The sequence below is a fragment of the Haematobia irritans genome, chromosome 4 (genome assembly GCF_050003625.1).
Source record: "Haematobia irritans isolate KBUSLIRL chromosome 4, ASM5000362v1, whole genome shotgun sequence".
Classification (NCBI taxonomy): Eukaryota; Metazoa; Arthropoda; class Insecta; order Diptera; family Muscidae; genus Haematobia; species Haematobia irritans.
In genome coordinates this window covers 55,782,132-56,300,508 of record NC_134400.1, presented here as the reverse complement: position 1 = coordinate 56,300,508, position 518,377 = coordinate 55,782,132, and the positions used below count along the sequence as shown (strand labels likewise).

General features: G+C 33.0%; 4 protein-coding genes and 3 long non-coding RNA genes across 11 annotated transcripts; 2 read left to right on the top strand and 5 right to left on the bottom strand.

Annotated features, from left to right (window-relative positions):
- Positions 1–12,206: 12,206 nt before the first annotated feature.
- SLC22A (SLC22A family member) lies at positions 12,207–58,098 on the bottom strand. The gene is made up of 6 exons (XM_075306932.1): positions 57,694–58,098; positions 52,543–52,819; positions 42,926–43,029; positions 12,735–13,504; positions 12,494–12,675; positions 12,207–12,434 (listed from the first exon to the last, which is right to left on the bottom strand). The coding sequence occupies exons 1-6, from the start codon at positions 57,915–57,917 to the stop codon at positions 12,255–12,257; spliced, it is 1,737 nt and encodes a 578-aa protein (XP_075163047.1). The 5' UTR covers positions 57,918–58,098; the 3' UTR covers positions 12,207–12,254.
- Positions 58,099–100,584: 42,486 nt separating this feature from the next.
- Positions 100,585–414,031, bottom strand: mub (poly(rC)-binding protein mub). 5 transcript variants are annotated; one of them, XM_075305128.1, is made up of 11 exons: positions 413,082–414,020; positions 190,392–191,722; positions 160,300–160,356; positions 160,115–160,231; positions 159,957–160,053; positions 159,717–159,880; positions 154,576–154,695; positions 146,768–146,905; positions 133,784–133,868; positions 133,413–133,680; positions 100,585–108,714 (listed from the first exon to the last, which is right to left on the bottom strand). In XM_075305128.1, the coding sequence occupies exons 2-11, from the start codon at positions 190,473–190,475 to the stop codon at positions 108,630–108,632; spliced, it is 1,215 nt and encodes a 404-aa protein (XP_075161243.1). In that variant the 5' UTR covers positions 190,476–191,722; positions 413,082–414,020; the 3' UTR covers positions 100,585–108,629. The 5 variants fall into 5 exon arrangements, with proteins under 5 accessions (XP_075161243.1, XP_075161244.1, XP_075161240.1 ...); XM_075305125.1 differs by lacking the exon at positions 100,585–108,714 and adding an exon at positions 115,915–123,330 and having other exon boundaries at positions 413,082–414,031; XM_075305126.1 differs by lacking the exons at positions 100,585–108,714; positions 413,082–414,020 and adding exons at positions 115,915–123,330; positions 224,675–224,731.
- Positions 198,301–199,628, top strand: LOC142234883 (uncharacterized). Its single transcript, XR_012721733.1, has 3 exons — positions 198,301–199,168; positions 199,254–199,352; positions 199,427–199,628. It is a non-coding gene; the product is annotated as an uncharacterized LOC142234883 (long non-coding RNA).
- LOC142232708 (uncharacterized) lies at positions 345,026–345,595 on the bottom strand. The gene is made up of 2 exons (XR_012721178.1): positions 345,366–345,595; positions 345,026–345,299 (listed from the first exon to the last, which is right to left on the bottom strand). It is a non-coding gene; the product is annotated as an uncharacterized LOC142232708 (long non-coding RNA).
- A 3,606-nt stretch (positions 414,032–417,637) lies between the features above and the next one.
- Positions 417,638–418,640, bottom strand: LOC142235166 (uncharacterized). The gene is made up of 2 exons (XR_012721816.1): positions 417,888–418,640; positions 417,638–417,825 (listed from the first exon to the last, which is right to left on the bottom strand). It is a non-coding gene; the product is annotated as an uncharacterized LOC142235166 (long non-coding RNA).
- A 35,788-nt stretch (positions 418,641–454,428) lies between these two features.
- Positions 454,429–457,080, top strand: LOC142235412 (uncharacterized). The gene is made up of 2 exons (XM_075306666.1): positions 454,429–455,899; positions 455,951–457,080. Exons 1-2 carry the CDS (start codon positions 454,429–454,431, stop codon positions 457,078–457,080), a joined length of 2,601 nt encoding a protein of 866 aa, XP_075162781.1.
- Positions 457,081–457,310: 230 nt separating this feature from the next.
- LOC142235411 (uncharacterized) lies at positions 457,311–458,480 on the bottom strand. Its single transcript, XM_075306665.1, has one exon. It carries the CDS (start codon positions 458,478–458,480, stop codon positions 457,311–457,313), a length of 1,170 nt encoding a protein of 389 aa, XP_075162780.1.
- Positions 458,481–518,377: the final 59,897 nt, after the last annotated feature.

Below are 518,377 nucleotides of genomic sequence, written 5' to 3'. Positions count from 1 at the left end.
GAAATATGCTTCTGTTAGAGGCTCCACAAGCCAAATCTGAGGGTCCCTTTATATGGGGGCTATACGTAAAAGTGGACCGATATGGCCCATTTTCAATACCATCCGACCTACATCGATAACAACGACTTGTGTCAAGTTTCAAGTCCATAGCTTGTTTCGTTCGGAAGTTAGCGTGATTTCAACAGACGGACGGACGGACGGACGAACATGCTTAGATCGACTCAGAATTTCACCACGACCCAGAATATATATACTTTATGGGGTCTTAGAGCAATATTTCGATGTGTTACAAACGGAATGACAAAGTTAATATACCCCCATCCTATGATGGAGGGTATAAAAACAGAAAGTGCAAATGCGATACGAGATAATAGTGATTTTTTGTAACAGTGACGTGGGTGGCCAGTGTGGAAGATACTGTGTGTGCGGAAGCACACCTCCCACCCGCCCAGGCACGGACAATTCGACATACATAGATTCCGGATGAGCGTCTACAATTCCTAACGGAATTGTTCGTGCCTGGATGTGTGGTAGGTGTGCTCCCGCACACCCAGTATCTCCCATACTGGCCACCACGTCACTTATATCCTCAAATTTAAATCAATTTAATTGGAATGGTACTAATTCCACATTGGGTTCAAAACTGGATGATTGTCTAACATCTCTCGTTTTAATTTGTTGACCCTTTGTGTCTTGTCAACAAAGCAAAATAAAGCGTTTAAAAATAGGAGATGTTTTTCAACACTTTATTTTAAAGACGATTTTTACTTCAATCATACCATGACATACCACGAAGTCTGAATTTGGAAATTGAAGTTTTTGTTAATGCGTTTTTAAATGACTTTGGTAGGACATGAAGAAAAAAGCTGAAAAAATTGATATATTAAAATTTGTTTCCTAGAATCAAGTACGCAAAACTCACATTTAAAAGAGATTTTAAATGTATCCTTACTTCATTTCTTAAATGTATCCTTACTTCAATTCTCCTCTTCTTTGGCTCGGAATCAATACCAAAATCATTAGTGGAAAGACAAAATCTTTTGAACCGGGCGTGTTTTTTCCAGTGTGCGTATAATTTTACTAATCACTGTTTTCATTTGCGGTCGTGGGGCTTAGGTCCAGAGAAATTTCCTAGCTCCACCAATGATGGAGGCTATATATAATTACTGACCGATGTGGACCAATTTTGGCACTATTTTTAGAGGGCATATACTGACTGCACGTACCAAATTTCAATCGGATTGGATGACATTTGCTCCTTTCAGAGAATCCAGAGGTCAACTCTGAGGATCGGTTTATACACATTCTGCTTCAAGAATTCACCCAGATAAAAGTGCCTTCGAAACTAAAGGAAAAAATGTTCATTAATTTAGTTTAGCCATTTTGTTTCCATTAAGTTAAATTTTTGTGTGAAATAATAAAAATTACCTGTTTCAGTAAAAAAAATCCTATACTGAAAGCAGTTAGCAGTACTAGAATAAGGCATTAAATTTTACTAATACTGTTTTCTTCGCGGAGTATAAGAATTTACTACTGAACAACAAAATTTTATTCACTGATAATAAGGCACTCGTAAAAATAGACAAAAACCGAACTAAATCCAAGTTTCCTGTTTGGATCCGGAAGTGGTGCAAAATTGGCGCAGAAGCGATGCATTTCACACGGGCTTGTCATAGGACGGATGTCCACCATTTCAAATGCCGTTGTACTGAATTTGCAGCACTTCTTAAGGTGTGATCCGAATTCAGTGTTTTGGATATAAATGGATATAAAAATTTTGCAATAATTTGCCAAATAAATAATTTTTGTAATTTTTTATGGTTTTTAAAGCATTGTACCGCTTGTCTGAAACGTTTGACATCAAATATTTTCAAAAATTGGAAATTTTTCTAAAATGGGTTTAGCCTTGTTTTTTGGAAAAAAATTTAATAATTTGTACCATTTTATTAATTCTTACTCGGCTTTTAAACTATTTGAAACAAAAAAGTTTAAATTTCCTTTCAAAAATATGAAAACAGCGAGTTAGAAAAATTTTGAATTAAAAGAACTTCCTGAGTAGTTAAAATAAAGAACATCTTTGGGAGAACATTTTTGGAAGTGCTTTTAAAGAAGACCTCAATAAATTAATTTGTAAAATTGTAATTCCGACTCTATGATTTGCGATAAGGGTTAGGCCACGTGCGCCCAACGACGTGTGTGAATAAAATTACTGCGATTTCTAGTCCATCTACGTGTGGGCAGAAATCTAAAACAACATAAAGTCAAAGCCCTTTCAATCTATAACGCGTAGGTCGAAATGCACTTAATTATTTTCATTTGCAGCTAGACAGGCTCTAATGGTTAATATTCACTAAGAAAAAAGTGCCTTCGAAACTAAAGGAAAAAATTTTCATCAATTTAGTTTAGCCATTTTATTTCCCTTCAGTTAAATTTTTGTATGAAATAATAAAATTTACTTGTATCAGTAAAAATCCTAAACTGAAAGCAGTTAGGAATAGCATAAGGCATGGAATTTTACTTATACTGTTTTCTTCGCTGGGTATAAGAATTTAATACTGAACAAGAAAAAATTTTTTATGATAATTCTGACTTATTTTATTGTAGAAAGCTTATTATACATACGAATAACACTTGGCATAGAAAATTATTTTAGTTCATTTGTAGTATTTAATCCTTTCAAAAGAAACACACTTGTTAGAATATAGGAAATTTTCCTATATTCATTTTATCTACCTGTAATCGATACCTGTCATCGATGTAATCGCGATGTTCGCGCTTGGGTTGTTTTATTAGTTGGAATCGTGTTGTTGTGTAAAGTAAAATAATATAATAAATAACAAATAAAATATTTGTTATTTTAAATTAGTGAGAAAATTTTTAGTTTTTTGAAAATTATTAAACATAAATAACAAACAATAAGTCCATCAATGTTCGAGATGGTGTATAAAGAAAGAAAACACCAACAGAATACAACCCCTTCATTCGTCTTCATTTTGAAATTTTCAATTATCAGGTAATATTTAGTGACGATAATCCTTTGTGAAAAATGCTTTATGATTTTTTGTATTTGTAGGTATTGAAACTGTAAAAGGAGGACAAAATCAGACTTCAAGTAGAAGTTTTGGTATGATTGAAGTAAAAATCGTGTTTAAATAAAGTGTTGAAAAACATCTCCTATTTTTAAATGCTTTATTTTGCTTTGTTGACCAGACACAAAGGGTCAACAAATTAAAACGAGATATGTTAGTCAATCATCGAGTTTTGAACCCAATGTGGAAGAAGGAGGAATTTATTAGTTCCATTTCATTTAATTTTACGAAAAAAATTGATTAAAATTTGACGTTATAAGTGACGTGGGTGGCCATTATGGGAGATACTGGGTGTGCGGGTGCACACCTCCCACCCGTCCAGGCACGGACAATTCCACAATTCCGTTAGCAATTGTAGACACTCGGGTAGGTTAGGTTAGGTTATGTGGCAGCCCGAAGTATCAGGCTCACTTAGACTATTCAGTCCATTGTGATACCACATTGGTGACCTTCTCTCTTATCACTGAGCGCTGCCCGATTCCATGTTAAGCTCAATGACAAGGGACCTCCTTTTTATAGCCGAGTCCGAACGGCGTTCCACATTCGAGTGAAACCATTTAGAGAAGCTTTGAAACCCTCAGAAATGACACCAGCATTACTGAGGTGGGATAATCCACCGCTGAAAAACTTTTTGGTGTTCGATCGTAGCAGTAATCGAACCCACGACCTTGTGTATGCAAGGAGGGTATGCTAACCATTGCACCACGGTTTGCATGCCGTGGTGCACCATCAATGCCGTATTCAGGGGGGTTGATGAGGGGGATGAAACCCCCCCCCCCCCCCGAAATGAATGAATATTTTTATATAAATAAATATATATTTTTAGCTGCATAGAAAAATCTTATCGAAGATGTTGAAGAAAAGCTGGAGGTTTTATTTTGAAAAACGCTTACCTATAAAACTTGCACAAATCATAGAATACTAGTTGAAAAGCCCGTCAAACGACGGCCGAAAAAAACAAATTGTTTTTATTCTCGCACCAAAAATTTCATTTTTGGAAAATGTCTTTCTGCTTTTTATGTGTGTTTGTTGTTCTTTTTGTGAATATGACTCGCTTTGTTTGGCCATAGCAACAACAACAGCCAAACACACATGTGTAAATGAAATGGCGCAAAACCTGCGAAAAGAACATGCCTAATTCAGCGATGGAAGCACTTGGAGAGTGCAATAAAGAGATATTTCCAAACGTGCATATTCTTTTAAAAATTTTGGTCACTTTGCCAGTTACTCAGGGATGGAAAATACATTTTTTAAGAAAGTACAAAAAAGGTATTGTTTGAGCGGAAAGTACTTTTTACTAAATTTCAACAAAAATTTCACTGGAAGATTATTGTCAAGAGACTGCATTTTCTATATAAATAAAATTTTGACAAAATTTTCTATAAAAATAAAATTTTCCAAAAAAAAATCTATAAAAAACTTTTGCAAAATTTTCTCTATAGAAATAAAATTTTGCAAAAATGTCCTATAGAAATAAAATTTTTACAAAATTTTCAATTGAAATAAAATTTTGACAAAATTTTCTATAAAAATAAAATTATGACAAAATTTTCTATAAAAATAAAATTTTGCAAAAATTCTATATACACGCTCACAAAAAATCGCTTCTGTAACATATACTCCCAAACATATTTTGCTTCAAGCATATATATTTTGGGGTATTGTCCAAACATTTATATGTTTGATCTCTTCCAATATATAATATGTTTGAAAGCATATTAGTCTAAACAATATATGTTTGGGTAGTCTAAGTTCCAAACATTTTGTATTTTTGCATCCAAATTCAATAATGTTGTCTTCCAAAAAACAATATGTTATTATGTGAACATATAATATGTTGGAAGCATTTTGCACCCAAAAATATTATATGCTTAAAAAAAATTCTCCCAAACAATATTGTGCTCAAAATTTTATTTATTTATTTATATATTTACAATCATAATGAATTATGAAAATAAACAGGTAATATAGGTGCTAACAACATAGGTTTTCGACCTGAATGCTCAAAATTTTGTTTCTGCCCAAGTGTATATTCCCCCACATCTTTCTCACTTCCACGAGATTTTTTAGTTCTTAGCACCTTTTTCTGTAATACAAACATTGTAGAAGAAATTATTCAATTTTATGATTTTTTGGTTTTAATTTTACCTTTTGCCGGACGGGGATTCGAACAGCGGACCACACAGTTTGTAAGGATCAAAGAAGTAGCTGATCAATTGCCCAAGGAAAAATAAAATGTTAATTTTGTAATAACAAGCAACAACCACCAACTTAATTCAATATCGCTCCCTGTTAAATAGCGCTCCAAGCTACTAAACACATATATGTTTATAGGCTATTTCTAAATTAATATATGTTTGCATCCAAGCATATTACATTTACAAACATTTTATGTCCCAAACATAATATGTTCTAACATATTAACATATATGTCCCAAACATGTTATGCTAGTTTATGAACATTATATGCTTGCACTCAAAAATATTGTGTTTAAAAATTTGTGTTCCAAACATATAATGTTTATAGCCAAACATATGAAAAAGTCTTTGTCATCCGTGTAGAAATAAAATTTTGGAATTTTCTACCGAAATAAAAAATCGATAATATAGAATCGCATTCTTTTTTCGACTAAAACATTCTTGAAGTTCAATAAAATCCTGTTTTTGACTATGTCTTTTACAAAATCGAGATTTTCTTCCCACACGAACATGTCTGTTTTGCCATATTTGTAAAAGACTATTTGCAAATAAGGTTGATAAAGACTTTCTCAAAATATTAAAATATTTTGTCAAAGCTATTGTACCATAAATCTGATATCGACTCAAAAATGTATACACAAAAGGTACTAAATCATTCGCGGGGGTACAACGGTACTGACCGGGGTGAAAAAGTTTTGAAAAAAGTACTATAGTACTGCATTTTCCATCCCTGCAGTTACTACGTGCTCATCCAAACGTTCATTTTCAACAATGAAGAGATTAAAGACGTAGACTCAAAGGATTGGCATTAATGTCGGTTCATCGCCGAATAAATGTGCCGACTGATGAAGTCATTGATGTTGGTATTTTTACCATTTTTGTCGAAATCAGAAAAACATATATATGGGAGCTACATCTAAATCTGAACCGATTTCAACCAAATTTGGCACGCATAGCTACAATGCTAATTTTACTCCCTGTGCAAAATTTCAACTAAATCGGAGCAAAAAATTGGCCTCTGTGGTCATATGAGTGTAAATCGGGCGAAAGCTATATATGGGAGCTATATCTAAATCTGAACCGATTTCAACTTAATTTGGCACAATAGACAATACTATTAAACGTACTCAACGTTGTGCAAAATTTGAAGCAAATCAAGGTAAAACTTTGGCTTTTGGGGCCATATAAGTCAAAATCGGACGAAAGATATATATGGGAGCTATATATAAATCTGAACCGATTTACCTGATATTGTGCAGATTTTATGGGACTGGCAAAATATTCAGATGTACGAATTTAGAAGAACATCGGTTCATAAATACGTGAATTATAATTAAATCGGTGATAAATATACATGGCAGCTATATCTAAATCTGAACCGATTTTTTCCAAAATCAATAGCGATTGTCTTTGACCCGAAGAAAGACGTCATGCCAAATTTGAGGACGATCAGACTTAAACTGCGACCAGTACTTTGTGCACAAAATTACATATACAGACGGACGGACAGACAGACGGACATCGCTATATCGACTCAGAATTTAATTCTAAACCAATCGGTATACTAAAAGATGGGTCTATGACTACTATTTCTTGGCATTACATACAAATGCACAAACTTATTATACCCTGTACCACAGTAGTGGTGAAGGTATAAATATTGTATACATACCTATGCATAAATAAAATTTTCTACACATGAGATTATATGAATATTTTTTTAAAGTTGAACCCACCCCCCCCCGAATAAATTTTATAAATTTTCTTTTCGTGAGCGTGCGTGACCGTGAGACCTACCAAAAAATATCGTATATATATATATATATATATATATATATATATATATATATATATATATATATATATATATATATATATATATATATATATATATATATATATATATATATATATATATATATATATATATATATATATATATATATATAATATATATATATATATATTATATATATATATATATATATATAATATATATATATATATATATATATATATATATATATATATTATATATATATATATATATATATATATATATATTATATATATATATATATATATATATATATATATATATTGTGACGCTGGAAGTCGGTGACCCTCGTTTCCAGCCACACCTATTCACAAGAATTTTGCATTTATGTTTTTACTTTTTTTATATATTTGAGGAATCCCTTTAATTTTTATTTTGAATTTAGTTTTATTAATATCCAATTTGCGTTATATTTAAGTTAAATAAGATAAATTGTTTTCATGATAAGAATGAAATACCAATTTTTTTGTTATAAGAATAAGTTAGGACAGTAATAATACTGTAACAAAGCAAACAATTGGAGTAAACAAGTTACCGTTATAAACCAACAACATCATAAGGGAGCAACACCTATTACGTTTAGAAATAAACAAGTTGCCGTTAGAACGCGTGACGAGGAAAAGTATAAAAGGCGTGCACTGTGTGAGATGGGGACAGTCATTCAACAGCAGCCAAAAAGGACACGTCGACGTGGTAAGTGGTTCCCAGAAGAACTTGGTAGGGACACGACGTAGTTAATGTAGAATCAGTAGCATGCTCCTATTATTCCTACCTTTCCCTTATCCTTCCCTGCTCCGACGCTAGAGGTGTGCGACCACTCTAGCCACATGTTCTTATCTTTCCCTTAATCCCACAACTAGAGGTGTGCGACCACTCTAGTCACGTGTTCCTATCTTTCCCTATTCCAAAACTAGAAGTGTGCGACCACTCTAGCCACGTGTTCCTATCTTTCCCTTTTCCCTTAATCCCACAACTAGAGGTGTGCGACCACTCTAACCCCGTGTTCCTATCTTTCCCTATTCCAAAGCTAGGGGTGTGCGACCACCCTAGCCACGTGTTCCTTCCTACTCCTTCTTCCTACCTTTCCCTTATCCTTCCCTGCTCCGAAGCTAGAGATGTGCGACCACTCTAATCACGTGTTCCTATCTTTCCCTTTTCCCTTGATCCCACAACTAGAGGTGTGCGACCACTCTAGTCACGTGTTCCTATTTTTCCCTATTCCAAAGCTAGGGGTGTGCGACCACCCTAGCCACGTGTTCCCTCCTACTCCTTCTTTCTACCTTTCCCTTATCCTTCCCTACTCCAAAGCTCTCCCTCCTTTTTCCCTTTATCACACAAATAGAGGTGTGCGACCACTCTAGTTCAGTGTTCCTCCCTTCTCTACCCTACAGCTAGAGGTGTGCGACCACTCTAGCCACGCGTTCCTGTATTTCTCCCTCCACTTTTCATATTCCAGAACTAAACCTTGATCGACATTGAGTGAATCCCGTGTCCCTCCTTCTTATCGTCGAAACCGTTACCGTCCGGATTTCAAGTTATTTTCGAAATTCACATCTCAATTTAACGGTTTATATGGGGGCTACATATATATATATGAACCGAGATCGACCAACTTTTCTTTGGTGGTTAGAGAGCATATACCAATATCACGTACCAATTTTTAATCGGATCGGATCAAAATTACTTCTCCCAGAGGCTCAGGAGGTCAAATCTGGATATCGGTTTCTACATGCATCGCATACTAAATTTCTACCGGGTTGGATGAACCTTCCGACGTCTAATCTGGTGATCGATTTATATGGGGGATATATCATTATGGACATATATGGACCAATTATATAAAAGGATACGCTAACACCGTTGTGCAACGGTTAGCATGCCCACCTTGCATACACAAGGTCGTGGGTTCGATTCCTCCTTCGACCAAACACCAAAAAGTTTTTCAGCGGTGGATTATCCCACCTCAGTAATGCTGGTGACATTTCTGTGGGTTTCAAAGCTTCTCTAAGTGGTTTCGCTGCAACGTGGAACGCCGTTCGGACTCGGCTATAAAAAGGAGGTCCCTTGTCATTGAGCTTAACATGGAATCGGGCAGCACTCAGTGATAACAGAGAAGTTCACCAATGTGGTATCACAATGGACTGAATAGTCTAAGTGGGCCTGATACATCGGGCTGCCACCTAACCTTACCTAACCTAACATCACGTACCGAAATTCAACCGGATTGGATGAAATTTGCTCCTCTAAGAAGCTCCGGAAATCAAATCTGTGGATCGGTTAACATGGGGTCTATATATAATTGTGATCCAATGTAGACCAAATTTGTATGATGGTTGGAGGACGTATACCAACATCGTGTACCCAATTTTAACCGGATCGGATGAAATTTACTCCTCCAATAGACTGCAGAAATCGTATGTGGAGATCAGTTTATATGGGTTGTTAGAAAGCAAATACTAACATCACGTACTAAATTTTAACCGGGTCGGATGAAATTTGATCTTGCAATTTGGCTCAGGAAGTCAAATCTGGGGGATGGTTTACATTACCATCCGACCTACATCAGTAACAACTTATTGTACCAAGTTACAAGTCGATAGTTTCTTGCGTTCGGAAGTTAACATGATATCAACAAACGGACGGACATCGCTTGATTAACTCAGCATTTCACCACGACCCAGAATATATACTTTATGGGGTCTGAGACGTGTTACAAACGGAATGACAAAGTTAATATACCCACACCCTCAAAAAAATCGCTTCTGTAACATATACTCCCAAACATATTTTGCTTCAAGCATATACATTTTTGGGTATTGACCAAACATTTGTATGTTTGATTTCTTCCAATATATAATATGTTTGAAAGCATATTGGTCTAAACAATATAATATGTTTGGGTAGTCTAAGTTCCAAACATTTTGTATTTTTCCATCCAATTTCAATAATGTTGTCTTCCATAAAACTATATGTTATGATGTGAACATATAATATGTTTGGAGGCATTTTGGACCCAAAAATATTATATGCTGAGAAGAATTTTCTCCCAAAGACATTTGTTGGCAGCGTGGAGCAGTGGTTGGTCGTCCGCCTTGCGGGACAGGGGTCCTGGGTTCGATCCCTGCTTCGACCAACACCATTTTTTTCTTTTTAATATATTTTTTAACATATATTCCAGATTCGTTCGGAAGTTCCCGAAAAGGTGTTCAGCATTACATACTATTATATTAAATTTTTACTACGAAATTGTGAAGTGTGTTTTATAAAAGACTTAAAGTCAGAAAAGAAAAGTGCTTGATATAAACGAAATGGACTGAGTTCAAATCAAATATTATTTTTTTATTGCAAAAATAAAAATTGTGTAACAAATAAAGGTTTTTGTATACAAGTTTAAAATTTTCGAAGAAATTCAAAAACTCTTACAAAAGAAGAACGTGAATTCGAATATATAAAAATGTTTTTCCATCGAATCCTAAGGTTAACGATAACCATTCAAAAGCACATTATATTTAAATTCTAAACAGTAATTTTACAACAGCACATAAATTTATTTTGGTGTGAACAATAGTTTGCTAGCATATAACACCATTAAATTAGAAATACAAATAAATATGAATTTTTATTAACGAATAATTTTGTACTCAATTTAATTCTTAAGGCCGGTATAAATTGGTATTATCGCGTTAAAATTGCCATGTTTACCCTTTTACTTTTCTTTAATAATTTCTTTTAAAGAAAATAAACTTATTCAATTGTTGCTTTGGATCTTTCCCCACCATGTTATAATACAATTTACCGGGAAAAGTTGTAATGTTATTCTGGTTTTGCCGCTAAAATAATTTTAGCGGAAAAACTCGAACTCAATGCCCGCTTTTATTTTCGAAAAAATCCGTCAACTCCTCTTGGACTACTCATTAATAAAGAGGAACTAATCTTTGTTTTTATAGATCTTACTGTTTAATTTTTCACTGTTTCGCCCTGTTTTCATTTTACTTTCACAATTCTAAAAAGAGTGCACTGAAAAAATATTGTCGTGAGGCCAAAGAGTTCGTGTCCTTAAAATAAGAATACAACTTTTGCTTAGCTTAGAAGACGCATTTCTCTAATATAAAGTTTTTTCCATGTTCAAAGGTCGATACTTTCAATGAAGTCGTGTTGTCGTTATAATTAAGTGATTTGGCTTAAAAATGGGTATCATAACATGAAAGAACAAATTTTTGGACTAAGGTCAACTTGACTTTAATAATAAAATTCTTAAAAATTAATGAAACTGTCTTTAAATTTGTTGCATTTTTGTATCTTGACTACAAGGCAAAAATCATTAAAAAATAGGATATGTTTTTCAATACTATATTTTAAAGACATTTTTTACTTGAAACATAGCATAATTTCTACTGGAAGTCTTGTTTTTAACGGACATTTTATAGCATATGAAAAAAAGCTAAAAAAGCGAGAAATTGAAATGTGCTTCGTAGAGTCAAGTACACAAAACCCCATTTAAAAGAGAATTGTATCTTAAAAGCATCCTTAAATACTTGTATTCTAATATGTAAATTTATACTTGTAATATGTAAATTTATACTTGTTTATATTCACACGTAGTATTTTTCCTATATTTAATGAAATTTTCTTTGTGTATATATATTTGTAATGCGCCAATTGGTTACTTTCATTATTTTACTTCCAGCATACACTTTGTCTCTCTTTGTAAACACATATATGTTTATGGGCTATTTCTAAATTAATATATGTTTGAATCCAAGCATATTATATTTACAAACATTTTATGTCCCAAACATAATATGTTCTAACATATTAACATATATGTCCTAAACATATTATGCTAGTTTATGAACATTATATGTTTGCACTCAAAAATATTGTGTTTAAAAATTTGAGTTCCAAACATATAATGTTTATACCCAAACATATAAAAACAGTCTTTTTCGTCCGTGCACCATCCCATTGCGGACAATATACAATAGTAATTCGAAGTAAATGCGATACTTTATAACAAATCGTCTCTGTGTTTTAAACAAGTTCACCTTTAGAAAAGTCAGGAAATAAAAACAATACAAAAATACTTTGTATATCCTTTATTATGTTAACTTATAATTATATTAATAACACTATAATCGGGTGTTTTGTATATTAGTTTCATTTTCTCTTGTGCCACCAATATTGTCCGCTTCTTCCATTGTTGCTGGTAGTACCAAATTTGTGGTTTCGGGGAACAATAACGATAAAAACGCACTTACTATGGCTGACCCCGCGAATAGTATGGCAGGAGCATTTGCATAATATTTAGCCTAAATTGAGAATAAAAACATATGGTTTTATGTCATTATAGAGAAATTCACCAATTTACCAAAAGTGGAGTTTGTGGTGCCAACATCGATCCAAATCTTCCGACCATAGAACAAAACGATAACAAGCTATTACGCAAACTGGTAGGGAATATTTCCGATGTAAAGAAATATAACACCTGGAAGCTGGCCGTGATTGCTAATTTTCCAATTAGGAATAGTGTCAGCTGAGCTATGGCTGCATCTAAAACAACAAACAAAAAGTAGTAAGAATAGAATTTAGTTTATCCTTTCAGTGCTAACCTTGTGGTATAAAAACTGTTGCTAGACAGCACAAGCCACTGATGAGCATAGTTCCAAACATGCTATATCTTCTGCCAAATCGATCCATAATAACAAGTGGTAATAGGAATCCTGGTATTTCGACTAGCGCTATGTAAATGAAGTTATTGTACTTATCACCATCCAGAAGTACAGAATTTAAACTAAGGCCAAAGTATACAAGGACATTGACGATCCAACAAAAGGAACAATTGACTATTCTCCAAAATAGTGTGGTGAATGCCAATTTAAGTGGGAATTTTCCTTCCGAAACATTTTCCAATTTTTCTCGATTTCCCACCACCAGTTTCTCCAACACATTCTCGGAAAGTTTACGTTTGTTAACCTTTGCTGCTCTCTTCAAGATATTTTTCGCATCGTTATCTCTGCGTTGGCTCAATAGCCATCGTACACTTTCCGGTAGTATCCAAAAGTACAGGAGTAAAAGTAGTCCCGGCATATAGAGAATGCGCAAAATAACTCTCCAATTGTTAAAGTACTTTGCAACTAGGGCTAAAAGCATTTCACCGATGGCATAGAATATCGTTATTATACTGCAGGCCATTACACGTCTCTTGGGACCCACCAACTCAACACCGAGTATGAAGCACACGCCATACAAGGGGCTTGCAGCAACACTGTCCAAAAAATCGAATACCACAAAGAATGAATAGGAAGTGGCAAAAGATCGAAGTGTGCCAAAAAGAGCAGCAATAAAACCGCCAAATGCAAGTGCCGTTCGTCTGCCATAACTGAAATGGAGAGATTTTTTATAACAATTTAAGGATATTAATAATTGATAGACTGTAATACTATTTGCCAAAAATAAGCGTTTTGAGTAAACAGGACCTCAGAATAAAGGCAACGAAAATGTTTATAGACAGTTTAGTTCATGAATGTTGATTTTTAATTAAATGTTGCTAATGTGAGAAAATATTTCTTATTTGAATTAGTTTTTGCTTTCTTTAATGACATGACCTAAAAAAAAAGTTTTATACACAATTTTACTAAATTAGAAATTCTCTCCAAATAGTTCGCATTTATCTAAAATGAGAAAATTTTAGTTTAATTGAGTCTGTCTTGAATTTATTTTAAATTACACTCGTTACTTCAAAATATTTCTTAAACAATAGAAAATATATATTAGTTTTAATACATTTTCTTCAAATTGACAAAACGTATTAAAATATTTCAATCATATTGCAATTCCCGAGTAAAACTTGAGAGATCAAATTTGATACGGAATTAGATTTGCTCAGAAACAATATTGGCCTAGATCTAATGTCTTAGATTACATCTATCCCTACACGCAAAAAAATAATTCTTTCCTTCCAAACGAAATTTTAGACAAACAAAGTTCGTTTCTAATTTGCTTTTCGTTGAAAGGAAGTGTATTTGGAAGAAACGTATATACTTTTTGTGATACACGTTTATTCTTTTCCAGGATGTAAAAACAATTTCATAAAGACTAACTCAAAAATTTTTTTTTCTGGCTAATTGCATTTTCCCTCACATCTTTCTCACTTCCACGAAGTTTTTTAGTTCTTAGCACCTTTTTCTGTAATACAAACAATGTAGAAGAAATTATACTATTTTATAAATTTTTAATTTTTTTTCCTTTCGCCTGGACGGAGAATCGAACCGCGGACCATGCAATTTGTAAGCCAACACACTATCCACTGAGCTATGTAGCCGTTATTGTCATCAATAGACAATTACCCATATAAGTTATATTTATATAGCATAGCTTGCGGCGCCCACGAGCCGATTAAACAAAGTTTATTTCACAAAAAATATTAGTTGGGCACCATGGAGCAGTGCTTGCTACGTCTAACTTGCATGCCAAGGGTCGTGGGTTCGATCACTGCTTCGCCAAATTTTTTTTACATATATTCCAGATATGGTCGGAAGATTCCGAAAAAATGTTCAACATTACATTCTACTACATTAAATTTTTACTATGAACTGTAAAATGTGTCTTATTAAAAACCTAAAGTCAGAAAACAACAGTGTTTGATATAAACGAAATGGACTGTGTTGTTGGTTCAAAAATAACATTATTTTTATTAAAAAAATTAACATTTTGTAACAAACGAATTTTTTTGGTGATAAAAGTGTATACTTTTCGAAGCAATTCAAAAAACTCTAACAAAAGAAAAACGTTTTCGGTACACGTTTTCCAAACTTTTTTTCTTTGCGTGTATATATACAGTGCACTCTTGGTAACGTGAACTAAAAAAAGCCATATTCAGGGTCTTACACGTTCTAGTCTTTTATTTTTGTTTTTAGTAATATTAAAAACTTAAATTATAACTATATAATTTCATGAAAAAATTTAAAAAAATAATAGATCGGAAAAATATCAGTGGATATGAAACTATAAAGCAATTTAAATTAATAATTAAAATTCTAGAAGAAAGCAAAATAAGATCACAAAAAATCCATTGATGTATGTATTTCAAATTGTATTTGGCATACAATGTTCACGTTACGGAGTAGTTAGTGTAAGAAAAAGCGTGTTCATGTTAAGCGGTGTTCACGTTAGGTTGTGTCCCGTCACCGCGAGTGAACTGTAGTTGGATCTGATGTTAGATCTTGTCATATGTGGAATTATATATAATTATATCTAATTCTGTCTCATCATATCTGGGTAAATCTGCTTAGATCTAATGTGGCCAATTTTGAGATCTAATCATGTCTAATTAAACGGGTTAGTAAAATAAAGTTCTATGTTTATTCGAAGTCCATATATTTGTTATTTGTTTATTTTTCTTCAATATTTCAAATTTTTTTTGAATTGCTTTTTCAATAAGAATTAATGTCAGTTACAATAACGAAAAACAACATATATTCATTATAGAGACAGAGAAACGTGGTTTCTAAATTGCACTCGGACTAAATGTAGACCAAACCAGTAAGGAAAGTCTAAAGTCGGGCGGGGCCGACTATATTATACCCTGCACCACTTTGTAGATCTAAATTTTCGATACCATATCACATCCGTCAAATGTGTTGGGGGCTATATATAAAGGTTTGTCCCAAATACATACATTTAAATATCACTCGATCTGGAAGAATTTGATAGACTTCTACAAAATCTATAGACTCAAAATTTAAGTCGGCTAATGCACTAGGGTGGAACACAATGTTAATAAAAAAATATGGGAAACATTTAAATCTGGGGCAATTTTAAGAAAACTTCGCAAAAGTTTATTTATGATTTATCGCTCGATATATATGCATTAGAAGTTTAGGAAAATTAGAGTCATTTTTACAACTTTTCGACTAAGCAGTGGCGATTTTACAAGGAAAATGTTGGTATTTTGACCATTTTTGTCGAAATCAGAAAAACATATATATGGGAGCTATATCTAAATCTGAACCGATTTCAACCAAATTTGGCACACATAGCTACAATGCTAATTCTACTCCCTGTGTAGAATTTCAACTAAATCGGAGTTAAAAATTGGCCTCTACGGTCATATGAGTATAAATCGGGCGAAAGCTATATATGGGAGATATATCTAAATCTGAACCGATTTCAACCAAATTTGGCACGCATAGCTACAATGCTAATTCTACTCCCTGTGCAAAATTTCAACCAAATCGGAGCAAAAAATTGGCCTCTGTGGTCATATGAGTGTAAATCGGGCGAAAGCTATATATGGGAGCTATATCTAAATCTGAACCGATTTCAACCAAATTTGACACGCATAGCTACAATGCTAATTACACTCCCTGTGCAAAATTTCAACTAAATCGGAGCAAAAAATTAGCCTCTGTGGTCATTTGAGTGTAAATCGGGCGAAAGCTATATATGGGAGCTATATGTAAATCTGAACCGATTTCAACCAAATTTGACACGCATAGCTACAATGCTAATTCTACTCCCTGTGCAAAATTTCAACTAAATCGGAGCAAAAAATTGGCCTCTGTGGGCAAATGAGTGTAAATCGGACGAAAGCTATCTATGGGAGCTATATCTAAATCTGAACCGATTTGGCTGATATTTTGCAAGTTTTTCGAGACTCATAAAATATTCGGATGTACGGAATTTGAGGAAGATCGGTTGATATACACGCCAATTATGACCAGATCGGTGAAAAATATATATGGCAGCTATATCTAAATCTGAACCGATTTTTTCCAAAATCAATAGGGATCGTCTTTGAGCCGAAACAGGACCCTATACCAAATTTTAGGACAATCGGACTAAAACTGCAAGCTGTACTTTGCACACAAAAATACATCAACAGACAGACAGACGGACAGACAGACAGACAGACAGACAGACGGACATCGCTAAATCGACTCAGAATTTAATTCTAAGACGATCGGTATACTAAACGATGGGTCTCAGACTTTTCCTTCTTGGCGTTACATACAAATGCACAAACTTATTATACCCTGTACCACAGTAGTGGTGAAGGGTATAAAAAGCACAAAAAAAACATAATATTAATATAATATTTCAGTTACCATTTTCTTTCATGGTAAGTTCGATTTTTGCAGAATCGGATTTTGATCGACTTTTAATGATGTAAAAATCGAAAAGTCGACTTTGAAGTCCAAAATGAAATGTACACACTCTCTGGAAACCCTTGAGAAGAAATGAGTATAAAATGTTTGATTGAAAAACTTTGCTGTAGAGACTATATTTCTTTAAACTTGCGAGCCCCAATGACAGGATAACTCTGTTAGTCAGTGCAGAAAGTTGCGGCGTAATGCTATCAGGAACATTTAATTGGGCTGTGGAAAATATCGAAAAAAGAAAAATAAGTTAAATCTATTGTTAATTTAACTACGGACTTTTTTCAGTGTACAAAATTTCGATTTACATCGGTTGTGAATCGAGATCAAACATCTCAAAATGTGTGTGTAAAGCACCATAAATGTATAAATATAGCATAGCGGTAGGCGAATACTTGTTTACTTGCATTTCTTATGGGAAGAGCAAAATCAGCAACAGAATACCGTGACGGCTAACGGCGGTAAATGGATAGTGTTGCCATCGCTTATCAAATTTTTGAACTCACCACTTTGGGGGTTTTTAAAAAAAGCTTAGACCAATTTAGGGGTTTTTTTCTTAAGATTTAGGGGGAAGAATCAAAAATCACCTGGCAACACTGCCACTAGGCATTGTTGTTGCCTGGCCACATGAAACTTCTTTTTTTCTGTAAATAACTCAACAAATAAGAAGACATTAAATGTTTTTATTCAACTCTAATAAATAATAAAAACAAGTATAAACGGCCGTAAGTTCGGCCAGGCCGAATCTTATGTACCCTCCACCATGGATTGCATAGAAACTTTTACTAAAGACTGTCATCCACAATCGAATTACTTGGGTTGCGGTAACCCTTGCCGATGGCAAGGTATCCTAAAACTTCTTAGCACCGTCTTCTCAATTGTAAGTTAGTCCATATGGGGTATATATTAAACAAAAAAAGTGCCGATTAAATAATTCAGTTTGACAAAATTTTCTATAGAAATAAAATCTTGACAACATTTTGTATAGTAATAAAATTTTGAGAAAATCTTCTATAGTAATAAAATTTTGAGAAAATTTTCTATAGAAACAAAATTTTGGTAGATTATTTTTGGGGATCGGCTATAACAGGTTGGCTGATAAGTCCCCGGTCTAACAAAGAAAAACACATTTTTTATACCCTCCATCATAGGATGGGGGTATATTAACTTTGTCATTCCGTTTGTAACACATCGAAATATTGCTCTAAGACCCCATAAAGTATATATATTCTGGGTCGTGGTGAAATTCTGAGTCGATCTAAGCATGTCCGTCCGTCCGTCCGTCCATCCGTCCGTCCGTCCGTCTGTTGAAATCACGCTAACTTCCGAACGAAACAAGCTATCGACTTGAAACTTGGCACAAGTAGTTGTTATCGATGTAGGTCGGATGGTATTGAAAATGTCCATATCGGTCCACTTTTACGTATAGCCCCCATATAAAGGGACCCTCAGATTTGGCTTGTGGAGCCTCTTACAGAACCATATTTCATCCGATCCGGCTGAAATTTGGTATATGGTGTTGGCATATGGTCTCTAATAATCATGCAAAAATTGGTCCATATCGGTCCTTAATTATATATAGCCCCCATATAAACCGATCCCCAGATTTGGCTTGTGGAGCCTCTAAGAGAAGCATATTTCATCCGATCCGGCTGAAATTTGGTACATGGTGTTAGTATATGGTCTCTCACAATAATTCAAAAATTGGTCCACATCGGTCCTAAATTATATATAGCCCCCATATAAACCGATCCCCAGATTTGGCTTGCGGAGCCTCAAAGAGAAGCAAATTTCATCCGATCCGGCTGAAATTTGGTACATGATGTTGGTATATGGTCTCTAACAACCATGCAAAAATTGGTCCATATCGGTCCTTAATTATATATAGCCCCCATATAAACCGATCCTCAGATTTGGCTTGCGGAGCCTCAAAGAGAAGCAAATTTCATCCGATCCGGCTGAAATTTGGTACATGATGTTGGTATATGGTCTCTAACAACCGTGCAAAAATTGGTCCACATCGGTCCATAATTATATATAGCCCCCATATAAACCGATCCCCAGATTTGGCTTGCGGAGCTTCAAAGAGAAGCAAATTGCATCCGATCCGCCTGAAATTTGGTACATGATATTGTTATATGGTCTCTAACAACCATGCAAAAATTGGTCCACATCGGATCATAATTATATACCGCCCCCATATAAGCCGATCCCCAGATTTGGCTTGCGAAGTCTCCAAGAGAAGCAAATTTCATCCAATCCGGTTGTAATTTCGAACATGGTGTTAGTATATGATCTTTAACAACCGTGCCAGAATTGGTCCATATCGGTCCATAATTATATATAGCCCCCATATAAAACGTTCTCCAGATTTGACCTCCGGAGCCTCTTGGAGGAGCAAAATTCATCCGATCCGGTTCAAATTAGGAACGTGGTGTTAGTATATGTTGCTAATAACCATACCAAAATTGGTCCAATCACACAAAAATTGGTCCATATCGGTTCATAATCATGGTTGCCACTAGAGCCAAAAATAATCAACCAAAATTTTATTTCTATAGAAAATTTTGTCAAAATTTTGAGAAAGATTTTCAAAATTTTATATCTATAGAAAATTTTGTTCAAATTTTATTCGGTTCATAATCATGGTTGCCACTCGAGCCAAAAATAATCTACCAAGATTTTATTTCTATACAATATTTTTTTTCAAAAGTTTATTTTTATAGAAAATTTTGTCAAAATTTTTATTTCTGTAGAAAATTTTGTGAAAATTTTATTTCTATAGAAAATTTTGTTAAAATTTTATTTCTGTAGAAAATTTGGTCAAAATGTTATGTCTACTTTGTCAAACTGAATTTTATACGTATTGGATCGATCTTTTTTGATTTAATATATACCACGTATGGACTTACATACAATTTAGAAGGTGGTGTTAGGAGGTTTTAAGATACCTTGGCATCGGCAAGCGTTACCGCAACTTAAGTAATTCGATTGTGGATGACAGTGTTTAGAAGAAGTTTCTACGCAATCCATGATGGAGGGTACATAAGCTTCGGCCTGGCCGAACTTACGGCCGTATATACTTGTTTGTCATTTTTATACCCTCCATCATAGGATGGGGGTATATTAACTTTGTCATTCCGTTTGTAACACATCGAAATATTGCTCTAAGACCCCATAAAGTATATATATTCTGGGTCGTGGTGAAATTTTGAGTCGATCTAAGCTTGTCCGTCCGTCCGTCTGTTGAAATCACGCTAACTTCCGAACGAAACAAGCTATCGACTTGAAACTTGGCACAAGTAGTTGTTATCGATGTAGGTCGGATGGTATTGAAAATGGGCCATATCGGTCCACTTTTACGTATAGCCCCCATATAAAGGGACCCTCAGATTTGGCTTGTGGAGCCTCTAACAGAAGCATATTTCATCCGATCCGGCTGAAATTTGGTACATGATATTGGTATATGGTCTCTAACAACCATGCAAAAATTTGTCCACATCGGTTCATAATTATATATAGCCCCCATATAAACCGATCCCCAGATTTGGTTCGCGAAGTCTCCAAGAGAAGCAAATTTCATCCAATCCGATTGTAATTTGGAACATGGTGTTAGTATATGATCTTTAACAACCGTGCCACAATTGGTCCATATCGGTCCATAATTATATATAGCCCCCATATAAAACGTTCTCCAGATTTGACCTCCGGAGCCTCTTGGAGGAGCAAAATTCATCCGATCCGGTTCAAATTAGGAACGTGGTGTTAGTATATGGTCGCTAACAACCGTACAAAAATTGGTCCAATCACACAAAAATTGGTCCATATCGGTTCATAATCATGGTTGCCACTAGAGCCAAAAATAATCTACCAAATTTTTATTTCTATAGAAAATTTTGTCAAAATTTTATTTCTAGAGAAAATTTTGTTAAAATTTTATTCGGTTCATAATAAAATTTTCATCATTGTCAAAATTTTATTTCTATAGAAAATTTTGTCAACATTTTATTTCTATAGAAAATTTTGTTCAAATTTTATTCGGTTCATAATCATGGTTGCCACTCGACCCAAAAATAATCTACCAACATTTTATTTCTATAGAAAATTTTGTCAAAAGTTTATTTCTATAGAAAATTTTGTCAAAATTTTTATTTCTATAGAAAATTTTGTTAAAATTTTATTTCTGTAGAAATTTTTGTCAAAATTTTATGTCTACTTTGTCAAACTGAATTATATAGGTATTGGATCGATCTTTTTTGATTTAATATATACCACGTATGGACTTACATACAATTTAGAAGATTATGTTAGGAGGTTTTAAGATACCTTGCCATCGGCAAGCTTTACTTAAGTAATTCGATTCTGGATGGCAGTGTTTAGCAGAAGTTTCTACGCAATCCATGATGGAGGGTACATAAGCTTCGGCCTGGCCGAACTTACGGCCGTATATACTTGTTTATTATTCAACATAGTTCCCTTCAAGAGCGATACAACGATTATAACGACCTTCCAATTTTTTGATATCAATTTGGTAGTACCCCTTCGGTTTTGCCTCAAAATAGGCCTCAGTTTCGGCGATCACCTCTTCATTTCAGCCAAATTTTTTCCCTGCGAGCATCCTTTTGAGGTCTGAGAAAAAGAAAAAGTCGCTGGGGGCCAGATCTGGAGAATACGGTGGGTGGGGAAGCAATTCGAAGCCCAATTCATGAATTTTTGCCATTGTTCTCAATGACTTATGGCACGGTGCGTTGTCTTGGTGGAACAACACTTTTTTCTTCTTCATAGGGGCCGTTTTGCCGCGATTTCGACCTTCAAACGCTCCAATAACGCCATATAATAGTCACAATGCTAATTCTACTCCCTGTGTAGAATTTCAACTAAATCGGAGTTAAAAATTGGCCTCTACGGTCATATGAGTATAAATCGGGCGAAAGCTATATATGGGAGATATATCTAAATCTGAACCGATTTCAACCAAATTTGGCACGCATAGCTACAATGCTAATTCTACTCCCTGTGCAAAATTTCAACCAAATCGGAGCAAAAAATTGGCCTCTGTGGTCATATGAGTGTAAATCGGGCGAAAGCTATATATGGGAGCTATATCTAAATCTGAACCGATTTCAACCAAATTTGACACGCATAGCTACAATGCTAATTACACTCCCTGTGCAAAATTTCAACTAAATCGGAGCAAAAAATTAGCCTCTGTGGTCATTTGAGTGTAAATCGGGCGAAAGCTATATATGGGAGCTATATGTAAATCTGAACCGATTTCAACCAAATTTGACACGCATAGCTACAATGCTAATTCTACTCCCTGTGCAAAATTTCAACTAAATCGGAGCAAAAAATTGGCCTCTGTGGGCAAATGAGTGTAAATCGGACGAAAGCTATCTATGGGAGCTATATCTAAATCTGAACCGATTTGGCTGATATTTTGCAAGTTTTTCGAGACTCATAAAATATTCGGATGTACGGAATTTGAGGAAGATCGGTTGATATACACGCCAATTATGACCAGATCGGTGAAAAATATATATGGCAGCTATATCTAAATCTGAACCGATTTTTTCCAAAATCAATAGGGATCGTCTTTGAGCCGAAACAGGACCCTATACCAAATTTTAGGACAATCGGACTAAAACTGCAAGCTGTACTTTGCACACAAAAATACATCAACAGACAGACAGACGGACAGACAGACAGACAGACAGACAGACGGACATCGCTAAATCGACTCAGAATTTAATTCTAAGACGATCGGTATACTAAACGATGGGTCTCAGACTTTTCCTTCTTGGCGTTACATACAAATGCACAAACTTATTATACCCTGTACCACAGTAGTGGTGAAGGGTATAAAAAGCACAAAAAAAACATAATATTAATATAATATTTCAGTTACCATTTTCTTTCATGGTAAGTTCGATTTTTGCAGAATCGGATTTTGATCGACTTTTAATGATGTAAAAATCGAAAAGTCGACTTTGAAGTCCAAAATGAAATGTACACACTCTCTGGAAACCCTTGAGAAGAAATGAGTATAAAATGTTTGATTGAAAAACTTTGCTGTAGAGACTATATTTCTTTAAACTTGCGAGCCCCAATGACAGGATAACTCTGTTAGTCAGTGCAGAAAGTTGCGGCGTAATGCTATCAGGAACATTTAATTGGGCTGTGGAAAATATCGAAAAAAGAGAAATAAGTTAAATCTATTGTTAATTTAACTACGGACTTTTTTCAGTGTACAAAATTTCGATTTACATCGGTTGTGAATCGAGATCAAACATCTCAAAATGTGTGTGTAAAGCACCATAAATGTATAAATATAGCATAGCGGTAGGCGAATACTTGTTTACTTGCATTTCTTATGGGAAGAGCAAAATCAGCAACAGAATACCGTGACGGCTAACGGCGGTAAATGGATAGTGTTGCCATCGCTTATCAAATTTTTGAACTCACCACTAGGCAGTGTTGCCAGGTTAGGGGTTTCCCCCCAAATTTAGGGGGTTTTTTCCCGTTTAGGGGTAAAATTTATTTGGGGGATTTTTGGGGGTAAAAAAATTATTTCAGACCTTATAAAGTGGAGCAATTCTCAAGCAAATTCGGAACAATTCTAGCATGAGTTATGAAAAAAAAAGATGCGGAAAGTCAACAAGAAGATCCTAAATACAAACAAGTATCCAATAGCATTATTGTTGTTATCTTTTTTAAACTCTTCTGTTGAAAAGGCATTTTTAATATTTGACAAAATTAAAAACAATCGTATTTTAACTTAGCAGCCAGCTGAAAGCTTTTTAAGAGAAAGCCCGCTTTTTAAATTGATATACATATTGTATTATTACATCCATAGAAAAAATAATTTCCTCAGGGATGAAATTTTAAACAAAATAGCAAATTTTATTTTTTATTTACTTCATACGAAAAAAAAATTAGCATCAAAAAAAAACTTAGTTTTTCTACAATTTCGTTTCTCAGGAAAGAACTCTTCTTTCAGGATATATATTTGTGTTAAATTTAATTTTTTTAGTGTATCACTACAGGATTTTTTTCACGTAATTTTAGGACCACTTTTTGTACTTTTATATTCTGAAATTTTTTGGGGGTTTTTGAAAAAAGCTTAGTCCAATTTAGGGGTTTTTTTCTTAAGATTTAGGGGGAAGAATCAAAAATCACCTGGCAACACTGCCACTAGGCATTGTTGTTGCCTGGCCACATGAAACTTCTTTTTTTCTGTAAATAACTCAACAAATAAGAAGACATTAAATGTTTTTATTCAACTCTAATAAATAATAAAAACAAGTATAAACGGCCGTAAGTTCGGCCAGGCCGAATCTTATGTACCCTCCACCATGGATTGCATAGAAACTTTTACTAAAGACTGTCATCCACAATCGAATTACTTGGGTTGCGGTAACCCTTGCCGATGGCAAGGTATCCTAAAACTTCTTAGCACCGTCTTCTCAATTGTAAGTTAGTCCATATGGGGTATATATTAAACAAAAAAAGTGCCGATTAAATAATTCAGTTTGACAAAATTTTCTATAGAAATAAAATCTTGACAACATTTTGTATAGTAATAAAATTTTGAGAAAATCTTCTATAGTAATAAAATTTTGAGAAAATTTTCTATAGAAACAAAATTTTGGTAGATTATTTTTGGGGATCGGCTATAACAGGTTGGCTGATAAGTCCCCGGTCTAACAAAGAAAAACACATTTTTTATACCCTCCATCATAGGATGGGGGTATATTAACTTTGTCATTCCGTTTGTAACACATCGAAATATTGCTCTAAGACCCCATAAAGTATATATATTCTGGGTCGTGGTGAAATTCTGAGTCGATCTGAGCATGTCCGTCCGTCCGTCCGTCTGTTGAAATCACGCTAACTTCCGAACGAAACAAGCTATCGACTTGAAACTTGGCACAAGTAGTTGTTATCGATGTAGGTCGGATGGTATTGAAAATGGGCCATATCGGTCCACTTTTACGTATAGCCCCCATATAAAGGGACCCTCAGATTTGGCTTGTGGAGCCTCTAACAGAAGCATATTTCATCCGATCCGGCTGAAATTTGGTACATGATATTGGTATATGGTCTCTAACAACCATGCAAAAATTTGTCCACATCGGTTCATAATTATATATAGCCCCCATATAAACCGATCCCCAGATTTGGTTCGCGAAGTCTCCAAGAGAAGCAAATTTCATCCAATCCGATTGTAATTTGGAACATGGTGTTAGTATATGATCTTTAACAACCGTGCCACAATTGGTCCATATCGGTCCATAATTATATATAGCCCCCATATAAAACGTTCTCCAGATTTGACCTCCGGAGCCTCTTGGAGGAGCAAAATTCATCCGATCCGGTTCAAATTAGGAACGTGGTGTTAGTATATGGTCGCTAACAACCGTACAAAAATTGGTCCAATCACACAAAAATTGGTCCATATCGGTTCATAATCATGGTTGCCACTAGAGCCAAAAATAATCTACCAAATTTTTATTTCTATAGAAAATTTTGTCAAAATTTTATTTCTAGAGAAAATTTTGTTAAAATTTTATTCGGTTCATAATAAAATTTTCATCATTGTCAAAATTTTATTTCTATAGAAAATTTTGTCAACATTTTATTTCTATAGAAAATTTTGTTCAAATTTTATTCGGTTCATAATCATGGTTGCCACTCGACCCAAAAATAATCTACCAACATTTTATTTCTATAGAAAATTTTGTCAAAAGTTTATTTCTATAGAAAATTTTGTCAAAATTTTTATTTCTATAGAAAATTTTGTTAAAATTTTATTTCTGTAGAAATTTTTGTCAAAATTTTATGTCTACTTTGTCAAACTGAATTATATAGGTATTGGATCGATCTTTTTTGATTTAATATATACCACGTATGGACTTACATACAATTTAGAAGATTATGTTAGGAGGTTTTAAGATACCTTGCCATCGGCAAGCTTTACTTAAGTAATTCGATTCTGGATGGCAGTGTTTAGCAGAAGTTTCTACGCAATCCATGATGGAGGGTACATAAGCTTCGGCCTGGCCGAACTTACGGCCGTATATACTTGTTTATTATTCAACATAGTTCCCTTCAAGAGCGATACAACGATTATAACGACCTTCCAATTTTTTGATATCAATTTGGTAGTACCCCTTCGGTTTTGCCTCAAAATAGGCCTCAGTTTCGGCGATCACCTCTTCATTTCAGCCAAATTTTTTCCCTGCGAGCATCCTTTTGAGGTCTGAGAAAAAGAAAAAGTCGCTGGGGGCCAGATCTGGAGAATACGGTGGGTGGGGAAGCAATTCGAAGCCCAATTCATGAATTTTTGCCATTGTTCTCAATGACTTATGGCACGGTGCGTTGTCTTGGTGGAACAACACTTTTTTCTTCTTCATAGGGGCCGTTTTGCCGCGATTTCGACCTTCAAACGCTCCAATAACGCCATATAATAGTCACAATGCTAATTCTACTCCCTGTGTAGAATTTCAACTAAATCGGAGTTAAAAATTGGCCTCTACGGTCATATGAGTATAAATCGGGCGAAAGCTATATATGGGAGATATATCTAAATCTGAACCGATTTCAACCAAATTTGGCACGCATAGCTACAATGCTAATTCTACTCCCTGTGCAAAATTTCAACCAAATCGGAGCAAAAAATTGGCCTCTGTGGTCATATGAGTGTAAATCGGGCGAAAGCTATATATGGGAGCTATATCTAAATCTGAACCGATTTCAACCAAATTTGACACGCATAGCTACAATGCTAATTACACTCCCTGTGCAAAATTTCAACTAAATCGGAGCAAAAAATTAGCCTCTGTGGTCATTTGAGTGTAAATCGGGCGAAAGCTATATATGGGAGCTATATGTAAATCTGAACCGATTTCAACCAAATTTGACACGCATAGCTACAATGCTAATTCTACTCCCTGTGCAAAATTTCAACTAAATCGGAGCAAAAAATTGGCCTCTGTGGGCAAATGAGTGTAAATCGGACGAAAGCTATCTATGGGAGCTATATCTAAATCTGAACCGATTTGGCTGATATTTTGCAAGTTTTTCGAGACTCATAAAATATTCGGATGTACGGAATTTGAGGAAGATCGGTTGATATACACGCCAATTATGACCAGATCGGTGAAAAATATATATGGCAGCTATATCTAAATCTGAACCGATTTTTTCCAAAATCAATAGGGATCGTCTTTGAGCCGAAACAGGACCCTATACCAAATTTTAGGACAATCGGACTAAAACTGCAAGCTGTACTTTGCACACAAAAATACATCAACAGACAGACAGACGGACAGACAGACAGACAGACAGACAGACGGACATCGCTAAATCGACTCAGAATTTAATTCTAAGACGATCGGTATACTAAACGATGGGTCTCAGACTTTTCCTTCTTGGCGTTACATACAAATGCACAAACTTATTATACCCTGTACCACAGTAGTGGTGAAGGGTATAAAAAGCACAAAAAAAACATAATATTAATATAATATTTCAGTTACCATTTTCTTTCATGGTAAGTTCGATTTTTGCAGAATCGGATTTTGATCGACTTTTAATGATGTAAAAATCGAAAAGTCGACTTTGAAGTCCAAAATGAAATGTACACACTCTCTGGAAACCCTTGAGAAGAAATGAGTATAAAATGTTTGATTGAAAAACGTTGCTGTAGAGACTATATTTCTTTAAACTTGCGAGCCCCAATGACAGGATAACTCTGTTAGTCAGTGCAGAAAGTTGCGGCGTAATGCTATCAGGAACATTTAATTGGGCTGTGGAAAATATCGAAAAAAGAGAAATAAGTTAAATCTATTGTTAATTTAACTACGGACTTTTTTCAGTGTACAAAATTTCGATTTACATCGGTTGTGAATCGAGATCAAACATCTCAAAATGTGTGTGTAAAGCACCATAAATGTATAAATATAGCATAGCGGTAGGCGAATACTTGTTTACTTGCATTTCTTATGGGAAGAGCAAAATCAGCAACAGAATACCGTGACGGCTAACGGCGGTAAATGGATAGTGTTGCCATCGCTTATCAAATTTTTGAACTCACCACTAGGCAGTGTTGCCAGGTTAGGGGTTTCCCCCCAAATTTAGGGGGTTTTTTCCCGTTTAGGGGTAAAATTTATTTGGGGGATTTTTGGGGGTAAAAAAATTATTTCAGACCTTATAAAGTGGAGCAATTCTCAAGCAAATTCGGAACAATTCTAGCATGAGTTATGAAAAAAAAAGATGCGGAAAGTCAACAAGAAGATCCTAAATACAAACAAGTATCCAATAGCATTATTGTTGTTATCTTTTTTAAACTCTTCTGTTGAAAAGGCATTTTTAATATTTGACAAAATTAAAAACAATCGTATTTTAACTTAGCAGCCAGCTGAAAGCTTTTTAAGAGAAAGCCCGCTTTTTAAATTGATATACATATTGTATTATTACATCCATAGAAAAAATAATTTCCTCAGGGATGAAATTTTAAACAAAATAGCAAATTTTATTTTTTATTTACTTCATACGAAAAAAAAATTAGCATCAAAAAAAAACTTAGTTTTTCTACAATTTCGTTTCTCAGGAAAGAACTCTTCTTTCAGGATATATATTTGTGTTAAATTTAATTTTTTTAGTGTATCACTACAGGATTTTTTTCACGTAATTTTAGGACCACTTTTTGTACTTTTATATTCTGAAATTTTTTGGGGGTTTTTGAAAAAAGCTTAGTCCAATTTAGGGGTTTTTTTCTTAAGATTTAGGGGGAAGAATCAAAAATCACCTGGCAACACTGCCACTAGGCATTGTTGTTGCCTGGCCACATGAAACTTCTTTTTTTCTGTAAATAACTCAACAAATAAGAAGACATTAAATGTTTTTATTCAACTCTAATAAATAATAAAAACAAGTATAAACGGCCGTAAGTTCGGCCAGGCCGAATCTTATGTACCCTCCACCATGGATTGCATAGAAACTTTTACTAAAGACTGTCATCCACAATCGAATTACTTGGGTTGCGGTAACCCTTGCCGATGGCAAGGTATCCTAAAACTTCTTAGCACCGTCTTCTCAATTGTAAGTTAGTCCATATGGGGTATATATTAAACAAAAAAAGTGCCGATTAAATAATTCAGTTTGACAAAATTTTCTATAGAAATAAAATCTTGACAACATTTTGTATAGTAATAAAATTTTGAGAAAATCTTCTATAGTAATAAAATTTTGAGAAAATTTTCTATAGAAACAAAATTTTGGTAGATTATTTTTGGGGATCGGCTATAACAGGTTGGCTGATAAGTCCCCGGTCTAACAAAGAAAAACACATTTTTTATACCCTCCATCATAGGATGGGGGTATATTAACTTTGTCATTCCGTTTGTAACACATCGAAATATTGCTCTAAGACCCCATAAAGTATATATATTCTGGGTCGTGGTGAAATTCTGAGTCGATCTGAGCATGTCCGTCCGTCCGTCCGTCTGTTGAAATCACGCTAACTTCCGAACGAAACAAGCTATCGACTTGAAACTTGGCACAAGTAGTTGTTATCGATGTAGGTCGGATGGTATTGAAAATGGGCCATATCGGTCCACTTTTACGTATAGCCCCCATATAAAGGGACCCTCAGATTTGGCTTGTGGAGCCTCTAACAGAAGCATATTTCATCCGATCCGGCTGAAATTTGGTACATGATATTGGTATATGGTCTCTAACAACCATGCAAAAATTTGTCCACATCGGTTCATAATTATATATAGCCCCCATATAAACCGATCCCCAGATTTGGTTCGCGAAGTCTCCAAGAGAAGCAAATTTCATCCAATCCGATTGTAATTTGGAACATGGTGTTAGTATATGATCTTTAACAACCGTGCCACAATTGGTCCATATCGGTCCATAATTATATATAGCCCCCATATAAAACGTTCTCCAGATTTGACCTCCGGAGCCTCTTGGAGGAGCAAAATTCATCCGATCCGGTTCAAATTAGGAACGTGGTGTTAGTATATGGTCGCTAACAACCGTACAAAAATTGGTCCAATCACACAAAAATTGGTCCATATCGGTTCATAATCATGGTTGCCACTAGAGCCAAAAATAATCTACCAAATTTTTATTTCTATAGAAAATTTTGTCAAAATTTTATTTCTAGAGAAAATTTTGTTAAAATTTTATTCGGTTCATAATAAAATTTTCATCATTGTCAAAATTTTATTTCTATAGAAAATTTTGTCAACATTTTATTTCTATAGAAAATTTTGTTCAAATTTTATTCGGTTCATAATCATGGTTGCCACTCGACCCAAAAATAATCTACCAACATTTTATTTCTATAGAAAATTTTGTCAAAAGTTTATTTCTATAGAAAATTTTGTCAAAATTTTTATTTCTATAGAAAATTTTGTTAAAATTTTATTTCTGTAGAAATTTTTGTCAAAATTTTATGTCTACTTTGTCAAACTGAATTATATAGGTATTGGATCGATCTTTTTTGATTTAATATATACCACGTATGGACTTACATACAATTTAGAAGATTATGTTAGGAGGTTTTAAGATACCTTGCCATCGGCAAGCTTTACTTAAGTAATTCGATTCTGGATGGCAGTGTTTAGCAGAAGTTTCTACGCAATCCATGATGGAGGGTACATAAGCTTCGGCCTGGCCGAACTTACGGCCGTATATACTTGTTTATTATTCAACATAGTTCCCTTCAAGAGCGATACAACGATTATAACGACCTTCCAATTTTTTGATATCAATTTGGTAGTACCCCTTCGGTTTTGCCTCAAAATAGGCCTCAGTTTCGGCGATCACCTCTTCATTTCAGCCAAATTTTTTCCCTGCGAGCATCCTTTTGAGGTCTGAGAAAAAGAAAAAGTCGCTGGGGGCCAGATCTGGAGAATACGGTGGGTGGGGAAGCAATTCGAAGCCCAATTCATGAATTTTTGCCATTGTTCTCAATGACTTATGGCACGGTGCGTTGTCTTGGTGGAACAACACTTTTTTCTTCTTCATAGGGGCCGTTTTGCCGCGATTTCGACCTTCAAACGCTCCAATAACGCCATATAATAGTCACAATGCTAATTCTACTCCCTGTGTAGAATTTCAACTAAATCGGAGTTAAAAATTGGCCTCTACGGTCATATGAGTATAAATCGGGCGAAAGCTATATATGGGAGATATATCTAAATCTGAACCGATTTCAACCAAATTTGGCACGCATAGCTACAATGCTAATTCTACTCCCTGTGCAAAATTTCAACCAAATCGGAGCAAAAAATTGGCCTCTGTGGTCATATGAGTGTAAATCGGGCGAAAGCTATATATGGGAGCTATATCTAAATCTGAACCGATTTCAACCAAATTTGACACGCATAGCTACAATGCTAATTACACTCCCTGTGCAAAATTTCAACTAAATCGGAGCAAAAAATTAGCCTCTGTGGTCATTTGAGTGTAAATCGGGCGAAAGCTATATATGGGAGCTATATGTAAATCTGAACCGATTTCAACCAAATTTGACACGCATAGCTACAATGCTAATTCTACTCCCTGTGCAAAATTTCAACTAAATCGGAGCAAAAAATTGGCCTCTGTGGGCAAATGAGTGTAAATCGGACGAAAGCTATCTATGGGAGCTATATCTAAATCTGAACCGATTTGGCTGATATTTTGCAAGTTTTTCGAGACTCATAAAATATTCGGATGTACGGAATTTGAGGAAGATCGGTTGATATACACGCCAATTATGACCAGATCGGTGAAAAATATATATGGCAGCTATATCTAAATCTGAACCGATTTTTTCCAAAATCAATAGGGATCGTCTTTGAGCCGAAACAGGACCCTATACCAAATTTTAGGACAATCGGACTAAAACTGCAAGCTGTACTTTGCACACAAAAATACATCAACAGACAGACAGACGGACAGACAGACAGACAGACAGACAGACGGACATCGCTAAATCGACTCAGAATTTAATTCTAAGACGATCGGTATACTAAACGATGGGTCTCAGACTTTTCCTTCTTGGCGTTACATACAAATGCACAAACTTATTATACCCTGTACCACAGTAGTGGTGAAGGGTATAAAAAGCACAAAAAAAACATAATATTAATATAATATTTCAGTTACCATTTTCTTTCATGGTAAGTTCGATTTTTGCAGAATCGGATTTTGATCGACTTTTAATGATGTAAAAATCGAAAAGTCGACTTTGAAGTCCAAAATGAAATGTACACACTCTCTGGAAACCCTTGAGAAGAAATGAGTATAAAATGTTTGATTGAAAAACTTTGCTGTAGAGACTATATTTCTTTAAACTTGCGAGCCCCAATGACAGGATAACTCTGTTAGTCAGTTCAGAAAGTTGCGGCGTAATGCTATCAGGAACATTTAATTGGGCTGTGGAAAATATCGAAAAAAGAGAAATAAGTTAAATCTATTGTTAATTTAACTACGGACTTTTTTCAGTGTACAAAATTTCGATTTACATCGGTTGTGAATCGAGATCAAACATCTCAAAATGTGTGTGTAAAGCACCATAAATGTATAAATATAGCATAGCGGTAGGCGAATACTTGTTTACTTGCATTTCTTATGGGAAGAGCAAAATCAGCAACAGAATACCGTGACGGCTAACGGCGGTAAATGGATAGTGTTGCCATCGCTTATCAAATTTTTGAACTCACCACTAGGCAGTGTTGCCAGGTTAGGGGTTTCCCCCCAAATTTAGGGGGTTTTTTCCCGTTTAGGGGTAAAATTTATTTGGGGGATTTTTGGGGGTAAAAAAATTATTTCAGACCTTATAAAGTGGAGCAATTCTCAAGCAAATTCGGAACAATTCTAGCATGAGTTATGAAAAAAAAAGATGCGGAAAGTCAACAAGAAGATCCTAAATACAAACAAGTATCCAATAGCATTATTGTTGTTATCTTTTTTAAACTCTTCTGTTGAAAAGGCATTTTTAATATTTGACAAAATTAAAAACAATCGTATTTTAACTTAGCAGCCAGCTGAAAGCTTTTTAAGAGAAAGCCCGCTTTTTAAATTGATATACATATTGTATTATTACATCCATAGAAAAAATAATTTCCTCAGGGATGAAATTTTAAACAAAATAGCAAATTTTATTTTTTATTTACTTCATACGAAAAAAAAATTAGCATCAAAAAAAAACTTAGTTTTTCTACAATTTCGTTTCTCAGGAAAGAACTCTTCTTTCAGGATATATATTTGTGTTAAATTTAATTTTTTTAGTGTATCACTACAGGATTTTTTTCACGTAATTTTAGGACCACTTTTTGTACTTTTATATTCTGAAATTTTTTGGGGGTTTTTGAAAAAAGCTTAGTCCAATTTAGGGGTTTTTTTCTTAAGATTTAGGGGGAAGAATCAAAAATCACCTGGCAACACTGCCACTAGGCATTGTTGTTGCCTGGCCACATGAAACTTCTTTTTTTCTGTAAATAACTCAACAAATAAGAAGACATTAAATGTTTTTATTCAACTCTAATAAATAATAAAAACAAGTATAAACGGCCGTAAGTTCGGCCAGGCCGAATCTTATGTACCCTCCACCATGGATTGCATAGAAACTTTTACTAAAGACTGTCATCCACAATCGAATTACTTGGGTTGCGGTAACCCTTGCCGATGGCAAGGTATCCTAAAACTTCTTAGCACCGTCTTCTCAATTGTAAGTTAGTCCATATGGGGTATATATTAAACAAAAAAAGTGCCGATTAAATAATTCAGTTTGACAAAATTTTCTATAGAAATAAAATCTTGACAACATTTTGTATAGTAATAAAATTTTGAGAAAATCTTCTATAGTAATAAAATTTTGAGAAAATTTTCTATAGAAACAAAATTTTGGTAGATTATTTTTGGGGATCGGCTATAACAGGTTGGCTGATAAGTCCCCGGTCTAACAAAGAAAAACACATTTTTTATACCCTCCATCATAGGATGGGGGTATATTAACTTTGTCATTCCGTTTGTAACACATCGAAATATTGCTCTAAGACCCCATAAAGTATATATATTCTGGGTCGTGGTGAAATTCTGAGTCGATCTAAGCATGTCCGTCCGTCCGTCCGTCCATCCGTCCGTCCGTCCGTCTGTTGAAATCACGCTAACTTCCGAACGAAACAAGCTATCGACTTGAAACTTGGCACAAGTAGTTGTTATCGATGTAGGTCGGATGGTATTGAAAATGTCCATATCGGTCCACTTTTACGTATAGCCCCCATATAAAGGGACCCTCAGATTTGGCTTGTGGAGCCTCTTACAGAACCATATTTCATCCGATCCGGCTGAAATTTGGTATATGGTGTTGGCATATGGTCTCTAATAATCATGCAAAAATTGGTCCATATCGGTCCTTAATTATATATAGCCCCCATATAAACCGATCCCCAGATTTGGCTTGTGGAGCCTCTAAGAGAAGCATATTTCATCCGATCCGGCTGAAATTTGGTACATGGTGTTAGTATATGGTCTCTCACAATAATTCAAAAATTGGTCCACATCGGTCCTAAATTATATATAGCCCCCATATAAACCGATCCCCAGATTTGGCTTGCGGAGCCTCAAAGAGAAGCAAATTTCATCCGATCCGGCTGAAATTTGGTACATGATGTTGGTATATGGTCTCTAACAACCATGCAAAAATTGGTCCATATCGGTCCTTAATTATATATAGCCCCCATATAAACCGATCCTCAGATTTGGCTTGCGGAGCCTCAAAGAGAAGCAAATTTCATCCGATCCGGCTGAAATTTGGTACATGATGTTGGTATATGGTCTCTAACAACCGTGCAAAAATTGGTCCACATCGGTCCATAATTATATATAGCCCCCATATAAACCGATCCCCAGATTTGGCTTGCGGAGCTTCAAAGAGAAGCAAATTGCATCCGATCCGCCTGAAATTTGGTACATGATATTGTTATATGGTCTCTAACAACCATGCAAAAATTGGTCCACATCGGATCATAATTATATACCGCCCCCATATAAGCCGATCCCCAGATTTGGCTTGCGAAGTCTCCAAGAGAAGCAAATTTCATCCAATCCGGTTGTAATTTCGAACATGGTGTTAGTATATGATCTTTAACAACCGTGCCAGAATTGGTCCATATCGGTCCATAATTATATATAGCCCCCATATAAAACGTTCTCCAGATTTGACCTCCGGAGCCTCTTGGAGGAGCAAAATTCATCCGATCCGGTTCAAATTAGGAACGTGGTGTTAGTATATGTTGCTAATAACCATACCAAAATTGGTCCAATCACACAAAAATTGGTCCATATCGGTTCATAATCATGGTTGCCACTAGAGCCAAAAATAATCAACCAAAATTTTATTTCTATAGAAAATTTTGTCAAAATTTTGAGAAAGATTTTCAAAATTTTATATCTATAGAAAATTTTGTTCAAATTTTATTCGGTTCATAATCATGGTTGCCACTCGAGCCAAAAATAATCTACCAAGATTTTATTTCTATACAATATTTTTTTTCAAAAGTTTATTTTTATAGAAAATTTTGTCAAAATTTTTATTTCTGTAGAAAATTTTGTGAAAATTTTATTTCTATAGAAAATTTTGTTAAAATTTTATTTCTGTAGAAAATTTGGTCAAAATGTTATGTCTACTTTGTCAAACTGAATTTTATACGTATTGGATCGATCTTTTTTGATTTAATATATACCACGTATGGACTTACATACAATTTAGAAGGTGGTGTTAGGAGGTTTTAAGATACCTTGGCATCGGCAAGCGTTACCGCAACTTAAGTAATTCGATTGTGGATGACAGTGTTTAGAAGAAGTTTCTACGCAATCCATGATGGAGGGTACATAAGCTTCGGCCTGGCCGAACTTACGGCCGTATATACTTGTTTGTCATTTTTATACCCTCCATCATAGGATGGGGGTATATTAACTTTGTCATTCCGTTTGTAACACATCGAAATATTGCTCTAAGACCCCATAAAGTATATATATTCTGGGTCGTGGTGAAATTTTGAGTCGATCTAAGCTTGTCCGTCCGTCCGTCTGTTGAAATCACGCTAACTTCCGAACGAAACAAGCTATCGACTTGAAACTTGGCACAAGTAGTTGTTATCGATGTAGGCGGATGGTATTGAAAATGGGCCATATCGGTCCACTTTTACGTATAGCCCCCATATAAAGGGACCCTCAGATTTGGCTTGTGGAGCCTCTAACAGAAGCATATTTCATCCGATCCGGCTGAAATTTGGTACATGATATTGGTATATGGTCTCTAACAACCATGCAAAAATTTGTCCACATCGGTTCATAATTATATATAGCCCCCATATAAACCGATCCCCAGATTTGGTTCGCGAAGTCTCCAAGAGAAGCAAATTTCATCCAATCCGATTGTAATTTGGAACATGGTGTTAGTATATGATCTTTAACAACCGTGCCACAATTGGTCCATATCGGTCCATAATTATATATAGCCCCCATATAAAACGTTCTCCAGATTTGACCTCCGGAGCCTCTTGGAGGAGCAAAATTCATCCGATCCGGTTCAAATTAGGAACGTGGTGTTAGTATATGGTCGCTAACAACCGTACAAAAATTGGTCCAATCACACAAAAATTGGTCCATATCGGTTCATAATCATGGTTGCCACTAGAGCCAAAAATAATCTACCAAATTTTTATTTCTATAGAAAATTTTGTCAAAATTTTATTTCTAGAGAAAATTTTGTTAAAATTTTATTCGGTTCATAATAAAATTTTCATCATTGTCAAAATTTTATTTCTATAGAAAATTTTGTCAACATTTTATTTCTATAGAAAATTTTGTTCAAATTTTATTCGGTTCATAATCATGGTTGCCACTCGACCCAAAAATAATCTACCAACATTTTATTTCTATAGAAAATTTTGTCAAAAGTTTATTTCTATAGAAAATTTTGTCAAAATTTTTATTTCTATAGAAAATTTTGTTAAAATTTTATTTCTGTAGAAATTTTTGTCAAAATTTTATGTCTACTTTGTCAAACTGAATTATATAGGTATTGGATCGATCTTTTTTGATTTAATATATACCACGTATGGACTTACATATAATTTAGAAGATTATGTTAGGAGGTTTTAAGATACCTTGCCATCGGCAAGCTTTACTTAAGTAATTCGATTCTGGATGGCAGTGTTTAGCAGAAGTTTCTACGCAATCCATGATGGAGGGTACATAAGCTTCGGCCTGGCCGAACTTACGGCCGTATATACTTGTTTATTATTCAACATAGTTCCCTTCAAGAGCGATACAACGATTATAACGACCTTCCAATTTTTTGATATCAATTTGGTAGTACCCCTTCGGTTTTGCCTCAAAATAGGCCTCAGTTTCGGCGATCACCTCTTCATTTCAGCCAAATTTTTTCCCTGCGAGCATCCTTTTGAGGTCTGAGAAAAAGAAAAAGTCGCTGGGGGCCAGATCTGGAGAATACGGTGGGTGGGGAAGCAATTCGAAGCCCAATTCATGAATTTTTGCCATTGTTCTCAATGACTTATGGCACGGTGCGTTGTCTTGGTGGAACAACACTTTTTTCTTCTTCATAGGGGCCGTTTTGCCGCGATTTCGACCTTCAAACGCTCCAATAACGCCATATAATAGTCACTGTTGATGGTTTTTCCCTTTTCAAGATAATCGATAAAAATTATTCCATGCACATCCCAAAAAACAGAGGCCATTACTTTGCCAGCGGACTTTTGAGTCTTTCCACGTTTCGGAGACGGTTCACCGGTCGCTGTCCACTCAGCCGACTGTCGATTGGACTCAGGAGTGTAGTGATGGAGCCATGTTTCTTCCATTGTCACATATCGACGGAAAAACTCGGGTGTATTACGAGTTAACAGCTGCAAACACAGCTCAGAATCATCAACACGTTGTTCTTTTTGGTCAAATGTGAGCTCGCGCGGCACCCATTTTGCACAGAGCTTCCGCATATCCAAATATTGGTGAATGATATGACCAACACGTTCCTTTGATATCTTTAAGGCCTCTGCTATCTCGATCAACTTCATTTTACGGTCATTCAAAATCATTTTGTGGATTTTTTGATGTTTTCGTCGGTAACCATCTCTTTCGGGCGTCCACTGCGTTCACCGTCCTCCGTGCTCATTTCACCACGCTTGAATTTTGCATACCAATCAATTATTATTGATTTCCTTGGGGCAGAGTCCGGAAATTCATTATCAAGCCAAGTTTTTGCTTCCACCGTATTTTTTGCCTTCAGAAAACAGTATTTTATTAAAACACGAAATTCCTTCTTTTTCCATTTTTTTCACAATAACAAAAGTTGCATCACAAAAGACGCTCAAACTAAACAAACTAATTGACTTACAGACGTCAAATTTTGACACGAATAATTTGAAGGTTGGTACTATATAAAAATAATATGTATCTAATACTAGCGACGCCATCTGTGTGTCAGACCGGGGACTTATCAGCCAACCTGTTATATAACTATATACCGATATGAACCAATTTTGGCCTGGTTGTTAGCGCAATGTACCAAATTTCACCACGTACCAAATTTCACCGGATCGGATGAATTTTGCTCCTCCAATAGCTCCGGAGGTCAAATCTGGGGATCGGTTTAAACGGGGGTTATATAATTAAGACCGGTATGGAGCAATTGTTGCATGGTTGTTAGGGAACATATACTAACACCACGTACCAAATTTCAACCGGATCGGAAGAATTTTGCTCTTCCAAGGAGCTCCTGAGGTCAAATCTGGGGATCGGTTTATATGGGGGCTATATATAATTATGAACCGATGTGAACCAATTTTTCCATGGTTGTTGGAGACCATATACTAACACCACGTACCAATTTTCAGCCGGATCGGATGGAATTTGCTTCTCTTAGAGGCTCCCCAATCCAAATCGGGGTATCGGTTTATATGGGGGCTATATATAATTATGGACTGATGTGGACTAATTTCTGCACAGTTGTTAGAGACCATATACTTACACCATGTACCAAATTTCAGCAGAATCGGATGAAATTTGCTTCTCTTAGAGGCTCCGCAAGCCAAATCTGGGGATCGGCTTATATGGTGGCTATATATAATTATGGTCCGATGTGAACCAATTTTTGCATGTTTGTTAAAGTCCATGTACCAAATTTCAGCCGGATCGGATGAAATTTGCTTCTCTTAGAGCCTCGGCAAACCAAATCTGGGGATCGGTTTATATGGGGGCTATATATAATTATGAACCGATTTAGACCAATTTTCGCATATACTAACACTATGTACCAAACTTCAACCGAATCGGATGAATTTTGCTCCTCCAAGAGGCTCCGCAAGCCAAATCTGAGTGTCTGTTTATATGGGGGCTATACGTAAAAGTGGTCCGATATGGACCATCCGACCTACATCAATAACAACTACTTGTGCCAAGTTTCAAGTCGATAGCTTGTTCAGTTCGGGAGTTAGCGTGATTTCAACAGACGGACGGACGGACGGACATGGTCACATCGACTCAGAATTTCACCACGACCCAGAATATATATACTTTATGGGGTCTTAGAGCAATATTTCGATGTGTTACAAACGGAATGACAAAGTTAATATACCCCCCATCCTATGGTGGAGGGTATAAAAAAAACTCTCGAAAACAAGAAATAAGGATATTTTTGTTGACAAGGTTGTTCTATTTGTTCGTAACGGAAAAATGATTTACCATCGCTATGGTTACATATACACACTAATTCCATATAAATAGTAATGGGTGATTTTTAAAGAGTTAAAAAATTAAAAGAAACATATAAAATTAAGAAAAATGCATAAAATTTTTTTGAATCGATAATACGGTCCATGTCTAGACTTCGACTACGCCTCCAATGGCCCATCCTCTTAGTTCAATTTTTGCATACTCTTTCCGACATATCGACCAGTATCCCACGAATAAATGCTTCAATGTTGTTTTCTAATACACCGTATAACGATCTTATTAATTTGGGTTGTCAAGGCGTTTAACCATCGGAAAAGCGTATAAAATATTGTTTTGGAAATGCTGTTAAATATAATCGTTACACCAAAGAATGATGTTATCATTTTGGGGCTGTAACACCGCCTTTTCCCACGATGTACCAACCGATTACAATGTTTTACAAGGTTTATCCGATGTTTTTGAGACTGGGTCAGTTTCATTGCGAAAAGCGACGTAGTACCCTCCATTGTTTCGAAATACCCAGGAGAAAAGAACTTTCAACAAAAGTAGTTTTGATACCCAACTTGTTGTCCGAAAACAGTGCAATTTTTGATCATGTCAAATATATTTAATATGAGCCTGAACCACAGGGTTCTATAATTATAATTATAGAATCACAGGGTTCTATAATTGGACCTCTATTATTTTGCATGTACGCCAATGACCTCCATCTAGAAATAGTCCATAGTCAGATGCTCATATATGCAGACGACATACAAATCTTTTTAAGTAGTCCGGTAGGTGAGTGTTTGGGGAAACTTAATCACGACCTTGATCGTGTGTTTCGATAGGTCTGCTACTAAATCCACAAAAGTCTAAATGTTTGATTATACACAAGAATAGAAGGCTCTCTTTGCCGGATGCTGATATTCTAATAAATGGTCAGAAAATCTATGTAGTCACTAGTGCTAAGAATTTAGGAGTGGTATTCAATAGCACTTTGAGTTGGTCAAACACAGTCGTTGGACAGACATATGCAAAGTTACGTGCTTCATGGGTTACTCATTCATACACACCAGTCAATATTCGACTTCTCCTGGCAAAAAGACTTTTGATACCGGGTTTAATTTACGGACCTGAACTGTTCGCACTCCGTGAGCAATGTGTATGGGTTACGCAGGACCGATCATGTTTCGCATATTACAGACTCCCTGTTTGGCTTTAGTTTTAATACCGTGCATAATGTTAAGTCGTTAGAATTTCTACATAAATAAATTGATTTACAAACGAAAACCAAACTATATCTATGATAGAATTCGGTTTACCAGATCTGATAGAAATAGGAATATAAAGGGTGATTCTTTTGAGGTTAGGATTTTCATGCATTAGTATTTGACAGATCACGTGGGATTTCAGACATGGTGTCAAAGAGAAAGATGCTCAGTATGCTTTGACATTTCATCATGAATAGACTTACTAACGAGCAACGCTTGCAAATCATTGAATTTTATTACCAAAATCAGTGTTCGGTTCGAAATGTGTTTATCGACAAATTTTGTTCAGCGATGAGGCTCATTTCTGGTTGAATGGCTACGTAAATAAGCAAAATTGCCGCATTTGGAGTGAAGAGCAACCAGAAGCCGTTCAAGAACTGCCCATGCATCCCGAAAAATGCACTGTTTGGTGTGGTTTGTACGCTGGTGGAATCATTGGACCGTATTTTTTCAAAGATGCTGTTGGACGCAGCGTTACGGTGAATGGCGATCGCTATCGTTCGATGCTAACAAACTTTTTGTTGCCAAAAATGGAAGAACTGAACTTGGTTGACATGTGGTTTCAACAAGATGGCGCTACATGCCACACAGCTCGCGATTCTATGGCCATTTTGAGGGAAAACTTCGGAGAACAATTCATCTCAAGAAATGGACCGGTAAGTTGGCCACCAAGATCATGCGATTTGACGCCTTTAGACTATTTTTTGTGGGGCTAAGTCAAGTCTAAAGTCTACAGAAATAAGCCAGCAACTATTCCAGCTTTGGAAGACAACATTTCCGAAGAAATTCGGGCTATTCCGGCCGAAATGCTCGAAAAAGTTGCCCAAAATTGGACTTTCCGAATGGACCACCTAAGACGCAGCCGCGGTCAACATTTAAATGAAATTATCTTCAAAAAGTAAATGTCATGGACCAATCTAACGTTTCAAATAAAGAACCGATGAGATTTTGCAAATTTTATGCGTTTTTTTTTTTTAAAAAGTTATCAAGCTCTTAACAAATCACCCTTTAATACCTTTTAGAAGGAAAAGTCTTGTATCCGAATAGCAGTTCTTTTTTGGCACAATACGTCTCTGGAACACTCTACCACCCGATATACAATGCATCAGCAACGCATTATCTTTAAAAAGAATATTCAAAATTTATTTCACAATTAGAATATCTAATATTAAAATTTTGCTTGTAGAAATAATATTGACTCACAATTTCAATCATCAAGAATGCAATGTATTTGAATAATAAAAGTAGTTTTCTATATTTTTTTCAATTAATATTAATTTTTATTTTATTTTATTTAGTTTAGTTTTTATTTATTTTCATTTTATCTTTAAAATTTAATTATTATATATTTATTATAAGTCGGAGATGTTTTAACTTATATGTTATAATCCTGCACTGTAATTATAAGATTTTAATCTTGTTGTGTAGGTACTCAATAAAACTGAAATGAAATTGATGGGGGATTCCGGGATGCACTTAGAGAAATATTTGTGAAACAACTTCCAATTTTTTTGGTGCGAATTTTTTGTTTATCACAGACTGCCGACTCGACAGCATATTCATCCACTTCAAATTTAATATTTACTTATTGAAACTAATATTTCTTATTATTAAAATCTTACCTACCGATCTGAGATATATCCTCCAATTGGTATTCCAATAAATTGTCCGATGTTGTTGAGAGTGCCTACAAGTGACAATTTCCATTCATCCCCGCAAAATATATTGAACTATAAAAAAATAGAAATTGAAAAAAGATTAATTGAAAGGATGTAACTTGTTATAAATTAACAATAAATTCTATGATTAAACTTAAAAAGAAAAAGCTTTTTAATGCTTGTGCAAGAATTTATATTTAAATAGGCATATTTGAACAGTAGACTGTCATTAAAGAAACCCACTATCCTAGACTCAAACAAATGCGAGCCAACATGCAAAGAAATAAAACGTTTGCAAAAAAGGGTGTTGCAACCAGGGCTGTGGAGCCGGAGTCAGAGTCTTGGCGTCGGAGTCTGAAGATTTTGCTGGAGTCGGAGTCGTAAAAATTTTGCTCGAATCCGGCTAAACAAAATTTTCAATTCACATTTTTGTAACTACACCCTTACAAAAAACCGCTTCTGTAACATATACTCCCAAACATATTTTGCTTCAAGCATATACATTTTTGGGTATTGCCCAAACATTTATATGTTTGATCGCTTCCAATATATAATATGTTTGAAAGCATATTGGTCTAAACAATATATGTTTGGGTAGTCTAAGTTCCAAACATTTTGTATTTTGGCATCCAAATTCAATAATGTTGTCTTCCAAAAAACAATATGTTATTATGTGATATATAATATGTTTGGAAGCATTTTGCACCCAAAAATATTATATGCTTAAAAAAATTCTCCCAAACAATATTGTGCTCAAAATTTTATTTATTTATTTATATATTTACAATCATAATGAATTATGAAAATAAACAGGTAATATAGGTGCTAACAACATAGGTTTTCGACCTGAATGCTCAAAATTTTGTTTCTGCCTAATTGTATATTCCCCCACATCTTTCTCACTTCCACGAGATTTTTTAGTTCTTAGCACCTTTTTCTGTAATACAAACATTGTAGAAGAAATTATTCAATTTTATTTTTTTTTTTGATTTTTTAATTTTACCTTTTGCCGGACGGGGATTCGAACAGCGGACCACACAGTTTGTAAGGATCAAAGAAGTAGCAGATCAATTGCCCAAGGAAAAATAAAATGTTAATTTTGTAATAACAAGCAACCACCACCAACTTAATTCAATATCGCTCCCTGTTAAATAGCGCCCCAAGCTACTAAACACATATATGTTTATAGGCTATTTCTAAATTAATATATGTTTGCATCCAAGCATATTATATTTACAAACATTTTATGTCCCAAACATAATATGTTCTAACATATTAACATATATGCCCCAAACATGTTATGCTAGTTTATGAACATTATATGCTTGCACTCAAAAATATTGTGTTTAAAAATTTGTGTTCCAAACATATAATGTTTATAGCCAAACATATGTAAAACAGTCTTTTTCATCCGTGTAAGCAAGTTTTTACGCAAATTAGTTTCCATTGCGTTCACAGAAAAAAATATCACCAAAATATTTCCAATTAAAAAGTTAATTGAAGTTGAATATTTTTTCAATTAATAAATTAATTGATACAATTAACTTTTTAATCAAGATAGAACATAAAGTTAATTAAGTCAATGATTGAAAATTTTAAAATTTTTAATTAAAAAATTAATTGATACAATTAACATTTTAATCAAATTCGAAAGACTAAGTCAGTTAAAAAAAGTGATGAACATTTCTTAATCCAAATAAAAACTCTAAGCCAATTCAGAAAGTAATTGAAAATAGTTACCTTTTTAAATAAAAAATTAATTAGGGTTTGCATTCAAAATCAATTAAATTTTTAATTGAATCAATTAAAAAATTAATTGAAAATTGCCAATGACATCAATTAATATTTTCATCAAGAATTTTTTCTATGCCCAATTAAAACTGTGATTGATACTATCATTTTCGTGATTGAAGACATTTCAATTAAAAAATTAATTGGATCAATTAATTTCGTGATTGAATCAGAAAAATTTTTTTTGTGTGTTATTCATTCGATCAATGTACAGCATGATTGTAAATGAAAATCAACTTCCAATTACGACTATCATTTTATGTTTCCTAGAATGTTAGACTAGCAGATGGGCTGGATCGATCCATTTTAATGCCCATATCAATTTATTTGAAATATTTCGAACAATCGAAATTATTTTTTAAATTGTATTTTAAGGCCATATGCAAATGTGGAATATTGACAGAACATTTTTTCAAAGTTTTTTTTTTTATAGAAAATTTTGTAAAATGTTATTTCTATAAAAAGTTTTGTCAAAATGTTATTTCTATAGCAAATTTTGTCAAAATTTTATTTCTGTAAAAAATTTATTCAAAATTTTATTACTATAGAAATATTTTTTTCTATAGAAAATTTAGTCAAAATTTTGCTTCTATAGAAAATTTTGCAACATTTGGTTTGTTACACAAATTTTTTTTCAAACTTTATTTCTATTGATAACGTTGTTTCTATAAAAATTTAAGTCAAAATTTTATTTCTATAGAAAATGTTGCCAAAATTTTATAGTAATAGATTTTTTTATTAGAAAATTTGGTCAAAATTTTATTTCTATAGAAAATTATGTCAAATTTTTATTTCTATAGAAAATTTAGTCAAAATTTTATTTCTATAGAAAATTTAGTCGAAATTATGTTTCTGTAGAATATTTTGCAGAATTTTAATAATTTTTTCAACATTTTATTTCTATAAGAAAAATTTGTCAAATTTTATTTCTATAGCAAATTTTTTTTCTTACAGATGCTCACTGATACTCACTGCTATAAAAAATGTATTTAAAATTTTATTACTATAGAAATATTTTTTTCTATATAAAATTTTGTCAACATTTTATTTCTATAGAAAATTTAGTCAAAATTTTATTTCTATAGAATATTTTGCAAAATTTTATTTCTATTGATAATTTTTTCAAACTTTTATTTCTATAAAAAATTTTGCCAAATTTTATTTCTATAAAAATTTTATTCAAAATTTTATTTCTATATGTTTGGTCAAAATTTGATTTCTATAAAAAATTTTGGCAAAATTTTATTTCTATAGAAAATTTAGTCAAAATTTTGTTTCTGTAGAAAATTTTGCAAAATTTTATTTCTATATAAAATTTTGCAAATTTTTTTTTACTAGACAAAAATTTTTCCAAAATTGTATGCTCACTGATACTCACTGCTTAGTCGAAAACTTGTAGAAATGACTCAAATTTTCAAATTTTTCAATGAATGAATCATAAATGCATTTTTGCGAAATTGTCTAAACAATTATTAATATTTCCCAAATATTGCCCGAGATTTTGTAGAAGTCTGATTTGAGATTTTATCAAAATGTAGATCTAAATACAAAGTTGTGCAGAGTATATTATAATCGGCCCGCCCGACTTTAGATTTTCCTTGCATTTTTATTTTTTGTTAAAATTGTGTTACGTCCCATAACGTTAGATTTAAATTTTAAGTACATAGATTTTGTAGAAGTATATACAATTTTGTCTAAATCGATTCAGATTCAAATTCATGCATATGGGAATATAAACCTTTATATAGATCGCAACAAATTTAAAGGATTTGAGATAGTATCAATAATTTTGGTCCACAAATACATATACTGTTGGTATCTTCTCATATTATGATGGGTATTTATATCATTATTTTATTTATTAAACATTGTCCTAAATTTGAAATATAGAGTTCAATTGGCATCTAATGTGAAATTAAGACCTTTTTTGCACACAGGCGTGGTTGCAACTGCCGACCATTTTTAACCAAATTTAGCCGCCAATTATTCAAAAATATTTATTTACATCAGGAAAATTTATTAATAATTGTGGTATTTTCAGTTAAAATTTTTAATTTTCCACCCACAATCATTTAATATCAAGTTGCAATAGCAATTTTGCAATATCGTCCCTCAGAAAATATGAATGAAATGTTAATTTGATTGGAATATTGGTTCTACAACTAATTTCATAACCATTCGAATAAACTCAATTTGATTGTTTAAAAAATAATTGTCCTCCGCCGAATAGAGAAATAAGGACTATAAACAGCTTGACGGTCTATGTTTTTTTATTCGTTGATGGCTATACACCCTCAAAAAAAATCGCTTCTGTAACATATGCCCCCAGCACATTTTGCTTCAAGCATATATATTTTCAGGATCGGTCCAAACAAAATATTGTTTGTATTGTTCAAACATATTATGTTTCTCCTTAGGGCATACACTGGTAATAAAAATTTTTAATGAAATTTTCTTTGTGTGGATATTTTTTTAAGGAACCAATTGGTTACTTCCATCCTTTTACTTGCAGCATACTCTCTAGGTCTCTCTTTCTAAACACATATATGTTTATTGGCTATTTCCAAATTAATATATGTTTGCATCTAATCATATTATATTTACAAAAATTTTATGTCCCAAACATAATATGTTCTAACATATTAACATATTAACATATATGTACCAAACATGTTATGCTAGTTTATGAACATTATATGCTTGCACCTAAAAATATTGTGTTAAAAAATTTGAGTTCCGAACATATAATTTTTACACCCAAACCTATGAAAAACAGTCTTTTTCGTCGGTGTATGTAGCAATATTTGTATGTTGATGACAATACGAGGGCTACGAGGGCGGCTCGGAAATTCAATGAAAGAGAATAGTTAGTTTTTCAAAAATATTTTTATTTTTCAATATAATCTCCTGAAACTTCAATACACTTAGTCCAACGCTTTTCTAGCAATTCTTAGTCTTCCTCAAGGTCTTCAAAATAGTGGTTTACAACTGTAATTGCATCTTCATTTGAGGTAAAACGCTTGCCAGCAAGGAATTTTTTTAGATTTGGGAACAAGTAAAAGTCACTGGAGCTAAATCAGGAGAATAAGGTGGGTGGTCAAGCAACTCGTACTTTAATTCGTTGATTTTAGCCACTCTTGTGCGCTAGTGCGTTGTCTTAATGAATAATTATTTTTTTGTGTTGTAACCCAGGACGTTTTTCTCGAATTTGTACATTTAATTGATCCAAAAGGTTGCAATAGTACTCTGAATTTTTTGTTTTACCCTTTTGCAGATAATCAATTAATAAAATACCTTTGAAGTCCCAAAAAAACGTTGCCATAACCTTACCAGCCGATTGAATTGTTTTTGCCTTCTTTGGGGCACTTCCTCCAGCTTCAGTCCATTGTTTGGATTGTTCTTTTGTCTCTGGAGTATAGTCAGATTAAAACGATCCAAACAAGCTTGAGAAATGTCCATTCTTATGCGTTTTTGATCGACTGTTAACAAATGCGGCACCCATCTTGCAGAAAGGTTTTTCATCTGTAGTTCTTCATGCAAAATTAAACGGACTCGATCATTTGAGATGTCCATGATATTAGCAATTTCACGCACTTTTATTCGTCGATCATTTAATACCATATCATGCACTTTGACTACAATTTCTGTTGTTGTTGCTGTTTTTGGACTTCCACTACGTGGTTCATCTTCAATGCTTGTACGACCACGTTTAAATTCAGCAACCCAATTTTTTACTGTTGCACTTTCACCTAACACATTCACCATATCATTATGAATTTCTTGTCCCGATAAACCTTTTTTATGTACATATTTAATGACACAGCTGTTTCTATATGAAGGAGTTGCCAGATCGAAATTTAACATGTGTTCATAACAGAGATGGAAGTTTCCAAAACACTTAACTTTTTTCTGTTTATACCGCGCTTTTTGTACTAGGCTAAAAAGTTTCCGAACTGCCCTCGTATATGACCCAATGGGTAGTTTGATTACTTACAAGAGGAACGGTCCGTAGTTCCATCATTGGCTCCAAATCATGACCACATTAAGCGTGAAATAGTTCATTCGTACTATTTTTGAATATTGAACTTAAACTGTAAAAGTAATATTTATTTATTTTTGAAACACAATTTAAGTAAGATCAACTCATTTTAGACAAATATTAACTATTTTGTGGGAATTTCGAATTTTATAAAAGTGTGTGCAAAATTATTTGTATACAACTTTTTTCATTTTCGTTGAAGAAACGAATAATTGGAATAAGGAAAAGTTTCTCATATTTTGCAAAAGTGAACTAAAATCAATAGACTTTCAAGACCTGGAGTTAAATCGGCTATTGATATTTTGGATGACTGTTTTTTGTGAGCCACCGTGGTCAATGGTTAGCATGTCCGCTTTGCATACATAGGTTCGTGGATTCAACCCCAGTTTCGACCGAATACCAAAAAGTTTTTCAGCGATGGATTATCCCCTCTTAGTAATGTTGGTGACATTTTTGAGTGTTTCAAAGTTTACCTAACCTTTTCTGTGGGCACATTTGAAAAATAATGTGTTTAGTAGAAGAGAACACAAAGTCATTAACACCAAATTATGAAAATCTCACAAAAAATTAAATACAATTTAAAGGGTGATACGGTCAAAATTTGGTCAAGGGAAAACTCGTGTAAATCGGAGAAATCGTTGATTTAAAAAATCTAATAAAATTTCTTTTTCAAGTTCAATTAGTATAAAATTCAGGAAAAATATTCAGTTAGGCTTTCGCTTTTCCAAATCCGAATTGCCGGGCCTCACGCTTGACGCCTGCCATCAGATTTTGTACAGCCACCTTGTCCACCTTCTTCGCCGCAGAAAGCCAGTTTGCCTTGAACTGCTGCTCGTACTTAGCAGTTTTTTTGGTCTTCTTTAGGTTCCGCTTGACAATAGCCCAGAATTTCTCAATTGGGCGGAGCTCTGGCGTGTTGGGGGGGTTCTTGTCCTTGGGAACTACCTGCACGTTGTTGGCGGCGTACCACTACATGGCCTTTTTACCGTAATGGCAAGATGCCAAATCCAAACAGTACGGAACAACCGTGTTTCTTCAGGAAAGGTAGCAGACGTTTATTCAAACACTCTTTCACGTAAACTTCTTGGTTGACAGTCCCAGAAGCTATGAAAATGCTGCTTTTCAAGCCACAGGTACAGATGGCTTGCCAAACCAAATATTTCTTTGCGAACTTTGACAGTTTTATGTGCTTGAAAATATCTGCTACCTTTCCCCTTCCTTTTGCCGTATAAAACTCCTGTCCCGGAAGCTGCTTGTAGTCGGCTTTGACGTAGGTTTCGTCGTCCATTACCACGCAGTCAAATTTCGTCAGCATCGTCGTGTACAGCCTCCGAGATCGCGCTTTGGCCGTCGTATTTTGTTTATCATCGCGATTTGGAGTCACTACCTTCTTGTAAGTCGATAGTCCGGCTCGTTTTTTGGCTCGATGCACGGTTGTAGACGATACACCCAGCTTATTTGCGGCATCTCGGAGAGAGAGGTTAGGGTTTCGCTTGAAACTACCGGCAACTCTCTTTGTCGTCTCAGCGGCTTCCGGTTGTCGATTTTCCCCCGATCCAGACTTCCTCGCTGTCGACAAACGTTCCCCAAACACTTTAATTACATTTGTAACGGTTGATTTGGCAACTTTTAGCGATTTTGCCAGCTTTGCGTGCGAGCAGCTCGGATTTTCGCGATGCACGAGCAAAATTTTGATACGCTGCTCTTCTTGCCTGGACGGCATTTTGACAACTGAAAAGTGAATTCCAAAATCAAAATAGGAGCAACATTCTACACACACACACACACCTTCAAAATGAGGGGTGTTCAGGTTTTTAAAATGCAAAATTGAAAGAAATACGTCAAGTTTATATTGACCAAATTTTGACCGTATCACCCTTTAGTTAAATTTTCGCACATAGGTCCCATATGAACCAATTTCCAATTTAAAAATAAGTTTCAGCCGTTCAAAAGTTCGTTCGTCTATCTCGACCGTGATATAAATGTTATGGTTGTGAGCAGAAGTTCTTATACTTGATCTATAGTTCTTATACTAGATCTATAGTGGCCAGCGTTGCCAGAATTGTTTCACCAAAAACCGCTAGATTTGCCCAAAAAAATAGCTAAAAAAAGCTAAAAAATGCTAAAAAAATAGCTAGAAAAAAAGCTAAATTTTTTTGTATCAATAGTCACATTTTTGATTGAAATTTAACAAACTTAAAGGCTTTATTTCACTTACAATGCATATTATTTTCATTTTAATTCCACTTCTGTGAGACTGTAACAATATCTAAGGCATATTAGCTCTGTTTGCGTATTCGATACATTTTGATTACTATCACAAATTTTTTACTGGAAGTCCTTCGTTTTGTGGGAGCTACCTTCCCAACACCTCTATTTTATTTACTTGTTATTTTAAAATATTCAATGATCTAAGCATGCTTTGGATTTAGTAAAAAATGATTTGTCATTTTTTTAAATAAAATTTTAAATTGGATTTCAAATTGTGAAAAATTCGAAATACATTACTTTTATTTAAATTGTAGAAAATACCTATAGTTTACATTTCCCAGTAAAAACATTTTCCTTTTCTTCATGAGCTATCAAAGTGCTTTAAAAACGTGCTAACGCCAACTTAAATTTCCAAATTCAGACTCGACTTCAAGTAGAAATTATTGTGTATATACGTTTTTAAAATAAAGTGTTGAAAAACATCTTCTATTTTTGAACGCTATTTTGGTTTGTGGTTAAGATGCAAAAACTCCTCACATTTAAAGACTATTTCATTAATTCTTCCTTCTTTCATGAAAACATACCCATTTTTAAGCTGAATCACTTAATTATAAGGACAAAACGACTTTATCGTCTTTTGGACAAGGAAAACAGTTTACATAAAAGAAATTCACAAATGCTATTATAACCAAAATTCGCGTTCGTATTTTAAGGAGACGACAATATTTTTTCAGTGCACAAAGCTATTCACATCTACTATTTTAATTTAGTAATATCGTAATAACTTTAGAATATTATAATAACATAAAAAGGATAAACGAGTCAAATAATAATATTCCCAATAATTTACTGACAGTTTATCTAACAAATTTGTATGGTAATAGTAGATTTAAAGTTTACGATAACTTTTATGTATATAATGAAAAAACTTTACAACAAGGTGTATTTGCAACTGAGCTTTGAAATATGTGGAAACCCTTATACTTGCAGCAAGGCTTACATAAAAACGCCGATTTATCCATATTTCAATAGAAACATGTCGAAAATAAAAAAAGCCAAAAATAGCTAAAAGGGTCATGAAAAAAAGCCAGAAAAAAGCTAAAAGCTAAATGCATTTTTTCCCTGCTAAACGTCTTCAAAAAAAGCCAAATCTAGCGGGAAAAAAGCTAAATTGGCAACGCTGATAGTGGCTGACCCATTTAATTGTTTCAATTAAATGATTGTTTATCAGGAACAGAGTTAGAACGCATGAACATTAGTGTCAAATTTCTAGTGTCATATTATTTTTAAATCAACATTTTAATAACCCGCTGTGCTTTCTGGTAGACATAATTGAGTTCGATAAGCTACAAAGAATGCTCAAAGAAATCGTAGGTATACGATAATGGGGATACTCCTTCATGACTGCGTCATTTTTTGCGAATTTATCAGCAATTCACAGTATCAGCCTTCTAAACCAGACCGAATTAATTTATAATTAAAACATACATAGTACACATAAAATTTAGTGTGATTATTTGCGATTGCTGAATTTTTGTACTCACTTCATTTGAAATAGTAATTTCTTTATCTCGAAAAATGAAATTGTTGTTGGGACAATTTTCGAGTTTGTTTTGATTGAATCTATCCGCTGAACACACGAGGTCACTTTCAAGTTCCATAGACATCCGCGAAATAGTCATTCGTGTCGTAAAATTCGCATCGGAGGCTGCAGCATAGCGGTTGCACTTTTCCATATTCGATCCTTTCATAGGTATACTAAAGGCTGTCCATGGCTCTTCATAACGGCTATAGTCATTATCACATTCTGTTATGTTACACCTAAAATTAGATTATTCTGTTATACATATTTGTATTTTTGTTCAGATTAATCATGGTTATATCACTTCCAAATAAACATTTTTTTTTTCAATTATCTCTTTTTTCATTTCATCATAACATTAACAACGTCACATTTTGTTTTCTTTATCATTTAAACATTACGAAATTCGAAAAGATTATACGAATTGAACATTATCTGCAGATCCAAATGAGAACAAATGCAAAAGTTTGCAGTCAATAGCCGCCCACAGTTTTGGTTCTAGACAGTTTTGGTTCTAGACATGAGACTCTCGTCAGAAGATCCCTGGATGAAATCTTCCCTCATAGTGGTTTCGATCTGAAACTGGTGAGGATAGGTCCCGCAACTGACGAAGGCTTCGGTCTTGATTCAGCAAATAAATTCACGACGGAACGCATTCTGTATGCATACGCTCGAGAGAACGAAAGATTAGGCTTTTACAAAAAGGAGGGTAAAGATGGAATCCTTCTTGTGTTGGGCCTGAAACAGGTCTCGCTGTCGACGCTGACCAAAATCAAAGGCAGGGCGTTCTTTGTGGCTGAAGCTGTCCTTTTTTATATTGGAAAAACAAGGAACAGCCTCCCAAGGAACCATCCAAGGATATACCAGAAGGGAATAACAGCCAGGAATCGGGAACCGAATTCAATAAGATTCCGAAATACCGATTTGACAAAATACGGAACGAAGATAAGACTCCACCTGAAGCGATTTAGCCCAAACTGCCCAGGGTAGAGGACATTGATAAAAATGACACTAACGGCGGAACTAGAGGGTCTTCCACTGCGCGAAAAGAAATCTGATCACGAAAAACCCTGGATAACAGGGTAGATTCGTAGCATTGGGAAAGAGTTCCGAAGACTTTACAATTGGTCACTTCGTAAAATGGTATACTGGAATTCTTACCATGCCGGGGTCAAAGAATGCAATAGAATTACAAGGACAGCGAAATTTCTAGAAGTTATTCTGCGACCGGGTAGACAGTGGGACTCTAAAACCCGTACTCAGACCAAAAATATGGTAGACCATATGGGTAATAGAATGGAGTAAATAGAGGATAGGATAAGAACCTTGATGGACACTCATTTTCTCCGATGTGTATGAGACCATAAGGAGACACTGTTACACACGGAAGCTTAGCACAGCCAACACATCATAACAAATGAAATGGCGGCTACAGAAACCTACTTACCATTTATGTTACCGGGAGCTGATGGGATATTTCGGCACTACTTCAAAAGGAGGTGCACTATATAGCGCTCCACATTATATGGCATTCCTTAGATTCGCATACACTCCAAAAGGAAAGGGTAGTCTTCATACCCAAACCAGACCTATAATTCTAACATGATTCCTGCTGAAGACAATGGATCGAGTGGTTGAAGACTATGTCAACCAGAACCTTGGGGATGATACGAGGCTTGAGACCTATAGAGATCGTGACCAAAAGTGAAGCCGTCATGGCTGCGATGGGATTATCTATTAAAGGATAATAGGGGAGGCGGTGGTGTAAAAAAGAATGCCGCATTTGAGGTGATCATGGCTGCCGAGTGTTACATTCTGAAGCCAGTACAATGATTCTGGGAGAATGTAACCCAGAACAGATAGCTGTTGCATATAACCGCTACACTGATGGATCGAAGATGGGTGATAGGACGGGACTGGAAGTATATGTCGAATACCCAGACACCGTGTAAATAATGTGTGGGCACTTAGAATTGAGAGCACATCTGTGCCGAATAGACGCAGCAGAGGATAGTGAATGTAGGGCGAGTTTTGAGGATGATGAGACCTTGGAACACTATCTTTGTGATTGAAGAGGTGACACCTAAAACCTGATTAGAACTGGAGAAAATGTTTATCAATTATTCACTATACTTTTAATGCGTTTATACAAAATATTTGGGTAAATTTTAAATGTATATTAAAACTAATCTTGAAATGAGGACACAATAATCCTTCATCTACTGCCAGGAAGGTCCTTGAAAGAGTGCTTAAAATTGTATCTCCATGAGACTCGAGAAGTCAAATTTGCGGATCGATTTTTATATGGACTTCATAGAAATATAGCCCTTATGAATAATTTTTCTTATGGTTATTTAAAGGCATATACTGACGTCGCATACTAAATTTCAACCGGATCGCATGAACTGTGCTCCCAATCCGATTTCTGTATAAATTTTCAGTTTGTCTTAATTTTAAAATTGTTTGAGAAATTTTTGTATAGAAATTTGTAATAGTTTGGATTAAATTATAAATATTTCATGTTTGTCTTTAAATGCGGTTATCCCAACATTTTTGTAGTTCAAGAGGTAATAGACGAATGTAGAATGGAAAGGAATATGATCACCCCAAACATGTTTCAAGAGCAAAATGCTATTTTTCGATAGGGAACATGGACATTTTTGTTGCAAACATTTTTTCTCGGAAAAAACATATAACCATGTATCAGATACATAACATGGTTGCGACAAAAAAAAAATCGTTTCTGTAACATATACTTCCAAACATATTCTGCTTCAAGCACATATATTTTCGGGATTTGTCCAAACAAAATATTGTTTGTATTATTCATATTATGTTTCACCTTAGGCATACATATTTTTAAGGCGCCAATACATTTTTTTTACTTGGAGCAAAATGCCATAAACATACTTGTGTTGGATTACAAATAAAATCAAAATTTCTGCACCATTACTTAACATATCCTTATTGTTATTTTTACTTGTAATTCTGGTTTCCACTACAATCTCAAAAAAAAATCGCTTCTGTAACATATACTCCCAAACACATTTTGCTTCAAGCATATACATTTTTGGGTATTGCCCAAACATTTATATATTTGATTTCTTCCAATATATAATATGTTTGAAAGCATATTGGTCTAAACAATATAATATGTTTGGGTAGTCTAAGTTCCAAACATTATATATTTTTCCATCCAAATTCAATAATGTTGTCTTCCAAAAAACTATATGTTATTATGTGAACATATAATATGTTTGGAAATATTTTGAACCCAAAAATATTATATGCTTAGAAGAATTTTCTCCCAAAGAAGATTGTGCTCAAATTTTTTTTTTCTGCTTAATTTTTTTTTACATATATTCCAGATACGTTCGGAATATCCCGAAAAGGTGTTCAACATTACATACTTCTATATTAAATTTTTACTACGAACCTGTAAAGTGTGTCTTTTAAAAGTTTTAAAGTCAGAAAAGAACAGTGCTTGATATAAACTAAATGGACTGAGTTCAAATCAAATATTATTTTTTTTATTGCAAAAATAAAAATTTTGTAACAAAAAAAGGTTTTTTGTATACAAGTTTGAAATTTTCGAAGAAATTCAAAAACTCTTACAAAAGAAGAACGTGAAGTCGAGTATATATATAAATATTTTTCCATCGAATCCTAAAGTTAACGATAACCATTCAAAAGCACATTATATTTAAATTCTAAACAATAATTTTACAACCAACACATAAATTTATTTAGGTGTGAACAATTGTTTGCTTTCTTTAACAATTTATTTTAAAGAAAATAAACTTATTCAATTGTTGCTTTGGATCATTCCCCACCAAGTTATAATACAATTTGCCGAAAAAAGTTATAATGTTATTCTGGTTTTACCGATTCGAGTTTTGCCGCTAAAATGAGAAATAATTTTAGTGGCAAAACTCGAACTCAATGTCCGCTTTTATTTTCGAAAGTATCCGTCAACTCCTCTTGGACTGCTTATTAATAAAGAGGAACTAAACTTTGTTTTTATAGATCTTACCGTTGAATTTTTCACTGTTTCCAAATGTTTTCATTTTACTGTCACAACTCTAAAAAGAGTACACTGAAAAAAATATTGTCGTGAGGCCAAAGATTTCATGTCCTTAAAATAAGAATACAAATTTTATAATTAAGTGAAAGAAAAACTTTTTGGACTAAGGTCAACTTGACTTTAATAATTCAGAAAAATTCTTTAAAATTAATGAAATTGTCTTGTGATTTGTAGTCAAGATGCAAAAATGCATTTTTTGACTACAAAGCAAAAATCGTTAAAAAAATAGAACATGTTTTTCAACACTTTATTTTAAAGACGTTTTTTACTTGAAACAAAAAACACAATCTTTGGAACCGGGCATGCTTTTTTTCAGTGTATAGTGCCCTCTCGCTGGTTTATATGAAGATCCCTTTAATCACCTTTGTTTGAATATTTTGACTTACTCGTCCTACGTTCCGATTTGTTTTGACAAAACAAAAACAATTGTGCCCGTAATGCGAAAATGATAAACAAAACTCATCCTCTTTTTTTCAAATGTCTTTTCTCTTGGTTCCGAATGATTTTCTCTCCGAATACTCATTTTAATATTTTTACTTAAGCATATACAATTTTTTGCGAAGTCTTATTTCACAACATATATATGTTTACTCCAAATTTGTAAATTTATACTTGTTTATATTCACATATAGTATTTTTCCAATCTTTCATGAAATTTTCTTTGTGTATATATATTTTTAAGGCGCCAATTGGTTACTTTCATTATTTTACTACCAGCATACACTTTAAGTCTTTCTTTCTAAACACATATATGTTTATAGTCTATTTCTAACTTAATATATGTTTGCATCCAAACATATTATATTTACAAATATTTTATGTCCCAAACATATTATGTTCTAACATATTAATATATATGTCCAAACATGTTATGCTAGTTTATGAACATTATATGCTTGCACTTAAAAATATTGTGTTTAAAAATTTGAGTTCCAAACATATAATTTTTACACCCAAGCATATGAAAAACAGTCTTTTTCGTCCGTGTAGTGATATGTGGACTTAGTACCGGTCTTTATATATTTATACCTATGAACTACAGGGCTGGCCGTAAATATGTAGGTCACCGAACATATCGCATTAAACATCATCGGCACACAAATGAGAATAAACGTGACAATTTGAAATTTTCCAAACTGTCCGATCTGTATTAGAATGGAATCCAGTGAGAAATCATCGTCTTCACTTTCTGGTAAATCAACTTGTACATGCTTGGCATTTGAGTTCATCGCTTTGGTCGTTGAGTATTTCATGATCGTAATCCAAACGGTATACTAAACACTACCGATTAAATTTGCAATAAATTCCACTATGAAATCAAATAGGAAATGTAAATTTTTCCAATAACTTAACAACTTCTTTGCATACTAGCGCACGGTATTATGCGTTTAATTTTTTTTTTCCTTACACGACCGGCATTAAAGAACAACTAATCAATCTATTAAATGCTAATCGGCCAGAAGTAAGTCGGTTATCTCCAGAAATAGCAAAAGAGCACTTGCGATTGATATATGATTACTTGACGTTGGACAAACATTACGAGTTGAACGAACGATCGACATGCAGAGAAAGAGAGTGTGCGTGTGAAATACACTAAAAAAATCTACCATTTTATAAAATGTTTTAAAATTTCGTCACTGGAAATTTTCATTACATAAAATAATAATGGGACATTGTCACAGAAGTTAAAAAGGCTTATAAAGATTATTACATTTCCTATACGAATAAAAAATACTTTTTTTCACATGTTTTGATGTAAAACATATATGCTTGGAACTAAAATTGTTAGCACATTATTATTAAATGCAAGCAAAGTTCAAAAAATTGTATAGCATGTTTGGGACCAAGCATTTTCTTAAATATGATGTTCCTGAATACCAACATACATTAATTTAGAAATTTCGTATGTTTAGAAACGACAGAGATAGGGAATGAGAGAATAGAGAAGAAATAAAAAGGCACACTTTTAGAAAAATATGTTTTTCATATGTTCCGATGTAAATAAAATGTGTTTCGGCAGAATTTTTTAAACACAATATATTTAAGAGAAAAAATGTTATGTTTCCAAACTAGCATTAAATGTTTGTCACACATATGTTAATATGTTAGAATATATTATGTTTGGGACAGGAATGTTTTATAAAAACAGCATGTTTGAATGTAAACATATATAAATTTACAAATTTCGAGTAAACATATATATGTTGTGGAAGAAGACATGGGAGGGTTGAGGACAGATATCAACATAACACAGCTAGAGAATCAAAAAAAGAGCAATTTCTGTGAAACTGCTGGTATGTTTTTCGGAAAACAGTTTTATGAGTTCATTTGTTTTGGCTATGCGTTTGGCAAGTTAATTAGGTTTCGATATGCTTAAGTATAAATATTATTTAATTTTAATATTAAAATGAGTATGAGTATAATAAAGAGAATATACATTCGGAACCAAGAGAGTAGACAAACAGTGGGAAATATATAAATATTGCAAAGGCACCTTCATAAAAAATAACGAAAAAGCACTCTTTACCAATAAGTAGTCCAAGAGGAGTTGACGAAAACTTTCAAAACTAAAAGCGGGCATTAAGCTGGTGTTCGGTCGGAGCAGGGATTGAACCCTTGTCATGCAAGGCGGACATGGTAACCACTGCCCCACGTGGCGGACAATTGTATGTCTCTGTTAAATAATGTTGTTTGCATCGGCTCGTGGGCGCCGCAAATTATGCTATATAAATATAACTAATAACGATAATTATCTATTGATGACAATAATAGCAACGTAGCCCATTGTATAGTGTGTTGGATGGAGAGGACTGTATGGCCAGGCGAAAGGTAAAATTTAACACATTTATAAAATTGAAAAATTTCTTCAACATTGTTTGTATTACAGAAAAAGATGCTAGAACTCAAAAAACCTCGTGGAAGTGAGAAAGGTGTGGGGAATATGAAATTCTCAAAATGCTTCCAAACATATAATATGTTCACATAAAACAAACATAATAATGTTTTGGCAAGGTTAGGTTAGGTTAGGTTATGTGGCAGCCCGATGTATCAAGCTCACTTAGACTATTCAGTCCATTGTGATACCACAGTGGTGAACTTCTATCTTATCACTGAGTGCTGCCCGATTCCATGTTAAGCTCAATGACAAGGGACCTCCTTTTTATAGCCGAGTCCGAACGGCGTTCCACATTCCAGTGAAACCACTTAGAGAAGTTTTGAAACCCTCAGAAATGTCACCAGCATTACTGAGGTGGGATAATCCACCGCTGAAAAACTTTTTGGTGTTCGGTCGTAGCAGGAATCGAACCCACGACCTTGTGTATGCAAGGCGGGCATGCTAACCATTGCACCACGGTGGCCCCCGTGATTTGGCAATATACAATATTATCTGTGCTTCCTGCAAAATATGTTAAGAACATATGTTAGAGAAGCGATTTTTTTTTAGGGTGGATGTATAGATTTGTAAAACTGCAAGTTTAATTACAATAATAAAAGTGTAGGTTGCTGAGTAAACGTTCATAATTGTTTATTGACTTACATATTTTGTATATAAGTAAATATTTGGGGTGTAATATTCAAATAAATTACAAACATATGTTTTTATTTGTATAAATGTAATATATATTTAAAACTTTTTTCGGCAAGCAAACAAATGTTTAGAAACTAGAATTAAATATTAGGAGGCTTAAAACAAGAAATTTTTTTTGGAGAATTCAAAAAATGTTTATTTGAACAAATTCTGAAATTGTATATGCTTGAAGCAGAATATCTTTGACAATATATGTTTCAGAGTTTATCAGTCATAGTTCCACAGAGTTAGATATAGCTATCATATTTTCAAATATACAATCAATGAAAGAAAAGAGTAATAACAAAGAAATTGTTGGTTTCTTCAATTTGTTTTTGCTAACACAAAAGCGAAAGCTGTTCCGGTGTTAAATATATATGTTTAAGACTCCATTTTATAGCACATTATTTTTAAGTGCAAGCATATAATGTTCATAAACTAGTATATAGTGATTGCGACATACACGTTGATATGTTAGAACATGTTATGTTTGGAATATAATACACTCAAAAAAAAGTGAACACTCTATTTCACTAAAGCCAATTTAACTTTATTTTATTTCATGGAATTATTATGTTTGGAGAAAGTTTCCTTTACTCTAATAATTTTTTATTTACGTTAGTTAAATTAACTAAAACCGAAGAAAAAATGAACTCACATGAAGCATAATGATAAACTAAATTCGTTCCTTCCACAAAATAGTTCAGAATTTCTTTAAATTTGTAAATTTTACCAAAAATGCGTCCATCATGAACTTCGTATATCACTAAAGACATTCTTGCAATTTTGAACTCCAAGTTTTTCCTTCAAACTACAAACTTTTCTTTAACAAGTGAAAAAACTTAGTTATGTCTAATAAATTTTCTTGAATTTGTCGAAAAATATTTACTTATTTTTATGACATCGGCATGACGCCAACGTTTGTAATACTGTTTAGTTAAAATTTTCTACAAATATTCAAAATTTTCTAAAATTAACCGAAACTTTTCTTCCTGGTGGGTTCACTGTTTTTTCAGTGTATATGTGTGGATGCAAACTTATGTATATTACTTTAGAAATTGCGTATAAACAATATATATGTTTACAAAATAAGAGCGAAAGAGTATAGAGAAAAAATAAAGATGGCGAATGACAGAGATAAACACCGAAAAAAGTATTGTATTGTTTACGAAAAATGAACTAAATCATAGTAAGAATGACCACGATTTAGCGCCAAAGTTTATTTCGTGTAGATAGGTTCATGATTTTCTTATAAATTAGTTCATGTATTGCATCGTATTTTAGTTTATTATTACTACGATATGGGAAGAATGCATTCAAAATATTCCTGCTATCCGAAAAAATTAACCAAATCTATCTAGTAGGAACGTTAGTGGAATCATGTTCATGTATTAATGGGACATTTTTTAAATTCTTCTCAGAATATATTTGAAATAAAAAATATTATAAAATTAAGGCCGGTACTCTGTTCGTTTTTCGCGTTGAAACTCCATACAAAACCAAAAAAATGCGAAAAACTTGCGAAATTTTTTCCATTTGTGATACTTTGTTTTTTTTTCGAGTTGAAAACTGACGTTTATAACATGGCGCCATTTCCAATGGGAATTAAGAAATAATTTATTTATTAAAACTATTTGTGTGGGTTTATAACACAAACACGAATCATATCTTTGTTCCGAAACTATAATTATAAAGGGTGATTCTTTTGAGGTTAGGATTTTCATGCATTAGTATTTGACAGATCACGTGGGATTTCAGACATGGTGTCAAAGAGAAAGATGCTCAGTATGCTTTGACATTTCATCATGAATAGACTTACTAACGAGCAACGCTTGCAAATCATTGAATTTTATTACCAAAATCAGTGTTCGGTTCGAAATGTGTTTCGCGCTTTACGTCCGACAAATTTTGTTCAGCGATGAGGCTCATTTCTGGTTGAATGGCTACGTAAATAAGCAAAATTGCCGCATTTGGAGTGAAGAGCAACCAGAAGCCGTTCAAGAACTGCCCATGCATCCCGAAAAATGCACTGTTTGGTGTGGTTTGTACGCTGGTGGAATCATTGGACCGTATTTTTTCAAAGATGCTGTTGGACGCAACGTTACGGTGAATGGCGATCGCTATCGTTCGATGCTAACAAACTTTTTGTTGCCAAAAATGGAAGAACTGAACTTGGTTGACATGTGGTTTCAACAAGATGGCGCTACATGCCACACAGCTCGCGATTCTATGGCCATTTTGAGGGAAAACTTCGGAGAACAATTCATCTCAAGAAATGGACCGGTAAGTTGGCCACCAAGATCATGCGATTTGACGCCTTTAGACTATTTTTTGTGGGGCTACGTCAAGTCTAAAGTCTACAGAAATAAGCCAGCAACTATTCCAGCTTTGGAAGACAACATTTCCGAAGAAATTCGGGCTATTCCGGCCGAAATGCTCGAAAAAGTTGCCCAAAATTGGACTTTCCGAATGGACCACCTAAGACGCAGCCGCGGTCAACATTTAAATGAAATTATCTTCAAAAAGTAAATGTCATGGACCAATCTAACGTTTCAAATAAAGAACCGATGAGATTTTGCAAATTTTATGCGTTTTTTTTTAAAAAAAAGTTATCAAGCTCTTAACAAATCACCCTTTATATAACCCCCAAATAAACCAATCACCAGATTTGACCTCCGGTGCCTTTTGGAGAAGCAAAACTCATCCGATCTGGTTGAAATTTGGAACGTGGTGGTAGTATATGATATTTAACAACCATGCCAAAAGTGGTCCATATCAGTCCATAATCATATATAGGCCCCATATAAACCGATCCCGAGATTTGGTTTTGGAGCCACTTGGAGGAGCAAATTTCATCCGAGTCAGTTGAAATTTGGTACATTGTGCTTGTATATGGCCGTTAACAACCATGCCTAACTAGGTCCATATCGGTCTATAGGTATATATAGCCCTCAGATAAATCGATCCCGAATCACACAAAAATTGGTCCATATCAAGTTCATAATTGTATATAGCCCACATATAAGCGACCCCTATATTTCAATACTGAAAACGTTTAGAAAACGATTTAAGTTTAAGATACCACAACCCAAGTAATTCGATTATGGATGACAGTCTTTCGTAGAAGTTTATACGCTATCCATGGTGGAGGGTACATAAGATTCGGCCTGTCCGAACTTACGGCCATATATGCTTGTTTTTTTTTTTTCATTCAAACATTTTCCTAGTAAATTCTCCACATTTTGTAATAAGATTTTTATATTGTTTATGTATTTTTATAATAATCCCAGTGGTAAAAATTCAAACCCCTTACCAAAAGATCGATTATGTTCTTGGGAAATTTGGAAGATTAAGTAAGTATGTTGTATGTAAACACACATATAGTTGATAATGCTACTACTTATACCTTAGCATTGAAAAATCGAACAGAATGTAATTCCATCAAAACTTAAACAAATAAAAGCTATTACATAGTCATCTAGTTGGTTCGTAGTGGGACAACCAGTGCTTACGACTTCCACTTACTGAGTAAGGGGTCTGTAATTAGGAATAAAAACTCAAAAATTTGCCAAGCAACGTTTCCAAGCAACATTGGTTTTTGTTTTTATTCGTTTTTTTTTCAGTTTTCTGAAAAAATTTTCGGGCATAAATAAATTTTTATTTACATCTTTTTTTTCTTTTCTAGATTATCAATTAATTTGTATTGAGTTGTACATCCTTTCCAGATATACAGCTAGACCTCGCTTTACATCGCAGATACGCTCCAAAAAACACGACGCAAAGTGAATTATGAGTTTCTATGGCAAACCATGCAAAGATTGGAGACAGATAACAATGATAACAACGCAACTTCGAAAATCTAACGACGCAAAGTGAAAACTAGTACTAATTCAGCAGCGACGCAACTTCGAAACAACGCAAAACGAAACGACGCAAAGCGAGGTCTAGGTGTATATGTGTAAAGGTAAGTGTGAAAATAATTAATTGAAATATGGAGGGATTTTCGTCCAGAAATTTAAAGCGATTAGCGCGTAAGGAAGAAAATAATTTTAGAGCGATTTCCCTGCGTTAATTAGCACCTTTCCAAGCGCCAGATTCAGGGGGAGGCAGGGAGCCATGTGCCAGATTCAGGTAATATTTCTTATATAACTTTCTATTTGTATATTTTTTCACTAATAACATATAATCTTTTATTTCAGATGATGTCAAGACGGAAGAGTACACAGAAAAAGATTATATAGCGGAAATTAGTCGGTCAAAAACTTCAAGGGTCGCCATTTTCGCAAAGTTTGTGTGAAAAAAAATAAAAATGTAATGAATAAATATATACCAGTTATTATAACAGTATTACCTACACGCAAAGAAAAAAAACGTTTGGAAAACGTGTACCGAAAACGTTTTTCTTTTGTTAGAGTTTTTTGAATTGCTTCGAAAATTTTAAACTTTTATCACCAAAAAACTTCGTTTGTTACAAAATTTTTATTTTTTCAATAAAAAAAGTTATTTTTGAAATAACAACACAGTCCATTTCGTTTATATCAAACACTGTTCTTTTCTGACTTTAGGTCTTTAATAAGACACATTTTGCAGTTCAAAATTTAATATACTACAATGTAATGTTGAACATTTTTTCGGAATCTTCCGAATATATCTGGAATATATGTAAAAAAAACAAAAGCAAAAAAAAAAACTTTGGCCGAAGCAGGGATCGAACCCACGACCCTTGGCATGAGAGTCGGACGTAGCTACCACTGCTCCACGGTGCCAAACTAAATGTTTGTTTCTGTTAAATAAACTTTGTTTATTCGGTTCGTGGGCGCCGCAAGCTATGCTATATAAATATAACTTATATGGATATTTATCTATTGATGACCATAACAGGTACATAGCTCAGTGGTTAGTGTGTTGGCTTACAATGTGCATGGTCCGCGGTTCGATTCTCCGTCCAGGCGAAAGGTAAAAAAAATTTAAAAATTTATAAAATCGTATAATTTCTTCTACATTGTTGGTATTACAGGAAAAGGTGTTAAGAACTAAAAATCCTCGTGGATGTGAGAAAGATGTGAGGGACAATGCAATTAGCAAGAAAATAATGTTTTTTTTTTTGAGCTAGTCTTTATGAAATTGTTTTTACATCCTGGAAAAGAATAAACGTTTATCACAAAAAGTATATACTTTTCTCCCAAATACACTTCCTTACAGCGAAAAGCAAATGAGAAACGAACTTTGTTTGTCTAAAATTTCGTTTGGGAGGAAAGAATTATTTTTTTGCGTGTAGTATTAAATATTGTATAGAAATGTTACTACCAAATATATATTAATTGTTATAATATATAAAACCAAAAAAAAAAAATAGTTATTTAGAATATTATTTGCATATTTTTAGGAAAAAACTATAAAATACATCATATTTTTATAGTTTACCGGCGAATCCGGTGGTAAATAGGGGTGCTTAGCTCTAGATTACTTTTATAAATAGAAAGTAAAACTGGTTTACTCCATCGTTCCCATTACCGAGTAAAACACAATATTCAATAATCGTCATCCGAAGCCCTTAAGCATTGGTAATGCCGTTGTAATGGGCTATCATTATGCTTTCATTTACCTTGTCATGGAAATTGCGAAGTACTTGACTGCCTATGACACGCCAACGTAAAAGTAATGCGGAAAATTGATCGGACACGTGGAGTAGTTGTCTCGAAAAAATCGGTAGGATATAATCGATTTGGTAATGACGTTTTTTACCACTGGGATTGTGTTCCTTTATTTTACTCGTAGTAAAAAGTAGTAAAAGAGAGAAATATTGAAAATCCTCTCAAAATTTGTTAAATGTACAGGAAAGAAAATATACTAAAAAATAGTAAAAATGACAAATAAAAAACAGAAAAGTATTGTGATTTGAATAAATATTTTTAAAACATGGAAGCAGGTATGTTAAATACTTTTATATCGCAATTATTTTGACAAATAGGACATATATTTGCAGGAAACTTTGAAATCCTTATTGCGATGGAAAGGATCTATGGTTTTACTGTGTTAGTAATAGTACTCCTTGTGCAAAATTTGAAATCAAAGTAAAACTCTTAAAAAAAATAAATGGTCACGAAAACAATGTACATGGCCATATGATGGTTCTAGACATGTCTATACGTAACCTATAAAAATACTTTTTTCTCTGCAAAAAGTAAAAAAATTGAATGGTCAGGTACATGATTTTACCGACCATGTAATGGTCTCAAATTCAAATTCTAAATAATAGAACATGTTTGCGGCATTTGAGAACTATTTAAATGCTTATTGTAAACATATGTTTTTCTCCACTCGAAAATTATTTTTACAATGACAAAATACATAGTTTTCGCGACAATTACATGCCTAGATAAGCATTAAATGGACGCGGCAACCATGTCCAAACATGTTTCTTCTGTGGGTGTATAGTTGAAGCCCGATATTTCAGGCTCACTTAGACTATTCAGTCCATTGTGATACGATAATGGTTAACTTCTCTCTTATCACTGAGTGCTGCATGAAGGTTAGGTTAGGTGGCAGCCCGATGTATCGGCTCACTTAGACTATTCAGTCCATTGTGATACCACACTGCTGAATGAATCTTATTTTAGCTCAATGGCAAGGCACCTACTTTTTATAGCCGAGTTTGAACGTCGTTTCAAATTGCTGTGAAACCACTTAGAGAAGCTTTGAAACATTCAGAAATGTCACCAGCATTACTGAGAGGGGATAAGGGAATGAACAACTTTTTGGTATTCGGTCGGAACTTTTGTATGCGCCCTCCTTGCCATCGCACCACAGTGGTAAATTTGTTATCATACGCTAAAAAGAAACTCCGTTAATGTACCTTTGTTTTATTAATCCTAGATTTAGCTTGCGTCCTCAAAATTTCTTTATTTTACACTCAAACCACAGTGAATCCACCAGGAAGGAAATTTTTGGTTAAAATTAAAAGGTGAACTAAACTTTATTACAAAAACTTTAGAGCGGAATAAATGCGAAATCTTTGTTTTGAGCTTTTTCAAACACATATTTATACAACCCTGGATTTTTCGCACGAAAAAATAGGCAGGCATATTATTTCGCATAAATAAGTTAACATCCCTGGGTTTGAGACCCTATTTACGGAGATAGATCAAGATATTCGTTTTTCGCAGAAACGAGCTTAGTACTAAGCATTAAAGTTTGAAAGAAAAAATTGGAGTTCAAATTTGCAAAATGTCTTTAGCGAAATTCTGAACTGTTTTATGGGAAATATGACTTTAGGAAATCTTTATTCTTCATTTGTGTATAATTTTCCCCCTTTTTTAGTTTATTTAACTAAATAAAAAAAAAAAAACATATTATAGTCAAGGAATCTTTAACAAAACATAATAATTCCATGTTCTATGTTAAATATAGTTAAATTGGATTTTTTTTATTAAAATTCCTGTACTTTAATTATAAGACTTTAATATTGTTGTACAGGATACGCTTAAATAAATAAATTGGCTTTGGTGCCTTAGAGGGTTCTCTTTTTTTTAATTCCAAAAATTTTCAGTGTAAATTAAAAAAAGTTTTTATCCAGCATCCATTTCCAAATAAGTTCAGATTTGTTAATAGCAATTCTATTCGCTATGACTAAAAGAATGTACATCCAAATCACTCAATCCTTGCACTTCTTTTATTATCAAAATGCGTGCTATGCCATCGCGACCAACTAAAGCGATTATACGGGATATTGTGACTGAATTTCGCACCAAATTTACATTGGATATTAAACCACCAACACACTTACGTCGATTGCGAATTGAAGAAAATATCGATGCCTGGTGCAAGAATTGAAGCCGAATGACCCGTTGCAGCGCAGAATTTTGGGCTCTTGAATACTTTTCCGAAGTTCCACTTTTTATACCCTTCACCACTACTGCGGTACAGGGTATATAAATGTGTGCATTTATATGTAACGACCAGAAAGAGCCATCATAGACCCATCTTTTAGTATACCGATCGTCTAAGAAATAAATTCTGAGTCGATTTAGCGATGTTCGTCTGTCTGTCTGTTGGTTCACAGAAAAAAAGTGTTTCGTAAATTTAAGCAGATTTTTACAATAATTTATTGCAACAATTTTTCAGAATTTTAGTTCATTTTTCGTATCTTCAACGAAAATTAACTACTTGAAAGGAAATTTTACAAATTTTAAGTAGCAATCGTTTAGTTCATGGCCTACAAAATGCGATGGAAAGTTCCTTAAACATTTTCTTAACTGGTTGTTAAAAATTCTTTCGTCATACTATAAAACTACTTATGAAATGTAAAATACTTTCTACATAATAAGTGCAATTTACTATAAAGAGTTTTTGTATGAGAAAATATTTGTTTTACGAAAATTGAACTTGAAATCGGATAGCAATTTCTTACTGGCAATTCCTATAGTTAATAATAGTTGTTAAGGGTGGTTAAAATTTCAAGGGCCGATGTTGATTTTGAATAAAACACAAACTATTTAGGAAATTATTGTAATTTTATTTTATTATGATATATTGGTATTACTCAATTATGTATGGAACAAAATATCGGGCAAATGGGCGCCGCGACCTCGGTGGCACACCTTCATCCGATGGTCCAAATTTTCGATGACGCTGAGGCATAATGGAGGTTCTATGCCGTTAATGTGCCGAATTATCTCATCCTTTAGCTCTTGAATAGAAATCGGTTAAGATTTAGATATATATTTCCCATATATATCTTTCGCCCGATTTAGATTCAAATGACAACAGAGGCCAAAGTTTTATTCCGAAAATTGCACACTGAAAAAAAGTAGCTCGTAATTTATGGCAAATTTTGAACTTCAATTTAGTTAATCGCACTTCTACCCAGTTAGTTCAAATTTCAAACATTTTATGAAAATCTCGTAATAATTATTATTTTTAACTCTTTTGCAGTTCACGCGACTCTTTTAAAGTAGTTAAAAATTTTACTTTAAAGTGGCGTACTCTGATATAATTTGAAATTACAAAGGTTTTGTCAGTTTTTCATGCCAGTTACGAAATTTTTACTTACACGTATTACAAAATTTTTTCATACCAGTCAGTTCAATTTTAAAAACTGTTAATGATAGTTTTTTCTTAAATGGTAGTAAAAATGACCTCAATTTGGCCCTTAAGACAGTTTTACCGTCAGTAAGTTCATTTTTTTAATATGGTTCACGAAATTTTTATCTATTTTAAAGAAATTTTCTACGATTAACCCCAATTTTCAGGAAGCTCCGTTAGTGCTACGTTAGCTAACGAACTTTTAAACCGTACTATGGACATGTCTGCCATCTTGGCTATATATTTCATATGCCAGGAAGGAACTTAACTGCTATAAATGTTTCAGTTAAAGTTAACCGGAAAGAAGATATTTGGATTTTACTTTCTGTTAACTGGGAGTTAAAGTCTAACGGACTTCATGTATGTCCGTTAGACTTTAATGGCCGTAAGTAAGAAATCATTAACTTGGTGTAAGTATCGAAAATGTTTATATTTAGCTTCGCTTTTCTTGCTTTTAGTTCGAATGAGTTTAATATTATTCTTACTTGACAGTAAGAAAAACGAACTATATTCGTTGAAAAATGTACTAAGAACAAAGCAAATTGCTATACTAATAACAAGTTGACTTACCCATACAAAAGTTTCCTTAACCCTTTCGACCCTAAAGTTGCCTGTGGGCAATTTTTTGTGTTTTGAGACTCACTGTCAGCGTTGTTTTTGTTCTTGTTCATAAAACTGTAACGGTATCGAAAGCTACAAGTGTTTTCTTCAAGTTGAATGAAAAATCATCTAATTTGGTTGTCAATTAGCAAAAAAAAATTCATTAATACGTACGTACCTCAAGAAAAAAATATTTGCGAATTTAAAAAGAGGTTTTTATACATGTGACTTTTTTCAAAAATTACAATTAAAATGTTGAAAGTTTTTATTAAATCTATTGGAGTACATGTCAAATAAAATATTTCTGGAAGTCAAATCTTAGAATTGCAAAAAAACAACAGATGGGAAATTTTTAAAATTGAAAAGTTGCCTGAAGGCAACTTTGGGCAATTGTGGTAGTAAAATTACATATTTTTGAACATAAGACCTGGAGGAAAAAGGTTTGAAAAACAATGATTTTGAAAAAATCAGTGACGAGAAATGCGGCGATGATGTGGAAAACATATCTGCAGTGCAGTGGGGAATTTGGAAGGAATCGTAAACAGGGAGGAAGCCACTTCTTGGCAACATACTAGTGGATTAGCACGAATATTGACGCTTTATAATACTTTGGTTTTTTACACCGCCAGTTAAATTGACATGGGTTAAAAAACAAAAAAAAAAAAAACAAAACATTTTCGTGAGTCACGCGTGATTTACGCGAAGCCGTGAATGAAATTTAAACGAAATCTCGTGAATGAAATTTAAACGAAACCTCGTGAATGTGCGTGAACGGGATTAAAGAAAAATGTGTAGCGCGTGAGCGTGAGTAAAAATCAAATTGTGTTCGTGATTGTGAGTGAGTAAACTTTCTCCGAAATCACGCTCCCGATAAAAATTTACTTTCACAATCCAACCCACGCTCACGATCCAACTCACGCTCAAGATAAAATTCACGTTAACAATAAAATGCATATTCACGACAAAATTCGCACTCACGGTAAAACAGACACAAAAAGTCACAATCACGAACAATTTCACGTTCACGTTTAAATTCAAGCTCACCGATTTTAATCACCTTTACATATTTAATCACGCTTAAGATTACAATAGCGTGAGTCACGAGAAATTTCGTTCATTACCAAAATTTTATTGAACCACGAAAATTGTCGTGTTCCGAAAATATTCATGACTTACGAGATTTGTCGTGAACTACGAAAATTGTCGTGAATCGTACGAAAGTGTGAGACATAAACATTGTTCATGTGTGAGCGTGTGAGCGTGTGCGAGTATGACTTTTCATTTCGTGACCGTGAATTCCTATCCACATGGCATGCGTGAGTACAAATATTTCTTCGTGAATGTGTTTGAGCGTGATTGAAATTCCACTCACGCGCGCATCTAAGTATATATTTACTGTAAAATAACAAAAAACTTAACAAAAATCCAATAAAACGTAATACGTCTATCATTACAAAACAAAATAGTTTGTAGTCACAATTGCCCAAAGTTGCCCACAGGCAACATTCTCTACCGCCTAAGCGAATGGGCGTGGCGACCCGAAATTTTGGCTAGACGCTTCTTAAATGACTTCAACATGAACATTAAAAGTAAAAAAAAAAATTAGCGATACCTATAAAAATTCGGGGTCGAAAGGGTTAAAATTGGTAGAAATTCCTCTGCAGTAATAAACAATGAACTCGCTTGAAGTAAACAATTTTATTAGAATCTAGTTAATGATTTTACTTAACCGTAGAAAATTTCTTTAAAATTGGTAGAAATTTCGTGCACCAAAGTAAAAAAATGAACTTACTGACGGTAAAACTGTCTTAAATAAGGGCCAAATTATGGTAATTTTTACTACCATTTAAGAAAAAATATCATTAAGTTTTATAAAATTGAACTGTCTGGTATGAAAAAATTTTGTAATACGTGTAAGTTAAAATTTCGTTGCTGGCACGAAAAACTGACCAAATCTTTGTAATTTCAAACTATATCAGAGTACACGACTTTAAGAAAAATTTTTAAATAATTTTAAAGAGTCGCGTGAACTGCAAAAGAGTTAAAAATAATAATTATTACGAGATTTTCATAAAATTTTTGAAATTTTAACTACCTGTATAGAAATGCGCTTAACTAAATTGAAGTTCAAAGTTTGTCATAAATTACGAGCTACTTTTTTTCTGTACAGAGAATGCAATTAAAATTTTAGCAATGTATGCCAAATTTTGTCAAAATCGGCTCAGATTTAGACAAACCTCTGAAAGGTGGACACCCACGGTCGCCTAAATTTTGTCCACATTTGGGAAGTGTCCAATTATGAGAGGTTAATTTTAATGTGTTAATATAGCATACGTCCCCAAACAACTGTCCGTATTTGAGAGGTTTCACTGTACACTCAAAAAAAGTTTACTTGGATCCAAAGATTTTGACCTTCCCTTAAGGATTTTGGTATTGATTCCGAGCTAAAATAAAGAAATTTTTAGCGACCTATCTGGCTTTAAATCTAGGTCCAATAAAATAAAATTAGGATACAGATCTCATTTATCAAATTTTCATTCCCTTTTCGCGGTTTATTAATAAAGGTGCTCATGTACAAACAAATGCGAGTTTAAAATTCCAAATTATAACGAATACTTCAAAGTAAACTAGTATATACGGCCGTAAGTTCGGCCAGGCCGAAGCTTATGTACCCTCCACCATGGATTGCGTAGAAACTTCTACTGAAGCCGATGGCAAGGTATCTTAAAACTTCCTAACACCGTAATATATACCACATAGTCCATACGTGGTATATATTAAACTAAAAAAGGCCGATTAAATACGTATATAATTAAGTTTCAAGTTTCTATAGAAATAAAATTTTGACAAAATAAAATTTTGACAACATTTTCTATAGAAGTAAAATTTTGACAAAATTTTCTATAGAAATAAAATTTGGAAAAAATTTTCTATAGAAATAAAATTTTGACAAAATTTTCTATAGAAATAAAATTTGGAAAAAATTTTCTATAGAAATAAAATTTTGACAAAATTTTCTGTACAAATAAAATTTTGACAAAATTTTCTATAGAAATAACATTTTGACAATGTTTCTAAAAATAGAATTTTGGTAGATTATTTTTGGCTCGAGTGGCAAACATGATTATGAACCGATATGGACCAATTTTTGTGTGATTGGGGATCGGCTATATATAACTATAGACCGATATGGACCAATTTTGGCATGGTTATTAGCGGCCTTATACATAAGCGTAGGAAGGCCTCTGGGGAGGGGGCTTAGACCCCCCCAGAAAAATTTTAGCCCCCCCCCCCAGAATTTTAAAACCTATTTACGATTTTACATTTTTCTAAAAATTAAACAAGTATATACAACCGCACAAAGTTCCGCTAAATACTTTCATGCACAATCGAATTAATTTAGTTGTGGTAGCAGTTGCCGATTGCAATGTTTGAAATCTGATATTTATAAAATAAATCTGTGGTTGAACTTTTGATTTAGTTGAATAACTAAAGCTCCTTTATTATTTTATTTAGTCTGGTTTAGTCAATTTAATTTAAAAAAATAGTAATTGATACTATTCTTTCATAAATTAATATCTTAATAATGCTGCAAAAAAGCATAGCCAAAAAGAAGTGAAAATCTTCTTTTTGGGTCCGGAAGTGGTGCAAAATTGGCAGAGAAGCGATAAATGTAATATGAAATTGTCATAGAACGAATGTCCACCGATTCAACAGCCGTTGCAATGAATTTGCATCACTTCTTAAGTTGTGATCCAAATTCAGTGTTTTGAATGTGAATTAAAAAAATTTGTTATATTTTCCCAAATAATTAATTTTTATATTTTTTATGATTTTTAATGTATTCTAACGCTTGTTTGAAACGTTTTCCCTCGAATATTTTCAAAAATTCTATAAAAATGTGTATAATGAATTTAGCATTTTTGTGGCAAAATTTGAATAATTTGTACCATTTTATTTATTCTTACCTTTTTTAAAAGAAAACAAAAAATTACGCATTAAAATATGAAAAAATGAAGTAAAAAAACTTCCTGTGTAGTTAAAATAATTAACTTCTTTGTGAGGACATTTTTGGAAGTGCTTTTAAAGATGTGACATTAGAAAAACTTCCAATTTTTTTGCTGGGAAAAGTGTGGAACTACTTTAAGTTGCTTTATTATAAATTAATTGTCGAGTTATTTTGATGCCTATATTGTTATTCATTTTTATGAAATAAAACATTAATTGAACCTATAAGTTCAGTCTATAAATTTTTAGCTAGGGGGGCTATAGCGCCCCCTAGGAAAATTGTCTAGCTACGCTAATGGCCTTATACTAACACCACGTTGCAAATTTCAACCCGATCGGATGAATTTTGCTTCTCCAAGAGGCTCCGGAGGACAAATCTGGGGATCGATTTATATGGGGGCTATATATAATTATGGAATTTCAACCGGATCGGATGAATTTTGCTTCTCCAAGAGGCTCCGGAGATCAAATCTAGGGAACGGTTTATATGGGGGCTATATATAATTATGGACCGATATGGTCCAATTCTTGCGTGTTTGTTAGAGACCACATTCCAACACCATGTTCCAAATTTCAACCGAATCGGATGAATTTTGCTCCTCCAAGAGGCTCCGGAGGACAAATCTGGGGATCGATTTATATGGGGGCTATATATAATTATGGAATTTCAACCGGATCGGATGAATTTTGCTTCTCCAAGAGGCTGCGGAGATCACATCTGGGGAACGGTTTATATGGGGGCTATATATAATTATGGACCGATATGGACCAATTCTTGCGTGGTTGTTAGAGACCATATACTAACACCATGTACTAAATTTCAGCCGGATCGGATGAAATTTGCTTCTCTTAGAGGCTCCACAAGCCAAATCGGGGGATCGGTTTATATGTTGGCTATATATGATTATCGACCGATGTAGACCAATTTTTGCATGGTTGTTAGAGACCATATACTAACACCATGTACTAAATTTCAGCCGGATCGGATGCAATTTGCTTCTCTTAGAGCAATCGCAAGCCAAATTTGGGGGTCCGTTTATATGGGGGCTATACGTTAAAGTTGACCGATATGGACCAATTTTTGCATGGTTGTTGGAGACCATATACTAACACCATGCACCAAATTTCAGCTTGATCGGATGAAATTTGCTTCTTTTAGAGCAATCGCAAGCCAAATTTGGGGGTCCGTTTATATGGTGGCTATACGTAAAAGTGGACCGATATGGCCTATTTGCAATACCATCCGACCTACATCAATAACAACTACTTGTGCCAAGTTCCAAGTCGATAGCTTCTTTCGTTCGGAAGTTAGCGTGATTTCAACAGACGGAAGGACGGACATGCTCAGATCGACTCAGAATTTCACCACGACCCAGAATATATATACTTTATGGGGTCTTAGAGCAATATTTCGATGTGTTACAAACGGAATTACAAAGTTAATATACCCCCATCCTATGGTGGAGGGTATAATAATATATCCCCATCCTATGGTGGAGGGTATAAAAATGTTCTCTTTTAAATCCAAAAAATCTTTAAACCAAAGACGCTAAATCCTCAAAATAAGTCTTAGCCTATATTTGAAACATTTTTATCTTAAATCTAAAGTTTCAATATTGCAGTTAATTTAAGGACAATTTCTGTAAATCAAAAATGTGTTTCTTTACTTTAAGGAAAATTAGCTTTAGTTCAAAGACATGAGACTTTAACGGAGGGACGCAAATTTACAAAATTTGTGTCCTAAATTTAATGAAAATAATTTTTGAAGCAAAGATTATAAACTTTATTTTAATTAAAATTTCATTATTTTAAAGAAATTTGTCTTAAATATTTTTTTCAGTGTATATGTTTTTCCGATTTGACCAAAATACTCACATTTGACTTCAACAATCGCCTCTGCTAAGTCGAAAACTCGTAAAAATGATTCAAATTTACATATACTTTAATTCGTATGCATCGACCGATAAGTCATAAATGCAATATTTATACCCTTCACCACTACTGTGGTACAGGGTATAATAAGTTTGTGCATTTGTATGTAACGCCAAGAAGGAAAAGTCTGAGACCCATCGTTTAGTATACCGATCGTCTTAGAATTAAATTCTGAGTCGATTTAGCGATGTCCGTCTGTCTGTCTGTCTGTCTGTCCGTATGTCTGTCTGTCTGTTGATGTATTTTTGTGTGCACAGTACAGCTCGCAGTTTTAGTCCGATTGTCCTAAAATTTGGTACAGGGTCCTGCTTCGGCTCAAAGACGATCCCTATTGATTTTGGAAAAAATCGGTTCAGATTTAGATATAGCTGCCATATATATTTTTCACCGATCTGGTCATAATTGGCGTGTATATCAACCGATCTTCCTCAAATTCCGTACATCCGAATATTTTATGAGTCTCGAAAAATTTGCAAAATATCAGCCAAATCGGTTCAGATTTAGATATAGCTCCCATATATAGCTTTCGCCCGATTTACACTCATATGACCACAGAGGCCAATTTTTAACTCCGATTTAGTTGAAATTTTGCACAGGGTGTAGAATTAGCATTGTAGCTATGCGTGCCAAATTTGGTTGAAATCGGTTCAGATTTAGATATATCTCCCATATATAGTTTTCGCCCGATTTACACTCATATGACCACAGAGGCCAATTTTTAACTCCGATTTAGTTGAAATTTTGCACAGGGAGTAGAATTAGCATTGTAGCTATGCGTGCCAAATTTGGTTGAAATCGGTTCAGATTTAGATATATCTCCCATATATAGCTTTCGCCCGATTTACACTCATATGACCACAGAGGCCAATTTTTAACTCCGATTTAGTTGAAATTTTGCACAGGGTGTAGAATTAGCATTGTAGCTATGCGTGCCAAATTTGGTTGACATCGGTTCAGATTTAGATATAGCTCCCATATATATGTTTTTCTGATTTCGACAAAAATGGTCAAAATACCAACATTTTGCTTGTTAATCGCCACTGCTTAGTCGAAAAGTTGTAAAAATGACTAATTTTCCTAAACTTCTAATACATATATATATCGAGCGATAAATCATAAATAACCTTTTGCGAAGTTTCCTTAAAATTGCTTCAGATTTAAATGTTTCCCATATTTATACCCTTCACCACTACTGTGGTACAGGGTATAATAAGTTTGTGCATTTGTATGTAACGCCAAGAAGGAAAAGTCTGAGACCCATCGTTTAGTATACCGATCGTCTTAGAATTGAATTCTGAGTCGATTTAGCGATGCCCGTCTGTCTGTCTGTCTGTCTGTCTGTCCGTCTGTCTGTCTGTTGATGTATTTTGTGTGCAAAGTACAGCTCGCAGTTTTAGTCCGATTGTCCTAAAATTTGGTATAGGGTTCTGTTTCGGCTCAAAGACGATCCCTATTGATTTTGGAAAAATCGGTTCAGATTTAGATATAGCTGCCATATATATTTTTCACCGATCTGGTCATAATTGGCGCGTATATCAACCGATCTTCCTCAAATTCCGTACATCCGAATATTTTATGAGTCTCGAAAAACTTGCAAAATATCAGCCAAATCGGTTCAGATTTAGATATAGCTCCCATATATAGCTTTCGCCCGATTTACACTCATTTGCCCATAGAGGCCAATTTTTTGCGTCGATTTTGTTGAAATTTTGCATAGGGAGTAGAATTAGCATTGTAACTATGCGTGCCAAATTTGGTTGAAATCGGTTCAGATTTGGATATATCTCCCATATATATAGCTTTCGCCCGATTTACACTAATATGACCACAGAGGCCAATTTTTAACTCCGATTTAGTTGAAATTTTGCACAGGGAGTAGAATTAGTATTGTAGCTATGCGTGCCAAATTTGGTTGACATCGGTTCAGATTTAGATATAGCTCCCATATATATGTTTTTCTGATTTCGACAAAAATGGTTAAAATACCAACATTTTCCTTGTTAAATCGTCACTGCTTACTCAAAAAGTTGTAAAAATGACTCAAATTTTCCTAAACCTCTAATACATATATATCGAGCGATAAATCATAAATAAACTTTTGCGAAGTTTCCTTAAAATTGCTTCAGATTTAAATGTTTCCCATATTTTTTTTTCTAAAATTGTGTTCCACCCTAGTGCATTAGCCAACTTAAATTTTGAGTCTATAGATTTTGTAAAAGTCTATCAAATTCTGTCCAAATCGAGTGATATTTAAATGTTTGTATTTGGGACAAACCTTTATATATAGCACCCAACGCATTTGACGGATGTGATATGGTATCGAAAATTTAGATCTACATAGTGGTGAAGGGTATAATATAGTCGGCCCCGTCCGACTTTAGACTTTCCTTACTTTTTTTTAGTAACATTTGAGTCTAGAGATTTTGTAAAAGTCTGAAAAAATGTTGTCCAAATCGGCTCATATTTAAATATTTGTATATGGGAATAACATATAAACTTTTATATAGCTCCCAACAAATTTGAAGGAGTTAAGATTGTATAAAAAATTTTGTTCTATATAGTGATGAACACGCACAGAAAAAACATGTTTGAACATGGTTGCCGCATCCATTTAATGCTTATATATAGCATGTAATTGTCGCGAAAACCATATATTTTGCCCTTGTAAAAATAATTTTCGAGTGGAGAAAAATATATGTTGGCAATAAGCATTTAAATGGTTCTCAAATGCCATAAACATGTTCTATTATTTAAATGATAGAATTTGAGACCATTATATGGTCGGGAAAATCATGTACCTGACGATTTCATTTTTTTCCTTTTTTTGCAGAGAGAAAAGTATTTTTATAGGTTACGTATAGACATGTCTAGAACCATTACATGGCCATAAAGACCATGTACATTGTTTTCGTGACCATTTAATTTGTTTGCAGCGAAAAGAATTTTATAAAAACATTGAGCAGGTACACACGATTTTCAATTTGCGCGTCAGTCGTGTGTTGATTGTTTCTTGGAATGGACGGAGAATACGGAATTACTGTGTTTTGTGTTAATTTATTTACTCAGAAGTGGCACGTGGTTTTATGTGAACACAAAAAATGAAAGTGTAATTGAAAAAAATATATCTGTTTTTTGTTCTGCATTTTGATATATGGTATAATTTATTTTTATTTGCAGTTACATGATGTCTGCATTGGTACATTTGATGGGCACGAAGTAAATTTGGAATGATTACTTATTGTTGAAATTGAACCAAAATAGAATGTGTAAAAATATGTGATGTTTGCTTGCGCGACATAGTAAATACAAATAAACAATGAATTAGTTTATAAATAAATAAAGTTAATTTTGTGGCGACGAGAAAGGTTTTTTTCATAAAGATCAAAACATTTTAGGTCGTGACCATGTTCTTTTAACTGGAAGAAAAACATTTTTGACGCATACCATAACATTTTAGATAGTGACCATTGTCTTTTAATGGAAATAAAATTCTTTTTATCAGTATAATAACATTTTAGATGAGGACAATTTTATTTTTCTTAGAACCATGTTCACTGAGCCAACATGGTTGCAGGTGAATTTGTTACATGGTTGCCGCAAAAATAGCTCCTATCATATTATTTTGCTCTTCGAATATGATAGTGACAATCATGTTTCTTCTCTGCGTGAAGGGTATAATAAGTCGGCCGCGACCGATTTTAGACTTTACTTACTTGTGCTCAGCGACAAAGCTCATTCATGGCTCAAAGGGTACATAAATAAGCAAAATTGTCGATTTTGAAATTAAGATCAGCCAGCAGCATTGAAAAAGCTACCAGTGAATCCGAGCTCTACCGTAGAATGATATCCATCTCACCCAGCCAGATCTTACTAGAGACTATGGAAATGTGGATTAGCCAACACTGAAACATATGTATAGTCAGGCTTGTAAGATGGGTATCTGGCATTTTCTTTTCAATAGCATAATAATACCAATTCCTTAATCTTCATGTCCAATTAGCTCGCATTTAAAATTGTGATTAATGTAAAGATATCCAACTTTGTTTTGCCCAAAATACAACAGCATAACTTGTAACATATGACTAGTGGAATCGGGTAACATTGGAGATATTGAGAGGCGAGTTCACCTTCGAGACCGATCCATGATTTTCTCGACATGTTTATCGCATTTGAGAACCACTTAAATGCTTATTGCAGAATACAAAAGAAATATCAACTAGATATACATACCTCCCCGAACTTAAATTACAACACAAATTTCAAAACTGTGTTATCGACATACCAATGGAATTTCCTTTAAAATGCTTATCGTTCATCTACCAAAGTGATTTTTTCATACATACCGTTATCGTGGATGAAAGAATGTAAAATATGTTCGTTATTGTTTTCGTGTTTTTTTTATTGTTTTGTTATAATAAAACCACAAATTTTTCATTTTATTTTGAATCCAACAAATTGAACGTTACATAAAATTCCTAAAATTAATAATTATATGATTTCTTTGTTTTCTTTTTGTTTTCATTTGGTTGTTTGTTTTGTCGGCTTCATCATCATGTTATTTTTTGGTTTTTATGATTTAATTAATGTTTTTTGTGTGTCTTCTTCTTTATTTTCCATTCATGCATAATTTGGATACCATTTAGGTGTATGTGGTTGTAAATGTCGCGCATATGGATTCTTTTTTTTTCTTCTAATTGTTGTATATAGATATAGACTTTTATTTTCTCTTGTTTAATCGTATATATGTATGTATGTGTGTATGTATGTATGTTTAACTATTCCAGTATTGTATATTTCTGGCGATTGTTTTTTTGTTTTTCTCTTGTATGTTGTCCTTCGGCTGTACAAATATTTCTGTGGTAATTTACGCATGCGCAAATGCATAAAAGTTACTACATTTGCTATGTTTTCATATGGATTTATGGGATTGGTATCCACATACGACCAGGATATGGATGGGATGAATACATATCCGATTTTATACAAAACAATAGCAAAATCTATTGTACAGGACTCGAATGAAAATGAAGGCAACTTTGAAATATAATAAATCATTTTTAGTATAAATTAAATGATATTTGAAATAAATTGAAAAATAACTGTTTGAGATTTGAGATAAATATATTCTACATATTGTGTTTGGATAATTATTTGTGTTAAAGTTTTGCTTGAATAATTACGTTAATAATAATAATAGTAATAATAATATTTTTGCTACTACTTTTCTGTGATACAATCTACGGTTTTATTCATCTAAAACGTGAAGTGGGTGAATGAGTGTGTCATGTGTTGGTGGTAGGTGCCAGAAATTAAGGTATAATAATCGGGGATCATTATGACAGAGAAGGTAACGGAATTTAAACGATTTTGAAAACCGAAAATCAGTCTCAAATTTTTAAACAAAATAAATTAATTTATGTTGCTGTTGTTTGCTTTTTTGTAAAAGGCCTTTGCTAAAACTTTAACAAATTCCCTTTTTGTTGATCACCTTATTTTGTTTCAAATGTAAGTACATATAATCATTTTTGTCTACTTAAAAATTAAATTCCTTTTAATGTTTAACAAATGAAATTTTGTAAAAATTTCCTCAAAATGTTTGTTTTCAAAAACGAAATATATTATTATTGCTTTTGTTTTTATTTTGATCCAAAATCCATTTTTGTTTCTTTGTTTGTTTGGCACAAAATTTCTCATTGTTACTCTCAAGTAAAAAAATCACACACACAATGATAATAATAATAATAATATTATAATAATCTTTTGGTTTAGTTTTTTTTTCTTTAGTGTTAGTAAATACATATTTATGTGTGTTTGAGTATTTTATTATATTATTGTTGCTTTTGTAAAATAATATTGAATAATAATAATAAAAACGTGTAGTTTCATTAATAATACATAAATAGCAGTCTCTTAAAAAATTAACACATTTTTTTTATTTATTTTCTATACTTTCTTTATATATTAAATACTTCTTTCTTATTTTTTTTTCATATACTAACTTCTTCATGTTTAATTAATTATAATGTTTGTTTTATATGTTGTTCTGTTTAAGCTCATTGCAGATACAATTTTGTTGATGTGTTTACCCCTAAACCCTTGTGGTGCGATACAAGTCCGCATTTAATTAAGGAAGAAAAAATCCTGCTAAATTAAACCAACAAAAAATCTGTTATGTACTAGTATCTGTAAATTTTTCTATGAGAGTATATTTTTACAGTAACAAAACATTTTTTAATTATCTAATTTATTATGCCAATATAAATGAATTCTTTTCTCTAGCTTCGGATATGAAAAGATTTCGACGTTTTTAGGCATTGTATCGGTTTTTATGTATTTTAAAATATTGGAATAATGTTACCTCAAGATTTTTCAAAATTGTAACCTTTTATAATAACTTTCAGGACGATATTAAAACGTGCCCGAACATCGACTTTTCGGCAAATCGACGTTTGTTCCAAAAAAAAAATCGATGTAGACTTTTAGTAGTCTTCAAATTCGACTAATCGACTATTCGGTTGCATGTCTTTTTATGCTGACAATTTGTCAAAAAGTCGTAAGTCGTTGACTTTTTAAAAATGTTAATAGTCAAAAAATTTAGTTTTTCAACTTTGGAAAAATTAGATTTTTAGACAAGTCGAAGCCGATGTTTTAAATTTTCCTCTATTTGATTCTCAATACAAACCCTATCCACGATGGAGCAATAGCCAAAGTAGACATTGGTTTTAAACATTATTATATGGGAACTACAGCCACTGAATGGGAGAACTATTTTACTGTGTGTACTGCATATAAAGAAAAAATGGTAAACAATCCATAACAATATCTTATGGTATTTTGGGTAGTAAGTGCATGTATGGCTTTAGATGAGACTACGGTATGGTCACACTGGGCAAATATTTGACAGAAATCAAAAAAGGATTCGTCGACACATTCAGCAAACCTTTCTAGCTTATATTTGTAGGATTATTTTTCAAAGGCGGTATCCAAATATTTTCAAAATGATCTTGGAAAAAAGTTTGACACTCGTTTTGTTTGTTTGACAGCCTTGGTCGTGTATGTACCTTTGTTTCCATTTTTTTTTTACAGCCAGGTTATATTGCACCTTCCTACATGAAATTTCGTTTGTGTGCCAATAACACAGATTTACCAAGTATTTCTTATAAGAGCAAAATATAAACAAGGTGCTTCGAGGAATTTCCGTTAGCAATGAATTTTTTACGGTTAGCGGCAATTTCGTTAGAGGTGTATACCTGCCTTTAACGTAATGGTCATGATGACGATGTTACCGACTGTTTGCATTATCTTCGAAAAATAAACATAATCGACATGCAAACGAAAATTAAAAAAAAAAACTATAAAGCAAATTCATTAAATGCGCATACTGGCCTTTATATAAGAAATGCATGTCAAAACTGCATTATAACTAGACACTTTGCGCTAGAAGACTTAAGAAATAGATGGAAACAGTCTTATCGGTATAAAAATGAAATTTGAAATATTTGTAGGCTATCAAAGCAGTTTCATCATATCGTTCTAAGAAAATATAACTACATCTGCTGACATGTTTCCAAAACAAAAAAAGCCATGCATTAATTATGGATACCAAAAGCCCAGAATGACCCTCTTCTAAAACGCTTCGTACTTGTATAGTCAGTTTAGAAAACGAGATTGTTTTCACGGCTAGCTTATTAATTAATGTAATGAAATGTTACGAAATAAACGCCCCGGATCTTTTTTTTTTTCATCCATGCTTTTATAAAAATATATTTGTTTTCATGTATATATATTAGCACCTTTAATTTAGAGTTTCGGTAGAAAATTTGAAACACCTTTAATCTCGTTCATCTGAAACACCCGAATCTCGTTTACCGACAGCAGGAAAGCAAAGCATTTGGGTTGGTTTTCGTTTTATCTGAAAATCACCATTTATTAATAACCGGTTTTCGGTTTTTTTTTTTTTATTTTGTCCAAAACCGATTAAGCGGCTAAAACCGAAAACAGTTTTAACTCTTAAAAAACAAAACTTAAAAATTCATTGTAACAAAATGAATATTTGAAAATAAACTAATAGTGTTTTCTTTTCTGAAAAAAGAGCTTTGTATTCATTTTGTCCCTACAGAATGCGCATTTTTAAAATGTTGCCAGCAAACTAAAAAAAATTATCATTTCAGCGGTCAGAAAATAATTCAAAGGAACAAACGGGGCAATCGCAGCACTCTCGTTTGTCGGCAGAGCTGAAAATGCCCGCCATTTCCCTCTATGCCTTGCACTGTTTTCACAAAAGAATTCGAAGCCTGTGTTTTTAGAAAAGAACCTAAAAAGTTCTTTTTCTGGGCAATATGCAAAGAAGTGCACATTTTTTACAAGAAAAGAAAATGTTGCACTTTCAATGTGAGTAATATTGTTTGTAATAATATCGTACAAATAGAATACAGATAAGGTGCTCATTTCCCAAGCAATGTTTGTTTTTTACATTTGATGAAACTTGAATCTTAAAATACTTGTTTATTGATGTAGTCCATTGTATAAATAAATCAGTTTTACCGAAGAATATGATTATTTCGCATTCTTCGTATTAAAAGCGATTTTTGTGCTAATCAGTGAAAACGCGTTGTAATGAGTCAGCTTTTTCACTGCTTCAGTAAGTTTCCAACCAAGTTTGACTTTTGGAGGAAACATTTGACAAAGTAGATATGAATCAGTTTCAAATACAGAAAACCGGTTAATCGCTGTTCAAAACCCGGTTTTTTCATTAAGCCCGGTATGCAGCTCATGCTGCGTGCCAATACGCAATAACAAAGTTTTGCCAGTTATTTATTATGGGAGAAATTTCGTTAGAGGTGCATAATTACCAGCCAATCGTTCTCGGGCTTAGACCTACTAAAGAGCATGCAACCAAGCTTAAATTACGATTTCTGTTTTAATGAGGCCAGTGTCAATAACACAGTTTTGTCATAAATTTTTCATAGAAGAAAGTTATATATATATATATATATATATATATATATATATATATATATATATATATATATATATATATATATATATATATATATATATATATATATATATATATATATATATATATATATATATATATATATATATATATATATATATATATATATATATATATATATATATATATATATATATATATATATATATATATATAATATATATAATGATCTTGAGGCTACATTTGCTCAAACTACCGATCACAAAACACCAATCCCAGTTTCAAGAGCTTACATATCCGAAAGCTATATACTCGTAATTTATCCGAATAAATTCAAAAGAATGTACACAGTTTTTGTTTTATGTTTTGTATCGTAAAATTAGTGTATAAATGAATATTATTTTATTCTCATTTATTTTCCATCTCTATTTTATACCACAATGTTGTTAGTCCTAAGAAGCCACTTAATTTATATAATATCTAATTTTTTTTTTTTTTTTGCGTGTAATATAGTCCGATGTGTGTGTTATTACATTCACGTGTCTCGTCTGGTGCAAATTGAAAATTGCAAATTTGTCGTAAGGGTGTTGTTGCTGTATGAGACCAATATATTGTTTTTGTTTTTAAATAAAGCGGGCCAGAATGAAATAACATAAGTTATGGAAACAATTGATCTACTATTTTATTGGCTACTTGACATTTAGACACTATATTTAGCTGGGTTTGGTTTCCTATAAAGGACATAAACATTTAGGTAATATTACACAGAAATATTACAAATTCATCTTTAAATTAAACGACAAAAAAATTCATGTGGATTTGTTGGATTGCAGTTTGTCCTTTCGTCGTCATCTTGTGGTTGTTAAAAACTAAGCACTTTTTATTTTTGGCACATTTAAATACATATTTATTTGTTGTTATATTTTTGTCCATTTGTTTTTTGTTGTTTTTTTTTTTTTCTTCATGTAAGTAAATACATTACAATATAATAGATGTAGATCTAGACAATAATTGCTACTTGGAATTGTTTCATAAACAAATTCAAAGTTTCATCATTGCCAGTGTTGCTAATATGTGTATTTGCAATTTTTATTTATCATTTTTGGGTTTTCTTTTACAATTAATGTATGTGTAAGTGTGTGTGTCTGTTTGTTATTTATTTTTAAAAAAATTCATATTTTTAATATACAAGTTGATCCCAATTGTTCAGTTTTTCATTTTTTTCCATTTGAATAAATTTTCGAAATTCATGTGATAATAAAAGGTCTGTCCGTCCGTCAATCTTGGTTTCCTGTCGACTTTGCATTAGACTAGCATACTCTATAAAATCTCTTCTAAATGTTTTGTGTTTGCTTTTATTTCCAGAATATATATGCTTACAATGTGGGTTGTTTTATCAAGATTTCAGCTAAAATTGTTATCTTTAACTATATTTTCTGTTCTGGTTGCGAACAGAATAAACCCGTCTGGTAAATAGAGTATTTGTTTATTTTTTTATGCAGTTTGATGATTTTTAAACAATATTGTCCTCTCAACCACTTTTCAGAAAATGTGTATTCATGAGATTAGCTTAACATATTATTTTCATTTGACATTTTATTCTTGTGTCTATTTGTTTAGTTTTTTTCTACTTTTTGTAAATATACATTTTATTCCTTAAATAAGTTTTTATTTTTAATTTTAATTTTATTTAGATTATGCTTTGGCTTTAAATATATTCTCTATAATAATTTTATTATTTTTATCGGAAACCATGTCAATAAATACATATTTATTTCATTATTTGTTATGATTTGGATTATATTTCTTGTGACGAAATTTAAAAAAACAAACAAAAAATGATTTTCACTCTCAAATTCGTGGTTTTGACTTATTGTGTGATTCGTCAAAAATCAGTGTGAGGCATTTGTACATACGAAAATGGCCACATTTATACAATATTTAAAATCGTGATTGGAAAGAAAACTCATACAAAATACTTTCAAATGAAGACGCCACTGACTTACTATACGCCACTCGACACCGATGTCATAGGTCGCCAATTAATTAAAAATCTCAATATTCTCACAGAAAAAAATCATTCTTTATGTTAATTTCCAATAAACAATTTTATAGTGGGCTAGTATTTATTTAGTGCCAACCGCTGCCTGCATTGTTCGAATTCACTCTCTACATATAATAACCGTTCATATTACAAGATTATTTGCACATTTTTGTTTTGGGAATTTTATTGTTTATATCTGTGTATAAATCGAGATATAAGAAATTTCATTGGTGTTAATATATTGGTAAATTTTGAAGGCGCATCTTTTGGTTTAGTCAGCGTCTTCTACGATACCTTGTTCAAAAGGAATGAGCTTCGAAAAATCAACATAAGTCGAGTTTTTTACGTATTTGACAAAAAAAGCCTTTTCCACACATGCTAAAATATTGATAAAATTATAGCAATTCGCAAAACTTGTCGATATATCAATTAATGTTTTTCACAATGAACCTATGTAGAAATATGCCCTTTTGTCAGATATAAATATTACAAAACTCGCTGTTTTTTTAAGCAACCCCTGAAATTTAAAATATAAATTCCTTTTTGAGAATACCAGCATGTAGAATATTTAAATGCGGCACAAAAAAATAATCGCTGGAGATGCACTTTATATCAGTAGTAGGTGTTTGCTCCATAAAATCCAAAATACGAATTTCTTCGAATGTGATTTATGAAATCAAAGATCATCTCTTGTAAACCTTCTGGCTGGCAAAATTTGTATCGACACTATTATCGATTTATCCTTCCATAAGAAAGACATAACAAAACTGTTATACATCTTAAAGATGTATAGTTATGCCATCCCACCTCACAAAATATTCGATAGTGTGTCGTACGAGTTATGCCTAAAAGTATACTATATCTTATCGTTAATCCGAAGTGATGCCATGTTAAGTTACTGTGGCGAGATATTTGAACTCGTGTTGACAGTTACGTCTTAAAGTATACACTACGCCTTATAGCTAATTCACAGTGATGCCATGTTCAGTTACTGTGGTGAGAATTTTTGAACGGGTGTTGAATATAAGCATTTCTCCAAAGCTTGCGATTATTGGGATTTTATTTAGCTACAATAACATAGTTCTTGTATAGAAATAATCGTAATATTTTACAAGAATCTGTTTATTTATTATTGAACCAAGCTAGATGCAGGAATTTGGCGTAATCAGACGCTTTGTCTGCTACTGACTATGCCCATTGTTTTGATAGATGTAGCAATAGAAAAAAGAGCGTTAACCAATCATCTTGAAATATCACTGTTTGTACCGCGTTTTATGCATAAAAATACACATGTGTATTTCCGTTTGGATCGGTAGACGAACATTCATATTCTCTTGTATTATTTTTTTTTGTATTATTTTAATATTTCATTGTATGCTATTCGAGTGCAACAGAAAATTCTGAAACCGTTTTAATATAAACAAAATATTAAATTAAACTCTTCAATTGTAGCCATTATCTTTTGTACAACCTCTTGGGTCTTCAGGAAATGGTGCAGATTCTTACATTGAGTAGGTGCAATTTTGTTTTCAGAAACCAGCTCATATGAAAGGCCAGTTGGATAAAATATTTTCTATTACATATTCGGTCATTGGTTTTCAACTTATTTGTATTCTCTATTTGAAATGGGTACTGGGTTTTCTGTTGTGTGTGTGTGTATATATGAAATATTTATGTGTTGAATTTTGTATATAATAAACTATGTCTTTTTATTTTTTTTTAGTTTTTGGATCTTGAAAATAAGAATATCTAAAATACCTTATATTTATGTGCATATATACGTTCGTATAGACGCACATATACAACGATGCCTGTATATATGTGTATTTCTGCATTTAACTGCATTTGAAATTTTATTTAGTTAAGTTTTGCATTCCCTCTCTTTGTTATGTGTTTTACATTTTTGAATACTCTACATAGGTTTTTTAGTCATAATAAATATCAGTTTGTTATTGTTTTTTATTGTTACATATTGTAGAATAGAAATTTAACAATACAATCTATATTGTTTTCGTAACAGCATATCAATGCTAGGGTGTACCATATGTTGTTATTGCTGCCATATTTTATAGATTTTGGTTATGTAAATGTCTCTCTGGATTTCAATTTATTTTTTAATATACATAAATAATATATTAATAAAAAAAAACTAAAGCATTTTCCAAATACTACTCTGTGGTTTCACTTTTACAAAATTATTTTACACTGTTGTCATAGATTTAAACAAGATTTTGTGGACCGAATACTCCTAAAAATCATTTTTCCCTTTGAAATCACTGTGTACCACTTTTCTGGTGAAGACAGTTTGTTAATAATGGAAATTCTATTTTACTTTCGAATCACCGCATAATCATTAAGAAAATTTTGATGAATCAGTGTAACTATAGACGATAGAGCGGCCATTTGATTAGGTTCATTTCTTACGGGAAGCTCAAAAAACGCGACGATTTTCCGAGACGTCTAACCTAATTAAAATCTATTATATTTCCTTGGCTGCCACACCGAAAAAAAGTGAACTGTTTTATGGGAAGAATGAATTATCTCGCACGAAAATTAAACTAAATTTTACTCCACATTTTGAGATTTCCACAAAGCGTTGTTAAAACTAGGAAATTTTAATGCCCTGTAGTCATTAGCGTAGCTAGACAATTTTCCTAGGGGGGGGGGGCTATAGCCCCCCTAGCTAAAAATTTATGGACTGAACTTATAGGTTCAATTAATGTTTTATTTCATAAAATTTAATAAAAAATTAGACATCAAAATAACTCGTCAATTAATTTATAATAAAGCAACTAAAAGTAGTTCCACACTTTTCCCAGCAAAAAAATTGTGAGTTGTTCTAAAGTACTTCCAAAAATGTCCTCAATTATTTTAACTACACAGGAAGTTTTTTTTTACTTGATTTTTTTCATATTTTAATGTGTAATTTTTTGTTTTCTTTTTTTTCAAATAGTTTAAAAAAAGAGTAAGAATAAATAAATTGGTACAAATTATTCAAATTTTGCCACAAAACTGCTAAATCCATTATAGAAAAATCGATAATTTTGGAAATTGTTCGAGGAAAAACGTTTCAAACAAGCGTCAGAATGCATTAAAATCATAAAAACAATATAAAAATTATTTATTTAGGAAAATATCACAAAATTTTTTAATTCACATTCAAAACACTGAATTCGGATCTCACATTAAGAAGTGATGCAAATTCATTGCAACGGCTGTTGAAACGGTGGACATTTGTCCCATGACAAGCTCATATTACATTCATTGCTTCTCCGCCAATTTTGCACCACTTCTAGACCAAAACGAACATTTTCACTACTTTTTTGGCGACGCTTTTTCGCAGCATTATTAAGATATTAATTTATGAAAAAATAGTTTTAATATCAATTACTATTTGTTTAATTAAATTGACTAAACTAAATCAATCATAAGTTCAACCACAGCTTTATTTCATAAATATCTGACCTGAAACATTGCCATCGGCAACTGCTACCACAACCCAAGTAATTCGATTGTTCATGAAAGTCTTTAGCGGAACTTTGTGCGATTGTATATACTTGTTTAATTTTTATAAAAATTAAAAAAAAACTATTGACATTTATTGAAAAATGGAAAAAAATCATAAATCATAAATAGAGTTTCAAATTCTGGGGGGGGGGCTAAAATTTTTCTGGGGGGGTCTAAGCCCCCTCCCCAGAGGCCTTCCTACGCTTATGCCTGTAGTACTTTTTAACTACAGTTCACGAAATTACATCATCTCATAGAAGAAAAAATAAACTAAAAGTAAAGAAGAAAATCATTAAGCTCCCAGCAAAAAAAAAGCGTCGCCAAAAAAGTAATGAAAATGTTCTTTTTGGATCCGGAAGTGGTGCAAAATTGACGCAGAAGCGATGAATTTAACATGTGCTTGTCATAGCCCATTATTTATTTGATATTTTGTCAAATAAATAATTTTTATAATTTTTAATGGATTTTAACGTTTGTCGGAAACGTTTGACCTCAAATATTTTCAAAAATTCACAATTTTTTCAGATTGGATTTAACACTTTTTTCGACAAAATTTAAAATATTTTTACCATTTTATGAACTCTTACTCTGTTTTTAACCTATTTGAAACATAAAAAGTTAAAATTACACATTAAAAATATGAAAAATAAAAACAGGTTATAAAAAATTGCATTAAAAGAACTTCCCTGGTAGTTAAAATAAATAACATCATTGGGAGTGCATCTTCTGGAAGTGCTTTCAAAGTTGTGCCTTTGGAAGAACTTCCAAATTTTTTTGCTGGGCTGTGGAAAATTTCGATAAAAATAATAAAATTTAACTACAAGCAAATAAATTTTTTCCAATAAAAATAAGTTAAATTTAGCGTTAGTTTAACTACTGAAATTTTTTTCTGTGCATAGTGTGGCCATTGATTACCGAAATATTTATTATTTTCAAATAATTCAACAAATAATAAGACATTATATATTCCCATTCAATTTCAATGTTGAATATTAACAAATCAAACACGCTCCGAAAAAAGAAAATTTTGCCGACTCGCCTATGCATATCGCTATGATTATGTTTAACTACTAATGATTTCAATTTAAAAGAACGATATAAACAACGCATAACTACAATTTTATGGGTCTGAATCCATGATGTGTCCTGAATTCCACGACCCTTTTTGGAAAATTTCTGAAATCTTTTGAGTTGCGGAAATCAATATAGACGTTTTTATTTAAATATTTTTTTTTTTATAAAACTCGGGTATATTAAAGAAAACTGTTCAAATTTTTGCAATGAGTATTTTATGAACCGGAAAAACATCAATTGTGGGCATAATTCGACTTTCACCATGAAATAATTTCACGGAAATTCCTGTAAATATAGAGAGTTGAACACCAAGATTGTGGAATTTATTTACATTTTCCTTGTAAGTGAATAGGCGAACATGAGTTCTTTGAAAGCAACTTTTTAAAATGAAAAACACTTTTTTCCATACGAATTGGATTGAAATGTGATTAGTTGGTTATGATGAATTTATTACCACGTCTTTAAACGGATATCATTGTCCAATCCAGGTTAGGTTCGGTTAGGTTAGGTGCCCGATTCCATGTTAAGCTCAATGACAAGGGACCTCCTTTTTATAGCCGAGTCCGAACGGCGTTACACATTGCAGTGAAACCACTTTGAGAAGTTTTGAAACCCTCAGAAATGTCACCAGCATACTGAGGTGGGATAATCCACCGCTGAAAAACTTTTTGGTGTTCGGTCGAAGCAGGAATCGAACCCACGACCTTGTGTATGCAAGGCGGGCATGCTAACCATTGCACCACGGTGGCTCCTTAATCTAAGAATAATTAAAAAAAATCGAATCACTGTCTTCCTACAGAGTGCTGTCGACAGGGGGAATTCTGTAATAATAAAAAATTTTAATAATCATCTGCTTCTACCTTATAAGTGTACCCTGGATTTTGATTGAATGCAAAAAGTTGCCCAAACAAAATGTATAGTACGAACGTCGAATATTTCGAAAATTTTTTCGACAGCAGTTTTGTCTGTCAGGCATACGATACTTTTTGTCGTTTATTGTGAGAATTTAAATGATCTACCTCAGTGGACCTGAGCTATACATTTTTAATCAACTCGAAAACGCAATATACTATGTACAATTAATAGAAGTAATGAGTGGAAAGGAGGAAGGAAATAGTAGAACATATCAACAAATCATGCATGGTTGATACAAGGTATAATTTATGTATGTTGGAATTTGCTGGAAAGTAACTTTGTAATTAAGGCACCATTTACAATTGCTTTTCTACACGTATTTTTCCATTTGAAATATAGTACAATTCATATGTGAAAATGCATTCACATTTATGTGTGTAAATTTAAGTATTGGTTTTATAAACATTTGCAAACTTATTACTAAAATATCTAAAACATAATGCGAAACTCTTCTGTGATAAATCAAAGATGAAGGGAGATATAAATACGCAACTGCAATCTATTGACAGCTCTCATAAATGTTACCAATTGTATCATCGTTTTATACTTTGTCTTTGTTGAATTGTGGAGTTCGACCGATTGCTATAGGAAATTAAATTTCAGACAAGTTTTCGGGTGATTCATTTAATCACTAGGTTTTCTTATTATAGGTTAGGTTAGGTTAAAGTGGCAGCCCGATTAAAATTCAGGCTCACTTAGGCTATTCAGTCCATTGTGATACCACACTAACTAAAAGTACCTATTACATATGGACACTTCTAGTTTTTTCTTATTATAATAAAACAACATGCTAGTGGGTTTGTATATTAACCTTTACTACTTTTGGTTTCATCTTAAGGTGGGTATTAAGTTGCCATTATCGTGCTTTAATAATTTATCTTAAAGAAAATAAACTGGGGAAATGTCCAAAGCAACAATAGAAAAAGTTTATTTTCTTTAAAATGAATTATTACAGAAAAGTAATCGTGAAAAAATGGCTGTTTTAGCGCGATAATGCCAACTTAATACTGGCCCTTAGCGGCTAAACTCGAACTTAATACCCACCTTTATTCGATAAATTAATCACAAAATATTGTTATTGTGAATGGTCTAAATGTCACTCTATAAAAATTTAAACTGGCAATACTTGTGAGATTTGTACTGATAGAACACTAGTGTAACGATGTTTTGGATAGCTCCAGAACTAAAGAATACAATCCAAACCATTTTGTGTTGGAGACTTAAATAGATTTTTACTACCGACAATTTCGCAAGAGGTGCATATTAGTGTTGCAAATTTTGATTACTTTTGACTACTCGTTACTTTTGAATTGAGTATTCGTTACTACTCGTTACTTTTATAAAAAAAAATAAAAAAGACATTGTGGGTAATTTTTAGAAATATTTTCTTCTTTTTAAAATTTAAAAACAGTATAGAAAAGTGGATTACCTTCTCCAGTTTTATTCTAGTGTTATAAAATGTGCTGTTGTAGATATATGAGTCTCGTTAGAAAAAGATTTCCACCAATCAATCGAATTTTGAGAGCCAACTTTGTATTCACTATTCGGTATTTTTTTCGTCAGGGTATACCTAGATGGCATTGTGTATTACTGACGCTTGTAATTTGCAAACTTCTTAAATCCATCATTTTCCACCATTGACAGTGGATACAAATATTTAGTAATCATTTTTATCGTGAGATCCAATGTGGAAATTTTCCGAGGGTTTTTGAATAAAACAACAACATTGGAATAAAACAAACAATTGGATTGGACCAGCTGAAGTCAACATTATTATTCATACTAACATATTCGCATGAGACGTTGTCTCCAATGAACAGTTGGAAGTTTGGTATCCGTGTGAATCTTTAAATTAAAGCTCCCACCTACACACAATGCAAAATTTTTCATATGCAAACGTTTTTGAGAAATCAGATACATTTTTCACTTTCTTCAAGGGTGAAGCCATATATCCTTTTCGTGTCATTTTAACTGATAAAACGATTTTCCAAAACTAATATTTCCAAAACTAATATTAATATTTTCCAATAAGTCAAGAATTTTACTTCCAAACCGGCATTGGAGATATTGAGTACTCATTTACTAGTAACGAGTACTCAAAAAATTAGTCAGTAACGAGTACTTGTAATCAAATACTCGTTACTTTCCCAACGCTAGTGCATATCGACCTTTCACCAAAAAATTGTAGGCTGCTAAGACCATCGATGCAATCGAAAAATTTAAAAGTTTCCAAAATGTTGAAGATTTTATCGAAAGAGAACATTTTTCTAAACATTGAAAGGCGTCAATTTTAACCGCCACTGACAAAAGGCGCTGCCTCGTCAGCTTTTTAATTTCGTATGCGCCGTTCATACTACAATTTTATTTGTACAACTTAAAGGACATACCAGATTATACATTACAACCAATCTTACATTGCAACGATATTGTTTTGCTTTTTCCAAGATTGGCAATGAGAGAATGAAGTTGATCTTTGTTTGTCTGCGGCGGCTGACAATAAATTTGACAGATAAGCCGATATAAATTTGATTATTCTGCGGTGGATAATCGTTCATTATAAAAAAGTTGAGGTTATCCGAATGGTTATGAGATTAACTGCCCAATCATCTGATACTCAAATTTACATGGCTTATATGTTCTAAGCTAGGATTTGTAAAACTTCGAGTATTATAATAATTCAATATTGAACGATTGCGAAATTCAACATTTTTGATAGAAAATACAACAACTATAAATTTTTTGTGATTTAAATAAATATTTTAAATTAATTAGCGGCTAAATTTAAGTCGAGATAAGTGTGTAAATATAACCATAGCGATAGGCGGTAGGCGAACACTTATTTACGTGTATTTCTTATGGGAAGCCCAAACTCCGCGACGGAATACCGTGACGGCTAGCGGCGTGTCGCTAAATTAAAACTTATAGCCTGTTTCTGTATGTCGAACGAGCTCTATCGATCGACTCAAATGAAAACAAACAGCTGAATTTATAACCAAAAATCAGCTGTTTCTATTCATTTCAGTCGGTCGATAGAGCTCGTTCGACATACAGAAACAGGCTGTTATTCTAACTCCTTGGCGAAAACTGGTATAGTGTTGCCATCGCTTATCAATTTTTTAACTCACCACTAGGTATTGCTGTTGCCTGGACACGTGTAGATTATTTTTTCTTGAAATAACTCAACAAATAACAAGCCATTGTATGTTTTTATTCAACTTCGTTGTTTAATATTGTCAAAGCATGCTGTATTGACAACAAAAACGCTAGGAAACGTGTAAAAGGGAATTATTCGCCGTCAAGCTTATTGTATTTGCCGTTGCGGAAAAAATGTTTCGCCTACCGCCTATCGCTATGGTTATATTTACACACTAAGGCGGCATATTTGACGGCAGCGCCGACTGGCAAAACATTGGTCGGCGGCGCCTAAATTCAGCAGTGCGACCTGGCGGCTTCGTTCTCTGCTAACAATACGGCAGCCAAACAGACCTACCCATACCTAAACCCTAGTACTAAGATCACGTTTGCGCACGAAAAACTGTTATACTCCATATAAAAAACGTTAGCGCGGAATAAATGCGAAATCTTTGTTGTGAGCATTTTTAAACACATATTTATACAACTCTGGATTTTTCGCACGAAAAAATTTCGCTGGCTGTTTTTTTCAATCAAAATATATTGTCAACACTATCATTTTTCAACGCGAAAGAATGATTGTGGGGAACTTTTTCCGCACCAACAAACATAGTACCGTCCTTAAGACAGAAAACAAATTTCTGTAAACAATTTCAAATAACGAAATCGCTATCTCCTTTCATGTTCTTAACCCTTTTATACATTGGTCTCTTTTAAGATAATCAGCCGAACTCCATTTAGTTTCTAGCAGTTTTTTAGGGTTTGAATGTTGGTTTTGCAATTTGTGGTATGGACCCTAGTAGGTAATCTTTAACCGAGCCCTTTTATGCTGCAACTCATCGCAAAGGGGTCCATTATAAGATTTTAGGCTTTATAGTGGCGGGTGACTCATATGGGTACAATATATGCTTTATGGCTCCCTGAGAATTCCAAAAATCAACAATTGATGAGAATTTTGATAATTGGCAGTAAAATTCGAAAATCTTTATCCGCTTCATTTGTTGTTTGATGATTTGTGGTGATAACTGGGCGCTTCTCTTCGTCAGGCTTTCACTTTGAGGGAGGTGTTTAAAGCATATTTTATACCGAACATTTTTACATTGTATGGTTTGTAGTAGTTGTTGTGTTGTTTTTTTTCTAATTTTTTTTCGTCTTTATTTTTGCATTGTAGAAATTCATTTGTTTATGGGTTTAGTTGCTTTTTGTTTTATACAAAATACAACTAATAAATTAGTTACCTTACATTGTATGCAGTAAATATTTCTTTAAATATATTTATGAATTTATGTATATATAATTGTTTTTGTTTTCATTTTTTTTAGATGCATGTATATATTTTGCCGTAAATAACCAATATATTGTAATAATAGTTATGTTATTTAAAAAAATAAAACTAAAATTTAGCTAAATATTTTAAATATGTAACATTTTACTTTTGTATGTACTATTAAATAATTTTTAATTTAATTTATTATTATATATTTTTTTGTATTAGTCTATTTCTAATTCTTATATTTTGTTTTTAATTCTTTTTCAAAATGATTGTTTTGAAGTGTCCATCAAAAGCGAACTATTTGTCGGTAAAAATCACAAAATAATCTCGCCCTTGACATTTTCGTCTTTTATTTATTTATTTTTGTTTTGTTTTTAATATTACTTCATTCATTTGTTTTGTTTTTTGTTTAACTATATAACTAGAAAATATTTAAATATTTGATCCTTCACATTACTTGATATAATAAAAGAAATACATATGTATACATATATGTATATAAATAATAATACATAAATCAATATGAATATATCTATATATATTTTTTGTTTACTTTGTTCCTATTCAACACATGTCGTATATAGAATAGATTTTTTTTATTTTTCATTTGTTTTCAAAATGTCTGTACTTTGAGTGATTTTTTGTTTTGTTTTATTTATTTTTATTTTGCATTAATTTAATTAATTTTATTTTAATTAATACCTGTAATCATTTTTATTTTTTGTTTTATTTTTTGTTGTCATAAGTTTACCGTTTAATTATTTAGATTTTTATTTAGTTTTTTTTTTTTTGAGCTTTACTCAATCAGCTGTGCACGAATGCACAGTGCCAAATTCATTTCAAATGTTCATTCCACTAGTTTAGCATTAAAATACCATACGATATTGGTTCGCCATGAATATTGTCGTATTTTATCTTCGAAATAATTTCAAACGAACAATATGGTACCTAATTAACAGGCCAAGAGGCTTAAAAATAAATTTACAATGCATTCATAATCATAAACAATAGATTCCAATTTCATACACGCACAAAAATAATCGCTGTTGTTATTAGAATGTCTTCAGTCGAAGCAATGATAGTATCAAGCACCAACGTGAATTAAAAAATTATTTCATTCAATTAAAAATGAATAGATTCAATTAATTTTGTGTTTTATTATTATTATTATTTTCTTTTTTTAATTCAATTAAAATTTTAATCGGAAAAATACTACATTCCTCCGAAACGAAATTTTAGACCAACGAAATTCCCCTTTGTCCCAAAATATTTTCTTTAATAGCAAATAAAGCCGAATTTGTGACAGCTAATACTCTAAAGATTGTCCCTATATTTGCTTTAAAAGAAAATATGCAGGTCTCATAATCTTTATTCCTCAGAAGTAGAAAACTTTTCTTTCAGTGTGGGTGTTATATTATATTCAAATAATTTCGGGAATGGTAACACTTAAAAAAGACTTACAAAACAATAGAGAATTTATAGAAAACACACTATTCCAGTGTGTTTAAAAAGTTATATTTGTTGATCAACTTGCACTTTTTTAAGCAAGAATTTGTTGTTATTCTGTGTGTTGAATATAAAAACTGCCCACACTTATATTTTTATTTTTGCCTAAATATATGCTTTGAATATTATACCTATGAACAATTCACATTTGAATTCAAGTCTAATACTAACATTCCTAATTTGGTTGTCTTGGTTTCACTCATATCGTCTTCGAGTTCAACATTTAATTTATATTATCGATTGACAAAAAGATTGAAACAAAAAAATGTATATATGGAATAACAAATTAAAGGTGCAATCTTAAAATGTAGCCTGCAAAAATTGCAGTCGGTGTCTGCTGACATATTTTTTTATAATTCTTAGTGAAGGTTTTAAAACGTTTTTTAAGAATACGACAAGCAAACATTTCGTTTTTTGCACCCAAAAATGTGAAGCACCCATGTAGCAAAATTTAAGTTAATGTATTTCAGAAAAATTTAATTGCAATATATTACAATTGTCGTCTTGCTACAAACGAGTAAACCTTTTTCGACAATTTGAAGAAAAATTCTTAACCATAACGGAGAACTTACAATGGACTTTCATACTATGATTAAAGTATTGAATTTATAAAAATTTTGTTTCTATAGAATTTTTTGTCAAAATTTTATTTTTATAGAAAATTTTCTCAAAATTTTATTTCTTTAGAAAATTTTATGAAAATTTTATTTTTATAGAAAATTTTGCCAAAATTGTATTTCTATAGAATATTTTCTCAAAATTTTATTTCCATAGAAAATTTTCTCAAAATTTTGTTAACATTTTTATTTCTATAGAATATTTTGTCAAAATTTTATTTCTGTAGGATGGAATATTTTGCAACCGTGGTTACCAAACCTAAATATGCTTAAAGGTAATCGAGTAGACAATATTAGCTATTTCAGCAAAAAGGGATTACTTTCTGTTTTTCTGCTGCGTCAACATTTTTGGCCTTTTTGCAAAAAAAAAAAAAACGGGCTTGTAATAGCCGACCTTTTTCTTAAGAATGTAAGAATGGAACATTCCATAGTTTATGATCAATGAAATACATTTGTCTTCGATTTTAGAATAATTCTTCTTGGACATGTGGAATTTTAATGCTATTAATTAATCCCTATTTCTTTTATTGTGACAATTGTTAGATTTTTTAAATTTGATTTTTTAACACCTAATTAATCTAAAGGCTGCACAGTACACATTAAACGTATACCCCTGACATTTGCAATGGTCAGTTGTACATGTATATAGAAATTAATTTTGTTGCTATAATAATTAACAACAAATTTACTTATGTTTCTTTTCTAAATTTGTTGGGGGTTGCATTAAAGGATTTTTTCTCTTGTTATCTAATAAAAGAAATAAAAAAATTAAATAAAGAACAAATAGCAAATTTTGTGGATTTGTTTCTTTTGTCTATTTCTTTTAAGTAAAATTGCACATCAAAAATGTTGAGTTTTTTATCTTCTGTATCATGGTTTGGTTTGGTTTTTTATCTCTGATATTTGGTTAGAAGAAAAAATCTAATAAAGCCCTTAAGACTATAATTTGTTTTTGTTTTTTTTTTTTTTTATTCAAAAATTGTTAAACATTTAGAAAAATTGTTTTCTTATTGTTTACTATTTTAGCTACACTTTAATATTTGTTTTCATCAATTCCTTTTGTAGATTTTCTGTATTACATCTATATGTTTTAGTTTCGCCAATGTGTTTTTGTTTTTTTTTTTTCTTTTTTTGAGAAAAAGGCATAATTTAATAAAAAAAAAAACGGAGAATTACAAGATATTTGTGGATTGGGATAGGTCAAACAAAAAAGTCCGCAGTCCGAAAGTAGCAAAAAATTTTAGTAAGTGCAGCTATTTATTAAATATAAATAAACAATGCAAGTTTGTTTATTTTGTTTTTAATTTGCAATGTGGTTTTAATTTCTTATTGTTGCAAAAATGTGTACATATAGCTAAGTAAATTTTTTGCTGGTCATGCTGTTTTGTTAAATATTTGGTTTTGTTTTTGGTAAATATTTATGTGAGATGGTGAATTTTCGGTATATATAGAGGGGGGATATGTTTATTATTATTTATAGAAAAAAAATCTCCTTTTGTATTTGTCCATAATATGTTTGGTATTTCTTGAATTTTTTTCTTGCGATATGTGATTATTTGAAAGAAATATGCCTATAAAATATTTTTAATTTTTGGCTTTGTTTGTTTCGTTTTTGGTGATATTTATTTGCTGAATTATTCCTTAAGAAAAAGAGAGATCGATGTAATACAAAATCAAGAGAAATAAAAACAAATTGTTGAATAAGTTAATAATAATTAAACGCCTTCTATTTTATTGAAACATTGTTATTATTAATTATTTAAATATGTAAATATAAATTAAAATTCTTCTTTTGATTTATTAAAATTTAAAATATAATAATAATAGTAATAAATATAAAAAACTAAACGAATAGATCTAAAAAGTGACAAAAACTCTAGAATAGAAATAAAAAATTAAAAACTTGTATAACTTGAATATAACTAAGATTTCTGTGATGACAATGGTATGTTCTTGTTCTATGAAATATGTATGCATTCGTGTTTTAAATGTATGATGTATGGAAGCAACGAATGATTGCATTCAATTGTGGCTGATTACTTAAAATTAACAAGAGAGTACATAAGAGACAAGACAATAATTGCAGTAAAAAACAATATTTAGAAATATTTCTACGATTTTGTTATTTCAAATACATAATTTATAAATCTATTGTGTTTTTAAATATTTATTTTAATTTACAAAATAGTGCAAAATTAAAGCCCAATGCAAAAATTACACTACACCTTGGGTTTTTAAATTTAAATTTAGTATTTAATTATTAAACCAAAATTAAACATAGATATAGATATATAAGAAAAATATAAAGAAATGAAAATGAATTTTCGTCTCATTGTCAGTTTTTTTTTTTGGAAAAAAAGTCGAATTTTTATTTGAGAAAAAACACGAAAATCAACTTTTGTAATCCCCAATTTTAATTACCGATTTCAGTCCATTCACACAATAAATATGTTGTCTTCAATCACGAAATTAATTGATCCAATTCATTTTTTTTATCGAAATGTCTTCAATCACAGAAATTATAGCATCAATTAAAAATTAATTGAAAGTCAATTAAAAGAATTAATTGATGCAATTAAAAACTTAATTGATACAAATAATTTTTGTGATTAATTTTTGTTTCAATTAAAAATCAATCAATTAATTCTTTAATTGAATATTTTTTAAAACTCAATTTAGACTTTAATTGTAAAAATTTTCGTGAAATATTTTTCTGTGTTTCTTTCATTCAATGAGTGCTACCCGATTCTATGTTAAGCTCATTGATAAAGGAACTCCTTCTTATAGCCGAGTTTAAACGGCGTTTCACAATACGGTGACACCTTTTTAGAGAAGCATTGATATATCTAGAAACATCACCAGCTCTAGGAGGGCATTATCCATTGCTGAAAAACTCTTTTGGTGTTCGGTTGAAACTGGGATTGAACCCACCAACGTATGCATGCATATGCATAAGTCGTGTCCTAGAGTGTAAACTTATCCGGTCAATGACAAAGCCATTTTCAAGATGGCCGGGGTAATCCATTTCCCGTAGGGTAGGTATAAAATTGAAAGTCAATTTTTGTTTTCTATGCGAAAGGTAGAATTCAGAGATGGTTGGTCGACTTTCAAGATTTAGAATTCGTATCAGATTAAATATCAATCTCTATCATGCTAACGATCGATTTACACAATTTTAAAACAATTCAAAAAATGATTAGTCGATTGCAAAAAGTTGACCTCGGTTGACAATACCTAAACATGTACTGAAATGTTCCATTTGCAGTGTAGTATTCATGCAAAATTGAAACCCAATATCGTAATTTCATTCAGAAATTGGAGTGACGAATTAATTGACATTGCTACATAAGCTCAGGAGTTTCAAGAATTATGAATATATTTAATTATGGGATCTCAGACAAATATTTCTATGGGCTACATACACTATGACAAGGTGAATATAAATTCCACTACAAACTTACAAAAGCTGTCCGAGTAAAAATTGGGCGTTCAGATTTGATACAATTAGATCTGAAATTATATGAAAGCATGGCGCTATCTGTATGATTGGATCTGTCTTATTTTTGAGATGCAATCAAACCCAATTCCCTATAAATTAGATATAATCATAAATAACCTTTTTTCTATCTGGTCATATCAAATTAGATACTTCAATTTTTACAAGGGAGCAGAAAATCACCTTCGATTTATCGCATTAAACTGATAGAAATTTGTTGTTGATAGCTAAAATAATCAAGATATCGTGGGGTCATATAAACAACACATTTCACTAACACAATAATAATTTGCAATGTTACCAGGACCTTATTTCCTAAATATTTTGATTGAATTTTTATTTTAAAATTTTCAATCAGATTTTTTAAAACAAATTAAATTTATTTTAAATAAGCTGTATTGTCTTTGCATAAAAAAAACTATCATTGAAAATTAAAAAAATATTTCAAAGACATAGTATGAAAATAACATAATGAAGGGCATAAACATTTTCAATAATCAGCCAGAAACTTAATGCAATCCTCAATAAATATTGCGAAAACTAAAAAAGTCAATTTGATTTGGACATCGGACCAGAACATGAACAGTAAACTGTGTTACTTTATTGCCATAATTAAACTGACTTGATGAGCATAGGCAATATTGCAATAATAAAACAATAAACAAGTGCAATTGTTTAAATTGGCTGTGTGGAAATGAAAAATAATTAAATATAAATGTTGTACATATTCCATGTGAATTGTTGTATTTAGTTCTGTTTTGTTTTCTCATGTACATATTTTCTTTAAAAACCATAATAATTATTGATAATATTAAAATATATATATAAATATATATGTAGTTATGTATATATGTTTAATTATATAATGTAATGTTTTTTGTTTGTTTTTATTTTGCATTAATAATATTAAGAAAGTCTTTTATCTTCGCATAAGCTCTTTGGGCTTTTTTCTTTTATTTTTTTGTTTGTTTGTTTTGTTATTATTATATATTTGTAAATCATATACTGGATAATGAAAATGTATGATATGATCATGTAAATATTTATGTATATATGCGTTTTCATGTATGTATTATGCTAATAATTATGAGAATAAAGTATATTTGTATGCATGAATAAATGAAAGATTTAAATACATTAATAAAATGAAATAATAATAAAATTTTGCATTAACTTTTGATTGTTACAATTAAAAGTTTTGAAACAAGTGTTTTAAGAAAAAACTAAAAGTAAAAAAAAAATAACAGAGTGTTTTCATATAACAATTTTTTTTCTATAATTTCAAATATATAAATTTTGTTTTAAATCAGACTTTGGTTTAACAATTGAGTTTTGTTTTTACTAAATTTTTTTTTTCTCTAATAAAACATAACACATTCCTAACAATATAATTGAAGTATTAAAAAACAGAAAATTTTCTAGAAATAAAAATCCAACAATACAATTTTTTATTTAAAGCAGATGATATACATTCATGATCAGAGTAATAGAAGCGCTTACAGTTATGGCAATTTAAAAAGTCTTTTATATCGATTACATGCCAGGAAAATAGTATACGAACACAACCATAGGAACTAACGCTGGGCCTTTTCGGAATTGCAACAACTGACCGGCAACAGCTGTGCAACAAAATAAAAGTTGTGCAGCAGTTTCAGGGCAACGTTGCAATTCGGAAAGCTCAAATTCACTACGGAGACGGTAATTCATATCGGATTGTCCCATGGAGTTTTCATAACTAGTATAGGCAAAACAAGAGTTCGCTTTCCGACAGTCGCTATGATTGTGTTTATATTGAATATTATGCTTTGAAAAATTTACCAACATAGGGCATTGCCAACTGAACAAAGTACGTTACTATAAGTTTCTCTATGATTTAGTTTTTCCCAAAAATAGTATATTAGAACCTCACAATATATTTTTTAAATGTGTAAAAATCGATTCTTTCGAACATTGGAAAAATATAATCGATAAGGCCGAAATGTTTTCAAATTGGGAAAATGGTCTGTTTTAAGTTTTGATAAAAAGAACAATTTTCGACATTAAAAACACTTATTTCAATTGCCTTCATTATGGGAGCACTAAATATTCTGTTCATGCATATGTTATTTTTTTTTTTTATTTCTCCAACTCTTATAAAAACGAAAACACTCTTGCTGAACAAACATATTTGGTTAAATAGATGTAAATAAAAATAATTACAAGTTTTTTTTCGAAAATTTTGGAAACTGTAACCAAATTGAAAGTAAATGGGGTTACATACGACCATAGAAAGAAAATGCCAACATGTATCTACTATTGCCGATTAGGGTAAGAAATTCGAACGAGTTTTGTATTAAATATATTTCTAATAAATACTCTGTTAAAATGCCAGTAAAGAAAAACCATTGAAATTTTAATTTTACACTTATGGGATGTTATGGAAAATTTATAGAATACAGCAGATGTGCAATCTTCAAGTAAATGAAATTTTTATAAATATCTAAACTCCATTTCGAATGAAATAAATAATTTTCGTGTCGGGCAAAATTATTTTAATCAATCCAAGATTTTTATAACACTGATTAGGGATATATAAATTTTAAACAAATGAAATTACCATTTCTTACAAAGTATTTCATTCCTTAGAAAAATCTCCCTTCAGGTAGCGAACAAAAATTTGTAAATGCTTTTATGGCAAAATATTTCAATATTTTTAAATCCATTGTTTTTATAAATTTTTCTGTTGCGAAAACTCCTTCTATTGATGGATTCGAAAATTAAATTTGTCTCAGAGTTGGTAGCTTTTACCTATATTATCCTAACCATATGCCTTTCTGGATAATGGTTGTATTTTTCCAATAACATTTTGTTGTATAGGGAATTCAACTATAAGGCACTGTATGAATTCATAAGATATGAGAAAAGGTGTATATTGTGGTTTACAATTGCCGGGATTTGAAAGAATAAACTCTGAGACGCGTCATATAAATTTCTGGGCAATATTATTTTAAAACTAAACAATTTCATATGAATCAAACTACCTACATATTCCATACAACTCGATTTCCACTGTTCACTACCAATACCAATCCACCAACGTTAAAATTTGATGTTCTGAATTCCACGGAGTTTATAAGCAAAAGTCATGAGGGTGTGGCAATCAAAATTCAAGACTTTTATAATATAACGTTTTTTAATAAAAGTCGTGCATTATTACATTATAAATAAAATCTTTCAAGTTTTTTTTTAAGTGATGACCATTTTTTACCCGGAAATGTATCCATGACTGACAGAATAGAAATTTTTGCCCATGCATTAATTTTACGAAAATTTTGGTGAAGCAGAACATCAAAATCGTCGACTAGATTCATGAATATGCGCCAACGTGGATATGATGGTGTTTATTTTTATTTTGTTTTAAAATTTGAAGCTATTTTTTATACTCTAAGATATATAGTTCACATTACACATCAAAAAGGCGCTTATATATATTGAAGCAAATTGCCCAGACAATTTACATGGAAAATATCTAAAAAAAATTGAATAGTTTCATTTGCCTTCAATCATGAAATTTCTTTAATCATGATAATCCTATCATACACAAAATATATCATCATAATTATTCCAATTAAAATCTTAATTGAGTTTTAAAACTTTTTAACTAAAAACCTAATCGATTAATTTTAATTTTTAATCAAATCACAAATTAATTGTTTAATTGACGTATGGCGACTGATACTCTCATTACTACACACAAAAAATTTCACAAAAATTTTAATTGAGTTTTAAAAAATATTCAATTAAAAATTTAATTGATTCAACAAATTTTTTAATTGAAACAAAAATCAATAACCAAAATAATAGTATCAATTAATTTTTTAATTGGATCAATTAACTTTTTAATTGACCTTCAATTAATTTTTAAATTGATACTATCATTTCTGTGATTGAAGACATTTCAATTAAAAATTAATTGGATCAATTAATTTCGTGATTGAATCAGAAATTTTTTTGTGTACGATTGAAGAATTTTCAATTTTGCAAAGACAAAAAAAATTTTTTTTGCGTAATATCAATAATGTTGTTTTAAATGATTTAATTGACAAAAAAATCATTGGAGCAGTTAATTTATACGCTTTCAATTGAAAATGATTAATTTAATGGGCCAATTAAAATTTAAATAAAGCAATTAAAAAATAAACTGATTCATATAATACATACAAAGAACAAAATAAATATTCAACTGTGATCTAGATAATAGGAAAGCTCTGTGATATTTAGTTTTAAATCTGATTATTTTCAGCAAATTATATAAAGTTTTGTGTTTGTCTCATATCATATGTTAGCGAATAAGAAAACTGCAATAGAATAGAAAATAGAAAATAACCTGACGAAAGATTAAATATTCAATAAAAATACCATCCCTGAAGAAGCTGGAATCGCCCAGCGAAACGTTGGATGACAAAAATGGAATAAATTAATCTTTTATTCGCATTAAAATACCTGACCTTAAAAGCCCAAAAATAACAATAGATGTTTGAAAATAATTAAAAAAAAAAAATAATAAATAAATAAATATTTTTTGTCTTCAACCGCTAAATTAATTGATCCAATTAATTTCTCATTGAAATTTCTTTCACTTCTTCAATCTTAAAGATAGTATAAATCACCAACTTCAAAATTTTTAATGCATTCTATTAAAAAAATTTAATTCCATTTTATTATTTGTTTTTTTTTTTTTTTTTTTAAATAAAAAATTACTTGGATTTTTTTTTTGTTTCAATTCAGTTAACATTTTGGAGATATGTTTTGTGTATGATAGGATTTTTGACAAATGTATGAAGCTAATTAAATTTTTAATTAATACTTTTTCCATGCAATCGATTCCAGGAATTTATTTTGAAGGTATTAAAGCTAATATACGTTTAATGAAAATTCAAAAGTTTTGTGATATATCACACATGTGTAAAATCAAAATCTCAATGGAATAAACTTGATATGTGTAATCATTGCAACTATTTTTAGTTTAGTTGACCTTAAAAATCTTGGACAAAATGGATTATTTTCTTAATATATTTTTTTTGTTTCGCGTGTAACTGTATTTGAGTTGTTCTTGAGAAAATACTAAGGCGTTTCAGTGCATTTTCTTTTTGGCTATCAACTGGTTTGAAATTTTTATTTCCATAAAAATTATCTAAATAAGAAAAATCTATATAAATATTTTGTAATTGAAATGTTTTGCATAGTAATTATAGATAGTTCCGTTTTTTTTAGTTTTCGAGTTATGATATATGTGTATGTATATATGTTTAAAGAAACTAAAAATTAGTTGTAACAGAAAAAAAATAATGCACATTTCTCTCATTTGACTTGATTTTATGTTTATTGTTTTTGTTGTTGCTTTCATGACGATTATGTTTATTAAATTTTTTATTTTATTCAATTGTGATTCTATTTTGCTTTAGTTTAATATTATGTGTTTTTGTTTTATTAAATTCTATTCAAGACATTTAATTCGGAGTTTTTTGTTTTGTTTTATATAATATCTCTGTTTTGTTTTTACTGTTAAGCTGTATTTTCATTAGACTTTTTTTTATTGGTTTTGTTTGTCTTAGCTTGATTTTTTTTTTGTTTTGACTACACTTAAAAATTAATTGCTGTTATCTCTTACGGTTTTTGAGTTGAGATGGACATTGTGGTATTTTCAATTGCCCGCCTTTTTGCTTTCATTGTTGTAGCGCAACAGCAAAATGTCCTTCTCCATACCCAATTTGAAAAATGTATTTTTCTTTTAAATATGTAAAATAAATATAAAATCAAAAGTGTAAAACAACAACAGTTCGAAAAAAATATTTTTTTTTAATTGTTGTTGTTTTTCTATATAGTTCCAGTAATATGTAAATATATTATATAGTAAATGTTGGATTACTTGTGTGTCTTTGTTGTTGTTGATTTTTTGTTTTGCTTCTCTTGCTTCGCATGTTTTTATAAGTAAACTTGTCTAATTTGTTTTATGCCAGATTTTGTATCATGTTTTCTTTTTTGTTTTGTTTAATTTTTTTGCTTCTTCTAAATTCTTTTAAAATTTAAAATTAATATTGCTTTTAGGGTTCCATACTCTGGTTTGAAAAAAAGGGGGAGTTTTCTTCACATTTTATTGTTGTAAATTGTGTTTAAAAAGTTTTGGTTGTTGACTGTAGTTACTACTGCGCAAATCGTTTTTTGTTTTGTCGCCATTCTTGAAAGTGGATGTTCATCATCGTAGATTACTTTAGTGTATGGGGGTTTTGACAATAGCATTGGGTGCAATGTAATGATAACCAGGTATTGGCAGTCCAGCTGTTTCCATGGATATTCTGTAAAAATTAAAAAAAAAATTATTAAATATAAACTTGAATAATTCAACTGAATTTTAGTACATGGACCAACATGATGCAAATTAAATAAATCAAATAAATTGAAGAAAATATATTAAACATAATTAATTAAAAATAACCATATCCTGCATAACTTTGTGCATGCAAGAAAAACAAAATCATTTGGATATGTTCACCGCGGTCATTTAATGCTAAAACTATGGTTACAATAATTATTAATTTTTGTTTTGTTTATGTTAGCCTGATATCAATGCAGGCTGGTTTATCAAAACGAGTTATATTATTCAACAGATTATATTTGAGCCTATCATTTACATTTTTCGAAATCACTAACTTGTTTTACTCTTTGGCAGCACTTACACCCAAAGAAATTTGTTTACATACACAACAGAATAATCTGACAAAAAACAGCAGAAAATCTGCTTAAAAATGGAAACATGTCACTGTTTGCTGAAATTGTCTACTAGCTTTTAAATTCGATTACCCTTAAGTTTAAGTTTGGCTGAAACAAACTAAAAAGTTAAACTAGAGCGTATCGTAACACAATAAAAACAAAATATTCCAATTTGCTAAAAATCTCAATATTTCTGAAATGAACCAGCAAGCAAGCATGTTTGCTGATCACATCTAGGAGCTTATATATATAAAAACTAGTTTTCTTTCACACACAATTTTTTTCTGATTTAATCACAAAATTAATTGATCCCATTAATCAATTACAAAAATTAATTGAAAGTCAGTTAAAAAATTAATTGACCCAATTAAAAAATTATTTGATGCTATTAATTTTTGTTTCATTAAAACAATTTTCTGAATCAATAAAATTTTTAGTTATTTATTTTTTTAACTCAATTTAGTATTTAATTGGAAAAATTTTCCTGAAATTTGTGTTCTTGAAAATATTTTGAGTATAATATTAGAACTTAAAAATTTTACGAATTGTTGTTCGCTAGACCTCAAATCACAAAAATATAACAGCAAACGACAATTTCTTTTGGATTTTTTAGATTAATTCTAAATTGGACTTTTAAGGTCTTTAATTTTGCAAATAAAAAGACTATTTCATTTTTAGCGGGCTTTTTCTATGAGTGTATAGATATCACTGAAATCATTTTTTCGGTGGCGGCAACAGTTTTTTTTTATTAAGATAATTGCTCATTTTCCCAACTCCACTTCCAGGTGAATGTGAATCAATTCCACGATTTTCGTGTCCTACAATCCACTTTCACCGGAATTTTCGTGAAATCAATTCACTTGCAAAAGTCTTGGTGAAAGTTGACTTATGTCCAAGATGGGTGTATTTGCGGTTAAAAAAAAAGTACTCGCGTAAAAAATTTGAAATGTTTTATATTTAATACATGAGTTTTATTAAAACTGCGTCATTTTAAATTAAAAAAAAAAAAAATAAATTATAATAAGTCTATTGATTCCACTTATTTTGATTTCCGCCTTAGTGAATTTTTGGATGATTTGTGCAACCCGGCTGGTTACAGAAAAGTTCAAAAAAGAGCGTGGAATTAAGAACACCAAATTTTCACGTTCGTGGATATGACGTGAATAGTGGGAGTGGAATTGAAGTGGATAGCGGAACATGGGTGAATATTTTATTTAAGATAATATTTTAGACAGCGACCATGTTCGTTTAATGCGGAAAAATATTTTCCCAATTATCATAAAACTTTAGGTGAGCGAATTCTTGTAATTAGGAAATATATTTTTGTCTAATGACGATATCGATTGTAATAAAAAGTAAAACAGTTACGAAATTGTTGGCAAAATATAAACGACTGCGTTTTAGATTTTGGATCCATGACAGCATTACGAATTAGCCATATTTCTAAGATGACTCCATAATTTGGGCGTAAAGACAATTGGGGAAGATGCCGTGCAACAAAATGGAAATCTTAGGATCATAATACTTTAGATTGTGGGCAAGTTCTTCTAATACCAATAAACCCTAACCTAAATGAGATTAATTTTATTATTATTAGTATTGAAAATGTTACATGATCATGAAAAAAAAGTATTCGAATACAATCCTAGCTACTAAGTATCATATCTATGATTTTAGGTAGAAATCGATTTAGAGTTAGATATAGCGACAGATTTGTTTTTTTTTTGCAGATACTATCTGCTTTTTATCATGCTAATTTGCACTAAAAGGCTTCACAGTTTTATATATAGAATTGTGGAATATTAATTAATTTTATGCCTTTGTAAAGTTGCATACTTTTTAATTGAGATCCTCACTAACCTAACTCTCTATTTATGTCCATTCCTTGCAATTAATTATTAATTCGGCTTATCTCCAATAGAAAATTTCCTTAGCCTATTTTTAGGCGGAACACTGAGAACATTATGACACAAAAGGGGAAATTGTTCACAGTGGCACAGAAGTGTAAAAAGCATCACAGTGGCTCAGCGCTAACACTGCACTCATCGATAAAAGTGATTTTGGACCAAATAGTGTAAATGAGCCTTTAAAACTCAATACCAAATTATCTTGCAGGTAATTTAATTTAAAATTGGTAAGCAATTACAACCATAGATATAATCATGAACGCCGTTCACGTTTCAAAAGAATCCGTTCAGGAAAGAGAATCAACACCCATATGGTGTTAACAATCGCGGTGAAAAGAACAGGTAGCGTTAATTATCACAAAATGAAATGTTTACGAATTTGTAATCAGGCATCCATGATTTAAGTTTTAATGGAAAACAAGAGCGAAGATGATTGGTTCGAATTCCGTATCGCAGAACTTTTTATTATTGTGATAGCTTTTTATAAAGTTTTATTATTTGTTTATCTCTTTACATAATGAAAATGGGAAAATCTCTTTTCTTTTGTCTAAATCCTGCATGGTATCATAGCTTTGAATACTAATTTCGAATTTCTCATTTCTACACTTTTTTTAAATTCCAAACTAGTCTATTTTTACATCTAAAATTATTTCGATTCGACCCAGAGGTGTCGCGAAGCCCTGCTTCCAAAAAATTTTTGGCTGGGATTGTAATCGAAACCGTTCGGTGATAAGTCACTATTCCCAAGCATACAGTATTGTTGGGTGGTAGGTCACAAATGATCTTGGTAAGCCGATTTCCCCCTCAACTACTTACCCAGTTTTTGCTGAGTATTTGGGAATTATAAAATTCAAATACTTCAGGTTTTAGTATAAGAAGAGATTTTACCCTGATGTAGAATAGAGCCACCATTGGGATGGGAAAAAATTCCTTTTCGATTCGAGGACAAGTTAGGGAATATAAGGATTACATTGTTATTTTTTTCTTTCTCTATGGCTATACATAAAAAATTAAAATAATTAACAATAAGCATGTACAAAAATAAGAAAGTAACAGCAAAAAACACACAGTTAATTGTTTTTGTTTTTTTTTTCGTTTATTTATATTTAAATGACATTCTAAAATACATATTTAATAATATTTTTTTTGTGTATTTATGTATGCATGTATGTAGTATATGTTATGTATTTAATGTGGTTATAGTGGATAAATGTTGTTTTGTTTATTTTTTTGTTTTTGTCATATGATCTTAATAAAAATTTCTAAGGCTTTAGAGCTTAATTTTTTTAATTCATCCTGTTTGTTTTTTTTTGTCTATATATGGGTATTGTAAATGTATAAATTAAATTATATCTAAGCACATTTAAAGTTACATTCTTTTCTTATGTCAATAATATAATTTAATATTTTGCTTTTAGAAAATAATGAAAATATTTTGAATTCTTCATTGAACAAAACTAAAACAATTAAGCAAAATGAAAAGAAAACTAAATAATAAAACATTTTAAATCTTTATAAATTGAAAGACGCATATTCATAAATTTTTGTATAAACTTTTGCCAATGCGATTGTGTTTTCTTCCATGTTTCCAACAAATAAATGAGATTTTCATAATTACAAATAAAATATAACAAGAAAAATATAATCGAATAATAAATATGTTTGTATATATGTATAAACTTAGTTAGAAAGCTTTGAAAGACTTTGAGTCATGTTGCTTTTTTGTTGTTGTCAAAAACATGTTTAGATGCCATTTATTTTATTAAAACAAAACCAATTTTTGGTTTTTGTTTTATTTTTGCAATACAGATTAATTATAATAATATTATATAATAAAATAATTCCTATCAACAGTTTAGAAAGGTAAACACATGGTTTTTCAACAGAGAATTTAGAGAAAAATAATTATTTTGTTTTATTTGAAATATCCAATATGGCACATTAAAATTGTATACATTTCGAAAGATAAATACAGGCAGAAATTTTATTGTTTTGCTACACAATCATAATTGATCCAATTTGTTTTTTAATTCATATTGCTTCAACCTTCCTTCGATTAATTTGTAATTAAAAGTATTTTACGCCAATAATTTCAATAAATAAATTTAAACTTAGGGTTCACTAATAAAAATAAAATCTAAGAAAAAATCCTTTCCTCTCGAAAGAAATTTTAGAACAATTTCGTCTGCTGTAGTTAACATTGAATTAATTTGTACGGTCATTAAAATTTATACCTAGGTTCATTTTTGGAGCAAAGACAATTTTATTGTTGTGGGGAAAATACCATAAAAAATTCAGATTTTTTAATGAAATTTCTTGGGACAGGAAAATTAGTTGAACGACCCCGTTAAATAATTAATTGATACAATTAACTTGTGTGAGATTGGAGAAACATTTCTTTATTATTTATACTAGAAAGATCGAAGAAAAAAATCAATCAACTTTATTAAATACGTCAATACAAATTCACTTAAAATTTTAATTGAAAAATTCTGCTTAATTTTAATATATCGAAATGATGAAAACGTTTCCTGAATAATTTATGGCAAAGTCGAAGATAGAGTATGTTATTATTTCGAAAATTCGTTCTTCTTGGAACAAGTTATAAACTGAAGAAATAGTCAAAATTATGAAAGTATTCACAAAAGATCGAATAGTCAGTGTTGCAAGTATTTTCCTGGTTTTTCGAGCAAATTAGAACGTTTACATCCTCAAAAATCTGCAACAATTATTGACAAGTTTTTCGAATCACTAAAGAAGGTAAATCATCTTCATTATTTCTATATTTATGGGATATAATGTACAAAAATCCTCAAATTAATGGAAATACCCCGGCAAATCCCCAACTCCAAAACTTCGTCCCCAACCATGAAAAAATCCCCAATACTGCCTACAATAAATAATATAATTTTGACTACAGAGTAGTTAATTTTTAGGTTGTGGCGACGAATATGCACTGTAAAGTTAAAAACTACAATTTAAATTACATATGTTTCATATAAAAAAATTATTATTTTTTCTTGTCAATTTTTTGTATACAGAATTTTCTTCATTCAATTTTTGATCATGAAGTTTGAAAAAGTTTGAATTCTAAAAAGTATCTAAATGGTGAGCGCACAATGTTCCGTACGCCAGACCGGATTAATCGCCAATAAACAATAAACATCGAAACCCCACATCGATAAAATTCATTCCCAAGTCCATATGACACCGAAAGAATTCTCTTCGTTAATTGTACGAAGAACTCTTCATTAACTATTCTTCGTGAATTCTTAATTAAAACAACGAAATTTTCATTCATTTTCGTAACTTTTACGAATATACTAAACGTCTACGAAATATTCTACATCAATATTTCTTCGTAAAAATTTCGTACTTTTAACGAAACTTTCTTCAAATTTCATGATTTTTGTGAAGTTTTTACGAATTTATGAATATATTTCGAAACTTTCCGCGTTAAAATTTCTTCATAAAAAGTACGAAACATTTTCTTAAAAATAACGAATAAGTTTAATTGAAGTTGTAAAATTTCCGATCCCGATATAAAATTGTCTTTGAGAATGTGCTTGAGTGTATTCCTTGATTCTTTTTTTTGTGCATGTCTATGCTACTTCTCATTTGGGTGATAGCATGCTATGAATAAAAGTGAAGCAATAAAACTAAAATGTATTCAAAAACAAAAGATGTAAAGTAGTGATGACATTTTTCAAACTTGTTACTACAACCAAAAGCACTTTGGACTGTAATTTTTTTTTGTAAAAGTTCGATTTTTCAAAAAAGGACGATGGGTTTTCATAAAAAGTACGAAACATTTCCATAAAAAGTAAAATTTTTTTTACAAACTACGAAAAATTTGGAAGAACTTTTCTTCGTAAAAAGTACGAAATATTTCGTACTTTTAATGAAAAGTTTCTTTGGTTATAAAACAATGACAAACTTCGTACTTTTAATGAATTTTTACGTTCATTTTACGAAGAGAATTCTTTCGGTGTAGCAAACAGGATACAATATCCAGTTAAGTGTGCGAAGTCTTTTTTAAAAGAGACCACTGTAGAATAACCGACTGAACGAAATTCCACATTGTTTTAAAATATTTTCTTTAAAAGCAAATAAACCCGAATTTATGATAGGCGTTGCAGCAAATGTCTCTAATATATTCTATTTGTTTTTAAAGAAAGAAAACTTTGTCGAAATTTCGTTCCTCAGAAAAGTGTAGGTATGGTATTATTTGATATTTTCTGACATCGACAAGATTCTAAGCAATTTGAAATACGCTTAACACCAAAGGTGGTCCCACCCGCAGGTGGTGGCCATAAGGACCATCATCGAATAGGATACAAGTTGGTTAAAAAATTGCATCCCGTATTACTTTCAAAGTGATTTTCTTCGGCCGCTATCTTGCAAATAAACACGGTCGATAGACGGACATGAGTAAGAAAATTATCCTAATAATTTCTTCCAAATTTTGCTTACAAGTTTTACACATTTGGTTCGTACACGCAAAAAAAAACATTTTTGGACATGGTTGCCGCATCCATTTAATGCTTATCTAGAGCATGTAATTGTCGCGAAAACCATGTATTTTGTCTTTGTAAAAATAGTTTTCGAGCAGAGCAAAATGTATGCTGGCAATAAGTATTTAAATGGTTCTCAAATGTCGCAAACATGTTCTATTATTTAAATGATAGAATTTGAGACCATTACATGGTCGGGAAAATCATGTACCTGACCATTCAATTTTTCGACTTTTTTGCAGGGATAAAAGTATTTTTATAGGTTGGGTATAGATATGTCTAGAACCATTACATGGCCATAAAGACCATGTACATTTTTTTTTGGGAAAATCATGTACCTGACCATTCAATTTTTTAGGTTGGGTATAGATGTGTCTAGAACCATTACATGGCCATAAAGACCATGTCCATATTTTTCGTGACCATTTGCTTTTTTAAATTTTTTCCAGCGAAAAGAATTTTATAAAAAACATTGAGTAGGTACAAACGGTTTTCATTTTGCGTGTCAGTCATGTGTTGATTGTTGCTTGGAATGGACGCTGAATACGGAATTACTGTGTTTTGTATTAATTCATTTATTCAGAAATGGCACGTGGTTTTATGTGAACAAATAAAAAGAGAAGTGTAATTGAAAAAATATACCTTTTTTGTTCTGCATTTTGCTATATGGTATCTTTGATTTGCAGTTACATGATTTCTGCGTTTGTGCATTTGATGGGCACGAAGTAAATATGGAATGATTACTTATTGTTGAAATTGAACCAAAATATAGTGTGTAAAAATATGTGATATTTGCTTGCTAGGCATTATAAATACAATGAATTATTTTATAAATAAATAAAAAAATAAATAAAGTTAATTTTGTGTTTTCTTTTCTCAAGTGGCTTCCTTTTTTCGACGACGAAAAAAGTTTTTTCATAAAGATCAAAACATTTTAGTTTGTGACCATGTTCTTTTAACTGGAAGAAAAACATTTTTAACGAATACCATAACATTTTAAATCGTGACCATTGTCTTTTGATTCGAACAAAATTCTTTTTATCAATATAATAACATTTTAGATGAGAACAATTTTATTTTTCTTAGAACCATGTTCACTGAGCCAACGTGGTTGCAGGTGAAAATGTTATTTTGTTATTTTGCTATTCGAATATGATTGTGACAATCATGTTTCTTCTCTGCGTGTATCGTTTCTTTTTTACCATTGTTGACAGAATGAGAACTAAATATTTCAAAATTATTACTCTTTTAAACTGTTGAAAGGTCTTCTTATATAATAACTACACAAATGTAGTATTGTTTAATCTAATATTATTATTACTATTAGTAAAAATTATTTTCTGTTTTTTTCTCTTCTTAATAATTATGAGCGAATTGGTCCTTATTCAATCGTTTGTTTTTAGTTTAAATAACTGGAATTTTTTTATCTTTATTTTAAGAAGTTTGCTTTGCATTCATCATCAATATATATTGTTTAAATAATTTCTTACATCTAGACTACAATAAACGTCGTACTATTATTAATATATTTTTTTTTTAATAATATAACTGTAAGAGTGCATGTATGTTTAATTTTTGTTTTTAATGTATGCATATTATGCCAATGCCAAGTAGGCCTATTTGCAATAGGTTTAAAAGTGCACTAGATTTTTGTTTCTTTAGTTTGCTCTACAAAGAATGGAGAATATGATGGTAAGCATGTAATGGGGAGTGGGTAGAATGGTTTATAAATTTTAATTGTATCTATTTCACTATTGCTTATATTAGAGATTTTTATGAATTAACGATTTTTAGTTCCTTATATATGAATTATGTATGCTGATAGATGTAATATATGTTAAATAGTTTTGAAATATGTTTATGTATTAATATGCAAGGTGCATAAGATGTGGTGTATTATGGCATCATGTATCATGACATGACAGAGAATAAGATTACTTTTTTTTATATGTATATGCATATGCATATGCATATGTATGTATGTATGTGGTTAGGTATAATGGCTTTTGAAATATAAACCATTGTCAATGTTTTTTTGTTTTGTTTTTTACAAATATCTAGTCAGCCTAAAGAATTTTTCTTTTGTTTAGTTATATGTTCGTTTTTGTTTGTTTTAATTTTTGGCAATATTATTTTATTTAATACACAATATTTGATCTAAACACACATGATTGCTTCTGTTTTGTTATTTTTTATGTTTTTTTTTGCTGTATTTATTTGTTATGTGGAAATACCATCTAACAAAACTGTAAACTTTATCAATTCCGTAAAAAGACAAATATATATATATATATGTATTTGTATATGTGTATATTTATTATGTATGTAAAAAAATCTAGATATTATTAATGGTCCAAATCAGTTTTTTTGTTAACTGAAACATGGTAATATTAAAGCGATATAAATTTTTTAATTGGCTATGGAAGATATTCATTGATACAATACAATCACAAGTACAATACATACAAGCGGGGATGATAAGGATATAGGGTGAATAGAAAAATGTATAATATATTCGGGAAATGTTTTTGAAATGAAATTCGTTGTTTCATTGTTTGAATTTTAGATATAGCTGTCCAATATGAGCGGCACTAAAACAAGTTTAAAAGAGAGTTTTCTCTGTAAAAATTTGAAAAAAAAAGTAACAAAAGGCCTGTTTTCTTTAAGTACTCGAGGCAACAGTTGTTTCAGTTATCCATAACATCATTGCCCTGGTGTTCAATCCAGAGCAGATCTCGCTACTGGAAGTCAATTAAAAAATTGATCCAATTAAAAAATTAATTGATACTATTAATTTTTGTTTCAATTAAAAAATTTGCTGAATCAAATAAAGTTTTAATTGAATATATTTTTTAAATCTCTATTAAGACTTTAATCGGAAACATTTTCGTGGAATTTTTTTTCTGTGTACTATTCGCTTTTCATTGTCTTAATGAGAATGTTTCGTTGCACAATTTTAATGGGATTTTGCATTAAAAATATATAATTTCATTTATTTGCTATAATATAGTAAACGGCCTAATGTTGCTGACGTATTTATTCCATTTACGGCCATTTTCATGTATATCCGTTAGACTTTAACTCCCAGTTAACAGAAAGTAAAATCGAAATATCTTGTCTCCGGTTAACTTTAATTGAAAAATTTTTAGCAGTTAAGTTCCTAACTGGCATATGGAATATATAGGCAAGATAACAGATATGTACATAGTACGGTTTAAAAGTTCGTTAGCTAACGTAGCACTAACGGAGATTCATGAAAATGGGGGTTAAAAAGTAAAGTTAAATTAACTTAAATTAAGTAATAGTAAAATAACACAAAATTTTATTGAACAAGATTGGGTTGATTTGATTCGAATTTAATTAAGTTAAAAAATAAATTAATTAAGCCATTAAAAAATTTTTACAGAAAAATCTCCGAATTTGGAAAACTGAAACAATTTTAAATCGAACAAATATTGTTCTCCCGATATCAATGTATGATTTTGGCAATTCCTTCGTCTCGAGGTGAACGAAAGTTTCGCCAAGTTTAGTTGAAAATAAAAGAAAGCTTGATTCTTCACTTACAATGAAAATAAAAAGTTCGCTAAAAATATATAGTAATTTAATTTAACAATTAATTAGAGGTCCCAGTGAGGCTCAGTGAAGGAACATTATTGTTTAATTTATATTAAATCTTGCTTAATCAATACAATACAACAAAATACTTTTTTCTTAGAAGGGAATTTAATTACTATTCCCATACCGAGGGGACATCTAATTACTGCTTAAATCAAATTATTATATTATTAATTTTTTTCTTCACAAAATCCTGTTGAATTTATTAAAATCGCGTAATTTAATAATTTATTTAAAACATGCAGCTACGTATATTGAACGTATATTAATTACTTTTTAATTTAATTTGTTTAGATTTAAAATGTCCATTCTCATGAATTATTATTTAGTTTAGTTTAATTAAAATTAATTTAAGCTTATTTTCTTTAATTTTATTGTACTTTCATTATTGTATTTTCATTTCTTTAAATGAACTGCTTTTTCCTTTATGGTATTTGTTAAAATATTACCATATGGCAATTTGAATCCGTTTACGAGTAATGACAATATGTAGCTGCACAGAAAAAATATTGCAAATTTTTTTCTTAAATGCAATTTTTATTTATTATCAAAAAATATTCAATTAAAAAAATTAATACAACTAATTTCTTAACAAAAATTCGAAAAATGAAATTAATTGAATCACTTAAATTGTTTTTCATTACTTTTTTACTTTTTTTTTTTAATTGGCATGGGTGATTGGTATTATCATTTCAAAGACTGGAACAGTTCAATTAAAAATTAAGTGAGACCCTAACAATTACGGCCAAAGTTAAACAATAATTTTTCCGTGTGTAAATAAAATATCTCAAGTTCAGGGAATGTTTACTGATGTAAAATAAAAACAAAAAAAAAAAACATTTTTCATAAATGGAACAAAGTGGCTCAAAACTATTCCATTATGTATTTTATCTCTGTTTTTGTTTTTAATACGATCTCCATCGGCACTATTTTTTTTTTTGTCATACTTTTGCTGTTAGTCTATTTATCGCCTTAGATACTCTTTTTCTAATTTTTGACAGACAATTATTCAATCCGCATAGTCAAGAGTTTAGTCTTACAGTTTTTATATATAATCTAAACTTCGATTTAGACAAAATAATAAAAAATATATTGCATTAGGAATTCTAATACATCTAAATATTAATTGTTGAAAGAAGAATCTATGAATTTTTGAATAATTGTTACCGATTTTTGCACACATTCAAAACAATAGAGTACATTGAAGAGTACGTGAATTCTAATGGTACGACTAGGTTTAAAGAAAAATTTTTTGTTTTTGCATATGGCAGTATATAGTTTTCGATAAATTGCTTGTCTGTAATAGAAAAACACCTCTTATCATTGCCTACTAAAATGAAGATCGAAAGCTTAAGCAACATCGTAAAATATACGAACCGTTAATAGGACATCGTGTAGCATTTCCCCAAATATAAGATCAGTTGTACAGTTGATCATAAGAACAAAAAAATAAATAAATAAATGACTGTAGACTTTTAATTTAGAAACATTCGATTTAATACTTTTTGAAAAAAGTGTTTCTTACAGACAAAAACAAATATGTTAATAATCAATTGAGTCAATAAAATTTTAATTAAAATTTCTTCAATAAGGAAGCACATTTATTGAAGTAACAAACATAAATTCATTCAGTTACTTTGTGTGATTGATCTTTGCTATGAGAAGACATTTAATTGCATTAATTTGTATTTGAATATTTTTCTGTCAACATTAATATTAGTATTAATTGAAAAATTCCCTAAATTTGTTTGTATTTCTTTCTGTGTAGGTTTTGAAATACAAATATTTATGGGAATGAGTATTACCAATGGTGTATTTACCCTTAATGCAATACCTATATATAATCGAAACATTTTAAGCTAATTTATAAGGAACACTGGTTAAATAACATATTTTTTTAATTAAAAAAAATAAATAAATAAAAAAGAAAATACCATTTGCTTAGAAATTCCATACATGAAAACAAACTACTGTGGAGTGGTGTATACTACAAATAGTTGACCACAGCTGTTTGGTGAAAAATCAACACAAGGATATGGTTAGCATACATTAATAATTTCTGGTAAAACATGCGATAATCATTATAATAGGCCATTGCATATATAATGCTAAACTCTTTGATAAAAAAATATATATTTTAAAAATTTTCTTATAATTTGTGGTGTATGAATTGTACTTGTATGTATATTTATATCTATAGTTACATATAAATATAGTGAGAAACAAAAGTCATGGCACCCTTTGGTAATTTCTCAAAACACATAACTTGTGCTACTCACTGTATATATATACATATACATTACTTCAAAATATTACCATATTTCTTGTTCAATTGCCGTTAAAGAAAAAATACAATTTTCGTCAGTTTTATTTTACTTGCTATTATTATTACGTAAACGTATAAGAGTTTAAAGCTTATTCTAAATGAATAGTTTAGTAAAAGATAATATCCCCATTATAAGATATTAGATCTTTGTAAAATACGATATTGTTTTTGTTTTGTTGTTTCAAGTAACAATATACATTGTGTATTGCTACTCTCACACTTCGATTATATTTCCAAACTATTCATTCATCTATAGATATTCTATTCTTGTCATCTTGTTATACTAATTCACTAAAAAACATTTGGTGTACTTTAAACTTAAAGTTAGTATAGAGAAAAAAGGGATTTAGAAAGTCAATAGGGAAAGAGTGAGCATGATCGAATACAATAAATTTCAAGCAAGAACAGATTTCAGAGTAGATAAGAGACACCTCAAAGTGCATAAGAATTAATATTGTGTCCCTTGATATAGTAGTGGAATGGAATTTCGAAAAAAAAAAAATTACAAATAAAAATAAAATGAATAAAAATTAATTGTTTACATTTGTATTAATATGTCAATGAATGTCATTTTGTATTATGATTTTATTGCAAATAATATTGGCTTTTCTCGTATACTACTGTTTTTGCTGTTTGCTCCAAAGAAGAAGAAAATCAATCTGAATTTGATTCAGATTTAATATTATTATTGCCCTTTATTATGTGAAACCTTATTCTTACTTGAATATTGTTGGCTTGGTATGTGGGATGAAAATAGAGACACAGTGAGAGAGAGAGAGAGAGTGTGCATGTATATGTATAATTGTATTGTTCGCGGAGAGAGATTTTAATAGAGAGTGTGATAGTGGTTTCTTTATGTGTAAATGTCAAATGAAATATGTCATTGTCTACTAATTTTTGTTTTCTTTTTTGCGAATAAATTTTGAATGCCAATGGCAAGAACAATTTTTTTTTTTGCTGAAATAAAAAACTACATAATCACTTTACATAAACTACATTCCAATGATAATCATTGATCAGCTGCCGGAGCATCATCATCTGCCAAACAGTCAAAATGGTTCTTATAACCTCTTTCTGATCGATGATAATTAATTTGATGGTTTGAAAAAATTTAGAGCTTCCCAGAAATATTGGGGATGTATTTTGGATTTGATATATAAACGTAAAAGAAACCCATTTTTTCAAAAAAAAATTATCATTAATTTTAATACTCTTCATCGCTCAGTGTATAGGTATGGGCGATTTTAATCATTTCAATAGGGATTGAATTTATTTCGAGCTTTCTCTGGCTCAGCGCTGCCATCGGCATTATGCTGGCGGAAGCGGGATGATGCAAAACTTTTGGAGCGATTGACACCCGTTGTTTGGACCGGTGGGCCACTTAAGGTGGCTAAACCACCTAATAAATCGGACAGACTACCTAAAGCGGTAAGACTGGTGAGAGCATTGAGGGCTCCAGGTTTTGCAAGCAACTGGGCCAAAGGTATGGCCGTGGCCAAGGATGTGGCAGCAGCTGCTAAGGGATTGGCTGTATTTAAAACACTTGTTGTTGTTGTGTCATTGGATGTTGTTGTTGTGGTTGTATTTGTGTTACTAATGTTTGTATTGTTACTTAAAGTAGCTACTAATGCTGCTGAACTGTTTGTGTTGGATGTTGTGTTGCTGTTGTTGGTTTGGGTTGGGGTTGGTGAGGTGGTGGTAGTGCTGTTGCCATTACTATTATTAGTTTGGCTGTTAGTATTTGTCTGTCCTCCATTTGCCGTTGCTGTCGCTGTTGTGCCATTTGTTATGGCAGCAGCATTATTTGCCTCTTGGAGATTTGCCATCTGCAATTCGACGCTATAAAAAGGGATAAAGAGAGAGAAAGAGAAAAGGAAAAATAGGATATTGTTCTTGTTGTTGCTGTTTTATGGTGATGATTAGGTTGTACTTGTAGTGATTGTTAATTTCATATTTTTTTTCATATCACTGACAAAGATTTTGTGGAATTGAGTTGAGGTATTTATTTATTTTTTTTAAATTTTTTTTTGCAGTTTCTCTCAAAGGTTAAGGAGGGATGGATTTTGGTGGATTATTGGGGGATCGGTTTGAATAATTCAAAAAAGTTGGTTTGCAAAAGCGTTCTTTTTGCAAAAAGGGAATCTTAGTTGTAAGAAAAAAATGTATGGATTTGAATGCAATCTATAAAATAAGAAGTTATCTATGTGGCTATGTCAAACGCAATGGTAGAGTGACTTTCTTTGGTCTCCTTAATGTGACTTTCGTTGGAGAAGTGTTCGCAATACACTCATACAGTATGTCAAGAAAGTGTTTTGACAATAGGATAAAAATTATGTTTTGTTCCAAAATTAAATATAATGAAATTTAAAAAAAAAAAAAAAAAAAAAAACTTTTTATTCAATTATTTATTTATTATTATATTTTATTTTATTATTTATTATTTATGTTATTCTATTATTTCTGGAATTTGAAATATTTGGCTATGTCAAAAGACTTTCTTGACATACTGTATGTACATATGGCAACGATGGTGTTCGAAGAATCAGAGAGTAGTAGGAAAACAAGAGGACGGAAAAATAGAGGAAAATTTATCTTCTGCAAAAACAACAAATGTTAACCGTATAGATGTCGCACAATGCCTGCAGCTTTTGTACAACCGACGTTGCGGTCGAAGCGCTGTTTTGATAATTTCTTTATTAAGGCATCGGCAGTTATAATTTCAAATTGTCTGCCAAAAAATTCAATAGAATGAAAAGATTTATATAAAAGAACATTTGTTACTACAAAGTAGGTTCTAAATCCTATTTTTCTTATGTTTCATAAGGCCAGCAGAGAACTGAACTGGGTGACGCCGACGCAAACAGTATGATATTTGAGAGAAGCGTCGACAAAAACTGCATGACATTAGATAAATTTCCTCATGACTGCCACATGTCGCAGTTTCGCTTGACAGTTTCGTTCTCTTGTTTTCTTAATATTCTCTGGAAGAATTTTATTTGAGCGTAAAGCGAGTTTTTTAAAGACAAAACACAAATTAGGTTTTCTACGGAGAAAGGAAACAAATATTTTCGTATTTTAAAACGATATTAAGCATAAAGTTGAATATATTCAATCACAGACAAAAATTTAACAACTATGCTGATAAGAGTAAAGTAATCACTGTCTGCCAAAATAATATTGTCGGTAATTTTCAAAACCTCAAAGTCAATGATTTTGACGCAATATGCATAAAAATAAGAAAATCGCTACTTGTTTCTATGACAAGCACATCATAGAAATAGCACCTGTTTCTACTTGTAATGAACTATTTTATTTTTTAACCTCCCAAAGTTAGTGTTTATTTGATGGCATAGAAAAATAAAAATGTATTCGAAATAATGACTACAGTATTGGATTTTCTCATGATAATGTTCCGTTTATTAGACTGCTACTTGCAATTATAAGACAGATTGGAAGCTTTATCTAAATCCGAAGATTTTTATTCGCATTTTAGAAACAACTATTAAATGGTAGACAATTAAATGCACCAAATTAACCAAACAAGAGCATTTTTAATCCGACATGGTCAAAATTAGGAGTTTAGTATACCTTACATACCGCTATTACATTTTATTTTTTGTCCGTTTGTCTAAATTTTCATACTCAATATATTTATGTATATATCTCTTGAGATATTCCGATAACCGCAAATCCCAAATTTCGCATAAAATCTGGAATAGGATTAATGTCGGTCCATCAGTCATCTTATAGCCTTAACTGCAGTTTTAAATTAGTTTAGCAGGAGTTTGAAATAGTATTTAAGGACTACACATTTTCACCTTAACCATAAGACCAAGGTTAGGTGGCAGCCCGATGTATCAGGCTCACTTAGACTATTCAGTGTAATACCACATTGGTGAACTTCTCTCTTATCACTGACAAGGGACCTCCTTTTTATAGCCGAGTCCGAACGGCGTTCCACATTGCAGTGAAACCACTTAGAGAAGTTTTGAAACCCTCAGAAATGTCATCAGCATTACTGAGGTGGACTGAATAGTCTAAGTGAGCCTGAATCTTAATCGGGCTGCCACTTTAACCTAACCTAACCTACTGAGGTGGGATAATCCACCGCTGAAAAACTTTTTGGTGTTCGGTCGAAGCAGGAATCGAACCCACGACCTTGTGTATACAAGGCGGGCATGCTAACCATTGCACCACGGTGGCTCCCAACCATAAGACCAAGAAACTTATGATTCGCTTCTTTTTAATTTAATTTAGCTGGCATTTAGAATAGTGTTGTAAGGCTTATAAACTATTCTAGATTGCAAATCGTTTATCTAAAATTTCGTTCTGAAGGACAGTATTTTTTCTTCGAGTGTGATACATTTGTACAATATGAAAAATTATTTGATCCTAGATTGCATAATACTCGTTTGTATAGATGTGCTTAAAAAGTAGTGTCGTTGAACAAACTTCCAAATTTTACTTTCTGTACAATTTACAGTGTTGTCAGCCAGATAAGCTAAAATCGTAAAATATTTTTGTTTGTTTGTGCCTCTAATAAATTTATACTATATTAGGGATGAATTAGTGTGCCCATGATTTAAGTATAAATAGAATAGCAAGATACTTAATTATATAACTAGACTCAGCTATCAAATGGTAGTTTTCAGGGCATACGATAAAAATATAAGAGTCGTAAGTCTTGTCACTGAATTGTCCCGTAATGATTAGGAATACCCTTGTTTGATATGAATCCCCCGGATGAATAAACAAAGATATAAAATTTAAAAATAAAAATTTAATATATGGCAAATTCCACATCAGCTGAGAATTTTTATTTGGAATTTTTATTATTTTATTGTTCCCAACTGTGCTCCTCTACAATTCAAACAGTTTTAATTTATAGCGAAAACTGCTTAGAAAAATGGATTTTTATATTTCACCTCAAAAGAGCTTATTGTGAAGTGGGAATAAAGTGCATCCTCATAATAGCATTTTTGGATGTACATTGGAAGCAGCTGTATCTCAATAGTAGCTGTATAGAAATAGTCATATTCAAGACGCATCAAATCTTGAAAACGTCATTTCTAGAATTATGGCAACACTGAGGTTTAATCCTCTTTTATTTTTATTTTTAATTTAAATTAATTATAAATTTTTACAATAACACTACCTACCTATGAAGATCTAAATATATATAGGAAATTATTGATTTCATGGTGACATGAATTAATTAGACAAATAGCATAGTAGACGATGACAAATTCTCATTTATATTTCCGCATAAAATAATAACAACAAAAATAATTCCAAGGACACACTAGTCACATGTTCTACCTCTTATTTTATATTTAATATGCATTCAAATCAAAAACAGGATTTTTTATTTATGGGTCATCAAGTGGGAGGGGTTTGAATTCTAAAAAAGAGTTGATTTTTGGGATATAGTAAAGGATTTAACGTCGCATTTCATCTCCATTACCATACAAATATCGTGGTGGCAGTAGAATCCCTTTTCTCCTTCTTGTTCTTTCTTCCATCCGAACAGTTTAAAAAGGTGGCTATAAGTAATACTTAAAACTAACCAATAGTACAATCAAATATACATTATAGTTTTCAAATTTAACGATTTAACAATTATATATGTAAATATTCATTAATCAAAGTAAAATTTCCCAAATTGGTGATTTGTACAATACACCATGGTATGTGCAAAAGGGAATATCTCTGAAATTCGTAATAATTGCATTACAAAAAAAAAGAAACAACAATGAAAAGGTATGGTGGCATCATGGTGAGTTGGGGGGTTAAGAGTGAGGGATATAAAAGTTGGATGGAAATGTCTAGAACATCGCATCGAAGCGTGCCTATAACATAAAAAATGGTTTTTGGGTAGGTTTCATTTGGCCAAAGAGGTTGGTAGATATGATCTCTTCTTTTTGTGAATATCAAAAAATCTTTATAATACATTATTGCAATTTGCACATAGTAGTTGTTATAGTTGGCTTATGGTTTGCTTTAAAATAAAAGATAGTTGAGTTGATTTTTGTTTTATTTTTATATGAACGCTTATTACTACAGAAGGTGATACAAAAAAGATTTTTCTTCATTAAAAAACTGTAAGAACAAACAAAGATCCTCCTCTCCTTATGAAGCATTTATTGATGCTGCCTTATCAGCATCAGCATCTTGATAATTATTTCATATCTCGAATACAAAACAAATTAGTCCATTTGTTTGTTTTTCATTTGAATTCAAATCAATTCAATTCGACAAAATGTTTACTACACTTAAAACAATTATTATGAATTAGTTAGATAGCCATACAATAATTATATACAACAGAAAATAAAACAACAAAAAATCAATAATATTTATTTATGTACAATGGGTTAAGACAAACAGAAACGTTTTACATGACGGCAGAACGAACACACTCATACGCACACACATAAATGAATAAAAACGTTAATTCCAGGAAGAGAAAAGCAAACAATGGCAATGAGTCCACAGCAGTGTTAATAAATTTACTGCCAAAGACGATTTAGGTAAGAACATTTCCTAGTTCTATGTAAGAGCATACAATGTATATATTGCAACATTTTCTTATAAAATGCTAATGTACACAAAACAAAATGCAGTCACAATTTTAGTTGTATGTAAAAACAATTATTTAAAAATATTTTAATTAATTTAGCCTTCAAAAAATCATATTAACAGGTATATAACTATTAAAAATCGTTTCTCTAACACATGTCCCTAACATACTTTGCAGAAAGCACATATATTTTTATACATTGCCGAAACTTTATGATGTTTGATTTATGTGAACATATCAAAACAAGGTTGTGTTCTTACTGAAATTATAAACTATTTGATGCAAGTCAAGTAGTATAAATATTATAAAAACAAATATAAACTATTGAATACTTAATTTGATTATATATCATCTGGTGCATCAACAATATTAAAATTGTGAAAAAGAAAATCAAAGAGAATTTAGAATTTCCGAATATATCAAACGAAATTTGTGAAGGCTCCTCTTCTTTTGAAAGTTTATGGGTTTCTAGTGAGTCCACGGACTGATCTATAGGCGTTGAAATTTGGTCACCTCGGGTGCATGACATTTTTCTTTGTTGGATAGAACTTGTAAAGCAAAAAAGAGGTATTGCCGAGTGCTTGTTCTTTCTTAACTACATTCCCTACAAAATTCTACGCATTTAAGGAGAAAAAGTTTTGAACTCCATAATTTGGAATTGTTAATTTGAATGCCTTAATTTAATAAATTTTATTTACCTATTTTCTAGCTATTTTCTGCTACACATTTCCATTGATCGACCTATTTTTGTCGCCAATATTCGGCAACACTTCTACCTCTTTATCTCACTCTCTCTCTCTCTCTCTGTTTATGTTTATAACAGTGGTTATCTCTACACCCTCAAAAAAAATCGCTTCTCTAACATATGTTCCAAATATATTTTGCAGGAAGCACATATAAAGGGTGATTCTTTTGAGGTTAGGATTTTCATGCATTAGTATTTGACAGATCACGTGGGATTTCAGACATGGTGTCAAAGAGAAAGATGCTCAGTATGCTTTGACATTTCATCATGAATAGACTTACTAACGAGCCACAACGTCGAATTTTCAGTGAATGGGCCCTAGAAAAGTTGGCAGAAAATCCGCTTTTTTATCGACAAATTTTGTTCAGCGATGAGGCTCATTTCTGGTTGAATGGCTACGTAAATAAGCAAAATTGCCGCATTTGGAGTGAAGAGCAACCAGAAGCCGTTCAAGAACTGCCCATGCATCCCGAAAAATGCACTGTTTGGTGTGGTTTGTACGCTGGTGGAATCATTGGACCGTATTTTTTCAAAGATGCTGTTGGACGCAACGTTACGGTGAATGGCGATCGCTATCGTTCGATGCTAACAAACTTTTTGTTGCCAAAAATGGAAGAACTGAACTTGGTTGACATGTGGTTTCAACAAGATGGCGCTACATGCCACACAGCTCGCGATTCTATGGCCATTTTGAGGGAAAACTTCGGAGAACAATTCATCTCAAGAAATGGACCGGTAAGTTGGCCACCAAGATCATGCGATTTGACGCCTTTAGACTATTTTTTGTGGGGCTACGTCAAGTCTAAAGTCTACAGAAATAAGCCAGCAACTATTCCAGCTTTGGAAGACAACATTTCCGAAGAAATTCGGGCTATTCCGGCCGAAATGCTCGAAAAAGTTGCCCAAAATTGGACTTTCCGAATGGACCACCTAAGACGCAGCCGCGGTCAACATTTAAATGAAATTATCTTCAAAAAGTAAATGTCATGGACCAATCTAACGTTTCAAATAAAGAACCGATGAGGTTTTGCAAATTTTATGCGTTTTTTTAAAAAAAAAAGTTATCAAGCTCTTAACAAATCACCCTTTATTATTGCATATTGCCGAAACATTATTATGTTTGTTTTATGTGGACATATTATATGTTTGGAAGCATTTTGAGCCCAAAAATATTATATGCTTGGAAGAATTTTCTCCCCAAGAAGATTGTGGTCATTCCCTCACATAATTTTCACTTCCACGAAATTTTTAGTTCTTGACAACTGTTTCTGATGTAATACAAATAATGTTGCAGAAATTATTCAATTTTGTAATTTTTTAAAATTTTACCTTTCGCCTGGACAGAGAATCGAACCGGGAACCATGCAATTTGTAAGCCAACACACTACCACTGGGCTACGTAGCTGTTATAGTCACCAATAGACAATTATCGTTATAAGTTACATTTATATAGCATAGTTTGCAGCGCCCACGAACCCATGCAAACATAACATTATTTAACAGAAACATACATTCGTTGGCCACGTGGAGGAGTGGTTAGCATACGTTCCGATTTCTTTTAACGAACCAATAAAAAATTGTGCCCATAATGCCAAAATGATAAACAAAACGCATGTCCACACATACAAAAAATGCTGCTCTCAAGACGAAAACACACGTTGTTTTTTTTTCAAATGTCTATTCTCTTGGTTCCGAATGTCTATTCTCTTTACTCCGAATACTCATTCTAATATTCAAATTAAATAATATTTAGACTTAAGCATATTAAATTTTTGGCCCTATCATAAAACAGTTTTTCGAAACAATATATAAGCGGTTTCACAGAAATTGCTCTCTTCTCCTTCTCTCGCTGTGTTATGTTGATATCTTTCGTCAACCCTCCCGGTTTCCATCTCTATTTCTTTCTCTATACTCTCTCTCCCTGTCGCTCTCTGAATAAAATATCACAACATATATATGTTTACTCGAAATTTGTAAATTTATATATGTTTACATTCACACATATTATTTTTATAAAACATTCATGCCCCAAACATAATAGATTCTAACATATTAACATATGTGTCCCAAACATTTAGTGTTACTTTAGGAACATTACATGTTTGCACCTAAATATATTGTGTTTAAAAATTGTGCCCGAAACAAATTTTGTTTATATCGGAACATATGAAAAACATATTTTTCATATTTTTGATGCCAGGAAGAAAAGAAAACAGACGTTTTGTTTTCCAAATGCTGATATGCACCGCTGTTCTTACCCATAGAAAATCCAATGCTATATATGCTAACGAAATTTTTGATAGCGTAAAATTTCGCTTTCGCAAGCTTGTATGCACTTCTAATGAAATTGTTTGCTCATAACAGGGTTGTCAACTGCATATATGGGAGATGTGTTGACAACTCATGGCAGCAACAGATTTATTGTTTTCGTTGTGCGTTTAAAGTTTTAATAATTCATGAGCAAAAACTTAATTGGTGTGTAAAAAATGCACAATTTATTTGAGGAATATTTCGAACAAATACCGCTAATTTTAATTAGCTATTAGCTGGTCTATAATTATGATTTTCTACAAGCTTTATACAAACCAGACTTAATAGTTTGTTGCTACCGAAAAGTTCACACTGTCTACATAGAAAAACAAGTAAGGAATGTCTAAAGTCGGGCGGGGCCGACTATATTATACCCTGCACCACTTTGTAGATCTAAATTTTCGATACCATATCACATCCGTCAAATGTGTTGGGGGCTGTGTATAAAGGTTTGTCCCAAATACATACATTTAAATATCACTCGATTTGGACAGAATTTGATAGACTTTTACAAAATCTATAGGCTCAAAATTTAAGTTGGCTAATGCACTAGGGTGGAACACAATTTTAGTAAAAAAATATGGGAAACATTTAAATCTAAGCAATTTTAAGGAAACTTCGCAAAAGTTTATTTATGATTTATCGCTCGATATATATGTATTAGAAGTTTAGGAAAATTAGAGTCATTTTTACAACTTTTCGACTAAGCAGTGGCGATTTAACAAGGAAAATGTTGGTATTTTGACCATTTTTATCGAAATCAGAAAAACATATATATGGGAGCTATATCTAAATCTGAACCGATGTCAACCAAATTTGGCACACATAGCTACAATGCTAATTCTACTCCCTGTGCAAAATTTCAACTAAATCGAAGCAAAAAATTGGCCTCCGTGGGCAAATGAGTGTAAATCGGGCGAAAGCTATATATGGGAGCTATATCTAAATCTGAACCGATTTGGCTGATATTTTGCAAGTTTTTCGAGACTCATAAAATATTCGGATGTACGGAATATGAGGAAGATCGGTTGATATACACGCCAATTACGACCAGATCAGTGAAAAATATATATGGCAGCTATAACTAAATCTGAACCGATTTTTTCCAAAATCAATAGGGATCGTCTTTCAGCCGAAACAGGACCCTATACCAAATTTTAGGACAATCGGACTAAAACTGCGAGCTGTACTTTGCACACAAAAATACACCAACAGACAGACGGACATCGCTAAATCGACTCAGAATTTAATTCTAAGCCGATCCGTATACTAAAAGGTTGGTCTATGATTACTCCTTCTTGGCGTTACATACAAATGCACAAACTTATTATACCCTGTACCACAGTAGTGGTGAAGGGTATAAAAAATGTTGGTCCAATCACGAAATTAATTGATCCACTTAATTTTTTATTTGAAATTTCTTTAATCACTGAATTAATTGAACATTAGAAATACATGTATTTACCTAATAAATAAATAAATTAATAAACAGATTCTTCCCCACTTTTTTCGTTAACATTTTTTTAATTAATTTTTTATTTCATCATTTAAATCAAATCGAATTTATTTTGGAATAAAATTATATTTTCAATTGGAAATATATTTTTATTTAATTAAATAAATAATATATTGATTAAAAACATTTTAATTTATAAAAAAAACTATTTTTATATTTTATTTCATTAATTTCACGTTAAAAATAATAAAATGTAGCTTAAATTAAATAATTTAATCAAGTTAAAATTATGAAATCAAGATTTTCAATTAACTCAACAAAATTCCTAATAGACTCATGGCTATTTTTATTTGGCTCCGTGAGGCTTTATGTGGCTGTTATCAAAAAGTAAATTGGGGATATATTTTTTTTAATTGATTAGCTAACCAGCTTCATAAAAATGAGGATCAAACTGATAAAAAAAATTGGATCAAATTCCAATACAAATTTCCCCTTTTTGATAAAAATCCTCGTTTTTTTGCCTAGTTCTTTTCCCTGATGTGTTCAAAGGGTCATTTTGTCGTTCAGGTTTCAAAATTAAGCTACTGGATGAATTTTACTTGGGAATCTGAAAATTATTTTAAATCCCTTAAATATATTTTTCATCATCTTTAAGAATTAAAAAAAATTAACACTACCATGTTTGCTTTTCCCTCTTAAGGTGGGTACTATGTTTGGTTTTCGCGCCGAAAATTATCTTGGTGGAAAAGCCGAGCATAGTACCAGCCTATACCAACACATTAATTAACATTAACAAAACAATTAAAAGAAATAAAGTTTGTGGTACTTACCTCATATTGATTAAGTATTGTGCCAGAGCCACAGAATCTGGATTGCCACTGATGGTAATGGTCCGATCGGTGTTGCCGCCTTCACGTTCTTCACAATTCGAAATGCGTATCATTGCACCAGAGATTTGACGAATTTCGGCAATTTTAGTACCGCCTTTGCCAATAATGCAACCAATCAAATCATTTGAAACGGTCATCTCGTGTTGTTGCTGTTGAGCACGATTTGTATTTGCTGTACGCAATTGAGAACCAGCCAAGGCAGCCAAAGCTGCATTTGGAAAAAATAAAACAAAATATTTTTAGCAAAATGTCAAAGAGTTGAGGTATTTATTTCCGAACTCCCCCACTCTAAGGAAAGATGCAAAACTTACCTGTTGGATTGAGACCACCGGTATTGGCTGGTGCCATACCAGCCAGACCCAAAGCAGCCAAACTAGCCAATGGATTTTTAGCCACCTGTTCGACAAGAAGAAGAATAAGAAACCAATTTTTTGTTAACATTATTCATCGCAAAGAAAAAAAAAACTAAATAAAAAAACAACAACAATGAAAAACTGAAATAAAATCAATCAATCAATCAATAAAACGGAACATAGAAATGACAACAATAAACAGAGATATCATGATCCATAATAATAACGAAAAAATGCAAATTTCAATTTACAAAATGTACAGCATGAGAGAGTAGTATGATAGATTCCATTTGGTGGACCTAAAGATAAAGTGTTTATAATTTAAAAACAAATTTCAAAATGTGAGATAGGAATTATTTACATACTGTTTTAGTTTAATTATTTTATTTTTAATTATTTTTTAGTTAAATTTGTAGAAAGACAAAATTCGAATAAAATAGTTTTTTTTATTACAACTTTAATTAAAAAAACACACAATACATTAATTCAGTTAATGAAAACAAAACTCAAATTTTTTTTAATATTATGTTGGTTATTTCTGTGATAGAGGCATTTTTAATTGAAATTTAATTAAAAAAATTAGTTTCTGTGATCGTTAATTCGAGGAATAATTTTGAGATTCAATGCTACAAACACAATTAGTCAATACAACAATAAATTACATTAATTTAGTAATAATCAAATGTAAGGACATGGGATTTTGTGACGGAATATTCATCACTATAATTTGAAACGAGAAAGACGACTTTAGTATCGACCTTTATTATTTCTTCAAATGTTGAAAAATCGAAATTATGACTTTAGCAAAGGTGAACTTTTTGAAAATTAAAAAAAAGAAAAACGATTTTCGAAATTTTAAGTCATATTTTTTGACTATTTAACCAAAATGTCGACGCCTAATTGTATAGTCGACGTAAAGTGTATTTTAGTCTTTTGGAAAATGATAAATGTCACTTATACTAATTCAACCGTTATATCAATTTTTGTTTATTAATTGAAAAACAAGTAAGTAAAGTCTAAAGTCGGGCGGGGCCGACTATATTATACCCATCACCACTTTGTAGACCAACATTTTTCCTACCATCTCAACTCCTTCATGAAGGTTTATATTCCTTTATACAAATATTTATATCTTAACCGAATTGGAGATAATTTTTTGTACTTCAACAAAATCTCTAGAATTAAAATTTAAACGGCTAATTCCTTTGGATAAAGCACAATATTACTATAAAAATATAAGATACATTTAAATCTCAACCAATTTTGAGGAAACTTCGCAAAAGTGTATCTATGATTTTCGCCTCTGTGGGTATATGAGTCTAAATCGGTCGAAAGATATATTCGGGAGCTATATGTAAATCTGAACCGATTTAAACAAAATTTAGCAAGCGTAGTTAGAATGTTAATTCTTCTCCCTCTGCAAAATTTCACGTAAATCAGTGTAAAATTTTTGCCTCTGTGGTCATATTAGTCCAAATCGGACGAATGACATATATGGGATCTATATCTAAATCTGAACCGATTTCAACTAAATTTGGCACAATTAACTATACTATTAAACGTACTCTTTGTGCAATATTTCAAGCAAATCAGGACAAAACTCTGGCTTTTGAGGCCATATTGGTTCATAAATACGTGAATTATGATCACATCGGTGATAAATATATATGACAGCTATATCTAAATTTGAACCGATTTTTTCCAAAAACAATAGCGATTGTTTTTTACCCGAAGAAAGACGTCATGCCAAATTTGAGGACGATTGGACTTAAACTGGGACCTGTAAAGGGTGATACGGTCAAAATTTGGTCAATATAAACTTGACGTATTTCTTTCAATTTTGCATTTAAAAAACCTGAACACCCCTCATTTCGAAGGTGTGTGTGTGTGTAGAATGTTGCTCCTATTTTGATTTTGAAATCACTCTTCAGTTGTCAAAATGCCGTCCAAGCAAGAAGAGCAGCGTATCAAAATTTAGCTCGCGCATCGCGAAAATCCGAGCTACTCGCACACAAAGCTGGCAAAATCGCTAAAAGTTGCCAAATCAACCGTTACAAATATAATTAAAGTGTTTGGGGAACGTTTGTCGAAAGCCAGGAAGTCTGGATCGGGGGGAAATCGGTAACCGGAAGCCCCTGAGACGACAAAGAGAGTTGCCGGTAGTTTCAAGCGAAACCCTAAACTCTCTCTCTCCGAGATGCCGCAAATCAGCTGGGTGTATCGTCTACAACCGTGCATCGAGCCAAAAAAACGAGCCGGACTATCGACTTACAAGAAGGTAGTGACTCCAAATCGCGATGATAAACAAAATACGACGGCCAAAGCGCGATCCCGGAGGCTGTACACGACGATGCTGACGAAGTTTGACTGCGTGGTAATGGACGACGAAACCTACGTCCAAGCCGACTACAAGCAGCTTCCGGGACAGGAGTTTTATACGGCAAAAGGAAGGGGAAAGGTAGCAGATATTTTCAAGCACATAAAACTGTCAAAGTTCGCAAAGAAATATCTGGTTTGGCAAGCAATCTGTACCGGTGGCTTGAAAAGCAGCATTTTCATAGCTTCCGGGACTGTCAACCAAGAAATTTACGTGAAAGAATGTGTGAATAAACGTCTGCTGCCTTTCCTGAAGAAACACGGTTGTTCCGTACTGTTTTGGCCGGATTTGGCATCTTGCCATTACGGTAAAAAGGCCATGGAGTGAGAAATACTGGGCTATTGTCAAGCGGAACCTAAAGAAGACCAAAAAAACCGCTAAGGACGAGCAGCAGTTCAAGGCAAACTGGCTTTCTGCGGCGAAGAAGGTGGACAAGGTGGCTGTACAAAATCTGATGACAGGTGTCAAGCGTGAGGCCCGGCAATTCGGATTTGGAAAAGCGAAAGCCTACTGAATATTTTTCCTGAATTTTATACTAATTGAACTTGAAAAAGAAATTTAATTTGATTTTTTAAATAAACGATTTCACCGATTTACACGCGTTTTCCCTTGACCAAATTTTGACCGTATCACCCTTTACTTTATGCACAAAATTACATATACAGGCAGACGGACAGACAGACGATGCCTTGAAATAGGCCATAGTCAAAATGACAAAGGATGGCATTAGTGTATCAAAAATAAGGATGACTTCCTAGGGTTAAAAAGTGCCTTCAAAGGTTAACTTTCCGACTTTTTGAAAAATGCAAAATTCGATTTTTCAACTTTTTTTACATTAAAAAGAAAAATACTTTGACACCTTCACACACATTTACAAAGTTCAATTTTTTCTACTTTTTTGCAAAGGTCAACATTACGAACACTATAAAATCAAGACTTGAAAAGTATTTGCAATTTTCAATTGAAACTTTTGCAAAGATAAATTGTTCAAATTTTTTAAATTAACAAAAACAGAAACACTTTCGGAAAAGTTGACTTTACGGTTTAAAAAACTTAGTGAATGGCACAGATCAGCTAAAACACTGTGACGAAACCTCTGCTTGACAAGGTATTTGAAATAATGCTTTATAATAGAAAAGTTGGTAGATTATTCCGACTTCTGAGAAAAAGACATTACGTAAAGTTCAACAACAAATTACAATTAGCAGTAGTTTATCATGATGAAGTTTTTAAATGTTCGAAATATTTTCTGCACTGAAAAAAAAATATATATTTTTTTTTCTTCAATCACGATACTAATTTTTTAATTGAAATTTCTTCAATCACAGAAATAATAGTATCAATTACCAATGTCAATTAAAACATCAATTGATACTATTAATTTTTGTGATTGAGTTTTCTTTTAATTAAGAAATTGGTTAAAACAAATCAATTTTTAATGAATATTTTTTAAAAATCAATTAAAATTTTAATTAGAAAGTTTTGATGATAACTTATTCTGTTTAACGTATAGTAGTGCGACACTCCCTTGGAATTTGAAGACCAAGCTTTCGCAAAATTGTTTGTCCATCGATCTTTGAGTAATGTAAATACAGTAATACATCTCAAATTTTGGCACTCTGAAAACCGGACACCTCTCAAAAGTGGAAAATTTTCATGATAGTATTACCACACTTCAATTAACTTCCTGAATGTGGAAATTATTTATGCGACCGTGGGTGTCCACTTCTGAGAGGTTTCACTGTATCCTCGTTTCTCAGGAAGACTTTTCCTTTTTAGAGGGACGAAATTTTAGACAAAGTTCTGTTTTGACACAAACAACTTTTCAAATGAAAGAGATTTCCTTTCATCCTTATTTAACACATAAAGTATATACTTTACAAGGGAAATTGCATTTGTCTAACATTTCGTTCGGGAGGAAAGCATTTTTTATTTGGGTTACAAACCACACTCCATTACTCGAAGACAGTACTCCAAATTTGTTATCTAAAACTGATTTCGCCGCAGTATAAATTACTTTACCCCAGAGTGTTGCACCAGAGATACCCTCTATCCAATTGTTATCCACATCCTAAGAAGTTCTTTTGAACAAGCCCTAGATATTTTCGTATTTTAGCAGTTTTAAGTGATAAATTACATTTTAATAAAAAAAAATTAAAGAAAACTAAAAAAGAAATAATGAAAATAAAATTAAAAACTTCAACTAAGCGGTGCTGTTTGGATTTTTCATTTCCATGCAAGTTCTGTGAAAGAGCTTGGCAAATGAAAAGAATTATCAATTTTTTCTTAAGGTAAATCCCCCCTACAATGGTATTTAATAAGTAAAATCCACAGCGGATGAGACTTGAACTTGTCTTATTTATTTCTTATTCAAAATTGTAATTATAACAAACGACACTGGGTCCATGTCAAAGAAATGTATAAAAGAACATATCGGAAAATAGTTAGAATGATATCGCCTGGGAAAAAGTTATTTCTGGACAGGGAACATGTAACATGTTCTTCGCAACCCTGTTATTTTCTCGGAAATCCAAATTTGCATTACTTCCGGATCACAAGATGGGGATCCAAACTAGTTTTTGGAAGATTATTTTCCGCTGGGTTTATATGCATTTACAACAACATTTAAAGTTGTTGAGAGTTTAATTCGATTCCATATGTTACTGAATAATGTTTTTTTCAATGCCTACAAAAGTCACAATTACATATTTATGGGCAGAGAGTGCATCAATAATAAATTCGACTATTTCATGAAGTCAAAATGTTATCATTTAGAGAGCTATCTTGTAATGGGTTGATAAAGGGGTTGAATTTTAAAAACAAGTAGCATACTTTCAGGCAGATACACGATGTCATTGGATAATTATAAAGTTTCCATTACTTTGTCATTTCAATTAAAAACATTGCTTTTATTTCTTGTCAGGCCTTATATCCATAATTTTAATGAATGTTTGAGTTACAAAACAGCTATAAACAAACAGATAAAGAGCACACAAATATAAAAATTATCTTATGGCATAAAAGAACTAAAGGTAAATTTTAATAGACTTTATTTCCGAGCAAAAAAATTTAGAAGTTCTTCCAAAGGCACAACTACAAAAGCACTTCCAGAAGATGCAATCCCAATGATGTTCTTTATTTCAACTTCCCCGGAAGATATTTTAATTCAAATTTGTATAACATGTTTTTTTCATACTTTTAATGGATAATTTTAACTTTTTTTGTTTTGAATAGATTGCAAACAGAGCAAGAATTCATAAAATGGTACAAATCATTTAAAGTTTGTCGCAAAAAAATGCTAAATTCAATCTGAAAAAATTGTGAATTTTTGAAAATATTTGAGGTCAAACGTTTCCGACAAGCGTTAGAATCCATTAAAAATTATAAAAATTATTTATTTGACAAAATATCACAAAATTTTTTAATTTACATCCAAAACATTGAATTCGGATCACACCTAAAGAAGTTATGTAAATTCAGTGCAACGGCTGTCGAAATGGAGGACTTCCGTCCTATGACAAGCCCATGTTAAGTTCATCGCTTCCGCGTCAATTTTGCACAACTTCCGGATCCAAAAACAACATTTTCATTACTTTTTTGGCGACGTTTTTTTGTTGGGTTACTATATTTTGACGCTTTCGACATTAACCCCCATTTTTATAAAGCTCCATTAGTGCTACGTTAGCTAACGAACTTTTAAACCGTATTATGGACATAGGAACTTAACTGCTGAAAATTGTTCAGTTAAAGTTAACCGGAGAGAAGATATTTGTAATTTACTTCCTGTTAACTGGCAGTTAAAGCCTAACGGAGCTACTTGAAAATGACCGGAATGGATCCTAACTGCATGGAGATTTCCATTGCAAATAATTCCAACATGTTTTGCAAACTATAAATGAGTTTTTTTTTGGGTTTAGGATTCATAATATTATCAATCAGCAATAACTATGGTATGGCACTATCATTTTGGCAGAAGGATAATGAGATTTTCCCTAGCCGTAACATAAGGCGAAAACATTTTTGCCGAAACGAAATCACCCTTATGGGATATGGCGCTTTAAGTTGTTATTTAGTTAAGGACACAAAGAGGCCACAAGAGTTTATATAGTATTCCATTTAGTGACATAAAAGCATCACTGGTTGTGAAAGTAGACAATTTGCCATAACCTTAAAATAGGAGTTTGAAAAACATTTGAATTCACATCTCTTCAAGCGTTACGAATGAGAATGATTAAAAAAAAAATAACAAGTATGTCATTTTGTGCCACAAATGTATCAGTAATATCAGTAAGACTGTATTAGAGTTTGAGTAACACTTGAATTGACACGTCTCTTGAATTCTACTCTTTGAAAATGTATTAGCAAAGCATAAAAATCGAAAATAATCAATTTTTCATATTTTAAAGATGTATTTTAACTTTGAAAATATGTTACAATAATAATCTTATTTGATTCATGCAAATGTTAGTCAGAATATTCAAGTAAAGAAAAAAGTTTCCCTATTTCAAATAAAGTATTCAAAGGTGAACTTTTTTTTTAAGCTATAAACACTTTATCATTAATTTTTCGTGACCAAATATTTTTAATGAATTTGTTTTTTGTATGAGAATGAGGAGAAAATATGAAAAACATAAAACTGAACGTAACAAGAACAACAAAAACTTAATATTTTTCTAACAAAAATAATATAAATTATAGACTGGATTCAATTAGAATAGTTTGAGTAGTGTGATGCTTGAGTGTTTGTGAGCTGTAGTATGTTTTCGTGTGTTACTAGCTTGGATCGCAAAAGAGTCGGGGCCAAATAAACATACGAATAAACAGACATCGAATATATTAAAAAAAAAAAACAAAGTGACAAAAATATTATGCAGAGTATACGAATATTATGGGTACATCAATTATATATAAACAAAAATTTTGAGTTTGAGGAGAGAGGGGTAAATAGTTAGAACTTGAAGAGAAAAGGGCAAAAGAACAAGCTAAAAATAATAGATACATTAACGAGTAGTAGGATAGATAGCTCCAGAATGAACAGAGAATGAGAAATAGACAAATTATAGGGGTATATCAGGGGCCAGTTTCATTTTACACCAATTACCTACAGCATTACTAAAATAGGGTGGGGGAAAGGGGCAAATATCACATTTCATATGTTGAAAATGTCAACTATTGTGAATTTTTTCAAAGTAGTTACAACATGCAGCCGAAAAGGTTTTAATACAATAAAAATAAGGAAGAGACACGCAAAAGGCAAATCGATAGTTCTAAAGCTTGCTTAGGATAGATGATAGGGATGGTTGATAATTATATAACATACATATTTGTACAAGGAAATAATGTCGAAATTCTATAGAAATCATAAAATATTCAAAGTTCTAAGTATTCGATACCATAAAATGGAAGTTTTGTTAAGATGGTAAAAACTAAAGCACATATGTAGGCGCCTTGAAAATCCTATAATCCTATGGATTTTAATTAGAATCAAAAAGAAACTATTTCTTAAGTTCCGGCCTTTATCAAGCACACAAATCTGGCTGATATTTTTCGACGGTAAGAAATTTGAGAGCCACTTCATGGCATTAGAGACAAATAGCGCTTAAATTTTTCAATCAAAACTATTTGCCTTAATCAGGACCTCAGTTATTATTTTTTCTGAATCGTAGGTCATAGAAGGATAGGAAAAAAGTTGTTGTCTTTTACCCCGTTGCCATATTCTCTTCATTGGGGCAAACACATTCCTCCTAGACCCTAGTGTGTTAATGCTCCATACGGGTCACTTTTGTGAAAGATTTTCCTTTTTTCCAATTATGATACGTAGTATGAGCAACTCTTTGATTAATTCTTTTTATATTGCAATATATTTTTCTGATATGATCAGTGCGTTAAAACTTAAAGGAGTAGAGAGACGTTTATTCCCCTGAACTGTCAATCTCTAGGAGAGATTCGGGATCAGCGTTACCATTAAGATATTCGAAAAAGTGGTCCAAAGTGTTACTAATTTTCAAATTAGATCTACATAAATCCAAGAATCATTTTATCTCAATTTCATCGAATATAATTCCTTGAACTTAACAGTTAAAGGTCAGGATCGCTTTGACGGTTACTTTATAAAAACAGTTCAATATAAAGCAGATAAATTAGCACAATTGATGTGCATTTTCTTGTTCCTCTAGATTTCGGCAAGACTTTACAATAATATGTTTGTTTTCATTTATAAATTTGATTATTTAAGGAAAAGTAATCACGAAAATAAAATGATTTTCAACTCGAAAACCGAACATAGTACCCACCTTAATGCGGGAGGGAAACGGGTTTACCTACAACAGAACATTTTCTTAGCATATTTGCAGGCGTCACAATTTCAAAAAAAAATTGAATTCACAATTATATCGAAAAACAAAATACATGGACCCAAACTTGGTGCTGTTTGGCTGATGAAGAACAATATTATACGAATGCCTATGTTAAGTTAGGTTAAAGTGGCAGTCCGATTAAGTTTCAGGCTAACTTAGGCTAGTCAGTCCATTGTGATACCACATTAACTAAAAGTACCTATTACATATGGGCACTTCTAGTTTTAACCGCTGAACCTTCTCGATTTTTTTTTCTGTTGAACCAACCAGATTTATCCAAAAACATTAGCAGACTGCTTACGTTAACGTTTTCCAGGTCCGTCAGTAATCTAAAGGTATATGCCCATAAAATTTGCTTACGCCTTATGCTTAGTACTAAGTTCGTTTCTGCGAAAAACGAATATCTTCATCTATCTATGTAAATAGGGTCTCAAAACCTAGGGATGTTAACTTATTTATGCGAAATAATATGCCTGCCTATTTTTTCGTGCGAAAAAAATGCAGGGTTGTATAAATATGTGCCTGAAAATACTCAAAACAAATATTTCGCATTTATTCGGCGCTAACGTTTTTATATAGAGTATAACAGTTTTTTGTGCGAAAACGTGATGTTAGTACTAGGCTTTTCACAATTTGCAGGACACTCACACAAGAGGTGTTTAATTGATTCCTTTTCCTCCGCATCACGACAGCCCATACAATAGTCATTATCACGCCATTCGCTCCAATAGTTTTTACAAAATCGCCTATCAGGCAGCGACCCGTTATAGCAGATATCAGGAGTGAGATCTGACGTCTTGAGAACATATCTAGTGTGCGGTCTAAGTTTAAATGGGGCCATATTTGCTTGGTGTTGTTATAACTCTTGCAATTCTCCCATCGAACATTTGCCATCATAACAGCCTTTTCACGCAGTAACAGCTTGCAGGTAGCCAGAGACAGACCAACAGATTCTAGTTCCCCTGGAATATGTAAGGTAGTTCCTAGCCTTGCTCACTCATCTGCTTCGCAGTTCCCCGGTATGTTCCTATGACCAGGCACCCATATTAGGTGAATATTGTACTGCTCAGCCATCTCGTTGAGAGATTTGCGGCAGTCGATGGCCGTTTTCGAGTTAAGGAACACAGAGTCCAAGGATTTTATTGCAGGTTGACTGTCTGAGTATATATTAATGCCAACATTTTTTGGAACATTACTTCTCAGCCAATTCGCTACCTCTCTTATTGCTAATATTTCACCGTAAAAAACACTACAGTGATTAGGTAATATTTACGCTATTCGATGTTCCAGATCTTTAGAATATACTCCGAAACTCACTTGTCCATCCAATTTGGAGCCATCAGTGTAGAAATCTTTATATCTTTTATTCCCCGGGGTCTGTGTACACCACGCCTCACTGTTGGGATTCAAACTTTTTGTCGAAAATTGGTTTCGCCAGAGTGTAATCCACTACGTTATGCACATCTGGCATTCTTTTGAGGACCGAACTGTGACCGTAACTTTTTTCCGAGCACAGCGATAGCTCGCGCAATCTCACAGTCGTTGTTGCAGCTGACTGTTTGGCCAAAATGTCTAAAGTCAATAGATGCAGCATGACATTAAGGGAATTTGTTCCTGTCTTACTGAATGCGCCTGAGATACACGCCATACGCTGAACTTTGTCTAAACTTGTGGGCTGCTGAAGTGTATAGCCAATTCACAATTTTCGGTTTTAGTCCCCACTTTTTTCGTATTGCCTTTTTGCACGAGTACAATTCTCCGCGGCTTTTCTCGCCCTTTCTTCAATATTAAGTTTAAAGTTCAGCTTCCTGTCCATATAAATGTCTATATTTCACACTTTTTTCTTTTAAGAAGAACTAGTGCCACCATTTGAGTTATTTTTTGGAAATTTTCTTGGTATCAATCGAACAAAACCTTTCTTATTTGAGGCATTATAACATTTCTGATGATAATCATGATTCATAGGTGATCCGAATATCGGAACATAGGTTGTTCATGGAGTTCAATCGATCTTCTACCAAAAAACACTATAGAACACGTTACTAAAATTGGATAGGCATTTGAAAGCAACAAAAACGTGGACAGATAAACGGGTCGCTAGTGGACCGAGAATGAAGCCGCACAGCTGCTGACTAATTATTGGCTGCGATCGAATAGGATCTAGGGAACATTGATAAAAAATTGCGATAATATCTGCACATACCCAGCAAAAACTCTCATTACCCAGTAATCTTGTAGGTAAGCCTATTTAAAAATTAATAACCACTTATCAATTGGCATCGCTTCGTATTACATTTACATACGCATGTCCTAGAAGGAAAGTACTTCTCCCCATGCATACTTTCGGCCATAAAATAAGTAGTGCATTTAAAGCATATAATCACCTAATATGTAATGACTTATTCGTAGATACACCAAAGCTTGCAAAATAGTCACTTATTGTCTCAGGCAACCAAATCTCGAAAATATTGATTTCTATCGCCGATTACAATGGATCAAAATATGGCGAGTGATGCTGTAATAGAAGAACTACTTCAATAGAAACGAATATTGTATAAACAAAAAATCTAATAAATAATCTAAATAAGATGCAAATTAATTTCACACTTAAAATAGAAATGAATGTGGGTTGTTTAAGGGAGTTGGATTCGTGAATTACGTTATAATATATCCAATAGCCAATTCACATAAGGTTCAAAATCTACTAAAAGTGGATTTTAAGTCTCTTTTTTATAAGGCAAATGGCATTTGAAATTTAGTTTAAGCGCATTTAGGAAGTGTAATGTGAATGAGGTATAAGAAAGCATTTATTTAAAACGTAATATGACAATGTCATTAAACACAATTATTATGAAATATTTGTGATAAAAATTTCTTAACGGAAAAATATAAGTGTTCGATTATGTGAATAATTATACCTAATGGTACCATCATTTATTCTATTTTATTAATTCGTTAACTACAACTGCATAAAATTTGAGAATAACAATTCGAAAATTACCGAGAAGTATTTATTTTTGTCATTACAAGTTAGTCATTATAACTCGCCGCAATGTAATGCAACGTGTAATGACAGCTTTACTCCTGGTAATGTCAATTGTAATGAGATGTGGTTACCTAGTTTTTGCTGGGTAATTAAAAAATTTCAATGAAAACACACTAATGCCATTATTCGACGATCACCTAATCAATATCTTGCTGATGCATTGTCAACGGTTAGTTGTGCAGCTTATCTTAGAATTGGTCTAAATCCATGGCGTATTATTTCCAATATTTGGCTTAGTCATTAGCCACCGGCGCCCAGGGAGAAAATTAATAAAAGCCGCCGTTGACAAAAATGCATGGAGCAGTAAAATTTTATTTCTATTCAGTTTATATTGAGTAGGACATGTAGTCTCAATATTTTTAACATTTTTTCCACAAGAAACCCTCTTTAATCTTTCTAATTTCAATTTGATAAAGAATTTTGACAACAGGTAATTAATTTAACATTACATATTTTGGTAGTTTTCAATATCTTTTGTTCAGAACCTTCCACAATTGAAGATGTAATGTGGGAGAAATTAATCAATTAACACCATTGGATTAGTTTTTCATTTCTTCGTTTACGATTTTCTTAGACTTTGAAGCATAAAAATAAAATAAAAATCATATTTGTAATTTCCTCCCTTAATGGACCGACTTCTACCTATAAACAATAACGTACATCTGAACTACTACAATACACAGAGGGAGGGAGGGGTGGCATATATTTACTAAAACATCAATATTTTCGAGAAGAGGTTAAAGGTAAACAATACTAAAAACCAAACTACATTTTGTATACAATTTTAATACCATATCAACAACTTTTTTATACTTTATTTTTTTCGGTCGGGAGGGTGGGTTGTGGAGCGGGGGCGTTGGGGTCATAAACATTCAAACTTGTTTCATGACAATATTAAAAGGTGGAATGATAGTGAAATGCATATACATTGGCTAAGGGCGGGGGCAGGAAGGTGTGAACACAAACAAGGCTTTCATCAACATACTATTTTCGAGCAGGGGCAAGAGGGTATTTAGGATGGCATTTGTTGGAATTTAAAGGGTAATTGATATAGAAGAGAATGTATACGACAATGAGAGAGAGCAAGAGAGAGAAACTGGACGGGGGTGTATTAAATAGATGCAATGCAATGCTTTCAAACAATTTCTTCAACCAAAACTCACATCGGGCAATTGCTGTAGGTGATGGTGTGCTGGTACCGCTCCTTGCAAATGTGCGCCCTTTAATAAAGGATCCGTTAAACCCGATATACCAGCATGTAGACCACCGGTAGCCAAAGCAAGTGGAAATACTGGACAGGTCTAAAGAGGTGTATAGTTGTTGTTCATATATATATGTAGAGTTATAGATTCATTTCGAATATGCAATTGCAAAAAGTGTAATAGTAATAGTCACAGTAGGTTCATATTGAGGTGTTGCAGTTGTCGTCGAAGGATGGTGAATTAGATGATGATAGTGTTTTGTGAGTGATGTTTTTTTGTTTGTTTTGTTATCGTTTAATAAACAAAATCTCAGTGGACCACAGATAGTGTGAGTATGTGTGTATGTAAGAGAGAGTAAGTATGGCCAATAGAGATTTGAAAACAATTCAATTTTGGAATTGTAGTAATTTGTATATGTGTGTGCATGTGAGTTTTCACCAAGTTTGTTTTGTATATTGCATGTCATTGGTTTTAAGAGAGTTGTTTTTTTTTTGTTAGTTTGTGGTTGATGATATTTAGTGGTCACCCAGTGTATTGAGTTTAGTTTTATTTTTCATTTGGTATTCGTAACATGTAGAGTTTTCAATTGAAATTGGACAAATAAACAAAAAAAAGTGGAAGAAAAAAGACAAACAGTATGTAAATAATAGGTATATATATCTGAATATTAAAATCGATTAAAAACAAATTGAAATAAAGGGAATCTTGAATATGAATCAAATGAATATTGATCTATAGCAGTAAACAATGAAAATACAAAAGTTCAGCGGTAAACAAATCATGTCTAACGACTGAGTAAAAGAATTTGCAAGTACTAATGCCCATACAATAATATGTTCAAATTTTGCATAGATTATGCAATTGTATATAGCTTTACACAGATAAATATCTAAGAAAAACAAAAGAAACCTCAGAAAAATCCTATGTAGAAATAAACTATTAAATGAGTTAACATTTCATTTTATAATTTTCTTTAACAGAGTAAAGTTTCAAGAATACAAGACAAAAAATATATTTTTTATAAAAAAAACAATTCCGGAAATGTACACTGAAAGAAGAGTTTTCTTTTGTGAAGGGCGAAATTTTAGACATATGAACTTTTCTTTGGATGCTAATAAATTTGTTTTAAAAGCAAAGAAAAAAGATTAGACAGCATCATTGCATCACTTGTTGCAAATTCGGATAAATTTTACGTTTTTCTTAAAATTTGTTAGAGTTAGGTAATACCAGCCCGTTATTTTAGGCTCACTTAGATAATTCAGTCCCTTGTGATACCACAAGTACCAACTTCTCTCTTATCAGTGCTGCCCCATGTTTAGACCATTGACAAGATGGGACCACTTGGAGAAACTTTGAAACACTCAGAAATGTGACCAGCATTCATCTAATAAATCATCTCTGAAAAAAATTTTTAGAGTTTGGTCGAAATTGGTATTGAACCCATGACCATTCGTATGCAAGGCGGGAGTTCTTCCAAAGGCACAACTTTACAAGCGCTTCCAGAAGATGAACGAACTCCCAAAGATGTTCTTTATTTTAACTAAACTACCTTTAATTCAATTTTTTATAACTCGCCTTTTTTTCTTATTTTTAATGAGTAATTTAACATTTTTTGTTTCAAAATGGTTAAAAACAGAGTAAGAATTAATAAAATGGTACAAATTATTTCAATTTTGTCAAACAAAAATGCTAAATTTCTCAAAGTATTTTAGGTGAAGCATTTCAGACAAGCATTAGAATGCGTAAAATATGACAACATTTTTCAATTCACATCCAAAACACTGAATTCGGATCACACCGTGAGAAGTGATGCTGTTGAAATGGTGGACGTCCGTCCTATGACAAGCCCATGTTAAATTCATCGCTTTTGCGCCAATTTTGCACTACTTCCGGAGCCAAAAAGAACATTTTCACTACTTTTTGGGCGACACCTTTTTTGCTGGGTGATTAAGCTATTTCTTATTATAAACTAGCTATTTCTTATCAATAAATATACATATAGCCACTAGCCAAATAGATCAAATTCTTTATGAATGTACATGAGAAAACTTTGATGAGGGTGGGTTTGAGTTGGCTACTATCGCTTTGTTATTTGATGAAACAAAAAGGATGGAAACCAAATCTAGAGTAAATGGAATCATTAACTCTAGGTGATCAAGAATTAAACGTGGTAAAAAGTCAATGTATGTACGGCAGAAGGAACGGAAATGGTGGCTTGTATTGGGATGCGAAAAGTCAAGACAATAATATTAGGTCAAATATGGGCTCGAATGAGGCACATAACGGGTGAAAATAATTTACGAATGTCATTTAAATGAGCATATTGTCCTTTTTTTTACAAAATTAAAATTTCCATATATCTCACTCAAGAGCAATGACAGATAGAGAGAAAGAGAGCATACGATATGAGTTTTGGATTATAGGTTCAATATGTATTGGTTGGGGTTCAAGAGACAGAAAGAGAGAGAGAGAGTGGATAGAGATCTATAGTAGATAAATGTATTTGTATATATATGGTATAATAAAGAGATGTGAGGGCTCGGGCAGAGGGATATGAAATTTAGACGAATTGTTTTTTTCAGTTAAATATACACAAATTAACGTTGATAGCTATTGTTATAGTTATTAATAATATTTTGCTTGGCTTAGGGACATGATGGTATCAGTTATATAAGGGAATCACTATCAGTTCACAAAGAATAGTAAATGATTACACAAATCGGTGTTGCTAAAAACATAAAAATCACACCAATCACACTATACAACAAACAATTTCACCCATATTTTAAAATTATATTTTCTTATCTTAGGCTAGTTGGCCTAAAAGGTCTATTGAATATTGATACTCATTTTATAGGTTGGAAGAGGAGGATCTCCTTCTACACCGACTATTACTACTGTACGAAGACTTTCGTTTGCTCATTGATTTGGGTATAAAACCCACGTTTAGTTCATAAATAGTTTGATGCATTCATGGGCCATGGAAAATTAAACAAAAAAAATTAAACCAAAACAAACAAAAAATGTTTTTGCAAAAAAACTAGTCAAATTTCGCCTCAGGTTAACGATGGTCTGTTTCCTGTAAGTGTAAAGAACATACACTTCTTGAATATATTTTGAGAGCAATATATAAAAATAAGCTGTGAAGTCAATTAGACAAGGTGGAGAGAAAAACAAATCATTATAAAGAAAAGCATAGGGATTCTGGGTGACTAAACTCTTTTTTTATATATTGTTGCATAGTGTAATTGACATAAAGGTGGCTAGGATGAAAATGTCCGTGAAAGATTGAATCAGAAATCTATAGTGATTTGACAATGATATCAGCAAACTTAAAGACCATCATGCGCTTAGGTTGCCTACAATTTCCATAAACCAAATCCAATTGCACATATCAATCGTTAGCAACCACATGGGAGACTATGTGATATTAGATTAATGCTCCCACACATTTACGGGTGACATTTTCCTTCCTCGAATTCTGACGGTTTTCTAATGTTGTATAGACAGATTAATTTTTGTGGTAGGAATTCAAAAAGAAAATTCATCAAACGGAATTTACCATACATTGAAGTTTTTGTTTTTTTTTAAGGTGACTTTAAGGGGAATATTTTGTATTGTTGGAATTTTGCTTCGGAGGAGGGGGCATTTGTTCGGACATAATAAATGGGATTTTAGTTTATATATAGTATATGCGAATTGTTTTATTTTGTTGTTGTTTATAAATAAGAATACTGAACTCGAGTTTGTAAGTGGTGGCGGGTGGGCGGTCGGACGGTCAAATGGATGGCTGGTGGTGGTGGCACAGAAAATATTATTTTTCGATTTTACTAAATGGTAGACAATTATTTTGATTTATTTATTTGGTTTCATTAAACTAAATATATAAATTGAAAGTATCAAAAATATGTAAAATTTAATGATAGACCTACTTTTAGCAACTGCTCGCGAGCCCTCGCATCCTAGCGTTAAAATGTTGCCCACTTTATTATTTATTTCTCTTTTTTTCCTTTCTTTTGTTTTTGCCCACACAACATATAAAGCTGATAGTTGAGTTGTTGCTGTTGTTGTTGTGGTGGTGGTGATGGAAGTAGTAGTAGTAGTAGTGAAGTCTTAAGATTGTGTGTTCTACTCATATAACGAGAGCCTTATGCTCTCACAGCTGATCAAGGAACTCTGAATAGAATGTCGTTCTCATAGAGAATAAGCGTTGATGATATGCCATCAAATATTACCCCGTTAATACCAAAATATACAAAGATTTCTCTATACTCTTGCAAACTTAACCTAAGAGAAAAAGTGCAGAAAAATTAAAAACAAAATATACTGAATAAACAAAAAAATTAATCATTAAAACACAACGATAACAATACACGTGAGACGAAGTTTTCGGTATTTTTTATTATTTTATATGTTGTGAAGGGGATGTAAGATTGGAAAAAATTTGGGATCTTAAGAAAAGAAAAAAAATTCTATCGTAGATCGAAACATGGGTCTTAGTTATACTCGTCGATATTAATGGTCAGGAGCAAAGTAGAAAAAAGCATATTGAGACATGAGTTTATCAAAAAATCACAAAGCTTTAAAGATCCTAAAAATAGGAAAATGTTGCGAGAATTTCGTAAATGTGTCACATGTTCTTAAAATACAAATTTTATTTTTGCTTAGCACAGAAGATGCATTTCCCTGGTATAAGGTTTTTTTCACCCAAAGTCGATAATATTTTCAGTGAAGGCGTTTTATCCTTAAAGTTAGGAGATTGATCTTTAAAATTGGTATCTTTACACAAAACCAAATTCCATAGAACTGAGGTTAATTGGTCCTACAAATTTCGGAACAAATCTCCATTTTTTGTATCGTGACTATAAAGCTAAAACGTAGTCAGAAATTAGAGTTGTCTTTCAAGAAACTTTTTACTCGATACATGTAAAAAATTTATACTTTAAGCAGAGTTTGAATTTAGAAATTTAATTTGTGATTAACACTGACTCGGAATCAATACCAAAATCTTTAGAGCAAAGACAAAATCGGTTCATATAATTCACGCATATCATTCAATAATGCTGGCGATATTTGTCAAAGGGTTGGTCTTGAGAAACTTCTCTACAATCAGAATCCCATAATCACGGTTGCCACTCGTGCCAAAAATAATCTACCAAAATTTGAAAAATAATTATAGCAAAATCTACCAAATTTAAAAATCTTATGTTGAAGTGTTTGGTCAAATTTTTGGGGTTAATATGAAAAAAAAAAATGTTTTTTTATTCGAATGAATGAATGATCCCTCCTAATAGCGACAATTTTTTTGGGTGTATGTATAAATATCCCTTGAACCATAGCGGTAGGCGAAACATTTTTGCCGCGACGACAAATACAAAAGCTTGTCGGCGAATATTTACCTTTTTTCATGTTACCGAGTTTATTTGTCGTCAATACAGCATGCTTTTTCAATATTAAACATTGAAGTTGAATAAAATTATGCAATGGCTTGTTATTTATTGAGTTATTTCAATAAAAAGTTATTTCCACGTGACCAAGCAACAACAATGCCTAGTGGTGAATTCAAAAAATGCATAAGCGATGGCAACACTATACCATATTCGCCAAGGAATTAGAATAGAATTTAATTTGGCGACACGCCGCTAGCCGGCACGGTATTCCGTCGTGGATTTTGGGCTTCCCATAAGAAATACACGTAAATAAGTGTTCGCCTACCGCATATCGGTATGGTTATATTTACACACTAAAGCGTAGAATTTTAAATGCTTTAACAATTTTAGCTTGCACCAACAAGAGAAAGTCTCTACACTGAGAAAAATATTTACGTGATATTAAAGATTACGCATCCTACATTTTAGGATGCGAAATTTACAAAATATTAAAATTTACAAATTTCTTGAAAATAATGAAATTTTAATAAAAATAAAGTTTATAATCTTTGCTTCAAAATGTTTTTTTTCATTAAATTTAGGAAACAAATTTTGTAAATTTGAACTAAGGCTAATTTTCCTTAAAGTAAAGAAACAATTTTTTGATTTAAAGAAATTGTCCTTAAATTAACTGAAATATTGAAACTGTAGATTTAAGATAAAAATGCTTCAAATATAGGCTAAGACTTATATTGAGGATTAAGCGTCTTTAGTTTAACGTTTTTTTTCTTTTACCTTTAAGGAAACATTTTCACTTTGAAGTATCCGTCATAATTTGGATTTTTAAAGTGGCATTTGTTTGTACGTGAGTACCTTATTAATAAACAGTGAAAAGAGAATGAAAATTTGATAAATGAGATCTGTATCCTAATTTTAATTTTATTGGTCCTAGATTTAAAGCTAGATAGGTCGCTAAAAAAATTTCATTATTTTAAAGAAGCAGCATCTTTGGCTCGGAATCAATACCAAAATCTTTAAGGGAAGGTCAAAATCTTTGGATCCAAGTAAACTTTTTTTTTTGAGTGTATATCCACAAAAAGGCAGAACTTACTCATAATCGATTTTGATAGTATGAACTAACACCAAAATTAAAATTTTTAAATATACCGAATTTATAGAAAATTATTCAAAACTTTATTTCTATTTTGCAAAATTTATTGTTATAGAAAATTTTCTCAACATTTGATTTCTATTGAAAATTTGGTCTACATTTTATTTCTGTGGAAATTTTGGTCAACATTTTCCCTTCAAATAAAGAAACACATTTTTGATTTAAATAAATCGTCTCTAAATCGACTGAAATATTGAATCTTTATTGATTAGCATGCTCGCCTTGAATACATAAGATCGTGGTCTAAGTGAGCCTAAAATATCGGGCAACTTTCATACCTAACGTTGCCTTATACTTATTTTGATGATTTTGCGTTTAAGTTTTTTTCTGTTTGAAATTTGAACAAATAGTGCTGGCTTTCCCTTTAACTTCACACGTTTTGCTGATTTTGGTGAATTTTCTGCTGTGCCTACTAACATATTTTTTCGGGTGCAAATAATATTTTCCGCTATCTGCTACCAACCTATGTCAATGTCGTTCTATGTGGTAAGACTGCCAAATTAGTCAAAAGTTGACCAAGAGTCCAAGCATAAAAAAAAACAATCTCGAAGCCCTATTTTAGAACTGCCAATTACAACTCTCTTTTCAATTATTATTGCTCATTTTAACATGTAATATAGACGTCATAACTAGTAATTTAAGTAATTTTTGTGAGATTTGATAAAACCCATAGATTGTTGATTAAAACAAAACTAAAAGGACGAGGCTATTGAAACGCTATTGAAACGCTATTGAAAAGGTAGTAGGAATCATGGGACAAATATAATGAAAATAAAACAAAGTGACAATATTTGCTTCCATCAACGAAATCCTCTAGGAGACATTGGACACGGGACACGGGTTGGCATTAAAAAAAGTAGAGGACAAACAAATTGAAACGCAAGAGTATAGCATCCATAGAAAATTATATATATAAAGACGGAGAAGACAAGGAGCTTGTAGAGAAATTATAATGTAGTTAAACGCAACACAAATATTAATCGAGTGAGCGAGAGAAATAGAGAGAGAGGAGTGTAGAGAAATTAAGTTGAAAGAGAAAAGTTGACGGCAAAGTTGTATACAATAAAGCCAACTCTGTTTTGTTTTAAGGCGAAAAAGGCATTGGTGGTGGTTATGATGAGGTATTTGGCCAGGAATAACGGTTAACAAATTTGACTTTTTCTATAGCGACAGACATATTTCGGAAACCAGGTTGGGAAGGAATGCTGGGATATACATGCATAAATTACCTCTTGTGCTGGTACAGCATAATTGCCCTGTATGGTGAAAGCTTGTCCATTAGCCAAGATGACGGGTCCAGATACTTGCGGTTTTGGCCTATAAGGAATGGTGGCACCCCTTGGAGGTGACTGTAAATAGTTTAAAAAGATAAACAAAACCATGTGTTTCAGTTAAATTTATAGTATACAATAGGAAAGAAATAAAACAAATGAAAAAATAAATCTTTATTCCGAAAGGATATTTTATACATGGTAAATGAATTCTTAAAAGACAAAACAAAAAAAAAAGGGGAAAGGAAACTTAAGTTAAATTGTTTTCCACATGTATCCTTTCGAAGCAAAGTATTATTTTAATTACATAGTTTAGTACAGTGCTTTACATTAAAATAAAAAAAAAAAAACAAGTATATACGGGCGTAAGTTCGGCCAGGCCGAATCTTATGTACTCTCCACCATAGATTGCGTATCGAATTACTTGGGTTGCGGTAACACTTGCCGATGGCAAAGTATCTTAAAATTTCTAAACATCGTCTTCTAAACTGTAAGTTACGGGTAGATTAAATACGTGTATAATTCAGTTTGACAAAATAAAATTTTGACAAAATTTTCTATAGAAAAAAGCTTTTGACAAAATTTTCTATAGAAATAAAATTTTTACCAAATTTTCTATAGAAATAAAATTTTTACCAAATTTTCTATAGAAATAAAATCTTGACAAAATTTTGTATAGTAATAACATTTTGACAACATTTTCTATAGAATTAAAATCTTGAAAACATTTTCTATAGAAATAAAATTTTGACAAAATTTTCTATAGAAATATTTTGACACAACATACTACAGTAATAAAATTTGGACAAAATTTTCTATTGAAATAAAATTTTGGTAGTTTTGTGTGATTGGTCATCGGCTATATATAACTATAGACCGATATAGACCAATTTTTGCATGGGTGTTAGACTTTAACTAGCGCACAGTACCAAATTTCAATCGGATCGGATGAAATTTGTTCCTCCAAGAGGCTCCGGAGGTCAAATCTGGGGATCGGTTTATATGGGGGCTATATATAATTATGGACCGATATAGACCAATTTTTGCATGGTTGTTAGATATAATATACAAACACCACGTACCAAATTTCAACCGGATCGGATGAATTTTGCTCCTTCAAGAGGTTCCAGAGGTCAAATATGGGGATCGGTTTATATGGGGGCTATATATATTAAATATGGACCGATATGGACCAATTTTTGCATGGGTGTTAGAGACAATATACTAACACCACGTACCAAATTTCAACCGGATCGGATGAATTTTTCACCTTCAAGAGGCTCCGGGGTCAAATCTGGGAATCGGTTTATATGGGGTCTAAATATAATTATGGACCGATATGGACCAATTTTTGCATGGGTGTTAGAGACAATATACTAACACCACGTATCAAATTTCAACCGGATCGGATGAATTTTCCACCTTCAAGAGACTCCAGAGGTCAAATCTGGGGATCGGTTTATATGGGGGCTATACGTAAAAGTGGTCCTATACGACCCATTTGCAATACCATCCGACCTACATCGATAACAACTACTTGTGCCAAGTTTCAAGTCGATAGCTTGTTTCGTTCGGAAGTTAGCGTGATTTCAACAGACGGACGGACATGCTTAGATCGACTCAGAACTAGAGGTGTGCACGTGAGTAATATTTTGCTCACGCTCACGCACACTCACGACGGAGAAATCTTATTCACGCACACTCACGCACGATATTTTTTGGTAGGACTCACGCTCACTCACGTTCACGAAAAGAAAATTTATACTCACGCACACGCACGAAAATCTTTTAAATCTTTTACATGCTCTGAATGAATAAATAAATAAATAAATAAATAAATGTCGTGATTCACGAAAAACCTCGTGACTCACGAATAATTTTATGAGTAATTTACCTATAGAACCTGACTAAAAACATGAATATGATTAAAATCGAGAGCGTTATAAAACTGGTTAACACCTAGGATGTCACTAAAATTATAAATGAATTCAACTCGTAGGCATTTTATGTTCGTAAGCGGGATTATTTTCGTGATCGTGTTTTTCCGAAATTCGTTACTCACGCACACTCACGACGATATTATTTTCGTGACCCACGCTCACGCACGACATTTGATTGGTTAATCACGCACACTCACGCCGTAGCCGTCAGCGTGACTCACGAATCACGCGTGAGTGACGAACATTTTCGTGAGTCACGACAATTTCGTGTCACGTGCACACCTCTACTCAGAACTTCACCATAACCCAGAATATATATACTTTAAGGGGTCTTAGAGCAATATTTCGATGTGTTACAAACGGAATGACAAAGTTAATATACCCCCCATCCTATGGTGGAGGGTATAAAAAAGTAATAACAATAAAAACCTCTCATTGCAAACGTAATTGATAATTGGTAAACAATTTCTATTAAATGGAAATGTTGTTTACTGTGGCTAGGGCATGCCCTTTGCGAAGAATACAACAAATTTGTGTGATGTCTGAAATTACCCATGAAAATCTGATTAATTGTAACTAAATCCAATCATTGTATTGCTGGGTTATGGCAAAATTACTTTTGGTAAGCACTTTTTCACCTGAACTATGTACCCAGTTTTTGCAGGGCAGCTCTGTATTCTTTTCAGATTGGTTAGTTCAGGGACTTGGGAAGTCAGAATCAAGAAATTGATATTCCAGTTTTTTTAATATAAAACTTTTTTGCTTTGAAAAATTAAAAAAAAAAAAAACTTCTAAAATCGTTGTGTCTAGAAATGTTGAAGTTTGACTCTTAGTAATTTCAAATATTTGGTTATTGGTTGAAATCGATCCCAATCTATTTTTTCGATTTTTTCATGTTGCCCAAGGCCGATATTTACCGTTGGCTAAAATGAACAAATTGATTTTCAAAGTTAAAATCAATATTTCGACTTCGAAGTAAAAAATCAACTTTAGCAAAGATGGAAATAAAAATTAATCCTTTCACTACCGATGTCCACTACAGAGGACATTCGAAAACGACTCCAAACTCTAACTCCCCACTTAGTTTCGATTTATTTCTCGATGATTTTTTAAAGTAGAGGTTCTTATCTAAATAAGCTATAAATATTTTCCATATTGCTGGGCCCTAAAATGTATTTGCATAGTAGATATCAGGGAAATATATATATGGGAGCTATATCTAAAACTTAACCGATTTCTTCCAAAATCAATAGGGTTCTGACACAAAATACATACTTGTGCCAAATTTGAAGTCGATTGGACTTAAAATTTGATTACAAAAATGTGTTCACAGACAGACGGATATGGCTAGATCGACTAAGGGGCCGGCCCTGAACAATATTGCCAAAGACCATATGCCTATCTCGTCTCCTTCTGGGTGTTGCAAACATATGCACTAACTTATAATACCCGGTTCCACAATGTGGCGCAGGGTATAAAAACTTATCAAATCGTTTGTTGTTGTAGCAGCATGAAGAAGTTGACGAGAAAATCGCGCCTTCAATATAGGAGATTACTATTATGGGAGCCTGATTTACATCACTGATCATTTTATCCAATGATTTACATCACTGATAATTTTAGCCGGTTGTTAATGACCGAAAGCATGATATATAGCATCTTTGTTAGTGTTGAGAAGCGCCGAACACCAATACACTGGGATATCATTTAAACGATCTGCTCTAGATTAGGTTGCAAAGATTAGTCTGTTCTTCCATCTATGCCTACCCCACATAGTATACGACGTGAGTCTCTTCTCGACGTACATATACCTTAGATTTCCTTCAATCCATGTTACCATGAAGATCTAGGTATAGCATCTTCTGCCAAATTGTAAGATCTTTACCATGAGAGAGTAGGACGGACAGTGGCAAAGAAAATAGTCTTACGTTTAGTTGGTCACTAACGTTAGTCACTTATATTCGGAACGAAAATGCCCCAACTCTGTGTTCCGTCAAAATTTTCACGACACTGCTGATCATCTTAGCATTCTTCCTATATGTGCTCCAAGAGCCCATTTTTTGGCTTAGCCCGCTTTGATTGCATCGACCTTGCGTTCCCAATGTATACCTTCTCCTGTAGTACCCATTCGTATACCACCTGATCGATATGTTTCATTCTGAGCTATTTGTATCATTCTTCTCTACGCAGAATCGTCTCATATGGTTCGGTAGACATAACCGTATATCTGTGTTTGGGCCCGTCTCGTATACTCTCCACCCATGTTTCCCTATCCTAGGTCCATCTGTATAACAGTTGCCACCTTTAGGCACGAATTAGTTGCTTCCATTAACCCATAACTGTCTCCGGCACCGAAAGTTCTTTCACACCTTACACATATTTTTGGATACTAATACAATAGATGCCTGATTATTTCCTTCTCCTCAGCATCCCGACTTTAATCGCAATAATCGATTGATAACTGATGTCCTGAGAACACTACTGAATCTAATGTACGACTTAGGACTACATAGAGCTACACTTTTTTGGTGTGGTAACCATTATAGGCCTTTCATCGTACATTTCCCCTTGTAATTTCATTCTTATGCAATATAAGATTATAGGCTAGCTACAATGTGCAGCAGTGGAATATGAAAGGTGGTTCATAGTATTTCCAAACGTCACCTTTTCAGTTACCTATCTCACCCATATTGGCTGAAGATTGCTCAGCCATCTTGTTGAGAGGCTGTTGACAATGTATGGCTTCGAGTTCATAGAGGCCAATAGTTTGGACCATTCTGGCACTTCTTTTAGAGCTCATATTTCATTAAAACGCTACAGTCATCAGGTAGTATTTGAGCAATATCAACTTCCAGACCTATGTTATATTGTCATACTTCCTTGGGCAAAGAGAGACTCCTTGTGTCGGCATGTAGGACCGAGTGCAGTGAGGGGTCGACTACACTGTGGTTGGCAGATCCGACCTCACTGACTCCATTGGCAATATATTTAAAGACAATAGCTGAGGAAAATAGTCGTAAAGTTGGGTTGCACCGAGCAAAAGAGGCCGGGATTTCGCCCAAAACAAAGCTTTCATACTGAAATTGTTTCATAACACATTGTTTGATATGCAATTTAGAAATATTGGTCATATACATATACAATGTGTGTATCTCTTACCTCCAACATAACAAGACAAATCTGATAGATGCATTGGGTTATTTGTTCGGCTGTACCACTTAGAGTGACGGCACGTTCAGTTGAGTTTGGCAACATTTCACTTGCTACCTGAATGGAGCATCCTGTTGTCTGGCGTATTTCCTTAATTTTTGAACCACTTTTGCCTGAAAATCATAATGGAAAATGTGCACATTAATTAGTCGTCGTGTTTCTTGTGGCCAAATCCAATGGCAAACATACCAATTAACGATCCACATTGACTGGCAGGCACAATCAAACGAATGGGTATCTGTGTTTTACCACCTTTATTGACATCATTGTTGAACTGCGAGCACCACTAAGGCAAATAAAATGGTGTTGTTAGTGTTTTCTCGTATGAATATCGTCAGAATACTAACCTCTTCGAATTTCTTGGTGATTAAGGTAAATGCCGAATAAATTGCACTGGTTGTACCAGACACCGTGACAATACGTTCCGGACATGAACCATCAGATATATTGATTTTTGCCCCAGACTAAAATGAAAATGAGATCAAACATGAATTCGCAATTCCAGTAAAATATTGTTTCGAAACAAACTCACCTCTTCTCTAAATCTGTTGACAATTTCACCTTTTTTGCCGATAATACTACCAACTTCCTGTAAAAAAAAAAACAAAAATAAAAAGACAAGGATTAATATCACATATCTTAGCGAAAGGTTCTGCTATAAATTTAAATTTGAATTTATATTCACGCAATTACTTTGGGTATATTATTGTTGTAATGTGAGGGCAGTTATATTAAGTTTTCTTGCTGATACAAACAAAAAAGAAAATGAAATCGTGGGAAAGAATTGCATCTTTGTATAGAAAATTTGTAATTTTTCAAAGTGCGACTTGGTACATGGGACTGTTTGTAAACCATAGTATACCAAGTCGAAAGTTGAAAAAAAATCGTCGTAAGCCCAAAGATTTCATTTCCATAAAATCGTACAATAGAAGACGCATTTCTCTGATATAAGGGGCTTTTACTTTAGTTAAAGTCGATAAACATTTCATTGAAGGCGTTTTGCCCTTAGATCGAGGTGATTCGACTTTAAAATGGTTATCTTTTTATAAATGAAAGTTCTAACAAAAATTGGATGAATTTTTGATGCTTTGGTAGATTTTTCACAATCTTCCTCTCCAACTAAGAGGTACTTAAATTTTCTATATATAGAAATAACATTTTGACAAAATTCTTTATAGAAATAAAATTTTGACAAAATTTTCTATAGAAATAAAATTTTGACAAAATTTGCTATAGAAATAAAGTTCTGACAAAATTTTCTATAGAAATTTAATTTTGATAAAATTTTCTATAGAAATTAGATTTTGATAAAATTTTCTATATAAACAAACTTTTGAGAAAATTTTCGATAGAATAAAATTTTAAGAAAATTTTCGGTAGAAGTAAAATTTTGACGAAATTTTCTATAGAAACAAAATTTTTGAGAAAATTTTCTACAGAAATAAAATGTTGACAAAATGTTCTATAGAAATAAAATTTTGACAAACTTCAAAAAACGTTGATTTTTAATTTTGTAAATTTTTGGTAAAATTTTCTTAAAATTAGATTGTTTTTGGCACGAGTGGTAACCGTGCCCCTGAGTCGATCTAGCCATGTCCGTCTGTCTGTGAAGACATTTTTGTAATAAAACTCTACACTCAAAAAAAAAGTGAACTCTCTATTTCACTAAAGCCAATTTAACTTTATTTTAGTTCATGGAACTATTATGTTTGGAGAAAGTTTCCTTTACTCCAATAATTTTTTGTTTACGTTAGTTAAATTAACTAAAACCGAGGAAGAAAATATACTCAAATGAAGCATAAAGATTAACTAAATTCATGTCTTCAACAAAATAGTTCAGAATTTCTTAAAATTTGTAAATTTTACCAAAAATGCGCCCATCATGAACTTCGTATGTGACTAAAGACATTTTTGCAATTTTGAACTCCAAGTTTTTCTTTGAAATTTCCAATTTTTCTTTAACAAGTGAAACAAGTATATACGGCCGTAAGTTCGGCCAGGCCGAATCTTATGTACCCTCCACCATGGATTGCGTAGAAACTTCTACGAAAGACTGTCATCCACAAATTTCAACTCACATGGTTGTTAAATATCATATACTACCACCACGTACCAAATTTCAACCAGATCGGATGAATTTTGCTTCTCCAAAAGGCACCGGAGGTCAAATCTGGGGATCGGTTTATATGGGAGCTATATATTATTATGGACTGAGAGGAACCAATTCCTGCATGATTGTTGGATACCCTATACTAACATTACGTACCAAATTTCAACCGAATGGGAAGAATTTTGCTCTTCCAAGGTGCTCCGGAGGTCAAATCTGGGGATCGGTTTATATGGGGCCTATATATAATTATGGACCGATATGGACCACTTTTTGCATGGTTGTTAGAGACCATATACTAACACCATGTACCAAATTTCAGCCGGATCGGATGAAAATTGTTGCTCTTAGAGGGTCTGCAAGCCAAATCGGGGGATCGGTTTATATGGGGGCTATATATAGTTATGGACCGATATGAACCAATTTTTGCATGGTTGTTAGAGACCATATACTAACACCATGTACCAAATTTCAGCCGGATCGGATGAAATTTGCTTTTCTTAGAGGCCTCGCAAGCCAAATTTGGGGGTCCGTTTATATGGGGGCTATACGTAAAAGTGGACCGATATGGCCCATTTGCAATACCATCCGACCTACATCAATAACAACTACTTGCGCCAAGTTTCAAGTCGATAGCTTGTTTCGTTCGAAAGTTAGCGTGATTTCAACAGACGGACATGCTCAGATCGACTCAGAATTTCACCACGACCCAGAATATATATACTTTATGGGGTTTTAGATCAATATTTCGATGTGTTACAAACGGAATGACAAAGTTAATATACCCCCCATCTTATGGTGGAGGGTATAAAAAACTTAATTATGTCTAGTAAATTTTCTTGAATTTGTCGAAAAATATTTACTTATTTTTATGACATCGGCGTGATGCCATTGTTTGTAATACTGTTTAGTTAAAATTTTCTAAAAATGTTCAAAATTTTCTAAAATTAAACGAAAGAGTTCTTCCTGGTGGGTTCACTGTTTTTTCAGTGTAGTATGAGTCCAATCGTCTTCAAATTTGGCACAAGTTTGTATTTTGGGTCAGAATAGAATTCTATATATTATGGAAAAAGATTTAGATTCGGTGAAGATGTAGATATAGCTTCCACTTATATATTTCGCCTGATATATGGTCCTAAAAGCCAGAGTTTTACCCTGATTTACTTCAAATAGTAATACACCCAAAAAAAAAGTGAACCCTATATGTCACTAAAGCCAATTTAAATCTATTTTAGTTCATGGAATTATTATTTTTTGAGAAAGATTCCTTAACTATAAAAATTGTTTGCGTACTTTAGTAAAATGAACTAAAAATTGGGAAAAAATTATAAACATATTTACTAAGATTTACTAAATTCGTATCTCCTACAAAATAGTTTAGAATTTCATAAAATTTGTAAATTTTTACCAATAATGCGACCATCTTGAACTTCGTATGACACCAAAGACATTTTTGCAATTGAACTTTAATTTTTTCCTTCACACTACGAAATTTTCTTTTTCAAGTGGAAAAAAAAAATAATTTTGTGTAATATTTTTTTGAATTTGTCGAAAAATAGATACTGATTTTTGTGAAATCGGCGTTACATCTGAGTTTGTAATACACTTCAAATTATTTTTTGTTTGTTTTAGTTACAATTATTTTAATTAATCATTTTTTTTAAATTAACCTGACGGGGTCACTGTTTTTTGAGTGTGGTATCATCAAGTGTGTTATATTCGATTGAAATCGGTTCAGATTTAGATATAGCTTTACAATACATATGTATAGGGATGCAGGGTATAATATACATTGAAAAAAGTTTCCGTAGTTAAACTAACGCTAAATGTACCTTATTTTTTTTTTTGGAAAAAATTATTTGCTTGTAGTTAAATTTTTTTCGAATTTTGCCACAGCTTAATGAAATCTTACTTTTTTTAAGTATGTCTCAAAAATTTTATGAACTAAACGTGAGTATAAAGTTCAATGACCGTACACATAAGTTCAATATGAACTAAAACAAATGAACATTTTCGTACGATTCCCGAAAATAGTAAGAATGAACTATTGTATGGTTAAAATGGTCATGATTTGGCGCCAATGATTTTCTTCTTTACTTTTAGGTAATTTTTCTTCAATGAGATGATGTAATTTCGTGAATTGCAGTTAAAAAGTACAACAGGGCATTAAAATTTCCTGGTTTTAACCCTTTCACTACCGAAATAAACCTAATATTAAAAACTTTAATTTTTCTTCTGTTTTTACTTGTACTAACAGCGTGTAGAACAAAAATTGTCATTTTGAGAACATACCTCAATTACTTCAAGAGCTATATGAGCTTGTTCTGAAAATTTGATTCTTGAATTGTGACCAAATGGCCTTACGAAAATAAGCACTAATTGGCCTATAATATCTTTCACAGTGTGAGAAAAAATACAAAAAAATATGCCGTAAAAGTATCAGCTATAGCTTTTGTATAAATGTCCATTTACTAAAAACATACAGTAGAAAAATTGTCTCAAATGTTCGTATTTTTCGTTTATTGTTAAAGAAAATTATAAAAAAATGTATTTTAGTGCTCACCAATATGGAAAATATTTATAGCTTATTTAGATTAAAGCCTCTACTTTAAAATAACATCGAGAAATAAATCGAAACTAAGTGGGAAAATAGAATTTGGTGACTTTTTCGAATGTCCTTCTAAGTGGACATCGGTAGTGAAAGGGTTAATTTTTTCTTCTATGAGATGATGTAATTTCGTGAACTGTAATTAAAAAGTACTACAGGGCATTAAGATTTCCTGGTTTTAACAACGCTTTGTGGAAATCTCAAAATGTGGAGTAAAATTTAGTTCAATTTTCGTGCGTGGTAGTTCATTCTTCCTATAAAACAGTTCACTTTTTTTCGGTGTACTCGCCCCGGCCCGACATTAGACTTTTTTCCTGTTTTTTTTTTTTTTTTGAATTAGAATTACCGGATCATGGAACACCAACTTGCGTTTAGAGTGTCTTACGAATTTCATTCTCGAACAAAGAAGTCATGAAGTTTGCAAATCCCTTAACCTCATAAAAGCTCACAGTCGACTTAGTCTACTTTGGAACTAAGATATCTTCTTTTTTTGCTGTGGTGCCGAATAATTGAGCATCAAGATTACAATGGATCTGTAGCATATATGAATTTATCCGCGATGGCCGTCATTGTGTGTGATAGTGACACATGGCACCACCATTTGCTTGGTCCGTTGGTTGATCAACGCTAGTACTCGACGGCACTTGCATATCTTTTACATGTGTTGTTAATCTGTTGCAGCAGAAATTGCATCGCAAATAAATCATTGACATCAAGAATAATAATTTCTTTGGCTATATCATATATATGGTAGACAGTTGTCGTTTGTATTGCCTGTACCTTTATTTAGGCACAGTGAATTCTTCGATGAAAGAAAGAAAAATACAATAAAAAAAATATAAACTAGGTGCAAAATTAATTTATAGAAATTTTATAATCTTTGTTTTTAAAGTTATCTTTGTTTGAATAAATTAAGGGTACCTAAGCTCATTTGATATAGTTTGGTTATTTCATTAACAACTTTTGCGATATATTTTGGTTTCCTTAAAAAAAGACATTTTAATTAAAAGGTTCTGGCAAATCAAACGAAATTAATTAGCCGTGTTCGATTCAGTGTTTAACTCAATTTGATAGCTAAGTACTAAGGGGTGTCGCATTACGTGTGAAGCCATTCGCAAAAAGCCTCCATGTTCTAAAAAAATGTTTGGTAAGGCAATAATGCAATGCTGCCCAATGATCCACACGCACAAGTGATTCTTTGTTCTGAAACAAATCCAACAAAGTTTTCTTTTATTGCCAAAGTTGTCTCTCCAAAGGCAGATACATTTTTTCTTCTGGTACCCGTTGTCACGTTTGACCCTAACAATGTCTGCATTTGTAATACAAACTGTAGTTAAAATTTTCTAAAATTAACCCAAACATTCCATCATAGTGGGTTCACTGTTGTTTGAGTGTGCCTCACTCTTCTTATATCCACCGATTTTTGAGCTAATTGCTAAATTAACAAACGAAAATATAATGAAGCAATTACAACAAAATAATTAATATTTAACGAAAAACCCATAGACAGAGAAGAAAACGCTTTTTGAGGAAACCCCTACAAAAAATATCATCGCGTGGTACGAAACACTAAGTCAGCCCAGTTAGACATGTCCAATGCAAATTGAATTGCAACTGATTAAGAACAAGTGCAGTTTACCGTATGTAATAGAGATTAGTCACAGTCGCTGCCTTATCGAACATGAAGTGAAAATAAGAACGGTGAAAAGAAGAACACGCAGAGAGAAACAATTATATTGGACCTTATCTTAGAAGGGAATGAATAGGCTATGGTGAATAGTTAAGATTGAACATACAGCAGTAAGTTCGACCGGGACGAATCTTAAATATCCACCACCCGAAGATAAATTCATAGATTTTACCTATGAAGACTAGATCAGATTCTAGATTTATAAGAATCATATTTGTTTGAGTTTTAGAGGAATCATAAACATCGTTTGCAAGTATGCAAGAAAATGATGAAATAACGCCTTGATTTGAAATCTAACATCTGTAGATTTTTACCCCCATTATTTAAATGATTACCAGAAGCAAAATCTGGAAATTATAATTCAGTTTCAAGCAATTTTCGTTATCAGTGCACATGGATTCAGCCTTTTCGGTACACCTGCTTTTGTTCCTAAAATACTTCTAGATTTAAAATTTCATGCAAATTTGATAAAAACTATGGTTTCTAAAAGCCAAAGAAGTAAAAGGGGGAGATCGGTCTATTTGGGAGATAAACCAAAACATGGACCATCACACGCCATTTTCGGCTCTCGTATTTAAGGTCCTAAAATACCTCTAGATTTCTCATTTCAGGCAAATTGGATAAAAACTACGGATTCTAGAAGCCCAAAAATAAAATCATTTCTTGCACATCTATTTATTTATAGTCCTAAAAACCTACAGATTTTTGATTTAAGGCAAAGTGGACAACAACTACAGTTTCTAGAAGCCCAAAAAGTAATATCGCGGGATCGGTCTATCTGATGGCTATATCAAAACATGGACCTATACTCACCATTTTCGGAATACCTTATTATGGTCCTAAAATACCTCTAGATTTCCAATTTGAGGCAAGTTGGATAAGCCCAAGAAGTAAAATATGGAGATCGGTCTATATGGGGGCTATATAAAAACATGGTCCGATATTCATCATTTTCAACACACCTCTTTAGAGGTTTAAAATACCCCTAGATTTCTAATTTCAGGCAAATTGGATAAAAACTACGGATTCTAGAAACCCAAGAAGTAAAATCGGGAGATCGGCCTATATGGGGGCTATACCAAAACATGGAACGATACCTACAATTTTTGACACACCTCTTTATGGTTCTAAAATACCTATCGATTTCTAATTTCAGACAAATTGGATAAAAACTACATATTCTAGACGCCCAAGAAGTAAAATCTGGAGATCGGCCTATATCAAAACATGGACCGATACTCACAAATTTCGGCACACCTCTTTATGGTCCTAAAATACCTCTAGATTTCAAATTTAAGGCAAATTGGATAAAAACTAGTGTTTCTAGAAGCCCAAGAAGTATAATCGGGAGATTGGTCTATATGGGGACTATACCAAAACATCAACCGATAGTCACCATTTTTGGCACACCTCTTTTTGGTGCTAAAATACCTCTGGATTTCCAATTTCAGGCGAATTGGATAGAAACTACAGATTTTATAAGCCCAAGACCCCAAATCGGGAGGTCGGTTTATATGGGGACTATATCAAAACCTGGACCGATATAGGCCATCTTCGAACTTGACCTACCTGCAGACTAAAGATGAGTTTGTCCAAAATTCAGCACGATTGTTTCATTATTGAAGACTGTAGCGTGATTACAACAGACAGCCAGTCAGACGGACATGACTATATCGTCTTAGAATTTCTCCCTGATCAAGAACATATATATATACTTTATATAGTCAGAAATCGATATTTCGATGTGTTACAAACCGATTATGACGCAGGTACCCGGATCACCAATTACATGGCACTCGGTTGCCACTCGAACCAAAAATGCCGAAATTTGCACTGAAAAAACAGTGAACCAACCAGCAAGAAAAATTTTGGTTAATTTTAGAAAATTTAGAATATTTTTAGAAAATTTGAACAAAAACAAGTAAATATTTTTCGACAAATTCAAGAAAATTTATTAGACATAATTAATTGTTTTCACTTGTTAATGAAAATTTTGTAGTTTGAAGGAAAAAAAATGGAGTTAAAAATTGCAAGAATGTCTTTAGTGCCATACGAAGTTCAGGATGGGCATATTTGTAGTAACATTTACAAATTTAAAGACATAATGAACTATGAGAAATACGAAATTAGTAAATCTTTATGCTTCATTTGTGTATAATTTTGTCCCGTTTTTTAGTCCATTTAATTAACGTACACAAAAAATTATTAGAGTAGAGGAGACTTTCTCTAAATATAATAATTCAATGACCTAAAATAACGTTAAATTGGCTTTAGTGAAATAGAGGGTTCACTTTTTTTTGGGTGTGCACTCAAAAAAAAAAAAAAAAAAAAAGTTTACTTGGATCCAAAGATTTTGACCTTCCTTTAAGGATTTTGGTATTGATTCCGAGCCAAAGATGCGAGTTCTTTATAATAAGGAAACTTTTTTGCGACCTATCTGGCTTTAAATCTAGGATCTATAAAATTAAAATTAGGATACAGATCTCATTTATCGAATTTTTGTTATATTTTTCCGGTATATTAATAAAGCTATTCACGTACAAACAAATGCCAGTTTAAAAATCCAAATTATGACTGATACTTCGAAGTAACAAATATTTTCTTCATTCCAAAAAAAAAAAAAAAACAATTTTAAACCAAATCCTCAAAATAAGTCTTAGCCTATATTTAAAGCGTTTTTATCTTTCAATATTTCAGTTAATTTAAGGACGATATCTTTAAATCAAGAATATTTTTCTTTACTTTAAGGAAAATTTGCCTTAGTTTAAAGACATGCAACTTTAACGATGGGACGCAAATTTTCAAAATGTGTGTCCTAAATTTAATGAAAAAAAAAAAACATTTGGAGCAAAGTTTATAAACTTTCTTTTAATTCTTTCTTTAAGCAATAGCGAAAGCTGACGAGAGCAGTGATACTCTAATAAGAATTTTGTGTATAGTGATTGATTTATATATCATACACCTCTGATGAAGCAATTCAACGAAAATTGCGAAATATTGGGACGGATGAATTGCAAATAATAAAAACAAATAGATCTCAAGCTTGGCAAAATGAAGAATTTTATTTAAATTTCACATCCTAAAATTGAGGTTGCATAACCTTTAATATCACGTAAATAATTTTTTCAGTATGGGTAGATACGCTCACCCTTTTGTTTTTGAGTCTGAACCAAAGGCACAACTTCTTCATAATGATGATATTTGTTAGGAAATAACCCAATGATAAATCCACATTCAGAAAGTTTTTTTTTTTTTACATTAAGGATTTTGGTATTGATTCCGAGCAAGCCTGTGATTTCTTTAAAATGAAGATATTTTTTGGGAAGGCACAATAAAATTAAAATGCAGATCTCCTTTACCAAATTGGCATTCTCTTTTTGCAATATATTAACAAAGCTACACTGCAAAAAATATTTACGTGATATTAAGGATTACGCAACCTAAATTTTAGGACGCGCATTGTACAAAATATTAAGGACAAATTTCTTTATAATAATGAAATTTTAATTAAAATAATGTTCATAATCTTTGCTTCAAACAAATTTATTAAATTTAGGACACAAATTTTTAAAGTAGGTTAGGTACAGTGGCAGCCCTATATTTCAAGCTCTCTTAGACTATTCAGTCCATTGTGATGCCACAATGGTGAACTTCTCTCTTATCACTGAGTGCTGTCCGATTATATGTTAAGCTCAATGACAAGGGACCTCCTTTTTATGGCCGAGTCCAAACAGCGTTCCACATTGCAGTGAAACCACTTAGAGAAGCTTTGAAACAATCAGAAATGCCACCGTCATTAATGAGGTGAGATAATCCAACGCTGAAAAACCTGTGTATGCAAGGCGGGCATGCTAACCATTGCATCACGGTGGCTCCCAATTTTTAAAGTAAACAATCACATTTTTGATTTCAAGAAATCGTCCTTAAATTAACTGAATCTTTAGATTTAAGATAAAAAGGCTTCAAATATAGGCTAAGACTTATTTTGAGGATTTAGCATTTTTGATTTAAAGTTTTTACTTTGAAGTATCCGTTATAATTTGGATTTTTAAACTGGCATTTGTTTGTATGTGAATTGCTTCATTAATATACCTCGAAAAGAAAACGAAAATTCGATAAATGAGATCTGAATCCTAATTTTAATTTTATTTATCCTAGAACTAAAGCCAAATAGGTCGCTAAAAATGTTTTTATTTTAATGAAGCCGCATCTTTGGCTCGGAATCAATACAAAAATCCTTAAAGAATTTTTGGATTCAAGTAAACTCTTTTTTTTTTTGTGTATTCATCTACAAATAAATATGAAATTAAGTTTTAATGTAAAAAAAAAATAATTCAAATTTTACGAACGTTCTTTTGTTTGATATTTCTTTGTTTTAAAGAAAGATGTCCTTAATATTGTGTAGCTTGTGTGTCCTAAAATTAAGGTTGCCTAATCTTTCATATTATACCAATATTTTTTAGGATGGGGCAGAAACAGCTTCGTGAAAAAAAATTAACTAGATATTCCAGTTTTTGAGTTTCCATAATGCGTTGCTAAACTGAACAACTTAGAAACAATTGACGTCTTAAAATTTTGAACGAATTCCAAGTTTATTGCTCTTAAAACATCATAACGCTATTTTTTAAAATATGTTTTTCCGGAAATTTTTGTAATAATTAAGTGTAACCTGCAATTAAAATTGAAAATCAAATTTTGACCAAAAATTCCAAAAACTTCAAATTTGAAGATAAATAATAGAAATATGAAAGTAATGTGGGTAAGAAAACTGTGTAGTGTAATAATATGTCTATTCCGTACTTAAATCAAATTTTTTATTTGTAAATAAAAACTTAGTTTAATGCACACTGTATAACATACAACCACTATTTGTTTTAAAAAATAAATAAAATAAAAAAATAAAAAATAAATTTTGTGTATGGAGATGTTCTGTTTTTATCATTTTACATATTATATATTTTTTCGATGGAATTGGTGATGTTGTACATTTTTCTTTAAGTTTAGGACATGAATTTTGATTCTCTCCATTCTCGTCATGTCTTTCAATTAAAGTAAAGAAAAATGTATAATTCACATTGAGTTTAGTGAATTATACGAATTTATTTCGCTGCCAATAGATGAGGAAGGAGACAGTTCCGAAACGACCGTCCATCTAACCATCTTGCAGTCTAAACGGCTTTGACCAAATCATTTTGACAAACATACTTTTCCTCTGTTGGTTAAGCTACACTTGTAAAGGGTGATTTGTTAAGAGCTTGATAACTTTTTTTAAAAAAAAAACGCATAAAATTTGCAAAATCTCATCGGTTCTTTATTTGAAACGTTAGATTGGTCCATGACATTTACTTTTTGAAGATAATTTCATTTAAATGTTGACCGCGGCTGCGTCTTAGGTGGTCCATTCGGAAAGTCCAATTTTGGGCAACTTTTTCGAGCATTTCGGCTGGAATAGCCCGAATTTCTTCGGAAATGTTGTCTTCCAAAGCTGGAATAGTTGCTGGCTTATTTCTGTAGACTTTAGACTTGACGTAGCCCCACAAAAAATAGTCTAAAGGCGTCAAATCGCATGATCTTGGTGGCCAACTTACCGGTCCATTTCTTGAGATGAATTGTTCTCCGAAGTTTTCCCTCAAAATGGCCATAGAATCGCGAGCTGTGTGGCATGTAGCGCCATCTTGTTGAAACCACATGTCAACCAAGTTCAGTTCTTCCATTTTTGGCAACAAAAAGTTTGTTAGCATCGAACGATAGCGATCGCCATTCACCGTAACGTTGCGTCCAACAGCATCTTTGAAAAAATACGGTCCAATGATTCCACCAGCGTACAAACCACACCAAACAGTGCATTTTTCGGGATGCATGGGCAGTTCTTGAACGGCTTCTGGTTGCTCTTCACTCCAAATGCGGCAATTTTGCTTATTTACGTAGCCATTCAACCAGAAATGAGCCTCATCGCTGAACAAAATTTGTCGATAAAAAAGCGCGAAACACATTTCGAACCGAACACTGATTTTGGTAATAAAATTCAATGATTTGCAAGCGTTGCTCGTTAGTAAGTCTATTCATGATGAAATGTCAAAGCATACTGAGCATCTTTCTCTTTGACACCATGTCTGAAATCCCACGTGATCTGTCAAATACTAATGCATGAAAATCCTAACCTCAAAAGAATCACCCTTTAGTTTAATCAACGCATGGCTTTAAGTTGAAAAAAAAAAAACACATTTTCGATCTTTCAATTAAAGATAAAAACATCCTTAAAAAAAATATGAACTAAGCCTTTTTTGAATTTTGCATGTATAGTTCAAAGTTTTTTTTTTTTTTTTTTTTTTTTTTTTTTTTTTTTTTTTTTTGAACTTAGGAAAATATTTTTAATTTAATTATCTTTTGTAATTGGATTTTTTAAACGAGATCAAAATTTAATGGTATTAGCTTCGTTGGATATATGAGATCTGTAACTTAATTTTAATTTTTAAAGTTCCATAAAAATGTCTTTATTTTAAAGAAGTCGTATCTTTGGCTCGGTATTCATATCAAAATCAGTAAGAGAAGGTCAAAATGTTTTGATTCAAATAAGTTTGGTTCGGAGTGTATATAACAAAATCAGTGGCGCCCGATCATCACTCCGTGGTTCACTCTTCCTATTTGTTTTAGTTTACATTGAACTTATTTGTAAGGTCAGTGATTGATACGTTTAGTTTATAAAATTTTGAGACATACTTGGGATATGGAAAATTTATAAAAAATAATGCAAAGAAAAACTAAAACAAAAACTATTTTCTTTACAATTATAGTCAGTTTAACGATTAACTTACTTCTCTTACGGCCATTTTCATGTAGCTCCGTTAGGCTTTAACTCCCAGTTAACAGGAAGTAAATTGCAAATATCTTCTCTCCGGTTAACTTTTACTGAAAATAATTTCAGCGGTTAATGTCCTAACTGCCATATGAAATATATAGGCAAGATGACAGATATGTCGATAGTACGGTTTAAAATTTCGTTAGCTAACGTAGCACTAACGGAGCTTCATGAAAATGGGGGTTAGTGGACTTTTGTAGAACTACCTTGTTTGGGGTCTATAATTGATGAAAAACATGTGACATACCTGGGCCTCCCTTAATTAATTATTTAATTAAATTACAACATTTAATAGAAAAAAAAAACTACTCATGATAGTTTTTTCTAAATTTGTATCTTTTCTGATTTTTTTTTAATATTTTCGATAACTTTATTATTTTCAATATATATGTATATAATTAACATGTTAGTTAGGAGTTTTTGTTGAGTTTTTTTTTTTTTTTGTTTTTTTTTTTTGAGATATGGTTTATGTTTGAAACATTTTTTTCCCATTTCAATGCATGGAAAAAATCTCAACTTCACTCTGACATGATATTAATGGAAAACTACGAAAAGAAAAAAAATAGTGAAGAGAACAATCCTCTGATGCAATCTTCCAATTATAATACATAAAAATTGTTTCACATGAACCACCTGCTTCTTCCCCATTCTTCCTCGGCTAGAAATTTTCATGTTAATTACATGAAAATTGAATTATTCGTACAGTTTTGTTAATTAGTCAGTGTCGAGAGCACAAAACATTGGCATGATGTTTTTGTTAGAAGTAACAAAAGGCAAAAAAAAAAAAAAAAATAACTAAAGAAAAATTGCATCACTTCAAGATTATAGTGAAGACAAAGTTCATAGTGAACTTTTTAACTTGGTTTCGAAATTTTAACGAGTATGCGAAAAACAAAACGGGGCAGACTCACAGTTTTCAATTTTATTGTCACATTATGTTCTCAGTGGGTAGCAATGGGGGAAGATAAGGTAATCGCTTATTTTTTCTTTCTTTTCAGTTTGGTGTCAACAATATTTACAATTGAATATGAAAGCCTGAATCTCGTCTTGTAATTTGAGGGCATGTCTGTTCCGCCATGTCAGGGTATCACAAACGAAAAAGAAAACAAAAGACCGGAAGTGTTCATTTTGTGATCTTTTCTGAAAATTCTAAGGACAAACACTTGTCCATTTCATTATTAATGACACGATGGCCGTTTTTTTGTGTTTGGCAAAAGACAATTGGGTCAAAGATTGATAACCTTTGGTCAGTGATATAAATATAAAATAATTAAATTATTTATTATTACAGTACACTGAAAAATATTTTTGTAAGGCCAAATCATGTCCTTAAAATACGAATGCTAATTTTACTTAGCATAGAAGACGCATTTCTCTGATATAAAAGTTTTTTCCTTGTCCAAAAAGTCGATAAACTTTTCAATGAAGTCGTTTTGTCCTGATGGACATTATTTCATCAGTGTAAAACTTTTGTGTTTTCTCGGCGAAACACTTCGACAAGTAATTTTCAAGGGCTTTTCTTGAATACAATATTTCTTCATTAAAGGAATCCTGCATTGACCCCAACAAATGGTAGTCCTATGATAGTGCCAGGTCTCAGTTTTTGCAGAGTCATAAATGATTTGTATTGTTTGGCGTTGTCCTGATGGAAGCCGTAATACACTGAAAAAAAGCATGCCCGTTTCCAAAGATTTTGCTTTACTTTAAAAAATTTGGTATTGATTCCGAGCCAAAGAAGCGGAGAATACAAGTAAGGATACTTTTGAGACACAATTCTCTTTTAAATTTGGGTTTTGTGTACTTGCTTCTAGGAAGCAAATTTTAATTTTTCACTTTTTCAGCTATTTTTCTTCATATGCTATTAAAGTCCTTTAAAAACGAGTTAACGACAGCTTTATTTTCCAAATTAAGACTCAACTTCCAGTAATAATTATGCTATGTTTCAAGTAAAAACGTCTTTAAAATAAAGTGTTGAAAAACATGTCCTATATTTGAACGATTTTTTGGTTTGTAGTCAAGATGCAAAAAGACAACAAATTTAAAGACAATTTTATTAAATTTAAAGAATTTTTCTGAATTATTAAAGTCAAGTTGACCTTAGCCCAAACATTTTTTCTTTCATGTTATGATATCCATTTTTAAGTGAAATCACTTAATTATAAGGACAATAAGACTTCATTGAAAAGTTTATCGACTTTTGGACAAGGAAAAAAACTTTATATTAGAGAAATGCGTCTTCTATGCTAAGAAAAAATTGCATTCGTATTTTAAAGACATTAAATCTTTGACCTCAAGACAATATTTTTTTCAGTGTACATTCCATTTATCTTTCTGGATTTTCTTCTGGTTTGCTTGCTTACAATATCAACAGTTTTTGACAGTAAAGTGTAGGCTGGACAGCTTATACTCGATGATTTCTTTCCAATTATTCCAAAGTCGCATATTATTCTTGTAATTGATTCACTTTTCGTCCTCTGTTATCATTCGCTTCAGAGATGGTTCGATTTCATTTAATGTTGTTAGATGTAGATCAAAGTACTCTCCAGCGAAAAATGGTCTAAAATTTTGTTAAATTTTTTGGAAGTATTCTTTTGTCCTTAATGTATTTATTTTCTAGGACAAAGTCTTGGGAAAACATTACAAAAGAATAGAAAATAAAAATTCAGGTGGGAAGGGATTACAAAGGAGATCTGGAAAGGATTGCCCGCTGAAGTGAAAGACGGTAAATAGAAATTTACAGAAGTGAATTGTTTGTGGCAAGGTTAGGTTAGGTTAGATTGGAAACCCGATTTATTTTCAGGTTCACTTAGTCTATTCAGTCCATTGTGATACCACATTTAACTAAAAGTACCTATTACATATGGGCACTTCTACACGCAGAGAAGAAACATGATTGTCACGATCATATGGTTAGGTTACGTTAAAGTGGCAGCCCGATGAAGATTCAGGCTCACCTAGACTATTCAGTCCATTGTGATACCACAATAACTAAAAGTACCTATTACATATGGACACTTCTAGTTTTAACCGCTGAACCTTCTTGATTATTTTTCTTTGTAGAACCAACCAGATTGTTCCAAAAACATTAGCAGAATGCTTAAGTTAACGTTTTCCAGATCCGCCAGTAATCTGAAGCTATATGCTCCAAAAAGTTGCTTGCGCTTTATACAAAATGCAGGACACTCACACAAGGCACCCATATTAGGTGAATATTGTACTGCTCAGCCATTTCGTTGAGAGACTTGCGGCAGTCGATGGTCGTTTTCGAGTTAAGGGACACAGAGTTCAAGGATTTTATTGCAGACCACACAGAGAATACAGATTGGTTGTGATAACCGAATTTATTGCCAACCTCCTTTTGGCAGTTGCAGCAACCTTCTGTCAGCAGTTGTGACACCCGACAAATTCGGTCGACTCAATCGAATTATGGAAAATCCAACTAATACTATATATAGAGTTGGTTGTAATAGACGATAGAATTGGTCGTTGCTCCTTTCTTTATATGGTTATATCACCCACCTTAACCGAATTGAAAATGATTTTTTCCTTCAGAATATTGTATTTTATTCATATTTTTTTGAATAACAGAAAAGTACATAAAATTACAATACATTGGTATTTAAATCTTTGGAGCTCTTAGTATACAAGTATTTATAAGTGGCGTCCGAACTGAGCACATGATAAATGGGATGACATAGCCAGTCTAAAAACGAAACAAATTAAATTAGAAAATTAGTGTGGAGTTTTAAAAAATAAATAAGAACATACTCGCCACCATCACTTCCTTAGGTGTTCCATAGATAAAGACAGACGTGGAGATGAATTTTCCCATTAGAGCCGCTTTAAATTTGTAACATGGTTCAAACTTTTACCTTTTAACACTATAAAATTGTTCCACATCTAAAACTCGATCCCAAACAATTGAAGATAGGAACTGTTTATATGACTCGTATCGAATATGGTGTACTTAGAACAGTTTCACACTGCGCGAGTTGTTCATGGAAATATTTGATAGGCAATCCACCAAGAGTTCAAATAAACTTAGAACCGGCTGATTTCAGTAATTTTTATTGTTTTAAATTGAAAAGACACGTTTTCCTTCAACATTGAATAATTTTTAACAATATTGAAGACATTTGAAAAATATTTCCAAAGGAATTCGGATGTGAATATCAATTGTAAGTTCTGAATACTAAATGACAGTTATGAAGGTTTTTAAGGCTGGTTGCGCGTATCGAATTCAATCAAATTTTTTAAAAAGAGAGACATTTAGTTCAGACAACTATTTGACTTGTATTACAAACAAAACTCTATAATAATTATCGTCAAATGGCAGTAGGAACGAATTAAGGTTGTAAATAATGTAAATTGATTGACACAACTGTGATTTCATTGTAGATGCAGAATTTTTATTACAACAATCAATTTTCAACCAATATGTTCTCTGTGTGCACATTTATTGGAAAATAATGTAAAACGGAATAATAACATTACATAAATTTATTTCACACAAAGTAAATAAGTAAAAATCTTGCCATTGTTAGACGAAAAATTTTCGGCAATTCTGCGCCGCATTCCTCCGCGAATGTTATCAGTAAAGTCACTCCCCGCTAATATTCACATGAATATGGAGGAACTTGTTTTTTACTAAACACAAACCAATTTCCAGCACTTATTCCCGCTGCAGCTCTATATTTTAATATTAAATCTATTGCGGTGACAGCTAGATGACTTAATAAAATATTAATGTCCCTGTTCAATTTTCCTTTCATGGTAACTAAAGCAAACTGCTATAGATCTCCAAAAATTCATGGGAAAAATACCTTTCAATATTGTATGGTATGAATTGTTTTTTCTCGTAGTTGTCAATAAGCAGCCTCTCTATTTCCCCGTCGTCTCCAATTTAGAATTTCTATATATTAATATATTGAACCTAATTTCTCCAACCAGGAAAGTTATAACCGTTACGTAGTTTTAAAACAGCATCTAATGGTGATTTCGATTGGTAAAAAATATGTTGCATATTTTACACCTTACCCCCATAAATCAAAAATTTTTGTTCAATTGGAAAATTTAGTGCAGCCTACCCAAAATGTTCACGTTCGATTGACGAGGTGTTACCCATCGCAAGAGCAAAAGTGCAACCCATTTTACACCGCAGCTGGTCTACGGTGCAGATGGTTACACTTTCAATCAGATGTTGAAGACGTTTTTATTCTTCGACCTAAATAATAGCGTTGTTGTAAATACAAAAGAAATACCATGAAGAAGCATATCAATTGTTTAGTGCCGCGACAACAAAATTCGATATTAAATATTTTTTAATATAATAGCAAAATGCAAAAAGCAAATGCGTTTTTTTTTTGGTCAACACCATTGTAGATGCGCTATTCGAGAGTAGTTCTTCTGACGACGATGAAGAAGTTACAACATCATTGCTTGGACGAAATGACCAACGGCGAGTTAAAAACTTTGTTGAGGATGTAATTAATTTGTATATATATAAAATATATAAATATATAAAATCAAAAGTTTTAACAATTTCCCTCAGTTCAAGAAAAATTTGGGTGTTAGTCGAGATTCCAATAGTAGTTGTTAATAACATAATAATCGAAATATTTCCTCCAAATTTCTTTGATTTTATATCAGTGTTGCACCTTTTTGTGTTCGTTTTCACACGCAAACGGTGTTGTCATTGCAAGGGGTTTCGGCAACACTGTGTTAACATCATAATATGTTATACCATTTGTATGCAACACTTTTTTCCCCAAACGAAATCACCATAAAACACTTGTAGTAAGGTAGTTATGCATCTTTTTTAATTCCATTTTGGAGACTTTAACTTGGTTCTAATTGTTATTCGCTCTTGTTGATTCGTGAATTTTCTTTCCCCGCCATTGCGCTGAGAAAATGATGTTTTTCACCAAATGTCAATTATTGCTGCGGTTTAAAATTAATTCCCACTAACTCTGCGGCATTATATCAAGAAACTGAAAGGAATATTCAAGGATTGCTTCGGAATAAAATTATTTGACGTCCATCCTCGGTCAAGATATCAGCGAACATCATAGGGCATTGTAGGTCTAACCACTGACGTGTATGCACAATTTTCGGCTTTAGTCCCCATTGTGAGCTTTCAATAAAATTGACTAGTTCATGCAATGCGGTCTCAGTAGACCTGCCCTTTGAGTAAGCGTGTTGTCGTTTCGAGAGCAATCTCGAATCGATGCTAGTTCTCAGATAAATATCTATCAGCCGCTCCAGAGCCTTAAGAAGGCATGAGGATAAGCTGAGTGGTCGGAAATTCTTCGCACTCGAGTGATAGGATTCGCTTTAGTGTTAGCGTTAAAACATATCCAGAAAGTGGAACAAAAAGTGTCACTAGCAATAAAAGGTGGCACATTCAATTCAAAAAGTGACACACTGTTCATAAAGAATAATGTACGAATTAAATGCATTTATCTACATTTTTTTTATACGAATTCTAAAGAAACCCAATTCTTATCTAATTTTAGAATCATTTTACTTACTATAACCTAAGTAATTCCATTGTGGATGATAATCTTTAGTAGAACTTTGTACGAAATTCATGGTACATAAGATTCGGCTTGACTGAACTTTCGGCCGTACATACTTGTTATGAAACACAAATGCTAATGATTTTGAAATTAAATTGTTCTCTTCTCTATATTTTTTAAGAGGAAAACAAAAAATACACAAAAAATTTTTTAAAATGATGTGAATATACCTTAACAAAATAAAAACGAACAAGAACACACCCAACAACAAAAATCGTATACTAATTAAATTCAAATAGTTGTACTAATTTATGAAATCAAAATGATGAGCTGTGATTTTTTATTTCTATATTTACGCTTATTGTTAAGCACAGTGGTTTGCAAGTAGTTGAGTATCGTTCATATATTTCACATTAACTCAACAAAACAAAAACAACTCTCATTATCAAATAATTTGTGAATGCTGTCGTATTCCGAGAATACGTTGAACATGCTTTTGCATTCCAATAAGGTTCGTGATCAAACCGTAATGTCTGTTATTGCCTTCATTTCACTTTGGCAATCTGTGCAAGTGTTCACGTTTATTTGGCCCTGTGCTATTTCCGAGTCATTTAACATAATCCGTTATGGCACGCACTTCTGCCTGCAGGATTGTGTTGGGGTCCGCAAATTGGAATAGGCGTCCTTCATATATAAGCTCAGTTTCGTCCTTTCACCCATCTTCGATCCATCGGTGTAGCAGTTATCTCCCTCTGGTATCTGTTCTGGGGTCTCATTCTCCCTGGACCATTTTACTGGCGTCAGAATGGCACACTCGGCAGCCATGGCCACCTCAGTTATACGATCATGGATTGTTGCGGCTTCTGCCACTTCACCCACCGTTTCCCCTATTATCCTTTGATGGTTTGTCATGTTTCGTGGTTCAGTCCATTTTCCCAACATCTTCAATATCAAAGCCAGTCATGGCGGCTTTGTGTTTGATCTGAACCTCTATAGGTCTTAAGTTCAGTATCGTCTCCAAGGCTGTGGTTGACCTGGTCTTCATAGACCGTTGAACCCCCTATACAATTTCTGTTACATTTCCTCTCCATTGATGTCCACCGACGCATATAGGTGAGTACTAAGTTCGAGTTTAGCCGCTAAAGTGAAAACTAAATCAGTAGAAAGAGGCATAAAATTATACATATTTGTTGCAAATTTTATTTTAACTTGATGGGGAATAGCCCAAAGCAAATTTTCACAAAGCTTGTATTCCTTAAAATGGATTGCTAAAGAAAAGTAATTGTGAAAAAAATGTCTTTTTAGCGGCTAAACTCGAACTTAATACCCACCTTATGCCAGGAATGGGCTTATTACGCTCTCATATATATACAGGGCGTTACTTTTGGATTCAGTGCCCACCATCTGTACACTCTCTTTCTCAGTCCTCACTGTGATGGGGGTCTTCCAATTCAGTTTCCTAAGGTTTTTTCTTCCAAATAAACTCTTCTCACCGCGAAAAGAAAATGCCAGATGTGATGTTCTTTCTTAATGTAACTTACTAGCCCAAATGCTCATCATGATTTTCAGTGTACATTTTGATCATACAGAGAGTATGCTCGTGGCGACCAAAATTTATGTAGAATAAAAGACAACATTTCTATGTTCATTTACTATGTAAAGGTGTATGACACAAAACCGCGAAATCCTCATTAGGCTTCACATTAGAAATTTAATTAAAGTCAACAATTTCGAACAAAATAATGTGATGTAGTCGTTGTCGTAATATTTTTTTTCGATGCCTGCCACTATTAAAAATGTATAAAAATTTGCTCCTCTGTCGTCCGGTGAATGAATATGGCTGTGTCACATTTATCGTAATGTACATCGACAGGTGGATTGGCGACAATGCAGCAGCACACCAATACTCCCAATAGAAATGCCCTACATCGCTAGATTTTTAATCATTTTTTGTTCTTCTTGGAAAATTTGTCAATTTCACCTCTTCAGTTTTTGTTTACCACAAATACAGAGCAGAGCAAATAGGGAATGTACCATGGTAATATTGGAATTTGAAGGAAAGAGTGATGCCATAGTGTCCTAGTCATAGCAATGCTCTATACGCTGCGTCAAGCTAATTGAATATTTGGTTGGCATCAATCGTGGCGAGTAACTAATGCGTCTGGTTCCCAAAAAAAAAAAATGTTCGACCACAAGGATAAACAGAACGAAAAATGTGTATGTGGAATACGTAGTGAAGAAGTACAGTGGATTAAATGAATGATCACATACAAACGATATTATGGTTGATAATGAAGAAGGGAGAAACAATTAAAAGTTTTATCCTTTTGTGGTAACGTGTATAAACACAATGTATTGCATTTCGTTACACCAAGCGAGGGAATATGATCATCTCAAACATGTTTGAAGGGGAGAATGTTATTTTTAGACGGGGAACATGTATGTCGCAACCATGTTATTTTCTCGAAAAAAAATGTTCCATGTTCACCGTCCAAAAATAATATTTTGCTCTTCAAACATGTTTGGAGTGATCACATTCCTTCTCTGCGTATACACCGAAAAAAAGGAAACTGTTTTATAGGAAGAATGAACTACCTCGCACGAGAATTTAACTAAAATTTACTCCACATTTTGAGATTTCCTCAAAGCGTTGTTAAAACCGGGAAAATTTAATGCACTGTTGTACTTTTTAACTGCAGTTCACGGAATTACATCCTCTCATCGAAGAAAAAATTTACTAAAAGTAAAGAAGATAATCATTGGCGCCAAACCATGGCCATTTTAACCATACAGTAGTTCATTCTTACTATTATTGGGAATCGTACGAAAATCTTCTTTTGCTTTAGTTCATATTGAACTTATGTGTACGGCCATTGAACTTTATACCCACGTTTAGTTTGTACAATTTTTGAGACATACTTAAAAAAAGTAAAATTTCATTATGCTGTGGAAAATTTCGAAAAAAAAAATAATAAAATTTAACTACTAGCAAATAATTTATTTCCAATAAAAATAAGTTAAATTTAGTGTTAGTTTAACTACGGAAATTTTTTTCTGTGTACATTTTCCAAAAAGGATTTTCTTCTCAACGTAAAAAAATGTTTTGCATACACAGGAAAAAACTATGTATATGGTTATGCGAAGATATGAGGATTAATACTCTGAGCTCAGCACAGATAAGATTGTCTCAAATACAATTTTTTGAAAAATCGCGGCTAAAAATCAAAGATCATATTCCCAATTTATAACATCAGATATTTGCATTTACATTGTTTGTATTACAGGAGAGAAAGTGAGGTGAACTAAAAAAGTCATGTGTCGGCTAGTCGCCCATTGAAGCTGAAAAAGCCACAAATTTCCCTCATTTCATACCAAAAAAAACAATCAATCTTTCGCCCAAACTTCTTCAACGATTCTATAATAATAACACTAGTTTACACTGAAAATGTACATTTGATGAGAGGTGACTTTTCTTAAAAAAATTTTGATCTGATGAATTCGAAAAAAATATTAAAACATTTTTATCGAACCGTTTTGGAGATATCCTGTTATTTTTGGGTTTTCGCTCTTTTTCACTAAACAAATTATATCTCGAGTTAGGAATGTCCGATTATAAATGAAACGTATTGAGATGACAAATAATCGTGTATAATAGGATCTGTGATAAGTTAAGTTTTCAAAAAATCATATTTTACCGCCGGAAAAGTACAAACCATTGTTTCTCTTCATGGTCGTATAGATGATACTCTAATGTAAGTAATAAAACCAACTAGAAGAAAAACGACCGAAAAATTACAAAGTTATAAGCAATCGAGTGAACAAATCCGATGTCAAATATTGCAAATATGAGCAACTCACCCACACAAAAATGCAGATATAAATAAATTGTAAATTTTATTTAGGGATTTGTTGTACAATTAATATCAAAGCGCTTCGGATAGTTATAGTTTGATTTTGAAAAAAATTAACCCCAATGGTCTTACACTGGTAGAAAAGACAACTTAATATTAACTAATTTTGCGATTGATATTAAGCCAACGGAATAATTTTATAAATACAAAGAAATTTTTCCTTTTCATATGCCATTTTTAGTTTATTAAGGAAACATTTCATAATATATATTAATGAACACTTTGACTGTCCTATGTTATGTTAATTAAAAAAATAATAATTGCCTCAATATTAATGAAATTTTCCTTGGATTTATAAGAAATTCCAGCGACTCTATTTTATTGGAAAAAAGGTGTCCAAATGTCCATGTGTAAGTCTATAAGGCTGATAGCCAGTCCTGGACAGAGAGTGAAATCGGCTCTCTTTTGTCAACGACGTCTGTTACAAAGTTTATAATTTGTATGCCATATTGCATCTATTGCAGTTTTTTGTTGGTTTTACTTCCCAGAAAAAAAAATCGTCGCCAAAAAAGTAATGAAAATGTTCTTTTTGGATCCGGAAGTGGTGCAAAATTGACGCAGAAGCGATGAATGTAACATGGGCTTGTCATAGGACGGAAGTCCTCCATTTCAACAGCCGTTGCACTGAATTTGCATCACTTCTTTAGGTGTGATCCGAATTCAATGTTTTGGATGTAAATTAACAAATTCTGTTATATTTTGTCAAATAAATAGTTTTTATAATTTTTAATGTATTCTAACGCTTGTCGGAAACGTTTGACATAAAATATTTTCAAAAATTTACAATTTTTCAGATTGGATTTAGAATTTTTTTTCGACAAAATTTAAATGATTTGTACTATGTTATGAATTCTTACTCATTTTTTAACCTATTTGAAACAAAAAAAGTTAAAATTACCTATTAAAAGTATGAAAAAACCAAGTTATAAAAAATTAAATTAAAAGAGCTTCCTAGGTAGTTAAAATAAAGAACATCATTGGGAGTGCATCTTCTGGAAGTGCTTTTAAAGCTGTGCCTTTGGAAGAACTTCCAAATTTTTTTGCTGGGTTTCTAACTAATTCAGCTAACACGCCGATTGGCCGTTCTCCAGTCAGTTGCATTAAGCCTGGTATCCATTTAAATGCCACTTATGTTAACGGGAAAACATTTTGGAAATACGCAAAAATTACGGCCTTAGACCTACAAGACATGACGCCGTCACATAAAGCCCATGTAAATAAAAACAAATGACTTAAAATAACTTCCAAATTCGCCACATGTCGATACGATGGATTTTTTTTACTAAAATTGGGCTAAAATACCGGCAGAACTGCACGAATATGCAGTTTACATCTCGGCGTTTCACCAACTCGCAGCAATAGTCACATCAAAAAGTGCATAGATACTGACTGAATACATTTTTGTCATTTCCATAAGAAACAATCAAAACTTTAACAGACATAAAAATAGGGTTCTTCAAATTGGAAACACTTTCTGATGGGTTAAACTCTATCGCTTTGTTAATATTAAACAGGAATCGGCACCTAAAATAATTTGGAATGAAATATCGTCGCATAATTCCCGGAAATCGTTAATTTTTGCCCACAATGTAATTCCCAACTTTTCTAAACACTTGGAATATCCAGTTTTTCGTGTCGTATCAAATGTCTCTTCCATATCCGATTGGAAGACCAATAAACTATTTCACTACTACTGTGCCATATACAATTTGGCTAAATAATATTATCTGCCAATAGCAAAACACAGCAGTCGACATAAAACAACAAAAAACAAATTGCAGCCATAAGATTACATGAAGCGTAAAAATTGGCAAAATATCGTAAAAATACTTTTTACACAAAGTTCTACAAGAGGCATTTTGTATACCCTCTGCCACATCAGCGCATCAATTCATCTTACAGTCTCGCAATGGTACACTGACAAAAACTATATCATAAAGACCTAGGGGGAAATCCCAATCATGGAATAATTTTGAAAATTAATCTAGGGTTAGCGAAAACTTTTGAAATACCAAAAATTCCGTCAGAAACTCAAATATTTTTTGTTTTCTTTTTTTTTTTTTTGTAAGTGTAACAACAGATCTACCTATCTAAGTACCAGTTAGTTGGGATGGGATATAGCGGGATGGGAGGGCATATGACATGGTTTGCGCATTTGAGTAGATACTTATTTACCGATTAGAAATTAAAAAGGAAAACTACAACAACAAAATCAAATCAGAAAATGTGCACTTTTTGGCATTACTTCAAAAAATCCGAGGATAAAAATATCGTTAAGTAGTGACAAAAATCGCCAACAATACAGACGGCAATTTTATCACAAATAAATAAATAAATGCGAATAAATGAAATTGAAAGACAAGAAAAAAAAAAACAACCGCCCGACATCCCTTTTAGTGTGTACATCATTCCGATTTTTTGTTTATTTTTTACTTTTACCAAAATTCCCATTAAATTTTTAATGTTTGTCTTTTTTTCGATTACAGCCTCTAATTCATAGCTGGGAAGGGTTGATTTCGATCGATTGGGATTTGAAGTGAAATGTTAAATAAATAAAAATATACCATTCCCTTGTTAGAATTGGTTGGTGCCCTAAATTGCCATCCCTAAATAGGCTTGGTAACAACACTTTGCCAGCCTTTTTCTAAAATTTGTACTGCAAACAAATTTCTGACATGCATCATGACAAAGTAATGCAGCTTACCCGATAAATTCTTCAAAATTCCAGTCTCCAGAATACAAATTCTTATTATAAGAGATAATTAATAGGTAAAGCATTTCCGTTAAAAGTTCGCATATTGAACTCCATCCAATCACATCCATTTTTTGTTTAATATTTTGGATTGGTCTAACTTGAATTTTCCTTTAATTTTAGTTTATAATCGCTTTTACCCCTTGAGTAAAGCTGTTTTGCTAACTTACTTACAAAAACCAAAAGACTATCGAAATACTAGCATGCTTTCGGGCGGACTAAAGATCTAAACGTATGGTGATTGGTAGTAGTAAGATTTAAACCTTTTATTTCAGCCCGCAAGTTGTGACCGTCCGTAATACTTTGAAAACGTTCTTAACCCTTATATTATGTTAGCGTCATTTGATGACCCACATCGTATTTTCCATCCGCGCATTTCTTACTGTTGAAATATAATTAAAAGCAATAAGGGTTAAAAGTGAATTGTGTTTTAAATGTGTCCTCACTTCTTTGGCTCGCAATCAATACCAAAATCAATAGTGTAAAGACAAAATCTTTCGAACCGGACAAGCTTTTTTCGGTGTAGTTAGGGTTGGCCCCTTATCATCTTTTCAATCGTGGGAGTTCGGAAATCAAATCTTGGGAGCTATATATAAATAAGAACCGGTATCCAATAATTTTGGCACGGTTGTTAAAGGACACAAGTTTAAAGTAAAACCTGGAGATCGGTTTATATGGAGACTATATATCATTATTGACCAATATGGACCAATTTTCGCACGGTTGTTAGAAAGCATATACTAACATCACGTACCAAATTTAAACGTATCCTATGCAATTTGCTCTTGCAAGGTGCTCCGTAATGCGCTTTACAGTCTATCAGTTATTTCGGACGACAGTGCTCGTATCGAATACTATATCCCATATATTGTGCACATTATAAGTTAAGTCTGAAGGCATAATCGATACTTCTGTATGTTTATGGGATCGATAACACATTTACCGATTATTTAGTCATCGCCGACATGTCGTATCGATCCGACACACTGTAAGATTCTTTGCAAACACCGACATTCCGCGTAAATCAAATCAGGGGATATTCTATAGGTGAGCTATATTTTAGGGCCGATATGGCCTATTTGCAATAACTATATGTACCATGTTTTAAGTCGATAGATTGTTTCGTTCGGAAGATACCATGATTTCAACATACCGATGGACGGACGGACATCGTTAGGTCGACTCAGAATTTCACCATATACTTTATGGGCTCTGCACGCAGAGAAGGAATATGATCACCTCAAATATGTTTCAAGAGCAAAATGTTATTCTTGTATGGTAACCATGTAACATGTTTGTCACTAAAATGTTATTTTCTCGTCAAATATAACCTGCTTGCCGAAATCAGATACATGCTTTCCGAGAAAATAACATGGTTGCGAAAACCATGTTACATGGTCACCACCCAAAAATAACATTTTGCTCTTAAAACATGTTTGATATTCCTTCTCTGGGTGTGAGACTAGTTTTACAATGTGTATAGTGGAGGGCTAAAAAAAATAAACAAACAAAATATAGTGATCATTAATTAATAACTTTTACCAGTAGCGTACACAGAAAAAAATATCACCAAAATATTTCCAATTAAAAAGTTAATTGAAGTTGAAAATTTTTTCAATTAATAAATTAATTGATACAATTAACTTTTTAATCATGATAGAAACATTAAGTTAATTAAGTCAATGATTGACAATTTTAAAATTTTTAATTAAAAAATTAATTGATACAATTAACTTTTTAATCTAATTCGGAAGACTAATTAAAAATGTATTTCAAACAATCATTTGTTAATCCAAATAAAAACCCTAAGCCAATTCAGAAAGTAATTAAAAATAGTTACCTTTTTTAATTAATAAATTAATTGAGTTTTGCAATAAACATCAATTAAATTTTTAATTGAATCAATTAAAAAATTAATTGAAATTTGCTGAAAAAATCAATTAATTTTTTAATCAAGATTTTTTTCTATGCCCAATTAAAACTGTGATTGATACTATCATTTTCGTGATTGAAGACATTTCAATTAAAAAATTAATTGGATCAATTAATTTTGTGATTGAATCAGAAAAAAAATTTTTTGTGTGTAATTATTAAGTACCCTACGGGAAATGGATCAGCTTCATGACCTGTACATGTTCTGCTTAAAACGTATGGAAAGGACACTTCATTTTAACAGGAGTTTGTCATTGACGGAGCTAATTTACAGTTTAGAACACGACTTGGATACATTCCAAAGGATACGACCTGGAAGACAACCTAGTAGGACTACGCCGTAGACAGGTTCTCATGAACCGCTGTAGGACAAACTGTTTTATTTTGACCATCCGAATGTTAGACTATGTTGAACAATAGATTATTCTCTTAATTGCATTGCAGAAAATGTTTATATCCAATAAGATTTTAATAGCAAAAGAGCATAGAAAATAATAAATTATATGAAAATTTAAAAATTGCGACAAACTGAAGCACTGGTACCAGTCCGTTAGTGGCAATTTGCACCAATTTCCCGTAGGGTAGCTTAATTTTTTGCTCCAGATCAAAGGCAGGGTGACAGAGTTTTAGCGTCGAAATTGGCTTGATGCCGAACCGATTAAAATTTGTCCAGTTGTGCGCCAGACGATTATCAATTGGAAATTTTATGAAGTGTTATGCCAGTCGATGCCACCGCCATATAGGTGCCCCAATTAATCAAAAATAATTATTTAAATCATAAAAATGTATTTATATCTGTTGTATTTGCTGGCAAAATTTTAAAACGTCCACCCTCAATTAATCAAGATGCTATAATAATTTTGTAAAAATCTCTCTGAGAAGATATGGTTGTACAACTAGTATTGTACCCATTCGGATAATTTCACTTTGATTTTATAATTAATTATTGTCCGCCGTCGAAGACAAATTTGTATCCGCTTAGCCGTCAAGCCGCAGCGGCCGCCGGAGACAGAAATGTTGTGTCATTTACCGAAATGGGTCCACTCCATTCTACAATCAGTTGTCTATGATTTTTGCTGAATTACTGTAGAATCATAGTATTATATTAGTTTGGGTAAAAGATCAAATTTTTTGACAGAAAATGAGAAAAATTTAAATGAATTGACTGATAAATCCTAGACAGTGGAAGTCGATGTAATTGGCGGCGGCATTGGCGAAGCTAAAAACCGGCGCTGGCTAAAGTCGATAAAGCGAGTCGTCGGCTGTATTTTCTCTGATCTCGACTTGATTTATGGAAACTCACATTATAATACTAATTGTACAATCTGTCACGCTGTCGGACTGATAGATTGTCGACTGAAATGTAGCCTCCATTAGTCAAAATATACATATTTCTGGCAAAAAAAAAAAACTAAAATTTACACCTGAACTAATTTAATGCTACATTTCCAGAGAATGAAGCCGACCCATTTTTGTCGGCGGCGGCTGACACTAAATTTTTGCCTCCGGCGGCGGCGGCTTGACGGCTAAGCCGATAAAAAGTTGTCTATTCGGCGGCGCAAAATTATCTATTATAAAATCAATTTTCCGAATTGTAATGAGATTAGTTGTACAACCAATCTTACAATCAAATTTATATTTTATTAAAATTTTTTGAGCTAAATTTTTGTAAAACTATTACTTGATACTAATTGATTGAAGGTGGAAAGTTCAAAATTTTGGCAAAAACTATAACAAATATTATTAAATTTTTCTGTATAAATCAATATTTTAGATTAATTGGCGGCTACATTTGAGTCGAGATGAGTCGACATATTCGGCGGCGGCGTCGACTGCTAAAAACGGGTCGGCGACGGCTAAAATCGGCGGCGCGACTCGGCGGCTTCATTCTCTGTACATTTCTATAATGATAATGGATTGGATTAGATTGTTTGTACAATTAATCTCATAGCGCTTCAGAGTCTTTTGATTTTTTAATGGATAATTTAACGTCTGCAGTTCGACATATTGGCATAGGCTCAAAGGTCAAGCAGTAGCAACCAATGGCAAAAACTGTGTGTCAGCCACTATCGACAAAACTTTGTAGCCTCCATTATCGTCAATATTTACGAAGGGAAAATTGATACAAATTACGATATTATCAGAATAAAATGTAAAATTAATAAAAAATCACAAAATTTATGGTTGGTCATTCACAAATTCTATACAACTAGAAAAGGGATATAGAGTGGATGAGCTTCGACTTACCTTTCCTTGCATAATCAGCCTTATTGTTAATGTAACCGATGGATCATCATGTTTAGTTTGCGTACTTGTGTTATTGTCCTCCATTTTTATTCAGTTTTTTTTGTTTTTGGTCTAGGGTTGATGTGTTGTTACTTTTACTGTTGTTGTTCTGTTGTTAGAGGTGGATATGACGACGACGACTTTTAGCTTTTTATTTGAATTCGGTTTGCAGTTTTAGTTAATAAAAAAATATTAGTAAAACTTTTTCTCTAGATTTCCACTTTGGCACACATACAAAAGATGACTATGATTGCTTTGTTGTTGTAGTTGTTGCTGTACAAATATTCCTTTTGTAGCAGAAGCGAAGGTGTGAAGTGCAGTATATTATGGAGTATACTGTTGGTGAAGGAGATAACAAATGACACAGGTGCGAAGGACGAATACGGGAGATTTATTAAGCCGTTCGTTTGACACACGTGGGTCCTCTACACTTTTGCTTGAATTCGGTTTTGAGGATGATTTTGTCCCGATATGAGCAAAATCAAATTTCAATTAAGGGATGTTGGTGGTGGTGGTTGGTTGGTTGGTTGGTTGTTGTTGGTTTGATTACTGTCTCGTTATCGTTTCATTTAAACTCTGTATTGTTGTTGTTATTGCTGGTGCTACTTATTATTACTGTGCCAACGACTACCGTTCTCTTGATAAAGTTTTTTGCTTTGCCACAAAAGTCGAAGATGACTGAAGAGAATTTATGTTTGGGCTTTTCAAAATTATGTCTTTTTAATTAAACACAAAATTTGCAAGCACGAACACACACACTCACACAATGTAATGTAATGATGACGTGTCGACCGAGTATGGCTCTCCCTTTCTTTTAATTTGAATGCAGACTAAAACTTTCTGTGTATGATTTGTTCTCTAGAGAGTTGAGAGAGAGAGAGATTCTGCTGCCGTTTTTTATAAACTTTAATATTTGTATCTGCGAGACAGAGAGTGAGAGTTTAGATATGTATCTGGATTCTGGGTTTTTTCACTTTTTTTGTTCTCTTCTGAGTGAAGGAGACTGATTGTTGGCGTTTGAATTTTCTTCTTGTTTCGTTCTCTCTTCGATCTTGAAAAACAGGCAATTTGCATGCAATACTGTAGGTGAGTGAACAATGTAGATTGGGAAATTCCTTTCTTTGTATTCTGGTGGTAGTGTTGGTGGTGTGGATGCTACTGTTGCTCTTCAATAATTTGGCAATAGGCAAACAAAAATGATGGCTGGGACAACAATTAAATAGCCTTCACAATATTGTTTTTTTTTTCTAAACCAATGTCCACTGCTTTAGAAATTATGCTGACATTTATTGCTGCAACGAAAGAAAGAGACAGAAAAATATTACAAATACAATTAATTACAATTAATTATGGCAGCAGCCGCGGCTTCTTGGCCATCTTATTTTAGGGTGAAAATCGCAGCAACAAAAACAACGCACTACAATAAGCTACGTAAATGCATGGCTGTCGTGTTATGAGTGGACATTAGAAAAGACCAACATTTGACAAATTATATTCGAAAATACAAAGAATAAGAATAATAAGAACAACAAATATAACAAGGATATCTGTGACAATTACAACAAATATGTATGTAAGTACTTGCTTTTCGCACAGTACTCCGAAATTGTCTATACCACGTCAGATTACTGCGAGAAAGCAATGTATTTTGTTTTAGAAAAACACAACAATTTTTTCCAATTTTATCAGTTGGCCTTTGAAATTTTATAATACACTAATAGAACAAGTTTCGTTATATTAACGAAATGTGTTGTTAAAAGTCAGCCAACGAAACAAATTCGCTAATACAACGAATTTTTGCGTTAATATAACGAATTTTCTGCCAACGTTTCGTAGTATTAATAAATATTTTCATTGTATTCATGTTTCGTCCCTGCAAACAATTTGAAGTATTTCGGAAGAACTTTCATCTTCGCGAATAATAAATAATTATTTTTCATAAAGTTTTGAGGAACATGAGTGAGCTGATACCACAAGCGAATAACTTACAATTATTCTTAGCACCTAATAGGCGAATTTTCTCGTAACATTTGCGTGAATGTTTGATAGGCGCATGAAAAAGGCGATAAATCTACGAATTTATCAAACGTGGAGACATGCGAAGTTTGGAAAAAGTTTTCTGAGTGGAGTTTCATAAAACATGAAAGCGAATTTTAGAAGTTTACCACAAGCGAATAACTTACGATTGCTTTTAACATCTGATTGGCAAATTTGTGAGTAACATTCGCATTACTGTTTGATGCGAATTTTGGAAGAACATATTTTGACATATTTGAAATACTCTACAATAAGTACACAAAAATATTCGCCTGAATCAAAAAACGATGAATATTATGCGAAAAATGAAAACAATTATATAAAGTGGGTACACGCGAAGTTTGGAAGAAGATTTGTTGTACAGCAATGAAGACTTTGCGTACAAAATTACAAAAAGTGGACACAAGCGAAGTCTGGAAGAACTTTGGTAATTGTCTTGTCTTCTCATAACGGTGAAACAAAATGTTGTAAAGTGTCTACAGGCGAAGTTTGGAAGAATTTTCGTCATACTTTATTTTTTTAATCACGGTAAACAATAATCATATCCTCATTTCAGTGCCGGTAGTGAAGGTGAGTAGAAGTGTTTTTTTGTTTTCTTGTTGCAAAAAGTGTTTAGTTATATCTGACAAACAAGGATCTAGTTAGAGATTTGGTAAGTTTCTACCTTGCATTGTTTTTTATCATATTTTATTATATTGTTATTTTTATAAATATATTTTTTAGAAACGTATGCTATTCAGAATAGGGGGATCCGATATGTCTTGCTTTGTGCGTCAAGCCATAAAAAGAGTGCTGATAGATGAGTTAGCGATGCAGTTCACCTGGAGAGGCACCAAGGAAAAAGGGTGCATCCAAAATTTTTTCTTCGTTTCTATAATTAGAGGTAAGTTTAGTTTTCAGTGTATTTTATTTTTAAATTCTAATTTTTTTGTTTTAAACAGAAATAGTACACCAAAAATTCAACCACTCGGAGGATATAAAAATTAACCAAGTGGTTCAGCAGCATTTTGCACATGCAAAAGATCGTGTGGAAAAACGGCAGAAATAAATTTAGGATACACATTATTTTTTTTTAATTTAATTTTTAAGTTTGTTTAACTAATGAATTTTTTATACTAGTCGTTATTATACTAGTTTAATATAAAATATTTTAATACATTAAACTGTATACGTCTAATTTTATATTTACTTAATTAATTAAATAAAATATGAATGTATTGAATATCAAAGAAAAAACAAAACAAAAAATCGTGTTTATAAACTTCAGGCATGCGAATCTTTTGAACTTCTTTTAATAGGTTTTAATTGGGTATTTGAAGAATAAAATTCGAATTACAGACGAATATTCAGGAAGATTTGTGGAATAAACTTCCATATACTTCTTTCAAACTTCCAGTAAGCGAATTATTTTAGCTTATTTAAAAAGATTCGCATTCCGTGTAAGGAAGAATATAAGAAGAATGCAAGATGAACGTTTATACGAACGATCGTACGCTTGGGTGGAATTACCGGAGAATCTTTTATGAAAGTCCATTCAGTTTATTTAAAATTCTTCCAAGCGAATGATATATTATCATTTTGGAAGATTTGCGATTCGGACACAAGTACTGGCGACGGGGGATTCGAGTTCGAATGTCAGATGAACGTTCGCCGCGAACGAAACGTTGCTCGTGGCGAATTGAGGAAGATTCTTCAGTGAGAGAAAATGTTTGCAGGGGTTATATCAATAAAAAATTTTCGTTGACTGACTTTTAATGAAATTTTCTTTGTGTGTAGCTTGAGGTCAAGGATAAACGAAAAAACTGGTGTTATGCTCACTATAAATCGTTCAGGCTAATCCGGCAAAATTAGTGTCGGCAAAAAGGCTATGGAAATGTGCTTTTTGGATCTGGAATTGGTAAAAACTAGGACCAAAAGCTATGCATGTTTTGTATAACGAAACACTTGGTACTAATAACGAATTATTGTCCTAATGTAACATTTTCGTTATGTCAATAAACATAATGTCTCCACATTCAATAGCTTTCATCCTTGTACTCAACTATTGATTAGCCGAAAAGTCGATTTTTAGATGTTGTAACCCTAAAACAAAATTAACAAGAGTTAGATGTATATACGCAGATAAACCAAAATTATTATACCCTGAAAACATATCGATTTGGGATATTAAAGATTTGTGGAGATAGAAAATTTTCCTTTAATTTATTTCTTTTTCTCAATTAATAAATTTTTATTCATCCAAAATTATCTTATCGGTATATAATACATATGCATATACATATTTTCAGATTTATCTAGATGATACAACAAAATGAAGTCGATACAATAGTAATTGATTTGTTAATTTATCTTGTTATGTGGAAGTTGTGTGAATTTTCCTTCAATACATAATCGTATCTCTTGTGAAAATTTGCAATAATGTTCTACTGTGCATTGTTGTGATACGTTTACCAATTCATTACCAATTGCTAATGGCTAATTAATTTGGTTTCTTTGTCAATTGAATAAGAATGATTGTGTTTTTTTTGTCCCCTCCTTCATTGCACTTCTGAAAAATATTTCCACGATTCGAGCGACAAGTACAATCTAATGTTCTATATTCCCGTTTCGGAGCGCCATATTTTGTTTTGCGTCTATGTCTAATTTAATTTCGAATAAACGAGTATTTGGTCTAAAAGAAAATATTCTAAACGGCTACTATTCCATATTCGGAACAATTTGTTAGAAAGGAAGAAACTTTTTGGCCTCAAATCAGGGTAATTAATAAAGCTAATTATATGAACATGGTATTAACTGGAAAAGAAAAGAGATAATGGTAAATGGAAGATAAATCAAATACCGATGAAACTGATTCTGTCTTCTCCACCATGGACGTCCATCGACCATGGTTAGATGAACGCCCATTATCTTAGGCTCACTATGCACATCCAATCCACTGTGATACCACAGGAAGTGAACGTCTCTCTTACCAATGGGTGTCGTTGAAATAAATTATCTTTTTAATCAAGTATTTGTTTTTATCTAATTAATTCTGTGATTGAAGTAAGTTCAAAATATGTAATAATAATAGGATCAATTAATTTAGTGATTGAAACAGAAAAACAATTTGTATCTATATAGAATTTTCGATTGGACAAAATGTTCAATTTGTGTAACAATTTAATTGTGTCAATTTATCTTCGATAAGAAATTATAAACTTGTCCGATTCGGCTAAGTATTCAAAATATTACCGTTAATTAATTCGATTTCAATAAAGAAAAGCAAACTTGGAATTCGGTAAGGCTTTAGCATTCTGCTATTTACCAATGTTGTTTGTTGTCTAATTTCGAATGAAAAAAATGTACACAACTTTGAATGAACGCCAAGTTTTTACGAGTCAAATTATTTAGCATCTAGCAGTGCCATTTTGGTTCTAATTGTATTTCAATGCGTGCACGTACTTACAACATAGTTGGTCAATGCACACTCACTCTCATTCTCTCCCCACTATAGTAGTACACATATTATGGTCACAATGGTATTCACACACATCCACACATAGGATAAATGTCAAATATCTATCATAGAATACAAAACAGATAAGCCAACAACAACATAGAGAAGCAAAAACGATTTTATTCCTTGAAATGCAATATTTGAGTGTTCGATAGTCAAATGTCCTGGATTATTTTTTTTTTTGCAGCAATGGATATGCCCTCATGATATGCTTGTAAACACATTGAATTTACACACATGCGAAATAATTGGGAAGACAATACCGACATCATTGTAAATAAAACAACAAAGCGGAATGTCGCTTTTTGCTTTTCTCATTTAGTAATGAGCTATGTTAATACTATGGTCGAGTTAAAGCCCTGAAATGTATTTAATTTCTGAAACATTTGGTGAATTGGCAAAGGCCTAACACTCAACAAAAAAGTGAATCCTAGTAGGGTAGTTTTAAGAAATTTTCACTATATTGTAAATGTCCATATTAAAAAATAAGTACATACGACAAATTAAAGAAAGTTTTTTAAACATAATTATTTTTTTTAATACACTCACAAAAAATTTGACTTTTATTCAAAGAAAATATTGTCGTGAGGCCAAGGATTTCATGTCTTTACAATAAAAATGCAAATTTTGTCTTAGGACAGAAGAAGCATTTCTCTGATATGAAGCTTTTTACAAACTACTTTTTTGGAAGCTTTTTTTGTTTGGGAGTTAAGTGATGCGATTTAAAAATGAGCACCTTTATATGAAAGAAAATTTTGTTCTTTAAGATAAACTTTAATAAGTCTGACAACTTCTTCAAAACCAACGAAATCGTCTTTAAATTTGTCGACTTTTTGTATCTTGCACCGAAGCAAATGTTGACCTTGAACTTTAAAGAAAGATTACACAATTTACACAATATTAAGGACAAATTTTAATTAAAAGAAAGTTTATAATCGGCTTTAAAAATTCATTCCATTAAATTTAGGACAAAAATCTTGGAAATTTGCCTCCCTCCATTAAAGTCGTATGTCTTTGAATGAAGGTCATTTTCCATAAATTAAAGAAACACATGTTTGATTTAAAGAAATCGTCCCTAAATCAACTGTAATATTGAAGACTTATTGAGGTGAGGATTTTGTATCTTTGGTTTAATTTTCTTTTTTGGAAATAAGGAAAACAAGTATCCGTTATAATTTGGATTTTTTAACTGGCATTTTTGTACATGCATAGCTTTTTTATCATAAAAAGAGATTGAAATATATTCAATAAATGAGATCTGTATCGTAATTTTAATTTTATTGATCCTAGATTTAAGGCTAGATATGTCCCTTAAAAATGTCTTTGTTTTTAAGAAGCTGCATTTTTTGGCTCGGAATCAGTACCAAAATCCTTGGGGTGAACTTTTTTTTTTTGGCTATAAAACTAAAAAGCTTTCAAAAATAGAAGATGTATTTCAACACTTTGTACTTAAAACATAGCATAATTTCTACTTAAAGTCGAGCATGAATTTAGACATTTTAGTTGTCATTAACACGTTTTAAAGGATTTGAAAAAAAGCAGAAAAAATTGATCAATTCAAATCTGTGTTATAGAATCACGTACGCAAAACTCAAATTTAAAAGAGAATTGTGTCATAAATGTGCACAGAAAAAAAGTGTCTTGTAAATTTAAGGACCATTTTGACTTCCACATAGTTCAACAAATTTACTGTAATATAGTTTATTTTTCGTAACCACAACGAAAATTAACTTAGCTAAAGCAAAACTTATAAAAACTCAGTAAATGTTTTTTAGTTCACTAACTACGAAATGGGAAGGATTTTTCCTTAAATAAATTTCCAACACAGTAGTTAATGCATCGTTGATTCTATTATAAAAATACATGGGCAATATAAAAATCTTACTACGAAATGTGGACAATTTACTAAGACAAAATTTTGTATGGAAACAAATTTTTGTAGTAAAAATTAACTTAACGACATTACCGATTCGTACGATGACTACCTACAGATTATTTCCCTTTTTATTATATGTTGGAGTGTATTTACTCACATTGAAAATTTTAGTTAAAATAGAATAAAAATTAGTTAATATAATCCTTGACAGGTGTATATAATTTTTATAGATTCCTCATAGATTTGGTATATATTTTACCTTAACTTATAGATAGAATTCCTACTAATCAATAAACGTGCTACTGGAAAATGTGAGTGCATCATGCGAGGGAGTTTTTAGAGACATTTTGTGTATATCTCGTATGATTGTTTGTGTTTGTTATTGCGTCATTTATGCTGTTGTTGGTTGTTTTGATTCTAGAGACAATGGAAAGTTCCTTGTGTGTTGTTGGTATCTTTTGTGGTGAGAGTTGTTTTTTTGCAATAGCAAGATCAGAAAGGGAACGTGTGTGTGTGTGGAGTTGTTTTTCTTTACGGCAGGTATGTATCCCTTATGACTATTTGTGTCTTTCAGTTTTATTGTTGCATTCAGTTATGTTGATGCATTTATGAAGTGCACACGTGGATTTAATTTTGCAAAATTGTACGTGCGGTATTGGTGTTTATTAATGAAAATACATTTATTTCGAAACATTTTAGAAACTGAGAAGTGAATGATGTGATGTTAGAGGAATCAAAAACGCTTTTTATTGATAAAAAACAAATAACAGATTAAGGAACTGTATATTTCTGTTAATATGTTAGTTTAAAATTAGTGCGGATTTTAAATTGATTTACATAAAAAATATACAACATGAGTGGTAATAGGATGATTTATATTTATTCTACATCTGGATCACAGGTTGAGAAGCAACCATTTTTTTGAATCTATATTTTTTATGTTACAGCAATTCCTACAGGTGAGTACTAAGTTCGAGTTTAGCCGCTAAAATTAAAAATAAATCACTAAGCAAAGTATAAAATTATACGTCTTCGATACAAATTTAAATATAACTTGATGGAGAATAGCCCAAATCAAGTTTTTTTATAAAGATTATTTTTTATAATGGATTATTAAAGAAAACTTATCATGGAAATTGCAATTTTAGCCGCTAAACTCGAACTTAATATCCACCTTAAATACTAAATGCTATACTGACAAGTGGAAATTATGTCTAATTTTATAATATTTTTTATTTCAATTATATTCTGAGAATAATTTCAATAACGTCCCATTTGTCCATGGATATGATTCCAATAATGTACCTACTGGATGGATTTTTCAATGTGGTAAGTTTTTCTGTAAACAGTATTTTGTCCGTTTTTAATAAAACCAAAATTTCAATTTATTAAAAATTATTTTTTTCACTTGCAGGTAGACAGGTCTCGTAATGGTAATTTTTTGAATATTCTTACTGTTTAATACTAATTAAGCTGAAATCCTTATTGGCTCTAGGAAATACTCTTGAAAACCGTAAGTTAAAGATCAATATGAACGATAGAATTAATTAATTAATAATATTTTTCTTATATTTTGTATAACTTCAGATGCCTCTAAGCCAAATCCGCCCAACAAAAGTTAGCCAAAATCGATGAAATTGGACAATTCAATTGAATATAGCAACTTATGCCACATATATCTTTCATATGGATAGAAAACATGGACATTTAAATTAATTAGTTTAGTCCTAATAACATAGAATATTACTCTTTTGAAGAAGCAATTACTAACTACCGACAAGTAAATGCGTCCAACGTACTAATAAAAATAAAACCTTTATTGTATATCATAAGCCATAGTTTTGTGTAATATAATAATAATTTTTTGAAATAAAATACTGGTGGTTATAGAAAATTGACTTGTTTTGTACGAAAAATTTCTTAGTTGTATAAGGCTTTTTGTACTTTTGATTCCTCAATTTCTCTACTTTTTTGAAAATTATACCGACAAACAGTTTATTTCTAACCAATTTCTTAATACAGGTTTCCCAAAAAATTGTTAATTTTTCCGGATAGCAGGAATATTTTGAATGAGTTTAACTATATTCTTCCCACAGCATAGTAATAATGAACTAAAATACGATGTAATACATGAACTAATTTATAAGAAAATCATGAACTTATCTAGATGAAAAAAATCTTTGGCGCCAAATCATGGTCATTCTTACTATGGGTTAGTTCATTTTTCATAAAAAATAGTAAACTTTTTTTTCGGTGTGTCCTTACCTCAATTCTCTACTTCTTTGGCTCGGAAACAATACAAAATTCATTAGTGTAAAGAGAAATTATTTCAGTGTGATAACCATTGCACCACGGTGGCCCCATGCCTTTCGCACTAAAGGAAGTTTAAGACAGACACAATTTAAGGAAATGCTCTCCTTTTTATACCCTGCGCCATACTGTGGAACAGGGTATTATAAGTTAGTGCCCATGTTTGCAACACCCAGAAGGAGACGAGATAGACACATAGTGTCTTTGGCAATAATGCTCAGGGTGGGTCCCTGAGTAGATCTAGCCATGTCCGTCTGTCTGTCTGTGAACACATTTTTGTGATCAAAGTCTAGGTCGCAGTTTAAGTCCAATCGCTTTCAAATTTGGCACAAGTTCCTGTTTTGGGTCAGAATAGAACCCTATTGATTTTGGAAGAAATCGGTTCAGATTTAGATGTAGCTCCCATATATATCTTTCGCCCGATATGCACTTATATGGACCCAGAAGCCAGAGTTTTACCTTGATTTGCTTGAAATTTTTTACAAACCTAACACTTGGTCGTATAGTCAAGTGTGCAAAATTTGATTGAAATCGGTTCAGAGTTAGATATAGCTCCCATATATATCTTTCGCCCGATATGGACTTATATGGCCCCAGAAGCCAGAGTTTCAGCCCAATTTGGTTGAAATTTTGCACTAGGAGTACAATTAGTTATGTAGTCAAATGTGCTTAATTTTATTGAAATCGGTTCAGATTTAGATATAGCTCCCTTATATATATCTTTCGCCCGATTTTCCGTCATATGACCACAGAGGTAAAGTTGTAGTCCGAATTACGTGAGATTTTGCACAGGGAGTAGAATTAAAATACTTAGTATGCATGTCAAATTTGTTTGAAATCGGTTCAGATTTCTATATAGCTTCCATATATATGTTGTTTCGATTTGGACAAAAATGGCCAAAATACCCACATTTTCCTTATAAAATCGCCACTGCTAAATCGAAAACTTGTAAAGTGACTCAAATTTTCCTTTATTTCTACTACATATATATCGGCCAATAAATTATAAATACACATTTGCGAAGTTGCTTCAAAATTGGTTCAGATTGAAATGTTTCGAATATATTTTTTTTACTACACACAAAAATTTTTTTTTCTGATTCAATCACCAAATTAATTGATCCAATTAATTTTTTAATTGAAATGTCTTCAATCACGAAAATGATAGTATCAATCACAGTTTTAATTGGGCATAGAAAAACTTCTTGATTAAAAAATTAATTGATTTTTTCAGCAAATTTCAATTAATTTTTTAATTGATTCAATTAAAAATTTAATTGATGTTGATTGCAAAACTCAATTAATTTATTAATTAAAAAAGGTAAATATTTTTAATTACTCTCTGAATTGGCTTAGAGTTTTTATTTGGATTAACAAATGATTGTTTGAAATACATTTTTAATTAAAAATTTTAAAAAAATCAGCACTTTTGTTAACTGAATTAGTCGTCCGAATTTGATTAAAAAGTTAATTGTATCAATTAATTTTTTAATTAAAAATTTTAAAATTTTCAATCATTGACTTAATTAACTTAATGTTTCTATCATGATTAAAAAGTTAATTGTATCAATTAATTGAAAAAAATTTCAACTTCAATTAACATTTTAATTGGAAATATTTTGGTGATATTTTTTTCTGTGTAACATAGTGTACCATCCCAGGGCATTAGCCGACTTAAATTTTAAGTCTATAAATTATAAATTTTGATCAGATGGAGTCTGATTTAAATGTATGTATTTGGGAGAAAAAACTTTCATTTGAATAAATTATTTTCTTTTCTCTTTTTAGTTCAAGTCAGTTAACGTAAGCAAAAAATAAAATAAGGAAAATTTTCATCAACTAAAAGTTAAACCGGATTTCATTAAAAAATAAAAAAAATTGAAAATCTAAAACGTTTTTTTTTTTAACTTGTTTTCCTTAGTGTTTTTTATATCCGGTAAAGTTTAAAATTGAAATAAATTGCCCTCCACATTTTGAGATTTTCACAAAACGTTGTGAAGACCAGGAACATTTCATGCCCTGTTGTACTTTTTAACTGCAGTTCACGAAGTTACACCTTCTCATAGAAGGTTTTAGTTCACTTTGAACTTATTTGTACGGTCATTGAACTTTATACCCACGTTTTGTGGATACGATTTTTAAATATCACCTCAAAAGAACTTCTTGTGATGTGAAAAACAGGCCAATATAAAACTTCCTAGACAAGTTTCGTACACTGAAAAAACAGTGAACCCACCAGGAAGAAAACTTTCGGTTAATTTTAGAAAATTTTGAATATTTGTAGAAAATTTTAACTAAACAGTATTAAAAACGTTGGCATCACGCCGAGGTCATAAAAATAAGTACATACTTTTCGACAAATTCAAGAAAATTTATTAGACATAACTAAGTTTTTTCACTTGTTAAAGAAAATTTTGTAGTTTGAAGAAAAAACTTGGAGTTCAAAATTGCAAGAATGTCTTTAGTGACATACGAAGTTCATGATGGACGTATTTTTGGTAAAATTTACAAATTTAAAGAAATTCTGAACTATTTTGTGGAAGGCACGAATTTAGTTAATCTTTATGCTTCATTTGAGTATATTTTTTTCCTCGGTTTTAGTTAATTTAACTAACGTACACAAAAAATTATTAGAGTAAAGGAATCTTTCTCCAAACATAATAATTCCATGAACTAAACGAAAGTTAAATTGGCTTTAGTGAAATAGAGAGTTCACTTTTTTTTGAGTGTAGGTTATACAACTAAAATTACAAACTTTCTTTAACTTTGAATATCTTTACAAATTTATCTTTGACATAGAGTAAAAATTCATTTTAAGTAAATATTTTTTTTAGTGTAAAATCTATAAACGTATTTTGTAGCTAGGTAACCACACGACGTCACGTCTCCGATACATGTGTACTTACTTGCTCCTCCCAAAATACCCCTGGTTCATATTATCGTACAATTAGTTTTAAGGTAAATAAACTTTTGTGGCTATTTCTAGAAATAGAGCTCACTGATGCATTTGCATAAAACTGCAACTCCTGTTGTGTGGTGATTTCCAAGGAATCGTTATACACAGTATTTGCATAAATTCCTAAATAAAAAATAAAAACAACAAAGAATGTTTGAATGTGAGCACAGACCATTTGTACATCAAAAACTTCGATATAATTCAGTACCTAGATTTGATGACCTGGCTGACTGCTGGGCTCCCAGATATAGCCCATTCCTGGTTTGCCCAGATTTTTTAGCCTAATTTTAGATTTATTCCAATTTGCAAAATGTTGTAGTGATGTTGTCGCATTTATCACTCACTAACTCACACACATTTTAGGCATATTTTCAAATGCACACCCCACAAAGAACTTGGTCAAATGCAAGGCAACCAATAAATTAATGAAAAAAAAAAAACAGCCCAAAATTTAACATGCCAAGAGATAATGGAAACAATTTGTAATTTGCTAGCAATCAACATAGAGGAAGTCATATATCAGCATCAGTTTTTTTACTACAAATTACTAAATGCAATGAACATTCATTATAATCGCAAGTGCAGGCACGTAATCCGTAAATACCTAGTTAGACCATAACCATAAGGTAAAGATATTCAAATCAGTAATTTATTATCTCAGAAAACCGAAGGAACATTTCACAACCTATAATGAAGCTCGACCTAGGCATCGGCTTCAGTATTCGGTCAAAAATCGATCAAATGTTTTTTATGTGTAAAATCATTTCATTTTATTCGCCGCCATAAGTGGGATGACGGTTCATGATAAAGGTTAGGTTAGGTGGCAGCCCGATTTAAAGGGTGATACGGTCAAAATTTGGTCAAGGGAAAACGCGTGTAAATCGGTGAAATCGTTTATTTAAAAAATCAAATTAAAATTCTTTTTCAAGTTCAATTAGTATAAAATTCAGGAAAAATATTCAGTTAGGCTTTCGCTTTTCCAAATACGAATTGCCGGGCCTCACGCTTGACACCTGCCATCAGATTTTGTACAGCCACCTTGTCCACCTTCTTCGCCGCAGAAAGACAGTTTGCCTTGAACTGCTGCTCGTCCTTAGCAGTTTTTTTTTTGTCTTCTTTAGGTTCCGCTTGACAATAGCCCAGTATTTCTCAATTGGGCGGAGCTCTGGCGTGTTTGGAGGGTTCTTGTCCTTGGGAACCACCTGACGTTGTGGCGGCGTACCACTCCACGGCCTTTTTACCGTAATGGCAAGATGCCAAATCCGGCCAGAACAGTACGGAACAACCGTGTTTCTTCAGGAATGGCAGCAGACGTTTATTCAAACACTCTTTCACGTAAATTTCTTGGTTGACAGTCCCGCAAGCTATGAAAATGCTGCTTTTCAAGCCACAGGTACAGATGGCTTGCCAACCCAGATATTTCTTTGCGAACTTTGACAGTTTTATGTGCTTGAAAATATCTGCTACCTTTCCCCTTCCTTTTGCCGTATAAAACTCCTGTCCCGGAAGCTGCTTGTAGTCGGCTTTGACGTAGTTTTCGTCGTCCATTACCACGCAGTCAAACTTCGTCAGCATCGGCGTGTACAGCCTCCGGGATCGCTCTTTGGCCGTCGTATTTTGTTTATCATCGCGATTTGGAGTCACTATCTTCTTGTAAGTCGATAGTCCGGCTCGTTTTTTGGCTCGATGCACGGTTGTAGACGATACACCCAGCTTATTTGCGGCATCTCGGAGAGAGAGGTTAGGGTTTCGCTTGAAACTACCGGCAACCCTCTTTGTCGTCTCAGCGGCTTCCGGTTTTTGATTTCCCCCCGATCCAGACTTCCTGGCTGTCGACAAACGTTCCCAAAACACTTTATTTACATTTGTAACGGTTGATTTGGTAACTTTTAGTGATTTTGCCAGCTTTGCGTGCGAGTAGCTCGGATTTTCGCGATGCGCGAGCAAAATTTTGATACGCTGCTCTTTTTGCTTGGACGGCATTTTGACAACTGAAGAATGAATTCAAAAATCAAAATAGGATCAACATTCTACACAAACACACCTTCAAAATGAGGGGTGTTCAGGTTGTTTAAATGCAAAATTGAAAGAAATACGTCAAGTTTATATTGACCAAATTTTGACCGTATCACCCTTTATCGGACTCACTTAGACTATTTATCACTGAGTGCTGCCCGATTCCACGTTAAGTTCAATGACAAGGGACCTCCTTTTTATAGCCGAGTCCGAACGGCGTTCCACATGACCTTATGTATACAAGGCGGGCATGCTAACCATTGCACCACGTTCATGATGAATATGAACTCCAGAAATATTTAACTAAAGTATGTAAATCGACTGCAAATCAAAATTAAGATTCTTTTTTAAACCAAAAGTGAAAAGAAGCTCCTTTTCATGAGCCTTATATTCATAATGAAGCGTCGCTCTACTTTTGGGGACCTGTTTCGACGCTATGAATATGGGATCCATGGAAATTAGCCCCAAATGAGTTAGAATTCCAAAAAAAATTATATAGAAACACAATAACACCAAATATTTTTTTTTTTTGTAATTTCATTTGATCTTTGGGACCCGTTTGCATTATGAAAATAAACTGCATTTGCCTTTATGGGATTGTACATCGCTTTCAATTGGGCCTATTTTCCCATTCTGGGATATGACAATAATGGTAACTATACTCAAAAAAAGTTTACTTGGATCTAAAGATTTTGACCTTCCCTTAAGGATTTTGGTATTGATTCCAAGCCAAAGATGCGGCTTCTTTAAAATAAAGACATTTTTTAGCGACCTGTTTAGCTTTAAATCTAGAACCAATAAAATTAAAATAAGGATCTCATTTATCAAATTTTCAATCTTTTTTCGCGGTTTGTTAATAAAGGTACTCACGTACAAACAAATGCCACTTTAGAAATCCAATTTATAAGGGATGCTTCAAAGTAAAAAATGTTTTCTTAATTCCAAAAAAAAATTTAAACCGAAGTCGCTAAATCTTCAAAATAAGTCTTAGCCTATATTTAAAGCGTTTTTATATTAAATCTAAAGTTTCAATATTTCAGTACATTTAAGGACAAGTTCTTTAAATCAGAAATGTGTTTTTTTACTTTAAGGAAAATTAGAAGGGACGCAAATTTACAAAAGTTGTGTCCTAAATTAAAATAAAAAAAATAAAAAAAACAAAATTGAAGCAAAGATTATAAACATTATTTTAATTTAATTATTTTAGATATATTTGTCCTTAATATTTTGTAAATTTCGCATCCTAAAATTTAGATTGCGTAATCTTTAATATCACGTAAATATTTGTTCAGTGTATACACACTTTTATTGTTCTGAATAGTAGTGTATCGCATCAGATTCGTAGTTTGAGTGGCCGTTAGGGTTCGTAAAAGTTCATATGTTTCCATTAGAGGTGTGCGTGACATATGTCCCAAACATGTTATGCTAGTTTATGAACATTATATGCTTGCACTTAAAAATATTATGTTAACAAATTTTAGTTCCAAACATATAATTTTTACACCCAAACATATGAAAAACAGTTTTTTCGTCCGTGTTCGCAAAAGTGCGAAGGATTGTAGGTATTTTGGACATTTTGATCCAAATCGGAATATGACAAAATAAAATGTACTCTCTGTGCAACATTTAAGTAGATCGGAGTGAAATTTTGAACTATATTTTAACGTAAATCGGAGTAAAACTGTGACTTCTAGGACATATAAGTGCATATCGGGCGAAAGTATGAGAGCTATATATAAATTTGAACCGTTTTTTACCAAGATCAGTAGGGTTCTATTCTGAAAATGATATTCCCAAAAAACATACTTGTGCCTAATTTGAAGTCGATTGGGCTAAAACTGCGACCTGGCATTTGATCACAGACAGACATACACATGAGGTTAATATAATAAGTACACTTTGGGATTTTTTCTTCTTTACCCGGCCGAACAGTCAGAAAAGTTCCTATGCTACGGAAAAAAAATTGTAAGATGAGACTATGCCTCATCAGAAAACATTATAGGTGGTCAGGAACGGTAGGTGAGAGAAAACGGCGCAATATCCTGTGGAGCGATGAAACTTAAAAAAAAAAAAACAATATTCCGAAATGGTAGTAGTCGTAATGTTCGTCGACCCCAAGGAAAATAATTTCATATGCGCTTCACAAAAATGGGGCTGTTTTTTCTGGTATGGCCTAGGTCGAATTTATCGCATTACTTATAAAATGACCCTGTTCGAATATAGAGATATATTGGAGAACACAATGCTGCCGTACGCAGAAGAAAACATATCTCTAAGGAGGGCGGTTTCAACAAGACAATGATCTTAAACTCACTTCTCGCTTTATCAAAAATTGGTTCCAAGACAATGACATAACCCTTCTACGTTGGTCTACTTAGTCACCAGACCCTAAACCCATTGAAAACCTTTGGGGAGAGTTAAAACGCAGAATTGGGAATGAAACATGTAAAAATAAAAAATTGTTTATTGTGAAGATTACATGGTAATGAAAACTTAGATGAAACCAAAGCGAGTATAAAATGTTATCAAAATAAAGTTGGATACACTGGTTATTGATAATGTAACAAAATTATGTTCAATTTAAACCAAAAAAAAATCAAGTAGACCTGTATATTTCACGATTTTGGAAAATGTACTTATTATTTTGTCCATTCATTTTTGACTCTTACTTTACTTATTTGAATTAGCTTTTCATTTCACTTGTCTTTTCCAGAAAATTATTTACTTTTAAGTTAAATATATGTCATTAATATGAATTATAGACTTTATTTTGCTTTTCAATAAATATGTTTCTTAAATTTACAATGGAAAATAAAAAAACTCTACTGTACTTATTATTTTGGCCCCATGTGTACATGACTAGATCGACTCAGGGACCCACCTTGCGTATTATTACCAAAGACATCATGTGTATATCTCGTCGCCTTCTGGGTGCTGCAAACATATGCACTAACTTCCCAGCAAAAAAAAAGCGTCTCCACAAAAGTAATGTAAATGTTATTTTTGGATCCGGAAGTGGTGCATAATTGACGCAGAAGCGATGAATTTAACTTGTCATAGGACGGAAGTCCTCCATTTCAACAGCCGTTGCACTGAATTTGCATCACTTCTTTAGGTGTAATCCGAATTCAGTGTTTTGGATGTAAAATAAAAAATTGTTATATTTTGTCAAATAAATATTTTTTATAATTTTTTATAATTTTTAATGGATTCTAACGCTTGTTGCAAACTTTTGACCTCAAATATTTTCAAAAATTCACAATTTTTCAGATTGAATTTAGCATTTTTTTCGACAAAATTTAAATGATTTGTACCATTTTATGAATTCTTACTCTGTTTTTAACCTATTTAAAACAAAAAAAGTTAAAATTACCCATTAAAAGTATGAACAAATCAAGTTATAAAGAATTGAATTAAAAGAACTTCCTGGGTAGTTAAAATAAAGAACATCAATGGGAGTGCATCTTCTGGAAGTTCTTTTCAAGTTGTGCCTCTGGAAGAACTTCCAAATTTTTTTGCTGGGTTATAATACCCTGTAGGGTATCAAAATGAGCCCTAATTTTATATTTTGGGGTCGATTTTCATGCTTCAGTTACATTTTGATGGGACACATATTCACTATAAAGTGTCGCTCCACTTTTGTGGTCCTATTTCAATTGGGTGTTGGGCTTTATTTTACTGGTGCACATTTTCACAACGCCTTGAATGAAAACTATACTATACTATGAAAACTATACTACAACCATTTTTTTTTTTTTTTTTTGAAAATTCAAACTTAAAAAAGTATGCTGCCTAATTTGTTATCTCATTTTTAAATACACCGTCTGAAGACTGTTGCAAAGAAAATGACAGATATTTATTAAAGAGTTTTATCATATTCGCTGTAGATTTTTTCATTTCAAGAATTCGCAATTCTATAGCCTCCCAACAAAAAACTTTCTTCCCCTTCCATTTGACAAAGTTTAGAAATCCGTTTCGTTAATGCTTAGTTTCATTACATTCTTAAATGTTGTATGTAAAAATCTAGATTATGAATATATACAGATATTCATATTCAAATCCCTTTTTCAAAAACAATAATAGCATTAGATATTTTTTCCATCAATGCCTGATGTGAAGAGAAAAAGTTTGAAAAGACACAACCGAGGCTGATGCAATGACATTTAATTAGAAACAGAAGATCTATTTCCCTTTTACACCACAATTCTCAATGTGGGCTGTTGTAACACTTTTAACTCGTTCGTTGGAATCTTTTATGACGACTATGGATGTTGCTTTTGTTTTTGTTTTCTATCACTGCTCTTCTTTTTGTGGCTGATAATAATGATGGTGATGACAAACACTACAGAGTATTGACGTACAACTAGGTACGACAACTGATTTCCAAAATGGTTAAAAAGTCTAGAGAGGGAGAGAGTGAGAGAGAGAAAAGGGAGAAAGCAAAATGTATCATCACCAACTCGACCAGATAAAAGCCAAACACATACACACACACACATATATAGCAAATAAAAAAAAAAACAACAACAAAACTAGGCCCAAGGAAGATACAAGTAACTGGCTGCCAAACATTACAAGTCCTCAATAAAGACCACAAACACAAGCCCACAAACTGATAAAATGACAGAATGGCAATCATATAGGATGGACGGACAATCAGGACTTTTGATACCACTCGTTCACACATACACGTTCATACGCACACCAGCACACAATACACAACATTTAAACAACTTTATCTGAGATCCATTGTTGTCAAGCAGCCCTGAAAAAAAAACGGATACAACGAAATAGTAGGACACATTTTAGAAGAGCCCTATCTCCTATCTATGAAAATAGTTGATGTGTTCACTCATATGGGCCACACACAACAAAAAATAAAGGAAATGTTCATGTGGTTTATTCAAATTGTCATTTTTGAAGGCACAATATAGCAAAATACAAAAAGAACACCAATACCCTAGCAAAAGAATATTGAACTGTATGGGCTAATATAGAAGAGTGCACTGAACGAAATACATTCATAGTTAATTGAGAGTATTAAAATTGAAGATACCACCAATATTAAAAACAAAAATAAAACATTTTTGAAAAATAATCAACTAAAAATTATTTCTTACAATTAATAAAAATCAAACAAATTAATTGAACATATATATATATATATATATATATATATATATATATATATATATATATATATATATATATATATATATATATATATATATATATATATATATATATATATATATATATATATATATATATATATATATATATATATATATATATATATATATATATATATATATATATATATATATATATATATATATATATATATATATATATATATATATATATATATATATATATATATATATATATATATATATATATATATATATATATATATATATATATATATATATATATATATATATATATATATATATATATATATATATATATATATATATATATATATATATATATATATATATATATATATATATATATATATATATTTTTTTTTTTTTTTTGGTTTTTATTGAAACATTTAATTTTATTAATGTTTTTTATTCATTTTAATTATAAATTATAATTAGTTTTCTTTTCAATTTTATTTTTTTTTTACATTGTTGCTTGATATTATCATTTCGTTGATTGCGACAATTTCAATTAAAATTAATTAATCCAAATCAATTCAATAAATACTTTTACTCCATTTATTATTTTTTTTTTCTTAATTTGCTTAATTTATATTATTTATATTATTTTATTTTTTATAATTGTTATATTTTTGGCGTTGCTGATTGATATTGTCATTTCGGTGATAGCAGCAATTTAAATAAACATTAATTAATTCATTTAATACTTTAATAAAAAAATTACACAAATTATTTTTTTTAGTTGTTTATCATAATTTTATTTGACGTTGCAGAGTGGTTCCAAATTGCTTTTTTGGACATAATTCTGCAACTTTTTAATGGATAAAGATAAGAGCTGAGGTGTTTTCCTCAAAGTTTACAATTTATGGAACTCGGTCACTTTGGATGTATGAAATTTTCTTTTAGCTGCCAAATCTGCAATTATAAACCGATTCTCAAACAGAAAAAAATAAACTGTTTTATAGCAAGAATACCATACGTCGTGCGAAAATTGAACTAAATTATCTAATAATATCAAATTTTTCTAATTGGATCTGTTCAGATATTGGTTCAGATATAATTAGATCTGCACATATATGCTATACATGACGCTAGATCTGGTTAGATATAATCGCAGATTTCATCATATATAGTGTCATATCTAATTATATCTCCCATATTTAATAATATATGCTTGCACTGAAAAAAATATTGTCGTGAGGTCAAAGATTTCGTGTCTTTCAAATACGAATGCAAATTTTGCTTAGCATAGAAGACGCATTTCTCTAATATAAAGTTTTTTTCGTTGTCCAAAAGTCGATAAACTTTTCAATGAAGTCGTATTGTCCTTATAATTAAGTGATTTGAATTAAAAATGGGTATCATAACATGAAAGAAAAAATGTTTGGACTAAGGTCAACTTGACTTTAATAATTCAGAAAAATTCTTTAAATTAAATGAAATTGTCTTTAAATTTGTTGTCTTTTTGTATCTTGACTACAAAGCAAAAAATCGTTCAAAAATAGGACATGTTTTTCAACACTTTATTTTAAAGACGCTTTTTACTTGAAACATAGCATAATTTCTACTGGAAGTCGAGTCTTAATTTGGAAAATAAAGTTGTCGTTAACTCGTTTTTAAAGGACTTTGATAGCATATGAAGAAAAAAAGATGAGAAAGCGAAAAATGAAAATTTGCTTCCTAGAAGCAAGTACACAAAACCCAAATTTAAAAGAGAATTGTGTCTTAAAAGTATCCTTACTTGTATTCTCCGCTTCTTTGGCTCGGAATCAATACCAAATATTTTAAGGTAAAGACAAAATCTTTGGAACCGGGCATGCTTTTTTTTCAGTGTGGATAGAACCATGTATAGCACTATATCTAAAAAGGTATGGTATATATAACATCATATCTGACTATATATGGGGTTAAATATGGTACATAAGATAATAAAAAAATCATGAACACGTTAAAACTACTTGAAATACACCTCTTTATACACGCAGAGAAGAAACATGATTGTCACAATCATATTCGAAGAGCAAAATAATATGATAGCAGCTATTTTTGCGGCGACCATGTAACATTTTAACCTGCAACCATGTTGGCTCAGTGAACATGGTTCTAAGAAAAATACAATTGTCCTCATCTAAAATGTTATTATATTGATAAAAAGAATTTTGTTTCCATTAAAAGACAATGGTCACGATCTAAAATGTTATGTTATTCGTCAAAAGTGTTTTTCTTCTAGTTAAAAGAACATGGTCACAACCTAAAATGTTTTGATTTTTATGAAAAAACTTTTTTCGTCGTCGAAAAAAGGACGCCACTTGAGAAAAGAAAACACAAAATCAACTTTATTTATTTGTTTTTATTTATTTATAAATTAATTCATTGTTTACTTGTATTTATAATGTCGTGCAAGCAAACATCACATATTTTTACACACTCTAGTTTGGTTCAATTTCAACAATAAGTAATCATTCCATATTTACTTTGTGCCCATCAAATGTACAAACGCAGATATCATGTAACTGCAAATAAAAATAAATTATACCATACATCAGAACAAAAACCAGGTACATTTTTTTCAATTACACTTTCCTTTTTTGTATTCACATAAAACCACGTGCCATTTCTGAATAAATAAATTAACACAAAACACAATAATTCCGTATTCTCCGTCCATTCCAAGAAACAATCAACACACGACTGACGCGCAAAATGAGAAGCGTGTGTACCTGCTCAATGTTTTTATAAAATTCTTGTCGCTGCAAAAAATTAAAAAATTAAATGGTCACGAAAACAATGTACATGGTCTTTATGGCCATGTAATGCTTGTAGACATATCTATACGTAAACTATAAAAATACTTTTTTCTTTGCAAAAAAGTAAAAAAAATTGAATGGTCAGGTACATGATTTTCCTGACCATATAATGGTCTCAAATTCTATCATTTAAATAATAGAACATGTTTGCGGCATTTGAGAACCATTTAAATGCTTATTGCCAACATATATTTTTCTCCGCTCGAAAATTATTTTTACAAAGACGAAATACATGGTTTTCGCGACAATTACATACTCTAAATAAGCATTAAATGGATGCGGCAACCATGTCCAAACATGTTTTTTCTGTGCGTGTATAAAAAAAACTATTCGTAATATATACACAAAGTTGCAGATGGAAAAACGTTCGACTGTTCACCACTTAGGTGAATTCTAACAAATTAGCTTTCTAAAAATAAATTTCGTGTTGTTGCATTACTATGTAACAAAACGAAATAAAAATAAGATTAAGGGACTTGTAAGTTATATGAAAAGATGATGTACAGTGGGAAAATAGATGATTCAATTTGTAAGAGGAAAATTCCCAAATGTTTTCTCTATAAGGAGTTAGCATAAAAGGGCCCAAAATTGAGTTATCTCTCCCAGCCAGATCTATACTAAAGGCTGTGGAAAGGTTCATTCGCCCGAACCGAAACATGTACAGTCCAGGCGTGTATAGATTTGTATCTGGCGTTTTCTTTTCAATGGCTCCATTAACCATGTTCCTTAATCTATATTTGTCCATAAAGCTCGAAAAATAATTGTATAATTAGGAAAAACTTTTATTTATTTATTTTTTCATCGCAATATCTTGGTTTCCGGAAACGTTTGTTGCAAAATAGCAACGGTTTGGTTGCTTGTGTGGCACGTAATTGTTAAAAGCAAACGTTGTCCAGATAACCAAACAGTCGTACGTACCTTGAGGATGCAGGCTCTTCTCAACAATACCTCCTTGGTTATCTGAGCTTCAGATAGGACAATTTTGCTTATTGACGCAGGCACCGAAGGTCCGGATTCTGTGACTACAACAATGATTTTTTTTAAATATTTATATAGTAAATTTAATTTAATGCGTTTTACTTTTATTAATTGCGTAAATTGTACTTGTTAAATTTCAAATAACAAAAGTTTCTTTTTTTCTATCATCATATCGATGTCCTCATTCCAGAGTACGCTAAGTCAACTTAGCATTTTTTGATGGAATTCGTTGTTTTTTATTCGCATTGATGTGAATTGCATCCTGTCAAATGTTCGAATTTATTCGACACTTCTATCAAAAGTTATTGTTAATATTGTATGCAGCCTGTGACTAAAGATTTAAAAATGTCCAATCCAAAAAGGGCAAAAAACTTTGTTCGGTCTAAAGTGCTCCAAGTCATTTTTAGCCATTTTCTATAATCACTATTCGTACATACTAAAAAAATCAACAATAAACACATGATTTGCAGACCGAATAAAGTGAATTTATATCTTATACGTTTTTTGAGAAATTCCAAAAAACATTGAACTTATTTCATGTAAAATTCACTTTTTAGACTTGACGTACTTTGGAATAGAGACATCGATATTTTCTAATAAATGGGTTCTATACATTATAAAAGTCCTTCACGTTTACATTAAATTCGACAAACCAATTCGGCCTTTAGTGTGAACGGTCCATCAGTTTCAACAAAAACCCATTATGTCAAATGTAAACACCGTCAGGAGCATCACTTAACACAAGACAAGCGAGCAAATTAAGAAATACTTAATTGTTTTAATTTGGTAAAGTGTAGTTTCTTTTATTGCGGAGATTAAAGGGTGATACGGTCAAAATTTGTTCAAGGGAAAACGCGTGTAAATCGGTGAAATCGTTTATTTAAAAAATCAAATTAAATTTCTTTTTCAGGAAAAATATTCAGTTAGGCTTTCGCTTTTCCAAATCCGAATATCCAAGCCTCACGCATGACACCTGCCATCAGATTTTGTACAGCCACCTTGTTCACCTTCTTCGCCGCAGAAAGCCAGTTTGCCTTGAACTGCTGCTCGTCCTTAGCAGTTTTTTTGGTCTTCTTTAGGTTCCGCTTGACAATAGCCCAGTATTTCTCAATTGGGCGGAGCTCTGGCGTGTTGGGAGGGTTCTTGTCCTTGGGAACCACCTGTACGTTGTTGGCGGCGTACCACTCCATGGCCTTTTTACCGTAATGGCAAGATGCCAAATCCGGCCAAAACAGTACGGAACAACCGTGTTTCTTCAGGAAAGGCAGCAGACGTTTATTCAAATACTCTTTCACGTAAATTTCTTGGTTGACAGTCCCGGAAGCTATGAAAATGCTGCTTTTCAAGCCACAGGTACAGATGGCTTGCCAAACCAGATATTTCTTTGCGAACTTTGACAGTTTTATGTGCTTGAAAATATCTGTTACCTTTCCCCCTCCTTTTTCCGTATAAAACTGTCCCGGAAGCTGCTTGTAGTCGGCTTTGACGTAGGTTTCGTCGTCCATTACCACGCAGTCAAACTTCGTCAGCATCGTCGTGTACAGCCTCCGGGATCGCGGTTTGGCCGTCGTATTTTATCATCGCGATTTGGAGTCACTACCTTCTTGTAAGTCGATAGTCCGGCTCGTTTTTTGGCTCGATGCACGGTTGTAGACGATACACCCAGCTTATTTGCGGCATCTCGGAGAGAGAGGTTAGGGTTTCGCTTGAAACTACCGGCAACTCTCTTTGTCGTCTCAGCGGCTTCCGGTTTTCGATTTCCCTCCGATCCAGACTTCCTGGCTGTCGACAAACGTTCCCCAAACACTTTAATTACATTTGTAACGGTTGATTTGGAAACTTTTAGCGATTTTGCCACCTTTGCATGCGAGTAGCTCGGATTTTCGCGATGCGCGAGCAAAATTTTGATACGCTGCTCTTCTTGCTTGGACGGCATTTTGACAACTGAAGAGTGAATTCCAAAATCAAAATAGGAACAACATTCTACACACACACACACACCTTCAAAATCAAAATACGTCAAGTTTATATTGGCCAAATTTTGACCGTATCACCCTTTATTTATGTAGGTAAGTAGATTCGATTTGTCATTTCCTTGATAGTCCTTTTCATATATTGTTTTAATACTTTCTAGATTAGGAAAAAGGAAACCACGGTGGTACTGGTTACATTGCCCATCCCAGTTCCGACCAAAAATTATCTAGGCGGGGGATTATCTCCTCACAGTAATGCTGGTGACATTTCTAACTGCTTCAAAGATTCTCTAAGTTTTCTCAATGCAACGTGATATGCCGTTCGGGCTCGATTATAAGAAAGATGTCCCATGTTATTGAGCTAAACATTGAATCGGACATCACTCGATATGTTGATCACTGTGAATTCACGAATTCTCTTTAAATGTGAGTATTAAAAGCAACATAAAATTATAACCTTTTAAGCAACTTTTATTGAAACTTAAAGAAGAATGATCCAAAACAATCCTTATACTAGCTTACATAGTTCAATTTAATTCCTAATACTATTTACTAAATTCCATTACAGATTGCCTTAAAGAAAAAAAAAAAACAAAACAAACGAAAAAACCCCTCGACAACACTCCAACTCAACTGTCAATAACTCCGTAATTGGCTTTGATGGAATTCAATTTATATCAAAATTTTTTGCGTGTATGTAATGCATATACTTTTTTTTATTATTTACTCTTTCACTACCGATGTCCACATAGGAGGACATTCGAAAACGACACCAAATTCTATTTCCCGAGTTAGTTTCGATTTGTTTCTCGACGTTATTTTAAAGCAGGGGCTTTAATCTAAATTAGCTATAAATATTTTCTATATTGGTGACCTCGAAAATTCATTTTTTTAAACTTCTTTAACAATAAACGAAAAATACGAAATTTTGCTATCATTTTTCTACTGTATGTATCTAGTAAATGGACATTTAACATATACAAAAACTATGGCTGATATTTTTTGGGTTCTTTTTTGTATTTTTTCTCGCAATTCGAAATATATTATATGGCAAAGAGCACTTTTTTTCGTAAGGTCATTTGGTCATAATTCAAGAATCAAGTTTTCAGAACAAACACATATAGCATTTGAAGTAATTGAGGTAGGTCCTCAAAACTACAATTCTTGTTCTATATGCTGTTAGTACAAGTAAAAATACAAAAAAATAAAGTTTTTAACATTCGGTTTACTTCGGTATTAATAAAATAATTGATCTCATATTATATACAAATTATGGGCTTTTATTATGAGCAGGTATCCTATGCTGTTGAAAGATCTCGAAAGATACAAATGTATCAAATAATATACAATTATATCAAATTAGATCTGATTAGATGTGTCTCAACTTTCAGATCTGATCAGATCCAATTTCATAGTATTTAGATCTGACCAGATATAACCATTTTTCGGATCTGCTCAGATCTAACCATATCAAGTCAGATCCACCAAATTTTACACGGGACTCCACATTTCGAGATTTCCACAAAGCATTGCTAAAACCAGGAAAATTTAATGCCCTGCTGTATTTTTAACTACAATTCACGAAATTTCACCCTCTCATAGAATTAACTAAACGTAGAGAAAAACTTATTGGCGCCATGTAGTTTATTGTGTGCCTATGTGTCTTTGATTAAAAGTTTTAGACAGCACAGAAGTCTAAATAAGTATATGTTTTAAGCTTTATATAGAACATTTTTTGTACAATTAATTATTTTTCGAGCTTTATGAACAAAGACGATTACGGAACTTGATCAATTATACAACACCGATTGCTAAACTGATATCTTTACTAAAAAGCCTAACTAACTAACTGGTGCCAACATCCTACCGATAAATAGTTGGGAAAAGGCAAATTACAAAAAATACTCTTTTCTAACATATGTTTTCACGAATTTTGGGAATTGTATATACGAAATATTTTCCTGCAAATTAAAGATAACAATCTTATACAATGGTTTCTGCTGTTTTTGCAAAATTAAATTTTGACTTTGTCAATATGTCTAATAAAGAGAACATTTTGTACTAATTTTTTAATGTACGTCATATTTTTGCAAGATCTTGATTCATTTTTATAGAGCAAATGGTTTTAGTTTCATTGGAAAGTAAAATATTTGTACAGTGTGCTTTTTAATGTACACAAACATTTGTATACACTCTATATGTATATTAGAGGTGTGCACGTGACACGAAATTGTCGTGACTTACCCTGATGGAAACGGCGTGAGTGTGCGTGAACGTGATTAACAAAAGAAATGTCGTGCGTGAGCGTGAATCACGAAAATAATTTATTCGTGAGTGTGCGTGAGTAACGAAGTTCGAAAAAATAAGCTTACGAAAATAATCCCGCCCAGGGACATAAAACGCTTACGAGTTGAATTTATTTATAATTTTAGTGACACATGAGATGTTAAAAGTTAAATTACGCTATCGACAAGTCGCTAAGGTAAATTATTCATAAGTCACGACATTTTTCGTGATTCACGAAATTTTTCGTGAGTCGCGGTATTTTTCGTGAGTCACGACATTTTCGTGCGTGAGTACAAATTTTCTTTTCGTGAGTGTGCGTGAGTCCTACTAAACAATATCGTGCGTAAGATTTTTCCATCGTGAGTGTACGTGAGCGTGAGTAAAATATTACTCACGTGCACACCTCTAATGTATATGTATGTGTCCATTGTTGACAAGCTAGTTTGATGAGCATTGTTCATGACATATAGAATAGGATTAGAATCAATGAGAAGGAAACGGAAGTAATGGTGTTAGATAAAATATTCACTAGTCAATGACACTCTGCTACCTATGCTGCTTCGTCAAAAATTACACAAGAACAAAAAAAAAAAAAAATGCTGCACCACAAACCTCTAGTCTATATACAATGGTAAATGGTAATAAAATCTATACTAATGGGATATAGAGGAAAAGCCAATAGTCAATGCTTTAATATTGAAAAATATGTTATGTCCTTGCAATATAGAAATTATAGCAATGACAAAAATGAAATAAATTTATCTTCACACTTGGTAGATATTTTGTGTACTATAGTAAAACAAGTATATAAGGCCGCAAGTTCGGCCAGGCCGAATCTTATGTACCCACCACCATGGATTGCGTAGAAACTTCTACGAAAGACTGTCATCCACAATCGAATTACTTGGGTTGTGGTATCTTAAAACTTCTTAACATCGTTTTCTAAATTGTGATTTAGTCCATACATTGTACATATTAGACAAAAAAGTTATGTATAGTTAAGTCTACAAATAATTACGAATCGATATGGACTTTTTGTACGTAGAGAGCCAGAATTGAAATATGTGGGTCGCTTATATGGGGGCTATATACAATTATGAACTTGATATGGACCAATTTTTGTGTGATTGGGGATCGATTTATCTGAGGGCCATATATAACTATAGACCGATATGGACCTAGTTAGACATGGTTGTTAACGACCATATACTAGCACAATGTACTAAATTTCAACTCACTCGGATGAAATTTGCTCCTCCAAGAGGTTCCAAAACCTAATCTCGGGATCGGTTTATATGGGGCTATGTACGATTATGGACTGATATGGACCACTTTTGGCATGGTTGTTAACTATCATATACTACCACCACGTACCAAATTTCAAGCAGATCGGATGAATTTTGCTTCTCCAAAAGGCACCGGAGGTCAAATCTGGGGATCGGTTTATATGGAAGCTATATATAATTATGGACTGATAGGAACCAATTCCTGCATGGTTGTTGGATACCATATACTAACATCACGTACCAAATTCCAACCGAATGGGAAGAATTTTGTTCTTCCAGAGCCCCTTGGAAGAGCAAAAAAAGAGGAGGTCAAATCTGGGGATCGGTTTATATGGGACCTATATATAATTATGGACCGATATCGACCAATTTTTGCATGGGAGTTTGAGGCCATATATTAACACCACGTACCAAATTTCAACTGAATCAGATGAATTTTGGTCTTCCAAGAGATTCCGGAGATCAAATCTGGTGATCGGTTTATATGGGGGCTATATATAATTATGAACCGATGTGGACCAATTTTTGCATGGTTGTCAGAGACCATATACTAACATCACGTACCAAATTTCAGCCGGATCGGATGAAATTTGCTTCTCGTAGAGGCCTCGCAAGCCAAATCGGGGGATCGTTTTATATGGGGGCTATATATAATTATGGACCGATGTGGACCAATTTTTGCATGGTTGTTAGAGACCGTATACTAACACCATGTACCAAATTTCAGCCGGATCGGATGAAATTTGCTTCTCTTAGAGGCCTCGCAAGCCAAATTTTGGGGTCCGTTTATATGGGGGCTATACGTAAAAGTGGACCGATATGGCCCATTTGCAATACCATCCGACCTACATCAATAACAACTACTTGTGCCAAGTTTCAAGTCGATGGCTTGTTTCGTTCGGAAGTTAGCGTGATTTCAACAGACGGACGGACGGACATGCTCAGATCGACTCAGAATTTCACCACGACCCAGAATATATATACTTTATGGGGTCTTAGAGCAATATTTCGATGTGTTACAAACGGAATGACAAAGTTAATATACCCCCCATCCTATGGTGGTGGGTATAAAAAATATGGGGGAAAACTTTCATAAGGCCAAATCATGGTAATTTTAACTACCATTAATATCATTAATTTTTTATAAAAAATGAAAATATTTTGTAATTAAAACTTTCGTTACGTGAACGAAAAATTAATCAGACCTTTGTAATTTTAAACTATTTCAGAGATCCCTATTTTAAGTAAAATTTTAAACTAATTTTAAGTAATTACAAGATCTCTTGAAAATAATAATTATTATGAAATTTTCATAAATTTTTTGTAAAATTGAACTAACTATTGGTGAGTGTTATGAAATATACTAAAGTTCACAGCTAGCGAGCCACTGTGGTGCAATGGTTAGCATGCCCGCCTTGCATACACAAGGTCGTGGGTTCGATTCCTGCTACGACCGAACACCAAAAATTTTTCAGCGGTGGATTATCCCACCTCAGTAATGCTGGTGACATTTCTGAGGATTTCAAAGCTTCTCTAAGTGGTTTCACTGGAATGTGGAACGCCGTTCGGACTCGGCTATAAAAAGGAGGTCCCTTCACAGAAAAAAATAACACCAAAATATTTCCAATTAAAAAGTTAATTGAAGTTGAAATTTTTTTCAATTAATAAATTAATTGGTACAATTAACTTTTTAATCAAGATAGAAACATTAAGTTAATTAATTCAATGATTGAAAATTTTAAAATTTCTAATTAAAAAGTTAATTGATACAATAAACTTTTAATCAAATTCGGAAGACTAAGTCAGTTTATGATGATGATGAACATTTTTTTAAAATTTTTAATTACAATTTTTTTCAAACAATCAAATGTTAATCCAAATAAAAATTCTAAGCCAATTCAGAATGTAATTGAAAATAGTTACCTTTTTTTAATTAATAAATTAATTGAGTTTTGCAATCAACATCAATTAAATTTTTAATTGAATCAATTAAAAAATCTTAGGTTAGATTACACCGAAACAATTCTCTTCGTTAATATTACGAAAAATTCTTCATTAACTATTCTTTGGAATTCTTCATTAAAATAACGAAATTTTCATTTATTTTCGTAAATTTTACGAATATACGAAACTACTTCTACGAAATATTCTACAATAACTTTTCTTCGTAAAAAGTTCGTACTTTTAACGAAACTTTCTTCAAATTTCATGAATTTTGTGAAGAAGTTTTTACGAATATTCTACGAAACATTCTGCGTTAAAATTTCTTCGTAAATAGTACGAAACATTTCCTTTGAAATAACGAAGAAGTTTCATTGAAGTTATAAAATTTCCGTTCGCGACATAAAATTGTCTTTTATAATGTGCTTGAGCATATTCTTTTATTCTACTTTTTTATGCATGTCTATGCTACTCTCATTAGGGTGATAGCGCGCTATGAATAAAAGTGAAGCAATAAAACTAAAAATTATTAAAAACTTAAGATGTAAAGTAGTGATGTAATTTTTCACACTTGTAACTACAACCAAATGTACTTTCGACTATAACATTTTTTTTCTAAAAGTTCGAACTGCTCTCGTCTGGTTTCTTTATTGCACTGAATGTGAATGTTACTCTGTAAATTGCTCGTCGTATTTCTGCTGTTGTTTCTGCATACCATTGTCTGTATATGTGAGCGATGTTGTCCGTGTCTGTTTTGTAATTTATCCTCCTCGTCGTTGGTATGTTATTTATGTGTAAAATTTCTACATTTTTGGAAAGAAAGTACGAAAGTTTTTCCATAAAAATTACGAAACATTTTCATAAAAAGAATGAAATTGTTTCATAAAAAGTACGAATTTTTTTCTTACAAACTACGAAAATTTTAGAAGAACTATTTCGTACTTTTAATGAAAAGTTTCTTTGGTTGTAAAACAATGACAAATTTCGTACTTTTAACGAAATTGTTCGTTCTTTTTACGAAGAAAATTCTTTCGGTGCAGGTTGGGTTAAAGTGGCAGCCAGATTAAGTTTCAGGCTCACTTAGACTATTCAGTCCATTGTGATACCACATTTAACTAAAAGTACCTATTACATATGGGCACTTCTAGTTTTAACCACTGAACCTTGTTCCAGAAACATTAACAGACTGCTTAAGTTAACGTTTTCCAGGTCCGCCAGTAATCTAAAACTATATGCCCCTAAAATTTGCTTGCGCTTTACACAAAATGCAGGACACTCACACAAGGGGTGTTTGATTCTTTTTCCTCCGCATAATGACAGCTCATACAATAGTCATTATACTTCGCGCCAATAGTTTTTGCAAAATCGCTTATCAGGCAGCAACCCGTTATAGCAGATATCAGGAGTGATATCTGACGTCTTGAGAACACTAGCATATCTAGTGTGCGGTTCAAGTTTAAATGGGGCCATATTTGCATGGTGTTGTTACATCCCTTGCAATTCTCCCATAGAACATTTGCCATCATGAAAGCCTTCTTGCAGGTAGCCAGAGACATACCAACAGATTCTAGTTCCCCTGGAATATGAAAGGTACACTAATAGAAAAAATTACGTTTCACAATCGTGAACGGACGTTGTCACAATGAAACGGAAACGTTCACAAAAAGTCAAAACGGAATGTTCACGATTTCGTCCACGGGCGTTCACGATTTCATGAAAGGCATTCGTTTTTCTTTGGCCATGAAAAATCTTAAAATAATCGTTAGACGTTGTTATGGCAACTCCGCCATTGGTGCAATGTGCTAAGGCGACTGTTAACGCGTATCGTGCAGGCAACACAGGTTCGAGTCACGGTAGCGGAAATATTTTTTTTTTTATTTTATTTATAAATTCGTAACCATTACGTTTTCAGATCATGAACGCTGGTTGTTGTTTTGACAACGTATGGTGTCAGTTTTACGTTGTCAGATTGACCCCATCTGTTCTCAGTTTGACAACACATGTGTGTTGATTCACTTTCATGAACGGATCGTTCCGAAATGACCACGCCGTTCATGATTTTTTCTATGGGTGTAGTTCCTAACCTTGCTAACTCATCCGCTTCGCAGTTTCCCCGGTATGTTCCTATGGCCAGGCACCCATATTAGGTGAATATTGTACTGCTCAGCCATCTCATTGAGAGATTTACGGCAGTCGATGGCCGTTTTCGAGTTAAGGAACACAGAGTCCAAGGATTTTATTGCAGGTTGACTGTCTGAGTATATATTAATGCCAATATTGCTTGGAGCATTACTTCTCAGCCAATTCGCCACCTCTCTTATTGCTAATATTTCACCGTGAAAAACACTACAGTGATTAGGTAATCTTTTCGCTATTCGAAGTTCCAGATCGTTAGAATATACTCCGAAACCCACTTGTCCATCCAATTTGGAGCCATCAGTGTAGAAATCTATATATCTTTTATCCCCCGGGTTCCGTGTACACCACGCCTCACTGTTGGGAATTAGAGTTTCAAACTTTTTGTCGAAAAGTGGTTTCGCCAGAGTGTAATCCACTAAGTTCTTTGTTTTGCATACAAATTGCGATGTCTAAGTGAGATAAAATTGAAAAAGTTCATCTGTCTTTTATTGGTAGTGCAAAATGGAGTCAATGGAGTGCAAAATCGAAACAAAATTGTTTTATGGGAAGAATAAAATACCTCGTTGGAAAACTGAACTAAGTCGTATTTAATTGTGTGAGATTTCCATAATGTGTTGTCAAAATAACGAAAATTTAAAGCGATTTTGAAATTTTTACCTATCATTCATTTAAAAATTCGTTTTTCTCATAAAATCAAAAATGAACTAAAAATAATGAAAAATTCATGGTAATGACGTAGTGCAGTTTTACTATTTTTAAGAAGTGTAGGAACAGTTTGTTAGCATTGAAATTTAAACCCACGTTTAATTCATTAAATTGTTCCGACTTACGTGAAATAAAGAAAATTTCATTGGATTGGGGAAAGTTTCTTTAAAAATTTTAAGAATTAACTAAAACAAGTCATATTTTAGCATTAGATTAATAACGGCAATTTTTCTGTGCAGGCATTAAAAAAAAATAAAAACATACGTGTTCCAAAATCAGAAGGGAAACAAATTGTTTGAAGTTTTTAATAGGTGATCATACCTGCAAGAAAAAAAAAACAAGATAATAAATAATACATTAATAATAGAAAATGATATAGCCAAAATAATCTTGGAGGTATTTTAGTTCAAAATTGGTAAGCAATACTATTAAATGGAATAGGTTAATATTTGAAATTCGTACTGATTTGTTTTTATTTGGATGTTGCCTAAGAAATTTTAATAAGTTTTATCATTTTTCGTGGAGTAAAACTAAAAATCATGTCATTAAATGTCACTGTTTGCAGAGAACTCGCGTTCTACGTAATGGTAAAAATGGGTGCATTTTACTGCTAATGAACGAATTTTTAATAATTTTTCAGAAACTCTCACGTTCCAAAAAGTTGAATTTTTGGGTTCTATTCAAATACTAATATTATTTTTGGAAATAAATAATCCGATGTTTATTTTATAATAATGAGGATATTGCGATTTTAATACAAATCAATATCAGAGCACTTTTATAGAATCATGACCCCGATGGACCCTAGACGGCACCAAACAATCACGCCTCGAGGTTGAAGAGGACTTTCAACAAATAACAACAGGCAAAATGATGTTACGCATAGAATTCAATGAAATGGATTTTGGATTTTCGTAGACTAATAATGTGTTGTAAATTTCAAATATCCAAGAGTAAAAGCTTCAAAAATAACGGATACCAATGATCTTTACCTGAATGTACAAATATAAAACAAATCAATTTCCTTGAGAAGTCATTGATCTTTTTAAAATTCTAGAAAAACTAGAACTCATGCTACAACTAATCTACGAAAAGTTGAAGGAAATTTCAAAAATCTACCAAAATAAAAATAAAAAAAGTCTTTAACCCTTTCGACCCTAAAGTTGCCTGTGAGCAACTTTTTATGTGTTTGAGACTCGCTGCCAGCTTTGTTTTTGTTCATAAAACTGTAACGGTAACGAAAGTTACAAGTGTTTTCTTCAAGTTGAATGAAAAGTCAGCTAATTTTGTTGTAAATTAGAAAAAAAATTTTTTCATTAATACGCACGAGCCTCAAGAAAAAAATATTTGCGAATTTAAAAAGAGGTTTTTATACATGTGACTTTTTTCAAAAATTTCAAATAAAATGTTGAAAGTTTTTATTAAATCTGTTGTAGTACATGTCGAATAAAATATTTCTGGAAATCAAATCTTAGAAATGCAAAAACACAACAGTTGAGAAATTTTTAAAATTGAAAAGTTGCCTGTGGGCAACTTTGGGCAATTGTGGTAGTAAAATTACATATTTTTTGAACATAAGACCTAGAGAAAAAAGGTTTGAAAAACAATGATTTTGAACTTCGATTGGGAAAACATATCTGCAGTGCAGGGGGGAACTTGGAAGAAATCGTAAAAAGGGAGGAAGCCATAGATATCGACCTTCTTGGCAACATACTAGTGGATTCGCACGAATATTGGCGCTTTATTATACTTTGGTTTTTTATACCGACATGGGTTAAAAAAAAAACATTTTCGTAAGTCACGCGTGAAGCTGTGAATGAAATTTAAACGAAATCTCGTGAATGTGCGTGAACGGGACTAAACAAAAATGTGTGGCGCGTGAATAAAACTCAAATTGTGTTCTTGATTGTGAGCGAGTAAAATTTCTCTGAAATCACGCTCCCGATAAAAATTCACTTTCACGATCCAACTCACGCTCACGATCCATCTCACGGTCAAAATAAAATTCACGTTCACGATAAAATCCATGTTCACGATCAAATTCACACTCACGGTAAAACAGAGACACAAAAAGTCACAATCACGAACAAATTCACGTTCACGATTAAATTCAAGCTCACCGATTTTAATCACCTTTACTTATTTAATCACGCTTAAGATTTGAATAGGGTGAGTCACGAGAAATTTCGTGAATTACGAGAATTTTATTGAGCCTCGAAAATTGTCGTGTTCCTTTCGTGAATTGACGTGAGCGTGAATTCCTACCCACATGGCGTGCGTGAGTACAAATATTTCTTCGTGAATGTGTTTGAGCATGAGTGGAATTCCACTCACGCGCGCACCTAGGTATATATTTACTGTAAAATAAAAAAAAAAACTAAAAAAAAATCCAATACAACTTAATACGTCTATCATTACAAAACCAACTATTTTGTAGTCACAATTGCCTAAAGTTGCCCACAGGCAACATTCTCTACCGCCTAAACGAATGGGCGTGGCGACCCGAAATTTTGGCTGGACACTTCTTAAATGACTTCAACATGATTAAAAGTAAAAAAAATAGCGATACCTATAAAAATTCGTGGTCGAAAAACGTTGATTCTTCGAAAGAAATTATTTCTACAGAAAATTTTGTTAAAATTTTATTTCTATAGGAAATTCTGTCAACATTTTATTTCCAAAGAAAATTTTGTCAAAATTTTATTTGAATAGAAAATTTTGTCAAAATTTTATTTCTATTGAAAACTTTTTCAAAATGTTTATTTCTATAGCAAATTTTGTTAAAATTTTATTTCTATAGAAAATTTTGTCAAAATTTTATTTTATTTTATAGAAAATTTTGTCAAAATTAATTCTAAAATTTGGTGTTATATGCGACATTTTTTAACAACAAAAATACAATATAACGCTTTACTTTGTTTTATTTCAAATCATCTACCTGTTGGAAGAAATTCATGAATTATTTTGCCCATAGAGCTATGGCTCAGAATTAATACCAAAAAATAGTTAAAAATTAAAAAAAAATCATTAGATTCGCTATATGTTTTATTTATTTATTCATTTTCGTAAATACCTACACGGATGAAAAAGACTGTTTTTCATATGTTTGGCTATAAACATTATATGTTTGGAACACAAATTTTTAAACACAATATTTTTGAGTGCAAGCATATAATGTTCATAAACTAGCATAACATGTTTGGGACATATATGTTAATATGTTAGAACATATTATGTTTGGGACATAAAATGTTTGTAAATATAATATGCTTGGATGCAAACATATATTAATTTAGAAATAGCCTATAAACATATATGTGTTTAGTAGCTTGGAGCGCTATTTAACAGGGAGCGATATTGAATTAAGTTGGTGGTTGTTGCTTGTTATTACAAAATTAACATTTTATTTTTCCTTGGGCAATTGATCAGCTACTTCTTTGATCCTTACAAACTGTGTGGTCCGCTGTTCGAATCCCCGTCCGGCAAAAGGTAAAATTAAAATAAAAAAAATCATAAAATTGAATAATTTCTTCTACAATGTTTGTATTACAGAAAAAGGTGCTAAGAACTAAAAAATCTCGTGGAAGTGAGAAAGATGTCGGGGAATATACAATTGGGCAGAAACAAAATTTTGAGCATTCAGGTCGAAAACCTATGTTGTTAGCACCTATATTACCTGTTTATTTTCACAATTCATTATGATTGTAAATATATAAATAAATAAAATTTTGAGCATAATATTGTTTGGGAGAATTTTTTTTAAGCATATAATATATTTGGGTGCAAAATGCTTCCAAACATATTATATGTTCACATAATAACATATTGAATTTGGATGCAAAAATACAAAATGTTTGGAACTTAGACTACCCAAACATATATTGTTTAGACCAATATGCTTTCAAACATATTATATATTGGAAGAGATCAAACATATAAATGTTTGGGCAATACCCAAAAATGTATATGCTTGAAGCGAAATATGTTTGGGAGTATATGTTACAGAAGCGATTTTTTGTGAGGGTGTACATACGATATTGGCAATTCTATTGCATTATCATCGAATATTGGAAAACATGTCTATCAAAAATTTTAATGATGAAGACTTTCAATTCAATAATTAAGGCAAAGAACACTTGGATTATTAGGAAAGCCAATTATTGAAAATTTTGTCAAGTGATTCTCAATACATCCATCCTTACCATTCCTCTTTACCTTGGTAGTTTCATTAGGGATAATTTAGTCACTGGCAAATTTGAAAAATCTCACAAACAAAAAGGTACTTAAAAATGTAAATGCATTGTCATCGTTTGCCATGACCCCTACACCTCTTGTTGTGAGTAAACAACAAATATCGATGTCGTTGTTCCAATTAACCCAGTAAGAGAAAGACTATCATCATCACAATGTTGCTGATGCTACAGATATTACGGATATTGACTGCACACAGTGAATGTAACTACAGCCACTAAGTAATAGTGGAAGTCATTGTTATTAGTGCTGTGTCTGATATTGTTTTCAGCGAATGGGTCTTCTTCTCCGTCCATAATTTTTATTTTCACATTTGTTTTTCTTTTGTTGCCAACCGTTAATAAGGATATGAGATGACGCTCGATTTCCAACTTAGAAAATTATCCGATAAAAAACACGTCAAGTAATGCCAATAGTGCCGGTAATTTGTAAAGTAGAAGAAGGGGAGAGTACCCCCCATTCTGTGTTGAGAACACGAACCCAGTGGACGAGAAAGCAAACATGCAACGGGCTAGTCAACCAGTCCATCATTCGACGACGGCAACGAGTTCGGAAACATATCGCATAGGTAAATCTTGTTGCAGGAACTAAAGCTAATAAATGGACTGGTGGTAAATACCAGTCAGTCTATCAAGCCTTTTATTCATGGAGAAGTGCAACTTTTTTGTTATTGTCTTATTTTTCTCTTTGGTTTTTAGTATACATGGGTTGGCACTGAACAAAAAAGTATGCAATTTTAATTTTAATAAATTAAATTATTCGTTTTTGTCTTATTTTTCTTTCCCTATGTTTTTTTAGTATACACAGAATTAAAATGTGTACACGGAACAAAAATGCATATAATTTTTTAATAATTTTTTTAATTATAAAAAAACCAATCGTTTCTTTATCGATGGACATACAGCTTAGTATACAGCGACATTTGATTTAGTGCGTACTTTAATATTTTTTCCAACATTGCTGTGGAGAATTTTTAAAAGTGACACAAACAGTGTAATAAAAGGTGACACACTATTTTAAAGAAAAGTGGTTAACAATCATTTTATCACCTTTTCATCGAAAATCAATCTTTGAAATTAAAAGTTCATGAGAGAACCCGGTTTTGCTAATACAGAAAAAATATCTTTGCATAATTTTAGGCGTCAAAGTTTACTGAGAAAAAAACGCGTTTGATTTTATTGTTTATTTTTATGGATCACATCCGTAATTTTAAAGGGATCCAGAATTAAATTTTGTGTAAACGATTGCACTAAAAAGGAATTAATTAGAGTGGCACATGACAAAAAAAAAATGTCAATATATGGCATTTAGTGTCAACCCTTAAACACCCCGAAGATGCAAATTCAACACCGCCACATGTGGTATCACTATGGACTGAAAATCTGGAATAACAGGCTCCCCACCATACTCTCAAAAAAAAGTGAACCCTCTATTTGACTAAAGTCAATTGAAGTTTATTTTATTTCATGGAATTAATATGTTTGAAGAAAATTTCCATTACTATAATAATTTTTTGCGTACGTTAGTTAAATGAACAAAAAACAACGGGGAAAAATTATACACAAATGATTTACTAATTTCGTACTTTTCACCAAATAGTTCATTATTTCTTTAAATTTTACTACAAATGCGCCCATGTTGAACTACGTAAGACACTAAAGACATTCTTGCAATTGTGAACTCCAATTTGTATCTTTCAAACTACAAATTTTTCTTTATCAAGTGAAAAAATTAATTATATCTAATAAAATTTTCTTGAATTTGTCGAAAAATATTTACTTGTTTTTATGATATCGGCGTGATATCGGCGTTTGTAAGGCATCGTCAACCTAACCTATGGGTGGATGCAGAAGTCGAATGCAAGCGAACATTGCGCAAACGATTTTAATGCCGTTATTAATTTCTAATTTGACCTCATTATTATATATTCAATTTAGTTTTTCGTCTTCCCTATGAAGACCTCCGTAGACATGAAAAGTTTTACACTACACACAGAGAAAATTTCATTAAAAGTCAGTCAACGAAAATTTTTTATTGATATAGCGAAACATTTTCATGAATACAGTCGACTCCGCTTTAGCGCAATGCGCTTTACTGAAAAACCTCGGATAACTGAAATCGATCGCATTCCCCAGTTGTTTTTTCTGTCCATTTCATTTAAATTACTCCGCTTTAGTGAAACTCCGCTTAACTGAAAAAATCGGATTACTGAAAAGTTTTTTGTGTTCAAATGAGTTTCGTCACATTAGTATGACTTCGCTTTACTGAAAATGCCACATTCTCGCTATTGAGAGAGAGAGTACATTTTCTTCTCCGTATTGAGAACGCTTTATTTCAAGTGAAGATGGCACTTTCAAAACAGTTTAAATCACTCTGTAAATAAAATCAACTGAAAGGTAAAATTGTAGATGGCACACACACGGAATCAAACACCTTGTTTTTATTATTTTATGTACATAGCATTGGTCATAAGTTCGGTTAACTGAAATTGAGTGGATTTTTTTCCAGTTATACGGAGTCCGCTTTACTGAAACTTTTTCAGTTATCCGAAGTTCGCATTACTGGAAGTTTTTTTCAGTTATCCGTAGTCCGCTTTAGCAAAAACTTCGGATAACTGAAATTAAATGGCTGCATTTTTAACGTTTCAGTAAAGCGGAGTCGACTGTACAATGAAAATATTCGTTAATAGTACGAAACGTTACGTTGATTGGCAGAAAATTCGTTATATTAACGAAAAAATTCGTTGTATTAGCGAATTTGTTGCATTGGCTGACTTTTAACGACACATTTCGTTAATATAACAAAACTTTTTCTATTAGTGTAAATCCAGAACTTAATTCAAATATTGAATAATGAAAGAAATGATTCTAATAGCATCACCAATAATGAAGACTTTCTCGACATACATACCATCGTCCCAGAAACTTTTTCTATTAGTGTAAATCCAGAACTTAATTCAAATATTGAATAATGAAACTAATGATTCTAATAGCATCACCAATAATGAAGACTTTCTCGACATACATACCATCGTCCCAGAATTGCTTGCTTGATATAGTAAATTTTAATTTGAAAATTAAAAAAATGTCATTGAGCTATTATTAAATAATTTAGCTATCTTTTCCAATTAATTGTGTTTGATCTAGCTATCTTTCCTTAACTTAAGATAAAAATAATCTACCAAAATTTGGGGAAACTCTTACCAAAAACTACCAAAGGATATTAATTTGCAAAAATTTATTTCTTCAGAGTCTTGTCAAAATTTTATTTCTATAGAAAAAATTGCCAACATTTCTTTCTTTTGGAAAATTTGTAAAAATGTTATATCTACATTAAATTTTGTAACAAATTTATATCTATATAAAATTTTGTCAAAATTTTATTTCTATAGAATATTTTGTGAACATTTTTATTTCTATAGAAAATTTTGTCCAAATTTTATTTCTATAAAATTTTGTCCAAATTTTATTTCTATAGAAAATTTTGTCCAACTTTTATTTCTATAGAAAATGTTGTCAAAATTTTATTTCTATAGAAAATGTTGTCCAAATTTTATTTCTATAACAAATTTTGTCAAAATTTTATTTCTATAAAAAAATGTCAAAATTTTTCTATACAATATTTTGTCAACATTTTTATCTCTATAGAAAATTTTGTCCAAATTTTATTTCTATAAAATTTTGTCCAAATTTTATTTCTATAGAAAATTTTGTCCAACTTTTATTTCTATAGAAAATGTTGTCAAAATTTTATTTCTATAGAAAATGTTGTCCAAATTTTATTTCTATAACAAATTTTGTCGAAATTTTATTTCTATAAAAAAATGTCAAAATTTTATTTCTAAAGAAAATTTTGTCAAAATTTTATTTCTATTGAAAATGTTATCAAAATTTTTTCTATAGAAAATTTTCCCAATTTTTTCTTTCTATAGAAAATTTTGTCGAAATTTTATCTCTATAGCAAATGTTCTCCACATTTTATTTCTAAAGAAAATTTTGTACAAATTTTATTTCTATAGAAAATGTTGCCAAAATTTTATTTCTATAGAAAATGTTGCGAAAATTTTATTTCTATAAAAAAATGTTGTCAAAATGTTATTTCTTGACAAAATTTTTTTATTTTTATTTTTTTTTTATTTCTATAAAAAATTTTGTCAAAATTTTATTTCTATAGAAAATTTTATCAAAATTTTTTCCATAGAAAATGTTATTAAAATTTATTCTATAAAAAATTTTATCAAAATTTTTTCTACAGAAAATCTTATCAATTTTTTTTATTTCTATTTTATTTCTATAGAAAATTTTGTCGAAATTTAGTTTCTATAGAAAATTCTGTCAACATTTTATTTCTATAGAAAATTTTGTCAAAAACTTTTTATTTATCTATAGAAAATTTATGAAGTACCATGAATTGTACCAATCTACCAAACTGTAAAAAGAACTACCATTTTTGGAAGAATTCTACCAACTGTGGCAACCGTGATTACAATACTATGGAAGCCTTTGTAAGCGGATATAAAACTTAAAAAAAAATATTTTAAATTGAGGTGTTGATAAACAAAATTTTTATTTTCTTTAAAATTCAGTCTAAAGGAGCTCTTGACAATAATCTTCTAATGGAATTTTTGTTGAAATTTTGTGAAAAGTACTTTTTCGCTCCAAAAAATACATTTTTTTGTACTTTCTTAAAAATTGTATTTTCCATCCCTGCTTCAAAGGCATGTGTAATTGTCTCCAACTGTGGTTGTATGAGTCTAGTCAGGATTTTCCCCACCTCAAAACAAACAGTTATATTTTTCTCTGCGTGAATATACTCGTCAATATTATAAAGTCTACCACGAACGTATGGTATGCTCATACAATAAACAGAAAAACATTGCTAAACTAAATCTCAATTAAAAAAAAACAACACCGTAGAAAATGCTGATTATGAAGATGGCATATATGATGATGATAATTATGGTGTTATCGTTGTTTGTTTCATGATAAAAATTTTTCCTCCATCAAACTCTCTTAAAAAGGAAAAAAACAACAACAATTTCTCAAGATTTTCTTTTGTGACGATGATTCATTAGAAATTTACTCTCACCATGCTTAAGGTGAAGAAGATGGGAAACAATTGAAGATAATCATGTCATTGAAAATGATGCCAATGATGAAGATGGCAATACGAGTGTGCCATAGATAAAAACTGTTGATGGAGATAACTTGAAAAAGAAATACGAAGAAAAAAAAAACAAATGTTTCATGTTTCTCGAATTGCATGTTTGATAGCTGTACTGCTTTTTTCTGCATATCTTCCATTCTTCTTCCATTTTTTCACTGGTTTGATAATAAAATCAGTATGCACTTGTATACCAGGGGCGGGATTTACTTTGTGCAAATCCCGTATACCCTATCGGATAAGGCCTTCTTTTGAGAGGATCCATCAATAATCAATAGATTAGTCACAGAAAATATTTGTGAAATTTTTTAAATTAGAATAATTACGTGTAGTTGATGGGTCCAATTAAAATTTTAATTGAGTTTTGAAAAATATTCAATTAAAAATTTAATTGATTCAAAAATTTTTTAATTGAAACAAAAATCAATCAGAGAAATTAATAGTATCAATAAATTTTTTAATTGGATCAATTAATTTTTTAATTGATACTATCACTTCTGTGATTGAAGACATTACAATTAAAAAATTAATTGGATCAATTAATTTCGTGATTGAATCAGAAAAAAATTGTGTGTAGTAAAGCACTCTACCTTAAAATTTTTCTTAATTCACCCTTGATAATTGAAGGCCTTTTCACCAATACCTGTTACTTTCCATATTTCTTAAATAGAGGTGTTTACCGAGAGTTACTGTAATTTCTAGAACTACTGTCATGTTAGGTGGTGGATGCTAACGTTTCATTTGGCCAACGACATGCAGTTTAACTGATAAATTGCATGCAGAGCATCGCGTGAATTTCAAAACAAAAACTATTTTTAAATAGTTTACGGAGATCGCTAATGTGAAGCAGCTGCAAATATCGACCTGACGTTTGCAATTCATTCTATGTGAATGAATGTCATCATTATTTAATTTACTGCTTGGAAATATCATTATTTTATCATAAGGGTGATGTTTTTCTTTAAATTCCCAACAGTCAAAATAAAAATTCAATAAAATATAAAAAAGTATCAGTTAAATGGCATTTGTTAACAAGAGAAATAAAAAAAAATGTATATGAAATTGTTTCAATCATGAACAAGTAATTCGATATACACAGAATTAATTCGAGATACAAATATTACAGATTACAAAATTAATTGATTTCTTCAGCTCTCTCAACTATTTTTTTTTGTTTTTGTTTGTTAATTGATTCAATTAAACTTAAAGATTCAATTATTTAGTTGAAAGTGACCTCCTTTTTAATATATTCTTATAATTTTATAAGAGTTTATATGAGTCAAAACTATCTTATATATTTTCCGATATAATCATAGTGTTTATATAGAAACTAATCATTTCCGTTAGTACTGGATACCCCTGCCGTGACGGACCAGAAGAAAACAGAGTACTCGTTTATCCAGGGCATGTCCAAAAACGTGCAACACAGGCACCAGCATCAGTCTTCCATTTTTAATGTACGAAGTTCCCAAATAGTAATAAATATTTATTCGACAAATAATCACGATAAATTGCTATTGTGAATCGAATAACACTTTATCAAAATGCAATCTGGCAACACCGACACAATTTGCACTGATGAGATGTTCTGGATAGAACACCAGTGCAACGATGTTCTACATAGCTCATACAAATTCTGCATCGAGTACTAAAAGAAAAGCAGGCCTAATGTCAACTATATTTTTAAGTGCATTTCTTTGTAAATTAAAATGTTAATTTGAAAATTTATCATTTAATTAAAAACGTAAAAAAAATATATTTACTTTTTAATTTGATTAAAACATACCTTATATTTCTTATATCCAAAAATTCATTTCTAAATATGGACTTAATTTCTTCTTCACAAGAAGTTCTTTTAAGGTGATATGTAAAAATCCTTTGTTTTATGCATTTTTGGCAAAAACGTGGCTTGTTGTGTAACTTCGAGCGGTGCTTGTGGACTCGAAACTTGATATATTAAGAACGCAAAACTATGTCGTTTACACTTCGGCCAAATGACACATATACACCAAGAAAAAAGTGCCTTCGGAACTAAAGGAAAAAATGCTTATCGATTTAGTTTAGCCATTTTATTTCCATTAGGTCAAATTTTTGTGTGAAATAATAAAATTTACGTGCTGCAGTAAAAAAATCCTAAACTGAAAGCAGTTAGGAATAGTTCATTAACTAGAATAAGGCATGGAATTTTACTAATACTGTTTTCTTCGCTGGGTATAAGAATTTAATACTGAACAAGAAAATTTTATTCACTGATAACAAAGCATCCGTAAAAATAAACAAAATATGAACTAAAACCAAGTTTCCTCAAATTTAGTAAAATTTCTTATCAAATGATAATTCTTATTATAGAAAGCTTATCATACATACGAATAACACTTGGCATAGAAAAATATTTTAGTTCATACGTACTAAGAAGTATTCAATCCTTTTAAAACTTAAGGAGACACACTTGTTAGAATATAGGAAATTTTCCTATATTTCTTTTATCTACCTGTAATCGATAACTGTCATCGATGTAATCGGTATGTCTGCGCGTGGGTTGTTTTTTTAGTTGGAATCGCGTTGTTATGGTATACGGAGGGATTGTTAAAAAAATATAGTAATATGATATAATAAATAACAAATAAAATATATAAAATATTTGTTATTTTAAATTAGTGAGAAAAAATTATGTTCGTGATGGTGTATAAAGAAAGAAAACAGAATAGCAACCCCTTCATTCCTCTTCATTTTGGAATCTTCAATTAACAGGTAACATTCAGTGACGCTAACCTTTTGTGGAAAAATTGCTTTATGATTTTTTATATTTGTAGGTATTGAAATTGTAAAAGGAGGACAAACTCGTTACGCAGCAACTTATTAAAAGTGAAAGGTACAAGAAGAAGAAAAAATTCGTTTTACAGTTGATGGCATTACATGGAATTTGGAAATAGTGGAATAATAAACTAACACTCGATACTGTTGATTCTTAATAAATATATTTAATATATTAATAAAACGTGTATTTTATTGAAGAAAAAATTGCCTATATAAATAAATAAAATTGTATTTAAAAACGAAGGTAAGCAGTTATAAGTTTGAAGTAAAAAGGTTTACCACAAATATGTAAGATTTGTCCCAATGAATGAAAAAAGTTCAATAAAATCATTCCATATATGAATTCAATTCAGTTAATTTTTTTCATTCTGTAGTATAAGGGTACATAAATATAGGAAAATGTTAACTAATATATGGAATGCATTCTACCTAATTTCTACGAAAATCACATCGTTCAAACATATAAAAATGTCTTTGGCGCTATACGAAGTTCAACTTTCTTCACAATGAGTTCATTTTAACTTCAAGAAGGGGTCACTTTTTTCTGGGTGTACTGAAAATGAAAGCTATAGAATGAGATTACGAGATGAATATATTTTCGGTATGGATTACATAATTACTCTATATACTCAGACAGCCCACCCACAGCAATAAAATCTTTGGAATCTGTGCTCCTTAACTCGGAAACGGCCATAAGCTGCCGCAAATCTTTCCATGATATGGCTGGAAAAAGTACAATATTATCTAATATGGGCGTCTGGCCACAGGAACATACCAGAGAACTGCAAAGAGGGTGAGTTAGTACAGCTAGGAACTACCTTACATACACTGATAGAAAAAGTCTCGAAATGTGTCATTAAAAGTGAACCAATGAAAGAAATTCGTTAATACACCGAAATATTTCGTGACCGTAAGGAACACAAAACCATTTTCGAAGTCTTTTAGTGATACCAGGTTTGATGTATTAGAAAATTATTTCAAAGATTAAGAAAGAGAATAAAAATCTTCTGAAACCCTCAACAAAATTGGTACTATAAAAAAGGGACCATGGCCACGCACGGCAGTGCTTGCGCGAAGCTTGTTTTTTTTTTTAAGTTATGAAGAATGAATGGCAGCACTTAATTTGGTTGATACCGACCTAGAAGGACGGATTCTGATTTTAAATTTAACAGATAAATGCCGAAAACCTTTTTCTGCAAAATTAAAATTTCAAAAATTCCAGCTCAAATTCTTTTTTACTTGCATTCACGGGCGACAAAAAGACTGTTTTCATATGTTTGGGTGTAAAAATTATATGTTTGAAACTCAAATTTTTAACACAATATTTTTAAGTGCAAGCATATAATGTTCATAAACTAGCATATCATGTTTGGGACATATATGTTAATATGTTAAAACATATTATGTTTGGGACATCAAATGTTTGTAAATATAATATGCTTAGATGCAAACATATATTAATTTGGAAATAGGCTATAAACATATATGTGTTTAGAAAAAGAGACCTAGAGAGTATGCAGCAAGTAAAATAATGGAAGTAACCAATTGGCGCCTTAAAAATATGTCCACACAAAGAAAATTTCATTAAAAATTTGTACTACCAGTGTATGCCCTAAGATGAAACATAATATGTTTGAACAATACAAACATTTTGTTTGCACCAATCCTGAAAATATATATATGCTTGAAGCAAAACGTGTTTGGGGTATATGTTACAGAAGCGATTTTTATGTTACAGAAGCGATTTTTACTTCGGCATAAGTCGGCTACATAAAAAACCTTTTGTCGGGAGGTTCAAGTGTGGTTCATTGTTGGGTTTAATGAACTGCCTGAATTTATTCTGATAATTGGTTGATAGTTTTGCTGCAAGTAGAGGATGCTGATGAGGAATGTGGTAATTCCGAAACGTGCGTCCATCCAACCATCTTGCAGTCTATAGGGCTTTGCCCAAATAAATTTGACAAACATTCTTTTCCTCTGTTGGTTAAGCTACACTTGTAGTTTATTCAATGTATGGTTTTAAGCTGCAATAAAAACAACAACACGGTGTAGATAGGACGCTAAAAATGTTTTTATTTTAAAGAAGCCTTAAGGGAATGTCAAAATCTTTGGATACAAGTAAACTTGTTTTTAGTATTTTTTTTTTTTGAGTGTACAGAAAAAATTACACCTAAGAAGAATTATATTAAGAGGATTACATTTAATCAAAGTGATTTATTCTTGCTTTCAATTCTTTTCTTTCTTTTTAAAATTGCATTCAAAAAGTAAATGGCATATAACTACAGAAAGTAACATTTTAATTGATTCCACAATCAGCTTGTGAAACTTGTATGAAACATCAACAGATATGTGAAATGAATACAAAAACTTTAACTTTTCATTATTGGCACAAACACTAAAAAATACGTCAATATTTAAAATATTTTTGTGGTTTACGAGTACAAATGAAAAGAAGAATACAAGTTAAATCTATTCAAAGGCGTGTTTACTAGACCGTGTTTAAATGATTTTAAATATCTTTATAATAATAACTTAAGTGACATTGATTATTTAAATGCTAAATAATTATGTTATTTGTTATACTAAACGTTTCATAGAGTAAAAGTTAAAATAATAAAACAAAGTGTTGAAACTTATAGATGCATAAATGGGATTTAGCAAGTTAAATCTGCATTTTAATATTAATTACAGTCAAATTAATTTGGCTTAAAATCTATATGGGATGGGATTATTATGGAAATCATAAAATTCACGTCACATCTTCTAGTTGAATGAACTGTGATAAAATATTCTTTTGAAACGATTTGCAATGGGAATGCAAAAAATTGTTTTTTAATAGTGCAATTAATTTATTATAATATTTTGTGATTGAAATTGATTAAAATTCTCTATTGTGAATCAACGAGCTCTACACGCAAAAAAATAATTCTTTCCTCCCAAACGAAATTTTAGACAAACAAAGTTCGTTTCTCATTTGATTTTCGCTGTAAGGAAATCTATTTGGAAGAAAAGTATATACTTTTTGTGATAAACTTTTATTCTTTTCCAGGATGTAAAAACTAGAGGTCTGCACAATTCCATTTGTAAATATAGAGTACACGTGTACTTGCTACATGAGTACATCTATTTGAGAGAGTCGCAAAACTATTGGTACACATTTTGATGAACACCAAAAGCCACGAGTAACTTCTTGTTGCTACTCTTATGTCTTCACTACCAACAAACACAAATTCCTCTTTCTCTCTTATTGAAGTGTACTCAGAGTGATCACGTCGAGTATGTTGCGAGAACAAAACTTCATAGAGTACTCCATGTACCACGTGCAGTTTTAGAAATACAAAAAAAAAACAGTTACTCTCCACAATATATGTTTTCGGTTTGTTATAAAGAACGGCAAACGTTAAGGTAAGTGTGTGACATACATAAATATATGAAATATGTGACATACATACATATCTATGATTAAATAATAATGTAAAATTTTGCTTCGCACATAACTGAGAAATAAATGGTACCACGTGAAGTGAAGAGAATCCATGTTGTACTTTTTCTCAAATACTTACATTTTTATTGTTCCTTTTTTTTCGGAACACAAATTGTTTCGGATAAGTACTTGGTGGTATTTGACAAGCAAGTGTTCTCTTCACTTCACTACTTGCGCTCTGAGAGAAAGACAGTGTATGTACTATATTCGATAGCGAATTGCATACATGTAGTGAAAAGTTATTCGATGCAGACCTCTAGTAAAAACAATATCATAAAGACTAACTCAAAAAAAAAAATACTTTTCTGGCTAATTGCATTTTGCCTCACATCTTTCTCACTTCCACGATGTTTTTTAATTCTTAGCACTTTTTTTCTGTAATACACACAATGTAGAAGAAATTATTCGATTTTATAAATTTTTTAAATTTTACCTTTCGCCTGGACGGAGAATCGAACCGCAGACCATGCAATTTGTAAGCCAACATACTACCCACTGAGCTATGTAGCTGTTATTGTCATCATATAAGTTATATTTATATAGCATAGCTTGCGGCGCCCACGAGCCGGCTAAACAAACTTTATTTAACAGAAACATACATTTAGTTGGGCACGGTGGAGCAGTGCTACGTCCGCCTTGCATGCCAAGGGTTGTGGGTTCGATCCCTGTTGTTTTTTTAATATATTCCAGATGGCTCCATGAAATAAGTCTCCATGAAATAACTCCTCAAAATAAAAAATGAAATATGTCGCTAATTTTCTCTACAGAGAACAAAAACAACGATTTTTGGGGAGTTATTTCATATTTTGGGGGACTATTTCATTTTCAATTTCCAAATATGTCATAATAAAATAATTCCCTAATATGGATTTTGGGGGGTTATTTCTCTTTTTTAAATTTTAAAATAATTCATAAAAGTAGTCACAGGAACCGTTATGTTTATGAATTTTTGTGTAAATCTATAGGTATGCTCAGTTTAAAAAAAAGTGAAGCGGTAAAGATATAAAATGAAAATGATATAAAATTAATAACGATTTATAAACAAGTGTAGGAAAAAATAGTGAATTACCCTACGTTGTAGATCAAAAAAATGGTTTCTCAAACGAAATTTATACAATGGTGAGTGCAGGATTAAGTCGTGTAAAACGAGAGTGACCGTATATGCAGATGGCTAATATGTTATGGTAGTATATTGAGTGGAGGTTTGCACGTGAGTAATAGTTTACTCACGCTCACACACACTCACGACCGAAAAATCATACTCACGCACGATATTTTTTGGTAGGACTCACGCACACTCATGAAAAGAAAATTTGTACTCACGCACGAAAACGTCGTGACTCACGAATAATTTTATGATTAATTTACCTTACCGAAGTGTCTGAAAACATGAGCATTATTAACATCGAGAGTGTTATTAAACTCTTAAAATCCCAGGTGTCACTAAAATTGTAATTGAATTTAACTGTTAAGCGTTTTATGTTGGTGAGCAAGAATATTTTCGTGAGTGTAATTCGTTACTCACGAAGATATTATTTTCGTGACTCATGCTCACGCGCGACATTTTGGTTTGTTAATCACGCACACTCACGCTGTTGTCACGCACGAATCACGAAAAATTGGTGTCACGTGCACACCTCTAATATTGAGTCATTTTTGGACGCACGTACACAGAAAAAAATTTCCGTAGTTAAACTAACGCTAAATTTAACTTATTCTTATTGGAAAAAAATAATTTGCTTGTAAATAGTTAAGTTTTATTATTTTTATCGAAATTTTCCACAGCTTAATGAAATCTTACTTTTTTAAGTATGTCTCAAAAATTTTATGAACTAAACTAAACTAAACGTGAGTATAAAGTTCAATGACCGTACACATAAGTTCAATATGAACTAAAACAAATGCATTCACCGAATTGTATGTCTTCCACTTTTTCTTATGCAAAAGCAAAAGATTTTGTAGTTTTTGTAGCGTGCGAGAAACAGAAATTAAAACATTAGCGCGAATTTAATTTCTGGCAGTCTGTAAACAGAAATATGACGAAGCGTAGGGATCTTTTGCAGTACGTACGTATGTTACTTCTAAAAATAGCGCAATACCATAAAATATTATTGTTATGATTCCAGACGTATTCACGCAGAATGCATCATCCGATGATGAAGAGACTAACGAAGTGGACGTGTATCCAAACTCGGTTACTGAATGTGTAGTGTGTAGGGATAGTACTCCTAGTCTCGCGATTAGGCCTTGCAGATATTTATAGATTTATAGCGAATGTCTAATGAGACTCCTGGCTGATTGTCGTACTTTAGTTAAAAATTGGTTACAAATATATACCCAAATAAATATACTACTACATCAGTTAGAAGTTGAAATTGTTATGAACTATAATGAAGAAATAATGTATGAAATTTTACCCAAAATTTTGTTATTATTTTTAAGAAATAAGTCCCCAAAATATTGGGGATATATTTCATTTTGCGTTTTAGGGATTTATTTCATTTTTTGGCTATAATTCCATAAAATATTTTGGGGATTTGTTTCATAATAAAATAAGTCCCCAATTTTGGGAACTTATTTCACGGGGACTTGTTTTATGGAGCCCTCAGTGATAAGAGAAGTTCACCAAAATTCAAAAATTGAAAATTGTTTCACGCCAGCTTGCAAGCTTCAATAAGATCAACGTTTCCAAACACAAAACTAGGAGAGGGATGATTATCTTCTAAATGCTTTAAAAATGAAAATGGGAATTCAATCATCATGTATGGTATTTATGAACTAAAATTTAATTCTAAATACTCCAGTGTAATAAAATTTGGTAGTCGATCAATATGAAGATGAACGAACAATCTTCATCATTTCTATACGAGGGCAGTTCGGAAACTTCTTAGCCTTGTGAAGTGAAGTGTTTTGAAAACTTATGAACACATGTTAAATTTTGTTTCGATCTGGCACCTCCTTCATATAGAAATAGGTGTTCAAAAAAGACGCACCCGCAATTTTTTACAATGGAAAATTAGAAATGCGTGCTGTCATTAAATATTTACATAAAAAAGGTTTATCGGGAAAAGAAATGTATAATGATATGGTGAATGTGTTAGGTGAACGTGCTCCTTCATATGCAACAGTAAAAAATTGGGTTGCTGAATTTAAACGTGGTCGTACATGCATTGAAGATGAACCACGTAGTGGACGTCCAAAAACAGCAACAACAACAGAAATTGTAGCCAAAGTGCATGATATGGTATTCAATGATCGACGAATAAAAGTGCGTGAAATTGCTAATATCATGGGCATCTCAAATGATCGAGTCCATTTAGTTTTGCATGAAGAACTATTTACAGATGAAAAAGCTTTCTGCAAGATGGGTGCCGCATTTGTTAACAGTCGATCAAAAACGCATAAGAATGAACATTTCTCAAGCTTGTTTGGATCGTTTTAAGCGAAATAAAATGGATTTTAAGCGTCGTTTCATAACTGTTGATGAGACATGGATCCACCACTATACTCCAGAGACAAAAGAACAATCCAAACAATGGACTGAAGCTGGAGGAAGTGCCCCAAAGAAGGCAAAAACAATTCAATCGGCTGGTAAGGTTATGGCAACGGTTTTTTGGGACTTCAAAGGTATTTTATTGATTGACTATCTGCAAAAGGGTAAAACAATAAATTCAGAGTACTATTGCAACCTTTTGGATCAATTAAATCTACAAATTCGAGAAAAACGTCCTGGCTTACAACACCAAAAAAAAATTCATTAAGATGCGCACCAGCGTACCAACAATGGCTAAAATCAACGAATTAAAGTACGAGTTGCTTGACCACCCACCTTATTCTCCTGATTTAGCTTCCAGTGACTTTTACTTGTTCCCAAATCTAAAAAAATTCCTTGCTGGCAAGCGTTTTACCTCGAATGAAGATGCAATTACAGTTGTAATTAAAAAATTTTGAAGACCTTGAGGAAAACTATTTTAATCAAGGGATAGAATTGCTAGAAAAGCGTTGGACTAAGTGTATTGAAGTTTCAGGAGATTATATTCAAAAATAAAAATATTTTTAAAAACTATTTTCTTTCATTGATATGCTAATAAGTTTCCGAACTGCCCTCGTATTTATGGGATATATTGTACAATTCAGTGAGAAAAATGTCTTATCCAAGCATAGTAACATAAAATAATGGAGAACAATTTTTTTCTTTTTCAAATTTTGACGATTCGCTGTTTCTTTATTTTTTTTAATAATGTAGACGTAAAAATATATTTATTCTATTTATTTTCGATTGGGAATGCTTTACTGATGGAAATGATAACACCAATCACTGCCACTAATTAAAAACTTAATTGATCCAATTAAAAGTTTACTTGAATGAAGATTCATCATCTTAGTGATTTAAGTTTCTTTCGATTAATAATCAATTAACGAATCAAAGAATCAATTAGAACATTTATTGAAGATGAAAACTTAAACAATTAAAGAATGAACTGATACAATTAACTTGAAAATCAAAGTAAAAAATGTCAATTAAGAAAATGAGTGAAAATTTTAACAAAAAATATATTTTTTTTTTTCAAAACAACTGTCAGGCAGTTTTAAGTGACGTCTCTACTCAGTATAGTTTGGCAAATCATCATTACAAATCGTGGAAATTGCTTTTCAAAAACAGTGTTCAATTAAACATTTTTATAGGGCGCTTTGTGAAGTTTATGGTGCACATAATCATTCGACTGAGACCACCATAAAGAACGTAATAACCAAATTTCGGTCTATATTCACTCTTTTGGATATCAAGCCACCGAAAAGAATGAGAAGAGTGTGTGCAGAAGGGTTAGTGGAATCATTGGATTTTATTTCTTTACAAATGACTATGGACGACTCGTTACTGTGAATGGAAAGCGATACAGAATCGTGATCAATACAGTTTTGTTGGCAAAACTTCAAGATATGGATGTAAACGAAATGAGGTTTCGACAGGATGGTGCCACTTGTCATACTTCGGACGAAAAAATTGAAAGAATATTTCAACGACATTATCTCGAGAAATGGATCGGTGAATTGGCCTCCCCGTTGACGCCACTTGATTTGGACCTCCAGAATGACATTTGGGCAAAAGAGTCGTGATGGCCATAGGCCCCAAAATTATAATAAAATTTTAAATGACAAGAAATTATCTACCACATAAAAAACTAGTTTTTGGACATTTCATAATTAATTTGGCGTGTGTTTTATTTAAATTTTAAATCAGCGAGCTCTTAGAGAACACCCTTTATTTTAATTAAATAAAAAAAATATTTCCAATGAAAAGAATTATTTAAAATTTTATTCGGAAATAATTAGTTTCACTGGCTGGACTCAAATCTAAAGATAAATCCAACTATAATTATAAGCGGAAAAAGTATAAAGTCTTGTAAAATTGTACAAACATTTTATTATATAAAAAATAGTGCAATAAATAATTGTGATAACCACGATTAAAAAAATTAATTTAATTTTTCGACAAAAACCAATTAAATTTTTAATTGCACCGTTTAAAAAAATAATTGAAAGTTCCGTAAGAAATCAATTAATTTTTTAATCACTTAAATTTTTTATTTCTAATTAATTCTGTGTTTGATACTATCATTTCCGTGATTGAAGAAAGTTCAATTAAAAATCTAACTGAATCAATTAATTTCGTGAGTGAATCAGATTTTATTTTTGCGTAGGATTGTAATTGAAAAAAAAAATACATATTTTTTTCTGTGTACATTATGCTCTTTTCCAGATAATAACGATATGAGCTTCGTTCACACAAAGATTTTTACTGAATCTCAGCATTATCTGCCTCATCCCCACAAACAACAACAAACAATAAAATGTAATAAATTCAATCCCCAAGGAATACAAAATGACCTTATAATTTGTGTTACATTTTATATAAAAGCCTATTTAAGTTTATGCTTTATTAAAGGTACATCGTTCATTTATACATTCATTAAATTTGGACAATACCAAAGCCCTTGACTTGGAGTCTTGGTTGGACGTTACTGGAATGACATACAAACAAGGCAAACATAATAATTGTAAGTTTTGGTTGCTCGTTACTGTCAATGTTTGAACGACCAGTTCATTTCGAAATGTGAATACATCGTAGAGATTCATAAAATCATTGTAGAGTCCATCCCTCAAGTTCCGCATCCTCCTAACTCTTAAAAGAATTGATATCCTGCCGAGAGCAAGAGGGAGCGAGAGAGTGAAAGGGAATCCTTGTTGTTATCATCAGTAATGCAGGCATTTTTATTGTTCATTTAATAACGTTTACGTTGAGTACGTCATTTAAGTATGCCACGAAAGGATGTGAAGGTATTGCTGTGTATTTCGTTTCGTTTCTTTTCTTTTCACTCATTGGCTCATTGACTGGATGGTTGGTTGGCTTCAAATGTTGTCATCATATAGCACTTGAATATCTCCATATGAAATAACATATGGACTAACCAGGGATCCGGAGCGGTCCATTTTTTCCGCTCCGCTCCGCTCCCGCTCCGGAGAAAAAAAAACCGCTCCGCTCCGAGAAAAAAAAATCGCTCCGCTCCGCTCCACGCTCCGCTCCGCTCCTCTTCGAGAAAATTATAGTACAAACATTGTATTATTTGTTCAATTGAGTTTTATTTTATTTAGAAAAATCGGGCGGTACATATATGGGAGCTATAGCTAAATCTGAAGCGATTTCGATGATTTTTTGCACATATACTTAGTGCTATAGAAGATTACATTTCGCCAACTTTGAGTAAGATCGGTTGATAAATAAGGGTTTTATGACCTAATTTGACAAAATCGGGCGATACATATATATGGGACCTATATCTAAATCTGAACCGATTTCGATGAAATTTTCAGACTTAAAGGGTGATACAGAAGATTATTTTGTGCTAAATTTGACGACGATCGGTTAGTAAAAAAAGTGCAACGTGACCCCATTTGTCGAAATCGGGCAATACATATATATGGGAGCTATATCTAAATTTGATCCGATTTCTTCCAAATTCAATAACGTTCGTCCTTGTGCCCAAAAAAAAACTCCCTGTACCAAATTTCATCAAAATCGGTTAATAATTGCGACCGAAATCCTGTGAACAACAAATACATGGACAGACGGACGGATGACTTTAAAACAATGTGTTGAAATATTTTATTAATTTTGAAGATTTTTTCAGAAATATTAAATCCAATTTGACTTCATTAAAACGAAATTTGCATTCATGTTAGGATACACATTTTTATGTCGAATCACTTAGCTATAAGGACAAACAGACTTCATTGAAAAGTTTAGAGACTTTTAGACAAGGAAAAACTTTTTTTCAGAGAAATACGTCTTCTATTCTAAGCAAAATTCGTATTCGTATTTTAAGCATGTGAAATATTTGACCTCCCGACAATATTCTTTGCGGTGCACCATCTACTATTTAATATGTGATAGAAACCAAATTTATGAAAATGGACCAAAATGGACCAAATTCTGTTTGGTCTGACCATCGGACTAAATTTAAAAATTAGAAATCTTTTGGACCAATTTTGGTCCGATCGGACCAAAACGGCAACGCTGATTGGAATTGAAAGTCTATACACAGAGTATAAGTAACTACTCTCCGAAAGTTTTTTTTGTTTTGCAACAGACGTAGAGAAGAGGTTTTGTTATATTTGTAATGTGTGTGTGTATGTTTATGTTTGCAACAACCTCCATCGACATCAGTCCGTGGTATACCTACGAATATTCTTACTCAGATCTAGTGTTACCTAATTTCGCTTTTTTCCCCTTTATTGTATAATAAATGTATATGCGCACATTTTTCAACCAAAATTGAAACTAGCCATAATTTTAATTAAATTTTCGAGAACTAATATCAGAAATAAGAGAATGCTAGGATATAGTACAATAGTAAAGCAAATGTGAATGAAAAAAAGCATGCCCGGTTCCAACGATTTTGTCTTTACTTTAACAGTTTGGGTATTAATTCCGAGCCAAAGAAGCGGAGAATACAAGTAAGGATACTTTAAAGACGTAATTCTCTTTTAAATTTGGGGGTTCTAGGAAGCAAATGTTAATTTTTATTTTTTTTTAGATTTTTTTCGTCAGTTGTTATCAAAATCCTTTAAAAACGAGTTAACGAGTTATTTTTTTCCATATTAAGACTCGACTTCCAGTAGAAATTATGCTATGTTTCAAGTAAAAAGCGTCTTTAAAATAAATTGTTGAAAAACATGTCTTATTTTTTAACGATTTTTTCTTTGTAGGCAAGATGCAAAAAGGAAACAAATTTAAAGACAATTTTATTAATTTTAAAGAATTTTTCTTAATTATTAAAGTCATGTTGACCTTACCTCAAAAATTGTATCTTTCATGTTATGATACACATTTTTAAGTAAAATCACTTAATTATAAGGACATTACAACTTCATTCAAAAGTTTATTGCCTTTTGGACAAGAAAAAAAAACTTTATTTTAGAGAAATGCGTCTTCCATGTTAAGCAAAATTTGCATTCTTATTCTAAGGACATGGAATATTTGACTTCACGACAATATTTTTTTCAGTGTAGAAAACTAAAAAATTAAATATAAATAAGATCGTTTAATTGCATTTATTTGACGTTCATTACAAACATCTTTGTAGTAATACGGGATGAAATTGATCGAAAGTACTGTTGTTACTTTTACAACACATACTAGATATATATTTTGACATTTGCCGTTTTTGAAAACAATTACTAAAAAACACGTTGTGTTTTCCCCAATGTACGTACGTACAAAAATACATATCGTACATTTTAAACGTTTACTCACACTACGCTAAGTACTAACTAAATTTGAAATTACCTACACAGTGTAATTTCAAAGTTACACATTTCATTCAAGTAATATTTTATTCGGAGCGGAGCGGTTTTTCATTTGGAAACCGCTCCGCTCCGGATTTTAGAAATGCCGCTCCCGCTCCGCTCCCGCTCCGGCAAAAAAAGGGCTTGCTCCGCTCCGCTCCGCTCCGGATCCCTGGGACTAACTACCCAGCAGCGGAATCATAGGTTAGGTTAGGTATAGTGGCAGCCCGATGTATCAGGCTCACTTAGACTATTCAGTCCCTTGTGGTACCACATTGGTGAACTTCTCTCTTATCACTGAGTGCTGCCCGATTCCATGTTAAGCTCAATAACAAGGGACCTCCTTTTTATAGCCGAGTCCGAACGGCGTTCCACATTGCAGCGAAACCACTTAGAGAAGCTTTGAAACACACAGAAATTTCACCAGCATTACTGAGGTGGGATAATCCACCGCTGAAAAACTATTTGGTGTTTGGTCGAAGGCGGAATCGAACCCACGACCTTGTGTATGCAAGGCGGGCATGCTAACCATTGCACCACGGTGGCGGAATCATGGATGCCTTCTCATGTGCACTGCAACTATAAGCGCTTCTCGAAGATCCGATAGTCATGCACGTTTCGCTTCTACAAGCAGGCAATTTTACATGCCTCAAAGAGAGCATTTTTGCACATACCCAAAACTTTGCTTGGAAAGTATTAATAATATTAAAACATATTAAAATGCGTAAAATTGATGTCCCATAATTGTATTAGAAAGAGCTTACGTTTGTATTAATGTATTAAGAAAATGTGTATAAAAATTTGGGTCCATAGTTTCTTAGCAAGTAAAACATTAAAATATCCCCTACATTTGTTACTTATAATATTAGGAAAAATATAGGGAACCACAGAAAACATCAGCAAAATTATTTTATTTTTTCTTCTCGCAATTATGTTTGATTAGTCGACTTTTTGATCGTTCACTTGTCATCAAAATTTGGAAAACTTTACTTTTCGAGTATTCGACTTTTTCAACATTTAATAATGGAGATGATATTCAGAGTATGTATCTTCATACATATACACAGTCTGACAAAAGTTTACATACGATTGGAGAATTTGTATCTTCTTCAAATAATAAAATATTATAAACTATGCATATACATGCTTTAGTTTTTGTTTAATAATTTGAAAAACAAAGTATTTGTCAATTTTTAAGATTTTTTTTGGTGTGGTTTATAAACATCAACCAAAAACATGTTTAGCTAGAAGGTTAAAAACTCAGGGGTATGTAAACTTGCGTAAGACTGTGTACACGGATGAAAAAGACTGTTTTTCATATGTTTGGCTATAAACATTATATGTTTGGAACACAAATTTTTAAACACAATATTTTTGAGTGCAAGCATATAATGTTCATAAACTAGCATAACATGTTTGGGACATATATGTTAATATGTTAGAACATATTATGTTTGGGACATAAAATGTTTGTAAATATAATATGCTTGGATGCAAACATATATTAATTTAGAAATAGTCTATAAACATATATGTGTTTAGTAGCTTGGAGCGCTATTTAACAGGGAGCGATATTGAATTAAGTTGGTGGTTGTTGCTTGTTATTACAAAATTTACATTTTATTTTTCCTTGGGCAATTGATCAGCTTCTTCTTTGATCCTTACAAACTGTGTGATCCGCTGTTCGAATCCCCGTCCGGCAAAAGGTAAAATTAAAATAAAAAAAATTGAATAATTTCTTCTACAATGTTTGTATTACAGAAAAAGGTGCTAAGAACTAAAAAATGTCTTGGAAGTGAGAAAGATGTGGGGGAATATACAATTAGGCAGAAACAAAATTTTGAGCATTCAGGTCGAAAACCTATGTTGTTAGCACCTATATTACCTGTTTATTTTCGTAATTCACTATGATTGTAAATATATAAATAAATAAATAAAATTTTGAGCACAATATTGTTTGGGAGAATTTTTTTAAGCATATAATATTTTTGGGTGCAAAATGCTTCCAAACATATTATATGTTCACAAAATAACATATTGTTTTTTGGAAGACAACATTATTGAATTTGGATGCAAAAATACAAAATGTTTGGAACTTAGACTACCCAAACATATATTGTTTAGACCAATATGCTTTCAAACATACTATATATTGGAAGAGATCAAACATATAAATGTTTGGGCAATACCCAAAAATGTATATGCTTGAAGCAAAATATGTTTGGGAGTATATGTTACAGAAGCGCTTTTTTGTGAGCGTGTATATGTCGAATTTCTGACTATTTTCTTTAAAATTCTATTTTGCAAATTTTCAATATGATCAAAAGTCCATTAGTAGAATTTGTGTATTACAAAAAGTCGATTTGAATTACTAATGGTATAAAAATTCGGCCTTTAAACTAAAATAAACCAAACAATTTTTACCAATTTTTAAAATTCGTTATATAGCGTACAAGTGAGAGAAAAAAAAAAAAAACAAAAATTAAAAAAGGAAAGTATTTTATACCCTGTACTTTATAGATCTTCATTTGCGATTCCATCTTAAATCTTTAAATTAAATTGTTGAGTGCTATATATATAAGGTTTATATTCCCATATGCATATACTTAAATCTGAACAGATTTGGAAATAACTTTTTACACTTCTATAAAATCTCTCTGCCGGCTCATGCCCTGGAACGGAACAGAAAGAAAAAAAAAAACGAGTGAGTAAAAGTCGAAAGGGCCGATAATATCATACCCTACTAAATTAGTAAACCTACCTATGTGGGGGTATTATTAGAATAAGTTTGTGAGATAAATCTGGATCGCATACGATGTGGAAGATGTCTCTCTCTTTTTTCCATATCTGTTTATAAGGAAATTAAGGGTTACATGTTTACGGGAGCTATATATAAATCTGAACCGATTTCAACAAAATTTTGAACGAATAGCCCTAGGATAGACTACTTGGTCTGGCCAGACCAAATTTGACTTTGAGCGCTTAGTGATCGAAAGCTTATAGCCTATCCTAGGGATAGCTAGATTGTACTCCCAGTACAAACTATGGCCTCTATGGTCATATGAGGGTATATCAGGTGAAAGATAAATACCTGAACCGATTTCTTTCAACATCAATAGGGTCTCACTCTGACCGAAAATACATATTTGTACCAAATTGGACTAAAACTGCGACCTAGAATTTGATTACAAAAATGTGTTCACAGGCAGACAGACGTACATGGCCGGATCGAATCTGGGGCCGGCCCTGAGCAATATTGCCAAATAAACCATGTGTCTATCTTGTCTCCATCTGGGTGTTGGTAACATATGCAGTAACTAATAATAACCCATATAAGTTATGTGTTTCAAAACTTTATTTTAAAGACGGGTTTTACTTGAAATATAGCATAATTTCTTCTTGAATTCCAGTCTGGACTTAGAAAGAAGAGCTGTCGTTAACACCTCTCTAAAGGACTTTTTAGTGTCAATTACGCAAAATTCAAATTTAAAAGAGAATCATGTTTTGAACGTATCCTTACTTGTAAATTTCGCATCCTAAAATTTAGGTTGCATAATCTTTAATATCACGTAAATATGTTTTCAGTGTACATAGAAATTGGCATAAATTGACCAAATGGGAAGAGATAGAAAAGCCAAATTTTAACCAAAGCTAAACTGAAATGAAAGAAGATTGAATTAAAAATTCTTCAGAATATATCAAAACTTATTCACGAAACACTTTATATGTTTCGCGATTGGGAAAAGGAAAGAACGTCCTCTATATATTTTTTAATGAACCTATCTTTAAAACAAAATTTATATAATTTGTTTTAATTATACGGTAAGTACAATGGCCTTAAATTTGGCATCCTAAAATCTAGGCAACATCATCTTTGTTATTAAGTCATTTGTTTCTTTTAACAAATCGATTTTCCTCATTGTTTGTCCCTATCATCAGGGTTTACTGCAGAATTGCAAACTGAAAAAGAAATGACTGTAGGTAGTAGCACAAGAAAAAAACTATAACCTAGGAAAATAATTCCCGCAGGCAACAAGGTGGGTGTGCGGGGAGGTGGAGGACAAGTAGATGCGGATTTAAGAATGAAACCAAACTTTTGTTGTAAATTTTCATATGTTTACCATTTTATCATTGTTGTCTGAACTGTCACAATGACAGTTTGGATACTAACAAAGTTTTGTAGTTTTCACATACACATGACATTTCAGTACTTAACTGTGGGCGTAGTTGTGTGGGTGGGTGTGTGTGTGTACTTTCTGCCACCTGCTCACATACACACACATGAATAAAATGCCAGGATTTCTTTTTGAATGCATCATTGTTTCCCCTCTGATGTTTGCTGTTAAAACACAAAATGATTGAAACTTGATGTGATTGTGGATGACGATCACGACGACGATGATGATGATGATGCAGCACACTAAGCATAAATTGAAGAATTCAATTGAGGTATTAAGTTTTAAGTTGAATACCAGCTTCTGTTTCTCCTCAATGGCCCATATGCATCAAATTGCAATTGTTGCAAGATTGGCAATAAACCTCCAAAATTCCTCCCACAAGCAAGGATTCAATCCTACTTTCATTTATCTTTACCGTCATTTGAAAAGTAATCTCCTGCATTTCTCCTACAAATCAATCCAAGAGGGAAAGAACATTTGGTGATATCTCGAAACAAACATTTTGCACAATATGACGGTGGATGTGGAAAAGGGCGAGTATACATTTTGGCTAGCTAAAATGCAAAATGGCCGATGAAGTTAAAGTTTGTCAAAGCCACATTTATGTATGCGGTCTATAAGGAAATGTTTTTTTTTTAGAAACTTGTGGTATTTTTTGGGCTAAAATACTCCTCTTCGTTAGGAGTTTGTCTACCGGACCAGATTCCTAGATCATTATTGAATTCACAGATTTTGACTTCCCTTAAGGCTTTTCGTATTGATTCCGAGCCAAAGATGAAGAAATTTTTAGGGACCCATTTAGCCTTAACGAAACGTTCTAGAAATTTAAAATTAGCTTGCAGACCTCATTTTCGAATTTTCTTTCTCTTTCCATCCAAATCCAAATATTCAATATCTTATCTTATTCTGTCTCATCATATCTGGGTAAATCTACTTAGATCTAAAGAGGCCAATTTTGAGATCTAATCATGTCTAATTAGATCCACCAATTGTTACACGGGTCTATAGAAAATTTGTCAAAATGTTATTTCTATAAAAAATGTTTGTGAAAATTGTATTTCTATACCCGTGTAAAAATTGGTGGATCTAATTAGACATGATTAGATCTCAAAATTTTCCTCTTTAGATCTAAGTAGATTTACCCAGATATGATGAGACAGAATAAGATATAATTATATACAATTCCATATGTGACGAGATCTAACACAAGGTCCAACTATATGTAAGGATAGATAGATTGAGATCTGATCAGATCTAATTCCATAATAATTAGATATGATTAGATCTTACCATTTTTTGGATCTTCTTATATCTAATCGTATCAAATTAGATCTCTCAATTTTTACTCGGGTAGAAAATTTTTGTGAAAATTTTGTTTCCATAGAACATTTTTGTCAAAATTTTATTTTTATAGGAAATTGCCAAAATTTTATTTCTATAGAAAATTTGGTCAAAATTTTATTTCTATAGAAAATTTTGTCCAAATTTTATTTCTATAGAAAATTTGGTCAAAATTTTATTTCTATAGAAAATTTGGTCAAAATTTTATTTCTATAGATAATTTTGTCAAATTTTTATTTCTATAGAAAATTGTGTCAAAATTTTATTTTTATAGGAAATTTTGTTAAAAGTTTATTTCTATAGAACATTTTTTCAATATTTCGTTTTTATAGAAAATTTTTGTGAAATTTTATTTTTATAGAACATTTTTGTGAAAATTTTGTTTCCATAGAAAATTTTTGTCAAAATTTTATTTTTATAGGAAATTTTGTCAAAATTTTATTTCTATAGAAAATTTTGTCCAAATTTTATTTCTATAGAAAATTTGGTCAAAATTTTATTTCAATAGAAAATTTGGTCAAAATTTTATTTCTATAGATAATTTTGTCAAATTTTTATTTCTATAGAAAATTGTGTCAAAATTTTATTTCTATAGGAAATTTTGTTAAAAGTTTATTTCTATAGAAATTTTTTTCAAAATTTCATTTTTATAGAAAATTTTTGTGAAATTTTATTTTTATAGAACATTTTTGTGAAAATGTTGTTTCCATAGAAAATTTTTGTCAAAATTTTATTTCTAAAGAAAATTTTATTTATTTCTATGTAGATTGTACACAGAAAAAAATTTCACCAAAAATTTTCCAATTAAAATTTTAATTGAGTTTTAAAAAATATTCAATTAAAAATTTAATTGATTTAACAAATTTTTTAATTGATACAAAAATCAATCACAAAAATTAATAGTATCAATTAATTTTTTAATTGGATCAATAATTTTTTAATTGACCTCCAATTAATTTTTTAATTGATACTATCAATTCTGTGATTGAAGACATTTCAATTAAAAAATTAATTGGATCAATTAATTTCGTGATTGAATCAGAAATTTTTTTTGTGTGTAGTAGTAGTAGATTGTAGACAATGCGATCTCAAGTTGAACTCATTGTGTTTATTACCCAGCAAAAGGATGTCTTTGGTGCAAGAAGCTGGCAACTAATGCGGGTATTGCAATAGCTTTGTTTAGCCGTCAACGGGCTTGGGTCGATTAATCCCAATTGCTTGAGCAGAGGCGATACATTTCAAAGTTTGTCAGAGAGACATCACAGTCTGCCGATCTTTGTATAGGGCGAGTCTTTGATTTTAACACCCTTAGTCATAGCCTGATTTTGCAAACTCAGCCACGAGTTGGTAGCCCAGTAGTAACGCCCTCTACCTATTTCTTTACATGATGACTTGTTATATAACCCTACTAGAACTTCTTTATAGGAAGATGGTATACCAAAAAATAGTTCCCATATTTAAGCCCGATCCTTTTGAAAGCTTTTCGTACCTGACTTTGTTCTTACTTATCTATTATTCGCCTGTTCTGGAGACACAAAACACCTTTGTGTTATTCACTTTTGCATTTGAGGGCACAATATGTGCAACACACTTTTAGTCGATGCCTTTGTATTTTATTTGACATAGCCAAAAACAAAAAAAAAGGAAATGAAAGGATGGTAAATAACACCAACCCCATAGCGGTGAACAATCATCCACATAGAGAATGGATGATTGACAAATAAAATACAAGTAAATCATTCTTTTTTTTACGAATGGTGTTGTTGAACTTAAAAGCTTTCAGCAATGGGAAAATACACCCGCCGTACTTCAGGGGTTTGCCCCACACATTGGCACAACCAAAATCTATCCATGTATCCACCACAGCATCTGGGTAAATGAGATGGCAAAATTGTTTTCAATACTGGAAATGCCTTGAAAGTCACGTTTTCTAATTTATTGCTGGAAAGCAACATTTGACGCCTTCGTAATATGTGGCTGCCATTGCCAACACAAGAGGCGTGTTCAAGCTGTCAATCTAAGAAATTTGAAATTACTTTGATTTCATTGTTAGAACATCACAGTTTTCGACAGATTATGTTGTGGCAGTAGTGGTGGTGGTAATCTTAGCACCTGTGTCAATAAACAAATGCGAGTAACATGTGTGAGAAGACGCTTTTCACATATCAAAAACACACAACCCAGCGAAAAAAAATTTGTCAAGGTATTTGAATACACATTAACTTAGATTTAAAATATTTTGATTTCCTTTCATTGAGTAGAGCCTAAAGGGGCTTTGCGCTCATCAATTTGGGAAACTTACTTCTTTTCGGTGATTCAAGCTACTCTTGTAGTTTAGTCAACGTATGGTTTTAAGCTATGAAATATGTTTTTAATTAAACTTCATTTATGTGAAATAATATTGTACTCAAATTAACTACGATATTATACATTTTGTGCCTTAATATTTAGATATAATATTTGTCATTGAATATAATTGAATAGAATTACTCACGCAATGTTCTGCAGGCCATTCAAAAAATTTACCACCAGTCTCTTTAACTTACCTAAAAAGAAATTTAAAAATTTATATTTGACTATAGCGCTTAATTTTCATTAATGTAAAATGTAATTACCAAACATTTCCAAAAGAAAATTCCATAAATAAAATAAGATAACACAGAAAATGCAACATTGTACAAATAATTAATAAACAATAAATTAACTTGTGATATTGAGTTTGAAGAACACTTTACTAATTTTGAAGAACTAATAATTGAAATAAATAGATCGTCTAATAAAGGGAACTGATGAGGATGTGGAAATCCATTCCAACCATTGTTAAGTTCGGTTGGATGGCAGCCCGATGTATCAGACTCACTTAGACTATTCTGTCCATTGTGATACCACAGATGTGAACTTCTATCTTATGGTTCGACAATCGAGAGATCTACATGACATTTTTTAAGGTATGATACTTTTATCATACTGGAGCTACTAGGTTAGGTTAGGTGGCAGCCCGATGTGTCAGGTTCACTTCGATTATTCAGTCCATTGATATACCACAGTGGTGAACTTCTATCTTATCACTGAGTGCTGCCCGATTCCATGTTAAGCTCAATAACAAGGGATCTCCTTTTTATAGCCGAGTCCGAACGGCGTTCCACATTGCAGTGAAACCACTTAGAGAAGTTTTGAAACCCTCAGAAATGTCACCAGCATTACTGAGGTGGGATAATCCAACGCTGAAAAACTATTTGGTGTTCGGCCAAAAGAGGAATCGAACCCACGACCTTGTGTAAAATTTGCACCACAGTGGCTCCCTACTTGAGCTACTAAGTGTCATACTTTGTAATTTTTGTGCCACACAGAAAAAAATTTCACGAAAATTTTTCCAATTAAAATTTTAATTGAGTTTTAAAAAATATTCAATTAAAAATTTAATTGATTCAACAAATTATTTAATTGAAACAAAAATCAATCACAAAAATTAATAGTATCAATTAATTTTTTAATTGAATCAATTAATTTTTTTAGTTGGCCTTCAATTAATTTTTTAATTGATACTATCATTTCTGTGATTGAAGACGTTTCAATTAAAAAATTAATTGGATCAATTAATTTCGTGATTGAACCAGAAAAATTTTTTTTGTGTGCACCTCTTATTTTTTCCAAAAAAAAAGCAATACAAATATTCTCTTTGGATCCGGAAGTAGTGCAAAATTGACTCATTGAAGCATTGTTTAAAACTATGAAATTTAAAATGGAGTTGTCATAGAGCAAAACTCGTCTTTTTTGGAATCCGCTTCATTGATTTCACATTAGTTCAGTGATGTGATGCCGTTTCCGTATTTCGGATTTCCCTAAAAAAAAAAAAAACTAAGGTAAAACTTTAAAAATAAAAGTTTTCGTAACTTTTTATACCCTAAACCACATAGTGGTCGGGGTATAATAAGTTTGATGTGCCAAAAAATGTGCCTACCAGAAATATTGAGTTTAGACCCCATAAAATATATACCGATCGACTCAGAATCACCTCCAGAGTCGATCTAGCGCTTGGTGTCCGTCCGTCTGTCCATGTATTTGTTGTTCACAGGATTCCGGTCGCAATTATTAACCGATTTCGATGAAATTTGGTACAGGGAGTTTTTTTTTGGGCACAAGGACGAACGCTATTGAATTTAGAAGAAATCGGATCAAATTTAGATATAGCTACCACATATATGTATCGCCCGATTTCGACAAATGGGGTTACGTTGCGCTTTTTTACAAACGGATCGTCACCAAATTTGGTTAAAAATAATCTTTTTCATCGCCCTTCAAGTCTGCAAAATTTATCAACCGATCTTACTCAAAGTTGGCCAAATGTAATCTTCTATAGCACTAACTGTATGTGCAAAATTTCATCGAAATCGGTTCAGATTGAGATATAGCTCCCATATATATGTATGCCCGATTTTCCCAAATTTACCCATAAAACCCTTATTTATTAACCGATCTTACTCAAAGTTGGCTAGATCCAGTACTCTATAGTACTAACGGTATGTGCAACATTTCATCGAAATCGGTTCAGATGTAGATATAGCTCCCATATATGTATCGCCCGATTTTAAAAAAATTGTCCCTAATAACCTTATGTTAGACCATAGAGGCCTCATTTCTTAACTGATTTCACTCAAATTTTGCACAAGGTAACCTTTTGTGGTATTTATCAAACCCGCAAAAAATTTGGTTCAGATTTACATATAGCTTCCATATATATGCATCGCTCGATTTTCCCAAATTTGGCTATAATACTATTATTTATTTTGATGTACTAGCCGATCGTATTTATACGTACTTGTAGCTCTTACATAAGAATATTGCTCGATTTTTACAAATTTGGATTTATTGCCCAGACTAATTGAGCGATTTTCTCTTTTTTAATAATGGGCTCAAGTGGTATACTAACCCCGTAGGTGCAATATCAACAAAGATAATTGAGAAGAAGATGCAGTCTTATCAAAACAAACCTGAAGCACCAGAGGACTCTGCCAACACTTCTTCCAGAACATTTGTGATTTTCATAAATTTCTGAATACAAACCCACAAAGGCAATACCAAAACGATTGTAGAAAATTAAAATAAAACGTATGTGTATTTTAAAGCAAATATTCATTATGGTTTTATGTGAAGATTGAATTTATTTCGGCATAAGCCGGCTATCTTGTAAAACCTTTTTTTCGGAAGGTTCAAGTGTGGTTCATTGTTGGGTTTAATGAACTGCCTAAATTTATTCCGATAATTAGTTGATAGTTTTGCTGCAAGTAGAGGATGCTAATGAGGAATGTGGTAATTTCGAAACGTGCGTCCATCCAACCATCTTGCAGTCTATAGGGCTGTGCCCAAATAAATTTGACAAACATTCTTTTCCTCTGTTGGTTAAGCTACACTTGTAGTTTAGTCAATGCATGGTTTCAAGCTGAAATCCAAAAAACAACAACAATGATTAAAGAACAAAACCAACAATAACAAAACAAAACGAAATATTATTTCTATAAACATTTTTCTCAAAATTTTATTTCTATGGAATTTTTTCTCAAAATTTTATTTCTATATTATTTATTATCAAAATTTTATTTCTATAGAAAAATTTCTTGTTTATAGAAACTTTTTCCAAAATTTTATGTCTATAGAGATTTAACAAAAACCGAACATTTTCCCTGGCACCACTGACTATGAGCTACAGTCATATTGAGACAAAGCACCCATAAACATGTACCCCTTAATTTAAATATGCAACTGCGGTTTATATCCCAGACCTATATCAATGTTACCCCACAAATGCTTATGATTACTAATTCAATAAGGGTGGTTTAGGGTATGATATAGTCGGCCCCGCCCGACTATCTACTTTACTTACTTGTTCTACATATATTCGTTTTGAATAATACTAGCAAAAATTTTATTGCACATTCTACCTCTGTCGAGAAATGATTCCGTACACTTTTGAAATATTTGTGGAAATTTATTTATTCTTACTTTGTTTTATATACAGTAAAATTCAGAAAATTTAGAAAGTTATTACGAAAACTGTGTAAAACAAAGGATTTTTATATATCTCTCTCTAGGAGTATATTTTTATATATCTCATCTCTAGGAGTATTTTTGGATGTACATTAAAAGTAAGGATTTTTTGTTGCGTTTATATTTTTTTAATTAATTACTTGTAATCGTTTATTTTATTTTGACCCACACTACATTTTCGAGCATGCACTGCGCGAAAGTATGCAAAGATTTTTTTTTGTAATTTGAAAAAAGTGATTTCACAATTCTTTTAAAACAAATTTTATTCTTTGTAAGAATATACATTTTAAGGTGAATAATGCTTTCCCCTTTTTTCCACGGTAACACTGATGGCATTTTAACCACACCGCTGTTCCGGCATATGATTATATGTTGTCGTAAAAGCCATAGATGTAAGATGATATTGAGGGCATTTGTACATGTTTTATAAAATGTATCATTAGCAGAATGGAAATCTGAAGGCACTTGTAGTATATGACTGGTGCAGTTTCTGCTAGACCATTTTCGCCCTGCCAATTCCCAGCTATCCAAGGCAGTGCCTTTCTTTGGAAACCTTGGCTATGTCTACTTTCCTCAGTTACATGTCTACCTGGAGTTACAGTTCTCTTATATCTTAAATCGACATACATGTGTGTAGTTAGCGGTCTTAATATGTTTGGAAAAGTTCCTTAATCACTCACAAAATTCACAATCCAATTTTAATTAGTTTTGTTTAATATGTGTGACACAGTGTGTGGTTTTATCTTAGACAAGCTATTACGTCATTTATTAAGTTTATTGTTAATTAACTTACTAACGTTTAATCCTTCAAGGGTGAGTAATAAGGTTTATGTCGAAATTAAATAATTTTTATTAAAAAGGATTCTGCTTCATATAAATATTTTTAAAATAATCCTATATCTATCTTTCACTTAAACTGATCTTCAAGCCTTTTTTTCGAAATTCCTTGAAACGTTGCTGTTGAAATTTTAGATGACCTCCTAGAGTCTAAAGAGAAATGATCTTATCTCCATATAAGCCAATTTTTAGATTTTTTACTACTGGAATTTTTCTATTATACAGATCGGTGAACTTCAGACTTCCATCATATATTCTTGATATTTAATATCCGTAAAAATTACATAAATCTCAAAAATAATACGAAGAACCAGAGGAAAACTACTTACTCTTCTTCATTTTTTTAATTTGGATATAATGCACATTTATATTGAATTTAAGTTTAGTGGCAGCACGATATTTCAGACTCACTTAGACTATTCAGTCCATTGTAATACCACAGTTGTGAACTTCTCTCTTATCACTGAGTGCCACTATACCTAACCTAACCTAGCCGAGTCCGAACGGCGTTCCACATTGCAGTGAAACCACTTAGAGAAGCTTTGAAACCCTCAGAAATCTCACCAGCATTGCTTAGGTGGGATAATCCCTGCTGAAAAACTTTTTGGTGTTTGGTGGAAACTGTGTTTGAACCCACGACCCTGTGTATCCAAGGCGGGCATGCTAACCATTGCACCACGGTGGATCCCTCGGCTATAAAAAGGAGGTCCCTTGTATTTGAGCTTAGCATGAAATCGGGCAGCACTCAGTGATAAGAGAGAAGAAGGCTTCCACCTAACCTAACCTAAGTAGTTACTATTTTCACTTCCCATACAATAAACTGCACGTTAAATTAATAATAAAAATTTCAATTAAACTAAAAGAATGAGCTACTGTTCTTTGTTCATTTTAGAGGGTTAAATCCAAAATCTGCTAATGATAAATTTATGACTTTATGACACACACACATACATTCGCTTCTAACTTGTAATGAACTATTATATGGACTTGTCTACTTCGTTTTTCTTTCGTTGTTTTTGCCAACATATTTGAAAACCAGGATAATTTTACTACCACACTCTTGTTTGTACATTGTTCAGTTGTTAATAATGCTCTAGTAGTTAGTTTAATAATATTAAATTAATAATAAATGCATGTGAGTGGCTCAGAGGTAACATAAACAACTGTTCACAATAGAATTTGAGAGATTGTAGGGTGGAGAGTTGGTGTGTGTGTGCGGGGCTTTGGGAGTTTTTCTCCTCTATAGCTTTTGTATATGTTGTTGGAATTGCCAATGTATGGTCAAAATGAGTTTATATTATACAGCCTTTTACCAACTGACTCCCTCTCTCATTCTCACATACTTTCTAGCATCCTTTTATATACTCAATTAAAATGTGTGGGTGATTGAAATAACAGACATAGAGTGGGAATGAGAGAGAGAGAGTGACAGAAGCAAAACAAAACAATGAGAGAGATTGAGAACGATGTTTGCATTGAAGTAATGTAAACCAGGTTTTTAATAATGCATCATCATCAACTAACTGTTTTTATTTTATAGTATATGCATATACGACCATATTCTACATATATTTTTGTGCCAGGTAGGATGTTACAATGTCTGCACAGTGGTTAGAATCGTATAAAATATTAGATACTTGCTAAAGGTCATCAAAACTTAATTTAATTAAGTGGTTTATTGAATATTTCTGAAACAATGGAAACGCAGATGGTGAGTAAACGGAATCAAAAGTCCGACCTTAAGACATTTTCCAATTCTTATAAATTGACTTTTGGCTAGCGCAAAAGTTGATGTAAGACTTTTGATATACCTTCAAAGACAACCCAGTTTTTTTAAAGACATTTTATGAAATATAAAATAAATCACAAATGTACATATTCAGTGCAATCTAGAGAGAAATTTAACGCAGTAAACTTAGTGTGAGTAAATTTCCAAACAGCATTTGTCCTGAGAAAACAGAGTAAAAGGTTTTCACACCAGAAGCCACATTAGATTTTTTGTATCCCAACAAAAACTGATTAGCTGCTTACCAAGAGAATTTGTGGCATACGCCCGTATACTTGAAAATAATGACTTGCCATCCGGTGAAGATTTCGTTTACCATACATTAGGTTTTCATGAGTACAACCACGTAGCAAATACACGCAAAAAAATAATTCCTTCCTCCCAAACGAAATTTTAGACAAAGTTCGTTTCTCATTTGCTTTTCGCTGTAAAGAAGTGTATTTGGAAGAAAAGTATATACTTTTTGTTTATTCTTTTGCAGGATGTAAAAACAATTGCATAAAGACAAACTAAAAAAACATTGTTTTCTTGCTAATTGCATTTTCCCTGACATCCACGAGGTTTTTTAGTTCTTAACACCTTTTCCTGTAATACCAACAATGTAGAAGAAATTATACGATTTTATAAATTTTTAAAATTTTTTTACCTTTCGCCTGGACGGAGAATCGAACCGCGGACCAGGCACTTTGTAAGCCAACACACTAACCACTGAGCTATGTACCTGTTATGGTCATCAATAGATAAATATCCATATAAGTTATATTTATATAGCATAGCTTGCGGCGCCCACGAACCGAATAAACAAAGTTTATTTAACAGAAACAGCCATTTAGTTTGGCACCGTGGAGCAGTGGTTGCTACGTCCGACTTGCATGCCAAGGGTCGTGGGTTCGATCCCTGCTTCGACCAATGTTTTTCCAGATATGTTCGGAAGATTCCGAAAAAATGTTCAACATTACATTGTAGTATATTAAATTTTGAACTGTAAAATGTGTCTTATTAAAGACCTAAAGTCAGAAAAGAACAGTGTTTGATAAACGAAATGACTGTGTTGTAGTTCCAAAAATAACTTTTTTTATTGAAAAAATAAAAATTTTGTAACAAACGATTTTTTTGGTGATAAAAGTTTAAAATTTTCGAAGCAATTCAAAAAACTCTAACAAAAGAAAAACGTTTTCCAAACGTTTTTTTCTTTGCGTGTAGAATTATTTATTTATTTTTCGTAAAAAAAACTTGTGTGCTCTCATCTCGTCCAGGTTTACAATTCGGCTCTTGCTAATGCTGGAAGGAAGTACTTTCTCCATAGAACATGCATTTGCGAACGTAAATTAGATTTACATTTAATAGTAATTGCTTACCGATTTTGACGTTACATTTGGTAGTCAATCTTTTGCTGAGATATTCATTATTTCCTCCCAGACCACTGTGTAATGCTATCGGCGCTAAAGTTAAATAAACAAATGTATCCATCAGTCAAGTTACTGACCATCCCAAATGGCATGGCTACATTGTACTACATATGTTTTATACAATATTAACATTACCATTTAAAAATCAACATTTTTGTTGTTCAAAAAACAAGCAGAGTTGTAAACTTTAGCCTATTTATTATTATTCGTGTGGTTTTTCATGCGGCCCAAAAGTTTTTGGTCGAACACCAGTGCACATGCGCACAAGTGACATTACACGGACCAACCATACACATTAATTCTGGTTGATTGCATTATGGTTCTGAACATTCGTAAGCTCTCAAGTGGGCAGTTTATTTGTTTATTTAAGAGTAGTACACAAACAACATTGGATGGATATACAATTATTCGATGTAGACTTGCTGTCGGTAACGATAGATGGCCAGACAGAGACAAATAAAGGTGCAAGTGTCGTGATGCGAACACGGGGATAAAGCACTTCATCGAAAATTAAATCAAATTGTGAACAAGCAGCTATAGATGCCATAACCTCTTATCCGCAAAAATATTACTAACGACATGTCAATTTTACAGTGATTTGCACAAACAGAAGGCCGTTACACAAAATGTTTTGACATCATCTTATAATAATCGGCCGACCCAACGACAAAAACCAACTTCATTAGTCAGCAGTATATCAACGAGATGGCTGAGCAGTTACCTACTCACCTATTATTGGATTATATTCAGAGAGGTCATACCCTGAGAGGTTTGCAAACCTATCCTATAGACAATATTCATCTAATGGTAAAGAATAATAAATCTATATATGTGGTCAATATTGAACGTAGGAGATTGTCTTGGGTCTGCTAATTTCTGATTTATGTACCATTTTTTGTTTAATTTCACAGAAAATAAACATTTTCAATTGTTATTTTAGATCATTCCCCTATCAAGTTATAATACAATTGGAAACAAGAAGATATCATTTTATTCTGCTTTTGCAGATTTATTTTTGATTTTTATTTATTAGCGGCTAAACTCGAACGAAGTGGCTTTTTTGGCGAAGGGCGAAGTTTACGATAGAACTGTCAGTTTGCAGATTGCAACACTAGGGTTGTACAATCTCGGTATATAAAAGGCGACCATTCTGCCTGACTATTTTACTGCTCGACCGAAAGGGTTATTTTGGTCTGCATATGTAACGGTTGTGGCCACTCTTTTGCATAATTTCGCCGGATTTGTCAACAATAGGTCGATTAGGACCAGGTGAATCATTCACATCGAAACTTCTAAAATGGAAGTGAGCGAACCATTGTTGCACTACACGAACTGATACAATATCGTCCACGGAAACTTTACAAATTTCATTGGTGGCTTGGGAATCATTCTTGACTCTTTATAAAAAAAAACATTATTTCCAATCATGTTTGAAAATTAAATTCCGAAAATTTCAACTTCAATTCTTAAACGAAACATAAAATACCACCTTTGCAAGGCCTTCACATGATATGACACTAACGACATCTGTTACAAAATGTGAAAAGGCTTTTTCGATTACCCAATATATTGTTCCTGGTCAATGACTCTACACCATCTGAATTCATAACTCTATTCATTTTCCAACAAAATTTTAAGATTTTTATATGGACGTGTTGAAGGCATTCACACTGAAAAAAATATTGTCGTGGGGTCAAAGATTTCGTCTTTAAAATACGAATGCAAATTTTGCTTAGCACGGAAGACGCAATTCTCTACTATAAAGTTTTTTTTTCCTTGTCCAAAAGTCGATAAACTTTTCAATGAAGTCGTATTATCCTTATAATTAAGTGATTTCACTTAAAAATGGGTATCATAACATGAAAGAAAACATTTTTGGGCTAAGGTCAACTTGACTTTAGGTTAGGTGGCAGCCCGATGTATCAGGCTCACTTAGACTATTCAGTCCATTGTGATACCACATTGGTGAACTTCTCTCTTATCACTGAGTGCTGCCCGATTCCATGTTAAGCTCAATGACAAGGGACCTCCTTTTTATAGCCGAGTCCGAACGGTGTTCCACATCGCAGTGAAACCACTTAGAGAAGCTTTGAAACCCTCAGAAATGTCACCAGCATTACTGAGGTGGGATAATCCACCGCTGAAAAACTTTTTGGTGTTCGGTCGAAGCAGGAATCGAACCCACGACCTTGTGTATGCAAGGCGGGCATGCTAACCATTGCACCACGGTGGCTCCCCAACTTGACTTTAATAACTCAGAAAAATTCTTTACATTTAATGAAATTGTCTTTAAATTTGTTGCCTTTTTGCATCTTGACTTCAAAGCAAAAAATCGTTCAAATATAGGACATGTTTTTCAACACTTCATTTTAAAGACGTTTATTACTTGAAACATATCATAATTTCTACTGGAAGTCAAGTCTTAATTTGGAAAATAAAGTTGTCGTTAACTCGTTTTTAAAGGACTTTGATAGCATATGAAGAAAAAAAGCTGAAAAAGCGAAAAATTAAAATTTGCTTCCTAGAAGCAAGTACACAAAACCCAAATTCAAAAGAGAATTGTGTCTTAAAAGTATCCTTACTTGTATTCTCCGCTTCTTTGGCTCGGAATCAATACCAAAATTTTTAAAGTAAAGACAAAATCTTTGGAACCGGACATGCTTTTTTTTCAGTGCACTTAAAACCCAGCCCAGCTATTTATTCCACTGATGTGGGTGGTGATAGAGGGGATGATGGTATGTCAGCGTACATGGAAAGTTTTAATTAGTATTTATTACTTTGTCAGGAATGTATGTAAGAGTTTCGATGTGCTCAAATATTCTTGAATATTTAAGGGTGGAAGGAAGTTGCTTGAGCGTATGTGTGTCTGTGTTTCCTTGAAGGCATCGACCCACACAGCTCAAGTGGGGAGGATAAGTGACTGAAGTTATGCCAAACAAGAATATTCAAAAACCTTTATTAAAATTTCATAAATGAAGTTTACATTGGAACCCCTTGTCATTGTCCACTTGTGAGTGACAATGTGAAGCTAACGCACCATTTAGCCATGTCTAATGTCCAAGGATTAACATTAAATGGAATGCTCACAATTCAGGATGTACATACAGGGGTCGAAATCAATATTGGATATTTATGAAAATATTAACTCATTTCGCTCTGATGTTCGATTGTGCGAACATTTAAAAAATATTCATGTACGTAAAAGAGGTCATACAACCAGATTCTAGATACAACGTGGAACAAAATGAACTTTTAAATTTTACAGTTTTCTGAGGAAGAGAAAAGAATTATTTCTGAGTGGCAGAAAAGAATGCTATATTTTCTCAGTTACGTATAATTATAAAAGCATTTCAAATGTAATGTTTTTAGTTGAATAATACGTTTCTTTTCATCGTGAATCTGTTTTTGGCGACTATTAGAAATGTAACGAACTTGGCGATTGTGACGAAAATAAAATTTAAAAATTGACGTTTTAAAACTATTTTAGGGAGATAACTATGCTAGAATATTTGAATTCAATTCAATGCTGTCAGTATTTGCTAGCTTTTGTCCCCAAATAAGGACGCTTACGTCTCCAATTGGAACCGAATTTTTCCAAAAAAAAAAAAAAAAAAAACTTCCCAACTAATTTTTGAAAAGTTTTTATAAAAACTACACACTTACATTTATGGACCAGAAAACGACATAGTAAAAATAAAAATATGATCGAAGTTTTATTATCTAAAGCCCAGTATTTGTTTAATTAAAAAAAAAAAATCAAAAATCTTCAGAATCTATTCAGAGATTCGCCATAGGTTAGGTTAGGTATAGTGGCAGCCAGATATTTCAAGCTCACTTAGACCAGGGATGGAAAATGCAGTACTATAGTACTTTTTTCAATACTTTTTCACCCTGGTCAGTACCGTAGTACCCCCGCGAATGATTTAGTACCCTTTGTATAGACATTTTTATTTCTACAGAAAATTTTGTCAACATTTTATTTCTATTTATTTTTTAAAAATTTTATTTTTATAGAAAATTTTGTCAAAATGTTATATCTATAGAAAATTTTGTCAAAATTTTATTTCGGTAGAAAATTTTGTCAAATATTTATTTCGGTAGAATATTTTGTCAAAATTTTATATCTATAGAAAATTTTGTCAAAATGTTATATCTATAGAAAATTTTGTCAAAATTTTATTTCGGTAGAAAATTTTGTCAAAATTTTATATCTATAGAAAATTTTGTCAAAATTTTATATCTATAGATAATTTTGTGAAAATTTTATTTCTATAGAAAATTTTGTGAAAATTTTATATCTATAGAAAATTTTGTGAAAATTTTATTGCTATAGAAAATTTTGTCAAAATTTTATTGCTATAGAAAATTTTGTCAAAATTTTATTTCTATAGAAAATTTTGCTAAAATTTTATTTCTATAGAAATTTTTATCAAAATTTTATTTCTATAGAAATTTTTATCAAAATTTAATTTTTATAGACAATTTTGTCAAAAGTTTATTTCTATGGAAAATTTTATCAAAATTTTATTTCTATAGAAAATTTTTTCAAAATTTTATTTCTATAGAAAATTTTGTCAAAACTTTATTTCTATAGAAAAATTGTGCTAAAATTTTATTTCTATAGAAATTTTTAGCAAAATTTTATTTCTATAGAAAATTTTGCTAAAATTTTATTTCTATGGAAAATTGTGTCAAAATTTTATTTCTATTTCTCTTCAGAAAATTTATGAAGTACAACTGAGGCAACCGTGATTACAATACTACGGTAGTCTTTGTAAGCGGATATAAAAATAAAAAATATTTAAAATTGAGGAGTTGACAAACAAAATTTTATTTTCGTTAAAATTCAGTCTAAAAGAGCTCTTGACAATAATCTTCCAATGGAATTTTTGTTGAAATTTAGTGAAAAGTACTTTTTCGTTCAAAAAATACTTTCTTTGTACTTTCTTAAAAATTGTATTTTCCATCCCTGACTTAGACTAGTCCATTGTGATACTAAAGGTGTGAACTTCTCTCTTATCACTGAGTGCTGCCCGATTCTATGTTAAGCTCAATGCAAAAGGACCTACTTTTTATAGCCGAGTCCGAACGGCGTCCCACATTGCAGTGAAACCATTTAGAGAAGCTTTGAAACACTCAGAAATGTCACCAGCATTACTGAGGTGGGACAATCCACCGCAGAAAAACGTTTTGGTGTTTGGTCGAAACTGGGTTTGAACCCACGACCCTGCGTATGCAAGGCGGGCTTGCTAACCATTGTACCATGGTGGCTCCCAAAAAGTGGTGAATCTAACATGTAAATCGTAGCGATGCCGATATGGCTGCGATGAGATTGGCGATATTGGATGAATGGACAGAAACACGAAACATAACGAACCATCAAAGGATTATAGGAGAGACGGTGGATGTAATGGCGGATGACGCAACAATCTTTGAATCGCGAATACTCAGAATACGGCAGGATCCACCGTATCGTAGAGAACGCAAAGCCAATAAAAGTAATACGGATGACAAATCTTGGATACTTTTTTTTTGTTTTTTTTGTTTTGAGAGTACAGGATCGTCTCACAGTAATACACATAGAAGTAATAGCGTTCTGAGGGAAGCCTCTGCAAAACTCATTGAGGTTGAGCCAAATCACTAGGAGGAAATTCAAAACCAAGTGTTTCCAAAGTCTTATTTATGACAAAGTTAATGATTTTATAATTGTGTACATGACAAATTAGTTCCAATATAAAAAAAACACCAAAATTCTCCACCCTTGGCAAACTGAAAACTACTTGAAATAGTCATCCATAAAATTATGGTTAATAAAGAATTAAACACCTTCTCCCAATGGATTTGGAACTTATTGCTCTTGTGATAATTATAACAATTTATTTCATTCACATTTCAATCACGCAATGTTTCGATAGGCTTTTATCACAATCACCTGCTAAGGAAGGTTTATGGAATTATAAATGTTCACTGCTGAAGTGCGATAAAGACATAAATAAACAAAATTTCAAATAAAACAAAAACAAAAATAGGGGGTGAAATACAGTCCAACCTCCCCTATATGAAAATTCGAAAGGGATGATGGAATATCCTAGAAAATTAAAACCTTCAGATTAAAGTTTACTGAGGCAGTGTTTAAATTTCATTTACTTCCAAAGTTTGGTGGCTGGCAATGCCTCCGGTGGATGAATATAACTTGAAATGATGGATGTTTTGCCATGATTTGAGTGTTCATAATAAACAATAAAAATTCTTTAGTAAGAATTTTAATGAAGGATGTTTTCTCAATTTTTACCAAAAAATTTAAATGAACATTACCAGTTCAGGAGATAAGCCATTTAAGGGTAATAAAATCAATTTCTGTGAAACTTAAAAATTCGCTGTTTCCAATGGAATTGTATTTATTCTCACATCTATAATTACAAATAAAAATTTTACAAAATATTTGGAATTTTTTCGGTACATCAAAATGTAAAAACCAATTAACCCAGTTTCAATCTATTCCTACTCGTACACTGTTAGAAAAATATGTTTTTCATATGTTCCGATATAAACAAAATGTGTTTCGGGCACAATTTTAAAACACAATATATTTAAGTGCAAACATGTAATGTTCCTAAACTAACACTAAATGTTTGGGACATCTAAGTTAATATGTTAGAATATATTATGTTTGGGGCATGAATGTTTCATAAAAATCATATGTGTGAATGCAAACATATATAAATTTACAAATTTCGACTAAACATACATATGTTGTGATATTTTATTCAAAGCGACAGAGAGAGTATAGAGAAAGAAATAGAGATGGAAACCGGGAGAGTTGACGAAAGATATCAACATAACACAGCGAAAGAATCAAAAGAGAACAATTTCTGTGAAACCGCTTGTATGTTGCTTCGGAAAACTGTCTTATGATAAGGCCAAAAATTTGATATGCTTAAGTCTAAATATTATTTAATTTGAATAAAGAGAATAGACATTCGGAACCAAGATAATAGACATTTGAAAGACAAACAGCATATGTTTTCGCCTTGAGAGCAGCATTTTATGTATGTGTGGACATGTGTTTTGTTTATCATTTTGGCATTACACAGAAAAAAATATCACCAAAATATTTCCAATTAAAAAGTTAATTGAAGTTGAAAATTTTTTCAATTAATAAATTAATTGATACAATTAACTTTTTAATCATGATAGAAAATTAAGTTAATTAAGTCAATGATTGAACATTTTAAATTTTTAATTAAAAAATTAATTGATACAATTAACTTTTTAATCAAATTCGGAAGACTAATTCAGTTAAAAAAAGTGCTGATTTTTTTTAAATTTTTAATGAAAAATGTATTTCAACCAATCATTTGTTAATCCAAATAAAAACTCTAAGCCAATCTAACTAAGTAATTAAAAATAGTTACCTTTTTTAATTAATAAATTAATTGCGTTTTGCAATCAACATCAATTAAATTTTTAATTGAATCAATTAAAAAATTAATTGAATTTTGCTGAAAAAAATCAATTAATTTTTTAATCAAGAATTTTTTCTATGCCCAATTAAAACTGTGATTGATACTATCATTTTCGTGATTGAAGACATTTCAATTAAAAAATTAATTGGATCAATTAATTTGGTGATTGAATCAGAAAAAAAATTTTTTGTGTGTATGGGCACAATTTTTTTCTTGGTTCGTTAAAAGAAATCAGGGGTCTTCATAAAAATAACGAAAGGGCACTATACTATTTTTAGAGTTGGGACAGTAAAATGAAATAAGGAGGAAATAGTGAAAAATTACAGAGTAAAATGTGTAAAAACAAAGTTTAGTTCCTCTTTATTAATATGTTAAGTAGTCCACGAGGAGTTGACGGACACCTTCAAATATAAAAGCGGGCATTAAGCTCGAATTTTGCAGCTAAAGGCATTTTAGAGCGATGGTGTTAAATGCTAGTAAAAAACTGTTCACGCCTAAATAAATGTATGTTTATATTATAAAATTATTTATGTATGTTTATACTCGACTCCACGCAAGGCAGACATGCTAACCACTGCTCCACGTGGCAAACAAATGTATGTTTCTGTTAAATAATGTTATGTTTGCATGGGCTCGTGGGCGCTGCAAACTATGCTATATAAATGTAACTTATAACGATAATTATCTACTGGTGACTATAACAGCTACGTAGTTCAGTGTATAATGTGTTGGCTTACAAACTGTATGGTCCTCGGTTCGATTCTCCGTGCAGGCGAAAGGTAAAATTTAAAAAAAAATTATAAAAGTGAATAATTTCTTCAACATTATTTGTATTACAGAAAAAGGTGCCAAGAACTAAAATATTTCGTGGAAGTGAAAATTACGAGTATGGCAATGAGCACAATCGTCTTTGGGAAAAATTCTTCCAAGCATATAATATTTTTGGGGTCAAAATGCTTCCAAACATATAATATGTTCACATAAAATAAACATATTAATGTTTCGGCAGTATCCAATAATATATGTGCTTCCTGCAAATATGTTTGGAACATATGTTAAAGAAGCGATTTTTTTTGAGGGTGTATGTATGAATCTATCCATATTGGAATATGGATATATCTCCAAAAACATATTAGCGAAATACTTATTATAAAATTTCATATTAAAATGTCATTACCTTATGCATATTTTGGGGGGGTAGCTATTCCTACACCCTCAAAAAAAATCGCTTCTTTAACATATGTTCCAAACATATTTTGCAGGAAGCACATATATTATTGCATACTGCCGAAACATTAATATGTTTGTTTTATGTGAACATATTATATGTTTGGAAGCATTTTGAGCCAAAAATATTATATGCTTGGAAGAATTTTTCCCAAACACGATTGTGCTCATTCCCTAACATACTCGTAATTTTCACTTCCACGAAATTTTTTAGTTATTGGCACCTTTCTCTGTAATACAAATAATGTTGAAGAAATTATTCACTTTTATAAATTTTTTAAATTTTACCTTTCGCCTGCACGGAGAATCGAACCGAGGACCATACAGTTTGTAAGCCAACACACTATCCACTGGGCTACGTAGCTGTTATAGTCACCAGTAGATAATTATCGTTTTAAGTTACATTTATATAGCATAGTTTGCAGCGCCCACGAGCCCATGCAAACATAACATTATTTAACAGAAACATACATTTGTTTGCCACGTGGAGCAGTGGTTAGCATGTCTGCCTTGCATGCAAAGGGTCGTGGGTTCAATCCCTGCTCCGACCGAACATTTTTTTGTTTTGTTTTTTTTTTTTTTTTTTTAATTTACACATTTATATTTATACTATATTAATTTTTTTAAATGAAACATCGAAATGTGCGTTATTAAAGATTTATAGTCAGTAACAGTGCTTGATATAAACGAAATTGAATGATTTTTGGATAAAATATTATTTTTTATTGCAAAAAAAAAAACAATCTTATAATAAAAAACTGTTTTTGTACAAAACTTTAAAATTTGGAAGGAATTCAAAGCTAACAAAGAAGAACGTGGAGTCGAGTATAAACATACATACATAATTTTATAATATAAACATAAATTTATTTAGGAGTGAACAGTTTTTTACTAATATTTAACACCATCGCTATAAAATTCCTTTTATTTTTCTTTAATAATTCATTTTAAAGAAAATAAACTTTTTAAATTGTTTTAGCTGTAAAAGTCGAACTTAATGCCCGCTTTTATATTTGATGGTGTCCGTCAACTCCTCGTGGACTACTTTTTAATAAAGAGAAACTAAACTTTGTTTTTTTACATTTTACTGTGTAATTTTTCACTATTTCCTCCTTATTTCATTTTACCGTCCCAACTCTAAAAAGAGTATAGTGCCCTTTCGTTATTTTTATGAAGACCCCTAATTTCTTTTAACGAACCAAGAAAAAAGTAATGCCAAAATGATAAACAAAACACATGTCCACACATACATAAATTGCTGCTCTCAAGGCGAAAACATAAGCTGTTTGTCAAATGTCTATTCTCTTGGTTCGGAATGTATATTCTCTTTATTCAAATTAAATAATATTTAGACTTAAACATATCAAATTTTTGGCCTTATCATAAAACAGTTTTCCGAAACAACATACAAGCGGTTTCACAGAAATTGTTCTCTTTTGACTCTTTTGCTGTGTTATATTGATATCTTTCGTCAACTCTCCCGGTTTCCATCTCTATTTCTCTCTATACTCTCTCTGTCGCTTTCAATAAAATATCACAACATATGTATGTTTAGTTGAAATTTGTAAATTTATATATGTTTGTATTCACACATATCATTTTTATGAAACATTCATGCCCCAAACATAATATATTCTAACATATTAACATAGATGTCCCAAACATTTAGTGTTAGTTTAGGAAAATTACATGTTCGCACTTAAATATATTGTGGTTTAAAATCGTGCCCGAAACACATTTTGTTTATATCGGATCATATGAAAAACATATTTTTCTAACAGTGTACCTAGCTAGCAATCTACCGAATATGTCTGTTGCCCATATGGGCATTTCGAGAAATGAGGATGTCTCGCTCTCTTTTGTATTTTTGTAAGTCGTTTATAAAATTGAAGAGTCCATTCGATAGCAATGAGAGCAGGCACTGATGAAGACGACAACGACAACAAGAATAATAATAAAAAAAAGAAAACCAATGACTACAACACAACAAATCATGTCAATATTTCAATTACCAATTGTACAGCATAAGAGGCATTTATCTTCCCAACCCAAATGCAGTCAGCCCCCTTCTCCTTTGCACCATTAAGAATGACAAGAAGACCTATGAGAATGACATGAGGAGGCCATCATGACATTCTATAAAGCTGTAGAGATTTTCTGTGGCTGTCTATGCAACATTGTCTTGTGTGTCGTTGTTGTCTTTTTTGTGTGTGTTGCGAAAGAAAAGAATTTGCAGAAAATCGCATCGCATCTTGATTCGCAATAGTTGTTGTTGTACAAGTATGAGGGAAAAAATTCATCATGTTTTTCTTTTATTCGTATGTTGTTGTGCTGCTTTTGTGCTCTTCTCAAACCTTAGCCCGAGGAGAAAAACTCAAAAGATTCCGTTCAAGTCAGACACGCACATACATACACACACATATATATGAGAGGGGAAAAAGTGTATGAGGAAAATGGCAAAAAGAAACATCGACTATAGCAACAACACCACACACATATCTTGGGAAAACACGTTACAAGACTTTGAACTTAACAACAAGAGATGTGGAAATGAAGAGAGCCCAGTATTGCCAAAGCTGGACACAGTGCATACAACGCTAAAACAAGTACACGGTCACATACATTCTCACTAGGGCAAATATGAGAGCGAGTGAGAGAAATCACCGAAAATAGAATTTGTCTAAAGGCCATTTTCTTTTATTTTGTTAGCTACTGCTACTTAAGATACACTACAAAAAGCTTACCCAGTTCCAAAGATTCTGTTTTTCATCATTTTGTTATTGATTCGGAGACAAAGAGCCATGAAATGTTCCATATTCCTTGTGCAAAAATTACATTACGCTCTTAAAACATTTGAGGTGATCATATTGCTCTGTGTGTGTGTGAGATTTAAGCCGAAAAAATAACAATAAGTAAAAATTAGTCTTACGTTTGCCTTATGAAAAATGACGCAAATTTCCTATTTAGGAGTGTGATTATTTTTCAAAAGTCTATTTTCACTTTCTGGGATAGCATTGTACGGGGGGTCGCCTTTTAATTGGCGTGCAACCCTGGAGTTGCAATCTGACAACTGACAGATCGTAAAGAGTGGCATTTTTAACAGTAGACAGCTAATCTACATCTGAGAGACGTATGTCTTTATAATTTTTCGTTCTCTCTCTTTGAAAATGATTAGTGAAAATGTGATTTTCTCTTATACAATAAATAAAAGTTTATCAAAAAAGATTCTCCCACAGACGTATTTTTCAGTCGCTCAAAAAAGGTTCCTGTCGATGTTTCGAAAGAAATTCACGAAAGAAATACGATCGCGGTGCTTCGAAACTCGTCTGTGACATTTTGACAGGTGAGAATAGTGGATTTAGGGTTTGAGCCCGAAAGTAAACAGCAGTCGACTTGAAGTGTTTCGAAAATTGATTCAAACGCATGCAAAAGTGTATAGATCTTAATGGGGAATAATTTGAAAAACAATAAAGCTATTATCGATAATTAATATTTGTTTTCGTTCTCTAATTCCGAAATATTATAAGTAACCCTCATATTGCATCAGATTTCTTTCTTACGTAGATGGCTTTCTCCAATGAACGGAGTCAAAAGTGGACTATTGGGAATACAAGGTGAAATGGATGGCGAGTTTGGAGACTTTCTAACGCGAACTCAAAACGATACGGTTGGAGCACTATTGGCCGGGCTAATGCGATTTCCAAGTAATGAAAGTTTCGAGCCTTCGACCATGATTTACGGCTTTCTCCTATGGACTGAGACCATGATGGTCTAACAATATTCCCAATTGATATAAGCGGTAGCAAGTAAAACTGAAAATGAACCCTAATTTTGTTTTGGGGACGACGGGCGAATATAGATTTGCCTTATATTTAAAGAATTTAAAAATTATATGAACAAAGTCTTACCACACACAAAAAATTCTGATTCAATCACGAAATTAATTGATCCAATTATTTTTTTTATTTGAAATGTCTTCAATCGCGAATGGTATCAATCACAGTTTTAATTGGGCATTAAACAAAATTCTTGATTAAAACAGTAATTGATTTCATTAGCAAATTTCAATTAATTTTTTTAATTGATTCAATTAAAAATGGATGTTGATTGCAAAACTCAATTATTATTTTCTATTTTCAATTACATTAACTAACTTAGTGTTTTTAGTTTGATTATACTGCTTGAAATAAAATTTTTAGTTAAAATAAAAAAATCTATAGCTTTTTTAAGTGACTTAGTCTTTTGAGTTTAAAAGTTTAATTGTAGCAATTAATTTTCTTAATTAAAAATGTTTAATCATTGACTTAATTAACTTAATGTTTCTATTTTGATTAAAAAGTTAATTGTATCAATTAATTTATTAATTAAATCATGCTACGCACTTAATTTCAGTGGCTGTCCAATTCACCATATACCATTCCGATAGTTTTTTTGGTTTAGGACTCCAGCAAAAAAACAAAGAGCTTCCAAAAAGGTAGTTTGGATCCCCAACTAGTGATCCAGAAGTAGTGCAAACTTTGATCCTTTGCATTGCTTTAGAAATTGTGCCGTGGAAGTTCATTTGAATGAAGAAATTCAAAAAACAAAAAAAAAATTGTTTTCTCCAATATCACTTTTTATTTTTATCAATATTATTTATTGCACTTTTTTATTCGAATTATCTAAGTTTTACAATTTGCAAAACTTATCGGACCGACCAGAGGTTGAACCTGGGAATGTTGGCACCATACCAGAACGCCTTAGCACCCTCAACCACAAACCCCATTGAACACGAAGCGCCGAAACGTCAATTCAAATGTTTGTGATATGATCGGAATATAACTTTCTAACTAGATCTCGAGATAGTCTTTATTAGTATGAATAAAAAAAATAAAGAACATAGGTTCAAATCTCAGCAGTAATTTTTCTATAAAATATATTTTTTTTTACATCGTTTTTGGATTATTATTTTCGGCGTATGTTTTTGTAGAAATAAATTTTTTCCATTAAACCTCAATAAAAAAATTGAAAAATCTAGTAATTTGCAAAACCTTCTCAAAAGAGCTTCCATGGAAGTGAAAAAGCCAATAGGTACAGGTTCAAATCCCCGAGGGGGTTTAATTTTTTACTTTATTTTCATTATTTTGTTATCTTGATTTTCTATTCTTTTTTGCGACATTTAATTGTCCAAAATTTAAATTTTCACTTTGAAAAAATTTAAATTTCTGTCATTCGAATTATTAAAACTTATTTCCACACACTTGATAGTAGCACTTCATATCAATCTGAACCCTAAGAACTCAATGTTGAAGATATTGCTCCCCACAAGAAAATCCAATGTGTTGAAGGAGTTTGATTGATGGTGTGCATACAGCATATTGATCTCTCATCTAAAAATCTCGTTTGTCTCCTCCACTGCACCAGCACACTAATATAGAATGCGACATTTTGACAGTTCAAATCAATGCTGTGTAATTAATAATTCGTTCCATTAAAAACTAAATTGGATTTCATTTTGTCTGTCACTGGACATGTCGAATATAATGAGGCAGGCAATAGAAGATAACAAAAGTTCCTATTCCTCAGCAACATACTTGGAAAACTTTTACGAACATCAAGAAATGAACGATTATGTGCAATTTGAGGCCTGGTTGACAGACATACGTTGAAAGACACAAACAACAATCACCTCTTCAATTTCCTGCTCCCCAGAGGCAAGTGACACCGCCTAAATATGAGGAAGATGAGAAGAACTTCCATGGTAGAGTAGGAACTAAACTAAATGATTGACCAACCGTTACAGTCTAATTCCACAAAATATGCATCTCAGCGAGAATGCATGCATACATTTTTGATGCATATTTGTTTTTAGTTTTAATTCTCCATTCTTCATATTTGTTGTGGTTGTATTGGTCCTCTTAAGGGGGTACTTCACTATTTCGCTCAAACTATTCTCATGGGTTGTGAAATAAGTAGCATGCATTACACAAGAATGTTCATATAATAAACACTCACACGCACCCATGAATCTCATTGCATACATGAACTAGGGATTACAACTCGTACAAGATATTTTTGTTTCATGACACGAAAAAACAAACATGTTGCCAATATGCAATCTAAAATAACAACAACAAACGGGGCATAATATAGCCAACTAAGAAAAGAACGACTGACAACTAACCACCAACCAGCCAACCAACCAACTGACAAACATCTATCATTTTCTACCGGTTTTGATTTTATTTTTTTTTTCTTGTTTTCCTCCCAATAGACTCACTACCAAATGACTCTGTCGTCTGTAGATTATTTACAGTGTGTGTTTTATTCAAAAGTTCATATTTTTTACATGGCATACCATATGAGTGAGTATGTGTGCGAGCGAGGGCTTAAACCTTCAGTGTGGCGGCTTTTTGTTTTTGGGAATTAGAACTTTGGAAATTTAGTGTAAAAGCACGATAATAACGAATATCGAAAAATGTAGCTCTGGATACTGTTCATACTTTTTGTGGGAAGACCAATTAAATTCATTAAAATTCCCGACGAGGCATAGAGTTGTGAATTAACTTTTTCAAACTAACTACTTGGTTTTTCAAAGTCTCCAATAGGTTTAGTTTTATGGTGGATATTATTATATATTTAAGGATATGTTCGTTCGCATTCTAAACTTTTGATAATGGTTAGAAATTTTAATTAAAAGAAAGATCATTTAATTAAAACAAAGATCATATAGATCGTATAGTTTTTGTTTAGTAAATTTAGGACAGTTAGTTGTATGTATCTTTGTCTTTAAAGTAAGGCAAGTTGTCCTTAAAGTAATGAAAAACATTTTAAATATTGAATTATTCGATTAAAGATAACTTTTTGAGTTTTGCTTATTTATTTTTACGTATTTTTAATATAAAACAAAAAATAGTTTTTAGTTTGTATGTGTCAAAATTTTTATATCGCAGAGGAAATTTCAAATATGAGATCTGTATCCTAATTTTAATAATAGTATAGAGCTAATATGGAGCCTAGATTTAAAGTTAGATAGCTCCCACAAAAATATTTTTATTTTAGAGAAGCAAAGGTTAACATTTTTGAATCCAAGTAAACTTTTTTTTTGATAAAATATTAAATTATAATAAAATAAAATTGATGGAAATAAAAAGTACACTGAAAAAATATTGACCTAATATGAAAGAGTATGCAAACGAAATTAATGAAATTTTAATTAAAACAAAGTTCATAATCTTTGCTTCAATTTTTTTTCATTAAATGAAGGTCCAGAATTTTGGAAATTTGCGTCCTACCGTTAACTAATGCAAATTTTCCTTAAAATAAACGACACCATTTGTTATTTAGCTACCAAAAAATATTCCAAGTTTAAAAATTATGTTTAAGTTGCAAAGTTGTGATATGTAACTGAACGCTCAAAATGTAATTATTAAATTATTGTGTACAAACAAAAAATTTTTTTTTGCCTTCAATCGCGAAAGTAAATTTTAATTGAGATGAAATTTTTACTTGAATCACAGAAATGATAGTATCAATTAAAAAATTAATTGAAACTCACCCGTGTAAAAATTGGAGGATCCAATCCTATCTAATAATATCAAATTGGATCTAATTGGATCTGTTCAGACATTGGTTCAGACATAATTAGATATGCTATATATGGTGCTAGATCTGGTTAGATATAATTGCAGATCTCATCATATATAGTATAATATCTAATTATATCTGGCATATCTAATAATATATGCTTGGATAGGACCATATATAGCACTATATCTAATAAGATATGGTAGATATAACATCATATCTGACTATATATGGGGTTAAATACGGTCCAAAATATAATAAAACAAGTATATACGGCCGTAAGTTCGGCCAGGCCGAATCTTATGTACCCTCCACCATGGATTGCGTAGGAACTTCTACTAAAGGCTGTCATCCACAATCGAATTACTTGGGTTGCGATAACACTTGCCGATGGCAAGGTATCGTAAAACTTTTTAACACTGTCTTCTAAATTGTAAGTTAGCCCATACGGGGTATAAATTAAACAAAAAAGGCCGATTAAATACGTGTATAATATAGTTTGACAAAATTATCTATAGAAATGAAAACTTGACAAAATTATCTATAGAAATGAAAACTTGACAACATTTTCTATAGAAATACAAACTTGACAAAATTTTCTATAGAAATAAAATGTTGACAAAATTTTCTATGGAAGTAAAATGTTGACAAAATTTTGTATAGAAATAAAATGTTGACAAAATTTTCTACAGAAATAAATTTTTTACAAAATTTTCTATAAAAATTAAATTTTGACAAAACTTTCTATGGAAATAAAATTTTGACAAACATTTCTATAGAAATAAACGTTTGACAAAACTTTCTATAGAAATGAAATTTTGACATAACTTTCTATAGTAATAAAATTTGACAAAATTTTCTATGGAAATAAAGTTTTGGTAGATTATTTTTGGCGATATGGACCAATTTTTGTGTAATAAGTCATCGGCTATATATAACTAAAGACCGATATTGACCAATTTTTACATGGCTGTTAGAGGCCATATATTGACAAAATGTACCAAATTTCAACCGCATCGGATGACTTTTGCTATATACAATTATGGACCGATATGGACCAATTTTTGCATGGTTGTTAGATACCATATACTAACACCATGTACCAAATTTCAACTGGATCGGATGAATTTCGCTCCTCCAAGAGGCTCCTGAGGTCAAATCTGGGGATCGGTTTATATGGGGGCTATATATAATTATGAACCGATATGGACCAATTTTTGCATGGTTGTTAGAGACTATATACTAACACCACGTACTAAATTTCAATTGGATCGGATGAATTTTGCTCCTCCAAGAGGCTCCGGTGTTCAAATCTGGGGATCAGTTTATATGGGAGCTATATATAATTATGAACCGATATGGACCAATTTTTGCATGGTTGTTAGAGGCCATATACTAACATCAGGTACCAAATTTCAACCGGATCGGATGAATTTTGCTCCTCCAAGAGGCTCCGGAGGTCAAATCTGGGGATCGGTTTATATGGGAGCTATATATAATTATGGACCGATATGAACCAATTTTTGCATGGTTGTTAGAGGCCGTATACTAACATCAGGTACCAAATTTCAACAGGATTGGATGAATTTTGCCCCTCCAAGAGGCTCCGGAGATCAAATCTGGGGATCGGTTTATATGGGAGCTATATATAATTATGGACCGATATGAACCAATTTTTGCATGGTTGTTAGAGGCCGTATACTAACATCAGGTACCACATTTCAACCGGATCGGATGAATTTTTCCCCTCCAAGAGGCTCCGGAGGTCAAATCTGGGGATCGGTTTATATGGGGGCTATATATAATTATGGACCGACATGGACCAATTTTTGCATGGGTGTTAGAGACCGTATACTAAGACCACGTACTAAATTTCAACCGGATCGGATGAATTTTGCTCCTCCAAGAGGCTCCGGAGGTCAAATCTGGGGATCGGTTTATATGGGAGCTATATATAATTATGAACCGATATGAACCAATTTTTGCATGGTTGTTAGAGGCCGTATACTAACATCAGGTACCAAATTTCAACCGGATCGGATGAATTTTGCTGCTCCGGGAGGCTCCCCAAGCCAAATTTGGGGATCGGTTTATATGGGGGCTATACGTAAACGTGGTCCGATATGGCCGATTTTCAATACCATCCGACCTACATCAATAACAACTACTTGTGCCAAGTTTCAAGTCGATAGCTTGTTTCGTTCGGAAGTTAGCGTGATTTCCACAGACGGACGGACAGCCGGACAGACGGACGGACGGACAGACGGACGGACGGACGGACATGCTTAGATCGACTCAGAATTTCACCACGACCCAGAATATATATACTTTATGGGGTCTTAGAGCAATATTTCGATGTGTTACAAACGGAATGACAAAGTTAATATACCCCCATCCTATGGTGAAGGGTATAAAAATCATGAACAAGTTAAAAAGATTTTTGAAATACGCGTCTAAACCTCAATGTCATTATGTCAAATGTCAACGCCGTCAGGGGCATCACTTCTAAACAAATTTAACGCCAGACTAGCTGAGAAAATTAAAAAATTTAATATAATTGTTTTAAATGTGTTCCTTTGATAAAGTGTATATCGTTGCCTTTATTGCGGAGATTATGTAGGTAAGTAGATTGTATTTGTTATTTCCTTAGTAGTCATTTTCATATTGTTTTACTATTTTCTAGATTTGGAAAAAAAGGAAACCTCAGTGGTGTACTGGTTAACATGCCCGCCTTGCATTCAAAAGGTCACGGGTTCAATCCCAGTTCCGACCAACACCAAAAATTATTTCGGCGGTGGATTATCTCCTCGCAGTAATGTTGGTGACATTTCTGCTTTAAAGATTCTCTAAGTTGTTTCAGCGCAACGTGAAATGCCGATAGGACTCGATTATAGCAAGGAGGTCCCATGTTATTGAGCTAATTATTGAATCGAGCAGCAGTCAGCGATAAGTGAGATGTTGATCACTGTGATGTCATGATGGTCTGAATAGTATGTATGAGCCTAAAATAACAGCCTATCGCTATACCTAACCGAATCCCGAATACACTTTAAATGTGAGTATTAAAAGCAACATAAAATTATATGGCAATTTTTATTGCAACTTAAAGAAGAATGATTCAAAACAATACTAATACTTGCTTACATAGTTCAATATATTCCCATATTTGTTTATTCCTATATTTGTTTAATAATTGTTTGTTTACTTAATTTCATTGCAGATTGCCTTAACGCTGTAATACTTTAGTCGCGTGTCTAAGTCCAAAGCAGAAGAAACAAACGAAAAAACCCTTGGACAACACTCTAACTCAACTGTCAATACTCTTAAATAGCTTTGATGGATCAATTTAAATTAAACATATTTATTATGCACATACTTTTTGTCTGTATTATTAAATAAAACAATTGATCTAATTTTATATACAAATTATAACTTTTATGTGTTGAAAGATCTCGAAAGATACAATTGTATCAAATAATATACAATTATATCAAATTAGATCTGATTAGATGTGTCTCATTTTTGAGATCTGATCAGATCCAATTTCATAATATTTAGATCTGACCAGATATAACCATTTTTCGGATCTGCTCAGATCTGACCATATCTTGGCTCAGATCTAACCATATCAAATCAGATCCCCCAATTTTTACACGGGCAATCAAAAAATTAATTGATCCAATTAAAAAATGAATTAATACTATTAATATTTGTAACTATTTGTTTTTTTCAATTAAAAAAATTGTTAAATCAATTATATTATATATTTTTTAAAACTCAATTAATACTTTAATTGGAAAAAATCTCGCGAAATTTTTTTCTGTGTAAAATGCATTTATTCAAACAATAAAAAGTATAAAAAACAACCTGTTTCATTTAAAGCAATCGTCTTTAAGTTAACAGGTTGGCTGATAAGTCCCCGGTATGACACATAGATGTCGTCGCTAGTATAAATGCATATTATTTTTATATAGTACCAAACTTCAAATGATTCGTGTTAAAATTTTGACACGAATCAATTAGTTGTGAGATAGAGCGTCTTTTGTGAAGCAACTTTTGTTATTGTGAAAAAAAAATGAAAAAAAGGAATTTCGTGTTTTGATAAAATACTGTTTTCTGAAGGGAAAGAATACGGTGGAAACAAAAACTTGGCTTGATAATGAGTTTCCGGACTCTGTCCCAGAGAAATCAACAACAATTGATTGGTATGCAAAATGCAAGCGTGGTGAAATGAGCACGGAGGACGGTGAACGCTGTGGACGCCCGAAAGAGGTGGTTATCGACGAAAACATAAAAAAAATACACAAAATGATTTTGAATGACCGTAAAATGAAGTTGATCGAGATAGCAGAGGCCTTAAAGATATCAAAGGAACGTGTTGGTCATATCATTCATCAATACTTGGATATGCGGAAGCTCTGTGCAAAATGGGTGCCGCGCGAGCTCACATTTGACCAAAAACAACAACGTGTTGATGATTCTGAGCGGTGTTTGCAGCTGTTAACTCGTAATACGCCCGAGTTTTTCCGTCGATAAGTGACAATGGATGAAACATGGCTCCATCACTCCTGAGTCCAATCGACAGTCGGCTGAGTGGACAGCGACCGGTGAACCGTCTCCGAAGCGTGGAAAGACTAAAAAGTCCGCTGGCAAAGTAATGGCCTCTGTTGATGCGCATGGAATAATTTTTATCGATTATCTTGAGAAGGGAAAAACCATCAACAGTGACTATTATATGGCGTTATTGGAGCGTTTGAAGGTCGAAATCGTGGCAAAACGGCCCCATATGAAGAAGAAAAAAGTGTTGTTCCACCAAGACAACGCACCGTGCCACAAGTCATAAATTCATGAATTGGGCTTCAATTGCTTTTAAATCAATGGTTAGGTTAGGTGGCAGCCCGATGTATCAGGCTCACTTAGACTATTCAGTCCATTGTGATACCACATTGATGAACTTCTCTCTTATCACTGAGTGCTGCCCGATTCCATGTTAAGCTCAATGACAAGGGACCTCCTTTTTGTAGCCGAGTCCGAACGGCATTCCAAATTGCAGTGAAACCACTTAGAGAAGCTTTGAAACCCTCAGAAATGTCGCCAGCATTACTGAGGTGGGATAATCCACCGCTGAAAAACTTTTTGGTGTTCGGTCGAAGCAGGAATCGAACCCACGACCTTGTGTATGCAAGGCGGGCATGCTAACCATTGAAGCAATGATAATGATGCAACAATGGAATAGTTTCGCCTTATGACATGTATTGATCCAAATTTTCACTACTCGTACTACCGGATCACAAGTTGGGGATTCAATCTACTTTTCTGGAAGGTGAGCTGTGTTTGTTTCATTTGTAATATATTAGGAAATACTTACTGCAAATGTTCAGTGGGATGTATAAAAGCAGATCACTAACCTATAATTAAATAAAAAAGTAAAGATGAAAGAATTAAAATATGGCATAATGTGAAATGTACAGATATACACCAAAAAAAAATTTCTGCACACAAAAAAAATTTTTTCTGATTCAATCACGAAATTAGTTGATCCAATTAATTTTTAATTGAAATGTCTTCAATCACAGAAATGATAGTATCAATTAAAAAATTAATTGAAGGTCAATTAAAAAGTTAATTGATCCAATTAAAAAATTAATTGATACTATTATTTTTGTGATTGATTTTTGTTTCAATTAAAAAATTTGTTGAATCAATTAAATTTTTAATTGAATATTTTTTAAAACTCAATTAAAATTTTAATTGGAAAAATTTTCGTGAAATTTTTTGTGTGATTCAATTACGAAATGAATTAATCCAATTGTTTTTTTTTCAACTTTTTTCAACCACGAAAATAATAGTACTAATCACAGAATTAAATAAAAAAAATGAAAAATATTGATTAAAATATTGATAGGTATTTTTCGGCACTTTCAATTAATTTCTAAATTGGTTCAATTAAAAATTTAATTGATTTTGGTCGAAAAACTCAATTAATATTCAATAATGAACAGATATACAGAAAAAAAATTCTGATTCAATTACGAAATTAATTGATCGGATTGATTTTTTTCAACCTCTTTCAATCACGAAAATAATAGTACTAATCACAGAATTAATTAGAAAAAAATATTGATTAAAATATTGATAGATTTTTTCGGCACTTTCAATTAATTTCTAAATTGGTTCAATTAAAAATTTAATTTGGTCGAAAAACGAAAAACTCAATTAGTTTTCAAAATTAGACAAATTATTATTTAATGTGTTATTGTTTATTTTTTATAATAATTTTTTGTTTATACTTTCTTGAGAATTTTCCGATTATAATTGTATAGTTCGTTAGATTTGAATCAAAAATTTCCAAACGAAATTTTCAATTATATTTTTAATTCGATTTTTTTTTTATTTAATTAAAATATTAACTGGGATAATTAATATTTTTATTGAAAATTTCATTCATTTTCTTAATTGACATTATTTTTTAATTTGATTAAAACGTTAATTGTATCAATAATATTTTTAATTGTTTAAGTTTTCAATTTCAGTTTGTGTTAATTCGAAATATTTTGGTAATATTTTTTCTGTGTTTGGTAGGTTTTGTTTGCAATTTCGTTTTCAATACAAATATTAAAACATGTAAAATTTTCGAAATTGGTTTAAAAATATAGACGAATTTGTCAAAGCTTTTTGGTTTAGGTTATAAATTAGACACTAACTAAAAGTTCGAACAAATGTATATGGGCGCTTTCAGTTTGAACCCATGAAATTAAAATCTTCTGTTGAATTATACAGAACTTTGTCGATCCAGTTTGGAGCCACAAGAATAGAAAGCTACCCAGCAAAATAAGAATCGCCACAAAAGTAATGAAAATGTTCTTTTATGATCCGGAAGTGGTGCAAAATTGACGCAGAAGCGATTAATTTAACATGGGCTTGCCATAGGAGGGGAAGTCCTCCATTTCTACAGCCGTTGCACTGAATTTGCATCACTTCTTTAGGTGTTTTGGATGTAAATTCAGTGTTTTGGATGTAAATTAAAAAATTCTGTGATATTTTATCAAATAAAAAAAATTTAAAATTTTTTTATAATTTTTAATGGATGTTAACGCCTGTGGGAAACGTTTGACCTCAAATATTTTCAAAAATTCACAATTTTTTCAGATTGGATTTAGCATTTTTTTTTCGACAACTCTGTTTTTACCTTACTTGAAACAAAAAAGTTAAAATTACCCATCAAAAGTATGAAAAACCCAAGTTATAAAAAATTTAACTAAAAGAATTTCCTGGGTAGTTAAAATAAAGAACATCATTGGGAGTGCATCTTTTGGAAGTGCTTTTAAAGTTGTGCCTTTGGAAGAACTTCCAATTTTTTTTTGCTGGGTAAATAAACCTTATTCGTAGGAGTCTGTATGTTTTACTGTTTCCCAGAAATCTGCTGTTTCACTGTATTGAAAAACATTCGTAAAGGTGTTTCATCAGACTATAAAGGGTGATACGGTCAAAATTTGGTCAATATAAACTTGACGTATTTCTTTCAATTATGCATTTAAAAAACCTGAACACCCCTCATTTTGAAGGTGTGTGTGTAGAATGTTGCTCCTATTTTGATTTTGGTATTCACTCTTCAGTTGTCAAAATGCCGTCCAAGCAAGAAGAGCAGCGCATCAAAATTTTGCTCGCGCATCGCGAAAATCCGAGCTACTCGCACGCAAAGCTGGCAAAATTGCTAAAAGTTGCCAAATCAACCGTTACAAATGTAATTAAAGTGTTTGGGGAACGTTTGTCGACAGCCAGGAAGTCTGGATCGGGGGAAATCGAAAACCGGAAGCCGCTGAGACGACAAAGAGAGTTGCCGGTAGTTTCAAGCGATCATAAACAAAATACGACGGCCAAAGCGCGATCCCGGAGGCTGTACACGACGATGCTGACGAAATTTGACTGCGTGGTAATGGACGACGAAACCTACGTCAAAGCCGACTACAAGCAGCTTCCATGACAGGAGTTTTATACGGCAAAAGGAAGGGGAAAGGTAGCAGATATTTTCAACCACATAAAACTGTCAAAGTTCGCAAAGAAATTTCTGGTTTGGCAAGCCATCTGTACCTGTGGCTTGAAAAGCAGCATTTTCATAGCTTCCCGGACTGTCAACCAAGAAATTTACGTGAAAGAGTGTTTGAATAAACTTCTGCTGCCTTTCCTGAAGAAACACGGTTGTTCCGTACTGTTTTGGCCGGATTTGGCATCTTGCCATTACGGTAAAAAGGCCATGGAGTGGTACGCCGCCAACAACGTGCAGGTGGTTCCCAAGGACAAGAACCCTCCCAACACGCCAGAGCTCCGCCCAATTGAGAAATACTGGGCTATTGTCAAGCGGAACCTAAAGAAGACCAAAAAAAACTGCTAAGGACGAGCAGCAGTTCAAGGCAAACGGGCTTTCTGCGGCGAAGAAGGTGGACAAGGTGGCTGTACAAAATCTGATGGCAGGTGTCAAGCGTGAGGCCCGGCAATTCGGATTTGGAAAAGCGAAAGCCTAACTGAATATTTTTCCTGAATTTTATACTAATTGAACTTGAAAAAGAAATTTAATTTGATTTTTTAAATAAACGATTTCACCGATTTACACGCGTTTTCCCTTGACCAAATTTTGACCGTATCACCCTTTAATCCACTGCGGTAGGTATCAAAAACAAATTCCTTAAATGAAGAAGAAAATCTTTCGATTCAAGTCAATTTTTTTCCCAACTCAGTTTTATTGATTGGTATTGTCCATTATACGGAGTTTGCATTATGCCAAGCAAAAAAAAAAACAGGACTAAGCTTCTTAAAAGGATTATATAGACTTGCCATACTCCATTTGGCTTACAATCAATTATGATACGAAAGATTTTCCGTAGGCTTACATAGCCCCAAGCAACAGACATTGACCAACAGTTTCGTGTAATGTGGGCTAGACATAGATGGCGATAATAAGCGCAAAAGTGAATCACCCGTGTCGTGTTCAATACTTTGTTCTAATCTCATTACCTGGGAATATAGACCACGGCAAGATGTGGTAAAATGTGAACATGACTAAAATGCTTATGTTCAATAAAATGTCGGACGACTGTGTGCATTTTTCATGCACAGGTTTCGATTCTATTTTTAGTAATTTTCATATTATGTAGGACATTTGAAGATTACATGTCCCAAGAATTGGTGATGCATAGGGATTCGTTGCTAATTGCATATTGTAATAAGAACTAAAACCAACATTTAGAAAATTAATTTTTCTTGTTTCCGATATTTATCGTTACGATCGAAACCCAAAAAAAGATGTTGGAAAACATTCAAAGAGATAACCAATATTTATTAAATTAATGCCAAAGATCGGGCGCCACCATCATCGCTCACCGCTTTCAGAGCCCACTTCCTAAATATTTTGTGCGGAATATCAAAAGTGCCGAACAACCTTGTGAGTTTTTCAGCATTGTAAACATAGTAAATGGGAATATCCCACTACTTCTAAGAATCTCTGTGCCATCTGATCGACATCTGGTTGTTTGAGAAATCGGATCGGGCGCCACTTCCAAGCAATAGTTAGCATACTGGCGTAAACATTTTGTCTAGAAGGATAAACGTCTAAGTAATTCTATGTAGTTGAGGTGTAAAACTGCCATGTCAGAAATTGAACAGCCGAGCTGAATAGACGTTTTTGGGCCAATTTACTGAAGTTATCAAAAATCGTGCAATGTCCAAGTCCGACAAGTCTGACATTTTTAAGCTAACGGAACGTCGAAATTGCTTACGCTCAAACTATTGCGATAAATCAACTCAAGCAATGACCAGATGACAGGACAGCGTCTAAAGGAATCGATTGTTTGCTTTAGATGCCATTTCGATGTCATCATCGTTGATACTTATTTTACTTATGGAAGGCGTTTCTGATAAAGTGGGCAAAACATGAACGACGTAAATCGAAGTTTGATGGAACAAAAAAATTTGACGACGTAAATCGAGGGATTCCTGTATATACATATATACCTGTAGCAAACTGTTGCGATCGCAAACTTACATTGAAAATACTAAGGGAATGTCAACCGAAATGTCCAACTAAAGACGGAAAGTTTCTATGTTTGTCCATGTCGGCTGACTTTATATGAATACTGAATAGGACTCCGGACCGGGTGAATTATAGGTGATAAGGCGAGGGAGAATTTTCTGCATAGCTTGCACGCGACGTAAGATTCTCCCTTATCTTAGGAAGCCACCGCGGTACAATGCTTAGCATGTCCGCCTTAGTATAAGGGTTATTGGTTCAATCCCAGTTTCGACCAAATACCAAAAAGATTATCCCCTCTCAGCTGGTGATATTTTTGAGTGTTTCAAAGCTTCTCTAAGTGATTTCAGCGCAGAGTGAAACGCCTCTCAGACTCCCTTGCCAAACATCAAGGGAGTCAAACATAGAATCGGACAGCATTCATTGATAAGAGAGAAGCTCACTAACTGTGGTACCACAATGGGCTGAATAGTCTAAGTGAGCCTGAAATATCGGGCAAACTTCCCATCTACCATATATAGTGGCATTGATATTTATTTTGATGAGATCAAATATAAATTTATATTTGACAGAAAGATGGAATCTTATTTCAGACAAACGTATACGAATAGACGGACTGTTCTATAAAAATAAGTCAATTAAAGATTCCCTTAATGTTATATTGCATCTATTGCCTTTAGATTTCCAGGAAAAAACAATGGAAGTTCTTCCCAAGTCATTCCTTTTAGAGTACATCTGAAAATAATCTTTTGGAGATAAATTTATTGAAAAGTGTATCGATCCATTTCTCGGAAGAAGTGGAATATGCGATAAAATATTTGCAAGTATTATTCGAAATGTCTTCACGTAGATATAAAAACCGGAAGAGGTAAGAAAAATTTTATTTTTTTTTGGTAATTAAATACGAAATACTGAAATAGCTTCACATTTGTAGAATTAATGCGAAATGCATCGGATGCTTAAAGAGATGACAAGCCAATGTAAAATTCATTGCTTCCGAGTCAACATTTTCATTGCTTTTCTTGGCAACTCCTTTTACTGGATTTGCAAAGGTCTTTGCTAGTGGGTAGTTCTGTTTCAGCAATGAGAGCTTCCCGAATTTAAATATTTTCATTTCAATTATACTAAGAACTATACTTACAGCTCGAATATTATTCCCGCAAAAATTTTATATATTAGCTATGGACAATGACCAATAATTAAAATTTGTACTTCGAATTTAAAATATCGCAGTTGATACAACTACAAGCAAAATGCATTTTCTTTTCGATCCACTGTTACGAAATATCCTTCGTAAGCTCTTCTACAATTAGAGATTAAAGATACACATTTTCCACTTGAATGCAATTATGCTACTCAACATCATTTGATTTAAATTTTAATTAAGAAATATTTGCCGTTTTTGTCCAGTTGGAAATTCATTGTGTGTTTAGCATTTCTGGGAACCCAATAATAATCCTTCAATTTGTGTGTATTTGTGTTAGAATCAAGCACTTGAAAATGGAAATATGAGATGTCGGTTGTTGGGTTTGCTGTTTTTACAAATTCTTTGTTCAGCCAATAGTCTCATTTCATATTCAGCAGATATATCCTTGCAATGACCCTTGTGAATACGCCTCCTCGCCACACCATAGAGGATATTCTTCACAAAAAAAAAAAAAAAAAAAAAAAAAAACTTGATAAAGATGAAAATTTCAGCGCATTTATGAATTCAATTGAATACAAAATTCCAAAATCATTTGCATATACACGGGGGCATCCCTGGAAGTAATGGTGTTTTAGGAAAATTTACTATAGCACCATGAAAGGAGATCAAGCAAATATACAAAATGTTCTCTTTGTAAGGAATGTTAATGAAAGACAATTTGCATTATTATGATAAACCAATAAAGTTTCCAAAAAAAAAAACAAATCGTATGTGAGGAGTAGTGAGCTGTCTGGCATCATGGGATCACTAAAATCATTTCGAATATTTTACAAATTTCTAAAGGAAAAGCAAAATATGGAAAATAAAATAAGCACAAAGCCATCTTCTTACCAATCTCAAAAGTAATAGGCTCACATAGCAATTGAGAAGAGAATCTATCAATCAGATTAGATGTAAGTAATGATTTTGAATCTTTTGTATATTTACCTCGTATGCAACGTAATCGAACGGAGGGATATACCGTTTGTGAACTTACTCGCAAACCAAGCACAAAAGTATTTTGTTAAGTCACATATTTACACCGTGAATAAAATATACAAACAAATATGGTAAATTTTCTAATACAAACAAAGCATATAATATTTATAAATAAGAGATACTCTGTTACATTATACGAGGGCGGTTCGGAAACTTCTTAGCCTATCAATGAAAGAGAATAGTTTTTCAAACATATTTTTATTTTTCAATATAATCTCCTGAAACTTCAATACATTTAGTCCAACGCTTTTCTAGCAATTTTATCCCTTGATTAAAATAGTTTTCTTCAAGGTCTTCGAAATAGTGGTTTACAACTGTAATTGCATTTTCATTTGAGGTAAAACGCTTGCCAGCAAAGATTTTTTTTAGATTTGGGAACAAGTAAAAGTCACTGGGAGCTAAATCAGGAGAATAAGGTGGGTGGTCAAGCAACTCGTACTTTAATTCGTTGATTTTAGCCATTGTTAAAACACTCTTGTGCGCTGGTGCGTTGTCTTGATGAAAAATTATTTTTTTGTGTTGTAAGCCAGGACGTTTTTCTCGAATTTGTACATTTACTTGATCCAAAAGGTTGCAATAATACTCTGAATTTATTGTTTTGCCCTTTTGCAGATAGTCAATCAATAAAATGCCTTTGAAGTGCTAAAAAACGGTTGCCATAACCTTACCAGCCGATTGAATTGTTTTTGCCTTCTTTGGGGCACTTCCTCCAGCGTCAGTCCATTGTTTGGATTGTTCGTTCGTCTCTGGAGTGTAGTGGTGGATCCATGTCTCATCAACAGTTATGAAACGACTTTTAAAATCCATTTTGTTTCGCTTAAAACGATCCAAACAAGCTTGAGAAATGTCCATTCTTATGCGTTTTTGATCGACTGTTAACAAATGCGGCACCCATCTTGCAGAAAGCTTTTTCATCTGTAGTTCTTCATGCAAAATTAAATGGACTCGATCATCTGAGATGCCCATGATATGAGCAATTTCACGCACTTTTATTCGTCGTTTATTTAATACCACATCATGCACTTTGGCTACAATTTCTGCTGTTGTTGCTGTTTTTGGACGTCCACTACGTGGTTCATCTTCAATGCTTGTACGACCACGATTAAATTCAGCAACCCAATTTTTTACTGTTGCATATTAAGGAGCACTTTCACCTAACACATTCACCATATCATTATACATTTCTTGTCCCGATAAACCTTTTTTATATAAATATTTCATGACGGCACGCATTTCTAATTTTTCCATTGTAAAAAATTGCGGATGCGTCTTTTTTGAATACCTGTTTCTATATGAAGGAGTTGCCAGATCAAAACAAAATTTTACATGTGTTAATAACAGAGATGGAAGTTTCCAAAACACTTAACTTTTTTCTGTTTATACCGCGCTTTTTGTGTTAGGCTAAGAAGTTTCCGAACTGCCCTCGTATTAGGGAAATTCGTGTATAGATAGAAATTGAACCTAATTTAAAACAATATTTCTGACATTTGGCAAATTTTAATTAAAATCAACTAATTTTTAATGTATTAAAATAAAGTTAAATCGTCTATAAGAGCTTAAGACCTTAGTTGCTATAGCTTTTTCAAGTTATCAATTTTAATTTATTAAATTTAATGAATATTTTAATTAAAAACTGAAAAGTTTTCAATAATTTTCGTAACTAACTTTATCAATTAATATTAGGATTGAGTCATTTGAAATTTTGACTCAAGATTTAAGAAAAATTCAACTATATTTAAGATCGGAAAATTCATAAGAATGTATAGACTTGTATAAAATTGCAACAAAAATCTAACACACAGATTTTTTTTGTTTAATTCAATCACAAAATTATTTTATCCCAATTATTTTTATACCCTTCACCACAGGATGGACGGTATATTAACGTTGTCATTCCGTTTGCAACACATAGACTGCAAGATGCTTGGATGGACGCACGTTTCGGAAGTACCACATTCCTCATCAGCATCCTCTACTTGCAGCAAAACTATCAACCAATTATCAGAATAAATTCAGGCAGTTCGCTAAACCCAAAGTGAACCACACTTGAACCTTCCGAAAAAAGATCACTTTTTTTAAGTTTAAAAACTTAACATTTGTTTCAATCTACATTTTGTATTTGATTCAAACATTAAATACATCAGTTAATATTTTAATTGACTATTTTGTCAATTTTAAGATTTTGGTGATATTTTTTTTAAACATAAAATAACTATAAATAAATAAAGAACATTACAATAAGTAATCAATTGCCTCAATTAAAAAGCAATTTTACAAACAAAATCATTTGAAATTATTGTTGAACCAAATAAAAAATTATGAAATTATTGGTTCATAGAAAAACAAAAAAAAATATTTTAAATTCTGCTAAACAATTAGTGAATTAATAGCATGAATATGAAATTGAATTTATGAAATATAATCTTATATAGAATTTTTTTAAGTCCATACACCCTCAAACAAAATCGCTTCTTTAACATATGTTCCAAACATATTTTGCAGGAAGCACACATATTATTGGATACTGCCGAAACATTAATATGTTTGTTTTATGTGAACATATTATATGTTTGGAAGCTTTTTGAGCCCAAAAATATAATATGCTTGGAAAAATTTTTCCCAAAGACGGTTGTGCTCATTCCCTAACATACTCGTTATTTTCACTTCCACGAAATATTTTAATTCTTGGCACCTTTTTCTGTAATACAAATAATGTTGAAGAAATTATTCATTTTTATAAATTGTTTAAATTTTACCTTTCGCCTGCACGGAGAATCGAACCGAGGACCATACAGTTTGTAAGCCAACACACTATCCACTGGGCTACGTAGCTGTTATGGTCACCAGCAGATAATTATCGTTATAAGTTACATTTATATAGCATAGTTTGCAGCGCCCACGAGCCCATCCAAACATAACATTATTTAACAGAAACATACATTTGTTTGCCACGTGGAGCAGTGGTTAACATGCCTGCCTTGCATGCAAAGGGTCGTGGGTTCAATCCCTGCTCCGACCGAACACTTTTTTTTTTTTTTAAATTTACACATTTATATTTATACTATATTAAATTTTTATAATGAAACTTCGAAATATGGGTTATTAAAGATTTATAGTCATTAACAATGCTTGATATAAACGAAATTGACTGATTTTTGGATAAAATATTATTTTTTTTGTTGCAAAAATAATAATTTTGTAACAAAAAACTGTTTTTTGTACAAAACTTTAAAATTTGGAAGGAATTCAAAAACTCTAACAAAAGAAGAACGTGGAGTCGAGTATAAACATACATAAATAATTTTATAATATAAACATAAATTTAGTTAGGCGTGAACAGTTTTTTACTAGCATTTAACACCATCGGCCTAAAATGCCTTTTATTTTTCTTTAATAATTCATTTGAAAGAAAATAAACTTTTTAAATTGTTTTAGCTGCAAAACTCGAACTTAATGCCCGATTTTATATTTGAAGGTGTCCGTCAACACCTCTTGGACTACTTATTAATAAAGAGGAACTAAACTTTATTTTTATACATTTTACTGTGTAATTTTTCACTATTTCCTCCTTATTTCATTTTACTGTCCCAACTCTAAAAAGAGTACAGTGCCCTTTCGTTATTTTTATGAAGACCCCTGATTTCTTTTAATGAACCAAGAAAAAAAAATTGTGCCCATAATGCCAAAACGATAAACAAAACACATGTCCACACATACATAAAATGCTGCTCTCAAGGCGAAAACACATGCTTTTTTTTCAAATGTCTATTCTCTTGGTTCCGAATGTCCATTCTCTTTATTCAAATTAAATAATATTTAGACTTAAGCATATCAAATTTTTGGCCTTAACATAAAACAGTTTTCCGAAACAACATACCAGCGGTTTCACAGAAATTGTTCTCTTTTGATTCTTTAGCTGTGTTATGTTGATATCTTTCGTCAACTCTCCCGGTTTCCATCTCTATTTCTTTCTCTATACTCTCTCTGTCGCTTTGGATAAAATATCACAACATATGTATGTTTAGTCGAAATTTGTAAATTTATATATGTTTGCATTCACACATATGATTTTTTGAAACATTCATGCCCCAAACATAATATATTCTATTCTGTCACAAACATTTAGTGTTTGTTTAGGAACATTACATGTTTGCACTTAAATATATTGTGTTTTAAAATTGTGCCCGAAACACATTTTGTTTATATCGGAACATATGAAAAACATATTTTTCTAAGAGTGTATGTATGTTTGTAAGAAACGTTTTCCTTATAAACAATAATTGCCTACACAGATACGCATATATTAACTTTTGTGTTGAAATTGTTTGAATCACAAAAATTATTAATTTTTATTCCAACACTCAATTAATTTTTAAATTGAGCCAATCAATTATTCAATTATGTTTTTAATTAATTGTTTAATTAAAACCCTAAACATATTTTTTTTTATTGATTTTAATTTGAGTAAAATTTGCATTGTATTAAGTTAAATTTTTAATTTATTACGTTTGCAGTTTCAATCATCTTTTTATTTGCAAATATTTGGGTGATATTTTTTATCTGGTAAATAATGAAGTGATATTAGAAGAACCAGGTGCCGTAAGATCGTCTGAAAATTGCAATCCCTAGTTCTAAAATGTAACTGCTATTTTCAAATTTTCTTCAGACTTTTCTGCACTATATCCCAAATGGCATGCTATCGAAAACGAGTCATATTCATGTTCAGTATGACTTTCATATACCAATGAATATTACAAGGATACGAGTGTACAAGGAAACCAATGAAACATATCATACTTGGAAGAAATTTTATTCGTCTTTCTTTTATCCCCGGTGATTTTGACTTTTCTTTTCATAAGTCTACAGGAAGTACATGGATTCAAGCTTTCCAATGAACAACGAACAACAAAAACTCAAGGAATGTGATATCGAAGAATTTATATTTTTTTAAGGAGCAAACAAGAGTCTTACACAAACAATATGGGACATCAACAAATGCAATGAACTCTAACTGCGACAACTCTAAGGAAATATGATAGCCCAGGGAACAGGAAGGGCTCGTGTGTAAGAGCTCTTCTTCCTTGGAAACAGAAGGGATGAGGGGACAAACATTTATAATCCATATAGACACAAATCAATCAACCAAATATGTATGTATGTATGTACGAACTTGTACAATTATTGAACAACCAACGATGGGGAGGAGAGGAATTGATTACCATATTCAGTGATCAAAGGACATCTCATTATCGCAATTCAAATACAACGATAAAGACGAAGGTGAAGAGCTTCTTACAAGGCAAAATAATGCTCAAATCTCAAGTCAACTTTAAATATTGATGTTCATAGTAATACACATACAGGCATCGTGAAATCCGTAGCAGAACATGAAGTAACATATACTGAAAGAAAAAACTTCTAACGTGAATGAATAAAAATATAATAAAAATATTTCTAATTCTAAAATTTATTGAAATGGTACTCAATTAAAAAGTAGTAATTTATACAAAAATTTTTGAATTTACTGCGACTACATAAGTAGGGGCAAAATTGAGTATTGTAAATTAAAAAAAAAAAAAAAACAAAAAAACAAAAAAAGTTGGTGGCAGACAGTGAATTTTATCATAAATATGGTCCAATATTCACAAAGAAAAAATAATTTCCACCCGGAGAAAATTTTAGACAAACGAAATTCCCTTTTCCTACAAAATATTTTCTTTACCCAGAAAGAAAAATTCATTAAAATTGACCAAACTAACATTAACATCATTAACATCAGGATAAAATTGATAAAAAATTTGATAAAATTAAGGGTGATATCTTAAGAAATTTACCCTACCATGAATTTATGCGTTTAACCATAATAATGGCGCTGTCTTAAAAATGAAATATATTCCAAATTGCTGGAAAGTTGCAGATGTTGTCATCATGCAAAAACCGGGGAAAACACCACACGATCCCAATTCATACAGGACAATTTCTCTACTTCCAGTAATTGAAGCTATTTGCAAAACTCTTCTGTAGTATACTGGAATCATTTATCAATCAATTTGGATTCCGGAAAAAGCACTCGACTATCGAACAAGTTCATAGAGTCACTGATAATTTTGAAAAAGCCTTCGAGAGAAAACAAGTCTGCTCCGCTGTATTCTTGGACATTTCCAAAGCTTTTGATGGAGTTTGGCATGATGGTCTCCTTCTAAAGCTCAGCAGATTGCATCCAAAGAATTATTGTGAGATTTTTACCTCAAACCGGGGTAATCGATTTTATAGAATATGCCCGAAGATAATGAATTTAGTAATCTATATCCAATATCTGTAGGAGTTCCGTAGGGCAGTATACTTGGACCTAGGTTAGGTTAAAGTGGCAGCCGGATTAAGTTTCAGGCTCACTTAGACTATTCAGTCCATTGTAATACCACATTAACTAAAAGTACCTACTACATATGGGCATTTATAGTTTTAACCACTGGACCTTCTCTATTATTTTCTTTTGTTGAACCAACCAGATTGTTCCAAAAACATTAACAGGCTCTTAAGTTAACGTTTTCTAGGTCCGCCAGTAATCTAAAGCTATATGCCCTAAAATTCGCTTACGCCTTACACAACATGCAGGACACTCACACAAGAGGCGTTTAATTGACTCCTTTTCCTCCGCATCATGATAGCTCATACAGTAGTCATTATACTTCGTACCAATAGTTTTTGCAAATTCGCCTATCAGGCAGCAACCCGTTATAGCAGATATCAGAAGTGATATCTGACGTATTGAGAACACTAGTATATCTAGTGTGCGGTTTAAGTTTAAATGGGGCCCATATTAGGTGAATATTGTACTGCTCAGCCATCTCGTTGAGAGATTTGCGGCAGTCGATGGCCGTTTTCGAGTTAAGGAGCACAGAGTCCAAGGATTTTATTGTAGGTTGACTGTCTAAGTATATATTAATGTCAATATTGCTTGGAACATTACTTCTCAGCCAATTCACGACTTCTCTTATTGCTAATATTTCAGCCTGAAAAACACTACAGTGATTGGGTAATCTTTTCGCTATTCGAAGTTCCAGATCTTTAGAATATACTCCGAAACCCACTTGACCATCCAATTTGGAGCCATCAGTGTAGAAATCTATATATATTTTATTCCACGGGGCCTGTGTACACTAGATAGGGTCACGAAAAAAAGTTGATGCGGGTGCACGAAAAAAAGTTTTAGTGTTCTGAAATTGTCTTCGAATATGCTACAAAACTGGGGGGTGAACCGCATCAACTTTTTTTCCTTTAGGCCGTGTCCCTATTTAGTGTCCACCACGCCTCACTGTTGGGAATTAGAGTTTCAAACTTTTTGTCGAAATGTGGTTTCGCCAGCGTGTAATCCACTACGTTAGGCACATCTGGCATTATTTTGAGGACCGAACTGTGACCGTACATTTTTTCCGACCACAGCGATAGCTCGCGCAAGGCAATAGATGCAGCATGACATTAAGGGAATCTGTTCCTGTCTTACTGAATGCGCCTGAGATACACAAGCACGCCATATGCTAAACTTTATCTAAACTTGTCGGTTGCTAAAGTGCCGGCCACCAGACTACAACACCATATAACATTTCAACACCATCTAACCACTGCCTTGTATAGCCAATGCACAATTTTCGGTTTTAGTCCCCACTTTTTCCCTATTGCCTTTTTGCACGAGTACAAAGCTACCGTGGCTTTTCTCGCTCATTCTTCAATATTAAGTCTAAAGTTCAGCTTCCTGTCCAGAATAACAGCAAGGTATTTTGCACACTCACAAAATGGAATTTTAATACCCCCTAAGGATATGGGCTTAACCGTGGGAGTTTTGCGATCTTTGCAGTACATGACTAATTCTGTCTTTGCAGGATTTACTCCAAGACCATTCTCTTTCGCCCATTTCTCAGTCATCCGGAGGGCTCTCTGTATAACATCTCTTATTGTGGATGGGAATTTTCCCCTGACTGCTAGAGCCACATCGTCTGCGTATGCCACCACTTTTATCCTATACTTGGACCTATGCTGTATCTACTTTACACTCACGATGTGCCTGTTAACGAAGATTGGTTCATTGGAACATTTGCTGATGAAACAGTCTGGGGTCTAGAGCTCAACAGTAGCAAATCTGTTCATGTTGACTTTGCTAAAATCCTAAATTAAATTGGAAAATTCATATTGATAAAAAGTGCGTAGAACTAAATATTAAATAACGTAAGCTAAGCTGGTTAATTGGAAAAAAATTCAATCCTCTCCACAGATAATAAACTCTTAATAAATAAACAAGCATTAAAACCAATATGGATATATGACATTCAACTATGGGGATGTGCGGCAAACAGTTCTATCGAAAAAATACTAAGGTTTCAAAATAAAGTGATAAGAAGTGCAGTAAACGCTCCATGGTATGTTCGAAATAGTAACCTCCACCGAGACTTAAAAATGACTACGATCAAAGAGGAAATCTCTAGAATTGCAAAAAAACATCTTATCCGCCTACAGAACCATACAAATCGCGAAGCCCGTAATTTACTTCAAACTTCCTATCAACCTAGAAGATTGCGCCGCTTCAAACCACATGATTTATTAACTCGCTTTAATATACGAAAGCCTCAATTCAAAATACACCAATAATTGTCCCAGTTTAGTCTTAGGATATTTTTCTATAAGTCTATTTATTGTTAATAAATAAACTACTGGTTAGTCACTTCATCATAATAGAGACTAGTTGTAGTATAAGTTAAACATCATAAATAAATAAATAAAAAAAAAATTAACATCACGAAAAAGGTTCATTAGTACAATGAAATTGTTCATTATGAGTATGAAATGTTTTGTTATATAATAGAGAAATCATTACAATAACGACGAAAAGTTTCATTGTATATATTAAATTGTGTCGTTGACTAAATTTTAATGACAAATTGTAGGGACAAATTTTTTGAAATGAACTCCTACACGCAAAAAAATAATTCTTTCCTCCCAAACGAAATTTTAGACAAACAAAGTTCGTTTCTCATTTGCTTTTCGTTGAAAGGAAGTGTATTTGGAAGAAAAGTATATACTTTTTGTGATAAACGTTTATTCTTTTCCAGGATGTAAAAACAATTTCATAAAGTCTAACTGAAAAAAATTTTTTCTGGCTAATTGCATTTTCCCTCACATCTTTCTCACTTCCACGAAGTTTTTTAGTTCTTTAGCACCTTTTTCTGTAATACAAACAATGTAGAAGAAATTATACGATTTTATAAATTTTAAATTTTTTTTTACCTTTCGCCTGGACGGAGAATCGAACCGCGGACCATGTAATTTGTAAGCCAACACACTACCCACTGAGCTATGTAGCCGTTATTGTCATCAATAGACAATTACCCATATAAGTTATATTTATATAGCATAGCTTGCGGCGCCCACGAGCCGATTAAACAAAGTTTATTTCACAGAAAAATACATTTAGTTGGGCACCATGGAGCAGTGGTTGCTACGTCTGACTTGCATGCCAAGGGTCGTGGGTTCGATCCCTGCTTCGACCAAAGTTTTTTTTTTTTTTTTTTTTTTTTTTACATATATTCTATTCTATGTTACGAAGATTCCGAAAAAAATTTCAACATTACATTGTAGTATATTAAATTTTGAACTGTAAAATGTGTCTTATTAAAGACCTAAAGTCAGAAAAGAACAGTGTTTGATATAAACGAAATGGACTGTGTTTTTGGTTCAAAAATAACTTTTTTTATTAAAAAAATTAACATTTTGTAACAAACGAATTTTTTTGGTGATAAAAGTGTATACTTTTCGAAGCAATTCAAAAAACTCTAACAAAAGAAAAACGTTTTCGGTACACGTTTTCCAAACGTTTTTTTTCTTTGCGTGTAAGTACATCTGAAGGTTAGTTTAGGTATAGTGGCAGCCCGGCTCACTTATTGTGATACTACAGTGGTGAACTGCATCTGCAGAACTAATGCTTTTTTATCCAATTTTGCACCACTTTGGGATCTGAGTATATTTTCAGGTCTATTCTGGCAATATTTTTTTATAGGATTTTTTTTTCAATACTATGTTAAAATCTTGTGGCCTTTTTAAAGGAGGTATTGTGATTTATTTAACATTGTGTGTTTGATTCTTTTTCCCAAGTGTACTATACCTATTCTTACTTCACATGGTGCTTGTTAAAAGTGTCCCAATCAAACACAAATTCACTGCCATTCATTCAAAGGACGCCAAAATGTCTGACTGAAAATGTTTGTAGTATATCAGGCATTCTTTCACTTACTGTTTAGGGAGGCTAAGAGAGATTGCCAACCAGAAAGGGGCTGGGATATATCGAAAACACACATTGCATGTTTAGATACAATTATGAAGACAATCAATCATTTAATCAAAATGTTCTATAAATTATTCCCTACAAAGTGGGTGTAGTGTTTGCGCTTATGTTTGCTCATTTCGTTTCGTTTCGTTTTTTTTTTATATAAACGAATTACAGGTTGTTCTACAATTATACACATGTTTATTTTGTTTGCATGGACAAATATCTTCGTATTTTTCTACTTTATACCCTTGAAACAAAAATGTAATTTAAGCCAAAATTATTTTAAAATTTTGGTGCAAATTCCAAATCAAAGAGGTGGTTTCTCTACAATTATTCGGCTTCAAGTCCATGTACTCGAATGATTTTGGTATTGATTCCGAGTCAAAGAAGAGGAGAACTCAAGTAGACAAATTTAAGACACAATTCTCTTTTAATTTTGAGTTTTGCGTCCTTGATTCCAAACAAACGTGATAACGACAACATAAATTTTGAAATTCAGACCCGACTTCCAGTAGAAATTATGCTATGTTTCATGTTTAAAAAGTCTTTAAAATAACGTGTTGAAAAACATTTCCTATTTTTGAACACTTTTTTGCTTTGTACACAGAAAAAATATCACCAAAATATTTCCAATTAAAAAGTTAATTGAAGTTGAAAATTTTTTCAATTAATAAATTAATTGATACAATTAACTTTTTAATCATGATAGAAACATTAAGTTAATTAAGTCAATGATTGAAAATTTTTAATTAACAAATTAATTGATACAATTAACTTTTTAATCAAATTCGGAAGACTAATTCAGTTAAAAAAATGTGCTGATTTTTTTAATTTTTAATTAAAAATGTATTTCAAACAATCATTTGTTAATCCAAATAAAAACTCTAAGCCAATTCAGAAAGTAATTAAAAATAGTTACCTTTTGTAATTAATAAATTAATTGAGTTTTGCAATCAACATCAATTAAATTTTTAATTGAATCAATTAAAAAATTAATTGAAATTTGCTGAAAAAATCAATTAATTTTTTAATCAAGAATTTTTTCTATGCCCAATTGAAACTGTGATTGATACCAGCGTTGCCAGAATTGTTTCACAAAAAACCGCTAGATTTGTCCAAAAAACTAGCCAAAAAAAGCTAAAAAAAAAATTAAAAAAATAGCTAGAAAAAAAGCTAAAATGTTTTGTATCAAAAGTCACATTTTCGATTGAAATTTAACAAACTTAAAGGCTTTATTTCACTTAAAATGCATATTATCTTAATTGTATTCATTTTAATTCAATTTCTGTGAGACTGTAAGAAAATTAAAGTCATATTAGCTCTGTTTGCATACTCGATACATTTTGATTACTATCACAAATTTTTACTGGAAGTCCTTCGTTTATATTTCCCAGTAAAAACATTTTTCCCAGTAAACTTGCAATTGTCAGCTGGTTAATCATCAACATATATAATATATAGCAGATTTTTTTGATCCTATCACTACGAATTTTTTCATTGCATTTTTTTGATGTTAAAAAAATAATACCATATTCAAAACTTTATTTCCTTAATTATTGCTATGTTCGGTTCCAAAGATTTTGTACACTAATGATTTTGGTATTGATTCCGAGTCAAATTTGAATTTATTCGTTTTTTCAGCTTTTTCTTCATGAGCTATCGCAGTGCTTTAAAAACGTGCTAACGACAACTTAAATTTCCTAATTCGGACTCGACTTTAAGTAGAAATTATTCTATGTATACGTTTTAAAAATAAAATGTTGAAAAACCTCTTCTATTTTTGAACGCTATTTTGGTTTGTGGTCAAGATACAAAAACTCCACAAATTTAAAGACTATTTCATTAATTTTAAGATTTTTTTAGAATTTACCCTAGCCTTCTTTCATGAAAAAATACCCATTTTTAAGTTGAATTACTTAACTATAAGGACAAAAAGAATTTATCGGCTATTGAAGAAGAGAAATTCACAAATGCTATTATAACCAAATTATAATAACATAAAAAGGATAAACGAGTCAAATGCTAATATTCCTAATAATTTACTGACAGTTTATATAAGGAATTGAAACATGTGGAAAACCTTATTCTGGCAGCAAGGCTTAGATAAAAACGAAGTTTTATCCATACTTCAATAGGAGCATGTCGAAAATAAAAAAAGCCAAAAATAGCTAAAAGGGTCATGAAAAAAAAGCCAGAAAAAAAGCTAAAAGCTAAATGCATTTTTTCCCCGCTAAACGTCTTCAAAAAAAGCCAAATCTAGCGGGAAAAAAGCTAAATTGGCAACGCTGATTGATACTATCATTTTCGTGATTGAAGACATTTCAATTAAAAAATTAATTGGATCAATTAATTTGGTGATTGAATCAGAAAAAAAAAATTTTTGTGTGTAGTCAAGATGGAAAGAGAAAACAATTTTAAAGACAATTTGTTTAATTTTAAAGAATTTTTCTGAATTATTCCAGTCAAGGTTACTTAAGTCCAATAAATTGTTCTTTCATGTTATGATACCCACTTTTACTTCGAATCACTTAAATACAAGAAAAAACGACTTCATTGAAAAGTTTATCGACTTTTGGACAAGGAAAAAGCTTTATACCTGAGAAATGTGCCAAATTCGTATTCGTATTTGGAGAACAAGAATTCTTTAGCCTCACTACAATTTTTTTTTATTTTTTTTTTGTTTCAGTGTAGGACAAAACGCAAATTCAGACATGTTTCTACACAAAAAAGTCGGTTTTTGTGTACAATCTCAGAGCTAATTTTTAAATTAAATTATATAAAATTCCAACAATTCCAGATCGAACATTTCCCCGCAAAAAAATCTAAAGCACAATTTCTATTTTAAATTTTGTTTTTACTTTTATTTATTTATTACTCAATTTATTATAATTATCAATTATAATACATTTATTAAGATTAACAATTTTGGTAGACGTACGTGATGATGTAGAGCAGTGTTGCTAATTTGGCTTTTTCCTCGCCAGATATGGCATTTTTAGAGTCTTATACACGCACAGAAAAAACATGTTTGGACATGGTTGCCGCATCCATTTAATGCTTATTTAGAGTATGTAATTGTCGCGAAAACCATGTATTTTGTCTTTGTACAAATAATTTTCGAGCGGAGAAAAATATATGTTGGCAATAAGCATTTAAATGGTTCTCAAATGCCGCAAACATGTTCTATTATTTAAATGATAGAATTTTAGACCATTATATGGTCAGGAAAATCATGTATCTGACCATTCAATTTTTTTACTTTTTTGCAGAGAAAAAAATATTTTTATAGTTTACGTATAGACATGTCTACAACCATTACATGGCCATAAAGACCATGTACATTGTTTTCGTGACCATTTAATTTTCTAATTTTTTTGCAGCGACAAGAATTTTATAAAAACATTGAGCAGGTACACACGATTTTCATTTTGCGCGTCAGTCGTGTGTTGATTGTTTCTTGGAATGGACGGAGAATACGGAATTATTGTGTTTTGTGTTAATTTATTTATTCAGAAATGGCACGTGGTTTTATGTGAATACCAAAAAGGAAAGTGTAATTGAAAAAAATATACCTGGTTTTTGTTCTGCATTTTGATATATGGTATAATTTATTTTTATTTGCAGTTACATGATGTCTGCGTTTGTACATTTGATGGGCACGATGTAAATATGGAATGATTACTTATTGTTGAAATTGAACCAAACTAGAGTGTGTAAAAATATGTGAAGTTTGCTTGCACGACATTATAAATACAAATAAACAATGAATTAGATTATAAATAAATAAAAACAAATAAATAAAGTTGATTTTGTGTTTTCTTTTCTCAAGTGGCGTCCTTTTTTCGACGACGAAAAAAGTTTTTTCATAAAAATCAAAACATTTTAGGTTGTGACCATGTTCTTTTAACTAGAAGAAAAACATTTTTGACGAATAACATAACATTTTAGATCGTGACCATTGTCTTTTAATGGAAACAAAATTCTTTTTATCAATATAATAACATTTTAGATGAGGACAATTGTATTTTTCTTAGAACCATGTTCACTGAGCCAACATGGTTGCAGGTTAAAATGTTACATGGTCGCCGCAAAAATAGCTGCTATCATATTATTTTGCTCTTCGAATATGATTGTGGCAATCATGTTTCTTCTCTGCGTGTAGTGGGGAAAAATAGTTTCATGGCCTTATTTCCATTGAAATATAAACAAAACTGCGTTTGCTGACAGAATAATGTCCTCCACAGATTTGAAAGCTCAATTTAAACATTGCCAACGCTAAAAACCGAACTCTTTATGGCACTAAAGCCAATTTCAGAAGTTCTTAAAAATTGGAAATTTTTACTAAAAATGCGCCCATCATGAACTTCGAACTAAAGACATTTTTGCAATGTTTTCTTCAATTTCACAACTAATGATTTTGCTGTCCTCTTTGCCTTAAAAGTCTCTAAGTGTAATTGGAAAAAACAATTGCAAAACGAAATTGTGATTTAAACCTGAGTATATGCAACAAAAAAAAATTGTATTAATAAACGTTTCTAATTGAATTGAATTGTTACAATGCTAGTACCAAAACAAATTCCGTTTTTTTTTTATCTCATCTTTATTACGGTTCACCATTTTAAAAATTACAATAGCGAAATTATTAGAAATTCCTTAATGTTGTTGAATAATTCGTAGAAATTTACAATGCTTTGTGTAATGTCAACCCCATTCCACCGAGTCTTTTGCATATTTTTATCAAAATATATTTCAATCTAATTTAGAATACGGAGAGAAGAAAAAATAAATTGCTGGATAAAAAAACAGGAAACGTTTCAAAGGCTCATAAACAAGTTACCACATAATTATGGAGATTACTCGAAAAGGGAATTAAAAACTGTATAATAGGGCAACAACAACAGCAATAAAAATAACTGATAGATTCTCTACACTGACAAAAAAGAAAAGGTTCAGTGCACAAATTTTCAAAAATTTTGTTATTACATCAACGACTTTGGTTCTGACTCCGAGCCAATGAAGGTAGAAAGCACTCCAAGGATAAAATTAGGAATCAAATCGTTTTGACATTTAGGTTTTGCATATTTGATACGGGGAAAGTTGGTTTCTCTGGCTCCATGAAATATGAAATAACTGCCTAAAATTAAAAATGAAATATATCCCCAATTGCCTCTGCTGAGCACAAAAACAACGATTTTTGAGAAGTTATTTCATCATTGTTACAAAAAAATCATTTAATGGGAAACTTAATTTTTTTTTTTCAAATAGGTTAAAAAATTAAGAATTCATAAAAAAGTACAAATTATTTAAATTTTGCCGAAAACAATGCAAAAACCATTCTAGAAAAATTGTGAATTTTACGTTCCAGACAAGTGTTAGAATGCATTAAAAATTATAACAATTTTCAAAAATTATTTGTTTGTCGACATATCACAAAATTGAAATAGTGGACATCCGTCCTATGACAAGCCCATGTTAAATTCATCGCTTCTGCGCCAATTTTGCACCACTTGCGGATCCAAAAAGAACATTTTCACTACTTTTTTGGCAACGTTTTTTTTTATTGCTGGATATTTAGCCACCGTGGTGCAATGGTTAGCATTCCCACCTCAGTAATGCTGGTGACATTTTGAGGGTTTCAAAGTTTCACTGCAATGTGGAACGCCGTTCGGACTCGGCTATAAAAAGGAGGTCCCTTGTCATTGAGCTTAACATGGAATCGGGCAGCACTCAGTGATAAGAGAGAAGTTCACCAATGTGGTATCACAATGGACTGAATAGTCTAAGTGAGCCTGATACATCGGACTGCCACCTAACCTACCCTAACCTATAATATTTAATAATTTTTTCAGATCTTCTCAAGCCAAGATGACAACAGTTGAAAATATTTTTATTTTAAATGAAAATATCCATTTAACTCGAAGGACAAAATGACTTCAATGAAAGGTTTATAGATGTTTGTAATAAAATCGTTAGACCACATAAACGTGCGAAAAAATTGCATTTGTATCCCAACAACACAAATTAAAAGTTGCTCCACAAAAAAATTTCTTAAGAGCATCCCGGGATCCCCCTATCAATTTTTCCACTTCCGATGAAGTTCTTTTGGACTAGTCTTAGAAAATACGTTATTTGGCGATTTAAAGTCAAAATTTAAATTTTGCCAAAATCAACTGAAAGTGAAAATAAAAATAAAATTAAAAATATTATGCCCGCGGAGATTTGAAACTGTGCCTGCTGACTTTTTCACTTCCATGGAAGGAAGGCTTTCAATTTTTTTTTGTTTTTTTTTTGTCCGAAAATAACAAACAAAAAAAACGATGTGCAACAATATTATTTTTTCAGTGTAAAGTAAAAACACTTCCTCTATCTTTCATTTAGTGGAGCAACAAGAGGCTTGAGTGAAAAGCAAAAAAAAAAATACAACAATATAAAATTATACATAATTATATTTTATGCTGGGCAATCCATTGAAGCTGGTGAAAATTTCTCTTGCTACTGTTACATACAATAAAACGATGTAATCCTTGGGGGAATTTGTTGACTTTTGAAAAACTTCGTTTGAATATTTACGCGTGTCCTTATGTGTTTGGTGGTTTTTTACTCATCCATTTTGGCTTTAATGTCATTATAAATTGAAAGCTTCCCTTCTAGCGATTAATGGGCACTACAACGTAGTGCAGAGTTTTGTCCTCACAGTGCAGTTTCACCATAAAATCAAACACAAAATGAAGCTTACTTTAGTCAAGTAATTGAAAATTCAAAATCAATTACTGATAACTTCAACATTCGTAGAAAATCCACCTGCCCTAGCACCAAAAAAAAAAGAACTCAAACGAAATTCTAGAAGTCTTCACAAAAAAAGCCAAGTTTGTGTCTCCAACCATATAAACTACCTCCTGCTTTTTAAGTTTTCCCTCATTCCTCCAATTTTTATTTTTTGGCAAATCAAAACACAATTCAAAAGATAAACTCGGAAAATCGTTGTAATTTAGCCTGTAGTATGGTCCTTGGAGTGTGAGTGTTAAAGTAGATTTCCTCCTTGATACTTGAAAATAAACGCTTCACTTATGCCAGATAAATAGGTTGAATTGCATTGAAAAAAGAATGACTTTGGGTCACAATAGTCCTCGCGGCAAGGTACAAAGTTGACAGGCTAAAAAAACTAAAACCCGAATACAGATCCAATATACATATATGCAATTTCCGTTTTCTTTTTAGATTAAATCCGTTTTAGTGTTGGTAAGTGGTTGAAAAGTTTTTTTTTTAATAAAGCTAACTTATATACTCGAATTTTTTACTTCCATTTTAGATGTAATAATTATCGATAATAAAAGAAAACAACTGAAACTAGTAAACGTATAATACGCACTGCCAAAGTATATTTCCAGTGTTGATAAGTGGTTGAAAATGCTGGAAAAATTTTATGTACATAGCATATCTCAGAATCTCTCTTGCATATCTCAGGATCCTTGGATTGTATAGAAAACTTTAATTCGTAATATCTAGAATCAAGTTTGTTTCGTCGAGAAAGAGTCCGCTTTATGTACATAGCATATCTCAGAATCTCTCAGGATCCTTGGATTGATTAGAAAACTTTAATTCGTAATATCTAGAATTAAGTTTGTTTCGTCGAAAAAGAGTCAGCTTTAGTGTTGGTAAGCGATCGAAAATATTTTAAAATGAATACAACCCAACATAAAGTCAATGTTGCACAAATATGCTTAAAACTGGGATTTGTGTATTGATTTCTCAACTTCCATATTGATATTCGATTACAAAACGAAACAATTTTAACGAATGAAGATATATAACGCATTGTCAAAAATCCATTTCCAGTGTTGATAAGTGGTTGGAAAATTTATCCCAGCATCTCTGTATTGTCTGCGGGATGTCATAGAAAACGTTAATGCGTAAAGTCCAGTATTAGTTATAGTGATAGGCTGATAGTTCAGACTCACTAAGTGTTCACTATTTCGACAACTACTAGGCAATTTTAGTGTTGACAAGTGGTAGAAAATATATTAAAAGGGTGACAACACAACTTTAAGTCAAGGTTCTATATGCTCATAACTGGGATCTCGTCTATCGAATTTTCGAATGCCGTTATGTGTTGTATTAGAAAAGCGAATTCAAAACAAATGCAATATAAACTAATGAAGATAAATGACGTATTGTTCATTTCCAGTGTTGATATATATTATACATTGTCAAAGTCAATTTCTAGTGTTGATAAGTGGTTGAAAATACTTGAAAATTGTTATATACATAGAATATCTCAAGATCTCTGAGCAATTGCAAAGAAAACCTTAATGGGTGGCGTTCAAAGGTGCAATGTCTCAGTTTTTATCGATTTCCGATCATATAAAGTATACGTTTTTGATCAAGATGAACTTCTAAGACGATATAACCGTCTGTCCATCTGTGTGTCAATAATGGATAAATTGTCCTGAAATTCGGCACAGAATCATTTGTAGCTCCCATATAAACCGACCCACACGATTTGAGGACTTTGGCTTCTTTAAATCTAGTTTTAATCCGACTGGCCTGAAATTGAAAATCTAGTGGTATTTTAGGACAAATAGATGTAACGAATATGGTGGTACAGGTCCACGTTTTGGTATAGCTCTCTTAGATATAGACCGATCTCCCGAGTTGGGTTTCTAGAAATCTAGAGGTATTTTGGTCCCACAAAGACCTGCATGGAATTTAGTTGTTATAGGTCCATTTTTTTGTAGAACCTTCATATAGATCGATATCCGGATCTCACTTCTTGAGGGTATAGAAGGCGCACTGTTCATCCAAATTGCTCTAAACTAAAAGTGAAATTTCTAGATTGTACTTCTCGTACTGAATCGAATAATATAGGTAAAAAACTACAGAATTTAGATTCCAAGACAAGGACAACGAATGCAGCATCTTTCAGGCGGAGGTATTTGCTATTGCAAAATCTGCGGAGCTCCGAGGCCGATATTCAGAAGCCAATAAAGGCCTTGGATAATGCAAACAGAACTCCGAGATAGCCAGCCGCTGCCCTAGAGAGCTTAGAGCTCTTGCTGAACATCATAATATTACTCTGTGTCGGGTACCAGGACATTATGGAATAAGGGGTAATGAGGAGGTTGGTGCACTGGCTAAGGAAGGTGCACGCGGAACGGATAACATCGTTATGAAGAATTTTCCCCGCTATTTTTATATACTTACAAAGTCAATGGCAAATATAATCATTTATGGAAAGGACGTTGGACTTCATCTGCAGATATGGGGCGAAATGAGTACTAGGAGCTCTGGATTTGTAATGGCGACTCAAGGAGAGGATTTGAGACTTATTAATAGGCATTATAACAGGACATAACATACTTGGTAGGCACATGGTAGGTATTGGCTTAATGACTGATGATATTTGTAGATGGTGTCTGAATACGTAGGCTACGGAAGACTGCCACCATTTTTTGTCCCAGTGTCCGGCATTATCATTTAGACGAAGCAAGATGTTGGGCTCCCTATCTTAAGGATTTACTTTCTTTTATCAAGTCTTTTGGATGAAAGTCCCAGAAACCGGTTTGGAAACGCAGATGTATTGGGATTGATCCTGGCGGAGGAAGAATGAAGAGAAAAGTAACGACTATGAGGAATCACAATGGAACAACATGGTCTATCCACAAATTCGGTGCCATCCACTATATTTTAGGCTCAGACCAATCTGGTACCACAGGTGGTGAACTTCCATTATCATTGAATGCTATCCGATTATCTGTTTAACTCGTGGGACCTTTCTTTTTGTATACAAAGCGAGCATGCCGACAATTGTGCTACGAGCAAATTGTGGTTTGCTATCTTTCTTTTATTCTTCGAAAAGACACATTTGTCATTCAAACAAAAACTTCCAGTTTAAGTCTCTGGATTTTTCCTACTTGTACTTATTTTAATTTTTTGATTTACACAAGAGTATATCATTGCGTAGGATTAAATCAGTTGTAATTTTTTTTTCGTTTAAGAAGTTTTCAAATTAAATTATAATGAGTAATTCTCGAAAAACAGAAAATAAAGCTCTAGCAGAAGAAAAAATTCAAGTACAGAATTCATAAAATGAATTTTTTAATTCATTAGAGGATGAGAGGACGTACTCAGGCCCAGCTACATTCACCAGTAGTGCATGATGATGATGATGATGTTGCTGATGACGAAATGGACGTAAATCAAATCACACCAATATATATTTCATTCAAATTAAAAATAAAATCTTCAAAGTTTCGTTTTTCGTCGTTTTGCCGCAAACTTCTTCTCATCCGAAACAAACTCGGTGTAATTTTCCGAGAAAAACTGAATTGAGGAAAGTGAATAGCATGGCACAGCAGCCTTGTAGCAATCTACAAACCCACCTACCTATCTTCTGTGCCATTACATCGTTGGTTGTGGAAGGAAAAAGCAAACCTCCAGATGATGGATGGATGGATGGACGGAGTGACTCAACCGCATCCAGTTTGTAAAAAAAAAATTGTATATTGTATATAAAAGTAAAGAAACCCAGAAACTAAATTTAAGTTAAGGCAGCCGCAATATAAAGTAACAACTATACATTGAAAAAATAAAAACACGAAATGATGAATTGATGATACCTTCAAAAAATTATTGAAAATTTTATTTATGTTTTATATAAACCTTTAAAAACTTCTTGTATTCCACAAATTAGTTGAATTGTACTTGATGTAAGTAAAATTTACTATGTTATACACTGAAAGAAGAACTTTCATTTGTGGAATTCAATTTTATGCGCCGTTTAGATTATACGTTTATCCGAACAAAATGTCTTTGTTTGTAGAGAATCTTACAAATATCGATAAATGTGTTATCGATAACATTAATAAGCTGAAATATCGATTATGTCTTGGAACAATACTTAAGTTTCGCCAATTTGGTGATGGGGATGAGATCAGGCTACATCGGGGACAGCAGGTGGTGGATCGCTGGGCTGCTGCGAAAAAGCAGCGTTCAACCAAGACTGGCCAAGATTGAGAACGTGCTATAAAAAGGCAAGTATATCCGATTACGTCTTTGCGATCGGTTGTCGCCATTTAAGCAGACATTACCCCACAAGGGTGCCCTATAGGCGCAGTAAGTGTGGTGATGCCCCCGTGGACTCGCTAATCAAGCAAGGAAAATATAAGAATGTCATTGATATTTATGGAATCACGAATATGGATTTTGATTCAAACTATGGATCGGAATAGAAGAAACGAGCCGACATATGTGGATCTTGCGATTTGCAAATTATTATCGATTAACGATTATTAAAATGTTTTGTTTTTTTTCATATTTCATAAAACCAGAACCAATTTTTTCACTCTTATGTATAAAGTCTAGAGAAAATTATTCCCCTCATTCACTTGGGAAGCTTTTTGAACAAACTGGGCAATATTTATTTAAATGTCAACCTATTTTATTAGGTCCTCACCATCTTTGGAATTGTGTGTAGAATATGTGTTTGGTAACCATATTTGTCCAAATCGGTTATATATTGGACGAAACTCGCACGCTTACAAGCAGTTCAAAATTAGCATGAAAAAATCGTGCGATTATTGTTTTTAAATATACACTCAAAAAAAAGTTTACTTGGATCCAAAGATTTTGACCTTCCCTTAAGGATTTTGGTATTGATTTCGAGCCAAAAATGCGGCTTCTTTAAATCTAGGATCAATAAAATTAAATTTGGCTACAGATCTCATTCATCGAGTTTTTATTTTCTTTTTGCGATATATTAATGAAGGTATTTATGTACAAACAACTTCCAATTTCAAAATCCAAATTATGCCAGGTACTTCAAAGTAAAAACAGTTTTCTTAATGCTAAAAAAAAAACTTTAAACCAAAGATGCAAATCCTTAAAATAAGTCTTAGCCTATACTTGAAGCGTTTTTATCTTAAGGTGAGTATAGTACTCACCAAAACACTAAACAAAAAGTACAAAAATATGTATATTTTGATCAAGTCTTACCAAATAATGGAAGGAAAAGATCCAAGGAATTGATTGCAAATAATTTTATATTTCTATATTAATTAATTAAAAAAAGTAACCGTAAAAACAAGCTGGTTTTCAGCTTGAAAACTGAACATAATACTCAGCTTTAAGTTTGAAAATTCAATATGTCAGTTGAGTTAAAGACGATTTCTTTAAATTAAAAATATTTTTCTTTATTTTAAGGAAAATTTGCCTTACTTCAAAGATCTATAACTTCAGCAGAGAGACGAAAAATTTCAAGATTTGTGTCCTAAATTTAATGAAAAAAATTCTTGAAGCAAGGATTATAAACTTTCTTTTAATTAAAATGTCATTGTTTTAAAGAATTTTGTCCTTAGCATTGCGTAAATTAAAATTTAAGTTGCATAATCTTCCATATTAGGTCAATATTTTTTTCAGTGTATGTAATTGGTAGATGGTTTTTAATAAAATAAGGATCTGCCATTTGCAACTAAAGTGGCTTGTTTTCTTAAAATGAAGTTTCTCTAAATCTATATGTGTATATCCAAAAAATTTAGTCTATAAATAGAATTAACAATATAATAATCAATACAGAAGAATTGGTAAGAACTAAATAAATGATATAAAAGTGAGAATATGAAGGAAGATTCAATTAGACAGAAAATTTGAAAACAAATGCTATAGAGTTTTAAATGTTTTGACAGTAGGTTTAAGTCGATTGTGAAAGTATTAAAAAGTGATGTAACCCTTAATTGTTATAGAGAAGCCATGAAGAAACTATGACGAATCTGACAATTGCAGTCGCCTCAACGAGATGACTGAGCTGTATGATTTTCAACTAATTGTGATATCTGGTCACATGAATATTGCAGGGAAATTCTACGACTGATTGATATGATAACCACAGCATATATCTTAAATAAATCAACAAAAAAAAGTTTATTTGTATCCAGGATTTTGACCCTTCCTTAAGGATTTTGGTATTTATTCCGACCCAAAGATTCTGCTTTTTTTTTTTAACTAAAGAGATTTTTAAGGGAGGTACGTAGCATTAAATCTAGGCTCTATAAAATTAAAATTAGGAAACATTTTGCATCTTTAGTTTAAAGTTTTTTTTTTTTTTTAATTAAGAAAATATTGTTTACTTTAAAGTATTTTTTATAGCGTGAATTCATGTCGTTCATGTCTAAATAAAACTACGTTAAAAAATTCACACTATAAAAGATAGAAGATAAAGAAGAAAAAGATTCACAGTAAACAACATTATTTACTTTCAAAAAAAAACTTTAAACTAAAGATTGAAAATCCTCAAAATAAGAATTAGTCTATATTTGAAGCTCAGTTAATTTAAAGATTATCTCTTCAAAAAAAAAAATGATTTTCTTTACTTTAAAGAAAATTTGTTTTAAATCAAGCACATACGACTTTAACGAAGGGACTCAAATTCCCAAGATTCGTGTCCAAAATTTAAAGAAGAACAATTTTAAAGCAATAATCATGAACTTGCATTCAATTAAAATTTCTTTATTTCAAAGAAATTTATCCTTAATATTTTGCAAATTACTTGCCCTAAAAGTTAGATTGCATAAGCTTACATATTAGGACAATATTTATTCAGTGTACGTTTAGAATTTATGCGAGAGCTTTTTTTTCCTCAGGAAAGGCACTAAAATTCTTCTCACAAACGATTATAACATGCTAATGTTTACTGAACTTAATGATCATGTCTACTTTTGCTTTATAAAATGCTAATGGGAAAAATATCGCAAAAAAAAACTATTTTGGCAGTGTATTAGAAATGTAGGTAAATCTGCAAACAGTTTGCATATCCACCTCTCATCGTCTTCATCATATTTGGCATAAAAAATGCCACGGTCGCAGCAGATGATATATGAAAGGCCACACTATAAAGAACGAGAAGAAAAAATCACTCGGAAAAAGAACTACCGAAATGAATGAAAACCGACCAAGAATCCAATTGAAATGAAATAACCAAACGTACATACGAGTTTTCCATGGCCAAAAGGCATGACCAACAAAAATATAAAGGATCCTCTTTTTTCGTTTTGCTCAAATGCTTGAGTTCCGTAATACGCTAAATCCAAGAGTTTTGCTTTCTTCTCTGTGGCATTTGAATGCAAACAGGAGCACCGCAATGTACAAACTTTTATTCGTAGTAGTTTGGGAAATTTGGGAGGAAACCTTTACGAATGCAACATAGGGAAAAATGTAATAGAAATTGGCCAACAAACAACAACGACAACAAAACAGAGAGATGCAAACTTCTGTTAAACCTTTGGCAAGGATGTGGTTATTACTTTAGAAAAGGGCACAAAACAACCACCCATACATTCAATTCCAGGATAACTCTACTTGACTATTCATAGAAAAAGTTTCACAAGATCAACTGAGAACAAAGCCTAAAAGAGTAGACCGAAGGTAATCACTCTAATGGTTTTTCTAGGGAATTATCCAAATTTGTTTACATTGGAGTTTTACCCCAGGAGTTAAGTTTTTGGAGGAAACAATGCAACTCTTGGCTTTTATTTTGGATAGAATGAAAATCCAGGGAAATTCGAAATAAAATTTGCAATAGGTTAACGCCCTATTTACTATTGGAGTCATTACTTTTTCACCCACACGCTCACAAAAAATCGCTTCTGTAACATATACTCCCAAACATATTTTGCTTCAAGCATATACATTTTTGGGTATTGCCCAAACATTTATATGTTTGATCTCTTTCAATATATAATATGTTTGAAAGCATATTGGTCTAAACAATATATGTTTGGGTAGTCTAAGTTCCAAACATTTTGTATTTTTGCATCCAAATTCAATAATGTTGTCTTCCAAAAAACAATATGTTATTATGTGAATATATAATATGTTTGGAAGCATTTTGCACCCAAAAATATTATATGCTTAAAAAAAATTCTCCCAAACAATATTGTGCTCAAAATTTTATTTATTTATTTATATATTTACAATCATAACGAATTATGAAAATAAACAGGTAATATAGGTGCTAACAACATAGGTTTTCGACCTGAATGCTCAAAATTTTGTTTCTGCCCAATTGTATATTCCCCCACATCTTTCTCACTTCCACGACATTTTTTAGTTCTTAGCACCTTTTTCTGTAATACAAACATTGTAGAAGAAATTATTCAATTGTATGATTTTTTTATTTTAATTTTACCTTTTGCCGGACGGGGATTCGAACAGCGGACCACACAGTTTGTAAGGATCAAAGAAGTAGCTGATCAATTGCCCAAGGAAAAATAAAATGGTAATTTTGTAATAACAAGCAACAACCACCAACTTAATTCAATATCGCTCCCTGTTAAATAGCGCTCCAAGCTACTAAACACATATATGTTTATAGGCTATTTCTAAATTAATATATGTTTGCATCCAAGCATATTATATTTACAAACATTTTATGTCCCAAACATAATATGTTCTAACATATTAACATATATGTCGCAAACATGTTATGCTAGTTTATGTACATTATATGCTTGCACTCAAAAATATTGTGTTTAAAAATTTGTGTTCCAAACATATAATGTTTATAGCCAAACATATGAAAAACAGCCTTTTTCATCCGTGTACTTATGCCCGTAATGCCATGTTGCATCTATTATCTTTACTCAGACAAAAAAGCTCTACCAAATCCGTTGACTCCTATTCAACACACAAAAACAATATTTTTAGTTCTCAATCAATCACGAAATTAATTGAAGTGTTCAATCACAGAAATGATTGTATCTATTAAAAAAAATTAATTGAAAGTCACTTCAAAAATTTGTTGAATCATTTAAATTTTTAATTGAATATTTTTTAAAACTCAGTTAAAATTTATTTGGAAAAATTTTCGTGAATTTTTATTTTCTGTGTAACCTTCACAGACTGCAGCTGTCCATTCTACACTTAATTATTTGAATATAGAATTTGAAGTACACAAACAACAATACAAGTACAGTGATTTTCTGAACTTTTTTCCTAAGGATATTGGTTTAGGTTTGGTAGGCATACATGTTTTAACGTCTAAAGACTTTCTCACACAGAAAAAATGTTCACCAAAATATTTCCAATTAAAATTTTAATTGAATTTTCAAAAATATTCAATTAAAATTTGAATTGATTCAACAATTTGTAATTGGATCAATTATTTTGATCGTTTGATCGGCCAAAAAATGTGCCTACCAGAAATATTGATTTTAGACCCCATAAAATATATACCGATCGACTCAGAATCACCTCTCCTGAGTCGATCTAGCGCTTGGTGTCCGTCCGTCCGTCCATGTATTTGTTGTTCACAGGATTCCGGTCGCAATTATTAACCGATTTTGATGAAATTTGGTACAGGGAGTTTTTTGGGCACAAGGACGAACGCTATTGAATTTGGAAGAAACCGGATCAAATTTAGATATAATTCCCATATATACGTATCGCCCGATTTCGACAAATGGGGTCATGTTGCGCTTTTTTTTTCAAACGGATCGTCACCAAATTTGGCAAAAGGTAATCTTCTCCATCGCCCTTCAAGTCTGCAAAATTTCATCCAAATCGGTTCAGATTTAGATATAGCTCCCATATATATGTATAGCCCGATTTTCCCAAATTGGGCCATAGAAACCTTATTTATTAACCGATCTTACTCAAATTTGGCTAAATGTAGTCTTCTATAGCACTAACTATATGTGCAAAAAATCATCGAAATCGGTTCAGATTTAGATATAGCTCCCATATATATGTATAGCCCGATTTTCCCAAATTTGGCCATAGAACCCTTATTTATTAACCGATCTTACTAAAAGTTGGCTAGATCCAGTCCTCTATAGTACTAACTATATGTGCAAAATTTCATCGAAATCGGTTCAGATGTAGATATAGCTCCCATATATGTATCACCCGATTTTGAAAAATTCGCCCTAATAACCTTATGTTTGACCATACAGGCCTCATTTCTTAACTGATCTTACTCAAATCTTGCACAAGGTAACCTTTTGTGGTAGTAATCAAACCCCCAAAATATTATGCAAATTGGTTCAGATTTAGATATAGCACCGTAGGTGCAATATCAACACAGCCAGTGTTGCTAGAAGTCCCTATATGTAGGGTTTTTCTAATATTTATCGTCTTGTAGGGACATAGGGCCACAATTTAGGACATTTTCACTCAACACAATTTGTAATAATTTTTACATTTTGGTGGCTCTAGAGGAGGAAATTAGAAGCCGGCAATGTGTGGTAAACTTTATTCCTGTAGAAAATTTTGTCAACATTTTATTTCTATAGAACATTTTGTCAAAATTGTATTTCTATAGAAATTTTTTCAAAATATTATTTCTATAAAAAATTTTCTCAAAATTTTATTTCTGTGGAATTTTTTCTCAAAATTTTATTTCTATAGAATTTATTGTCAACATTTTATTTCTATAGAAAAAATTCTCACAAAAATTTGTTTATAGAAACTTTTTCCAAAATTTTATTTTTATAAAGATTTAACAAAAAAGATTACTAATTTGGGTAGAATTCTACCAACTGTGGCAACCGTGGTCGTAATACAAATTTATATTCAAAGTTATATACGTTGCATATTCATGTTTTAAGATAATAAAGTACTTAGAACCATTTTTGTTTTGTAAAATTTGTTTAAATTTAACGAAAAATATTGTAGGAAAATTGTTTGGGAATGTGTGCGAAAGTAGGGAACTTTTTTTGTCCTTGTAGGGTAAACCGAACCCTGGCAACACTGACTATGAGCTATCAGTCAGATTGAGACAAAGCACCCATAAACATGTACCCCTTAATTTTCTTAAATATGCAACTGCGGTTTATCTCCCAGACCTATATGTTACCCCACAAATGCTTATGATTACTAATTCTGTAATGGTGGTTTAGGGTATGATATAGTCGGCCCCGCCCGACTTTCTACTTTACTTACTTGTTTTTTAATTGACTTTGGTGCTTCTGTGACTGAAATTAATTAATTTCGTGATTGAATCCAAAAATTATTATTTTTTGTGCAATTGCCTCAACTATTGACCTATTGAACTATTGATCGCAAGATTCACCTAATATGATTATCAGCCTACATCAAAAGGGATTTTTTTCTCGTAATTTTTCCATTCTCGGAAAAACGAAAATACAATTAAATTTCCTGGGATCATGCTCGAAGAAAAAATTCCTTTTATATGGTACTAATTTTAGCCTTTGGAAAAATTGTGGAAACTCAATCATGTATTTCATTTGCTATATCAGCCAGAAAATCTTACCAAAAAAGAGTCCACATGTTAATAAGTTAAGACGGTCTCATCCTACATAGAATTTTCATACATTTCATTAAAAAAATTGATTTGATATTAAAAAAAAAGTATATCGGTTACACGGAGTCGGTGAATTAATTTTATATAATTATACGTAGTCGATTGCTAATATTACCAGAAGACTACGAAATAATTTAAATTTGAATTTAACAATAGGTATCATCACAAAGGACATAATTCATAAGAACTCTCATGGAAATAATGCAATTACAGACGTGCTATTAATAAGGACTTACTTACTCTACTACTAGTCCATCGAAAGTCGGGAAGGTATATATAACGCAGTGAATATGACACTTCTGTATCAAATGCTAGTGTCTGTCTTTGTTTATAGATGCAGATATTTATAATTACAAAGATGCAGTATATTTATAATTACAAAAATTATTATTATTATTAATATCTTACAACTGTTAATCTTATTTACAGATTGCAATCGATTTTGAGTTAAATAATCTAGCTGTCGTCGATTTGAATTCGAGATGGAATGAGTTTTCAGTCATAAATTAAATATGTAATGAAGATGACAATGCAAGTGTTTATTTATTTAATGTTACTTCCAAAAATAGATTTTTTTATTTATTATTTTGTTGAACACTTTATTAATAAAAATAATTAATAAAACTTTTCTTGTTAGGTAAACGTGACTTTTATTTCAACAACATTTTTTTATAATAGTTAATGTTGACAAACCTAATATTGACAAATTTAAGACGAAATTTTTCTCAAACGGTGGATATATTGCTTATAATATAAAATGCATATGATTTTTTTTATCGAGATCAGGATTTTGTAATGTTGATATATATGATATTTTTAACAAATTGTGGATTTGTTTATATTGATATTAAACTACTACGACCTAGGTGTTGAATAGATTTCTTTATCGGTTTGTAAGTAATAAAATGCCTACTATATTTTTGTTGAATAGTGGATTTTTTTAATAAGTTCAAATTAGAAATTATTTTCGATAAAACGCCTATAACTATATGGACATTGAACTCTTGAAAAATTTTATCGCAGGAAAATTGAATAATATTTCATTTGGATCTTTGCATTTTTTAATCAAATTAAATTATTTTTTCGTGAAATAAGATTTTTAATTTTCTCTCCAAAAATAAAATTTTTATGACATATTCTCCTATAAAAATTTTTTAATGTATAAGAAGCCATTTTCTTATAACCAATAATTGCCTATAATGAAAAAACGAATGTAAGAACAAAAATATGTTATGACAACACAATTTTCAAAACACTTATTTTGTTGTGTCTCAGAAATAATTCAATTAGAAAAAAAAAAACAATGGACCACATGAAATAAAATTTAATAATAATAAAAACAAAAAAAAAATATGCTCTTGATGGTGTTTGACACAATAAAATCGGTTGTGTGATTGTATCAACCAAACTTAATAGTAGCCACAACCACACGCTCACAAAAAATCGCTTCTGTAACATATACTCCCAAACATATTTTGCTTCAAGCATATACATTTTTGGGTATTGCCCAAACATTTATATGTTTGATCTCTTCCAATATATAATATGTTTGAAAGCATATTGGTCTAAACAATATATGTTTGGGTAGTCTAAGTTCCAAACATTTTGTATTTTTGCATCCAAATTCAATAATGTTGTCTTCCAAAAAACAATATGTTATTATGTGAACATATAATATGTTTGGAAGCATTTTGCACCCAAAAATATTATATGCTTAAAAAAATTCTCCCAAACAATATTGTGCTCAAAATTTTATTTATTTATTTATATATTTACAATCATAATGAATTATGAAAATAAACAGGTAATATAGGTGCTAACAACATAGGTTTTCGACCTGAATGCTCAAAATTTTGTTTCTGCCCAATTGTATATTCCCCCACATCTTTCTCACTTCCACGACATTTTTTAGTTCTTAGCACCTTTTTCTGTAATACAAACATTGTAGAAGAAATTATTCAATTTAATGTTTTTTTTTTATTGTAATTTTACCTTTTGCCGGACGGGGATTCGAACAGCGGACCACACAGTTTGTAAGGATCAAAGACGTAGCTGATCAATTGCCCAAGGAAAAATAAAATGTTAATTTTGTAATAACAAGCAACAACCACCAACTTAATTCAATATCGCTCCCTGTTAAATAGCGCTCCAAGCTACTAAACACATATATGTTTATAGGCTATTTCTAAATTAATATATGTTTGCATCCAAGCATATTATATTTACAAACATTTTATGTCCCAAACATAATATGTTCTAACATATTAACATATATGTCCCAAACATGTTATGCTAGTTTATGAACATTATATGCTTGCACTCAAAAATATTGTGTTTAAAAATTTGTGTTCCAAACATATAATGTTTATAGCCAAACATATGAAAAACAGTATTTTTCAACCGTGCATATGGGAAATCATCTCCATTCTCATATAATACAAAGTTATGGCAAGCCAATTAGATCAAGACAAAACCTGCTCCGGATTGCATCAGATCAAATAAAATTATAGCCTCATTGTATACAGTAGCACACACAAAAAATGTTCTGATTCAATCACGAAATTAATTGATCCAATTATTTTTTTAATAATATCAATTAAAAAATTTATTGTTACTATTAATTTTTGTGATTGATTTTTGTTTCAATTAAAAAAAATTGTTGAATCAATTAAATTTTTAATTGAATACTTTTTAAAACTCAATTAAGACTTTAATTGGAAATTGCTTTTTCTGTGCAACAATCGAAGATTATTTTCAACTTCATTCTAATAACTGTAGTGATTGCCCAAATTTCAGTTTTTAAATATGCGTTTTTCTATGCTTATACGAATGACGGAATGGTCATTGAGACCAGCTTTTGTAACTTGTTGTTATTCCACTTTTAATATTGGCATTTTCCGAATAGCCCCCTTCTTTGCAACTTAGCAACAACAATAATATTTTTGATTTTCTCGTTCTACTTACATCAATGGAAGATATGGTTAAAGCATAAGACGTCACTAACCTGAAAAAAATAAACAAAGAAAAGAAATGCAATTATTAACTACTTTTGTTGTTGTTGCTGTTCATGTTACCAATGGTTAAACAAATAGAAGGTTTTAGCCTAATAATAATAGGCTTCTCCCAAAGGGGGTTTAACATATAAAGCCTAAAATTGTACTTGTAGAATTGTTTGAAGAGCAGCAGGCAGCATTTCTTGGTCTTCCACCCACACGAGAGAAAGCTACTTAACGACGACGACGACGACCGTAGATATTCCTAAATCAGACCCAGGCGGCCCTTAACCAAGAAGGGGGCAACCAACCAACAACTGCACCACAAGGCAATATCAATTTTAACACCGCCACCACATAGAACAATTGTATTTACTTAAGAACAATTTCTATGGCCATAACTGCAGATAATTTACCAAGAAAAATAGAAGAAAAGGAAGCAAAAGCAAATATTCGGAACAATGAACGGACGACGTTTAATAGAAAAGTTTGCCCAAAAAAGGAAATTGTGTAAACGTCCATAATGGTGGACGAAGGACTAGAAACGAATGAGCGAATGAATGAATTTCAGTTCAGTATATATTTAACTTTTGATTGTTTTGTTGTTCACTTTTTTTGTCCGTTCGGCTTTTCATCTTTCTTGTTGCCAGAAACCCGCCCATAGCCCCCCAAACCGTAAGCCATCCCTTTTGCCAATCACTTTATCCAAGCATTCAAAACAAAAAAATGTCCTTTGGTATTTCCTTTCTTCTACCCTTCCTTGAATTTAATGGGGGAAACAAACACACACACACACACACACGCACAGCAAAGCTTAAAAAGTTTAAATACTGACACGAGACCATCAAAAAACCATCAAAGAAAGAAAGTCAACATATCCTTTCACAACCACATCATCTTCGTCGTCATCATCATCGCCATCACAACCAAATCCATTACTGCAAACAACATTATTTGTTGTGCCATGTCAGGAATGAAAACTCTTGTCGGGAATAAATACACAACACTAATTGTTGGTGTTTTTCCAGCTACTAAAGAATTGAGATTGAGAGAGAGGAAGACAGAGAAACAAAGAAAATTATTGGAGTGTTTTTTTTTTTTTTTTTTTGTCAAAGCCTGTTCCTAACGAGGAGATGACATTGCCAGCATTCCTAGATTCCAGTGGATATACGCAGTTGGGATGATTTTATGATAAACCACCCATTGAAGTTTATTTTACAATCAAAAAGAAAAATGCTAAGAGATGTTGACTTTCATTTCAAAAGTGTGGGAATTTGAGCCAGGGTCAAAGGCAGTTTTATATGCATAAAACTAGGATACAGATCCCATTTCATACAGTAATAGAAAAAAATACGTTCCAAATCGTGAACGGACGGTAACAAAATGAAACGGAAACGTTCACGAAAAATCAAAACTAAATGCTCATTGTTTCGTCCACGGGCGTTGACCATCTCATGAACGGCTTTGGTCATGAAAAGTCTAAAAATATTCATTAGACGTTGTTATGGCAACTCCGTCGGTGGTGCAATGCGCTAAAGCGACGAGTCACGTCTGTTCTAACTATGTTTGTGTTGATTCACGTCCATGAACGGATCGTTTTGAAATGAGTACGCCGTTCATGATTTTTTCTATGCACTCAAAAAAAAGTTTACTTGGATCCAAAGATTTTGCCCATCCCTTAAGGATTTTGGTATTTATTCCCAGCCAAAGATGCGGCTTCTTTAAAATAGACATTTTTTAGCGACCTATCTGGCATTAAATCAAGGATCAATAAAATTAGGATACAGATGTATCTCATGTATCGAATTTTCGTTCTCTTTTCGTGGTATATTAATAAAGATATTCACGCACAAACAAATGACACTTTGAAAATCCAAATTATAGTGGATACATCAACGTACAAAATATTTTCTTTATTAAAAAAAAAGAAACACTTTAAACCACACCCAGAAAAAGTGACCCCTTCTTTAAGTTAAAACAAGTAAGGAAAGTCTAAAGTCGGGCGGGGCCAACTATATTATATCCTGCACCACTTTGTAGATCTAAATTTTCGATACCATAACACATCCGTCAAATGTGTTGGGGGGCTATATATAAAGGTTCACACAAAAATTTTGTTTTCTGATTCAATCACGAAATTAATTGATCCAACTAATTTTTTAATTGAAATGTCTTCAATTACAGAAATGATAGTATCAATTAGAAAATTAATTGAAGGTCAATTAAAAATTAATTTATCCAATTAAAAAATTAATTGATACTATTAATTTTTATGATTGATTTTTGTTTCAATTAAAAAATTTGTTGATTCAATTACATTTTTAATTGAATATTTTTTAAAACTCAATTAAAATTTTAATTGGAAAATTTTTCGTGAAATTTTTTTCTGTGTTTGTCCCAAATACATACATTTAAATATCACTCGATCTGGACAGAATTTGATAGACTTCTACAAAATCTATAGACTCAAAATTTAAGTCGGCTAATGCACTAGGGTAGAACACAATGTTAGTAAACAAATATGGGAAACATTTAAATCTGAAGCAATTTTAAGGAAACTTCGCAAATGTTTGTTTATGATTTATCGCTCGATATATATGTATTAGAAGTTTAGGAAAATTAGAGTAATTTTTACAACTTTTCGACTAAGCAGTGGCGATTTTACAAGGAAAATGTTGGTATTTTGACCATTTTTATCGAAATCAGAAAAACATATATATGGGAGCTATATCTAAATCTGAACAGATTTCAACCAAATTTGGCACGCATAGCTACAATGCTAATTCTACTCCCTGTGCAAAATTTCAACTAAATCGGAGCAAAAAATTGGCCTTTGTGGGCAAATGAGTGTAAATCGGGCGAAAGCTATATATGGGAGCTATATCTAAATCTGAACCGATTTGGCTGATATTTTGCAAGTTTTTCGAGACCCATAAAATATTCGGATGTACGGAATTTGAGGAAGATCGGTTGATATACACGCCAATTATGACCAGATCGGTGAAAAATATATATGGCAGCTATATCTAAATCTGAACCGATTTTTTTCCAAAATCAATAGGGATCGTCTTTGAGCCTAAACAGGACCCTATACCAAATTTTAGGACAATCGGACTAAAACTGCGAGCTGTACTTTGCACACAAAAATACATCAACAGACAGACAGACAGACAGACAGACAGACGGACATCGCTAAATCGACTCAGAATTTAATTCTAAGCCGATCCGTATACTAAAAGGTTGGTCTATGATTACTCCTTTTTGGCGTTACATACAAATGCACAAACTTATTATACCCTGTACTACAGTAGTGGTGAAGGGTATAAATATGAGAAACATTTAAATCTGAAGCAATTTTAAGGAAACTTCGCAAAACTTTATTTATGATTTATCGCTCGAGATATATGTATTAGAAGTTTAGGAAAATTAGAGTCATTTTTAAAACTTTTCGACTAAGCAGTGGCGATTTTACAAGGAAAATGTTGGTATTTTGACCATTTTTGTCGAAATCAGAAAAACATATATATGGGAGCTATATCTAAATCTGAACAGATTTCAACCAAATTTGGCACGCATAGCTACAATGCTAATTCTACTCCCTGTGCAAAATTTCAACTAAATAGGAGTTAAAAACTGGCCTCTGTGGTCATATGAGTGTAAATCGGGCGAAAGCTATATATGGGAGATATATCTAAATCTGAACCTATTTCAACCAAATTTGGCACGCATAGCTACAATGCTAATTCTACTCCCTGTGCAAAATTTCAACTAAATCGGAGCAAAACATTGGTCTCTGAGTGTAAATCGGCCGAAAGCTATATATGGGAGCTATATCTAAATCTGAACCGATTTCAACCAAATTTGGCACGCATGGCTACAATGCTAATTCTACTCCCTGTGCAAAATTTCAATTAAATCGGAGTAAAAGATTGGCCACTGTGGTCATATAAGTCCATATCGGGCGAAAGATATATATGGAAGCTATATCTAAATCTGAACCGATTTCAAATTTGGCACACTTGACTCTAGTACCAATTGTTCTTCTTGTGCAAAATTTTAAGTAAATTAGGGTAAAACTCTGGCTGCTGGGGCCATATAAGTCCATATCGGGCGAAATATATATATATGGGAGCTATATCTAAATCTGATTTCTTCCAAAATCAATAGGGATCTATTCTGAGCCAAAACACATACTTGTGCCAAATTTGAAGTCGATTGGACTAAAACTGCGACCTAGACTTTGATTACAAAAATGTGTTCACGGACATACGGACATCGCTATATCGACTCAAGAGCCCACCCTGAGCATTTTTGCCAAAGACACCATGTGTCTATCTCGTCTCCTTCTGGGTGTTGAAACATATGCACTAACTTATAATACCCTGTTGCACAGTGTGGCGCAGGGTATAAAAAGAGCTTCCAAACAAATATTACAAGCGCAAATTAAAACTAAAAATTTTTTCAAAGGTTTGAGAAGGGTTTCAAACATTTCCGAAAAAAAATTAAAAGACTAACCATTGGAAGTATTGTCCATACCGATACGAAAAAACGACTGTCTCATAACAATGAAAATGCTGATCAGTCACGTCAAGGGTTTCAAACGTTTCCGGAAAAAAATTGTAAAAGACTAACCATTGGAAGTATTGTCCATACCGATACGAAAAAAACGACTGTCTCATAACAACGAAAATGCTGATTAGTCACGTCATGCGTCATCGATTGGAACAAGTGTTAATCAGAAGGAGCAATTTCTGAACTTCCCATTTGAGGGTTTTACGAGTTTTGTAACATGTTACCGAGCGTCATCGTGCTGCAAATCACCGCATAGAAATTGAGTTCGATACAAAGCAGGGTGTGCCTATCGCAAACTGTGACTTTTCCGACATACGTTTATGACCTAATGTAAAAAACCTAATTTTCAATTAACGAAATTGTGAATATTTTTTATTTAATTTAGTTAGGCTCCCCAATAAAAGGGATGCCAAAAATGCTTTATATTGTATTTATTCAAAAAAGATGAGCTAATACCGAACGTCACGTTTACTGCACCATCAAGTAGTTCATAGTAATTTTGGCTTGGAGTCTCCAATAGAAATAACTCTATTCTCAAGTTTTTTAAACTCGTGAATAACTTTATGAACCTGAGAATTGAAATTTCTTCGCACATATCATCATCTTGAATATCATTCGCTTCCTACCTGAAGGGACTGAAGTATTTTGAGTTTACGACGTTTGCTACTTTCTCTAGATTTACGACGAGTATGTGACGTTTACGACGTTAACAACTTTGCGAAATGAAATTCCCGTTTCTTATAAAGTATTTTCTTTAATAGCAACTAGAGCTTGACCGAAGAATAAGCATCGGCATTCGGCGAAAAGTCGATAGTCGGCCGAATTTGCCTTACGCATCAAAAGACCGATTAACAGAAGCCGAAGTTTTTTGAATAATTTATTTCATATCGAACTGTCCCAGTATTGTATTTGTCTAAGTCGAAACACCCAGAAGAAATAAAACGTAAATGAAATTATAAAAAATCCTTGTTTTTCGTTGCAATATCAAACAACTGAATTTGCAATACTAAAAAGTCTGTTAGTTTTGAAAGAATATTATGAGACATGGACTGAATTACATTTTGTTGTTGGTTTTATTACTTTGTTGAATAAAATATCCCAGTAAAAAAGCGTTGCCAAAAAACTAGTGAAAATGTTCTTTTTGGATCCGGAAGTGATGCAAAATTGGCCCAGAAGCGATTAATTTAACATGGGCTTGTCATAGGACGGATGTCCACCATTTCAACAGCCGTTGCACTGAATATGCATCACTTCTTAAAGTGTGATGCAAATTCTGTGTTTTGGATGTGAATTAAAAAAAATTGTGATATTATGATAATAAATAATTTTTACAATTTTTATGATTTTTAATGCATTCTAATTCTTGACTTCAAATATTTTCAAAAAATCGTAATTTTTTAGAAAAAAAAAAATAATTATTATGTGACATAATTATTTTCCTGAATTTATTGAACAAAATTTAATGATTTTTTCGGTTTGCAATAAAATTTTCTAAAATAAAACTGAAATTTCCAAAAAAAATTTTCCTGGTTGGTTCGCTCTTTTATGACAAAAATCTCGTCATAGATTTCTTCTTACCTGAAAGATCAAATGGAAACTTTCTGTTACACTTAGGTCCATCATAAAACCAGACACCTTAACTAAGTTTGTAGTCATGCCTTGTAGATATTTTCTTCTCGAATATATTCATAGCAAACATAAAAATTAAGTGAGTCAAATATTTCATAGTTGATTGTGAAGGAAGTGGGTGAGACGTAAAGTTTATTTTCCTCGCACAATAATATCTTTTCGCTTCTCTTCCGGCGACCAGTTTCATTGCAAAAAAAAAAAAAAAGAAATGAAATGCCTTCAGGCAATGAGTTTAATGAACGCACACTTAAAACAAACTCAATGCAGTCTGGAAAAAGTAAAGAATGACAGAAGGAAATAAAAGCGTAGAGGAAAAAATAAGCCTCCTGAGTGTTCCCCCTATCCTCTTCACTTTTCGTCGGGAAACACCATTTTCAACTAACCAGTCAAGCCAACCGGCCGACATCAGCCGGTTAACAGCATCAAGAGCATTTTAAAAGCCCAGACAGTTTTCCACCACATCCTTCTCTCTCCCTCCACTCTCTCTTTCTCTCTGCTTGTTGTAGAGGAAATTATGGGGAAACATGAAGTACGACGATAGAGATATCGTGAATGGTTGTTGGTGTGGGATGGCACGGGAAGATGAAAATCGGAACCCATAAGAGCCAGAAATTTACAAATAAACGAAGCTGGAAATAAAATATGAAAATGTTTTACAATGATTACGGTATATAGGGGGAGGGGATGTTTCCATTCGAAGCAATCAGAGAAAATAATTGTTATGAATTAAATCACAGCAAATCGAATCTTATAGGATTTTCTGTGAGATTAAATACCAATATTTAAATTCATACTGATAAACTTCTACTGAGGGATTATTTTAATTTTTTTATTCAGTCTTCAATAAATGAAGACTGAATTTGCACTGAAAAAAAGAAGACTCGTAATAAAGGGTGATTCTTTTGAGGTTAGGATTTTCATGCATTAGTATTTGACAGATCACGTGGGATTTCAGACATGGTGTCAAAGAGAAAGATGCTCAGTATGCTTTGACATTTCATCATGAATAGACTTACGATCTGCCACAACGTCGAATTTTCAGTGAATGGGCCCTAGAAAAGTTGGCAGAAAATCCGCTTTTTTATCGACAAATTTTGTTCAGCGATGAGTATCATTTCTGGTTGAATGGCTACGTAAATAAGTAAAATTGCCGCATTTGGAGTGAAGAGCAACCAGAAGCCGTTCAAGAACTGCCCATGCATCCCGAAAAATGCACTGTTTGGTGTGGTTTGTACGCTGGTGGAATCATTGGACCGTATTTTTTCAAAGATGCTGTTGGACGCAACGTTACGGTGAATGGCGATCGCTATCGTTCGATACTAACAAACTTTTTGTTGCCAAAAATGAAAGAACTGAACTTGGTTGACATGTGGTTTCAACAAGATGGCGATACATGCCACACAGCTCGCGATTCTATGGCCATTTTGAGGGAAAACTTCGGAGAACAATTCATCTCAAGAAATGGACCGGTAAGTTGGCCACCAAGATCATGCGATTTGACGCCTTTAGACTATTTTTTGTGGGGCTACGTCAAGTCTAAAGTCTACAGAAATAAGCCAGCAACTATTCCAGCTTTGGAAGACAACATTTCCGAAGAAATTCGGGCTATTCCGGCCGAAATGCTCGAAAAAGTTGCCCAAAATTGGACTTTCCGAATGGACCACCTAAGACGCAGCCGCGGTCAACATTTAAATGAAATTATCTTCAAAAAGTAAATGTCATGGACCAATCTAACGTTTCAAATAAAGAACCGATGAGATTTTGCAAATTTTATGCGTTTTTTTTTAAAAAAAGTTATCAAGCTCTTAACAAATCACCCTTTATATACAAAATTAGGGGAATTTTTTTTTTAAATAGTTGCTATCATTGTGAATTGAAATTGTTATCGTTGAGAATGAATCCCTTTACTAAAGATTCATTCACAATAATGATACCTAAAGATTCATTCGCAACGGCTGATATGTATTGCAACCAACTATCAGGTTACTATCATTTCGAAGCCGCTCCTCTCACATTTCACAGATTTATTCCAGTGTCAGTTCATTTTATTGTTTACAAGCTTACAAAAGCATTTTGATCTACTCCAATCAGAAATAAAGCCACAAGTGGCTACCGTTAGAGCCATCAGGAATTAATTGTAAATAAATCTCTGGTTTGTCGTACCATTGCTCGTTGTCGCGAAAACTGATGCAACACATATTAAAAAATGATGAGAAGTCATTCCAAATTGTGAACAAACAAAATGATGTGCTTTACTTGCCAACGAGTAAAGCTGACAACATACTCGGTCGCTCCCGGCTCGTATTCAATGACCGTAGGGTCAATATAAATGCCGAATATTATCGAGAAAATGTCCTAAAGACAGCATTGACAAACATATCGACCGCAGATTATGGACATTCCAGCAGGCCTCAGCCTTGATAACGCGTCAACCAAAATAAGAGGTTCCTCGCTTCATTTATACCGCACAATGACCATCAAAATCTATGGACTTTTGCGACTGAGGCATTTTCGAGAACAAAGTTGGCACTACAAAATACCAAGATGTGAATTGTCTCAAGACGGCACATAGTCGAGCATTTGCCAAAATACTTCTCAGTCCCTTCCATGTAGCGTGTAATGGCTTTGTCCATAATTTGTGACAAAGGTAGCCAATGGGAACAAATCTGAAACGCCCATTGATTTCGGTACGCGATTTACCTTCCATGCTGGTTGGGAAGAAATGCTCGTCGAATGGTTAGGTGATCTCCGAAACTTAGGATTTCGTATGGATTTCTTGAGGATGGCTTCGGCAACATTTACGTATCCAAGGCATTGTCACAACCACTGAATTTGCGTAAACCATACAAATTCCCCCTTGGCAATTTTGTGGGAACAATCAGAGCGCTATTACTCTGGTATGCAAGTGCGATGGCTGATTAGTCAATGCCAGTTGCCAAATAAAATGGACTCTTTTACATGTTTCACCACACAATGTACTAAGGAATACAATGCAGTCAGAGAAACCCCAGAGGAAAATAAATGCATTTTGCAAATACCACATGAGCTCACAAATTGATAATACACTAAGTGTTGAGAAAACTTGCGTAGTTGAAATGACAAGAATAAAAAACCAAAGATTTTCAATAATAAAAATATTACAACGATTTATTTATTTGCTGTAGAAAAAGAGTTAAATAATTAGTACAATGTTCAGGATACTTATGTTGTTTATTCCTTGATGGTTAGACAAGAAGAGATCATTTAAAATTAATTTTCATAGCAAGAAACCTTAAAGCTAATAATAATTATCGTCTAGAAAAAAATACATAACAAACTACATGGATATGTATGTACTTAAATTTCAGCGGAACATATGATTTTGAAAAGGAGTCATTGACCACATAGATACTGCAATTGCATTCTCAAAACCTTTTACAAATATACGTACAATGCAATTCTAATGTTCATATGTATGTTTGTTTGTTCATATGCGTATGAATCCACCTATTAACATTCTGCGCTCCCGTATACGATGTTGTTGTTCTGCAAAGGAATAATGCGTGCGCAGGTAAGTGACTGCGAGTGTTGACATCAGGAGTGGGTGGCGACGCACAAGCTGCTGGCTATTCGCATTGTAGTGAAGGGGGCAGGGGATGCACTCACTGCAAATGAAACTGCATATGCAGATTAGTCAAGTGGACAGCTAAGCAAAGCAAACAAAACTTCATTATTAAGTTTTGTATGCTTAAGATGATGATGAAGTTTTTGTTATTTGATGATTTTGTGGGTGACTTTTGCTGCTTTATAAGAATGATGATTTTATGATTTTTCCTTGAATTTTTCGTTGGGAAAATGAATATTTTCGCCAACATTCTCCCCCCTGGAGAACGAATGTTTTCAGATGAAGATTTTCTACAAATACGGCCTATCGGTGGAAGAATTTTAGTCGAGGTTTCCCTCCGCTATGCTCCGACTCACAGCGCTGTCAGTAGGCTCCATACTTGTGAAAATTTATTGATTAATTATCCATAGAAGAAAAGTTTATATGTATGAAAGTGAATGTATAAGTAAAGTGTATCTGCAAGTATAAAGTAAAGGATAATAAGCATAGATATTAATTTAGATTAGTGCAAAAGCTATGATTTTTTATTTTGTTGACAAATGTTTTGCGTAGAGGTTTTAGTTTAAGCCTAGGGAAATTATTTTCAAAAAAGGTTATTTTCAAAATATTAAATATTTTTTAAAAACATTAGATTTTCAAATTCAATTTAGTTGTATGTTTAAGCAAAAGTTAGAGATATAAGAAAATTTTGGCATGCTGTGATGTTTAGGGACTATTTTGTATTGGTAAATATTTTGAATTCCAATTGAAGCTGGAATAAAAATTTAAAGTGTTCGGAAAATAATGTTCATGTCCATGTCTGCTAGTATTCTGGGAATGTTGTGAATGTATAGGAATGATATTTGTATTATGAATATGAATTCTCCTTGGAGGTGAGTATACGCTAGATCCTGAGAAAACCCAACCGAAGCAAGTGTTCTGAAAGAATAGTCCCTTATGGATAAATGATTGACCAGCTAATTTAATTTCAGAACAAATATCTGACCCAAGGATTAGATCTATGGGATCAGAATTGTAAAACCATGGATCAGCTAAGTTATTCCTTGCGATTTCAGGTAATGAAATTTGTTGAGATGAAGGATCAGGGGCATATGATGAGATTGTGGGAAGAACAAGAGCTGTACATGAAAAACCAAAATTTTCATTTCGTGGAACTAAATTTAGTTCTACAGTGAATTTTGAGACATCTCCATGATGATTTCCAATTCCAACCACTCTGCAGTTAGATCTAGTTTTAGTTAAAGCTAACTTCTCCACCGTTTGCTCAGAGATGAGACTGCCTTGTGAGCCAGGATCAAGAAGAGCCCTCAGTTGGAATCGACCACGGCTTGTATTGACGTTAAGTCTAATTGTGTAGAGCAGGACACTAGAAAACGACTGAGCGCTATGGGAAGTTACCTGAGTGGGAGGATTTGGGATTGGACTGACAGTATCTTCAGGATGGATTACTGTATGATGAGGTTGTTGGCATGTTGCACAGCGAAAAATGGAAGTGCAGTTATCGTGATTATGACCAACAATAAAACAATTAAAGCAAATGTTTTTATCGTTCAGAAAATTAATTTTGGAAGTTCGTGGCAAAGCCAAAAATTTGTAGCATTTGGTAAGATTGTGGTTTTTCTCACAAAAAACACAAATTGGCAAATCAGGTTTAGTGATAAGGCCAGAATGGAATGTTGCCTTTTTTGTCTGAGACGAGTTTTGGTATTTGTCAGTCCGCGGGGGAAAATTTTTAGGAGAATTAGTAGTTTCGCCAGCTATGGATTCCAGCGTACGGAATGTTCTTTCCAAGAATAAGAAAAGTTCAGATAGCTGCGGAATTTCGGTTGAAGATTTTAGAGACTGTTCCCAGTCTCGGCGTGATTGGATATCAAGCTTCTGTACCAAGAGATGGATAAGAAGTGGATCCCAAGTTTTGGTGTTAATATCAAGATTCTGTAAAGACGAAATACACTCTTGGGCGGAGTCAAGCAAAGTTTTAATTGATTGGAAATCGCCTTCTGATTTTGGAATATTGAATAATTTGGAAATTAAATTACCAACAAGCATTCGTTTGTTGTGGTATCTGGATTCCAAAATCTTCCAAGCTGAATCATAGTTAGCCTCAGTGGCTGAAATGTTTTTAATTAGATTTGCAGCTTCGCCTTCTAAAGTGCTTCGCAAATAATAAAATTTTTGAATTTTGTTCAACGAATCGTTCTGATGAACTAATGAAAAATATATGTCGCGGAATGGAATCCACTCAATATATTCTCCCGAGAATTTAGGAATCGATATTTTAGGAAGTTTAGATTCAGAAATTATGGTCGTATCCGAGCGACCATGTGGGGCAACGAAGGTACTAGCCATTGGCGAATGTGATACGGAGCGATCAGGGAAGGAATCGATAAGCATTCCTTTGAATGTAAAATATGTCTCGGAAAAGTCGAGATAGAAATCATCGTTAAGATAAGGAACTTCGCTAGAATTTATCGAATTATCGCGCACGTGTTCCACTAAAGTTTCATGCTGCGCTTCAAAACGATTAAAAATATCATCGATCCTTTGGGCCAAGGCGCTTACATAACCATGAGTTTTCTCCGCGGAATGTTTTACCACAAAACGGCTTTGATATTTTACCAACAAATTTAATAATTGTCGTTGATCATTGATAAGTGCAGAAAGATCACACATCGTTATGCTTGCACACACAACACCAAAGGATGAAATTTAAAAAGCACAAATAAAGTCTTATTTGAAAATCAACTGTAGCCTTTTTCGCCAGTAAAAACGGTCAGTGATTCAAATAACGCAAAGTTTCGATTGAATAAATTTCAAAGGAATCACAAAAACGAAACTTTATAATCACAAATGCGGAAAAAAATTGTTAATCTAAATCACAAAAAAATTCACCAATTAGAACTTTTATAATTTTCAATTGATTAATAAATGAATAATTATTTATTATGTGAGAAATTATGTTGATTAGCGATTGAAAAATTTCGTTTGTGTTCACTATTTTGAAGTTAGTTGTTTTTGAAAAACCGTTCACTAATTTCGCGAGAAAAATAAAAAAATTCACAAAAATTTTCTTTTTTAATTAAAATGAACAAACGAGGAAAAGTTCCCGGGTTTCGGCACCAATAAAATGTTGAGAAAACTTGCGTAGTTGAAATGACAAGAATAAAAAACCAAAGATTTTCAATAATAAAAATATTACAACGATTTATTTATTTGCTGTAGAAAAAGAGTTAAATAATTAGTACAATGTTCAGGATACTTATGTTGTTTATTCCTTGATGGTTAGACAAGAAGAGATCATTTAAAATTAATTTTCATAGCAAGAAACCTTAAAGCTAATAATAATTATCGTCTAGAAAAAAATACATAACAAACTACATGGATATGTATGTACTTAAATTTCAGCGGAACATATGATTTTGAAAAGGAGTCATTGACCACATAGATACTGCAATTGCATTCTCAAAACCTTTTACAAATATACGTACAATGCAATTCTAATGTTCATATGTATGTTTGTTTGTTCATATGCGTATGAATCCACCTATTAACATTCTGCGCTCCCGTATACGATGTTGTTGTTCTGCAAAGGAATAATGCGTGCGCAGGTAAGTGACTGCGAGTGTTGACATCAGGAGTGGGTGGCGACGCACAAGCTGCTGGCTATTCGCATTGTAGTGAAGGGGGCAGGGGATGCACTCACTGCAAATGAAACTGCATATGCAGATTAGTCAAGTGGACAGCTAAGCAAAGCAAACAAAACTTCATTATTAAGTTTTGTATGCTTAAGATGATGATGAAGTTTTTGTTATTTGATGATTTTGTGGGTGACTTTTGCTGCTTTATAAGAATGATGATTTTATGATTTTTCCTTGAATTTTTCGTTGGGAAAATGAATATTTTCGCCAACACTAAGAAAAATTCATACTTACACTTAATTCAAATTAACTTGAATTGAAAAATATTGGCATTCATTTTGAACCAACAACTCGGATTTAATTCTCTTAACTCCGATTTAATTCTCTAACTCTACACAGTCCAAATAAATATGATGCTATGTTGTATTGGCAGCATATTATATTGTTTATAAGCCACCAAAAGTATCCAGAAATGAGTTCTTTGTGATGGAGTTTAAGCATATTAGTGATATCGTGTCAAATTTTGCGGGAAAACAAAAAACAAAAAAAGATCGCGGTGTTTCGAAACGCGCCTTTGACATCGTGATCCAGAAAATAAAATGTAGTCGACTGTTCGACACCTGAAGAAGCTGTTGATTTCCTCAGAATGTATGTTTTGGTTCAAACGCATGCAAAAGTGTATTAATGAGGAATGTATATGTTTTTATTCTCTAATCCCGCAATATATAAAAGGCAACTCTAGTATTAACAAAACTTTTTATCAAAAGGACAAATCTATGTCATAAATACAATGATAATTTTCATTTATATAATAATTTTCTTAATGAAAATTTTTCATTATGTCAGTGGAAAAATTTGCTTTGACCAATTTTAGTGACATTGTATTCCAAAGTGTTCATTGGACTACCGTCTCCAAATTTTATTGGTTTAATATAGTGACCATTTTTTATCTTACAAATTTATATTACACAATCTTTGCCAATAAATTGTTTTAGTCCATTCTGTTCAGTGTATGATGGATACAAAGCTCCTGTTATATATAAATATAACCACACCAGTGACATGGTCTGCTCGGCCAAAGAATAATGGAACCATAATTGCTGAGGAAATTTACTTCTCTATTCCAATGCTAAAACCATAGGAATTTAAGAGCAAACCGTCAACCAAAATTACTGGAGTAGACATTTGAATAGGTTCATGATAGTTCTCAGGATGTAGTCCATTACAAATTAGATTTCGCAAACATAAATTCATTTATTTAGGATTTAGTTTAATTTTTAATTGAAGAACTAAAAATGAGTAGCATTGAGGTGTTCATTGTTCTGAGAAATATGTTGGCGTAATAAAAACGAGTATATAATAATTTCCTAATTTTTAGAACCGGTGGTTAGAGGGTTAAGAGGGATTACTTTTGCTAAGCACATACTTCATCTCTTTATTATATAATTCAAAGAATTCCCATAACCGGTTAATACTCTACGAATAAGAGTTGAAAACGAATTGTTTGAAATAACAAGTGTAAAAAAAGTACAAATGGTACAAAACCAGTTAAACAATATTATGCAATGAATAATTCTTAATACCTCTTCTAATAAATCATTAAAAACAAAACCATTATTAGGTTATGTCAAATTTAAAATAAATTGCAAATTTGGGGACAAAAAAACCTTATGCACTTTAACCACAACAATTTCAATTCATTAGACAAATCTTGACTTTAGTTGTTAAAAGTGTGGAAATTTTGCAACTTTTTGAATTCTTTTCGTTGAATATTATATTTGTGAGAAATTTTCCCTATTCTACCTTATTATCAGGACATATTCAATGCCTAAAAGTATGCAAAGAAATTTTTCAAAATATGGGCTCTCGATGAAAAAAGAGATCAATGAGATGATGAGGATCTAAATTTAAATATATTTTTTTTAATTCCTTATATCACTGATATAAATGCGTGTAATTCTTACTTTTATTATAGGGAAGCTTTTTTAACCCTGGACAGTCATCCTTCGTCAAAATGACGACGCATAATTTCATTTTCGATTTAAAATGCATTTTGGTCGATTGGGAAATGATAAATTTAAGTTATAGCAAAACAACAATTTTATGAATTTTTGTCTTATACTAATTAAAAACAAATTGAATTAGGAAATTAACTCAATTTTGGTTCTCATTTTTGCTCACGATGCAAATTATAGCGTCTTGAAAAAAGCCGTAGTCAAAATGACGAAGGATGACGTTAGTGTACAAAAAATAAGGATGACTTTCCAGGGTTAAATGAGTATGCCACATTTTATAACGGGTGACACTTTTTGTGCCACTGTTTATATCAGAATTTCCCCTGGCTGATATGCCAAATCATCTGCTCATGTCACTATATACCCCATCTTTCTCAGAGGAGAGCGAACAATTGTTCATATTTTTATTCCAAAGTAAATTGGGCGATCTTTGTGAGTACTTCGGTTCAAATATCTTTGAAAGTTACCTTCCCAGCAAACTATAATTATAAAATTGGAAGCACCTAATTTATAGTGTCCATGCTCTGTAGGCACTACTATTCTGCACAAAGTTGTAATTGCAGAATTCAGCGCTACTTCTTCTAAACGTGTAAGTAAGTTCTTTGTTTATAGCGGGAGACGCCCTTAATATATTTTTTTATTGAACGCCCGACAAACATTTTTTAAAGTATGGAAGTTCTGAAATTACGTTGCACTTCATACAAAGAAAAGCGCATTCAAGTGGACATTTCCTTATAAAATCATCAGCAAATTTCTCGCAGAGGTAAGTGCTGATTGACTTTGACTTCCCTTACAAAGCAGCAGGTTTTTTGCTGGCTATTCACAGCGATATTGAATTGATAAAACGTTCTCTCGACTAAATCCAAAGCAGCTCCTTGCCCATTTCAGTGTTAATCACAAGGTATCTGTAATCCACTCTACTTAACATAACATAAAAAAACTAAAAAAAATAGCGCTAGCAACCTAAAACTATCGGCTTATGTTTTATTCAACTCCAGGAAAAAAGTTTTTTTTTTTATATTTGTTCTTTGCGGGGAAAATGTTTCACATACCGCTATTCACTAGAATTGTGTTTACACAAGTCAACAACCATTATCTGAATAAACCGATATTGCTACGAATATCCTGTTATCAAACATATTGGCTGGAACCCTCGTTTAAAATGCATGAACTCATTTAAGCCCAAAACAGTAAAGGGTTCAATTAAACACTCTCTTATCAGTCAAACATGGTTGTATGACAAACTCCAAATTTCAACTATGCATGTACGTGTGTTCGTGTTGGGGTTTGTGAGGTATAGCCCCTCTGAAAATGTAAACAAAACATTTACTAACCCTCATAGATCTAGTCAGCCGATCTATCTAACGAACAACACTATCAGCAAAAGCAGTAGCTCACTGTGATGCATGCTTTCTCAATATGGCCGAATGACGACAACTTGCCATTATAAAAAAAATCAAGAACCAAATATTGTTTGGAGAATGTTTGGTATTCTCTGAGTTGGTGGAAAGTGGGGAGCTGATTTTGGGTGTTTAGTAGTGTGAAGAAATGTGCATGTGTGCGCCTGTGTGTCGTCGATGGTGTACAACAAATAATGCTACTGGCTAGGTCGGGGATAACACACAGCTGCTATCTATAGTTTGGGGGTCTGTGCTTGCTTGCTTGCAGTACGTAGTACTTCCAGTTGAGGTGAATAGACGTCGCGAGTCTCCACTTCTCTCTATGGTATATACAACAACAATAATAAAAACAAAACATGCGAAAAAGCCAAAACCAAACAAAATGCACGACAACGGCACCAACACAACTCAAAACAAATCAACACAAATCCCATAGAAAAGGCAAGCATAAAAAGTAAACAAGAAAACATGCAAAGAATGAAGAATAAAGCATTAATAAAGACCAAAGGCGAAAAACAGAAAATAAATAACCAACAAAAAAAGAAAGAACATTGAAGTACCAAGAAGCAAGTGAAGGCAAATAGAAAAAGCCAACGAACGCATTGAATGCAGCAGTGCGAGTGCAAAAACAAAATAAAAAAAAATACAAAACCAAAAGAAATGAACCAGACCACAAATCCTGGACAGACAGATACGAACGGCGTTGAATATGAAGAAAACAAGTGTAAACGAATAAATCAATTCCTTTGGAAGCCAAGAATACAAATAATTCTCACAGGGTTTATTGGCGTTGATAATCCGCACTTGCCAATGAGCGAAGAGACAAAATATTACGAACGTTTGTCGCATTTGCTGTGCGCGCGTTTTTTTATAACCAAAAACAGTAACAAAGCAATGAGTCTCACCACCGATGCGGGAGAAGAGTTAAATTGGCGTCACCAACATTGTTGCCAGATCTGATAAATTATTGTCATTGCATTAATTACAAATACAAATAAATTACAATAGACTATTTTTAGTGCAGATAAGAGAAAAATTTTCCATGTTAGAGATGATCATATTTTTACTTTCTGTTTAGGAAAAAATATATAATTTAATTAAAAAAAACAATAATCATTTATTAAATTAAGACAAATTAAATCCAATTAATTTAAATGAATTATATTCAATATTGTATTAACGCAATTTTAGCTAAGATAATTTAATGTAGTTTGAATTTAGATAATTTAATATAACATTTTATAGAAACTTCGTTACTCAGACAATATCATTTATTAAATTAAGGCAAATTAAATCCAATTAATTTAAATTAATTATATTCAATATTGTATTAACGCAATTTTAGCTAAGATAATTTAATGTAATTTGAATTTAGATAATTTAATGCTTAACATTTTATAGAAACTTCGTTATTCAGGCAATATTTTTCACTTTTCACTTTTATTTAAAGTAATCAGATACTTTAGTTTCATAGTGAAGTGATTTTCTGGTTTTGTTTGGTTTGATTTTCCTCTTTAGGGGTAATGCATAAAAAATTCTTTTATTGCTGCAAGCTCTAACATATAAAGGGTGATTTGTTAAGAGCTTGATAACTTTTTTTAAAAAAAAAACGCATAAAATTTGCAAAATCTCATCGGTTCTTTATTTGAAACGTTAGATTGGTCCATGACATTTACTTTTTGAAGATAATTTCATTTAAATGTTGACCGCGGCTGCGTCTTAGGTGGTCCATTCGGAAAGTCCAATTTTGGGCAACTTTTTCGAGCATTTCGGCCGGAATAGCCCGAATTTCTTCGGAAATGTTGTCTTCCAAAGCTGGAATAGTTGCTGGCTTATTTCTGTAGACTTTAGACTTGACGTAGCCCCACAAAAAATAGTCTAAAGGCGTCAAATCGCATGATCTTGGTGGCCAACTTACCGGTCCATTTCTTGAGATGAATTGTTCTCCGAAGTTTTCCCTCAAAATGGCCATAGAATCGCGAGCTGTGTGGCATGTAGCGCCATCTTGTTGAAACCACATGTCAACCAAGTTCAGTTCTTCCATTTTTGGCAACAAAAAGTTTGTTAGCATCGAACGATAGCGATCGCCATTCACCGTAACGTTGCGTCCAACAGCATCTTTGAAAAAATACGGTCCAATGATTCCACCAGCGTACAAACCACACCAAACAGTGCATTTTTCGGGATGCATGGGCAGTTCTTGAACGGCTTCTGGTTGCTCTTCACTCCAAATGCGGCAATTTTGCTTATTTACGTAGCCATTCAACCAGAAATGAGCCTCATCGCTGAACAAAATTTGTCGATAAAAAAGCGGATTTTCTGCCAACTTTTCTAGGGCCCATTCACTGAAAATTCGACGTTGTGGCAGATCGTAAGTCTATTCATGATGAAATGTCAAAGCATACTGAGCATCTTTCTCTTTGACACCATGTCTGAAATCCCACGTGATCTGTCAAATACTAATGCATGAAAATCCTAACCTCAAAAGAATCACCCTTTACTATTATTTCTTTATTAAAAAAATTATGTGGCATCCCTGACCAAGAGCACAACACACGTGTATATTTAACTAAAATGACGCCTACACCACCACGTATGTGACATATTTACATCGATATATACACATTAATGAGTAACGACAGTGATTGCAGAGAATTGAAATGAATGGTCGTTGTTATGGAGTAAAATGGGTGAGATAAGCTGAGCCAAGAGAGCAGCCAATATGTTATGTGTAATGTCGTAGACAATATGTGTATGAATGACTGATAATATAGAGTGCATTACAAAAATATCCATTAAAAGCCCAGAGAAAATGAAAATAACTACAAGATTAATTAACAAAACAACATCGACTACTACAATAATGACAATTTCATTAATCCGAGCAGAGCAATAACCACCATACGAAGGAAATTACAAAAAGTGCATTCATTCATTATGCCACAAAAAATGATGCTGAGCCACTGTGGTGTAGTAACGTAGGATAGTTACTCGTTTAGAAATTAAGTAGAAGAAGTAGAAGTAAATTCGAATAGCAAACATTTGCGAATATTTCAGAATGCAATTCGCTTTGAAAAAAATGTGTTGCGTACTTTAGGCTAACAAATGAATCTCAATGTATTCGATTACGAAATTGATCCAAATAATTTTTAATGGAAATTGCTTCAATCATGAAAATGAATCAATCGTCAGCGTCAATCGTCAGCGTCAATAATTAATTGGCACAATTAATTTGCGCGACTGATTTTAGGTTTGATTAAAAAATTCATTGAATCGATTGAAATTTTATATGAAAATTCATTCATTCATATTCTACATTAATTATTCTTTGTAAATTAGAATTAAAAAATATAGGACGAAATGTGTTAAGAGTTCGAAGAAATAGTTTTGCCGGTAGGACGATAGCAATTGAACAAAGAAGTACTTCGGACAAAGTTATGGGATATGATATTTTTACACAGAAAAAAAAAATTCAAATTAAAAGATATAATTAAAACATTAATTGAATCTATTAACGAAAAAAATATGTTTTTATTATCGTTGGTACAATTTAAAAAATTGATTTTTCATCCCTGCTACTGATTACATGTAGAAACAGTACGTTTCTCGTATCCATTTTGTATAAATAGAAATTTATTTTAGTATACTCTAAAATGTTTTATTGGTACTGTATAAAAAAAGGATATTAATTTATTGGAGCAAAATATCCAAATATGTGCATAGCATTGGTGACGTTTTACTTTAGGACAACCAAACATCCTAACAGTTGTTTTTTGTTGTTCTGCGAAAACAAAAAAAAAATACGAATTAAAAATAAATTCTGCACAAATAAAATTGGACATCTCACACTTCACCCAACTGAGTGGCATTGTTTCGACGCAATGGAAGATAAACAACATTTTTGTTCGTTCTACACCCCTTTGTTCTTGCTGTTGGCTTTTTCGTTGCTGTTGTTGTTGTTAATTTAAAATAAATACCCAGTACTCGCTATCACAATCGCACATTGGCCCAACAACAACAACAGCTGACAAACATTCACATTCATACTCAAATCGAACAGTAAATGACGATCGGTCATTGAACGTTTAGACGAGGAAAAAACCAAGCATAACAACAACAACAACGACAACAATCAAATCAAGAAAATGATATGATGCTTGATTTTCCTTTGATAGCATGAATTTAAAAGACACGATAAAGGTGAAATGAGAGCAAAAATGCGAGATAATTAAAGAACATTCGAAAAGAGACTTGCTGCGTTGCTACTCAATAAATAACACAATTAAACATCAATTATATTGAGTTAATGTGACTGGCGATTAAATAAGTCTATCTCTTTCACTCTTAATACATCTATTCAGTGAATGTAGTTCTGTTTAATCTAACCCAGTAGGAAGATTGGTAATGACTTCATACATAATACCTATTTCAGGCCTTTGTAGGTATTTTTACTACTGGGGGTGTTGAGAAAAGTATCAAACTTGCATGCTGAGGGTTAAAACACCAACTAAATGTTTTCTCCGGCGCACAGAGGGGCAAAATCGCAAAAAATGAATATTAATTAATTTTTTTTTAATACTGAGTATCCAATTAAAGTATATAAAATTCTACATAACATGAAAATTTCAATGTCCTATGTTGTTTACTTGTCAAGCTGCATTGTGTTAAAGTTAAGTAATTTTTGAGCTATTCGCGCAAAAGTGTTTTTTGAAATTCGGTATATTTCGGAGCTTGATATATATAGTTTTTCGCAAGTCAAAAGTAATACTTTCACTATGGAATCTTCAACCTCAGGTATTTTAGCGTTGTTCTAAAAACATTGTGTAAACAAAAAATGTGTATAAATATTTTGAAAAAATATTTTAAAATGTATCTAAATTTTGAATATTTTCAAAATATCACATATGAATGGTGTCAGTTGGCGTTAGAATATGAATGTTTTAATAAACTACAATTCCTAGGGTTTCATATTAAGTAATAAAATGTTGGGCATTTTTTTTTATTAAATTAACTGTGAAAATAGTCTCTCAAGCAAAAAAAAAAAAAAAAACACCAGTTCTTGTCTTTTGTTAGCTTTTTCTTCGCTTTCTTTGTTATAATTGTTGTTTTTGTATATCGTTAGCAACTGTGTGTTACAATGATAAAAGTATTTGTTATTGTGCGTTGTGTTGTGTATTGAAATATGTGAAAACGTCGAACGTGTGGAAAGTGATGTAAAACTTGTAATTGGGTAACCCAAGAAGCCTGCAACAAAGCTTTTAAAAACTACAGAGAACATTTTTCTCTCAAATGTAGTCGGGAGGATTGCAATCGAGACATATTAGATAGGTTCCTACTTAGTTCAGATCCAATCCTATCTGGTAAATCAAAATTGCAAAAAAAAATCCACCAACTTCCAAAATCAGTGGTAGATCTACTTGTTTCGCCTTCACTCTTGACGAACGTGGCACCATAAGGCACAAATCATGAAACAGTTGACGACGATGATTATATGGAGGACATATATTGGGAGCCACCGTGGTGCAATGGTTAGCATGCCCGCCTTGCATACACAAGGTCGTGGATTCGATTCCTGCTTCGACCGAACACCAAGAATTTTTTCAGCGGTGGATTATCCCACCTCAGAAATGCTGGTGACATTTCTGAGGGTTTCAAAGCTTCTCTAAGTGGTTTCACTGCAATGTGGAACGCCGTTCGGACTCGGCTATAAAAAGGAGGTCCCTTGTCATTGAGCTTAACATGGAATCGGGCAGCACTCAGTGATAAGAGAGAAGTTCACCACTGTGGTATCACAATGGACTGAATAGTCTAAGTGAGCCTGATACATCGGGCTGCCACATAACCTAACCTAACCTATGGAGGACAATGCATTGGAGTTTGATGACTTTGGGCATATATTTTAAAATAGCAGGTCAGAAACATATGTCTTATACTATAAAACGATATATATAAAAACTTATGTATAAACTTTTTCCTTTGTAGATATGAAGGAACAAGCTATTTTTATAAAAATTTTAATATCTGCTTTCGGTCCCGAATTTAGTTACATATATGATACAACAATCCCCCTTTCGTCAACGTTATTATAATAAAAATAAATTGATTACTATGTGAAAATTGTATTAAATTTTTCCAAAAAAAATCCGACTGAGCCAGAACATTTTTTAAAAGGGGCGTGGCAACCAAGGCCTATTAGCAGGACAACAGTGGTTATGATTGAGATGTGTCACGTACAATCATAGCCAAGGACTATTACCAGATCAACAGTACAACATTGGGAAAGTTTCATGACAATCGGTTCATTACTATGGCCGCTAGAGCTATTTTTTTATAGTGGGAGTGGCATCGCCCACTTTTCCATAAGATGTAGCCTAAGTCACTCAGTGATAACGTAGCATTATAATAGTGAAAGAATTTTAAAAATCGGATAAGTAGTTTAATTAATCTCCATTTGTTGCGACTTTGCCCCTCTGTGCGGCGCTTATAGCCCTCAGTAGGGCTGGCTTTTTAAGCATTGTAAAAACTTTGCTCTATTTGAGGAGGTTCTCAACATAGTGTGATGTGTTTATTTCATGATTGGAAAATGCTTTAAATATCCAAAAATGTACTTTATTGCGATAGGTGCTAAAGAAATTAATTTGGAAAAAAAACACCCTGGATGTTAGGAGAGATACGTAACTTTAAAAAGGAGATCCAAAGATACTTCAATATGATCACTTACTAGACCAAATATTGTTTTTGGACGTTGAACATGTAACATGTTTGCCACAGCCATGTTATTTTCTCGGATATTAGGTATCTGATATCGGCAACCATTTTATGTTTGGCGAGAAAAACTTTTGGGGACAAAAATATTCCAAATAAATCAAATTTATTGTGGCGTTATGTTAAATATCGTTTCTATGATAATTGAGAAAATGTTTAAAGTTTGTACTGCAACCGCAAAGAATAATTGAATTGAGACGCCAGTTTGCAATCACTCTTGGAGACTGTTCCATTACGACAGACTATAATTCTGATATATTATATTTAACAAAAAATATTCTATTACAAATATATATAATTTGAAAAAGAATTATTTTGCAATTAGTAATTTAGCAGATATCGACTATAAAAATTCTTTGTTGATTTAAGAAGTTACGAAAATATACATAGGCTACGAAACCAAATCACAAAATATTTCAGAAAACATCCTTGAAACTGATATCATTACAGTTAAAACGTATATTCTAAAATTTTACCCCAAAAATTGTACTCCCATTTTATCATGAATTGACATAAATGACAAATTGAATAATACAACATTCTTAAATCCGCATTACTTTAAAACCAATGATGATATAAATTATTTTGATATCGTGAATCGATGAATTTGAAGATATAATTACAAGACCCGATGATTTTATAAACGCTTAAAAATAATTTTAAGGATCATTTGTTTTGCAATTTGTATGCATTCGCAAAATATATTTTAACTTTGCCTCAACGGTATTTATAATTAATTTTTTTTAACTTAAAAAAAAGAATGTGCCACTTTTCAAAAATAATTGTGCCACTTTTTGAAAACTCCCAACTGTAACGCTGATTCTTTCTCTGTGTGCCTGAGAGGAAGGAAGTAACGCCGTCTTTTCAAGTTCAAAGTTTGTTATCTTTCTTGGTGTGATGATTCAAAATTGTCAAGCGACCCATATCTCCCCCTCATCCCTGTAAACACTTCACCATTTTGAAGTAGTCGAAAAAAAATCTTTTGATTTGATTTTAATGGAATTTGATTATTAACTGCAAATTCATTAAATGTCCATGAAGAAGAAATTTTTCTATTTGGCTATGAAAATATATTGACTTAATTCATTTAACATTTAGCCCTCAAAACATTAAAAACTCATACACACACACACAAACAGACATACATCTCCTATATACACTCATCAGAGGTTCAATATACAGACATCGAGGGGTTTCTCCAACCATTCGCTAGCCCCCCAAAAAGTGACAGAAGCTGGCGGGTGGCTTTCAAATCAAATCTTTGGCATAATGTGTTGTAGTAAAAGTAAGTAGTGAAGTGACAGACTATTGGATAGATGGACGGACGTTTGGCAAGTGAAAACACCACAAGCAAGAACATCAACACCAAACATGACGATAATTGAATAAAACTTTTGCCCCTGGCTAAAATGAAGAAGAATAGGGGGAGACCTAAATGCCTAGGCCATGGATAAGGCAGCAGCGTCGAAGTCGACGACGAAGCCAACAATAATGGTTAGGTCTGAATGCTTACTAAGTCAACAGAGTAGTGTAATAGCAGCAAAAAGTCATCCCAATGTAGTCAACTCACAACATGAAGTTGAGATAGTTGTCCGTCGGTGGTAAACATCCTAAAAAATAAAACACCACCAACGGTTTGGAAAAGAGGGAAGGGATGAAATGGCCTGTAAATGGGCTATAGACTTTTAAGTCAAATAATTCCAAAAAGAAAAACATCCATTAACGATATTTCGGATTTTTATCCCATAAACAAAAGTTTTGTAATTTTTTTGAAATCTAGCTATAATCAATGGTACCGGTGGAAATTTTGAAAAAGTCGCATACTCAAAAAAAGGTCGCATAATGATAAAAAAAGTTGCACACATTTGTCAAGTCTTTTTATTACAAAAATTGTTCTATAAATCAACACAAAACAATAAAGGAACAATAACAAAAACTATATTTTACCAACTTATTGTATCATAAAATCCAGTAAAACGTAAACTTGCAATAAAGTAAAAATCTATTTTTTTTGTTCTTTCTTTAAATTATCAGTAATGTACGAACACCATCCACACGCACAGAAAAAACATGTTTGGACATGGTTGCCGCATCCATTTAATGCTTATTTAGAGTATGTAATTGTCGCGAAAACCATGTATTTTGTCTTTGTAAAAATAATTTTCGAGCGGAGAAAAATATATATTGGCAATAAGCATTTAAATGGTTCTCAAATGCCGCAAACATGTTCTATTATTTAAATGATAGAATTTGAGACCATTATATGGTCAAGAAAATCATGTACCTGACCATTCAATTTTTTTTTTACTTTTTTGCAGAGAAAAAAGTATTTTTATAGTTTACGTATAGACATGTCTACAACCATTACATGGCCATAAAGACCATGTACATTGTTTTCGTGACCATTTAATTTTTTAATTTTTTTGCAGTGACAATAATTTTATAAAAACATTGAGCAGGTACACACGATTTTCATTTTGCGCGTCAGTCGTGTGTTGATTGTTTCTTGGAATGGACGGAGAATACGGAATTATTGTGTTTTGTGTTAATTTATTTATTTAGAAATGGCACGTAGTTTTATGTGAATACAAAAAAGGAAAGTGTAATTGAAACAAATGTACCTGGTTTTTGTTCTGCATTTTGATATATGGTATAATTTATTTTTATTTGCAGTTATATGATGTCTGTGTTTGTACATTTGATGGGCACGAAGTAAATATGGAATGATTACTTATTGTTGAAATTGAACCAAACTAGAGTGTGTAAAAGTATGTGATGTTTGCTTGCACAACATTATAAATACAAATAAACAATGAATTAGTTTATAAATAAATAAAAACAAATAAATAAAGTTGATTTTGTGTTTTCTTTTTTCAAGTGGCGTCCTTTTTTCGACGACGAAAAAAGTTTTTTCATAAAAATCAAAACATTTTAGGTTGTGACCATGTTCTTTTAACTAGAAAAAAAAAACATTTTTTGACGAATAACATAACATTTTAGATCGTGACCATTGTCTTTTAATGGAAACAAAATTCTTTTTATCAATATAATAACATTTTAGATGAGGACAATTGTATTTTTCTTAGAACCATGTTCACTGAGCCAACATGGTTGCAGGTTAAAATGTTACATGGTCGCCGCAAAAATTGCTGCTATCATATTATTTTGCTCTTCGAATATGATTGTGACAATCATGTTTCTTCTCTGCGTGCAGTACCAATCTACCATCAGCCAATTAAAAACTTTTAAATCAATTAATATAACAAAAATATTTATTTTTTTATACTAAATAACATACACTTTTAATTGACTCTGTGAAATATATTGTACTATGATTTGTTTATGGCTAACTCTAGCAAGTTTTTACTGGGAAAAAATTCCTAACAAAAACTTGAAACTTCTCTATTTCTCTATTTCTCAAATGGAATTGAGGGATTCAGCTATATGAGAGCTATATATTAATATCGACCGATACTTGACGAATCATATAATGGGTGCAAAGCACCAGTACAGCAAATCGGATGAAAATTCCGAAATCGGTCATCATCGTGGTATACAGTCGGTAACGGATATAAGTACATTTCATATAAGAAAAATATGCATATAAGAAAGTTAAAAAAGAAGATCACACTTATATATAATTATTGTCTATAAGAAAACAAAACTTCTTGTATGCGTTTTTTTTCATACACCCAGAAAAAAAGGGGCTCTAATGCCAACTGAACTTTATTTTAGTTCATGAAGATTAGTTTATTTTAGTTAAATTTTGCACAATATGAGTAAATGTTCCTTATTTGAATAATTTTTTGCTAACTTTAATGACCCGAACTAAAAATAAGAAAAAAAGTCGTATAGTGCACAATTTTACTAAAAAAAATAGTTCATATTTTCCTAAAATGGCAGGAGTTTGCTTAAATTGAGTTCATAAGTCTCTCAAATGAGTAAATTTTACTAAAATTGTACCTGTCTCGAAAATTGTACCTGTACAGCGCTAAAGACATTTTAACAATTTTTAAATCCAATTTTTTTCCAACATCTGAAATTTTCTTAAACACCAGAAAAAATTAATTATTTTTAAAAAATGTTCTTCAATTTGACAAAAAGTATTAACTTATTTGTAACATGTTGCAATTAGAAAACTATTTTAGTTAAAATTTTCTAAAATAAACCTAAATTTTCTTCCACGGTGGGGTCACTTTTTTTTTGGGTGTATAGACAATAATAATAAATAGTGTGTGTTTTCCCGAGTTTCTTATATCCGTTATCTACTGTACCAAAATAAACCCAATGAGTGTCTCTTGTAGTCTTAAAAATCGAAAGATGAAGTAAACTTCCTCTTACTGAATTTCAACTTTTGTTATTGTTAGGCAAAATTGAATTTAAAAATTGGACCTTTTCAAAAAGTTTACTTTTCCAAATTTTAAAAAGTTTGTGTTTTGATTCCGACGTCTATCTATGACTATGTACTACAATAAATTATTTTTAAGGCATTTTTCTTCGAAATTTGGTGCACTGGAGAGAATTTTGGTCCGATTTTGGAAAAAACTTGGTCCAAAATAAAATTCCCATTTATAAAAATTGCTTCAAATTTAAAAACATCCCTTTTGTACGACATTTTGTCGCACATTTTGCATATTTCAAAAAAGGCGCATAATGTCAGAAAGGTTGCAAAATGCGACTAAAGTCGCACAACGGCAACACTGACTATAATGATTTATAAAGGACAAAAACCGAATACGAATGGGCCACATTTACTGCCAATCCAAATGTATTGCCCCAGACAAATTGAGAGCAATTTTTGTCATAGAGTTTGGAACCATATTAATAGAACATCCAATATATTTTCGCTGAAATTCTGTAGGGATTCTAATGAGAATTAAAAAAATCGAGCTTTTGACTTTTCGACAATTTAGGGTTAACCGGTTATTTAGACACCCATTATTCGACAATTATGAATTATTTTTTATTATAATATGAGTTTATTATCCGAATATTCTGTCGCTGAGATTGTTCTTGTGTTCATTTTTATTTCATCAATCATCACTACCATCCACCGCACCACATCAATGTGAGAGGCATTTCATTTCATCTCATCTCATCAACATCATCGTTATCATTATTACAGTACAAGCACCATTTGCCATCCAAATAATGATAAATGCTGCTACCAGTAGACCACAAAGGACAGCTTCGACAGACCAAAAACTCAAATTAAGGATAATTTTCGAAGAGTGCCAAACGTGTGCTTAATTTTGCTCCAATATCCCTTGCAAATAAAGGATAATAAAACTCAATTTCATTCTACCAACTTTCTTCACGTTTGATGATGAATATGTTTTTTTTTGCCTGTTATATTAATTAATTGAGACAAAATAATCGGATTAATAAGAAGCCACCTCATCTCCCCAGGGGGAGAAGTCCATTTTGCTAACATAACCTTAAAAAACCAAGAGAAATTGGAAACATCCTTACTGGATAATTACACAAATTAATAAAAAGTTCTAACCAAATGGTGAATAAAGTTTATGGCTGGCATGGTACAAAGTTAAGGACGACATACCATAATTATCTCTAATAAGTATAGGTAAATATGACCTGAATATGAAGGTTAAACTCTTATTCACATTTTAACAATGGTGATTTGTTCGTTGGTTATTATGTATGATGTACAATGAAAAAAATTTGTTATAAAAATTTGTTATGTTATATGTTTCCAAAATAGTGAATTGCTTTCCCTTTAAGGAAAACTATTTCAGTTTGTTCGTAAAATTGAATTAATTGAAGAAACCTTATTCTTAAAGTTTGGCTAATCGATGACTATCTCTACACTCAAAAAAAATATTTACGTGATATTAAAGATTACGCAACCTAAATTTAAGGATGCGAAGTTTACAAAATATTAAGGACAAATTTAATGAAATAAATAAATAATGAAATTTTAATTAAAATAAAGTTTATAATCTTTGTTTCAAAAATTTTTTTCAATAAATTTAGGACACAATTTTTTTAAATTTGCGTCCCTCTGTTAAAGTCGCATGTCTTTGTACTAAGGCTAATTTTCCTTAAAGTAAAAAAACACATTTTTGATTTAAAGAAAAAGTCATTAAATTAACTGAAATATTGAAACTTTAGATTTAAGATAAAAACGCTTCAAATATAGGCTAAGACTTATATTGAGGATTTAGCATCTTTTATTTAAAGTTTTTTTCGGAATTAAGAAAAATTTGTTTTATTTGAAGTGTCCGTTATAATTTAGATTTTGAAACTGGTATTTGTTTGTACGTGAGTACCTTTATTAATAAACCGCGGAAAGAGAATGAAAATTTGATAAAAATTTTGTATCCTAATTTTAATTTTATTGGTCCTAGATTTAAAGCCAGATAGGTCGTTAAAAAATTCTTTATTTTAAAGAAGCCGCATCTTTGGCTCGGAATCAATACCAAAATCCTTAAGGGAAGGTCAAAATCTTTGGATCCAAGTAAACTTTTTTTTTAGTGTAGGTTAGCCTATAGCGACAGATGGATTTTTTGGGGATTTATGTGAACTATTTAGTCCATTGTGATGCCATAGATTGTAAAGATCTCTCTTATCAACGAGTGCAGGAAAACATCCTAGTCCAAACGACAAGACATATGGCTATTCTAATTGAAAAGAAATGAAATCGAATATACAGAGAGCTGATGCGAGGCTGTTCCTCCTTATCTTCTTTCTTTAGTATTTCAACGAGGTCGCACGTAGGTAATGCCCCGTAAAGCAACGTCACAGTAGGTATTTCAAACCAGCGAGTTCATTATAATTTTTTGAAATTTTGGTATGTTATAAAGGTCGGTGTTTTCAGGATTTACGCTAAGAACATGCTTCTTCGCTCATATCCAGGTTATAACGTGGCGGATCTCTGCATGATATCTCTTTTTTGTATGGAGAGCAAAGGGCGGTTTATAGAAACATACCTGGTTAAAGGTAATAGAAACACCCTTTAAGTCGCCTCTATTCCCATACCTTTGATGATTACTTGCCCTATAGTGGCTTAAAAACAGGAAACGACAAACGAAGTTTACCTATTCATATCTGTATCTCATGATCAACATTTAAACGTAGTAGGTAATGTCTGCAATAGTCAAATCCGATGCACCTAATTTTGATGCAATGCCCAAAAAAGTCACAATGGTGTTAGAAGCTGGCAGATTAAGCCAAAAACGTCAATTTAACATTATAATAAAAGAACGATTTGATGATTTAATAGAGGATTTACCATATTTTTATATATAGAGACATCTTCATCGACTTATTATTAGTTTAACATACCTGCAAAGAGATAAGAAATAAAAAAATACTTAATAATGGGAATTTATATTTTACAAATAAATGAACGCTTAAAAAATGGAAAATGAACGGAAGTATCAAAAAAGGTTTGTCCTAGTTTAGTTCGTACTCTGGAAAAAAAAGTATTGGCCAAATAAAGGGTGATTCTTTTGAGGTTAGGATTTTCATGCATTAGTATTTGACAGATCACGTGGGATTTCAGACATGGTGTCAAAGAGAAAGATGCTCAGTATGCTTTGACATTTCATCATGAATAGACTTACGATCTGCCACAATGTCGAATTTTCAGTGAATGGGCCCTAGAAAAGTTGGCAGAAAATCCGCTTTTTTATCGACAAATTTTGTTCAGTGATGAGGCTCATTTCTGGTTGAATGGCTACGTAAATAAGCAAAATTTCCGCATTTGGAGTGAAGAGCAACCAGAAGCCGTTCAAGAACTGCCCATGCATCCCGAAAAATGCACTGTTTGGTGTGGTATGTACGCTGGTGGAATCATTGGACCGTATTTTTTCAAAGATGCTGTTGGACGCAACGTTACGGTGAATGGCGATCGCTATCGTTCGATGCTAACAAACTTTTTGTTGCCAAAAATGGAAGAACTGAACTTGGTTGACATGTGGTTTCAACAAGATGGCGCTACATGCCACACAGCTCGCGATTCTATGGCCATTTTGAGGGAAAACTTCGGAGAACAATTCATCTCAAGAAATGGACCGGTAAGTTGGCCACCAAGATCATGCGATTTGACGCCTTTAGACTATTTTTTGTGGGGCTACGTCAAGTCTAAAGTCTACAGAAATAAGCCAGCAACTATTCCAGCTTTGGAAGACAACATTTCCGAAGAAATTCGGGCTATTCCGGCCGAAATGCTCGAAAAAGTTGCCCAAAATTGGACTTTCCGAATGGACCACCTAAGACGCAGCCGCGGTCAACATTTAAATGAAATTATCTTCAAAAAGTAAATGTCATGGACCAATCTAACGTTTCAAATAAAGAACCGAGGAGATTTTGCAAATTTTATGCGTTTTTTTTTTTTTTAAAAAGTTATCAAGCTCTTAACAAATCACCCTTTATGAAAGATTATGTACTCTTATTTTTGGGATACAATATTAACGACAAAATTTCTTTGTAATAAAAAAACAAGTATAAACGGCAGTAAGTTCGGCCAGGCCGAATCTTGGATTGCATTGAAACTTGTACTAAAGACTGCCATCCACAATCGAAGTACTTGGGTTGCGGTAACACTTGCCGATGGCAAGGTTTCTTAAAACTTCTTAACACCGCCTACTCAATTGTAAGTTAGTCCATACGGAGTATATATTAAACAAAAAAAGGTCGATCAAATACTAAATAATTCAGTTTGACAAAATTTTTTATAGAAATAAAATGTTGACAAAATTTTCTATAGAAATAAAATTTTGACAAAATTTTCTATAGAAATAAAATTTTTACATAATTTTCTATAGAAATAAATTTTTGACAAAAATTTCTATAGTAATAAAATTTTGACAAAATTTTCTATAGAAATAAAATTTTAACAAAATTTTCTATCGAAATAAAATGTTGACAAAATTTTCTATAGTAATAAAATTTTGACAAAATTTTCTATAGAAATAAAATTTTGCTAGATTACTTTTGGGGATCGGCTATATATAACTATAGACGGATATGGACCAATTGTGGCATGGTTGTTAGCGGCCAAATACTGCACAATGTACAAAATTTCACCATGTACCAAATCTTAACCGGATCCGATGAATTTTGGTCCTCTAAGAGCTCCGGAGGTCAAATCTGGGGATTGGTTTAAATGGGGTTATATAATTAAGACCGGCATGGACCAATTTTTCCATGTTTGTTAGAGACCATATACTAACACCACGTACCAAATTTCAACCGGATTGGGAGAATTTTGCTCTTCCAAGGGGCTCCGGAGGTCAAATCTGGGGATCGGTTTATATGGGGGCTATATATAATTATGGACTGATATGAACCAATTCATGCATGGTTGTTGGATACCATATACTAACATCACGTACCAAATTTCAACCGAATCCGATGAAGTTTGCTCTTCCAAGGGGCTCCGGAGGTCAAATCTGGGGATCATTTTATATGGGGGCTATATATAATTATGGACCGATTTCGACCAATTTTGCATAGTGGTTAGAGACGATATACTAATACCATGTACCAAATTTCAGCCGGATCATGTGAAATTTTCTTCTCTTAGAGGCTTCGCAATCCAAATCTGGGGATCGGTTTATATGGGGGCTATATATAATTATAAACCGATTTGGACCAATTTATGCATGATTGTTGGAGACCATATACTAACACCATGTACCAAATTTCAGCCGGATCGGATGAAATTTGCTTCTCTTAGAGGCCTCGCAAGCCAAATCGGGGGATCGGTTTATATGGGGGCTATATATAATTATGGACCGATATGGACCAATTTTTGCATGGTTGTTAGAGACCATATACTAACACCATGTACCAAATTTCAGCCGGATCGGATGAAATTTGCTTCTCTTAGAGACCTCGCAAGCCAAATCGGGGGATCGGTTTATATGGGGGCTATATATAATTATGAACCGATGTGGACCAATTTTTGCATGGTTGTTAGAGACCATATACTAACACCATGTACCAAATTTCAGCCGGATCGGATGAAATTTGCTTCTCTTAGAGGCCTCGCAAGCCAAATCGGGGGATCGGTTTATATTGGGGCTATATATAATTATGGACCGATGTGGACCAATTTTTGCATGTTTGTTAGAGACCATATACTAACACCCTGTACCAAATTTCAGCCGGATCGGATAAAATTTGCTTCTCTTAGAGGCCTCGCAAGCCAAATTTGGGGGTCCGTTTATATGGAGGCTATACGTAAAAGTGGACCGATATGGCCCATTTGCAATACCATCCGACCTACATCAGTAACAACTACTTGTGCCAAGTTTCAAGTCGATAGCTTGTTTCGTTCGGAAGTTAGCGTGATTTCAACAGACGGACGGACGGACGGACGGACAGGCTCAGATCGACTCAGAATTTCACCACGACCCAGAATATATATACTTTATGGGGTCTTAGAGCAATATTTCGATGTGTTACAAACGGAATGACAAAGTTAATATACCCCCCATCCTATGGTGGACGGTATAATAATTAAATGAAAATTTGTAATCCTTAATTAATTTTTTTTCATTAAATTTTCACACTCCATTAAAGTCGCATGTCTTTCAGATAAAAGCCATTTCTCAAATTATATGTAAATGAAACAAAACATTTAGGCTTTCAAGAAAATTTCTTTAAATTAAAGTTTGAAATCTTTGGCATAAAAATTAAAACGATTCATATATACACCCAGAGAAATGGTTGGTTGCAATTCGATCATTACAATGAGGAAATGATGTCAGTAACTTATTTTGTGTTACAAGAACAATGTTTTAATTATTTTCCCCATTATACATCCAACACGACCATAAAAAAATTCACAGGATCAAAACGAAATACCCATAACCATTCAATTGGTTACAATAACCAATGCCGATAAATTTGGTTTTATGCTGCATAAAATTGTTGAGCTAACCACCAGCATAGTGAGACCTACATCATGCGAATCAACAAATGGTTGGTACAAGGTAAAGTTGAGTATACTAATAGAATCTTAGTTCAATTATAGGACGGGCGTAAGGTAGTTGTTGCAACAAATAAATATTTATATCAACATCGACATGGTAAATGGTATGACGCTACAAAATTTGCAAAACGGGGAACAGCATTTTCTTGATAATAGTCCGCAATACATTGAATAAAGTTTATCCCATAGAAAAGAAGTTGCCTTCAGGTAAGTATCGCACCGATTTATAAAAAAGGAATATTACAAAAGTTTCCATAAAAATTGCAGGCTTCATACACCAACAAACACAAATACTTTTTACGGCAAGCGAGCTTTTTTTATTGTATTAAGCATAAAGGAGGGTTTATATCTAGAGGCTTAGGAAGAAATTTCTGGCAAGTATATATTGAATTAGGTTCTGTAGTTTGACCACATAAGTGCAACCTAATAATCATCATTGGTATACAAACATTACCTTGTTGTTAGCACCTTTTGTATTTATTTTCGTAGTTTGTTATGATTGTAAATCTTTTAATAAATTAATAAAATCTCAATATAATCTGCCCTTTCATTTAATATTGAAATTTGGTTAGGATAATAATAAAGAAAATCGAGAGCGGTTGCACCAACAAACAAAACAATTAATATGAGATTGCGACAACCAATGCAAAGTTGATCCAATATACTACCATGCAGTTACAATTGCCAAATGTTAGTTGTTCTGACAGATATCATTGATAGTTGACGGAACCACCTGCTTTCGGTTGGCAAATAATTCGGTTGAGGCAACGAATCTGTTTTCTGGGTGTAGTTTATAAATTTCATTAAGGATTTTTTTTTAACTAACAAAAAAGTTGTTGCTGATGTAATTCGGATATTTTAAACTCATTTTGAGAATAGTTTTTGTAATCCCCAAATATATAATAGAAAATTCGGAAAATTAGTTCTAATTTTAATTTTATTATGCTTACATTTAACCCTTTAACTACCGATGTCCACATACGAAGACATTCGAAAACAAACCCACATAGTTTCGATTTATTTCTCGATATTCAAATTCCATTTTCTATACATTTTTCCAATACAAGAAAGTTACTTGAACTAAATTCGACCCATTCATTTTTTCTCCGTATGGATAATTTTACAACTTTTCGCCAAATGTTCAAGTTAATTGTAGTAATGTTTGCTTTTACAAACTTGCTTAAATGACTTCATCTTAGATGCCAACACAAACTAGTTGGAATGGCATAAGTTTGCCTTAAAAAAAAAAAACTTCAAACTAAGAACATTTGTTGCAGCACCAGACGCATTTTTCGAAAGTTTGGACACAAATTTACATTCTGCCATTAATATTCTCAAAAAGATTTTCAAAAAAACAAAAATCAAACAACATTTTCGGCAATTATATTTTTATGGCCAGGCCTATCCTTGATTCAGGTTCCTGCAGTCAGTGGGGTCTGCTGTAATTCTTTTATGAAGAGAACACGTGTTACACAATACGCGTTGAACGGGTAAACAAAACTAAAGACAAATACCAATGCCCATTCCATTAGCTTCGCTCGCATGCAAAACAGATTCGGTCCAGATCCCATAACGGTGAATACAATGATACATTTTCGTGGGGGGGGACACACAGAAGTTTACAACCAATGGCTGTGAAGGGACACCCACCCAAGCAATGACGGGTTGGTCTAGGATTGTTCGTACTTGCATTAATAATGAACACAGAAAATATACGATAGAAAAATCGGTCTGAAAAGATTTCCAAGAATAACAAGGAGAAGTAGTCCAACAAATATTCCATGTTTTGTAGGAGCGAACAATGTTTACATTAATGCCGTCGCCAGATGTTCTGGTCGAAATAGGTAACAATCATACGCACATGGAAAGATGGAGACTCACATATTAGTACGGTAAACCTCGAGAATATGGTCAGAGACACGCTATAAAGGGGCTTTGTCATCCACGCAACCCAATTCACCATAACGCTCTGGTGTGTGAAAATTTAGGCTTACTTTGATATCATTTTCAACAATAATAACGAAAAATGGATGGACTTATTCATACCTTCACCCAGAAAAAAGTGACCCCTTCTTTAAGTTAAAATTAACTCATTGTGAAGAAAGTTGAACTTCGTATAGCGCCAAAGACATTTTTATTTGTTTGAAAGATGTGACTTTCGTAGAAATTAGGTAGAATGCATTCCATTCATTAGTTAACATTTTCCTATATTTATGTACCACTATACTACAAAATGAAAAAATTTAACTGAATTGAATTCATATATGGAATGATTTTATTGAACTTTTTTCATTCATTTGGACAAATCATACATATTTGTGGTAAACTTTTTACTTCAAATTTAGAACTGGTTACCTTCGTTTTTAAATACAATTTTATGTATTTATATAAGCAATTTTTTCTTCAATAAAATACATGTTTTATTAATATATTAAATATATTTATTTAGAATCAACAGTATCGACTGGCCTTGAAATATTGAAACACATTTTTTTATACCCTCCATCATACACGGATGAAAAAGACTGTTTTTCATATGTTTGGCTATAAACATTATATGTTTGGAACACAAATTTTTAAACACAATATTTTTGAGTGCAAGCATATAATGTTCATAAACTAGCATAACATGTTTGGGACATATATGTTAATATGTTAGAACATATTATGTTTGGGACATAAAATGTTTGTAAATATAATATGCTTGGATGCAAACATATATTAATTTAGAAATAGCCTATAAACATATATGTGTTTAGTAGCTTGGAGCGCTATTTAACAGGGAGCGATATTGAATTAAGTTGGTGGTTGTTGCTTGTTATTACAAAATTACCATTTTATTTTTCCTTGGGCAATTGATCAGCTACTTCTTTGATCCTTACAAACTGTGTGGTCCGCTGTTCGAATCCCCGTCCGGCAAAAGGTAAAATTAAAATAAAAAAATCATACAATTGAATAATTTCTTCTACAATGTTTGTATTACAGAAAAAGGTGCTAATAACTAAAAAATCTCGTGGAAGTGAGAAAGATGTGGGGGAATATACAATTAGCCAGAAACAAAATTTTGAGCATTCAGTTCGAAAACCTATGTTGTTAGCACCTATATTACCTGTTTATTTTCATAATTCATTATGATTGTAAATATATAAATAAATAAATAAAATTTTGAGCACAATATTGTTTGGGAGAATTTTTTTTAAGCATATAATATTTTTGGGTGCAAAATGCTTCCAAACATATTATATGTTCACATAATAACATATTGTTTTTTGGAAGACAGCATTATTGAATTTGGATGCAAAAATACAAAATGTTTGGAAATTGACTACCCAAACATATATTGTTTAGACCAATATGCTTTCAAACATATTATATATTGGAAGAGATCAAACATATAAATGTTTGGGCAATAGCCAAAAATGTATATGCTTGAAGCAAAATATGTTTGGGAGTATATGTTACAGAAGCGATTTTTTGTGAGCGTGTAGGATGGGGGTATATTAACTTTGTCATTCCGTTTGTAACACATCGAAATATTGCTCTAAGACCCCATAAAGTATATATATTCTGGGTCGTGGTGAAATTCTGAGTCCATCTAAGCATGTCCGTCCGTCCGTCCGTCCGTCTGTTGAAATCACGCTAACTTCCGAACGAAACAAGCTATCGACTTGAAACTTGGCACAAGTCGTTGTTATCGATGTAGGTCGGATGGTATTGAAAATGGGCCATATCGGTCCACTTTTACGTATAGCCCCCATATAAAGGGACCCTCAGATTTGGCTTGTGAAGCCTCTAACAGAAGTATATTTCATCCGATCCGGCTGAAATTTGGTACATGGTGTTGGTATATGGTCTCTAACAACCATGCAAAAATTGGTCCACATCGGTCCATAATTATATATAGCCCCCATATAAACCGATCCCCAGATTTGGCTTGCGGAGCCTAAAAGAGAAGCAAATTTCATCCGATCCGGCTGAAATTTGGTACATGGTGTTAGTATATGGTCTCTAACAACCATGCCAAAATTGGTCCACATCGGTCTATAATTATATATAGCCCCCATATAAACCGATCCCCAGATTTGGCTTGTGGAGCCTCTAAGAGAAGCATATTTGATCCGATCCGGCTGAAATTTGGTACATGGTGTTGGTATATGGTCTCTAACAATCATGCAAAAATTGTTCCACATCTGTCCATAATTATATATAGCCCCCATATAAACCGATCCCCAGATTTGGCTTGCGGAGCCTCAAAGAGAAGCAAATTTCATCCGATCCGCCTGAAATTCGGTACATGATGTTGGTATATGGTCTCTAACAACCATGCAAAAATTGGTCCACATCGGTCCATAATTATATATAGACCCCATATAAACCGATCTCCAGATTTGGCTTGCGAAGCCTCAAAGAGAAGCAAATTGCATCCGATCCGGCTGAGATTTGGTACATGGTGTTGGTATATGGTCTCTAACAACCGTGCAAAAATTGGTCCACATCGGTCCATAATTATATATAGCGCCCATATAAACCGATCCCCAGATTTGGGTTCCGGAGCCTCAAAGAGGAGCAAATTTCATCCGATCCGCCTGAAATTTGGTACATGATATTGGTATATGGTCTCTAACAACCATGCAAAAATTGGTCCACATCGGTTCATAATTATATATAGCCCCCATATAAACCGATCCTCAGATTTAGCTTGCGAAGTCTCCAAGAGAAGCAAATTTCATCCAATCTGGTTGTAATTTGGAACATGGTGTTAGTATATGATCTTTAACAAGCGTGCCAGAATTGGTTCATATCGGTCCATAATTCTATATAGCCCCCATATAAAACGTTCTCCAGATTTGACCTCCGGAGCCTCTTGGAGGAGCAAAATTCATCCGATCCGGTTCAAATTAGGAACGTGGTGTTAGTATATGGTCGCTAACAACCATACCAAAATTGGTCCAATCACACAAAAATTGGTCCATATCGGTTCATAATCATGGTTGCCACTAGAGCCAAAAATAGTCTACCAAAATTTTATTTCTATAGAAAATTTTGTCAAAATTTTATTTCTATAGAAAATTTTGTCAAAATTTTATTTCTAGAGAAAATTTTGTTAAAATTTTATTCGGTTCATAATAAAATTTTCATCATTGTCAAAATTGTATTTCTATAGAAAATTTTATTCGGTTCATAATCATGGTTGCCACTCGAGCCAAAAATAATCTACCAAAACTTTATTTCTATAGAAAATTTTATTTCTATAGAAAATTTTGTTAAAATTTTATTTCTGTAGAAAATTTTGTCAAAATTTTATGTCTAATTTGTCAAACTGAATTATATACGTATTGGATCGATCTTTTTTGATTTAATATATACCACGTATGGACTTACATACATTTTAGAAGATGGTGTTAGGAGGTTTTAAGATACCTTGCCATCGGCAAGCGTTACCGCAACTTAAGTAATTCGATTGTGGATGGCAGTGTTTAGAAGAAGTTTCTACGCAATCCATGATGGAGGGTACATAAGCTTCGGCCTGGCCGAACTTACGGCCGTATATAATTGTTTCTTTTTCTAGTACCTTTTAATTTGAATAAGTTGCTGCCTAGCAATTTTGTCCACCTTTTAAAATTTCAATACAAATTTCTAGTCAACGAACTTTTCCTAACTGCTTTCAGTTTAGGATTTTTTTACTAAAACAAGTAAATTTTATTATTTCACACAAAAATTTAACGGAATGGAAATAAAATGGCTAAACTAAATTGATGAACATTTTTTCCTTTAGTTTCGAAGACACTTTTTTCTGGGTGCACCACCATAGAATGGTGACGGGGGTATAAGTTTTTCATTCCGTTTGGAACACATCGAAATATCGATTTCCGACTATATAAAGTATATATGTATATTCTTGATCAGGGAGAAATTCTAAGACGATATAAGCATGTCCGTCTGTCCGTCTGTTGTAATCACGCTGCAGACTTCAATAATGGCGCTATCGTCGTGAAATTTGGCACAGATTCGTCTATTGTTTGCAGGCAGGTCAAGTTCGAAGATGGGCTATATCGGTTCAAGTTTTGATATAGTCCCCATATAAACCGACCTCCTGATTTGGGGTCTTGGGCTTATAGAAACTGTAGTTTTTATCCGATTTGCCTAAAATTGGAAATCTAGAGGTATTTTGGGACCATCAAAAAGTGTACCGAAAATGGTGCCTATCGGTCCATGTTTTGGTATAGCCCCCATATGGACCGATTTCCCGATTTTGCTTCTTGGGCGTCTAGAAAGTGTATTTTCTATCCGATTTGCCTAAAATTGGAAATCTAGAGGTATTTTGGGACCATCAAAAAGTGTACCGAAAATGGTGCCTATCGGTCCATGTCTTGGTATAGCCCCCATATGGACCGATTTCCCGATTTTGCTTCTTGGGCGTCTAGAAAGTGTATTTTCTATCCGATTTGCCTAAAATTGGAAATGTAGAGGTATTCTAGGACCATAAAGAGATGTGCCGAAAATGGGGGGTAACGGTCCATGTTTTAATATAGCCCCCATATAAACCGATCTCCCGAGTTTACGTCTTGGGCTTCTAGAATCCGTAGTTTTAATCCAATTTACCTGAAATTTGAAATCTAGAGGTATTCTAGGACCATAAAGACGTGTGTCGAAAATGGTGAGTACCGGTCCTTGTTTTGATATAGCCCCCATATAGACCGATCTCCAGATTTACTTCTTGGGCTTCTAGAATCCGTAGTTTTTATCAAATTTGCCTGAAATTGAAAATGTAGAGGTATTCTAGGACCATAAAGAGGTTTGCCGAATATATATCGGTACAGTTTTTGATATAGTCCCCCTTATAAACCGGCCTTCGGATTTGGGGTCTAGATTCTACAACTACAATTAAATACTGTATGTATCCTTCCATGTTTTGGTATAGCCCCCATTACACCGAACTCCCGATTTAACTCCTAGGGTTTCTAAAAATTGTAGTTTTTATCCGATTATCCATAAATTGAAAATATACTGGCATTTTAGACCCATAACAAAGTGTATATGGTTTAGTTTTATCGGTCCATTTGGTAAGGCCTCCATATAGACCGATTTCACTTATTGAGGGTATAGAAGGCGCACTGTTCATGAAAATTACTTGAAACTGAATGCAAAATTTCAAGATTTTACTTCTCGTAATCATTTATATAATTGGGATGAAATCCTACAGATTTTAGATTTCAAATCAAGGCGTTATTTTATCATTTTCTTGCACACTTACACGAGATGTTTATGTGGGAAGCGTAATGAAATTTTCAAAGGAAATTAAGATTCGGCCCTGCCGAACTTACTGCTGTATATACTTGTTTTTATTTAATTGCATTGGGCTAAATCTTAAATAAATTATTTTTGAATAAATTATTCATTTAATTTAATTTTTTATTTGAATGTAAATCTTCTAGTTTTGAAATACAGTAGTGCCACACATAAATATTGACACAGCACCCCAAACCACATAGTGGTCGGGGTGTCTGCAAAAATAAGTGCCTACCAGAAATATTGATTTGAAGTCCCATAAAATATATACAGATCGACTCAGAACCACCTCCCGAGTCGGTTCAGCACTTGGGCTTCATCCTTCTGCCCATGTATTTGTTGTTCGTGTTCTGGTCGCTATTTTTAACCGATTTTGATGAAAAGTGTTGATGGAAAAATGGTACAGATACATTCAATGGCTAGACGGTTTGATGCTATTATCAATCAAAAAGGAATGCCCAACGAGTACAAAATTTACAAAAAACAAAACTTTTTGAGAACTATCTGTGCCAATAATTTTGTTTCTTAAAAAATTTGCCTTTTTTAATTTTTTACAATTTAAATATTTAAAGAACAAAAAATTTTCTAAAATAAAAATTATCTAGATGCTTTATATAGTTACAATCCGAATTAAAATATTTTTTTAATTTAAAATAGCTTCATATCACTTTTAACGTTTGGTGTGTCAATACTTATGTGTGGCACTGTATGTCTAAATAAGCTTCACCAAAAATTTAGTTTATCTGTGTTAATTCAGTCTAATTTTTTAGATCATTTTAATTTAAATTTCATTAATTTAATTTTATGCAATTTGAGTTAAATTTTTATTATTGAATGGTATAGAATTTAATTTAAACTAACAAATTTAAGAAAATTTAATTAATATATACTGATTTAATTTTATTTATTTATTTTTTTTTTTGTTTAATTTAATTTGAATTTAATTTAATTTTATTAAAATTGGTTAGTCAACAATTGGTTATCTCAACAATTTTTAAACCGTTCTGGGAAAATATTCTGCTAATACGAGGAACTTAACTGCCGAAAATTGTTCTGTTAAACTTATAGCCTAATGGCAAATGGTCGTTAGTTTTATTATAGTTTAGTTGGAAATGAAATGCACTGAAAAAAATTGACTTAATATGAAAGATTATGCAGATCATTAAGGAAAAAAATCTTTAAAATAAAAACAAAACAAAGAACGAAACTTTGATAAATGAAAACTGTATCGTAAATTTAAATTTATAGAGACTAGATTTAAAGCTATACAGTTGCCCAAAAAAGTTTCTTTATTTTAATGAAGCGTCATCTTTGGCTCGGAATCAATACCCAAATCCTTAAGGGAAGGCTAAAATCTATGAATGCAAATAGATTCTAGTATTGATGTTGCCATTACATTAATTATGCAATAAGAAAGAGAACTAATACGAACTTTTCGAATTTCTTTTGAGTGGATATTTAAAAATCGAACCACTTGAAATTCGAATAGAATTGGATTGCACTCATCAATATGACCGAATATTTTCTATCTTTTCAGAGATGACTGGAGGATGGTCCAAAGTACACAACAAATCGTATTAATATCCAATTGAATATTAGCAATTAATATGGATATGAGGTGACAATTCCCCGAATGAAATACAGGTTCCAACCGATAGTGCTAAGAAGAATGTTGCTTTTATTTCGAATACGGAAAGAAACCATCGATTTATTGTTTCTAAATTTTAAAACAATCATTTGCAATAATTCCAGCTATCTGTCATCACCATTATTTAAGCAATTCGATAAAAGAGGAAAGATTATTATAACCCATGATGTGAGAAACAAGTATTTTAACTATGTAAAGGGTGATTCTTTTGAGGTTAGGATTTTCATGCATTAGTATTTGACAGATCACGTGGGATTTCAGACATGGTGTCAAAGAGAAAGATGCTCAGTATGCTTTGACATTTCATCATGAATAGACTTACTAACGAGCAACGCTTGCAAATCATTGAATTTTATTACCAAAATCAGTGGCAGAAAATCCGCTTTTTTATCGACAAATTTTGTTCAGCGATGAGGCTCATTTCTGGTTGAATGGCTACGTAAATAAGCAAAATTGCCGCATTTGGAGTGAAGAGCAACCAGAAGCCGTTCAAGAACTGCCCATGCATCCCGAAAAATGCACTGTTTGGTGTGGTTTGTACGCTGGTGGAATCATTGGACCGTATTTTTTCAAAGATGCTGTTGGACGCAACGTTACGGTGAATGGCGATCGCTATCGTTCGATGCTAACAAACTTTTTGTTGCCAAAAATGGAAGAACTGAACTTGGTTGACATGTGGTTTCAACAAGATGGCGCTACATGCCACACAGCTCGCGATTCTATGGCCATTTTGAGGGAAAACTTCGGAGAACAATTCATCTCAAGAAATGGACCGGTAAGTTGGCCACCAAGATCATGCGATTTGACGCCTTTAGACTATTTTTTGTGGGGCTACGTCAAGTCTAAAGTCTACAGAAATAAGCCAGCAACTATTCCAGCTTTGGAAGACAACATTTCCGAAGAAATTCGGGCTATTCCGGCCGAAATGCTCGAAAAAGTTGCCCAAAATTCGACTTTCCGAATGGACCACCTAAGACGCAGCCGCGGTCAACATTTAAATGAAATTATCTTCAAAAAGTAAATGTCATGGACCAATCTAACGTTTCAAATAAAGAACCGATGAGATTTTGCAAATTTTATGCGTTTTTTAAAAAAAAAAAAGTTATCAAGCTCTTAACAAATCACCCTTTATATTAAACTTATAAACAAAATGAAGAATCGAAACGAGTTTTGCTTAGATTATTTCAAGCGTTGTGATGTTTTCTATATGGACATGATGATTCCTAAAATTGCAAAGAAGAATACTATTGTTTGGGACAAAAAGATCTACAATACTTAAGAATCGCATAAGGGCTAAGAACTAAGCAAAATTGAATTTTATTTATTATTATTTTTTGTAGAATTTAATATGATTTTTATGAATGATAGTGAATAAATATAAATATATATTTTAATTTTTTATTGTTTAATGTTTAACTTGGTGAAAAATCATATTTTGATGAAGCAATCGAACTTTAAATATAGGATTTCTAAAATTGCAATCACAAAACTCTTTTTGATCGAATTTTCACTTTTCCTTTTGGAATAGAAAAGTTATTCAAGAAAATAAACTATTTACCACACAGTTCAAAGAAAAAGATGGTTACAAATAAGGGAACGAAAAAAAGACTTTAATCAAGGACCTCAATCCTCAAAATAAAGCCTTTTATTGTCATTCCATACATTGAAAAATATTGAACTAATATGGAATATTATGCAATCTAAGTTTTGGACATGCAATTTACATAATATTGGGGACAACTTTCATTAAAATAAAGAAATTTTGATTATGGAAACGTACTTCAAAAATTGTTTCACTAAATTTAAGATATGCATAATTGAAATTCGCGTCCTAGAGTTAAAGTCGCATGTCTTTACCTTACAATAAAGAAAAGCGTTTTTGATTTAAGAAATAATGCTTAAATTAACTGCAATATGGAATCTATGGATGAAAGATTAATTTTTAAGAAAACATTTTTTTTTTGAAGTGCCTGTTATAATTTGAAATTTTAAATGACATTTATTGTATGTGTCCTAATTAGAATTTTATGGATGTTAGACTTAAAGCTAGTTCTTTTTTTAGTGTAGATTCAATTAGATTAATTTAAATGGATGTATTTATTTAAACCAAGTATGTATTTTTTACATTAAGGAATTTTGTATTTCAAGGATATACGTTTTTAACCCTTTCACTACCGAAAAACCTACTGTTAAAAACTTTAATTTTTCATCTGTTTTTACTAGGTTAGGTTAGGTTAAAGTGGCAGCCCGATTAAATTTCAGGCTCACTTAGACTATTCAGTCCATTGTGATACCACATTTAACTAAAAGTACCTATTACATATGGGCACTTCTAGTCTTAACCACTGAACCTTCTCTATTATTTACTTTTGTGGAACCAACCAGATTGCTCCAAAAACATTAACAAACTGCTTAAGTTAACGTTTTCCAGGTCAGCCAGTAATCTAAAGCTATATACTCCTAAAATTCGCTTACGCCTTACACAAAAAGCAGGACACTCACACAAGATGTGTTTAATTGATTCCTTTTCCTCCACGTCATGACAGCTTATACAATAGTCATTATACTTCGCACCTATAGTTTTTGCAAATTCGCCTATCAGGCAGCGACCCGTTATAGCAGATATTAGGAGTGCTATCTGACGCCTTGAGAACACTAGCATATCTAGTGTGCGGTTTAAGTTTAAATGGGGCCATATTTGCTTGGTGTCGTTACAACCCTTGCAATTTTCCCATCGAATATTGGCCATCATAACAGCCTTCTCACGCAGTAAGAGCTTGCAGGTGGCCAGAGGCATACCAACAGATTCTAGTTCCCCTGGAATATGTAAGGTAGTTCCTAGCCTTGCTAACACATCTGCTTCACAGTTCCCCGGTATGTTCCTATGACCAGGCACCCATATTAGGTGAATATTGTACTGCTCAGCCATCTCGTTGAGAGATTTGCGGCAGTCTATGGCCGTTTTTGAGTTAAGGAACACAGAGTCCAAGGATTTTATTGCAGGTTGACTGTCTGAGTATATATTAATGCCAATATTTGTTGGAACATTACTTCTCAGCCAATTCACCACCTCTCTTATTGCCAATATTTCAGCCTGAAAAACACTACAGTGATTAGGTAATCTTTTCGCTATTCGAATTTCCAGATCTTTAGAATATACTCCGAACCCCACTTGTCCATTCAATTTTGAGCCATCAGTATAGAAATCTATATATCTTTTATTCCCCGGGGTCTGTGTACACCACGCCTCACTGTTGGGAATTAGAGTTTCAAACTTTTTGTCGGAAAGTGGTTTTGCCAGGGTGTAATCCACTACGTTAGGCACATCTGGCATTACTTTGAGGACCGAACTATGACCGTACATTTTTTCCGACCACACACTGAAAAAACAGTGAACCCACCAGGAAGATAACTTTCGGTTAATTTTAGAAAATTTTGAATATTTGTAGAAAATTTTAACTAAACAGTATTACAAACGTTGGCATCACGCCGATGTCATAAAAATAAGTAAATATTTTTCGACAAATTCGAGAAAATTTATTAGACATAACTAAGTTTTTTCACTTGTTAAAGAAAATTTTGTAGTTTGAAGGAAAAACTTGGAGTTCAAAATTGCAAGAATGTCTTTAGTGACATACGAAGTTCATGATGGACGCCTTTTTGGTAAAATTTACAAATTTAAAGAAATTCTGAACTATTTTGTGGAATACACGAATTTAGTTAATCTTTATGCTTCATTTGAGTATATTTTTTCCTCGATTTTAGTTAATTTAACTAACGTAAACAAAAAATTATTAAAGTAAAGGCAACTTTCTCCAAACATAATAATTCCATGAACTATGATAAAGTTAAATTGGCTTTAGTGAAATAGAGAGTTCACTTTTTTTTGAGTGCAGCGATAGCTCGCGCAACCGCACAGCCGTTGTTGCAGCTGACTGTTTGGCCAAAATGTCTAAAGGCAATAGATGTAGCATGACATTAAGGGAGTCTGTTCCTGTCTTACTAAATGCGCCTGAGATACATAAGCTCGCCATACGCTGAACTTTATCTAAACAAGTCGGTTTCTGAAGTGCCGGCCACCAGACTACAACACCATATAGCATTATAGGTCTAACCACTGCCGTGTATAGCCAATGCACAATTTTTGGTCTTAGTCCCCACTTTTTCCCTATTGCCTTTTTGCACGAGTACAAAGCTACCGTTGCTTTTCTCGCCCTCTCTTCAATATAAAGCCTAAAATTCAGCTTCCTGTCCAAAATAACGCCAAGGTATTTTGCACAATCACCAAAGGGAATTTCAGTACCCCCTAAGGAAATGGGCATAACCGTGGGAGTTTTGCGATCTTTGCAGTACATGACTATTTCTGTCTTTGCTGGATTTACACCAAGACCATTATCTTTCGCCCATTTCTCAGTCATCCGGAGAGCTCTCTGTATAATATCTCTGATTGTGGATGGGAATTTTCCCCTGACTGCTAGCGCCACATCATCTGCGTATGCCACCACTTTTATCCTTTCTTTTTCTAGAGAAACCAGAAGGTTGTTTATAGCAACATTCCAAAGAAGAGGTGATAGAACTCCTCCTTGGGGAGTGCCTCTGTTCACATACCTTTGTATGTTTGCTTGCCCTAGTGTGGCTGAAATACGTCTCTTCATTAGAAGTTCGTCTAACAGCCTAAGTATACCTGGATCAACATTCAGAGTTGTCAGTCCATTTAATATCGAGCTTGGATGGACATTATTGAACGCCCCTTCGATGTCTAGAAACGCCACGATTGTGTATTCTTTGACAGTTAGTGAGCTTTCAATAAAGCTGACCAGTTCATGCAATGCGGTCTCAGTAGACCTGCCCTTCGAGTATGCATGCTGTCGTTTCGAGAGCAAACCTGAATCCACGCTAGTTTTTACTAGTATTAACAGCATGTAGAACAAAAATTTTAATTTTGAGAACCTACCTCTATTACTTCAAGAGCTATATGAGCTTGTTCTAAAAACTTGATTCTTGAATTGTGACCAAATGGCGTTACGAAAATAAGCGCTATTTGGCCTATAATATCTTTCAAAGTGTGAGAAAAAAATACATAAAAAACCCGAAAAATTATCAGCTATAGTTTTTGTATGAATGTCTATTTACTAGAAACATACAGTAGAAAAATTATCTCAAATTTTCATATTTTTCGTTTATTGTTAAAGAAGTTTATAAAAATATATTTCTAGTGCTCACCAATATAGAAAATATTTATAGCTTATTTTAATTAAAGCCTCTACATTAAAATAACATCGAGAAATAAATCGAAACTAAGTGGAAAAATAGAATTTGGTGTCTTTTTCGAATGTCCTTATAAGTGGACATCGGTAGTGAAAGGGTTAAAGAAGCTACGTAAATATCAAAGGCGAATATCAAAAATACAATGAAAAATTAAACAAAGACTACATTAATATGATGATAAAAGATTATTCAATTTGTGCTTTTTTGAATTCTTAATTTAAAGACAAGTCATAATAGTTGCTTTAAATTCGCCTTTCGTTAAATTTAGGACACGAATCTCTGAAATATGCGCCCTCCGCATGTCTTTAAAATAAGGCAAAGTCTCTTTAAAGCAAAGAAACACATTTTTGAATACAGCATAATCTTTGTGATTAAGTATGTACTTGTTTCAGTTTGAATAAAAATATCGAATCTAGAGTTCTGCTCATTTATACTTCTCTACTGAAAAAAACATATATCCCAATCCAACCCCGAAGAAGTCTTTTCCTCGTTAATATCTCAAATGGAACCATTGAATAGTGAATTTGATACTTGTTTCATTAAATGCAGATAATGATGATGTTCGTTAAAAAGATATACATACAAAATTTGTGTACTTCTTTCATACGTTTCATGCTAAATAAAAAGCGAAATACATATTCTCTAATGAATCGCAACATCAAAGCAGAATTTCCCACCCTATTAGCAAACTGGAGATTTTATCAAAATAAATTGTAGGTAGACTAAACCAGTGACAAATTATTTTTATTTTTGGCGTAAACTTTAAATCCTAAGAGGAAAACGGATAAAATGGGATTTTAAAATTTTTAGGGTATAATTTGAAATAGTATAATTGTTAAGAGCAAAGTCAAAGATTTCATGTCCTTAAAATACGAATGCAAATTTTGCTTAGCAAAGAAGACGCATTTCTATAATATAAAGTTTATTTCCTTATCCAAAAGTCGATAAACTTTTCAATGAAGTCGTATTATCCTTACAATTGGGTGATTTGACTTGAAAATGGTTATCATAACATGAAAGAAAACATTTTTAGGCTAAGGTCAACTTGACTTTAATAATTCAGAAAAATTCTTGAAAATTAATGAAATTGTTTTTAAATTTGTTGTCTTTTTGCATCTTGACCACAAAGCAATAAATCGTCCAAAAATAGGACATGTTTTTCAACACTTTATTTTAAAGACGTTTTTGAAACATAGCATAAATTCTACCGGAAGTCGAGTCTACATTTGGAAAATAAAGTTGTCGTTAACTCACTTTTAAGGGACTTTGATGGCATATGAAGAAAAAAAGCTGAAAAAACGAAAAATTAAAATTTGCTTCCTAGTACACAAAACCCAAATTTAAAAGAGAATTGTGTTTTAAAACTATCCTTACTTGTACTCTCCGCTTCTTTGGCTCAGAATCAATACCAACGTTGTTAAAGTAAAGACAAAATCTTTCGAACCGGACATGCTTTTTTCAGTGTGGAAGCATATACATATTTATAAATTAGTACCAGTAGAACACATACAGTGACGCTCATAAGTATTGGCACACCATACAATTTTGTTTAAAAACCACATGTTAAAAGTGATATGAAGCTTTTTTATATTAAAAACTTGTCTAATTTGGATTGTAAATGCATTAAGAATCTAATTAATTTTTTATTTTAGATTTTTGTTTTTCTTTCAATATTTTAATTATAAAGAATTAAAAAAGGCACATTTTTTTGGTAGATGTAGTACTTGTTGGGCATTCCTTTTTGTTTGATAACAGCATCAAGCAGTCTAGACAATAAATGGACTAATTTGTACCTATATTCACCCATTCTTCCATCAACACTGTATCAAATTGCATAAAAATCGGTTAATAACAGTGGCCTAAAAACTGCCAGCAACAAATACATGGTCAGGCGGACGGACACCAAAGGCTAAACCAACTCAGGAGGAGGTTCTGAGTCGATCGATATAGATTTTATGGAGCTTAAAATCAATATTTCTGGTAGGCACATTTTTTTCGCAGATATACTGACCACTATATGGTTTAGGGTGTTGTGCCAATACTTATGTGTGGCACTGTATATAAGGTGCCCCGGTTATAACAAACGAACGAATGCCAACAAATAAATTTTTGAAAAATCAGAAAAATAGCATTATAAGAGATAATGTATTTCGATTTCAACTAAAGTACAATTTATTAATGGCATATAAAATCGAAATAAATCCAAAAAGGAATTTTGTAAAAATGTTTTTAATACTAAAGTCAGTTAAGTTTCAAATCAACAAATATATAATCAGTTTTCGTTACGTTCTTTACTACCATTAAAAAAAGTTTACTTGGCTCCAAAGATTTTGAGATTAAGATCAAGAGATTATTTTTTTTTAAATTAAAACTGTTTTTCTTTACTTTAAAGAAAATTTGCCTTTCTTCAAAAACATACGATAGACGCAATTTTCAAAAATTATTTAGTGTCCTAAATTTAGTGAAATAAAATTTTAAAGCAAGGTTATAAACATTGTTTTAAATGAAATTCAAAACAACATTTTAATTAAAAACTAAATAATAAATAGAATTTATTTGGAAGAAATTTTTCCTTAAGGAAATTTTTCCATAAAAAAAAAAATTAGTTGATTAAAAATTTAATTGATTTCAAAACTCAATTATTTGTTTAATTGAGGTAATCAATTATTAATTTTTTTATTACTATTTTATATTATTTTTATTATATAATATTATTGTTTACTTTTATTTAAAAATATAATTTATGCATATAGAAATTATTTTTTTTTTTCGGAACAAAATGTTTAATTTGGAAATATTTATTTATTTAATTAAAATTTAACTTGGTATAATTAATATTCTAAATCTTATTTAAATATTAAAAAAAAAGAAAAACATTCAGCCATTTTATTAACTGATCAGTTACCTTTAATTGGTTACGTTTTCAACTTTTTAAATAAATTTAATATTTTGCTGACATAATTGTCTATGTAGTGAAGTCAGTATTAAGACGAGGTTCTTTAGAAACCATTTTAATTCATCAGGATTTTATCCTAAAAATATTTTTATTTTGTAGTAAAATTAACCCAAAAATATGTATTTATTGTTAATATCACTGTCACATTTCATAATTTTTTCCGGCACATCATTATCGCTTGAATAGTCAATACACTGACGCAAGAGTTTCTTTTTGGGAGGGACGTAGTTTTAGGAAAACAAAGTTTTCTTTTGCAATAGGTTAAAGTGGCAGCCCGATTAAATTTCAGGCCCACTTAGACTATTCAGTCCATTGTGATAAAAAAATAGAATAATAGAAAATTGTCTTTTAAATCAAATCAAAAGTACTTGTCATAAATTCCAGCTTATTTGCTCTCCAAAAAAATCACTCAATAAGAAAGGAGAATTGCATCAAAAATGTCTTTCCGGAGGAATGTAAAAACCGGAAAAAATTCACAAAAATTTTTCCAATTAGTCTTAATTGAGTTTTAAAAAATATGGTATTCAATTAAAAATTTAATTGATTCAACACATTTTTTAATTGATACAAAAATCTATCACAAAATATCAATTTTTTAATTGAATTTCAATTAATTTTTTACATGATACTATCATTTCTGTGATAGAAGACATTTCAATTACAAATTAATTGGATCAATTAATTTCGTGATTGAAGACAAACAATATTTTTTTTTTGTTTGTACCACAATAACATTGATAACTCTTTGGAAAACTCACACGTTGCTAACTGGATATATAATCAAGTTAACTGAGTTGGCTTCTAACAAATAACAAAAAAATATATATAACATCAAAACCAGGTTTATCAATAAAAAAAAATCCAACTGTTATTTTTTTTTTTTTTTTTTTTTTTGTTATTTTGACTGGTCAACTCACATCTTGTCGTGAATAGAAATGACTAAGACCGAAAAAGGGTCTACAAAAATTAGAACAATAAAACAAGTAAGCAAATTCTAGCTGTTGCATTGATTGTTATCCATTTTCACAACAAAACTAAGGTGGAATTAGGTGATTTCAATATCAAAACATAAATGTGACTACTATGTAGCCCCACCAAATAAGGGCGTAAAGAGAACAATAGCCAATGACGACACAAAATCCATTAGTGGAATGCGTTAATGACCCATGTATAAACGATACAAAAACCAAAGATTTATTTCACTCCCTTTGTCTTTATAAATAGTCAGACATAATTTGATCGAATAATGTCGGTAAAGATATTAATGAACTGAAAATAAAATTTGTATCCAAAAATATTGAAGATATATTTAGAATAGTTTCTATAATTATCTTGGGTTATTCACTTAATACACAGACACAACCCATCAAGCTGTGGAATCTAATGGTATTAACGAAACAGAAAAAAAAATATAAAATATATATATTTGGAACATTTCAACTTTCTAATTACAGAAGCGATTAGAAAATGTAATTTGCAAGAAATAAACAAACTATATTTGTTACATGAAAATGTCATGTATGGTAATCGAAGAATTACGGTAATGGTAAGCCATTACTCCGTAGCATACGGTATTGCTGGAAGTTTGGCACAATTGATTTTAATGAACAGCTTTCACTTCAACTACTTACCCAGTATTTGCTGGGAAACATTTTGTTGATTTAATTGGCACACAAATTTAATTAGAGTTAACAACCACAGTGAAACCTCTGAAACTTGAATACTCTGAAAAGCGGTCAAATCTCAAAAGTGGATAATGGTTAAGATGATTACTAATCACACTAAAATTAACCTCTCATAAATGGACATCTCCCAAATATGGACAAGGTATAGGCGTCCATTTGTCAACGTTTTCACTGTAAAATAATTTTCAATGTATCGTAATCGCAAATGTCACATAATTGATGTCAGATGAGATGAGAAAAAGATGAACTCTTAAATGTGCTTGATACACCAGCGAATGATTATTCATAAATAAAAATCATATTCCCCAATGACTTGAAAACGAAGCATTTGGTATTAGGAGAATTTTTTCGAAGCAATCAGTTCAACAACCTTTCAGTTGACTCGTCTCACTTTGGTAATAGAGGCAGAACACATTAACCGGTTCTAAACTCAAGAATTTCACTAAATAGCCTCAGTCTTGATTATATCTTAACTGTGAATTTGTGAATTATTAAATACTTGTACCACTTTGTCCTCCCCTCCACTCCCATCCAACATGATCATCATCATCTACCACACCTTCTTTAATATGGATATGTCGCTCAAAACAAGACTTAAAAATATTTAATCGACACCATAATTTTTTGTTTCCTTTTTGCAGTTAATCGATTTTTATACAATAAAATGCCGGGTGAAAATGAATCACTTTCCCTGAAATTAAATGTTCCAAATGTTCATACTGGGCACGCTTTATGCAAATGAAGTTGTCACAATCCACTCAAATGAATGTCTGAAACGGTGATAAATCACACATCAGTTTGACAGAATTATTTTACGTATTTCGGAATGGGAAGCTGTAAAATTGCATTTGTATGATCTCTCAGTTTGTACGTGGCCACAGATGTACAAAATCAGTTTGGATTAGCTAAATTGAAGATATGCCCTTCTACGGTAACAGTAGCATTTAAGTGTGCAGACAATCTTGAGAAGCACCTGCTAATGATGGAACGGACAAAGCCAATCCAAGTGTGGGTTTAAATTTGCATTTTTTATTATTTATTATTTATAGTCTTGCCATCTTAAGAGAATTCTGTAATTTCGAATTAATATTCAAATTTTGTCACTGTTCAAGAAGACCTTGACTTTTAGAAGAGGAGAATAGAAAAAGAAGCTGGAGAAAAAAAATACTCCTCAAGTTTCGTAACCTGCAGTATAAATAATAATTAATTAATAATACAATTGTAATTAGAATAAATAATAATAATTAATAATACAATTGTAATTAGAATAAAAATCGACTTTTTGAAATTTTAGAAAAGTCAACTTTCAAGACAACTTTTCGATATTTCAACATGTTGACTGACTATTCGATTATTGGATTTCTCGATTTTTTACAATTTAGAAATTCGGTTTTTGATTATTTCTATTATTGAAAAGTCAACGTAAATCAATTTTCGAGTTTTTCACTACAAATAGAATGGTAAGATAGAGGGAGAGAGAAACGTAAGATGGTGCTCAGGCAACCCAAAAAAGGAATATTATCACCTCAAACATATTTGGAAGAGCAAAATGTTTATCTGTAACCATGTTACTTTTTCAGAAATTATGCATGTGATGTTGTTTGGCGAAAAAATATTTTTTCGAGAAAAATATTGCATAAATTGGAAAATTTTGTTAACCAAGAAAATTTGTTCTCATAAATGGTCCTAATAATATCCCAGCAAATAATATTGGAAGTTCTTGCTTGCTTTTAATGTACATCCCAAAATGGAGACGGATTTAATTTTCACTTCACTTGAAGTTTTTGTTTATTTTTTTATTTACTATCATAATAAATTGTGAAAATAAATATAAAAAACTATGGTTTCTAACCTATTTATATATAAGAATCATTCGTTTTTGGGAGTTATCAGTTACATTTTTTTTAACTTTTCCGTAAAATATATGTGACACTTCTCAATTTCTCGGCAGACCATTAAATATACGTTGTAGCAGCGCCAATTACAGACACAATCATTAACAGAATTATTATGTTTTTATCTAATGTTAAATTTCTCATAAAATGTTATTACGTATATAAATACTTCACATGCTAACATAGGTTAATTTGGTCTATATATTTATTATGATAGTTATCTCACAAATACAATAATAATTTTGTACATCTCCATTCTATTCTCACATTGAGAGATATGACACGTTATTCTCACTAAAATAGCTGTTCGTTAGTTTTTTGCATAGCAAATTTTTCGCTATTGTACTCATCATAACATTGTTTGTTTTTGGATTTTGATATTTTGTTAGCAAGTGTGATAGATTTGACTCGAACTATATTTAATGTTAAAAACTCAGAGCTTAGGTTAGTGTATATAATCAATGTTTAAAATTCATTCCTGTACTTGCTTGCAAACAAGAAGAAAAAAGGAAAACCACGTTTGTTTCTTTTCAGAAGTCAAACATATTAAATATTATTATAGTTACAAAGCCATAAGAAAAGTTGGTCTATATTCTGAAGACGACGTTCTGTGGTACTTAGACTCAAAAATAAAATTTAAAGTTTTATAAAAACTGTGCTAATATTGTTTGAAATATGTTTACATAAAATTTGAAAACCCAAAAATAAAGAAATGTTATTTTTTCAAGATGAATGCCAAAATTGGACTAAGCGGATGGAACATTGTTAATGCTAACACACCCAGAAAAAAGTGCCTTCGAAACTAAAGGAAAAAATTTTCATCAATATAGTTTATCCATTTTATTTCCATTAAGGTAAATTTTTGTGAAAAATAATAAAATTTACTCGTTTCAGTAAAAAAATCCTAAACTGTAAGCAGTTAGGAATAGTTTATTAACTAGAATAAGGCATGGAATTTTACTCATACTATTTTCTTCGCTGGGTATAAGAATTTACTACTGAAAAAGAAAATTTTATTCACCGATAACAAAGCATTCGTAAAAATAAACAAAAACCGAACTAAAACGAAGTTTCCTCAAAATTAGTAAAATTTCTTATAAAATGATAATTGCGACTTCCTTTACAATAGAAAGTTTTTCATACATACGAACAACACTTGGCATAGAAAAATATTTTAGTTCATTCGTACTAAGAAGTATGCAATCCTTTCAAAACTTAAGGAAACACACTTGTTAGAATATAGGAAATTTTCCTAAATTTCTATTGTCTACCTGTAATCGATACCTGTCATCGTAATCGATGTGTTTGCGCGTGGGTGTAATCGATATATTTGCGCGTCGGTTGTTTTTTTAGTTGGAATCGCGTTGTTTTGGTATACGGAGAGATTGTTAAAAAATAATATGGTAAAATAATATAATAAATAACAAATAAAATATATAAAATATTTGTTATTTTAAATTAGTGAGAAAAATTTTCGTTTTTTTAAATAAATCTATCAATGTTCGTGATAGTGTATAAAGAAAGAAAACACCAGCAGAATAACAACCCTTTCATTTGTCTTCATTTTGGAATCTTCAATTATCAGGTAATATTCAGTGACGCTAACCTTTTGCAACAAAAATGTTTTATGATTTTTTATATTTGTAGGTATTGAAATTGTAAAAGGAGGACAAAATCGTTAGGCAGCAACTTATTAAAAGTGAAAAGTACAAGAAGAAGAAAAAGTGCGTTTTACAGTTGATAAGCCACCGTGGTGCAATGGTTAGCATGCCCGCCTTGCATACACAAGGTCGTGGGTTCGATTCCTGCTACGACCGAACACCAAAAAAGTTTTTCAGCGGTGGATTATCCCACCTCAGTAATGCTGGTGACATTTCTGAGGGTTTCAAAGCTTCTCTAAGTGGTTTCACTGGAATGTGGAACGCCGTTCGGACTCGGCTATAAAAAGGAGGTCCCTTGTCATTGAGCTTAACATGGAATCGGGCAGCACTCAGTGATAAGAGAGAAATTCACCACTGTGGTATCACAATGGACTGAATAGTCTAAGTGAGCCTGATACATCGGGCTGCCACATAACCTAACCTAACCTAACCTACAGTTGATAATATCACACGGAAATTGGAAATAGTGGAGTAATAAACTAATATTTCAAAGAGATTCGATGCTGTTGATTCTTAATAAATATATTCAATATATTAATAAAACATGTCTTTTATTGAAGATAAAATTGCTTATAGAAATAAATAAAATTGTATTTAAAAACGAAGGTAAGCAGTTCTAATTATGAAGTAAAAGTTTTACCACAAATGTGTAAGATTTGTCGAAATGAATGAAAAAAATTTCAATAAAATCATTCCATATATGAATTCAAATTAGTTAAATTTTTTCATTCTTTAGTATAGTGGTATATAAATATAGGAAAATGTTAACTAATATATGGAATGCATTATTCCTAATTTCTAAGAAAATCACATCGTTCAAACAAATAAAAATGTCTTTGGCGCTATACGAAGTTCAACTTTCTTCACAATGAGTTCATTTAAACTTAAAGAAGGGGTCACTTTTTTCTGGGTGCAGAGTTGTTTCAGTATAAATGTTGAAGTTAACTGTATTTGCACGTCTGACAATTAATGCTCATGAATCAATTGATATAGTATGTACAATTCGATCCGATGCGATTTGCTGATTTGATCTCTATTTTAAAAATTGATTTTTTTACATTAAAAAAAAACTAAGCGAACGTGAAGAGTATTTATTTTACCTTCGGCTCTGGTTTTGGATTTCGCAAAAGTCAAACTTGTGCTTCGCCAAATACTAGTAATCCATTCCATGATTACTTTTCTAATTGCCCACTACAGTTTCATGTCATAACTGTTTGTAGTTTGTATGGAGTACACAGAAAAAAATTTCACGAAAATTTTTCCAATTAAAGTTTTAATTGTTAAAAAAAATATATTCAATTAAAAATTTAATTGATTCAACAAATTTTTTAATTGAAACAAAAATCAATCAAACAAAATTAATAGTATCAATTAATTTTTTAATTGGATCAATTAACTTTATAATTGACTTTCAATTAATTTTTTAATTGATACTATCATTTCTCTGATAAATTTCGTGATTGAATCAGAAAAAAAAAACTTGTTTTAAAATGAAAATTTAAATGAATTTACAAAAAAAAATACATTAGGTTCGGTTGGCAGGAACTTCGGGTAAATGAGAAGAGTGTTATAAATTCAAATGTATAAGTATCATTCGAATTTACATAGGAAACTTAGGCTAACTACAACAAATAATGTATTTGAACTGAACAAACTAACCATTACGTAGACCATTTTATTGGTTCTTAAAGATATACCAATATAAAAGTGAGGTGAGAAAACACATCAAACCTAAAATATTGAAAATACAAAAAAAAAACACATTTGCAACTCCTCTCTGACTTTTGCCAAATGAACAAAACAAAAAACGGAAGGCGATTAAGCACCCCTTATTCACTACGAGTGCCAGGGATAAAAAATGCACACAATTCGAGCCTCTTTAACCAGAGAGAAGCTAAAATTTCAATAAGCGACATCGCATTGCAGAAAAAAAGCACACCACACATTACAAAAGAACTCCCTATTAAAAGAAAGCAGCAGCAACAACAAAAACTCCAAAGGGAGTAAATGCATGAACATAAAACCCCTAGAACTATTGGGGCTTCACTGGTTGCACTTTTGAGATGCATTTGCTGTGTGCTGCATACCTAAGAGGCGAAAGCGGCCTGGCGGGATTTCGCAAAAATACAATGTTGTCGAGAAAATGAGGCAAAACGAATGGAAGGTGATGGAGGGTTAGGGAAGAATTGAGGAGTGCAAATGTGAATGAATTCTGTGAAGTGGTGGTAGTGACCGACACCAAAAACCCGGCATATATATACACAAACATCTCTCTTCCAAAGCCTCAGACGCCGCCAACACCAACACAATCATTTCTACCGACAATGATTTTTCCGAAGAGACAAATAAAAGGTACCAAACGATACAGACTACTTCATTTCTAATGGTGGCATACATGGTTATCATCCGTGTAGCGTCTAAAGCTTAGCAGTCAGCCGGCAATCCACTCACAGCCGACCATCTGGAGGAAGAAGAAGCAGTAGGAAAAAAGAGCCAGAGTTTATAAAACAAAATTGAACAGAGGGGAAATTAATGCAGTTGGGAAAATGATGTACACAATAACAAGTGATGTATACAGGGTCAAAATATACAGTGCATGATCAAAAGTGTTAGGACATACAAAAATAAAATTAAATTAAATTAAAATTAATTTAAAATTAATGAAATTAACTTTTAATTGAATTTTTTTAATCGCGAAAATGGTGATCATAAGCACAGAACTACTTCAACATAAAAAATGTACTTGTTTAAAAAATTGATTCATTCAATAAAAAAAATATTTAATGGTGTTGATTGCAAGACTTAGTATAAAAAACTGGATACAATCAATTCTTTTGTGATTAACATCGATATTAATTGTTCAATTATAAATTTAGTTGATTTTAATTGTAAAATCCAGGTCTTAATTGATTCAACTAACACACTGTTAGTAAAAAAATTTGGGAAACATTTAAATCTGAACAATTTTTTAGGCAACTTTGCATAAGTGTATTTATGATTTATCGGTAGATATATATGTATTGGAAGTAGAGGAAGTAGCGATTTTACAAGGAAAATTTTGATATATTGGCCATTTTTGCCGAAATCAGAAAAGCATATATATGGGAGCTATATCTAAATCTGAACCGATTTGAGCCAAATTTGGCATGCATACACAGAAAAAAATTTCACGGAAATTTTTCCAATTAAAATTTTAATTGAGTTTTAAAACATATTCAATTAAAAATTTAATTGATTCAACAAATTTTTTAATTGAAACAAAAATCAATCACAAAGTTAATAGTATCAATTAATTTTTTAATTGACCTTCAATTCATTTTTAATTGATACTATCATTTCTGTGATTGAAGACATTTCAATTAAAAAATTAATTGGATCAATTAATTTCGTGATTGAACCAGAAAAAAATTTGTTTGTGTGTAGTTGCAATGTTAATGCATATCGAACGAAAGATACATATGCAAACTATACCTAAATCTGAACCGATTTCTTTCAAAATCAATAGGGTTCTATTCTAACCCAAAACATATATTTGTGCCAAATTTATGGTAAAATTGCTACCTAGACTTTGTGTTCATAGACAGACGGACATGGCTAGATCGACTCAGGGGCCGGCCCTGAGCAATATTGTCAAGGACGTCCTATGTCTATCTCGTCTCCTTCTGGGTGTTGCAAATATATTCACTAACTTATAATACCCTGTTCCACAGTGTGGCGCAAGGTATAAAAGTCAGTTACACTGTTTTCGATTTTGATATTTTGGCAGTTAACAGTGCCAATAATTTCATAGCTGATTAATACAGTATTATGTTAAAAGGGATTGTTAGTATTTTAATTAAATATGTAAAATAACTGATTTGCCTTCCGATTTTTTTAGTTCATATGAATGTTTGATATGCAAAACCAGATTATCTCATGCAGTTTCCCAGGATTTCAAGAGGCAAAATTTAGCATTATATACACTGGAAATTAATATCCTTATTTATTTTTATTTAGTTTAATTTATTAGTTGAAATCTCGCCAATCACAGAAATGATAATATCAATTAAAAAATTAATTGATACTATTAATTTTTATGATTGATTTTTGTTTCCATTAAAAAATTTATTGAACCAATTAAATTTTTAATTGAATATTTTTTAAAACTCAATTAAGACTTTAATTGGAAAATTTTTTGTGAACATTTTTTTACGAAGATTTCGGTGAGTATGGAGAGTAGAACACCGAGATTGCGGAATTGAATTGCATTCACAATCAGGGGATATGAGCATATGGGGATGAGACAAAATAAAAACCGAATATTGGAAAATAAAATAGAAATACAAAAATTTCCAAACCCTACATAGTATGGCGGAAGATTTCCGAGTTTTGTTTTTTAATAAAATCAAAAATACCTATTTTGTTATTTGATCAGGCGAATTTAATTTTATGTTAAATCGATGAAAATGTCAATTTTCTGCTACTGGATCGCAACGGAAAAATATCTAATATGGCATAATGTGTGTTTCAGCTAACTATTCAAATTATCATCCCAATGTACAATAGTCGTCTTTAATATTTTTGTAATCATTTGTAATCAAATCCTTGTTACCGTAGTGAAACTTTTTGCGCATACTGTATTATGGAATTTTTAAAGCCAGAGCAAAGGTTCTGTCTAAGACTGGAGAGTTGCATGTTTTGTTGGTAGTCCAAGTGTTGGTGCATTCACATTGAATTTCTCGACGGGGACATTGGCGATGATGATGTTGATGATGGGGATAATGGTGATGATAACCATGGGGAAGGTTGGGGTGAAGAAGCCACCAGCCATATAAGTAAAAAGCTGCAATCACAATTGCACCACAAGTCGTTGGCCTACAAAATGCCAAAGAAACTCAATTCTACATGGTTCACAGCTTAGACGTTAACAAACTTGGCAAAGAGGATAAAGTAAGCGTGACGCGACAAAGCCTAATATAGTAATAGAGAAGATGATGAAGAGAATACCAACTGCCAGCAGAAGTAATGACAACCAGTAGACTGACACCATGAATGCCGCATTACGCGCCACAGAGGTATGGGAGCTCATAGATTCTAGCCTAACACAATTGTATGGCAGCAAAAATGTGTACGTGAGTATCGGAGTCTGCATTTTAGAAAGTAATAGAAATCAGTGTGGATGTTGATGGCAAAGGTGATGATGACGATGATGAAAAACTGGCCATAGAAATACAAAAATCACAACACAACAAGAATTTGCAAAACCCCCTTCAATTAGAGGCCGAGAAACGCATTCTATACCTAGACTGATGATAAAAACTCCAACAGGAGGATGTAACATCCATTGACTCACAAAGTCTGTCCAAAAATCAGCCCGGCAGAAGAACTGGCTTAGTGCCTATCTCATCTCCGCACACTTGCATTTTGGAAGTGTTTGTATGCTGCAAGCATAAACATGTCTCGTAGCTTTTATGTGGCCAAATACAGACGACGACATATTCTGAGGGAAAATTACTGACAAAAACAGATGATGAGTATGTGACCAACTTTAAGATGCTACCATGCTACTATCTATGGGAAAGCAAAATATTTCAACGTCTCTATATCCGGGTATACAAATTCCTTCAAGAACAAACCACAAATCATGAGGGGCCTTTTTCCCCCTCATGATTTTCAGATCTCTTGTGGTCACAAGCATGTACAATATTATCCAAATGCCTATGTATAGTGGCACTTTACTTTGTCAGCCCCTTAAGCATTTTGCTCATAGTTAAATATGAAAAACTTCTAGGTCATTTTCAGTTGATAAAGGTGTGACAAATCAGACAGTGTTAAAACGAATCCAAAGATAATTTCCTTGATCTAAGGACTATTTTCCTTTTTTTTCTCGGGAATTATGTATATTATTTTGGTAAGCATGTTAATCTTGCGAAGACGTGACCGAATTACTTATAATGTATAATTGAATATGTTTCGAGTGATCTACTTTAATATTAACAAATTGTATGCAACAAAAACAAAAAAAAAGTAAAAAAAAATATTTGAACTACTCTTGAAGAGTTTTTATGACTTCCATCATTGAAAAGTCAATGCATTGACATCTTAATGTAAATACAGAATTTCGCGGCCAATAACCATTGATTGGCCGAAGGAAGAAGCCGAAACCGATTGTGTAAAATATGGATGTACCTCCCATTTGCCGAATTTACCAGCATTTTTCTTTTTGAGCGATTCACGATGAGATAGAATTCAGCTTTAAAATTCAAATTACTTTAAATCAATGCACCCACATGGCCGAAATAAAAAAATGCTTGTTTCAGACTACAGCGATAAAATGTCGAAAATCGACCTTTTGTCAAAATAAAGTTGGTCTAATTCACTGTCAATCAAAAAATTGAATTTTACTTTATTTTCACAAAAATAAGTAAAAAATTTTCGACAAATTCATGAAAATTTATTAGACATAATTACTTTTTTTCACTTGTTAAAGAAAAATTTGAAGTTTGAAAGAGAAAATTGGAATTCAAAATTGCAAAAATGTATTTAGAACCATACGAAGTTCGTGAAGGGGAATTATGAAATATTTTGTGGGAGACACGAATTTACAAAGTTTTTATGCCTCATTTGTGCATCCATCTTTTTTAGTTGATTTAACTAAAGAACATGAAACATTTTTAAAGGCAAGAAAATGTTCTCAAAACATAATAATTCAATGAACCAAAATAGAAATAAATAGGCTTTAGTGCATATAGTGTCAGAGAATAAAGCCGACCCATTTTTGTCGGCGGCGGCTGACATTAATTTTTTGCCTCCCGCGGCGGCTTGACGGCTAATCCGATATAAATTTGTCTATTCGGCGGCCGACAATTATCTATTAAAAAATCAATATCGACGTTTTCAAATTTTAGTTGAAAATTACATTTTTGCTAGGCTGTTGGTCTAAAGGACATCTGTCGCAATGTATTTTTTCGTATTCAGCATAAAGTCCATCTTTCTGCTTAATAGAACCGTGAATTTTGCGCAATTATTTTTATGTCACAAACGTGGGTGGTCAGATAAGTGTTTCGTTTCACGAGCGCTTTAAAGAGCATTGTAAGAGCAAGTAAGTACTATTGTACTTCTATTTTTATCTTTATTCCCTTAGGCGGCAAAATTGAAGAGCCATTGGACCAACCTCGTAGGCGTAAACGTACGGAGTAATGACTTTCTGATACGAAATCGATTATGGAACTTCTATACAATTATAATTGGTTCTTCACTTACCTAAAAAGAAATTAAAGAAATAAAATTTATTATTAGCTTTTATGTTTAATACATGCAAAGAAAGAAAATTAGTTTTGTCTTCAGTCATGAAATTAATTAAAAGAAAATTCTAACGAATGTAAGAAGTCGACATGTCTCTAATAAATCCATGTTACAAAAATTATTAAAAAATTTGTAGCTCGTACTGAAAATCATTTAAAAATAAGAGGAATCTACGAAGTCATTAATAAATAACGTTTTACATGATGATAGAAAGTAATGTAAAATAAGACTATAGTTTAATTTGGTTCTAGTACCAAATACAGGGTAAATGAAACGCTAACAAAATGTTAGGGTATCGCACCACAATGATACTGATGGCATTGCCAAACGCCATGGTGGATGCGCTGATGAAAGCCATCGCACGGTAATGGCGCAAAAAAGCGTTTGATATCATTCATGTAGATGCAACTCTCATTTTTTAACCGATCCAGAGCAATAGTCAAGAGCTGAATATATTCTGAAATTTAGTTTACTCTAATAAATGCATGTCATCTGAAAAAAATAAAAAAATATTTAACAAAAAGAATATATTGGTATTACTTTGCATTAGCCACCCTGTATATAAAACATAGATTTGCAGTCAAATATTCTTAGTAATGTTCGGTATCAATACAAAAAAAAAAAAAAAATAGACATATACGGATTTGATTTATTTAGGACTTCTATGCCTTTTTTGAATTCCTTGCATTCGTGATACATTTTCCAAATCCAAGTTGGCAACCCCACTTGATTTTCTCTGTATTATGTTGTTATAGTCTAGTGGGACTCTGAGAGAAATTTCTCTTAACAACTACATCGATAGATAAATTAATTTAGTTATAATCGTCATACGCAAGAGAACAGAGAAAAGAGAGCAAAGACAAGTCATTCAACCCTGCCATGTATTTAGCATTGCATTCGATTGTGATGAACTTCGTGATAAGTTCCAATTGATTACGACAGAATTATATCCCCTCATTCAAGGGAAGGCGAGTGCCTATTTGCAAACAATTCACCGCTATCACAAAACCCACCACCCCCAAAGCCAGTATCATGTATTTGATTTGGAGACTCGAAGTCCATGAATTTGCACAGAGAAGACATATTGAGGCAGCCAGTCAGTTATCGTACGTACGTGTTTACATGTGCAGCAAAACATACAAACGTTCATGCTGATAGTTATACTCCTATTCGTCTGGCTGACTGTGCGGATGAATGCCAAGAGGCAAGAAGAGCATCAGTATATCAAGTGTGGTCAACAACAAAGCTCACAAGATCTTAAAGAATCAGCAGTCACACTTAGTCACAGTGCGAGAAAACGTGAAATGTATTGGATTTCACATTGGGAGCGCTACTTTTGCGAATTACCAGAAGATTTCAAATGTATGAAAGTAACCCCCACACCACTCATTTCATAAAAAACTCACACACTCCACTGTTGCTTCTTTCACGTACTCATCATTTACACGAACACTTACTTGGGTTAGAAAACTAAATAGATACCTGTCTACCACTTACGTACTCTTATTGTGTTTGCGTGTGTGTGTAGAATGCATGTAACCAACCAGTATCTGTATAGGATAGCCCCCCTATAGAATAAATACTTGGGCTTGTATTTTTATTCCAGTTATGTTAGTCTACGACAATGGTATCTATGCCACAATAGAAATGCTCATATGAGGAATACACAATGGATGCCTATCCATCCATCCACACACACAACAAGACCAGTCAAGTCAGACCCTACATTTCAAGGCATAACACTAAATATACCTAGTGGGCCTTTAGCCGAAGCTTTAGTTTTACTTATATCGTAGAGCCGGTGTTGTCAGAGTCGCTGCCATCATCACGATACTCGGTATTTAACCAAATGGCAACTCGTGTGCACCGAGGCTATGAAATGTAATCACAATTCAATGTATTCCAACAAAAACAAAAATGGCAAAAATAAGACGATGATGACGAAGACTACTACGACGATGACAACAACAAAGAAAAGAAGACGATCACATTGAGATCCAGTAGCAATATCAGGAGCTTCATTGCCTGCAATAGACAAAAAGTGAGGGTGACAGGGGGATGATTGTTTGTTGCTGCAGTTATGGACAGACGGTCATAACCGCAAAACCAGCACAAGCTACAATCCAAAAGCAAAAACAAAACAAACTAGCATCACACGGATACACAATACCTGTACACACACATATTGCAGTAAAAGTTGATTCATTTGACATGGTTGCCGAGTATATGTGTGTTTTTTGTGCATTCGGGCCTACTAAGAAAAGAAGAAAGCACCTCAAGTGCAATTCTTCTACAGTTGGTTAGCCTGTTTCCCCTATTTGAGAATTATCCAAGTATTCGCGTATATGCAGCCTGCTATCCGCTTACATGCAGGCATACCTATCTAGCCATCCACACAGATCCCAACCAACCGCATAGCCCACAAATTCTCTTGTTCCGCTATTGCGAGAATAGATTTCTATTCTTTGGGTCTTTTCTTTTTGGATTTTCTTATTTCTGGTCTGGTCTGGTTGGTCCTCTTCTGTTATCAAGCCATACGGGATAAATGCATGAATGCACCCAGCAGATAGGGGTGGGGCGGGCGGCGCAGGGTGACAATGAAGATGAGTACAATGAAAAACGGGTATTTGCAATAGAAAACATTTCGCCATAGATACGAGGCTAGGTGATACAGCCCGTTTTTCAGGCTCACTTGAACTATTCCACAGTCCATTAGGTTATAGTAGAATACTATTACTTCAGGTATTGTTGCACATATGAGCTAAGTAAATACACTGAAGAAATGTGGCTCGAAATTCTATATACCGACTGTAGTTTAGTATTTTGAATAGGGATTGTAATCGGAATATATAACATATAAATGCACATCGCTCCGGCTGCAACGCCGCCGATTATCGTGGGGGTCTCTGGATTTAGATTAACAGGCCTTCTGTTAATGTACGACAGGGAATGAATATTGATTTAAAACTCGTAACGCCCCTTTCTCCAGAAGTGCTGCTTATTAGCGTTGAATCTCTTATCTCTTATAATAGTCTTGTTTTAGTTACAGACAAATTGCTATTATTGACGTACGCACACCTAAATTTCATTATTACACAGAAAAATTGTATTAATGCAATCACGAAATTAATTCATCCAATTAATCATGTGATTGAAATTGCATCAATCACGAAGATATTAGTATCAATTACAGAATAATTTGTTATACCCTTTACTACTACTGTGGTACAGGCTATAATAAGTTTGTGCATTTGTTTGTAACACAGAGAAGGAATAGTCATAGACCCATCTTTTAGTATACCGGTCTTAGATCTGTCTATCTGTCTGTCTGTCTGTCTGTCTGCCTGTTGATGTATTTTTGTATGCAAAGTGCAGCTCGCAGTTTAAGTCCGAGCGTCCTCAAATTTGGGTCGTTTTTCGGCTCCAAGACGATTCCTATTGATTTTGGATTCAGATTTTGGTTCAGATTTAGATATAGCTGCCATATATATTTATAACCGATCTGGTCATAAATGACGTATTTATTACCGATCTTCCTCCATTTTCGTATAATCGAATATTTTGTGAGTCTCGTAAAATTTGCAGAATATCAATCAAATCGGTTCAGATTCAGATATAGCTCTCATATATAGCTATCGCCCGATTTACACTCCAATGGCCCCAGAGGCCAATATTTTGCTCCGATTTACGTGAAATTTTCCACAGGGAGTAGAATTAACATTATAAATATGCACTCCGAATTTGGTTGAAATCGGTTCAGATTTAGATATAGCTCTCATGTATATCTGTCGTACGATTTGAAGTCAGATCATTTGAAGATCAAAATCTACGGTAAATCCTTCCGATTTACTTATAATTGTACACAGGGAATGGAAATAACATTTTTACTATGCATGCCAAATTTAGTTGAAATTGGTTCAGATTTAGATATAGCTGCCATATATATCTTTCGTCCGATACGCACTTGTATGGCCCCAGAGGTCAAAATTTACTTGAGGGTTTGCATACAAAATCGGTTCAGATTTAGATATAACTCTCATATATATTCAATTAAAAATTTTAGAAATGTGTGCCAAATTTTATCAAAATCGGCTCAGAATTAGATAAAGCCTCCATATATATGTTCTTCCAAAATACCCGCATGTTCCTTGTAAAATCGTCACTGTTAAGTAGAAAATTCTTAAAAATGATTCAAATTTACCTATACTCTAATTCGTAAATGCAGATTTGCGAAATTTTATGCAATTTAAATATTTCCAATATTTTTTACTAACATTGTGGTCCGTCCCGGTTATTAACCAATTTAAATTTTGAGTCTAGACATTTTGAGAGAGTTTAAAAATGTTGTCCAAATCGGTCCATATTTAAATATTTGTATATGGGAATATAAACCTTTATATAGCTCCTAACTAATTTGAAGGTGTTAAGATGGTATCAAAAATGTTGGTATACATAGTGGAGAAGAGAATAATATGGTCGTCCCTGCCCGACTTTAGACTTTCCCTACATGTTTTTTTTTTGTAATTTTTTATCTCTTTAAATACTAAAAATTGCGAAGAAAAAAATATTTTTATACATTTATTATTTATTGTTGTTCAAATCCAGCACAGTATCATTGTTATTAATAATTTCTTACAAATTACAAATTAATTTATTTATGCATCTAAAATTATTTCCGCTACCGTGAGACTAGCGTTGCCTATTTTTTAGCGTTCGATCCGGCTTTTTAAAGTCGTATAGAAGGTACAAAATGCTTTCAGATCTAAGTATTTTTCTGGATTTTTTTCACGATCCTTCTAGTGGTTTTTAACCATTTGCGATTTTATATAATTCTTGCTGCCAGAATAAAGTTTTCAAGATATTTCAAAGCTGAATTCAAACATTAACCATAATTCCCGCCGATAAGTGGTTTAGTTTTGTAGCAAATACACTTAAATACACCTAAACTAACCAATAAATGCGCCCAAAAATTTTTTGGTGTAAATTTGTTTGCTCGGTTATTGTGTCCTTATTATCTTACGTGATGATAATCTCTACTTTTACAAACACTATAAATTGTTTTGTATGTATGAAAAATTAAGAAAGGAAAGATTGAATGTACACAGAAAAAAATGTTTTCTGATTCAATCACGAAATTAATTGATCCCATTAATTTTTTAATCGAAAATGATAATATCAGTCAGTTTTAATTGGGCATAAAAAATTCTTGATCAAAAAATTGATTTCTATTAATTTTTGAATTGATTCAATTACAAATTTAATCAACATGCAAAATTTATTTTTTTTTAATTAAAAAAGTAATGATTTTCAATCACTGACTTGTGTTTTAGTTTGACTAAAAAATTGATTGTTTCAAATAATTAAAAAGTTTTCATAATTTTAATTTCCGATTTGATTAAAATCTTTATTGTAACTTCAATCAACTTTTTAATTGGAAATATTTTGGTGATATTTTCTTTTTTTTTGTAGTTCAAAAAATGTCGGTAAAAGTTCTCAAATTGAAAGGATCAAATAGGCAGATCTGCAGATTATGAATGGAATTTGAATTACATTACCGGAAAGTAAACAACAAAAAGTCGGCGTGCGTACTTTTCTAGTAAAAATTTGCAAGGGAGTCAGAATGGATTTTAATCTATTTGGTAAAATTATCAAAAATGTCCGTGTTCACAATAAACATATTCCTATTTTCTACTACACTTTGTACATTATACTGCGCTTATGATTTATTTTTGACTTAAAACTGCTGATAATTGTTCTTCCAAGAAAAACTTTTCTATTACTCAAAATTTATTTGCTGGTTTTTTTGAGTAAACGCACAACATCCATTAAAAAATTGTGATAATTATAAAAAAAATAATCGCGTACGCGAACGAAACTAATAAAGATACTTAAATATTGCCATAGTCTCACAAAAGTTCAATTAAAATGAATATCATTTAGTTAACATGCATGCAGTTGCCATAACAACGTCTAAAGATTATTGCACGACTTTTCATGGATGGAGAAAAACAAAGACCGTTAATTCTCAAAAAATCAAAATTTTTATATGAAAAACTTATTTTGCCCATATCTCCTTAAATATGCGTCCTAGAGCGAAATGGACGTTAATTCGCAAGTAAACAAGAAGCGCGAACATTCCGTTGTGCTTTTACGTGAACGTGTCCGTTTCATTTCGTTACCTTTCGTTCAAGATTTTTGAACGTATTTCATTTCTATTAGAGAAGGGATTTTATTTGTATTAATTTTAAAGCGCATGTCGTATGGAATATATGTCTATTAGCAAATGGAACAACAAAACCAACATAGTTAACTACAAAAATACGTGTAAAAACAGATACAAATAAAACATATTCTATGTAGAGATTCAAACACTTTACAAATACGTTTATCTTCACTTTGTTCAACGATCTCTTCTACAATTACATTGAACTATACAATGTCCATCCTCCATACGAGACGCACTCTGGTCTTTCCACTGCTTTCCACAGCCATGGCTCTGCAAAACAAAAAGAAACTGTTGTCGTCATCAACGCCACTAACATCATTGTGGCTATCCTCTTCAGAGTTTTCTCGCCAAACAAAGTAAAAAGGAAAAGCTAAACGAACTTTTACAAGATTAAAAAAAAATTTGCAATGCTTTGTTTGCATTTAGTTTTCCTCCATGGCAAAAGCGACAAGCGGGATGGTTAAATGGATGGATGGACATCGTCTTCAGAATTCAGAAGTGAACACACAACACAAAAAGTGTACTCGTACAAGTGCGGCTCAGAGCAACATTTCATTGCTCGTCTTGCCCAGACTTGGGGCCGGTTTGCCTGCCGCCCGCCTTGCGTTTCTTCTTTGCAAACACTAGAAAAGTGAATGCTAATTAAGTCACTTGGATGGCAAGGAAAATACAGTGATGCGTTTCGCTTGATTTCCTTTCTAAGCTGTAGTCGTTAAGATTTCTGAAAAGAATTTTCATTATGAAGTAAAAGTAAAGGCAATTCGTTATCACTCGGTTCAGCATTGGAAAATTTTTAATGAAATATGAAAAATGACCAAGGATGTACAAAGTTGAAAACAAAAAGCATGCCAAAATTGTTGGGATACTATATCCTATTTTTTTTGTAATAAAGCGAAACCAAATATCTTTGGATTTCTTAGATTGAAATAAAAAATTATAATTCTGGTTTTCGATAAGATTTTTAAAAAATCTATAATTTTAAATTTTAAAATTCAATGGGATCATTAAAAAAAACAAAGATTCCAAAAATCGGTTTATGGCTTTTTGAGAATCCAAAATGCGAAAGGATTTTCGTGAAGTCAAAGACTGGTTTATTTGACCTTGAGAGTTATGTTTTAACGGTAGACGGAAACAATGTTCAAAATTTTATCTACAAAAGACAAACTTTGCATACATAACCCAAAAGCATAATAATAACTTTTTTTATACGAGTTTTTGTCAAAAACTGGAAGTCTCCTTTTCTATATTTTCGAATTTGGGCAAAGTCTACTTTTGACCAGGGCTGCGGAGTCGGAGTCTTGGAGACGGAGTCTGAAGATTTTGCTGGAGTCGGAGTCGGAGACGGACTCCGGCGAAACAAAATTAGAAAAACACTTCTTTGTAACTAAAGAAATATTCCGACAAATTAGATTCGATTGGGATTTTTAACCGAACAACGAAAACGAAGTACTGGATTTCAGGCCATTCAAAGTGTATTTATATAGGTGAAATTTCACGGTGATATAAAAAGTAGGTTTTTTCTAGTATATGGGCTGACTTGATCAATTGTATATTCTAAAACTATAGATTTTTAACCCTATATAAAGGGTGATAGGTCAAACTTGACGTATTTCTTTCAATTTTGCATTTAAAAAACCTGAACACCCCTCATTTTGAAGGTGTGTGTAGAATGTTGCTCCTATTTTGATTTTGGAATTCACTCTTCAGTTGTCAAAATGCCGTCCAAGCAAGAAGAGCAGCGTATCAAAATTTTGTTCGCGCATCGCGAAAATCCGAGCTACTCGCACGCAAAGCCGGCAAAATCGCTAAAAGTTGTTAAATCAACCGTTACAAATGTAATTAAAGTGTTTGGGGAACGTTTGTCGACAGCCAGGAAGTCTGGATCGGGGGGAAATCGAAAACCGGAAGCCGCTGAGACGACAAAGAGAGTTGCCGGTAGTTTCAAGCGAAACCCTAACCTCTCTCTCCGAGATGCCGCAAATAAGCTGGGTGTATCGTCTACAACCGTGCATCGAGCCAAAAAAACGAGCCGGACTATCGACTTACAAGAAGGTAGTGACTCCAAATCGCGATGCTAAACAAAATACGACGGCCAAAGTGCGATCCCGGAGGCTGTACACGACGATGCTGACGAAGTGTGACTGCGTGGTAATGGAGGACGAAACCTACGTCAAAGCCGACTACAAGCAGCTTCCGGGACAGGAGTTTTATACGGCAAAAGGAAGGGGAAAGGTAGCAGATATTTTCAAGCACATAAAACTGTCAAAGTTCGCAAAGAAATATCTGGTTTGGCAAGCCATCTGTACCTGTGGCTTGAAAACCAAGAAATTTACGTGAAAGAGTGTTTGAATAAACGTCTGCAGCCTTTCCTGAAGAAACACGGTTGTTCCGTACTGTTTTGGCCGGATTTGGCATCTTGCCATTACGGTAAAAACGCCATGGAGTGGTACGCCGCCAACAACGTGCAGGTGGTTCCCAAGGACAAGAACCCTCCCAACACGCCAGAGCTCCGCCCAATTGAGAAATACTGGGCTATTGTCAAGCGGAACTTAAAGAAGACCAAAAAACTGCTAAGGACGAGCAGCAGTTCAAGGCAAACTGGCTTTCTGCGGCGAAGAAGGTGGACAAGGTGGCTGTACAAAATCTGATGGCAGGTGTCAAGCGTGAGGCCCGGAAATTCGGATTTGGAAAAGCGAAAGCCTAACTGAATATTTTTCCTGAATTTTACACTAATTGAACTTGAAAAAGAAATTTAATTTGATTTTTTAAATAAACGATTTCACCGATTTACACGCGTTTTCCCTTGACCAAATTTTGACCGTATCACCCTTTATGCTCTTGATAAATGTACAATTTTAAGGCAATATAGAGGCAGTAGAACCTAACGTTCTGAATTTTTGGCAGACATGTCAAGTTCGAAGATGGGTCATACAGGACAATTTTGCGATATAGCACCTACATATAAACCCATCTCCGATTTGTTTTAAGAAATTTTTCCCAGTCTAAAATTTTCATAAGATTTGTCAGAAATTTTGAGTTATTTGAGATCCATAAATAAATGCGGAAATTTCCCGTCGGCCCAGATTTTGTATATGGAGATAATTACTTGAAAATTTTCCATATACACCCGATGCCCTTGGAAGCTGTTAAATTAAACCTCTGCCAAAATACCATCTGAGGCGGTCTTTTGGGAGAAAGTTTGTTTCCTCAAAGCCACTCGAAATTCTTTACATTAAATTAATGGCCTCTAATGTCCATAACTGATAGACCATTTATAAATCTATGTTTCACCATTTTACTTCTATAGAATCAATATTCGTTACTGTCCAGCTATTCCTGTCATCTGTTGTTTGGTAGTGGTTATTTAAAATTCCGCCTAATTCCTAATTTATGATTGTTTTATATATCCGACACACATTACATTTTTTAAAATCTAAACATTCTATCTGATTAGCCCGATATTTTGATTTTTGTGTACTTTTCTTTTTTATATAGATTCTTTTTTTTTAAGTGCCTATATAGACCAATACCAGGATTTTACCTCTTAAACTTCTGGAAGCCTAATTATTTTTTGAAATTTTTTGTTTTAATTAATACATATTCTGGAGATTGTTGTTGTCTACCCATATTTTGATGTAGTCTCTATATAGTCTTGTGTCGTATTTTAATTTATTAAAATGTAGAGTTTTTTACATCCCTAAAATGCTGAGATCGTCGAGTCGTATCAAAACTTAAAATTAGAGTTCTTTTGGACATATAAACACATATGGCAAAATAGAATACTTATCTCGGTCTATTTTTGGAACACTACATTTTAAAATTACAATTGGAATAATGTAAATTGAGATTTAGGTACACCACCTGGAGTCGACTCCGGAGTCGGAGTCGAAGCTAATAAGAAATGCTGGAGTCGGAGCCGGAGTCGAGCAAAATTGACTCGACTCCACACGAAGAAGAGAAAATAATCACCAAAATATTTCCTATTAAAAAGTTGATTAAATTTGAAAATTTAAACAATCAACCTTTTAACTAGTACTATTAATTTTGTAATTAAATTTTAGGTAAGTAAAGGAAATGATTGACAATTATTCGATTTTAAATAAAACATTAATTATACCTATTAACATATGAATTAAATAAAAGATACATGTAAACTAAAAATATAATTGAATATTTTTCATTAAATTTAAGAATTGTGAAAAACTCATCGTGTCCCAACATTTGTCATATGGGTGATGACTGTCCCATCTATAGTTTTTAATCGCCAGAAATATCTCGATTTCTGGGAAAGACAATGATGAAATTAATTCAGAATGATTCGTAGGACTATTTACCAAGCACAGATGAATTAAAGAAGTTGCAATTAAGAATTTTCATAAGAAAATAAACGTTTATTAAAGATAATCAGATACAAAGGTTTTAATTCTTATTCGTTGTGAAGACGGCGTTCTATTATTGTTTTTGTACAACCGCTCAGTAGCTCGTTCACTCGTCAACTGGCGCTTATTCACAAAGTACATGACTGCACATATGCGTAGACTCATCAAGGTTGCACAAAATGGTATTGATCATAAGGTCACTTGACATATGGATGTATACTTCCCCCTTTATAGCTTTTTCCCAGTGGTCACTTTTGTTTGAGTTAACTTTAAGTTAACTCTGCTAAGCGTTTAACAGTGCTCTGTTAATGTTAACATAGCTATGTTCAATAAGAAGAGAATCTTAACATAAATTTTAAAATCAAGTTTAGTTTCACGGATATTTAATTTAAAAAAAAAATTATTGGCCTATTATGCAACCTAAGGTTTAGGATACGCATTTTACACAATATGAAGGACAAATTTCTTTAAAATAAATAAATTTTCAATTAAAATAAAGTTCATAATCATTGCTTTAAGAATTGTTTTCTTTAAATTTAGGACTTAAATCTTTGAAACTTGCATCCCTCCGCCAAAGCAGTATGTCTTTGACGAAAAACAAATTTCCCTTTGGATATTAAATAAAAAAAAGCTTCAAAAATAGGATAAAACTTATTTTGAGGATCTTTCGCTTAAAGTTTTGTTTTGATATTAAAAAATATATTTTTTGATTTGAAGTCTGTAATAACACCTTAATACCTTTGTTTACAATAAAAGTTCAACAAGCCTGAAAGAAAAAAGAAACCGCATCTCTAGCTGGGAATCGACAACAAAATCTTTATGGGAAGGCCAAAATCTTTGAATTGAAGTAAATTTTTTTTTTTTGAGTTTAGCAAACGTCACAAGAAAATTGTCTACATTTGAGAAATATCCGCCTTTCAAAGTGTCCAAGTTCTATAGATAAAAAGCGTGTTAATTTTAAAAGCTAGTTTTTATCGATATCTGATTGCGTTAATAAAGTTTTAAAATGAGCATACAAAGCCTCACCAAATTGTCAATGATATCCTTATTTAAATTCGCTTTTCCCAAAGCGAAGAAAATTCGGAATTCCTCGTATAGGTAAAGGCCTATTGACTTGAACTTTCTTTAAAAAGCTGCTGAATATTTATTGGTTTTTTTGTTGACTATAAGAATATAAATGCCAATTAAAACTATCTAATATTTCACGCATTCCACCTAGGGATTTTAATGTGAATTTTGAAAAAGTTGAATTTTCGATTTTTGTTTTCAAACTTAGAAAAAGTCGACTTCCAACTAACCATTCGTCTTTTGCAGAAGACGACTTTATCCACATTTTGAAAAACTGCATATTTCGACATTTTAAAATTTTGAAAAAATCCCCTATCGACGTTTGCTTTTATTGTAAACTGAAGTTTCAAATTTACTCTTCAAATTCAAATTCGATTTTTAACCTACATCGAATATTCTATTTGGGTCGATTTCCAGCCGATTTCCAACCGATTTTAAAGACTAACCAACAAAAACTCCTATTACCAGGTATGAGTACAAGTATGCCTGCGCCAAATAGTTAACAACTTCTTCGTACATATATCAGCAGTAATACTTTTACATGGACATGACATTGAAGGAAAGTACTTCGGTGCAAGCATACCAGCAGTCGAAAAATAAGTACTTCGTTGCAAGCATACCAGCTCTCCAAAAAGTATTAGGTTTACCAAAAATAGAATCAAAAAGAGCGAATGCGTTGCTGCTCTCATAGCTATTTATAGATTTTATTCTCTCTTATAAGTTAGGGCGTTTTCGATTCGCAAAAAATATGTTGCCTTGGTGTTACACTACTTTTCCCCTAATTGACATTTCGCCCAAATGATAGTGTAATTCTAAAGTTATTGTTAATTTATAATATTGTGAGGTATAAAGGATCCAAAATCTATGACAGTGTTCTTGATATGTTGCAATCAATTTCGGGAATGTTGCACCTTTTTTCCCAATCGAAATCGCCATTAGTTTCGTATTCTCGGTCTTTTATTACCCCTTTCTCTCCCTCTGTTTATATTTATAGTACAATTTGTACTTCGAAAATCTCTATGACGCCAGGAGGAATGAAACTCAGACCTGTCGTTTTGTAATCCAACACACTATACCCTACTCCACGGAATGGATTTATTCAATGATGTAATTGTTGCAATTTTTTTCTGAAATATAATTTTCGCTACTATTAACGGTGTCCACAATCGCTGTAGAGGCTATTCTATTAAAAAAATATATCAAGAAAAAAGCAAAATTTCAACAAAAGTTTAATTAATTAATATTTAATACGAATAAAAAAAATAAATAAATTAAAAAAAAATAGAGTCTCAACAGGATTCGAACTATGGCCTCAAGATATGATTTTAATTACTGTTATTAATAAAAGGAATCACTTTTGGTCTACACAGGTAAGTTATTATTTTTAAATCCCAGGTAATACTACAAGGAGTAAGTTTTTGATTACCGGTATTACTGGAAGAATCACTAGTGCTTACCCAGTTTTTGCCGGGTACAAAACGTCAAGTTCAATATTTGTTATGGTAAAACGTCAAAAAGTAGTCTTTTGTAATCCTATCTCACCAGAACGTGAGGTAATATTTTTATACCCTTCACCACTACTGTGGTACAGGGAATAATAAGTTTCTGCATTTGTATGTAACACCAAGAAAGAAAAGTCAGAGTCGCTCTCGTAAAATGTGCACAATATCATCCAAATCGGTTCAGATTTAGATATAGCTCCCATATATATCTTTTGTCCGATTTGCGCTTATATCATCTCTAAAGCAAGAGTTTTGCCCTGATTTGCTTCAAATTTTGCAAAAGGCGTACATTTAATAGCATATTTAAGTGTGCCAAATTTGGTTGAAATCGGTTCAGATTTAGATATAGCTCTCATATATATCTTTCGGCCGATTTACACTCATATGACCACGGAGGCCAAAGTTATTCTCCCATTTACGTGAGATTTTGCAGAGATAGCAGAATTATTACTAACTATGCATGCCAAATTTCGTTGAATCGGTTCAGATTTGGATATAGCTCCCATATATATGTACGCCAGAGTTGGGGAATTATGGTACAATGTCTCATATTTTAGACCCAATATCAATGGGACCTTCCTCCAATCGACTCGATAGTTTCTACAGAGACGACTATATTTAATATGATATTTAAGTGTGTCATCTTGATCTAATTTGTTCAGATTTGAGATAAAGCCTACATATATTTTTTCCGGTTTATACAAATATGGCCAAACACCACATTTTACACAAAATTCTGTGGTGATTTACTAACAGTGCGTTTCACCCCAGGGCGTTCACCGATTTAAATTTAAATTCTAGAGATTTTGTAGAAGTACAAAACATTGTCTCCAAATCGGTTAATATATAAATATTTGTATATAGGAATATAAACCTTCATAATAATTCCCAACAAATTTGAAGGAGTTGAGTTGGTACCACAAATTTTGGTGTACATAGTGGTGAAGGGTATAATATAGTCGGCCCTGCCCGACTTTAGACTTTACTTACTTGCTTAAGTTTAGCACTTTCCATTAACTTCTTGCACTCTATCTTTGAAGGACATTACCACCTTTGACAATACCAAATGTAATCCCTAAATATTTTAATACATAAAAAATATATTCTTTAAGTAATACACATAACATAATCCCTCATCCATAATCGTATTGAAAACATAGCAGGGAAACTCCATCAGCTTTACCATCAGAAAATATATTTAATCTTCTGGAAAGTCATTTTTATTTTTTTGCCAATATATACAGGGAAAATGAAATCGACTTCGTATGAAGTTTAAGGTCTTTTTAATAAAAACACATCCTCTCTTTCTTGGTTTCTCAAATTGGGAGAAGAAACCGTACATAGCTCTTTACAGAATATTATCTTTATTCCAAAGGCTGGATAAATGAATAAGCGACGCAGACGATTGCCGATAGCAACCAAATTCCATTAGTGCATTTATTTGGCGAACTTTTTGTTGGCAGTCTGCCAGTCATATACAAGGAAAAAAATCATCAACAAAATAGTCCAAAGAAGAAATATCGAGATACTGAGCAGTGTAATCGAAGTAAGTCCAACGATGTCGCTCTCTGGAATCCCACAGTTGGAGAAGACAATGCAAACAATGCTCATTGAAATAAAACCATTTGCAATATTGGATTACGTTTGCACGTTTTATTTACACATTCGCGAATTCTTCATAGAATACTTGGTCATAAAAAGGAAATCGACCAGAAGATATGTATTTATATTCAAAATGTAACTCAACATCTAATGTCCATGTTCTCCTTACGAAGTCATATCAAACATCCCAGACTAACACATATGAATGGGGTAAATTGCGTTGTGTATGTCCTCATCGAGCCCATACCTTATTGACTAGAAAAAAAATCACCAATTTTATTTATTAAAGTCTTAATTAAATTTGACAAAATTATCAAATAAAAAGGAGTTCATACCATTGATGTTTTAATCAGAACTGAAATTAATCACGCAAAATAATTGTAACAATTAATTTTTTAGTTGATGTTGGTGGTTGATATTATATTTCCTCGCGAAATCAAAATTTGAATTTTCAATAATAGCATCGTTTTTAAATTTGAAAACTAGGATTCCAATTTTGCAGAAACAAAGTCAACATTTTGATTCTCATTCTATTACTTGCAGGCTTTCTCATAAAAAAAATTTTGAATTAACCTCTAACTTGGATACCCTTCAAAAAGTTTTTCTGAACAAACCAGGATCTATGCATACAACGGTTTTGGTACTACTATTCTTGAGACTATTTCGGGCTTCTAAATATTTACTCGCTGCATTTCTGTTAACATTTCAGTTATGTTCAAGCTTCTCCACGTGGTTTCGTTAGTTTTTGGACTTCTTATAGGTTAATCTAACCCATAAGCTAATTGAAAAACTGCATATTTCGACATTTTAAAATTTTGAAAAAATCCCCTATCGACGTTTGCTTTTATTGTAAACTGAAGTTTCAAATTTACTCTTCAAATTCAAATTCGATTTTTAACCTACATCGAATATTCTATTTGGGTCGATTTCCAGCCGATTTCCAACCGATTTTAAAGACTAACCAACAAAAACTCCTATTACCAGGTATGAGTACAAGTATGCCTGCGCCAAATAGTTAACAACTTCTTCGTACATATATCAGCAGTAATACTTTTACATGGACATGACATTGAAGGAAAGTACTTCGGTGCAAGCATACCAGCAGTCGAAAAATAAGTACTTCGTTGCAAGCATACCAGCTCTCCAAAAAGTATTAGGTTTACCAAAAATAGAATCAAAAAGAGCGAATGCGTTGCTGCTCTCATAGCTATTTATAGATTTTATTCTCTCTTATAAGTTAGGGCGTTTTCGATTCGCAAAAAATATGTTGCCTTGGTGTTACACTACTTTTCCCCTAATTGACATTTCGCCCAAATGATAGTGTAATTCTAAAGTTATTGTTAATTTATAATATTGTGAGGTATAAAGGATCCAAAATCTATGACAGTGTTCTTGATATGTTGCAATCAATTTCGGGAATGTTGCACCTTTTTTCCCAATCGAAATCGCCATTAGTTTCGTATTCTCGGTCTTTTATTACCCCTTTCTCTCCCTCTGTTTATATTTATAGTACAATTTGTACTTCGAAAATCTCTATGACGCCAGGAGGAATGAAACTCAGACCTGTCGTTTTGTAATCCAACACACTATACCCTACTCCACGGAATGGATTTATTCAATGATGTAATTGTTGCAATTTTTTTCTGAAATATAATTTTCGCTACTATTAACGGTGTCCACAATCGCTGTAGAGGCTATTCTATTAAAAAAATATATCAAGAAAAAAGCAAAATTTCAACAAAAGTTTAATTAATTAATATTTAATACGAATAAAAAAAATAAATAAATTAAAAAAAAATAGAGTCTCAACAGGATTCGAACTATGGCCTCAAGATATGATTTTAATTACTGTTATTAATAAAAGGAATCACTTTTGGTCTACACAGGTAAGTTATTATTTTTAAATCCCAGGTAATACTACAAGGAGTAAGTTTTTGATTACCGGTATTACTGGAAGAATCACTAGTGCTTACCCAGTTTTTGCCGGGTACAAAACGTCAAGTTCAATATTTGTTATGGTAAAACGTCAAAAAGTAGTCTTTTGTAATCCTATCTCACCAGAACGTGAGGTAATATTTTTATACCCTTCACCACTACTGTGGTACAGGGAATAATAAGTTTCTGCATTTGTATGTAACACCAAGAAAGAAAAGTCAGAGTCGCTCTCGTAAAATGTGCACAATATCATCCAAATCGGTTCAGATTTAGATATAGCTCCCATATATATCTTTTGTCCGATTTGCGCTTATATCATCTCTAAAGCAAGAGTTTTGCCCTGATTTGCTTCAAATTTTGCAAAAGGCGTACATTTAATAGCATATTTAAGTGTGCCAAATTTGGTTGAAATCGGTTCAGATTTAGATATAGCTCTCATATATATCTTTCGGCCGATTTACACTCATATGACCACGGAGGCCAAAGTTATTCTCCCATTTACGTGAGATTTTGCAGAGATAGCAGAATTATTACTAACTATGCATGCCAAATTTCGTTGAATCGGTTCAGATTTGGATATAGCTCCCATATATATGTACGCCAGAGTTGGGGAATTATGGTACAATGTCTCATATTTTAGACCCAATATCAATGGGACCTTCCTCCAATCGACTCGATAGTTTCTACAGAGACGACTATATTTAATATGATATTTAAGTGTGTCATCTTGATCTAATTTGTTCAGATTTGAGATAAAGCCTACATATATTTTTTCCGGTTTATACAAATATGGCCAAACACCACATTTTACACAAAATTCTGTGGTGATTTACTAACAGTGCGTTTCACCCCAGGGCGTTCACCGATTTAAATTTAAATTCTAGAGATTTTGTAGAAGTACAAAACATTGTCTCCAAATCGGTTAATATATAAATATTTGTATATAGGAATATAAACCTTCATAATAATTCCCAACAAATTTGAAGGAGTTGAGTTGGTACCACAAATTTTGGTGTACATAGTGGTGAAGGGTATAATATAGTCGGCCCTGCCCGACTTTAGACTTTACTTACTTGCTTAAGTTTAGCACTTTCCATTAACTTCTTGCACTCTATCTTTGAAGGACATTACCACCTTTGACAATACCAAATGTAATCCCTAAATATTTTAATACATAAAAAATATATTCTTTAAGTAATACACATAACATAATCCCTCATCCATAATCGTATTGAAAACATAGCAGGGAAACTCCATCAGCTTTACCATCAGAAAATATATTTAATCTTCTGGAAAGTCATTTTTATTTTTTTGCCAATATATACAGGGAAAATGAAATCGACTTCGTATGAAGTTTAAGGTCTTTTTAATAAAAACACATCCTCTCTTTCTTGGTTTCTCAAATTGGGAGAAGAAACCGTACATAGCTCTTTACAGAATATTATCTTTATTCCAAAGGCTGGATAAATGAATAAGCGACGCAGACGATTGCCGATAGCAACCAAATTCCATTAGTGCATTTATTTGGCGAACTTTTTGTTGGCAGTCTGCCAGTCATATACAAGGAAAAAAATCATCAACAAAATAGTCCAAAGAAGAAATATCGAGATACTGAGCAGTGTAATCGAAGTAAGTCCAACGATGTCGCTCTCTGGAATCCCACAGTTGGAGAAGACAATGCAAACAATGCTCATTGAAATAAAACCATTTGCAATATTGGATTACGTTTGCACGTTTTATTTACACATTCGCGAATTCTTCATAGAATACTTGGTCATAAAAAGGAAATCGACCAGAAGATATGTATTTATATTCAAAATGTAACTCAACATCTAATGTCCATGTTCTCCTTACGAAGTCATATCAAACATCCCAGACTAACACATATGAATGGGGTAAATTGCGTTGTGTATGTCCTCATCGAGCCCATACCTTATTGACTAGAAAAAAAATCACCAATTTTATTTATTAAAGTCTTAATTAAATTTGACAAAATTATCAAATAAAAAGGAGTTCATACCATTGATGTTTTAATCAGAACTGAAATTAATCACGCAAAATAATTGTAACAATTAATTTTTTAGTTGATGTTGGTGGTTGATATTATATTTCCTCGCGAAATCAAAATTTGAATTTTCAATAATAGCATCGTTTTTAAATTTGAAAACTAGGATTCCAATTTTGCAGAAACAAAGTCAACATTTTGATTCTCATTCTATTACTTGCAGGCTTTCTCATAAAAAAAATTTTGAATTAACCTCTAACTTGGATACCCTTCAAAAAGTTTTTCTGAACAAACCAGGATCTATGCATACAACGGTTTTGGTACTACTATTCTTGAGACTATTTCGGGCTTCTAAATATTTACTCGCTGCATTTCTGTTAACATTTCAGTTATGTTCAAGCTTCTCCACGTGGTTTCGTTAGTTTTTGGACTTCTTATAGGTTAATCTAACCCATAAGCTAAAAATAAAATCAAATGGCACTCCGAATTTTGCCAAATAGTATCAGAGTTTAGTGTGCGAGATCTGGCGAGAGAGAGAGAGGTCTTATGGATCAGGCAACATAGACGACGCGTCTAAACTGATTTCAATAGGCTGCTAAAGCAGAGAACAGTTACAAGGTGAATCATAGAACCCGTCCAGTCAATAAGTTACTTTAGATTATTCATATCAACTACGAGTATTTTTAGGGGCGATTCGCAGCTGAAGATATTTTGGAAGCACTTGGCGCAGAAAAACAGAGTTCTTTCACCAGGAACATCTCCCGCACGGTCAAATTGGCCGAAGTGGCCTTTGACGAACTGCCGCACCATCGACCACAACATACTTCAGTTTGTGCGATTTGTGTGTGTCCAAATTTAAAATCGCTCGGCACAAATATCAGTCAAATGAGAAATTTACTGGGCCTCAAAAGAGCTCGACCGAAATGATTTTGTTTACCGAAGCCGTAGTTCAGCAAAAAGGCAAAAATTCAATATTTTTCAAAAATGCAATACTAATTCTATTTAATTTGCAAAATTTTAAATAAATAAGTGTTCAATTCTGGCGTTGTGTCCAAATAAGTGCATATCCTGCTGGAGATATCAGGAAATATATCTTAATCGGAATCGATTTCAACAAAAATTATTGCTTTATACTTTCACAGATTGACGCCCATCACTAAGTAGGGCCATGACGTTAAGCATTGATGACATACGGTATGATCTCCATCTAGGTGTTTCCGACATATGCACGAACTTATAATAACCTGTTCCTCAGAGTGGTGCAGGAATGAAGGGTGATTCGTGGTACATTGTCAATTTTTGGTCGAATACCGAAAGTCGATTGTTTGGTCCAGATCTACGCCTCTTGTGTCCAAAGGGTCTCTTGTTTGCTCTTTTAACAACCTGATCGATTCGATTTACAGTGAAACCTCCATAACTTGCACACTCTGAAAAGCGGACATCGCTCGTCGTAATCGTGTATGTATTTCGGAATGTCAATTTTATTGTAATCGCCCAAAGGCAAGAGTAGAGGGTATAAAAACGAACCTGTTTAGAGAATTGGATTCTCCAATTACAGCTAACCTCAAGATATGATATGAAATTCCACGTGTGGCTTTAATCTTCTACTTTCGATTACGGCTAACCACCAGTTTGGGAACGTAGATGCTAGATGTTTTCTATTGACATTAGATTATTGTATACCACTTGAAACTGAACGGACAGCAAAATCATCACCTAAGGCAAATCTCTATGAATTCAATAGAATAAGTGGAAAAGCGTACATGTATGCGCCGCCATTGGCTAGATGTTCTTCGAGTTACTCACTCGAAGTGTTTGAATTTACCCATTGCGATTATTGTTTAATCTTTGAGATTTCTAAAATTGAAATATTAATCCAGCCGTCTCATATGGCAATTAATTTAGAAAAGGTCACACCTGCCACGCCTCCTCAGATACCAGGAAAAACTTTTAGTTGGAGACATAAACAAAACATTGTACTGTACTGAAAATCTTTTCATTTAATGACCAATTATCATCCAATTTGCAAAAAAAAAACAGCAAAAAGTTAAAACGACAAATGCAGAAAAGCATCAACTATTCTGTAATAGCCCCAACTAGTCACTCCATCATTAAAATTTATGCATATGAGAAAAGAGTAGCAATTCCAAAGAGAGGGGGTGTATGGAAACAAACATAAATTACAAATAGTGCGAATTTTGTTGAAGGCAAAGTGATGACAACTCTTGGTTGACTCTATTCCACCGACCATCGAAGTGGTCTTGTTTGGCTGACTTTTTTGATTCATTGAGAAAAATGCCAACATTTGTATTAATGGCTTGTCGGATTTTGTTGCCTTTGGGCGAAAGCTGTCATTATATAGGTAACTAACCTTAGTAGCAGACAGCGAAGACGACTTAGTTCAGTCGTATCATAATCCGGGTGGAATTCATAAAGTGGGGACAGTAATGGGCATCAAAGTAAATTTCAGGAAATTTTTAAAATTAAAAAAAATCGTAAGGTCGGCTTTCGACTTTTTTGATAACATTATTTATTGTAACGTTATTTACATAATCAAAAGTGATCATCATCCAGAGATATTCAAGTGAAACGGGAAACCAACTGATCTTGAGACCCACCGTAGTCCAATGGCAAAGAGACGTAGTCCAATGGCAAAGAGAAATGTCCTGGGACAGTTTATAGGCAGGTCCCCATGAACCAATCTTGGACAACATCTTAAAATTCTATTTATTTTTGAGCCCTCGAATCGCACCAGAGAGGAAACACTTTTGCAATATTTAGACAAATAGGATTAGTCTGATAATTGTATTTCAATGAATGTGTGGATCCAGTAAGATTTTAATATCAAGAGAATATATAGTAATAAACGATATATTTTAAATTTGAGTGCATCGGTGACAGTCCTGCGTTAGGTCCGTCAGTAGCAATTCCAAAAATTTCCCGTAGAGAATCTTCATCGCATAAAATTTTAGAGAAAATGAATAAAAAATTGCGATTTATATAGACTCAAAATATTCAGAAACTCGGTCAATACTGGGAATATACATAACTATATCAAATCATTTTGCTTATATCAATCATCTTCAGTACATTTGCTTAAGCATTTAAAAGAAAACTAAACTCAAGATGCATTTCGTTCATTTATGTTGTGCAAAAAAAAAAAATAAAAATCTGTAGATATGACAAAGGGTCATGGGTTCAATACCAGCTTCGACCAAACACCAAAAAGTTTTTCAGTTGTGAATTATCCCCTCTCAGTAATGCTGAGGACATTTCTGAGTGTTTGAAAGCTTCACAGCAATGTGGAAAACCGTTCGGACTCGGTTATAAAAAGGAGGTTCCTTGGCATTGAACTAAACGTCGAATCGGGCGTCACTCAGTGATAAGAGAGAAGCTCACAACTGTGGTATTAAAATGGACTGAATTTTCACAATGAGCCTGAATTGTCACAGTGAGCCTGAAATATCGGGCTGCCACTATACCTAACATAGATAGTATAGAGTGCACCATCTCAACATGCTAACAGAAATAATAAAGCGAAGAAAACTAGAAGAATAAAAACTCAATTAAAAATATTAAGCAACAATGATTTCAATCCAATACAATACACTGTCATTGTTTTTCAATTGTATTTAAATGACAAACTTATTTATATTTCAGGTGGACAATTAGCTCGAGTTTAAGGTGAGTACTAAGTTCGAGTTTAGTCGCTAAGATCAAAAATAATTCTGTAAATGCAGAATGAAAATATAACTTTTTGTTTCTAATTTCAATTCAAAAAGCTTGTTTTCTTTAAAATGAACAATTGAAGAAAAGTAGCCGTGAAAAATGATTGTTTAAGCGCAATCATGCGATCTTAATACCGGCCTGAAAAATAAAGATTACTTTCCAGGGTTAAAGGTTGTCCTTACAAGTTTTGACAAGATTTGATAAAAAAATTAGTAGTCATATATATTTTCGCACTTGTATAGTTTGGCGGAAAAACTCAACATAGTATACACCTTTAAGGCCGATATTAAGTTAGCATTGCCACGTTAAAGTAACCATTTTTAAAGATTGATTTTCTTTAGTAATTCATTTCAAAGAAAATAAACTTGTTCAATTGTTGCAAGGAATCATTCCCCAACAAGTTATAAGAAAATTTGACAAAAAAAAAGTTAAAACTTCGTTCTGCGGTTACAGTATTATTTTCGAATTTAGAGACTAAACTGAACCCAACGCCTATCTTTAGCCATAAAAATGAAAATAAATCTGTAAAGAAGAATAAAAATATAACTTATTTGGGAATGAAGTTTATATTCTTTAAAACGATTTTTATAGTGGCATATAAAAAATAAAGAAAAGCAAGAAAAGTAGTTTTTCAAATTGTAAAATTAAAAAATATGAAAATAATATAATAAAAAATATGTAAAATTAAAAAATATGAAAATACAATTAATAAAAATAAAAAGTAGCATAATTGGTGATTTTTTCCATTTTTTTATTTGCTCCATTCAAATAAACTTCCAAGGAATAACTCATAAATAGCATACGTGTCCAGCTGGTCAAATATAAAAATTCTACTAACAACTGATATTTCCTCCTGTTAAATGCCAATCGGAAATTGGGAAAACTGCTTTGACAGTTTTTCTCCTGCCTGTGTCACAACTGAAGTCTTTTTAGCTACAATGCTTTTGCTGTTTTTCTCAACTCATGGAAAGTTGGCATCACTGTCTATTTGCCGACTGGAGCGAAACTCAAAGAGGAAAGCAAAAAACGTGACAGCAAACTAAAAACGAGGCAGTTAAACTAAAGTAAAATGAGAGAGCAAAGAGGAAGGCAAAAACAAATAAAAAAAATTGAAGAAAATCAATTCTGACGAGACTGCACAATATTATACATTATTATTACAAGACGCTTCGCGCGCTCCACACATTCACAATCACGTCGTATAAGAATAAACGACGACGACATCGATGAAGGCGATTTGAGAAAAAAAACGCATATGAGCGTGCGTGATTGGTGCAATGGTGTAAAAAATGCTTTTTGCAGCTCCTTAGAAAAACTTCACCGGAGGAATCATATAATTTAGAGGCAGTAAATATTCATTTTCCAAACATAAGGGGGCGGGGGGTCAAAATAACAAAAAACTAATTTTGCCGGTTGTTGTTGCTACTTTTTTTTCAAAACATTTTAATGGAGAAAAATGTGTGTATGCAATGGATTAAGAAGAAACCCCCTCACAACCCCAACCAATTCAATTTAATAAATTAAACGCACACATACATATACCCCTATTCATTCCGTCAATCACTCATTTACAAACACAATGCACAAATCAATAAAATGCGATTGCAAATTTATTCACAAATTTTGTTTTCTATAAGCACGGGAGAAAAAAATAAAGCATTCATTCACACACACAATATATCTTTTAAGAACGACAATTTACCTTTTGTTATATTTTTATTTTCTCAAATGAATTTTGCTACTGTTTTCTGTGTTGGGATCTAATTCTGGTTCTGTTATTTCACGTTTTTTTTTCTTTTTCTTCACAAAAATTCATTCACTTCATTCGGAATTGGTACAAGAGTAAAGAGCTGAGATGTCGTTGAGAGAGATGAGGTTTTTTGCTAGCTGTGTGTGGGTTTGTGTATTTCTTCAACAATAATAACAATGAAAATTTTTAACAAAATTTCACTTTGGGGGTTCTGTTAAAATATCACTTATTTGCACTTTTCTTCATCACTTTTTTTTTTGCTTGTAAAATTTATTTTTTCTTATTGCCCTTTTCGCTCAATGGTGTCTGTCTGATTTGTTTTATTTAAAACACGCATACATTCAAACACTGAGTTATATGTGGTTGTGTGATTCTCAAAACTGAAGCCTCTTCTCGTACAATAATCAATTGAAACAGCAAAAAAACAATGTCTTCCGTTTATTTCTAATTAAATTCTTTGTAAATAATTAGCGGATGATGCTGCGATTTGGAAAATTGGCAAATTTACAAAAAATATATAGAACTTGGTCGCCTTTTATTTGCTACCGAATATGATGGGTTTAAAGAAAATTTTCTTTCATAAATAAATAATTTGCTTTGTTTTCTTTCTTTTGTGTGTGTTTATCTTTTTTGTTGTTCCTGTTATTTGAACGTTCACGACGCTACGAACAATTTTAACGATCCGAACGCCACCAATAATTTTTCTTGAGTGAATTTACAATGGTCGTTTGGGTTTTCTCTAGGTCCGAGATTTCCAATTTCGTTTTGTGTATTACTTCTTCCAATTGCATTCGGATTATGGAATGTTTGTCTCTTTCTGGCACATGCAGTGTTTATGGGCGAGAGCATGTGTATGCAAATTTTAATTTTTGCTTTTGCGTTCTAATCGTGATGGGAGACGCGCCACTCTCATTCACATGGTAAACTCTTTTTCTGTTTTTCTCCCCACAAGAGCGTGAATTGAGTTTTTAACAATTCCACTCATATTGAATAGCCTTGCCAGATTGTCAATTACTTGCAATAAATTATATATCATGGGTACTTAACACCATCATGTATGTATGTACGTTATGTGAAACATAAATAACTAAGTAATAGATGACCCATCTGTGTCAAACGCAGTCTGACAGTTCCCAAAATGAGGAATAAACGAAGAAAATAGGGGGAATTACAAATTCTCTCTGAGATTCGTTTTTACAATTTTTCTATTTTATCCACAATTTGAACATGTTTGATACACCAGATGATTTATAATCAAGTTAAATATTCAAAAGTTCATATTTGAACAAAAAATTGCGACTAAAACCGCGAAAATACAAAATTTAATTTTTAGCAAATTTTCTCTTTACGAAAAACACAAAACGAAATGTCAGAAAATTTATTTGGGCTTCTTCAACATTTTCTGGTCGGAGAGCGATGGGTCATCTATATTTTAAAGAGTCTATGATGTGAAATTGATTCAAATCATTGTATTGAGCATTTGCGAGCAATGAGTGATTATAAGAAATCACACGTGTTATTGATAGCAAGTGCTCTTTTTATATGTTTCCACATTTCTAATCTAAATCATTTATAAAACCACTACTTTCCGACTACAATATTGACCCTGCCAACATTTTTGAAGAATGTCAACCACGCCGAAAACAGTCGTATACGATATCCAAAATTCGTCGGAATAACCAAGTTACTAAATAAAAGGTATCATTACAACATTTTTGAAGAATGTCAACCTCGCCGAAAACAATCGTATACGATATCCAAAACTCTTCGAAATAACCAAGTTACTAAATAAAAGGTATCATTACAATGCGTCTATTTTGGTACACCAGCATTATTCGTCAAATAAATTTTAAAAATATCTTTCAGTTTAATCTGCCCTGCCAACATTTTTTGAATTTGGAGGCGCTTCTGAGAATCCCCACTACGTCGAAAACAATCATATACGACATCAAGAACTCGTCGGAAAAGTGCCGTCACTATTGAGAAGTTGTACCACGCCAAGTTACTACGAAAAAGTTTCTCATCAGTGCAATTATTAGGTGCCTATTTAGATCAATTTCGAAGGACGGCAATAAGAACCCCTGCAAACTATCAGAAAAAGTGCATTTTAAGGTAATTGTAGAAGAATCATTGTGGTCAAGTAAAACACGATTGTGTAGATGTTTATTGATTTGATTAAACATTTATAATTTCTTATAAATATAACATTTTTCGGTTTATCTCATCACATTTAACATAAGTTTTTGCATTAATAAAAGAATGATGTTGAGTTTTAAGTAGCAAGTTACATATTGCAGCGTCTATCAGCCAGTTTTAAATAAAATATAACAAGCTGGTTGCGCTTGGCGTTTCACAAAAAATAAAATGGCTCTTCTAACAGTAGTGATGGCAAAATACGTTCATGTACATTTTGTACTTTTTGATATGCTTCCCCCCATCACAGTTCGCGATGGTTGTGGTGACATTTACGAGTCTGTGGTAGCGATGAGGATGAAATGGAACTTTGAAATGCTGGCAGGGTGTGTACACTTTCGTTGTCATCTAGATTTTCGTCAAGATTTAACAGAAATATGTTGATTTTCATTTATATTTATTTTTGAAAAAATAATAGCGAAAATAATGTGATTTTAAACTCAAAAGCCGAACATAGTACCGTACTTATAATATTAGTTAAACACCACTTGTGATATCAAACCCCTGCCACCATTGAACGTTTCAACTTTTTTAGAAGTAAAGAAATAAGGGAAGAATTAAGCTGCGTGTTCATTGTGTGCCGGCCTTTCCCTGCCAACATTTTTTGAATTTGACGGCACTACTGAGAATCCCCACCACGTCGAAAATAATCGTATACGACATCAAAAACTCGTCGGAAAAGCGCCGTCACTATTGAGAAGTTGTACCACGTCATGTTACTACAAAAAAGGAACGCATGAGTGCAACTATTAGGTGCCAATACGAGCCCCTTAAAATCATCAGAATTTTAAGGTAGTTGTAATGCGCTTTACAGACTATCAGTTATTCTGGACGACAGTGCTCGTGTCGAACATATCCCATATATTGTGCACATTATAAGTTAAGTCCAAAGGCATAATCGATACTGCTGCATGTTTATGGGATCGATAACACATTTACCGATTATTTAGTCATCGCCGACAAGTCGTATCGATCCGACACACTGTAAAGCGGACCTTAGACAGTCGGATAAACACTACGACAGAGGTTCGCCTATTTGTTATGTGTTCGTTCAAGTTTTACCCTCACACTGCACGAACAATTATGATAACAACATGAAGAAATAAGAAGAAGCATAAACACAAACAATGTTCCATTTTTACTAAAAAGTGGCTTTACTAAAAAAGCCATTTTTTAGTAAAAGTGGGAGAAACAATAAAAATTGCAAGCTGAATTAGCGATCCTTCATTAATTTCATTGCAGAAATGCTTGTTTTAATTATGAAAGTAAATTTGTTATTGCTAATGTTTGCCGAACATCCCCTTACACGCGAAGATTTGTGCCTCCCAACCGGAAAAAATCAAAGTTGTTTTGATTTTATGCCAACACGTCCCTGCAGTTATTCTGGACGACAGTGCTCGTGTCGAACATATCCCATATATTGTGCACCATATAAGATAAGTCTGAAGGCATAATCGATACTGCTGCATGTTTATGGGATCGATAACACATTTACCGATTATTTAGTCATCGCCGACAAGTCGTATCGATCCGACACACTGTAAGATTCTTTACAAACACCGACATTCCGTCCGGAATAACCCACCTGACCACAACGTTCGTTATCGAATTCGATATAAGGGCTGTTTTCTTTTAGCACTGGCTACCCTAAGCCGTGAAGGACTAAAAGAAAACAGAGTACTCGCTTATCCAGAACATCTCCAAAAATATGCAACACTGTCATCAGCTGTTTAAAAACAATCACAGAAAAGAAGTTAAATCTTGCATTTTTAATATATGAAATGCTCCAATTTGCAATAAATATTTATTGCTGCGATTATTTATGACACTGTACCACTTTGAATTTCATGTTTTTTGATAAATTAGTCACAATAAGTTGCTATTGTGAATCACTTTATCAAAATACAATCCGGCAACATCGGCGCGACTTGCACTGATGAGTTGTTCTGGATAGAACACCAGTGCAACGATGTTCTGGATAGCCCATACAAATGTTGCATCCAGTGCTAAAAGAAAACAGCCCTATAGAAATATTCTCGGTTTTTTCTCGAATAACACTATCGAAAACGATATCGAGAATGGTTCGAAAAAATTTCGAAAAGCGTTCATCTGTCGTGCTGTTGCTGCCAGCAAACTCTTCGTTTTCGAAGGCTTGCTAGTGATTCGTTAAAGAAGGTTTCGCGATATCTATAATTGATCGTTAACGAATCTATTTCGAATTCGTTTTCGTATTCGATATCATTCCGCTTTCGAAGGTTTTCTATACTGTTTTATTCCCATTTTGTTCCCATTATAAGTTGTGTAGTAAAAGAAAATTTTCAAGTTTGTTTTTATTTTATTATATTAGTGTTGCGAACAAAATACTTAAAATATTTACATTTTGGAATATATATTTGAAGTCATTTAAGGCACTGCATTGACTTCTTTGCGCGGAATTTCTTATTAAACCGATCGTGGCTATGAAAAGGACTATAATCAATGAGTAACATTTTCCTGGATACATCTGCAAATTAAACAAAAAAGAAAATTGATAGTTTTTTAAAGATATATAAATAAATTACTTACCTCTTTTAGATTCGCTAAGACACTTCACCCGCACTTAACAATTTCTTAAACTGAAATGACTTTTTAATCTCTGTCTTTGACAAAAACAAACATGGCGGAACACCAACAAATAAGCCGAAAAATCTTCATTATTACTTCGAAACAACGAACGTTCGAAATTTTTCTATTATTGAACTTTTCTCGAATAATGTACGCTTTAAATTATTTCGAAAAATGTTCGCTTTAGCGAACCTTCGCCATATCTCGGCATTTTGGTCGGGTGGGAACTGATAGTCTCTAAAGCGCATAAAAGAATTATTGTGGCCAAGTAAACACGAGTAACGAAAAGAACACAACAATATTTTCGTTTCTCCGGATCAGTATGTATACGTAACAAAAATATGCTCTTTGGGTTTGTTTCTTGACTTAAGGTGAGTATTACGTTCGGTTTTCCACCAAAACACTAAACCCTAACTCCAAGGCAATGATTGTGAGACACTTTATATTTCTAAATGAATGGCTGGTTGGTTTTCAGCTTGGAGCTTTTCCATCTATATTTTGACAAGCCCAAAAAATATAATCTTATAAGTTAGTGTTTTGGTGGAAAAACTGAACATAATATTCATCCATAACTGTAACCACTTTCTGACGAACTAGATCTCGGTCTAAGGAATTTTTTCCTAGATTGTTGGTTGATATACCTCTCGTTTTCTATATACTTTCGACGTCAAGGAGTTCTCATTAACACAATTTGTTATTATTGTGGAGTGGAATTGTTTCTGTTTGCTTACATGTCAAGAGTGAGATTCACATAAAATACCGGATCGTCATTAAGCTCAACATTGTTGAAAAGCGTGCAAATACATATGTTTGACAAATTCGTGGTTGAAAACATATGGAATTCAAACAATTCTCAAATCTAGTGTTTTTCCGATAATATTAGTTTTTAATGGGGAATAACAATTTTTTAAACATTATTATGTACGGTTTTTCAATGAATTGTTTATTATTTGTCGTGTCGGCTGATCTCATACAAAATTTGTACTAACCGGTAGTCTATCATAGAATGAGAAACTAGCCTTTAGACGGAAAAAGAAAAACGACGAAATTGCAAACATTACAACGAACAATTATTAGATTTAGAACTGAAACGCGATATAATGCTATGTTCCCACTGACTCGTTTTCCTCATTTGTTTTTCCAAAACATTCCGCCTTTCACACCGACTTGAGATGTTTTAGTTTGACAGTTACCATGGAAACTTGAAATTCACATATATGCAACGTATCTTCAAATAATTACCGCGAGCGCAAAGCGAAAAATTTTTTAAGTTATTTTCACATATCCATGTTCTTCATGGATATGTGAAGCGTATAGCTGAAAAATACAGTGATTAATTTCAACAATCTCCAAATAATTTAAAAATATTGGTTAAGCCAGAAGATTCCAAGACAGTTTTGGAGAAGAATTTGTAGTTTGGGATTAATAGTTTTTAATTTGTTATACTATACATATTTCTATAAATGTCTATGAATTATACTTTTATGTTTATAAAAGCTAATATGTACGTAAATGCATAATATATGAATATTGAATCATATAATCATAATATAATCTTCCCTTTTCATTTAATATTGGAATTTGGTAAGTATATCTAACATTTGGTCAGGGTAAAAATAAATAACATCGTGGGCGGTTGCACCAACAAACCAAATAAAAAAGATTCGATAACGACAACCAATACAAGGTTGGTCCAACATACTACCATGCGGTTACAATTGTCAAATGTTAGTTGTGTCAACAGAACTCTTTGATAGTTGATGGAACCACCCGCTTTCGGTTGAGGCAACGAATTTGTTTTCTGAGTGTAACATTTATACGACTATCACATCACAGTTCACATAATTTTTTGCATTAATAAAAGAATGATGTCGAATTACAAGTAGCAAGTTACATGTTGCAGCGTCTATCAGCCAGTGTGTTTATTCTCGATGGACGCAGCGTGTCTGGAAAAATATCTAAAAAACTACCACTTGGAAAGTCGAGAATTATTCACCAATATACCTTTCATAATTTTAAGCAAAATAACTATGTTTCAGCACTTTATTTTGGCTTTTATTTAAATAAATAATAATAAGCTAGTTGCGCTTTGTATTTTACAAAATATAAAACGGCGTTTGTAAGAATAGTGACGGCAAAAAAACTTTCATGTACATGTCCTATTTTTTGATACGTTTCCCCCATCACAGCTGGCGATTGTTGTAGTGTCACTTACGAGTCTGTTGTAGCGATAAGAATGAAGTGGAAATTTGAAATGCTGGCTGGGTAAAAAGCAATTTCAAATTGCTATCATCCTTAAAGATCACTTACAGCCTATTTCTGATATCCGAACGAACGGCAGTCACTCACTTTTGTCTAGATTTGAGTTTCTTTCTCTAACTTCCTTTTGTTCGTTCGCATGACTTACGTTACTGTCAAATGCTTATATTACCAGATCTCAATTATTTCAATTACTTGAAAAAGGCCCAAACATTTTAAAAATTATTTTCCATAAAATTCAATCTGGCATCTCCGTTTATTTTGCAAATTTTTCTCATTGTTGATATTTGGTTTAGCTCAATATTTTTTTAAGAAATTAGCCCTCGTAGAGAGATATGTATTTGTAATTCTATATATCTGCAATAATTAGGTTTCGGTTTTCCCTTTAATGAGTGTTTCATTCCAAATGTATGTGTTTGTTCGTTTTAGAATTTCCTTCAAATGGTCTATATGAATGTCTTTTTCCACAAAACGAAATGTTTGTGCAATGTGAGTGGATTTGACATTTCTGTTCGACAAAATGCGAACGAATGGAGTTAGAGAAACCCAATTTTAGTGGTAACGTTACGTTTTCGTTCGCATTGATCTTCGTCTCACTTGTCGTTTAGATAGAGCTAAGAGAAACCGAAATCAGCTGATTTTCGTTTTGTATGCGAACGAACAGCAGAATTCGGATATCAGAAATAGGCTGTTAATCAAACTCAATAATATGAAGAAAAGATATTTTAACAATTTTTGACTCGTCTTTCAAATATTAAAATTTTTTAACAAAAAAAAAATAGAATTTGTTTTCTTCAATTGACAAAAATTACTTTCTTATTTGTATTGTGCTGCAATAAGTCAAATATTTTAGTTTAGTTTTTCTTTCTTTCATGGTGGGTTCACTTTTTTCTGGGTGAATGTTTCCAATAATACATCTTTTATCAAGTATAAAAACACTGGAAGTCAGACGACGGTGCATTCGTATCAATAGGAAAACGAAAAGAGCTGGATTTTGTATCTAGAGATATTCTAAGCCGTGTTGCTAATTGAACATTTTTCATCGCCAGATCTGACTTTTCTAAAAGCTTGTAGGTGGGTACTAGCTTCGGTTTCCGCGTCGAAAATCGTAAAAAAAAATATTGTGGAGTTTATGCTTCGTAACTTTTCCATCCATGTTTGACAAGATTCGATAAAAGAAACCGCCTTTATACATATTTGTGAATTTCTAATTTAAAGTTTTTGTGGAGAAATCGAACATACTACCCACCTTTTTAGACGGAAAAAATTCCATTACTGATGTTTAGCATTATTTATTTTAGACATGTTTCTATTGAAATATGAACAGTAATGCTTTTTATCTAAACTTTGTGTCAGAAAAAGGTTTTCCTATTCTTTTAAAGCTAAATCCAAAAATTAACAATAAGTTCCGACGCGTTTTTTTGGTACCAAGAATGTTTAGGTTTTTTGGGAGAATTTAGTGTTCTTAAGTCATCTCTGACAACGCGTTTAGTTTGAAGGGGCGTGCGCATGTCGCGGACGTGCTCTAGATTTTGGCTGTCGGATCTCTCACCATTGCTAGAGTTATATTCTCGTATCACCATGACGTTCTCAAAACGTCTACAGGCCGACTTATAGGGCCGATATTTTTTTTTCGAAACCCGGCACTGAAGTTGACAGTCCACTGGATTAAGTTGAATTTCTTCGCAAGGTGGCCTATTCTACCACCATACTTGAAATTCGTAATTTGTACTTATTACGCTATACTGAAGTAAGTTTGGGGTGAATCTAAACGTGTTCTAGGTCTTGGCTGTCGTATCTCTCACCTTTGCTTGTTTTATATTCTCGTATCACCATGACGTTGTCAACCTGTGTACAGGCCGACTAATGGTTCCGAGCTCTTGGTTATTATTGATAATTTCTTTCGAAACCCGGCACTGAAATTGACAGGATTACGATGAGTTTCTTTACAGGGTGGCCTATTCTACCAACATACATATGTAAAGGGTGATTCTTTTGAGGTTAGGATTTTCATGCATTAGTATTTGACAGATCACGTGGGATTTCAGACATGGTGTCAAAGAGAAAGATGCTCAGTATGCTTTGACATTTCATCATGAATAGACTTACTAACGAGCCACAACGTCGAATTTTCAGTGAATGGGCCCTAGAAAAGTTGGCAGAAAATCCGCTTTTTTATCGACAAATTTTGTTCAGCGATGAGGCTCATTTCTGGTTGAATGGCTACGTAAATAAGCAAAATTGCCGCATTTGGAGTGAAGAGCAACCAGAAGCCGTTCAAGAACTGCCCATGCATCCCGAATAATGCACTGTTTGGTGTGGTTTGTACGCTGGTGGAATCATTGGACCGTATTTTTTCAAAGATGCTGTTGGACGCAACGTTACGGTGAATGGCGATCGCTATCGTTCGATGCTAACAAACTTTTTGTTGCCAAAAATGGAAGAACTGAACTTGGTTGACATGTGGTTTCAACAAGATGGCGCTACATGCCACACAGCTCGCGATTCTATGGCCATTTTGAGGGAAAACTTCGGAGAACAATTCATCTCAAGAAATGGACCGGTAAGTTGGCCACCAAGATCATGCGATTTGACGCCTTTAGACTATTTTTTGTGGGGCTACGTCAAGTCTAAAGTCTACAGAAATAAGCCAGCAACTATTCCAGCTTTGGAAGACAACATTTCCGAAGAAATTCGGGTTATTCCGGCCGAAATGCTCGAAAAAGTTGCCCAAAATTGGACTTTCCGAATGGACCACCTAAGACGCAGCCGCGGTCAACATTTAAATGAAATTATCTTCAAAAAGTAAATGTCATGGACCAATCTAACGTTTCAAATAAAGAACCGATGAGATTTTGCAAATTTTATGCGTTTTTTTTAAAAAAAAAGTTATCAAGCTCTTAACAAATCACCCTTTACTTGAAATTTGTAATATGTACTTATTACGCTAAATTGAAGTTGGGTCCGCACAATGTCGAGATAGTTGCTAATTTGCTTCTTTGGGTCAGAATAAAGGGGGCTAATCGAAGTAATTGTTTATTTAATTATTCATAAAATAATTAAATTATACTCAATAGTAAAAAATAATAGAATTAAAAAAAATATCACATTTATATGTGTTAAAATAGAACATAAAAAGAAGAAATAAAAAACAGTCAAACAAAAACTAAAAGTAATTAAGAATTAATTATCACAGTCTGACTGTACTATTTACAAACGGAGACTAGAATTACATGCATTAAATTTATATTTAAATAAAAAATTATAGATAACTTTTTTATACGATTTGTAATTCATTTAAAAAAATGTATTATAAAGTAAAAAATATTTTTCACAATTCAGACTTCAGTATCACAATAAAAAAGAACTAAGAATTATATAAAGTATAAAATGTTGGGAAAGCATAAAGTTGTTAAAGAAAAACTAAATAAATATTTTTAATAATGAAATTAAAAAACAAACTTTGCAATTAAACATTGCAAAATTTCTGTTGTTTCAGATAGCCTTCTGTTTCGCTGCTACCTCTAGCCCATCCTTGCATTGCGCCTTAATCCAATTTCCTTTTATGCGGATTAAAACTAGCGTCAAGAAGTCTGAAATGTCGACTTGATGTTGGTGGCATTCGTCATCCTGAAACAAATGGGAGAATTTTGGACTGTTGACTCGGATTGATTCTGCCATAATTTTTCGACGAATACCAACGGTGCGAAATTCCGCGTCAAAAACTTTGTCGAACACGGCGAAATAGCTTTGAATGAGTTTTTCCAAAATGAGCTTGTCAGTATAACTCATGAAGGAGAGATATCTGTGACCTCGCCAATCTTCGTGATGTTTGCAGCACGTTTGTCGCAGGAAATCCATTTTCGCAACTGTTTTTGGATAGCGTATCCACATAAATGTCGCTGTGCTGCAGATTCATTTATTTTTGATTCTTCCCACTGATTTTCTTCTTCATCCACATCCATGCTCATACTTGCGTCTTGTTTTGATCCCAATCGCATGTGAGTTGCTGTCATCATTGTCCTCGCAATTAGTTATTGTTGTACATTGAATTCAATAACATTCATTATTGAATTCAAATTTGGCTCCAATGTGCAAAGTTCCCTCATAGACGGATTTTTATTATTTCCTTCCCTAGTACGTAATACTCAAAAATGGTTCTCCAACGCATCCTGGTTATAGCGTTCTTATGCCACGAATGTCACGTCTGAGTCCTCGTCGAACATTTCCTCCACCATATTTAAAAATGTTGTTATAAATCCACTTAAATTCGGGACACTTCTATTCTTATTAGTTTTTATTGATTGCAAATATTTTTGGAAGTTCAATATATATAATCCCTCATATCGTTGTTACGCGTGATTGGCCCTTTTTAGTGGTTTTGTCTTACCGTTTATATAGTCGAATCCATTGTTCAACTCTTGAAGCAAACGAACTGTTGCTTTGGCAAAATTTGCACTACGTTGTAAACCACCAGTACTATGGACAAAGTCTATACCATTCGATGTGTTCCATTAATTATAGCCACATTTTAGCAAATTCAATTCAATTTTTATTAATCAATTAAGGCCCATTTTGTACTACATATTGATAGAAATAAAATTTATGCGACTTATATATAGATATCCTAAATTTACATCAAAACTGACTTTCCCCAATAAAACCAATTATTAAAAATTTAAATGCTACTGGATTAACTTGGTTCTGTGTAAATTTTGGAGCCAATCGTGCTGTTTTTTATTTCGTAAAATTCCTTGTCCCAGCTGGCCTTTCCATGAGGAGTATCAACGACAAATATGGACATTGCATTATGTATGACTGTGTATCGAGTAGAAGCATTACGTTTCTGCCTCGTGGTTCCATTTGTACCACCATTTGTTTGAACCCTTCAACAATTACTCGGTTTATTCCAGATTTCGAACCTTTTACCAGCTTCCATCGTCTAATTGTACTTTTGCTGGGTAGATGGAAACCTTCTGTATCTCGAAGATACGCCACAGCCTTAGGAGAGAAATGATATAAATTCAATATAACTTCTCCTCATCTACAAATTGTTTCCGATTGATGCTGCAAATTGCAATACTAAATGCTCCAGTACTTCGATTTGCATCTTGGGTAGCGTTTTTATAAATGTTCTCCAATTGTTGCTTTAGGTTCTTGTTTTCCGCTTTAAGGGCCTCATTCTACTTCGTCAGAGCTTCATTTTCCTGCAATATCTTCTGCATAACTGGTCGGCTTGTGCTCTTTTCATGGCAATGGTCATTTAGGAAAGCTGCCTCGTTGAAAGTAGATTCGTTTGTATTGAAATCCTAAATAGCTTTTCGAGTCCAATTCTAATTCTTGTGCACATCATAAACTCCTTTGGATCATGATGTCCTCAAAGCTGCTTCGTTGAAAGTAGATCCGGTCATATGTTATTGAAATCCTCAGTGGCCTTTCGAGTCCAATTCCAATTCTCGTGCACCTCATAAACTCCATTGGATGTTGAATGCTTTAAATCAAAAGAATTGTCGTCGTCAAAATCCATTTTGTGCTCTTCATCGAATATTGTGGATCAGCGAACGTCACAAGCGTTCTGCTTCCTTCGGCTATGGCTACTTCACGGGCTTCTGTACCACTGATTTCCTAGCCAATCTGCGTGGTTTGATTCTCTTCCCCTTCATGCTGATTGCTTGTCGACCGCAAAATGTACACAAATTTTCTTCCCACTCTGATTAAATAAAGGTTCAACAGTATTTAAGGTTGTTTTTATACCCTCCACCATAGGATGGGGGTATATTAACTTTGTCATTCCGTTTGTGACACATCGAAATATTGCTCTAAGACCCCATAAAGTATATACAGTCTGTCAAGAAAGTCTTTTGACATTGCCAACTATTTCACATCCAAAAAAAATTGAAATATTAAATATTTTATTAAATTTTTAATTCTGTGTACGTATGTATACTTTGCAAAATACATAATAAAATATTATTTTAAAATTTCATTATATTTAATTTTGGAACAAAACATAATTTTGATCCCATTGTCAAAACACTTTCTTGACAAACTGTATATTCTGGGTCGTGGTGAAATTCTGAGTCGATCTGAGCATGTCCGTCCGTCTGTTGAAATCACACTAACTTCCGAACGAAACAAGCTATCGACTTGAAACTTGACACAAGTAGTTGTTATTGATGTAGGTCGGATGGTATTGCAAATGGGCCATATCGGTCCACTTTTACGTATAGCCCCCATATAAACGGACCCCCAAATTTGGCTTGCGATTGCTCTAGGAGAAGCAAATTTCATCCGATCCGGCTCAAATTTGGTACATAGTGTTAGTATATAGTCTCTAACAACCATGCAAAAATTGGTCCACATCGGTCCATAATTATATATAGCCCTCATATAAACCGATACCCCGTATTGGCTTGCGGAGCCTCTAAAAGAAGCAAATTTCATCCGATCCGGCTGAAATTTGGTACATGGTGTTAATATATGGTCTCTAATGACCAAAATCAAAAAAAATCAATGACCAAAAAACCCCATATTTCAATTTCCATATCGATTCGTAATTATTTGTAGACTTGCCTATACATAACTTTTTTGTCTAATATATACCACGTATGGACTAACTCACAATTTAGAAAACGATGTTAAGAAGTTTTAAGGTACCACAACCCAAGTAAGTTGATTGTGGATGACATTCTTTCGTAGAGGTTTCTACGCAATCCATGGTGGAGGGTACATAAGATTCGGCCTGGCCGAACTTACGGCCTTATATACTTGTTTTATTATATTCCGCAATATCAGCTGATTTTTATACCCACCACCATAGAATGGTGACGGGGGTATAATAAGTTTGTCATTCCGTTTGTAACGCATCGAAATATCGATTTCCGACTATATAAAGTATATATATTCTTGATCAGGGAGAAATTCTAAGACGATATAACGATGTCCGTCTGTCCGTCTGTCTGTCTGTCTGTCTGTCTGTTGTAATCACGCTACTGTCTTCAATAATGAAGCAATCGTGCTGAAATTTTGCACAAACTCGTCTTTTGTCTGCAGGCAGGTCAAGTTCGAAGATGGGCTGTATCGGTCCAGGTTTTGATATAGTCCCCATATAAACCGACCTCCCGATTTGGGGTCTTGGGCTTATAGAAACCGTAGTTTTTATCCAATTTGCCTGAAATTTGAAATCTGGAGGTATTTTGTGACCGTAAAGAGGTGTGCCAAAAATGGTGAGTATCGGTCCACGTTTTGGCATAGCCCCCATATAGACCGATCTCCCGATTTTACTTCTTGGGCTTATAGAAACCGCAGTTTTTATTCAATTTACCTGAAATTGGAAATCTAGAGGTATTGTAGGACCACAAATACCTGTGCCAAAAATTGTGAGTATCGGTCCATATTTTGGTATAGCCCCCATATAAACCGATCTCCCGATTTTACTTCTTGGGCTTATAGAAACCGCAGTTTTTATTCAATTTACCTGAAAATGGAAATCTAGAGGTATTGTAGGACCACAAATACGTGTGCCAAAAATTGTGAGTATCGGTCCATATTTTGGTATAGCCCCCATAAAGACCCATCTCCCGATTTTACTTCTTTGGCTTATAGAAATCGCAGTTTTTATTCAATTTACCGGAAATTGGAAATCTAGAGGTATTGTAGGACCACAAATACGTGTGCCAAAAATTGTGAGTATCGGTCCATGTTTTGGTATGTTCCCCATATAAAACGACCTCCCGATTTGGGGTCTTGGGCTTCTAGAAACCTTATTTTTTATCCAATTTGTCTGAAATTGGAAATCTAGAGGTATTTTAGGACCATAAAGAAGTGTGCCGAAAATGGTGAGGATCGGTCCATATTTTGGTATAGTCCCCATATAGACCGATTTCCCGATTTTACTTCTTGGGCTTCTAGAATCCGAAGTTTTTATCCTATTTGCCTGAAATTGGAAATCTAGAGGTATTTTCGGGTCATAAAGAGGTGTGCCGAAAACGGTGAGTATCGGTCCATATTTTAGTATAGCCCCCATAAGAACGATCTCCCGATTTAACTCCTTGGGTTTCTAGAAACCGTAGTTTTTATCTGATTTGCCTGAAATTGTAAATATTCTGGTATTTTAGGCTCACAAAAACGTGTATCAGATTAGGTTTTTATAGGTCCATTTGGTAATGCCTCCATATAGACCGACTTCACTTATTGAGGGTGTAGAAGGCGCACTGATGATGAAAATTGCTTGAAACTCAATGTAAAATTTCCAGATTTTACTTCTACAGATTTAAGATTTCAAATCAAGACGTTATTTTATAATTTTCTTGCACACTTCCAAGAGATGTTAATGATTCCTCTAAAACTCAAACAAAAATGGTTCTTATAAATCTAGAATCTGATATAGTCCTCATGGATGAAATCTTTAAATTTATCTTCGGGAAGTGTCCTCAAGTCCTCAAGCCCTCCTGAAATTTCAAAGGAAACCCTAATATTTGGTTCATGGTGGTGGGTATTTAAGATTCGGCCCGGCCGAACTTACTGCTGTATATACTTGTTTTACTAAGCTTTAGCTAAACGACAAGAGGAACGAGAATCAGGGGGAACGCAGGCGTAATGTAGGCTCTAAACTAGTGTTTCTCTAATTCGATTTTATAGTAAAAGAAATTGGTTCAGAGTTTGATATTGCTTCTAACATATATGTATATGTCATCTGATTATTTTAATTTATTTACCGAAATTATTGAAATGTGCACCTTATAGAATTCTTAAATCATTATCACATGATTATTAAACTAGTTGATTATTTATATTCCTTGCTATCAATGCATTGATGCTGTAAAATCCCTTTCTATTGTACACGCAAAAAAATAATTCTTTCCTCCCAAACGAAATTTTAGACAAACAAGGTTCGTTTCTCATTTGCTTTTCGTTGTAAGGAAGTGTATTTGGAAGAAAAGTATATACTTTTTGTGATAAACGTTTATTCTTTTCCAGGATGTAAAAAAAAATTAATAAAGACTAACTCAAAAAAAATTGTTTTCTTGCTAATTGCATTTTCCCTCACATCTTTCTCACATCAACGATTTTTTTTAGTTCTTAACACCTTTTCCTGTAATACCAACAATGTAGAAGAAATTATACGATTTTATAAATTTTTAAAATTTTTTTTACCTTTCGCCTGGACGGAGAATCGAACCGCGGACCATACAATTTGTAAGCCAACACACTAACCACTGAGCTATGTACCTGTTATGGTCATCAATAGATAAATATCCATATAAGTTATATTTATATAGCATAGCTTGCGGCGCCCACGAACCGAATAAACAAAGTTTATTTAACAGAAACAAACATTTAGTTTGGCATCGTGGAGCAGTGGTTGCTACGTCCGACTTGCATGCCAAGGGTCGTGGGTTCGATCCCTGCTTCGACCAAAGTTTTTTTTTTTTTACATATATTCCAGATATGTTCGGAAGATTCCGAAAAAATGTTCAACATTACATTGTACTCTATTAAATTTTGAACTGTAAAATGTGTCTTATTAAAGACGTAAAGTCAGAAAAGAACAGTGTTTGATATAAACGAAATGGACTGTATTGGTGTTTCAAAAATAACTTTTTTTATTGAAAAAATAAAAAAATTGTAACAAACGAATTTTTTTGGCGATAAAAGTTTAAAATTTTTGAAGCAATTCAAAAAACTCTAACAAACGAGAAACGTTTTCGGTACACGTTTTCCAAACGTTTTTTTCTTTGCAAGCATATGTATACAAGTTTTTGCAATCCTCATTTATTTGTACATATAGTTTGGCTTTTATTAGATCAAATATTCTATTCTTATTTTTGGTATATAAATTATTTAGAACACTAAATGCTTTTTCATAAAAGGCATTGTTTATTTGGACAGAAAACACAAATGAGATACATACCTAAAGAGAACTATATTTTTAAATTATAATTGCACAGAAAAAATATGTATATTATCTTAAAAATGTCCTTATAAATACAACTATAGTTTTATTGATACTAAAAATATGCTCCTTCGATGTGTATTTTAGATATATAAACTTTCTTTTTTAAGAACAAATTAGAGAGAAAACTATTAACTTACAAAAACGCTTGACAAAAAACTTTTACACTTGACACGCGTTCGAAAACTTGACAATCAAGCCAAATCAAGTCCGTCTGGCAACCATACGACCAACCCTTTTGGTGTCGAAACTTGGACTGGGAAACTTTTCCAGCACCTGTGAGTAGACAGCAGAAAATGTTTTCTCAATTTCCCGCCATTTGTGCTTTGGAACCGTCCATTGCTCCCCTGATAATGATAGCCATCACAAGACTTCCTTTTTCAACTGAGGCAATCGATACCTTTTAGAGGCTGGCAGCTCAGCTTCAACAACTCCTTGCGCTCATTTTAAAGAATTGGTTTGCTAATTTCCTAAAGAAATTAGGATCAATCTAGAAAGCGAAGCCTTTCTTCGCTTTTTTGGGGGTTACCATCTTTTGTTGTCGTTACCTTAGGAAAGATTCGACTTCCAAAGAGGTGTCGCAGGCTGTCAACCCCTTCACAGGCCGAATAATAGGGCCTAACTCTTCGTCATTATTGCAGCAAGGCCCTTAACCCTTTCACTACCGAAATAAACCTGATGTTAGAAACTTTAATTTTTCATCTATTTTTACTAGTACTAACAGCATGTAGAACAAAAATTGTCATTTTGATAACCTACCTCAATTACTTCAAGAGCTATATGAGCTTGTTCTAAAAACTTGATTCTTGAATTGTAACCTAATGGCCTTACGAAAATAAGCTCTATTTGGCCTATAATATCTTTCAAAGTGTGAGAAAAAATACAAAAAATATCCCGAAAAAGTATCAGCTATAGTTTTTGTATGAATGTCCATTTACTAGAAACATACAGAAGAAAAATTGTCTCAAAATTTCATATTTTTCGTTTATTTTTAAAGAAGTTTATAAAAATATATTTTAGTGCTCACCAATATAGAAAATATTTATAGCTTATTTAGATTAAAGCCTCTACTTTAAAATAACATCAAGAAATAAATCGAAACTAAGTGGAAAAATAGAATTTGGTGTCTTTTTTACAAAAATTTGTGTCCTAAATTTAACGAAAGAAATTTAATATTTAAACATTTAATATTTTATAATTTTCTCATCCTAAAATTTTGGTTGCGTAATCTTTAATATCACGTAAATATTTTTTCAGTGTACAGTGGATAGCCTAATAAAAACTAAGAGACCACTACTTTTTTATTTTATTTAGTTATGTTTGCATGATCCTTAAAATTGATCAAAAATAAAAAAAATGTTATAAGTTTTTGATGGGAAAAATTTCACCTTCTCTATTTGGCAAATATCAAATTTATATTTACAATATTTCAGTTAATTTAAGGAATTTCTTTAAATCAAAAATGTGTTTCTTTACTTTAAGGAAAATTAGCAAAGACAGGCAACTTTAACGAAGGGGCGCACATTCTATGCTATTGACCGTTAGATGGCGCAGATTGTTGTAGTTCTTGACATATTTTCGAAAACATTCAAAGCCGGTAACAGATATATGTTATCGCCTAAAAATATACTTCAGAATATTGAGCAAAAGTAAATTAATTGGCAATATATTGTTACGAATTTGATAATTATAGATATAAGTTTATTTAAATTAGTTTCCGTTAATTTAAAATTTAAAATTGTAACGATAAAATTTCGCTATCACTTGTTGGAATCATCTATTCATTTTCTAGTATTTACATTTCAACTGTCGAACGGAACGGACGTGTTTTTTAATAGCGGATAAAATCATTGTAATAAGTACCTACTACGAATTTCAAGTGTGGTGGGATATTAGGCCACCATGCAGAGAAATTCAAAGACATCCACTGGGTTGCTAACTTCAGGGCCCAGTGGACGGGTATCGACTGGAGTTATAAATTTGGGCAATGACCAAGAGTTAGGCCCAATTAGTCGACCTGTAGACGGGTCGACAGGTGGCGACAATTTGACAAGTCGGACCTTTTCCAAGGTAACGGCATCAAAAGGAGGTAATCCCTCACGAAAGAGATTCAAAGAACGCAGAAATGCTTTGTTTATCCTAAAGAAATTAGGATCAGTCGACCCAAGCACGTTGTCGGCTAAACAAAGCGATTCCTTAAAATGGGCTCAAGGAATTCTTGAGGCTGGAAAAAGGGAACGATCACCGGATGAGCTGCCATCATCCAAAAGGGATCAACGATCGTTTGCCTCAGTTGCTAAAGACAGCCTTGTGATGGCTATCATAAATAAAGGAGCATTGGACGGTATGATTCCAAAGCAAAAATGGGGGGAAATTGAGAATGCTTTGTCTGGCGTCTACTCACAGGTGCTGGAAAAGTTTCCCGGCCCAGATCCTCGACACCAAGAGGCTGGTTGGTATCAAGGACGATTTAAGCTAGTCGCATTTGAGGACCAGAGGTCTATAGAATGTTTTAAAGCTGCTCTGATACTAATTGGTGAAGTTTGGGAAGGAGCTGCTCTAGAGTTAGTCGAGAAGAAAGACATACCGGCTAGACCAAGAGCACATGCGTGGATACCTGCAAACCCTCCTGACCCTGAATCTATTTTAAATAGACTGAAACAATGCAATCCAGATCTTCCAACAGCTGATTGGAAGGTTGGCCGTTTGGATGAAGTGGATGGGCCAAGACGGCATGCAGTGTTTATATTGAACACTCAGTCTTTGCCACATCTAGCAAAGTCCCAGGGCCGTGTATGTTATGGCTTTCATTATATCCAAATGAAGGTGTATAAAAACGATCAGCTAAAGGATTCAGAAATGGACAAGCCTCTGTCTGAATCAGAAGTAAGCGGATCCTCTTGCGAAGTCGAGGGGGATACCAAGACATTTGAAGACATGGATAGATACCGTATGCGTGAGGAGGCTTCTACTGCCTCAGAACTCACCAAAGTTGAACCTATGGTTATTGCGAGAGTCACCGATATCTCTGAAGGGGACATTCTTGATGACTCGATTGAAGCGGCTGATGTGACGGTTGTTGAAAATCTCGATGGTCCTACGGATCCTCCAGATAAATCTTCATCATTGTAAGGCTGCATGTGCTGCCTTAAAAGTTCTCCTGATGAAAGGGGACATAGATATAGTTCTTATTCAAGAACCATATGTTTATAAAAACAAAATATGTGAATTAAGTACTCCGGGGTTCAAACTATTGCAGTATACTGGTAATGATGTAAATCGAGCCTGTATAATTGCTAAAAACGAGCTCAACTTGTTTCTGCTTCCTTCAATGTGCAATACAGACACTGTCGTTGCCAGTTTAGAAATAGCCAAATGCAAATATTGGGTATCTTCGGTCTACATGGGACATGACAGGGAGATGCCTCCATATGCCGTTAAGACCTTAGTGGAGGAGTCACGGAAAACAAAGACGAAACTCATTATGGGATGCGATGCGAATGCACATCATAGTATATGGGGAAGTAGTGATACTAATGCAAGGGGAGAGTCGCTAATAGAGTTTATTTTGCGTACTAATCTGGTAGTTTGCAACAAGGGAGATGTCCCAACCTTTGTCACTAAAAACAGGCAAGAGGTTTTGGACATCACCTTGGCCTCGCAAGAACTGAATGAAATGATATCTGAGTGGCAGGTTTTAAGTGAACACAGCTTCTCAGATCATCGCTACATCAGTTTCAAATTTGATGTTCATATCACCAAGATCATATTTCCGCCAAATGTTAGGAAAGCTGACTGGAATAGGTATAGGGAATCGTTCAATATGATGATACCGGAATAACAGAGACAAATATGAGAAATGTGCAAGATATCGAATACGCAGTGGAGCGGATTACTAAGGCCTTCAACATCTCACTGAAAGCTGCATGCCCTAGAGGAAAGCCAAGGGGGAAACATCGACCACCATGGTGGTCTACGGAATTAAGTAATATGAGGAAATCCTGCAGGAGGCTCTTTAACAAGGCAAAGTCCACCAGAGCCCCTGAGGACTGGGACGCTTACAAGAAGAATCTGAGAGGATACAAGCGAGAACTGAGAAAGGTTCAGCATAACTCTTGGAATGCTTACTGCAGCAGTATTGAGAATACGTCCGAGGCTTCCAGACTACGGAAGGTTCTAGCATCCACCAACTCCGCTCCAGGTTTCATTAAAACATCGGAGGGCAATTGGACAACGTCCAGTGAGGAGACGCTGGAGGTACTATTGGACACACATTTTCCTGGAAATCAGACGGTTGAACCATGTACTGGCGGTGCCACAGTTGCTCAGCGGTCGTTTCCTGTCGAGGAAATTGTATCGGAAACTAGAATAAGATGGGCGCTAAATAGCTTTGGACCATTCAAATCCCCTGGACCTGATGGAATTACTCCGGCGGAGTTACAAGCTGTAACTGACAAAATTATCCCCTGGTTGTCGGTGATATATAAAGGATGTATCAACTTATCATATATCCCAGGAAAGTGGAGGGAAACAAAGGTCGTTTTCATACCTAAAGCGGGAAAAGCCTCTCACTCGAGGGCGAAGGATTTCCGACCAATCAGCTTATCCTCATTCCTACTTAAGACTCTGGAGAGGATGATAGATATTTATCTTAGAACTAGCATCGATTCAAGTTTGTTCTCGAAACGACAGCATGCATACTCGAAGGGCAGGTCTACTGAGACCGCACTACATGAACTAGTCAGCTTTATTGAAAGCTCACTATCTGTCAAAGAATACACAATAGTGGCGTTTCTAGACATCGAAGGGGCGTTCAATAATGTCCATCCGAGCTCGATATTAAATGGACTGACAACTCTGAATGTTGATCCATGTATACTCAGGCTGTTAGACGAACTGCTAATGAAGAGACGTATTTCAGCCACACTAGGACAAGCAAACATACAAAAGTATGTGAACAGAGGCACTCCCCAAGGAGGAGTTCTATCACCTCTTCTTTGGAATGTTGCTATTAATAGCCTTCTGGTTACTCTAGAAAATGAAAGGATAAAAGTGGTGGCATACGCAGATGATGTAGCTCTGGCAGTCAGGGGAAAATTCCCATCCACAATCAGAGATATTATTCAGAGGGCCCTCCGGATGACTGAACAATGGGCGAAAGACAATGGTCTTGGGGTAAATCCTGCAAAGACAGAATTAGTCATGTACTGCAAAGATCGCAAAACTCCCACGGTCAGGCCTATTTCCTTAGGGGGTATTGAAATTCCCTTTGGTGATTGTGCAAAATACCTTGGCGTTATTTTGGACAGGAAGCTGAACTTTAAGCTTAATATTGAAGAAAGGGCGAGGAAGGCAACTGTAGCTTTGTACTCGTGCAAAAAGGCAATAGGAAAAAAGTGGGGACTAAAACCAAAAATTGTGCATTGGCTATACACGGCAGTGGTTAGACCTATAATGCTATATGGTGTTATAGTCTGGTGGCCGGCACTTCAGAAACCGACTGGTTTAGATAAAGTTCAGCGTATGGCGTGTTTGTGTATTTCAGGCGCATTCAGCAAGACAGGAACAAATTCCCTTAATGTCATGATGCATCTATTGCCTTTAGACATTTTGGCCAAACAGTCAGCTGCAACAACGGCTGTGCGGTTGCGCGAACTATCGCTGTGGTCGGAAAATGGTTACGGTCACAGTTCTGTCCTCAAAATAATGTCAGATGTGCCTAACGTAGTGGATTACACTTTGGCGAGTCCACTTTTCGACAAAAAGTTTGAGACTCTAATCCCCAACAGTGAGGCGTGGTGCACACAGACCCCGGGGAATAAAGAATATATAGATTTCTACACTGATGGCTCCAAATTGGATGGACGGGTGGGTTTCGGAGTGTATTCTAGTGATCTGGAACTTCAAATAGCGAAAAGATTACCTAATCACTGTAGTGTTTTTCAGGCTGAAATATTAGCAATAAGAGAGGTGGCGAATTGGCTGAGAAGTAATGTTCCAAAAAATGTGGGCATTAATATATACTCAGACAGTCAACCTGCAATAAAATCCTTGGACTCTGTGTTCCTCAACTCGAAAACGGCCATCGATTGCCGCAAATCTCTCAATGAGATGGCTGAGCAGTACAATATTCACCTAATATGGGTGCCTGGCCATAGGAACATACCGGGGAACTGCGAAGCGGATGAGTTGGCAAGGCTAGGGACTACCTTACATATTCCAGGGGAACTAGAATTTGTTGGTATGCCCCTAGCTACCTGCAAGCTCATGCTGCGTGAGAAGGCTGTTACGATGGCAAATGTTCGATGGGAGAATTGCAAGGGTTGTAACGACACCAAACAAATATGGCCCCATTTCAACTTAAACCGCACACTAGATATGCTAATGTTCTCGAGACGTCAGGTATCACTCCTGATATCTGCTATAACGGGTCGCTGCCTGATAGGAGATTTTGCAAAAACTATTGGCGCGAAGTATAATGACTATTGTATGAGCTGTCATGATGCGGAGGAAAAAGAATCAATTAAACACCTCTTGTGTGAGTGTCCTGCATTTTGTGTAAAGCGCAAGCAACTTTTAGGAGCATATAGCTTCAGATTACTGGCGGATCTGGAAAACGTTAACTTAAGCAGTCTGCTAATATTTTTGGAACAATCTGGTTGGTTCAACAAAGAAAAATAATCAAGAAGGTTCAGCGGTTAAAACTAGAAGTGCCCATATGTAATAGGTACTTTTAGTTAATGTGGTATCACAATGGACTGAATAGTCTAAGTGAGCCTGAATCTTAATCGGGCTGCCATTTTAATCTAACCTTAACCTAACCTAACCTAGTATTTTCCTGAATTTCTTTTATGTTCTTTTGTTTGCTTACCGAAATGTTAGTTCTTACTCTCTCATAGAATAACAACCCCTTTGCTTTGTTATTTTGCTTTCTCATTTCATCTCATTGTCTATTGTCATTGTTGTTGTAGTAATGCGAGCATATATCTATGTGAGTGTGTATGTGTTTGGCAGCCACCAGACGAATAACTTAATGGTCGTAGATCCTTCTAGCATTGTCTAAGAATGTTCTGGCGTTGCCAGAATATTGTAGTGCTACCAGAATGTTCTCGTATTGCCACACCGTCATATATAAAAGCGCTCGCATGCTGCTAACGAGTCAGTCTTAATTAAAGCGTCAAACGAATAACTTCAGTGTGAACGAATTGTAAAGTGTGAAGTCATAGTAAATAAATTGTAGATTGTCGTTATTTAGAAGAACCGTGTTTTAATTGTCGGGTAATTAAAAACGCCTAAATATAAAAACGTAACAATTGGTGTCGGAAGTGAAATAACGGAAAAAAATCTACAATGAAGTTTAATGAGCTTCGTGTGGAAGACTTAAAAAAGGAATTGAGCAAACTGGAGCTGCCGACAACAGGCAATAAGGCCCAGCTTCAAAAGCGTCTACTGGAAGAGTTTGAACGGCGTAATATGGACATTGCGACGCATGAGTTTGATTATAAGGAAGACATTGATGAATCAATACTCGTCAATACAAGCAGTGTAGAAACTCCATCTGTGGCTTCGAGTGTTGTGGATTACACATCAATCCTCAATGTTTTGAGCAAAACGATGGAAGCAAATTCTAGAAAAATGGAAGAAAAATTCGACGAAAATTTTAGAAAAATGGAAGAAAATTCTAGAAAATTGCAGAAAGAAAATGCCCTACAAATGGAAGCAAGTTCAAGAAAATTGGAAGAAAAATTCGACGAAAATTCTAGAATTCTCAATGAAAAACTACAACAAATTTCTGAAGGCATGGAAAAACGTGTGGACCATATAGAAAATCAAATTGTGGAATTGGATAAGAAAGTTCTTTCTGCGGATGAGAAAATTATGGTTCATGATGAGAAGTTTCTGCACATCGAGAAAAAAATGTCAGAGCTGGAAATTAAAGGTGGTCCAGTGCGCGTCATTGAGGGCTCAAAAATCAAAACTCCTGTTTTCGATGGCTCAACGTCATTTGATGTCTTCAAATTCCAATTCGAAATGGTTGCTTCTAGAAATTTGTGGAATGACGATGATAAAGCAATTGAACTTCTATTGGCATTAAAGGGCAATGCTGCTGATGTGATACAAAGCATTCCCGCTGCTTCTAGAAATAACTATAATGAAGTAATAGCGGCGCTTCAACGCAAGTATGGTGGAGAGCACAAGCAAGACATCTTTAGAATGGAATTAAGAGGTAGAGTCCAGAAATCAAACGAGACTCTACAAGACTTTGCAACAGAAGTTGAGCGGTTGGTGCTTTTGGCATATCCAGGAGAGAGTCACCCACTTGTGGACCGCATCAAAATTGAGACCTTTGTGAATGGCATTCGAGACCCTGAGATAAAATGTGCAACATATGCCGCACAAAAAGCTACATTCACAGAAACAGTAACATTTTCACTTGTACAAGAGACTGCGAGATTGCTGGCACGGCCTCAAATTCACAAAGTACGCAGAGTAGAGACCGAGTGTGAAGAATCGAAATCGGTCATTGAATTGGTAAAAGAGGCTCTAAAGCAGATAATGAAAGAAATGAAGCAGCAAGCAAATAAATCTAGAATGAAATGCTATAACTGTGATAAGGCTGGACATCTTTCCCGGGAATGTAAAGCGTGGCGTAAAACGTCGGGGTCAATCTCGCCATCTCCATTAAACAATAATCAGAAGAAGGCGACCACAAAGCCAAGCGACTCAAATTCAAATTTTGCGGATAATAGAAAAGGTGGCAAACAAGTTATTGATCAAGCCTTGACACGACGGCATTGCAATGTAGAAAGCAGACGCTACTCGAAGGCTGAACCAAAGGAGACAGTTGTAAATGTCAGGCAGTTACACATCGAATCTGGCACAGACTGGTCAACAGAGCAACATAAAGATCCCATTCTGAGAAAAATTATTTCGGCAAAACAAGAAAATAAGAAACCCAGCAAGAAAGAAATCGCAGCCGAAAGTCCACTTATGAAAGCATACTGGGCTCAATGGGATAGTTTAGTTCTAGTCAATGGATCCCTGCAACGTAAATGGGAAAGCGAAAATGGCAAGAGCAGCCGAAATTTGATCATCGTTCCAGATTCCAAAATAAGAGATGTTTTGGCGGAGTTCCATAATGGTCCCAGTGGAGGTCATCTGGGAATAACCAAAACCGCCGAGAAAGTGAAGCAACGATTCTACTGGGTAGGATGCCAGAAATCAATTGCTGAATGGGTAGCCAATTGCGAGAAGTGCATGAAGGCGAAAGGTCCAACAAGGAAAAGTCGAGGTCCTATGCAAGAATATAGACCAGGAGCCCCGTTTGAAAGAATAGCAATGGACGTGGCAGGCCCTTTCCCAGTAAGTGATTCTGGAAACCGTTATGTCCTTGTGGTCATGGATTACTTCAGCAAATGGCCGGAGGTGTATGCAATTCCAAACCAAGAAGCAAAAACGATTGTGGATGTTGTCAACAAAAACTGGATATGTCGCTACGGTGTGCCGTCCGAGATTCACTCAGACCAGGGAAGAAATTTTGAATCGGCCATATTCAAAGAGATGTGTGAATCCCTTGGTATCAAGAAAACGAGGACTACACCATTACATCCACAATCCGATGGCATGGTAGAAAGGTTTAATCGCACTCTGGAGGAACATCTTCGAAAAGTAGTGGACAACGGCCAGAGGGACTGGGACGAGCATATACCAAAGTTTTTGCTGTCGTATAGATCTGCCATTCATGATTCCACCTTTCGAACACCGGCCAATGTTCTATTCGGAACTGAGTTGAAGTTGCCTGGTGATCTGATATTCGGTGCTAAACCTAATGAGCTCGCCATGGAAGAAAACAGAAACGACATCCCAAACACTTTCGGTGAAGTTCACGAATCAGTGCGCAACAAAATAAAAATGGTCAGCAACAGAATGAAAGCGAGATACGATCGTGCTGTAAATACTGAAGGCTTCCAAGAAGAAGAATTGGTTCTGCTATTTAACCCGCAACGAAAGAAAGGATTGTGTCCTAAACTGCAAACACAGTGGGAAGGCCCATACAAAGTCATCAAGAAGATCAATGATGTTGTATACCGGATTCAGAAGGACGACAGCCCTAGATCAAAGATGAAAGTTGTACATCTGGAACGATTGGCTCCTTACGGAACAGGTTCTGTGCCTGTTCGGGACGAACAGGCTTAAGCGGGAGGCAGTGTTACGAATTTGATAATTATAGATATAAGTTTATTTAAATTAGTTTCCGTTAATTTAAAATTGTAACGATAAAATTTCGCTATCACTTGTTGGAATCATCTATTCATTTTCTAGTATTTTCCTGAATTTCTTTTATGTTCTTTTGTTTGCTTACCGAAATGTTAGTTCTTACTCTCTCATAGAATAACAACCCCTTTGCTTTGTTATTTTGCTTTCTCATTTCATCTCATTGTCTATTGTCATTGTTGTTGTAGTAATGCGAGCATATATCTATGTGAGTGTGTATGTGTTTGGCAGCCACCAGACGAATAACTTAATGGTCGTAGATCCTTCTAGCATTGTCTAAGAATGCTCTGGCGTTGCCAGAATATTGTAGTGCTACCAGAATGTTCTCGTATTGCCACACCGTCATATATAAAAGCGCTCGCATGCTGCTAACGAGTCAGTCTTAATTAAAGCGTCAAACGAATAACTTCAGTGTGAACGAATTGTAAAGTGTGAAGTCATAGTAAATAAATTGTAGATTGTCGTTATTTAGAAGAACCGTGTTTTAATTGTCGGGTAATTAAAAACGCCTAAATATAAAAACGTAACAATATATTGTTACGTTTTTATATTGAGGCGTGTTTAATAACCCGATAATTAAAACACAGTTCTTTTCAAATAACGACAATCTACAATTTATTTGCTTAACTATAGGTTTCACTTATTTGCTCTACGATGTGTACGTATGGCTTTTAGCTTACGACTGACTTCACAGCTCCCTCTGTCAGCTCTTTTATAGTACTGTATAACGATATCGTAAATTCTCGGTAGTCTAGACTATTCTACTACTATCTGGTAGATGTCGCACGAGCGATATCGCACATATTTATCGGCTTGGCTACAATCATCTAGAACATTCTAATACAACTATAACAATAAGCAATGAAGATAACAATAAAAAAGGGGTTACTTTACAATGAACGATTGGGAAACTAAGAACACAAAGGATGTTTAGGGAAGTACTAGAAAATAAAGAAATGATTTTGACAAGTGATGTCGTAATTTGACCGTTACAATTTGAAATTTTAAATTAACGGAACCTAATTTGAATAAACTTAAATCTAGAAATATCGAATTCGTAACAATATTTTTACATTGCTAGGATTCTTGATTGCAGGGCTGCCAATAATTTTTCAAGAAAATCGTCAATTTTATCCATAAAAATCGTGCAAAAATCGGCAATATACAATAAAGGGTGATACGGTCAAAATTTGGTCAATATAAACTTGACGTATTTCTTTCAATTTTGCATTTAAAAACCTGAACACCCCTCATTTTGAAGGTGTGTGTGTATAGAATGTTGCTCCTATTTGATTTTGGAATTCACTCTTCAGTTGTCAAAATGCCGTCCAAGCAAGAAGAGCAGCGTATCAAAATTTTGCTCGCGCATCGCGAAAATCCGAGCTGCTCGCACGCAAAGCTGGCAAAATCGCTAAAAGTTGCCAAATCAACCGTTACAAATGTAATTAAAGTGTTTGGGGAACGTTTGTCGACAGCCAGGAAGTCTGGATCGAGGGGAAATCGAAAACCGGAAGCCGCTGAGACGACAAAGAGAGTTGCCGGTAGTTTCAAGCGAAACCCTAATCTCTCTCTCCGAGAAGCTTATTTGCGGCATTTGCTGGGTGTATCGTCTACAACCGTGAATCGAGCCAAAAAACGAGCCGGACTATCGACTTACAAGAAGGTAGTGACTCCAAATCGCGATGATAAAGAAAATACGACGGCCAAAGCGCGATCCCGGAGGCTGTACACGACGATGCTGACGAAGTTTGACTGCGTGGTAATGGACGACGAAACCTACGCCAAAGCCGACTACAAGTAGGTTCCGGGACAGGAGTTTTATACGGCAAAAGGAAGGGGAAAGGTAGCAGATATTTTCAACCACATAAAACTGTCAAAGTTCGCAAAGAAATATCTGGTTTGGAAAGCCATCTGTACCTGTGGCTTGAAAAGCAGCATTTTCATAGGTTCCGGGACTGTCAACCAAGAAATTTACGTGAAAGAGTGTTTGAATAAACGTCTGCTGCCTTTCCTGAAGAAACACGGTTGTTCCGTACTGTTTTGGCCGGATTTGGCATCTTGCCATGGAGTGGTACGCCGCCAACAACGTGCAGGTGGTTCCCAAGGACAAGAACCCTCCCAACACGCCAGAGCTCCGCCCAATTGAGAAATACTGGGCTATTGTCAAGCGGAAACTAAAGAAGACCAAAAAACTGCTAGGGACGAGCAGCAGTTCAAGGCAAACTGGCTTTCTGCGTCGAAGAAGGTGGACAAGGTGGCTGTATAAAATCTGATGGCAGGCGTCAAGCGTGAGGCCCGGCAATTCGGATTTGGAAAAGCGAAAGCCTAACTGAATATTTTTCCTGAATTTTATACTAATTGAACTTGAAAAAGAAATTTAATTTGATTTTTTAAATAAACGATTTCACCGATTTACACGCGTTTTCCCTTGACCAAATTTTGACCGTATCACCCTTTATTAGAATAAAACGTATTTTTTGGTTAAAAACAAAACAAAGTTATTTATTTCATATAAAACAACAGAAAATTGAAATGAACAAAAAAAAACAAAAACATTAAAACAAAAAACATTTTTATGCAATGCTACGCTATGTAACATAATTAAATAACTTAACATAAAAATTATATATTTTTTTTATAATTAGTGGATGTTTGTATTACACATTCTGAGTAAGTCATAGCTAAAAAGTACGCGAAGGCCATCCAGTAAAATAGTTAATAATATTTAATAGCATATTGAAAATTTTAGCATCTAAAACATTAACCTTTCACTACCGAAATAATAGAGGAGAACCCCGGACCATGGTATTGTTCAGTCTGCCGAAACCTGATCCACCACCGTTCGGTTTCGGTCAGGTGTAACCGGTGCTTGGAGTGGGTGCACTTCCGGAACTGCTCCGGCTTAACATCGCTGCGGGAGTATAGTCATACTGACTATGTGGCAGGATGCTGTGCCAGCGATAGCAGCAGCGGGTCGTCTGACTATGCGACTCCCCCGACATCTCCCGTACAACAATATACTCCGCCGCAGCATCTCACACCCAATGTTGTTGTTCCAGTTCCGGATAGTGCATCGTTTTTGCAATTTAATTGCAACGGGCTCCGGGGTAAGATTAGCGAGATCGTGGACTTTATGAATCGGAAAAGGGTCGCGGCGATCCCGGAAACAAAGCTGAATTCCACCTGCAGCCTACGCCATTGTGATGGATACAATGTGCTTCGAAAGGATCGCACGAGAAGTGGAGGTGGTGGCCTTGCTTTCATATTACGCCGTTCCGTGCAGTATAGACCTATCCCGCTTGTGCCAGACACTAGTGACCCGTATATGGAATGTATGGGGGTAGCAGTTAAGTCTGGGGCTGCCGAGATAGAGCTATACAATGTGTATATACCGCCGGTTGGTAGCTGTGCTCCAGGTTATAGCCCAAACATTGAGTGGCAGTTGTGCGGGCATAACCAATTGGTTCTAGGAGACTTTAATGCCCACCATGAACTTTGGCATTCTCTCCTAGGTAATGACCAGAGAGGCATAGCTTTGGCAGAGCAGATAGGTGACTCCACATTTTGCACGGTGAACGAAGAGGCCCCCACGAGGATTATGGGTGACTGCAGCAGTTCGCCAGATTTATCTTTAGCGTCGCCTGGTCTGATAAATGACGTCTCCTGGCAACCCGTCATTTCATTGGGATCGGACCACCTCCCCATAATTCTCACCATCAACCGACCCTCCGATTTCATAACCTCTGAACGCCGGACGTTTATTAATCAAAAGAAACCCAACTGGGAAGGCTTCAGAGATTACACCGATCGCCGCTTCAGTGAGCTCCCGTCCCCCTCTCATGGTTATGTTGCCCCGAGGGCGTTCCCGGACATCATAAACGCAGCAGCCGCTCGCCTCATACCCGCTGGTCGAATTGCCCAAGTGAGGCCCAACTTCCCAGCCGAAGCGGCGGGACTCGCAGACGAGCGTGATGAACGCCGTCGTGCTAATCCTGCTGATCCTAGAATCAGAGAACTAAATCTAGAGATTAGTAAGATAGTCGACGAGCACAAGCGAAACACTTGGTTAGAGCACCTGAAGCAATGTAACTTAGGCACAGGGACTGGTAAATGGTGGTCAACAGTTAGAGCCCTCTCGAACCCCGCTACAAGGGATGATGGGATTTCAGTCACCTTTGGCGACGTGACTGATCCGAAGAGATGCGCCAAATACTTCAACCGACAGTTTGTCGAGCATCCCGAGAGTGATAGAGCGAAAAGGAGAGCCACACGTCGTATACGTGGTCTCCGAGCCGACGACACACCACAATTTACTGTAGCCGAAGTTACCAGTGTCATCAACAGCGCGAAACCATCCAAGGCGCTGGGCCCTGACGGAATTTCAATGCTAATGTTGAAGCATCTGGGAATACTGGGAGTTGAGTACCTGACCAGACTCCTCAATTTGTCCTTAGAATCACTCATTATACCCGATGTCTGGAAGATGGGAAGGGTGATTCCACCACTGAAACCAGGCAAAGATTCGAGTAAAGGTGAATCGTACAGACCGATATCCCTTCTCTCGCCAGTAGCCAAGACACTTGAGGCACTACTCCTCCTTAGCCTTGTGGAGAATTTTCCAGCTGCCCACCATCAACATGGATTCCGTAAGGTACACAGTACGACGACAGCCTTACATGCAATTTCGACACATATCAATAAGGGAGCCACCGTGGTGCAATGGTTAGCATGCCCGCCTTGCATACACAAGTTCGTGGGTTCGATTCCTGCTTCGACCGAACACCAAAAAGTTTTTCAGCGGTGGATTATCCCACCTCAGTAATGCTGGTGACATTTCTGAGGGTTTCAAAGCTTCTCTAAGTGGTTTCACTGTAATGTGAAACGCCGTTCGGACTCGGCTATAAAAAGGAGGTCCCTTGTCATTGAGCTTAACATGGAATCGGGCAGCACTCAGTGATAAGAGAGAAGTTCACTAATGTGGTATCACAATGGACTGAATTGTCTAAGTGAGCCTGATACATCGGGCTGCCACCAAACCTAACCTAACCTAATAAGGGACTTAATCAGTCCAGGCCGTGTCATAGGACGGTCCTCGTGGCGCTTGACCTATCGAAAGCATTCGATACGGTCAACCATGCCAAATTATTTGAGGACATCGAGAATACGTCCCTACCGGCAGGAGTGAAACGTTGGGTGCTGAATTATATGTGTGGACGCCAGTCGTACGTGGAATTCAGGGACAAAAAGTCAAAACCCCGTAGAGTTAAACAGGGAGTTCCCCAGGGTGGGGTGATATCTCCGGCACTGTTTAACCTCTACCTGTCCTCGATTCCACGCCCACCTGACGGCGTCGAGATTGTATCATATGCGGATGACTGTACAATCTTGGCATCTGGGCCCAATGTTGATGACATCTGCGATCGTTTAAATGTCTACTTAGTTAATCTTACCAGTTATTTCACTGCGAGAAACTTGAGGAGATCCCCCACCAAATCCTCAGCCACACTATTCACTACATGGACGGCAGAAGTGCGCAGGCAGTTGAATATTAGTGTCGATGGCGAAATAATTCCGACCACAAATTACCCCCAAGATTCTTGGGGTCACATTCGACAGCCTTTTCAGGTCGTCTGCCCATGCCGCTGCAATTTGTAATAAGCTCCGTGGTAGAAACAAGGTCCTCAAGTCACTTGCCGGCAGTACTTGGGGTGCGGACAAATACACCTTGTTAGCTACCTATAAGGCAATTGGCCGGTCAGTGGTAAACTATGCAGCGCCAGTGTGGACACCGCAAACTAGTGATACGCAGTGGAATAACATACAAACCTGTCAGAACGCTGCCCTTAGAACTGCGACTGGGTGTCTCCGCAGCACACCCCTGGATCACCTTTATGTGGAAACAAAGATCATCCCTGTGCGAAGACACAACTACATGTTGTCAAAGCAGTATCTCCTGGGTTGTTATCGCAGTAACCATCCAAACCACCATCTCATGGATGCACAACCACCACCCAGGAACATAAGGGTTGATATACATAATCTAGAGCGCGAGATCCAGCGCTACAAAAGAGAACCTCTAGATCAAGCAGCGTACCAGGCAGGTTTGAACAAGATTCATGAGGATACTGTAGCTGAAGCGGTGAGAAGCTACAAGGTAAATCCTGTTCTCGGAGTCCGTCCACCGCCCATAGCACCGGAGGAAAGAGACCTCCCGCGGCAGACTAGGGTAGTTTTAGCCCAGTTAATATCAGGCAAGTGCACACGGTTGAAAAATACTGTTTTTCATATGTTTGGCTATAAACATTATATGTTTGGAACACAAATTTTTGAGTGCAAGCATATAATGTTCATAAACTAGCATAACATGTTTGGGACATATATGTTAATATGTTAGAACATATTATGTTTGGGACATAAAATGTTTATAAATATAATATGCTTGAATGCAAACATATATTAATTTAGAAATAGCCCATAAACATATATGTGTTTAGTAGCTTGGAGCGCTATTTAACTGGGAGCGATATTGAATTAAGTTGGTGGTTGTTGCTTGTTATTATAAAAATTAACATTTTATTTTTCCTTGGGCAATTGATCAGCTACTTCTTTGATCCTTACAAACTGTGTGGTCCGCTGTTCGAATCCCCGTCCGGCAAAAGGTAAAATTAAAATAAAAAAAAATCATAAAATTGAATAATTTCTTCTACAATGTTTGTATTACAGAAAAAGGTGCTAAGAACTAAAAAATCTCGTGGAAGTGAGAAAGATGTCGGGGAATATACAATTGGGCAGAAACAAAATTTTGAGCATTCAGGTCGAAAACCTATGTTGTTAGCACCTATATTACCTGTTTATTTTCATAATTCATTATGATTGTAAATATATAAAAAAATAAATAAAACTTTGAGCACAATATTGTTTGGGATAATTTTTTTTTGAGCATATAATATTTTTAGGTGCAAAATGCTTCCAAACATATTATATGGTCACATAATAACATATTGTTTTTTGGAAGACAACATTATTGAATTTGGATGCTAAAATACAAAATGTTTGGAACTTAGACTACCCAAACATATATTGTTTATACCAATATGCTTTCAAACCTATTATATATTGGTAGAGATCAAACATATAAATGTTTGGGCAATACTCAAAAATGTATATGCTTGAAGCAAAATATGTTTGGGAGTATATGTTACAGAAGCGATTTTTTGTGAGGGTGCAGCCGCCTCAATTCCTATTTATCAGTGATTGATAGCAGCGTAGCTGACGTATGTCCAATTTGCAACCAAGGGCCACACGACACGCGTCATCTTTTCTCTTGCCTAGCTTAACCAACCCGACTTACCGCCAGGTCACTCTGGACGCACCCCACCTTAGTCGCAGAGTTTCTCGTTCTGGCCACAAGCTGAAGTACCAAAGCGTATAACATAAAAATGGATGGAATCACAATAAACTGTTACAACAACAACAACAACAACAACCAAATAAGAAAAACTTTTATTTTTCTTCTGTTTTTACTTGTACTAACAGCATGTAGAATTATTATTATTAATAAATTACTTCAAGAGCTATATGTTCTGAAAATTTGATTCATGAATTGTGACCAAATGGCCTTACGAAAATAAGCGCTATTTGGCCTATTATATCTTTCAAAGTGTGAGAAACAATAAAAAAAAACCGTAAAAGTATCTGCTATAGTTTTTGTATAAATGTCCATTTACTAGAAACATACAGTACAAAAATTTACTAGAAACATACAGTCTCAAATTTTCGTATTTTTCGTTTATTGTTAAAGAAGTGTATAAAAATGTATTTTAGAACTCACCAATATGGACAATATTTATAGCTTAGATTGAAGCATCTAACATCGAGTAATAAATCGAAATAACATCGAGTAATAAATCGAAACTAAGTGGGAAAATAGAATTTGGTGTCTTTTTCGAATGTCCTTCTAAGTGGACATCGGTAGTGAAATGGTTAAAAACAATAACCGTGCAGTTTTTATACCCTATACCACACAATGGTAATGGTATATTAACTTTGATCTCCTGCCAGAAATATTGGTTTTAGACCCTATAAAATATACCTCCTGAGTCAATCTAGCCCTTTGTCAGTCAGTTCATGTATTTCTTGTTCGTAGGATTCCGGTCGCAATTATTAACCGATTTTGATGAAATTTGGCCCAGGGCGTATTTTTGGCACAAGAACAAATTTGACAAAACATCGGTTCAAATTTAGAGTAAGTACCCCTAACGTAAGCAAAAGTTAATCGAAATCGGTTCAGATTTAGATATAGCTTGAGATGAGCTTGAGAGGTTAATTTTAATGTGTTAATATAACAAACATCACCATACAACTGTCCGTGTTTGGGAGGTGTCTGCTTATCAGGTTTGAGAGATTTTAGTACATATGTGTGTATCACAAAATTTGGATGAAGATTACCCAATGCTCCGATATTCAGAATCACAAATAATCGCAAGAATTTAGTTTTCTTATAACGAAACAAATCAAGGTACTCGGGGACTTCATTCAAGGGTACAAAATTTCCAAATTTTAAAATTTTGCGATTTGAAACATCGGAATATGGGGGATTGGCATATTACCGTTTTTATAGCAAAATATTAAACATATGCCCATGTTTCATCACCTATTAACAGATGCCACCAAAGACCATAAATTTAGTGAAGATGTAAATTGGTCTTTGATAGTGTTAGTACGAGAAAACAGAGATTAGTATCATATTTGTAGGAAAACCGCACCGAACTTATTGGTTTCATTACAAAAATTTTTATTTTGCTTTTTTTGTCGATTGCACTAAATTATTAATATGTTATTGTCCGAAGTGTTTTTGTTCTTTTAAAAGTTCAAAAAATTATGCTCATTGTCTTGGCACAATCATCTAGAACATTCTACTAGCTGGCAGATGTCGCACAGGCATAAATGATTATGGTCATATTACTACAACTATAACAATAAACAATGAAGATAACAAAACAAAAGCGGTTACTTTACAATGAACGATTGGGAAACTAAGAACACAAAAGATGTTTAGGAAAGTACTAGAAAATAAAGAAATGATTTTGACAAGTGATGACGTAATTTGACCGTTACAATTTTAACGGAAACCAATTTAAATAAACTTAAATCTAGAAATATCGTAACAATACGAAATATTTTGTAATAAAAAAATGGTTTCTTTCGGTATAGTTTTTGGAAGAACACTATTAATACAGTTTTTACAATGTTTTCTTTCGGTAAAGTTTTCGGAAGAAGTGGGATTTGTTGTTACATTAAAAAACTATTTGGAAATGGAAGAAACTTATTTCGATTTCACTATCATGTAATACCTTATTTACATTACACTTCCAAAATCCACTTTAACTAAATTTCAACTGTCATTTGCCTTATAAAAAAGGGATTTAAAATCCACTTTTAATAGATTTCTCGCCTAATGCGAATGAGGTATAAATTTGAAATTAAAGAAACTATCTTAATAAAAGTAGGAATTTTCATATTTCATAAAAACATCCTTGTAATAATTATGAAATTATGTAATTGCAAATGTGTGTCACACTGAAAAAACAGTGAACCCTTTTCCATTGCAAAACGAACTAAACTGTAGTAATATTGACCATGATTTAGCCCTTAAGATTTTTTTCAACTTGTCTAGTTTATAATTCTCTTAAATTTTAGTTCATCTATGACATTGTATTTTAGTTCATTTTTATAACACCATAAGATTTATATACCCCTACCAAGTTAAAAAGTCAGTATTATTTTGGTTTACTTGCTTATTTTTTGGGAAACCCGATAATAAAAATTGGTTAACAGTCTCTTTAAAATGTCGACGACTAAACTATTTTTAAATCAATCATTCCACAGTACAGAGAAATTAAATAATTAAAGGAACAACAAGCCGTTTTACTATTATGAAAATTTTCATACATTAAAATTAAACTTTCTTTAAGCTAAAGTACTTTATTATAAAAACTTATGATGAAAGTTCTTAATACAATGTTTTTGTGAATAAAAATTATGACCACGTGGAACAAGAAAGTAGTTTATTTTAATTTGCTTTTTGGACATTTTGACTTTTCCTTAGTTTTTTATTCATCGTAAGTATATTCACATATCTTGCTGAAAAAAATGGAAGGAATAATGAAAATTGTTAAAAATGAACATGTAATAAAATATAATTTTTTATCTCTTTAAAATAGCTTGTAACTTACCTTATTTGGGGGCATTTTATTAAATGGTGTAAGGAATTCAACTTTTCTTAGATAAACGTGCCTCATAAAGTTTGTACCTGAAACAATTAGAGAAATAATGAATTAAGTAATATATTAACTCATAAAACTGTGTTGTTATCGATGTGAAGGACATAATACAATAAATATTCTTGTTAAAAGAAGATACGAAAAATGAACTAAAATTCTGGAAAATTCTTGTAATAAATTATTGTAAAAATCTGCTTAATTTTACCAGACACTTTTTTTCTGTGCACATAAGTTAAAATGTGCCTTTGTTTATAAAGGTTTACTCAGTCTATCAGAATGTCGGTTTACAGAAATATGACAATCATAAATTGGGAGGCGCAATCTTCTTGTAACGGAACGAAATGCATTTTTTGAATTGCCAATAGTGTAAAACAAAATGTATTCGTCCTTACATAAATTTATTTAATTGCGCCTCATATTGTTTATTGTGTGTGTGCTTTGTGTGGCCACTATACATATACCCACTGCTCTACTCTCCACATAAGTAGAGATACTTTCTGCGTTTCAGATATAGGTCAAGTGGTTTATGCAAAGATAAGATAAGATAAGGTTGCATTTTTATTGGTCTGCGTTTAAGATATAGGTCACGTGCTTTATGTAATTAGGTCAAGTGCTATGTAAACAAAGATAAGGTTGATTATCCCCAAAACTTTTTTGGGGCTTACAAAATTGATTTATTGTTTGACGGGGTTAAATACATTGGTTGGTTTATAAGATGATAAGGTTTATCAAAGTTGGTTGCACGTTCGTTTATCAAGATTAAATTTTTGTGGATGCCAGAAATGTTATTGGGGCTTACAAAATTGATTTATTGTTTGACAGGGGTTACATATGTTTATCAAAGATGGTTGCACTTCGATGGTTTGTTGGTTGCACTTCGATGCACTTTATCTATAACATTCTCCAAACTAACTGAGTGATCCTATAGAAAAGCAAACGAGAAAAAGTGATGAATTTATGATGTGATAGCGATAGAGTGTCCTATAATACACTTATAAAGGGTTAAAACTTCACGTTGGTTGGTTGATAAGATGATAAGGTTTATGAAAGTTGTTTTATCAAGTTAAAATTTTTGAGGATCCCAAAAATTTTATTGGGGGAAAATAGATTTATTTATGACTTTCTCCAAAGATATGATCTTGCTAATCTTGTATTCTAAAAAATTTCTTAAAATGCATGTGGTTCTGTGTATGTTGAATGTACACGTTTGGGTTCTGATGTGTTTGAGTTGTTGTTATTGTTGGATAAAGAAAAGTGAATGTGGAAAAAATATAAAATGATTGTTGGAAAAGCGTGTGCGTGTGTATGGCATTTTTCGTTTGACCGTTTGGTTAGGATTGCAGTGATATTGAGACTAGGTGATGAGGCTAATTGATAAGGATGGTTAATATATGATTTGCCGGTAAATTGTACATGATCGTTAGGTCTGGCATTAGACTATTTGGTGACAATGATATCGTTTTGTTTTTCTGTACCTTATGATTTGGTTATAGGTGGGGAGACTAATTGAGTGATCCTATAGAAAAGCAAACGAGATAAAGTGATGAATTTATGATGTGATAGCGATAGAGTGTCCTATAATACACTTGTAAAGGGTTAAAACTTCACTTCAAAAAAAAATAATGTCTTCAGTTTGTGTCCAATCTCAAACCCTTTTATAACGTTTCGAAATCTTGCGCTTTTCAAATTTTCAATTATAAATATATAAAAATATATAAAATATATATATTGTTCAAATAAATTTAAACATTTGTTTGGTAATAACAAAACGGAAGCGAAAAACGTGCTCACGCGTCAAATTAACAAAAAAAAAAAAAAACAACAACAACAAAAACACTTTTTCTACATATATTGGAAATCCTAAAAAAAAAAAAAAAAAAAACAAAAACAAGAAAATGGCATCTTACTTCTGCAATTTGTGCTCCATCAACTTCGCCGGTAAGAGAGATTACAATTCTCATGTTTCCAGACACTGCATATGCGGTGAATTCTGTGAAAATAAATATATTTTGATGTCTCACAAAGAGAAATGTCTTCAAGTTCTTGGAGGACAAGTGATGGAAATGAATTCCAATAAAAGGAAAATGAATGATGGTTTAGTGGCAATGTCAATGGGTGGTGGGGCATCCACGCAAACTGGAAATGTCATCAATCAACAGCAGGGATATTGGGGCAACATGCAAGCCCCACAACTTTACCCACTCAACGGTAACATGAGCAACAACAACAATCAACATCTTTCTCATCAGTGGAGCAACCATCTCCAACAACAACAACAACAACAGTGCGAACAAATATGGAACAACAATCAACCAACATATCAATGGTTGAATACCAATCAAAATCAATGTATCGTTGGTTTCCAACAACAACAACAACAACATTACGATCAAGGATGGATCAACAATCTGCATGCAAATCATCAATATTACAATGGCATTCAACAGCAACAACAACAACAACATTACGATCAGTGGATCAGTCAGCAAACTGCATTAGAGATGCCCATCAAGAAACGCAAAATAGATGTGGAAAAACCTACATACAGCAACAGGATGAACATTCACCATGGCGGAAATATCAGCCAAATTGTGAACGAGCAACGGAAAACGAGTGCGGTGAGGGCCGACAATGACATAGACACTCCATCAACTTCTAGCCTACCTCAACGCCAGCAACAGCAAGAAGGGGAGAAATTGCGTGAAACAAAAAGCGCTTTTAAAAAACGTATCGCAATTTATGAATATTGCAATACAAGCAATGTAATCCTTCCTGAAGAATTTTTGAATGAGGCTAAATCATCACTGGTGAATCTAGTGACAAAAAAAATCAAGGAGCACATCACCGTAAAGTTCAATATTGAACTAGTCGGTGAATATGTAAAACCGGTTAATGAAGCAGCTCAACAGTCTAATGGTGATGGTGTGTGTGCGCCAAAAATATTTAATCACATAACAAAAATGTGTCTAGCCACAAAATCAGATGATATTGAAAAACTGTTTGAGACACAGTTCGATAGCATTCTGAACAAAATGTCCGAATTTCAAGAAAGAGATTCAGGATGGGCATTAAGTAAGATTGCTAGACTAGACATCAATGTGAATCGAGTGAACCTTGTCAATGGTTCATCATACTTGCCCACACCACTAGCATTGCAAAGGAAATTAGCATGCTTGAACATAAAAAATAGAGACGATTTCTGTTTTAAGTGGTGTATGGTAGCTGCAGTTGGAGGCATGCCCAGAAACAATAGAAATGCGATAAGCTCATACAACGTCAACATAGGCAGTGATATAATCAATTTGGCAAATGGGAAAATTTTAAATTTTGGTGGACTACATTTCCCATTGGCGTTACAACACATTAAACGCTTTGAATAACAAAATCCGGAGATAAGTGTTAATGTGTTCGGCTATGTTAATGATGTCATTGTCGGCCCGTATTTTAAAACTGAAAATGTAAAACTAAATCATGTTGATTTAGTACTGCTGGAGGAAGGAGACAAATCACATTATATACTTGTTTTAAACAAGTCGAGGTAATTCTTATTCTTTCTTATATGCACAATCACGATTTATCTAAAGTATTTGTTTCTCTTTACAGACTTTTAAGCATGCAGAAACGAAAAAATAATGGACGTATTTTCCTATGCGATCTATGTTTACGTCATTTTTCAACGGAGGAGAACCTTAATAATCATTTCGAAAAATGCCAACAGGTAAAGAGAACGATGCCCGAAAAAGAACGTCAAAGATTAACATTTAAAAATTTCAAAAGACAAATTAAAGTTTCACATACGGTGTATGCGGACTTTGAATGCGTTTTAGAGGATTGTAGTGCACAGAGTGGTAGCACTTCAAAGACCACATATTTGAAGGAACATGTGCCATGTGCATATGGCTACAAAATCATATGTAGCTATGATAGTTCGCAAAATATTTTAAGAACGTATACGGGTGCTGATGCATCCAAAGAGTTCTTAAAAAATTTAATTGCGGATTGTAAACTAATCTACAAACGTCTAAAGGTAATCAAACCGATGGATAGCTTGACGCCCTTAGAGACTAGGGAATTTTTAAAAGCAAAAACATGCCACATTTGCAAAGGTGTCATTAACACTAGGGTGGAAAAAAAGGTGAGAGATCACTGTCACCTCACAGGCAAATACAGAGGGGCAGCACACAACAGCTGCAACCTTCAGTATCAAGTAGCCAATTTCATTCCTATTTTTTTCCACAATTTTTCAAAATATGATTGTCATCTTTTTATCAAAGACTTGGCCCACTTTGAGGGTACTACGTCTGTTATTGCTCAGAATAAGGAGACATATATTTCAATGTCTCACATAATTCCAATGGGAAATAAAAAAATATTAGAATTGAGGTTTTTGGATAGTTTCAAATTTATGGCTGCGAGTTTAGATACACTTGCTCGTAATTTGACCGATGATGCCCTTCACAATGTAAAGGAACACTTCCCAGCCAATTTCGATCTAATGAAAAGGAAAGGGGTTTTCTGCTACGACTATTTATCAAGTCATAGTAAATTGAGCGATGATAAGCTACCGCCCATAGAAGAATTTTACAACACTCTAAATGATACACCATGCACTGTGGAAGACTACACACATGCACAAAATGTGTGGAGAACAATGGGTTGTCAGACATTAAAAGACTATATGGAACTGTATTTGATTACAGATGTTCTTTTATTAGCTGACATATTCGAAAAATTTCGCACAATGTGCATTGACATTCATGAACTTGATCCATGCCATTACTTTACGGTGCCTGGTCTTTCTTGGGAGGCAATGTTGAAGTTAGTTACACGAACAACTGAACTACATCTCTTATTAGATAAAGAAATGCATAATTTCTGTATGAGGGGGATTAGAGGTGGAATAGTTCAGTGTAGCAAAAGATATGTTCGTGCTAATAACAAATATATGAAAGATTATATAGAGGATCTAGTTTTGAGTATCCTCTTATACATTGACGCAAATAATTTATATGGACTAGCCATGTCCCAATGTCTCCCACAGAAAGATTTCGAGTGGGTGATTGGAAGTCCAGAATTTCTACTAAAATTCTTTTTTGATAATATATCTAAATTACCTGCCGATGCCACTCATGGTTATTTCCTTGAGGTAGATCTCTCCTATCCTAAAGAAATCCATGACTATTTAAACGATTTTCCACCATGTGCTGAAAACAAATTTCCTCCCGGATCCAAATTTAAAAAATTGATTGCAGATTTTGAGGATAAGAAAAACTATGTAATCCACTATAGAAATCTGCAACAATGTTTAGATTTGGGTTTAAAACTTGAAAAAGTACACAGGATATTAACATTTGTACAAAGCGATTATTTACGTCCCTTTATTGATATAAATAATAGCCATAGAGCAAAAACAAATATTGCATTTGAAAAAGATTTTTTCAAATTGTTGAATAATGCGATATATGGCAAGACTATGGAAAATGTGGAAAAACGGACAGACGTGAGAATTGTAAAGGTATGGGAAACAGTAGGACAAAGAAATAGTGCGGTGAAATTGATTTCTAGGCCAAATTTCAATAGCCTTATTCATTTTGGAGAAAATATGGTCGCCATCCAAATGAACAAAGAAGAAATTTTATTAGATAAACCTATTCAAATGGGGTTTGCCATTTTAGAAATTTCTAAACATTTTATGTATGATTTCTACTATGGATTTTTGAAAAAAAAGTTCGGGAATGATGTAACCTTAGCGTACACTGACACCGATTCCATGGTCCTCGAATTCATAGGTAGGGACTTCTATGAAGAAATAACTCCGGATGATATTAAAGCAAGATTTGATACATCCGACCTACCTCTTAATAATAGATTCAATTTCCCTATTGCAAATAAAAAAGTTTTGGGAATGATGAAAGATGAGAATTCGGGGAGAATAATGACTGAGTTCATAGGGTTGAGGCCAAAAATGTACTCCATGAAAGTGGAGGATTGTGCGGAAATAAAAAAATCTAAGGGCGTCAAGAAATCTGTGTTAAGAAAATACACATTTGAAACGTATCGTGAATGTCTTTTTAATAAAAAGAATTTAAGTGATAGCATGCTAGTTTTTAGGTCTAAAAAACACACAGTGTTTACAAATAAAGTTAATAAAATAACTTTAAGCTATAACGACGATAAAAGAAAAATTCGAGAAGATGGCATTAATACATATGCATGGGGGCACTATGCGATTGCAAATGAAAACCATAGCATATCTAGTAATGAAATCGACTTGGAGTCTATAAATCCAATGGTGTTTGATGTTAGTTTGAATGATATTCAAAATCTTGACTTGGCATCAATAAATGATTTAGACGACTTGAATTTGGATTTTGTCGAATAGAATAAGTATAGTACTGATATTATTAAGTATATTCATTAAGTCATTGTAATGTAAAAGAAAAAAAAAACAACATTATTTATTTATTTATTTTTATTTATTTATTTATGTAATTTTAACTTATTAACTAAGCAAATCTCATGTAAATAAAGACTATTTATTTATATATTCATGTAACTATGCAAAAAAAAATAATAAATAATAATAATAATAAATCAAAAATAATTCTATTCTTAAATAATTTTTCGGACAACTGCAGTCAAAGGTGTGTATTCCATCAATCGATCATGTAATATAAGACAGTAGGCATGAGTATTTTGAGGGATTAATTTACTCGTTTCAATCTCGAGTTTGACATCTATTGGTCCATGCTTTATCATTTCATTTTGATGGCTAACATCAATGACTATTATTGGTGATTCTTTGAACTTTTTAAGACTTAAAATTGGATATGACTCCCTTTGATAATAGTTTTCTTGAAATTTCGTATACATTTCGTAGAGTATGGCATATCGATTCTCATCAAATTTTAAATTTAAATCATCATATGGATAGGTCTCAGAGTTCAAATGAACTTTTATATTGGTTAAATTACAATGAGCAAACTTTCCTTCTCGTACAAATGCAAACAAAATGAAGCGTGGTCTCTCCCTGTTCAACGACAACTTGACATTCCAATTGCACTTCATCGAACCAAAGAATGTGGGGTTAAAATGGCAATCCCAACTTCGAAATGCAATTGGTAATGACGTACCATCGCGCACTGTTTTCATAACTTTTACTTTCATTATGTCAGAGAGGTGAACATGGGGAATCCTCCACATCACGTTGGTGATGGTTAAATTTAGATTTTCTTTGGGATCCGATGAATAGCATGCTTGGCTATCACTAGAACTTCGCAGAAGTATAAGATCATGTTTGCTATGCAAGATAATTTTATGGAAGTCTTCAGCAAAACCGAGTAACATCTTCAATGGAACATAAAAGTTGAATGTGTTTACGGATATATCCTCTAAAGAACTCCATCCTGCGTTTAGAAGCATATTACTCTCAAAACTTGTTAGAGATGCGAAATTTTTTATTGTACTTGATATTCCAAGATATCTCGATCGATCAATTTCAACACCATTAAGCTCATATCGGATTTCATCAAACATGTGCGCTACACAATTGTTTTTCAAACGAGCATTGATTGCTCTTTCTCCACTGGCCACTGTTATGGTACCCTCTATGTAAATATAACTTTCAGCCGGTAATACATACAAATCTTGATTTTGTATGGTTATTCTTATTTCATCATTGTTTTTAAATGAACGAATATATGGGACATAACTATGGTAGTCTTTTTTAGTAATATTTTCATCTGAAAAAGGCTTTTCGGATACATTAAGAATTTCAGTCATTTTGTTTTAAACGAAGGTTGAGAGATTTTAAAAATTTTATATTTTGCTTAGTTAAAGGCAGTAGTCTGCGGTTGGCGGTTTGCACTTGAGTGTTTGCCTTTGACTTTCCGCTTATGTTTTTATTATAAATAATCATCGGTCAGCTGGCCTTAGATGAATGCGTAAAGTAATTTCCTCTCCGCGAAAATTTATTATTCTTTCTTCTTGATCTACAATCCACACTTTAAGTGAACTGATTTCTTTGACGTTAACAGGTAAATAAACTAAATTTCTTGGTATTTCGTCTATTTTATATCCAGGGGAAACATTTATTGCAAATTCATGAATAGTATGCACCGGTAAATTATTCATGAAGGCACCGGATGTAATATTACATTGAATTTGAATTGCATTCACTCTCATAATGTTCACGGGAAGGGATGACTTATGTGTTATGTTGGGTGAGAGAGTCCCTCTTTTGAAACCCAATAATCCTCCGATAGAATGTTCATGATTAAAGTCGATTATATCATGTGAAGAAAATATTTCAATTTGCAATGTATTGTTGTTAGCAACAATTTCAATACTTTTTGACCCATTGTTTCTTCCATAGGCCATTTTTATATAATCGACAATGTCATCCAATTCATATGATCCTATGGGAATTTCGATTACTTTCTCACCGATATGAAATAGATTGTTATCATTATCGACATTGGGTATAGAGTTGTATGAATGGAAATCAATTAATGCACATTCATAATCTCCAGAGAGCTGCAATGAAGGGAAATATTCCGCGGTTAGAATGGAAGATTTCCCCGTTAGGGCTAGCGTTATTGACATAATGAGTACTATGCTTTGAATGATGTGTTTCTACTATATTAAATCGCTTTTATTTATCCAAGAGTTATGTTGATTTGAGAAACCCAGCCATTTGACATAAACACGATCTCCTCTAGTTTTTAAAACTTTTTCAACTAGGTAAGAATTGGGATACTTAGTTCTTTTCAATTCCTCCTCATAAAAACATCCCTTAATGGGGTGCCCCTGATAATCTTCCAATATATATGTTACTGGGTTTGTGACTTTGATTAATTTAATACGGAATATTTCTGTACTGAAATTAGGGGTATACCCCTTTTCAAATATATTTTTATATTTGCTGATTCGAACAAAATCACCCACCTTGTACTTGTGTGTCTTGAATATTTTTAGATTGCTATATACGGTATCGAGTAACTCTTGTTCGTTTTTTGAATTTACTTTGTATGGCGGCATTTTTATTGTACGATGTCTCGTTCTATTGTATGAATATATTAACTTTTTATAGATATCAATCCACTTATAGTTTCCATTGAACGAAAAGTCACGGAACATTTTACTTTTTAATGTGCGATTGAAGCGTTCAACAATCGATGCCTTCATTACACTATATGTGGAGTAGTGGTTAATGTGATATTTTTCCATTAGCTTTGCAAAATCTTTATTGAAAAACTCTTTACCATCATCTGTTTGTAGGTTCTTTGGTGCCCTTCCTTCTTTCAATATTTTATAAAACGCTGCAGTGACGTCATTCGCATTTTTAGTTTTCGTTGCTTCAGCCCAGGCATATTTGGAGAATGTATCGATAACTGTCAATAGATATTTATAACCACTATTTATTCTGGCGTAATTTCCCATTTCAACTAAATCCGCCTGCCACAAATCATCAATCCCTTTCATTATGACTCTACGGCGAGGAAAGTTTTTTCGCGCTTGAGCATGAATTTCATTTACGATTCCCCTTCTCTCCATGATCAATCCTGTTTGTTGTATATGAATGTTGGCGAGGGATACAATTTACTTATAGCCTCAAAAATGTTTGCTAGTGAGGTCTTTAATTCCGAAATCTGTTCCTGCGTTTTGTAAAATTCCACGCTTAACTCTTTTTTGAATATTTCTTGTGAGCGTGTGATTTGTGCTTGTAAATAAGCTTTGTTGACTGCGTCTCGATCTTCTGTCGGCGCACCCAAGTTTTTAATTTTTTTAGTTTGTATATCGAGGTTATAATGCCGGTCAAAAGTAATTCCCAAAATTTTTTGAGCATTTCTTCTTAGGATTTCCGAGTTGGAGAAGTGTCCGAACTTGTCGACGCTCATCTTGATAATAATATGCCAAAACAAAGGTTAATAAATTATATTAGCCTCTCTTAGCTCCTCTATAATTGATACTATTTCATTACTATGATTAGTATGACCTGCATTTTGCGATGCAATCAACAGCTTGAGACGTTCAACTAATTCATTGGGATCATCCCAATATATATAGTTGGGTTTTTGCATGTTTACTTTCATTAATCCTTCACCCACGTGAGTACTTTGAAATAGTTTCCTTATAATATTTATGTATTTTGTACCCTTGCTTGCTTTAATTTTTCCCTCAGGCTTGTAATCTCTTTTATGGGCATTCGTATTTAACAATATTTTCTTATAGATTTCCAATTCAGACTTATCATAGTTTTGTGGATTTTTATAAAAAAGAAGTTCAAATAGACCTGGGGTGCGACCCCATCTTTGATTTCCTATAATAATTTTATCATCAGTCAAATGAAGATCGCTATTTCCAAACTTCCAAACACCATCACTATCTTTATGCGGACCGAAACATGTGTCCAGTTTTTTTCTGGTTTGTAAGGTGTTCAGGTCATACAAAACGTCTTCATCTTCCGATTGTGAATAGAAATGGTCATCATCATCATCATTATTACCACCACCACCATCATCATAATCATCATCGTTTTCAACTTTTTCATTTTTCATGGATGTCGATAGCTTGTTATTTTCCTCTATTTTAATTTCCTTTTTCGGCGCTTGTCCCTCAAAATGAATAGGTTGTTTTTCATATGACATTTTAAGAATTTTTTTCAGTGGTACTGTCAATGGTTTAAAAGTACTTTCAAGCTGTGTATTTAGCTCGATTTCACCATGCTTTAAAGCATCAAATTTTCTTCTAAGAATTTTTCTTGTCTTTACGACTTGTTTTAAAGTATTTTCATCCATTATTGCGTCTGCTTTAAATGAAATGTTTTTCATTACTAAACATGTATATAGGTATCGAATCCTTTTCTATATCGTCCTTCGTTAATTTCGTCATCCTTACTTATTGTTAAAAATTGATACTTTTCTTTCCAACATTCACGACATAATTCTTTAAATTTTTCATATGACATGTCACTCACAACATTATCATCGTAAACATGTTTTAAATTCATCTCATCTTGTTTAAAAATAATAATAAAATTCGCATTATCTCGAACTAAATGTTTTGGAATTCGCGTGTATGTCTGACACAGATAAAAACAATCTATATTCTTATGTCTACCCATACAAAAATAAGCACGAATATTATTTTGCTTTTCACAAGCCACATCATCGAAAATCATTAATGAGTTTGGCTTAGCCGCATCTGGTGATATCACATCACTATTGTCGGAAAAGTGTACAGCCCCATTCCCTTTATAGGCTTTAAGAGAGTTTTCAAATATTCATATTTTGGTTGGTATAGCGATTTCGAATACAGATATATGTTCTCAAATTTTAGTCCGTTGGGACTCTCTATTAAACTAATCATGGTATTCGTTTTTCCGCAATTTGAAGGACCCACAATTAGAGCTCGAATTGAATTCGGTAACAAAGTACTATGTCTAGTTTTAATAGGACTTTTATGTAGAAAATCATAGTTTTGTACTTTAATATTCTTATCCTGCTTTACTAAGCGCATTTTGAAGACTGTAAATTAAAAAAAATAATCACCGCCATATATGTTTTCCTTTTTTTTATATTTTAGAGTGAAATGAAAACAAAATAAAGAAAAAAAAAATAGTATATAAAATGTTTGTTTATGCGAAAAATAAAATTAATCGTACAAAAACAATCAAAGGAAGAGGACTTGTTAATAATTTAATTAACGCACTCCCATTCGAAGTGCACTTGCCTGGTTATCAATATTGCGGACCGGGAACTAAGCTACAAAAACGCTTGGAGCGGGGAGATAAGGGAATAAATGGATTAGATTCTGCTTGCAAAGTTCATGATATTGCATATTCTGAAAGCCAAGATCTGGATCATAGACATAAAGCGGATAGAGAATTATCAGAGAGAGCCTGGCAACGTGTGTTAGCAAAAGACAGCAGTTGGGGTGAAAAAATAAATGCTTATTTAGTTGCGAATGCGATGAAAGCAAAGACAACATTTGGTATGGGATTGAAAAAGAAAAGCAAGAAACCCAATTGTGGGAAAAATATATTCACTGGTGCAGTTAGAAAAGCAAATGCTGTTTTGAAAAGACAAAAACCTTCTGATATCAAAGCTGCTATAAAGGTGGCTAGAAACGTTATTGGTAAATCTTTCAAGGGGAAAAAGGCACAAATTGTAATCCCGCGAGTTATAAGAGTCCCAAAAATTGGTGGTTTTCTTCCTTTAATACCCATTTTAACAGCACTCAGTGCGGTAGGTGCGTTAGCATCAGGTGGTGCTTCCATAGCCAAAGCTGTTAACTCTGCTAAAAATGCCAAGCAACAGCTGGAGGAGAATGCACGCCATAACAGAGCGATGGAAAGTGTGGCGATGGGAAAAGGTCTTTACCTGAAGCCCTTCAAGAAGGGTATGGGTATTGTAATAAATGAGAAAGAGAACAAAAATAACAATCAACAGAAAATAAAAAACTGATAAAAATTCTACCCGAAAGAGCGCTAACAGATAATGATTTGAAGACGTTTGCCACAAAACACATTCGACACTTTAGAGGCGTCTATATGCGAGATAAACTACCGAAAAAGCCGCATACATTTGAGTGTGGTATTGTAAACCTCGATAGTTACATGGGGAGTGGCACCCATTGGGTAGCATATCACAAACAGAAAGATCTAATTGAATACTTTGATAGTTTCGGCAATTTGCAGCCACCCTTAGAAATTTTAAATTATTTAGGGAATAGAATAAATTACAATTACACACGAGTACAGAAATTTAATTCTTTTAATTGTGGTCACTTATGTCTTTTATTCCTTAGTAAATTTCAATAAAAAAGAAAAACATACAAATCATTTTTTTTTATTTTATTTTATTTTATTTTATTTTATTTTATTGTTTCATAGCCTACATTTGCATATGAATTATAAATTTCAACATCTTTTTTAATAATTTTCTTCATTTTTTTACCAAATTCAAAACAAAGGCGTGTTAAATCAATTGCTACCTCCTTTTCATAAACCCCCACAATTTCTCTCATTTGAATGTGAGTTTTATTTAGTCTAGCACAAGTGGGTATGTAAAAATTAGAATAAAAGTATGAAATTTGTTTTTGTAAAATCGCATTCCAGCAAATAAATGTCGTAAAGAATATGCCAACTCGAGTAACGGCACGCCATGTTTCTGCATCAATTTTGATTTTCCCATTGTTTTGACGAAAAACCAGGAAACATTGTCCTCCCTTTTGACGAAAATCAAATCTGATATGCTCGTTGGGTACGTCATTCAACAGATTGAAGGAATCGAAAAACTCAAACTGATCCAGTCTGAGCTGTATGTACTCCTTGTAGGTCATCAGATGAAGCCACATCGCACGAGAAAATCCTACAAAATTTTTTTTCTTGTCTTGAAACCAAATTAATGGTTCAAAACAAAAAGTGGTGGAGAATCCACATGTCACTTTGAGACATGTGTTGACAAAATATTCAAAATCAAAAACGACATCATGATTCTTGAACATTTCTTCTATGGCCACGTTTTTCTCCATTTTCTTTAGAAGTATTTTCAAGACTGTTAGCTTTTCTAAATAAAAACCGTATATATAGGGGCTTTGAGAAGCTAATTCATTTAGTCTATTTAGTAAATCCATAATACAATGACAACTCTCAGAAGGAATAATTATGCGGTGTTGGATTTCCAGTTCTGCCACGGCAACGATAACAGTATTTATATAAAAGAGTTATCATATATGGGCGGTTCTTCGATTGTACCCAATTACTTCCTTTTCAAACGACCTTTTGATTTCCGAGAGCTAACCAGAATGGGACGTCGAAAAAACATTTACTGTCGGAAATTTGTACATGGACTGGATTGGATGGATGGTGACATAGACTACATCAATGTTGGCGATATTCTCTCACCGCTCAATTGCTATGATTATATCTTCTGCTTTGGGAAAGCCAAAAAAGATTTTCTAATGAAGTATTTAAATGTTAGAATCATAAATCTAGAGTATAAAACAAGCTTTTCAAAACTGAATAACTATTATACATCATGTGAAATTCATTCTGATAATAGATTTAAGTGCTCTCTCAATAATGTTTTCAAACTTTTTGTTTATATAGAATCCAATTTCTGTCATGTACAAAATTTTATTAATGAAAAAATAACTAAATAAATAAATAAAAAAAAAAAAAAAAAAACTTTTTTTTTATTCTTGTCATCATTCTATAGCTTTATTTGATTTGATTAGAAACAGTAAAGTTAATCCACACACTAGAAATACATGAAAAATATTGTAAAAGGTGTAAACATAATTTGCTTCGAATATATTATGTTTGCTTTTCGCTCCCGCTCGCTTCATATTCAATCCACAAATATCATATCCTATTGGTCGAAGTAGGTGATCCAACTCTTCCTCACACAATGGAATATTATTCGTAGCATATCGTCTCAACAATGGACAAATCGGTGACCATCGCATATGTTCAGAAATAACATCATCATCGATCTCCCAAGATTGTATTTCCACATGACAGAAATAGCATTTCACCTTATCATTTTCACCAGTATAGAAAAAACCACTCTTTGCCATATCTTGCCAATTTTTTAGCTTTCCCGCCCAAGTTTGAAATGTCTTACATCGCTCATCTTCCCGATAGAGTAGGCTTTCGTCTATGAAGGACACTTTTAAATTCAATACGTTAACCATTTTTGTTTTGTTACGACTTTGTTATGTATAAGTATGAACAACTGTTTTGTACTGTGATCATGACCAGATATGATGATGCTTTTATTCTCATGAGTATGTCTATGTTTCCTCACTTCACACTCACATTACCAATACGAAAAAAAAAAGAATGACGATTTTAAAAAAGTTTCAAAGAAGAAAAAAAACTTGAAATTGTTTCTTTTTTCTTTCCCTCCCATCCCCTCATTCCAAAATAAAATAAAAAAAAGAATGTAATTTAAAGTATCAATGGAATATATGAAAATTTATTTATTTATTTATGTTTAATTTCCTTAACCTAATAGGGTACATAAAATGTATCTGGAGTTATCAAAATTTCATTTAAAACTAATTTGGTAATGTCTGCTCCTTCTTTAAGGGGTACTTTCGTGATGGAAAACGATCCTTCATTCAACCGCTTAATATCATCCTCGCTCAATGAGTTGAATCTTGATGGTAGATAGAGGACTCCATCATTGAGTTGAAGTACAACTTTTTCCCCAAATTTGGTTGATGTCCTGTATGCTCCTCCAATTAAGTATTCCAAGTTTATCGCCAACTCCTTCATGCTTAGAATTCTTTTAAAATTCAATGAATTAAAATTTTCAACGAGAGTAGAATTGCTGCTCATCTTGATGCTTGACACTTTTCTTGCTGATATTTGAAACTGATTGCTTTGAAATTAAACAGCTCCCCTATTTATACAAAATTTGAGCAATAAAAAAAAGCTTCATTATTTTCACCATTTCCCAAAACAACAAAAAACAAAAAAAAGCTCTTATTTTCTCATTCACGATCCTTATCAATTAGCCTCATCACCTAGTCTCAATAACACTGCAATCCTAACCAAACGGTCAAATGCTAGACCAAACGATAATGCACAATTTTCCAACAAAATACCATACACACACACACACACACACACGCTTTTCCAACAATCATTTTCTATTGTCAACTCGACCCGCCATAAAATATTTCGCGTTTCTAAAGATATCAATGCAATTGCAACATGGGTTATCGACAGAAATTTTATATGTGGTTAAAGACAAATTCTTTCCACAAACATTGAAGCAATATCCGTGTTATACGAGTACCCAAAAACCTGACACATCATAAATTCATCATTCCATTTCATTTATTTTTCTATGGGATCACTCAACGAGACCATCCATCCGAGAGCAAAAATGCCTGCTTCACACACAAAACTATGTCTCAATCATATATTAACCATCCTTATCAATTAGCCTCATCACCTAGTCTCAATATCGCTGCAATCCTAACCAAACGATCAAACGAAAAATGCCATACACACGCACACGCTTTTCCAACAATCATTTTATATTTTTTCCACTTTCACTTTTCTTTATCCAACAATAACAACAACTCAAACACATCAGAACCCAAACGTGTACATTCAACATACACAGAACCACATGCATTTTAAGAAATTTTTTAGAATACAAGATTAGCAAGATCATATCTTTGGAGAAAGTCATAAATAAATCTATTTTCCCCCAATAAAATTTTTGGGATCCTCAAAAATTTTAACTTGATAAAACAACTTTCATAAACCTTATCATCTTATCAACCAACCAACGTGAAGTTTTAACCCTTTATAAGTGTATTATAGGACACTCTATCGCTATCACATCATAAATTCATCACTTTTTCTCGTTTGCTTTTCTATAGGATCACTCAGTTAGTTTGGAGAATGTTATAGATAAAGTGCATCGAAGTGCAACCAACAAACCATCGAAGTGCAACCATCTTTGATAAACATATGTAACCCCTGTCAAACAATAAATCAATTTTGTAAGCTCCAATAACATTTCTGGCATCCACAAAAATTTAATCTTGATAAACGAACGTGCAACCAACTTTGATAAACCTTATCATCTTATAAACCAACCAATGTATTTAACCCCGTCAAACAATAAATCAATTTTGTAAGCCCCAAAAAAGTTTTGGGGATAATCAACCTTATCTTTGTTTACATAGCACTTGACCTAATTACATAAAGCACGTGACCTATATCTTAAACACAGACCAATAAAAATTCAACCTTATCTTATCTTATCTTTGCATAAACCACTTGACCTATATCTGAAACGCAGAAAGTATCTCTACTCACATACCACTATCGTTCAATGTAGTCTGGGTGGGTATGAGAACAGTGATTCATAATGCATCCTGACTTTCAGCGACATTTATTTTTGCGTGCTGTGAGTATAATTCTCATCTACGTTGTGGCTGTAGGAGAATATAAACACGGGGTCTTTGGGCAACGAGTAGGAGTCCCGACAGCCGAAGGGTATTGAACACGATGAGTGGCACGACCGCAGTCAGTTCACACTAAGCGACAGGAACTCTACAATCGCATTAAATGTTTCGGCATTTAGCTTGCTTCCGCACTAATAGCTTCGGTTATTAGCTTGCTTCCGCACTAATCGTTTGTCGACGATTAGCTTGCCTCCGCACTAATAGCTTCGGCTATTAGCTTGCTTCAGCACTAATAGCTTCGGCTATTAGCTTGCTTTCGCACTAATTGTTTCGGCAATTAGCTTGCTTCCGCACTAATAGCTTCGGCTATTAGCTTGCTTCCGCACTAATTGTTTCGGCAATTAGCTTGCTTCCGCACTAATCGTTTCCCGACGATTAGCTTGCTTCTGCACTAATCGTTCTTCGGCGATTAGCTTGCTTCCGCACTAATAGCTTCGGATATTAGCTTGCTTCCGCACTAATTGTTTCGGCAATTAGCTTGCTTCCGCACTGATAGCTCCGGCTATTAGCTTGTTTCCACTAGTAGTTTCGGCACGTAGATTGTAGATTTTGTTACTAACCTAACAACGAATCAACTATCAACACCGAATCGCCGCATCACCCGAAATAACAATTGGGAGCCATTAGAAAAACCCTATACTTGACACACCCCTATGAAAAATATCAGGCATATCAGTTCAGATTTAGATAAAGCTCCCATAAACATGTACCACTGAATTTTCCTTAATACGGACATGGCGTGGAGACCATTGACCACCTTTTTTTTGTTGTTCCACTAAACGCCTTACTCTTGTTATTTTTATGTGATGGGCGCCTTAAAAGGTAATCGAGGTTACGAGGTTACTTTTAAAGGCAAGAAAAAAAGTAAACTACATTATGAGAAAAAAAATAACTATCTGATGCGAAAATTGAACTAAATTGTATTCCAAATTATGAGATTCATTAAATTAACGAAAATTTTCCGACATTTTTGGATTTTTAATTGCCATTTAAACAATTCATCTTTCTCGAAAAGAAAAAATGAACTTAAAATAAAGAAAAAATCTTAGGCGCCAGACATTAGCGTAGCTGGACAATTTTCCTAGGGGGCCTATAGCACCCCTTGCTTAAAACTAATAGACTGAAATTATCGGTTCAATTAATGTTTCATTTTATAAACATGAATAAAAAATCAGAATACAACATAACTAGGCAATTAATTTACAATAAAGCAACTAAAAGTAGTTCCACACTTTCACTTCCAAAAGTGTTCTCACAAGGAAGTTAATTATTTTAATTACACAGGAAGTTTTTTAATTAATTTGTTATACCCTCCACCATAGAATGGGGGTATATTAACTTTGTCATTCCGTTTGTAACACATCGAACTATTGCTCTAAGACCCTATAAAGTATATATATTCTGGGTCGTGGTGAAATTCTGAGTCGATCTGAGCATGTCCGTCCGTCCGTCCGTCCGTCTGTTGAAATCACGCTAACTTCCGAACGAAACAAGCTATCGACTTGAAACTTGGCACAAGTAGTTGTTGTTGATGTAGGTCGGATGGTATTGCAAATGGGCCATATCGGTCCACTTTTTCGTATAGCCCCCATATAAACGGACCCCCAAATTTGGCTTGCGATTGCTCTAAGAGAAGCAAATTTCATCCGATCCGGCTGAAATTTGGTACATGGTGTTAGTATATGGTCTCTAACAACCGTGCCAAAATTGGTCTATATCGGTCAATAATTACATATAGCCGCCATATAAACCGATCCCCCGATTTGGCTTGCGGAGCCTCTAAGATAACCAAATTTCATCCGATCCGGCTGAAATTTGGTACATGGTGTTAGAATATGGTCTCTAACAACCATGCAAAAATTGGTCCACATCGGCCCATAATTATATATAGCCCCCATATAAGCCGATCCCCAGATTTGACCTCCGGAGCCTCTTAGAGGAGCAAAATTCTTCCCATACGGTTGAAATTTGGTACATGGTGTTAGTATATGGTCTCTAACAACCATGCAAGAATTGGTCCATATCGGTCCATAATTATATTTAGCCCCCATATAAACCGTTCCCCAGATTTCATCTCCGGAACCTCTTGGAGGAGCAAGATACATCCCATACGGTTGAAATTTGGTACGTGGTGTTAGTATATGGTCTCTAACAACCATGCAAGAATTGGTCCATATCGGTCCATAATTATATATAGCCCCCATATAAACCGTTCCCCAGATTTGATCTCCGGAGCCTCTTGGAGGAGCAAAATTCATCCGATCCGGTTGAAAATTGCAACATGGTGTTAGTATAAGGCCGCTAATAACCATGCCAAAATTGGTCCATATCGGTCTATAGTTATATATAGTCGATCCCCAATCACACAAAAATTGGTCCTTATCGGTTCATAATCATGGTTGCCACTCGAGCCAAAAATAATCTACCAAAATAGTGAAAAAGTTTGATCTGGTAGATGATCCAAGAATTTTAGTTCATCAATAGATGAAACAACTTTTCGGTTTACCACCACTTCAATTGGAGACTCCATAATCTATTCGCCAGATACAAAGTGGTATCAATGACAGTTTGTCAATTTTTAAATCCTACAAAATCAATACGGATAATTGGGACCCCATATTGGTTCACCTCTGTTCCACAAAACTTCCAGAGGATACTTTACGTGCCTTGGAAGATTCTCTCAGCAATCATAAAGAGTTGTAAATGAGTTTTTTTTCTGTCCAAACGAATTGAAATAATAGAAACAATCTCCGATTTTCGAAAATCCAACTCGAGAGAAAATCATGGACAACAGTGAAAATCTCAATCTTTCGTATTTAATATAGAAACGGATAAACAAAAATACGTATGTAAGAAATGTAATCGCAGTCATCCATTGCGCGATTGCAATTATTTTAAATCACTTTCGGTCAACGATCGTCTCAAATATGTATATTCAAACAAATACTGCTCGAACTGTCTTTCTCCATCTCATTTTAAATCAAATTGCACGAGTGATAGATCATGGTCAACATGTAATATCACACATACCATACTTCATCTTGAATCCAACGAAAGAAAGAACAACCAGCTTCCTCTTCTACGCCTTCAGAAATACCCAGCACCAGTTCTCAGTTAACTAATGTTCAAGCGCATTTCACTCAAAATGGCGGGACAACTATTTTACACACGGCTCTTATTGACATTGACCATGCGGGTCAATTGTTTACGTTACGTGTTCTCTTAGATGCATGGTCAGAGAAAACGTTCATATCAAGACGAGTTCAACAAACCTTAAACCCCATAGTAACGAGTAACTTTCAAATTTCTGGGCTCGGTGGGACGGTTGTTGGTAATTCAAAATCGTTATGCTGCGTTAATGTAAGATCATAGATATCGAATTATAAAATTAAAGCAAATGCCATCGTTGCACAGTGGGTTAGAGTAGCATATTTTCTTGGATCAAATCAGGGAAGCTATGTTAGGATAATTTTTCTTTATTTTTCAGTTAATGCCATTAAAATAAGTTAAAAAATGTTTTCTAAGTATATTTGAGTATAATTTTATTAAGTAATCCCAAATATCAGTGTAGGTATATAGTGCAAGGAGTACAGTATGAGAACTTAAACATTGCATTTTATACATCTTAAAGTTAATCATCCACATCATCATCATTATCATCGTCATTATCGTTATCATCATCATCATTATCATCATCCGCAGCATCAGCAACTTCAACATCACTGAAATAGTCCTTGTTTGGAGCTGCAGGTACAATTAAATCAATTGCCTCCTCTGGCAATCACTATTTGTCAAAACAAAGATTATTATTAAAATAAACAAAAACAAAATATTATTGTAATAAAGAATATTATTAAAAGAAACAAAAATAACAACATTAATATACGGAAAAGAAGAGCACAAATAAATAGAAAAAGTAACATGAAAAACAACAAAACACAACACACAACAACAGCACCAGTCGCGATATCAATGTGACTTTTAGCTAATTTGACTGCTGCAACACTTGTATTAAACAATGCATGGCTTCTAAAAAGCACAAAAGGGCAGCGTAAAATTTTGCAATATAACACAGATTTATGTCCTCTTTAATATAAACTACAAATTATGACACGATTGTGGACGAATAATAACTATATATCCATTTAAAATATAAAAATATGTTTTTGGCATTTTCAATATAAATAACTACATCTAAATCACTTCCACACATAATTTGAGACACAAATGTTAACGACGTATTTGCAAAATAACCTGAACTTGATGGTTCCATTGAAAAATGTTTAACTTTTACAATACTTTTAAAAATAAATAAAATTTTCAACGGGAACGTTTTCACTTTTTTCAGCCTTTTTTGCACAAAAATTTCTATGAAGTTTGACTTTGAAGTTTCACTACAAAAACACCAGACCACTTGTGAAATTTATTTTAACGACAAGTGATGTAGAATTTTATATACTGTAACCGTGTGCAAAAAATTTTGACGATACTTAATTTTTGTTTTTTTAATTAATCCAATAAAACAGGCTATTCTAACCCTGTGTGCGTTGTGCCAAAGCTTACACATTTTTTGCCGTCAAAGCAAGCTAGAATTGAAAATCTCCCTGATTTAAAGTTAGCAGACCCAGGTTTCTTTAAGCCTGGACCTATCGACATGATAATCGGCAGTGATTACTTGCCTTCTATAAATTTAAATGGTGTTCGATCTATTGTCGAGAGCGGCCTTGAAGCTAGAGAATCTTATTTTGGGTGGTATTTGTACGGTCCTTTACCATCCGCGGATGCCCATACTTTTTCAACACTTGTATCACGTTCTGATGATTTTCTTCTACATGACCAAAAACGAAAATTTTGGAAGATCGAAGAAGCTGAAAGATCGAATCCTATATCAGAAGAAGATCAATTTTGTGAAGATTTTTTTCGGCAGACAACCTTTCGCCAAACTGATGGCCGTTTTGTCGTCTTCCTTTTAAGGCAGAGTTTCCAGAGAAAGTTTATTTAGGACATTCTAGAAATATGGCACTTGCCCAATTCCATCGCATGGAAAACACGTTAGAGAAAACTCCTGATCTCAAAATTTCTTACCAGAAAGTTCTTCAAGAATATGTGGACATGGATCACATGGAGCCATGCTATAGTTTCGAAACTTCCGCTGAAAAACAATTTCTATTTTTTCTACCTCACCACGCTGTGATTAGGACGGAGAGCAAATCAACCAAATTGCGAGTTGTATTTAATGGCTCAAAAAAGACAAACAGTGGGTTCTCCTTGAATGATATATTATATGCTGGACTAATTTTGCTAGCAGATCTAATGCAAATTGTACTCAGTTGGCGATACTATAAATAAGTGTTCACAGGTGATATACAGAAGATGTATCGCCAAGTTATGATTCTTCTTGAAGATAGAAAATTCCAACAAATTATTTTTCGACCCAGCCCAAATCAAAGTGCCAAACAATTCCAACTCAAAACTAAGTGAAGATTGTAAAAAACAATCTTCAGATCTCAATGATATTTTGAGATCTGAAATTTATGTTGATGATGTGTTGTCAGGAGGACACACATTAGAAGAAGCTAACATAAAACAAACACAATTAATTAAGGCTTTAAATTTTGCGTGTTTCCCCTCATCAGGAGCAACAAAGCGACAAGTTCTCTCTATCATTGATCGACTTTTCGACACACTTGGTTGGTTGGGACCAATTGTTATTACAGCAAAGCTTCTCATGCAGAAATTGGGGAGGATAAGATAGATTGGGATGAAGGCATACCACCCCATTTATTAGTGAAATGGAAATCGTTTATCAAAAGTTTGCCGAATATAGCCGAAATAAAAATCCCCCGATACGTAAATGTTTCTCCAGGAGCTTCGATCCAAATACACGGATTTTGCGACGCGTCTGAAAAGACGTACGCAATTTATATTCGAACTGTCAATGAAAACGAAGTAATTTCCAGTCAAAAACAAATTCCAGTCAAAGACAAAAGTAGCTCCACTTAAGAGAACCACCATTCCAAAGCTCGAGTTATGTGGTGCAGAGGTACTTACAAAAATGGTAAAACAATTTCAATTTTCGTTCGGACAACGGCATGATCTATATTTATGGACAGACTCATCCATCGTCCTTGGCTGGCTACAAAAGCCACCGCAAAGATTAAAAACGTTTGCGATGGCATGGGCCATCCTGGTGGAGAACGAGGTATTGATTGGGCTGACCAGTGGAGACATCAAGGTAGTGGCACACGTGGATGACATTGTGATAATGGTATCGGGGAAATTCCTGGACTCTATTTCGGATGTGCTGAGCGGGTCTTTGCAGTATCTTTCGGAGTGGACACTAGGATGCGGATTAGGGGTGAACCCTGGAAAGACGGAGTTATCCCACTCCATTTACACGTAAGGAAGGCGGCGGAACTGACACTTCTGAGACTTAAGAGCTTGAACACGCTGTAGAGGACAGCCTGCAGGCATACTGAGATTCTGGCCGGGCAGTATAGAGAGACAGACCATATGGCCACGGAGCATGCTTATCATAACAAACCGACATACATTACACCAAGTATAAAGGAGTGGGAAGTCAGGAGGATACCCTTCGTAACCCTGAACATGTATACGGACGGGTCACAGATGGAGGAAGGAACGGGCAGTGGAATCTATTGTAGTGAACTAGAAATAAGGGAGTCTTACACGCTGAATAGTGATAGCAGTATTTTTCAGGCTGAGATTTCTGCGATCACAAAGACTGCTGAGTCGCCGTTGATGAGGCGGTTATTCAGAAGCGATATCAGCTTCATCATCGACAGTCAGGCAGTTGTAAAGGCATTGTGCAGTGCTGACATAAGGTCTAAGGTAGTCAGCCGCTGTCTTAGAGAAATCAAGGTTCTCACTGAACAGCATAATATAACTCTGTGCTGGGTACCTGGGTACTATGGGATAATAGGAAATGAGGAAGCGGATGTGCTGGCTAAGGAGGGCGCTCGTGGAACGAATAATGTGCTAGCGGACGTTTTTCCTCCACTATTTTCTTATCATTACAGGGTAGAGGTCAAATATGACGAACTATGGCGAAGACGCTGGGTTTCTTCGGATGGTTGCGAGCAAACCAAGTTGATATGGGACGAAAAGAAACGTAGGAACTGCGAAATTTTGATGTCGATGAACAGAGAAGAATTGCGGCCACTGATTCGTATCATAACAGGACATAATACATGGTAAGAATAGGACTTAAAGACGATGATATCTGTAGATGGTGCCTGGACCCGGAAGTTACGGAGGACTCGCACCACTTCCTGTGCTAGTGTCCAGCTTTATCCTTTTGAAGAAACAAGATACTGGGCTCCTTTTTCTTTCAGGCTCTCTTAAGGAACATACTTGCATTCATCAGGGCCTCTGGTGGGTTGTTCTGAGATTTCTTTCAAAGAGAACGAGCAGGAGGAAACTTTGGGACAAAGGGGACCGCATCGAAAGGAAGAAAATGGAAAGATCACATCGAGGAATCACAATGGTCCTATACTGGTCTAAGTGAACATCAATTTCAAAATAAAAATTTATGTCATCCTCCACAACCTAACCTAACCTATGAGCTATCCTGGCTTCAACAACCGATTGAAGTTTAGTCAAAACCAAGAACATTCGATCCTACGGATCTTGAAACAAAGAAGGTGTCAACATTTCATCTTGAACTGGAAGAGGACATAACTTCGTGATTTTCATCTTTAAACAGGGCACTACTTGTCGTTTGTTATATGTTTCGATTTTTTTAAATTATGTCGCTAGAAAATTCAACCTGAAAATAAAAATCTAACCGCAGCTGAAATAGTTTCTACAAAGAATCGTTTAATTATTTTGGCTCAACGCATTAATTATCCGAGAGAATACGAAAATCTTCAAGATAAAAAGCAAATCAATAAAAGTCATATTTTGACTCTAAATCCGCTTTTAGACAAGGAAGGTCTACTTAGAGTTGGTGGAAGACTTCAAAATGCTGGCTTGAGCTACTCCGAACGACATCCTGTCATAATACCAGAAAAATCTCAATTCGCTATGCTCTTTGTAAGATATACTCACCAAATTCTTCTACATGCAGAATATAATAGTATGCTCCGTGTCATACGTCAAGGATTTTATATTCCCCGTCTTAAAAACTTTATAAGAAAATGTATAAGGGAGTGCAAGACTTGCACCATATATAAACAAAAATTCCAAAATCAGTTGATGGCGGCCCTTCCCCCTGAACGTGTTAACTTTTCACTACCATTCAGTTATGCGGGTGTGGGCTTTGCTGACCCGTTTAATATTAAGTCATCAAGTTTAAGAAATGCAAAGACTATTAAGGGTTACGCAGCTATTTTTGTGTGTTTCTCAACGAGAGAGGTCCATATTGAAGTTTGTTCCGATATCTCGGCTGATTCATTCCTGGCAGCGTTTTCGAGATTTACTGGACGTTGTGGCTTACCGAAAACCATTCTCTCCGACAACGGTCGAAACTTCGTTCGTGCAAATTATAAACTATTGCAGGAGCACAATAATTTTTTGAGAAACGCAGAAAAATGTATCCAAGATAAGTACGCTCTTCATAGCTTCTCCTGGTCTTTCATTCCCCCTTATGCTTCACATATGCGTGGCCTATGGGAGGCCGCCGTAGAAAGTATGAAGTCCCATCTGAAGAAAGTAACAAATAATCTATCGTTCACATTTGAAAAGTTTACGACCTTGCTGATTAGAATTGAAGCTGTGCTGAATTCCAGACCGATTTCACCTATCTCGGAAAATCCAGACGAATTATTACCACTTACTCCAGGTCATCTGCTCAGAGGAGCTCCTCTTACCGCTCCCCCTGAGTCTTTAATTGAGCCACACGAAATTGAAATTTCACATTTGTCCAGAAGGAAACGGTTGAAAGCTATTCAACATGCATTTAGTCAACGTTGGAAGTCCGAATATATTACTGAGCTTCAACTCCGTTTTAAGTGGAAACCCACAGGAAATAAAATCAAACTTGATGAATTTGTCATAATCATGGATGACCACTTGCCTCCCACGGAGTGGAGACTCGGTCGTATCGTTAAAATTATTCGCGGAAATGACAACAATGTACGGGTTGCAGAAATTAAAACTCAAAATGGCACAATCGTGAGACTGATCGCGAAACTTTGCTTGTTACCTACAACATCATATTCTTCGCATAAAAGGCTAAATGATTCATCGATAAATGATCGTTTTTTACAATGTTAATTTCTCATTGTGCCTATCTCTCTTTTTCTCTCTTTCTTTTCTTTCTCCCGCAGATCCACCACGGGTAGATGTTTCGCTTGCGGCTTCAACCACCCAATCAAATATTGCACACATTTTCGATGGATGTACAAAGTTGAACGGCGAGCAGTTCTAAAGCGATTCAACTATTGCCTCAATTGCCTCTCAGATCGTCACCGAAGCAAAGACTGCACTTCTACAAATCGGTGTAATGTGTGCTCTGGTGTACACCATACCATGATCAATCGTCCCCTTTCTGACCACTGCTCAGAAAGTTTTATCATGGCTGACAAAATACCTCAACCACCTGTATATGAAACAATGGACAGCTCAAAAATGAAACAGATGCTGTTTGCAATAATGATGTCGCCCCCTGGGCTCCTACCACTAAATCTCTTCTGAAGAAGTACATATCAAAACCTACACCAAGAGGCCCCTTAGCAGATGGAACCCCTATACTGGCTGCAGTTGCTCTTTGCCGTTTGCGTGTAGGAAATCGATTTATTGATGTGAATTTTATAATCAACAAAACTGTTCCTAAGTCACACATCAAATATTCCGCTGTAGTGCAATTAAATTACCGGATCAAATTTAAGGCCAATTTGAAATTGTTACCCACTACCCGGTAAAGTTTTAAAGGAATGGCTAATAATCGTTGACGACGTGAATGTGTACATCCCACCACCAGTAAAGAATAGCAATGTTCTAAGATTTTTGAAAGACATGGGTCCCATAGCTCACCCTCAACCTCACAACTATGGTCCAATTAAAGGAGTTATCGGAGCCGATATATGTCGTTACGCACTATATGGTAACCGCACAGAGTTGCGCATCAACCCCAGCCTGGACACTCAAGATTCTGCTTTCGGGATGCTATGTTTTGGCTCATTCTCAAGATGTGCACCTCACCTCATTTCTGGCCCGGGAGTATGTTGAACGCACCGTTCAACTAGATTGAGTATTTTCATTCATTTTGTATATCTTTTTTGTTTATTTAATTTCTTTAAATATTACATTGAATAGGTTGTCAAAACGACCTATTAACTTTTGAAGTAATAATTTTAGTACATTTGCTCTTTTTGTTCTCATTTATTTTCGTTAAGTTTTGTTTTCCTCTCCGCATGAAGCGGTTCTTTTGTACTTTAAGTTAAGTTATCAACTTCACCTCGACCAATAAAGTCGCAAATAATTGTATGAATTCAAGTGGAATTCTTTTTGTTGTTTTCCTTTATCCTTTTGGAAAACCCCTTTAAATATTATTAGCCCTTGGTCCACGTCCAGAGCTAACAGAACTAGTTGTTATAATAATATTTATAATATGAGTAATTTATTTAAGTATACTCGGAACAATAAGCTTGACAAATTTTGGACAGATTTAGTCAGTACCGATAGCATTTGACTATATTGTCATGATACTTTGAGCACCTCATTATCAAATACATGCCTTATGTGCTGTACAGAATGTCGGTGTTTGTAAGGAATCTTACAGTGTGTCGAATCGATACGACGTGTCGGCGATGACTAAATAATCGGTAAATGTGTTATCGATCCCATAAACATGCAGCAGTATCGATTATGCCTTCGGACTTAACTTATATGGGATATGTTCGACACAAGCACTGACGTCCGGAATAACTGATAGACTGTAAGGCGCATTAGACTAAAACCACGTTGAGAGGTGGAAGTTACATAACGCGAACTATAGAAATCAGCATTTACCTCTGGCATCGGTATATTTACAAACTTTTCATTAACCCATCGTTGCATGACATTGCATATATGCAATGTTAGTTTCTTGCCTGTGTAGCTCCTATTCTTTTACATATTTTACCAGATTTTTTTTGTTATTCACATTTTGGTAGCCGTAGATTACATTTGATAAGGACTTTGTCCAGTATCATAACAATTTGATTTAAATAAGCATTTTGAGTACATCGAAAAATTTAACTTATTTGTTTTAATATTATGAAACTTTCTTAACATTTTTTTTAATGTAAATATAAAATGAAAAGATTACTCTATTCTAAACACAACGTATATAGTTTTATAATACAAATTATATTTACAAGTGCTCTACGACGAATGATATCATATCTGCAATTTCATGCGTTTTAGCCGATATGAATTGTCATTACATATATGCCATATAATTGCATATGTGCAATATCATGGCTGAATAAGGAGGTTGAATCACGATAACAAAAACAACAAATTTCAATATGTTGTTTACAATTTTAAGAAGTCAAAATCAGCTGATAAAAGAATCGTATGGCATTGGTAAAAGTGGCAATTATTTATTCTTTCAATTGTCCTGAAAAAATAATTCATATCCAGAGAAAAATAAAGGTTCAAATTTAATTGCGTCACCTATGAGTTATTGTGAAGTGGATAATACATCCGAGGAACGCCGATATGAGACCAAAGTTAATAATGGAAGTCAGTCAAATGGATATTCGCCATCTATTAACAAAAACAGTTTATGATGCAGTTTAAAAACTGATGTGCGTGGTATTTTGGGTCCGGAATATGTTATCAAGATACTCAAGTCATCTTTGAACAATTCTCCAGCTATAAATGCGCGAGTTTGTTTGAGATGCATTTGCTATGCAGTGTCATTTGGAGAGCTGCAATCACCATAAACATATGATTTTGACATCTTAAAATTTGGTCGAAATAAAAAAATTGTAATCATATGGCCCCATGATTTAACCTTCTTGTTCAGCCATGTGCAATATCATGCATTCAATAAATTTTTGTTACTACTAGGACACTTAGCGAAGAATGTGAATATAAAGCCGAGTATTTTGATGATGATGGAGATTTAAACACGGAGCTTGATATAAGTCGAGGTGGTAGAAAAAGCACAAGATGTAGGAGAAGATTCTTGTTGATCTTTGGCCTACATCGTTGGAGAATCGTGTAACATAAAAGGTGCTGGTTTGTAATTGTTACACGTATATTCATCGTGATAGATAGGTTATATGGGTTCAAATTTTTTTTTGCGGTGGTCTATCCTCTGCCCATATGTTGGTGACAATTTTAGGTGTTTAAAAGCTTCCTCATGGTGAACGACCGTTCGAACTCGACTAATATCGAATCGAGCTTAATATCGAATCGAGCTGCACTCAGTGATAAACAGAAAGTCAATATTGTGGTATCATAATTAACTGAAAAGTCTAAGTAAAAATGAAGTTTTGGTTCGCCATTATACCTAACCTAAGTAAAAACGAGGGTCCAGGCTTCCGTGTATCATATAAGCTGACATATACCAAAACCAGTTTTCAGCTTGTGGTACGCTCCTACTTCTTTGTCCCATCATACCGAATCATATAAGATATGGCGGTTTCTTTATCTTGTAAAACGTAGCATTTGACATAAACAGAGTTCCAAAGTCTCTTTTTCGTCAAAATACGGCTACATACACAATCATCCGCTGCTCTTACTCGGCACAGATGTGCCTCCAACTATAGGTATCCAGTAATGATTGCTATGACGTTTCTGTTCCTCTTTTCTTTAAGCATGATAGTTCTCCAGTCTTTTTCTTGTTTGGGTCACCCCCTAGAAGTTTCGTCGCCCCTCCGACCATTGCACTGTTTCACGTGGAACAGTTTGGCGTTCTCCAAGTTCACTTCCCTTTGTGTTAAAGGGTGAGACGGTCAAAATTTGGTCAATATAAACTTGACGTATTTCTTTCAATTTTGCATTGAAAAAACCTGAACACCCCTCATGTTGAAGGTGTGTGTGTAGAATGTTGCTCCTATTTTGATTTTGGAATCCACTCTTCAGTTGTCATAATGCCGTCCAAGCAAGAAGAGAAGCGTATCAAAATTTTGCTCGCGCATCGCGTAGCATTTGACATAAACAGAGTTCTAAAGTCTCTTTTTCGTCAAAATACGGCTGCATACACAATCATCCGCTGCTCTTACTCGGCACAGATGTGCCTCCAACTATAGGTATCCAGTAATGATTGCTATGACGTTTCTGTTCCCCTTTTCTTTAAGCATGATAGTTCTCCAGTCTTTTTCTTGTTTGGGTCACCCCCTAGAAGTTTCGTCGCCCCTCCGACCATTGCACTGTTTCACGTGGAACAGTTTGGCGTTCTCCAAGTTCACTTCCCTTTGTGTTAAAGGGTGAGACGGTCAAAATTTGGTCAATATAAACTTGACGTATTTCTTTCAATTTTGCATTGAAAAAACCTGAACACCCCTCATTTTGAAGGTGTGTGTGTAGAATGTTGCTCCTATTTTGATTTTGGAATCCACTCTTCAGTTGTCAAAATGCCGTCCAAGCAAGAAGAGCAGCGTATCAAAATTTTGCTCGCGCATCGCGAAAATCCCAGCTACTAGCACGCAAAGCTGGTAAAATCGCTAAAAGTTGCCAAATCAACCGTTACAAATGTAACTAAAGTGTTTGGGGAACGTTTGTCGACAGCCAGGAAGTCTGGATAGGGGGGAAATCGAAAACCGGAAGCCGCTGAGACGACAAAGAGAGTTGCCGGTAGTTTCAAGCGAAACCCTAACCTCTCTCTCCGAGATGCCGCAAATAAGCTGGGTGTATCGTCTACAACCGTGCATCGAGCCAAAAAACGAGCCGAACTATCGACTTACAAGAAGGTAGTGACTCCAAATCGCGATGGTAAATAAAATACGACGGCCAAAGCGCGATCACGGAGGCTGTACACGACGATGCTGACGAAGTTTGACTGCGTGGTAATGGACGACGAAACCTACGTCAAAGCCGACTACAAGCAGCTTCCGGGACAGGAGTTTTATACGGCAAAAGGAAGGGGAAAGGTAGCAGATATTTTCAAGTACATAAAACTGTCAAAGTTCGCAAAGAAATTTCTGGTTTGGCAAGCCATCTGTACCTGTGGCTTGAAAAGCAGCATTTTTCATAGCTTCCGGGACTGTCAACCAAGAAATTTACGTGAAAGAATGTTTGAATAAACGTCTGCTGCCTTTCCTGAAGAAACACGGTTGTTCCGTACTGTTATGGCCGGATTTGGCATCTTGCCATTACGGTAAAAAGGCCATGGAGTGGTACGCCACCAACAACGTGCAGGTGGTTCCCAAGGACAAGAACCCTCCCAACACGCCAGAGCTCCACCCAATTGAGAAATACTGGGCTATTGTCAAACGGAACCTAAAAAAGACCAAAAAAACTGCTAAGGACGAGCAGCAGTTCAAGGCAAACTGGCTTTATGCAGCGAAGAAGGTGGACAAGGTGGCTGTACAAAATGTGATGGCAGGTGTCAAGCGTGAGGCCCGGCAATTCGGATTTGGAAAAGCGAAAGCCTAACTGAATATTTTTCCTGAATTTTATACTAATTGAACTTGAAAAAGAAATTTAATTTGATTTTTTAAATAAACGATTTCACCGATTTACACGCGTTTTCCCTTGACCAAATTTTGACCGTATCACCCTTTAAATGCAAAAATGGGGAACTCTGTGCATCAAAAAAGGCAGAAATTATTTAGAATCCCAAAAGTTTGACTTTTAATATTGCACCCTGAGAAGGAATATGATCACCTCAAACATGTTTCAGAAGTAAAATGTTAGTTTTCGATGGGGAACATGTAACATGTTTGACGCAACCATGCTATCTGATTTTGGCAAACATTTTATGTTTGGCGAGAAAACAATTTTTTTTTAGTAAAAATGTTCCATTTTCGCCATCCAGCAATAAAATTTTTCACTTAAAACATGTTTGATCTGATCACTTTTCTCCTCTACCTGTGATATATAGAGATAACAACGTGGACTAAAGAAATTTTTCTGGAGGGGTCTAAGCCCCTCCCCAGAGGCCTTTCTACGCCTATGGCGCCGGATCATTACCATTGTAACCACGCTGTAGTTCATTCTTACAATTTTTAGAAGTGTGCGAAAAACTTCTTGTGTTTTAATTAGAATTGAACTAATTAGTATGTCATATACCCCCACCATAGGATGAGGGTATACAAACTTTGTCATTCCGTTTGCAACACATTGAAATATTTCTCTACGACCCAATAAAGTATATATATTCTGGGTCGTGGTGAAAATCTGAGTCGATCTAGCCACGTCCGTCGGTCTGTTGAAATCGACTTGAAACTTGGCACAAGTACTTGTTATTGATGTAGGTCGGATGGTATTGCAAATGGGACATATTGGGCCTGTTTTACCTATAGCCCCCTTATAAACCGACCCCCAAATTTTGGCTTGCGGAGCCTCTTAGAGAAGCAAATTTCATCCGATCTGGTTGAAATTTTGTACGTGGGGTAACTATATGGTCTCTAACAACCATGCAACAATTAGTCCATATCGGTCCAAAATTATATATAGCCCCCTTATAAACCGATTCCCAGATTTGACCTCCGGACCCTCCTGGAGGTACAAAATGCTTCCGTTCCGGTTGAAATTTGGTATATGTTCTCTACTAATCATACAAAAATTGGTCCATATCGGTCCATAATTCTATATAGCCCCCATATAGACCGATCCCCAATCACATAAAAATTGCTCCATATAGGTTCATAATTGTATATAGCCCCCATATAAAGCGGGTCCCATATTTCAGTTTTGGCTCTCTAATTACCGCGTAAAAGTTCATATCGGTTCGTAATTATATATAGGGGTGTCCCCTATTTATATCGGGCAAGAACTAAATTATATACGTGATTAATCTGCTTTTTTGTCTTATATATAACAGGTTGGCTGATAAGTAATTCGTTTTAATTATTCAACATAGTTCCCTTCAAGAGCGATACAACGATTATAACGACCTTCCAATTTTTTTATACCATTTTGGTAGTACTCCTTCGGTTTTGCCTTAAAATAGGCCCCAGTTTCGGCGATCACCTCTTCATTACAGCCAAATTTTTTCCCTGCGAGCATCCTTTTGAGGTTTGAGAACAAGAAAAAGTCGCTGGGGGCCAGATCTGGAGAATACGGTTGGTGGGGAAGCAATTCGAAGCCCAATTCATGAATTTTTGCCATCGTTCTCAATGACTTGTGGCACGGTGCGTTGTCTGGGTGGAACAACACTTTTTTCTTCTTCTTCATATGGAGCCGTTTTTCCGCGATTTCGACCTTAAAACGCTCCAATAACGCCATATAATAGTCACTGTTGATGGTTTTCCCTTCTCAAGATAATCGATAAAAATTATTCCATGCGCATCACCAAAAACAGAGGCCATTACTTTGCCAGCGGACTTTTGAGTCTTTCCACGCTTCGGAGACGGTTCACCGGTCGCTGTCCACTCAGCCGACTGTCGATTGAACTCAGGAGTGTAGTGATGGAGCCATGTTTCATCCATTGTCACATATCGACGGAAAAACTCGGGTGTATTACGAGTTAACAGCTACAAACACCGCTCAGAATCATCAACACGTTGTTGTTTTTGGTCAAATGTGAGCTCGCGCGGCACCCATTTTGCACAGAGCTTCCACATATCCAAATATTGATGAATGATATGACCAACACGTTCCTTTGATATCTTTAAGGCCTCTGCTATCTCGATCAACTTCATTCAAAATCATTTTGTGGATTTTTTTGATGTTTTCGTCGGTAACCACCTCTTTCGGGCGTCCACTGCGTTCACCGTCCTCCGTGCTCATTTCACCACGCTTGAATTTTGCATACCAATCAATTATTGTTGATTTCCCTGGGGCAGAGTCCGGAAACTCATTATCAAGCCAAGTTTTTGCTTCCACCGTATTTTTCCCTTCAGAAAATAGTATTTTATCAAAACACGAAAACCGAAGTATTTCGATTGTGGATGTCAGTCTTTAGTAGAAGCTTCTACATAAGATTCGGCCTGGCTGAACTTACGGCCGTATATACTTATTATTTTTCGAAAAAGCTTCACAAATATTTCCAAATTTCTGGGAATTTCCCAGCAACTCCCCAACTCAAAATTTTCTTCACCAAAATACTAGCAATGCTATCCCTTTCAATGATATATACCTTATACCATCGGCGAGGTATAAGGTTAAAATCAAGTCGAGATGAAAAATCATATATAATTTTATTATGACAAATAACTTTGTACAATAATTGAATACGTTAGGCCTTGAACGTATTTTAAAGTTACAATATACAATAGTGAAACCCATTGATTGGCAGGATGAGAGAAATCTGGTGAATTTATTTTATTTAATTTTATAAATGTTACTAAAAGCTTTTTAAATTTAATAAAGGAGAATGGTAACAAAAGGACTTTGTTTGCCTGGCAGATGCTGATGATGTTCAACCGAAACCAAAAGAATATCAATTTCACATATCAGAGACACAAAGGCAAACTGTGTATAATTTTAAGCTCTTTTGTTGTATTTTAATGGAATTTATAAAAGTCTAGCAATTTTCGTGTTAGTATATATCCAGTAAATTTAAGAGACATTTTTGAGGTTTCTTTTTCTAAAATTTGCGAGTTGGGGAAATATTGGGAACAATTAGAATAACTGTGTTTGATATAATTTTTAATTATTTTTTTTAAGTCTTGAAATTTTTCTTTAAATTGAGAAATATAATTTAAAGAAAAAAGTTACAACATCTGTTGAAGATTTTGTATCATAAAATGCAAACGAAAGTTTCTAAAGCAAATTTAACTTAGTTTAAGTTCATATACATGTTGTACTTCCAGTAAATTTTTCCCCAATATGTCATTCCGTATGTAACACATCGAAATATTGCTCTAAGACCCCATAAAGTATATATATTCTGGGTCGTGGTGAAATTCTGAGTCGATCTAAGCATGTCCGTCCGTCCGTCTGTTGAAATCACGCTAACTTCCGAACGAAACAAGCTATCGACTTGAAACTTGGCACAAGTAGTTGTTATCGATGTAGGTCGGATGGTATTGAAAATGGGCCATATCGGTCCACTTTTACGTATAGCCGCCATATAAAGGGATCCTCAGAATTGGCTTGTGGAGTCTCTAACAGAAGCATATTTCATCCGATCCGGCTGAAATTTGGTATATGGTGTTGGTATATGGTCTCTAACAACCATGCAAAAATTGGTCCACATCGGTTCATAATTATATATAGCCCCCATATAAACCGATCCCAAGATTTGGCTTGCGGAGCCTCAAAGAGAAGCAAATTTCATCCGATCCGGCTGAAATTTGGTACATGATGTTGGTATATGGTCTCTAACAACCATGCAAAAATTGGTCCACATCGGTTCATAATTATATATAGCCCCCATATAAACCGATCTCCAGATTTGGCTTGCGAAGTCTCCAAGAGAAGCAAATTTCATCCAATCCGGTTGTAATTTGGAACATGGTATTAGTATATGATCTTTATCAACCGTGCCAGAATTGGTCCATATCGGTCCATAATTATATATAGCCCCCATATAAAACATTCTCCAGATTTGACCTCCGGAGCCTCATGGAGGAGCAAAATTCATCCGATCCGGTTCAAATTAGGAACGTGGTGTTAGTATATGGTCGCTAAAAACTATACCAAAATTGGTCCAATCACACAAAAATTGGTCCATATCGGTTCATAATCATGGTTGCCACTAGAGCCAAAAACAATCTACCAAAATTTTATTTGTATAGAAAATTTTGTCAACATTTTATTTCTATAAAAATTTTGTCATAATTTTATTTCTAGATAAAATTTTGTTAAAATTTTATTCGGTTCATAATAAAATTTTCATCATTGTCAAAATTTTATTTCTATAGAAAATTTTGTCAAAATTTTATTTCTATAGAAAATTTTCTAAAAATTTTATTCGGTGCATAATCATGGTTGCCACTCGAGCCAAAAATAATCTACCAAGATTTTATTTCTATAGAAAATTTTGTCAAAAGTTTATTTCTATAGAAAATTTTGTTAAAATTTTATTTCTGTAGAAATTTTTGTCAAAATTTTTATTTCTATAGAAAATATTGTAAAAATTTTATTTCTATAGAAAATTTTGTTAAAATTTTATTTCTGTAGAAAATGTTGTCAAAATTTTATGTCTACTTTGTCAAACTGAATTATATACGTATTGGATCGATCTTTTTTGATTTAATATATACCACGATGGACTTACATACAATTTAGAAGATGGTGTTAGGAGGTTTTAAGATACCTTGCCATCGGCAAGCGTTACCGCAACTTAAGTAATTCGATTGTGGATGGCAGTGTTTAGATGTTTCTACGCAATCCATGATGGAGGGTACATAAGCTTCGGCCTGGCCGAACTTACGGCCGTATATACTTGTTTATTATTTTTTTCCTTACTCAAAGGACGTGGCCTTAAGGCAGTATATATTTCTTTTTATTTAAAGAGCCAAACATAGTGGCTTCTGCTTCGAAATGCAGAATATTTTCACGATTACTTTTTTCAATAAATTAATGTAAATATAATATTGAGTTGGAAATTTTTTTACAACTTACAAGTTTTGGTGGTGGAAAATCACTTATTTGGTGAAATAGAAAACTCAAAATAGGTTCCTTTTACTTTTTTGGATGTTACTCCTTTAGGTAATAGGGCCTATCGCATTGGTGTAACTAAAATAATTGTCAACAAATATTTTCCTTTTGATTTCTGGTGAAATAGAATAGCAGCAGCTTTACATATCGAATGTTATTATAGGCAGATGTTCTCCGATTTATTCGTGTTATCAATCAAGGCAAAATGTTCAATTAATATAACGAACTACATTGTTGGTTTCGGCTATTTAAAACAAAAAATCAAATTTCTTTTTTGTCCCTGCCCACATGTCAATTCAGGGTGTTTCTTTCAAAGTTTCAAAATCAATGCCTTCATTATCAGCTTCTAGGAAATCATGTTGATTCTCTTCGTCAATGAGAGTAATTATGGCAAACTTTTCATTTAGATTGCAGAAACAAGAAATTGCAAAATTGCAATTATGCAGCCTGAAATATGCTTAGTATGGCTTTGATTGATTGCTTTAAAAATCTTTGACCAAAATTTACCTCTTTGAAGGACTCTAACATCAACGCCAAGGCATAATTTTTTGGTGTGAATGAATCGTAGATATTCATCGCAATAAATTGGGCCCTACATTGAATTGTTGGTCAATCCACATATAGAACAGGGAATGGGACAAGAAGGCCGTACAGTTCGGCTGCTCAAGTTTGTTCACATAGCGCCATGCATACACACAAAAAAATTTTTTTCTGATTCAATCACGAAATTAATTGATCCAATTAATTTTTTAATTGAAATGTCTTCAATCACGAAAATGATAGTATCAATCACAGTTTTAATTGGGCATAGAAAAAAATCTTGATTAAAAAATTGATTGATTTCATTGCCATATTTCAATTAATTTTTTAATTGATTCAATTAAAAATTTAATTGATGTTGATTGCAAAACTCAATTAATTTATTTATTAAAAAAAGGTAACTATTTTCAATTAAATTCTGAATTGGCTTAGAATTTTTATTTGGATTAACAATTGATTGTTTGAAAAAAAAAATTAATTAAAAATTTAAAAAAATGTTCATCATCATAAACTGACTTAGTCTTTCGAATTTGATTAAAAGTTTATTGTATCAATTAACTTTTTAATTAAAAATTTTAAAATTTTCAATCATTGACTTAATTAACTTAATGTTTCTATCTTGATTAAAAAGTTAATTGTACCAATTAATTTATTAATTGAAAAAAATTTCAAATTCAATTAACTTTTTAATTGGAAATATTTTGGTGATATTTTTTTCTGTGTACGACACTGATGCAGATATTGTTTAGTAAACTAAATACTGCATTAAAAACCACACTCCCTCACGGTTTCCAAAGTTGGTAGATTTTTTTACTGTTTGGTGGAATGGTAGAATTCTTACTGTTTTGTTAGATTTTTCAAAATAGTTCTCTCCAACTAGGAGGTACTTCATAAATTTTCTGTAGAAATAAAATCTTGACAAAATTTTCTACTGAAAAAAAAAACTTTGTACAATAAATTTGGTATACTTTTTAACTACAATTTACGAAATTGCACCCTATAATAGAAGAAACAAAAATGGACTTAAATTCGGCTGGGCCGAACCTTAAATACCCACCACCATCACATATATAAAGAAGATATTGTATTTTAGTTCATGTTCATAGTTCATACATTGTAACGTCGGGCAATAATGTTTGCTTTCGATTGAATTCATTTATAAGAAAGTTTCTATATTGTAAACAGTAACTTATGCACTGTTAGAAAAATATGTTTTTCATATGTTCCGATATAAACAAAATGTGTTTCGGGCACAATTTTTAAACACAATATATTTAAGTGCAAACATGTAATGTTCCTAAACTAACACTAAATGTTTTGGACACATATGTTAATATGTTAGAATATATTATGTTTGGGGCATGAATGTTTCATAAAAATATGTGTGAATGTAAACATATATAAATTTACAAATTTCGAGTAAACATATATATGTTGTGATATTTTATTCAGAGAGCGAGAGAGATGGAAACCGGGAGGGTTGACGAAAGATATCAACATAACACAGCGAGAGAATCAAAAGAGAGCAATTTCTGTGAAACTGCGTGTATGTTGTTTCGGAAAACTGTTTTATAATAAGGCCAAACAGTTGATATGCTTAAGTCTAAATATTATTTAATTTGAATACTCATGTAAAGAGAATAGACATTCGGAAGCGGGCATTAAGTTCGATTTTGAAAAAGTTTATTATACCCTCCATCATAGGATGGGGGTATATTAACTTTGTCATTCCGTTTGTAACACATCGAAATATTGCTCTAAGACCCCATAAAGTATATATATTCTGGGTCGTGGTGAAATTCTGAGTCGATCTAAGCATGTTCGTCCGTCCGTCCGTCCGTCCGTCTGTTGAAATCACGCCAACTTCCGAACGAAACAAGCTATCGACTTGAAACTTGGCACAAGTAGTTGTTATAGATGTAGGTCGGATGGTATTGAAAATGGGCCATATCGGTCCACTTTTACGTATAGCCCCCATATAAAGGGACCCTCAGATTTGGCTTGTGGAGCCTCTAACAGATCCGGCTGAAATTTGGTACATGGTGTTGGTATACGGTCTCTAACAACCATGCAAAAATTGGTCCACATCGGTCCATAATTATATATAGCCCCCATATAAACCGATCCCCAGATTTGGCTTGCGGAGCCTAAAAGAGAAGCAAATTTCATCCGATCCGGCTGCAATTTGGTACATGGTGTTGGTATATGGTCTCTAATAACCATGCAAAAATTGGTCCACATCGGTCCATAATTATATATAGCCCCCATATATACCGATCCCCAGATTTGGCTTGCGGAGCCTCAAAGAGAAGAAAATTTCATCCGATCCGGCTGAAATTTGGTACATGATGTTGGTATATGGTCTCTAACAACCATGCAAAAATTAGTCCATATCGGTCCTTAATTATATATAGCCCCCATATAAACCGATCCCCAGATTTGGCTTGTGGAGCCTCTAACAGAAGCAAATTTCATCCGATCCGGCTGAAATTTGGTACATGGTGTTGGTATATGGTCTCTAACAATCATGCAAAAATTGGTCCACATCGGTCCATAATTATATATAACCCCCATATAAACCGATCCCCAGATTTGGCTTGCGGAGCATCAAAGAGAAGCAAATTTCATCCGATACGGCTGAAATTTGGTACATGATGTTGGTATATGGTCTCTAACAACCATGCAAAAATTGGTCCACATCGGTTCATAATTATATATAGCCCCCATATAAACCGATCCCCAGATTTGGCTTGCGAAGTCTCCAAGAGAAGCAAATTTCATCCAAGCCGGTTGTAATTTGGAACATGGTGTTAGTATATGATCTTTAACAACCGTGCCAGAATTGGTCCATATCGGTCCATAATTATATATAGCCCCCATATAAAACGTTCTCCAGATTTGACCTCCGGAGCCTCTTGGAGGAACAAAATTCATCTGATCCGGTTCAAATTAGGAACGTGGTGTTAGTATATGGTCGCTAAAAACCATACCAAAATTGGTCCAATCACACAAAAATTGGTCCATATCGATTCATACTCATGGTTGCCACTAGAGCCAAAAACAATCTACCAAAATTTTATTTCTATAGAAAATTTTGTCAACATTTTATTTCTATAAAAATTTTGTCAAAATTTTATTTCTAGATAAAATTTTGTTAAAATTTTATTCGGTTCATAATAAAATTTTCATCATTGTCAAAATTTTATTTCTATAGAAAATTTTGTCAAAATTTTATTTCTATAGAAAATTTTGTTCAAATTTTATTCGGTGCATAATCATGGTTGCCACTCGAGCCAAAAATAATCTACCAAGATTTTATTTCTATAGAAAATTTTGTCAAAAGTTTATTTCTATAGAAAATTTTGTTAAAATTTTATTTCTGTAGAAATTTTTGTCAAAATTTTCTGTCTATAGAAAATTTTGTCAAAATTTTTATTTCTATAGAAAATTTTGTAAAAATTTTATTTCTATAGAAAATTTTGTTAAAATTTTATTTCTGTAGAAAATTTTGTCAAAATTTTATGTCTACTTTGTCAAACTGAATTATATACGTATTGGATCGATCTTTTTTGATTTAATATATACCACGTATGGACTTACATACAATTGAGAAGATGGTGTTAGGAGGTTTTATGATAGTATCCTAAAGATACCTTGCCATCGGCAAGCGTTCACACAAAAAAAATTTTTCTGATTCAATCACCGAATTAATTGATCCAATTAATTTTTTAATTGAAATGTCTTCAATCACGAAAATGATAGTATCAATCACAGTTTTAATTGGGCATAGAAAAAATTCTTGATTAAAGAATTAATTGATTTTTTCATTAATTTCAATTAATTTTTTAATTGATTCAATTAAAAATTTAATTGATGTTGATTGCAAAACTCAATTAATTTATTAATTAAAAAAGGTAACTATTTTTAATTACTTTCTGAATTGACTTAGAGTTTTTATTTGTATTAACAAATCATTGTTTGAAATACATTTTTAATTAAAAATTAAAAAAAAAATCAGCACTTTTTTTAACTGAATAAGTCTTCCGAATTTGATTAAAAAGTTAATCATATCAATTAATTTTTTAATTAAAAATTTTTAAATTTTCAATCACTGGCTTAATTAAATTAATGTTTCTATCATGATTAAAAAGTTAATTGTATCAATTAATTTATTAATTGACAACATTTTCAACTTCAATTAACTTTTTAATTGGAGATATTTTGGTGATATTTTTGTCTGTGTTACCGCAACTTAAGTAATTCGATTGTGGTGGCAGTGTTTAGATGTTTCTACGCAATCCATGATGGAGGGTACATAAGCTTCGGCCTGGCCGAACTTACGGCCGTATATACTTGTTTATTATTTTTTTCCTTACTCAAAGGACGTGGCCTTAAGGCAGTATATATTTCTTTTTATTTAAAGAGCCAAACATAGTGGCTTCTGCTTCGAAATGCAGAATATTTTCACGATTACTTTTTTCAATAAATTAATGTAAATATAATATTGAGTTGGAAATTTTTTTACAACTTACAAGTTTTGGTGGTGGAAAATCACTTAGTTGGTGAAATAGAAAACTCAAAATAGTTTCCTTTTACTTTTTTGGATGTTACTCCTTTAGGTAATAGGGCCTATCGCATTGGTGTAACTAAAATAATTGTCAACAAATATTTTCCTTTTGATTTCTGGTGAAATAGAATAGCAGCAGCTTTACATATCGAATGTTATTATAGGCAGATGTTCTCCGATTTATTCGTGTTATCAATCAAGGCAAAATGTTCAATTAATATAACGAACTACATTGTTGGTTTCTGCTATTTAAAACAAAAAATCAAATTTCTTTTGTCATTATCAGCTTCTAGGAAATCATGTTGATTCTCTTCGTCAATGAGAGTAATTATGGCAAACTTTTCATTTAGATTGCAGAAACAAGAAATTGCAAAATTGCAATTATGCAGCCTGAAATATGCTTAGTATGGCTTTGATTGATTGCTTTAAAAATCTTTGACCAAAATTTACCTCTTTGAAGGACTCTAACATCAACGTCAAGGCATAATTTTTTGGTGTGAATGAATCGTAGAGATTCATCGCAATAAATTGGGCCCTACATTGAATTGTTAGTCAATCCACATATAGAACAGGGAATGGGACAAGAAGGCCGTACAGTTCGGCTGCTCAAGTTTGTTCACATAGCGCCATGCATACGACACTGATGCAGATATTGTTTAGTAAACTAAATACTGCATTAAAAACCACACTCCCTCACGGTTTCCAAAGTTGGTAGATTTTTTTACTGTTTGGTGGAATGGTAGAATTCTTGCTGTTTTGTTAGATTTTGCAAAATATTTCTCTCCAACTAGGAGGTACTTCATAAATTTTCTGTAGAAATAAAATCTTGACAAAATTTTCTACTGAAAAAAAAACTTTGTACAATAAATTTGGTATACTTTTTAACTACAATGTACGAAATTGCACCCTATAATAGAAGAAACAAAAATGGACTTAAGTTCGGCTGGGCCGAACCTTAAATATTACCACCATGAATCACATATAGATAATATAAAGAAGATATTGTATTTTAGTTCATGTTCATAGTTCATACATTGTAACGTCGGGCAATAATGTTTGCTTTCAATTGAATTCATTTATAAGAAAGTTTCTATATTGTAAACAGTAACTTATGCACTGTTAGAAAAATATGTTTTTCATATGTTCCGATATAAACAAAATGTGTTTCGGGCACAATTTTCAAACACAATATATTTAAGTGCAAACATGTAATGTTCCTAAACTAACACTAAATGTTTTGGACACATATGTTAATATGTTAGAATATATTATGTTTGGGGCATGAATGTTTCATAAAAATAATATGTGTGAATGTAAACATATATAAATTTACAAATTTCGAGGAAACATATATATGTTGTGATATTTTATTCAGAGAGCGAAAGAGATGGAAACCGGGAGGGTTGACGAAAGATATCAACATAACACAGCCAGAGAATCAAAAGAGAGCAATTTCTGTGAAACTGCGTGTATGTTGTTTCGGAAAACTGTTTTATAATAAGGCCAAACAGTTGATATGCTTAAGTCTAAATATTATTTAATTTGAATACTCATGTAAAGAGAATAGACATTCGGAAGCGGGCATTAAGTTCGATTTTGAAAAAGATTATTATACCCTCCATCATAGGATGGGGGTATATTAACTTTGTCATTCCGTTTGTAACACATCGAAATATTGCTCTAAGACCCCATAAAGTATATATATTCTGGGTCGTGGTGAAATTCTGAGTCGATCTAAGCATGTTCGTCCGTCCGTCCGTCCGTCCGTCTGTTGAAATCATCCTAACTTCCGAACGAAACAAGCTATCGACTTGAAACTTGGCACAAGTAGTTGTTATCGATGTAGGTCAGATGGTATTGAAAATGGGCCATATCGGTCCACTTTTACGCATAGCCCCCATATAAAGGGACCCCCAGATTTGGCTTGTGGAGCCTCTAACAGAAGCATATTTCATCCGATCAGGCTGAAATTTGGTACATGGTGTTGGTATATGGTCTCTAACAACCATGCAAAAATTGGTCCACATCGGTCCATAATTATATATAGCCCCCATATATACCGATCCCCAGATTTGGCTTGCGGAGCCTCAAAGAGAAGAATATTTCATCCGATCCGGCTGAAATTTGGTACATGATGTTGGTATATGGTCTCTAATAACCATGCAAAAATTGGTCCATATCGGTCCTTAATTATATATAGCCCCCATATAAACCGATCCCCAGATTTGGCTTGTGGAGCCTCTAAGAGAAGCAAATTTCATCCGATCCGGCTGAAATTTGGTACATGGTGTTGGTATATGGTCTCTAACAATCATGCAGAAATTGGTCCACATCGGTCCATAATTATATATAACCCCCATATAAACCGATCCCCAGATTTGGCTTGCGGAGCATCAAAGAGAAGCAAATTTCATCCGATACGGCTGAAATTTGGTACATGATGTTGGTATATGGTCTCTAACAACCATGCAAAAATTGGTCCACATCGGTTCATAATTATATATAGCCCCCATATAAACCGATCCCCAGATTTGGCTTGCGAAGTCTCCAAGAGAAGCAAATTTCATCCAAGCCGGTTGTAATTTGGAACATGGTGTTAGTATATGATCTTTAACAACCGTGCCAGAGTTGGTCCATAATTATATATAGCCCCCATATAAAACGTTCTCCAGATTTGACCTCCGGAGCCTCTTGGAGAAGCAAAATTCATCTGATCCGGTTCAAATTAGGAACGTGGTGTTAGTATATGGTCGCTAACAACCATAACAAAATTGGTCCAATCACACAAAAATTGGTCTATATCGGTTCATAATCATGGTTGCCACTCGAGCCAAAAATAATCTACCAAAATTTTATTTCTATAGAAAATTCAGAACTATTTTGTGGGAGACCCGAATTTAGTTAATCTTTATACTTCCTTTGCGTATAATTTTTTCCTCTATTTTAGTTTTATTAACAAACGTACGCAAAAAATTATTAACGTCAGGGAAACTTTATTAAAACGTAATAATTCCATGAACTAAAATAGAGTTAAATCAGCTTTAGTGAAATATAGGGTTCACTTTTTTTTGAGTGTATAGACAATTTTGTCAAAATTTTATTTCTAGAGAAAATTTTGTTAAAATTTTATTCGGTTCATAATAAAATTTCCATCTTTGTCAAAATTTTATTTTTATAGAAAATTTTGTTCAAATTTTATTCGGTTCATAATCATGGTTGCCACTCGAGCCACAAATAATCTACCAAGATTTTATTTCTATAGAAAATTTTGTCAAAAGTTTATTTCTATAGAAAATTTTGTTAAAATTTTATTTCTGTAGAAATTTTTTTCAAAATTTTCTTTCTATAGAATATTTTGTCAAAATTTTATTTCTATAGAAAATTTTGTGAAAATTTTATTTCTATAGAAAATTTTGATAAATTATGTTTCTGTAGAAAATTTTGTCAAAATTGTATGTCTACTTTGTCAAACTGAATTACATACGTATTGGATCGATCTTTTTTGATCTAATATATACCACGTATGGACTTACATACAATTTAGAAGATGGTGTTAGGAGGTTTTAAGATACCTTGCCATCGGCAAGCGTTACCGCAACTTAAGTAATTCGATTGTGAATGGCAGTGTTTAGAAGAAGTTTCTACGCAATCCATGATGGAGGGTACATAAGCTTCGGCCTGGCCGAACTTACGGCCGTATATACTTGTTTTCTTTAAAATTAATTATTAAAGAAAAGTAAAAGGCAAAACAGGGTCATTTTAGAACAATAATGCCAACTTAATACCGGCCTTAACATAAGGGTAAAAATGAAATTAAGTACAAAACACGGTAAGTTTTAAATGCATTTAAAATGGTGTTAAATGCTAGTAAAAAACTGTTCACGCCTAAATAAATTTATGTGTATATTATAATACTATTTATATATGTTTATACTCGACTCCACGTTCTTCTTTTGTTAAAGGGTGATACGGTCAAAATTTGGTCAATATAAACTTGACGTATTTCTTTCAATTTTGCATTTAAAATCCTGAACACCCCTCATTGTGAAGGTGTGTGTGTGTAGAATGTTGCTCCTATTTTGATTTTGGAATTCACTATTCAGTTGTCAAAATGCCGTCCACGCAAGAAGAGCAGCGTATCAAAATTTTGCTCGTGCATCGCGAAAATCAGAGCTACTCGCACGCAAAGCTGGCAAAATCGCTGGCCAAATCAACCGTTACAAATGTAATTAAAGTGTTTGGGGAACGTTTGTCGACAGCCAGGAAGTCTGGATGGGGGGAAATCGAAAACCGGCTATAATTACATTTGTAACGGTTGATTTGGCAACTTTTAGCGATATTGCCAGCTTTGCGTGAGGGCTATATATAACTATAGACCGATACGGACCTAGTTAGGCATGGTTGTTAACGGCCATATACTAGCACAATGTACCAAATTTCAACTGACTCGGATGAAATTTGCTCCTCCAAGAGGCTCCAAAACGAAATCTCGGGATCGGTTTATATGGGGGCTATATATGATTATGGGCTGTTATGGATCACTTTTGGTATGGTTGTTAAATATCATATACTATCACCACGTACCAAATTTTAACCAAATCGGATGAATTTTGCTTCTCCAAAAAGCACAAGAGGTCTAATCAGGGAATCGGTTTATATCGGGGCTATATATAATTATGGACTGATATGAACCAATTCCTGCATGGTTGTTGGATACCATATACTTACATCACATACCAAATTTCAACCGAATCGGATGAATTTTGCTCTTTCAAGGGGCTCTGGAGGTCAAATCTGGGGATCGGTTTATTTGGGGCCTATATATAATTATTGACCGATTTCAACCAATTTTTACATGGGTGTTTGAGGCCATATATTAACACCACGTACCAAATTTCAACTGAATCAGATGAATTTTGGTTTTCGAAGAGGCTCCGGAGGTCAAATCTGGTGATCGGTTTATATATAATTATGGACCGATGTGGACCATTCGACCTACATCAATAACAACTACTTGCACATATTTAGGAACTTGAGTTGACTTCCCGCATCTTTTTTTCTCATAATTCATGACAGAATTGTTCCGAATTTGGTTTAGAATTGCTCCACTATATAAGGTCTAATATATTTTTTACCCCCAAAAATCCCCCCAAATAAAAACTACACTTAAAAATCCCCCTAAACATGTAAAAAACCCCTAAATTTAGGGGAAAACCCCCCAACCTGGCAACACTGGTCCGAACTACGTTCCACATTGCTGTGAAACCACTTACAGAACCTTTGAAACACTCAGAAATGTCACCAGCATTACTGAGGTGGGATAATCTATCGCTGAAAAACTGTTTGGTCGAAACTGGGTTTGAACCCACGACCCTGTGTATGCAAAGCGGACATTTATCCATTTGCACCACGGTGGTTCCCAATTCTGGAAATTGTCCTTAGTTGTTAGGTTATGTATAGTGGCTTTGAAGTGGCAGAGTGGTTGCAAATACTCCAAAAGGTCGCTAACAAACGTTTTGGTATTCTGTCGAGAGTGAGATTAAACCCACGATTCTTTGTATGGAAGGTGGACATGCTAACCATTGAACCACGGTGGTTCCTCAATTGTTAAAAAGCTACTTGCGGCATATCCTTATATAATTTATATACGACTACGATGCACGTAAAAATAATTTATTTTGTGAGAAAAAAATTTGTAACTAACGAAATTTTCTTTTATTGTCAGAAAGATAATAATTATTTGTATTCTTTCGAAAAAGCTAAAACCTTTACAGCAAAACAAAAAAACTGTTTTATTTTTGCTATAAAAATAATACTTTTTATTCCAAAAGCACAGTCCATATCGTTTATCGTCCTTTTTGGCTTTATATAGACACATTTTCCTACTAAAAATTTTACTTAGCAGTATGTAACGCCCAGCATATTTTCGAAATCATGCGAAATATATGTATACGAGGGCAGTTCGGAAACTTCTTAGCCTAGCACAAAAGTTAAGTGTTTTGGAAACTTCCATCTCTGTTATGAACACATGTTAAATTTTGTTTCGATCTGACAACTCCTTCATATAGAAACAGGTGTTCAAAAAATCCGTAATTTTTTTACAATGGAAAAATTAGAAATGCGTGCTGTCATTAAATATTTACATAAAAAAGGTTTATCGGGACAAGAAATTCATAATGATATGGTGAATGTGTTAGGTGAAAGTGCTCCTTTATATACAACAGTAAAAAATAGGGTTGCTGAATTTAAACGTGGTCGTACAAGCATTGATGATGAACCACGTAGTGGACGTCCAAAAACAGCAACAACAACAGAAATTGTAGCCAAAGTGCATGATATGGTATTAAATGATCGACGAATAAAAGTGCGTGAAATTGCTAATATCATGGGCATCTCAAATGATCGAGTCCATTTAATTTTGCATGAAGAACTATTTACAGATGAAAAAGCTTTCTGCAAGATGGGTGCCGCATTTGTTAACAGTCGATCAAAACCCCATAAGAATGAACATTTCTCAAGCTTGTTTGGATCGTTTTAAGCGAAATAAAATGGATTTTAAGCGTCGTTTCATAACTGTTGATGAGACATGGATCCACCACTATACTCCAGAGACAAAAGAACAATCCAAACAATGGACTGAAGCTGGAGGAAGTGCCCCAAAGGAGGCAAAAACAACTCAATCGGCTGGTAAGGTTATGTCAACGATTTTTTTTGGATTTCAAAGGTATTTTATTGATTGACTATCTGCAAAAGGGTAAAATAAAAATTCAGAGTACTATTGCAACCTTTTGGATCAATTAAATGTACAAATTCGAGAAAAACGTCCTGGCTTACAACACAAAAAAAATTTTTTCATCAAGACAACGTGTTTTAACAATGGCTAAAATCAACGAATTAAAGTATGAGTTGCTTGACCACCCACCTTATTCTCCTGATTTAGCTCCTAGCGATTTACACGCAAAAAAATAATTCTTTCCTCCCAAACGAAATTTTAGACAAACAAAGTTCGTTTCTCATTTGCTTTTCGCTGTAAGGAAGTGTATTTGGGAGAAAAGTATATACTTTTTGTGATAAACGTTTATTCTTTTCCAGGATGTAAAAACAATTTCATAAGGACAAACTCAAAAAAAAAACATTGTTTTCTTGCTAATTGCATTTTCCCTCACATCTTTCTCACATCCACGATGTTTTTTAGTTCTTAACACCTTTTCCTGTAATACCAGCAATGTAGAAGAAATTATACGATTTTATAAATTTTTAAAATTTTTTTTACCTTTCGCCTGGACGGAGAATCGAACCGCGGACCATGCACTTTGTAAGCCAACACACTAACCACTGGGCTATGTACCTGTTATGGTCATCAATAGATAAATATCCATATAAGTTATATTTATATAGCATAGCTTGCGGCGCCCACGAACCGAATAAACAAAGTTTATTTAACAGAAACAAACATTTAGTTTGTCACCGTGGTGCAGTGGTAGCTACGTCCGACTTGCATGCCAAGGGTCGTGGGTTCGATCCCTGCTTCGACCAAAGTTTTTTTTGTTTTTTTTTTTTACATATATTCCAGATATGTTCGGAAGATTCCGAAAAAATGTTCAACATTCCATTGTAGTATATTAAATTTTGAACTGTAAAATGTGTCTTATTAAAGACCTAAAGTGAGAAAAGAACAGTGTTTGATATAAACGAAATGGACTGTGTTGTTGTTTCAAAAATAACTTTTTTTATTGAAAAAATAAAAATTTTGTAACAAACGAATTTTTTTGGTGATAAAAGTTTAAAATTTTGGAAGCAATTCAAAAAACTCTAACAAAAGAAAAACGTTTTCGGTACACGTTTTCCAAACGTTTTTTTTCTTTGCGTGTAGCTCCCTTTTACTTGCTCCCAAATCTAAATAAATTCCTTGCTGGCAAGCGTTTTACCTCAAATGAAGATGCAATTACAGTTGTAAACCACTATTTTGTAGACCTTGAGGAAAACTATTTGAATCAAGGGATAGAATTGCCAGAAAAGCTTTTAAGGCTTACAAATTCATGTAAAATTCATAAAAAAAATTAGTATAAGATATGAGTATATATGGTTATACCATAAGTATTATTTAAGTAGCTGATGCAGAGATACGCAAAGTGTTGCATATGTATATTTAACATAAAATATAGAGTTAGACCTATTGCTCTTTATATTTGTAATAAGAAAATGAAGTGAAATAAATGGTTACTTCAAAATCAAAATCAAAATTGCCAGAAAAGCATTGGACTAAGTGTATTGAAGTTTCAGGAGATTATATTGAAAAATAAAAATATTTTTGAAAAACTAACTATTCTCTTTCATTGATAGGCTAAGAACGAACCGCCCTCGTAGTTTTGAAATATATGTATACAGTATTTCCCTTTCCAAAAGTTGCATTTGGTAAATCGTTTGTAAGAAATAAACCGACTAAAATGGATTGTTTTCCTTAAATAAAGTTTCTTCACATAGGTTTTTGTGTGCTCTACAATCTGTAAATAGAACTTCTTGACTGTATGCGTTGCGTGTGCGTCACAGGGATAATTATGTGTTGCTGACAATACACGGACTGGTACATAATGTGTTTGCTAACCAAATGTATGATCCGCGGTTCGATTCCCCATCAGGACGAAAGGTAAAATTTTGACAAATTTATGAAAACGAATTATATTATTTTACATTTTCTAATGTCTTCTATATTATTATAGAAAACATGATGAGAACTAATTAAACCACATGCAAGTGAGAAAAATGCAACTAAACAGAAAAATATCACAAAAAGTCTCCAAACAAACAGCGAAAATAAATGGCAAACGATGGTTGTTGTCTAAAATTTCATTTTAGAACAAAATATTACTTTTTTGCGTGGATGTATATTTTAGAATCTTTCTAGAGCTCTTCGATGACCTCAAATATTCTGCTTATTTCGTTTTCTGAAACCAATACTCACTGGAGGGGAGACATCGTGTATTCATGTGCCACGCATATGCCATCAATGGATGATGGTCTGTAGCTAGAAGCTGTTATGCTATAGTGTCTGTACATCGAAAATCGAATATGTATTTGTGTGTCTGTCACTTATATGACATCCATGTCTACCCCACTGGGGAATCTGAACTATGTTGTCTTGTTTTATATGAAAATGCGTCATTGTACCAATTTCCCCCGGAAACGGATATAAATTTAGGTTGTTAGGTTGAATTCTTGACGCAAATCATAAAGGAAGTATGCAATCGCACACTTACCTAACTACACTACATACAAACACATATACGATGGGTAAATTGGGTTTGTATAGGCCAGGACTTCAGGTTTGATAAACATTACTCTTAATCATATTTGACCCAATTGTTGCTGACATCAATATTTTGTTGTTGGTAGCTTTGGTCGAATTGCTCGTGTCTGGATATCTGCATCTGTAGCATATGCAGTTTGCAACATCCATTCTCCATGAAGGACATTTATTAATGTTTAATTCAATTGCATTTCAATGTTTTTGCCAGTAATCTCTTTCGAGTGAATGCACTTAGCCATGAAAAGTTCTGTGGGGTTTGCAACCACAGGCAGTAAGGATAATAAAAATACTTTTGCCAGTAAACCGGATGCAATGATAAGTTTTTATCAATATGGACATCGAAATATTTCATATGTGAATGCAATGGCCGATGCAATTGGTCAAGAGGAGATTATTTAACTTTTGGATAGACATTCATAGCATAGGTAATGGGTAGGGGAAATTGTTTTGTTGCTTTGAAATAAAATATGGATTTGTGTTGTGATCTTGTTATACCTGTATAAATTTATATTTAAACAAATTTGTATGAGCTATATTAGCATAAATATCAGGATTTTATTAAATTCTTTTTTAATATCTCTCCTTAGAGGATAATGTGTAAAAGAGTCTGCGACTCACGCGTGAGTCACGACAATTTGGTGCCACGTGCACACCTCTAATATACACCCGTGTAAAAAATGGTGGATCTGATTAGATATGATTAGATCTCAAAATTGGTCCTTCAGATCTAAGCTGATATACCTTGATATTATGATATTGAAATAGATATAATAATATGTTATTCCACACATATAACGAGATTTAACACAAGATCTAACTATATATAAGGATAGATATAATTATAAGATCTGTGCCAATATTGAGATCTGATCAGATCTAATTCCATAGTAATTAGATATGATTAGGTATTACCATTTTTCGGATCTACTCATATATACCCAGCAAAAAAATTGGGAAGTTCTTCCAAAGGCACAACTTTAAAAGTATTTCCAGAAGATGCACTCCCAATGATGTTCTTTATTTTAACTACCCAGGAAGTTCTTTTAATTCAATTTTTTATAACTTGGTTTTTTCATACTTTTAATGGGTAATTTTAACTTTTTTGTTTCAAATAGGTTAAAAACAGAGTAAGAATTCACAAAATTGTACAAATCATTTAAATTTTGTCGAAAAAAAATGCTAAATCCAATCTGAAAAAATTGTGAATTTTTTAAAATATTTGACGTCAAACGTTTCCGACAAGCGTTAGAATCCATTAAAAATTATAAAAAAATATTTATTTGACAAAATACCACAGACTTTTTAATTTACATTCAACGAAGTGATAGAAATTCAGTGCAACGGCTGTTGAAATGGAGGGCTTCTGTTCTATGACAAGCCCATCTTAAATTCATCGCTTCTGCGTCAATTTTGCACCACTTCCGGATCCATAAAGAAAATTTTCATTACATTTTGGCGACGCTTTTTTTTTGCTGGGTAATTATATCAAATTGGATCTCTCCATCATTGTTTTAATCACATGCTCACCTTAGGTTAGGTTAGGTTATGTGGCAGCCCGATGTATCAGGCTCACTTAGACTATTCAGTCCATTGTGATACCACAGTGGTGAACTTCTCTCTTATCACTGAGTGCTGCCCGATTCTATGTCAAGCTCAATGACAAGGGACCTCCTTTTTATAGCCGAGTCCGAACGGCGTTCCACATTCCAGTGAAACCACTTAGAGAAGCTTTGAAACCCTCAGAAATGTCACCAGCATTACTGAGGTGGGATAATCCACCGATGAAAAACTTTTTGGTGTTCGGTCGTAGCAGGAATCGAACCCACGACCTTGTGTATGCAAGGCGGGCATGCTAACCATTGCACCACGGTGGCTCCCCACATACTCACCTTATACGTTCTCTGAAAATTTCATCTAAATCGGATCAGCGGTTTCGGAACTACCCGGAACATACACACAAAAAAATAACTGCAAATAAATATTAACAACTTTATTTGTACACCCAAAGAAATTTGGATTGGAAATTAGTAGGGGCAGCAGAAAAGTCTGCTAAAACAGCAGAAAGTCTGCTGAAAAAGGGACAGCAGTCACTGTTTGCTGAAATAGCAAACATTTCCTGATATTTTTGAAGCATGTTTTATTTTGGCTAAAACAAATAAAAATGTCAACTTAGGAGCTATCCTAACATAATTAAAACAATATTTTATGAATATCTATAGTATGTGACCAAAAATCTGAATATTTATCGAATTGAGGCATAACAGCAAACAAAATGTTTGCTGATCGTATTTAGAAGCTTGTTAGTATATTACGGTGCAAAAATATACCAAAAACTTTGGTTCTTAAATATGCTTTGGGGAAAAATGTATAACCTAAAAATTTTATAAATTGTTGTTCATTTGGCCCTGAAGTACAAAAATACAACAGCAGACATCGACTGCTGTTTTTAGCAGACTTTTTTCTATGAGTGTATGTAAAATCTACTGATGCTCAACAAATTTGTCTATTGAATATGAGACATTTGTTGTTGAAATGTGTTTGTAGATGCTTGACAGAGAAAATAATAGAATTGTTCTGAATTTTCAACAAATTGTTTTGTTGCGAAATTAGTTGACTGCTATCGATATGAAAACAAAAACAAAAATACAAGACTGGTTACGCGCACATCGCTGAGAATATTACGAATGCTAAAAGAAGTATGCGAAGAACACCGTTAGAACAAAATTAGGATGAGCACATGCACGTGTATGAAAGCAAGCAAAGAGCTCACTCATCAGAGAATCCAGAAAAGCATTTAAAAATGTCTGTGAAAAATTTATATTTTTCAATTTGGTAGTTTCTTAAATGTGTTTGTTGTATGAGATAATTAATAAAACCATATTAATATCGGGATTAGCGTTATTACAATTCTAATTAACTAGAATATATAACACTGGGCAAAAAGTTGTCAAAATGCTTGCTAGACCCTGGACTACACTGGTAGAAAAAGGCGGTATGTGGCCATTACCGTTTGGTATTAATAAATTGATTCACGTTACCTTTTAATTTTGGTACCACTTTGTATCAACTCATTTACATCCGGTATTATTGTGATATTAACTATCACAACGCCGTAACACATGGTATGTAGACGTTGCGAGCAATTGTAATTGGTCGCCTTGGTAGTTTAGTTTTTTTCTCATGCGGCTAGTAAATAACAATAGTTTGGGATAAGATGACGAAAATTAAATGAATTCAGTGAATATAGCGAAGTATAGGTAAGTATAATATTTTTACCATTATTTATGTTTTCTAATTCGATCATCATTTAATTAGATGCACAACTGACATACAAATACCTTCCAAATACAACAACAGACGACTTGAGGGATGCAGTGCCTGAATTGCGACATGGAGCTGAATTGGGAGAAAAACTTTGCATGGAGAAATGACTTGAGGGATGCAGTGCCTGAATTGCGACATGGAGCTGAATTAGGGAAAAAAACCTTTGCATGGAGAAATGATTAGGTTTTTGTATGTACTTCATGTAATAAATAAAGTACGTAACAAAGACATTTTACGTGTGTTTTATTAAACTAAATATTATTAAACCAATACCATTTAGGTATTATTTGGTAATACCGCACTCTTTATACATCAATACCTTTATGGTATAAATAATAGTACCGCTTAGGTATTATTTTCAATACCATATTGGTACTTTCATAATACCGAATGGTACTTTCATGCTTTGCGTACCGCTTGTACCATTCGGTATTGATATTGTACCATAAGGGGTTGGCTAACTACCAATAATGTACGGTATAGATTTGAGCCCGTATGGTAATAATTTTTCTATGGGTGTACTCAAATTTAAAATCGTCATACATTTACAAAACTGAGCATAGGATTTTCGACCCAAAAATGTTACATGTTCCCCGAATAAAAATAACATTTTGGTCATATTCCTTCTCTGTGTGTACTTAACAAAATATCTCCAAAATTGTTCCGGCAGTTTTGCAATTTTTGTGCAATTCATAGCATAATTCTGTCAATTTTAATTTCAATTTAATTTTTTGTCAAAACACCAATAAATGTTACAGGTCATTGAACAAACCACATACAAATTTTTTCGTTCAAATTCAAAAAGAATTGTTGAGGATTAAACGTAACGTTCAACAACAAATATTTTGTACTGTGTTGATGCTCAACAAATTACTTACAAATTATGTTATTGAGAACACAAATTATTTGTTGCCTTCTGATGGTAACGAATGCTAACAACTTTTTTATAATAATGGTTATTAAAAGTACAAATTAGTTTGTTGCAGGAAAATTAACAAATTTTTTTATTGGTTTTCCAACAAAAGTTATTGGTTCTCAAACTTATTTTTATCTGTGTACAAACAAATACAATTCAGTATACTTTTTTGGATGATTTAGGTTTTATACACACAGAAAAAAGTACGTTATTAAACGATGTTAAAATTATTTTTTGCAAATTTTTAAAGAAGTTTCCACCAGTCCAATTGAACTTTCTTTATTCGAAGTATATCTCAAAAATGATATAAACTTAAACTACAGATCAATAACCGTACAAACAAGTACTAACCAGTGTTGCCAGGGACATTTTTCGGTTTAACCTACAAGGCCAAAAATTCCAAAAAATTTTCCTTACAATATTTTTCGTTAAATTTAAACAAATGTTACACAAAAGTCGTTCCATGTGTTTTTTCTATCTTAAAACATATGAAAATGCAATGCATAGAGGAATTAAGTTTTTTTTAGATACGTAGTCTCTCATTTGAAACTCACAAAGTCTCTATTCATTCTCGGCAAAGATCATACTAAGATGTACTTTAAAATTGCTCGCCAAAAGATCTAAATTACCAAAGTTCATGTGTTTGCCACAAGTAATTCATTAATACTTGTATTAATCGTCTTTCACTTTAGCGAGCAATCCGTTGCAAGCCATCCGCTCCGGGAAAAAATATTTCGCTCGGCTACCTAGAAGTGGCAAGTTTACAAGGATTTGGGCAAGTCGAGACATTTTCGATATCTTAACCGATTATCTTAACCATTACAGTGTATCTTAACCATGACAGTGTATAGGATATGACTACGATATGGTGCATTCATCACTGAAATTGTGCAAATGTGAGAATTATGAGAAATTTGCCTAAATTGGAAAAAACTAAATCGAAATTTGAAATTCGAAACACTTAAATAGAGTTTTAAAAGTATTCCCTGTGTATAATATCAAGTCAATTGTGGTAACTTGCCGTTAAAAATGGGTATGGAATTTTCATACATTTTCAGGCGTACATATGTACGCGTGAGCGATTTTTACCAAATTTGGAATCCGTATTAATAATGTACTATCACTGCAAGATTTCTAAATTTGAACCGATTATAAGCAGATCGTTGATAAGTATATATGACAGCTATATCTACATCTGAACCGATTTTTACCAAAACCAATAGCGATTGTCTTAGAGCCAAAGTAAGGCCTCATGCCGAATTTGGACACGATCGGACTTAAACTGCGAGCTGTACTTTACACACAAAAATACATCAACAGACAGACGATCGGTATACTAAACGATGGGTCGCAGACTGATCGCTCCTGGCGTTACATGAAAATGCACAAACTTATAGAACAAGAGAAATAAAAAGAAAATGTCATCGTCATGTTTACAATAATTTTATACCTTGCCTCAGTTTTGGCATTTCAAGAATAACATTTTGTTTTAATTTTGTTTGTAGCAAAAAAGTATTTGATTAATATTTATAGTTTTTTTTTAGAACCGATCGGTTTTTCCGCTTCGGTGCTAACTAATGCAGAAGAAAAGTTTTTCTGTATATAGATAAAATATTTTATTTTTTTTTTATAAAATATCTAACCCATATCTATTGGTGCTTAAAATTTCACAAACATTGATTTGATGTAACAAAATAAAATATAAACGATTTCCGACATAGGACGATACATTGACAGAAAAACGCTTAACTATGGGACTTGATGGACATAAGTTCTCACCACATAACTGTCATTTGCATTAATTTCAATCCCACTTCAAAGGACAATTCTAACCGGAAATCGATCTAGGCCACAACACAATGCTTCCAATCAATTGTGATGGACACTCTGTTGTAAGGACAATTGGGCATAAGTGCGATGGATGCGTAATGATGGGTTGTATTGGTTGAAGCCATACACACACACATACACAGGACCATTGTTCATCCATCCATCCGTCTGTCCATTTAAGGGTGTTAGAATATTAGTCCACTCATTCAATCCGATCTCCATGTGGTGGTGGTGGCGGTGGAAGAGAAATGAGTTTGTAACCCTTTTTGTCGGTTTGACATGTTACTTATTTTTCCATTCATTCAATTAGGATGTTTTCGAGGAAAACCAACCAACCGACAACTTTTTTGACCATCGTTCAAATAGACATGAAGCAAAAAAAAAATACAAATGAAATAAGCAGATTACCAGAATTCAGTACTGTGATATAACAGGAATGAAGACCACAAACAAACCATTCACCACACACACATTCAGAGATTGTATGGCAACAAACCGGAAATAAATGTCTGCGTTTGTTGCACGCTCACAGACACGTATGCCCACAGTGCATATTTTAAGTGACAACGTATGGAAAACAAATTGGAAATGCATACAAAATATAATAAGCATGCATGGATACCTCTGTGTGTGCGCGTGTACAATTAACACCACGGTGTGTATGTGTGCATGCGTGTGTGACTGTGTATAATCGACAGGATGTCTAAACATACGATTGTATTTGTAACGGAAATGGAACTAGTTTATCACAGCAAGCTTCAAAAATTTGACACCATTGACACCACTTTTACTAATCATAGTAAGTGGATCTGGGTTGTATGTTTGAGTGTGAATTTATGCATATCTTAAATTCGTATTTACTTATTCAAATATGGTACTGAATAGAGTTGGTCTTAGTGGGAAGAAATAAAATTGCTGTAATTACATTCGAAGGATAAACTAATATTCTAAGAGACATTTTTCGCAACATTTTCACAGTTATCATGTTCGGTTTATCCAATAAAGTGTTATGATTACAAAAAAAAAATAGTTATTTCACCTTTTATGAGGAAACGGTTACCACCACGGAAAAAAATCCATCATAGGATGGTGGTATATTAACTTTGTCATTCCGTTTGTAACACATCGAAATATTGCTGTAAGACCCCATAAAGTATATATATTCTGGGTCGTAGTGAAATTCTGAGTCGATCTAAGCATGTCCGTCCGTCCGTCCGTCCGTCCGTCCGTCTGTTGAAATCACGCTAACTTCCGAACGAAACAAGCTATCGACTTGAAACTTGGAACAAGTAAAGGGTGATTCTTTTGAGGTTAGGATTTTCATGCATTAGTATTTGACAGATCACGTGGGATTTCAGACATGGTGTCAAAGAGAAAGATGCTCAGTATGCTTTGACATTTCATCATTAATAGACTTACGATCTGCCACAACGTCGAATTTTCAGTGAATGGGCCCTAGAAAAGTTGGCAGAAAATCCGCTTTTTTATCGACAAATTTTGTTCAGCGATGAGGCTCATTTCTGGTTGAATGGCTACGTAAATAAGCAAAATTGCCGCATTTGGAGTGAAGAGCAACCAGAAGCCGTTCAAGAACTGCCCATGCATCCCGAAAAATGCACTGTTTGGTGTGGTTTGTACGCTGGTGGAATCATTGGACCGTATTTTTTCAAAGATGCTGTTGGACGCAACGTTACGGTGAATGGCGATCGCTATCGTTCGATGCTAACAAACTTTTTGTTGCCAAAAATGGAAGAACTGAACTTGGTTGACATGTGGTTTCAACAAGATGGCGCTACATGCCACACAGCTCGCGATTCTATGGCCATTTTGAGGGAAAACTTCGGAGAACAATTCATCTCAAGAAATGGACCGGTAAGTTGGCCACCAAGCTCATGCGATTTGACGCCTTTAGACTATTTTTTGTGGGGCTACGTCAAGTCTAAAGTCTACAGAAATAAGCCAGCAACTATTCCAGCTTTGGAAGACAACATTTCCGAAGAAATTCGGGCTATTCCGGCCGAAATGCTCGAAAAAGTTGCCCAAAATTGGACTTTCCGAATGGACCACCTAAGACGCAGCCGCGGTCAACATTTAAATGAAATTATCTTCAAAAAGTAAATGTCATGGACCAATCTAACGTTTCAAATAAAGAACCGATGAGATTTTGCAAATTTTATGCGTTTTTTTTTAAAAAAAAGTTATCAAGCTCTTAACAAATCACCCTTTAGTTGTTATCGATGTAGGTCGGATGGTATTGAAAATGGGCCATATCGGTCCTCTTTTACGTATAGCCCCCATATAAAGGGACTCCCAAATTTGGCTTGTGGAGCCTCTAACAGAAGCATATTTCATCCGATCCGGCTGAAATTTGGTACATGGTGTTGGTATATGGTCTCTAACTACCCTGCAAAAACTGGTCCACATCGGTTCATAATTATGTATAGCCCCCATATAAACCGATCCCCAGATTTGGCTTACGAAGCCTCAAAGAGAAGCAAATTGCATCCGATCCGGCTGAAATTTGGTACATGGTATTGGTATATGGTCTCTAACAACCATTCAAAAATTGGTCCACATCGGTCCATAATTATATATAGCGTCCATATAAACCGATCCCCAGATTTGGGTTGCGGAGCCTCAAAGAGAAGCAAATTTCATCCGATCCGCCTGAAATTTGGTACATGATATTGGTATATGATCTCTAACAACTATGCAAAAATTGGTCCACATCGGTTCATAATTATGTATAGCCCCCATATAAACCGATCCCCAGATTTGGCTTGCGAAGTTTCCAAGAGAAGCAAATTGCATCCGATCCGGCTGAAATTTGGTACATGGTATTGGTATATGGTCTCTAACAACCATGCAAAAATTGGTCCATATCGGTCCTTAATTATATATAGCCCCCATATAAACCGATCCCCAGATTTGGCTTGTGGAGCCTCTAAGAGAAGCGTATTTCATCCGATCCGGCTGAAATTTGGTACATGGTGTTGGTATATGGTCTCTAAGAATCATGCAAAAATTGGTCCACATCGGTCCATAATTATATATAGCGTCCATATAAACCGATCCCCAGATTTGGGTTGCGGAGCCTCAAAGAGAAGCAAATTTCATCCCATCCGCCTGAAATTTGGTACATGATATTGGTATATGGTCTCTAACAACTATGCAAAAATTGGTCCACATCGGTTCATAATTATATATAGCCCCCATATAAACCGATCCCCAGATTTGGCTTGCGAAGTTTCCAAGAGAAGCAAATTTCATCCAATCCGGTTGTAATTTGGAACATGGTGTTAGTATATGATCTTTAACAACCGTGCCAGAATTGGTCCATATCGGTCCATAATTATATATAGCCCCCATATAAAACGTTCTCCAGATTTGACCTCCGGAGCCTCTTGGAGGAGCAAAATTCATCCGATCCGGTTCAAAGTAGGAACGTGGTGTTAGTATATGGTCGCTAACAACCATACCAAAATTGGTCCAATCACACAAAAATTGGTCCATATCGGTTCATAATCATGGTTGCCACTAGAGCCAAAAATAATATACCAAAATTTTATTTCTATAGAAAATTTTGTCAAAATTTTATTTCTAGAGAAAATTTTGTTAAAATTTCATAATAAAATTTTCATCATTGTCAAAATTTTATTTCTATAGAAAATTTTTGTCAACATTTTATTTCTATAGAAAATTTTGTTCAAATCTTATTCGGTTCATAATCATGGAGGCCACTCGAGCCAAAAATAATCTACCAAGATTTTATTTCTATAGAAAATTTTGTCAAAAGTTTATTTTATAAAAAATTTTGTTAAAATTTTATTTCTGTAGAAATTTTTGTCAAAATTTTCTTTCTATAGAAAATTTTGTCAAAATTTTTATTTCTATAGAAAATTTTGTGAAAATTTTATTTCTATAGAAAATTTTGTTAAAATTTTATTTCTGTAGAAAATTTTGTCAAAATTTTATGCATACTTTGTCGATCTTTTTTGATTTAATATATAGCACGTATGGACTTACATACAATTTAAAAGATGGTGGTAGGAGGTTTTAATATACCTTGCCATCGGCAAGCGTTACCGCAACTTAAGTAATTCGATTCTGGATGGCAGTGTTTAGAAGAAGTTTCTACGCAACCCATGATGGAGGGTACATAAGCTTCGGCCTGGCCGAACTTACGGCCGTATATACTTGTTTGTTTTCAAATTAGTCTATCAATGAAAGAGAATAGTTAGTTTTTCAAAAATATTTTTATTTTTCAGTATAATCTCCTGAAACTTCCCTACACTTAGTCCAACGCTTTTCTAGCAATTCGATCCCTTGATTAAAATAGTTTTCCTCAAGGTCTTCAAAATAGTGGTTTACAACTGTAATTGCACCTTCACGCTTGCCAGCAAGGATTTTTTTAGATTTGGGAACAAGTAAAAGTCACTGGGAGCTAAATCAGGAGAATAAGGTGGGTGGTCAAGCAACTCGTACTTTAATTGCTTGAGTTTAGCCATTGTTAAAACACTCTGCGTTGTCGTGATGAAAAATTATTTTTTGTATTGTAAGTGTAACGATCCACCTTCACGGGCCCTGCTTCCTTCGAGATTAGCTACCTCCTTGCCGCCGGCCGTGCTCAGTCTTGGGCAGTTATTTCTCTTTGGAAGCAGACATGGAACCATTATCATATAAGTAAAATATGGTAGCTATTTTGATAGTACACAGATGAGAAAAGTATGGATATTAGAGAAAAATAGAAACTAAAAATTTTGAATGATGTTTTTTTTAAAGGGCAGCATTAGATGTCGACTTGCCGCCTATTCTTAAACCTCCCACTCAACCATGTCAACATTTGTATGTTGACCTGCATTGCCATCTTCTACAATGAGTTTTTTACCTTTCGTAATGAAAACTAAAACTTAGAAATTCATTTTCAAGAAAAACCCTGACTAAATAAAATTTATTAACCATCTAATGCCCAATCCCGCCTTTAGGCGGGCTTCATTTAATAAGGAAGTTTTTAGTAAAACACACCTTAAGCATTAGCGTAGCTAGACAATTTTCCTAGGGGGGGCTATAGCCCCCCTAGCTAAAAATTTATAGACTGAACTTATAGGTTCAATTAATGTTTTATTTCATAAAATTGAATAAAAAATTAGACATCAAAATAACTCGTCAATTAATTTTTAATAAAGCAACTAAAAGTAGTTCCACACTTTAACAGCAAAAAAATTGTGAGTTGTTCTAAAGGCACAACTTTAAAAGAACTTCCAAAAATGCCCTCAATTATTTTAACTACACAGGAAGTTTTTTTACTTGATTTTTTTCATATTTTTATGTGTAATTTTTTGTTCTCTTTTTTTCAAATAGTTTAAGAAAAGAGTAAGCATAAATAAATTGGTACAAATTATTCACATTTTGCCACAAAACTGCTAAATCCATTATAGAAAAATCGATAATTTTGGAAATTGTTCGAGGAAAAACGTTTCAAACAAGCGTCAGAATGCATTAAAAATCGTAAAAACAATATAAAAATTATTTATTTAAAATATCACAAAATGTTTTAATTCACATTCAAAACACTGAATTCGGATCTCACCTTAAGAAGTGATGCAAATTCATTGCAACGGCTGTTGAAACGGTGGACATTTGTCCTATGACAAGCTCATATTACATTCATTGCTTCTCCGCCAATTTTGCACCACTTCCGGACACAAAAAGAACATTTATTAAGAAAGAACATTTTCACTACTTTTTTGGCGACGCTTTTTCGCAGCATTATTAAGATATTAATTTATGAAAGAATAGTTTTAATATCAATTACTATTTTTTTAAATTAAATTGACTAAACTACATCAATCATAAGTTCAACCACAGCTTTATTTCATAAATATCTGACTTCAAACATTGCCATCGGCAACTGCTACCACAAACCAAGTAATTCGATTGTTCATGAAAGTTTAGCGGAACTTTGTGCGATTGTATATACTTGTTTAATTTTTATAAAAATTAAAAAAAAAAAAAAAACTATTGACATTTATTGAAAAATGGAAAATCATAAATAGAGTTTCAAATTCTGGGGGGGGGGGGCTAAAAGTTTTCTGGGGGGGTCTAAGCCCCCTCCCCAGAGGCCTTCCTACGCTTATGACCTTAAGACAACAAAAATGGGTAAAATAAAGAGAAAACTTAGTTTAAACTGTTCAAGAGGCTTTGCAGCATATACTGAATTTTACCGTATAAATTTATCTTGTTTAGTTTTCTTGCTTTTGTGTTAACATTGAAAATTTAATCAGGTGACAAAAAAAATTGGGGCATTAGAGGGTTAACAAAAGTTACTAAACATACTAACAATGACTTAGGAGAAATGTTTTAAATTTGACAGAAAGATAAAATTGTTTTTAGATTTTAAACAAAATTGATCGTATTTAATTAAGATCTGGCTAACATTTTGATAGGTGTGATGTAGTAAAATAGTTAAATATTAAAGTGTAATTTTGAGCATATACAAAAATAAAATATATAAATTTTGACTCACCAAATTAATCCTTAGTTGTCTGCAGGCCTGATGACTTCGGATCTATTGTTTTTTAAAGGGTATAAAATATATATTATAGATATTTCAAAATTGCATAGCTCACGAGAAAGGTAAATTTTTATAAAAAAAAAATTAGCGGATTAGTAGATAAGTGAAGTGAATTCTAATTTTTAGGTATACATTAACATTTATACATTAAATAAAATCTTAAATGAAAATTGACTAAAATAACTTTAAAACATAAAACAATTGTTATATATCGATAAAGAAAAGTTATAATGTATTTAGCTGAATTAATTCGGAATTTAAAAATAAGAAAATGTATTTTTATAAAAAACAAAAATCAAAATTTTTCTAGGAATTCTCACATGGAGACAAACGTCTTCGTAAAGTCTTGTTATTTATATGCACATTAATGAAATTATTTTTCCTATTTCTCTTATGCAATTAATGAAATAAATCCCTCTATATGATAACGTATCTTTGGCAATGTAGATGAAATATCTTGATATTCAAAAATCTGGGGTTTCCAGAAACCAACTGATTAGGAATCTTCACCAATCTCAGCCCAATAGCCGGGAATCAAAAAGCTGTTTCACATAAAATCCTTTGCAGCGTTTTTGAGAAACTATCTCCCCACAAGGATATTGAAAATCCAAAATTTGTGATTGTCCTTCGTATTCGTTGTATTCTTGAAAACTGGCAATATATCGAACGAAACTCATCAGCTTTCTCTGCCTTAATAGTCAGCAGGACAAAATTGACAAACCCAAATGGAGTTTTCTAGTCCAGAATATTAGAACTAATTCAAAACGGCAGGAAATAATATTATCGATATTTTCACAGAATAAGTTCCTCAATAATTGTTTATATAATCAATCACTCGCGGTCACCAAGCTCTCTATAATTTATAAAATTTTTACTTTTGTTACAGAGTCTATTATCACACAAAAGCGACCGAACTATTCAAGTTTCAAATATCTGTTTTTTCTTATTTCCTCATTTTATTTTGTCACAACCAAAATTCTCCAAACCAAAATCCAAAGCTTGCTATGGTTAGAAACAAAATTCTCAAGGCAAGTACAGGAGAACCAAATATATTCAAGAAAGTATTTTAAATTAGTAGTTGGCATAATGAAAGAAAAATTGATTTTTAAGAAAATCATGGCCTGCCTAGTTTTCTAAAATTATTTGGTATGAATTAAAGGCAAGTATGATATTGAAAATTCCGAAAATGTTTCAAAGAAAAATCATGGCCTTCTTAATTTGTCCAAAAGCATATATCGAGCGTAAATCTCATAATGAAGCAACTTAGAAACCACCAACTGAAATTTCGAATTATTAATTTGGAAACAACTAAAGTAGCAGTGCTACATAAGCCAGGACGTTTTTCTCGAAATTGTACATTTAATTGATCCAAAAGGTTGCAATAGTATTCTGTTTTTACCCTTTTGTAGATAGTCAATCAATAAAATACCTTTGAAGTCCCAAAAAACCGTTGCCATAACCGATTGAATTGTTTTTGCCTTCTTTGGGGCACTTCATCCAGCTTCAGTCCATTGTTTGGATTGTTCTTTTGTCTCTGGAGTATAGTGGTGGATTCATGTCTCATCAACAGTTATGAAACGACGCTTAAAATCCATTTTATTTCGCTTAAAACGATCCAAACCAGCTGAGAAATGTTCATTCTTATGCGTTTTTGATCGACTGTTAACAAATGCCGCACCCATCTTGCGGAAAGCTTTTTCATCTGTAGTTCTTCATGCAAAATTAAATGGACTCGATCATTTGAGATGCCCATGATATTAGCAATTTCGCGCACTTTTATTCGTCGATCATTTAATATCATATCATGTACTTTGGCTACAATTTCTGTTGTTGTTGCTGTTTTTGGACGGCCACTACGTGGTTCATCTTCAATGCTTGTACGACCACGTTTAAATTCAGCAAACCCAATTTTTTACTGTTGCATATGAAGGAGCACTTTCACCTAACACATTCACCATATCATTATGAATTTCTTGTCCCGAAAAACCTTTTTTTATGTAAATATTTAATGACAGCACGCATTTCTAATTTTTCCATTGTAAAAAATTGCGGATGCGTCTTTTTTGAACACCTGTTTCTATATGAAGGAGTTGCCAGATCGAAACAAAATTTAACATGTGTTCATGACGGAGATGGAAGTTTCCAAAACACTTAACTTTTTTCTGTTTATACCGCGCTTTTTGTGCTAGGCTAAGACGTTTCTGGGGTTGCTCTGAAATTAAATATTTTTTTTTACAACAAAGAAAACATTAAACTGGTTAAAAAAAATAATAATAATTAGCAAATAATAATATACATAAAAACTATTCTTTTTAAAAGAAAACCACATTTTAAAAAGAATACTTATCTGTAGTTACTCTGAAATTGAATATTTATTTTTTACATTGAATAATAAAAATTAAATTAGAAAAACCAATTTTAATATACTTTCCATTTCAGCATTTTTGCCTAAATGTTGAACATTCTTAATAACTTTTTTCTAAGCTACCGATCATCACTTCGCCATCGTACATCTAAATTATTAATAACTTTCATTTAAAAGGTTTAATAAACAAACACCAAAATATGTCTCAAAAAACCAAAATATTCCATACCTTTATATTAGCTTGTTACATACCTGCTAAAAAGATGCAACAGCCCACGTCAACGCCAACTATGCAACTGAAGCATGCCAAACAAAACCAAGCAAAACCAAAACATTCCTACAACAACAAAAACACATGTGCCTTCATTGAAAACACACCTCATCCAGACAAATAAAACATTCGCGAATAACAAACACACAAATCACGGCAAGGACAAAATTAAAAACAACCCCAAGCTCAGATATACACAACATCACCATCACTCGCTACCATTTCTCATTATTGCATTGCATGCTATCACTCTCAAACAAAATTCAAGTAACATCATCTTAATATTAAACATATTCCACTTTGCCGAGAGAGATATCTGTACTATGCATTAGTTCATCGCATCTGTCCACAATTTACTTTAAAAACAATACTCTTAAATGCATATTAGTATAAGAACGATATGATATATACCCATTTTTCACGAAAATGTCTATAAATTTAATTAAATGTGAACTAAAAATATTTCATTAAGAAATTTTGTACCAACTATTATTAACTATAGGAATTGCCAGTATGAAATTGCTATCCGCTTTCAAGTTCAATTTTCGTAAAAGAATATGTTCTCATACAAGGTTAGGTTAAAGTGGCAGCCCGATTAAGATTCAGGCTCACTTAGACTATTCAGTCCATTGTGATACCACATTAACTAAAAGTACCTATTACATATGGGCACTTCTAGTTTTAACCGCTGAACCATCTTGATTATTTTTCCAAAGATAATTGAGTATAACAAGATTAAGCATTGTGCTCTTATAAAGAGAAAACAAATGTCAAGGTGTAGAGGGCTATGAGAAAAAATTGTTTTATTTTTCAATTTTTTCCAAAGCAGCTCTGCCCAGGAATAAATTTAAAACGGCAATATTCACATTGAACCATAATGAATATTCGCTTTAAAATACACATACGTTTTATTTTAATTTTCTTCAATGGTTTTGGTATTGCTTTTGTGGGTTTTTATTCAGAAATTTATGAAAAACGCTAATGTTATGATATTTTCCGACGCAAACGGCAGTACATTTGAGAGACACGTCGACGCAAACTTTATGATATTTTGTTGGCAGAGTCCTCTGGTGCTCCAGTTTTGCTATGACAAGACTGCATCTTCTTCTCAATTATCTTTGATTTTTCTTTGTTGAACCAACCAGATTGTTCCAAAAACATTAGCAGCCTGCTTAAGTTAACGTTTTCCAGATCCGCCAGTAATCTGAAGCTATATGCTCCTAAAAGTTGCTTGCGCTTTACACAAAATGCAGGACACTCACACAAGAGGTGTTTAATTGATTCTTTTTCCTCCGCATCATGACAGCTCATACAATAGT

What these genes read in the sequence shown, in the direction of transcription:
- LOC142235412 (XM_075306666.1), top strand. Translation starts at nt 454,429, where the DNA reads ATGCCCGAAAAAGAACGTCAAAGATTAACATTTAAAAATTTCAAAAGA. An exon ending in TTTAAACGATTTTCCACCAT is followed by an intron (nt 455,900 to 455,950) that starts GTGCTGAAAACA and finishes AATTGATTGCAG; the next exon opens with ATTTTGAGGATAAGAAAAAC.
- SLC22A (XM_075306932.1), bottom strand. Translation starts at nt 57,917, where the DNA reads ATGAAATACTCAACGACCAAAGCGATGAACTCAAATGCCAAGCATGTA. An exon ending in GCCAGCCCTGTAGTTCATAG is followed by an intron (nt 52,820 to 57,693) that starts GTATAAATATAT and finishes ATCTAATTTTAG; the next exon opens with GTGTAACATAACAGAATGTG. An exon ending in AACAGTTTTTATACCACAAG is followed by an intron (nt 12,676 to 12,734) that starts GTTAGCACTGAA and finishes TTGTTGTTTTAG; the next exon opens with ATGCAGCCATAGCTCAGCTG.
- mub (XM_075305125.1), bottom strand. Translation starts at nt 190,475, where the DNA reads ATGGAGGACAATAACACAAGTACGCAAACTAAACATGATGATCCATCG. An exon ending in TCAACAGATTTAGAGAAGAG is followed by an intron (nt 160,232 to 160,299) that starts GTGAGTTTGTTT and finishes TTTTCATTTTAG; the next exon opens with TCTGGGGCAAAAATCAATAT. An exon ending in CGGTGGTCTCAATCCAACAG is followed by an intron (nt 133,681 to 133,783) that starts GTAAGTTTTGCA and finishes TTCCAAATGCAG; the next exon opens with CTTTGGCTGCCTTGGCTGGT.
- LOC142235411 (XM_075306665.1), bottom strand. Translation starts at nt 458,480, where the DNA reads ATGACTGAAATTCTTAATGTATCCGAAAAGCCTTTTTCAGATGAAAAT.